This window comes from Heterocephalus glaber, unplaced genomic scaffold (genome assembly GCF_053883595.1).
Source record: "Heterocephalus glaber isolate CG9 unplaced genomic scaffold, H.glaber_assembly_v1.0 deba00000347, whole genome shotgun sequence".
In the NCBI taxonomy this organism is placed as follows: domain Eukaryota; kingdom Metazoa; phylum Chordata; class Mammalia; order Rodentia; family Bathyergidae; genus Heterocephalus; species Heterocephalus glaber.
In genome coordinates, this window is record NW_028258143.1 from 41,671,668 (window position 1) to 42,248,383 (window position 576,716).

General features: G+C 35.1%; 2 protein-coding genes, 1 long non-coding RNA gene and 8 pseudogenes across 23 annotated transcripts; 3 read left to right on the forward strand and 8 right to left on the reverse strand.

The window, feature by feature from the left end:
- Window positions 1-61,776: 61,776 nt before the first annotated feature.
- On the reverse strand, window positions 61,777-62,954 carry LOC101726302 (eukaryotic translation initiation factor 2 subunit 3, X-linked pseudogene; annotated as a pseudogene).
- Window positions 62,955-121,878: 58,924 nt separating this feature from the next.
- Window positions 121,879-123,644, reverse strand: LOC101725947 (coiled-coil domain-containing protein 181 pseudogene; annotated as a pseudogene).
- Window positions 123,645-153,893: 30,249 nt separating this feature from the next.
- On the forward strand, window positions 153,894-461,950 carry Slc4a10 (solute carrier family 4 member 10). Of its 20 annotated transcripts, none has more exons than XM_087199447.1 (28): window positions 153,944-154,162; window positions 158,603-158,659; window positions 295,558-295,639; window positions 331,355-331,501; window positions 349,018-349,156; window positions 367,406-367,566; window positions 380,264-380,452; window positions 389,173-389,264; window positions 390,249-390,338; window positions 395,157-395,314; window positions 398,835-398,922; window positions 401,519-401,665; window positions 407,322-407,422; window positions 410,515-410,689; window positions 411,266-411,399; window positions 411,762-412,007; window positions 422,567-422,672; window positions 427,192-427,353; window positions 428,811-428,924; window positions 430,066-430,227; window positions 437,388-437,639; window positions 439,060-439,128; window positions 443,282-443,455; window positions 444,163-444,285; window positions 451,173-451,240; window positions 453,992-454,108; window positions 455,024-455,040; window positions 459,876-460,063. In XM_087199447.1, the coding sequence occupies exons 1-27, from the start codon at window positions 154,115-154,117 to the stop codon at window positions 455,028-455,030; spliced, it is 3,408 nt and encodes a 1,135-aa protein (XP_087055573.1). In that variant the 5' UTR covers window positions 153,944-154,114; the 3' UTR covers window positions 455,031-455,040; window positions 459,876-460,063. The 20 variants fall into 20 exon arrangements, with proteins under 20 accessions (XP_087055589.1, XP_087055612.1, XP_087055587.1 ...); XM_087199444.1 differs by having other exon boundaries at window positions 153,945-154,162; window positions 455,002-455,040; window positions 459,876-461,946; XM_087199472.1 differs by lacking the exon at window positions 158,603-158,659 and adding an exon at window positions 182,998-183,038 and having other exon boundaries at window positions 154,012-154,162; window positions 455,002-455,040; window positions 459,876-461,946.
- Window positions 174,856-178,852, reverse strand: LOC147829928 (thiosulfate sulfurtransferase/rhodanese-like domain-containing protein 3 pseudogene; annotated as a pseudogene).
- LOC147829929 (uncharacterized) lies at window positions 179,486-180,197 on the reverse strand (annotated as a pseudogene).
- LOC101723749 (endoribonuclease LACTB2 pseudogene) lies at window positions 194,050-195,192 on the reverse strand (annotated as a pseudogene).
- Window positions 301,184-314,443, forward strand: LOC147829930 (glomulin pseudogene; annotated as a pseudogene).
- On the reverse strand, window positions 309,066-309,944 carry LOC147829931 (conserved oligomeric Golgi complex subunit 6 pseudogene; annotated as a pseudogene).
- LOC147829932 (conserved oligomeric Golgi complex subunit 6 pseudogene) lies at window positions 310,013-310,871 on the reverse strand (annotated as a pseudogene).
- Window positions 461,951-467,547: 5,597 nt separating the features above from the next.
- On the reverse strand, window positions 467,548-542,435 carry Dpp4 (dipeptidyl peptidase 4). 2 transcript variants are annotated; one of them, XM_004835859.4, is made up of 26 exons: window positions 542,128-542,435; window positions 541,593-541,677; window positions 520,348-520,443; window positions 519,860-519,951; window positions 518,496-518,576; window positions 512,067-512,119; window positions 511,884-511,956; window positions 510,911-511,031; window positions 507,885-508,045; window positions 506,299-506,411; window positions 498,994-499,129; window positions 496,550-496,594; window positions 494,359-494,466; window positions 494,042-494,109; window positions 493,122-493,175; window positions 492,647-492,768; window positions 491,040-491,087; window positions 490,696-490,794; window positions 488,410-488,479; window positions 486,580-486,774; window positions 483,928-483,982; window positions 483,224-483,323; window positions 480,583-480,647; window positions 470,537-470,609; window positions 470,198-470,271; window positions 467,548-468,676 (listed from the first exon to the last, which is right to left on the reverse strand). In XM_004835859.4, the coding sequence occupies exons 1-26, from the start codon at window positions 542,131-542,133 to the stop codon at window positions 468,575-468,577; spliced, it is 2,295 nt and encodes a 764-aa protein (XP_004835916.1). In that variant the 5' UTR covers window positions 542,134-542,435; the 3' UTR covers window positions 467,548-468,574. The 2 variants fall into 2 exon arrangements, with proteins under 2 accessions (XP_004835916.1, XP_012931573.1); XM_013076119.3 differs by having other exon boundaries at window positions 520,348-520,446; window positions 542,128-542,355.
- LOC110350967 (uncharacterized) lies at window positions 502,399-512,459 on the forward strand. The gene is made up of 4 exons (XR_002397931.2): window positions 502,399-502,543; window positions 504,054-504,209; window positions 509,953-510,069; window positions 512,275-512,459. It is a non-coding gene; the product is annotated as an uncharacterized LOC110350967 (long non-coding RNA).
- Window positions 542,436-576,716: the final 34,281 nt, after the last annotated feature.

Consider the following 576,716-nt stretch of genomic DNA (forward strand, 5'->3'; position numbering starts at 1 on the left):
AGGGAAACATTTCCTTTCACAATAGCACCTCCAAAAATGAAATATCTAGGAATCAATGTAATGAAGGAAGAAAAAGACCTCGACATTGAAAACTACAGCACTCTGAAAAAAGAAGAGGATATAAGAAAGTGGAAAGACATCCCTTGTTCCTGGGTAGGAAGAACAAATATAGTGAAAATGGCCATACTTTCAAAACTGCTATATAGATTCAATGCAATCCTGATGGAAACCCCAACAGTATATTTCACAGAACTAGAGAAAACAATTCAAAAATTTATTTGGAGCCAGAAGAGACCTAGAATAGCAAAAGCAATTCTAGGCAACAGAGACATGGCAGGGGGTATCACAACCCCCAACTTGAAACTATACTACAAAGCCAGTGTGATAAAAACAGCATGGTATTGTAAAGAGACAGAACTAAGTATCAGTGGAATAGATTAGAAGATGCAGAAAGAACTGCAGACATACTTAGCTACCTCATCTTTGGCAAAGGAGCCAACCATCCTCACTGGAGGAACGATAGCCTGTTTAACAAATGATGTTGGAAAAACTGGATTTTAACCTGCCAAAGATTAAAACTAGACCCCTATCTTTCACCACGCACAAAACTAAAATCAAAGTGGATTAAAAATCTAAATATTAAAATGGAAACACTAAACTTGCTGGAAGATAAGTTAGGTAGAACTCTTGAAGACATTGGCATAGGAAAACACTATGAACAAAACCTCAGTAGCATGGAAACTAGCACAAAGAATCAACAACTGGGATCTCATCTTATTAAAAAGCTTCTATACTTCAAGAGAAACCACCAGCAGAGCTAAGAGATAACTTACAATGTGGGAAAAATTTTTTGGCAGTTGTACCTCAGACAAAGGACTACCATCTAGAATATATAAAGAACTCAAAAAAATCAGACCCCTCAAATTCAAAGACTCAATTCAAAAATGGGCATCTGAAATGAACAAACATTTCTCAGACAAATAAGAAAAAGCAGCAAATAAACATATGAAAAAATGTTCAACATCACTGGTCATTTGAGAGATGCAGATGAAAACAACACTGAGATTCCATATCACCCCAGAAAGAATGGTTGCTATCAAGAAATCAACCAATAACAAATACTGGCAGGGGTGTGGGGAGAAGGAACCCTTCTCCATTGTTGGTGGGAGTGTAGACTGGTGCAAGCACTGTGGAAATCAGTATGGAGATACCTCAAAGAACTAAAACTAGAGGTCCCATTTGACCCAGCTCTTCCCCTGCTGGGTATTTTCCCAAAGGATTTAAGAGAATCATACCACAGTGTTGTATGTGCACCATGTTTATAGCGGCACTGTTTGTAATAGCTAAAGCTTGAAAACAACCCAAGTGCCCATCAACTGGAAACTGGATGAAGATGTGGTTTTTTATTTTTATTTTATTTTATTTTACTTTTTTTTGGTACCAGGGATCGAATTTGGGACCTTGTGCTTGCGAGGCAGGCGGTGGAACCACTGAGCTAAATACCCGGCCCTAGAAGATGTGGTTTTTTAATAAAATGGAGTACTACTCAGCATAAAGAATGAGAAACTAGAGACATTTATAGCTAAATGGATGCATATTGAGGCCATACTCTTAAGTGAAATAAATAGGACACACATTAATAAATATGGAATAGTTTCTCTGGTGTCTGAAAGAAAAAGTATAAATAAGGATTCAAATGAATTATTGATAATGTGAAATAAGAAGAAAAGGTCTAAAGGGGTAGGAGAAGTGAGAGGCATAGGGGAAATGAAAAAAGGGAAAGGAAAAAATACGAGAAAAAGAAAAAATGGAAACAATGTCTTTGTAAGTAGGGAGGTGTGGAGGAGTTGAAGGGAGTGCAGAAGAATGGGGAAAAAATAAAAACTAATATACATCATGTAAAGGTAGAAGTTCTCAATGACAAATGTAAATGTATTGTATACCTAAAATGTACCAATAAAAGAATTTAAGAAAAAAGTTTGTCGTTTTCATCATTTGAAAAAATTTTGGCTTCATTTCCTTATTTTTTTCCCTATCTTTTTATGTCTTTTCTTCCTTGGATTCCTATTACATGGATGTTAGACTGATTGACATTGTTTTTCAGGTTTTTACATTATTTTTTAGTCTTTTTTTCTGCACTATAGTTTTGGGTAGTTTATGTCAATATGTCCTCTTTGATCTTTTACTTTCCATTATCTATTCTGCTATAAGACCTTTCTTGTGAATTAATTTTGATAATTTGTTTATTTTTTCATTTTAAACAAGAAGTTTATTTAAACAACAAGATGCTTGACTTAAAGGGAAAACTATCTAGGATTCTTTTTCTTTTAAAGAGTAATTTACTCCTACATAAATACAGACTGCCCTGCATGTAACAGCTATGTATAAAAAAGTTATAAAATTGTCCTTAGTTTTACAATGATAAATGAAAAACATTAAAATTCTCCACACAAGGAAGGTATGCATGGATTTTTATGTTGTTGTCATTTCTGTTAAAACAGCAAGAGCAAAATAACTTACTGGAATATAAAGATAAGAGCTGATGAGCATGCCAGTAATGGAGACGGGATTATTTTCACAGAACCAGTATTGCCCCATCCCATCTCCATCTGATATCAATCAAAACATATTGTTGGGCATTTATTAAAAAAAAGCAATATGCTTGTGCACATACACCAGATACTTCATGTACATTAAAGGAATGGGGAAGGGGTAAATGAAAGAATAGAGAAAACTATACTGTAGTAGGATGTGGTGGAACCAAATTGCAGTTTTGTAATTGAAAATGTATTATTAGTCTGTAAGAACAGAGTTTTGGAGTAGAGTTGTTGCAGGTTCCCTTTTTAGTAGACACCTCCTGTCTGCTGCTGGAACACATCAATTGTATCTTCGTCCTCCATTTCCAGCTGTGCAGATGTGTCTGTTTCATTGATTGGCTGTCCATCAAATTGGAATCTGATGTGACTCATTGACAAACCCTGTCATTCACAATAGGCTTTCATTAGTTTACTAAGTGGTGTATGCCTCTTAATCTTAAACTGCACTACAGAACCTTCCTACCCTGCCACTTTCAAATTAATATGATCATTGTTCTTAGTCTTGACTCCTTCCTTGGGCTTTTCGTGGGCCATAGCGAGCACCTGAGTTTTCTTAGCTGCCCTTTCACAAAAGAGGTACCAGGTCTGCATCAAACGAGCGCACAAACAGCACCAGGAGCGGCCAATAATTTATTTTTAATCTCTAGATATTCCATTTGATTCTTTTTTTTTTTTTGAAATTTTATGGTCAGTTTATTAAGTTCAATGGTCAAAGGTATCAGAAGAATATTCTCCTGAGAGTTATTTTTTCTTAAAAAAAAAGAAAGGAAAATTAAAAGCCTCTCAGCACAGCCACAGATGCCGTGGCTGTGGAGCTCTCCGGAGACGGTGCATCAGTCCTCTAAGTCACTCCCTGGGCCAGCAGGGTTGTAGTCTGGGTCATCCTCAACATCCTCCAGCTCCAAGTCATCCAGTTCCTGGAACAAAGACTCATCTACTTCCACATTACTTCCAGCATCCTCCAAGAACTGGATATCAGATGTGTCAAGATTATGATCGGTTTCAAACAGCTGTTTGCCACTTAATTTATTTTTCCTGCTTGCTCTTCTTCTTTTATCCATTTCTTTTTAATTTCCAAGAGTTCTGCATCAAACTTGGCTTTCCAACATAAATTCTCAATTGTAACAGGAGTGCCGTGGAATACTTGCTTCTCTGCTTATTCTCCTTCTTTTTCTTTTAGTTTATTTTCTTCCTCTCTTCTCGTTTTTATCTGATCTACTATTTCATTTAATTGTTCTTCCACTGCTGTCACTAGAGTAAAGATCATGACCACACCAAGATTTTCCTCAGCCTGTAAGGCTAATAATTTTAAAATGTCTATGACATCATTATCTTCTAGGTTTTCCTGGGAAAATATTTCATAAAGAGGAGCTTCATCTGGGTATTTTTCACTGTATGTAAACTTGAGGGTAGTCTGGACAGTTTCATCATTTTCTCCAGGCTCAGATGTCACAGTGATGGTGAAGCTGGGTGGATTTTCTGATAATACTGTGAAGGAGTCGGGGTAGATAGACTCCAGAGCCTCCAGCTCCTTTCGCTGCTCCTCACTGTAGCCTGTCATCGTGGCTCTGGCTGCTGCCCATGGATCACGCTGACGCTCAGGCAGCGCTCCACAGCCGAGTCCCGAGGCTTCCGGCCAGGCCCCGGCCTGCTGAGCCACAGCCCCGCGCCGCTCTGGGCGGATCACTAGTTCTCCATTTGATTCTTTTAAAATGTCTTCCTTTTTTCATTATATTCTTGTTTCTATTCAGATACTTGGCAAGTTATAATGGCTGTTTTAACATTGATATCTGTTAATTCCATCATCTCTGTGATTTATCTTCCTGTTCCTTTTCTTTTTTTTGGTATGGGCCAAATTGTTAAATTTCTTGGTATGCGTAATATTTTTTATTGTTTATTTTGGTTTCATTTGATCTTCTTTGTTTTACAGTTTCTTAAATTATATGCTAATATCATTGTTTTAAGGCGTTTCAATTTCCTTTTAAGTACTGTTTATATGCATTCAACAAAGTTTAGTATGTTGATATGTTTTAATTTATTCGGCTCAAAATATTTTATTATTTCCTTTTTTCATACCTATTTAGAAGTGTCTCGGTGAATTTTTTTTTTTTTTTTTTTTGCTGTACTGGGGATTGAACTCAGAACCTTGAGCCTTGCAAAGCAGGCATAGCACCACTGAGATAAATCCCCAACCCATTAGAAGTGTGCTGGTAAATTTCCAAGTATTTAAGAGTTTTTCTTTCTACTATTGATTTTGAGACTAATTCTGTTATGGATAGAGATTATATTTTGTATGATTTCAATTCTTTTAAAGTTGGTAAAAGTTTATTTTATAATCCTATGTATGGCCTATCTTGGCAAATTTTCCACATGCATATGAAGGGAACATGTGTCTGTGTTTGCTGAGTAGAAAATTTTACAAATTTCAATTAGGTTAAGTTAATGTTGTCCTGCTTTTCTTTATACGTATTTTCTATTTTTAATATTGTTTTCTGGGACAAGTGTTGAAATCTTCAACTATAATTTTGGATTTGTTTATTTTTCCTTTGAATTCTGTATTTTTTTCTTTACATATTTTTCCCCTCTCTCTCTCTCTCCCTCTCTCTTTCTCTTTCTCAGGATTGAACCCACTACTCTGTATTTGCTAAGCATCTATATGCCACTGAGCTATATTCCCAGATGCATGAATCTCTATTGTTGAAACATACATTTTTAGAATTGTGATATCTTAAACATTTATATGTCCCTCTTTATCCTTGATTATTGTACATTTTACTATCCTTTTATTTTTAATATATCTACATATTTATATTTAACATGGATTTTTCAACAGTACATAGCTAGGTCTTGCTTTTTTCCTCTAGTATGGTAGGATGATCTATAGCTACACATTTTATGCAGTTACTGATATACACTATTTGGATTGAGGTTTACTATCATATTATGTATTTTTAGTTTACCTCTTCAGTTTTGTTCTTCAATTCTCCTTTCCCATCGTTTGAATATTTGAATAGTTTTCTATTTTAATTAATCTGTTGACTTTTTCATTGTATTTGTTTTGTTAATTTTTTTTTTTTTTTTTGGTACCGGGGATCGAACTTGGATCCTTGCGCTTGCGAGGCAGGCGGCGGAACCACTGAGCTAAATCCCTGGTCTCTCCCCTGTTTTGTTAATTTTTTTATTGATTGATCTTTGGTTCATTTTGTAAATACCTAACCAGAAGTGGAATTGCTAGATCATCTGATAATTCTGTTTTTAGTATTTTGAGGAATTACTATACTGTTTTCCATAGCAGCTGTACCATTTTACATTTCTACAATAGTACACAGTGATCCCAGGTTCTTCATGCTGTCATCAACACTTGTTATTTTCTGTTTTGTTCTTGTTTTTTGTTTTGTTTTGGTACCGGGATTGAATTCCGGACCTTGTGCTTTCGAGGCAGGTGGCAGAACCACTGAGCTAAATCCCTAGTCTCTGTTTTTGTTTTTTGCTAGTAACCTTCCTAATGGATATGAGATAAATATATCACTTTGGTTTTTATTTGCATTTCCCTAATGAGAACTTGGCTACTTTTGTTCACTTTTCTTAATTGACATAGTTTTGTTTTTATTTTGTGTTTTGTCTAGTTTTTAAAAATTGTCATGACTGAATGAGATTAGCATTTAGAGGGCCAATCTTGCTACAGCAGAACCAAAATCCTATTAATTTTTGATTGGATGTTAGAAATTGTGAATTTTATATTTTGAGAAATGGATTTTGTTGTATTTATTTTAAAAATGTTGAACTTTTGTTCTAGAAGGCACTGAAGTTCTTTGGGGATTAATTTGGTTTGGGGGTCTTGTTTTAAAATTTTTATAGGGTTGACCTTGAGTGGCCTTTATTCTAGGGCTAGTTTAGTCTCAGTACTAAGGCATAACCATTTAGCTTCTTTACTGAATTCTGTATGTTTTAAACAAGATCTCTTCATTGTGGTTGATGGGAACTCTAAGTTTCTAGCCTTGAATGAACTGGAAAATTTTCATTTTACAGTTATGTGAAAATCGTTCTGTTCTTGGCAGTTGTTCTTTGCTTGCCATGTGGAATTTCACTCTCTGGGCTCATAGCGTAATCAGCCCAAAGCCCAAAGGGGTCCTACAAAGGTTTCTGGAGCTCTTTCTTTGTGCTTCTTTCTCCTGTATAGTTTTATCCCATAATTTCTATTTATCTCAGTTACTTGAACTCTAATCTCTATTTCTTCAACTCAGCCCTCCTGGGCTCTGTAGGTTCTGCCTCCCTGTGCTACAGGGATGCCTCCAGGGATCACCTAACTTTTTTTTCCCTCTCTCAGGGATCTAGTCTTGCACTGCATATAGTCTCATGTTTGAAGTTTATTGTTTATTCCTTCTTCTAGTTGTTTATTGTAGAATGGTATCCTTTGTGAATAGAAACAAAAGTCCACCTCTTTGTATTTTTGCTCTGTATTTTGCACTATTTCTTTCACCAAGACTTCTGATTTGATTTTCAGTAATGATAATCCTTCTTCTTAATTCAACTACTGAATTTTGGAATCAGAAAATCATGCTTAGGTCCAAAAAGTATTTTTATGCTATAAATGAATTTCATGTATTCTTTTTAGCTTTGTGCTAAATTGTTATTTATCTTCATATTTTGGTAGAATTAGTAGCCTTTTTGGGGCTATTTTTGAAGTATTTGTGTTCTCTTAACTGAATTGTTTGGCTTAGAAAAGAATTTACTCACATTCACTGACAAAGATTACAGCTTCTGGTGCTTAACTTCAGTAGTAGTAGCAAACCCATGTATAGAAGGAAGGACACAATGTTTCATCCTGTGGGTTGTGATGTATCAGCTGAAAATATGTAAGACTTCTCTTGCCAAAATAAAATCTGAAAATTTTACTATGGTATATAATGTTCCTGTCTTTCCACTAACTTCTTTTGCCTCCTTTCCAAATGCATCCTATGTTCAAGACATTCTATTTGGGATTCCATATACAACCGATTTTCTTAAGCATTTGTACTTTTGCAACTACTACATTTTCTGTGATTTCATTCAGTGTTCTGTTAGTATAATGAATTACCTGAGGCTGGGTAACTTTATAAAGAAAAGAGATTTATTTAGATCATAGTTCTGGGGGTTCAAGACCACAGTGCTGGTATTGTCTTGGCTCTGGGAAAGGCTTTATGGTGGATGGCATTATATGGCAGCAGCATGTGTGGGAGTGAGAGATTATATCACCACATAGGAAGGCAGAGGGAAACTGAAACTTTATTAAGGCATGCTTCCAATGGACCTATGGACCTTTAACTGGAACCCACCTCTGAATGATTCTACACTGTCTTCCAAAGCCACCTCACTTGGGACCAAGCTTTCAACATATGAAGTCTTGAACAACAAATTCAAACCAAATCCAATCCATAGCAGTGATATACTTTTCCCCACTCTTCTTCTCCAAATATACTCTTCTTATTCATAGTTTGGTATTCAGCTGGGCTGGGCTATGAGATATGGTTCCCTCATAGTTTGGGGACAAATGATCATATTGATTGCACAGAATAATTCATTAAGAGCTTGCTACACCAGTCTTGATAAATGGATGTGAATCAAAAGAAGAAGTGTTAAAAAGTTCTTATCATAAGAATAATCTGCAAAGGACATTTATCAAGCTGCTGCTCTCATTCCATTGTTTTTTACTTTTGCTATCACTCCTGGGGCAATCTCTGATTGTCTCAGTATCTTTGCTCAACTTTTCCTTAATACAGAGTTCCAAGATAATAGCTCAACCAACTGATTAATCCTGGATCATATGTACATGGCTAGCTTCTAGGGTATAGGGAATGGAGATACTTGCCTTTACTTTAGTTTTCATAGGAGGAATCAAGATCTTGTTTTTCCCTTGTCTTGAGATTTCCCCAATAAAAGGAAAGGTATTTTGATTTTGATTATTTTTTTTGGTACTAGGGATTGAATTCAGGACCTTGCACTTGCAAAGCAGGTGGCGGAACCACTGAGCTAAATCCCAAGCCCGGTATTTGGATTTTGAGCAACCATAAACAGCAAATGTCCACTCTATCCTTCAAGCAGTTCTTCCTAAATATTAATTTATCTTCACAAAGATTTTGATCAGTGTTGGATAGTTTGAGTTCAAGATTATATTTGCTGACAATTACCTGGAAAGTGTAAGATGCCAAACAAATAAGGACCCATATGTTTTAAAAGACATTTGAATGGGAGTAGGATTGATATCCTTTTATGAAAGTTTTTATGAAAGTTAAGTGGCCTAATTATAGACACATGGCTGACTAGAAGGCCACCTCTGGTGCAAAGCAAGCTGTGGGAGTACCTGTAAGCATGGCCAAAAGTCTACTTTTTAAAAATGATTATGAATTTGATGTAATGTACAAATGAAGGGAACATTCATGCTCCATCTAACAAACCACAATAACATTACCCTGGAAAAGTTTAAGGCAGGTATAACAAACAACAAATCAAGTCCCCTCCCCTGATAATCCATAGAGCTGAATGGCAATTTTATGAAGTTGTGGAGAACCCCTCTCTCCCTTTAGTGATATATCCATTAGAAGATGATCTAGAGTATCATCTTTGCCCCAGTGTCTCATAGTGTAGTGAAATGAACTTTTCAAAGTTTGGAGGTCATTTCTTATAATAGCATTATTCATAGGCCTTTGTAGGGTGAGTTTAGAAACTTGGTATATTGAGAATTACCCTATTTTCCTTGAAAAAGATTTTCTTAGTTCTTTATGCCTCTCTATTTCTTCCTGTAGGTTTCATATTTTTCCAGAATGATCTGCATTGCCTCATACTTAAGATTCTGCAGAGAAGAAGGTGAAATAAGGGTAAGATATCCCAGTTAAAACCTTAGCCAGGCTTCTGACATATTCCAGCATGTCCTACAAATTGGACTGAAGAGCCTTCAGAAGTCATTTTGCTTTGCATTTTTTCCCCTAAGAATTGAGGATTTTGAATTTGTGTACAGCAGACATGGAGAGAATAGTATGTAGTGTATTCTGTCTTAAATATTGGTCCAATGGCCTGGTTTAGTGGACTCCATTATCTAATTTGGGGAAGAAAAAAGACTTCATGTGGGAGTTGAAGAATATTCTGTGAAAGAATCTCTGAATGTATGGGCATAAGGTAGCACTGCTTGGGCTCAGATGTGAACATGGCACAGAGTGGGACCATGGCACTTCTCTGACAACTTGGAAGTTGGTAGCTCTAGAATTATTGAATGATAGCACCTTTAGCAGCCATAGCAGTCATTTTATGGTGGATACAAGCAACATAACAAAAACTAGAAATCCTTAGAGTAGGATTAGGGCAGCAAATGTGTTGGATGGAGAATGAAAGAAAGAAAGTCAGACATTGTAAGGTAAGTGTATTTGACAAACTGACTCATATTCACATTTGAAGCACCCCCTGTTAATATGATAGCAAGTTTAATGCTGTTGCATTAGGTAATTATTTGGCGTTTTAGTCATTTTTTCTCCTTGCTGATAAAATACCTGACACCCAAAGTTAATGTGGGAAAGGCTTATTGTAGCTCACAGTTTGCAAAGGTTTTGGTTCATAGTTGGCTGACTCTAAGGCAGGTAACATGGTAAGGGGCATCACAGAGGAGAAACAGTTTATTTCAGGCAGGAGGCAGCAAATCAGTGAAGTAGCAAAGCAGCAGCAGCAGCAGCAGCAGCCTGCCTCTCTTTTACCCCGCCCAGGCTACCAGGTCTTTGAGTGGTGCCACCCACACCCTGGCATGGCCTTCCCATTATCTACAACCAGAACTATGCCAAACCAATCAGTAGACTGATTTAGCAATCACACACCCTTGATCCCAGCATCACATACCCTTGATCCCAGCATCACATACTTAAACCCAGCATCACACACCCTAGATCCAGCCATCTCTGAAAAGCCCCACCTATGTCTGCGTGGGGCTTTGCAGGGACATCTAGACACAGTTCATGACAGTTGGATATAATGTAATTATAAAGAGAAAAACAAACATGGTAGTACTATTGGAAGGCAAGCATTCAGATGATAGGATAGGTAAATTGCTGAAAATAATTCCTAAAAATGTACATAGAAATGAGGATATATGTGAAAAAACTTAGAGAAAATATATGTACTCTAGGGCCATAAACCAATTTTATGTTTTGGTGCCAGAGATTGAACTCACTACCTTGTGCTTGCAAGGCAGGCGTGGTGTCACTGAACTAAATCCCCAGCCCACCATAAACCAATTTTGAGGGACATTGTTATACTTGTTTCTGTAGCTTAAATCTGGCATAATACCTGACTCATAGTAAATGTTCAGTAGATATGATATATTTTCTTTTATGATTCCCTTTATTGGTACTGACTACTGAATTCTTTGGAAAGCTGTTTCTTGTTCAGTTTCCTGTTTTTTTCACCCTCTGGTAGAAATCTGGATTAAAATGTTACCATTTGATGTTACCATTTGGGATGGAAAGAAGAGCCAGGGACCAGATTGTCTTATAAAGTCCAGTCCAGTGGTCTTCCACTAACTGAGGTTACAGATCAATTCTGTGGAATTAGATCTATACCATCACCTTAATTATAAGTATAAATATAAGTATCTGTTGATAGAAGTGCTATGCAAATTAATTATGCTTATATGATTAATACCACTAAACAATTATATCCTAGTAATATATTGTCTTGAGCGTATGAAATTGATACTATTGATCTAGTGTCAATCAATAGGATATGTGTGTAAATGAATTGCTTTTCAAAGCATGATATTATTTGGTAATTTACATATATACTATGGACACCTCCTCCAATATTGATGAAATGGTGGGCTTCTTACCCATCACTGAGACATTGTCTTTACTTTAAATAATAATATGGGTTTTTGTTCAGTTTAATGGGTTATTACAAAACTTGAACTCACATCCTTGACTTAATTAGCATAATGCTTTCTAATTGAGTTAAAAAGGCTTAAATATTTGACCTTTGTAGTGTCATTTCAGAAGATAAAAATGTCATGGAAATATGAAAAAGTCTGTGAATATGGGAATATTGGAATGTTAAATATGTGTCCAATATGTGAATCAAAGCAAAACATAGCAATCATCTATTTGGAAGAGTCAAGGTACAGAGTTTATCAGTGTCATCCTACTGATGGCATGAGAAGAAAGGTCTTATGCAATTAGATGGCTGGAATTAAAGACCACATTGCCCGGATAAGAAAATTTGCTGAAAATGATTGTGTGTGAGATGGACTGGTCATTTCCTTTTTAACAATTATGAAGTTAGGATAGATAGTGTGGGAGGTGTAATGATTACAAAGAGGACTAGGTGTAAGAATAACATGGCAGAGTGGGAGAATAGCGTTTAGTACAGATGGCAATAGAATGTATTGTGGCTATGTTGTACAGCATTTTCAAACTGGATACAGAGATGATTTTAAAGATTTTAAGTGGAATGAATATTTTTCAAAAAAAGTTTATAAAGAACGGATACTACCTTTTTAATAAAGTTAGGAACAGTTGATCCATTTATGAAGTATACTTTGAGTATATTAACAAAAAGTATAGATGTCATGAAGATTTATGGAAGCCTCAGTAAAATGTTTGTACTTATTCTGATTTATGGTTTGGAACAGTAATGGCAACCCCCCTACAAAAAAAAGTAATGCAGATCCGTAAGTCAGCTGAGTAGAATACAGGAGAAAATACAACTTTCTTGACTAAATTGGCAGTAATACCATAACACAGATTTATACACTAGAACATTTTGCCCATAAATTTCATAATTTCACAGTACATCTGGATTGCCCACAGTGAACCTTCAAAAATTGCTCTATAATAAAGAAGTCTGAGAAATTTGCACTGATTTCTGCCTCTAAAATACGCTTCAACAATACAATTATTCCCAGAAAAAATCTGGTAACAAAATATTAGGAAGTATAACTTTCCACTGAAATAAAAGCCTGCTCCTCTATGGGCAACTTATTTGTGACCCAAGAGCAATGCATGGTGCTTTGTCAATAGTAGGCACTCAATAATGTTTGTTAAACACAAGAGAGTTGCATGCAGTAAGCATAATTGCATAAATAGGCTAGCAACATCCATATAAGTATTGTCATTTGAAATATTTTAGGAAGTTCAGTCTGCTCCATTTTCTCTAAGATCATTATAATATTTGCCTAAAATTTAATATTAGAAGTTCTTGCTGTTGAGTTAAAGGTTTGCTTTCTATAGGAATACTTATTAAAAGGAAAAAAAAATCTAGAAAAGTAACATTACCTACAACACACCATAGCACATAGATTTATATATAAAAACTTCCCTCCATAAAACTGAAGATAAGTGATGTGTCTGGGGTTAGAAGTTTAATTAGAGTCAGAAAGAAATAGCCTGAGAATTTTACTGGGAAGAGAAATGAATTTCCTAGGAAGTCTGGTATTATTTGTTCTCTTAGTAGTTGGTATGAAAAACTTAGACCTTAGGGGGAAGAGAAAGATAGAAAATAATCAAAGATGTACTTTATTACTTTTTAATAGAGAGGAATCCAAGAAGGTAAGTGCCTATTATACTATTATATAAGCTCCACCTGAGGGCATCACAGCTGATTCCTTGACTATAAAGTTTCATGTTTAATGCCATGTGATTGTGGCTCTCTGCAGTTCTCTAGGGATTGGTGCTGTAACCAAGACTTTCATCTGGCTGCTTGTTGGATGCCTTGACCTGAATAGATGTTTATACACTATTTCATGGTGATTAATTCATGAAAGGAGAGTCTCTTTCCAGAATTTTGAAGTAAGGGCAATCAGAAGCAGAGTCAATATAGGGAAAGGTAGACAGAAGGACACAAGGGATAATTAGTTCATCACACAAATCCTGAATATCAGCTGTGTGCCAGGCATTGTTTTAAGGTGCTCAAGATGCAGTAGTGAGGGACAGTTTGCCTGTATGGGCTGTCTTAGTTATTTTTCCGTTGCTAGGACAAAATACCCAATACCCACCAGTTAAGGGAGGAAAGGTTTATTTTAGCTCACAGTTTGTAGAGGTTTCAATCCATAGTCAGCTGACTTCAAGGCAGGGCAGGATAGCATAGGGACATGGCAGAGAGGAAGTGCTCCACAGCATGGCAGGCAGGAGGCAGGAAGCATCAGCAGCTAACAGTGAGTCTGATTTTCCGTTTTAGCCCATCCAAGCTACAAGCCTTTTTGGTGGTGTCACTCACACCCAGGGTGGGGGTTCTGTCTTCAGTAAATCCGTTTAGTCATACCCAGAACTGTGCTAATTCCAATCAGTGGACTAATTTAGTACACACAACCTTAATCCTAGTATCACCTGCCCTAGATCCAGCCAGTTCTGAAAAGCTCCACTTATGAGTGCATGAGGCTTTGGGAGGACCCCTAGATACAAGTTATAACATGAGCTGATATTCTAGTTGGGGATATGGCAGTAACTAAATAAAGTACAGTTATCTAATAGTATTTCAGGAATTAACACATCCAGGAGGAAAAATAAATAAAAAAGGGCATGGAGTTCCTTTTAGTTTTGGTGATCAGAAAAGATTTCTCTTAGGAGTTACAGAGAGGGAGATTTGAATGGTATGAGAGAAGGAGCCATGAGAATATCTGGGAAAGAGTATTTGTAGGTAAAGAAAATACCATGTGGAAAGCTTTGAGGTAGGGGTATACTTGTCATGTTTAAGGACAGGAAGAAGCAGAAGGTCAAGATTGTTGGAGTAGTAGGAAATAGCAAGATTTGTAGCTAAGGAGGTTGGGTAGTACCCAGGTCACATGTTAGTTACATAAATCTTTGCAAGCCTTGGTAGGGAACTTTGTTTTATTTTAAACATGATGGGAAATCATTGGAGGCTTTTGAACAGGATAGCAACATAATATGATTTGCATTTCAACAATATTACTGGGGCTGCTGGGTAGAGAACTGACTGAAGGAGAATAGAAGTAAGATGAGTTTAGTGGAATCGTAGTAGTTTAAGAGAGAGAAGATGGTGGTTTGCAGTAGGGTGTTAGCTATGAAGGGCATGAGAAATGATTGGATTCAGGGCATATTTTGAGCATAGAACACACAGAATTTGATAGTTACTTTGTTGTAGTATGTGAGGGAAAGAGAGGGCTAAAAATTTCACCCCAGAAATGTCAGAGTTAGTATTAGACAGGCAACACATAATTGCTGCAGAGGAGATCAATAAGAGAACAAGTTATCATGGTTGAAGTCTATTCTTAGAGCTGCTGTTTGGGCTGTAAAACCACAATTGTATCCCACACAACAGGAAACTGTTCCTATATTCTCCATGCAGTCTGGTTTTAAGTAGTTGAGTAAGTGTACTGGGTATTTTTTCTTCTCCTTGTATTTATACAGTAAATATACATTACTTTAGTGCATCTATATTCCCCGCAACTTTAAAGAATCCTAATTAATACATTCAACTCCTCAGATTTATATAAATATTCTTGTTGTTAATAATGCTTAATCCAAATTCTTGGCAGCATTATCAAACATTTAGGTTTTAATCTTTAAAAACTCTGGCAGCTCAGTTTAATCCTAATGATATGAATCTTAATAATGATTTTATAAAACAAATTAAAAAGTTTTTGGAATTTGAAAAAACCTGAATAGTAATATATTAAGTTCTTTGATAACAGAGTAACCTCTTTGAGAATACTAACTGTGTTTGTACCTTGCCTGGTACCTGATAAACAGTAGATGTGTACTTAGTCTTTTTTTTTTTTCATTTTTGGTATCGGGGATTGAACTCAGGACCTTGTGCTTCTGAGGCAGGCGCAGTATCACTGAGCTAAATCTCCAGCCCTGTACTAGCTCTTTTTTTTTTTTTTTGGCACCAGAAATCAAACTCGGGACTTTGTGCTTGCGAGGCAGGCAGTGGCACCACTGAGCTAAATCCCTATACTAGCTCTTAATGAACCAGTTAATTGATGCATGCTAATACTTTACTCCTACTGTTTAATTGATACATGAAGCCTATCACTTTTCCCATCCTCTGGGTACTCCAAGAAATTTAGGGTTTGGCATAAAACTTCTTGCACTCAATGTAGTTATTGATTTAAAGAAGTGATATGACTACAAACAATAGATTTCAACTTGTAGGAGATGAGCCAGAAATTTATTTGGGTTTAAAATGTAGATGTCACTTGAACAACTCTCCAGTTTTGTGTGTTACATAAAAATAAACATCTCTAGAATAAGAGGTTATTTTTTGTAACATCTGTGTACAAATTATTATTAGCACTGCTAATCCAAGAGCTTAATCATTGCATGATACCTGTATCACCACCAGATGCAAGCTTTCTGAATCTAACAGTAAATAAATGGTTTTGAGTAATTTTAGTATGATTTTTAAAAAGAAACAAAAATGTAAATTATTTTTTCCCAAAGCTAGCTCATTGGTCCCAAGCTAGCCCATTTATAAATGAATATTTTAAAAATGTGCCTTTGTGATTCTAAATTACAGTTTTCCTTTCATATAAAACAAAAATAGATATCCAGGAATAGTAGTTGTTATGAAAACAATTTCAGTGAATGTACCAACAAAATTAGAAAAAATATAGAAAGATTTTCAAACTCAGTCCTCAAGAAAAGAAACTAACTTTTCATAAAAATGGAAATGTACCACCAACCACACCTGTTAATGAAATATTTTGTAGACAGACTTGGGATAAAGTAGGCTTGAAATCTCATATTGAACTTGTAGAGATATTCAAGTTAAGAATACAAAAACAGTGATACGTAGTTGGTCTACAGTTTTTCTCACCTAATATTTATTTTCTACTTGTAGAATCAAAGAATGAGTTATAGGAGAGAAGCATTTCTATTTCCATATCAATCTCAAAAATTTAAGTGTGAAGCAAACTAAAATAATATAAATTTCCTTGAATCCTTATGATTCCATCTTATTTCACTTTAAATAATTTTCAAGCTGTTTATATAAGTTTGTACTTCCTTAAGAGTAATGAATCTTATTTATTATCTCTTACTATTATAATTCCCATTTAAAAAACTAGTTAAAAAACATTGTTGCTATGGGCTATGATTTGGATAAATGTTCCCCAGAAGCCCATTTGTTAACTCTAGATGGTGCCACTGGAAGATGGGGAACCTTTAAGAGGCAGGGCCTTATGGGAGGTTGTAGGTCATTGGGGATTAGCCTTGGAAGGAAATTATGGGACCCTGGTCTCTTGCTATTTCTCTTTTGATTCCTGGCCATGAAGTGATATATTGTCCTGCCACAGGTTCAAAGCAACCAGGTCAATTTTTCATGGACTAAAACCTCTAAAACTATGAGTCAAAATAAACTTCCTTTTTATAAGCTGATTATTTCAAGTATTTACTATGATGAAAGACTAATACCAGGAAAGAAAGGTTGTATACTATGTTATACTCTGATACTTTGCCTTCTTGGAGTCTTGGCAGTAAGTTTTGTACTTTGTACTAACTTTGGGAGCTTTTGTAAATAGATTACTAATTTTTTTATTTCTGGATATCTATTTATCATAAGGAGTTAGTATTACTGATTTATTACCACTTGCACACAGTCATTGAGCTTTTTCATATATATGAAATATATATATTGTTATGGCCAAATACATATAAAAGTCATCATTTATCTTAATCACTTTCTTGTTAAGGCATAATAACTGACACTCACAAGAAAGGAGGAAGGGTTTATTTTAACTCACAGTTTAGTCTGTCTGGTTGGCTCTCCAAAGCCAAATGACATGGCAGAGGGGGATAGTGGAGGCAAGCTGTTTATGTGGACCACTAGGAAGCAAAGAGCAAAGGGAGGAGTGGGAAAGAAGATCTACACTTCTAGGTTATGCCCCAATGACCTGCCTCTTTGAACCAGATCCTGTCTCCAACACACATTTAGCTCTGAATTCACTGCTGGATTAATCCACTGATAAGTATAGCACCCTATAATCTAATCACCTTCCAAAGCCCCTGTAAGTGCATGAGGCCTTTGGGGGACATTCTCAATATGAACCATAATGCCATTTTAAGACATTCAAGTCAGTAACATTTAGTATATGGCTAGTATTGTGCAGCCATCCGTACCCTGTAGATCCAGATTTTCATTACCGCCAAAGAAACCATGTATCCAGTAAGCAGTAACTCATTGTTTTTTCTCCACAATCTTTGGCAGCTATTAATCATTTTCAGTCTGTATGTATGGATATTCCTATTCCGGATATTTTGTATAAATGATGTCACATACTTTGTTGATTTTTATGTCTGACTTATTTTACTTAGCACAATGTCAAGGTTCATTCATGCTGCAGTATGTATTAGTACTCAATTTATTTCTATGGTTGAGTAATATTACACCCTATGGATATATTATATTTGTTTATTCATTCATCTGTTAATGGACATTTGGGCTGTTCCTAACTTTTGGCTCTTGGGAATAGATCTGCTATGAACATTTATGTATTAGATTTGTTTGAACCCCTGTTTTCACTTGATTTGGGTATATATTTAGGAGTAGAATTACAGGTTCATATGATAATTTTGTATTTAGCTTTTTGAGTAATTGCCGAATTGATTTCTATTCCAAGGGCACTATTTTACATTCCCATGAGACATATATATATATATATATATATATATATATATATATATATATGTATGTTCCAATTTCACCATGTCTTTGTCAACACTTATTTTTGTTTGTTTGTTTTTTGGTACCGGGGATCGAACTCAGGTCCTTGGTGCTCACGTAGCAGGTGGCGAAACCACTGAGCTAAATCCCAGGCTCAACACTTGTTTTTGTATATTTTTTTAAATTTATTTTTTAGCTATCCTAATGTATTTGAAGTGGTATCTCACTGTAGTTTTGAATGCATTTCAGTAACTACTAATGGTGTTGAGCATGATTCCATATGCTTGTTGCCACTGAGCTAAATCACCAGGCCTCTAAATCCATTCTTGATGCATTCTCTGTCCCTTTCAGAGAATCAGTTATGCAGCCTGATGAGGTGAAAAATCAGTTTCTTTTAAAGAAACAAAGTGGAGCTTATTTATAAAACATGCAAAAGAATTTTACTTAAGGTGTTACTGCAGAACTAGCTTAAAGGAAATATAGCTGAGGGACAGAATATACCTTTCCTTTACAGATATAGGTCCATTTCCCCACTTTCTGGAAGAAATACATTGTTTAGGGCATGGGCTGTAAAACGGCATACAATGCAAAGACAAAAACAAAGAAGTCTGTAAATTCTTTATATTTCCAGCAGTTGAGATAATATACTTGTGTGCTGAGGTTACCTCTACCGGTGAAACCAGAGCCAGAATGCAACAGTAATTGAATACAAGACCATTTCTCTTTTAGCACGTTCTTTGTTTTCCTCTTCTAGAAGTTGTAGACGTCGATTTAGTTTATCTATTGTCTTAATTAAGCTGCATCTACAACAATTCATGTCGTCTGCCGCTCCTTCAACTGTTGGATCTATATTTGAAATGCCATACCTGACGCTGTTTTCATGATTAGGATTAGAAATGGCAGCAGCAGACCCAGCACAACACAGGTACAGAATCATTTCCGACCAGCTGTCCATTTTGGTGAACAGCATTTCCCTCTTAGAACCCTCTCTTTTTAGCCTGCCACCTGCCTGAATTTCATCATTTTGAGGGGTTGGAGGAGGTCTAAGTCCAGAAAATTCCAGCAGCAGTGGGAGAAGGAAATGCTGCCACACTAACCAAATGTGCACCAAGTACTGCTTGCTGTTGGCACTATCTGCTTCTGTGCTTCATATTAAATCCTTAACTTGCTTCACTGTGCACAGGCTGGACTTGGAGCCACTTCCTCCCCCTGGGCCCTCAGGAGAGTCCCGGAGTGGGCTGCCGCCCGCCAGTTCCCAGGGCGCTTTCGGAGGCCATTGGCTGAGCGCCTGCCTTGGGCAGCGGGCCCTCCACATGAATTTAAGATTAGTTTTTCCATTTCTGAAAAAAAAAAAAAAATTGAAGTTTTGTTAGGGTTCATGTTAAATCTGTAGGGCCAGGGATGTAGCTCAGTGGCACCGTGCCTGCCTTGAAGTACAAGGTCCTGAGTTCAATCCCTGGTTAAAAAAAAAAAAAAAGGAAAAAAGCTTACCTATTTTATCTTACCCATTTTATCTTTTATAAAACAGGTTGTTTCTGTTTTAACATTTGGGTTTTTTTATTCATATATGTTTGCAATACATAATGATTACATTCATCATAGAGGGAGTTTGTACATATACATCACACATTTTTTTTTTTTTTTTTTTTGGTACAGGGGATCAAACTTGGGTCCTTGCGCTTGGGCAGCAGGCGGCGAAACCACTGAGCTAAATCCCCAGCCCAAAAGATTTTTTTTTTTTTTTTGGTACCGGGGATCGAACTCGGGACCTTGTGCTTGAGAGGCAGGCACTGGAACCACTGAGCTAAATCCCTGGCCCTATACATCACACATTTTAATTATTTTTTCATACCCTTCTCCTCCCATCATTCCCTGCTCACTCCAACTTTTGTCCCCCTTCCCATTTGCAAAAGCTCTGTTTCCATTTTTTTCAATTCTCTTTTTTGTATCCATTTTCCTTTTTGTTGAGGATTTTTCTGTTTGTGTTCAATAGAGAGACTGACCTGTAGTTTTCTATTTTGCTTGGGTCTTTTCCTGGTTTTGGAATCGGGGAGCGCTAGCCTCCAAGGATGACTGTGGGAATACTCCTTTTCTTTTAGTTTCATTTAAGAATTTGAGGAGTATTAGTGTTAGACATTCCCCGAAGTTCGGAAGTTCATGTAGAATTCAGAGGTGAATCCATTGGGTGCTGAGCGTCTTTGGTAGTTTTTTTTTTTTTTTTTAAATACTACTTCAATTTCATTAATTTTTATTGGATTATTCTGCATTTTTATATCTTCTTGGTTCAATTTTGGTAATTCATACATATCTAGAAATCTATCCATTTCTTCTGGATTCTCTAATTTATTGATGTACAGGTTTTCAATGTAGTTACCAATAATGTGGTGCTGTGATTTCAACTTTTTTATTTCTAACTGCAGTGATTTGGTTCTTTTCTTTCCTTTTTTTGGTAAGGTTGGGTCAGGATTTGTTTATTTTGTTTAATCTTTCAAAGAAACAGCTCCTTGACTCATTGATTTTTTTGTATTGCTTTTATGATCTCAATTTCCTTAATTTCTTCTCTCATCTTTATAATGTCATTCTTTATATTAGCTTTTGATTTAGATTGTTCTTGTTTTTCTAAGACCTTGAGTTGCATCATTAGATTATTCATTTGGGCTCACTCTGTTTTTCTGATGTGGTCTTTTACAGCTATAAGCTTCCCTGTTAGGACTGCTTTCAGTGTGTCTTATAAGTTCTGTTATGTTGTATTGGCATTATCATTTGACTTGGGGAACTGTCTGATATCTTCCTTAGTTTCTTCTGTGACCCATTGATTATTCAAGAGTGTATTGTTTAATTTTCATGTGTTTGCATAACTTCTGTGCCAGCTGATTTTTAGGTTCATTACTCTATGATCTAATAATATGCATGGGTTTATTTTGATTCTTTTGAATTTACTTAAGCATGATTTTTGAGCTAGGATGTGGTCTATTTTGGACAAAGTTCTAAAAATAGAAATTCCATTTGATCCAGCTATCTCCCTCTAAGTATCTTCCCAAAAGAGTTAAAATCACCATACTACAAGGATACATGTGTACCCATGTTTATAGTAGCACAATTTATAACAGATAGATCTTGGAAGCAGCATATATGTCCATCAATTGATGAATGGATAAAGCAAATATGGCATTTATACACAATGGTGTACTACACTGCCATAAGGAAAGATAAACTTGAGGCATTGTATGTAAATGGATGCAACCTGAGAACCTCAGGTTAAGTGAAATAAATCAGACACATAAGCTCAAATATTGCCTGGTTTCTCTTATATAAGGAACACACACACAAATAAAGAGCAAAAGAGAAGAGAGATAAATAGGAAATAGGGAGAAATTTAAATACTTCCCCAATTTTACATATTCTGTTGTTTTAAAAATATTTCAATATATGCTAATTTGTTTCATTTATACTAAAAGTTTACCAGGTCATTCAAAAGAAAGCTTGTGTTATTATCTGTTTCTTTTTTGTAAGACTCTTTTTGGTTTATGTCTTGTACTTAGTAAGTACTCTGAAGATTTGGTTATGAAAATATGTTTTTTTCATAAAATTAAAAGAAAAATCAAATTAAAAATATAAAGGCACTTAATTGAAAAAACTCAGAGTGTGTTATAAAGTATATAATGCTACATTTTATGAAAGAAGAATAAGATTGTGCACATTTTGAGGCATAATGCCAGAATAGGAGGTCTCAGATTTCACTATACCTCACAAAAATTTCAAGTAACAATTATCCATAGATAAGAACACCTTGATAAAAACCACTAAAATTGATAGTAAACCTGAGTCACTTCCTTTCTCTACACAATGGAAAAAACTAGAAAAGAGTAAAAGAATTATCTGACTTTGATCAACTCACTCCTTCTTTCCCCAGTTGGTACAGCATCACACAGTATTGCCAGGGACCACGGTTTCTATCAAGGGGAAAGGAGAACGAGGTAAACATCCACTAGCATTCAAGATGCTTCTCAGAAGGCTCATTCTAGTCTTGTCTCATTAAGAAGGAATGGAGAGATGGCATTCCTAGACCTTCTGTGTTCTGATGGAAAAGCAAGGAGGCAGAGCTCATATCTTCAAGGCCTACCTCCCAACCCAAGAGGAAGATCAGTGTTATAGTGAATTTTGCCAAATAACAGGGAGTAGGTCTGCCACAACTGGGAATTTAGGCAGCAGTTAACCAAACTTCAAAGCTACCTCAGGTCCCTGCCAAGGTGGGAAGGCAAACCTAAAGCATGCATTTCCAATGAGTATAAAACCTAGTTTTATCCATTTCCATTAGTGACTCCACTTAGTCTCAGGGCCCTTTCTACACTCCCAATAATTACTGAACTCAAATAGCAGTACCATCTGGCCAGGGAAAATGCCCTATGGCCCAGCCTGATCAAAGGTGATTATAGTAACCATTCAGCAATTCAGCCTTATTATAGAGCTCAGGGAATAGTCTTCCCATACAGAAGATCCCTGACAACTGCTTTACTTGAACTCAGCAAAGACAGCAGCTCAGCCATCTAGAGAACCTAAAACCAAGCTCTGCCTGCCTAAGGTCTTTACCAGCTGGCCTAGTCAGAATAGCTAAACTAAATAGTGAAATTCTACTTCTGCCAAAGCACACTTGTAAAATCCAGAAAAGATGGCTGTATCTTCAAATATGCATACAATAATTAAGAGGACACAAGGATTACAAAATCTTGGGAAACCATGACACCATCAGAAGAGACCAGTAGGCTCCAACAATGGACTCTAAAGACAGGGAGCTATATGAAATGACTGACAAGGAGTTAAGAAAAAAAAACAAACTATAAAATGAAGATCATTACACAATGATAGATGGATTCATTCTCTAGGAAGTCATAACAATTATAATTGTATATCCACTCAACATCAGTGTACCTAAATACTGTACATAAAACAAATATTAAAAGATCTAAAAGAAAATAGATTGCAATACAGTAGTAGTAATGGACTTTCAGTAATACTATATCTTCAATAATGGACACATTATCCCAAAAGAAAATAAATAAGGAAATACTGGATTTGAACAACACTTTACCAAATGGACCTGACAGACTTCCACAGAACATTCCAACCAACAACAGAATACACATTCTTCTCAACCACCCAGGGAACATATTCCAGGATAGATCATATGTTAGGCCACAAGACAAGTCTTAGTAAGTTTAAGAAAATTGAATTTGTATCAATTTTCTTTCCCAAAACGATGGTATTAAACTTTAAATCAGTAGTATAAGGAACATTGGAAATTTCACATGTAAGTGGAAATTAAAGAATATGCTCTTGAGGGCTGGGGATTTAGCTCAGTGGTTCTGATGCCTGCCTCGCAAGCTCAAGGTCCCAAGTTTGATCCCCGGTACCAAAAAAAAAAAAAAAAGAATATGCTCTTGAGCAACTAATGAAAAAGAAATTAAAAATATATTGAAAAACAAAGGAAACACAGGATACCAAAACTTATGGAAAACAGCAAAAGCTCTTCCATGAGGAAAAGTGATAACACAAATACAGTTGAAAGTGATGTAAGCCAGGCACAGAGGCAAATACTACACATTCTCACTTACACATGGAATGTAAAACAGTTGAACTCGAAGGAACAGGGAGTAGAACAGTGGTTACTAGAGACTGTGATAGTAGTGGGAGGAATAGGAAGATGATGACCAAGTTGTACGCAGCTTCAATTAGACAGGAATAATGAGGTACAAGGTCTGATAAAAAAATATGAACTTTTAAATTTTAAAATAGGTATTACATTAAAAGACACATTGCTACTAACCCCCCCTCAAGATAATTTTCCTTGATTCAAAATTCTCCCACAAAATAATCCCTCTATCATTCTTGCCTCTTTCTGGAGCAGTTCTGAAAGTTGTCTTTTGTGAGTGTCTTTAGTTGCACTGTTGTGGCTGTCTTGATGTCCTGAATTAATTCAAAATGTTTACCTTTCATGGTCATTGGAGAAGAGCCAGTACTCAGATGGTGGCAGATCTAGTGAATGAATTGGATGAAGACACCCATAATATTTTCACCAGCCTGCCATTCCGCTGGGTGGCATGTGGCAGCAGCATTCTGTGCTTTTTTGATCATGCCTTGTAAAGACACAGAAGACTTCCAGAATGGCTTCAGAAAGTAGCAGGAATGATGGGATAAATGTGTTTGAGGCAAGGGGGAGTATCTTGAAGGAGAATAATGGCAATGTGTCTTTTACTGTAGTAATTTCTTTATTTAAACATGCACTGTATATTTTCATCACATCTTGTATATTGCACAGTATGCTGAATATAGTAGATAACAATGTATTGTATATGTAAAATTGATGAGAATAAATATCAAATGTTCTCACCACAGAAAATGTTATTTGAGGTGATAGATATGTTAATTTGCTTGATTTAATTATTCCATATTGCATTTATAAATCATTACTATGTACTTCATAAATATAATTTATAAGTTAATTTGTTGATTTGTAAGTTAAAAAGTAAAAATTAAGACAGAATATATGCATTTGCATGCATTTGTGAAAAGAAAGACTTGATGAAGTAATAAACTAAAAATTTGGTATGCTCTGTAGAGAGAACAAGAGTAAAAGCTTTTCTGTCTACTTTTTGACTTTCAAACAATACAAGTAGATTACTTATTCAAAAAAGAAAGTCTAAAATTTAAACTAAATGAAAAAATATGTATGTCAAATTAATATTATAGCCCCTAAAAGACAGGATTTATTTCAAGTTATTTTAGACTGCAGTATGTGGACTGCTATCTCTTAAAAAACGGCAATCTAAAGTCAAAAAGAACTACAAAGAGAGCTGAGGATTTAGCTCTGTGGCACTGTGCCTCCTCGCAAGTGCAAGGTCCTGAGTTTGATCCTCAGTACCAAAAAAAAAAAAAAAAAGAAATTTTAAAATCCTTTTAGCAATTTCACTGTGTATTTGTATTGCTATTTTGAAAATAATTTCTTCATATTTTAAAATAAAATAAGTAAAGATGTTAATGTCATTAGCAATCAACATTTTAGTGTAAAGAAACAAAATTATAAAATTTGCAAAGTTGTAAAGCACCACACTAAATTACAAATTTCAAAATAATTATACTTTAAAAATACATTTGTTTCCTAGCACTGTCTATATTCCAGTTTACAACTCGAATGCTAATACTTTTTGCCTTAAAAAGAAGCCAGAGCTAAGTGTAGGGTAAAAGCTAGAATAGAAAGTTACTATTTTACCATTCCTAATGAAATTATTGTTTCAGACAATAAACATAAAGTGATGTTAAATATGATAGATGATTGGTTGAAAGTAAATTGGACTTTTGAATAGTAGTGAGGTAATATGCAAGATTCCCCTTTGAAAAAGGCGAAGGGATAATGTACAATGGAGAGGCTGCATTGCCATCACTCAGCTGTAGCAGTCACTGGTCAGAAACTAGATGCTTTGTATTTTCTGTAGCTGTGATGCAATATGAAGCACACGATTTCACTCATGATGTATATTTAGCCAAAAAAGTTTAATTTGAATCTAGGAAAATCTTTAGATATAGCTTACATTTTATTTATTTATTTGGAAATTCAAGGGCTATCTTATGAATTCAGAAAGCCACAAAGAAGCAGATAATTCTAGAAGGTGAGATTCTGTGGGGCAAGTGTACCAATGTTCTACTAGTTAGCATTATGAAGAGTGAAGTGGTTTAAAATCCAGATGCAATGTGTAGTCCTGTGTTGGATCATGCTTTGGACAAACCAGCTATTTTGGGAGGAATTTAGCATTAGGGTGGGTTTATGAACTAGATATTAGATGGTAGAAAGGAATTTTTATTGTATTTGTAAAATATTAACTTCGCCATATAGAAAGGCCTAATTGTAGTAAGATGTTTTGACAAAGAGACAGATTGACCAATGGAATGGATCAATCAGAATGAATCTTGATGTAGGACAAATATGATACTGTAGATCTTTGTGAAGGATAGTCTATTTCCATGAATAGTGCTGAACATACTGATTCAACATGTAATTTTTTTTTGAAAATTGAAAAATCTCTACTTCATATTACATATAAGAATCAATTGTAGTTGCATAAAAGTCTTAAATGTGAAAGACATAATTTAAAAACTTTTAAGGGGCTGAGAGGTTTGGCTCAGTTGTACAGTGTGTGCTTAGTATGCACAAGGCTCTGGGTTTAATCTCTAGCAACAAACAAAAACAAAAACACAAAAATACACACAAAATAAAACAATAAAATGACTTAAAATATAAGCTTACATCTATGATTTTGGTGTAGGGGAGAATTTCTTAAATATAAAACATTTTAACAACATATAAGTTAAAAGTATTAAATTTGATTGCCTTCAAATTAAGAGCACAAAAATATAAATAATAGCCTGGGAGAAGATATCCACAAGTCAAAAATTTGGCATAGTGTTAGTATCGAGAGTAAAGAAATTTTATAATTGAATAAGAGCGAATAAGCCATTAAAAAAAAAAAACAGTGAGGGCCAGGGATTTAGCTCAGTGGCACTGCACCTGCCTTGCAAGTGCAAGGTCCTGAGTTCAATACCTGATACCAAAAAACATAAAAACCTCACAGTGAACCCTTTGGAAGAGATATGAATGACAAGTGAACCCTTGAGATATATTCTAAATGTTGTTAGTGATATGTCATTGATTATAATAAAATATTATTTTACATCTACTAGCTTGGTAAAATTAAGTCTGGCAATCTAAAATTTTGATAATGTATATGGAGGAACAAAAACTTCTTTTTTTCCCAAAACTTTTATATACAGTGGTGTGTGTAAAAATCTTTTGAATTCAAAATTGCCCACATGTCATATAACTTAGTAATTCTTTATTAGGTATAAGTTTTGGATAATCTTCTACACAAGTACACCAATACACATCAATAAAAATATACTAACATTGTTAAAGCAAAATTACTAAAACAAGTCAATTATCATTTGATAGGAGAATGGATTAAAAACTGTCAAAGTCGCACAGGAAAAATGAAACTAAAACAGCTTTACATAGTAATATAGATGGATTTTATTTATTTATTTTTTAAAATTATTGCACTTGGACCAGTTTATTTGGGGAATAAATCGACTACTTAGGCAGACTATTTCCTCATTTGGAAGACAGCAACATTTAAAAATTTCCATTAGTAAATTTTATCTATGTTCATATCCTATTTTGCACCTATTGTTTTAATTCTCTGGTCCTTGAATTTTCCACATCCATCGCTTAATAGGCAAAGTAAATTTCCATTATTGTATTTACTAAATTATCAGCATTTGTTGTAAGTTCCTCTTTGACCCAGTAGATATTTAAGAACATTTCAAAAATTCTAAGTATGTGATTTCTAATGTTTAAACTTGTTATTTTCTAGTTTTTTTTCCAGTGCAGTCATTTGTGATTTTTTGATCTATATTAAAGTTTTCTCAGCATCCTCGTATAAAATCATTAGAAATACTTCAGGATAATTTGAGGAGTTACAATAAGGTAACAAAGTAATGTAGGTCAGGCATACACCTTTTAACTACCCTTTATCATTTAACTTTCCATTTACTGTACTTGATTTATCAGAGACCATAATTATTGAAGTCTGAGTCAGTTTTTGCTACATGTATTTTCTTTAATTGAAGGACTACTCAATGAATTTTAAGTACATAAAATAACTAATTTTGAATGTGTTTTAAATATATGTATCTATATCAGTCTACAACAATAAAACTACCACCCACATCAAGATATTGAACAAAAATCTCACATATGAGGGCTACATAATCCCTTAAATGTGAAATTTCTTGTAACATCCTTATTTCTCCCTAGTAAAGATGTTATTCTCCATTTCTATCTAAAGTGTTTCTATTACCTTTAAACTCCTTAATCTTTGTTTTATATACATGTGAGTATCTCAAATCAGAGATTGATTTACCTCAACTTGGATCTTATTAATCAGGAATTTAGCCAATTTATGAGTATAATTCACCTCATCTCTGTCAGTATCTTTTATGCATATTTTTCTTTTGCTGCTTTTTCTTGAGCTTTCACTTGTTTCCCATTCCAGAAACTTGGAATGTATATAATCTATTTTTGTCCACAACTCAGTGCAAATTGATTTTTATGAACTACCATCTGATGTAGTAATTATTGGCTTTTCCAATCAGTATTTTAAACCTATCTACCCCTCTCCAGCTAGGGCTTTTGAAATTTTCTCCTTACATTATTAATATTAACATTATGAACTTGTTATTTTTAAAGGAATTAAAACTTTACCATTTTACAATTTTGTCCAATGAACACGTAGAATGTCTTTTCTGTATTTGTCCTGCCCACAGTGACAAAGTACTTTTACTTTAATATGCATTTGGCTTAACAACATCTATCTTTATCATATTACATGGCAAAAGTGAAGCAGTATTTTTACTTACTTACATTGAATATTTGGTATACACTTTGACAATTTAAAACTATATAAACTGAAAAATTTAGATCTAGCTTACAAATCTATTTTGCATTTAGGTTTATTACCCTATACGTAACAATTTTAGGCTTTAAGTTCTTAACTAGTTTTAACCAACAAATCTTTCATACCTCTATCTCCCACTCTAATTTTTCTGTTGGCTGCAGTACATTTTTAAGAGAAGTTTTTTGGTCAATATACTTTCTTAATCCTTTAGTATCTGAGAATGTCTTCCAGTTGGCTTCATACAGAAATATTAACTTGGCTCAAAATTATTTTTCCCTTAAAACCCTGTAAATGTTGTTTCATTGTCTTCTGGCATTTAGAATTGTAGAGAAAGATCTGAGGTCAGTCTGACTTTTTTCCCTTTATAGGTAATCTGCTTTCTACTTGCAAAATTTTTTCTTTATCCTTGAAATGTAAAACAAGTCACAGGAAATGTCTAGGTGTTGCTTTCTTCTCATTAAATTTTAAAGGTATCTTGTGAGCCTTCTTCATTTGCAGGCATACTTTGTTCTTCAACTCTAGAAAGTTTTCTTCAATTAGTTTTATAATAATGATTTAAACTTCATTTGCTTTTGTCCTCTGTTTCAGGTATTCCTATTGCACATAGATTGAATCTCCTGGACAGGCCTTTACATCTCTCTCTCTTTCTCTTCATTTCTCACTTAATTTCTTTGGCCTTTTCCTCTGCATTCTGTGAGAATTTCTCATGTTCCATGTACTTCAGGAATTTTATTTTATAACTGACCCTTCTTAAGTGCTTTCTTTAAATTTAAGGCCATGATCTCTTCAATGGGCACACACCATCTACTTTACAATTAAGCCCACATGGGTAATGAATTCTCTCTCTTATAAGACAGCCAGTACCTTCTAGAAAATTGCAGTAGACCAGTACAGCAGTATCAAGAGGAGGAGAAATTTTCTCAATTACTTAACTCTATTCCTTCTTCTGAACTGCCATCTTTTTTTTTTTTTTTTTTACTAAATTCCTTTATTGGTACATTGTAGGTATACAACACAATTACATTTCTCATTGGGAATTGTACCTTTACATAATGTATCTTGGTTCTTATTTTTTCCCCATTCCTAGCCCTCCCTTCACGCCCTCCAACCTTCCCTATTTACAAAGACTTTATTTCCATTTTTTCCATTTCTCAGCATTTTTCCTTTCCTTCTTTCCTTTCCCCTGCCCCTCCCACTACTCCTATCCCTTTGGACCTTTTCTTCCTATTTTGCATTATCAATTATTCATTCTAATCATAGGTACATTTTAGGTATACAATATAATGACATTCATCATTGGAAATTTGGACCTTTACATAGTCTCTCTTGGTTCTTATTTTTCACCTTTGCCCAGACCTCCCTTCAACCCCTCCATTCCTCCCTATTTACAAAGCTTTTGTTCCTATTTTTCCATTTTCTCATATTAATCCCATTCCCTTCTATTCTTTCCCCTAGCCCTCCCACTTCCTTCCCCTTTGCCCCTTTTCTTCCTATTTCACATGACCTATTATACATTTAGTCCTTATTTACACTTTCAGTTTCTCACACCAGAGAAACTATTCAGCATTTATACTTGTGTGTCATATTTATTTCACTTAAGAGTATCGCCTCAATGTGCATCCACTTAGCTATAAATGTCTCTAATATCTCATTTTTTATGGCTGAGTAGTACTCCATTTTATTAAAAAACCACATTTTCTTTATCCAGTCTCCAGTTGATGGGCATTTGGGCTATTTCCAAGTTTTAGCTATCACAAACTGTGCTGCTATGAACATGGGTGCACATATATCACTGTGGTATGATTCTTTTAATTCTTTGGGGAAGATCCCCAGCAGTGGAATAGCAGGGTCAAATGGGACTTCCAGTCCTAGTTCTTTGAGGTATCTCCATACTGCTTTCCACAGTGCTTGCACCAGTCTACACTCCCACCAGCAGTGGAGCAGGGTTCTTCTTTCCCCACAGCCCCGCCAACATTTGTTATTGGTTGATTTCACGATAGCAGCCATTCTTTCTGGAGTGAAGTGGAATCTCAGCGTTGTTTTCATTTGCATCTCTCGAATGACCAGTGATGTTGAACATTTTTTCATGTATTTATTTGCTATTTCTACTTCTTTGTCTGAGAAATGTCTGTTCATTTCAGATGCCCATTTTTGGATTGGGTCTTTAAATTTGGGAGGTCTGATCTTTTTAAGTTCTTTATAGATTCGAGATAGTAGACCTTTGTCTGAGGAAGAGCAGGTGAAGATTTTTTCCCACATTGTGGGTTGTCTCTTCACACTGCTGGGAGTTCCTCTTGCTGTGCAGAAGCCTTTTAATAAGAAGAGATCCCACGTGTTCATTGTTTGTGCTAGTTCATGGGCAACTGAGGTTTTGTTCATAAAATCTTTTCCTACACCGATGTCTTCAAGGGTTCTACCTAACCTCTGTTCCAACTGGTTCAGAGTTTCTATTTTAATATTTAGATCTTTCTTCCATTTTGATTTTAGTTTAGTGCATGGTGAGAGATATAGGTCTAGTTTTAATCTTTGGTAAGTTGAAGCCCAATTTTTCCAGCACCATTTGTTAAAGAGGCTATCTTTCCTCCAGTGAGGGTGTTTGGCTCCTTTACCAAAGATGAGATGGCTGAGTGTGTCTGGTGTTGTTTCTACATCTTCTAATCTGTTCCACTGGTCCTCAGGTCTGTTTCTTTGCCAGTACCATGCTGTTTTTATCACAGTAGCTTTGTAGTAGAGTTGCAGGTTGGGGATTGTGATACCCCCTGCCATGTCTCTGTTACCTAGAATTGCTTTTGCTATTCTGGGTCTCTTCTTGTTCCAAATGAATTTTTGGATTGTTTTCTCAAGGTCCATGAAGTATGCTGCTGGGATCTCAATTGGAATTGCATTAAATCTATATAGCAGTTTTGGAAGTATGGCCATTTTCACTATATTAATCCTTCCTACCCAGGAGCAGGGGATGTCTGTCCATTTTTGGATATCATCTTCATTCATTCTTTTCAGAGAGCCATAGTTTTCAGAGAAGAGGTCTTTGATTTCTTTCATTAGGTTGATTCCTAGGTATTTCAGTGTTTTGGATGCTATTGTGAAAGGAATTATTTGCCCTATTTCTCTCTCAGTGAGTCTGTCATTTGTGTAGAGGAAAGCTATTGATTTTTGTGTGTTGACCTTGTAACCAGCTACTTGACTGAATTTGGTTATTAAGTCTAGAAGACTTTTGGTGGAGTTCTTGGGGTCTTCTCTATAGAGTATCATGTCATCTGCAAATAATGACAATTTGACTTCTTCATTTCCTATCTTTATTCCTTTTATTTCTTTCTCTTGTCTAATTGCCGTGGCTAATGTTTCCAGAAGTATATTGAACAAGAGTGGTGATAGTGGACATCCTTGTCTTCTTCCTGATTTTAGTGTGAAGGGTTTCAGTTTTTGACCATTTAGTATGATATTGGCTGTTGGTTTTTCATAGATGGCTTCTATCAGTTTGAGGTAGAGACCATTTATTCCAATTTTTTCTATGGTTTTTATCATAAATGCATGTTGGATTTTGTCAAATGCTTTTTCTGCATCTATGGAGATAATCATATGGTTTTTGTCCTTGGCTCTATTGATATAATGTATTACATTGATTGATTTGTGTATATTGAACCATCTCTGCATCCCTGGGATGAATCCCACTTGGTCAGGGTGTATGATCTTCTTGATGATCTTCTGCATTCTGTTTGCCATTATCTTATTAAGGATTTTTGCATCTCTGTTCATTAGTGAGATTGGCCTGTAGTTCTCCTTTTCAGTTGGGTCTTTCTCTGCTTTGGGGATCAAGGTGATGCTTGCTTCCAGGAATGAATTCTGGGGTATTGCTTCCCTTTCAATTTCATTGAAGAATTTAAACAGTAGTGGCAGCAGTTCCTCTCTAAATGTCTTGTAGAATTCATCATTGAAGCCATCAGGGCCCAGGCTTTTCTTAGTTGATAAGTTTTTAATTATGTTTTCAATTTCATTGCTTGATATTGGGTTGTTCAGAATTTTTAGGTTTTCTTTGTTCAACTTTGGTAATTCATATGTATCTAGGAATCTGTCCATTTCTTCTGTGTTGTCCATCTTATTGGCGTATAGGTTCTGGAAGTAGGTATTGATGATCCTCTGGATTTCTGCTGGGTCTGTTGTAATTTCACCCTTTTCATTCCTAATTGCATGGATTTGGGCCTTTTCTTTCCTTTCTCTGACAAGGTTGGCTAAGGGTTTGTCACTTTTGTTTATTCTTTCAAAGAACCAACTCTTGGCTTCATTGATTTTTTGTATCATTCTCTTAGTCTCCATTGCATTGATTTCTCCTCTGATCTTTATAATTTCCTCCCTTGTATGAGTTTTGGGTTTGTCTTGCTCTTCTTTTTCTAGAAGCTTGAGATTCAGCATCAGGTTGTTTAATTGGGCTCGTTCTGTTTTCTTAATATGTGTATTCACTGCTATGAATTTCCCTCATAAGACTGCTTTCATTGTGTCCCATAGATTCTGATATGTTGTATTGTCATTGTCATTTAATTGAAGGAACTGTCTGATTTCTTCTTTAATTTCCTCTGTGACCCATTGGTTATTCAGAAGTGTGTTGTTCAATTTCCACGTGTTTATGAAATTTTTTGAGTTTCTTTTGCTATGGATCTCCAATTTCATCGCACTATGGTCTGATAATATACAGGGGATAACTTCAATTCCTTTGCACTTATTTAAACATGTTCTATGTGTGAGTATGTGGTCTATTTTTGAGAATGACCCATGTGCAACTGAGAAGAATGTGTATTCTGATTTTGTGGGGTGGAAGACTCTGTAAACATCTGTTAAGTTCATTTATTCAAGAGTTCAATTGAGTTCTAGTATTCCGTTACTAATTTTTTGCCTAGTTGATCTATCTATTTGTGATAGTGGGGTGTTGAGGTCCCCCACTACAATTATATTAGTGCATATATGACTTTTTATGTCCACTAGTATTTGTTTTATATAGTTGGGTGCACTAGTGTTTGGTGGATAGATTTTTATGATTGTCATCTCTTTCTCTTGGATTCTTCCCTTTATAAGGATGTAGTGTCCTTCTTCATCTCTCTTAATCAGTGTTGGTTTGAAATCTACTTGATCTGCAAAGAGGATAGCTACTCCTGCTTTTTTTCGGGTTCCTGTTGCGTGGAGTATTGTTTTCCACCCTGTCACTTTCAGCCTATGAGTTTCCTTTTGAATGAAGTGTGTTTCTTGTATGCAGCATATTGTTGGATTTTGCTTCTTGACCCATTCTGCCAGTCTATTTCTTTTGATTGGTGAATTGAGACTATTAACATGGATGGTTATAACTGAAACATATTGACTTGTCATTGCCATGACTTTTTCTTTTTGTTGGGTTCTCCCCCTTTACATTTAATTTCTTGTCATGCCGGATGGGTTCATTCTGCTTTGCTTCCTGGGGTTGTGATCCTCAATGTCTGTTCCTAGGATATTGTGTAGAATTCTTTGGAGTGCTGGTTTGGTATTCCCGAAGTTCCTAAGGTGCTCTTTGTTATGAAAGTATCTTATTTCTCCATCCATTTTGAAAGATAGTTTTTCAGGGTACATCAATCTGGGTTGGAGGCTGTTTTCTTTTAGGGCTTGGAATATGTCACTCCAAGCTCTTCTTGCCTTGGTGGTTTGTGTTGAGAAGTCTGCTGTGATTCTGATGGGCTTTCCTTTGTATGTGATTTGTTTCTTTTCTCTAACTGCTTGTAGAACTTTGTTCTTCTGTTGAGTTCCTGGAATCTTAACAATTATATGCCTATGTGTAGATTTTTTTTGATCAAGGCTATTTGGAGTCCTATATGCCTCACTTATCTGTATGTCAAGCTCTTTTCCCCTGCTAGGGAAGTTTTCTGCCATTATTTCTGGGAAGAGATTTTTTATGTCATCTGCACTCTCTCCTGTTTCTTCATTGACTCCAATCAGTCTTATGTTATTCTTCTTTGTATCATCTAGCAGCTGCTGGATTGATTTCTCATGTTCCCTTATAATTTTGAAGTAATTTTTTTTTTTCCTGGTCACTAATTGCAATCTTGTCTTCTATATCTGAAATTCTGTCCTCACATTAGCTCATTCTGCTGTGTAGCCTTTCAATGGAGTTTTTCATGTCCTGGAAATCTATTTGCATCTGTTTTATGGATTCTATTTATTTCTTATGTTGGGATTCCATCATGTTCCTGAGCTCCTCTCTAGATTTATTAATCATGTCTTGCCCTAGGGGCACAATTTCTTCTGTTTTCTGAGAAATTATTTCTGATTTCATTTTTTCCAGATCCCCTTTTGTTGCCAGTTCAGTGGGTCCAGGTGGTTGAGTATCAGAGTGTTCCATCTCATTTCCTTTGGGGTTTCTGTAGGTGATCTGGAAGTCTGGTTTTGAGACTTATTTACATGTTTTCTCATTTTGACTGGGGGCGGGGCTCTTGGCACCTGCATGGATTACCTCCTCTGAGCTGGGAGAGGTGGGACAGGGGCCGGGAGCAGCGGTAGGGATGGTGGCCCAAAAACCCTTTCCTCTGGGCTGGTGGCCCAAAAGCCCTTTCCTCTGGGCTGGGAGCAGCCGGAGGGATGGTGGCTGGGAAGCCCCTTCCTCTGGCCCAGGAGCAGTGGGATGGTGGCTCAGAAGACCCTCCCTCTGGGCCGGGAGCAGTGGGAGGGATGGTGGCCCAGAATCCCCTTCCTCTGGGCCAGGAGCAGCAGGACAGAAGGTGGCCCAAAAGCCCTTTCCTCTGGGCTGGGAGCAGTGGGAGGGATGGTGGCTGGGAAGCCCCTTCCTCTCGACCAGGAGCAGTGGGACATTGGCTCAGAAGCCCCTACCTCTGGGCCGGGAGCAGCGGGACTCATTACCGTGGTGTGGTGGTCTGGTGTCCTCTGCATCTTTGTAGTGTGGAACCAGGTGGCTGTACAGAGTAGCGGGGGGTGATGGGGGGTCCAGTGGATTGTTGCCAGGGCGCGGGCTGATTTGGCATGTTCCATGGGACTGGGGACCTTGGTAGGGCGTGCCCTGAACTGCCATCTTATGACCTTTTAAATGGTTCTTTGCAATGGCGTCCAAAAATGGGTTTTTTCCAAGCACTGAAGTTGAGGAACAACCATATAGATGGATTTTAGAAACAATGTAGAGAGTGAAAAAAAGTCATAGAAGGCTATATATGGTGTGATACCATTCTAAAAATACTTTTAAAAAGGAAAAACTAAAGAATACCTGGTTTAGGGATTCATGTAAAGTGCAAAACTTTTTTTTAAATCAAAGGATTGCTAATATTCAAAATAGTGGTTACTTTGGTGGACACAGGGATAGAGTCAAAGAGAAACACAAAATAATTTTAATGCTATTGTCAATGTACTCATTTTAAAAATAGATGGTAGTTTAACACATTTGTGTATGTATCAGTTATTTCACAATAAATATTAGCATTTATAAGATTTTTGGTGAATGCTGGATTGCATTCTGCATGAATATATATTTGCTAATGAGAAGAAAAATAATATTAGTTTTAGGTTGTTTTTCTTTGATGTTTAAAGTAGCTCAATAGCTATATAACTGAGATGACAATATTTTATTAGATATTTCATTGGGACAAAGGTGTTAGTTCTTTTTCCATGTTGCTAGCCTAATGTATATTTTCAAGTTATTTTTCCTAGTAGCATCTAAAATGGCAAATTCTCTGAGAGGCTACACATAACTTTAATGTTAGTGGCCAATGAAGTGAGTCTTGGTATAGATTTTATTTCATTTCCTATAGTTAGAGTTTGTTAGAATGAAATTTAAATAGGAAGTATAGTGAGAACAACTATAACTTTTAGTCTTTTATTACTGTTTCATTAAGCAGTTTTACACTTGTATTTTAGAAACATGTAGTTTTGCAAATAGTGTGAATGCAATCTCATAATAATAATGTGATGAAGATTTTCTTTCTTTAATAACAGAATCACAATTTATAAAATCTTCAGAGCTGACTTAGGCATTAAAATACAAACTTTGTTGTGTTGATTTAGAGTAAAGCACAGCTGAAGGAAACAGCCACTAAATTCTTACATGGTTCTGCTCTTTCATGCATAATTGTTGTGAATAATGTGTTACCACAAAGTATGAGCTAAATTTATATCTAATGATCCTTTAAAAACTTAGCTTTGAAAGAAAAAACTTAGTTTAGAGCCAGGCATAGTGAAACACACTTTAGTCCTAGCACTCTGGGAGGCTGAGGAAGGAAGATCATAAGTTCAAGCCCACCGTGGGGAACTTAGTGACTTAGTGAGACTCTGTCTCAAAATAAAGACAGAAAAAAAAGAACGAGGCTGAGGACATAGCTCAGTGATAAGGCCCTGGATTTCCAGTACTGGAAGAAGAAGAAGTAATTTATGTAGTGGCGCTCAATTTCTAATTGTGTAAGGGTGTTGCCTCTAGGCAAAATTACTAAGTAGGCAAAATTTGTTTTTAGGGTTATATGATTCTCATTCCCTTATCTATATTTAATATTTATTTAGAATTTATATTAGTTTCTGAATTTCTGTTCAAGGTTTCTTTTGAGAAGTAGGCAAACACACACACACACACTCACACATTCTTGTATCTCCTCCTGGGTAGCATGTTTTGTAGCTTACTTTTTCCAATAACATATCTCGGAGATCATCCCATGTTAGTATGATAGAGATTTTTAAAAATCTTTTTTATTGCTGTATGGTATCTGTCCACTTTGTGGCTGTATTATAATTCAGTTAACTTATCACTATTAAATAATATTTGAGTTTTTTCAATTGTTTAGTATGACAATGAATACTGCGATCAATAATTTCATGCATATGTTGTTTTGTATTTATCAAAATGTATCTTCAGGAAAGGTTACTAAAAGTGGGATTGCTGGGTCAAAGGACCAATAAGTCTGAAGGTTTTTTTCACATTATCAATGGGAATCACACTGTTTTATAGTCCAACCAAATTATTGAGAGTGCTTGTTTCCCTACAGCCTTGACAATAAATGTGTGGTCAGACTTTTGGATTTTTGCCATCAGATGTAAAAAAAATAGACTCAGTGTATTTGCCTTTATGTCAGGAGATGGTGGAACATATTTTAATTTGTTTAAAGGTTATTGAGAACTTGTTTCTTTATGAGCAGTTAACTTATTTTTCTACTTTCTTGGTAGATTTTTGTCATTTTCTTCTTGAGTTCTAGTTGTCTGTATATGCATGTATCTATAACATAATATGCACACATTTTGCCATGTAAATTTATTTTGTTGATAAAATCAAATGTATCAATGTTTTGTTTTATTTTTTGTTATTTTTAATTTTATTAGTACATGCTTGCAATTCATGCAGTTTACAATCATTTTGGGGACTGGTTACATGTACATATTCCAGCTTCTTTCTTTTGTTTTAATCCTCTTTACATTCCTTCCTCCTCCCCTCTCCTCTTCTAGTTCCCCTACTTCCTTTTTCACACTTGTTGATATTATTTGTCTTAACTCATGTTATGGCATATAGTGTTTATATGATTTGGGGTTATTAGAGTCCTGTACATGGCACATTTTTATTACTCTCATTTCCCCTTTCCCTCTTCCTCATCTTTTGCCCTTGTTCCCTTGGACCACCTCCCTATTGTAAGAGATCCATCCCCTTGTTCCATTCCATCTGTCCCTTATCATTTTCTTTGTACTTTGCCTCACTCGATGAGAGATACCATATGGTATCTAAGCTTGTGTATCTGGTTTGTTTCACTCAACATTATATTTTCCAAGTGCAACCATTTTCCTACAAATGTCTCAAATGTATCATTCTTTATAGCTCAGTAGTATTTCATTATATTTAGATACTACATTTTCTTTTTGCAATTGTCTGTTGATGGGTATACAGGCTTCTTCCAGGATTTATCTATTACGAATTGTGCTGCTATAAACATTGTATGCATGTATTGCTATAGTATGATGCCTTAAGCTCTTTGGGGAAGATTCCTACCAGGGGGATAGCTGGGTCATATGGGATTTCTAATTTCAGTTCTTTGAGAAATCTCCATCCTGATTTTCATAGTGGTTGTACCAATTTACACTTCCACCAGCAATGCAGGAGGGTTCCTTTTTCACTACAGCCACACCAGCATTTTTTTAATTGTTTGGCTTCCTAATGATTGCCATTCTTTGCTGAGTATGATGGAATCTTAGCATTGTTTTAATTTGCATTTCTCTAATGGCCAGAGATGTTGACGTTTTTCATGTATTTGTTGTCATTTGTATTTCTTCCTTTGTGAAGTGTCTGTTTATTTCTCTTGCCCATTTCTTGACTGGGACTTTAATTTTAGGTGGTTTACTTTTTTTGAGTTCTTTGTATATTCTAGATATTAGTCTCTGTCTGAGGAGTAGCTGGCAGAAATTTTTTCCAATTCTGTAGGTTATCTCTTCACTGTACTGATTGAGTCTTTTTGCTTTTGAGTCTTTTTAGTCAGAAGCTTTTTAGTCTGCTAAAACCCCATTTATTGATTCTTGGTGTGATTTCTTGTGCAATTGAGGTTCTGTTTGGAAAATCCTTTCCTACACCTGTGCCTTCAACTATTTTACCAATTTTATCTGCCAGTAGGTTTAATATTTCTGTTTAATGTTTAGATCTTTGATAAGTTTTGATTTTAATTTAGTATATCATGAGAGATAAAAGTCCAGTTTCATTCTTCTACAAACAGAAAACCAATTTTCCCAACACCACTTGTTGAGTAGGCTCTCTTTCCTCCAACATGTGCTTTTGGCCCTTTTGTCAAAGATCAAATAGTTGAATATGTCTGGGAAGGTTTCTGTATTTTCAATTCTGTTCCATTGATCCATATGTCTGTTTTTGTTCTAGTACCATGCTGTTTTAATCACTATTGCTTTGTAGTATAGCTTGAAGTCAGGTATTGCTATGCCATCTGTTTTGCTTCTTTTGCCCAAAATTACTTTTGAAATTTTGCATTTCTTCTGGTTCCATATGAACTTTAGGCTTGTTTTCTCTAGATTTGTAAAGTATGCAGTTGTATTTTGATTGGGACTGCACTGAATCTGTATAGTAGTTTTGGGAGTATGACCATTTTGATTGTATTGGTTCTGTCTGTCCAGGAACAGGGAACATCTTTCCATTTCACATATCCTCTTCACTCTCCTTCAGAGTACTGTAATTTTCTTTGTATAGGTCTTTCACTTCCTTGGTTAGGTTAATTCCTAGATATTTCAGTTTTCTTAAAGCTACTGTGAGTGGTATTGTTTTTGTAATTTCTTTCTCATCCTGTTCATTGTTGACATACACAAATGCTAATGATTTTTGTGTGTTGATCTTGTATCCTGCTACTTTGCTGGAGTTGGTTATTCTGAGTTTTTTGGTGGAGTTCTTTGGATCTTCTATGTAAAGTATCATGTCATCTGTAAATAATGATAATTTGAGTTCTTCCTTTCCTATATGTATCCCTTTTATTTCTTTCTCTTGCCTAATTTCTCTGGGTAATGCTTCAAATACTATGTGGAATAGGAGTGGTGATAGTGAACATCCTTGTCTTGCTCCTGATTTTAGAGGTAATGCTTTTAGTTTTACCCAGTTTAGTATAATGCTGGCTATTGGTTTGTCATAGATAGCCTTTCTAATATTCAGGTATTGTCCTTCTATACTTTTTTTTTTTAACCATGAAGGAGTGTTGGATTTTGTTGAAAGCCTTTTCTGAGTCTATTGATAAGAACATGTGTTTTTTTTTTACCTTGTTCCTGTTTATGTGATCTATTATATATATGGACTTACATATGTTGAAGGGCTGGAGATTTAGCTCAGTGATTCTGTGGCCTGCCTTGCAAGGACAAGGATTCGAGTTCAATTCCCGGTACCAAAAAAAAAAAGCATATGTTGAACCATCCTTACGGCTCTGGGATGAAACCTACTTGATCACGATGTATCATCTTTTTGATAATGTGCTGCATTCTATTTGCTATCTTACTGAGGATTTTTGCATCTATATTCATTAAAGAGATTGGACTATAGATCTCTTTTTTATTTGGGTCTTTATCTAGTTTGGGGATAAATGAATTTGGGAAGACTCCATCCCTTTCAATTTCTTTGAAGAGCTTGAGGAATATTGGTGATATAGCATCCTTAAAGATTTTGTAGAATTCAGCAGTGAATTCATCAGGTCCTGGGCTTTTTTTAGTTGGTAGATTCTTTATTACTCTGTCAATCTCATTGCTTGTTATTGGTTTTCTAAGCATATTTATGTCTTCTTGGGCAAGTTTAGGTAGTTTGTGTCTAGGAATCTTCCATTTCTTCAAAATTTGATAAATTATTAGAATATAATATTTCAAAATAGTTATTATCTTCTGGATTTTGACAGTGTCTGTTATGATTTTACCACTTTCATTTTTAATTGTTTTGATGCGAGTCTTTTCTTTCTCTGAGTCTAGCTAAGGGCTTATCTATTTTATTTATTCTTTCAAAGAACCAGTTCTTTGATTTGTGGATTTTTTTGTCTGAATTTCTTTGATTTCTATGTTATCTTTATAATTTCCCTCTATTTCAGATTGGTCCTGGTTTGTTCTCATAAGGTTATTTATTTGGGCTTGGTCTGTTTTCCTAATGTGAGCACTGATTGCAATGAATTTTCCTCATAAGACTGCCTTCATAGTGTCCCAGAGGTTTTGTTGAGTTGTACAGTTACTGTCATTAACTTCTAGAATTTTAAAAATTTCTTCTTGATTTATTCTGAGACTCATTGGCTGTATAGGAATGTGCTGTTAATATTCCAGGAGCTTTTGCCTTTTCCAAAATTTCTTTCTGTTGTTCATTTCTATTTTCATTGCAGAGTGGTCCAGTAGTATGCATGGGGTGGTTTCAACTCTTTATATTCACTTAATCAGGCTTTGTGGATTAGTATGTAATTTATTTTGGAAAAAGTACCATGTACTGCTGAAAAGAATGTATACTCTCTTGTAGAGGGGTGGAATACTCTGCATCCATCATGCATGAAAATCTTATGTTCAAGGACATGCTTCAGCTCTGAAATTTCTATATTAGTTTTTTTTGTTTAGTTGATCTGTCTCTTTGTAAAAGTGGGGTGTTAAAATTCCCACTATGATTGTGTTAATGTTTATTTGGTCTTTTAATTTCAGCAGTTTTTGTTTTATGAAGATAGGTGCTCCAGTATTTGGGGCATATAAGTTTATGAATGTTATTTCTTGTTGGATTGTTACTTTATAAAAATTAATTTTATTGGTACATTTTAGGTATACAATATAATGACATTCATCATTGGAAATTTGCACCTTTACATAATCTCTCTTGGTTCTGATCTTTTCCCCATTCCCCTGCCCTCCCTTCAACCCCTCCAGTCCTCCCTATTTACAAAGACTTTGTTTCCTTTTTTTCATTTTCTCATACTAATTCCATTCCTTTCCCTTACCCCTCCCAGTTCCCCTTCTGCTTTGCCCCTTTTCTTCCTATTTCACATTATCTATTATACTTTTTAGTCCTTATTTACACTTTCAGTTTCTCACACTAGAGAAACTATTTGGTATTTACACATGTGTGTCCTATTATTTCACTTAAGAGTATCACTTCAATGTGTATCTATTTAGCTATAAATGTCTCTAATTTCTCATTTTTTATGGCTGAGTAGTACTCCATTTTAGAAAAAAACACACATTTTCTTGATCCAGTCTCCAGTTGATTGGACTGCTTCCAAGTTTCAGTTATTACAAATTGTGCTGCTATGAACATGGGTGCACATATATCACTGTGGTATGATTCTTTTAATTCTTTGGGGAAGATACCCAGCAGAGGAATAGCTGGGTCAAATGGGACTTCCAGTCCTAGTTCTTTGAGGCATCTCCATACTGATTTTCACAGTGGTTCCACCAGTCAGACTCCCACCAGCAATGGAGCAGTGTTCCTCTTTTCCCACAGCCTTGCCAGCATTTGTTATTGGTTGATTTCATGATGGCAGCCATTCTTTCTGGGGTAGGGTGGAATCTCAGCATTGTTTTTATTTGCATCTCTCGAATGACCAGTGATGCTGAACATTTTTTCATGTATTTATTTGCTATTTCTGCTTCTTTGTCTGAGAAATGTCTGTTCATTTCAGATGCCCATTTTTGGATTGGGTCTTTAAATTTGGGAGGTCTGATTTTTAAAGTTCTCTATAGATTCTAGATAGTGGACCTTTATTTGAGGAACAGCAGGTGAAAATTTTTTCCCACATTGTGGGCTGTCTCTTCACACTGTTGGTGGTTTCTCTTACTGTGCAGAATCTTTTTAATAAGAAGAGATCCCACTTGTTGATTGTTTGTGCTAGTTCATGGGTAACTGAGGTTTTGTTCATAAAATCTTTTTCTACACCAGTGTCTTCAAGAGTTCTACCTAATCTCTGTTCCAGCTAGTTCAGGGTTTCTGTTTTAATATTTTGATCTTTCATCCATTTTGATTTTAGTTTAGTGCATGGTGAGAGATATAGGTCTAGTTTTAATCTTTGGCAAGTTGAAATCCAATTTTTCCAGCACAATTTATTAAAGAGGCTATCTTTCCAACAGTGAGGGTGTTTGGCTCCTTTGTCAAAGATGAGGTGGCTGAGTCTGTCTGGAGTTATGTCTGCTTCTTCTAATCTGTTCCACTGGTCCTCAGGTCTGTTTCTTTGCCAGTGCCATGCTGTTTTTATCACAGGAGGTTTTTAGTATAGTTTCAAATTGGGGGTTGTGATACCTCCTGCCATGTCTCTGTTGCCTAGAATTGCTTTTGCTATTCTGGGTCTCTTCTTGTTACAAATGAATTTTTGGATTGTTTTCTCAAGGTCTGTGTAGTATGTTGCTGGGATTTCAATTGGGAATGCATTAAATCTGTACAGCAGTTTTAGAAATATGGCCATTTTAACTATGTTGATTCTTCCTTCCCAGGAGCAAGTGATGTCTTTCCACTTTCTGATATTCTCTTCAATCTCTCTTTTTAGAGTGCTATAGTTTTCAGAGAAGAGATCTTTGATTTCTTTCCTTAGGTTGATTCCTAGGTATTTCAGTGTTTTGGATGCTATTGTGAAAGGAATTGTTTACCCTATTTCTCTCTCAGTGAGTCTGTTGTTTGTGTAGAGGAAAGCTACTGATTTTTGTGTGTTGACCTTATATCTAGCTACTTTACTGAATTTGGTTATTAGGTCTAGAAGACTTTTGGTGGAGTTCTTGGGGTCTTCTATATAGAGTCTCATGTCATCTGCAAATAATGACAATTTGACTTCTTCATTTCCTATCTTTATTCCTTTTATTTCTTTCTGTTGTGTAATTGCTGTGGCTAATGTTTCCAAAAGTATGTTGAACAGGAGTGGTGATAGTGGACATCCTTGTCTTCTTCCTGATTTTAGTGTGAAGGATTTCAGTTTTTGACCATTGAGTATGATATTGGCTGTTGGTTTTTCATAGATGGGTTTTATCAGATTGAGATAGAGACTGTCTATTCCAATTTTTTGTAGGGTTTTTATCGTAAATGCATGTTGGATTTTGTCAAATGCTTTTTCTGCATCTATTGAGATGATCATATGGTTTTTGTCCTTGACTCTATTGATATAGTGTATTACATTGATTGATTTTGCATATGTTGAAGCATCCCTGCATCTCTGGGATGAATCCTACTTGGTCAGGGTGTATGATCTTCTTGATGATCTTCTGCATTTTATTTGCTAGTATCTTATTAAGTGTTTTGGCATCTATGATCATTAGTGAGATTGGCCTATAGTTCTCTTTTTTGGTTGGGACTTTCTCTGCTTTGGGGATCAAGGTGATATTTGCTTCCAGGAATGAATTTGGGAGTATTGCTTCCCTTTCAATTTCATTGAAGAGTTTAAACAGTAGTGGCAGTAATTCTTCTCTAAATGTCTTATAGAATTCAGCAGTGAAGCCATCAGAACATGGGGTTTTCTTAGTTGATAATTTTTAAATTACGTTTTCAATTTCATTCATTGATATTAGGTTGTTTAGAATTTTTAGGCCTTCTTCATTCAACTTTGTTCATTCATATGTATCTAAGAATCTGTCCATTTCTTCTGTGTTTTCCATCTTATTGGCATATAGGTTCTTGAAGTAGGTATTGATGATCCTCTGGATTTCTGCTGGGTCTGTTGTAATTTACCTTTTCATTCCTAATTGCATGGATTTGACCCTTTTCTTTCCTTTTCCTGATAAGGTTGGCTAAGGGTTTGTCAAATTTTTTATTCTTTTGATGAACCAACTCTTGGCTTCATTGATTTTTTTGTATCATTCTCTTAGTCTCCATTGCATTGATTTCTCCTCTGATCTTTATAATTTCCTCCCTTGTATGAGCTATGGGTTTGTCCTGCTCTTCTTTTTCTAGAAGCTTGAGATTCAGCATCAGGTTGTTTAATTGGGCTTGCTCTGTTTTCCTAATAGATTCACTGCTATGAATTTCCCTTGTAAGACTGCTTTCCTTGTGACCCATAGATTCTAATATGTCGTATTGTCATTGTTATTTAATTGAAGGAACTGTCTGATTTCTTCTTTAATTTCCTCTGTGACCCATTGGTTATTCAGAAGTGTGTTGTTCAATTTCCATGTTTTCGTGAAATTCTTGTGGTTTCTTTTGCTATTGAACCCCAATTTCATTGCACTATGGTCTGAAAATATACAGGGTTAACTTCAATTCCTTTGCACTTACTTAAACATGTTGTATGAGTGAACATGTGGTCTATTTTGGAGAACGACCCATGTGCAGCTGAAAAGAATGTTGTGGAGTGGAACACTCTGTAAATATCTGCTAAGTTCACTTGTTCAAGAGTTTGATTGAGTTCTCATATTTTGTTGCTTATTTTTTGTCTAGTTGATCTATCTATTTTTGTCCGTGGGGTATTGAGGTCCCCCACTACTATTGTATTAGTGCTTCTGTGATTTTTCCTGTCCATTAGTATTTGTTTTATATAGTTGGTCACACTAGTGCTTGGTGCATATATGTTTATGGTTGTCATCTCTTCCTCTTGGATATTTCCTTTTACAAGGGTGTAGTATCCTTTTTTGTCTCTCTTAATCAGTGTTGGTTTGAAATTCACTTGCTCTGCAAAGAGCATAGCTACTCTTGTTTTTTTTTTGGTTCCCGTCGCGTGGAGTATTTATTGTTCTCCACCTTTTAACTTTCAGCCTATGAGTTTGTTTTTCAATTAAGTGTGTTTCTTTTATGGAGCATACTGTTTGATCTTGCTTCTTGACCCATTCTGCCAGTTTATTTCTTTTGATTTATGAATTGAGACCATTAGCATTGATGGTTATAACTGATACGTATTTAGTTATCATTGTCATGACTTTTTGTTTTTGTTTGATTCTTCCTCCTTTCATTCAATTTCTTGTTTTGCCTGATGGATTCATTCTGCTGGGCTTCCTGGGATTGTGATCCTCATTGTCTTTTCTAGTATATTGTCTAAAGTTTTTTGAAGTGCTGGTTTGGTATTCATAAATTTCCTAAGGTGCTCTTTGTCATGAAAGTATCTTATTTCTCCATCCATTTTGAAAGGTAGTTTTGCGGGGTACATCAATCTGGGTTGGAGGCTGTTTTCCTTTAGGGCTTGAAATACATCACTCAATGGTCTTCTTGCCTTGAGAGTTTGCATTGAGAAGTCTGTTGTGATTCTGATGGGCTTTCCTTTGTATGTGATTTGTTTCTTTTCTCTAACTGCTTGTAGAATTTTGTTCTTCTGTTGGGTTTCTCCAATCTTAAGAATCATATGCCTGTGTGTAGATTTTTTGATCAAGGCTAGTTGGAGTCTTACATGCCTCACTTATCTGTATGTCAAATTCTTTTCCCCTGCTTGGGAATTTTTCTGCAATTACTTCTGTGAACAGTTTTTTCATGTCATCTACACTCTCTCCTGTTTCTTCATTGACTCTGATCAGTCTTAATATTATTCTTCTTTGCATCATCTAGCAGCTGCTGGATTGATTTCTTGTGGTCCCTTACAATTTTAAAGCAATTTTTCTTTTCCTGGTCACTAATTGCAATCTTATCTTCTATATCTGATATTCTGTCCTAATATTGGCTATTCAGCTTCGTAGACTTTCAGTGGAATTTATAATCTCCTGAAAATGTGTTTGCATGTTTTATGGATTCCTTTTTTTTTTTTTCCTATGTTGGGTTTCCATCATGTTCCTGAGTGCTTCTCTAGAGTCATTAATCATGTCTTGCACTATGGACACAATCTCTGCTGTTATCTGAGAAATTATTTCTGATTTCATTTTTTCCAGATCCTCTTTTGTTGCCAGTTCAGAGAGTCTAGGTAGTTGAGTATCAGAGTGTTCCATCTTGTTTCCCTTTGGGGTTGCTGTAGGTGATGTGGAAGTCTGGCTTTGAGACTTGTTTATGTGTCTTCTCATTTTGAGGGCGGTGTGGGGGGGAGGTGCTGCTGGCACCCACATGGCTCACCTCCTGTTTGCTGGCAGGGGTGGTTCAGTGGCCCAGAAGCCTCCTCTTGTGCACTGGGAGTGGCTCACCTCCTGTGTTCTGGCTCAGTCTGTGTCTTTTGATTGGAGAGTAGAAGCTCTTAATATTGACAGATATTACTGAGATGTGTTGGTTATTTACTACCGTTGCCTTCTTTATTTTTTGGTGCATCACTTATTTTTCTTTTCCTGATGTCTTTTTGTTGGTATTTATTCAGTGACATCACTTGTTTCCTCTGTGTTTTTAACTGTGTCCAATTCTTTGTTTCTTTTTTGTTTTTTTCTACTGGGGATTGAACTTGGGTCCTTGCCCTTGTGGGGCAGGCAGCAGAATCACTGAGCTTAATCCCTGGCCCCTCGTTGTTTCTGTTGAGAATATTCTGGAGTATTTTCTCTAGAGTTGGTGTAACACTAATATATCTTCTGAGCTGGTGTTTTTCATGCAAATGCCTTATTTCTCCATATATTTTGAAGGAAAGTTTTGTTGGGTAAGTAATCTGAGTTGGAAGTTGTTTGCTGTTAATGCTTGAAATACTTCACTCCAAGCTCTTCTGGCCTTCACAATTTGTGCTGAGAAGTCTGCTATGATTGTATTTGGTTTATCTTTATATATGATTTTTTGTTTTTCTTTGGCTGTCTTTAAAATTCTGGTTTTTTTGCTAGATATCTGTGAATTTAATGAGGATGTACCTTGGTGAATGTCACCTTTCATCATAATTGTTTGGTGTTCTGTAAGCAATGCTTACTTGTATTTTAAACTCTTTCTTTATATTTGAAAAATTTTCTTCTATAATTTCTATAAGAATGTCAGTGAATCCATCTGTACTATTTTCTAGTTTTTCTCTAACTCTAATTAGGCTTAGATTAGTCCTCTTGTTGTCCTCTTAGCTGCTAGATAGGCTTCTCTTGTTTTCTGATTTTCTTTTTGACTTCTTTGAGATCTTTATCATGATTCACTATTTTGTCTTCAATATCAGACACTCTGTCATCACATTGCCCATATCTGCAATGTATGAATTCTGTACTATCGTTTTCCTTTAGATATTTTCTGTCTGACATTTTTTTCAAGGATTCTGTATCCCTATTGAAGCAATTGTTTAAATTTTGAACTGTTTTGGTTAGCTCACCCAGTGTTTTACCTATTTCCCTGAAATTCACCTAGGGCATATTGTGTGTATTTGCCATGAACTCATCTATTGTCTTCATCCCTTATAAGAACTTTTCATAGATTTCTGATACCTCATATTTGTTTTCTACTCCCTTTGTGATGCCTTGCTCTGCCATGGAAGAGTTGGGGGACAGAGTTCAGAGATCTTCTATTTCGTTGTTTCCCCATTATTCTACTTGTATTTGAATATATATATATTTTATATAATATATTATATATTTCTATATTCAAATATATCATATATATATTTTATATAATATATTATATATTTCTGTTATATATTATATATATTTTATATAATATATAACATAGATATTATATATCTAGAAATATACATCTATATTTTATATATATTCAAATATATATATTCAAATATATATATATATATATCCTTTTTTTTCTCCCCCCCTTTCTTGGAGGGAGTTACTGCAGGTTGGGGACTAGAGAAGTGAGAAGTGTTTTTGGCTTAAATGGAGATTTTTAGTAGGATGTTGCCTCCCTGTCAATAATTTTTAGCTTTGTATGTCCAGTGCTATTATTTACTCCTGTTATTTAGTTTAAGTGATTTCCACTCTGTCCCTATGTTTTGCTGAAAGAATTCTATTTATACCAGCATCCACAGATTCAATTTTACAACACTTCTATTTGATAGTCCTTGCAGTTACTCTTCCCTCTTTGTCTATTCTTTGTACACCCTGTGACAGTTTTATTATTTGTGGTTGCTCTGCAGTGAGGTAGGTGAGGTGGGGTTGGAAAAATGGGAAGTGGTTGGATGAGTAGTGTTAGGCACTAAGGGGAAAGTTTGAAGGGGAGAATAGTGGTAAATGAGAAGAAAAGATTGATGTGGGATCTGATTTTTATTGGAGTTGAGTTGAAGATTTAGTATTGTTTTAAGAGAATATTTTGTGGGGGCAAGGGTGAGATATGGTAGAAAGGGGGTTCATTTTGTGATTGAGGAAAGTTATGTGGTTATCAGAAGTTTCTGATAGGGAGGACAATATGCTAGATAAGATATAGAAGAGCCAAAGGCTTAGGATGGGGAGGATTGAGGAAGTATACTAGTGAAGATAGGAGTGACTGTGAGGGAGCTAAGTATCAGGAATTTAAAAAGTTGGGAGGAAGACTTTATGTGTTTGGAAAAAGAATGAAGAAATATGTTAATAATATTGTCTCGAGAGTTTGAAGTGAAGAAACTAGATAACAGCTGAGACAAAAGAGAGAACCTAGACACCTATTAAATCAGAGCCAATGAAATAACAGACATACAAGAATAGCAACCTAATAAACACATGAAACTATAAAAGAACACAACATAACCTCATGTTAATAAATAACTCAGGAGGGCCACAGATTTAGGTCAGTGGTTCTGTTGCCTTCCTTGCAAGCGCAAGGTCCTGAGTTCGATCCCCTGTACTAAAAAGTCCAAAAAACCAAAAAAAAAAAAAAAACCCTCAGGAAACATAACAAGGAAACTTAAACCAATAAGATGTCTGATAGAAACACAGATTAGATATTCCAATGAGATATTGCATATGTGATTTCTTTTTTTAAAATTTATTTTATTTTATTTTTTGGTATCAGGGATCAAATTCAGGACCTTGTGCTTGTGAGGCAGGCGCAGTGCCACTGAGCTAAATCCCTGGCCCTTGCATATGTGATTTCTAAGTAGTTTCTTTGCCAGAGAGTCTGAGTGCTCATACCCCAATAACTCCTCTGATTCCTCTATCACAATACTGAAGTTAACTCAGACTCAGGACCTCTTTCTGCCAAGTTGCAGGTATTCTTGCAAAGTCTGATCTAATCCAAGTTCTTGGGTTCTCTCCTTGGGTGTGATGGTGGATTCAGCAAATGAGTCCACTGGGGCTAAACTGGCAACTGATTAAACATTATTCCTATGCAATCAATTCAACTATAGCAGTAACAGGTTAAATCGTTACAGTAGTGTCTATTAGGGATAGTTGAGAAATAACATACTGTAAAACCTTGTTTTGGATCTCCCTTTAGCAGTGGGAACACTGCACCAATGTGGACTTCCAATCCTGTGTAGCTCAGGCTGAAACTGGCTTCTGACTGCAGAAACTGAGTCTGTAGTCACCAGTCCCTGCCTTTCAGTGGGACTCCCCCCGGTCTGCTCTCCACCTGCTAGCAGACTATCCTTCTGTCATCCACTCTGGGAACTTGGCAGTGTGAAGCAGCGAAGGGGCTGTTCTATTACACAGGTTTAAAACCCAGCCCTTCCCTACAATTGTGTCCCCACCAATTCCTCCTCCACACAACTATGTCGTTGGGCTCTTGTACTGCAGTCACTCACTATCTGTTTACTCTGGAGGGCCACTTGTTTTTCCTGCCTCCTCCAACTGCATAAGATTCTCTTGGTACTGGTTTACTTCTCTGGTTCTCCATGAGCAAAAAAGTTATTAGCTTCACTTTGCCTCCCAGCTTGTACTAACCAGCTGTTGTTGGTGGCACTGTGGTCTCTTCTCTTCTGGGTATCACTTAATCCTATTTTCTTCTTTTTTTTCAGTTTCCTTGTGGTTGCTGTGTACCCTCCTCTCACTTCAGTTCTTCTCCAAGCTCTTGTTTTCCAGACTCTAGATACTTTTATCCCAGAGAAGCTGAGTTGCTGGCACTCACTGCTCCACCATTTTGTCTGGTTTGTGATGTTTTATTTTTTGGCTTCTGGATTTTAAGTCTCAGGAAGGCTTTCACTCACAATTTTAAAGAAATTAAGCCACTTTTTCTTCTAGTACTTACATGATTTCAATTTTTATATTTATGTTGCCAATTAGCTGAGAGTTCTTTTACTCAATTCAATTGGAAATTGTGATTTGGTAAAGTGCAGCTCTGTTCATGGCTCCAGGCTTTGAGTGCCAGTGGTTCTCAGCCCTTAGGGTTTCAGTTCTGGGTTCTGAGGACCAGTGGCTCTTAGGTCCTATTGTTCGAGGACTCAGCAGCTCCTACCCAGACTGTCAGCTCCTCAGTAGCTGAGGCTCATAGCCTCTTTGGCAGTTTTCTGGAGCTCCTCCAGCAGCTTCCCCTGCCTTTCTAGGATTCTCCACAGATTTCTACTGGTTTGTACCATACGCCTCTGGTCTCTGCTGGTTGCCACCACTGGGTGATGATGGTTGCTTGTGTTGGTAGACAACATTGAATGCCAGTCGACCCTGACTCTACTGGCCTCATTATTTTTCCATGTCATTTATACCTATGATTCATTCAAAGTTTGTTCCATACATGATGTAATTTACCAAGCCACTTTTATTTTCTTCCAAACAGCCAATTGTCCTAGCACTGTTTATTAAAAATTCTTTGAGTTCGATCCCTGGTACCATAAAACAAAACAAAACAAAAGAAAATTCTTTTCTCCAATCATTTGAGATGCAACTTTTTTGATATATGACATTTTGATATGTACATAAGTTGATTTCTAGACTTTCTGTTCCACTGGTATATTTATGTCATAATAGATACTTTATATTATTTTTAAGATCTGATAAGTCTAGCTGCTACTCTCACCCCATTCTAATTTGTCTTATTTGGCTGTGGTTTTATGGCTAGTCTTTCTTGCATAATCTTATGTATACACAGTAGAATCAACATATATAAATTCAAAGAACTTTTTTTTTTGTTAAATTCTTTTATTGGTACATTTTAGGTATACAACACAATTACATTTCTCATTGGGAATTGTACCTTTACATAATGCATCTTGGTTCTCATTTTTTCCCCATTCCTAGCCCTCTCTTCACCCCCTCCACCCTTCCCTACTTACAAAGACTTTATTTCCATTTTTTCCATTTCTCATCATTTTTCCTTTCCCTTCTTTCCTTTCTCCTGCCCCTCCCACTACCCCTACCCCTTTGGACCTCTTCTTCCTATTTTACATTATCGATTATTCATTCTAATCATAGGTACATTTTAGGTATACAATATAATGACATTCATCATTAGAAATTTGGACCTTCACATAATCTCTCTTGGTTCAAAGAGCTTTTTGATATTTTGTTGTTGTTGAGATTATAAATTGTGCTTTGGGAGACATGACATAGATCTTAGGGACATAGCATATATTTGTTGGTCACATCTATTTTTAATTAATCAAAGTTTTATAGCTTTTTACATGTAGGTTTGCATATTTGTGTTTACTTCAGGTGTCTTCTGTTATCTTCTACTTATAGTCTGTACATAAAAGATATTAATTTTTGGGTTAATTTTCTATCCTGTTACCTTCCTAGATTGTTTTCTTGTTGTCATTTGTCTATTAATTTTCTTGGGTTTTCCAGGTTGTTGAGGTCAGGGTGCTGAAGGGGTATTTTCAAGGGTGAGGTTCCCAAGAAAAAGATAGCATGCAGAGCTGACATCACCAACAGCAACAAGAGCAAGAGCCTTTATTCCTCAGCCCTTACATAGATCACTACATAGGCTTACATTATTATGTCTTTACATAACCACATAATGCATGCACAGTAGTCTATGCCAATCATGCTTAAATAAGTGTGTCCCATTGTGCATATGTGTTAAATGGTGAGGTCATGCCTTTATGAGTCTTTGGATACCCTGGGCTTTGAAGCAACTTGAGGTGGTTCATTACATTCCACCCCCTCAAATGTTGGGGGAATATTGCTTCTTGTGAGAGGCCCATAGAGTTGATCATTGTGTACAAAGACCACAACAGCAATAAAGAGAAAAACATAATACCATTAACACTATTGCCACTTATGGCCACCCAGGAACATAACTTGATTTCCCATCATCCACCCCCAACCATTATACATAACAAGTCCCAGTCCTTGTGGCATAGTCGTGCCCTTCTGGATCAGTGCTTCAACAGCCTGGTATCCTTGATCCCAGGTGGAGCTGGTCTGGTTTTGTTGTTGCCAGTCTGTTTAATTGAGCAGAGATGCCTGCCCAATATTCCTTGGGAGGCCCTTGGCTGGGAATTTGATGCACACCTAACAATGTGATTGTTGGTGTATATGGGCAAATGTGTGTGTTTAGGAGACGATCCTGTTAGCGTGACTCATCCTGGTCTGAAGGATAGGACAGAAAGAGATACCATTAAAGAGAGATCCCACTATTCTGGGAGGGTGCAGGCCACATGTTCATCTTGTGACAGGACTGTAGCTGGAATCATCTTACCCTCTGGCTTAGAATAGCAGACCTGGGTTTCTGTTGCTACTGGAGTAAGGGAGTTGGAACTAGGTCCACCCCCCCCAGGGGAATAGGTCAAGCAGCCACACTGTCACTTCCTTTTACTACCTAAGGACCTTGCTCTGCAGGTCGAATACACAGATTGGTCAACTGTGCTTTCAAGAGGCGATCCAGAGGGCCGGGGATTTAGCTCAGTGGCACCATGCCTGCCTCGCAAGCTCAAGGACATGAGTTTGATCCCCGATACCGGAAAAAAAAAAGAGGTGATCCAATGGGCTGTCACTCATATGTTGGGGTTGGTGCCCTGTCTGCCACTCCTGGCTGCCCAAGCTAGTAACCAGAGTGTCAGCCCCCAATATATGGCCCAACTGTGTGCAAACATGCAGAGGTCCTTTCTCATGCATTACAAGTAGCCATACTGCCTGCAACTCTGCCCATTAGCTTGACCTGTCTGTTCTGGTTTCAAACCAGAGAATTTTCATACTAGGCTGGGAAGCAACTGCCATCCATTGCAAGGTTGTGGGCGCATTGGTATACCAGGCCTTGGGCCAAAGGTCTCTCTTTCCCTTCCACATAGGGGCTAGGTGTCATGACCTGTAGTCTATCATCCTGTATGGCTTCCTGTGGTGTATACATCATGGGTCCCCAAACTGTTGCTAATCTGGCCACCAATGGGCTGGCCAAGTAGGAGGCCCTCTGTTGCAAGTACGTTCCCTATCATGTTAGGATGAGGGGCTGGGCTACTCCACTCCTAAGATGAGAAGTCCATGTATGGATTTAGCCCTCTATCAAGTATCTATCTGGTACTTCCACCATCTGCTGCCCCATGATCCCTTCACAGGCATGCAGAGCAGCATACACTGCTGCTAACTGTTTCTCAATCAGAGAATCTGACTCTTGGCTTCTTTCAACAACCGTGACCAAAAGCCAATAGGGTGCTTCTGCTTCCCTTGCTTTTGCCATAGACCTCAGCCAAACCCAATATCATCACTAACAGGGTAAAAGGTAGGGTAAGGTCAAGGACTTGGAGGGCTTGTATTTGTCTGACTGCCCTCTTCAAGTCCTGAAAAGCAGCTTCCACTGAGTCTATCCGGTACCATGTCCCACCCTTCTGGGTCCTCGGGAATTACTTTATCTTACCCGACCAGATAACACCCAAGAATCTGACAGACAAGCCAGGTCCCTAGACCTTGTCTTTGCTGATTGCCCCCACCCAGGCCAGCAAAGCTTCCTTCAGACTGTGCACCTCAGCTTCCAGAGCTGCAAGGCAATCAGAGGTTAACCTAATATAATCAATATAAAGGAATAACAACTCAGAGTGTGGCTTGGTCCAGGTGGGCATGTCCTGGGCCACCAGGCCATGACACAGAGTCAGGCTATGTAAATAGCCTTGTGGCAACACTTGAAAGGTCCATTGCCTGCCCTCCCTGGAGAATGCAAATTGGTCTGACTGTCAGGCCTGATAGCAATGGAGAAGAAGGCACTGAACAAATCTACAACATAATGGTATCGACCCAGCATCAGGATGTGGTGATCTATCAGGTCTGTAATATTAGGTACCTCCCCATGCAATGGGAGGAGGGGGTCACTTTATTCAGTTCCTGGTAATTCATGGTCATCTGCCACATTTCCTGTGGCTCTGTATGGGCCATACTGGGGAAGTGAAAGGGCTGTGTGCAGAGTGTATCCCCCCAGCTTCTTCCAGCTTCAAAATGGTCTGTCCTATTTCTTCATGGCTCCTAGGCAGCTGATACTGCTTTACACACACAGCCTGACAGTGAGTCAGCAGTGAGTGATGAGGATGTCTAACAATGGTTTTTATCATGCAGATTCACAAGCAGAATTCTCTATGTGTGGTGTCAAGCTGAGCACCAGTCAATATGCCCACCCCCGTATATATTCAGCAACTGGGGCAATATATACATTATGAGAGTACAGGGTCAAGCACCTGATATTCATTGTCATTTGGAGCTTCTGGTTGGTTTGCTGCTCAGTACACATTTGCGGCCAGAGTCAACAACACATCCAAAGGCTGTCCATCTTTCCTATCTGCAGCTAGGCCGGCAGCCATCATGGGTATTAGCCAGGATCAAGTCCTCCTTGCACTCTGTAAGAAGTTCTTTACCAGGGCTATAATACTGCATAACAAACCTCATCTGTTTTATGCCCATTTCCACAGTTACTAAGTCTAAGAAGATTGTCCATTATGTGACTTGCTCTGGCAAGTCCACTGGTTTCGCCCAAACCAGGCAGGCTGCTGCCATCAACCAGTTTATCAAAATCTGGTCGGGGCTGTGCTCTGCACCTCCTTTTACTTCAATTGTTTCATCAGCTCTCCTAACTCCATGGCCATGTAGGTTGTATACGTTATACGCTGTTGTGTGATGGGTAGAAGTAGGCAGTCCCCCTGGACCCCTTCCTTGAGATAGGGGCTCCTCCACCTCCTTTTGTCGAATAGCAGGCCTTACATGCAGTACCAGGGGACTCTCCCAGTGATGCGGACTTATGCTTCAGGAGGAGGCGATGCTCCCTGTGGCCTGCAACATGGCTTCTGCTGCTACCAGTTGTTCCAGGTTCTCCTCTGTTCTTTGCAGTTGATCCACCCACTGGAGGAGGTCTTTTGATTCTTGTCCTACACAGCGGAAAAGAGTGAAAAACAGCCAAGCTACCCACCTCATTGACTCACAGTGTGTGTGCGTGTGTGTGTGTGTGCACGTGTGTGTGTGTGTGTGTGTGTGAGAGAGAGAGATTTGCATGTCCAGTATTTTTAAGGCTTTCAATATATCCTCAGGTGTCAGGCAGACTTCCCAGCCCTCGAGGGCTTTCCATGGTGCCAAAAAGGTGGCTACAGGTAACCAAAGCAAGGCCGGGGAAAGCATGTCGGCAATCCCCTGGGGCTCTCCCTCACCTTAAGGTGCTGTTTCCACAGATGCTGAGGGGACTCACCACATCTTGCTGACTATGCCACTTGTCGGGTTGGAGGTGGAAGGGCTGAAGGGATATTTTTCAAGGGTGAGGTCCCCAAGAAAAAGAAAGCACACGGAGCTGTTATCAGCAACAGCAACAAGAGCAAGAGTCTATTCCTCAACCTTTATATAGGCCACCTCATAGCTTTATATTATTATGTCCTTACGAAACTGTGTAATGCATGCGTGGTAGTCTACTCCAAGTCATGCCTACATAAGTGTGTCCCATTGTGTGCATGTGCTAAATGGTGGGGGTCATGTTCTTATGAGTATTCCCGTGCCCTGGGCTTTGAAGCAACCTGAGGTGGTTCCCTATACAGGTATATTACCATATCATCTGAAAACAGTTGTTTTCTTTCTAATTTTTAAACATTTCATTGAGTTGCTATAACTTTTAATACAATATATAGTAGTAGAGCTTTGTTCCTCACTTTGATTAGAATTTATTTGCCTGTTTTATTTGTTTTTCAGCTTCTTCATGCCTCTTTCTATGTTCACCAGGCCTGAAGTGGCCTGAAGTATAGTTCTTAACTATATTCTTAGCATTCATCCCAATAAAATATGCTTTCTTTGGCACATTTATCAAGGGCCCTGTTTCCCATAATGATGTGTAATTTAGAAAATGATGAAAATTCCCTTCATATTTTAGTTCTTCATTGGACAGCTTAAACTCAATTCCTAATTGTTAGTTTTGGAAAGAAGTGGACAAAAGAATAGTCTTTTTAGGTGTGAAAACTTTTGCCATATTTTAAGTTTGCTATTAAAATATTAATTTCTACCATATATTAAGAAAATAGATAATTTCTACAAGCAATTAAAATATAATTACTAAAGTAGAATTACTATCTTGCATAGCTCTTGGTTAAGGTTTTATTACTCTCTTCTGTTTTGTTCCAAGCTGTGTGCCAGCTGTCTATGTGCCTTCTCTGAAGTGGCCATGTTACACCACTGATGTAAACTTCTTTAGGATACAGAGGTCTGAATAGGATACAAAACTGTAGGACAAATTTTACAACATTGGACAAAAGTGAGATGAGTCTTGCTATTAGGAAACTTACATAATTTAAGATCAAACTTAAATTTTCTTAAATGTTTAAACCCTAGCCTAATGTCAATAGGAAATGTCTTTACTCTCTATCAATTTTTCTTAAAAATGATTTTTTACCTTGAAATTTCATCACACTATACTAGGTTAAATATGATTGACTCAAAATAACACTTTTGACATATGAGAGGAATATGAAATCACAGTTCAAAATATTCCTATACCAAAGGGAAATAGTTCTCATCTCACACCAACTTCATTGCCTGCTTGCTTAGAAGATTATTTTAGGAATAGTTCCAAGGCTGCACCTAGGTTCAGAGGGAAAAGTGTTGTTATGCCTGCTCATAGGCAGAGATGGAGAAGTAATGATATAAATGTCTGTTTGAAATATCATTACTTCAGAACTCTAAATATATGGCATGAGAATTTGTCAATTATACTTTCTAGGTTTTAGAAAGTAGCTTTTTATGTCTAAAATATCTTTATTCTCAGTTATGAAATTTCAAGTGTATTTTAATCTGTGTCAATCTGAATTCCTGAGGGTCATCTGTTTTTCTTTTTTCTTTTGTGAAAAAATAAAATAAAATTTCATAAGAAAATAATAAAATAACAATAGTTAATACATGGCGTTTTGTTATATTCAAAGCAGTTATTCAGAGTACAAAATGGAAACCAAAAAGATTCTTACAAAAATGAAATAGATAATAACACAAAACTTTAATCAAAATGGATCAAAGATCTAAACGTTAAAACAAACACACTTAATCTGCTGGAAGATAAAATAGGTACAATTCTTGAAGACATAGGCATAGGCAAGGACTTTCTGAACAGACCCCCTCAGGCCATCTTTTTATATAATATATGCATGAAAATCACTAAACAATTATGGAATATCTTAAAGTGACTTTGCATGTCTACTTTGCTCCATTAGACAAAGTTTTACACTCACAGGACAATCTTATTTCTCCAACTTCCGGATTTTTTGTGGGAAGCCTCACTACTCATAAGTACTTAGGCTCGTTCTTATTATGTTCTAAAATTATGTTTAGGCTTATTTTTAGTGAGTAATCTGAAAACTATTTAGCAATCTCAATTGTTTAAAATATAGCTAATACAGAGTGAGGGAGATGAGAGATGGAAAATGTTATGAGTTATGTATAACACAAAGAAAGTTTTTAGTGGATGTTAATGTTCAGTAAAATATTTCTGAAGTACATTGCTTTTCACACATTTTTTGCTGTATGCTCTAGCTTTAGCCCTCAGACCTCCCATGCAGACACCACATATGTTCAATGGGGCTGTGCTGTTAAAGTTGGTGTCTAATGATGTGTGCTATTAGTCTGTGGTAATGGTTTCAAGGATGCTGCATTGGACTCAGGATGTTATCCAAACAGGACAGCAATGCTTACTAAAATGTATTTTTGTCTCTATTTCCCATTTTATTGAAGACCATTTCTGAAATTTTTCTTCCTATAAATCTCTATATTTCTTAATATCTATTCTTTTCAATCCTGAAAAACCAAAGCTGACCTCATTACTACATTCTCACTGTAAACACATACGATGAAGCTTCACAGCAACACTTGGCCTTCTGTGGCAATTTATAGCTGTGGTGTTCTAAACATTTCATAAATACAGCTTAGAGTCTTTAACCAGAATTGGGGCTGGAGGGGAGGGAAAATGGTAGGTTTTAAATTTACTTCAAGTACATTGTTTCTTTATATATTATGGGGAACATCACAGAAGTCATTTTGTGTAATTAGCTATGGTGACAACTTTTCCAAAAGGAAAAGCATTCTTTTGTATGAAACTGTTACCACTGGGGCTTAATGCATAGACATGGGTTTAGAACTTACTGCTTTTTCCATATAGATTATTTGGGGATATTTACAAATAATTTCTGTCTTGACCAGGACAATATCTTATGGTTACATAATAAGACAAAATAAAACAATACAAAACAAAAAAGGGCCATTTTAAAAATTAGCTATTTTGAATTTTAGCGGTGGAGATGTTCAAAGCAATACTCCTTTATTTAAGAAGAGTATATTGCACTCAGATCATATTTGTCACGCACCTGAACATTTTAAGGAGGCGATAAGAAAAAGTGATCCTAATGTTATTCTTTGTTATTTGAAGATAGGGAAATCTTTTGAGGATAGGTAAGGAATCTTGAAGGTAGATTATAGAAGAAAATAGAACTGGTGGATAGAGTAAGACAGAAATGGGAGTAGAGATAGTTGGTAGAGATAGTTCTAAGGTTTTGTGGTATTCTGGGATTGATTTGAACTTTTTGGGACCAGTTTTAAAATTGGAAGATGTTGTGCATGACCTCAGAGCTGGGACTTGGGCTCTACTTATGCTGTCCTCAGCATAACTGAAGGAGCGGTGGGCATATCCTAACTCCCAGAAAGAGGACTCAGGCCAGCATTCTATACAATGTATTCTATTCCTGTCCTCCAGGGATAGTTTTCCACATTTAGGAGACATTTTCTGAGTTTAGGCAACATCTTGCTTTCTTGGAGTTTGTTTCAACTCAGAGATTTCTTACAGCCTTTTTCTTTTTAACTGAGTATTGAGTTGGACTTTTAATGCTAACAGAGATCCAAATGATAAGTTTGCATATAAAGACAACTTTTTGTGGTTCAATTGGGAGATAGACTCTGAACCTGATTGGGATGTATCAAGAGGTAAACAAGCTCTGCTTTTCCTAGTCATCCCCTCAGCACTAACTTTATCATTCTCTCCTCTCTTCCTTCCCAGCCATATAAACTGACAACCAGAAGACTAGGGTGAGAAAATAGAAAGCAGTGGAACTGTGAGTCATTCATGTAGGGGGAGAGGACTATAGTTTTTCTTTTCTTTCCTTGAGAGGATACTTAGCAACCCTAAGACAAGTGAGGGATGGGTTTACTTCTAAATAGTTTTGTGTTCTCTTGGTTTTAGTATATGTGCTGCTGAAGCAAGCACTTATTTATTTATTTTTTTCTCAGTACCAGGGACCCAACTCAGGACCTTGAGCTTGTGAGCTTGTGAGGTAGACATGGAGCCACTGAGCTAAATCCCCAGCCCTGAGTTCTCCTGGTTTGATGTATTTTTATGCTATAGGCTTGGTGATCTGCCCAGTGCCCATTTGAATAAGAGAGCAGAGAATTGGGGAGAGTATATGGTAGGGTGAGGGGCAGTGTGGAGCAGTCTGAACTTTATATTAAGCTTAGAAAAAAATTACATGAGTTTCCCAAGAGTCAAGTGGGAAGGTATGTGGGGAATTCTTAGGCCTCCTGACAGAATCCTATCCAGACATCTTGTCAGAGAGAAGATATGAAGTGATCCCAGGGTGTACACTGAATGGTCATTGGAAGAGGGCAAGCTTGGAGATAGAATTTCTACCTCACAGAACTGTGTTTGCCTAGTGAAGGAGCCACCATTTGGATAGCAGCTACACAGTTCATTACTACCCAGCTTTGGCCAAGAAAGTACAACAATAGGGATCAGATAAGAAAGAGCCTCTTGTCCTTTTCCACTACTTCCTCCTTACTACAACAAGCCAGGAGATAGAAACCTGGGAACAGGGCTGAGGAGGAAGAATGAAAGATCAGATCCCTTTCTTAATTTAAGACTTTCAGGCTGAGGCATGAACAACACTGCAGGGGAAGAGAAGAAATAAACTCCTAAGTTTCAAACTGGGCTCTTTTATACCTGAAAAATGACCCAGAAAGGTCTGTGATCTTTTTGAGATGTCAGTAAGGGATAGATAGGTAAGAGAGACTGGAGCAAGTACAGCAGAAGATAGTTATGGGAGAAATATGAAACCCTTCATTGTCTGTAACTGTGCCCCACTATTTTGCATGCTGGAGCTGCCTACCTCTGTGTTTACTGAGAAAAGTCAGGACAGTGGTTGCCTGGGTTTTTTTTTTTTTTTTTAGACAGGGTCTCATTCTGTAGTTCTAGCTGGCCCTGAACTCACTCTGTAGCCCAGGCTGGCCTCAAACTCATGGCGATCCTCCTGCCTCAGCCTCCTGAGTGCTGGGATTACAGGCGTGTGACCACACCTGGCACTCTCTGTTTAATAAGAGTCACTGTTCCATCAAAACCAAGCCCTTTCTTGATTCATGCTGATATGTTGTTGTTACCAGAACCTCTCTTACTTTCACCTGTAGCACTTCATAACAGTGGTCAAGGGAGGGAAAGAAACCACAGACCCTGTCTATCTGTCAAGACCTGTTTTTATTAGCAGTAATACTTCTCTGTCACAAGTGTGCCCAGATGGAATGGACCCCCTAGACCAGTGATGGCGAACCCTTTTTTTTTTCCAACATGACACCAACCTTTACATTTATTGTAGACCTCATTAGTACTAGAGGTTAGATTTTCATCACCAAAAAATGAGAATAACCTTACAGCTACCTACTAAGGTAATGAGCTGTGAAATTAATTCCCTAGCATTGCTTTGAGAATATAGCCCTAGGTTGTTCAGAGAAATTCCAACTCCATCCAAATGTATTATTTAACTGGGATTCTTCAGTCATCATCTGTGGTTGGCTTGATTGTCACTCCTTTTTTTATCTGACCCCAACTAATTAAATGCCAATGCTTCTCAACTCTTTGGCCAAGGACAATTTTCTCTCCCACTTCTGTGCACACAGGATTGGTCAGGATAATTTTGCCCAAATCAGCCTTGACAGCACTAACTCTCCCTCCTGTTGACAGAGATCCTATGTTGACCATAAGCACTTCGTTCTTGGACAGCTTTTGGACCTTTGCTGCTTTCTTGTTACCTTCAGTGGATACACCTAGAAGCCATCTAAGTAGGAAATAGGAAATTTCTAATTCCGTGAATATCTCAGGTAAAGTTTCAACTGCACCAGGTACCTGCCCCACCATTCTGCCAGCTCAGCACAAGGTGGGGTCAATTTTTGTTCCAACTCCAATAAGACCCCTAGGAGCAGCATACTGAAGATCATTATGTTCCGCAAAAAGTGATACAATTTTGGAAAAGATTGGTTTACGCATGAGTTTTCCTTCGCTATCTTTGGAAACAATACCAGGTCTGACTGCTATTTCCTGGCCCACCTTCAATACTCCCTTTAGAATACTACCTGTAGGAAACTCATCAGGTGTACCACTTCCACATGACCTGTAGCATTCTGGTCAAGGACAACTTGGGTCATCAAGTTTATAAATCTTAGCATTAACATATCCAAGCTTGATTGTAATGTTTCTTTCTAGTTCATTTTTGAACCTGACAGTGTGAACTCCAGAAATGGCTTTTACAACCTTGGACTTCCCATGAGCTACATGACCAATGGTACCTATATTAATTGTTGCATGTCTGCTGCTAACTTCATGTGAAAGTGGAATCAACTTGGTAACATCCAAGGTGGCAAGATCCTGGCGAGAAAGGTGCGGCTGTCCCAAAGTCACTCCAGCATTACCCTCTGCCATCTTGCTGGGGGAGGAAGCATGGTGAACCTTTTTGAGACGAGTGCCCAAACCACAACCCCAAACCCTCTTATTTCTCAGAAAGTGTCAACACTGCAGTTAAACCTGAAATAAATATATTTCTTGAATACTGAGATTTTAGTTTAGAAAAAATAACTCATACATTAGCATCTTTTGTCTTAAAAGAAAAACAAATAACACATGTGCCATCGGTTTGCCACCACTTCCCTAGACTCTCTTCCTAAAAGTGCTGGGGAATTCTGGGTCTACAAAGAGGTAGAACTTTTATAGCCTGAGATGAGGAGGACTGTTTTCTTAAATACTTATTATTAGTGCCTTGGCCAAACATACAGTGGCCTCTGGACATGTTCTTTGGCTCTCCAAGTTGTAGTTAAGTGATATTCTGTTTACATTTAATATTTTTATTTTTTTACATAAGTCTTCATAATTATTAAACTACTACTTAATATTCTATTACGAATAAAAGTCATACTTTCCCCACTCTTGGACATGGAGTTATTATTTTTAAATTTAGAAACATTGCTGTAATTTTGTGGGTTTAAAAAATCATTTTAACTTTCATTTTTTGTGGATTATTTCTTCACATAACAATATACTGAATGGGAACATTTAAACATTTTAAAAAATCTTGAAGTATATCTATAATATATACCTTTAAAATGTTTTAAAGTTATTTGCTATCCCTAAACTTTCTTGCACACTCCTATCTGACTAATCATGTAAATGTACTATTTTAGAAAACCATTCATGTGTTCAAAACTTTTAATGGCTCCCATTGTCTCTTAGTTCCTATGAGTTAAAATTTATTGAACTTATTATTTTCATTCCACTCTGGTTTGAAAGTTTCCTTAGTCTATGTACATATTACTTCTTTCTGTGAAATCCATGTTCCAACCTAATTATTCTGATCCCTGCATCCAAAATACATTATTTTAGCATCTTTACTTGTATCATCCCATCTACTTAAAATGCTCTCTCTCCACTGTCGCGTATAAGGAAATTTCATCCTCTTATAAAATATAGCTGAAAACCTTGTTCTTTTAAACTATGCATATATATTTCTTGAATTATTTAGCAAGTGTCTGTAAGGAGTGAAGTATTATGCTGTTGTTTAAAATTTATGTTTATTTAGGAAATGTCATCTATAACTGGTAAGCATTGGGAAAATTCTTACGTTAAACTAAATGTAGGTTGGAGGGAAGTTTGCCTTACTTTTCCCCTCATATGTTCAAACCTGAATGGAACCTCTCTGGCACTGGCATTTTGAACAGTTTCAGCTCAGTTTGAAGCAATAAAAGTAGCATATCTGATCACAAGCAGTTGATCCCCAGACATGTTTATTGATGGCACTATCAAGGAAAACAGCACACTGACATACAATACAAAGAAACTTGGCAGATTTTATAGTGGCAATTCAGTTTTGGCATTTATATTGGTAAAAACAGATTACAAGGCTTAGTGTAGCTCAAACCTTGTTTAAGCTTGCAAAATGTCTGATTTGATCAGTTGGCATTCCATAGAGAGCAACACCTCTATCTCTAGGAATTCCTCTTATGCAGCTCACACTGGTTCTAGTTCCTGTGCTTTGATTTGAGTGCGTTTTATATAATGTAATCTTTTTTGTCCTTATTGACCCCATTCAAAAGATTCTACTGAGTCACCATACCCGTCAGTAGTTTAAAATTTTAAATGAACAGTGACACTTAGTGGCTAGGAATATTCATTACACTGCTCTTCAGCAAGAATATTAACATGTCCCGTGGTAATAAATTAAATTATACCAAAATTTAGTCTTCTTGGCAAAGTAATATATAGTATTTGAAGTGTTGTTGGTTTTGCAGCAGCTGTCATTCCATACCAATCCATTTAGTTAAAAAGCAAACAGGTGGCTCACACATATTGTTTTTACTACATAAATTAAAAAATTTTCTTCAATGGTGCTGAAATAAATGGGGCATTTTTGCTGTTGATTTCAATTTACCAGAAGAATATATAACAATACAGAGAAGATATTATTAATTAAGGGTACTGTTCAAGGTGCTTGGTTTCTCCTAAACAGGTATCTATTAATCTGAAATACGAAGAAGTGCCTTAAATTAGATGAGTAGCTCACACTCATGAATGTGAGAAAAAAACCCTGCATTATTAATGTGTCTTTAATTAAGTCCTTTGTTTTTTGTACTATGCTACACATAAAGTTAAATTATAGTGAGATTTTTAAATGTTTCTTCCAAGAGCAAGAGTTTATTCCTGCAAAACTAAAATTTCCCTCAATTTCATTACATTTATAGATTTATTTTTGAACTTTAAGGAAGGTTTTGGGATAATAATTAGTGTTTTATTTTTCTGCAAAATGAAAGCATGCTCTCTTGCCCAAGGTTAATGTGTTTTTAAGTCTCTTGATGTACTGTGATTGGAAGGCAGTTTAAAATAGTCTTCTGCCAGCTCACATACAACAGAGATGAGTGAAAAATATCTGATTAGTGGGTGTCACAAAATATGGCAAGACAGTTATGGAAATAAATGTAAACCATGTTGTTGGGCTTACATATTGGTTTCTTTAAGTATCAAAACAAATACAATGAAAAAAATTTTGACAGAATTTAATTAGAGAGTAAAAAGGGGGAGGTGATATAGTCTTGTACAAGTGTAGTGAAAAGTCTTTTTAAAGTAAGTCTAAAATATAAAAAGCTGAGTATAAAACAGATAAATTAGAGAGTAATTATAAGATTTACCATTTACTAAAGCCTTAATGTAAACCATGTATTCACCAAAACATCTTAAACAGTTGTTTTGGTGACATACTTTCCTAGTTGAGTAAATTGAGTAATCAATTAACTTAATCCTCCACTCACTGGTTGTTTTGAAATCTTTCTCCTTTCTCTCCCATCTCCTCATATTTATACCCTTGGTCTCTGCCCAGCAGGGAATGATACCCATCCTGTGTTCTCTGGATTTTATGGATGCACTCTTAACACTTAGTGTACTGTATTGTAAGTGCCTACCATTGTCTATCTTTCACAGATGGTAACTCCTTGAGGGTTGGGATTCTGTATTTTATTCATGGTCTAAGGTTAACACAATGCCTTATGTATATTGGTGATAGGTGATCACATATAGTGCTATGATGTTAGAATTGAACTGGAGCAAAGAGGCTCAATGAAATTTCTTCCCTTGTCCCCTCTACACTGTATTTGTGGGGGTCTTTTTGTGCTTGTTTAGGAGGGATGATGAACTTTGAGGCTATTGGTGTTTCTTTTTGCCATTGAGAGCTTCAAGAAATGGGTTTGAAGACTAGTTATCCTTATCTAGATAGTGGATAGTTAGAATTCAGTTTCAGATGGTATACAGCAGGTTCATTAAATAATTCTCCCCTTTAAGCAGAGTATGGTGGTGCACAACTGTAATCCCAGCTACTTTGTAGGCTGAGGCAGGAGGAATCCCTTGAGCTTTGCAGCTGGAAGCCAGTCTGGGCAACATATTTGGACTGTGTCAAAGAGAGGAAGAGGGAAGAGAGACAAGAACATGGAGAGGGAGGGGATAATTTTGTATTCAGCCATAAAGAACAATGAAATCCTTTCATTTGTGGCAAAATGGATGGAACTGGGGGACCTCATGTTAAACAAAATAAGCCAGACACAGAAAGACAAGTATCTCATTTTTCCTCATATGTAAAATCATTGTGTAGTTTTTCTTTAAATTTAAAAATTTTTATTAGTACATGTTTGCAGCACATACAGGTTACATTCCTTGTGGGAAGTTGGTACAGGTACATAACTCATCTTAATTCTTTTTTATCCCCTTTCCCCTTTCTTCCCCCTCCATCTCTGTATGTTAAAATTTTTTTTAGGTTTTTAAGTACATGTATGTAGTACATAATGTTTACATTCATATGGGAAGTTGGTTTATGTACGTACATCTTAGTTTTATAAGAAACGGCCAGATTGTGTTCCAGAGTGCCTCTACCATTTTATATTCCTACGAGCAATGTATACATGATCTAGTTTCTTTGTATTCTCACTAGCATTTGATTTTACTGTTGTTTTTTAAATTGTAGTCTTTATGATAGCTGTATAGTGGTATCTTGTGGTCTTAATTTGCCATTTTACTAATGAATAATGGTGTTAAATATCTTTTCATGTGTTTATTTGCTGCCCATATTTCCTTATTGGTAAAATTTCTCTTTATGTCTTTGGCTCATTTTCTAATTTTTTAAATAGCTGAGTTTAAAAAAAATATATATCCCTTTGTTGGATATGTGGTTTGAAATATTCTTCCAGGTTTTGGTGTATCTTTTCATCCTCTTAACAAGGTCTTAACAGAGCAAATATTTAAAATTTTGATAAAGTTCAATTTATCAATTTTTTGTTTTTACGGTGTGTGCTTTTTATATCAGATCTTTGCCTCACTTTTTTTTTAGATCCTAAGATTTTCTCTGATTTTTGTAAATGATTCATTATTCACATTATATATTTAATTTTGTGACTCATTATAAGTTAATTTTTGTATGAAGTGTGAGACTTAAGTTGAAGTTCATTTTATTTCCTATGGTTGTCTAATTGTTCCTTTTTTGTATATCCTTTTATTGGTACATTTTAGGTGTACAATATAATGACATCCATCATTGGAGATATGCACCTTTACATACTCTCTTGGTTCTTATTTTTTCCCCTTTCCCCTGCCCTCCCTTCAACTCCTCCATCCCTCCTATTTACAAAGACTTTGTTTCCTTTTTTTCATTTTCTCCTATTAATTCCATTCCCTTCTTTACTTTCCCCTACCCTTCCCACTTCTCCTTCCTCTTTGCCCCATTTCTTCCTATTTCACATTATCTATTATATCTTTTAGTCCTTATTTACACTTTCAGTTTCTCATGCTAGAGAAACTATTAGGTATTTACACAAGTGTGTCCTGTTTATTTCACTTAAGAATATAGCCTCAATGTGCATCTATTTAGCAATAAATGTCTCTAATTTATCATTTTTGATGGTTGAGTAGTACTCCATTTTATTTCAAAAATCTGCCACCACATTAGTTTTAGCTATTACAAACTATGCTGCTATGAACATGGGTGCACATATATCACTGTGGTATGATTCTTTTAATTCTTTGGGGAAGATACCCAGCAGGGGAATAGCTGGGTCAAATGGGACTTCCAGTCCTAGTTCTTTGAGGTATCTCCATACTGATTTCCACAGTGCTTGCACCAGTCTACACTCCCACCAGCAGAGAAGCAGTGTTCCTCTTTCCCCACAGCCCTGCCAGTGTTTGTTATTGGTTGATTTCATGATGGCAGCCATTCTTTCTGGAGTGAGGTGGAATCTCAGCGTTGTATTCATTTGCATCTCTCGAATGACCAGTGATGTTGAACATTTTTTCATATGTTTATTTGCCATTTGTACTTCTTTACATGAGAAATGTCTGTTCATTTCAGATGCCCATTTTTAGACTGGGTCTTTAAATTTGTAAGATCTGATCTTTTTAAATTCTTTATAGATTCAAGAGAGTAGACCTTTGTCTGAGGAAGAGCAGGTGAAGATTTTTTCCCACATTGTGGGTTTTCTCTTTACACTGCTGGTGATTGCTCTTGCTGTGCAGAAGCTTTGTAATAAGAAGAGATCCCACTTGTTTATTGTTTATGCTAATTCATGGGCAACTGAGGTTTTGTTCATAAAGTCTTCTCCTACACCAATGTCTTCGAGAGTTCTACCTAACCTCTGTTCCAGCTGGTTCAGTGTTTCTGTTTTAATATTTAGATCTTTAATCCATTTTGATTTTAGTTTAGTGCATGGTGAGAGATACAGGTCCAGTTTTAGTCTTCCGAAAGTTGAAGCCCAATTTTTCCAGCACCATTTGTTAAAGAGGCTATCTTTCCTCCAGTGAGGGTGTTTGGCTCCCTTGTCAGAGATGAGATGTCTAAGTATGTCTGGAGGTGTTTCTGCACCTTCTAATCTGTTCCATTGGTCCTCAGGTCTGTTTCTTAGCCAGTACCATGCTGTTTTTATCACAATAGCTTTGTAGTATAGTTTCAAGTTGGGGATTGTAATACCCCCTTCCATGTCTCTGTTACCTAGAATTACTTTTGCTGTTCTGGGTCTCTTCTTGTTCCAAATGAATTTTTGGATTGTTTTATAAAGGTCCATGTAGTATGCTGCTGGGTTTTCAATTGGGATTGCTTTGAATCTATATAGCAGTTTAGGAAGTAGAGCCATTTCCACTATGTTGATCCTTCCTACCCAGGAGCAAGGGATGTCTTTCCATTTTCTGATATCCTCTTCAATCTCTTTTTTTCAAAGTGCTATAATTTTCAGAAAAGAGGTCTTTGATTTCTTTTGTTAAGTTGATTCCTAGGTATTTCAGTTTTTTGAATACTATTGTGAAAGGAATTGTGTACCCTATTTCTCTCTCAGTGAGTCTGTTGTTCATGTAGAGGAAAGCTATTGATTTTTGTGTGTTGATCTTGTAACCAGCTACTTGACTGAATTTGGTTATTAAGTCTAGAAGACTTTTGGTGGAGTTCTTGGGGTCTTCTATATAGAGTATCATGTCATCTGCAAATAATGACAATTTGACTTCATTTCCTATCTTTATTCTTTTTATTTCTTTCTCTTGTCTAATTGCCGTGGCTAATGCTTCCAGAACTATATTGAACAAGAGTGGTGATAGTGGACATCCTTGTCTTCTTCCTGATTTTAGTGTGAAGGATTTTAGTTCTTGACCATTTAGTATGATATTGGCTATTGGTTTTTCATAGAAGGCTTTTATCAGATTGAGGTAGAGACTGTCTATTCCAATTTTTTGTAGGGTTTTTATCATAAATGCATGTTGGATTTTGTCAAATGCTTTTTCTGCATCTATTGAGATGATCATATGGTTTTTGTCCTTGGCTCTATTGATATAGTGTATTACATTGATTGATTTGCATATGTTGAACCATGCCTGCATCCCTGGGATGAATCCCACTTGGTCAGGGTGTATGATCTTCTTAATGATCTTTGGCATTCTATTTGCCCATACCTTATTAAAGAGTTTTGCATCTACATTCATTAGTGAGATTCGCCTATAGTTCTCTTTTTCGGTTGGGTCTTTTTCTGCTTTGGGGATCAAGGTGATATTTGCTTCCAGGAATGAATTTGGGAGTATTGCTTCCCTTTCAATGTCACTGAAGAGTTTAAACAGTAGTGGCAGTAATTCTTCTCTAAATGTCTTGTAGAATTTGGCAGTGAAGCCATCAGGACCCAGGCTTTTCTTGGTTGGTAAATTTTTAATTACGTTTTCAATTTCAGTGATTGATATTGGGTTGTTTAGAATTTTTAGGTCTTCTTCATTCAACTTTGTTCATTCATATGTATCTAGGAATCTGTCCATTTCTTTATTTTCAATCTTATTGGGATACAGGGTCTCAAAGTAGGTATTGACGATCCTCTGGATTTCTGCTGGGTCCATTGTAATTTCACCCTTTTCATTCCTAATTGCATGGATCTGGGCCTTTTCTTTCCTTTTCCTGATAATGTTGGCTAAGGGTTTGTCAATTTTGTTTATTCTTTGAAAGAACCAACTCTTGGCTTTGTTGATTTTTTAGTATCGTTCTCTTACTCTCCATTGCATAGATTTCTGCTCTGATCTGTATAATTTCCTCCCTTGTATGAGCTTTGGGTTTGTCCTGCTCTTCTTTTTCTAGAAGCTTGAGGTTCAGCATCAGGTTGTTTAATTGGGCTTGCTCTGTTTTCCTAATATGAGTATTCACTGCTATGAATTTCCCTTGTAAGACTGCTTTCCTTGTAGCCCATAGATTCTGATATGTTGTATTGTCATTGTGATTTAATTGAAGGAACTGTCTGATTTCTTCTGTAATTTCCTCTGTGACTCATTGGTTATGCAGAAGTGTATTGTTCAATTTCCATGTGTTTGTGAAATTCTTGTGGTTTGTTTTGCTATTGATGTCCAATTTCATTGCAGTGTGGTCTGATAATATATAGGGGATAACTTCAATTCCTTTGCACTTCTTTCGACATGTTATATGAGCAAGCATGTGGTCTATTTTGGAGAATGACCGGTGTATAGCTGAAAAGAATGTGTATTCTGATTTTGTGGGGTGAAGCACTCTGTAAACTTCTGTGAAGTTCATTTGTTCAAGAGTTTGATTGAGTTCTAGTATTTCATTGCTTGTTTTTTGTCTAGTTGATGTATCTATTTGTGACAATGGGGTATTGAGGTCCCCTACTACTATTGCATTAGTGCTCATATGATTTTTTCCTATCCATTAGTATTTGTTATATAGAGTTGGGTACACTAGTGTTTGGTGCATAAATATTTATGATTGTAATCTCTTCCTCTTCAATTTTCCCTTTACAAAGATGCAGTGTCTTTCTTTGTCTCTCTTAATCAGTGTTGGTTTGAAATTCACTTGATCTGCAAAGACGATATCTCCTCCTACTTTTTTTAAGGTTCCTGTGGCATGGAGTACTGTTTTCCACCTTTTAACCTTCAGTCTATGAATTTATTTTTGAATTGTGTTTCTTGTATGCAGCATATTGTTTGATCTTGCTTCTTAACCCCTTCTGCCAGTCTATTTCTTTTGATTGGTGAATTGATACCATTAACATTGATGGTTATAACTGATACATATTGACTTATCATTGTCATGACTTTTTCCTTTTGTTTCATTCTCCCCTTTTGCATTTAATTTCTTGTCATGCCAGATGGATTCATTCTGCTGGGCTTCCTGGGACTGTGATCATTGTTGTCTTTTCCTAGGATTATGTCTAAAATTTTTTGGAGTGCTGATTTGGTATTCACGAAGTTCCTAAGGTGCTCTTTGTCGTGAAAGTATCCTATTTCTCCATCAATTTTGAAAGATAGTTTTGCAGGTACATCAGTCTGGGTTGGAGGCTGTTTTCCTTTAGGGTTTGAAATACATCACTCAACGCTCTTGCCTTGAGTGTTTGCACTGTGAAGTCTACTGTGATTCTGATGTGCTTTCCTTTGTATGTGATTTGTTTCTTTTCTCTAACCGCTTGTAGAATTTTGTTCTTCTGTTGGGTTTCTAGAATCTTAAGAATTATATGCCTGTGTGTCAATTTTTTTTTGATCAAGGCTAGTTGGAGTCCTACAGGCCGCACTTATCTGTATGTCATGTTCTTTTCCCCTGCTTGGAAAGTTTCCTGACATCACTTCTGTGAACAGTTTTTTTTTATGTCAACTGCACCCTCTCCTGTTTCTTCATTGACTCTGATCAGTCTTGTGTTATTCTTCTTTGCATCGTCTAGCAGCTACTGGATTGATTTCCCATAGTCACTTACTATTTTAAAGAAATTTTTCTTTTCCTGGTCAGTAATTGCAATCTTATCTTCTATAGCAGAAATTCTGTCTTCACATTGGCTCATTCTGCTGCATAGACTTTCGATGGAGTTTTTAATCTCCTGGAAATCTGTTTGCATCTGTTTTATGGATTCCATTTTTTTCCTATGTTGGGATTCCATCATGTTCCTCAGCTCCTCTATTTTTTTCATCTGTGTCCTCTCTAGATTTATCAATCATGTCTTGCACTATGGGCACAATCTCTGCTGTAATATGAGAAATTATTTCTGATTTCATTTTTTTCCAGATCCTCTTTTGTTGCCAGTTCACGGAGTCCAGGTGGTTGAGTACCAGATTGTTCCATCTCATTTCCCTTTGAGGTTGCTCTAGGTGATCTGGAAGTGTGGTGGTTCTGAGGCTTGTTTACGTGTTTTCTCATTTCAGTGGGGTGGGGGTCCTGCTGGCACCTGTGTGGCTCACCTCCTCTGTGCTGGGAGAAGTGGTATGGCAGCCCAGTAGTCACCTCTTCTGTGCTGTGAGTGGTGTATGAAGCTAATATTACACTGAGGCTAAAATTGAAGATAGTATCAAAAATAAGAAATAAAAACTGTCATGTTCATGAACTGAACAATTCATGACTAAAGATGTTAATTCTTCCCAAATTTATGTACTGGTTTAATGCAATTCCTATCAGAATCACAATAATTTTTAAAATGTAGACAGCTTATTTTTAAATCTATATGGAAAAGCAAAGAACTAAAATAGCTAAAACAAGTTTAAAACAGAATGAAATGAGAAGAATCAGTGTACCTCATTTTCTATTCATAGGTACAATAATCAAAATTATGTGTGTTTGGTCCACACAGAAATAGATCAATGGAATAGAACAGAGAACTCAGAAATACAGCTATATAATTCAAAAATAGAGTTACATGCCCAAATGATTTGACAAAAATACCACAATAGCCAGGCTTGAGGGCATGTACCAATGATTGTGAGTTTGAGGCCAGCCTGGACAATATAATAAGACCCTATATCTTATTTTTAAAAAAGAGAAAGAAAGAAGAGAGGAAGAAAAGAGGAAGAGAAGGAGGGAGCAAGGGAAGAAGAGAGGGAGGGAAGAAGGGAGAGAGGGAGAGAAGAAGGGATTGCATGTGTAAATAAAGGGGTATAGCTCCAAAGTAGAGTACATGATTAAGACCCTGAGTTCTAGCTGCAGCACTGAAAAAAATGAAAGTATCAAAGAAATTCAGTGGAGAAAAGACAGTGTTTTCAACAAATAATGCCAGAACAATTAGACAGAGCATGCCACAGCTCCCAGCCCACAGGAGGCTTCTGGGTAGGCATGCTGTGGCTCCCAGCATGAAGGAGGCTTCCGGGTAGGCATGCCACAGCACCCAGCACAGAGGAGGCTTCCGGCTCAGTGTGCCAAGGCTCCTGGGCCAGAGGAGGCCTCCACATCAGCATACCACAGCTCCCAGCCCAGAGGAGGCTTCCGAGTAGGTGTGCCACAACTCCCAGCTCAGAGGAGGCTTCCGGGTAGGCATGCTCTGGCTCCAAGCACAGAGGAGGTAAGCCATGTGGCACTAGCAGCACACACCATTCCCCACCACCCCCACATTGAAATGAGAAGACATGTAAACAAGCTTCAGGACCAGACTTCCAGATCACCTACAGCAACCTCAAAGGAAAATGAAATGGAACCATCTGATACTCAAGCACCTGGATTCCCTGAACTGACAACAAAAGAAGATCTGGAAAAAAATGAAATCAGAAATAATTTCTCATATTACAGCAGAGATTGTGCCCATAGTGCAAGACATGATTGATAAATCTAGAGAGGACACAGATGAAAAAAATAGAGGAGCTGAGGAACATGATGGAATCCCAACATAGGAAAAAAATGGAATCCATAAAACAGATGCAAACAGATTTCCAGGAGATTAAAAACTCCATCGAAAGTCTATGCAGCAGAATGAGCCAATGTGAAGACAGAATTTCTGCTATAGAAGATAAGATTGCAATTACTGACCAGGAAAAGAAAAATTTCTTTAAAATAGTAAGTGACTATGGGAAATCAATCCAGTAGCTGCTAGACGATGCAAAGAAGAATAACACAAGACTGATCAGAGTCAATGAAGAAACAGGAGAGGGTGCAGTTGACATAAAAAAAAACTGTTCACAGAAGTGATGTCAGGAAACTTTCCAAGCAGGGGAAAAGAACATGACATACAGATAAGTGCGGCCTGTAGGACTCCAACTAGCCTTGATCAAAAAAAAATTGACACACAGGCATATAATTCTTAAGATTCTAGAAACCCAACAGAAGAACAAAATTCTACAAGCGGTTAGAGAAAAGAAACAAATCACATACAAAGGAAAGCACATCAGAATCACAGTAGACTTCACAGTGCAAACACTCAAGGCAAGAGCGTTGAGTGATGTATTTCAAACCCTAAAGGAAAACAGCCTCCAACCCAGACTGATGTACCTGCAAAACTATCTTTCAAAATTGATGGAGAAATAGGATACTTTCACGACAAAGAGCACCTTAGGAACTTCGTGAATACCAAATCAGCACTCCAAAAAATTTTAGACATAATCCTAGGAAAAGACAACAATGATCACAGTCCCAGGAAGCCCAGCAGAATGAATCCATCTGGCATGACAAGAAATTAAATGCAAAAGGGGAGAATGAAACAAAAGGAAAAAGTCATGACAATGATAAGTCAATATGTATCAGTTATAACCATCAATGTTAATGGTATCAATTCACCAATCAAAAGAAATAGACTGGCAGAAGGGGTTAAGAAGCAAGATCAAACAATATGCTGCATACAAGAAACACAATTCAAAAATAAATTCATAGACTGAAGGTTAAAAGGTGGAAAACAGTACTCCATGCCACAGGAACCTTAAAAAAAGTAGGAGGAGATATCGTCTTTGCAGATCAAGTGAATTTCAAACCAACACTGATTAAGAGAGACAAAGAAAGACACTGCATCTTTGTAAAGGGAAAATTGAAGAGGAAGAGATTACAATCATAAATATTTATGCACCAAACACTAGTGTACCCAACTCTATATAACAAATACTAATGGATAGGAAAAAATCATATGAGCACTAATGCAATAGTAGTAGGGGACCTCAATACCCCATTGTCACAAATAGATACATCAACTAGACAAAAAACAAGCAATGAAATACTAGAACTCAATCAAACTCTTGAACAAATGAACTTCACAGAAGTTTACAGAGTGCTTCACCCCACAAAATCAGAATACACATTCTTTTCAGCTATACACCGGTCATTCTCCAAAATAGACCACATGCTTGCTCATATAACATGTCGAAAGAAGTGCAAAGGAATTGAAGTTATCCCCTATATATTATCAGACCACACTGCAATGAAATTGGACATCAATAGCAAAACAAACCACAAGAATTTCACAAACACATGGAAATTGAACAATACACTTCTGCATAACCAATGAGTCACAGAGGAAATTACAGAAGAAATCAGACAGTTCCTTCAATTAAATCACAATGACAATACAACATATCAGAATCTATGGGCTACAAGGAAAGCAGTCTTACAAGGGAAATTCATAGCAGTGAATACTCATATTAGGAAAACAGAGCAAGCCCAATTAAACAACCTGATGCTGAACCTCAAGCTTCTAGAAAAAGAAGAGCAGGACAAACCCAAAGCTCATACAAGGGAGGAAATTATACAGATCAGAGCAGAAATCTATGCAATGGAGAGTAAGAGAACGATACTAAAAACTCAACAAAGCCAAGAGTTGGTTCTTTCAAAGAATAAACAAAATTGACAAACCCTTAGCCAACATTATCAGGAAAAGGAAAGAAAAGGCCCAGATCCATGCAATTAGGAATGAAAAGGGTGAAATTACAATGGACCCAGCAGAAATCCAGAGGATCGTCAATACCTACTTTGAGACCCTGTATCCCAATAAGATTGAAAATAAAGAAATGGACAGATTCCTAGATACATATGAATGAACAAAGTTGAATGAAGAAGACCTAAAAATTCTAAACAACCCAATATCAATCACTGAAATTGAAAACGTAATTAAAAATTTACCAACCAAGAAAAGCCTGGGTCCTGATGGCTTCACTGCCAAATTCTACAAGACATTTAGAGAAGAATTACTGCCACTACTGTTTAAACTCTTCAGTGACATTGAAAGGGAAGCAATACTCCCAAATTCATTCCTGGAAGCAAATATCACCTTGATCCCCAAAGCAGAAAAAGACCCAACCGAAAAAGAGAACTATAGGCGAATCTCACTAATGAATGTAGATGCAAAACTCTTTAATAAGGTATGGGCAAATAGAATGCCAAAGATCATTAAGAAGATCATACACCCTGACCAAGTGGGATTCATCCCAGGGATGCAGGCATGGTTCAACATATGCAAATCAATCAATGTAATACACTATATCAATAGAGCCAAGGACAAAAACCATATGATCATCTCAATAGATGCAGAAAAAGCATTTGACAAAATCCAACATGCATTTATGATAAAAACCCTACAAAAAATTGGAATAGACAGTCTCTACCTCAATCTGATAAAAGCCTTCTATGAAAAACCAATAGCCAATATCATACTAAATGGTCAAGAACTAAAATCCTTCACACTAAAATCAGGAAGAAGACAAGGATGCCCACTATCACCACTCTTGTTCAATATAGTTCTGGAAGCATTAGCCACGGCAATTAGACAAGAGAAAGAAATAAAAAGAATAAAGATAGGAAATGAAGTCAAATTGTCATTATTTGCAGATGACATGATACTCTATATAGAAGACCCCAAGAACTCCACCAAAAGTCTTCTAGACTTAATAACCAAATTCAGTCAAGTAGCTGGTTACAAGATCAACACACAAAAATCAATAGCTTTCCTCTACATGAACAACAGACTCACTGAGAGAGAAATAGGGTACACAATTCCTTTCACAATAGTATTCAAAAAACTGAAATACCTAGGAATCAACTTAACAAAAGAAATCAAAGACCTCTTTTCTGAAAATTATAGCACTTTGAAAAAAAGAGATTGAAGAGGATATCAGAAAATGGAAAGACATCCCTTGCTCCTGGGTAGGAAGGATCAACATAGTGGAAATGGCTCTACTTCCTAAACTGCTATATAGATTCAATGCAATCCCAATTGAAAACCCAGCAGCATACTACATGGACCTTTATAAAACAATCCAAAAATTCATTTGGAACAAGAAGAGACCCAGAACAGCAAAAGTAATTCTAGGTAACAGAGACATGGAAGGGGGTATTACAACCCCCAACTTGAAACTATACTACAAACCTCCTGTTATAAAAACAGCATGGTACTGGCAAAGAAACAGACCTGAGGACCAGTGGAACAGATTAGAAGATGCAGAGTCAACTCCAGACACACTCAGCCACCCCATCTTTGACAAGGGAGCCAAGCACCCTCAGTGGAGTAAAGATAACCTCTTTTTTTTTTTTTTTTTAAGATAGACTCTTTAATAAATGGTGCTGGAAAAATTGGGTTTCAACTTTCCAAAGATTAAAACTGGACCTGTATCTCTCACCATGCACTAAACTAAAATCAAAATGATTTAAAGATCTAAATATTAAAACAGAAACACTGAACCAGCTGGAACAGAGGTTAGGTAGAACTATCGACGACATTGGTGTAGGAAAAGATTTTATGAACAAAACTTCAGTTGCCCATGAACTAGAACAAACAATAAATAAGTGGAATTTCTTCTTACTAAAAACTTCTGCACAGCAAGAGAAACCACCAACTGTGTGAAGAGACAACTCACAATGTGGGAAAATATTTTCACCTGCTGTTCCTCAGACAAAGGTGTACTATCTCAAATCTATAAAGAACTTAAAAATATCAGACCTCCCAAATTTAAAGATCCAATCCAAAAATGGGCATCTAAAATGAACAGACATTTCTCAGACAAAGAAGTATAAATAGGCAATAAACATATGAAAAGATGCTCAGCATCACTGGTCATTTGAGACATGCAAATGAAAAAAATGCTGAGATTCCACCCCACCCCAGAGAGAATGACTGCCATCATGAAATCAACTAATAACAAATGCTGACAGGGCTGTGGGGAAAGAGGAACACTGCTCCACTGCTGGTGGGAGTGTAGACGGATGATACCACTGTGGAAATCAGTATGGAGATACCTCAAAGAACTAGGACTGGAAGTCCCATTTGACCCAGCTATTCCCCTGCTGGGTATCTTCCCCAAAGAATTAAAAGAATCATACCACAGTGATATATGTCCACCCATGTTCATAGCCATACAGTTTGTTATAGCGAAAACTTGGAAACAACCCAAATGCACATCAACTGGAGACCAGATAAAGAAAATGTGTGGTTTTTTAAAAAATAAAATGGAGTATTACTCAGTCATAAAGAATGAGAAATTAGAGATATATATATATACAGCTAAATGGATGCACATTGAAGCGATACTCTTAAGTGAAATAAATAGGACACACATGTGTAAATACCAAATAGTTTCTCTAGTGTGAGAAACTGAAAGTGCAAATAAGGGCTAAAAGATATAATAGATAATGTGAAATAGGAACAAAAAGGGCAAAGGGGGAAGGGGAAGTGGGAAGGGTATGGGAAAGGAAAGAAGGGAATGAAATTAATATAAGAAAATGAAAAAATGGAAACCAAGTCTTTGTAAACAGGGAGGGATGGAGGGGTTAAAAGGAGGTCAGGGGCAATGGGAAAAAAATCAGAACCAAGAGAAATTATGTAAAGGTGCAAATTTCCAATGATGAATATCACTATATTGTATAACTAAAATGTACCAGTAAAATTAATTTTAAAAAATATTACCTTCATAAAAAGAATTGGGAAGTTTCTGCCTTTTTTATTTTCTGGAAGATATTATGTATAACTGATATTAATTCTTTTAGTACTTGGTGAAATTGCTCCAGTGAAATTGCCAGGCCATTTGATCTGAAGATTTGTTTAGGTAAAACTCAATTTCTTTCATAGTTATACTATTCAATGTATTTTATTATAATCAAGTTGAGATACTTAGTGTTGTTTTGGGAATTCTTTCATTTTCATCTAAGTTGTTAAATTTGTTTGTAGAATTGCTCATGGTATTACTTTATTTCATTTCATGCAAGGTCTGTAGTAATAGCTCCTATTTTATTCCTGATATGGGAAATATGTGCCTGCTCTCTTTTTTCTGTATGAGTCTTGCTTGAGCTTTGTAATTCCATCAGTATTTTCATACAACAAGCTTTTTCCCTATTGATATTCTCTATTGTTTTCCATTCAGTTTCATTGATTTCTGCTAGTTATTATTCCTTTCTTCTTCTTTTTCTAGGCTGTTGAAGTGAGAGTTTAGATTATTGAGATTGTTTCTCTTTTTTAATCTATGTGTTCAGAGATATAAATTTCCCTTTCAGCACTATTTAACTGAGTCCAATACGTTTTGGTATGCTGTATTTTCATTTTTATTCATTTCTATGCATTACAATTTCACTTTGACACTTACCCTTTCACCTATGGATTATGTAGAGGTGTGTTGTTTAGTTTCCAAGGCTTTGGAGATTTTCCTGTCATTGTCTGTTTCTGATTTCTGGTTCGATCCCATTTTGGCCAGAGAACACACTTTATCTTGTTTCAATTCTTTCAAATTTGTTGAGGTTTGATTCATATTCTGTTATGTAGTCCTTCTTTGTATATATGTATTCTGTGGATATTTGAAAAGTATGAGCATTCTACTCTTATTGGGAGGTGTCTTCTATAAATGTTAATTAGGACCTGTTGGTTGATCATATTGTTGAGATCTTTCTTTTCATGCTGATTTTTCTGTTTGTTCTACGAAGTATTCAGAGGCAGTCTTGATATCTCTAAATATAATTGTGGATTTGTCTACTTTTCTTTTCAGCTGTGTTTGGTGTATAACCATTTAGGATTCCTCTTTTGGGTAGATTGACCCTCTTTATCATGTCTATATTTTATAATTTGTTCCTCATTCTCTGATAATTTTCCTGGTTTTTGAAGTCCATTACTTTGCCAGATGTTAAGACAGCATTCCTCCTTTGCTTTGATTAACATTTGCATGATATATTTTTCTGTCCTTTTACCTTGGGTCTGCCTATATTGTTTTTGTTCAGAGTGATTCTTTGTAGACAGAATAAAATTAGGTCATATTTTTAAATGCACTACAGTTCTCTTTTAAATTGGTATAGTTACTGTTTACATTTGATCTAATTATTGATAGGAAAATCTGCCCTTTATTTTTTGTTTTATGTTTCTTTTCCCTGTTTTTATTTCTCTATTTTCTCATCTTGCAGTGAGTTACATGAACAATTTAAAAATTACTTTTTGTTTTCAGTATCATTTTTTTCCCGGTAAACCTCTTTTATCACTTTTTAAAATGGTTGCTTATCACAACCTGCTAGTGTCCTTTTGTATGAAGTACAGTAGACCCTTCTGAACTCGATCGGTTCCCAAGGGCTGGTTGTAACTCAAGTTGGTTGCAAATCAATACAGTTGAGATCTGGATGTTTACCTGGGTACATGCTATAGATAACAAGAAGCAGATGAATCATCCATTAACCTAATTAATCTAAGTTGTTCGTATGTCAGGCCAGGTGTAATTTGAGGGTCCACTGTATATAAATATCACCTTATTTATGTCCCTTTCCTCTTCTTTGTTATAATTGTCATAAGCATTTTCTCTACATATAGAGCCACATCAGATAGTTTTATAATTTTTCTCCAAAATAATTTAGAAAACTCAAGAGATGACCCATTGTATTTACCCATATTTTTGTTACTGCATTTTTTTTCCATTTCTGATGTTCCAAGATTATTTCTACTAACTTTTTTTATGTAGAGAACTTCCTTTAGTTATTCTTTTAAAGTAGGTCTACTTTTGAAAAAATTGTTGTAGTTTCTTTCATCCAAGAATGTCTTGATTTACACTTAATTTCTGAAATAGAATTTCACTGGCTATAGGCTTCTGAATTGACAATGATTTTCTTTCAGTGCTTGAAAAAGAATATGCCACTTCTTTCTGGTTTCCATTATTTCTGATCAGAAACTTATTGTTATTTAAATTGTTTTCCCCTGAAGGTAAGGTGTCCTGGCTGCTTTCAAAACTTTTTTTTTCCTTTTGCTTTCATAATTTTAACAATAGTATGGCTTGGTTTATATTTCTTGGAGTTTATTTGTTTGCAGTTCATTCAGCTTCATAAATTTGTAGGTTTATGTCTTCATAAATTTGAAAATAGAATTAAAAGGGAAGTTTTCACTTATTATTTCTTTAAGTACAGTACTTTTTCATCCATTCCTCATTCTTTTTTCTTTCCATGACATCAATAACACAAATGTAATATTTTTTGTTATACTCCCACATGTCCTTAAAGTATGTTCATTTTTCTTTCTAATTTATTTTCTTCATGTTGATTAGATTTGGTAATTTTTATTATTCTTTCAGTTCACCATTTTTTTTTTGTCTTCTTCATTTGGCTGTTTAACCTATCTACTGAGGTTTATTTTAGTTATTTTATTTTTCAGTTCTCAAGTTTCCATTTTGTTTTTATTTATATTTTTGGTTTCTTTGCTTAGATGTTCTCTTTCTTTGCTAAGGTTTTCTGTTTTTTTAAAAATTTCTTTCAAGCATGTTTGTAATTGCTCATTGAAACATTTTTATAATTGTTACTTTAAATTATATCATAAGAAATTCTACCACCTTTTATCTATAGTTTTTTTTCATTCAGTTGTGGGCATTTCTGATTGTTAGTATGGTGAGTGATTTTTGACTGGAAACATGAATATTTTCATGTTATGAAATTCTAAATCTTACTGAGACCTTCCCTTTCGGTTGACTTTCTCTGACACCAGTCTGGCAGTGGCAGGAAGGGCATGTCATCTTATTAATGCCAGTTGGAAAAGAATATTAAGTTCTCCAGCTGGCCCTGGTTACACTTAAGTGAAAGGAACTCATTACTGCTGGGAGCGAGTGGAAATTCTGACTTACCACGTGGTTTCTACTGACATTGTGGGGGAAGTGGCCTCTTTACTGCTGGGTAATGGTGGAAGTCCTGATTGTCCACTGGGCTTCCTCTAACACTGAGTTGGTGAAGTGGGGATGATGACTCATTATTGCTGGGTGAGAGCACCTCAGTGGTCTCTGTTCACGATCATGTTATTGTGCAGCACAGATGAAAGTTCTAGCTTCCTGCTGGGCCTTCTTTGACACCACTCTGCTAAGGGTGTTTGAGCCTTATTACTGTTTCTTGAGGACAGAAGTCTGGGGTCCTACTTGGCCTTTGTTGACACAGATGGGAATATAGCTATAGTTTTTTTTTCTGGTGTTTGACTAGAGGAGAGCAGTTTTTTGTCTCAAAGATTTTTGTTTAAGTTGCCTTTTCCTGGGCTTTTAGTTAGAGAGAGCAAGCCTTTTCTGTGTCTGTTGGAGTTTCCATATTTCTACCTTCTTCACTCTCACTCTGGGATATATGAAGCAAAAAGAAAACTCAAGGAATTTAGGCCATGTTACTCCAAGTCTACATTCTTCTCTCCAATTTTCAGTCTTTTTGTTTGCTTCTTCTAATATCTAGGTCTTTTAGTTGTACTTAGTGGAAAGAATAGGGAAAAGACATCTACTTCCTTTTCCTGAAATAATGTTTTGATCTCTTAAAATAGATATTTGCTGTTAAGGTTAGGATTTCTGTGAACAATAATGGGGTAGAGGTGTGGAGGGGGAAAAGAAAGAAGAGGAAAGGGAAAGATTCTGCCACTACTTAAAAGAAAAAATTAGGAAAAAAATCTGAATTTGGATTGTTTGTTCATTCATTCAGCATTTTGCAAACATTTTTAATTCAACACTGTATACCTGGCAGTGTCATTAGTACTAGGAAAACAAAGATAAATAAGTTTATTTTTTCTGTCTCATCTAGTAGAAGTGAAACCCAAATAGGCAAATAATTACACTGTCTTATGAGACGGGGACTAAATCCTAAAGGATGAGTAAAATTCTGTAGGATAACTATGAGAAGATGATTTAAGCAAAAGAAATGGCTTGATTAAACAGAGTGAATAAAGTTTTTGTGAGTTCAAGACAATGTCAAGCCTTGGTGTAAAAAGCATAAGGAGTACATATGAGTGACTGATAGGAGATGAGGCAGAAAATACTGATTAGGGTCAGATTGTGGAGGGCTTTAATATGTTCTGTTCTGCTAAAGATTTTGCAGGTAATGGAAAGTAATCATTAACCCGCTTGAATGAACATTTAAAAACAATGGCTTTTGCTGTTTATATCTGTGACTATATATATGTGTTCTTTAATTTACCTGTGCCTGATGTAAGAATTGCTTCTTTGCTTTCATCTGTTTTTTGTATTCTACCTTTTCCGATATGATCATCTGTAGTTAGAAATAGGGGAAAGGAATGTTTGCGTAAACACTTAGACTTGCTAGATAGAAATGTGTAAGCGTAACAGAGGGACAAGTGCAGCTTGGGATGAAGCTATTGTTTCAAATCTGTTCTCATGGACAGTTCCATCTTCACTAGTTGTGTGTATGTATAAATACAGTAGCACCCAGTTAATTATCAGAGGTACCTCAAAATTGCTTTACCTTGTTACAGTCATTTAAGCTTATTTGATTAACCTTGGTTTTTCACTGAATCTAGTAGAACTGTACACTGATAGGGACATATTAATTTTAGGAAATGAAAAATCCATATTTCCCCCAAGAAATGGGAATGTATGATTCTAGCTCATTATGTTAGATAAAATATCTTTTATCCTGCCAAATGTTACATTAATTTTTCATTATTTTCTTCTTTATCATCTGCATTTGTGATTATCTCTTTTTTGTAGGTTTATTCTATTAGTATTTGCAAACTCTTCTCCTCTGGTCTAATAGCATATATTCAAACCTCATGATATCCCTAATGTATTAATCTATTTTTTAAAAGCCCATATACAATAACACTTTATTTTTATGCTGTCTAAATCTTTTATTTAAAGACATCTGGTATGTTTGGCTCAGCAGACAAAATATGACAGTGCTGAAAAATAGTATTAGCAATTCTTATGACTTTGTACGTATTTTAAGATGTTTATGGCAGAAATTATATACTGTGGTGGATAGAGTAGCAGACTAAGAAAAAGTTTATCACTGATATGTGTTGCTTACTTGTTTATGACCTTGAGAAAATTACAGTAGTAACCTTTTCTATGATTCTGCTTAATTTTAAACAGAAAAATTGCTTATATCTATATAATAAGAGCACTGAGATTTTAAATATAATTCTTTGGTTTTAAAATGTAACATAATATTTTGTTACTGGTAATATTTCTAAAGTAGCTTACTTGAATTTAGTACCTTGTAAATATTCAAAAGCCTATTTGTCATATGGCCAGTGGTAATTTTTTGGTTTTAACTTCTATATGAATTATAAATGAAAAGATCATATTGAATTCACTTTTACTTATTATAAAAATTCCTTAATTATTAAAATATTTTAGATATTAAATTGAATTAGTATTAAATTAAATTTTAAAAAATGTTTAAAATTTAGATTAAAAATTCACTGTTTACAGTTTTAATTTAGAGAAATTAATCAACTAAATTCTTTCACCATAATGATTCCATGATAAATAATGGTATTGTGTGAGATTTAAGACCCAGTTCATAGTTGGTATTTAAACTTGTATGTAGTCTGCTGGATAGAAAAAGTGATGCAAGTTCAAATGATCAGCACCTTGCTAACTTATTAGTGATTTACTTTGTTTAAACTTTGAAACTCTCTGTGTTATATTTCCTGGGCGTAGTGTGTAGGAACTTGTACAGAAAAGCCTAATTCTTTCTGATGTGAATGATTATGATATTTTTCTGGATTTTTAAAGCAATTAATTTCATTATAAATATTTCATAATCATGAGAAACAGGTTATTAAAAAAGTGGAACTTTATTAATTTACTATGGTTTATCTTTAATTATGTATATTTGTCTTCTTATTTAAGCTAATGATTAAGATCTAGACCCACCAGGGAACTTGACAGGCCATGGTCATAGGAGGTTTTGTGTGTGGTGATTTGGCCTTGTGATTTGTGTGCATTTGTTTTCAGAATGAAGTTATTTTAAAAATGTGCATGCTTTGTAGAGGTGCATGAGCAGAAGAATGCTGGATTTTGATTTTACTCACAATAAGCATGCCAGATATATTTTTCTTTCCTGAAAAAAGTTGTACTATCTTTACTCCTTCTTTAAATCTGTTGCCTTTCTAAGCATGATACCAAAGGCAAATATCTGAAGAAAAGTGATAGATTTACTACAAAAAATTTAAAGTTTCTGTTTGCCAAAATCTACTATACACAAGATTGAAAGGCATCTGACAACTGGGAACAATGGTGTTACACATATGGTGAACAAAGGATAAAACTCCTTCTCAAAAAGAGCTCTTAAAATATAAAAAAGCATGTGGTACATGCCAGGCCATCATTTCTTCTGGAGAGCTAAGAATGACTATTATCTTTATTTTTTCAGGTAAAGAAATTAAAGCGTGGAGATTTTGTAGTACTCCATTTTCCGGTTGTTGGTACAAAATACCCAACACCTACAACTTAAAGGAGAAGCTTAATTTTGCTCATGGTTTCAGACAGTTCAGTCCATGACCAGACAGCTTCAAGGTAGAAACATCTTGGTTGAAGGGCATTGCAGAGCAAAGCTTCTTAGTTCATAGTGGCCAAGAAATAGAGAAGGGAACAGTATCAGAGACAAAGGGGTGAGGGTCCAGACATAGATCCTATAGTCATGCTTTCAAGACCCACTCAAACACACCCAGAAATATGGTTTACTAATCCCCTAAGGGGCTCCCAGACCAACCAATCAAATTGATAATTAAGCTTAACTAGCATAGAGGTCTTAACAGTTAGTGATGAATGAAAGCTTTAAACCCAGAGTCAATGTGCTTAACCTCTAAAACTACACTGCCCTCTATTACCACAATAGAATGTTTACACCAAAATATTGTGATTTTTTTTCTAATTAGTGAAAATGTGAATACATTTTATTTTTAGTTTTTAAAACTTTCTCCAATAAAGGCATTTCAATTTGTTAAAAAATGTTCCTTTAAATTACCCCTTGTGGCATGTAAAAGTTTTTTAAAAGCACCGTTATAGATTTCTTTCTTTTTTTTTTTTTTTGGTACCAGGAATCAAACTCAGGGCCTCGATCTTGCCAGGCAGTCAGTATGCAGCTGAACTATATCCCCAGGTCACCATCAAAGATTTATAAAAGAAAAATTTGGATTCCCCCATCCTTCCTTAATTGTCTTCCTCAATTTCTACTGAAAGGTATGTAGTAGGTTATTATTTCATCTTAAAATGGACAGTTATCAATGTTATTTTCAGGTAAACTTAAATGATGCTCTTTTATTCATAATTTCTGTGTGACAATTTCTTTGTCTCAATTGCTGGACAAATAGTTACCTTTTTTCTTGTCTTTAATCTCCCCACATTAATATTAGCCTATTTGTTATTCTTATGTATTTTCCATATTTTTCTTTTACAAAATGCCTCTTTTGTTTTTATATTCATTCTTTAAAACATAATCTTCCAGTGTTCATCCTTCAAGTCTTTCATTTTCCCATACAATTAAATTTTTGGTATTCCACTGAAATAAAGTTTGTTGCAAGAAATGGAAGATACCTGCTTACTTATTTTATCTTATATTATTTGACAGAATTAATATTACATAATCTAGTTCTCAATAATTGGTAGTTTCTAGTTTCTTTTCATTATTTATTAACTTAAATTAATATTTTTACTTTCTGTAAACATGGGACTTAGTTAGAACCTTGTTCCTGAACAGTTAGACCTTTCTCCTTCCTGAGAAATGATCTCTCTCTGCTTTAAGTCAGTCACTTTATATTTGGAGATGCTGAATAGTACTAGATGATTCAAGCTGAGAAAGAAGAGACAAAAAAAAATTTCTAGCACTCATTCTCTATCTTCCCCTAAGTGAAGTTCCAACAAATATTTAGCTTAAGTATGTATAATTTCCCATCTTGCTTATACAAAGCAGGCAGGGATCAGATACCGATACCTTGAGTTAATGTCTTTAATCCTAAGGAAGTATTTTGACATTACATTGTGGTAATAGACTAAATTGTAACAGATTGGGTGGTTCAATTTGCTGTAGTTCTATAATTTGAACACTGAGTGGCACTAGAGCCTAGGTCACAGATGAAATATTGATTCAAAATTTAAGATTCAGGGGTCTATTGATGAATAAATGGTTTTGAAAAGTACTAAAAGGGTCACCCAAAAGTATTCTAAGATTAAAAAAAAGAAAAAAAGAAAAGAAAAGTTAGAAAATCACTTATTTTTGGGAACTGGAATTTAACCAGGCTCTGCTGCTTCTATTTGCAAATTATTTGAAAGCAAGAAGTTGATTGCTCTTGAAATGACCAAAGATGATTATTCTTAATGTAGCCCATTCTTGAATACTTCTTCTTCTTCTTTTTTCTCTGTAGGGAGAAAGTACCTATACTTAGAAAAAAGTTTGTAGATAGAATATATCCATACGTATGTTGATCTTTAAGCTCCTGTGACCCCATAGTTGACAATACCCACAGTAAACATTACTTCTGACCTCAGGCATCCTTAGAGACTTTTATATTTTTAAATGTGTGTTTGTACATTTATCTGAATTTAGGAGCTGTCAATTAAGTTTGAAAAACATGAGAATTTGGTTATTCTGGAGGAGAAAAAATCATTCTTATGTTTTGTTGGTTCTCTGAACTTTCTTAGAAAATAAATTCTCTCTCAAGATTTATTGAGATCTAATTGACAAATAGAAATTATATATATTTAAGATGTACAATGTGATGGTTTGATATGCAGTATGTGTACATTGTAAAATGATTACTACGATCAAGCTAATTAACACTTCCATCACCTCACATAGTTATAATATTTTATTTTCAGCTTTATTGAGGCACAAATAACAGCTGACAAATAACAATTTTATATATTAATTTTATACAACATGATGTTTTAATGTATTTATTGTGAAATGATCACCATAATTCAGCCAGTTAACATGTCTATCACCTCATATAGTTATCCTTTTTTATGGTAAAGATATTTAACATCTACTCTCACAGCAAATTTCAGGTATGCAATAATTATTAATTATAATAATCGTGTTATACGTTAGATCTCCTGAACTTAATCCTGCTTAGCTGAAGCTTTGTAACTTTATTTTTAAATTTTTTTCCTTAAATTCTTTTATTGGTACATTTTAGGTATACAATACATTTACATTTATCATTGGGAATTTGTACCTTGACATGATGTATCTTGGTAGCTTTGTACTTTTAGACGAGCATCTCCCCATTTCCTCCATGTCCCATCCCTGGCACCCATCATTCCAGTCTATGATTTTGACTTTTTTAGATTCCACATGCGAGTGAGATTATTTAGTATTTGTCTTTTGGTGCCTGGCTTATTTCTGTAAACATAATACCCTCCAGATTTATTCATGTTGTTGCAAATGATATAATTTCTTTCATTTATTAGGCTGAATAATATTTCATAATATGTCTATACCATATTTTCTTTATTAATCCATCAGTGGCTATTTAGATCGATTCCATATCATGACTATTGTGAATAGTGCCCCAGTGAACATTAGAGTACAGATATCTCTTTAAGGTACTAATTTAATTATCTTTGGGGAAATACCCAGAAGTGGAATGTCTAGATAATATAGCGTATCTTTTAATATCGAGAAATTTACATACTTTTTTTTTATAAAGGCTGTACCATTTTACTCCTACCAACAATGTACAAGAGTTTCTTTTTTTCTCAAAAAACTTTATAAACACATGGAAATTGAACAACACACTTCTGAATAACCAATGGGTCACAGAAGAAGTTAAAGAAGAAATCAGACAGTTCCTTCAATTAAATGACAATGACAATACAACATATTGGAATCTGTGGGACACAATGAAAGCAGTCTTATGAGGGAAATTCATAGCAGTGAATACACATATTAAGAAAACAGAACGAGCCCAATTAAACAACCTGATGCTGAACCTCAAGCTTCTAGAAAAAGAAGAGCAGGACAAACCCAAAACTCATACAAGGGAGGAAATTATAAAGATCAGAGGAGAAATCAATGCAATGGAGACTAAGAGAATGATACAAAAAAATCAATGAAGCCAAGAGTTGGTTCTTTGAAAGAATCAGCTAAATTGACAAACCCTTAGCCAACCTTGTCAGAGAAAGGAAAGAAAAGGCCCAAATCCATGCAATTAGGAATGAAAGGGGTGAAATTACAACAGACCCAGAAGAAATCCAGAGGATCAATACCTACTTCCAGAACCTATACGCCAATAAGATGGACAACACAGAAGAAATGGACAGATTCCTAGATACATATGAATTACCAAAGTTGAACAAAGAAGACCTAAAAATTCTGAACAACCCAATATCAAGCAATGAAATTGAAAATGTAATTAAAAAATTATCAACTAAGAAAAGCCTGGACCCTGATGGCTTCACTGCTGAATTCTACAGGACATATAGAGAGGAACTGCTGCCACTACTGTTTAAACTCTTCAATGAAATTGAAAGGGAAGCAATATTCCCAAATTCATTCCTGGAAGCAAGCATCACCTTGATCCCCAAAGCAGAGAAAGACCCAACCGAAAAGGAGAACTATAGGCCAATCTCACTAATGAACATAGATGCAAAAATCCTTAATAAGATAATGGCAAATAGAATGCAGAAGATCATCAAGAAGATCATACAACCTGATCAAGTGGGATTCATCCCAGGGATGCAGGGATGGTTCAATATATGCAAATCAATCAATGTAATACACTATATCAATAGAGCCAAGGACAAAAACTATACAATTATCTACATAGATGCAGAAAAAGCATTTGACAAAATCCAACATGCATTTATGATAAAAACCCTAAAAAAATTGGAATAGATGGTCTCTACCTCAAACTGATAGAAGCCATCTATGAAAAACCAACAGCCAATATCATACTAAATGGTCAAAAACTGAAACGCTTCACACTAAAATCAGGAAGAAGACAAGGATGTCCACTATCACCACTCTTGTTCAATATACTTCTGGAAACATTAGCCATGGCAATTAGACAAGAGAAAGAAATAAAAGGAATAAAGATAGGAAATGAAGAAGTCAAATTGTCATTATTTGCAGATGACATGATACTCTATAGAGAAGACCCCAAGAACTCCACCAAAAGTCTTCTAGACTTAATAAGCAAATTCAGTCAAGTAGCTGGTTACAAGGTCAACAGACAAAAATCAATAGCTTTCCTCTACACAAATGACAGACTCACTGAGAGAGAAATAGGGCAAATAATTCCTTTCACAATAGCATCCAAAACACTGAAATACCTAGGAATCAACCTAACAAAAGAAATCAAAGACCTCTTCTCTGAAAACTATGGCACTCTGAAAAGAGAGATTGAAGATGATATCAGAAAATGGACAGACATCCCCTGCTCTTGGGTAGGAAGGATTAATATAGTGAAAATGGCCATACTTCCAAAAGTGCTATATAGATTTAATGCAATTCCAATTGAGATCCCACCAGCATACTTCACGCACCTTGAGAAAACAATCCAAAAATTCATTTGGAACAAGAAGAGACCCAGAATAGCAAAAGCAATTCTAGATAACAGAAACATGGCAGGGGGTATCACAATCCCCAACCTGCAACTCTACTACAAAGCTACTGTGATAAAAACAGCATGGTACTGGCAAAGAAACAGACCTGAGGACCAGTGGAACAGATTAGAAGATGTAGAAACAACTCCAGACACACTCAGCCATCTCATTTTCAATAAAGGAGCCAAACACCCTCACTGGAGAAAAGATAGCCTCTTTAATAAATAGTGCTGGAAAAATTGGGCTTCAACTTGCCAAAGATTAAAACTAGACCTATATCTCTCACCATGCACTAAACTAAAATCAAAATGGATGAAAGATCTAAATATTAAAATAGAAACTCTGAACCAGTTGGAACAGAGGTTAGGTAGAACCCTTGAAGACATCGGTATGGGAAAAGATTTTATGAACAAAACCTCAGTTGCCTGTGAACTAGCATAAACAATGAACAAGTGGGATCTCTTCTTATTAAAAAGCTTCTGTATAGCAAGAGAAACCACCAGCAGTGTGAAGAGACAACCCACAATGTGGGAAAAAATCTTCACCTGCTCTTCCTCAGACAAAGGTCTACCATCTCCAATCTATAAAGAACTTTAAAAGATCAGCCCTCCCAATTTTAAAGACCCAATCTGAAAATGGGCATCTGAAATGAACAGACATTTCTCAGACAAGGAAGTAGAAATAGCAAATAAATACATGAAAAAATGTTCAACATCACTGGTCATTCAAGAGATGCAAATGCAAACAACGCTGAGATTGCACTTCACTCCAGAAAGAATGGCTGCTATCATGAAATCAACCAATAACAAATGCTGGCAGGGCTGTGAGGAAAGAGGAACCCTGGTGCACTGCTGGTAGGAGTGTAGACTGGTGCAAGCACTGTGGAAATCAGTATGGAGATACCTCAAAGAACTAGGACTGGAAGTCCCATTTGACCCTGCTGTTCCACTGCTGAGGATCTTCCCCAAGGAATTAAAAGAATCATACCACAGTGATATATGTGCACCCATGTTCATAGCAGCACCGTTTGTAATAGCTAAAACTTGGAAACAGCCCAAATGCCCAACAACTGGAGACTGGATAAAGAAAATGTGTTTTTTTATTAAAATGGAGTACTACTCAGCCATAAAAAATGAGGAATTAGAGACATTTATAGCTAAGTGGATGCACATTGAGGCAATACTCTTAAGTGAAATAAATAGGACACACATTTATAAATACCAAATAGTTTCTCTGGTGTGAGAAACTGAAAGTGTAAATAAGGACTAAATGTATAATAGGTAATGTGAAATAGGAAGAAAAGGGGTAAAGGGGAAGGAAGTGGGAGGGGTAGGGGAAAGGATAGAAGGGAATGGGATTAATATAAGAAAATGGAAAAATAGGAACAAAATCTTTGTAAATAGAGAGGACTGGAGGGGTTGAAGGGAGGGCTGGGCAAGGGTGAAAAATAAGAACCAAGAGAGACTATGTAAAGGTCCAAATTTCCAATGATGAATGTCGTTATATTGTATACCTAAAATGTGCCAATGATTAGAATGAATAATTGATAATGCAAAATAGGAAGAAAAGGTCCAAAGGGGTAGGGTTAGTGGGAGGGGCAGGGGAAAGGAAAGAAGGGAAAGGAAAAATGCTGAGAAATGGCAAAAATGGAAATAAAGTCTTTGTAAATAGGGAAGAGTGGAGGGGTTGAAGGGAGGGCTAGGAATGGGGAAAAAATAAGAACCAAGATGCATTGTGTAAAGGTACAAGTTCCCAATGAGAAATGTAATTGTGTTGTATACCTACAATGTACCAATAAAAAGAATTTAATAAAAATAAATTTAAAAAAAAGAGTTTCTTTTTTTCTTCATCTTCACCACCATCTCTATTTCATTGTTTTGATAAAAGCTATGCCAACAGATTTGAAGTGGTTTCTCATTGTGCTTTTCATTTGTATTTCCCTAATGATTAGTGATTCTGAGTTTTTTCCCTCATGTATCTGTTGCCCATTTCTATGTCTTCTTTTGAGAATTATCTCTTTAGGGTCCCTTCCCTCTCTTAAAATCAAATTATTTGATTTCTTGTTATTGAGTTCCTTATATATTTTAGATCAAGCCCTCATCAAATGTGTGGTTTGCAAATATTTTCTTCCATATTATAGGTTGTCTTTTCACTTAGTTCATTGTTTACTTTACCATGCAGAAGTTTCTTTACTTTGATGTAATTCCATTTGTATCTTTTGCTTTTGTTACTTGTGGTTATGGGCAAAAACATTGCTGAGACCAGAGTAAAAAACCTTTTACCTTATGTTTTCTTCTAGTAGTTTTAAATCTAGTGTTTAAATCTTTAACCCATTTTAAACTGATTTTTGCATATGATAAGAGACAAGGAATGTGAATAGCCAGTTTTCCTAACATCTTTATTGAAAAGACTGTCCTTTCCTCAATATATATTCTTGGTTTCTTTGTCAAAAATCAACTAACTATAAATATATGAGTGTATTTCTGGGCTTTTTATCTTGCTACATTGTTCAATGTGTCTGTTTTTATGCTAGAATTATACTCTTTTAATTATAATCACTTTATAATATGTTTAGAAATCATGGAGTTAGATGCCTCCAGTTTAGTCTTTTAACTCAAGATTTCTTTGTATATTTGGGGTCATTTGTGCTTTCATATGAATTTAAGGATTTTTTTTCTATTTCTGTTGAAATGATATAATCTTGATTGAAATTGCATTGAATCTGTAGATTGCTTAGGTAGTATGAACATTTTCAAAATAATCTTTCTTTTAATCCATGAAACAAGTATCATTCCATTCATTTGTTCTTTCTTCATTTTTTTTTCATTAGTGCTTTATAGTAGTCACTGCACAGATTTTTCACCTACTTGGTTGAATTTATTCCTAAGTGTTTTATTCTTTCTGGTACTGTCAAAAGTGGGATTGCTTTCTTAATTTCTTTTTGAGAAGTTTGTTATTAGCATGTAGAGACAATACTCATTTTTGTATGTTGATTTTGTATCTTGCAACTTCACTGAATTTGTTTATCAGTTCTAACTTTTTTGTTTTTTTGGTGATGTCTTTAGGGTTTTCTGTATATAAGATCAGGTTGTTAGCAAACAGAAAATCTCACTTCTTCCTTATTCATATGCTTTTTATTTATTTCTCTTAATGAATTGGTCTGAATAGAATTGCTAGTACTGTTACTGAAACATCATACAGTGGTTATGTTCTACAGTAATGAAGAATGACACTGAGGATGGACGATGTAGGGTGCAAGCAAATTTATTTGAAAGATATAAACACAAGAAAGTAAAAGATCTAAAGGTAAACAAGTGAAAGATATAAAGGAAGTAAAGCTTTTGCTAGCCAGGAGGAAGTTCTGAGTAAGATATCCATGAGCGCTCTTTGTCTAGGGGCTTTTAAGGGATATAGAAGGGAGCTCAGGCCATTGTGTAAGCAATATTTTTTCTACCTTATAGAAAACTACATATTTTTTGGGGGGATCCAATCTATGTAGTGTTCATGCAGTGTCCACCCATCCACCCTCAAGCCAATGACCTGCCTTATTATGCTCTGGGCAGGTCCCAGACAGCTGAAGAATACCTAACAGATGTTTTTGTAAGATCTCTGCTGAGTGACTCAGCAGACTCCATTTGGGGCTTCATGAGTCCATTCAGGGGCTATTGTCCTTAATGTCTAATAGAATCTTAACTCCTGTCTCACTAATTCTTGTTGCAGTACTATTTTGTAAAAAGTGGAGAGTGTGGATCTTTTTCTTGTGTCTGATCTTACAGGAAAAGCTTTAAGTTTTCACTGTTGAGAATGATGTTAGTTATAGGTTTGGTACACATGCCTTTTATTGGATTGACATACATTCTGTCTGTACTTAATCTGCTGAGAATTTTTAGCTTGAAAGGTGTTGAATTTTGTCAAATTTTTTTCTACAACTATTGAAATGATCATCTGATTTTTATACTTTATTTTGTTAATGTGCTAGTTCACATATGTTGGTTTGCATTTGTTGTTGAATTCCCTTTGCCAGTATTTGGTTGAGGCTTTTTGCTTCTATGTCCATCAGGAAGATTGACCTGTAGGTTTTTCTCATAGTACTACTTTTATCTGGCTTTGGTATCAGAGTAATGGTTCCCTCATAAAAAGAGTTTGGAAATTTTCTTTTTCCTTCAATTTTTGGAAAAGTTGGAGAAGAACTGGCATTACTTCTTTAAATGTTTGGTAGAATGCAGCAATAAAGCTGTTTGGTTCTTCACTGGGATTTTCTTTGGAACTTTTTGTTATTGATCTCTGTACTTGTTACTTGTCTACTCAGATTTTCTTTTCCTTCACGATTCACTTTTGGCAGTTTATATGTGTCTAGGGATTTACCCATTATACAATTATTGGCATAGAATTGTTTATAGTAGTTTTTTAGTGATATTTTGTATTTGTTGATTCAGTTGTAATATGTGTTTTAAAAATTTTTGATCTTACTTGAGTCATCCTTCTTTTTCTCCTATTTTGTCTAGGTATGGTTTTGTTGATTTTGTTTGACTTTTCAAATTTTTTTTTATTGAATTTTCTATTGTTTTTATAGTTATTATTTTTTTTATATCTGCCCTGATCTTTTTATTTCTTTCCTTTTGCTAACTTTGGGCTTTTTTCTTTTTCTAGTTCTTTGAGGTAGAGTGTTACTTGAAAAATTTTTTATTTTCTGATATATTTATTTTTCCCGGTAAACTTTTCTCTTAGGATTGCTTTTGCTGTATCTCATAGGTTTTGGCATATTTCCATTTTTGTCTAATATTTTTAATTTCTTTTTTTTTTTTTTTTTCTTCCATGACCCATTGGTTGTTAGGAACATGTTTAATTTCCACATATTTGTATACTTTCCAAGCTTTCTCCTGTAATTTATTTCTACTCTCATGCTATAGTATTGTATTCTAAAAAAATATTGATGTGACTTAAATTCTCTCAAATTTATTAAGATTTGTTTTGTGGCCTAATATATGATCTCTCCCGAAGAACATTATATGTGCACTTGAGAGGAAGATGTATTCTGCTACTGCTGGACAAAATGTTCCTTATGTATTTGTTATGTCTATTCAGTCAAAAATTAATTTCAGTATTTCCTTATTGACTTTGTCTAAATGATCTGCCCATTGATAAAAGTACAGTATTGAAGTCCTCTACTATTATAGTACTGCAATTTCTCTCTCCCTTCAAATCATTTATTAGTTGCTTTATATATTAGGTACTCTGATGTTGGGTGCATATATATTTATAATAGTTATATCTTCTTATTGAATAAAGACCTTTATATTATTTAATCTTTTTTTCTTTAATCTTTTATAGTTTTGACTTACTGTCTGTTTTGTATAGTCATACCTGCTTTCTGCTTTCTTTAATTTTTCATTTGTGTGGAATATCTTTTCTCTATCCCTTACTTTCCATTTATGTGTGTCTTTATTTGTAAATTGAGTCTCTTAGACAACCTATAGTTTAATCTTTTTTAAATCCATTTAGTCACTCTATATTTTATTGAAGAATTTAATCCCTGTACATCTAAAATAATAATAATAATAATTATTATTATTATAGTAATATGTATTTTTTTTCCCAGAGGTTGAACTTAGCACCTTGTGCTTGCGAGGTAGGCGCGGTGCCATTGAGCTAAATCCCTGGCCTTAAAATAATTATTGATTGATAAGGACTCACTACTTCCATTTTGAAATTTGTATTTTGGATTTCTTTTTTTAGCCCTTCACATCTTCCTTTATTGCCATCTTTCTTTGTGGCTCGATATTTGCTGAGGGCAGTATGCTTTGAATACTTAAAAGAATATTTATCCAATCCTTACAGGCTTTTTCTTTTAGTTAACAAGAGGCTTACATATCTTAAACTTAAAAGTTTACTTTAAGCTAGTAATAACTTCAATTTCAAAAACTCTACATTTTTCACTTTCCCCCACCTTTTCTGATTTTGATGTCAAAATTTACATTTATAGTTATTTGTATTCCTTAACAATTTACTGTAGCTACCATTGTTTTTAATAGTTTTGTCTTTTACTTCCCTAGTAAGGATAAAATTGCTTTCCATACCACTCTTTTAGTATTAGATAATTTTGATTATGGAAAGGTATTACTTATGCCAATGAGCTTTTCATCTTTGATATATTTTTATTATTTACTATTAGTCATTCATTTCAATTTATAAGAACTTAGAGATTCATATAAGGCTAGCCTGTGGTGATGTTTCTTGGCTTGTGTTTGTCAGGAAAGTTTTTATTTCTTGCTTAGTTTTGAAGGACAGCTTTGTCAGATAAGATACTCTTGTTTGGCAGTTCTTCTTGATAAGATGAATTGGCACAATGAGTTCCCATATATCCTTTCCCTCCCTGGTACTGGGGATCAAACTGAGGACCTTGCACTTGTGAGGTAGGGGTGGCACCACTGAGCTAAATCCCTGGCCCTCAATGATCATTATATATATTGAAGCCTGGAAGCTAGAGATGAAGGGGAAAGGTCATCTACCTTTCAGATATTTGCTTAGAAAATCCAGGGAGCTCAGATTATAACCTGCTGGTATTTAATAGATACCAGTACCATGATGTGATAATCACGGATTCTTTTTTTTTGTTTTTCAGGCAAATATTAAACTATTCAGTTTTTCTCCACATTAATGTATTTTATGTTTACATATTTAAGTGGCTTGGTCTTTTTTAGGACTTTTGTTTTTTGCCTACACAATAAAAAGATATTTGTTCCTCAAAATTTTCTCTCCTCCATACATATATGGCTTTAAAAATATGTAAATCTTGCATTTTATCTGGAATATATATTGATGTAAGAAGTGAACTAATAATTCAGTTCTGTTTTATTATTAAAGAGATTGATATCCAGTTGACTCACCATCATTTAGTTAACGTACCTCTTTCTGATTCAAAATGACCACCTCTTTTTCATATAGTAAGGCTTTGTATGTCACAGTGATAGTGAACCTTTTAGAGATTTCAATGATAACAAACAGCCTTCTGTGGCACACATACCATAAGTTCAACACCACTGTGATTCTCAAGCTTTAGTGTGCATCAGAATTACCTGGAGGGCTTTTTTTTTTCAGTTATACATTTTTAAAATTACAATATTAAGATCTAGGAGACATTACCACAGATTTTACAGAATTTAAAAGGATATAGAAAGCATATTTCAAAAATCTGTTTTGAAATAAATTTGACAACTTCTAAGAAGTACCATGAAAGAAAAATTAATGAAACTAACTCTGGAGGAAATATAAAATTTGAATAGCACCTATTAAAGAAAGTATATTCCTAGCTTGAAAACCTACCTATATGACAACAGCAGGCTCATAAACATTTTAACTGATAAATTATATCAAATAATTAAAGCAGAGAAAAGAAGGAACACTTCTCCCCTCATTTTAGGAACTCAACATTGTGCTAATCCTAAAACTGGATAAAGATAATTGAAGAAAAAAGTATGAACATAAATAGAAATTTGTTTAATAAAACCAACTATTAGAAATCAGATCTGGCAGTATGTAGAAAGTGGTTTTGTTACAGGGATGGCACTGTTGGTTCAGCATTGGAAGATCCACCCCCAAAAGTCATCATTTAAATAGAGGAAAGGAAAAAGCCATATGATCCTGTCACTAGTTGGAGAAAAAGTATTGGACTAAATTCTACAGTTGTTCATGGTAAAATCTATCAGGAGACTAGAAGTAGAACAGAACCTTCTCAACAGATTAAAGACATATACTCCATACTTCCAGCGAGAATGCCTTATATAAATGGAGAAGATACAATGCTTTCTCCTTAAGGTGGGGAACAAGGGAAGATATGCTTACTCTTTATCTGTCCATTAAACTTTGAAACCTAGGCCCCACCAAAATAGTCTGGCAATAAAATGACACAATTAGGATAGGATTGGCATGGCAGAAGCAAAATCTTTATATGTAGATGAAATGATCATCTACAGAGAAAATACTAAGAAATCTCTAGGAGCCCCTAGAACTTGTACTTGAATTTAGCAGGATTAGAAAACACAAGGTATATATAAAAATACAGGTCTGTGTATACTTGCTATAAATGAAGAATTGGATATTGAAATTTAAAAGTTATGTAGGAGTACAAAGGACCTAGAAAAGTTAAAAACAAAAACAAAAACAGTGTTGGAAGACATTTTGTACCTAATTTTAAGACTTCTTCTACACCTACAGTAATCAAGGCAGTGTTGGTGTAAGGAAAGACATATAGATCATTGGAATAAAACAGAGAATCTAGAAATAGAACCACACATATATGGTCCACTGAGTTTTGAAAGATTATTTAACATTAGCATTTTATAGAATATAAACTCAATTCAAGAGCTGAGGAAGAGATAGTGTCTTCAGCAAACGGCACTAGAACACCTGGTATCCATATATAAAAAATTAACCTCAACCCTTTTTTTCCATACATGAAAATTACTTGAAGGGATCTATGAACCTAAATAAGGAAGCCTAAAAGTATAAAACTTTAAGAAGAAATTATAAGGGAAAATATTTATGAATTTAGGGTGGGCAAGAACTACCTAGGATACAAAAAACATGATGTATAAAAGAAAAAAATTGATAAATGAGATTCCATCAAAATTTAGAACTTTAAGTGACATCATTGAAATGAAAAGTAGTCCTTAAACAGACCATATTTACAATGCATATAACCTATGACCAGAATATATAAAGAATTCTTAGAGCTCATTAATAGACAACCCACTTAAAAAGTAGACATAAGAAGATGATAAATAGCCAGTATAGCACAAGGAATGGTGTGCAACTCTAGAATCAGAAAAATACTAATCAGTACAATAAGAAGATTGAATTATACACTCATTAGGGAGATGAAGTTAAAAGTTTTAAAAGCCTTGTCATGACTTTTTCTTTTTGTTGGATTCTCCCCCTTTGCATTTAATTTGTCACACCCAATGGATTCATTCTGCTGGGCTTCCTGGGGTTGTGATCCTCATTGTCTTTTCCTAGGGTATTGTCTAAAATTTTTTGGAGTGCTGGTTTGGTATTCATGAAGTTCCTGAGGTGCTCTTTGTCATGAAAGTATCTGATTTCTCCATCCAATTTGAAAGATAGTTTTGCAGGGTCCATCAATCTGGGTTGGAGGCTGTTTTCCTTTAGGGCTTGAAATACATCACTCCAAGCTCTTCTTGCCTTGAGGGTTTGCATTGAGAAGTCTGCTGTGATTCTGATGGACTTTCCTTTGTATGTGATTTGTTTCTTTTCTCTCACTGCTTGTAGAATTTTGTTCTTCTGTTGGATTTCTGGAATCCTAACTATTATATGCCTATGTGTAGTTTTTTTTGATCAAGGCTATTTGGAGTCCTATATGCCTCACTTATCTGTCAAGTTCTTTCCCCCTCCTTGGGAAGTTTTCTGCCATCACTTCTGTGAACAGTTTTTTTTATGTCATCTGTACTCTCTCCTCTTTCTTCATTGACTCCAATCAGTCTTATGTTATTCTTCTTTGCATTGCCTAGCAGCTGCTGGATTGATTTCTCATATTCCCTTACAATTTTAAAGCAATTTTTCTTTTCCTGGTCACTAATTGCAACCTTATCTTCTATATGTGAAATTCTATCCTCACATTGGTTCATTCTGCTGTGCAGACTTTCGATGGAGTTTTTAATCTCTTGGACATCTGTTTGTATCTGTTTTATGGATTCCATTTGTTTCCTATGCTGGGATTCCATCATGTTCCTCAGATCCTCTATTTTTTTTTATCTGTGTCCTCTCTAGATTTATTAATCATGTCTTGCACCTTGAGCAAAATCTTTGCTGTTACCTGAGTAATTATTTCTGATTTCATTTTTCCCAGATCCTCTTTTGTTGCCAGTTCAGAGAGTCCAGGTGGTTGAGTATCAGATTGTTCCATCTCGTTTCCCTTTGGGGTTGCTTTAGGTGATCCAGAAGTCTGTTTCTGAGGCTTGTTTATGTGTCTTCTCATTTCCATGGGGGGGGGGCTTCTGGCACCTGCACGGCTCACCTTCTCTACCCTAGGAGCTTGGGATGGCAGTGGGGGAGATTCCTTCTGGGTGCTGGGACCAGCTGAGCTTCTCTGCCCTAGGAGCCTGGGGTGGAGGTGGGGAGCTTTCTTCTGGGTTCTGGGACTGGCTCAACTTCTCTGCCCTAGGAGCCTGGGATGGAGGTGGGGAGCTTCCTTCCAGGTGCTGGGACTAGCTGAGCTTCTCTGCCTGGAGGGCTTATTAAAAGAGTTTCTGGATCTCACCTTTCTTAACAAGTTCTTGGGTGATGCTAATGATGTTGGTCTAGGAGGCAATCACACTTAGAGAACATCCATTAATTTTTATCTATTAGCTGTGAATGAGAGCTCAGGCTTGGGGTTTAAATGATGGTTAATGCTTTGGACATGTACTTCTTTCTCAGTTTCAGTTTTACCATTTTAAGATAAGGATAATGATTGCAACTACCTCATGTAGTTCTGAAAAATACATCAAGAGCATGGATAAAGCAATTAAATTATTGCTTGGCAAATAATCATAGCCTCATAGATATTTATCATTGTTATTATTACTACCTATTAATATATACTTTTGTTAATATACAAAACGTTTATTTCCAGTTTTTGCTCTTATGAATTTTGCTAAGAGAATATTTTTCTTCATTTCTCCAGGCACATTTACACAGAAGTTTCTCTAGTATATATTCTTAATGATTGAATGTGAAGTTTTAAGATATTAACAATTTAATTTTACTGTTTTCTGAAGTGATTGTGTCACTTCCATAATCAGCAATAAAGGATGCAAATTCTTCTTGCTCTATATTCTTCTCAGTACTTGGTAATTTTCATTAATTTTGTCTTATGAATCTTATGGGCATGAAATTATACTCTTATAGTTTTAATTTTCATTTACTTGATTAACAAGGTTGAGCAGCTTTTTTTTTTTAAATTCTTTTATTGGTACACTTTAGGTATACAATACATTTACATTTATCATTGGGTGCTTGTACCTGTACATGATGTATCTTAGTTCTTATTTTTTTCCCCATTACCTGTGCACCCTTTGTCCTTCCCAATTTACATAGATTTCATTTCCAGTTTTTTTCTTTTCTTATAATTTTTCCTTTCCCTTCTTCCCTTTCCACTTTCCCTCCCACCACCACTACACCTTTGGACCTTTTCCTATTTCAAATTATTAATTATTCATTTTAATCATTTTAATCCTTATTTACACTTCCAGTTTCTCACACTAGAGAAACTGTTTGGTATTTACACGTGTCCTATTAATTTCACTTAAGAGTATGGCCTCAATATGCATCCATGTAGCTATAAATGTCTCTAGTTTCTCATTCCTTATGGCTGAGTAGTACTCCATTTTATAAAAAAAACCACATCTTCTTTATCCAGGTTCCAGTTGATGGGCACTTGGGCTATTTCCAAGCTTTAGCTATTACATTCTGTGCCGTTATAAACATGGGTGCACATATATCACTGTGGTATGATTCTTTTAATCCTTTCAGGAAGATACTCAGCAGGAGAATAGCTGGGTCAAATGGGACTTCTAGCCCGAGTTCTTTGAGATATCTGTATATTGATTTCCACAGTGGTTGCACCAGTCTGTACTCTACCAACAATGGAGAAGCATTCCTTTTTCTCCACACCCCCACCAGCATTTGTTATTGGTTGATTTCTTGATAGCAGCCATTCTTTCTGGGCTGAGGTGGAATTACAGTTTTATTTTCATCTGCATCTCTTGAATGACCAGTGATGTTGAACATTTTTTCATATATTTTTTGCTGCTTTTACTTCTTTGTCTGAGAAATGTCTGTTCATTTTGGATGCCCATTTTCAAATTGGGTCTTTGAATTTGGGGGGTCTGATTTTTATCAATTCTTTATATATTCTAGATAGTAGTCCTTTGTCTGAGGTACAGCTGCTAAATTTTTGTTCCCAGATTGTAGATTGTCTCTTAGCTCTGTTGGTGGTTTCTCTTGCAGTGTAGAAGCTTTTTAATAAGATGATATCCCAGTTGTTGATTTTTTGTGCTAGCTCCCGTGCTACTGAGGATTTGTACATAAAGACTTTTCCTATGCCAATGTCTTCAAGAGTTCTATCTAACTTATCTTACAGCAAGTTTAGTGTTTCTGCCTTAATATTTAGATCTTTAATCCACTTTGATCTTAGTTTAGTGCATGGTGATAGGTATGGGTCTAGTTTTAATCTTTGGCAGGTTGAAATTCAGTTTTTCCAACACCATTTCTTAAATAGGCTATCTTTCCTCCAATGAGGGTGGTTGGCTCCTTTGTAAAAGATGAGGTGGCTGAGTATGTCTGCAGTTATTTCTGTATCTTCTAATCTATTCCACTAATCCTTGGGTCTGTTTCTTTGCCACTACCATGCTGTTTTTATCACAGTAGCTTTGTAGTATAGTTTCAAGTTGGGTATTGTGATACCCCCAGCCATGTCTCTGTTGCCTAGAATTGCTTTTGCTATTCTAGGCTTCTTCTGATTCCAAATAAATTTTTGGATTGTTTTCTCTAGTTCTGTGAAGTATATTGTTGGAATTTCAATCGGCATTGTTTTAAATCTATATAATAGTTTTGGAACTATGGCCATTTTCACTATATTGGTTCTTCCTACCCAGGAACAAGGGATATCTTTCCATTTTCTTATATCCTCTTCGATTTCCTTCTTCAGAGTGCTGTAGTTTTCAGTGTAGAGGTCTTTTGCTTCCTTTGTTAGGTTGATTCCTAGATATTTCATTTTTTTAGATGGTATTGTAAGAGAAATTATTTCCCAAATTTCTCTCAATGAGTCTGCTATTTGCATATAAGAAGGCTATTGTTTTTTGAGTGTTGACCTTGTATCCAGCTACTCTGCTGAATCTGTCAGTTAGGTGTGAAGACTTTTGACTGAGTTTTTTGGGTCTTCTATGTAAAGTATCATATCATCAGCAAATAATGACAGTTTCACTTCTTCCTTTCCTATCTTTATTCCTTTTATTTCTTTCTCTTTTCTAATTGCTGTGGCTAATGTTTGCAGAACTATATTGAACAGGAGTGGTGATAGTGGGCATCCTTGTCTTGTTCCTGATTTTAGCGTGAAAGTTTTCAGTTTTTAACCATTTAGTATGATGTTGGCTGTTGGTTTCTCATAAATAGCCTTAATCAGGTTGAGATAAAGACCTTCTATTCCAATTTTCTGTAGCATTTTTATCATGAATGGGTGTTGGATTTTGTCAAATGCCTTTTCTGCATCTATTGAGATGATCATTTGGTTTTTGTCCTTGACTCTGTTAATATAGTGTATTACATTTATTGATTTACAAATGTTGAACCGTCCTTGCATCCCTGGGATAAATCCAACTTGGTCAGGGTGTATGATCTTCTTGATGATCCTCTGTATTCTGTTTGCCAGTATCTTTTTGATGATTTTTGCATCTGTGTTCATTAGGAAGATTGGTCTGTAGTTCCCCTTTTGGGTTGGGTCTTTCCCTGGTTTTGGAATCAAAGTAACACTTGCTTCCAGGAAAGAATTTGGAAGCTTTGCTTCCCTTTCAATTTCCTTGATGAGTTTAAAGAGTAATGGCAATAGTTCTTCTTTAAAGGTCTTGTAGAATTCAGCAGTGAAGCCAACAGGACCTTCCTTTTCTTTGTTGGTAATTTTTTTATTACATTTTCAATTTCACTTACTGTTATTGGGGTATTTAGAATTTCTATATCTTCTTCATTTAACTTTGGCAATTCGTATGTATCTAGGAATCTGTCCATTTCTTCTGTGTTTTCCATTTTATTAGAGTACAGGTTGTCAAAGTAGGTATTGATGATCCTCTGGATTTCTGCTGGGTCTGTTGAGACTTCACCTTTTTCATTCTTAATTGCATGTATTTCAGCCTTTTCTTACCTTTTTTTTGGTAAGATTGGCTAAAAGTTTATCAATTTTATTTATTCTTTCAAAAAACCAACTATTCATTAATTTTTGTATCATTCTCTTAGTCTCTATTGCATTGATTTCTGCTTGGATCTTTATAATTTCCTTTCTTTTTTGGGTGCCAGGGATCAAATTTGGGTCCTTTCACTTGCAAGGCAAGCTGCAGAAGCACTGAGCTAAATCCGAGGCCCCTCTTATTTCCTTTCGTGTATGGCCTTTGGATTTGTTATGCTCTTCGTTTTTTAGGAGCTTGAGGTTCTGCATTAGGTTTTTTAACTGAGTTCTCTCTGTTTTCCTAATATGGGCATTCACTGCTATGAATTTCCCACATAGAACTACTTTCATTGTATCCCATAGATTCCTGTATGCTGTACTGGCATTATCGTTTACTTGTGGAAACTGACTAGTTTCTTCTTTAATTTCCTCTGTTACCCATTGGTTGTTCAGGAGCGTGTTATTCAATTTCCATGTGTTTGTGGGAGTTTTGAGGTTTTTTATGTTATTACCCTCCAATTTTATTGAAATATGGTCTGATAATATACAGGGGATAAATTCAATTCAGTTTACTTAGACATGCCCTATGAGCTAGCATTTGATCTATTTTGTAGAGTGACCCATTTGCAGCTGAAAAGAATGTGTATTCTGATTGTGTGGGGTGGAACACTCTGTAAACATTCATTAAGTCCATTTGTTCAATAGCTTGGTTCAGTTCTAGAATTTCATTGTTAATTTTTTATCTAGATGATCTGTCTATTTGTGATAGAGGGGTGTTGAGGTCCCCCACTACAATTGTATTAGTGCTTATTTGGTTTTGCATGTCCATTTTTATTTGTTTTGCATAGTTGGGGGCATTCATATTTGGTGCATATATATTTAGAATTGTCATCTCTTCCTCTTGGATTGTTCCCTTCTCAAGGATGTAGTGACCATCTTTGTCTCTCTTAATTAGTTTTGGTTTAAAATCTGCTTTGTCTGCAAATAAGATTGCCATGCCTGCTTTTTCTGGGTTCCTGTTATGTTGAGAACTGTTTTCCATCCTTTTACTTTCAGTCTATGAATTTCCTTTTGAGTTAGGTGTGTTTTTTGTATACAGCATATTGCTGGATTTTGCTTCTTAATCCATTCTGTCAGTCTATTTCTTTTGATTGGTGAATTGAGGCCATTAACATTGATAGTTAAAATTGATAGATACTGACTCACCCTTGTCATGATGTTTTGCTGTTGTTGGCTCTTTTATTTCTTATTTTTCCCCCCATTTCCTTTAGTTTCTTACCTTGCCTGGTGGCTTCCCTCTGTTGGACCTTGTGGAGTTGTGACCTTCATTGTATTTTTCTAGGATATTACTTAAAATTGTTTGGAGTCCTGGTTTGGTGTTCATGAAATTTCTCAGGTGTTCTTTGTCATGGAAGTATCTAATTTCCCCATCAATTTTGAAAGATGATTTTTCAGGATACAACAGTCTAGGTTGGAAGTTATTTTCTTTTAGGGCTTGAAATGCTTCACTCCTGGTTCTCCTTGATTTGAGGGTTTGTGTTGAGAAATCTGCCATGATTCTGATGGGCTTTCCTTTGTAGGTGATTTGATTCTTTTTGCTAACTGCCTGTAGAATTTTGTTCTTCTGTTGGGTTTCTGGGATCTTGACTATTATATGTTTAGGTGTAGATTTTTTTTTGATCATGGCTAGTTGGTGTTCTATATGCCTCACTTATCTGTATGTCCAATTTTCCACCTCTGTGTGGGAAGTTTTCTAGTATTCCTTCTGTGAATAGTTTTTTTTTTAATGTCAATTGTACTTTCTGCTGTTTTTTACTGGACTCCTGTCAGTCTTATGTTATTCTTCTTTGCATCATCTAGCAGCTGCTGGATTGATTTCTCACAATCCCTTACTATCTTTAAGAAATCTCTATTTTCATGGTCCTTAACTGCAATCTTGTCTTCTATATCTGATATTCTATCTTCAGATTCTCTTAATGTGGTCTTCATCCTTTCAATGGATATTTTAATCTCCTGAATATCTGTTTGAATCTGTTTCATGGATTCCATTTCTTTCTTATGTTGGGAGATCATGGTTTCCATTTCTTTCTTTTCTTATGCTGGGCATTCATGGCTTCCTGCATGTTTCTGATTTCTCATTTCTCCCAGAATTTGCCTTTTCTGGGGTGGAAGCCTGAGTTTGTGCCTTGCTTAAATGTCTTCTCATTTTTGCTTTTGGTACTCTCCTTGGTTTAATTCCTGGGTTTATATTTCAAAATTGCTTAACGCTTGTATCTTTGTTAGTAATGTGTTACAAATATTTTCATTAGGATTAATTGCAAATGTGTGGACAGATGTGAACAAAGAAATATTAGTAAGGGAGTTTTAAAAAAACTTTATTGGGAGTTGAGGTGTTCTAAGGTCTTTCATTTTGAGAATGCCTTCTCTCAAAGCCCTGTTGTGGTGTAGATCCACTTTCCAAGTTTCTGTTTTGGTTCTTTCTCTAATACTTATTATATCCAGGCTAGGAGCCATGCTTCTTCTTTTTTCCCACCCTCACCAGTTAGACAGATCTCCACTTTGTTTAAAAAGTGATCATAGCTTAATCATAATGAAAATGTCCTAAAGAGCTGCTTTGTATTTACAGGAAGGTTCATGGGTGGGGAGTGAGAAGGGTTTATCTTAATAGAGATCTGGAAGTCCTTTAATGAAGTCTAATGGTTTCCAAACTTTGTGCACTTTGGAATTACCTTGGATCTTTGAAAAATACTCATGCCTGATTCACATCTCTCTATATTCAGCTTTGGATGGTAAACTTTGTAGAACACAAGAATTACGTGAAAACAAGGCAACATGATGGCTCCAAAAATTCATAACTCTCCTGTGCTATATATAGTAGTTAACTGTGGTGTCAACTTGAATAAGAAATGCCCAACTGATTGGTGTAGTGTAGTTCTGGGTCTGTCTGGGTGATTGACTTACTGAAGGAAGACCCACTCTGGGTGTAGGTAGCACCAACAAATAAATAGGCTTGTATCTTGGATGGAATAAAAAAGGGAAAGAAGGAAGTCTAGCTTTTTTTTCTTTGTAGGAACTCTAGTCTTTGCCATTGCCTTTGGATATCCATCTCTAGACTTCCAGCGTACTCTTCAACCTTCCAATGCAGATCCTTTGGCTTCCTGATATGGACTTACACCAGACTCTGCAGTGAGCTCCAGACCTTCAAATTTTGACTGGATCCTTTGGATCTGCAGCGGGTTGACTACCTTTTTGCATTGTACACACCTGACTGTAAGCAGCCATTATAAGCCTATCTTGTAAATCCTTTATATTTATTTTTATATTAAATCTGTTCCTCTAGTAAACTCTAACTGATACATCATCCAAAACTGATCCCATAGATACTCAAGTGGATGAAATTGCAGATAAATAATTGTAAAAAACTGATAATTAAAATGATCATTGATATCAAGAAGATACAAGTAAGCAGCTAAATGAATAAATTATTATTGAAGTGGTCAATAAGCTCAAAGAAGATACAGAAAACAGCTGAATGACTGGAATACAATACAGGATATTAAATACAGTACTAGTTTAGAAAAGAGATGGATGTTCTAAAAAAGAATCAAACAAATTTTGGAAATGAAATCCTCAATTAGTCAAATAAAAAATTCAATTGAAATTTTTGGGAGTAAGCAAGATGAACCAGACTGAAGAATATCAGGTTTTGAAGATAAGGTGGGTATACTAGAAGATTCATATGGCAATAAAGAAAAAATAAAAAATAATGAAAAGATTATCTAAGAACTCTTAGACAATTCTAAAAGAACAAACTTAAGACTCATTGATCTTTATGCGAGTGAGGAAATACAGAATAATAGCACAGAAACCTTATTTACTAAAAATATAGCAGACCACCTCCTGGGGCTCCGGATGCTGGGCCACACCACACAGGTACCTGGATGCACACCGCAGAGGTGCAGGGGGTCATAAAGTCCATTGTTTTGAGCTCCAGAAGATAGAGCAAAAGTGAACAACAGAGAGAGGGTCTCTTTCAGTTTCCTTGATGAAAATTGAAGACCACTGGGAAAGTGAAGAAAATCTGTGGAATAAAGGCACACCAGACCACTGTAGTTGGTAAGTTGGAGGAATCACCACTTCCCATCAGAACCTGGACTATCTTCAGGGGAAGGGTAGCTGGAACTGGCAGTAGAATCTTGCAGAGTTCAATCCAGCAGGAGGTCAAGGAGTTAAACTTGGGCCTTGCAGTCAGAAATCAGCCTGAATCTCAGTGGACTGTGGCTGGCTTGGTTAGATTAATTGACTTACATCTGCACACTGCTGCCCATGTTGTGTATTGTGATAGCAGAGACATACTCTGAAGGAGGCCCTTTATTTTTTATTTTTTTCAAAGTTATTTTTAATTTTAATTTTTAATTTTTTTCAAATTTATTTTCTCTCTCTCTCTCTCTCTCTCTCTCTCTCTCTCTCTCTCTCTCTCTCTCTCTCTCCCACCTTGTTCTTCATCTCTCTCCCTTTTTGTTCCTGTTCCTGTCCTAATTTGGATTTCTTTTTACTTTCTTTTACTTTTCTTCTTTTTCCATCTCTCAATTGTCAATAGTTTTGTAGGAATGTGAATACAGTCTCTAGCATCCCCTGTTGCTGTTAGTTTGTTCTGTTCTTGTCTTTGTTATTTTGTTCTGTCTTTTCCTCTTGCTTTCAACAGTTTCCCAAAGTTTGTGTGATCTTCCTGTGTCCTCTGGCTTCACTTCTAACCTTTCCCTATTCATATAGCTATCTATCCCTCCCTCCCTAACTCCTTCTAAGTCCTCATCTCAAAGGGTAAAGTTGCTGTAGTGAAGAGTTTATTCACTACAAACATATTCGGGGCTGGTCCTCAATTTTGCTTTAATTCACACAGTTAAAAGTGATAGATTAATAGCTAACACAAATTTTCATTTTCTATGCTGTGCTTGATGCTATTGTTGTTTCTGATTGTATCACTTGGGCTAAGGTGTTGTGATTGATCTAATCAGGTATCCTTTCTGGTATACTGAAAATGAGATTATCTAAGAGTCATTAGAGACTCAAAACCTAAAGATCAGCTATATCTGGAAGACACTTCTGAGAAGCAATCATTCCATAAAGGTTCTAATGTAAGAATTCTAACAAAGATACTTACAATAAGCAAAATTGAAGTATCAACCCAGAAACCCAAAAACAGCACCAACCACAAAGATAAAAATGAGAAGACACCTAAGCATGGTACAAACTGAGACTTCCAGCTCACCAAAGGCAAATTCTGGAGGAAACGAGGTGGAAAAATCTGATAATCACCCACCCGGACACCTTGAACTGATAGCACAGGAAGTAACAAACAGATGAACAAGGCTCTAGAAAAATTCAAAACAGAAATAATTTCCCACATAACTACAGAGATGGTGAGCAGAATGAAAGACATGATTAGAGACTCTAGAACAGAAATAGACTAAAAAAAAGATGAGCTCAGGACCATGATGGAAGCCATGACTGCCCAGCATAAGAAAGAAATGGAAACTGTGAATGCCCAACATAGGAAATAAATGGAATCCATGAAACAGATTCAAACAGATATCCAGGAGATTAAAAACTCTACTGAAAGTATTCGCAGCAGAATGAGCCAATGTAAAGATAGAATATCAGATATAGAAGACAGGATTGTGGTCAGTGACCATGAAAAGAGAAATCTTTTAAAAATAGTAAGGAACCATAAGAAATCAATTCAACAGCTCCTAGATTATGCAAAGAAGAATAACAGAAGATTGATAGGAGTCCTTGAAAAAACAGGAGAAAGTGCAAATGACATAAAAAAAAAACTGTTCACAGAATTAATGACAGAAAACTTCCCAAACAGAGTGAAAGAATTTGACATACAGATAAGTGAGGTATATGGGACTCCAACTAGCCATGATAAAAAAATCTATACCTAGACATATAATAGCCAAGATCCCAGAAACCTAACAGAAGAACAAAATCCTACAAGCAATTAGAGAAAAGAAACAAATCACATACAAAGTAAAGCCCATCACAATCACAGCAGACTTTTCAATACAAACCCTCTCCTCAAGTCAAGGAGAGCATGGAGTGGGGTATTTCAACCCCTAAAAGAAAACAACCTCCAACCTAGATTGATGTATCCTGCAAAACTATCTTTCAAAATTGATGGAGAAATAAGATACTTTCATGACAAAGAGCACCTTAGGAACTTCATAAATACCAAACAAGCACTCCAAACAGTTCTAAACAATATCCTAGAAAAAGACAATGAAGGTCACAATTCCATGAGGCTCAACAGAGCCAAGCCATCAGGCAAGGCAAGAAATTAAAGGGGAGGGGGTAAAAAAATAAAAGAGCTAACAACAGGAAAATTACATGACACTGATAAGTCAACACATATCAGTTATAACTGTCAATGTTAATGGTCTCAATTCACAAATCAAAAGAAATAGACTGGCAGAATGGATTAAGAAGCAAAATCCAACAATATGCTGTATACAAGAAACACACTTAACTCAAAAAGAAATTCATAGGCTGAAAGTAAAAGGTTGGAAAACAGTTCTCTGTGTGATAGTAACCCAGAAAAAAGCAGGAGCAGCTATCTTATTTGCAGACAAAGTAGATTTCAAACCAAAACTAATTAAGAGAGACAAAGAAGGTCACTACATCCTTATAAAGGGAACAGTCCAAGAAGAAGAGATGACAATCATGTATATATATAATGCTAATGTCCCCAACTATACAAAACAAATATTAATGGACATGAAAAACCAAACATGCACTAATACAATTGTAGTGGGGACTTCAATACCCCACTGTCACAAATAGACAGATCATCTAGATAAAAAAGAACAATGAAATACTAGAACTGAACCAAGTTTTTGAACAAATAGACTTAATAAATATCTACAGAGTGTTCCACCCCACAAAATCAGAATACACATTCTTTTTGGCTGCACATGGGTGATTCTCCAAAATAGACCACCTGCTAGCTCATAAACATGTTTAAGTAAATGTAAAGGAATTGAAGTTATCCCCTGTATATTATCAGAGCACAGTACAATCAATAGCATAAGATCAGTACCATACGGAACCACAAGAACTCCACAAACACATGGAAATTGAATAACACTCTGCTGAACAACCAATGGGCCACAGAGGAAATTAAAGAAGAAATTATACAGTTTCTAAAATTAAATGATAATGCCAATACAACATACAGGAATCTATAGGACACAATGAAAGCAGTTCTACAAGGGAAATTCATAGCAGTGAATGCCTATACTAGGAAAAAGAGTGAGCTCAAATAAACAACCGAATGCTGAATGTCAAGCTCCTAGAAAAAGAATTACAAGACAAAATCAAAGCTCATACAAGGGAGGAAATCATACAGAGCAGAAATCAACGCAATGGAGACTAAGAGAATGATACAAATAAATCAATGAATCAAAGAGTTGGCTTTTCAAAAGAATAAATAAAATTGATAAAACCTTAGCCAACCTTATCAATAAAAAGGAAAGAAAAAGGCTCAAATCCATGCAATTAGGAATGAAAAAGGTGAAGTCACAACAGATCCAGCAGAAATCCAGAGGATCAATCATTAATACCTACTTTGTGAACCTGTACTCTAATAAAATGGAAAACACAGAAGAAATGAACAGATTCCTAGATACATATGAATTTCCAAAGATGAACAAAGAAGATTTAAAAATTCTAAACATCCAAATTACAATCAGTGAAATTGAAAATGTAATTAAAAATTTACCAACAAAGAAAAGCCCAGGTCCTGATAGCTTCACTCCTGAATTCTGTAAGACATTTAGAGAAGAACTACTCTTTAAACTCTTCAATGAAATTGAAAAGGAAGCAATGCTTCCAAATTCATTCTTGGAAGCAAGTGTTACTTTGATTCCAAAACCAGGGAAAGACCCAACCAAAAAAGACAACCACAGGCCAATCTCCCTAATGAACATAGATACAAAAATCTTCAATAAGGGATGGGGATTTAGCTCAGTGGTTCAGCAGACTGCCTTGCAAGCTCAAGGTCCTGAGTTCGATCCCTAGTACCAAAAAAATACCAATCCTCAATAAGGTACTGGCAAACAGAATACAGAGGGTCATCAAGAAGATCATACACCCTGACCAAGTTGAATCTATCCCAGGGGTGTGAGGATGGTTCAACATATGTAAATCAATAAATGTAATACACTGTATTAACAGAGTCAAGGACAAAAACCATATGATCATTTCAATAGATGCAAAAAAGCATTCAACAAAATCCAACACCCATTCATGATAATAACCCTACAGAGAATTGAAGTAGAAGATCTTTATCTCAACCTGATTAAGGCTATCTATGAAAAACCAACAGCCAACATCAAGCTAAATCATCATAAACCGAAAACTTTCACACTAAAATCAGGAACAAGACAAGGATGTCCACTATCACCACTCCTGTTCAATAAAGTTCTGGAGACATTAGCCACAGCAATTAGACAAGAGAAAGAAATAAAAGGAATAAAGATGGGAAAGGAAAAAGTTAAATTGTCATTATTTCCTGACGATATGATACTCTACATAGAAGACCCAAAAAACTGCCAAAGGACTGGTAGACTTAATTGACAGATTCAGTAGAGTAGCTAGATACAAGGTCAACACTCAAAAATCAATAGCCTTCTTATATACAAATAACAGACTCACTGAGAGAGAAATTATGGAATAGCATCCAAAAAATGAAATATCTAGGAAACATTTTAATGAAGAAAGGAAAAGACCTCTACATTGAAAACTACACTGCTCTGAAAAAAGAGATAGAAGATGATATAAGAAAATGGAAAGACGTCCCTTGTTCCTGGGTAGGAAGAACAAATACAGTGAAAATGGCCATTCTTCCAAAACTGCTATATAGATTCAATGCAATCCTGATTGAAATCCCAACAGTATATTTCACAGAACTAGAGAAAACAATCCAAAAATTCATTTGGAACCAGAAGAGACCTAGAATAGCAAAAGCAATTCTAGGCAACAGAGACATGGCTGGGGGTATCACAATACCCAACTTGAAACTATACTACAAAGCTACTGTGATAAAAACAGCATGGTACTGGCAAAGAAACAGCCTCAAGGATCAGTGGAATAGATTAGAAGATGCAGAAAGAACTGCAGACATACTCAGCTACCTCATCTTTGACAAAGGAGCCAACCATATTCACTGGAGGAAAGATAGCCTGTTTAACAAATCATTTTGGAAAAACTGGATTTTAACCTGCCAAAGATTAAAACTAGACCTCCATCTTTCACCATGCAGTAAACTAAAATCAAAGTGGATTGAAGATCTAAATATTAAAACAGAAACTCTAAACTTCCTGGAAGATAAGTTAGGTAGAAAACACTGGCATAGGAAAAGACTTTATGAAAAAATCCTCAGTAGCACGGGAACTAGCACAAAGAATCAACAACTGGGATCTCATCTTATTAAAAAGCTTCTGCACTGCAAGAGAAACCACCAATAGAGCTAAGAGATAACCTACAATGTAGGAAAAAATTTTTACCAGCAGTTCCTCAGACAAAGGACTACTCTCTAGAATATATAAAGAACTTAAAAAAATCAGACCCCCCAAATATAAAGACCCAATCCAAAAATGGGCATCTGAAATGAACAGACATTTCTCAGACAAGGAAGTAAAAGCAGCAAACAAACATATGAAAAAATGTTCAACATCACTGGTCATTTGAGAAATGCAGATGAAACCAACACTGAGATTCCACCTCAACCCAGAAAGAATGTCTGCTATCAAAAAATCAACCAATAACAAATGCTGGTGGTGTTGTGGGGAGAAAGAAACCCTTTTCCATTGTTGGTGGGAGTGCAGAATGGCGCAACCACCATGGAAATCAATATGGAGATACCTCAAAGAACTAGGATTAGAGGTCCCATTTGACCTAGCTATTCCTCTGCTGGGTATCTTCCCAAAAGAATTAAAAGAATTATACCACAATGATATATGTGCACTCATGTTTATAGTGGCAAAGTTTGTAATAGTTAAAGCTTGGAAGCAGCCCAATTGCCCATCAACTGGAGACTGGCTAAAGAAGATGTGTGGTTTTTTTTTTTTTTAATAAAATGGAGTGGTACTCAGCCATAAAGAACGAGCAACTAGAGACGTTTATAGCTAAATGGATGCACATTGAGGCTATATTCTTAAGTGAAATAAATAGGACATACATGTGTAAATACCTAATAGCTTCTCTGGTGTGAAAACTAAAAGTGTAAGTAAGGATCAAAATGTATAATTGATAATGTGAAATAGGAAGAAAAGGTCTAAAGGAGTAGGGAAAGTGGGAGGGCTAGGGGAAAAGAAAAAATATGAGAAAAGGAAAAAATGTAAACAAAGTCTTTATAAATAGGGATGGATGGTTGGTTTGAAGGGAGGGAAGGGGAATGGGGAAAAAATAAGAACCAAGATACATTATGTAAAGGTACATGTTCCCAATGATGAATGTAACTCTACTGAATACCTACAGTGTACCAGTAAACAATGAAAAAAAAATACAACCTTTGGATTTGGGGAAGGGTTTCATTTGCCTTTGTAATTGCCTATTTTGAGACTAACAGAGAAACTGAGAAGCTGGGGCAAAAATGCTCAGCAATAAAGTCTATATGTGATGATTTTCTTATCTGAATTTCAGCAAAAGTAGTAAGAATGACAATAAAAAATAATGTTAAAAAAAGAAAATATAGAAGAAAATTTCCCATATCTGGAGAATGCAATAAATACCCAGATGTTGGAGGCATTTAGAACACAAATAGACATAACCAGAAAAATATCCTCTCCATGACATATTAGTGTGAAACTGAAAAAAAAATTTAGAGAAAGTAAAGAATGTTGAAAGTGGTTGGAGTGAAACGGCAAATCACTTGTAATGGCAAAGCCATCAAAATAACAGCAGATTTCTCAACAGAAACTCTAAAGGCCAAGAGGGCTTAGAATGGTATATTTGAAGCCCTGAAAGAAAATAATTGCCAACCCATTACTGTATTCCACAATTATCCTTTAAGTCAAAGGAGAAATAAGGACCTTCAAGATAAATATAAACTAAAGAAAGGTATGATCAAGAAGTCAATATTGCAAAAAAGCACTTAAGGGAATCCTAAACACAGAAGTAGATGATCACAACCATGACACAAAGAGAAAGAATAAATCTCAGTGGGAGATTAGCTAAATGAATGAAAATCAGGAATGAATCAAACCTAGACCAACAAAATGGCAGGAGTTAGCACATATTTTGCAGTGATAACAGTTAAATGGTCTTAGTTTTCCAGTTGAAAGATGTAGACAGAACGGATGAAAAAATCAAGGTGTGAGTATGTTGTCTGCAAGAAATAAACTTCACCTGTACCGGAACACACACAGTTAAAGTGAAAAGATGAAAAATGATACTCTTAAGTATCTGGACCCTGAAAGCAAACAGGAGTAGCTATACTTGTATCCAACATAATAAAATTTAAACTAGATTATTCAGAAGAAACAAAGAAGCCCACTATATATTGGTAAAGCAAACAAATAACTGAGAAGGAATAACAATTGCAAATACGGAGTCTGCCAAAAAAATATATATATCAGAAAAAAAAACTTGTATTAATATTTAATACTAAATTCATTGGGACATCATGAGATTAATGCAAGTTACCTTTGGCCTTTACAATTACAAGAGGTGCTTGAAGTGGTGGCTTTTAGCTTCCAGACATTTATTAGTACAGTGAGCTGCTGAAGTGTGCATACATTTTTTTTGGTGTACCCAGTTTCATAAAACAAACACTATTTGACATAAAAGGCCAGGGAGACTTCAATACATTCATGGTGAATGACTTCAATAAACCACACTCACAAATAAGTTATCCAGACCCCAAAAGTCAACAAAGAAATATCAGAGTTAAACTTCACTGTGAATCAAATGGACTTAAAGGACATCTTAAAGTGTTCCATAACACAACAACAGAATACACTTTCTTTTCCCAGCCTATGAAGCTTCCTCCAAAATAAACCATATTTTAGCTCATAAAGCCAGTATTACTAAGTACACATAATTGAGATAATCTTATGTATCCTATCAGATCACAAAGGAAGGAAACTAGACAGCAACAACAAAAGAAATCACAAAAACTATAGGGACATATGTAGATTAAATAATACACTTTTGAATAACTAGTAAGCCATTGATATCAATAAAGAAGTTAAACAATTCTTAGAATCAAATGATAATGGGAAGGGAAAGGTGACATATTATGTGTCTCCATATCTATGGGACACAATGAAAGCAGTGCTAAGAAGGAAATTTAAAGCTCTAAGTGCCTACCAGAAGAACAGTGCAAACTTAAATAACCTAACTATGAATATTAAGGTCCTAGAAAAACAAGAACAAAATAAACCCAAGTTCAGTAGAAAAAAATAATAAGGACAAAATTGGAAGTTAATGAAATAGAGGCTAAAGAAACAATAGAGACTAAAAAGGTCAATGAATCAAAGAGTTGGTTCTTTGAAAAGATACACAAGATTGGTAAACTCTTAGTCAAGCTTATCAAATGAGAGAGAAGACCCAAAGTAATAAAATTAGAAACAAGAATGGTGAAATTGCAACAGACAATACTGAAATTCAGAGGATTGCTAGAAACTATTTTGTGAGCTCTATTCCGATAAATTGGAGAATCTAGAAGAAATGGATACATTTGTAGACACATATGACCTACCAAAACTGAACAAAGAAAATGTAAAATATCTAAACAGATCAGTAATAACCAATGAGATGGATAGTAATAAAAAGTCTCCAACTGAGAAAAGCTTGGGACTTGATGGATTACTGCTGAATTTTACCAGACCATTAGAAAAGAACTGACCCTAATGCTCCTCAAACTATTCCCTGAAATAGAAAGGGAAGGAATGCTTCTAAGTTTATTCTAAGAAGCAAGAATTACTGTGATACCAAAATCAGGTAAGGACACAACAATAACAACAAAAAGAAACTACAGACCAATATCTTTGATGAGCATGATTTTCAAAAATCTTCAAAAAGATTCTTACAAAACATTAAAATGTTCATACACCATGATCAAGTTGTTTTCAACCCAGAGATATGAGGGTGGTTCAACATATATAAATCAATACATGTAATACACCACATAAATAGAACCAAGAGTAAAAGCCACAATATTGTCTTAATAGATGTAGAAAAAGTTTTCAACAAATTCAGCATCTCTTTATGATAAAAACACTGAAGAAAATAGGTACAGAGGATCTTTTCTCAAATTGACAACAACCATATATGACAAAGCCACAGTCAACATCATAGTAAATGGAGAAAAACTGAAAGAAACCATACTAAGTGAGGAAAAACTGAAGGAATAAGGCAAAGGCAAGAGTGTCCACTCTCAGCACTCTTGTTCAATAGAGTATTGGAACTTTAGTCCAGACATTTAGGCAAAAGAAAAATAAAAGAGATACAGATAGGGAAGGAGAAGGTCAAATGGTCCCTATTTTCAGATAATATGATCCTTTACATAGAAGAACCTAAAAACTTCATCAGAAGTCTCTTAGATCCATTAAATCAATACAACAAAGTGGCACAATACAAAATCAACATGTAGAAGTCAATAGTTTTTCATTATATCAATAATGAACCTGCTGAGAAATAAATTAGGAAAACAATTCTATTCTGTGAAACAACATCTTCAAATCAACAAACACACGAACCTAGAAATCAGCCTAGCCAAGGAGGTGAAAGACTTCTGAAATGAAAATTATGGAACACTGAAGAAAGTGAAGAAGACTCTACAAAATGGAAAGACTTCCCTTGTCCATTGATTGAAAGAACTAACATTGTAAAAATGACCATATTACCAAAGACATTCTACAGATTTAGCATGATCCCTATTAAAATACCAACAACATTCTTCATAGAACAAAAAAAAATAGTACTGAAATTCTTTGGAAGCATGAAAGATTCAAAAGAAGTTCTGAGTGAAAAGAGCAATGCTAATGGGATCACGATACCTCTTACCAAAATATACTATACAGGCACAGCAACAAAAACAGCATGGCACAAAAAGAGACATGTAAACCAGTGGAATAGAACAGAAGACACATAAACAAACCTAAGCACCTACAACTATCTGACTTTTGACGAAGAAACCCAAAACATGCTGGAGAAAAGTTAGCGTCTTTAACAAAGGACCTGGGAAAACTGGATGTCTCTAGATGAAAACTAGATCTCCCGTGTGTTAAATCAAACTAAAATTGATCAAAGAACTATATATAAGACTAGAAACATTGAAACTGCTAAAAAATAATATAAGGAAAACACTTGAAGCTATAAGCATAGGAAAAACTTCCTGAATAACAGAAAATATCATGAATCAACAAATGGATCTACATCAAATTAAAAGGTGCACACTAAAGGAAACAACATCATGAAGAGACAACCTATAGAATGGGAGAAAATTTTTGCTAGCTACTCTTTGGAAAGAAGATTAATATCTAGAATATATGAAGAACTCAAAAAACATCAAACAGCTCAATCAACAAATGGGATGTGAATTGAACTGACTACTAGCAAAATAAGTACAAATGGTCAATAAATATATGAAAAAAATGTTTAGCATCTTTATTAAAATGGAAAATTAACTATTAAAATGGAAATAAAAACTATGTTTAGATTCCATCTCTCTCATTTTAGAAAGGAAATCATCCTTTTAGAAAGACTATCATCAAGAATACAAAAAGCAATGAATGCTGGTGAGGCTGTGAAGGGTTGGGGAAGGGACCCTTCTGCACTGTTGGTAGGAATGTAAACTAGTATAACCACCATGGAAATCACTATAGACATTAAAATAGATACACCTTTTGATCCAGCTATGCTACTTTTTGGTATAGTCCTGAGAGAATTAAAGATAGCATGCTGTAGTAATCCACGTACACTTATATTTATAGTAGTGCAATTCATGATAGTTAAGCTAAGGAAACAGCCTCTATGTCCATCAACAAATGAATGGATAAAAATAATTTGGTATCTTTATGCAATGGAATATTATTCCAAAATAAGGAAAAATAAAATCACATCATTGAAGGAAAATGGATGGAATTAGAGACCATCATGCTAAGCAAAATAAACCAGATTCAAAATTATCATTTTTTCCTTATGTAATAAATCTAAAAATAAATTCAAAAAACAAAAGGGGGAGAGATGACAGGAAAGAAGAAGGCTGGTAGAATGCTAGAGATGAAGAAAGGGATTAGGGAAAGAGGGAGGAAAGGGAGAGGGAAATAATGAAAATAAAAATAATCAAAACACCTTGTATATAATTGTACTGATACAGCAAAACAAATCTCATTATTATTTATCATTAATATGCACCAATAAAAATGGAAAAAATATGAATTTGAAGTATAATGTTAGAGGAAGTTGTATATTGTCCACTTCTGTAGTGTTTGTCAGTGGGTTGAACATAATTTTAAAAGAAAGAAATGTTCATTTCTAAAAAATATGAGAACAGAAAATATGATATAGAAAATAAAAGCAACTTGTGATTCCAATACCCAAACATACTCATTGCTACTATTTGAGAATATTTCTTCCAGTTATTTCTCACTCTGTGTGTACATATATAAATTAGTCTCTTCATGTAACATTTCATAAACTATCATGGTCACAAAACAGGAGCATCAATCTTCCTATTAAACTCTGTTCTTTATTTTAGAAATGTTTTGCCACAGCCTTGGTTGACATTTTAGTATCTAATATTGGAAAGTATGCACAATTGGTTTTGGTAAATTATTATTTGTATTTTTAAATCCTGGCTTGACTAGAAGCCACTTGGCAATTCTTTTTTTTTTTTTTTTTTTTGGTACCAGGGATCGAACTCGGGTCCTTGCACTTGCACAGCAGGCTGCAAAACCACTTGGCTAAATCCCCGGCCCTGGCAATTCTTTTGTTTATTCAACTTTCCTGATGCCTTTGTGAGAAGATATGTTTTATATTGGTTGTATATCATGAATGCATTATACTGAAATATCTATTTATTCTAATACATGGTGAATTAAAAATGATCAAGTGTTGAAGTAAGAATTTCTTACTAATCTTTCAATGATTTTTGTCTTACTTTTAGTAGAATTTTAAATGGCAATGTGTCTTTAACCATGTGTTCTAATGTCAATTTTGTGTGTTTCTATTTGTGTATATGTGAGTTTGTGAATTTACCCATTGAAAAACTCTATTTAGAAGGAGTAGATTCAACTCTCTAAAGTCCCTTTTCCTCTATGACATTTGTGAACTTGTCCTTCTTAACTTATCTTGTTTCTTAATTTACAAATGCCTGTTTTTTTCTTAAAATTATCCCTTTGACCTTTGTTTAAATCAGAGAATATACATATGAATGTCAGATAATTCTAGCTTTTTTATTTTATGAAATATAAAATTTCATAACAAAATAACAAGGGAAAAATAATAGTTAATACACTGTGTATTGTTATCATCAAAGTAGTTAGAATACAAGACATTGACAAAAAGACTCTCTCTTACAAAGAATAAACCAATGTTAGCACAAAACTTTTTTCAGTGAACTAAGAAACAATGAAGTATAATGAAGTAACAGTAACAATGAAGTATAAAGGAAACAAATTAGCATATATATTAAAATATTTTTGAAATAATGGAATAGATAATTTGGGGAACCATCTGAACTACTTTCTTTTTTTTTTTTTTAAAATTGAATTTATTTTGTTAGTGTTAAAAATAACAGTATCACCAAAAGATAAATACCATAATTTAAAGTATTCATAATTTAGCGTATTACCAAGACACAAGAACCCTAAAAAATGATATCCAAAATTTTGATAATAGCAGCTACGAGATGTTTAATAGATTCCTTCAGTTATAATGATCAGTAAAACGAAAAGATTTGGCTTCTGACATATTATACAGGTAGTTCTGTGTTTCAAATGCCTTGCTTCTATTTGTAGTTGTCTAGCTCTTTCTTCAACAGCCTGTTGCTCTGTTATTTTCTCTGTTCGTTTCCTTCTTAGCCATTGTTTAAAAGCCTTTTCCCCGGCCTTCTGTTCCTTTGAGGAAGAATAAGCATTCCTCTTGCTTTCTTAGTTCTTCTGACTTTCTTTCTTTCATCTGCTCCTCATGCTTTTTCTTAAGCCATAATCGGAAAGTTTTTTGTGGATCTCTGTCTTCTTGTCTGCTGTTTATGTCCTCAATTTGCTTAGCTCGCTGGATTCTCTGCATTTCTAGAGCCTTCTCTCTCTTTTTCTGCAACCATGCTTTGAAGACCATGTTGTTCTCTTTTTTCTTTTGTTTCTCTTCTTCTGTTTTCCATTGTTCTTCTTCTCTCTTAAGCTTTTCTCTCCTCTTTTCTAGCTGTTTCCAGAGTTCCTTCTGTTGAAGGGCAAGATAGTACGTTGAGGTCACTGGAAATATATTGGCAGACTGTGTCCAATGATGAGATTTCCCATTTCCTTTATTTCGATCTGAGGTGGCAGCAGAGTGTGATGAGTCTTGGGGTTGGGTGGTGGCTGAGGGACATAAGCCAGTGGCTCTCCTTTTGATGACTGAGTAATCTGAATCTTTGCCGTTGGCTCTTCTTTCTTGGCACCATTGATAGATGAGTTGGGAGATCTGAGTAACAATTGTTGGGGTTCATTTTCAGTACTATTAGCATTAATAAGGTGGGGGGGCAAAAACCCTTGGCTCTCAATATCTTGTAAATTCAGAAGTTCAAACTTTCCATCTTTTTCTACCAGTATCTTCATATCCTTGTTTTCTTCAAAGCTTCCTTCAGTAAGTGACAGGAGTACATTTTCTTGCCCTAACTCATTGGAAATACATAACTGTGATAGTTTTCCAGACACATTACTTTCATTTTCAAAATAAGTTTTGTAAGTATCACTGTCTTCTAGTGGAGGAACTTCCAGATCAACTAATTTGTCCTTGAACTTAAGTTTTCATTCCTTTTTATCATCCATGGGTTCTTTGGTCTGTAGAAGTTTGTTAGCTTGTATAATTTTTTCCTTAATATTTCTGCTTACTTCCTCATCCTCTTCCTCCTCCAGGTCTTTCTGACTTTCTAGTTTGGATTCCTGAAAAGAGTTTTCACTATCTGAATCTGATATGCGATCCAAAGACTGAATATTTGGGAAAGAAATAAAGTCATTTCTTTGGTGAAACCTCATCCTTCAAAGATTTATCAAGATCAGAAAGCTGTTTCATGTGTTCTATTTGTTTCATTTTCTTTTAATTCCTGATTGTTATTCTCTTCCTTCTTGTAAGCAATCTCTATTATGCTGGGATCTATTTCTTTTTCATTAATTAACCACTTGAGGTCCTTTTCAAAGTCATCTTCATATTCTCCACTTTCTTTTGAATCAGTATCTTTATTTTCATTCATTTTCAGTTTGTTAAAGAATAATTCCTTTCACGTTCAAGAACTTTGAGAGGGGAAAGAATATGATAAAATTTCGGACCATCTATGCTGCCCTCGGAAGGATTTCCCAGATACATAGTGAAGCCTAGCAGACAAAGGACAAAATGGGGCTTGGTGGATCCTGGATCTGATCCTCACACTAGACACGCGTCCCTCGACCCTCTCCCCACACAACATTTCCGCAACATCCTTCCCTTCTCTCCCTCTAGGCCCCCTCCTGTCTGTGTGAGATGCGACAGCTGGGGTCACAGAGATGGCTGGGGGAACTCTTCTCCCCTTGTCTTTCTAAGCTCTGACCCGGAGGCAAAGGAAACCCCGGCACTACCATGACAACAGTATATCTCTTGAACTACTTTCTATTATCTGTTTTCCATTTTGCTTCACATTTGCCTGTACATACTTTGAGTTTCTCATAGGTGTAGGCAAAGCCTATTTGAATAGAGCCCCACTGGCACAAGAAATAATACTGAGAATCAACAAATGACATCATATCAAATCAAAAAGCTTCTATATAGCAAAGGAAACAACCAACAGAATGAAGAGACAAAGTATAGAATGGGAAAAACATTTTGCCATCTATTCCTTGGACAGAGGACTAACATTTAGAAAATATAAAGAACTGAGGATGTGCTACAACTCCCAGCACAGAGGAGACTTCCAGATCGACGTGCTGCAGCTCCCAGTGCAGGGCAGGAGGCTTCTGGACCAACTGACCACTGCTCCCAGCACAGAGGAGGTGAGCTGTGTGGGGGCCACCAGCACCCCTCCCCCCCATCAAAATGCAAAGACACATAAGCAAGCCTCAGAACCAGACTTCCAGATCACCTACATCAACCCCAAAGGGAAACAAGATTAAACCATCCAATACTCAACCACCTGGACTCCCTGAACTAGCAACAAAAGAGGATCTGGAAAAAATGATATCAGAAATAATTTCTCAGATAACAGCAGAGATTGTTCCCATAGTGCAAGACATGATTAATAAATCCAGAGAAGACACAGATAAAAAAAATAGACCAGCTGAGGAACACAATGGAATCCCAACATAGGAAACAAATGGAATCCATAAAACAGATGCAAACAGATTTCCAGGAGATTAAAAACCCCACTGAAAGTTTATGCAGCAGAATGCGCCAATATGAGGACAGAATTTCAGATATAGAAGATAAGATTGCAATTAGTGACCAGGAAAAGAAAAATTTCTTTAAAATTGTAAGGGACCACGAGAACTCAATCCATCAGCTGATAGATGATTCAAAGAATAACATAAGACTGATTGGAGTCAATGAAGAAGGAGGAGAGAGTGCAGATGACATAAAAAAACTGTTCACAGAAGTGATGGCAGAAAACTTCCCAAGCAGGGGAAAAGAGCTTGACATACAGATAAGTGAGGCATATAGGACCCCAAATAGCCATGATGAAAAAAAATTTACACATAGGCACATAATAGGATTCCAGAAACCCAACAGAAGAACAAAATTCTACACGCAGTGAGAGAAAAACAAATCACATACAAAGGAAAGCCAATCAGAATCACAGCAGACTTCTCAACACAAACCCTCAAGGCAAGAAGAGCTTGAAGTATTGAAAGCCCTAAAGGAAAAGAGCCTCAACCCAGATTGATGTAGCCTGCAAAACTGTCTTTCAAAATTGATGGAGAAATAAGATACTTTCATGACAAAGAGCACCTTAGGAACTTCATGAATACAAAACCAGCCCTCCAAAAAATTTTAGACAAAACAGTAGGAAAAGACAATGAGGATCACAACCCCAGGAAGCCCAGCAGAATGAATTCACTGGGCACAACAAGAAATTAAAAGCAAAGGGGGAGAATCAAACAAAAAGAAAAAGTCATGACAATGAGAAGTCAATAAGTATCAGTTATAACCATCAACGTTAATGGTCTCAACTCACCAGTGAAAAGAAATAGACTGGCAGAATGGGTCAAGAAGCAAGACCCAACAATGTGCTCCGTACAAGAAGCACACTTAATTCAAAAAGAAACTCATAGACTGAAAGTTAAAGGGTGGAAAACAATAGTCCATGCAACAGGAACCTGAAAAAAAGCAGGAGTAGCTGTCTTCTTTTCAGATCAAGTGGATTTCAAACCAACACTGATTAAAAGAGAAAAGAAAGACACTACATCCTTGTAAAGGGAACAATCCAAGAGGAAGAGGCAACAATCATAAATATCTATGCACCAAAGATTAGTGTGCTGAACTATATAAAACAAATACTAATGGACATGAAAAATCATATAAGCACTACTACAATAGGAGTGGGGGGCCTCAATACCCCACTGTCACAAATAGATAGATCAACTAGACATAAAACAAGCAATGAAATACTAGAACTCAATCAAACTCTTAAACAAATGAATTTAATAGATGTTTACAGAGTGTTCCACCCCACAAAATCAGAATACACATTCTTTTCAGCTGCACATGGGTTGTTCTCCAAAATAGACCACATATTTGCTCATACAACATGTTTAAGTAAGTGCAAAGGAATTGAAGTTATCCCCTGTATATTATCAGACCATAGTGTGATGAAATTGGAGATCAATAGCAAAAGAAGCCACAAGAATTTCATAAACACATGGAAATTGAACAACACACTTCTGAATAACCAATGTGTCACAGAGGAAAATAAAGAAGAAATCAAACAGTTCCTTCAATTAAATGACAATGACAATACAACATATCAGAATCTATGGGCCACAAGGAAAGCAGTCTTACAAGGGAAATTCATAGCAGTGAATACTCATATTAGGAAAACAGAGCAAGCCCAATTAAACAACCTGATGCTGAACCTCAAGTTTCTAGAAGAAGAAGAGCAGGACAAACCCAAAGCTCATACAAGGGAGGAAATTATAAAGATCAGAGGATAAATCAATGCAATGGAGAGTAAGAGAATGATACTAAAAAATCAACTAAGCTAAGAGTTGGTTCTTTCAAAGAATAAACAAAATTGACGAACCCTTAGCCAACCTTATCAGAAAAAGGAAAGAAAAGGCCCAAATCATGCAATTAGGAATGAAAAGGGTGAAATTACAATGGACCCAGCAGAAATCCAGAGGTTCATCAATACCTACTTCGAGAACCTATACGCCAATAAGATGGACAACACAGAAGAAATGGACAGATTCCTAGATAAGTATGAATTACCAAAGTTGAATGAAGAAGACCTAAAAATTCTAAACAACCCAACATCAATCAATGAAATTAAAAATGTAATTAAAAACTTACCAACTAAGAAAACCCCACGTCCTGATGGCTTCACTGCTGAATTCTGCAAGACATTTAGAGAGGGACTACTGCCACTACTGTTTAAACTCTTCAATGAAAATGAAAGGGAAGCAGTACTCCCAAATTCATTCCCAGAAGCAAACATCACCTTGATCCCCAAAGCAGAGAAAGATCCAATCAAAAAAGAGAACTGTAGGCCAATCTCACTAATGAACATAGATGCAAAAATCCTTAATAAGTTACTGGCAAATACAATGCAGAAGATCATGAAGAAGATCATACACCCTGACCAAGTGAGATTCATCCCAGGGATGCAGGGATGGTTCAATATACGCAAATCAATCAATGTAATACACTATATCAATAGAGCCAAGGACAAAAACCATATGATCATCTCAATAGATGCAGAAAAAGCATTTCACAAAATCCAACATGAATTTATGATAAAAATCCTACAAAAAATTGGAATAGATGATCTCTACCTCAATCTGATACAAGCCATCTATGAAAAACCGATAGCCAATATCATACTAAATGGTCAAAACTGAAATCCTTCATACTAAAATCAGGAAGAAGACAGGGATGTCCATTATCACCACTCCTGTTTAACATAATTTTGGAAACATTAGCCATGGCAAGTAGGCAAGAGAAAGAAATAAAAGGAATAAAAATAGGAAATAAAAAAAGAAGAACTGAAAGAAATTAGACTTCACAAAATAAAAGACCCAATTCAAAAAAAAAAAAAATAGACAGAAGAGCTACCAATGTCCAATAAGTACATGAGAAAATTCTAGCTGTTTAATGTTGAGAATTTTTTGTTTTCATATTTAACGGTAGAGGTAAATTTTTTTTGTACCAGGGATTGAACTTGTGACCTTGGGCTTGTGAGGCAGGCGATGGGACCACTGAAACCAGCTAAATCCCTGGCTAGAGGTAATAATATATAGATTTTATAATTTTATTGCTTGGTATTTGAAGACATCTGTCTTCATTTTGAGGAAGACTATACTTTTTTGTAACAATAATAATATTAATGTTTATTAGGCACTTTGTGTCCGACTCTGTGCCAAGAGTTTTAAAAGTTTATTACTCTTATATCTTAGCCATTGGGTTGCTGTAACCAACTTCCAGAGACTGGGCCTTTAAAATATAACAGAACTTTATTTTTCAAAGTTCTGGAATCTGGGAAGTCCAAGATCAAAGTGCCAGCAATTTGGTGTCTGGTTAAGACTCACCTCCTAAACACTGTCTTTGTGCTATTAACTGAGATGGTAGAAATGAAGGGATCTCTCTGGGGTCTCTTTTATAAGGGCACTAAGCACACTAAATATTAGGAGGCCTCATGAGTTAATTACTTCCTAAAGTTTCTTCTTCTTAATACTGTCATCTTGGGGGTTGAGATTATTTTAGCATACAAATTTTAGGGGGGCACAAACATTCAGACCATAGCACTGTATTACAGATAAGAATCTGAGACAAAGTGGTAAATAAACTGCCCAAGACCACATAGCTCAAACTGATGGAGCCAATTCAACCCCAGAAAATCTGATTCTAGATATCTAAATGACAAGTTATAGTACTACTATTTTATTTATTTATTTTTACAGTTTTATAACTTTGACAATAAGCAGTTACTTTTCATCCACATTGATCGTAGATTTTTGAAAATGGTAATGGGTACATAGGGTACCAAAATACATAGCTTGACTAATCTTCGTCCTCATTACAATTCTTATAGAACCACATGTAGATATTGTATGTTAAATTCCTTATTCTTTTGGATCAGACAGCTTTGTTGAGCCTGTTATCAATGCACACATTTGGAGTCCCCATTGCCCACATGGCAAATTTCCAATCTCCTTGGTGTTAGGGAGTACACTTTTTGAAGTTCACTCTATGGGGATATAGTGAATGTTGATGGGACATTCTTGAGTCACTGCCTCATTGATGGAAAAATGGCCTTTCTTTTTTTTGGTACCAGGGATCTAACTCAGGACCTTGTGCTTTTGAGGCAGGCAGTGGCACCAATGAGCTAAATCCCCGGCCCTCTTAATGGCCTTTCTTGTCACCCTTCTTTGTGTGGATCATTTTCTAGCTGAGGTTGAAATGAGTTTTACTATTTTAAATGGTGGGAAACACTTGTTTGAATGACAGGCACAATAGTAATGTCAAGGTTAAATTTATTATGTTCTAATCCCTTTGACAACTAGTCAAAGTGGAAAGGTAGAGAGATCTACTACTGTGTTTCCAGAGTAAATTAATACTACTGAAAAATATTTTGTTTAGGAATTAGGGGATTATGGAATTCCAAGATTCTAATCTTCCACAAAAGCAACAAATCAGTTCACAGAAGCTATCAGGATACATTTTTAGACCAGAATTTCATAAAAAATCTTCAATAACCTGTAGAATATTTAATGAAGGAAAGGGTTGCTGAATTTTGTTTATAGAGTGCTGTGGTGTTGTAACTTACCCACTTACTGTTTCCCTCTGGCCAGTTCAGTAGCAGCTTTAGATTGGTCGTCTCACAAATAAACCTGCAATAATATATTTTCTTTTTTAAAAAAATTAATTTTATTGGTACATTTTATTGGTACACTTTAGGTATACAATTCGTTTACATTTATCATTGGGTGTTTGTATCTGTATATGATATATCTTGGTTCTTATTTTTTCCCCCATTACCTGTGCACCCTTCACCCCCGCCACCCTTCCCTATTTGCATAGATTTCATTTCCATTTTTTTCTTTTCTCATAGTTTTTCCTTTCCCTCTTTTCCTTTCCCCTTCCCCTCCCTTCACTCCTTCATCTTTGGACCTTTTTTCCTATTTCAAATTATCAATTATTCATTTTAATCATTTTAATTCTTGTTTACACTATCAGTTTCTCACACTAGTGAAACTATTCGGTATTTACACATGTGTGTCCTATTTATTTCACTTAAGAGTATGGCCTCGATATGCATACATTTAGCTAAAAATGATTCTAGTTTTTTGTTGTTTATGGCTGAGTAGTACTCCATTTTATAAAAAAACCCACATTTTCTTTATGCAGTTTCCAGTTGATGGGCAGTTGGGCTGCTTCCAAGCTTTAGCTATTACAAACTGTGCCTCTATGAACATGGGTGCACATATATCACTGTGGCATGATTCTTTTAATTCTTCTGGGAAGATACCCAGCAGGGGAATAGCTGGGTCAAATGGGACCTCTAGTGCTAGTTCTTTGAGGTATCTCCATACTGACTTCCACAGTGGTTGCACCAGTCTGCACTCCCACCAGCAATGGAGAAGGGTTCCTTTCTCCCCACAACCCCACCAACATTTGTTATTTGTTGATTTCTTGATAGCAGCCATTCTTTCTGAGGTGAGGTATAATCTCAGTGTTGTTTTCATCTGCATCTCTCAAATGACGAGTAATGTTGAACATTTTTTCATATGTTTGTTTGCTGCTTTTACTTCTTTGTCTGAGAAATGTCTGTTCATTTCAGATGCCCATTTTTGAATTGGGTCTTTGAATTTGGGGGGGTCTGATTTTTTTCAGTTCTTTTTATATTCTAGATAGTAGTCCTTTGTCTGAGGTACAGCTGCTAAAATTTTTTTCCCATATTGTAGGTTGTCTGTTAGCTCTGTTGGTGGTTTCTTTTGCAGTGCAGAAGCTTTTCAATAAGATGATATCTCAGTTGTTGATTCTTTCTGTTAGTTCCTGTGATGCTGAGGTTTTGTTCATGAAGTCTTTTCCTATGCCACTGTCTTCAGGAGTTCTACCTAACTTATCTTCCAGCAAGTTTAGTGTTTCCATCTTAATATTTATATTTTAATCCACTTCGATCTTAGTTTAGTGCATGGTGATAAGTATGGGTCTAGTTTCAATCTTTGGCAGGTTGAAATCCAGTTTTTCCAACACCATTTATTAAATAGGGTATCTTTCCTCCAATGATGATGGTTGGCACCTTTGTTAATGATGAGGTGGCTGAGCACGTCTGGAGTTGTTTCTGCATTTTCTAATCTATTCCACTGATCCTCAGGTCTGTTCCTTTGCCAGTACCATGCTGATTTTATCACAGTAGCTTTGTAGTATAGTTTCAAGTTGGGTATTGTGATACCCTCAGCCATGTCTCTGTTGCTTAGAATTGCTTTAGCTATTCTAGGTCTCTTCTGGTTCAAATGAATTTTTGGATTGTTTTCTCTAGTTCTGTGAAGTATATTGTTGGAATTTCAATTGGCATTGCATTGAATCTATATAGTAGTTTTGGAAGTATGGCCATTTTCACTATATTCTTCCTACCCAGGAGCAAGGGATGTCTTTCCATTTTCTTGTATCCTCTTCGATCTCTTTTTTCAGAGTGCTGTAGGTTTCAGTGTAGAGGTCTTTTGCTTCCTTTGTTATATTAATTCCTAGATATTTCATTTTTTGGGATGTTATTGTAAAAGGAATTGTTTCCCTAATTTCTCTCTCAGTGAGTCTGTTATTTGTGTACAAGAAGGCTATTATTTTTTGAGTGTTGACCTTGTATCCAGCTACTCTACTGAATCTATCAATTAAGTCTAGAAGTCTTTTGGTGGAGTTTTTTGGGTCTTCTATGTAAAGTATCATATCATCAGCAAATAATGACAGTTTCACTTCTTCCTTTCCTATCTTTATTCCTTTTATTTCTTTCTCTTTTCTAATTGCTGTGGCTAATGTTTGCAGAACTATATTGAACAGGAGTGGTGATAGTGGGCATCCTTGTCTTGTTCCTGATTTTAGCATGAAAGTTTTCAGTTTTTGACCATTTAGTATGATGTTGGCTGTTGGTTTTTCATAGATAGCCTTAATCAAGTTAAGATAAAGAACTTCTATTCCAATTTTCTGTAGCATTTTTATCATGAATGGGTGTTGGATTTTGTTGCATGCTTTTTCTGCATCTATTGAGATGATCATATGGTTTTTGTCCTTGACTCTGTTAATATGGTATATTACATTTATTGATTTACAAATGTTGAACCATCCTTGCATCCCTGGGATAAATCCGACTTGGTCAGTGTGTATGATCTTCTTGATGACCCTCTGTATTCTGTTTACCAGTATCTTCTTGAGGATTTTTGCATCTGTGTTCATTTGGGAGATTGGCCTGTAGTTCTCTTTTTGGGTTGGGCTCCCTGGTTTTGGAATCAAAGTAACACTTGCTTCCAGAAATGAATTGGGAAGTATTGCTCCCCTTTCAATTTCCTTGATGAGTTTAAAGAGTAATGGTGTTAGTTCTTCTTTAAATGTCTTGTAAAATTCAACAATGAAGCCATCCAGACCTAAGCTTTTCTTTGTTGGTAAATATTTTATTACATTTTCAATTTCACTCCTTGTAATTGTGGTGTTTAGAATTTCTATACCTTCTTCATTTAACTTTGGCAATTCATATGTATCTAGGAATCTGTCCATTTCTTCTGTGTTTTCCATTTTATTGGAGTAGAGGTTCTCAAAGTAGGTATTGATGATCCTCTGGATTTCTGTTGGATCTGTTGTGACTTCCCCTCTTTCATTCTTAATTGCATGTATTTGTGGCTTTTCTTTCCTTTTTTTGATGTTTGTCTAAAAGTTTGTTGATTTTATTTATTCTTTCAAAAAATCAACTCTTTGATTCATTGATTTTTTGTATTGTTCTCTTAGTCTCCATTGCATTTATTTCTGCCCTAATCTTTATAATTTTCTCTCTTGTACGAGCTTTGGATTCATTATGCTCTTCTTTTTCTAGGAGCTTGAGGTTCTGCATTAGATTGTTTATCTGAGTTTTCTCTGTTTTCCTAATATGGGCATCCATTGCTATGAATTTCCCACATAGAACTGCTTTCATTGTGTCCCATAGATTCCTGTATGTTGTGCTGGCATTTTCATTTACTTGTAGAAACTGTTTAATTTCTTCTTTAATTACTTCTGTGACCCATTGGTTGTTCAAGAGGGTGTTATTCAGTTTCCATGTGTTTGTTGGGGTTTTTTATGTTATTGATCTCCAATTTTATTGCACTATGGTCTGATAATATACAGGGGGTAACTTCTGTTCTTTTACATTTACTTAGTCATGTCCTATGAGCTAGCATGTGGTCTATTCTGGAGAATGACCCATGTGCAGCTGAAAAGAATGTGTATTCCGATTTTGTGGGGTGGAACACTCTGTAAACATCTATTAAGTCTGTTTGTTCAATAACTTGGTTCAGTTCTAGAATTTCATTGTTAACTTTTTGACTAGATGATCTGTCTATTTGTGGTAGTGGGCTATTGAGTTCCCCACTACAATTGTGGTAGTGTTTATTTGGTTTTTCATGTCTATTAATATTTGTTTTGTATAGTTGGGGGCATTTGTATTTGGTGCATATATATTTAGGATTGTCATCTCTTCCTCTTGGATTGTTTCCTTCACAAGGACGTAGTGACCATCTTTGTCTCTCTTAATTAGTTTTGGTTTGAAATCTACTTTGTTTGCAAATACGATTGCTACCCCTGCTTTCTTCTGGGTTCCTGTGGTGTGGAGAACTGTTTTCCATCCTTTTACTTTCAGTCTTTGAGTTTCTTTTTGAGTTAGGTGTGTTTCTTGTATACAGCATATTGTTGCATTTTCCTTTTTAATCCATTCTCCCAGTCTATTTCTTTTGATTGGTGAATTGAGGCCATTAACATTGATGGTTTTAATTGATAGATATTGATTTATCCTTGTTATGATGTTTTACTTTTTTTGGCTCTTTTATTTCTTATTTTTTCCCCCTTTCCCTTTAGTGTCTTACCTTGCCTGGTGGCTTCCCTCTGTTGGTCTTCATGGAGTTGTGACCTTCATTGCTTTTTTCTAGGATATTGATTAGAATTGCTTGTAGTGCTGGTTTGGTGTTCCTGAAATTTCTCAGATGTTCTTTGTCATGGAAGTATCTAATTTCTCCACCAATTTTTTTTCCCCATCGATTTTGAAAGATAATTTTGCAGTATACAACCATCTAGGTTGGAAGTTATTTTCTTTTAGGGCTTGAAATACTTCTCTCCTGGGTCTCCTTGATTTGAGGGTTTGTATTGAGAAGTCTGCTGTGATTCTGATGGGCTTTCCTTTGCATGTGATTTGTTTCTTTTCTCTAACTGCTTGTAGGATTTTGTTCCTCCATTAGGTTTCTGGGATCTTGACTATTATATGTCTAGATGTAGATTTTTTTTGATCATGGCTAGTTGGATTTCTATATGCCTCACTTATCTGTATGTCCAATTCTCTACCTCTGTCTGGGAAGTTTTCCACTATTACTTCTGTGAACAGTTTTTTTTATGTCATTTGTGCTTTCTCCTGTTTTTTCATGGACTCCTATCAGTCTTATGTTATTCTTCTTTGCATCATCTAGCAGTTGTTGGATTGATTTTTCATGGTCCCTTACTATTTTTAAGAAATCTCTATTTTCATGGTCTCTAACCATGATCCTGTCTTCTATATCTGATATTCTATCTTCAGATTCCCTTAATCTGCTGTGGATACTTTCAATGGAGTTTTTAATCTCCTGAATATCTGCTTGAATCTGTTTCATGGATTCCATTTCTTTCTTATGTTAGGTGATCATGGTTTCTGTTTCTTTCTTATGGTGGGTATTCATGGCTTCCAGCATGTTTCTGAGCTCATCTATTTTTTTATCTGTTTCTATTCTAGATCTTCTAATCATGTCTTTCACTCTGCTCACCATCTCTGCGGATATGTGGGAGATTATTTCTGCTTTGAATTTTTCTAGAGCCTCATTCATCTGTTTTGTTACTTCCTGTGCTATCAGTTCAGGGTATCCAGGTGGTTAGTTATGGGACTTTTCCATCTCATTTCCCCCAGGATTTACCCTTGGTGGGGTGGAAGTCTTAGTTTGTGCCTTGCTTAAGTCTTCTCATTTTTGTTTTTGGTACTGTCCTTGGTTTAACTCCTGGGTTGATAGTTTGAAATTGCTTATTGTAGGTATCTTTGTTGCTTATAATTAGAACTCTTATGGAATGATTGCTTCTCAGAGGTGTCTTCCAGATATAGCTGGTCTTTAAGTTTTGAGTCTTTAATGACTCTAAGGCTATCTCATTTTCCTTATACTAGGAAGGTTCATTGACTAGATCAATACACGTTAGCCCAAGTGATACAATCAGCAACACCATCGTATCAAGTACATCTTTGAAAATGACATTTTGTGGTAGTTATTAATCTATCACCTTTAGCTGTGTGAATTAAATCAAGATCAAGGACCAACCCAATGTATAGTGATTAAACTCTTCAATATAACAACTTTACCCTTTGGGATGGGGAGTTAGAAGGGGTTGGGGAGGGAGGGATAGATGGGAAGAAGGATAGGGGAAGGTTAGCAGTGTGGTCAGAGGACACAGGTGAGAAGGAAAAAGAGAATACTAGGAAAATAAAGAAGAACTCTGAATGAGGACCAAAACAGGGACAAAAAAGGAAGATGAACAATGTGGGAGAGCAAGAGAGTGAGTGTAAGAGAGAGAGAAAGGAAAGAAAAAAGAAAGAAGAAAAAAGAGAGAAAAACAAATATTTGCAAAGAGTAGGGGAAAAAAATTAAAGATAGGAGCAAAAGAAAAGAAAAGAGAAAAACCACAAAATAATAAAACTAATTTTGGGAATAAAAAATAACCATGAAAATGAAGGGGCTCTTTCAGGGTATGTCTCTACTGTCACAATAGACAACTTGGGTTGCTGTGTGCAGATATAAGTCAATGCGTCTCAGCAAGCTAGTTGCAGCCCCATGAGATTCAGGCAGATTTCTGGCTACAAGTCCGAAGTTGAGCTCCCTGTCCTCCTGTAGGATTGAACTCTGCAGAGTTGTATTGCAGGTTCCAGCTGCCCTTCCCCTGAAGATAGTCCCGGACCTGATGGGAGGTGATGATAACTCCAACTTACCCAGTACAGTGGTCTGGTGGTCCAGTGTCCTTTGCATCTTTGTAGTGTGGAACAAGGTGGCTGCACAGAGGAGCGGGGAGTGGGGTGGGGGGTGGGGTGGCGTGTCCAGTGGATTGCTGCCGGGGCACTGGCTGATTCCGTGCGTTCCACCTGACTCGAGACGTTGCTACGGTGATGACCGCAGACCTGCCTGTCTGCAGCGGGCTGCTTCGGCGTGTTCGGTGCGACTCGGGAAGTTGCTATGGTGTCCACAGAACTACAATGATATATTTTCATTCCTCTCACTTTCTATGCTCTTTTGTCATATATTTTATTACTACCTATCTTATAAACTCCATGTTTTTTATAAAATGCTACACAGTGTGCATTTCATTCTGTGAGGTATTGAATTTTTATTTAATTCCTCTTCTGTTTTCAGAACACAAGTTCCCTGGAAACAGTTTGATCTTTCTAAACTTTCCTTTTAGGCTTGGTTAGGTAGTAATAGAGAAGCCTTTAAACTAGGACTAATTTTGCCCTGCTCCTGAGGCAATACGTCTGAGTATTCTATCCAATTCTCTGTGAATTACACTTTCCCATTTTGACTGATAGAAACATTTAGTATTCTTGACTCTGATGGGAACATATAGTATTCCTGACTCTGCTTGAATCGCAAGGATTATTCCTCTGCTCCTTTTGGGTGGTTTTCCCCTTTTGCCTTAGGTAATTTGTTTACAAAACAGTGCTAATCATTATCCAGTTGAAGACTGGGGGACCTTGTGCATCTCTCTCTCTGTATCTCTCTTCTCTTTAGTGTTTGATTTGTTAACCTTTGCTACTTTGGCCTGTCTGGACTCCCAACTTTGTCTCTTCACCTCAAGGAGGTCATAAAAGCTTTGGCTGGATTTCCCCTTCCTGTGCTACAGCCTAGGCAGTGCCTAAGGTGTGCCAATTGTTTATTTCATTTCTCTCCTTGAGGGGTCACTGTCTTGCTTTGCCTGATGTCACATTTTCAAAAACCATTGTTTAATGTATTTTGTCCAGGTTTATGTAGTTTCATGTGGTAAATTGATCTCTGTTACTCCATAATGGTTGGGGTGTAAGTGGAGTTTATATTTTAGTATGAAGAAATAGTAAATAAATAAATAACAAGCTGATGAATGGACATTGAGATTCGAATGTTCAGGGAAGACCTTTCTGACGATGGTCTTTTAGCTTGATACCTAATGATAAAAAGGAGGAACCAATCAAAGATCTGGAGGAATAGAATTCTGGCATAGTGCAAAAATCTGGCTAGTGTAAATGCCCTAAATCTAGAACTAAGGATTTGACTCAACTCTATCTCTTTTAATCTCATAATTATCACCTTATTGTTATCCCATTATTCAGACAATCTGAGCTCTTTTCAATTCCTAATTTATACCTCTGCTTTTCCTTCTTCATTCATGCCAACTCCTAAATTAAAATGATTTATTCTTTTATTTCTGCATCTGGAAATTGTATCCCCTCGTAAGTAAGACTAGTTATCATATACTTCATAGATTTTTCTTGGATATTCTCAGATAGAACTGATATTTTTTATCCTCTGAATTTCTATGGCATTTTTCTTTTTTGTACTCAAGATTCTAAATCCTCAATCCATAAAAATTTTAGTTCTTCTTGTTTTTTAATAGCTGTGATAATTTTTTCCTTCTGTATCCTCATTGCCTAGAACAGAGACTGGCATAGAGTATAAAATTAATAACTATTTTTTGATGAATGGTTAGATTATATTCATATATATATGTATGTATATATATCTGAAACAAGACATTTTGATATAGCCAATTTTAACTGGCCATTTTGATGTATGTAGATTATAAGAATTTTTAAAGTAATGTGTGCAGCAAAACTGACTTTTATCCATCCAAATGCTTAAATGTCTGTTGCACAACACTTCTTTGTTGTTACAAAATTTTTCACCAAAATGAAAGGTGTCTTTGAAAAAAATGTTATATTTGTTCTATTATGGTTTAAAAGGATAGGTAACGTACCTTAGTTTGTTTTTTTTTTTTTTTTTAATCTCAGAGAGTGTCTCTTTTTTCTTAAAATGTGGTTTTGGAAGCAGAAGCAATGGCACTGCCTGGTGTGATATGAGCAGTGCAGAACCTCAGGCCCCACTCCAGAGCTGGTTAACCAGAATACCTGTTTTAGCAAGATTTCTAAGTGACTCATTGGACAGAGCACTGGGTTACTATTTTATGTTTGTACAGAGTTCTCACAATAAGTAAGTGTTAAATGAATAACAAGTTTCCAGGTCATATATGCTATATAATGTAAATCCTTTATTAAAATTATACTGAGTATAAATCTAAGCAATTATATATGATTAGTTCATTTGTTAAGAAAAATAGTTCTGTAAAACTCAGTTGTCAAGATTTTGAGTATATTTTCTAAATATTCCAGTAACTGTCAAGATGCCCATGGTACAGTAATTTTAACATAGTGGTTTATAAAGGTGGTCTTGATTTGGAATCAGAGTGTCTGAATTTAAACCTCAGAATTGCTATTTACTGTCTTCTTAATCAGAAGGCAAAAAAAGTTAACTTCTCTGAGAGTCAGTTTTCCTATCAATATACCGTCATATGCAGCCAGTATTTTTCTAGGTCTTTGCAGTCTATGAAAATAAAATGAAGTGAAATTTATTTTAATGTTTCTATCAGACAAGACCCTTTTGATCATAAAAGGCAGACATCTAGTTTAAATTATCTTAATAAAAAAGAATTATTCTCTTTAGTAATGAAACCATAGGAAGTGCTAGATTGTATCTAGATCACAGGGATAATTATTACTTGGTCCTCATTACATCTGTTTTTTTTTTTTTTTTTTGGTACCAGGGATCAAAATCAGGACCTTGTGCTTGTGAGGCAGGTGGTGGAACCACTGAGCTAAATCCCCGGACAAAACAATAGATTCCTGTGTGATCACTAAAACATTGGCTATAAGCTTCCATCCCACAGATAGGGTAGCCAAATTCTTCTTCTATCAATTTTCTTCACCCAATTAATGTGTGAGAATACTGAATAATTTTTTCTTTTTTTAACAATTTTTTTTATTAGTACGTATTTTCCATAAATAATGATTAAGTGTATCATAGAGAATTTGCACCTGTACATAATATATCTTAATTCTTATTTTTTCCTGGAGAATTTTTCTTAAATGTCACATTTATCTATCTTGTTGGTTCTTTATGCTGTCTACCAGTTTTGCATACTCTGAATATTGTTATTTTAGAGATACACTGGTGAATAAAGATAGTCTTGTAATTTGCTAAGTGATTTTCCTCATATCAGTTTGCTCCCATGGGATATCATGTGGCAGGGCAAACTCAATACCCACAAAAAATCTGTAGGTATCCTGGCTTGGGGTCCTAAATCATAAAGTCTCAGTTCGGAGAAGCTCTTTTTCATGTCCAATCTAAAGCCTACCCCAAGCTGACTGACAGAAATCTTTTAAGGGAATTCTTATTCCCACTCACATGTATGGTCTAGTGTTTATGAACATTATATTTTAGAAAGTTTCTATGTGGTTGACATTCTTTTGTTCTGGAAGAACACAGTCTAAATTTAATCTAGTGTACATTGTTTAAACAGCATATACCTGGATTTTCAACATCAACATCAACATCAACATCATACTGTATTTTGGGATTTTCATAGATTTTTCCAAGATGAATCCCTCAAAATAGTTTTCATCTTTTTCTTTTTGGTACTGGAGATCGAACTCATGACCTTGTGCTTGCGAGGCAGGTGAGGTGCCACTGAGCTAATTCCCCAGCCCAAAATAGCTTTCATCTTAAGAACGGAAGTTTCTAAGAACCCTTTATCAGTAGTTTTGCTAAAGCCAACAAGGACAAATTAAATTTTTCTTCACCAGGCACATCAATAAAGTTAGTAATAATATCTTATTTTCATTAAAATATATAATATATGTAATCTTTAAAACATTTTGTATTTAATACTAATGAGAGTAAGGTGTAGTGGTTGTTTATTGTAGAAGTGATTTATTAGGTAAGACTCATAGTAGAACCATGTATCTGTGTCATTGCATAAAGTGCTATTCATTGGTTTAATTCTTGCATGCTTTCATTCATTCACTTATTCATTCAAAATATTTATTAAATTCCTATTAAGCATTTATTATCATGGGAAAACAGGAAACAAGGCAAACATAATCCATGCTATTATGGAACATAGACTAGAGGAATCTTTTGAATGAAGTCTCAAATCAATATCTTTTTCACTCTCAATGGAAAAAAAAAGGACAAAATAAAACAAAAAACTCAAACCATTGATGTCCTTATGAAGAGAGCTGCATTGTTGTTATCACTGATGTCCTGATCTGACACTGGGAATTATGTTTAGTTTACCATAATGATTCATTCATTCATTCATTCAGCTGAATGGTATTCTTTGCTTTCTGTCTCCAGGAATTCCTGTCTACCAGACCACAGGAATTACAATTTCATGGTGAGAAAACTGATACTATGATACAGTTTAAAAATATTTTTGCACTTCTTATGTAATCGGGCATTTTAATAAAGGAAGTAACTTTTATTTATTGCTAATCATATCACTAAACCCTTATTCCCAGTGAATGTTCCATCCTCCTTTTGATAACAAAGGTTTTACATGTTCTTGCAATTACTTTGAGGCATTATTGTTAAACTGTTATAATTTAACTTGAATGACTCCAATTACTTCCATAATTTCCTACTCACAAGAAAAGGAGGTAAAAGGAAACACAAATACTAGAATATAGTAAACAATTTGTAAATACAAGATAAGGTATCTTATTTTGTGTAGTTTAAAAGCCAAACAATAACTGTGGATTTTTTTTTTTTGAGTCTGTTGTTTGCTTCAGATCCTGCTCCAATTCTTTGCTTCTCTTTTCCAACCTTCTGGAGTGTAGTTGTCCATATTTCAATCTCTTTTCTTCTTCCCCCCTTCCCCAACTCCATTGAATTGCTCTTGTGAAGCCTCCAATACTTTCCTTGCTATATATAAGCACAGTTCTCAGACTCCACTGACTTTGGTAGTGGAAATGCTATTTTGGCACTTGTTCAGGTCAAAACCTTGGTATTGTCCTTGACTCCTATCTTTCTCACACATTCCACATTATATTCTTCAACAAATACTGTTGGCTGTACTTACGGAAACATACCCAGAATCCCACCATTTCTCACCTGGCCAGAACCTTCACCGCCTCTAGTTTATATGATTTCTCTGCTTCTTCCCTTCCTCACCTCTGTCTCTTCTCATTTCTTGTCTTTGTTAGGAAAACTGATTCACCCAAACAGCTTCATTGTTCATTTCCCTCAGGTCTTTACTCAGGTATCAGCTCAGTGAAGTCTTCTCTGATTACTCTAACATTGGGAATCCAGGCCTTCTTTATTCTCCTTTTCTGCTTTGTATTTTATCTCATTATCTCACATATTGCATGTTTTACTCATCTACACATTTATTATTTGACTGCCTCATTTTCCATCCTCCAAACTAGTATTTTTGAATGTTGCATTTCCCTGTTATACACCCAATTACTGGGACAGTGACTATTAAGTATTTGACACATAAAATATGTCCAATGATAATTTGTTGAAAAGGAATAAATATTGTTATAATTAAGATGTTCAGTATAACATTATTGGTTATAACATTAAGTGGTTCAATAATAGTTTAATTAGCTTTATTTTCTATAGACCTGGTTTACTGAAGAATATCATGCTTTTATACTGTTATATTTTAAAAATAGAAATTATACATGAAAAATAAAGTATTAATCTTTCAGAAATTTTTGCTTTGTGTGATTTAAACTTACATGGATTTGAATGATACACTGCAGCTTTAGATTATTCTTTTTGCTAATGTGGGAATTGTTTTGGTATGCCACAGTGTAGACCAAGCTCCGAATCTACAAATCTGAAGAAACTAGAGTTGAGTGGAGCAGTGACATCTTGGTATGATAACTAATCTCTGATTAACCCAGTTGTTCCTCACTTTTCTGAAGCAGTTCTACAAGTCCTTTCATGAGCATTCTTTATGAGGTGTGATTAAAAAAATACAGTGAATTTTGCTGCCAAGTGCAGCAGAAAGATAAACTTGGAAAGATAAACTTGTAAAAACATTATGGTGTGTACTCATCCCTCTGGGTGTGGCATCATGTGAGTTCTGGCTCTTCTCTAAAGTAAAAAATGCAATAAAACGTCAGCATTTTGAATTGATTCAGGACATCAAGGCAGCTATGACAGCACAATTAAAGATGACTTTCAGAACTACTGCTGATAGTGGCAAGGATGATGGGATAAGTATGTTTAAAATGAGAGACAATATTTTGAGGGAAATTAATGGCAGTGTGTCTTTTACTGTAAAAAATTAAAAAAAATTAAATATTCTTTATAGTTTTGACCATACCTTCCTACAAATAAAAACAGTAAGAATAGATTGTAAGAATACTCATGAAGTGCTTGTGAATGGCTTTATTTGAAAAAAATTTTTTAGAATTATATATTTACCCTCAACAGTTGTTTAATAAAAAATTTAGGATAATGATTGGATCAATGAAACATCTGGCATACTTTTAAATGTCAATATGTCCTTAGAGAACTATTCATTGAGTTTGTGTAAGTCTATATAACCTATTAAAGAAAACATTATCCATACTCAGACACCCGTATTTCCAACTCTCTTCTGACCATTTGCATTTGGACATCCCCAGCCACCTCAAACTCAGTGGAATAATGATAGTAGTACTATCTGTTGAGGAAACTACCACTTAGTAGGTAGTATTCTAAGTGTTTCATTTACATTAGCTGATTTAATCCTCAGAACAATGCTGGGTTGGTTCTTTTATTACTTTAGTTTTACAGACGAGGAAACTGAGACTTCAGGAGTTTAAGAACCTTACCCAAATTTACAGAGATTAAGTGACACTTCTGAGTGCAAAGCTTATGCCCCCTGTACATAGTACTGGGAAATGAACCCAGGGTCTCATGGATGCTGGGTAAGTACTCTACCACTGGGCTACACCCCAGCAAATCTTATGTTCTTCACCAATGTTATTACTTTCAAAATAGAGTTCTTTAGATGTTCTTTCAAACTGCTTTTTTTATTCTTTTTTCATGTATTATTGCACCTTTATCCACTAAGTCAGAATCTTAGATGTTACTTTTCTTCACTTCCTGCATCTGAATAATCATTAAGACATGTTTGTTTTTCCTCTTATATCTCTTGGAACTGTTTCCTTTTATCCATCATTACTTCAGAGTTAAGGACTTTATCTTTTTTTTGGTACTGGGGATTGAACTCAGGACTTTGTGCTTGTGAGGTAGGCACAGCACCACTGAGCTAATTCCCTGGCCCTAGGATATTATCTTTTATCAATTTACTGGTTTCTCTGCTTTAGTCTTGCCTGACAATTTCCATGTTTCTCTTCAAATGGTTTTTCGAAATGGTTGCATTGTCATATCACTTTTTAGCTTAAAAATTGTTAAAGAACACCTATTACTTACAGGCTTAAGTCAATCTCCTGACTATGGCAAACAAGGCCTTTCGTAATTGGGCTTGTGCCTTCACTATCTTCTTTCACTTTCTTTTCACCTCTTTCACTTTCTTGCCACATTCTTCTAAGTATTCCATATTTCAGCCATAGAGAATTTCTTGCTGTTAAACATATGCTCTTCCTCCTGCCTGTAATACTTTTCCTATATTCTGCCATATAACCCATTCCTTATCTTTATCATAGTAATTATCATATCAAACATTATAGGAATATCCTTTCCCACTTCCAACTAAACTCTAAGCTCTCTGAAGGTTCAATATATGTCATTTACCTTTATATTCTCTTATTTATCTAGCACATATGTACATACTGATCCAAGAATTATGAATCAGTGAATGAGTGGATGGAAAGACACATGAATGAATACTTCATCAGTAGGTTTATATTTGGCTTTGTCAGTGAAGGGACACAAAAGCAGAATAGAGTGCTGTCTGATTGAATTCGTTAATACAGAGAAGGATTTCCTGGAATTTAGTTTTTTTTGATTTTTTTTGAGCTTTATGAATGTAAAATATATTTAGAAACCCCAGACATATTTTTAGTGATAACATATAGAATGTTTTGAATACTGGGCTTGAAACAGTTGACTGACTTGGTCTTAAATTTTATCTAGAGTCCTTAATTTTAACTATTTTAGTATTCTGAAGGTGGAGAATATACCACTTAGTCAAACTCCTTTATTTAAACAAAGTCTGACCTCCAGTGAGTATTTTATCCATGGTCCCAAAGACTTCCAAACCTATGCTTTCCCTGCTGTGAGAAGAAGTGTATTGTGGGAGCTACAGAGCACATTGAAGCTAGCCTGCCTGGACTTGAACACTGGTCCTGATATTTACTAGCTCTGTGTTTTGAGAAAATGCAGTATTCCTATCTTTAAAATGAGGGAAAATACATTATAGGGCTACTGTGAAGGTTTTATAGTAAGCCTTTTGGAAAGTAGCTGGCTCATATTGGAATTAGATAGATATTACTTATCATTTTTGCCTAAAATGAAGTACTATAGTGTTTTCTCCTATTCTGTGTTTCCATTGTGCCAACATTATATAGGATCTGTCAGATTGTATTACTATTTTTGTCATGTCTGTATTTCTCAGTACTGTGCTTTTTATGGATAGAGATCTTGCCTCAAGCAATGTAAGAGGCAGATATTTTAAAAATATCTATTATTTAAATATCTATTATCTATTATATCTCATAAACATTGACAGATACTTTAAAAAATTAACCATCTTTTCTATTTTCAGCAAAATAATAGTTGTTAAATATTTTTCTATCTGGGGCCAGGGATTTAGCTCAGTGGTGCCACCGCCTGCCTTGCAAGCACAAGATCCTGGGTTCGATCCCTGGTGCCAAAAAAATTTTTCTATCTTTGTCACTAAATCAAAATTTATTGGAAATTCATGAATTATAGTGTCTATGGAAGAGATGTAGGGAAAGCATGCTGTGTGTTTGGCCAAAGTAAGATGAGCCACCTTCTTAGGTCATTACCCCTGCAGGATTTCTTACCATGACACAGTAGTTATCACCTCAATTATTTTCTCTCAAGAAAAAAGAGCACATGTTTCTTTCTTACTGTTTTCTGAAGGAACTTGAAGAAGCCTATATATAAAGCAGCATTGATGATAGAAATACTTTTGGCTTGGCCAGGTTCATTTTTAAAGTTTCTGATCATAATACCAACACTGTTTGGCTCTAGAGATCTTGTTCTTTGCAGTAATTATACTTGGGGTAAACATTTCCTCTGACAACCTGAACAAAATATAAATGTTTTGGAGATAGCCTGGATTGGAATTCTGACTTTGCTGCTTATAGCTGTGTAAAGTCCAGGAAGTTATTTCACTTCATTGTTCTGGAGTTTTCTCATACATAAATACATACTTCTTGGGCTGGGGATTTAGCTCAGTAGTTTCACCACTTGCTGTGCAGGTGCAAGGACCTGAGTTCGATCCCCGGTACCAAAAAAAAAAAAACTTCTTAAGGTTGTTATGAAGAGTAAGGTAAATAATTATATAATACACTTAGTATAGTATCTGACATATTATAAACATTAAATAAACAGTAGATTTTTTGTTTTTAAATAGTGGATGGTGTATTTGTTCTATAAATAATCTATAAATATCTATAAATCTATAAAATCTAATAAATCTATAAATATCTATAAATAATTATAGATATTTAAGCCAAGTGTTTTCCTTTTTAAAAATGTAAGTAGCTTGGTCTGAGTTACAGAAAGTGTGTAAATTAAATTTGAAATAGGTGATGCACAGGGCACTTATATTAGAATCTCTTTTTAAAATATAAACCCCCTGTCTTCACTCCAGTGTATGAAGTAAGAATCTTTAGATATTGTTATGGCTTGTATCTAGTTGTTTCCCAAAGCTTCATGCACTCATAGGTGGGGATTTATGAGCTGGCTGGATTTAGAGTGTGTGATATTGAGATTAAGGGTGTGTGGTTCTAAATCAGTCCAATGATTGGTTTAGCATAGTTCTGGGTGTGGATAATGGGAAGGCCCACTCTCAGTGTAGGTGACACCACCCAAAAGGCTGGTAGCCTGGATGGGATTAAAGGAAAAGGGAGAGTTGCTGCTTGCTACTTCCTGCCTGCTCTGCCATGGACTGTTTCTCCTTTGCAGTGCCCCTCTGCCATACTGCTCTGCCTTGGAACCAGCCAACTATGCACTGAAAGAACTACAAACTGTGAGCTGAAATGAACCTTTCCTCTTTTAATTTGGGGTGTCAGGTTATTTTGTCTCAGCAATGAGAAAAATAACTAAGAAATATACAAATTTAAGAATAAAAGTTTTCAAAAGCATATACTATTTTTCTGATGTAAATTGAGCATGAATAAACTTTTAAGAAATATTTATCTACAAAGTTTATGTTTTCCTGGTAATTGTTAACTGAGTCAACAATTTCATTCCTACATGAAGTCATTTCTACTGAATCAACTTAACTCTCAAACACTGATGATGTAGCGAGTGGAAAGTTCCTGCTTAATTTGTAGTGTATAAACTTATAATGTTTATCTAGGTGGAATTTTCAAGGTCATATGAATTACATTAATTCTATTAACTCTATTTTCAATTTTATTTAATAAAACATGCTTCTAATTCTAGTTTAATGTTTAATTTAAAATAACATTTGCAGCTGGTCATGGTGGTGCATGCTGTAATCACAGCACTGTGGGAGGCTGAGGCAGGAAGATCACAAATTTGAGCCCATCCTGGTAAATTTAGCAATTTAGCAAGACAATATATCAAAATAAAAATACGAAAAGGTCTGGTGGGAAAAGGCCCGAGTTCAATCCTCAGTACTGTGAAAACAAAAACAAAAGCAGAACATCTGCAACAAATTGAATTCAGATATTTAGGATTTTGGGGGCTGTGTTAATTTTTAATGACTGTGTACTTTGAATTCCAAAATAGAAGAAAACACACAAACAAACAAACAAACAAACTAGAAACAAACTCCAATTATCCTTGCTCCTAAATTCTGCATTGAGTAACAGCTAGCATTTATATCCATGCATTTTGAACACAGTAATACTTTCTGTGCTTCTTTGTATTTGCTATTCTTCTTACTAGTAATGTCCTTAGTTGATATACATATATAAGGAAAAGATTTTTCTGTGCTTTAGAGTTGATTTCAAATATGTTTACCTCTAGAGGGTCTTCCTGGATATTCCCTGCTTTCACCCTCATCTGGATCAGGTATCCCTTTTGTTTCTTTTATATGCCTGCCATGCTATCCTTGAACATCTCTGATTATTTCCTTTCCATATTGTGAGATGGGGGTAGAAACTTTGCTGTTCTAGTGCCATATACAATAATGGACCCACAGAAATCATTCAGAAAATATTTATTAAATGAATAAATCAATTTTTATCTTTCTTGGTTTATGAGATGGCATTAAATTCAAACACTTAAATAAAAATCAGTTAATTTTCTCATCAGAAATAGCAAATTTCACCTGTTAGATTTTTTTTTGGTACTGGGGATTGAACTTGGGTCCTTCTGCTTGCAAGGCAGGCATCGGAACCACTGAGCTAAATACCTGTTAGATTTCATCCTATTTTATTCATATTGAAGCAAGATAACATTTTTCAATCTTTTTTGTGGTACTGGGGCTTGAGCCCAGGGCTTTTGCATACACACACACACACACACACACACACACACACACACACACACATATATAATTTTATTTTAAGACAAGGTCTTGCTTAATCACAGTCTAGCCCAGGCTGGGCTCAAGTTGTGATCCTCCTGCTTCACCCTCCCAGAGTGCTAGAATTACAAGTATGTGCCACCAGATTCAGATATATATATATGTGTATATATATATATATATGTGTATATATATATATATATATATATACATATGATGTTGTAGTAGCAAATCCAGCTAAGTTTCAGAAGCATAAATCCAGATGGACACTGGTTCAAAATAATAATAAGAAAAGACAAGCCAGGCTGTCCATAGCAGATTATTTCCTACAATAGAGAAGAGGAAGAGTTGGAAAAGTGAGAGATTTGGTGCCAATGAGCACCACTGAGAAAAGGCTATGTGTTTTTTCTCCATTGGTTAGCCTTGTTTTTCTTTCTTTCTTTTTTTTTAAAGGGGGATAGGAGCAGAGAGAGAGAGAGAGAGACAGGGAGAGATCTCTGATAAATCTGTGGAATTTAAAATAGAGAAAGGGAGAGAGGAAGAAAGAGGGGGAGTAAGGAAGAAAGAGGGGGAGTAAGGAAGAGAGTGATCTAGGATAAATATGTGGGATTTGAAAGAGAAAGAGGGGGGAGGGAAAAAGAAGAGGAAGAAGGAAGAGGAGGAGGAGCTGGAGGAGGAGGAGGATCTGGAGGGGAGACAGAGAGAGAGAGACTTCTCCCTCAGGTAAATCTGTAGACCTGAAAGTAATGACAATTTGAAGCTTTGAAAGTTTTATTCCTGGTGCACCCTGGGAGAAGTAGAATAGTTACATTTTAATAGCAATAAAATGTTGAATTTAAGAAGTTATTTAGATATTATGTCTTTTAAATCAGGACCTCTATTTCATATTTATAACATTGCTTTTAATATAATGGAAATAAATAAAAGGGAATTCCCATTCCCACCCTTCGAATTTTCAAAAGGAGTCTATCATAACACATGTCAAAATGTTAAGTGACTTTCTCACTGCTAGGATTATGAGTGACTGTCATTTTTGTCCTTGTACCACTCTGAATTTTGAAAAATTCTTTTTTATTGTGGAATGGCTTTTTCATTTTGATTTGCCTGGCAAAACATTGCTTATATTTTAGTTTAGGTTTCACTTCCCTCCACTAACTTGGTAGTTGGGAGTATATATTCTTAGTTGATGGTCCCCTTTCCTCTGAGAGCACTTGTGAGTGAGCTGCAGTTGTTTACCTGGAGATAACTCAGGGATTACAGAATGTTGTGTTCTGAGTTGTGTTATTTAGTACTTTGAAATTTACCACATGAAAATAAATTATTAAATACTGATCGTCACATACATTTCTGTTAGAAATGTAGGATGAGACAAGTTCTGTTTAAAAATAACTCCAAGAGTTTTTATATTTTATTTTCACATTGAAAACCAGTCAGATTTGTTAAGCCTCCAAGAGCATTTTTATGTAAAAATAAATGAACACAGGTAGCAAGCTGCACTTTTTTTTTCTTACTGGGAAATGGGTTAATATTATGAACAACTCATTCTCTGATTACTGTAGTACATTGAAATAATCATTTGTTTCTTCTACAGGGAAAGGTTTCCTAGTTTATCTTTCTATCAATATAGCACAAAATAAATACTTAATAAATCTTTATTGAATTGACTAATAAAAAAGATCAACATAAAATTATCTTATGGTTTGTTCAAATTACAGTTTAAAAAGATTTTCTTACCATTAAAAAAGAAACATCTGTTTATGAATAAGTAATATAAAAATACACATTGTAGAATTCTGAAAATTATAGTACAATCAGAACAAGGATTTAGGTTCCTTGGTTATATAAGACCGTGAGAATATATCTGAACATCATATATAAAAATATGTGAACATTATTTGTTTTAGTTACTTTTCTCCTTACTGAGACAAAATACTCAACATCCAAAGTTAAAGGGGGAAAGATTTATTTAGTTCACAGTTTGTAGAGGCTTCATAATTGGCTGTCTCCAAGGCAGGGTGGCACATGGCAGAGGGGCAACAATTCATGGTGGATCAAAGGTAGCAAAACAACAAGGGGCCTTGACAGTGTTTTTTCTGCCCCTTTTATCTTATCTAGACTTCTGGGATTAGGGCGATGCCAAACCAATCACTCATGTATAGTGGTTTATAATCACACACCCTTAATCCCTGCATCACACACTCCAGATTCAGCCACTTCTGAAAAAGAAAGCACCAGCTCATCTACATGAGGCTCTGGGGGGACATCTGAATACAAGCCATAACATTATTTTCACTAATAATTAAATTGCTTATGATGAAGCTAGGAAATTGTTATGAGTTTTGATTTTTTCTTTTTTTGTATATATTTGTCATCTTTCTTTGACAGAGTGCAAATTCCATAGTAAATAGTTTTTTCTTGTTTATCATAATTTGAGAATGTATAATAAGATTCACACATGAGACACTGTGAATAATGATCATTTTGGTATAAGTTTTCATAATGATATAGAAAGTATAAAATAAGGATTATCTTGCTATAAGATTAACTCTGTAATAAGTGTGATATTGATTATTTTCTAGTTAGCAATAGAAATGATACATCCAGGACCATTTAGCAAAGGCAGTGATAATTAGGCTTAAAGACTGATAATTGAAGAACTAATAAGTTGAGGCATGCATATACTTTGTGTTTACATAACAAGGAAAAGAAAATTAATTATTTCCTCAAAAAGAAATTCCTTACGGAGTTTAAACCTCTAAAGTAAGATGAGAAAAATGCTATTAAAAGCTAGCTATTTTTGTCTTCTGCTCTGCTTCTGGTTTTTAAGCATTTTGTCAAATATATTTTATATCTTTTCTTCAAAACTATGATATTTTTGAGTGTATGGTCTATATCTTATCTATTTCTGTGCAGTGCTAGTACATAGTAAGAACTCAAGTTTTTATTGAATTAAATTTGATTAAGATGCTGCTCTCTAGTCCTCAGTTTAGAGAGTGAGTCTTGTATGAATTTCTTTGTAAGGTAAATTGAGGTAAAAAGTAAAAATCAGGTCTTTGTCTCAGTTTTCAGGATTGAGAAAACCAGGTGCAAACCAAGAAAAGTGGAAGTTGGAGGGTCTTTTAAATCTGAATATTAGCTCAATTTTGGAATGGGTTCCATAATTGCTTATTTCATATGTTTCATTTTGATAGTTCACAGCTAGGATTAGTATCAGCTTGGGGGTCAAGAACATCTATAAAATGAGTATGATTTGCCAGCTTTAAATTGTAGCATACAATGAAATCCCTTATTTTTTGTCGGGTTTTAGAACCGACATTCTTACCCTTTTCTGTAGTGGTCAAATGTAATTATTTCTTAAGCTGTCAAGAAGAGCATTTAAAAAAAAAAGAAGAGCATTTTGGTATCTTTTTGTTTGGTGTAAGTCACCTAAATACTTTTGGATTAACATACTTGCCAAATCTATATAATAGGCTTCAAATTGCTCAGGACATTTGTGTCCTGGAGAATAAAGGTACAAATGGATAAAACATAAATAAGTGTTTTATATAAATGTAAGTAAGTGCATAAACAGTGTGGTGACACGTTTTTATATATGAGAAGTAGTAATTCTTTGAAACATTAATCTAGTAATATTTTCACTAATAAAGTATTAATGTACAGAATATATTTTTAAACTCATTGCTAACCTAATATTGATGTATTTTATATTAAAAAGTTCAAAGCAAAAGATTTTGAGATCTAAGCCAAAAATACAATACTGAAAAAGCGAACACTAAAAAGTATTTTTTCTTTCAGTATCAGTGTTGGCAATAACCTTTAGAATGCAGTGTTTTCTTCAAATGCAATCGATATTAAATGGTCTCTTCTCTAAGATAAACATTGTATTAATGTGCATATCTTACCTCCTAGGGCTTAAAATAGCAAAAGGAAGTAGGAACTGAAAGTACCTCAAATCCATGCTGGTTTGTACACTTGGGGTACAAATTGAGGTCAGCAATAGTCTCAGGATTCAGGATAGATCAAGGAAGAAAGCACACCACAGTGGCTGTTTTCCTTTTCTATTGGTCATGATATGAGTAGCTGGAAAGGAAGTTGGTTCTTCTGTTTAGTGTTTTCTGTAATTTTCTGTATGATTGGCTTGTGGCCGACCCCTATTTTATTTCATTCTTCAGGGTGGAAAATTCTGCTTTAACATTGCTGAGTATGACATAAAATAGCAAAAGAAACAATCTGTCACACACAGTAGGACTAACTGAATGAAAATCAGATAGTCAAATAGGGTGTGTAGAACATTTTGTCCTCTGGACAAATTCAATCTTCCAACCCTTAATGCAATGCTTGAAATCATGACTGTCAAATTGTACTAACCGAATTTCACCAGATTTCTAAATGAGAATAGACTAAACAGAATTTCATTTTTAATCATCTAGGATGCAAAGAGACTTCAGTGTGGGAGAAAAAGCTCTGGACTAGAAGAAATAAAACAATTACCTGGGAGTAATTTTCAAAAAGTATACCCCAGCTAATTCCTCTTTTATCCTCCACCAAGTATGCATCACAATCACCAATTCAGATAATGTGTACTTAAATGACATTGCTCATGCAATTTGGATTTCTTCTCTTCTGTTTCTCTTCATCTTCTGCGTTTGAAAATCAGTGGAAAAGCTGAGCTTGAGAACTTTATGATTTTCTTAGTAAAAATTTCACTATCTAGTGATAATTTTCTCCCCAGCTATTACCAGTTCTATACTTCTCTATTAGGTTTTGGCTAGTATGTGTATGTATTCTCTCAAGGTTGTGTATTAATTCTAAGACATTTTATAAAATAGAGGGAGTAGATTAAATGGTCATTTTCCCTTTCTCTACTTTTTTTTTTTTTTTGGTTAGGTTAGTATTCAACATCTTGGATCAGAAGCCCATAGAAATATGGACTTTCTTGGTTATTAAAAGTAGTCTGTTGTTGAAACTCTGGGTAAGCCCTATTACTGGTAGAAACAGTTCTGGCATATAGTAAGCACTCAAGCAATGATTGTTCCAGCAAAATACCTTTGTGGTTTCATAATATATATTGTATGAAAATATGGCTAATGGGCCAGGGATTTAGCTCAGTGGTTTCGCTGCCTGCTGCACAAGTGCAAGGACCCGAGTTCGATCCCAGGTACCAAAAATAAATAAATAAATAAATAAATAAAGAAAATATGGCTAATGGTAATTTAAATAGTTTTATTCAAATTTTGACCCTTGGATGACTTAGCTTCTTAGCTTCTTAATTAGATAGAAATAATCTTCCTAAAGAGAAGTTATCATTTTTAATGTAATAAATTATATGCAAATGCTAGTTATGATCATTTGAATGGTAAGGGAGCTTTTGTTCAGCAGTCTGTGGTAGAAAGCCAAGTTGAGCCCCAAACCAGTGAATTCCTAGGTAGATATCTTGTTATTTAATCCTTGGTATTGCCTCAATGTGCTGTCCACAAAGTAGCAAATATATTAATCTTTATATACATAAAGATTATATTTTATATTATATTTAATTTATATTATGTATTATATTTATATGTTTTTATATTGTATAAAAACAGTTATTTTCTTATAAAATAATACAAATGTATTGTAAGAACTATATTGAGAATTAAACAGAGAAGTAATTCTACCTGCAACAGGCATTAAGGAAAATTTTAATGTATTGCTAAAAATTATTCACTCCCTCTGATTAAAGATTATAAAATCTAATGAATTTTAAAATTTGGAATAAACTAACTTCATAACTTTTGGTCACCTTCTTTTAACCCTGGAAAGTCGTATCCCTTTCATGTGCAATCTCCGTACCCTTAGTCTGAGTTCCAGTGATGTATGAGTTTCATTACGTACAATATTCTAGATCTATAAATAATTTTAGGAAATATGTACAATTATGCAGTGACCATCATGAACCACTCCTTTCTGCAAAAAATCTTTTTGACTCCTTTTCTTCCACAGGTTATTTAGATAACCCTCTATCACCCTTATGTAAGACTTTTAAGGCAAAAGTATTACCCTTATCCAATGGCTTGGATTACCCTTGTCACATTCATTGTGTTTTCAATGTACTTAAAATCTTGATCATTGCTACTATCAAAATATTTTCTGTAATTTTTGTTGGTAAATCATAAAAATATATTTTATATTTAATAATATATGACTTGCCTAAGTCTCACAATTTAAATACAGTATTGAAAAATATCTATTCACTTATAACTGAGTCAACAATAACTTAAATGTTTCATTTTTTTGTTCAGTCTCATTGAGACAAACTCAATTTTGAGGCTGTCTTATCTACTTATAAAGAACTCAGGTACTCAAAGTAAGTACCTAGGAAACCTAATTAATATCATCGTGTTTGAACTATGCCTCCTTGGGGTTCTGGAAATGAAGTCAATTGCCTTCAAGTGTCAAAATCAGGCTGAGGTGGTTGGAGACCAGCTTGAACTCACTTGTATAAGAAGTTAGCACCTTATGTAAAATTCTTAATGCCCATTAGACTTGGAGCATTGCAGGCTGTATTTTACATGAATAACCAGGTGTGGGCAGTGATACAGGGCTTGGGGGATCTCTTACCAGCCCAGGGATCCAAGGCAGTCAGTGCAAAACCTGGCCAGCAGCCCGAGTGAGTAGGAGCCATGTGACTCTGGTGAGTTGGAGTGTGCAATTGCCTCCTGCTTCAGAGCTACCTGATCCGAATACTAAGCAGAGCGAGTGCCGGGCTGAGTATAAGACACTGAAGACACTGCAGAGCTAGGTGCTTTTTCCAGAGGCATTACAAAGCATGGAGATTAAAGATCAGGGAGCTCAAATGGAGCCGCTGCTTCCTACGGTAAGAGACAACCTGCTGTCAAATAGATTAAGTGCTTTGCTGCAAAACCTGTCAGGCAAGTGATCTGCTAGCTAGGTGCAGATAGTGTACTTTTGGGGTGGTGGATAGCGCCAAAGACAGATGGACAGGGGTCTACTCCCATCTCGGGAGACTGAAATGCATAAAGCAAAGGACATGATTTTTTTCTCTTTTCTCAATATGGATGCACTATGGTGATAAAATGTCTCATGTTTGCTGCTGTTTGAAGAAATGGCTAGGTTTTAGCAACAGGGACAGTTGTGTATCTCTCTCCCTGTCTATTCCTGCCTGTCTTTCTGTTTCTCAAGCTGTGCAGTGATGATGGCTCAAGCCCATGCAAAGAGGCCCTTTTTTATCCTACTTAATCCCTAATAAATTTCCTCCTCATGCCTCCTCCTCAGACAGTGAGGTGAGAGAATCTGCTGCTATTGCAGCTCTAGAGATTTAGTCTCCGCAGAAACCAGGGAAAATGATCGTGTGTGTGTGTGTGTGTGTGTGTGTGTGTGTGTGTGTGTGTGTGTATGTTATCTGTCAGTTTCTAAAGGAAATGTGTCATGGTTCATATTCAAAGAAGATATACATTTTTGGGGGGCAGACACAGGATTCAGATTTGAATATCTGAAAGGTTCTTGAGCTGTCATTTGCAAATAGCTCATCTATTTATCTCTGGGTCCTTAAGCTGCCTGCCTAGGTTTAATTTTTGGACAAGTGATTGATTTACCTCTTATCCTCTCTACAATCTCTCTGTCTGCTTCAGACACTTTGGAGATCTTCAGGGAACATCTTTTTTTAGTCTGGAGCAGCTGATGTTGCTGTGTTCAAGGGAAAAAAAGAGAAAGAAAAGCCCCAGTATTTTCTTGACGCAGCAGAGATACCAAATAATACCTTCCAGTCATCTATCAGTGCTATCATAACCCAGAACAGCAGAAATCCCCTCCCTGCTCCAAACCAGACGCAGGGGCTGGCAGAGAGGCTGTTTCTCAGCTATGTTCCTCAGGTTTGTGACCCACCTTGCATACTAGGGACTAGCGGTAAATTTCCAAGTCCATTCCTAAGGTTTGAATACACCTGGAAATTAAATGATACCATAGAAGGAGTGAACAAATTCTGGGCCACTATATTTTCAGGCCCTTATTTCTCCTGCTGGGCTCAAATGCTGCAAAAAGATTCCAGTTTGCATCCCGGAATCAGCTGTGATTACTGAGCATGCCCAGTTCTCCTCTCGGGATTCCCGGTTTGCACAGGGAGGGAGCAGGGAGATGAGAAGAAAGCAGAAGTCAGCACCAAGAATGGAGCCGAGATAAAGGGCAAGGACAATATTGAGGTGCAAGATGTCAATTAGTTTGCTTGCTTGAGCGCAAAGCCATTCTTGTGTGGAATCAAAGTGGAGATATTAAACGAAAACAAGAGTAAAAGATTTGCTCATCTCCCCAAACTTGAATAGAAACATAAATTAGGATTTTGTGGCTACTTACAATAAATAATATTGAAGATAAGAGGGAAATAGGTGAGAAGGATGAACTAGACACAGGAATTGCAGAGTGGGGATTTAGGAAAGATCGGATATAGGGGAAAACCCCTTTTTTGCAGCAGAGGAGGGGGGTTGGAACTTGTCCTAGAGAAGCAGGCTGAAGCCTGTTTGAAGTGGCTTATGGATTGTCACTTGTAGAGAACAGTTAAAGGGTTTAGGATCAAATGAGGATTAACTGGAGGAATTTAGAAATGGACGACATTATAGGGCTAGATGGGCAACCAATTCGTTGCTTAAGTGGGGAAAATACAGGTTTGGCTAGAAAAAAACCTACAATAAGCTTGATGGAAGTGTTTGAAGGTCATAGTTATAAATTTGCATTTCATGAGAATAATAACCAATACAGAATAGTCACACAGTTTAGTGGTAAGACAGGACCATGTTAACAGTTAATTTAAGAAAAATAAACCTGAGAAGCTAGATAGGATGCGGAATTTTTGTTTCAATTTTACATTGTGTACTGTTTCCAAAATTCTCCAGTTGCTTTCCTGACTTTTTTTAGTTCTCAAAACAAGTATTTTATAGGCTGGGGATTTAGCTCAGTGGTTCTGCTGCCTGCTTCACAAACACAAGGTCCCGAGTTTGATCCCTGGCACTCCCCCCCCCATATAAAAAACCCAAGCATTTTATATAAAACATAATTTATCATATTTATTTTAAAGATGTGAAATTGAGGCACATGGAATCTGAATAACATGTCTCAGGTCACATAGTGATGAAGCTAGGACTAGAATATAGGTCTTCTAAAAATAGTTCAGAAGTTTAAAAAATTAAAAAAAAATTTTATATTACACTTTCCACAGGCTTAGCACAATCAATCCCCAGATTGCAATTTTTATGCTTGGAAAAAAATTGCTTTGGGCTTTATTTTAGAGAATTATTCAGATAACTTTGCAAATATATCCTGTGTGACAGGATATATAGCATAATATTTAAGAATAGTCTAGTAAGTCCTAGCACTGCTATTAATTTTGTTCTATGATCTTGGGAAAGTTATGCCTTAATTTCATCAATGGAAAAGTGGGAAGGGAATGGTATATATCCTTTGGATTTTGTGATGGGCAATGAAATAACCCATGAAGCTCCTGGGAGTTAGGTAAGTGTTTAATAAAAGTTAGTTTTATTTTTATTGTTGATGGAAATATAGGCATTGAGATGGATTCTAGGTTTCAGGTTTTTATGAAAGTTGGCATTCAGTAGTCTAATAAGGAAGAACAGTGGAAAATGGAGTATTGAAAAAAGATTGGACAGTGAAGGTGGGAGCTGGGATTTTTAAGTTATAACTATGGAAACTTTGCAGTATGGTTGGAGAGCCAATTGGAAAGACATTAAAAACCAAGATTAGAGCTCAGACAGAATCAGTCAGAGGTAAGTAAAGAAGTGAAAGAGAAAGAAAAATCATAAGGATGGACAAGCTTGTCAAATGAGTGAATGTATTGATTCTGGTGTAAATGAAATGGAAGAAAAGATTCCCATTAATCTTCCCAAGTTCATCTCCATTTAGTGTAGTAAAGGACAACTGAATCTTATGATGGAGGAGTCCCTACAATGTTTGGCTTTTTTTCCCCATTCTTTCTTAGGAAGCTTCAAAGATAATTTTCTTTTGCTAGTCATCATTGCATTTTGTAGTCCCTAATCACGCCATGGGGTAGACTAGTCATTCTTCTAGGCACAGAGTACAGTCTCCTTTCATAGTTCTGAAACTGTAGAACAAGTGTGTCCATAAGATTCATTTCTTTATTAAGTGCCTACTCTTGGTCGAACATATTCTTGGAGACATAGTTATGAATAAGACAGACAAAAACCCAGTCTCAAAGGAACTCATGATCTCTCTAGTCTAGAAATAAGACTCAATATAACCTTTTACAAGACTACTTTCTTCTTTCTCTTCAATCATTGTTATAAGCTTTTTGAGAAAGGTGTATACAGAATATATACAACTGTAATGGTAATGATACTACTTTAGTAAGAATAGAATTAATCTTTTGAAAGTATGAAGATAAGTATTTAGGATATTGCATTATGATTTCACATTTTCTTTTGACATTCAGTGTTGTAGTTTTTTCTAAGAGTAATCTGAGAATTTTTAAATTCCCAGACAATGGATGAAACTTCTAGGAAAATATCTTTATAACAAAAATTTATGTGCTATGCTATGTTGTTTTTTGTGATACATACAGTGGATCCACTTTGGATCCCTTCTAAGAGTCTAATATCCTGAAAGAAACTTATTTTAAGTTGAGCTTATTCATATAACATCCCTGAGGTATGTAACTAAAGTAAAGTTACTTTTCAGAGGTAATTTGATAGCATAAAATAGATAGTGGAATTTAGCATTTATTTTTTATACTAACTTCAGATTTCCAAATGGCCCATTTTATTGAATTGCTTTATTTATGGGAAAATTATAAAAAATCTTATGTATTAAAGCAGGGAAAGGCAAATGGGACTAAAATGTAAAAATTATAAAAAATAGCACATGTAGTAGTTAAGTAATACTGTTTTATCTGTTTTACTTGAATTGGATTTTAAATTATAATTTGAATTTAAAGAAAACATACAAAGTTACTACACATGATAGTTTGTAGGAAGCCATATAGAGTATAAGAAATCAGTTCTTTTTTCCCCTTTCATGATTTGAATTGTTTCTGTGAATGGTTCTGTACAATATATATATATATATATATGGCTAAGGTTTGGAGTGAGTGGTAAAATCTGAAGTCTACAGGTATGAAGTTTATGAAAAAAAAATACCAAAGTCTGATTAGGCAGTAAGCTAGTTTATGATGGAAAGTTAGAAAAAATCTGGGCCAAGATCTGAAACTCAAATATAATCAGATCACGGTCAGAATAAAATCACACTTGTGTAATATAATTTCTTTCTAACCTAGGATGATGGTTGGTTTAGAAGTCCAAACTGGGCACACATAGACTGCAGTGCACTGCAAGTAAGTGGAGAAAAATGGAGGAGCCACTCTCAACCCTTCTGTGTAGATACTTCAACTCTTCCTTTCTCATGTCTCATAAGATACAAGACACTTGATCATTTGGCTTTCTGGGGAGATACCACTGTCAGCCTATAGTGTAAATATTAGTTAAGACTTATGTTTCATTTTTAGATAAAATAAGCATAAGTCGAACTTTTAATACATTTTTAAACCATAAATGATTGTGCCAGATACTATACTCCTTAGGGTATGCTTTTTTTTTATTTTGAAAAGAAAAATAATTGATTTATAGTGTCTCTCTTGTGGAATCATATTCATATATATCTTACTCTTGATCTTAGCTAAAAGGCTGAGGGCCAATTGGATATATATTTTAATAAACTTTATTTTTTTTAGAACAGTTTAGGTTCATAGGTATATTAGGTAGAAGAAACAGAGATTTCCCATATATTCTCTGCCCCGACACAGGCATAATCTCTCTGATTAACAATATCCCCCACTAAAGTGTTGAAATTCTTACAATTGATAAACCTATATTGATATACTATTTATCACCCAAAGTCCATAGTTTGCACTAGAACTTGGGTTTGAGCATTCTACAGGTTTGGACAAATTTGTGCAACACCTATACACCATTATACTATATATGTAGTTTTACTGCCCTAAAAATTCTCTGAGCTTTGCTTATTCATCCTTCCCTCTCCACTAACTCCTGAAATCCACTAATATTTCTACTGTATCCAGTGTTGCCTTTTTTCCAGAATGTCATCTAGTAGGAATCATATACCAGAGTAAAAGCCTTTTCAGATTGACTTCTTTCACTTAGTAAAAAGTATTTAAGTTTCCTCATGTCTTTTCATGGTTTGATAGCTCCTTTCTTTTTAACATCATAATATTCTATTGGATGTATAATAGTTTATCCATTTATCTACAGAAGGACATCTTGGTTGCTTTAAAGTTTTAGCAATTGTGAATAAAGCTGCTGTAATCATTCATGTGCAGGTTTTTATATGGACATACGTTTTCAGCTTTTTCAAATAAATACCAAGGAACTTGATTGCTGGTTTATATCATAAGAGTATTTAGTGTTTAAAAAAAATCTCCAAACTGGTTCCAAACCTACTGAAGCATTTTGCATTTCCAGTAGCAATTAATGATAGCTCCTATTACTCTATAGTTTCATCAGCTTTTGGTATTTTCAGTGTTTTGGATTTTGGCCATTCTGATAGGTGGGTAATTCAATTTTAATTTGCATTTCCCTGAAGTCATATGTGTAGAACATCTTTTGTACCTATTTTCCATTTCTATATCTTCATTAAGATGTTAAAATTTTGGACCATTTTAAAATCCGGTTGTATTATTTAAAATGTAAAAAACAATTTTGTGTTTAGTTTTATTACCCTACCTGTAACAATTTTAGGCTGCATGTTTATAACTAGTTTTAATAATTACCATCAAATCTTTCATACAGTTGTTTCCCTACTCTTTAGTTATATTTAATTTTTCTGTTGGCTGCAGTAAATCATTTTAGCAAATTTTTCAGAAAACGTTCTTGGTTGATATACTTACTTTTTTTTTTTTTTTTTTTTTGTACCGGGGATTGAACTCAGGTCCTTGTGCTTGTGCAGCAGGCGGCAAAACCACTGAGCTAAATCCCCGGCAATATACTTTCTAAAGCCTCCCCCTGTTTTGGGGTACAGGGGATCAAACTCGGGACCTTGCGCTTGCAAGACAGGCAGCAGAACCACTGAGCTAAATCCCCGGCCCTCTAAAGCCCTTTTTAAGATCTGAAAATGTCTCCCAGTTGCCTTTATACAGAAATAACAACTTGACAGGATATGTAATTCTTGGTTCAAAATTATTTCCCCTTAAAACTCTGTAGATAATGTTTCATTGTCTTTTGGCATTAAATTTTTTCATTTTATTGGTACAATTTATATTTACGTAATGATCACCTTCATCATGGGGAATTTGTACCTGTACATGATGTATCTTGATTCCTTTTTTTCCCCATTCCCTTCCCCTCCCTTCAAACCTCTTCCCCTTTCTTATTTACAAAAGCCCTGTAATTTTTCCTTTTCTCATTTTTTCCTTTCTTCCTTTCTCCCTCCCCCTTCTCTAGTTCTGCCTTCCTTTTGAACAATTTTTCCTTATTTCACATTGCCTATTATACATTTTGGTCCCTATTTATATTATCAGTTTTTTACACCGAGAGACAAGGTGATATTTACACACATGTGTCTGATTTATTTCACTTAAGAGTATAGCTTCATGAAAGTATCTTATTTCTCCATCAATTTTGAAAGATAGTTTTGCAGGGTACATCAATCTGGGTCAGAGGCTGTTTTCCTTTAGGGCTTGAAATACATCACTCCAAGTTCTTCTTGGCTTGAGGGTTTGCATTGAGAAGTCTGCTGTGATTCTGATGGACTTTCCTTTGTATGTGATTTGTTTCTTTTCTCTCACTGCTTGGGCTCTCTCATTGCATGGCACGCTTGCTCAGTTGCCCGTCATTGGCTTGCCAGCCCACTCACCAGGTGGGGCGAGAACACTTCGCCATGGCAAGGACCTAATCGATGGTCCGACATTCGTCCTGGTCAGCCATTGCCAATCTATTATAGTAGACCTGTATGGGCGCTGTTTTTATTGCCTCTATCTGGGCTCTAAGAAAGGCCATGATTTTGTTATAAAGTACGGGCCCTAAAGAAATGAGCAAGAGTAGACCCAATAAGGGTCCCAGCAAAGGGAGGAGATAAGGGAGGAAACCATTGAGGCCAGTCCAGAGGGGATTTTGAGTGAATTTTTGTCGTCATCTGTTTAAATCTTCCTGAAGTTCGCGAATTTTTCCCCTGACGATCCCAGATTTGTTGGCATAAAAACAGCAATGTTCATTTAAGGCTAGACTGTGAATAAGAGAGTTAAGCTACCCTGATTAAGCTTTTGAAGATAACCAATGTGGACATGCTACAATAACATATTCCAAACTTAACCAATATGAACGTTTTGTAACAACATATTTAGTGCTTAAATATCAAGGACAACCAATACAATCAATTTATAACATATTTAGATAATATTCATTGTGATATGTCTCCCATAAGATTATATAATATAAAATTTACTAGGGGGTCCCTTTAATGAATTAAGACCAGAATAATCATTTTCTGGGTGGCCACTTCTATATTCATCAAAGGGAGTTCCCATCTATAATCGTTTTGACAAACAATTAAGAATATATATCTTTTTATTTTATAACTGTTAATTGTAATTTGATTGTTGCGTGTGGGTAACAATGCACGTCACTTTCATAAAATAAATTTCAGTGGTACTTTGATCAATTAACAACCTGGGAAGAAAAGCATGTCTTTAGTTTAATAATATTATCTATAAGTCAATTTAACAATAGGCGAATATCCTTTGAAGAGGAAGGAACATATTGAGCTCAACTGTACAAACACAAACAACAGACAATAGACAAACATATAAGACAGTGTATAAAATTAGGGTGCACCCAAATATAACTAGCCAAATTGAATTATACTATACTCTTGATGATTATTAGATTGTAATTGTAGGCGCCATTGTTAACTGGTTAAGATTGGACAACGTCAGGTCATCGGCATCATCAGCACACCTATCAACTTGTTTTACTAGGCGTTCTGGGAGCCACCTGGCTGACTTCATTTCCTTGGAGTAAATACACACCGATCCTCGGCCCCAGATAAGTACAGGATCCGGCCCGTGCCATGAGTGGTCCAGGGGGTCTTTCCACATCACCGAGGCAAATTGTCGTTGCGTCTCTGGTTGCCAGAAACGATTGGCTGCAGATAAACCTTTGGCATCCAAATTTAAGAAGTTAAGAATAAATAGTGCATGTGATATCAGATTTCTAGGAGACCCCTTAGTAGGATACCATTCCCCCTTTTTTATTTTGTCTAAAGTAATTTTAAGTGTGAGATTAGCCCTTTCTATAATGCCTTGTCCCTGTGGATTATATGGGATTCCCGTTATATGTGTTATTGTAAATTGTTTGTAAAATTTGGAGAAGCCAGAGCTGATATAGCCAGGACCATTATCTGTTTTAATTTGTTGTGGGCAGCCAAGCACTGAGAAGGCAGTGAGGAGATGAGCAATGACGTGTTTAGTAGCTTCCCCAGACTGCAGGGTGGCAAATATGAATCCACTATATGTATTAATGTTGACATGTATATATTTAAGATTTCCAAATTTAGGGTAATGTGTGATGTCCATTTGCCATAGGGCATTTGGAATCAAGCCATGAGGATTAACTCCCAGATGAGGTGTAGGAAGGTGCAGAGTGCACGTAGGGCAGGCCTTAACAATTTGTCTAGCTTGTTCTCTAGTAAGCTTATACATAAGGCGAAGCGTGTGAGCATTAAGATGATGGAATTGGTGTGCCTTCTGTGCTTGGTCAATCGGACTGGGGGCATCAGTATTTATTGAATAGGCAAAAGCCTGAGGTCTTGTGGCTAGGTCTGCTAAGCGGTTGCCCTCTGCAAGTGGGCCGGGTAGGTTAGAGTGGGCGCGAAGGTGCCCAATGAAAAAGGATTTGGATCGTTTTCTGATTAGATCTTGTAATTGGAGGAAAAGACCACCAGTCTGAGAGGCAAGTTTGATCAGTCCACATGTTTCTAATAAGGGAACAGATTGGGCAATGTAAGCACTGTCAGTAAAGAGATTAAAAGCTCGGGCAGGAAATGCGGTAAAGACCCCTATGACTGCCTGGAGCTCGGTTAACTGGGCCGAAGAGTGGGCGGTTCGGAACTGGACAATGTTATCATCCCACACATAGACAGCCATTCCAGTGGAAGAACCGTCTGTAAAAACGGGTAGAGCCTCTGGCAGAGGAAAGCAAGAAGTGATCTTCGGGAAAATGAAGTCATGTCTGTTGGCAAAGTCAATAAGTTTGCTGGGAGGATAGTGGTTGTCCAATAACCCTGAATAAGAAGCAAGAGCAATTGGCCAGGAATCGGTGGTTTGTATAAGCCAATCGACCTGGTCCTTAGGGTAGGGTTGGATAATGACATCAGGTTCTTTTCCAAAGTACATCTTTCCATGGTCTCTGCCCAAGATAACTAGGTCTGCAACTGCAACATAATAGGGGTAAAAGACCCGCTTAGGGGAAACTGGGAGATGAACCCACAAAAGGGGAGCGGTTTGCCAAAAGACAGCAGTGGGAGAGAGGGAGGTTTTGCAGATGATATACTGTAAAGGAGAGTTATAATCCATAAAAGTAATTGTTTGATTTTGAATGGCTTGTTCCACTGTACTGATGGCTTTGCGCCCCTCGGCAGTGAGCTGTCGAGGTGAAGTAGGGTGGTTATCACCTTGTAGGGTATCATAGAGAGGCTTCAGGTCATGTTTAGTGAGCTTTAAATAGGGCATAAGCCAATTAATGTCTCCTAGCAATTTTTGGAAGTCATTTAAAGTCTTAAGACCGTCCAGCCGCAAGGTAAGCTTTTGGGAGGAAATGTGACGTCCCTTCATCTGAAATCCGAGGTAGTTATAAGGGTCTTTTAGTTGAACCTTATCAGGGGCAATCTGGAGGCCATGAGATTCAAGTGCCCGTCGAAGGTCAGCATAACAAGCTAAAACCTCACTTCCTAATTGCCCCGCTACAAGGATATCATCCATGTAATGGATAATATACATTTGAGGCCAATTGTCTCGGGTGGATTGGAGTGCCGCGGCTACAAATGACTGGCACAGGGTGGGACTATTGGCCATGCCTTGGGGCAGAACCAGCCACTGAAAGCGCTGCATTGGGGTACAGAAATTGGTCGCTGGAAGGCTAAATGCGAAGCGTTTTTGATCAGCAGGATGTAAGGGAATGGTGAAAAAGCAATCCTTTAAATCAATAATAATCTTGTAATACCCAAGGGGAATGGCTACCGGCGAAGGGAGACCAGGTTGTAAAGCTCCCATGAGTACCATGGTTTTATTAACTGCTCTAAGATCTTGTAAGAGTCTCCATTTTTCCGACCGTTTTTTAATGACAAAAATGGGAGTATTCCAAGGGGAGTGGCTAGGAATAATATGGCCAGCATGAAGCTGTTCCTGCACCAACTGTTGAGCTGCTGACAATTTCTCCTTAGAGAGGGGCCACTGATCGACCCACACTGGATCATCTGAGAGCCAGGTAATCTTTTCAGCATGGGCCGCAGGAGTGTCAATGGCCCCTATGGAAAATGGCCTAGCCCTGCCCGAGGGGGCCGAGGGACAGGCTCAATGGGGTGAGTAAGGTTTGTAGGGTGTTTCCCCAGTCCCGTTCCTGGAATGTACCCATTTTTAAACATCTGCATAGTGACAATTTCATTGGGGCTGGAAATAATTATCCCCATTTGTGATAGTAAGTCTCTTCCCCATAGATTAATAGGTAACCCTGAAATGATATAAGGTTGAATGGTGCCCTGATTACCATCTTGGTCTCTCCAGGTCAGATCTTTGGCACTTTGTTTAGGATTTTCACTCTGACCTATACCCCCGAGATGGGTGAGGGTGTCTTTTAATGGCCATGCCTGAGGCCAATCCTCTCCCTTTATGATAGTTACATCGGCACCAGTGTCAACCAGCCCAGAAAATTGTCTCCCATCTAACCACAAGGTCATGAGAGGCTTTTGTGCTGAAAGTATCTCTGACCAGTAAACATCAGATGAGCCGAATCCCTGGCTGCCTCGGGCATTGTTTAGAGCCTTATTAGAGGTAGAGAGAAGGGGAAGGAGTAGCAATTGAGCAAATCTTTGGCCTGATTGAATGGTATTAATAACTTTGGGAGAAGAAACCATAACTTTAATTTCCCCAGAGTAGTCATTATCTATCACTCCTGGGTAAACCAACAGCCCATTTATGGTACTACTGCTTCGGCCTATTACGAGGCCAAAAGTCTCTCTAGGTAAGGGTCCAAAGACTCCTGTGGCGAGGGCCTGGACTCCCATTTCTGGGGTCAATACTGTGTGGGTGGTGGCACTGAGGTCCAATCCGGCACTTCCTTTTGTGGCTCTGATGAGGTCTGAAATGGATTGCTGTTTATTGGAGCAAAATTGAGCGCCCCGTAAATTTGTTTGGAGTTGGGGGCCTGGGGCTGGCCCCCTTTCCCGTTTCCCGAATTCGAATCCTTAAGAGGGGGAAGGGGTCGGCCCTGGGCATCAGTTTTGGATCGGCACTCACTCGCCCAATGCCTCCCCCGATTACATCGGGGGCAGGGCCCGGGGGGCGGAGCATTGGGGCCCTGCATTTTAGTGGTCGGGCATTCTCTAGCAAAATGGCCGGTGGCCCCACACCGGAAACACTTATTGCCGACGTGGCGTTGCAAAAATTGTTTGACTGTGAAGCCTTGCATGGCGGCCGCCATGGCAAGGCCCTGTTGGTAGGCGGCCCCAATCTCAGAACAAAGGCGAATGTAGCCGGAAAGGTCAGTTTTCTTTTTATAGGGGCAGATAGCGGCCTGACAGGCGGCATTGGCGTTCTCAAAAGCAAGCTGTTTAACAAAATCTGTCCCTGTCTCCGCACTCCCAAAAATCCGGCCTGCCGCCGTGAGAAGGCGGTGGACAAAGTCCGCAAATGGCTCGTCTGGGCCCTGCCGAATGTTAGTGAGGGAGGCACTCACGTCTCCTTTGGAGGGGAGCTTTTTCCAGGCCCTAGTGGCGGCGGTCTGAATCTGGGCATATAACCCCGCATCAAATTGTATTTGTTGGTCGTTGGCGGCATAGGCCCCCTCCCCAAGGAGCATGTCAAGCACCCATCCATTCCCCGCCTGAGCATTGCGCCTAGCAGTTTCTCGGCAATTTTTAACATATTTAGATTTCCATAATAAATAATCACCTCCTGTAAGGGTGGCGCGGGCCAGAGTCTGCCAATCAATTGGGGTGAGCCAATTTTCTGCCACCGATTCTAAAATAGCCATGGTGTAAGGTGCACTGGCCCCATATTGAGCTGCAGCCGTTTTAAATTTTTTAATGACCTTAAAATCAAAACCACTGTGGTGTCTTCACGCCTGTCTCTGTGCGTCAGTAGTTTTAGTTACGGGAAAGGCTTCCGCATTTTTAAGTTTCAGGGATACTCCCGACCCGGATGGCACCCTAGGGGCCGCCCCTCTAACGGGGGGTCGTGGCTTAAGTTTGTCTTCTCTACGGACATTTTTATGGGCTTTGCCTGTTCTTAAGCCTTCAAGCTGGGTAATAAGTTCTTGGTGTTCCTTTTCTAACCTTATCTGTTCTTCTAGAAATTCTGTTTTGTCCCGGAGTTCCTTTTGGGGATCAACAACAGGACGTGCCAGAGTGGGAGTGTCGGGGCCTGAAGAGATATAAGGAGGGGGATATCCGGAGTCGCCCCACAATGCTCCCCCCGCGGGCTCCTCTTGGGGCGGATCTGGGGGCGGAGGCGGGCCACGATAGGCTTGAAGGGAGGGATATAGGGGCGGAACCTTCCGCGAGGGTGGGGCTGTCCTAGAGGCGGTGGCGGAAAGCAAGGAAGCAGGGGTTCGGCGAGGCCCTGCCCTACAGGGCTTGGCAGGGTTCGTGGCCGTTTGGGGTTGGTCCGAAGGGACGTCATGTCCGTCGGGGGCGGGATCGTCGTCACTGTCAAAGGACATCAAGTCCTCTTCTTTGTCTGACAAAGAAGTCGTGGTCTCAACGGGCCTGGGTCCCGGCGCCATATTGGCCCGGGAGACTGCGTCAGAATCACTGGCGGGTGTCAGCCCCTTACCATCTCGGAGAGCTACCTCCCCAGCCTGTATAGCCTGCGCCACCAGTGGATCCCTCGCTTTATGAGAAATAATATCATTAATCAAATTCCAATATGAGAACGCCGCAATAGGGACCTTCCCGGGTCCGCAAGTGGCATAATAATCCTGGAGAGCTTCCCCCACCTTTTTCCATCTCTGTTCGTCAATGGTTCCTTCAGCAGGGAACCAGGGACAGAGATCTTTAATATAATCAAAAAATCTTAACAACTGTTTGACTGTAACCTTTACCCCTCGTGCCTATAATGTCTTCTTGAGACCTTGCACAAACAATTCGTGCTGACTAATGCCCTGTCCCATAATCGCTGCTCAACTTACCGAGGTGCAAAAAGACGGCAGGTCCACGTCAATTGCAAGCCTCTCCCGTGTCGAGTGTGCTCTTTGTTCCTCAATCTTAATCTTAGGGCCCCTGAGCAGCGTCCTTCACTGGATCCCCCGTTCTCTGGCCCCACGTTGGGCGCCACTTGTCCCGGCCCGCGGGTAAGTCAACAGAGACCCTAGAGGGGGAGCGAGGATGAGAGGGGACAGGGGACACGAGAGATGGAGACAAGACAGGTTTCTGATCAAGTCTCGTTTATTGCAGAAGCTGTTACAACATATATACCGTAGGGCTAGAGGGGAGGAGCAAGAGGAGGGTACTGGGGCTACTTCCTTGTTGCCGGGTAGATTTGCAGCAGGCCCGGATATGTCCGTAAAAGGCACTCAAGAGTTCTAGCGGGGGGGCAAGGCCCCCCACAGGGATCGAACTCAGGACGTTGCTCTTGCAAGGCAGGTGTGGTGCCACTGAGCTAAATCTCCGGCTCTATATCAGAAAAATCTTTTATAAATATTGTCTCCCAGTCTGTGGCTTATCCTCTCATTCTCTTTAACAGTGTCTTTTTCAGCAGAACATTTAGATTATGGTGAAGCCTAGCATCTGAATTTTTCCTTCCATCGATCATGCTTTTGCTCTTTTATCTAAAGAGTCATCATAAAACCCAAGGGTCATTTAGAGTTTCTCCTATGTTATCTTCTGGGACTTTAATAGCTCTGTGTTTTACATTTAGACCTGTGATTTGGTCTGATTTATTTTTGTTGAGGGTGCAAGCTCTATGTCTAGATTCATTTTTTTTATGTACATGTCCAGCTTATTCAGTATTTTACTGAGAAGAATCATTTCTCTATTGTATTACCATCACTCCTTTGTCAAAGGTCAGTTTGTTAAAGATATGTCTATGTTGATCTGTTTGTCAGTTCTTTCACCAATAATACTACATTATCTGACTATTATAGCTTTATAGCAAGTGTTGATATTAGGTTGGATCTATTTTCCAACTTGGTTCTTTTCCTTCAATAATGTGTAAGTTATAGAGGATCTTTGGCTTTCTTTGTACACTTAGAACCAGTTTGTGAATATCCCCAAAACAATCTGCTTTTTTTGCCTTGCAATCACATTGAATCTATTTATCATGTTGGGAAGCAGGGACATCTCGACAATTTTGAGTCTTCCTAGCTATGGAACATCTCTCCATTTATTTAGTGCTATGATTTATTTTATCAGAGTTTTATAGTGCTTGTGCCATACAAAGAAAACTTGTATAGCAAGTTTGGTAAGATTTATATCTAAGTGTTTAATTTTGGGGGATGCCAATGGAAATGGTATTGCAGATTTCAAATTCTATTTGTTCATTATTTGTACAGTGGACTTTTGACTTAATGAATTCAATTTGTTCCTGAGGATGGTTGTAATTCATGTTAGTCAACTACCTTCAGTGTCTCTTTCCTGTATAATTTTAGGCCACACTTTATTCCAGGCAGATCTAGGTGTGCTTAGAGAGACATTGGCCCAAGATTTCTCAATTAACCCTACACAGGAAAGGATGTTGTAACATTCCTCCCTGAACTCTTTAAGGGTTAAATCTGTATTTGAGACCATCTGGAAGGACAAGTGGCCAGCATTTGGGTTGAAACTCAAGACTTTGGTCATAAATTAAGACTAAAATTCTGGTCATAACTCAAGTTGTTCATATGTCAGGCTGGTCCTAACTCGAGGGTCCACTGTACATAGGAAGGCAGTTCACTTATGTATATTAACTCTGTATCTTGCAACATTTCTAGAATCACTTATTAGTTCAAGGATTCTTTTTTGTTGTTGTTGTTAATTGTTTGGGAGTTTTTACATCAGTACTTGTGTCATCTGTAAGAAAAGACAGTTTTATTTCTTCCTTCCTAATCTTGGGATTTCTTTTCTTTTTCTCCCTTCCCTTCCAGTCCCCTCCCTTCCCTTCCTTTTTTGTATTGCTTTTTCAAGGACATTATGTTCAGTGCTAAAGAGCAGTGGTGAGAGGACATTATTGCCTTTTGATTGATCTTGGTGGTAAAATTTTGAGTTTCTTAACAGTTAAACATAGTGTTAACTGTAGCTTTTTTTTCAGGTACTATTGATCAAATTGAGGAAATTCCCCTTAATTCCTGGTTTACTGAAAGTTTTTAAAAATCCTGACAAGGTGTTAGATTTTGTCAGATTTTTTTCAGAGTCTATTGATATGATTGTATGCTTTTTTTCCTTCAGCCTGTTGATGTGATGGATATCATTAATTGACTTTTGAATGGTGAATCAGTACTGCATACATAGCTGGGCTAAATCCTACTTAGTTGTGATGTATAATTCCTCTTATGTGTTATGTGATTTGACTTGGTACAATTTTGTCAAAAATTTTTGGGCCAGGTATGTAGCTCAGTAGCGCTCTGCCTGCCTAGCAAGCACAAGGTCCTGAGTTTGATTCTGAGTACTGGGAAAAAAGTTTTCTTTTGTATTTATGTTCACAAAAAATATTGGACTGTAATTTTTCTTTTTTTGTAATGTCTTTGAATTTAAAATTAGGATAATACTGACCTTGCAGGCTGAATTAGGGAATATTCACTCAGATTTATCTTCTTGAAAGAGATTGTAGAGAATTGGGATAATTTCTTCCTGAAAAGATTTAATAGAATTGACTAGTGTCGCATCTGGGCCTGGTCTTTTTTCTTTGGAAGGGTATTTATTATTAATACCATTCCTTTGATAGACAAATTCATGTGTATTTTGACTAGAGGACTGTAGAAATCAAATATAGAATAGAATTTAGTCTAGTTCCTTAACTTATATGTACTGAAACTGAACATCAGATACATAAGAAGATATATTTAAGGGCATGTCTTTCATGTTAGTTAATGGCAGAATGAAGCAGTGTCTAAATCTCTTGATTCCTACCTTGCCATTCTTTTCACTATTGTGCAGTTCTTGCCCTAGCATAAAATCAACAGCTGAATGCCAAATTAAAAAATAATAATTAGGCAATCTTTGTGAAGCAATACTTGATATTGTCTGAGGTTTATTATAGGTACAAACATTTCTAATATTCATGATCATCCTGAAAATTTAGTAATATTCCAGCTTTGCAGGTGAGAAATCGAGGCTCAGAGAAATGAGTGAATTACCCAAGTTCATATATATAGTAAGTACTGAGCTAGGATTTGAAAAGATTTTATCTAATTAAAAAGTGATTTTTGTCCTTGAAAGCCAGTTACAAATAAATAGGAATCACGTTGTAAAATAATATTTCACATTTATCCCTTCAAGTTTGAAAGGACTATGACACATATTATATCATTATATTTATATGAAATATTCAGAATAATCAAATTCTTAGAGACACAGAGTGCACTAGTGGTTGCCAGGAACTAGGGCATAGGGGAGAGTTAGAAGTGACTGCTAACAACTATAGGGTTTCTTTTTGAAGTGATAGAAATGTTGGAATTAGATGGTGATGATGGTTGCACCACAATGAATGTACTAAAAATTACTGAATTTATAATAATGGATTATATGCTATGTGAATTTTATCTCAAAAACTTACAAAAAACAGTAAGATATTATTTACTTATTTATCTCTATTGCTAATGGGGAGAAGGCTGAGGACTTGAAAAAATGATTGTATAAATCAGCTTTTGTCATATTTTTACTTCATTTTATTAGTACATGTTTGCAATACATGAAGTTTACATTCATCTTGGGGAGTTGGTGCATGTACATAATGTATCTTGGTTCTTTTCAAATCTTCCTCCTTTTCCCACCCATCTTTGTCTCTCCATCTCTAAATCCCCTTTCCTCATTTTCATTCTTATTATTATTCTTAACTTATGTTTATGACATAGAATGTCTACATTTTTTGTGGGTATATCAGTCACTTTTATATAAATCATGAAAAAAGCAAATAGTGTATCCATAAAAATGAAAAATAACCACATTCACACATTCTTTAGGTATTCTTTATCACTAAATCTATTCTCTTTGAGAAGATACTGCTAAGATTGTTCAGGGTTTTAGCAAACTACACCTAGAGGTAGACCTAGAAGTCTTTTAGGATTTATCTTCAAAGCTGAGTTTGAAAGAGTAAGTCAGCACATTATATGTTCAAAAGAGGAAAATACCTATTTTACTTGGGTCAACTTATTTTTTTCTCCAAATCATCTTTCTCAATTTTCCCTTGATACACTTTAAACTCCAATATAAGAAACATTGAAGCAACTCAGTTTCTGAGGAGTTACTTTTTATGCTGGGGATGTGGCTCAGTGGTAGAGTGCTTGCCTAACCAGCAGGATATCCTGGCTTCAATCCCTACCACTGCTAAAAAATAAAGAAGTTACTTTAACAACCATCAAACCTCACTATTTAATCACCAGTAGTTTTTAAAGGTCATTATTGGCCTAACCTCATAAAGTATTATATTGATGTATATATATTAGGTCAATCTCCAAATTATTAACCATTTTATATGATTTTATAGTAAGTTTCTTAAAAGATCTTATGATGTTTAAAGACAATTTTAATAAAATATTATGGTATATCTTCTTCACATACTTTAATGGGCAAAACAAAAGGAAAGCAGACACAAATCAACAGAAAGCAAATAGTGGTTGCCTAGAACTGGAGATGGAGTTTTTTTCAGTACCGGGGATCGAACTTGGGTTCTAGCACTTACGCAGCAGGCGGCAAGCTAAATCTCCGGCCCTGGAGATGGTTATTAACTGCAAAAGAGCATGAGGGAAATTTTTGGGTTAATGGAAATGTTCTTAACTGTACATTGAAGCTAAGATAATGTTGTTAATGATATATCAGTTGATTTGGAAATGTTTTACATACAGTATTTTGAAATGTGAAGCAAGGGCAAATTGTTTTTTAAGTGATTCGATCCACCAAAAATTTATTTAAAATTTTATTTATCAGTTCAGTAAGTAGATATCCTTGTTCTATATGCTACCACAAAAGGATATGAAAATGAAAACATACAGGAGAGTCACTTGATTGGTGTTATTAAATACACAAAAGTAGTCCCCTCCCACCATTAAAAGAGTTTAATACTCCACAGCATACTATCTTAAATACTGCAAATAATCAGCAATTATTTAATTCTAGGGTCATTAGTAACTTTTCCAAAAGTATCAGTGAAAGGTTTTAAAAAGTATGTTCATAATAATTGATTTCTTATTTTATACTGAAGTTATGATATTCACTTATTTTTTTCCTTTTTTCAGATGTTCAAGATGGGCTGTGTATTAGTTTTCTTGGTCTGCCATAACAAAGTAAAACAAACTTGTGGCTTAAAACAATATAAATTTATTGTCCCATGGTTCTGGAGGTTAGAAGTCTGAAATCAAATTTCAGCATGCTTCTTCCAAAGCCTCTAAGGAAAATTCTTCCTTGCCTCTTCCAGCATCTGGTAACCCCAGGCATTTTTAAAAACTTGAACTGCATAACTCCAGTCTCTGCCCTTGCCTTTCTATGGCAGTCTTGCATCAGTTTCCTTTTCCTTTTTTAGGACATTGTTTATATTTGATTAGGGTCTACCCTAGTGATCTCATCTTAATTTGATTAATCCAGAAAGACCTTTTCAAATTAGGTCACATTCACAGATACTAGAGTTACAACACCTCTTTTAGGAGGACACAATTCAACCCAATAAAGCATGTAATGTTTTAGGCAGAATTTTATATTATTTTAATCACTCTTCAATGGATTTAGAGCCTTGTTAAGATTAAAAGTTATAACCTTACCATTTAGCTGTCATAATTTCTAATATTATTGAAACTAGGAAAGAAGAAACCAATTTCAGCTAATGTAGAATACTCTTTAATGATAGTGAGATGTGTCAGTACAAGCACATAAATCAAGTCCTATGAATCCATATGGTCATGTCAATTATCATCCAGTAGCTGGTGAACCTCTTCTTTTATTAATTTAATTTTATTTTGAATAGTTTGATATATAATATATTATACATAAATATAAAAATTCTCTCATTAGGTGTACAATCCAGTGATTTTCAGTAAATTTATGGAGTTGTATAACCATTTCTATAATCTTGTTTTAAAACATTTGATAGTGCCATCCATATTTTTTTAGCCCATATGCAATTAACACTCCCTCCTAGTTCTAGGCAATGGCTGTTTTATTTCTGTTGATTTGCTCTTTGTCACTAAAACTCTTTCTTTTCTGGACATTTCATATAAGTGAAATTGTGCACTAAATGGTCCTTAGCACCTGGTTTTCCTTAAGTGAAATCTTTTTGGAGTTCATTTGTTGCATGTATCAGAAATTTGTTCCTCTTTTATTTTTCTATTTTTTAGATTTTCTGATAAAGCACTGGTTTATTTTGCTACTGTTGTACTAGCACAAAAGTGTAGGACTTAACATTCCAAAGAAATATACCCATGCTAGTGAGATTCACTTACCTGTAGACATTTTTCTATTTTCATTATTTTTAGATTGAAGTATCCTTATTAAAAAACACACAATTTTTGAGTTTACTTCAGAGACTTTTGAAAACATAGATTCCTATGTACCAATAACTGAGCTGAGATACAGAATATTTCTATCATTCTAGAAAGTTCTCTCCTTCCCTCTACTAGTTAATCTACCCTCCACAGAAGTAACCATTGTTCTGATTGCTAGCCCCATGTTAATCATACTAATTTTAATTTTTTAAATTGTAAATTGTGTCAATGCTATTCTGGTCACAACACTGCCTTGAGTCTTTGGATGATATTAATGTATTTTCATCATTCAAATCTGGATCCCAGATTCTTGATTTTTTGACTTAAGGGTTGTCTACTTGTTAATCTACTGTCAAGTTCATAGCCTCTTTGATGAATAGAACCTGTATTAACCCAAATGGCCACACAAGACTAGATACTACAAGTAACCTAGTCTTTTGGAATACTATTGAACTGTGCAAACTACTTAAAAATTAACTCCTAGAATCTAAACATGCATTTCTAGAGCAAGTCACATCCATTATTTCAATCCTCAGTAGCCTTTGAAAATGATCAGCTGGGGGGAGGGGAGGGCATTATTTTCAATTTATAGATGAGAAAAAGATTGAACAAGTAGGTGGCTTATATAGAATCCCCTTACCATTAACCTTTGTTGTCAGGTCTGGATTTCTCTTATATTCATTTCATTGTCCTAGGCTGCATGTGCACAAAGAAAGAACATGCATTCTAAAATTTAATTTCCTTGTTTCTTCTCTGAAAATTCATAAGTTACCCATTCCTTCCATCCTCCAACATAATGTTTAGCACTATTAAAGCCCAGAGATCTTGCTGTGTCCAGAGCTGCCTTGCTTCTTACTCCTGCTAAACAGGAAAACACTAGACTGATTTGGATGGCTTTATTTCATGGTACTTCTCTTTGAAGTCTCTTGAGCCCATCTGTAGAGCTTCACTTACTTCATGCAATGGTATATTGATAGATCTAGGAATCTTTCCATATGCAAGAATTTCCCATTTCTCTCTAACATCAATTAGCATAATATTTTTGGACCTCAACAGGTTTTTAAGTTCTTTGTAAGTGACATCCTTAGAAATAGTACAAAAAATATGGCAGGTTTCCTTTATTGACTTCAAATCGCAGAACACAGTTTCCAGAGCTGTTCCTCTTTTATTGCTAGAAAGTATTACATCATATAAATATTTGACATTTTATGTATTGGTAGTTTATAATCATTTAGTTCCTGACATAGGAATAATGCTGCTATAAATTTTCATGTATATGTTTTCATATGGACATATGTGTTTATTTCTCTTTGGTAAAGTTTTGATACAGTTTGTCTAATGAGTGTGAAGTGGTTTACTTTTGTAGTTTTGATTTGCATTTTCTTAAGAATGTTGGTCATCTTTTCATTTGGTTACTGGCCATTGATATACTTTTTTTGATGAAATATCTATTCAAATTTTTGTTATTTTTCAAATTGATTATCTGCTTATTGGTCTGCAAAGTTGTTTGTATATTTTATATACAATTCCTTGTCAGAAATATGTTTGCAAACATTTTCTCACTATCTGAACTCTACTTTGACTTTCTTAATGGTGACTTTTGAAATTTAAAAGTTTTAAATTTGAGGAAGTCTAAAATATCATTTTTTCCTCTTATTGATTGTGTGTTTGCTGTAGAATCTAAAAACTTACCTAGACCAAGGTCACCAAGACTTTTTTCTATGTTTCCTTCTGGTTCTACAGTTTGAGCTCTTATACTAAAATGGATGATTCATTTTGAGTGTAATTTTTGTATATTGCATTACATATGAGTCTAAGTTCTTTCTTGGGGGACTACAGAAGAGCTTTAGAGAAACCTAGTTGTCCCAACACCATTTGTTGAAAAATTGACTTTTTCTGGCAATTTTGTTGAAAGTCAATTGATTTTCAGTATAGTGATCTTTTTTTCAATGGGTTCTCAAGTCTGTTCAGTTGATCTATGCTTATTCTTACCCTAATACCACACTGTCTGTATACTGACACTTTGCAGTAAAATTTGAAATCAGGTGTACAACTCTTTCAGCTTTGCGGTTTTTCGGAAATGATTTGGCTATTCTAGGGCCTTTGCATTTTTGCATAAATGTTAAAATCACCTTGTTGATTTCCATAAAAAGCCTACAGGGATTTATTTGAATTTAGATAACTCTTTGGAAAGAATTGCTATTTGATGATGTTCAGTCTTTTAAAACATAAAGATGAACTGTCTCACCATGTATTTATATCTTTAATATCTGATGACAGTGTTTCATGTTTTTTTTTCTTTCAATGAGAATTTCTATGCAATATATGAAAGATGACACAAAATTTCAAGTGCCTTTTAAAATTTTTTCCTGCATTTTTTATTAGTGTGTATTGGTTATACATTTAATAGGTTGAATTTTGGCAGATTTGTATATTCACATTGGTCACCCACCAATCACTTCCCTGGTCCTATATTCCCTCCTAGTTTCACATGTTTTTGTGATACTGGGAATTAGAACCCAGAATCTTCATATTGGGCTACATTCACCCATCCTCCTTCCTGCCCACCCGCAGCCTATTTATTTATTTATTTATTTATTCAGAGACAAGGTCTCTATACGTTGCCCAGATTGGGCTGGAATTTGTGATCCTCCAACCTCAGCCCCCCAGAGTGCTGGGATTACAGGTGTGCACTATCACTTCTGGATTTCGAAGTGCCACTTGTGTAGTGATTCTGACATTGATCTTAGAACCTAAGTTAAGATTGAATTCTGAATAATTCTCTACTTCTGATGTGATTTCAGAAGAGAAAATAGAGATTAAAAATCTCTAAAAATAGAGATTGACGTACAGAGTTAGTTTGGTGGTGATAATGTATTATTGCTTAAGAATCTTTGTATAGCTTTGAATCAATGACAAAGTTTTTGCACTGGGATCAATAAGATTCTCATTCATCATGAAAATTATGCTCTAAGGATCTAATAACTAAGCTTCCAAAGCAGAATTTTCCCATTGCATATTGAGTATGTTAGGTTGTTGGAGTACTTACAACATCTTTTGTAACTCTGTTTGTTCTTGCTAATTCTGACAAATCAAAAATTTTGAAGAAAGCTATTTTTAATGGCTCTTTTTGATTAATGAAGCTTTGATATCAAAGTTTATGACTGACCTGCTTAGATTTCAGAAAGCTAAAATTTGGTAGGTATATACCTACTAGCACAAGGGATCAGAACATGGCTTTGCTTAGGAAGCATATTTTATTATTCTTAGATTCATATTGCTTTGTTCATAAAGTGATGAATTTCTGTTGATATTTAAAATTCTGTGAGCATAAGCCAATCGAAAGCCTTCTGTTTTGCACAGAAATAAAAATATGATTAAAAAATGAAAAAAACCCACAACAAACCAATCTCATCAGCATGTAGATAGCCCCCAAACATAGCTTAATGTAAAATAAACTTTAAGTGCAATTTGTGCATTTGTGCCACATTAACATATAAATATCTGTCAGAACATATCATAAAATTGGCAATATTTCTAGTACATACAAAAAGTTAGTATTTATTTTTCCTAAATAAAGGAATTATTGAAAACCTTTGACATGAGTATCATTTGTATCATAATGAGCAGGAATGTTAGTTAAAAACACAAGTTCCAGGCTTTATTTAAGTCTATAGGCTGAGAATATCAAAGGGTAGTACCAGGAATCTAGCATTTTAGAGTGATTCTCATGTATATAAAACTTTGAGAATTTGTTTTTGGTATAAAACAAAGAGAACAATTTTTAAAACAAATTGTAACAGGTTAGAAAATTAAGTATTTACTACTCATTTTATTTATTTAGCATTATGAATTACTTTACAATATTGTATACATACATATATTTATAAATCTCAACTAGTTCCTCTAGACAGAGATGCACGTCCATGTAACTTGTTTCCTCAAGATTCTTGAAAACAGAGTTCAATTTTAGATGATTTTGTGCCTTTCTTACAAAATCAAGTGTGTGGAACTACTTATACATATCATGGGTGATATATTAGGTAGCATCGCTAGTAGATATTAAGTGTTAAGATCTTGGACCTTGGCATTGGGTAGTCCTAACTGTCCTAATTAGTAGATGCTAATTTTGGCAAATTACGTACGTGTTCAAAGTCTCACTTTTCTTGTGTATAAAACAGGAATGTTAGTAATAATAGTATCTACCTTACAGATTTGTGGAAATCAATCATATATATAATACTATTTACACTAATGTTTCAATATTATTATTATTGGATTAATAATTTTGCTTTAGAAGAAAATCATTATAGTAAAGGCTTTATGCTTTATAGGCATAATTCACACAATCATTAATTCAATTATAGTTGCTCAATAACTTGAAATATCCAAGTAATGTATACGTATACTAAATAATATAATCTAGGAAGTATAATAAAATATGTTTTCTTAATTATAATAGTTTGTTTTTTAAAGGTAGCTTAGACATTATAGAAAGTAAATATGAAAGAAAATACTCATTTTGTTACTTTTTAAACTTTTAACTTGGAAATAATTCAGCACCTACAGAATAATTGCAGGAATAGTGTACAGAGTTTCCAAATACATTTTCAGCCTTCTTACCTGAATGTGGGCATCTTACAGAACTATAGTTAATCAATCTTAGGAAGCTGTTTTTGATGCAATTATATTAACTAAAGTATCATATATATTAAGATACCATAGATTTTCCACTCTCAGCAGTTTCCACTAATGTTTCTTATTTTTTATTCTAATACATTTCAGAATACCATGTTGTGTTTAGATATCATGTCTCTTTAATCTTCTCCAATTTGTGTTATTTATTCAATTTTCCCTTAACATTCATGACCTTGCTACTCTTTTTTTATTGCTCTTTTATGTTTACTTTGTTTATGTAACTGATAATACAACACTCCTTTAATTAATGTTCATATAATTTCAAAGCTTCATAACATAAAACTTACATGTGAATAATAATAGTTATTTGCTACAGAATTTCTGTTGATTTATTTTAAAAGTTTTATATCAGATTTGGACCATGGCTCAATATATTTTTGTTTATAAAATAACTTTCATTATTTGTAACCCCTTCTAGGAAGATAATGTTACTAGTTTAAAGTATACATTTGGTTTCTATGCATTAGAAGTTTATTTATAAACTTTCTCTCCAAAATGAATAATCTGATATTGAATAGAAAGATCTGATAAAAATTTTCCACATTTATAAATTCAGTTTACCCCACCACAGCTTATATGCTGCTAAGTGAAGGCCTATGGTTTAAAATTTTCTCACATGTATAGTCACATAATTTCTCATGGGCATGGATTTTCATATGTTGATTAAGGTGTGCACTCTGGCTAAAGGCTTTCCCACATTCATTTCATTTGTAGGGTTTCTCTCCTGTATGTGTTTTTTCATGTTGATTAAGATTCATTCTCTGGCTGAAGGCTTTCCCACAAAAACAACATTCATAAGGTTTCTCTCCAGTATGAAGTCTCTGATGTTCAATAAGAGCTGTGATGCTGCTAAAGGCTTTCCCACATTGATTATATTTATAGGGCTTCTCTCCAGTATGGATTCTCAGATGCTGAGTGAAGGAAGAATGTTGATGGAAGGCTTTCCCACATTCAGTGCATATAAAAGGTTTTTCCCCTGTGTGAATTCTCTGATGTTGAGTAAGATGTATTCTCTGGCTGAATCTTTTTCCACATTCATCACACTTATAGATAGGGTTTCTCTCCTGTGAGCACTATCTGAGGTTGGGTATGAGACAAATTGTGGCTGAAGCCCTTTCTACATTCACTGGGATTTTCTCCAGTATGAATATGACTAGTAAGAATACACTGATTGAAGATTTTTCCACATTCATTATATTCGTAAGGATTTTCTCTTATATAATTTCCCTGGTAATAAATCAAGTCTGAATTATTATGAAGTGGTTTTAAAAAATAGTACTTCATAATGCAACATTGAACACTTTGAATGAAAAATTCTTTAGTTCACCTTACTAGAGGTATCATTGAAATGATGGATAAGACAATTATTAACTTATCTCTTGTATACCTGTCTCCTTTATACAGTGCCTTCACTCTATCCCATCATTACATATCTTCACTGTTAGGTAAATGGTGGCAACCAAGTAAAAGAACACAGCCACCCTTAATTTGGGGGTTCCCAGGTAGACCTCCTGGAGTATCTCCAAAGGAGAGTCTATTTAGAATTTATCGATCTGGGTTTTTACTGAGGATTATAGGAGGTTAGTGGGATGGTCTTAGGTGGAGTGAGGCAAGAGAAAGCTTGAGATTCTAGGAGTGAGAATAGTTGAATAGAAACAGCTGTGTGGCAACATGGTTACTGTAACAATGGCTAATGTTTTGTTGTGCCTAATAAAGCAGGGGGGTGGTGTGAGGTGGCAACAGGGCTGAGATTGTTCCCAGAGCTCAGGCAGTTGGGAGCAGCCACTCTGGGAACTTGGGGGGCAAGTGCAGATTAGACCTATCACTCACTAGATAACATTTTGACTATGAAAAATTTAAGGCTTCATTATTGTTTATGTATTTTTTCTAGTTAATATTTTACTTTTCTTTGTACGTGCTTGCAGTGTATTTACTACATTTCTCATGGGGAGTTGGCACGTGTACATAACACATTTTAATTCTTGTTTACATCTACCCTCTCTCTCTTGTTCCCTTCCCTTTTGCAAAAGATCTATCTCCCTGTTTCCTATTATCCATCCTTTATTTTATTTATTTATTCAGGCTTCTTTAATCAATGAATGAAATAATTTCCATACTCCTAAAAAAACACAGACATTTAAAAAAATTTTCAGATTAAAATTGAACGAATCCCACTTAACAAGTTTTTTCAATGTCTTACCTTTTTCCTCAGCCTTACTATGTATCAGTCTATGATACACCCTCATTTTTTGTTGTATGGAGATGATTTTTATATGCAATATTTTTAGCTAGATCATTCCTTATGAAGAGACTAGCATTCATATTTGAACTATCCAGTAGCTTTTGTGTCATCAAAATCATGTTGAAGAAGTGCCCAAAGATCCTAATAGGTGACAAATTTGACAGAAGTGAACCTGGTAGACCTCTCTATATGTTGTTACTTAAAAACATTATGATTTTAATCCTGCTCATAATGCTTTAATCTAATAATTGTGCCTTTTGTATTTATGTGGCTTTAAAAAAACTAGTTTTTAAGCACTGAGATTAGGCTTAACCCATTTTTAAATGGAGTAATTTAGTAACAGTTATACAGCATTAATTATTTCACATTTGTTATGGTATTATGAATTGATAGTTCTATCTCAGTCCTGACTATAAATACCATTTAAAATGTTTATCATAAAATCTAAATAATATCAGTCTTCTTGGCCTGACATTAGAAGTAGTTTTGACCGTAGTGTTAGTCAATAAAGGGAACTCGGATCTCCAGTTTATATAATGTAATATAATATTTTGCTAAATCTTTATAAGAACAAATAATTGTTGAATTTATCCACTTTATTCATGAAAAAAATCCATGAAGTTATCTCAATATTTCAGGAAATTGTAAGTGTATGGTATTTATTTAAAATATATTGCTCTACCCTTAATCATAGCTTTACCTTTCACAAAGTTAATTTTGTAGGTTATAATTTCACCTATCCCGTTCTATTTCCCTGTTCTATTTGTTTCCACTCACTTAAACTTCATCAACTCTCTTAGCAATAGAATTCAGTATTCCTCATCTTTCTCATCTGTGTTAGCAGATTTGCCTTGTCTTTGAAGATGGATGGTTGGCTTGTCTGTGAGAGGACAGAAAAGGCTTATTATGTGTCTTTGGCTCCTAAGGTAGTGATGTATGTCATTGTAAAGATATATAGTTAGCTAAGGAGCCTTTTTGATTTCAAACAAACCAAATATTTTAGATTAAATTGTACCACTTAACTTTCATGGTTACATTGGCATCAGAATCAGCTTTTCTTGGAAAACTCCTTTCCTGATTTTTTTCTTTGGTTCAGAATATATCTTGAAATGGAATGGAAAGCTTAAAAAGTTAACTGAATCTCAGATTGTTCCATTAAACAATGATTTTGTTATTACATTTCAATAATTTATATACAAGTATTTACATTAAAAAGTACTTGGAAAACAAGCTCTAAAAATACTTGGCAAAATGCAATTGAAATTTAGGACAAGCATTAATATATAAATGGTTATGTATGGTTAGTGAATTTGAATTTTGAATTAATTCATTTACATTGACTACCTTTACAGAGCAAGAAGGGAGGGGGTAAAGAAATAACTCCCCTGCCCTGAAGAAATGCAGTAGTCAGGTAGCATGTGCTAGACCCTCAGTTAGATTCCCAGATCTGAAGAAAAATTCAGTAGCATTTCAACCAACCTAGGGAGCTACAGTGAAAGTCTTGTTATGGGTTTAAAAAACACTTGAACTGCTTTAATAGTATTATCTGTATTCAGATGATTCATGATTAAAGGCAGAATAAGATCTGTACAAATAAATAAGACTCATCCTTAACTTAGATTCTCTTTTTGAGTCAATTGTTTCAGCCTGTGGTTTCTTCTACCTTTTGCTAAGATTATTACAGAGAAGGCAAGATTCTTTGGTTCAATGTTTTTGTTTTCTTCAGTTTGGATTGGAATATTGCATTCTTGATTTATGAAATCATCTCCTGGAACTCATATTTCAATTCTACTCATTTTTGTAGATCTGTATTTTATACAAAACTCCCTTTAATATTTGTAGGTATTCTAAAGCTGGTGGAAATGAAACAGCATGCGGAAAAGGTAATATAAAATTAATACCTTCTATTAACGCACCTGATTGTTCTATGAATTAAATCATGTTTATTAGAAAGTTTGATAGATGCTTAAATTTCTACTGAATTTCCTTTTGAAGTATGTGCTGGTGAGGTATGAAATGATTAGAAACCAGCCAGCTTGAAGAAGGCAAAAGTCCAAAAGCTTTTATTTATTATGGCTCCTATTGATAATAGTTAACATTTAAAAACATTGGGAAGGTAATATTTGAAAAAATCAATCATTTATTGAATATAAATTCAGAATGAACATATATTTTCTTTAAATAATTTGAAAATTAATTTGAATTATTTATTCTACTAAGTATTTAGTGCCTGTGACTATTTTTTGTTCATTTTGACTGGCAGTTACTTAAAAATGTAAAAATGCACTTTTCATAAATATATATTAAGTGTAATATATACTTATATATAAATATGAAAAGCTGCAACCAAATGTAAGTTGATATTAAAAAGTATATTTTCACATAGGAAAGATATGTAATTTCATATATAGCAAAATAACCAGTTGTTTCATATATAGTGAAATAGTTTATCAGATTGAAGTCAAGCTACTGGCTGTTAACTGTATCTGATTCTTGTATTTATAACTGATATGTTCTGTGTAAGGTAGTATATTTGAATATTTTCCATTTCAGATATTTTCCTGTTTTTATTGTCTGCATTTTTTCTATAGTGAAGTCATTTGAAAACATGCTTGTTCATTGCAAATTAAGGAGAATTGATTCAGGTAGAACATCTACTGTCTAAGTCAATAGATTGAAGGCTTTAGGGTAGTATGATTCATGTTTATGATGACTGTACAAATGTTCTTGACTATTGTCTTACCTTTTAAAATGTCTTAGTTTACATATGCTATGTAAGACAGTCTCTTCTTTGCTTCTGGACTCTTAACCTTTTTATTAACAGCACTTATTAGATGTTTATTTGTGTATGTAGAAAGTGAGGTGTATACTTCCAGAGTGTTTAGATACATACTACTATCAAAGACTGAAGACAAGGTGATGTTTTACAAAGACTAACAACTACTAAATTAATGCATTAAAGTTGTTTTACATCTGTGGTTAAGTCTATTTATTTTAAGAAAATTTGTTTTTTGTATTAACTCCATTAATGGATTTTAAAGAATATAAGTATTCGATTTTTTATAACGTTTATTTTTTTCAAGGTTTCAGAATCAGCCAACATTTTGATGTACTCACACCTGTAATTAAAGTATGCCTTATTTGAGCTAGGAAATTAATATCCTTTATAGTGTATATGGCCTTACGATTTTTTATGGGGTATATCTTGCAGATAAACTGTCTCAAACTTCCAGAAGTTCTAATAGAAATTTCCATCCAGGTTCACCATTCTTCAAAGAAAAAAATGTACAAATGAAACAAAGTGAAATGTAATTGTTTTTCAAATTTTAATTTTTATTAGTACATGTTTGCAGTACATAATGATTACATTCATCATGGGGAGTTGGCGCAGGTATAAAACACGTAATAGTTCTTTTTACATCCCCTTCTCCTCGCCTCCCTCCCCTTACCTCTATCTCTTAGCCCCTTCCCTTATGCAAAAGATCTGTCTTCCTCTGTCCTATCATCTCTTTTATTTTGCTCTTTTATTTATTTATACTTTGAGTTTCTCATTTAAGAGAAACTGTGTGATATTTAAACTTGTGTGATTATTTCATATGGCAGATGGTCTCAAGGTGGTTCCATTCCTTACAAATGATTCAAGTTTATCCTTTTTGATAGAGTAGTTCACAATTGTTCATAAATACTCTATTTTCTTTTTCCATTCTCCTGTCAATGGGCATATAGGCTGCTTTCAAGTTTACCTATTATGAGTTGTGCTACTATAAGCACAAGTATGCATATATCACTAATATGATGTCTTTAAGATGCCTAGAAGTGGAATAGTTGTGTCGAATGGAAATTTTGTTTTTAGTTTTTTGAGTAATCTCCATATTAATTTCTATAGTAGTTCTACTAGGTCTCATTCCCACCAACAATATAGAAGGATTCCTTTTCTCAATTTATTATTTGATTTCTCTGATGGAATCTCAGTATGTTGTTTTGAAATTTATTTTACAAATTTGGAACACTTTCAACTATAATTTGGCATTACAATAAGGTGACAGTAAATTAAGAAGGAATAGATCTTAATCTACCTTATACTTCATAGAGTGATGAGACATTAGTGTGTTAGAAACCCTTTGATTTCAGAAGCAATACTTAATAATCAGAAGCAGTAGAGAATTGGAAGGTACTGTCTTTATCTCTAAAGGTAGAATGATTATACAATATTCACCTATAAATTTTCTTTAAAAAAGAAATAGAAGTGTCACACCAGGTGTGACTATTTCGTTTTATTTATTGGCATCCATGTATGAGAAGGACTTGGGGTATTTTTGATAATTTTTTTTCTTAGTTTTATATGCTACAGTGAAACTATGGGCTTTCATGGAAGCTTTATTAAGAATTTCAGGGGCCGGGGATTTAGTTCAGTGGTTTCGCTGCCTGCTGCGCAAGCTCAAGGACCCAAGTTCGATCCCCTGTACCAAAAAAAAAAAAAAAAAGAATTTCAGATATATCAGTAATATTTTTCATGCTACATAGCTTCTTATGATAATATTTATCCATGGCTAATATAGTCAGGGATATATATACACATATATCATATTATGTGCATATCACATATGCATATGTGTATATATTATAGGAAGGCAGCGTATAATTCTTATTATCCTCATCCTGATTTTCACTTCAGATTTTCGCAAACGAATTAGTGATTGTTTCATGTTGATCTGACTTTCTAATTTCATATTTCTTTCTCAAAAACCATTATAATTGTTTTATGTTACATGAGTAAAAATACAAGAGTTCACCTTTATTTTGGATAAAGCTTTCAGGAGAAAACACAATCATATTGTTTGGATTCAGTCATATTTTCAAGAAACTAAAAGTTTTAAAAAATGAAATATTCTCAAAGAATTTAGTGGTAGCTGGACAGTCAAGGAAAGTAATTTTATGTAAATCTGAGAGCCAATCAAAATAATGAGTAATAAACATTTGTTGAATATTAGGGTGTGTTTGAAAACTTCATCTTAATTCTTATTTGCCTTTGTTGACTTCTAGGCAATACTCTTAAGTGAAATAAATAGGACACACATGTGTAAATACCGAATAGTTTCTCTGGTGTGAGAAACTGAACGTGTAAATAAGGATTAAAAGGTATAATAGATAATGTGAAATAGAAAAAAAGGTGCAAACGGGAAGGGGAAGTGGGAGGGGTAGAGGAAAGGAAAGAAGGGAATGGAATTAATATGAGAAAAGGAAAAATGGAAACAAAGTTTTTGTAAATATAGAGGGTGGAGGGGTTGAAGGGAGGGTAGGGGAATGGGGAAAAATAAGAATCAAGATATATTATGTAAAGTTACAAATCTCCAATGATGAATGTCATTATATTATATACCTAAAGTGTACCAATAAAATTAATTTAAAAAACTCTCCTTAATACTAATAAGCATTTACTCATGGATAGGAGAAAGGAAACAACTCAGGGAAAGGTGATAGTATAATTCAATACAGATAACTCATATTAATGTATACGATTATTTCAGTTTCAATTAAATTATACTTGGAAATAAGTTTGTCAAAATCTTAAAATTCTACTGAGTTTAATAGTGAAATATGTGCAGAATTAATTATTGTATTCAAAGATTTATTGCTTGTATTGCAAATGGCCTTTTTTGGTGTAAAGTCCATGTTTTGTGATCTATTTATAAAGAGGCTAATTAGATACACTAAGCTTCCATAGGAGTTAGGTCCAGAATTAGATTAGAGATGTATACAAGTAAATTAAAGTTACAGTTCATAATGAAAATTTAGAGTGCCTTCTATTTAGACTCTTTGGCTTAATACCCTTAAAACTAGCTAGACTTTTTTGTGATGTTCTTCAATTTGAACAACTGAAATTTTCTTGCTAAGGCCTTTGAACAAATTGATTTTTAGGATGCTAAAAGTAAGTCAATACAAAATTTTCTCTTTAACTTGTTTTTACCAGTTTGAATTATGCATCACAAATGAATGGAAAATATTTAGATGCTGTGAAGCAGAAAACACCAGGCTAAGTTAATAATTTTAACACTATTATTTTGGATAGTGTGGAAAATTTTATATATATAGATTAGAGCTCAATTTAATCCTTGTGTAACCCATGAACTGATTTGAAAGTTCTATATGTGAATGAGAGATTGAAGGACATGTTTTAAAATATCTAAATAAGTATATTTTGTAATCAGCACTCCTGATAATGATTTAAAATTTTGCAAATGATTTCTTCTTTGTACATTAAATTAATTTCTTCAAAATTAGACACAGTGGTGTCATAGATATTTTAATCTTTGATATATGTACTGTATTGACAAATGCTCATGGAAAGCTTAGTTACTGTGATATAAAAACATTTCACATTTATTGAAATCCTCCCTCGTTTTGTACAGATTGTTTCTGGAATTTTTGTTATCTTAGGTAGCAAGAGTTTTATTACAGCATAGTTTATAACATTTTCCTCATTTATTCACAGTTCTAAAATAGAAACTATTTTTGTAGAAGTGATATAACTTTTATGCTAAGAGATTTTAGCAAAAATGCTTTAACATCAACCTTTTCTTTCCCTGGAATGATTATACAAGATCTTCTTAATTACAAATTGTTAACAAAATTTGTTGTGGTTGCTCTCTCATTGGGAGAAATCAAATTACCCTAATTTAACTTTGAAACTAGGTAGTTCCTCAGATATTCTTGTATAGGTAACAACATTTACATGCCTATCATGTTTAATAATTTTGTAATTCTCAAATAATTGAATACATTAATTTTAGGTGTTTCAACTTGTCAGAGTGACTAAAAGTAACCTATTTATTTTGATGCCTGAATTAGATGAAGAGATAAAGCACAAAGAATTTGAAATATTAATTGATAATCAAGATGAAATGTCTAAGTCAATGCATAAGTCTCACTTTTATTTACATAGCAGTAGTGAGAAAAGTCATTTTTTAATGTTATGTTTGAGGATTATTTTAGAACATTTAATGCAAAATAATTTGTATTTTTAAAGTAGAGTAGATGCTCACCAAAATTTCAAATTAATTTCAAAGCCAAAATAGAATGCACAAATTAATGTCTTTAAGAAAAGAACACCTAGAAGAAGATGGAAATATCCATAGTTATAGAATGCTTAGTTATCTTTTGTGTTCTTATTAGATATGAAAGAGGTTGACTGAGCTAAAAATAAAAAGTATTAGCATGACATTATTCAAATTTACCCATATAGTAATTCTCTTTCAAATTGTTTTCCCTGTAGATTCATTTTCTTAAAATTTGACTATTGGTAATTTGTTTTTTCTGGATTGTATATATTATATATAATCTCTTTGTCATTCAGATATCATAGTCTAAAGAAGTTAAATGAGAGAAAAGAGACTAGTTTTATGAACTGCTTTGTTAGTACCCGTACTTTCTGCAAAGCAATGATGTTAATTCTGTTAAATAGTGTAATGGCTGTTTTTAAAAGCTCTTCCAAAGTTATTTTACTATTTGTATAATATCTATGTATTTTACAAAATATTACCTTATTTATAAACTCATTTCTGCCTCTGCCTCTCTATATGTCTGTGAAGTAAGTAGGGCAGGCAGCAATATGTTTCAGAAAAAAATTATGAAGAAATTCCAACTAGTGGGTTAAGTGATCTGAACATGATGCAGTAAGTCAATGGAAAAACCAAGACTAGCACACAGATGTCCTGCATCTTAATTTTGTCAACTGTTTTTGTCACTCTGAAATGGTAAAGTTCTCCCATTTCCTCAACTGAGGGTGAAACAGATATTTTATGTGGTCACTTATTCCCTTATTTATCTTTCAAGTATTTCTTGAAAACATGCAGTATTTACTATTGAGTAGTAAGGATTCAGCAGAGCTGATTTCAATTTCTCATATAAGCTTCCTATTTCCATGTGAAGAGGTTTGAAGGGATTAGTGTGATGTTGATTGGAGTATTGTTGTTGCTCAGACTGTAATAATTGATAAATATGACCAAAATATTCTTTAAAAATAAGGAAACCCTAATATTTAAAAAGAAATATACAGGTAATTTACATGTAGAAAGTTTAAACGTTAAGATTTCAGTTGATGATCCTTCACAGAATTAATCATGGTTATCAGTTTGATGAGTATGGTTCCAGATCTGGCATGTACTCACAGAGAGTACATAATGTAGGTGCTTCCAAATATAGCAGTGTATTGCTGCTTTTTTTATTTAAAGTGTTTTTAAGATCCTCACATATTGATGATTGATCTACTTCATTGTTTATGTGTTGCATAGCTCATAGTCATATTCCACAATCTATAACCTTTTCTTTATTGATAGGTATTTAGATAAGTTGTTTTCAGTTTTCCCTTTTGTAAATATCGCCTCAGTGAAAAATTAATGTATTTTCTCTGTAGTGGATAACTGAGATGTTACATTAAAATTTAGTTACATTAAAATTTTTACTAGCTGTTTAAAAAGTTGATTTTAAGATTGCTGACCTAATTTTTATGTAATCTCTGTTTTTTATTACTTCATGAATTTCCCCAAATGTGATATCATAAAAACTTTTTTTGTCAATCTAATGAAAAATGTGATTATTTTAAAACTCTTTCTTAGAAAATGTTTTCAAGCGTATTGATCATCTCTTCATCTGTGAATTACCTATTCATAGTTTTGTCGTATTATAGTTTCTCGTGAACTTCTTATAGAGTCTAATGTTTTTTCTATTAATTATATTATGGATTTATTTTGCCTGTTTATTTGTGGTGTCTTATAGAAGTTTTTATTGTGACTTAGTCCAATTTATCAATCTTTGTTAATATTTGTATATTATTCAAGTTCAGAAAAATATTTTCCTACATGTGTAGTATTTTAAAACATTAAATTTATTGGTCTGTAATGTGACTAGGCCCATTTTTGTAACGCTTTAAAACAGGTATTTTAATTTGTTATTTCTAGTCTAATGACTTAAAAAATTGGTCTTTTATTTTTGGAACAAGTTTAGATCTTAAGAGATGGAAAGATACAAGGAGTCTCCATCTAACATGTACCCATTTGCTCTAATATTAACATCATTCATAGTGCATTTGTTAAAACTAAGAAATTAACACTGATGTATTACTTTCAACTAAATCATAGAGCCTATGGCCAGGTATTTAGCTCAGTGGCAGCATGCCTGCCTCGCAAGCTCAAGGTCCTGAGTTTGATCCCTGGTACCAAAAAAAGAAATAAATAAAAATAAAGCATAGATCCTATTCAGATTTCATGAGTTTATCCACCAGTGGTGTTTTTTCTGTTTCAGGGTCTTATCTAGAATGTAACATTGAATTTAGTAGTCATGTGTCTCCATAGTCCTTTCTGATTTTTGACAGACCTTTCTTTTCCTTTGTTTTTCCTAACCTTGATTTTTTGATTGTTTTTAAGAGTTCTGGTCGTGTATTTTGTAGAATGTCTTTTGATTTGAATTTGTCTCATGTTCTGTACGTGATCGGACTGGGATTATCAGGTTTGGGAAGAACACCATGGAGGTAAAATGACTTAATTTTTACATCGTATCAGGTGTTAATCTCGATCACTTTTTTATGTTAATGCTTCCCAGTTTTTTCCACTGTAAAGTTAATATTTTATCCTTTCCATGCTCTTTTTTTAAATATTAAAAAATTAAATTCTATTAAATTCAATCCACACTTAAGAAGAGGGTCATCTCTTGGAAGGAAGTATGTATATACATTACTTTCCATTATAAGTGATATGATTGTAACATTTATGGTAGATAGTAGATAAATTTGTTAAAGATGTTTCTGTTAGTTGAAAATTGACATAGAGATCAAATAAGATCTTTCTATGAAATTAAAGAGACAATTTAAAAAACTAAAATAGGAAATGGTAATAGACATAGGGGCCAGAATGTAATCTTTAAGGCCGATATAGTGAATTACAGTGTTTTAATTGTTAATAACATTGCTTTTTTTCTGTTAGTGGTAAACCCATGCCCAATTTATTTATTTTTTCTTTTTCCTGAAGGCCACTTGTGATTTTTAGATGTTAAGTGACTTTTTAATTTAGAAGAGAGTCTCTCTTGGCATATGTGTGCAGATTTCTTTACTATCTTAAAGAGATTTATTGTTCTTAGTATATTGTCTTTTTTTGGTTTCATTTTCAAAGTCTTTTTGGATTTCTTGAATCTATGACATGATGCTTTTCATTAGTTTTGGGAAATCCTTAGCAATTATCTTTTCAAATAATTCTTTAACTTTTATTTCCTGATCTGGAACTTCAATTCAGTGTAGTTAAACTTTATCATACTATCCATATCGCCCAATCTCTTGTGTTTTCTATAGACCCATTCTCCATCTTTTTTTCCAGACAATTTCGTTGTCTGATTCCTTATCCACTGAGGACTTAATTTATGATAGATTTTTAGTTCTGTATTTCTAGTGAATTCTTTCGATAATTTACTGTGTTACTTTTTATAATTTTTAGTTTTAGTTCCTTGCTGAAAATTTTAAGCTTGTCTCTTACTTCCACAACTGTAGCAAGCACAGTTTGTATCTCTTTAAAATATTTCATCCCTGATAATTCTTCTGCATGGCTATTTGGTAGGTCCATTTCTTCTGCCTGTCATTTATAGTAGCTCTTATACTGTATATATTACAACTTCAAATAGCCTTGATCTGGTTAGGTTTGAGTTGAATAATGTCTTTATAAAATTATTCATAGAAACAATTTAAGGTTTACGATTTATGTGTGTGTGTGTGTGTGTGTGGTGCTGAGGATCGAACCCAGGACCTAACACATATCAGAGTTTAATCTCATTTCAATATTTGAGATTTTCTGTGTTATTTAAATAATGGAGTACATGATAGAACTCAATGTGAATACTGTTTACTTTCAGTTCATTCCACTATCAAGGCACAGCATTTTGATACCTCAATCACAACTCTATGGCTCCAGATTTTCTTCTATCACTGTACTCCAAAAGGCTGTGTTGGAAGTGTTTAGCCTATAAAACAGACCATGTTAGCCTAAGACAGCAAGTGGCACCAAATGCTGAACTAATCTGTTTGGTTTCCCCAGTAATTCTTCACTGTCTCATAAGCTCTTCTACGTGTTTAGAAAGATGTTATTTATAGATCATTCATGCAAAGGATTTTAGGGGGTGATCTAAATATTTAATTCATCATTTCCAAAAGTGCAAGTCTCTCTATAATACCAGTTTATATTGAAATTAAAATATATCTCTAGTTGATAATACAGAAGTTTTATTCTATATTAAAAATTAAAAACAAGTCCTGATGTCTATTTTTCTTAGTTCAAATTGGGATCTATTCTTTCTGAGAATATTTCAGAGTGAATGACTACATGAAAATTAAATATAACATGCATTCATATTTTCTGTAAATAATTAACTTTAAAGCAAAACAGTGAGTACATGGTTATACTATTCAATTAGAAGCATAATTTATAATACATACTTAAAACTTGAAGTATATTTGAAATTTCCTTTCCTCTGAAACTTTTAAAAGATGAAATAATGTTGTATCAGAAAATAGCATTACAGTTGTTAGATTATGCCTAAGAAGATTAACAATGTAATTTCTTTTCTAAGGTGTTCTATTTGACTTTTCATCTTCCATTTGACAGTAATCATCCATGTGCATTGTAACTAAAATGTCAAAGTCATAGTAAACTCCTATGAATAGGTGTTTTTAATTATATTTAAATGTGGTTTTATGTTTTACAATAGTTTATCATTTTTACAGATATAAGATCAATAGTTAAAAGAGAAAGAAATACATTTAAGTTGGTACTTAGGAGATCCTATTTATTACTTTTTAGAGGGAGAAAATCTTTTAAGTATAACTTCAGGGCCTAGGATGTAGCTCAGTTGGTAAAGCACTTGCCTAGCATGTGTGAGGCCCTGGGCTCAGTCCCTAGGAACGAACACACACACAAACACACACACACACACACACACACACACAGATTAAATATAACTTCATCATTTATTGCCAAACTGGTTACTACATTTTTAAATTTTGAAGGATTTTATATGATTATAACACTTCCCTTCAGTAGAAGGAGTGATTTTACAAATAATTGTATCAAAGAGGTGAGTGTGAGTTATTTTAAGAAGAAAAGGGTATTAGTATCTCTTAAGTTTCCTTTGTCATGTATTTCTGTACATTGTATACTTTCAATGGGGACCAGTGAGTAGGGGGCCAAATAGGATATACAAAGAAAAGCTTATTAGTAAGTGATGTTAACTTGATAAAAGCTTAGTAGATATTTAGGCATCAGGGAAATATTTACCATTTTAAATAATCTAAACCCATTTACCCTTTAATAACAACACATTTGCTTCACTTTTTTTGGTTCAGAAAAAATATTGAGTTAAAATATTTTAATTTTTATATTATAGATAATGTGCCTCCTAAGTATCTATGGAGGGCTTTTAGAACCAGGCACTATTGTAGAGAAGTCTGATTTTTTTCTAGGGGAAAAAGAAGAAGGTAATGGGTTATGAGATTTGAAAGAGGAGTTAGAAGAAAATTCATAGCAAATAAGAGGGAGAAATATTTAAAGATAGCTATGGATACAGCAAGAATTAGCAAAAGCATATTAAGGCACAAGAAGAGTGGAGAAAAGGGAACAGATTTGTGTGTCATTTTTTGCAGAAAACCAGAGAGACATAGAGAATAACAAAAGCTAAGGAATGTAATTTAAGTTAAGGAAGATCCTTCAGTGACATTTTACCTGTGATTTGCATCTACTTTTTTATTTTATTTTTTATTTTATTTTTTACTTGGAATAAATTACACACATTTTATTATTTTTAAAGTAATCATTTTACTTAATCCATATAAAATTGATAAACTAGATTCTGATTTTTTTGTAAAATATTATAAGACCAAGTTTAGATAACCTGTACTATAGGTGTAAAAAGTAACTTACTTATTTTAAAATATGGCATGGTTTTAAAGTATATCTAGGGTTAGTTTTGAAGTCTTACATTCTGTAGCATCTATAAATAGTCCAAAGAGAAGAAAGCATACCATCTTCTAAAGGCAAATGTAATCAAAGCTTTCACTAAGCTGAAACTAAAGTACAGCTCTCCATTTCTTGTCAGGGTCCATGTTGCTAAATATTTTTCCTTCTTTTTCTAGTTTTTTTCAAATGAAGGAAAAGATTACATTCAGCCACTTTATGTAAATTCTCAGGAACATTCTTGTAAAGAATTTTTACAAACTCCTTTTTTGTAAATGATTTTTCAAAATTGTCATGAATGAATGTAAGAATTTGTTGTTCTCAGTAATTTCTGTGAGAAATATATTGTTGAATTGCAGCTTCTGCATTTTGGATTACTGGGCCATGTCCTGGATATATAACATCAGCTTTGACTTTCAATAACAGGTTTAGGGAGTTCATATAATCATAGAGGTCTTCAAATATAGTTGTTCCTTCCCCTAGGATGCAATCCCCAGAAAAAATGGCGTTTTTTTCTTCTAAGTGTAGAGCCATATGATCACCACTGTGGCCAGGTGTGTATATAATATTTAGAGTGGCTCCCTCGGTCTTAATCACATCTCAGTCTTTTAGATAAATATATTGTTGTGTTCCATTTCCTATAATTTCTTCTTTGTGGGGATTCCGTGGGAGTTTTTTAATGCAATAGGCAGTGTCATTATTGATGCTTTTACAAATATCTCCTATGCCTCCAGAATGATCGGGATGCCAATGAGTCACTAGGATTTCCTAGATTGCTGTGTTAAATTCAACCAGAGCTTGCTTTAAATAGGTGATATGTTCTGAAATTGATGTTTCTCCACTGTCAATGAGGTTTCTTCTGGAGCCGGTCTCCACCAAGTAGGTGTTGGTGCCTCGCAGGGTCATAGGACCAGGATTACAGCCTAAAACGCGCACCACCCAACAGGACAGCCTTTCAATGTACGGGTGCACAACAGCCATCTCCACCTCAGCTTTTCACACGCCAGTTCCGAACTGCATCTACTTTTTGAGGGGCTTACTAAAAAAGAAAGAAGGGGCCAGGGATTTAGTTCAGTGGGACCGTGCCTGCCTTGCAAGTAACCGGATGCTTGATTGGAGACAAAGGAACTTCATCACTGTTAGAGAACAGCTGCAGTCATTTACATGTGTGTTCACTTTACTCTTTTTTTTTCCCTATTAAGTTTATTGGTACATTTTAGGTATAAACATTTACATACATAATTGGGATCTTGTACCATTACATGAGTATCTTGGTTCTTATTTTTTTTTCCCTTCCTCTGCCCTCCCTTCACCCCCTCCACCCTTCCCTATTTGCAAAGATTTTCTTTGCATTTTTTTCCTTTTCTCATATTTTTTCTTTTCCCTTCTTTCCTTTCCCCTACCCCTCCCACTTCCCCTGCTCCTTTAGACCTTTTCTTTCTGTTACACAATATCAATTATACATTTTTAAAATTACAATATCAAGATCTAGGAGACATTACCACAGATTTTACAGAATTTAAAAGGATATAGAAAGCATATTTCAAAAATCTGTTTTGAAATAAATTTGACAACTTCTAAGAAGTACCTTGGAAGAAAAATTAATGAAACTAACTCTGGAGGAAATATAAAATTTGAATAGCACCTATTAAAGAAAGTATATTCCTAGCTTGAAAACCTACCTATATGACAATAACAGGCTTGTGTACATTTTAACTGATAAATTATATCAAACATTTAAAGCAGAAAAAAGAAGGAGCACTTCTCCCCTCATTTTATGAACTCAACATTGTGCTGATCCTAAAACTGGATAAAGATAATAGAAGAAAAAAGTATGAACATAGATAGAAATTTGTTTAACAAAACAAACTATTAGAAGTCAGATCTGGCAGTATGTACAAAGTGGTTTTATTATAGGGATGGCAGTGTTTGTTCAGCATTGGAAGATCCACCCCCAAAAGTCATCATTTTAACAGAGGAAAGGGAAAGTCCATATGATCCTGTCACTAGTTGGAGAAAAAGTATTGGACTAAATTCCACAGCTGTTCATGGTAAAAGCTATCAGGAGACTAGAAGTAGAACAGAACCTTCTCAACAGATTAAAGATATGTACTCCATACTTCCAGCGAGAATGCCTTATATAAATGGAGAAGATAGAATGCTTTCTTCTTAAGGTGGGGAACAAGGGCAGGTATGCTTACTCTTTATCTGTCCATTAAACTTTGAAACCTAGGCCCAAACCAAAATAGTCTGGCAATAAAATGACACAATTAGTATAGGATTGGCCAGGTAGAAGCAAAATCTTTATATGTAGATGAAATGATCATCTACAGAGAAAATACTAAGAAATCTCTAGGAGCCCCTAGAACTTGTACTTGAATTTAGCAGGATTAGAAAACACAAGGTATATATAAAAATTCAGGTCTATGTATACTTACTATAAATGAAGAATTGGATGTTGAAATTTAAAAGTTATGTACGAGTACAAAAGACCTAGAAAAGTAAAAAAAAAAACAAAAACAGTGTTGGAAGATGTTTAATACCTAATTTTAAGACTTCTTCTAAAGCTACAGTAATCAAGGCAGTGTTGGTGTAAGGAAAGACGTATAGATCATTGGAATAAAACAGAGAATCTAGAAATAGAACCACACATATATGGTCCACTGAGTTTTGAAAGATTATTTAACATTAGCATTTTATAGAATATAAACTCAATTCAAGAGCTGAGGAAGAGATAGTGTTTTCAGCAAATGGCACTAGAACACCTGGCATCCATATATAAAAAATTAACCTCAACCCTTTTTTTCCATACATGAAAATTACTTGAAGGGATCTATGAACCTAAATATGGAAGCCTAAAAGTATAAAACTTTAAGAAGAAATTATAAGTGAAAATGTTTATGAATTTAGGGTGGGCAAGAACTACCTAGGATACAAAAAACATGATGTATAAAAGAAAAAAATTGATAAATGAGATTCTATCAAAATTTAGAACTTTAAATGACATCGTTAAAATGAAAAGTATGGTCCTTAAACAGACCATATTTACAATGCATATAACCTATGTCCAGAATATATAAAGAACTCTTACAGCTCATTAATAGACAACCCAATTAAAAAGTAGACATAAGAAGATGGTAAATAGCAAGTACAGCACAAGGACTGGTGTGCAACTCTAGAATCAGAAAAATACTAATCAGTACAATAACAAGATTGAATTATACACTCATTAGGGAGATGAAGTTAAAAGTTTTAAAAGCCTTGTCATGACTTTTTCTTTTTGTTGGATTCTCCTCCTTTGCATTTAATTTGTCACACCCAATGGATTCATTCTGCTGGGCTTCCTGGAGTTGTGATCCTCATTGTCTTTTTCTAGGATATTGTCAAAATTTTTTGGAGTGCCGGTTTGGTATTCATGAAGTTGCTGAGGTGCTCTTTATCATGAAAGTATCTTATTTCTCCATCAATTTTGAAAGATAGTTTTGCAGGGTCCATCAATCTGGGTTGGAGGCTGTTTTCCTTTAGGGCTTGAAATACATCACTCCAAGCTCTTCTTGCCTTGAGGGTTTGTATTGAGAAGTCTGCTGTGATTCTGATGGGCTTTCCTTTGAATGTGATTTGTTTCTTTTCTCTCACTGCTTGTAGAATTTTGTTCTTCTGTTGGATTTCTGGAATCCTAACTATTATATGCCTATGTGTAGATTTTTTTTGATCAAGGCTATTTGGAGTCCTATATGCCTCACTTATCTGTATGTCAAGTTCTTTTCCCCTGCTTGGGAAGTTTTCTGCCATCACTTCTGTGAACAGTTTTTTTATGTCATTTGCACTCTCTCCTCTTTCTTCATTGACTCCAGTCAGACTTATGTTATTCTTCTTTGCATCGTCTAGCAGCTGCTGGATTGATTTTTCATGTTCCCTTACAATTTTAAAGTAATTTTTCTTTTCCTGGTCACTAATTGCAATCTTTTCTTCTATATCTGAAATTCTATCCTTACATTGGTTCATTCTGCTGTGCAGACTTTCGATGGAGTTTTTAAACTCCTGGAAATCTGTTTGCATCTGTTTTATGGATTCCATTTGTTTCCTATGTTGGGATTCCATCATGTTCCTCAGATCCTCTATTTTTTTTATCTGTGTTCTCTCTAGATTTATTAATCATGTCTTGCACCTTGAGCAAAATCTTTGCTGTTATCTGAGTAATTATTTCTGATTTTATTTTTCCCAGATCCTCTTTTGTTGCCAGTTCAGAGAGTCCAGGTGGTTGAGTATCAGATTGTTTCATCTCATTTCCCTTTTGGGTTGCTGTAGGTGATCTGGAAGTCTGTTTTGAGGCTTGTTTACATGTCTTCTCATTTCCACAGTGAGTGGTGTGTGCTTCTGGCACCCACGTGGCTCACCTTCTCTGCCCTAGGAGCATGGAATGGCTGCAGGGGAGCCTCCTTCAGGGTGTTGGGACTGGCTCACCTTCTCTGCCCTAGGAGTGTGGAATGGTCTCTCTTTACTCTTATAAAAATTTTCTATTCTTTTGAGTTTCTATCTGATGTAATGTAGAGAATAGAATTGTGGAAAAGGTAGCAGATGAGGACTCAGAATGCTAGGGGGTCTACTCCTAATTCATTAACTGAGTGACCAGTCAACCTTTGAATTGTCAATTCTATAATTGTGAGATCAAAATAATATTTCGACTATCTTATAAAGTTGTTTTAGAGTAAGCTGAAATAGTTTGAAAATGCTTGGAAAAATATATAAAATATAAGATTTATTTTGTTAAATGTTTATAAGAACGCATATGTTAGAGAATCTTAATAGACTTACTTGTAAATAGGGCACTGACATTCTTTTTCTCTTTTGATCTACTTAATCTCCAGTTCAGAGTATTATTATTCATAAAATAAATGTCAAATGACTCCACCTTACAGGATTGTGAGAATTAAGTATTACACTATATGTGAACAATCTAGTGGAATGCCTGGCATACAGTAGGTGTTTGATAAATGCTAGCCCTGTCCTCATACATAGTGACACTAGAAATCTGCCCCATGACCATCAGTTATTTGTGTGGTTCACTCTTTTTACCCATTACTTTTATCATCTCATTTGCATTTTGATGTACTTTTTTTTAATGTTTCTTACAGCTTATATATCATGTGCTATAGTTATCTGTGTGTTTCTGGCCAACAGTAAAAACTGAGCTGCTGAGGGATAGAGACTCAGCGTTTTCACATTATAGTCACCATCATGTATAAATCATAGGCAGCTTGTCAATAAATGTTCATTGTATTAGAAAAATCATCAACTATGTTCTGAATGAAGTTTCTGTGTTGGTAATGTTTTCAGTATCACTCTAAAGAGTGCTTAATATCTATATTATATAATGAATGTTTATTTAGAAATTTAAGAATTTATTTTTCTTTATGTAATTTTAAATTTTGTTTTCACATAGACATTTGTAAGCATAGATGCAGTTGAGTAGATGCTGGGTATCTTTGCAATACTGATGCTTTAGGTCACTCATTTTTAAACCTTCTTTTAAAGGGCTTACTTGATTAGGCAAGGTCTTCCCAGAGTATTTTATTTTGATCATTATTAATTAGGAACCTTATTTGTACCTTCAAAATCTTTTCACTTTTGGCATATAACATAACATAATCATAGGAGCTGCTTCCCATCACTTTTTGCATATTCTTTTGGCTAAATGCAAATTATTGGTCCTATCCACACTCAGGAGAGAGGGTTACCCAAAGATGTGAATACCAAGAGGTAGGAATCATGAGGGTCATCCTAGAATTCTGCTTACTCCATTGCTGATGTAATTTTTTTTATCCAGTTATAAGTACAAGAAATTCTGACTTGAGATCATGTTGAAATTTGGCAGTAGAATTGTTTAAACTGAATCTTCTCCCTTTTAAATTCAGCATAGTCCTCAACCTGAAAGAAAAATAAATAAAATTTAGATGAATAGAAATAAAATAAAATAAATGATAGTGTTTAGATTACTGTTCAATAGGTTCACACCTTTTTGTTTCCCTTGATAGAGAACAGAAGATAAGAGTTCTTATAAAGTTGTTGGTTCTGTATCTCTTGAAACTTAAATTCCCATATAACATACTTTGATCATTTCCACTAACCTATTAATGTAAAACTGATATGCTTTTATAAAAAACTTAATTCTTGTGATCACTTTAATAAATAATAATTTCCATTGACCTAAATCAGAAAAATACAAAGGGAACTACATTTGCATATAGAACAGTTAGCTTTACTTACACTTTATTTATGATTATGACCGCCAACAGAAAACATTGGGACACTTATGAAATGTTTTCTCTGTATGTGTTTAAGAAAATAGTCCCTATTTCTTTTAAAATAAGTATTTAAAAATGGAATTGCAAAAAATCCCCATATGATCACACAAAAACTTCCACAGGAATGTTCATAGTCATTATTCATAACAGGCAAAAGTGGAAAAAACAAATGTCCATTAACAGGTGAATAGTTAAACAAAATGTAGGATTTCTGTACAATGGGATATTATTGGGCAATACAGATGAACCTAGTAGTGACTCATGCTCAATATCAATGAACTTCAAAAATATTAGGCTAATTGAAAGAAGCTAGTTACAAAAGACTGTTGTGTGATTCTATTTATATGAAATGTTCAGATTAGACAAATCTATGGGGATAGAAGGTAGATTAGTGATTGTTTATTGTGGAGAAGGGCAGAGGGTTGGTGGGTGAAGAAAGTGCTAATGGGCATGAAATTGCTTTTAGGGATGATGAAAATGCTCTATAGTCATTGATGGCTGCACAATCCCGAAACCATACTAGTGGTATGTAAACTATATCTCAATATCATTGCTAAAGAATATGGATTTAAATGGTATTCTAGCATTTTGATACAACTAAATCATTCCTTATCTCTTTTGACTTTGTTGTGAACCTTTTCATTGTTGACATTTTCCATTTATTAATGCATGAATATCTAAACTTAAAATATTTCATTTATATTGATGAATTTTGATTAATAACTAGTGGAAGTATAATGAGACCATTATTGTTGTCTAGGGCTTCTATGATATTTGGCCAAAAGCAGCATACAGTTTTCCTGGCTGAAACCTACAGGACAAAAGTACATTGTTCATTAAATACTGTGGTCTTTTAAAAAAAATTGAATTAAATTTAGATATAAGTGCTAATATTATGAATAAAATTTTAGGAACACCCCAGGGCACATGTAACCAATTTAAAATTATAGCCTTATCAACTTTAAATTTGTTTAATATAATTTTTTTTCCTACTGCTGCTCATTAGCGCTTTTCAATTTAATTTGTTTCTTTTTTAGTGCAATATTAATGTCATAAAAAGACAAGAGTTTTAATGACAATGTTGATGAAACAGAATGAACAGAAATTTTTCTTTTGATTATATTCAGGGTAGGAAACTTCAGGACAGTCTGAGACTTGATTTCTGCTTAAAAGCACTTTTTGGAGGGCTGAGAATTTAGCTCAGTGGTTCTACCCCCTGCCTCACGAGCACAAGGTCCTGAGTTCAATCCCTGGTACCAAAAAAATAAAAATAAAAAAAAACAACAAAAAACCCCCCACTTTATGGCTTTTTACTGTATGAAATTTTCTTAGAGTATGTTTCTTTGAAAATGTCTTGCTTTGCCTTTTGGCATTGTTTGCTTATGTATCTCTGGGGAATTCATGAATAATTTTAGGCTCTCTATTTGCTGGTCTCATTCCCATTTTGCAGATTGAATTACACAAACTGCATAGTTAACATGATTTGTCCACAAATGGGGTAAGCAGTAAAAGTGTTGAAACAACATTTGAGCAACAAATTATGGTTATTCATTATAAATGAATATTTTAATGGATTAATATACCTTACTTGAGGCAATGGAATTTTAGTTAAACTTGTAATATTCATAAATAATCATAGGACCTCATACTGATAGTTTTTAAAAGTAAAAATAGTCTTATGGAGATAGGCTACTCATTAATGATTATTTTTAAAATAAATAATACCCTGACTCTGTGGACTGTAATTTTTTTGCAAGCTGTAACCTACTATGAGGAGGTTAAATGAATTTATAGTTTCTTCAAATTCTAAATAATTGCTAATGATACTATAAGGAATCATCCAAGCTCTTTTCTTATCTATGGGTAGATTGTCTTAAATTGTTTTAGATATTATTTTTCTACTATAAAAGGTATTGTTTAAGCATTTATTAAAAATAAAAACTATATCCAAAACAACCAAACCTCTTTATTCATTTCTCTGAGAGACAAATACAATTTCCTTAAACTTGTGTTTTAATAATTAATTAATTTCTATTTAAAGAGTTTTCTCTCTAGGCCTTGAGTTATCAGTATTTTGTAGGGCTTTTTTGACCCAGAAATTGAACCAGCAAATATATCCTTACTAACATATCTCTAAACTGATAGAACATTGCTATTTCTGTATGTGCTAAATAAAGATTCTTGGAAGTGTCTGTTGTGTTTTGAAGTAATTAATAAAAGAATAAATAGTTGTTGATGTTTGTCAGTTTGCCAGCCTGTTCTACTTTAATTTCCAACTGAGAAGAAAGATAGATGTGAACTTGACAGTTATGGGCAAGTGTGTTGTCCCACCTGCTCAGCAGTGTGTCCGTGGGTAAGCTCCATTAGGTAATGTGGTAAATTGCTGTTGTAAATTAGATGAGAGATTATGGCATGCTACCGCACACAGCACTTTAGTTGGGTCAGTAGTGCCCAAGGGGAAGCAGGACACATTCTTTGAATATATAATCACATTGTCTATGTTGTACAGAATTTCAAAGTTGGAGCAGTAATAAAAGTTTGTTTTTCCTGCGCATTATTTTTTTTCATTTGTTTACAGAAATGTTCATGAAACAATATAAACTTGTCAAATTATTGTGATACTATTTTTTAAATAGCATCTCATTTGATAAGAGACCTTAATATTTAATCTAGAATTATGGAGTCTATGTATTTCATAATTGCATTTTGTTAATATATATTTATAACATTTGTTTTATATGTACCAAAAATTTTTCTGAGACAAACGAATATGATTTTAAGGATTATTTCTCAGTTATATTTGCTTTATTACAGTAGTGAAATTTTAGCTTTCATTTAGGAAATATTTTTAATAGTGGATATGGTCTACTAGACAAAAAAACTGGAAATAATCAGCTCTGGGATTCTAATTTGGAATCTTCTTTTTTGATCATACATGTAATATTATTTTCTTAATAAAATGAGTGACAGTTTTTGATAGCTCTGTGATCATGTCACAGAGATTAATATGAAGCAAAGAATAGAAGAGTTAAGTTTTTTGCACCAGACCATCATTGAACTAACATCTGAAAAGTCATTTGGGCTAACAAGTAATCAAAATAGCATTTTTGTTTAAACATTGGTAAGTTGTAGAATGCTGATACAAGGTTAAAATTAATATTTGATATCTAGTGAATAAGCTAAAGAGAAGCACTTTTAGAATTTGTAACCAGAGATAATGATCCATACAGAAGCTATTATGGATTCAAGTACAGTGGTTTTTTTGTAAATAAGCTCCTCTAACATGTTTAGAGGTGATGGTATCCACTGCTAGACAAATTACATCATTTAGATTATAGTTCATACTTAAAAATAGATTTTTCCTATAATATTACTCTTAAAAAGTGCCTGATAGACTATTAAGAAGATGTGTTAGTCAGCTTTCTGTTGTTGGATAATAACAATTTAAAGGAGGAATAACTTATTTTGGCTCAAGGTTTTAGTAGTTTCTCTCCATGGTCACTTGGCCTCATTGCTTTTTGTCTTGTGATGAGGAAAGGTATTATGGTGGAAGAGCATGGCAGAGGAAAGCTGTCCACCTCTTGACATCCAGGAAGGGGAAGGGAAAAGAAGGTGGAGGGAGAAAGGAGGAGAAGGGAATGGAGAAGAAGAGTGGAGAGAACAGGGACAAGATATACCCTCCCAGGGCAGGGCCCAGTGACCTACTACCTTCAACCAGGCCTGGCCCCCATAACATTTCCATCACCTCTCAGTAACGCTATCAAATTATGAGCCCATTAATGGATTAATCCAAAAGCTCTACCTCTGAACATTGCTGCATCGGGAACCAAGCCTTCATTCAACACATGCACTTTTGGGGGGCATACTACATAGAAAACAAAACATAATGACAGTGTCTGTATATGAGAATGGGATGTATTGACTTTTTATTATCTTTAGTGGGGACTTTTCCCTTTCCGTGACTGCTTTGATGGACACAGTTGACTTGAATTTCATATTCTTTATTTATATGTTCACATAGTTTTCTTAGTGAACATATATGTTTTGTATGAGATTTTGAAGCTTTGAGAAGCAGGCTAAGAAGCAAAGGCAATACCAAAAACTTGTATTTAGTATTTTGATTTTTATTTTACTTTAATGATTATGCTATAAACTTTGAAGTATATTACTAGAAAAATATGGTATGACATTTAATATGTAAATTATTTTAGAACTTGAAGAATATACTTCTGTAAGAATTGCAAGAGTACAACTGAAGTCATCCTATGAAAGATGAGTTCATTCCAAAATTAGCATCAGCTTTTGGTAAATGCAACTGTATTAAGTCTTAAGAATGAATACATTTTCTCTTTGGAACTGATGATAACTATATACTTTAGCTTTTAAAACCTTTATTTTTTATTGGTATATATTTATAATACATAATAATTACATTTGTTTTAGGGAATTGGTACGTATACATTTTGCATCTTGATCACTTTTACTCCTATACCTGCCTTCCATCTCCCCTCTTCTCCAGAGATCCTTCCACCTCCAAAAAGTCTAACTCCCTGTTTCATGCCATCTCTTCTTTATTTCACTCTTCAGGTTATTTTGGATTTCTCATATAAAAAGAGGTTAATTTATTTATTATATTTATTTGAATTTTCAGAACCTGTATCTCAGAGGTATTATAATGATTGCAAAGGTGGAAGATTAATAGTTTAGCTTGGCCTCTGGCAGGAATACAGTTATATAATGAATGGAGCCAGCTGTGGTGTCCTGGATCACTAACTAAATGTGATACATTGTAACCTTATTGGAATCATTTTATGTTAAAGTTCTGTGTGGAATGGCAATTATTTTTACAGGAAGAAGAGCAAATAGGAAAAGTAAAGTCTGTATAGATGAAGTCTTATCAAAAAAGCATATTTGAATATTTGTTTCACCATTCATGTTGGGCTCTTGGGATCTCAATTAGGACTGAATATGTATGGTAGTAGTGGATGCTTTGGACCATTGAATTGTCAAAAAGGGCCAAATATTAAGATCTGTGACAGCCAGAAAGAAGCATTTATTTTTATTTTCAGGAATAAACTCCATTTGTGCAAGCAAACTTTCACATGTAATTCTGAGCCAGAGAAATCAGCTTGTGTGATATCAGTGGTAATATTTGAAGCAGCTAGATGAAACTAGAAAAATCCCATCCTTTCAGTACAATTTCTGTATTAGTGTGTTATGAACATCTGTATGTTTCCTCTTTCTACATTTAAATTCCAGTCTTTCTGGGAAAAACTTCTAATATAGCCTTTGAAAAACTATAATTTAACTAGAAATTTCTTTATTGAAATGAAACTATTTGTAATCTTTTTCTTAACTACAAGTGAACACACATGTTCTCAGGCTTTTAAAATTTTGATGCTATAAAACCCAAACAATATGACAAGGAAGTAATAAGTATACTTGTGATACAGAGCAATCTGAATTGAGATAAAAGCTTATTAATCAAATGGTAATTGCCAGCTATGAAATATTTTTAATAATATCAAAAACCTATAGTTTTCTTGTGACAGAATATTGTATCAAAGAAAATTTTGGAAGATTTTTAAATGATATCCTCTTTTTTAAGAGTTCCTTTGGTATGTATTTACTTTTGTCACCTGGGGCAATTTTTCCAACACGTAAAACATGTGATTTTTTTCTGCATTTGGAATAATCAGCTTTTCCCTGTGCTCATTAAGGAAGAAAAAACTGCAGCCAAGGTATTAGCACAAAGCAAGGTATTAACAGTGCCCAATCTCTACCAAATACCAAGTTCCTTTGTCTGTTACCTAATTAACATACTTTAATGAGTTCACCAAGTTTAATGAATACTTCATGTACAACTCAGCACTTTTTTACCTCCTTGATTAATCTGACACCTGATGTAACAGAGCTGGCTAGATATTATGAATAATTCATGAGCTAGTATTTCTCAGATAACAAGTAAAGAGTATAAAACAGTTAATATGGAAGGAATTAAAAATTTTCTACATATTTACTTGAACATATTATTATGCTTTCTAGCAAGCTATTGAAATGCATGTTCCAGTTAGTAATAGCTTGAAAGAAACAATGTAATTTATGTAAATATATTTCTGTTCATGCTAATGATTTTTAAATGCAATGAAGCATTTAGTAGTAAAACTCATTACTTATAAGTTATTTTCTATAGACTTGCTTACTCTGACACTATTGTGTTGGTCTGCAAAAGTCTTTTTTCGTTTTAAGACATGAAGAATAAACATTTCTTAGATGGAAAAGATTGACCTTTTGAGCTGTTGAAGTTGGAAAAAGTATTAATAGTAGTATTGGCAATTATTATTATATTGGTAAATGCAGACATATAATTTGTATGTTCATATCAATATAAAACATGTCATTTGCCCCTATATTTGGGAATATAGTACATCTAAAATTTTTAAGTACCTGTCTTAAGATAACATCTGGAAGCTAGGATCTATTTTTTCACTTTTTATTCATTCCTACTAAAAAGGTCTGCAGTACGTTATCTAATTTTATGATGCTATTTTATCAAATATTAAAAATATTAGCAGATATTATTATTGTGTTTCAGATTCTGTTTTAGGAGCTGGTGAATAGAGATGAAAGCCAACATCTCTACTCACAAAGGGCTTAGACTCTAATAAGGAAGGCAAGTTAATTAATAATCATAGTGAAATACAACCAGACCTATGAAGGAGATTATCAGGTTCAGATACTTAAACTCTTGTGTTTAGCAACAAGAAGTAAGCTTTAATTTTATGTTGCACTGTTTGGACTAGGAAGACATCGTGACATTCTTATCATTTTTGCCATATATCTAGGGGGGTCTATACCATAAAATAATGCTGTGTATTTTTTAACATATCAAAATGTACTTATTACAATAGATCATATTAACTCCTTTGAGAAAATATATTTATACCTTGAATATTTATGTGCATATATATTCAAGTAATACTGCCTTTTTCAAACTGCTTTTACTCCTTTGGATTTATCTCCAGGCATATGGCATACTGTTTTGGCATTCGTAGCAGATTTCCATGCTTTTAGGGTGGATTTGTTTTTCAAAAATACCAGAAATTATCCAGAAAAAAGTAAGTCAAATAAGGTAGTTAATAGAGTAATATCATCTTTGTTGTTTAAAATAGTGATAGAATAACAGATACAACACTCCAAAAAGAATGTGACTATGAGAAATGAATCTAATTTTGTTTTATACTTGTAAACTGATTCCAAAGTTTCATTAAAAAAATTATCAAAACATATTGCATTTGTAGCAGCAACGTGGATATGTTCTTTCAGTAATAAGAACTTGATAGTTGTAGCATATATGTGTTAATTGACTAATAAATCCTGACTATAAAACTTTAAAATACTACATCGATTATAGGGAATGTCAGATTTTCATGAGTTTTGTTCTAGTCTAACTAAATTCAGTACAGCTAAGGGGAGAGGAGGGAAGTAAAATTGAACATGCCAGTAAGGAATTAGTGAAGGAAGCAAAAAAATTTGGCTGGTAAAATTCTGCTCACTATTTGAAATTATCTGGAGGGCTTTCACGTAGGACAGTTAGGTTTACTATGTGTGTTACAAGCAGAAAAAACTATAGCCAGACTGAGTATAATAAGGAGAAACAGTTTATCCCAAAATAGATGCAGGCAGGTTAATAAACAGTGAATTTCTCATCACTCTTAAGTATTCAGTAGTTAACATGTGATCACTTCATTGCTTTGAACAGGGAATTCAAATATTAGATGACAGTGTTTTTATCAACCCCATGATTCTATGACACCTGAGGATTTTTATTTTCAAAATAAATTTTACTTCTGTAAGTTGCATAACTTTTTTTACATATGTTTAAATTCTCTTATGTTGGAATATATTCAGGTTATTGTATAGTCATTTCAAATACATTTTTGATTTTGTGTTTTTATTCCCAGAGAATATGGATATGTACAAGTTTTCTTTGTAGAGAAGTCTTTTATAGAAGATTTCTAAGGGAATTAATTTATCCCCACCCTGGTTTGGTACATTTAGTTTGTGTAGAGAGGACTAAAGCTGTATTTTTACCTTTAAATTTGTTTAATTCTAAATGTTCTACTAGATGTCTTAATTCATCATTAAATGTGCACAGTGTCATTCTATCAGGTTGTAGCTTTTTGTGCTAAGAATTGTGTGTAGTTATTTTCTCTCTTTTAAAAGAATTAGTTTATATCTGCTTCTTGTTGAAGCTTGTCTTCTGTCAGTATATTTAATACAGATTAGTGTTTTCTTGGATTGCCTCTTTTTGAGTCTAAGCAGATTAATTTTATGATTAAAAGTGTCATGATTACTTTTGGTGCAATTAATTTGGCACACAGTACCCTCACATACAATGCTAACATATTTGGATTTAGGAATAATTTTATGGTGATGGAAAACATTTTCAAATATTGGTAATCGTATCATGTGATATATAAGTATAGGGCACCATTGACATTTCAACATATGATTAACCCTCACTATTCATTTAGAGTAGGCAGAGGAAAGTATATTACTATACTCATGTTTATTTTTAAAATGAGGCTTATTGTTGCTGTCATTTGTGACTTGATTCATAACTTAGATTACTAATCTAGGCCTCCAGTTGGGTGAATCAGTGCAAATGATGATACTCATGAAGCCATGATTTGATGTATTTTGCAAAAACTGAGGAAAACACAACCTCCTTTTCAGGATTGTAAGTACAAGGTCTGAAGTCAAATGATCTGTTAAAATCCTTGTTCCATTGTGTACTGTCTGTGTTTGTCTTGGTATCTCTCTGATTTTTAGTTTTTGTTTCTATAAATTTTTAATAATTATGCCTCCTTGGTTGTACGGATTAAATGAGTTAATTTATATTAAGTGCTTATAAAAGTTTTTAGTACACAGTAAGAAAACAATGTGATCATTATTACCTTAGTTTCTAGGGTTTTTCACACTGGTTTTCTGAGAAAAAGCCTTTTAAATTGTTACTATTAAAGCTGCTTTGCCTTACCTCCTCTTTTTTCCCCCTCTCTTCATTCTTTTCCTTTTTTCTTTCCTTCCTTCCTTCTGCACGATGTACTGACCACTTATCATGCTCTAGGCATGGATTAGAAAGGAAAGGAAATGCTCACTTCTTTTGTTCATTAAGAAAATCTACTAGTTGAGAAGACAACTTTCTTGGAGTGTTTTAGCTATCCTAGAATGAATATGGCAAATGTATTAAAATTGTTGCTCTTTAAGCTCTTACGATCTCTTAAGTATTGAGTTCGTTCTGCACTTGGCTAGGTTTTATCTTATGTTTGCATAACTTACCCTCCTAGTAACCTTATTTTAGGTCATAAGATTAACTGTCTGTGAATGTTTTATAGTTTGGTTCAACCCAATTTCTCTTTCTTAGTTTTGTAAAAATTTACCTGTTTCATTTCATGTGAGCATGTCTGCTTCCATACCTTGGTTCACATAGGTCCTTATTCTTGGGGGTAGCATTTGTTATAGTTAAGAAATCAGATTCTCCAGGATCCAGATCAAACTTTGCTATCTGTAAAGCCTTCTCAGACCACGGTAAAGGTTTCTTCCTGCTCCAAGAGCCTTTTGCATTAATCTGAATCACATAGAAAGTCTTTGCTATTTGCATTCATGAAGCATTTTAATATTGCTTTGTGCCCTTCTTCCCAGAATTTGGTACTGGCCAGGTACAATGATAATATATCTTTGGTAAATTTCAGTGCTGTGATCTGAATGTGTTTCCCCAAATTCATATGTTGAAACCTAACTGCCAATATGAAAGTATTAAGAGGTGAGGTCTTTGAGAATAATGAAGTCATGAAAGAGTAACCTTCATAAATGGGAGAAGGGCCCCTATAAAAGGGCTTGAAGGAGTGGGGTTCAGTGTTAGTTACTTTTCTCTCCTTGCTGAGACAAAATAGCTGACACCCAGAGTTAAAGGGGAAAGGGTTTATTTAGGTCACAATTTGTAGAGGGTTCAGTCCATAATTTGCTGACGCCAAGGCAGGGTGGCAAAACGGCAACAGCTCATGGAGGTGGAAGACAGCAAAAGCAATAAGAAACCTTAAGAGCATCTTTCTGCACCTTTTATCTTATTCAAACTACTTAGTGCAGATAGTGTTCATGACCTTAATCCTAGTGTCCTAGGGCCTACCTAGCCCCAAATGAATCAGTCACATACTCTAGATTCGGCAGCCTCCAAAATAGCTTATGACCACATGAGGCTTTGGGGGGACATCTAGACACAAACCATTACGGGTCATTTCCTTTGGATCCTTCCATCCATTTATCATTTCCAGAGGAGGTAGCAACAAGTTGCCATCTTAGAGCTAGATGGGCCAGGCTTTTCCAGTTATTGAACCAGCCATGCCTTGATTTTGGGCTATCCAGAATCCAGGACTCTGAGAAATGAATTTTTTTTGTTTATAAATTTGCCAGCCAGTTTAAAAAATTTTATTGGTTTATTTTAGGTATACAATATGATGACTTTTATCACTGGGAGTTTGTACCTTTACATGATGTATCTTGATTCTTATTTTTTTCCCCATTCCTCTGCCCTCCTTTCAACCCTTCCACCCCTCCCTATTTACAAAGACTTTGTTTCCAGTTTTTCCTTTTCTCATGTTTATTCCTTTCCATTTTTGTTATAATAGCACTAATATACTGAGGCAATCAGTTGACTTGATTTGTTAACACAAAGAACATTTCTATTACATATTTTAAATATCATGTAAATTCAAAAATTGTCTGAAAATAATTCAACTATGTTAGATCTTTTCATAGAATTCCAGAGTGCAGGGAATTTTTTAGCATTAGTTATAGTCATAGTGCTAGGTACTAGGGCGACATATAAATAGCTAAAAATATTATCTCTGATCTCAAGATATTTACAATTGAGAGATGAAAAAACCCCATAAATCAAGACAAAATAAAATGATTATTTAAGGAGTGAGCAGATAATGTGTTTTGGGGAAAAGACCATTTAATTTTGATTGGGTATATCAGGGAATGCTTCATTAAGAAAATGGCATTTGAGCTCAGCTTCAACTCCTGAAAAGAATTTTGGAAAAGAGAATGAGGCTGTGGGCAAGCTATCACAATGGGAATGTTGGATGTACTGAGAAGTGTGGCTTAGTGAAATAGTTTGGGGTCAGTTCATTAAACACCTGATAGCATTTGAACACTAAAATGACTTTATCCAAACTGTTTCAGTATGATAACCATGGTAGCCTTCTTAGAGAAATAATGTTTAGATGACTTAGCAAGGAAACTTCAATTTTATAATAACCAGTCTTTCTGCTTTATGTATTTTTAGTATCTTGAGAAATATCTAAAGAGTGCTCATATATATATATATATTTAGAGAACATTTCTTTTTTTTTTTTTTGGTACCAGGGATCAAACTTGGGTCCTTGTGCTTGTGCAGCAGGTAGTGAAACCACTGAGCTAAATCCCCGGCCCAAGAGAACACTTCTAATAAGGAATGATGACAAATTATTTCCCTCCCTGTTTTTCAGATTAGATAGCATAGCTTTTCTGATTCACTGACTTCTTTGTCTTACTGATTTCTGCACCAGCTTTTGGGAGTGGTAGAAACAGAAAAATTTAAACAGCAGGATTTAGCTTTTGCCATATAGACTTTCTCCAGTCAAAATTTTATATAAATAAGTAGTTCACAATTCAGCAAAATATATCACAGTTCTTAACCTCATGATCCAATTTATTGATAATTTTAAGTCAGTATTAAATCCCAAAATTGGTTACCTAATTTTATACTTCCTCAAATGTAAATAATGCTATGAATAGATTTTTGTTTATACTTGAATTGTAGTTATTGTGACTATTTAAAAAATATGTGTTCAAAGGTACAAGATTAAAGAAACACATATTGAGGTGTAGTTCTGGAAATGAGGCCAGTTATTTTAGATCATCAAATAAAGGTTAAAACATTCTGGGACTTTCTGAGACTCAAAACAATGCTTAAGTCATGTTAGTATGTGAATGTAGTATTATTAGACTGGGAAACTGCTGTGATAGGGAGCTGATGAGGGTATTGTACACTAATACACTGAACTCTCCAGCTAACATTTGAGGAAGCAGTGGAATAACTAAGAATGGAATTAGCTACAACATTCTTAGATGGGGCACCAAAGAGTCTGGGGTTGTGCCTGAACTCTTACTAACTTACTGTGTGATCTTAACATTGTAGTTTCTATGTTTATAAAATAAATAAAATATGTGTTGCCTTAATTCCAGTTGGTGATATATTGTTGTAAGGGTCATTTTCATCTGGTAAAAGTGTACTTGAGTATTTGGTAGAAAATAGCTTAGTGAATTTGTAATAATGACTCCTAATGTTAGTAGTATTTTAAGAAAGAGAAATTAGTATTAATTTTGAAAAAAGGGCTGAAAGAGAGAAGAGAAGCAGAATAAATCTTTCTCACAATTTTATAAAAGGTGCAACCTGATAAAATGATCTGTGCAATGATGAATACAGTTGACTTGGACAAACTCAAAAAACAATGTACCTTTGTTTCTCTATTTCCTTAAAATGGCACATAAAAGTAAAAAGATTGCTTTAATATTCAAGAATCTTGGATATTAAACATTTAGACTGTAATACATTTTTTTCTTTTTTTGTAATACATTTTAAAACATGAGAATTAAAAGTTTACTGTTTAACCAGGGAAAGATCCAACTCAAAAAGAGAACTATAGGCCAATCACCTAATGAGCATGGATGGAAAAATCCTCAACAAGATACTGGCAAACAGAATACAGAGGGTCATCAAGAAGATCATACACCCTGACCAAGTCGGACTTATCCCAGGGATGCAAGGATGGTTCAACATTGGTAAATCAATAAATGTAATACACTATATTAACAGAGCCAAGGACAAAAACCATATGATAATCTCAATAGATGCAGAAAAAGCATTCAACAAACTCCAACACCTATTCATGATATTGAAAATTGGAATAGAAAGTCTTTATCTCAACCTGATTAAGGCATTAAGGCTATCTATGAAAAACCAACAGCCAACATCATACTAAATGGTCAAAAACTGAAAACTTTCATGCTAAAATCAGGAACAAGACAAGGATGCCCACTATCACCACTCCTTTTCAATATAGTTCTGGAAACATTAGCCACAGCAATTAGAAAAGAGAAAGAAATAAAAGGAATAAAGATAGGAAAGGAAGAAGTTAAACTGTCATTATTTGCTGACAATATGATACCTTACTTAGAAGACCCCAAAAACTCTGACAATAAACTTCTAGACTTAATTGACAAATTCAGTAGAGTAGCTGTATACAAGGTCAACACTGAAAAAACAATAGCCTTCTTATACACAAATAACAGACTCATTGAGAGAGAAATCAGTGAAAATTCCTTTTACAAAAGCATCCAAAAAAATGAAATATCTAGGAATCAATCTAATAAAGGAAGCAAAAGACCTCTGCAATGAAAACTACAGCACACTGAAAAAAGAGATAGAAGAGGATATAAGAAAATGGAAGGACATCCCTTGTTCCTGGGTAGGAAGAACCAGTGTAGTGAAAATGGCCATACTTCCAAAACTACTATGTAGATTTAATGCAATGCTGATTGAAATTCCAACAATATACTTCACAGAACTAGAGAAAACAATCCAAAAATTCATTTGAACCAGAAGAGACCTAGAATAGCAAAAGCAATTCTAAGCAACAGAGACATGGTAGGGGTATCACAATCCCCACTTGAAACTATACTATAAAGCTGCTGTGATAAAAACAGCATGGTACTGGCAAAGAAACAGACCTGAGGATCAGTGGAATAAATTAGAAGATCCAGAAACAACTCCAGACATACTCAGCCACCTCATCTTTCACAAAGAAGCCAACCACCCTCATTGGAGGAAAGATAGCCTATTTAATAAATGGTGTTGGAAAGACTGGATTTCAACCTGCCAAAGATTAAAACTAGACCCATACCTATCACCATTCACTAAACTAAGATTGAAGTGGATTAAAGATATAAATATTAAGACAGAAACACTAAACTTGCTGGAAGATAAGTTAGGTAGAACTCTTGAAGACACTGTCATAGGAAAAGACTTTATGAACAAAACCTCAGTAGCATGGGAACTAGCATAAAGAATCAACAACTGGGATCTCATTTTATTAAAAAGCTTCTGCACTGCAAGAGAAACCACCAACAGAGCTAAGAGACAACCTACAATCTGGGAAAAATTTTTTAGCAGCTGTACCTCAGAGAAAGGACTACTATCTAGAATATATAAAGAACTGAAAAAAACCAGACCCCCCAAATTCAAATACCCAATTCAAAAATGGGGATTTGAAATGAACAGACATTTCTCAAAGAAGTAAAAGCAGCAAATAAATATATGAAAAAATGTTCAACATCCCTTGAGAGATGCAGATGAAAACAACACTGAGATTCCACCTCAACCCAGAAAGAATGGTTGCTATCAAGAAATCAACCAATAACAAATGGTGGCAGGGTTGTGGGGAGAAAGGAACCCTTCTCCATTGCTGGTGGGAGTGCAGACTGGTGCAACCACTGTGGAAATCAGTATGGAGACACCTCAAAGAACTAGGGCCGGAGGTCCCTTTTGATCCAGCTATTCCTCTGCTGGTTATTTTTCCAAAAGAATTAAAAGAATCATACCATAGCGATATATGTGCACCCATGTTTATAGCAGCACAGTTTGTAATAGCTAAGGCTTGGAAATAGCTCAAGTGCCCATCAACTAGAAACTGGATAAAGAAGATGTGTTTTTTTAAATAAAATGGGCATAAAGAATGAGAAACTAGAGACATTTATAGCTAAGTGAATGGATATCGAGGCCATACTTTTAAGTGAAATAAATAGGGCACACATGTGTAAATACTGAATAGTTTCTCTAGTGTGAGAAACTGAAAGTGTAGATAAGGATTAAAACAAACAATTGATAGTTTTAAATAGGAAGCAAACGTCTAAATGGGTAAGGGAAATAGGAGGGGAAGGGGAAAGGAAAGAAGGAAAAGGAAAAATTATGAGAAAAGAAAAAAATGGAAATGAAATTTATATTAATAGGGAATGGGCATATCCATAAAGTGTTGTTACTGCAATTTTAAGTGATTCATGGAGTCCTTCAAATCTAACCACAGACACTGATCCTTGTGTTCTGTTCTAGAAGTTTAGAATAAAGTTTTTTTTTCTTATCCTGCTTAATAAAAACCCAGGATTTTAATTTGAATAAAAATTTAAAAATTATTTTATTTCATTGAGGACTTCATGTACTTGTGATGGAAGAATAAAAAATAGGCATAGAAGAGCAAAGCCAAGATACATGATGCTTATTTTAAAGTAAAGTTTAAGGAAAAAACATATGCTTGAAATATTTTTCAGTAAAAATGCAGAAAAATAGCCTTTATATTTAGACAGTTAACTTTAGATTTAAATAAAATGTAGAAATCATTTAAAACATATAAAAGGAGTCCATGTCACTATAAAATGTAGAATTCTTGGTGACTTAAAAAAAGGAGCTTACAAAAAAAAAGAAACTTACAAGAGGTCTAGTTAGGTCATCTTATTTAAAAAAGAACCCCAAAATGGTTAAGTGCTTTGTAGAAAGACAACATAGATAACAAGTATAGCATATATGGTTTATTTACTTTGTATCTTATATTTATATCATTCTATAACTGTTTTCCAAACTAAAAGAAAAAAAAACAATGAAGCAACAATGAAGTTATATTTTCATTTCTTGGAAAAAATATTATTTGAAAAAAGGCATGAAGGCAACTCATGGATTAAAAGAATCCCTGGGTGTTATTCCTGACCCACTGAAACTCAGAGCCTCTCCAGTAGGCAAACAGTGTGTACATGCTTCAGGACCATCCTCCCTCCACTAGAATCACCATGATCAAGGTCATCTATATCATAAAACACGAACACAGAGTTGTAGGAAACTAACGAGGCTTCAAGAAGGCCTCAAAGGCACAATTAAGTGAGTGGTCAACTAGGAGTTGCCCTTTCAACACATAATCCAGGCTCTGGCCTTACAGTTTTCTGTCACACAAAATTAATTATAGCTACAGTGAGCTGGCCTGATTACAACTTCACAATTCTAATCTTGAAGTGGATTTTATTTTCTTAAGATAATTGAAATGGGATAGGTCGCTGTGTTAAGAAGTTTTTATTAAAAGCCCCTTAAGCTCCTATAACTTGGAAAGAAAGAAATACTAGATGCTTGCCCATTTTGAGAAATGTCATGCCTAAAGGTATTTGGTTTTGTTTTTTAAAAAGTGTTTCAATGAATTTAAAACAATTAGTTCCTTTAGTTCCTTCTGTCTTTCTGACTTGATTATAATTCTTTAATAGCAAGAATCATTTTTGTCTAATAGTTTTTATATTCCCAGGATACACACAATACTGAATATCAAGTAGGTATTCAACGAAAGTATTTGTATATTTGTAGAAGGGAAGAAAGAAGATGATTTTTCTTTCTAAACCAGGGTAAATATAAGTAGATTTTGTATATATTCCTTTGCTTAACTCCAGTGTCACCTCTTTCCCATCATATTACAAAAGTTAAAATGCTTTGTGATATGATTTCTTGGGATCAATCACATGTCACCACATTCATTAGAACAGAGTTTTCACAAAAGAAAGAAACTTTTATGCAGAAGGTTATGTATTGTAAACTACAAGCATAGTGTTTAGCAGCAACAGTGGAAATAATTAAAATAGCTAATATCTATTAAATATCTGCTATACTATATCAATCACTTAGTACCTACCAGGTGCCATATTAAATACATTATTTTGTTTGGCGGGGGGCTACCAGGGATGGAACTCAGGACCTTGCACTTACAAGGCAGGTGCAGTGCCACTGAGCTATTTCCCCAGCCCTAAATACACCATTAATAATCTTCACAATACTGTGAAGTGGGAATTCGTATCCCATTTTACAGATAAAAAGACTGAGTTTCAAAGAGGTTTAGATATTTTTCTAAAAATGCCACATTTAGGAGTAATAGATTTGGGTTTCAAATTCAGACCTGTTTAAAGCCACATTCCACAACATTTCAATACACTATGTTGCCAGCTTAGGAGACATTTAATGAATATCCAACATATGATACAAGTATGTTTTAAATCATTTCAGCTGATAATAAATGTTACCATTCTATTGAAACATCTATTTTAAAAAGATTTAAGACTTGCTTTCATTTGTCACCTCTAATATTGATGAATTTTTAAATTTTTAATTTTTTAGTACATGTTTGTAGTATATAACGATTTATGTGCATTGTGGGAGTTGGTACATGTACATAACACATCTTAATTCTTTTCATTTCCTCTTCTCTCTTCATTTCTCTTGGTCCTCTTCCTATTTGAAAAAGATCTACCTGTTTCCTATTATGTATCTTTTATTTTGCTCTTTATTTATACTTCAGGTTTCTCATATAAGAGAAACCATGTGATGTTTAAGATTGTATATTTGATTTATTTCACTTGGCATTATGGTCTCAGGGTGCACCCATTTCCCTCCAAATGACTCAAATTTATCCTTCTTTATGATAGACTAGTACTCTACTGTCTATCAGTACCATATTTTATTTATCCATTCATCTGTTGATGGACATATTGGCACCTTCCAAGATTTAGCTATTATGAGTTGTCCTGCTATAAACATGAATGTGTGTATATCACTGTAATATGATGTCTTTAATTCTTTCAGGAAGATACTTAGAAGAGGAATAGTTGTGTCAATGGAAATTCTCGTTTTAGTTCTTTTTTTTTTCCTGGTACCAGGGATCAAACTCAGGACCTTGTACTTGCCCAGGCAGGCACAGCACCACTGAGCTACATCCCTGCCCCAAGTTTTAGTTTTTTGAGGAATCTCCATACTGATTTCCTTAGTGGTTACACTGGTTTACATTCCCACCAGTAATGTAGAAGAGTTCCTTTTCCCCTGCAGCCTCATAAGGCATTTAACTTTTAAGAACTATATTGACATATATTGTTAGTAACTACTAGAAAATGTAATGAGCTGTCCCTCTATTTTGGAGACTTTAATTTTTATATATGTTGAACATATTGTTGAAAGTAAATAAGGACCAAAATGTATAATGGATATTGTGAAATATGAAGAAATTGTTCAAAAGGAAAGAGTACTAAGAAGCGGAGGAGGAGGAAAGGAAGGAAGGGTGAAGAAAAAAATCAGAAAAGAAGGAAAAAATGGAAATGAAGCTTTTGTAAATAAAGAGGGGAAGAAGGGTTTCAGGGAGGGGAAGGGAATGGGGGAAAAAGGAATCAAGATATTTCATGTACAGGTACAAACTCCTTATGATGAATATGATCATTATGTATATCTAAATTGTACTAATGAAATAAAAAAAGAAATTGACCTTAATTCAAAATTTCTAAAGTTCATTTGTAACTCAAATTACTTCACAGAAAAATACTCAGATAATTTTTGGGAAATGCAAGGCTGTTATGACCTGTATTAATGTTTGTAGTCCTCTGTAAGTGGTGCCCCAAGATTGTGTTGTGTGGTGGTTTTGGGTAAATGTATATGTATATAATAAGCTCTGTGATATGTGCTATGATTTTTTATTTTATGTATGATAAAACTGATTTATAAAGAACTAGGTGACTACATAAAAATTATCATAGCAGAATCAGAAATACACATGGACAGTTTCATTATTAGACATGGGATTTTTTGTTGCTCGAATCTTTGGTTCTTACCATGGCTATACAATATTACTTGTAGAAGAGGCTATGGATGCAGGGAAGGCCAGAGGTGTTTTCTGAAATCACATGATCCTCCCTTTCCTCATCTTCCATACTTTCGAGATTTCTGTTTCCAAAGTCTTAGATGGGAATCCTTTTTGTCCATTATTTTCACCTATCACATTTTCTTGCTTCTTTTTCACTGTGCATTTAAAAATGTTAATTTTATATTTGTACACATAACCTAACTTTCTTTAGGCCCATCTTATTTTCTTTAAAGACTCAAATCTGTCCTAATCTGGATGATGACTTAGATAATGAATTTGGAGAATTGTGAAAAGGTGAAGTACAAAATAGTGTTATACACACATACAGTGCATACACATACTCATAGGTGTATAAGTGAATGCTCACTTGTGCATACACCTGTGAATTTATCACTCATCAAAGTATACTTTCCCCAGTCAATTCTCTCTCTTACCAATAGTAACTGTTATTCTAATGTCTATCATCATAGATTAGTTTTACTTATTCTAGAGCTTTACATACATTGAAATTATACAATTTATAATCATAATATCTAACTTCTTTATCATCCTCTCTGTGGGATTCATCTATGTTCTTGCATGTAGCACTAATTTATTTTCTTTTCTATGCAGGATTCCAATGTATGAAAATGCCAGAACCGGGCCAGGGATTTAGCTCAATGACACAGTGCCTGCCTGGCAAGAGAGAGGTCCTGAGTTAGATCCACGGTACCCTCCAAAAAAAGAAAATGTCAGAATTTACTTAGCCATTTTAATATTAATGGACACCAGATTATTTCCAGTTTTTGGACGTTATGATTAAAACTTATATGAAAATTCTTGTATATTTCTTTCTCTTTTTCATAGACATATGACCTCTTTTTTGGATATATGACTAAGAATAGAACTGTTGGGTCATAGGATATGAATAGATTTAATTTAGTACCTGTTCCTTAACAGGTTTCCAAAGTGTTTTCATTCTTATCAGTATTATATGAAAGTTCTATTTGTTCCACCTACTTACTTGCTAACCCTTGGTATTGTTATTCTGAAGTTTTACTCATTTTGTTGAGTATTTAGTGACATAGGGATTTTATCCACAAGGTGGAAATTAGACTTGTCCTTGTTTTTCAGTTTAAGAGACATTTATTTCAAGCTTATTGTGTTCAGTGTGCTCAGATATACTTAGTGCAGGCTCATGGCCTAAAACAATACATTATATTTGCTAGGTGAAGCATACAACATTTAATTTTAGTAAATATTTATTAACATTTGCTAAGTACTGAATAATGTACTTAGTGATGGAAGGAGACAAGAAGTAAAAAGCAAAAATTTAGTTCTTGCCTTAATGATTAGATGATCTGTTTGGGAGGTAAAAACAATGTGTAGAAAATGAGTAATCCAAAATGATATGATGTCAGAGAGGTGCTGAATCATGTCAGTAGCATAAGAAGGAATTGATATCAGTGTTCCTCAGGTAATCTTTAGTGTGCTCCCTTCTTACTCAATTTCCCATACTGAATCAGTCACTATGCTATCATTTCTGCTTTCTGAATAGTGAGGGTTTTTTTGTTTTTTTTTGTAATGGGAATTGAACTCAGGGCCTTGCACTTGCCAGGCAGATGTTTTGCCGCTGAGCTACATCCCCAGCTTGTTTCTGCTTCCTGAATCTCTGGAATCTCTTTGCCTTTACTACTGCAGCTGCAGGTCAGCATGTGTGTGTGCAAGCGTGCATGCATGTATGCATGAGTCTAGGGTATGAAAATGACCTTCTGAGCAGTCTCTTTGTCTTCATTTTGAATCTTTATTATTCATTCTTGTATCAGAATGTTCTTCATAAAAGCTGGGTCTCAGCACTTGAAGTCACTTGCCTACTTAAAATCTTCAGTTGTTTCTCATTGTATTTGGGGACAAAATCTTTAGCATATCACCTAAGATTTAAACATATTCCAGTGCTAGCTTATAGTTTTGGTTTCATATCTTACCCCCTTTCACAAGTAAACATATAACTTACCATACACTTGAATTACTTCCATTTTTCTGAACCTACTGTGGTATTTCACGCCTTTGCAAATGGTGTTTCCTTTTCTATTTGTTTGCTTTAAAGAGTTAGATGAAAGTTCTTCATGGAAGACCACCTGTATTTTTAAAATTTTTTTTGTCATGTTTTGTTGAGATAAAATCTCATTACGTTGCCCAGGCTGACCTCAAACTTGAGATCTTCCTGTCTGAGCCTCTTGAATAACTGGGATTACAGATGTGCAGCACCAATCATATTAATTGTACAAATTAATGAGTTTTACTGTGACATTTCCATGCAAACATACATCATTCTTTGTGTCCACTTGCCTTTCTATCTTTTTTTTTTGTCCTTCCCTTATGTCTGGTTAAAATGGATTTTCTCTGCTCTCACAGAACTCAATGCCTTCTGCTCATAGAGTGTTATAATTGTTGGTTATTCATTTTTCTCTAATGGCTGGTGTTTTTCTAAGGGTGGTCATTCATTCATATTTAGTAGACAGACAGTAAATATGTAAATGAGCCAGAATTGTAGCTATCTGTTGGTATATGTATTTGATTTGCACAGATGAACAAAATGGGATAAAATATTTCTAAGAGGTAGAGCATTTATCAAGAGCATGGAGATGGGAATTATATTGTGTATATAAGTAATAAGAGAGATAACTGAGCTGAAGGGAAGTTGTATGGGAAGGCTTGCTTTGTTGGAAGTATCTGACTGAAGTGAATTATTTATGGAGTAAAGGCTGTAAAGTTGGGGTGAACTCAGATTATCAAGGTCCTTGAGAGCCATATATAGAAAGGAAGGAGTCATAAAAGGTTTTTGAACCAGGGAGTAATATGATAAAAGCAAGTTTTAAGAAATGTTGATTTATTTATTTATCTGTGATTTATTTAGAAATAACTAACATATTTTGGTGAGCAATGTGATATTTTGATACTATGTACATATATTGTGAAATGGATAAGGAATGTTATTTTTATAACAGTGTATGGAATGGATTTTTGAGGAAAGATTAGAACTAGTGAAATGAAATACAACTGAGGTGAGATGATGAGAATTTATACAGTGCTCATGCAGTGCAGATACAGAGGAAGAGATAGATAAAAGTGACATTTAAGGTTAAATTAATATGACTCAGCAATACACTGGGCATAGTTTCATCTTTTCAACTCTCCTCAGTTCAATAAGAAGCCAGGAGTATTAGCTTACCCAGTGTTTCTTAAAGAATATCAAATTACAGCTTTCTTTCTTCTTCATCTTATTTGAAATTAATGCCACTTATTTTAAATCCTCATTATCATTTACTCTTCACCTCAATTCATTTATAACTGTCACAGAAAACATAACAGATGCACAGTCTTCCTTTTCCTGCAGTTTGCTGCCAACATTCATGCTCATGAGTCATATAATTCCTCAGTCACCATTTGCATCAGCCTTGCACCGTCAAAGACTTAATCATCATACGACATTAATGTACTTAGAATCAGATCTTCACAGAATCCTGAAGCCAGAAGGGAATACATGGTTTTTATTCTTATTAGAGATGTGATTCCGAGGCCAAAAACATTAAGGAATATATCTAGTATGACATAACTAGTTGGTTTAAGGTCTTCTCAATTTTAATTAAGTATTCTTTCCATTAGTTATATGATAGTATATCTTGTAATGTTGAGTTTCTGTGTTCAAGAACAGTATTATTTTCTTAGATCAAAAGTAGTAACTTTTTTCCTTGCTTTCCTATGTTCTTTAAACAACCCCCATATTTTAGAAACTACTGTATTCAGGACCTGCTTTAGTCTGTTAAAAATCTCCTGGGAACATATGACTCGTTACTCAATCTACAGGGCATTTATAGCTCCTTTTATATGTTCCTTACCATTGTAAGAAGTTTTCTCATCTTTTAATCTTTTGATATAATCACTGTATCTCTTTCTCTTGTGTTTTTGTTCCTAGAATTACAGACTTCATTCAGGTAGAAAAATTGTGGAATAATACTGATATGGACCTCTAAAATTTCTTGTTGTTGATTCTTAGAATTGTATTTATTCCTTTTTTTTTTTTTTTTTTTTGTGGTACCAGGGATCGAACTCGGGTCCTTGCACTTGTGCAGCAGGTGGCGAAACCACTGAGCTAAATCCTTGGCCCCCTATTTCTACTTTGAATTGATGTTTCTTAATTTTTGCCATATTTTAGTGAAGAATAGTATTATTGCACAAAAATTTGATTTTTTTTTTTTTTGCTTTTAAGAAAATGCTTAAAAATAAGTCACAGGCCTCGCTCAGATTCTAGAGAGAGCACTGCTGGGGTTTTGAATACAGGGTGCATAATTGATTAGGGGCCACCATGCAGCAGACTACTACAAAAGGCACATGGCAAATAGAATTGAAATTAGCACAGCTTGAGGAAGAATTTTAAATTTTCCTGTTTAGGAAAACATCTGTTTTCCACACCAGAACATTGACACAAGGACTGTATTTGGTTTAGTGCTATATTCCTAGCTCTTAGCACAGGACCAAGTACATGGAATTCAGTAAACTTTTGTGTAATAGGTGAATTTATATAAAGACAAGTGTAGAGGGTTGAGTGCTGAGCCTTCCTTTAAAAATGATTCACAGAGAGGGTAGGTAGGGAATAGAGAACCAGCCAAAGGGAGAGTCTCAAAGAACAGGGTGGTGGAAGATAGTGTTTATTATAGCAGAAAAGTAAAGGAGAATAGGCAGAAAAGCCTACAGGGTTTTATTAGCATTCCATGAAGTTGGAACTGTCATTCTTTATTCTGTCTTATTTTGTTATTTTTTGAAATGTTTTTAGAGATTTCTCCAGTTTTTAAGTCTGTAACCAAATTTTATGCTTTTAGGCACTTTGAAGTATAATGGTCCTAGTGAATATGTATTATGATAGGCTAAAAGTAAAAATGCTTAATTTATAACTTTTAAATATTTTTATAAAATGTTATTCTGTAAATCTTCAATAATATCCAGGAGAAATAAAAACAAAATAAAATTGGTAATATCAAAAAATTCAGTACATTCTATCATTATAATCAGAACTGGAAATTATACCCAATTTTATTCTTGTGGGAAAATACACATTATTAAGTTTATCATTTTAAATATTTTTAAGTATATAGTTCAATAACATGAAGTATATTCACATTGTTGTGTGATAGTTGCCACCATTCTTTTCCAAAACTTTTAAATTATTTCATATTGAATTCTGAACCTATTAAGCAACAACTCCCCAGTCGCTCCTTTCCCCTAACTCTTGGAAATTCCCATTTTATTTTTTTTCTCCATTAATTCAGTTACTCTAGTTACCTCTTACAAAGTTAAATCATCCAATATATATCTTTTTGTTGGTCATGAATCAGAATTCTTTTAAAGAATAATATTCCATTGTATAGATATATCACATTTTGTTTATTCATTCATTTATCAATAGACATTTTGGTTCCAGCTTTTGGTTTAATATGATCATTTTTCCCTCTATGATCACTGTGGTTTTGCATTGCTTCCCCCTTCTTATAGTCCATTGAAATTATCCATATTATGTTTTCTATTTCTCCTTATTCAGAAAAACTTCTGGAAAAGTGCCCTGGAGATAGCACTGAAAGACGTATTCCCAGCTATAAGAAGAAAGCAGGGCTTTGCTTTTCTCATGTTTGGAGCAGAGCTAGAACAAAAACTTGAAAGAAGATTTATCTATTTGGAGAAAGGGATTTTAAGCAAAAAAAAAAAAAAAAAAAGGAAAAAAATTCACCACTTAAATAACTGTGTGACTTGGAGCAATATTCTTGATCTGTTTTTATTTCAGTTTCATTAACTGTAAAATATAGAAATAATATCCATTCTACAAGTTTACTATAGAGATTAAAAGTGCGTGGCTCACAAGGGGTTAATAAAAACATCTCTGTATGTTCTTATTCTTACATCAATGAAAAAATAGTTGATGAATTTTCACAAATTTAGTTTAAATGCTTGGAATCACATAACGTAAAATACAAGTTATGACAGAATCATTCAGGGTGCAGAGGATGGTCTAGTCAAAACAATAGTCATCCTTCAGAGATGCTGATTCAAAAAGAGGTCAGATTTGAGGGTCACATAATGTGGATATTAAAATGTGGGAAGAGAAAAAAAGCCACAGGTTTACCTATGGACTGTGTAGAGAGGCATAAGCCCAGGCAGGCTAATTATAGGCATTGATTTACTGTTGAGCTAATTATTATCTGGGAAACTCATTTTTTCTGGTGTGAGGATGAATACTAGCTAGATTTATTTATTCTGTTATGATTAATGATTCTTCTAAGCAATACTGGGTAATTTAGTTAATAATGAATAGTAGCTACCTTTTATTGACTATGTTCCAGACTCTGGGCTAAGTGTGTCACATTTGTCATCTTATATAATCCCCATTATTATTTGGGGTTATGTGCCATTATTAATCTCATTTTAGAGATGAAGAAATCAAGATTTATTAAGACTAAATAATTTTAGTCTTGGCAGCTGATGAGTGGTAAAGTATTTGGTATTTGATCTTAAGCACTTAGACTTAATTGTGCTTTAACAACTACACAAAGATGAATTTTCTCTTTTCTTTTCATGTCCTCATAGCTATCATAGAGGATTATTTGATTTAATTCCAAATACATCTACACAGAATTTATCAAGAACGTACTTGTTACTAAGATACAAAGTTGTAATTGGAAAGGTTAAAATGAGAAGAGAATCACATAGTTAAGGTTAATTTTTCTCTTAAAAGAGGAAACCAGATTTAAAGAACTTCCAAATTTTTTGCACAAAAGAGATAATATACATCAAATGACTCAAGGTCAAAGATGTTGACCTTGAGATGTTGACCAAAGATGTTGAGAATGTTACAAAATCATTTAATATTGTATTTTTAAAAGAATATCAGTATTATTAAGAAGTTATCCTCTGGAATTGTGCTAGAGGAAAGACATACTCTTTTATTTCATTCATTAAATATCAGACATCTATTGGAGAGTGAAAAGTTTAAAGTATTAAAAAAGGCATAGTTCCTGCCTTCAAGGAGGTAACAGAATGGTGATGAGAAATGACAAAATTCAAGTGCCTGGAGCCAAAGACATTAGTCCCCAACAGGGAGATGAGGAAAGGAAAACTAGAGAAGAGAGAATTAACCTGAAGCTGAGTTGGCTGTGGTTCAAGAGGACAGTGATTGAAAACCAATAAATAAAATTAAAAATCAAATGAGAGGCAGGCAGCAGAACCACTGAGCTAAATTTCCCATCAACTGGATACTGGATAAAGAAGATGTGGTTTTTTTTTGTTTTTTTTTTTATAAAATGGAGTACTACTCAGCCATAAAGAATGAGAAACTGGAGACATTTGTAACTAAGTGGATGCACATTGAGGCTATACTCTTAAGTGAAATAAATAGGACACACACATGTAAATACTGAATAGTTTCTCTGGTGTGAAAAATTAAAATTGTAAATAAGAATCAAAATGTATAATTGATATTGTGAAATAGGAAGAAAATGTCTAAAGGATTGGGGAAGTGGGAGGGGTAGGGGAAAGGAAAGAAGGGAAAAGAAAAAATATGAGAAAAATAAAAACATGGAAACAATGTCTTTGTAAATAGGGAAGGGTGGAGGAGGTGAAGGGAGGGCAGGGGAATGGGGAAAAAAAAATAAGAACCAAGATACATAATGTAAAGGTACAAGATCCCAATGATGAATGTAACTGTACAGTGTACCTAAAATGTACCAATAAACTAAATGGAAAAAATGTACTGATATTAAAAATCAAATCAGAAATTTGGAAAAATATTTGTATGATATGTGATACTTAAACAAGTGATATTTTGAAGTATTCAAATTGATTTTATAAAATTAAATTCCTTCGACTGAGATTCAGAGAGGAAATTTTCAAAGCATATTGTTAATGTCTTTATGGGCATAGAAAATAAGCAACCCTCAAAAATTACAAATGGCTTCAATAGTAATAGAAATTACAAATTAGTACAAAATTGAGATATATTTTTAAAATATCAATCTGTTAAGGAATAAAATATTGATTATAACCAGTATTGAGGAGACAAAGATAAGGGCAGTACTACCATTTACTTTCAGATATGATTTAAATATTTCCATCCTTTGTAGAGGCCAGTTTGACAATATGTGTTGGCAACATTAACTTTTTCTGTCTGATAAATTTTATTTCCAATAATTTGTTCTAAGGAAACAATCAGAAATCTTGGCAAAATTATATGTAAATGTACATTGCAGTTCTGTTTCCAGTAGCAAACTATTGACATGCCATTAGCTTTAGGTTGTAGAAGATGTTTAAAGAAGATAACAGAATTGTTCATGGTGATGTGCTAAGTAGGAAGTAAGATTACAAAAATAAATTATGATTCTATGTATGTATTTAAATATTGTTGGGACATACATATGTGGCTTTCTCAATATGTTAAAACTTCAAGTGAGTTTTTCTTGTGCTCTGTTCTCTATATTTTCTGTAATAAACAAGGTTTTTAGGAATTAGGAAAAATAAACACAATATTAACATTGTCTTGAATTTATAAAATGGAATGATTATATGAGCCAATTCAGGGAGTTTCTTTCATTTTAATTATTCTAATTAAATTAATTATAATAATTTAACACTTTAATGTAGCCCTTTCCGGCTTCAGGTTTTTTCCTCTAATCTACACATTTTCCAGTGAAAATGTGGGTAGGCCCTTGTTAAGCAATTTCTACTGATTAAAATATATGGAAAGCAGTATTTATCTTTTTGTCAATGCAATTCTTTTTGTTGTTCCTACATACACAATTACAGTGTAATTATTTTTTATTTCAGTGATTAGAATAAAAGGAAATGTGGTTAAGTACTTAGAAAACTTTTTAAAATTTTATTTTTAAAGTAAACACTAAATAGTATTACCTAGGAAAGACTGTTCTTTATTTTGTGTAAAAATAGGATAGAAAATTTTAGAAAAGTTAAGTCTTAATCTTTACTGAGGCAGAATTATTTGACTTAAGGACCTCTTGCTATCTCTTATAATGATGTAATTTTATAGCCTTAAAGAAAGAATATTTTCATTATTTTTTGGGTATAATTGTGAAAAATATTTACACGTGCATTCACTGAACTGCATTTGAAATCTGTAAGTGCATCTCTTCTGTAAAGTATGAGATTGGTATTCCCTAAAGTTTCATAGTTATGACCTGAACTATTACATTAGTTTTACTTGTTTGTTCTCTAGATTTATTAGGTAAAACAGTTTTATAATCCAAACTGTATCTCAAAGAATGAATGTTTTAGAACTATTCCTTTAAAACTAAGGAAAATAATTTTGTATTGGATGAGAAACAACTAAAGTATCTGTTTTGGTACTTTTTTGATTCTTCAGTCTCCTACTTATAAGTAAAGAAAAACATATTTACAATTCTGTTAATGTAATTTAGTGGTGGGCTTTTATTAATGGGAAAATCATAAAAACAGAAGTGGTTGTTCTATCATAGATTATTGATTTTTTACTAATTAAGATCTAGAAATCATAGTATTTTAAAAGATGATGTTTTTAGATGTTGTAATAAATTTCCTATACATTTTCTGCTAGTTAAATCAACATATTTATAGGGGAGACAAATTTCCAGTAAGTACAGCAGACCTTTGGCAAAGTTGTGAAATAAAGCAAATACATCTGTGGACCTTTCATTTTTGCTTTTGGTGCATTTTCATTTGAAATCTTTTTTTTGGCATGCTCTTTCCTGAGCACTCCAGGCTCTCAAGTTCTTTAAAACTTTCTTGTTCTCCAAGAAAATAGTGAATCATAGCATATACTAATCTTCAAAATGAATATAGAAGTTCCACCTAAGTAACAATTTATTAATCCAGTAAAATAATTTAAGACCTTTATGGAATGCAGGTGATTGCTGAAAATTTCAGGTACTATTGAAATTTCTCCTGGGTCTTCTCGACTCAGTGTGTGAACTTGTTCAATCTATTTATTCTGTCCTAAAGTCCATTCATAAATCAAGTGTGATCACAAAATGAATTGAATGTTTAAATTAAAAAATCATTACAATAAAAAACACATTGACATTAACCACCCTCAAAATACTTCGTTTTGCTTCAGACACATTTATCCTATCATTCTTGCCACTTTCTGAAATAGTTCTGAAAATTCTCTTTCATGAGTGTCTTTAGTTGCACTGTCATGAGTGCCTTGATGTCTTGATTCGATTCAAAATATTTGCCATTCATAGTCACTTTGACTTTAGGGAAGATCCCGAGGTCTCACAGTGTGAGACCTGGTGAATAGTGAACAAGGACACACTATTAACATTTTATGAGCCTGCCTTTTTGTTGGATGGTGCTTGACAGCACCATTCAGTACAGTATTTTTGATAATACTTTGTAAGTGATGTATATTCAAAGTGAAGGGGAATATTTAGAAGAGGATTAATAACAATGTGCCTTTTACTGTAATAATTTTTTATTTAAATGTACACTATTTTTTATCAACCCTTGTAGAACCTTTTTTACTCAGTGTCCTTTATACTATAGCAGGTGCTATCTACATACTAAAAGCTCTTATATTTTAGATTTTAATTTAATTTTTTATTAATTATATTGGTACATTTAAGGTATACAATATAATGACATTCATCATTGGAAACTTGCACCTTTACATAATCCATCTTGATTCTTACTTTTTCTCCATTCCCCTGCCCTCCCTTCCACCCCTCCACTTCTTCCTATTTAAAAAGACTTTGTTTCCATTTTTTCTTTTTCTCATATTAATTCCATTCCTTTCTTTCCTTTCTCCAATCCCTACCACTTCCCCTTCCCCTTTGGACATTTTCTTACTATTTCACAGTACCTATTATGCCTTTTGATCCTTATTTGCACTTTCTTTTTCTCACACAGAGAAAATGTTTGGTATTTACACGTCTGTCCTATTTATTTCACTTAAGAGTATTGCCTCAATGTGCACCCATTTAGCTATAAATGTCTCTAATTTATCATTCTTTATGGCTGAGTAGTACTCCATTTTATTAAAAAAAAACCCTCCACATTTTTTATCCAGTCTCCAGTTGAGGGGTATTTAGGCTGTTTCCAAGTTTTAGCTATTACAATCTGTGTTAGTATGAACATGGGTCCACATATCACTGTGGTATGATTCTTTTAATTCTTTGGGGAAGATCCCAGAAGGGGAATAGCTGGGTCAAATGGGACTTCCAGTCCCAGTTCTTTGAGGTATCTCCATACTGATTTCCACAGTGGTTGTTCCAGTTGACACTCTCACCAGCAGTGGAGTAGGGTTCCTCTTTCCACACAGCTCCACCAGTGTTTGTTATTGGTTGATTTCATGATGGCAGCCATTCTTTCTGGGGTAAGGGGAATCTCAGCCTTGTTCTCATTTGCATCTCTCGAATGACCAGTGATGTTGAACATTTTTTCATATGTTTATTTGCTATTTCTACTTTGTCTGAGAAATGCCTTTTCATTCCAGATGACCATTTTTGGATTGGGTCTCTAAATTTGAGAGGTCTGATTTTTCAAAGTTCTTTATATATTCTAACTAGTAGACCTTTGTCTGAGGGACTGCTGGTGAAAATTTTTTCCCACATTGTTGGTTGTCTCTTCACACTGTTGGTGGTTTCTCTTGCTGTGTAGAAGCTTTTTAATAAGAAGAGATCCCACTTGTTGATTGTTTGTGCCAGCTCACGGGCAACTGAGGTTTTGTTCATGAAATCTTTTCCTACACCAATGTCTTCAAGAGTTCTTCCTAACCTCTCTTCCAGCCAGTTTAGTGTTTCTGTTTCAATATTTAGATCTTTAATCCATTTTGATTTTAGTTTAGTGCATGGTGAGAGATACAGTTCTAGTTTTAATCTTTGGCAAGTTGAAACCCAATTTTTCCAGCACCATTTATTAAAGAGGCTATCTTTCCTCCAATGAGGATGTTTGGCTCCTTTGTTGAAGATGAGGTGGCTGAGTGTGTCTGGAGTTGTTTCTGCATCTTCTAGTCTGTTTCAGTGGTCCTCAGGTCTGTTTCTTTGCCAGTACCATGCTGTTTTCTTTTTAAATCACAGTAGCTTTGTTGTATAGTTTCAGGTTGGAGATTGGGATACCCCTTAGCTTGTCTTTACTGCCTAGTATTGCTTTTGTTATTCTAGGTCTCTTCTTGTTCCAAATGAATTTTTGGATTGTTTTCTCAATGTCTGTGAAGTATGTTGTTGGGATTGCATTGAATCTATATAGCAGTTTTGGAAGTATGGCCATTTTCACTATGTTGATTCTTCCTACCCAGGAGCAGGGGATGTCTGTCCATTTTCTGATATCCTCTTCAATCTCTTTTTTCAGAGTGCTATAGTTTTCAGAGTAGAAGCCTTTGATTTCTTTCTTTAGGTTGATTCCTAGGTATTTCAATTTTTTGAATGCTATTGTGAAAGGAATTGATTGCTCCATTTCTCTCTCAGTGAGTCTGTTTTTGTGTACAGAAAAGCTATTGATTTTTGTGTGTTGACCTTGTATCCAGCTACTGTACTGAATTTGGGTATTAAGTCTAGAAGACTTTTGGTGGAGTTCTTGGGATCTTGTATATAGAGTATCATGTCATCTGCAAATAATGATGATCTGACTGCTTTGCTTCCTACCTTTATTCCTTTTCCTTCTCTTGTCTAATTGCTGTGGCTAATGTTTCCAAAACTATATTGAACAGGAGTGGTGAGAGTGGACATGTCTTTTCCTGATTTTAGTGTGAAGGATTTCAGCTTTTGACCATTTAGTATGATATTGGCTGTTGGTTTTTCATAGATGGCTGTTATCAGATTGAGGTAGAGTTCATCTATTCCAATTTTTTGTAGGGTTTTTATCATGAAGGCATGTTGGATTTTGTCAAATGCTTTTTCTGCATCTATTGAAATAATCATATGGTTTTTGTCCTTTGTTCTATTAATATAGTGTATTACATTTATTGATTTACATATGTTTAACCATCCCAGTACCTATCCTTGGAATGAATCTCACTTGGTCAGGGTATATAATATTTTTGATGATCTTCTGCATTCTATTTGCCAGAATATTATTAAGAGTTTTTGCATCTATGTTCATTAGTGAGATTGGCCTGTAGTTCTATTTTTTGATTAGGTCTTTCTCTGCTTTGGGGATCAAGATGATGTTTGCTTCCATGAATGAATTTGGGAGTATTGCTTCCCTTTCAATTTCATTGAAGAATTTAAACAGTAGTGGCAGTAGTTCCTCTCTAAATGTCTTGTAGAATTCAGCAGTGAAGCCATTATGACCCAGGCTTTTCTTAGTTGATAAGTTTTTAATTACATTTTCAATTTCATTATTGATATTGAGTCATTTAGAATTTTTAGGAATCTTTGTTCAACTTTGGTAATTCACACGTATCTAGGAACCTGTCCATTTCTTCTGTGTTTTCCATCTTATTGGCATATAGGTTCTAAAAGTAGGCACTGATGATCCTCTGGATTTCTGCTGGGTCCATTGTAATTTCATACTTTTCATTCCTAATTACATGGATTTGGGCCTTTTCTTTCCTTTTTTGGTTAAGGTTGGCTAAGGTTGTCAGTTTTGTTTATTCTTTTGAAGAACCAACTCTTGGCTTCATTGATATTTTGTATTGTTCTCTTAGTTTCCATTGCATTGATTTCTGTCCTGATCTTTATAATTTCCTCCCTTCTATGGGCTTTGGGTTTGTCCTGCTGTTGTTTTTCTAGAAACTTGAGTTTCAACATCTGGTTGTGTAATTGAGCTTGCTCTGTTTTCCTAATGTGAGTATTCACTGCTATGAATTTCCCTCGTAAGACTGCTTTCATTGTGTCTTATAGATTTCAATATGTTGTACTGGCATTGTCCTTTAGTTGTAGGAACTGTCTAATTTTTTGTTTAATTTCCTCTGTGACCCATTGCTTATTCAGAAGTGTTTTGTGCAGTTTCCATGTGTTTATGAAATTCTTGCTGTTTCTTTTGCTATTGATCTTTAATTTCATTGCACCATGGTCTGATTTCAATTCCTTTGCACTTACTTAAACATGTTCTACGTGTGAGTATTTGGCCTGTTTTGGAGAACGACCCCTGTGCAGCTGAAAAGTATGTGTATTCTGATTTGGTGGGGTGGAACACTCTGTAAACATGTGTTAAGTTCATTTGTTCAAGAGTTTTGATTGAGTATTTCATTGTTTATTTTTTGTCTAGTTGATCTATCTATTTTTGACAGTGGGGTATTGAGGTCCCCCACTACTGCTGTATTAGTGTGTATATGATTTTTCATGTCCATTAGTATTTGTTTTATATAGTTAGGGACACTAGTGTTTGGTGCATATATATTAAGGATTATCATCTCTTCCTGTTGGATTGTTCCCTTTACAAGGATGTAGTGTCCTTCTTTGTCTCTTTTAATCGGCATTGGTTTGAAATCCTCTTGATCTGCAAAGAGGATACCTACTCCTGTTTTGTTTGCGGGGGGAGGTTTTTGTTGCATGGAGTATTGTTTTCCACCCTTTAACTTTCAGTCTATGAGTTTCATCTTGAATTATGTGTGTTTCTTTTATGCAGCATATTGTTGGATCTTACATCTTGACCTATTCTACCATTCTGTTTCTTTTGATTGGTGAATTGAGACCATTAACATTGATGGTTATAATTGATATGTATTGACTTATCATTGTCATGACTTTTTCTTTTTGTTGGATTCTGCCCCTTTGTGTTTAATTTCTTGTCATGCCCAGTGGATTCATTCTGCTGGGCTTCCTGGTGTTGTGATCCTCAGTTCTTTTCCTAGGATATTGTTTAAATTTTTTGGAGTGCTGGTTTGGTACTCATGAAGTTCCTAAGGTGCTCTTTGTCATGAATGTATCTTATTTCTCCATCAATTTTGAAAGATAGTTTTGCAGGGTACATCAATCTGGGTTGGAGGCTGTTTTTCTTAAGGGCTTTCAATACTTCACTCCAAGCTCTTTTTGCTTTGAGGGTTTGCATTGAGAAGTCTGCTGTGATTCTGACGGGCTTTCCTTTGTAATGTGATTTGTTTCTTTTCTCTAACTGCTTGTATTGAACTGTGTTCTTCTGTTTAGTTTCTGGAATCTTAAGAATTATATGCCTATGTGTACATTGTTTTTGATCAAGGCTATTTGGAGTCCTATATGCCTCACTTATCTGTATATCAAGTTCTTTTCTCCTGCTTGGGAAGTTTTCTGCCATTACTTCTGTGAACAGATTTTTATGTCATCTGCACTCTCTTCTGTTTCTTCCTTGACTCTGATCACTCTGATGTTATTCTTCTTTGCATCATCTAGCAGCTGATGGATTGATTTCTAATGGTCCCTGACAATTGTAAAGAAATTTTTCTTTTCCTGGTCACTAATTGCAATCCTATCTTCTATATCTGAAATTCTGCCATCACATTGGCTCACTCTGCTGTGTAAACTTTCAATGGAGTTTTTAATCTCCTGGATATCTGTTAGCATCTGTTTTATGGATTCCATTTGTTTCCTATGTTGGGATTCCATCATGTTCCTCAGCTCCTCTATTTTTTTATATGTGCCCACTCTAGATTTATTAGTCATGTCTTGGAATATGGGCACAATCTCTGCTGTTATCTGAGAAATTATTTCTGATTTCACTTTTTCCAGATCCTCTTTTGTTGCCAGTTCAGGGAGTCCAGGTGGTTGAGTATCAGATTGTTCTATCTCCTTGCCCTTTGGGGTTCCCTTATGTGAGCAGGAAGTCTGGTTTTGGGACTTCTTTACATGACTTCTCATTTCAACAGTTGCAGCCTGTTGAGTGTTTGTTGACCTGACTTTTTGCTCACCCAGGGTCTTGAATACTCAGCAAGCCACGGAGCAGCCTTTACTCTGCTGCTTACCAGTACATCAATTCCTGTGTTCAGAGTGGTGGCCTTCTAGATTGCTGAGCTGACCTGTTGTTTGGGTGGGCTTCTGGCTTGGGTCTGAGCACACTTGGGATGGTATCTAGGCATGCCTCTCACTGAGGCACCTATGTAGCTATTGTCTGGGAGGGCCTTTGATTGCAGGGCTTGCACCCCAGTTTCTGTTGTCTGCACAGGCTTTGGCTAGGGTCTCCTCATAGCTATCAGTTGTATTGGGGTGAGCCTGTGGGTATTGCTTGTGTGCCTGTACAGCTCTTCTCCAAGTGGGTCCCTGGCTGTGGCCAGTGCAGCTCCTCTCTGGGCAGGCTCTCTTCAGACTTTAATTTTATTAAACTAGATTTGAGAGGTGAGGACCAAATTATGTCTATTGTATATAGGTATTAATTGGATTTTAATATGAATACAGATATTATATACACATATATACGTACCTGTATTAAATTTTTCCTTAGTTACTATAATCAAATGTGATGCAGTAAGATATGAATATAAACTTTGATTTACATTGAGAAAAGAGAACTACATCCATACCTACATAAAGAGCAAGATGCCAGTAAAGTAGCATAGGATTAATGTCAGCAAGTGAGATTAGTAACACAGAACTTAGAGGAAGAAGTAGTTACCTAGCTCAAGATTAGTTAGGAAGTATTTAAGAGATAAGATTTAAATTCATCTTAAAAAAGAAAAGAAGAGATAAAAAAAGAAAAGGAAAAGCACTCCAATGGAGAGACATGTAAACATGTGGTTTTACATACTAGAATGTTACACAGTCCTCTGCCTTTTCATAAATTATCATTTTGAGAGATTTAAAAAAATTTATTTAGTTACAGTGTGTAATCTGAAATTATGTGATTATTCAAAATATACAGTAATAATTAAATATTACAGTACACTTTCCTATGGCCTGAAATTTTGAATGTTGAACATATTTGACTCACTTCATTATGAAAAGAATATTCTTTATCTGCACTGTTATGGAATTTTATATTCCACCCTAAGAATTTGCATGTAGATGGTAGGAGTCTCTTACAAGAATCAAACTTTAAAGTGACTCTGTGACTCCAGAGCCTAAAAGTGATTATTAAAACCATTTAAAAAATTAACGTTATTGATTAAAAACTGTTCAATATGAAAGAAGAATAGTCTGCTGCAAGGATAGCATGGAAAATTATTGGGGCAAATAATTATAGCATGCATCAAGACCAGTGAGGGAACTGAGTACTCTACCTGACACCTCTAATGACCTGCTTAAGTAGAGATGAAATACCTTTTATAATCAGTTATTGACTAACTAACTAACTAACCAACTAACTCATGTAAGCTTGATGCTATACTCATGAAACAACTTTCTTTCTTTTCTTTTGGTACCGGGATTGAATGAAACAACTTTCTAATTACCATATGAACTTCATGGTGATATAATAGAGCAAAGTCAGTAGCATCAGCAGCTGTATAATATAAATTACCATATCTTAGTGAGCAAACAAAATTATACTTCTTTTAATGTTTTACAACAACATAGAAAGTTATTTGTTTTCACGTTTAAATTGAAACAATAAGCAGTGCTTCATGGATGATTGTCATAAGCCCTTTTATTCCAGGGGACAGACTCAAGAGCAGTTCTTTCAGAACTGAAGAAGAAGGTAGGTTAGCATGGTATTATTTTTCTTGACATCCATTGTGATTTTAATACTATAGATGCCTCTAAATTACACAACTTCCTAGAGTTCTAAAATTTTTAAGAGAACAAGGTAGTGTTGAGAACACGTGATTTTTAAGACATATCATTTATTATATCTGACTTGATTTAATGGCTGTTTAGTGTAAATAAAGTTATGGAGTCAGAGGAAGAAAGTATTTGAATATAGAAATTGATCATGGAAGATTTCCACAAAAGATCAGGCTGTTTAACACTTATGAAACTTCTCCTGTTCCTGTTTATGTTGGTGTTTATGCCCAAGTTCTTCTCTAACCCCAACTTACTTAAGTTGTTTAACATCAGAGACTGTAGTGGTAAGACAGGAACACCATAAAATTGTTGAATGAAATTCAGAAATTAAAGCATTTAACAATTGAGTATAGCCTCTCTATTTCTGTGCATATTTCATTAAAGAAAGAAATGTACATTAGAAATAGCAGAAAAAACTTTTGGTAAGGATCAAGACTTTAGTGCAGAAACATGGAGGCTAATGGTAAGAATAGAGATTCTTCTTTGATTTATGTTCTTTAAGGAAATGTATTTAGTATATTTGATATTTCAACTAATTACTTTGGAGCAGAGTGTAAACCTTAACCCACCTTCAAATTTAAAGGTAACCACTAGTGAACACAAGCTGAAGAAATTGTCTTTGGAAGGGCTATTCACACATCGTCTTCTGTCATTATTATTTTGGCTTAAAGTTACTGCTGGATGGACGCAATACTGAGATGGATTATTTAAAAAATCTTAGTAGGTTAACAGTGTATAATTTTTGTATCTTTATGCCATGTAGTCAAAGTCATTATGATCTTAGGCTACATTTCAGTAATCCATTTAATTCTCCATGTATCTATACATAATAAAGATTGAATGTGAAATTGTAGCTTAGCAAAAATATTTGTCTATGTGAATATGATATATTAAGTACTTTTTGTCCTCAAAATAATAACAGTGAGATATCTGGGGTTCAATGAAATGGAGACTAAATAAATATTATCACTTTAAAATACAAAGAAATTGAAAATCCTAAGGTTAATTGAATAGAGAAAAGATTATTTTCTTTCCTTCCTGTATTTCTGGGTTTCTCAAATTTTCTGTCTTATATCATGGACTGAAATTGATTTTTAGCACAATGTAATAGAAGTTTATTTTGATGCTTATTTGCAAATTGAGTCTTGATAGTGATGTTTCATTTATACTACTTAATTTCTTCTTATATACATAATACTGGCTTTTTTTTGGAAGGAAAGAGAGAAGAGTGATGTTTATAACTTTTTGATTTTCATTTTCTTGATATCTTCTATCCAGTTTCATTTCATCCTCAAAGAGGTATGATTTTGGATTCAAATCATCAATGGCCAATGCTACACCAAAAACAGCAGTAATGTCAACTGTTATTTTTGGTTCCTCAAAGACTTTTACTTCCATATTTATCACCACTTTTGTTTAACATTTAAAAATTTTCCAAGATTTACCGTTACAAAAAATACTATTGCTATAAACATTATTCTTTTATCTTTGTTCTTTTATTTTTCAGACTACTTTTATAAGAATACATCCTAAAGAGTTACAGTTGTTTAAAAAATTTAATTAATTTTATTGGTACATTTTAGGTATACAATATAATGACATTCATCATTGGAAATTTGTACCTTTACATAATATATCTTGGATCTTATTTTTTCCTATTTCTCTGCCCTCCAGTCAACCCCTCCACCCCTCCTTATTTAGAAAGGCTTTGTTTCCATTTTTTCTTTTTCTCATATTAATTCCATTCCTTTCTTTCCTTTCTCCAATCCCTACCACTTCCCCTTCCCCTTTGGACATTTTCTTACTATTTCACAGTACCTATTATGCCTTTTGATCCTTATTTGCACTTTCTTTTTCTCACACAGAGAAACTATTTGGTATTTACACATCTGTCCTATTTATTTCACTTAAGAGTATTGCCTCAATGTGCACCCATTTAGCTATAAATGTCTCTAATTTATCATTCTTTATGGCTGAGTAGTACTCCATTTTATTAAAAAAACCCTCCACATTTTTTATCCAGTCTCCAGTTGAGGGGTATTTAGGCTGTTTCCAAGTTTTAGCTATTACAATCTGTGTTAGTATGAACATGGGTCCACATATCACTGTGGTATGATTCTTTTAATTCTTTGGGGAAGATCCCAGAAGGGGAATAGCTGGGTCAAATGGGACTTCCAGTCCCAGTTCTTTGAGGTATCTCCATACTGATTTCCACAGTGGTTGTTCCAGTTGACACTCTCACCAGCAGTGGAGTAGGGTTCCTCTTTCCACACAGCTCCACCAGTGTTTGTTATTGGTTGATTTCATGATGGCAACCATTCTTTCTCAGGTGAGGTGGAATCTCAGCCTTGTTCTCATTTGCATCTCTCAAATGACCAGTGATGTTGAACATTTTTTCATATGTTTATTTGCTATTTCTACTTTGAGAAATGCCTTTTCATTTCAGATGCCCATTTTTGGATTGGGTCTTTAAATTTTGAAGGTCTGATTTTTTTTAAGTTCTTTATATATTCTAGAAAGTAGACCTTTGTCTGAGGGACTGCTGGTGAAAATTTTTTCCCACATTGTTGGTTGTCTCTTCACACTGTTGGTGGTTTCTCTTGCTGTGTAGAAGTTTTTTTAATAAGAGATCCCAGTTGTTGATTCTTTGTGCTAGTTCATGTGCAACTGAGGTTTTGTTCATGAAATCTTTTCCTACTCCATTGCCTTCAAGAGTTCTACCTAACCTCTCTTCCAGCTGGTTTAGTGTTTCTGTTTTAATATTTAGATCTTTAATCCATTTCATTTTTAGTTTAGTTCATTGTGAGAGATATAGGCCCAGTTCTAATCTTTGGTAAGTTGAAACCCAATTTTTCCAGCACCATTTATTAAAGAGGCTATCTTTCCTCCAGTGAGGTTGTTTGGCTCCTTTATTGAAGATGAGGTGGCTGAGTGTGTCTGGAGTTGTTTCTGCATCTTCTAGTCTGTTCCACTGGTCCCCAGGTCTGTTTCTTTGTCAGTACCATGCTGTTTTTATCACAGTAGCTTTGTAGTAGTTTCAGCTTGGGGAATATGATACCCCCTATCTTGTCTTTTTTGCCTAGAATTTCTTTTGCTATTTTAACCTCTTCTTCTTCCAAATGAATTTTTGGATTGTTTTCTCAAGGTCTGTGAAGTATACGTTTGGAATTTAAATTGGGATGGCATTAAATCTATACAATAGTTTTGGAAATATGGCCATTTTCACTATATTGGTTCTTCCTACCCAGGAGCAAGGGATGTCTTTACATTTTCTGATATCCTCTTCAATCTCTTTTTTCAGAGTGCTATAGTTTTCAGGGTAGAGGTCTTTGATTTCTTTCTTTAGGTTGATTTGTAAGTATTTCACTTTTTTGTGATGCTATTGTGAAGGGAGTTATTTCTGCAGTTCCTCTTTCAGTGAGTCTGTTGTTCATGTACAGGAAAGCTATTGACTTTTGTGTGTTGACCTTGTATCCAACTACTCTACTGAATTTGGTTATTAAGTCTAGTAGACTTTTGGTGGAGTTCTTGGGGTCTTCTATATACAGTATCATGTAATCTGCAAATAATGACAATTTAACTTCTTCCTTTCCTATCTTTATTCCTTTTATTTCTTTCTTTTGTCTAATTGTTGTGGCTAATATTTCCAATACTATATTGAACAGTAGTGGTGATAGTGGACATCCTTGTCTTGTTCCTGATTTTAGCATGAAGGATTTCAGTTTTTGACCATTTAGCATGACATTGGCTGTTGGCTTTTCATAGATGGCTTTTATCAGGTTGAGACAGAGACTGTGTATTCCAATTTTCAATAGCGCTTTTATCATGAATGTGTGTTGGGTTTTGTCAAATGATTTTTCAGCATCTATTGAGATGAACATATGGTTTTTGTCCTTGGCTCTATTAATATAGTGCATTAGGTTTATTGATTTGCATATGTTGAACCATCCCTGCATCCCTGGGATGAATCTCACTTGGTCAGGGTATATGAGCTTGTTGATGATCTTCTTCATTCTGTTTGCAAATATCTTATTGAGGATTTTGGCATCTGTGTTCATTAGTGAGATTGGCCTATAGTTCTCTTTTCTGGTTGGGTCTTTCTCTGCTTTGGGGATCAAGGTGATGTTTGCTTCCAGGAATGAATTTGCGAGTATTGCTTCCTTTTCAATTTCATTGAAGAATTTAAACAGTAGTGGCAGTAGTTCCTCTCTAAATGTCTTGTAGAATTCAGCAGTAAAGCCATCAGGACCTGAGATTTTCTTAATTGGTAAGTTTTTAATTACGTTTTCAATTTTGTTGGTTGATATTGGATTGTTTAGAATGTTTAGGTCTTCTTCATTCAACATTGGTAATCCATATGTATTATGGGATCTGTCTACTTAAAATTATTATAGCACTATTTATAATTATATTTAGGAAGTACTCTTTCATTAAATTCAAGAGCTTCTTAATAGGCTCATTCCTACATTCTACAATCATAAACATTAAAGAGAACAAGAATACAGTAGGACGAGTATTTGGTGATAGAAATTATTTGCCTGACACATATTTCCTTTGTTTACATCATCTTTTAGTCTTCCCTTCCATTTGCCATGAGTCCCAGGTTTCAAATAACATTCCAGCATAGAAAGGTGTATTTTAGTGGTCTGAAAAGACATTTCACTCTTTTACTGATTCAATATATATTTTCATTTACACATTAAGTTCAGGGAACTGTACAAAGGGATATTAGGGGGCTTATGAAAATGAGTCACATATAGATTTTGCCTTAAGGATATGAATAATTGAAAATGAGTGATAAGATTAAAATGAAAGAAAGTGCACGTGTTTAAAGGAAGTCAGGGTGTTAAAGTGTGGATGACAGAGCTGTGAGAGAGGGAGTTAAGACTAAAAGCATGTAATTATGGGATGATGTGTTTTGTTAACGTTTGATGAATAAACAGGATTTAGACCTATGGAGATGGGGGAGAAAGACATGTAGCAATTACAACAGCAGCAGCAGTAGCAGCAGCATTTGTGAAGTACTTCTAGTTTCTAAGCATGTTATATTATTTTTATTAATTTTATATATACATTTCTGCCATACATAATAATCACATTCATCGTAGGAAATTTGTACCTGCACATATATCTTAATTCTTTTTCTCCCCATTCCCTTTTCTCTTCTTTCCCTTCCCATTTACAAAAGCTTCATTTTCATTTTCCCCCTTGTATTCTTTTTTTAAAATTAATTTTATTGGTACATTTTAGGTATACAATATAATTACATTCATCATTGGAAATTTGCAACTTTACATAATCTCTCTTGGTTCTTGCTTTTTCCCCCATTCCCCTGCTCTCCCTTCAATCCCTCCATCCCTCCCTATTTACAAAGACTTTGTTTCCATTTTTCCATTTTCTCATATTAATCCCATTCCCTTCTATCCTTTCCCCTACCCCTCCCACTTCCTTCCCCTTTGCCCCTTTTCTTTCTATTTCGCATTACCTATTATACCTTTTAGTCCTTATTTACACTTTCAGTTTCTCACACCAGAGAAACTATTCGGTATTTACACATGTGTGTCCTATTTATTTCACTTAAGAGTATTGCCTCAATGTGCATCCCCTTAGCTATAAATGTCTCTAATTTCTCATTTTTTATGGCTGAGTAGTACTCCATTTTATTAAAAAAAGCCACATTTTCTTTATCCAGTCTCCAGTTGATGGGCATTTGGGCTGTTTCCAAGTTTTAGCTGTCACAAAATGTGCTGCTATGAACATGGGCACACATATATCACTGTGGTATGATTCTTTTAATTCTTTGGGGAAGATCCCCAGCAGTGGAATAGCAGGGTCAAATGGGACTTCCAGTCCTAGTTCTTTGAGGTATCTCCATACTGATTTCCACAGTGGTTGCACCAGTCTACACTCCCACCAGCAGTGGAGCAGGGTTCCTCTTTCCCCACAGCCACACCAGCATTTGTTATTTGTTGATTTCATGATAGCAGCCATTCATTCTGGAGTGAGGTGGAATCTTAGTGTTGTTTTCATTTGCATCTCTTGAATGACCAGTGATGTTGAATATTTTTTCATGTATTTATTTGCTATTTCTTCTTCTTTGTCTGAGAAATGTCTGTTCATTTCAGATGTCTATTTTCAGATTGGGTCTTTAAATTTGGGAGATCTGATCTTTTTAAATTCTTTATAGATTTGAGATAGTAGATCTTTGTCTGAGGAAGAGCAGGTGAAGATAGTTTCCCACATTGTGGGTTGTCTCTTCACACTGCTGGTGGTTTCTCTTGCTGTGCAGAAGCTTTTTAATAAGAAGAGATCTCATTTGTTGATTGTTTGTGCTAGTTCATGGGCAACTGAGGTTTTGTTCATAAAATCTTCTCCTACACCGATATCTTCAAGTGTTCTACCTAACCTCTGTTCCAACTAGTTCAGAGTTTCTATTTTAATATTTAGATCTTTAATCCATTTTGATTTTAGTTTAGTGCATGGTGAGAGATATACATCTAGTTTTAATCTTTGGCAAGTTGAAGCCCAATTTTTCCAGCACCATTTATTAAAGAGGCTATCTTTCCTCCAGTGAGGGTGATTGGCTCCTTTATTGAAGATGAGATGGCTGAGTGTGTCTGGCGTTGTTTCTGCATCTTCTAATCTGTTCCACTGGTCCTCAGGTCTGTTTCTTTGCCAGTACCATGCTGTTTTTATCACAGTAGCTTCGTAGTAGAGTTGCAGGTGGGGGATTGTGATACCCCCTGCCATGTCTCTGTTACCTAGAATTGCTTTTGCTATTCTGGGTCTCTTCTTGTTCTGAATGAATTTTTGGATTGTTTTCTCAAGGTCCATGAAGTATGCTGGTGGGATCTCAATTGGAATTGCATTAAATCTATATAGAAGTTTTGGAAGTATGGCCATTTTCACTATATTAATCCTTCCTACCCAGGAGCAGGGGATGTCTGTCCATTTTCTGATATCATCTTCAATCTCTCTTTTCAGAGTGCCATAGTTTTCAGAGAAGAGGTCTTTGATTTCTTTTGTTAGGTTGATTCCTAGGTATTTCAGTTTTTTGGATGCTATTGTGGAAGGAATTATTTGCCCTATTTCTCTCTCAGTGAGTCTGTCATTTGTGTAGAGGAAAGCTATTGATTTTTGTGTGTTGACCTTGTAACCAGCTACTTGACTGAATTTGGTTATTAAGTCTAGAAGACTTTTGGAGTTCTTGGGGTCTTGTATATAGAGTATCATGTTATCTGCAAATAATGACAATTTGACTTCTTCATTTCCTATCTTTATTCCTTTTATTTCTTTCTCTTATCTAATTGCCATGGCTAATGTTTCCAGAACTATATTGAACCAGAGTGGTGATAGTGGATATCCTAATCTTGTTCCTGATTTAGTGTGAAGGATTCCCCCTTGTATTCTTTTTTTAAAATCCCTATATCCTTCCTTCCCTTTCTCCACCCCCTCCCTTATTCTCCTTCTCATTTGAAAGTGTTCTTCCTACTTCCTAATATCTATCCTCCATTTTGCTCTTTATTTACCCTTTGGGTTTCTTACACAAGAGAAACTGTGATATTTATGTATGTGTGTCTGATTTATTTCATTTAAAATTGGTGCATCTATTTACCTAAAAATGTCTCAAGTTTGTCCTTCTTAATAGCAGAGTAATAATATTTATGTGTTGATGGGAATATGGGATGTTTCCAAGATTTAGCTATTATAAATTGTGATGCTAGAAACATAGGTGTGTATATACTGTGGTATAATGTTTTTAACTCTTGCGGGAAGATACTTAGAAGAGAAATAGCTGGATCAAATGGAAAGTCTAGTTTTATGTGAAATCTCCATACTGATTTCCATAGTGGTTGTATATCAGTTGACACTCCCACTAACAAAGGAGAAGGGTTTCTTTTCTACCACAGCCTCACCAGCATTTATTGTTGGTTGATTTCTTGATGACAGCCATTCTTTCTGTAGTGCAGTGGAACCTCAGTACTGTTTTAATTTGCATTTCTCGAATGACCAGTGCTTTTGAACATTTTTTCATATATTTATTTGCTGTTTGTAGTTCCTTCATTTGAGAAGTGTCTATTCATTTTAGATGTCCATTTTTGTATTGCGTCTTTAAATTAGGGTGGTCTGATTTTTTTAGTTCTTTATATATTCTAGATACTAGTCCTTTGTCTGAGGAGTAGCGGGTAAAATTTTTTTCCCATTCTGTCTATTGTCTCTTTAATCTGTTGGTGATTTCTTCTGCTGTGCAAAAGCTTTTTTAATTTGGTAGGATCCCAGTTGATTCCTTGTAGTATTTACTGTGCTATTGGGGTTTTGTTCATAAAGTCTTTTTCTATACCTTTGTCTTCAAGAATTTCACATATTGTTTTATTTTTATTTTCTTTTTATAAATTCTTAAGTCCTTTTATTGGTACATTTTATTTATTTTCTTTTTTGTAGTTTTTGAGACAGAGTTTCACTGTGTAGTTCAGGCTGATCTTGAAGTCACTATGTAGCCAGAGCTGGCCTTGAACTCATGGGGATATTCCTGCCTCATCCTCCCAAGTGCTGGGATTACAGGTGGGTACCATCACACCCAGCAAGTTTCAACTATTCAATCTTTCAGCAGATTAGGTGTTTCTGTTTTTCTTTCTTTCTTTCTCCCCCCCACACCCCCCTTCCCATACAGGAAATCGATCTCAGGACCTTGCCCCTGCAAGGCAGGTGTGACTCCACTGAGCTAAATCCCAGGCCCCCATTTCTGTTTTTATATTTAGATTGTTGATTCATTTTGATTTTGGTGAGAGATATGTGTCTAGGTTCAATCTTTGGCATGTGGAAAGCTAGTTTTCCAGCACTATTTATTAAAGAGGATATCTTTCTCCCAGTGAAGTTGTTTGGCTCCTTTGTCAAAGATAGGATAACTGAGAGTGCTTGGACTTGTTTCTGCATCTTCTATTCTGTTCCGTTGATCCTTGGCCCTGATTTTTTTTTTTCCCGTACGGAGATTGTGATGCCCCCTGCCTTGCCTTTGTTGCTCAGAATTTCTTTTGTTATTCTTGGTCTTCTCTGATTATATTTGAATTTTAGTTCTGTGAGGTATGCTATTGATATTTTGATTGGAATTGCATGAAATCTGTATAGCAGTTTTGGAAATATGGCCATTTTCATTGTACTGGTTCTGCCTATCCAAGAATGGGGGTTATCTTTCTATTTTCTGATATCCTCTTTGGTCTCCTTTTTCAGAGTATGATAGCTTTCAATGTAAAGATCTTTCACTTCTTTCATAAAATTGATTCCTAAGTATTTAATTTTTCTTGATGCTATTGTGAAGGTATTGTTTCCCTATTTTCTCTCTCAGTGAGTTTGTTATTTATGCACAGAAATGCCATTGATTTTTGAGTGTTGACTTTGTATGTTGCTGTGCTACCCAATTTGGTTATTAAATCTAGGAGTCTTTTATGTAGAGTATCATGTCATCTGCAAATAATAATAATTTAACTTCTTTCTTTCCTATCCATATTTCTTTTATTTCTTTCTCTTTTCTAATTACTCTGTCTAATTTTCCATGACTGTATTGAACAGAAGTGATGATAGTGGGCATCCTGGCCTTGTTTCTGAGATCAGAATGAAAGCAGTCAATTTTTTTTACCATTTAGTATAATGTTGGCTGTTGGTTTGTCATAGATGGCTTTTATCAGATTGAGATAAAGACCAATTTATTCCAGTTTTCTGTAGGGCTTTTATCATGAGTGAGTGTTAGACTTTGTCAAGTGCTTTTTCTGTGTCTGTTGAGATGATAATGTGATTTTTTTGTTCTTCGTTTTGTTAATGTGGTGTATTACATTTATTGATTTGTGTATGTTGAACCATACCTGCATCCCTGCAATGAATCCTACTTGGTCACAGTGTGTAACTTTTTTGATGATTTGCTGCATTCTGTTTGCCAGTATCTTATTGAAGATCTTTTGCATTTATGTTCATTAAAGAGACTAGCCTGTAGTTCTCTTTTTTTTGTTTGGATCCATTTCTGATTTTGGTATCAGGATATTTGCTTCCAGGAATGACTTTGGAAGAATTGCTTCCCTTTCAATTTCATGAAAGAGTTTGAGGAGTAATAGCATTAGATTTTCTCTAAAGTACTTATAGAATTCAGCAGTGAATCCATCAGGACCTGTGCATTTTTTTGTTGGCAGTTTTTTTTTTTAATTACTTCTTCAATTTCATTGACTGATATTGATTTAGAATTTTTATATTTTCTTGATTCAACTTTGCTAATTCACATTTATCTAGAAATCCATTTCCTCTAAAATTTTCATCTTATTAGAGTACAGCATTTCAAAGTAGGTGCTGGTGATCTTTTGGATTTCTATAGGCTCCATTGTGATTTCACCCTTTTCATTTCTGAAATGCATTGCATGGATTTGGGTCTTTTGTTTCCTTTTTTTTTCATAAAGTTGGCTAAGGGTTTGTCTATTTTATTTAATCTTTCAAAGAACCAGCTCTACGATTCATTGATTCTTTGTATTGTTTTCTTAGTCTGAATTGAATTAATTTCTGCTCTAATCTTTAGTTTCCTCCCTTGTATGTGCTTGGGTTTTAATTTATTTTTGTTTTTCTAGAAGCTTGAGGTTCAACATTATGTTATTTATTTGAGCTCACTCTGTTTTTCTGATGTGGGAATTCACCGCTATAAACTTCCCTTGTAGGACTGCTTTTATTGTGTCACACAATTTCTGGTATGTCGTATTGGCATTATGGTTCAATTGCAGAATCTATCTAATTTCTTTTTAAATGTCATCTGTGAACCATTGATTGTTCAAAAGGGTATTATTTAGTGTCCATGTTTTATATAGTTTTTGTGGTTTCTTTTGCCATTTATTTCCAGTTTTATTGTACTATGATCTGATAATAGGTATGAGATAATTTCAATTCCTTAGGTCTAAATGCTCTTCATATGTTGAAAACCCAATAACTAGTATGATAGTGAATCACAAATATGATAGTGAATCTGCAATATGATGGTACTGCCCTCCATAATGGGAGAGTATGCTTATAAAAGAGGTCCCAGTGAGTTGTCTTTTACTGCCATGTGAAGTAATAGTAAGAAGAAAACCCTTACTAGACACTGAATCTGATGGGATCATAATCTTGGGCTTTTAAGACTCCAGAGCTGTGAGAAATAAATTCAGTTGTTTACAAGCCACCAACTCTTCTGGAATTTTATTATATCAGTCTGAATTGACTAAGAGACATCTTTTTTGGCTTTCTCTTCATTTGTGCTAAAGGATCATTCTGCAAGGTTTTCGCTACTCATGATTCCTTTTACAAAACATTTGTTAGACTTCTTAGGCAATGTTTAAAGGCATTCTGCATTACTATGCTGAGCATACCTTAGTAACATTACAATTGTAACATTTTATGAATAAATTCTTTTTAAACAGAGAAATAGTTATCTAAAATTGCTTATAGTTTTAATTGGCTAATTATCTTAATTTACTATTAAGTGTGACTAGTAATGAATTATGAATAAGTAATTTATGGTTAAAAGATTTTACCAACTAGATAATACAGACATCGATAGTGTCTATGCACTTGGGTTTGGTGTTTTTTTTGCAAATATCAAATGAATTGGGAAGAAAACACTTAGAAAAAACAGATACTATATACTAACTAGTATCATTAAGGGAATTATTAAAAGCAAAGTTTTTATCCATGCTTTGTCAAAATATATAAGGAAGTTCAATTTTATTATTTCATCCTTATTTAATAACTTTGCTCATGATATGCACATAAGAGGGAATTTGGAGAAGAAATGTAGACCAAAAAAGAAAAAAAATACAAAAAAAGAAGGAATGTTGACCAAATATTCCCCCTCAAGACTTTCTAGCTAGTTTCTAAAAATGAAACATAGGCACATGAAATTGATAAATAAAAAAACCCTAAAGCATGTGATGAATAGTATCATAAAATGAGTTCTAAATTGATAGAGGAAATTAGAAATAAATCTTGACATTTCTTTTTTCCTCATTTCTGACATAAGTCCCCAAATTCTATCCCTGTTCATTAAGATATATATTTGGAATCTATTCATTTCTCTTCATGCCTTCAGGAACATCTTTGGTACAGGCTTTCATCATTTCCTGGCCAAAATTGTGTCTTAACTTATCTATCTTCCCATGATAAGTCCATGGCTTCTCATCTCTCTCATCTGTTCATACACTTTACAGTCTAACCATGTAAATTATTTACTATTGCTTGAGTGTGACTTGCTCAGGATCTTCTCAGTTTTTACCAGGAGATTCTTTTGATCTCTAGTCTAGACTAGGAGGCCTGCGATAGCTCTCTTATTCTTCTGTCATAATAAAACATACTCATTTTTCTCCTTTATGTGAAAGGAAGTTTGGTTGTTTATTAAGGAGTCTCTAGAGCCTATACAGTATCTAACAGATTGAAGATGCTTAATTTCTACAGGAAAGAATGAATACAGAGAGATGATGTACCCTAGCTTAGGAAGATAGGTCTTGAAAGATGAATACCTATTTTGATTATAATATGAAGGTAAAAATTGTATAGCTGAACTATGTCTCCTTGTCATTTTTCATCCAGATGTGTCAAGTATACATGCAGCCAAAATACTAAGTCCTATGTTTCTATGTCTACACTTGTGCAATGAGAGGCAGTAATTTCTCTAAAAAGATAGTGTGGGTCACGTTACTAAAGAAGCATAATTTCATAAGACTTATTATGACTGACCTGCATGATAACACATATTATGCTCATCAAATGTGAATGGGAGAAGGGACATACTGATTTATTGGTCTACTTTTAGTTCAAATATTTCTTGTACAGCACTTTAGCTATCATGAAAGTTCAATTAGTTTATTTCACAGGCATATAAAGTATTCAGAGAATCACTAATTCAGGCTCTACCTAAATGTGAGAGATGTTTTAAGGTAAGATTAGGGCACTTCGTGTAATTTTGAATGAATTAATTGCCTATAATTTAATTTTTTGACTTTATTGCTAAAACACATGGTAAATAAAAAGCCTTTCCAATTATAATTTTAGAGAATATTAGTTCTTTAATTCAGACTATGTCACTAATCTTAAAAAAATTTTCCAGATTCTTGTGTTGTCTAAAATGAAATCATGAATAGAACCTTGATGGATAGGATACATTGATAATTCACTATAAAAATGCTAATAATTTTTGCATAGGTTTCATTCATTGATATAACAATTCAGCCTTGGGATTTAATAATAGTATATTATATTTTTCATTGCAAACTTCAGAAGAAGCTTTAAATAAAAATATAAAAGATATTTTTATTTGGAGCATGTTGGCCTGGTGAATATGAAATAAATATAAGGCTTCTAAAAATTAAAAAGTAAATACATATTTACAAATTTACTGTTATACGCAATTATCAAAGATTGCCAGAATAAGTATTATTCATTTTTAGGCACTTCTAATTTTTTTTTTTTTTTTTTTTTTTTGGTGCCGGGGATCGAATTCGGGTCCTTGTGCTTGCGCAGCAGGCAGCGAAACCACTGAGCTAAATCCCCGGCCGGCACTTCTAATTTTGGTGCATTGAATGGGCAATGATACACATGGTTTGGAGGGAAGAGACCTCTAAAAAGGAGTACAGTTTTGCTTGTTAAGTCATTTACTGAAGCTTAGTCATGCATGGCAAAAGCTTTCTAATAGTTGAGAATTAGTATTTTAATATAGTATGAACATCAGACATATTGGATACTTGATTAAATAGAGCACTGCTTAATTTTAAAGTTTGGATTAAAAAATAAAAGTCTTCTTGGCAAGTGAAATCTGGATAGTAGAAGAAGAAGGTAACCTGAAGGACGTGGCTGATTCTGTTTGCATGAGGCAGAATTGCTTTAAGCAGTAAGCTTACTGTTTTCAGACAGCACTCGCAGCATCAGCAAACACAACTGTGTCAGCCTCTGTTAGCACGGGTGTTTGTAACTGCACAGGGAGACGATAAACAGTACATGAGACCTGATATTTTGATGGCTTAAACAGATACTAATGGACAGATCTGTTGTTTGATAATTTCTTCACTAGCTCTGAAGATGCTGAGAGATAGAGATGGCTGTGCTTAAGACAGGAAATGCAATCTTTAGGGTTTTCTGGAAATAGAAAGGTCATGCTGTCTGGATCCTGTGAGCCTTTTCGATCTCTAAGTCATCAGGTATGACCTTGTGAATTTTGATGATACTATTAGGAGGTAGGGTTATTGCTTTTTCTTGTTTTCAAAAATTTATAATATTTTAGTCAATGTAATTGTTTATTATCAGATTTTCCTTTCCATATTTCCTTTGGATATTTCTTTGAATATAAATTTTGGATATTTGAAAAAGTAATACTTGTAATAATGGACAGTATCTAAGCTATGAATTTTAGAAATATGTGTGTGTGGGGCTTTGTGTTTAGTTGTTTTGGGAAATGAGGAGTAAAGGACGAAATTCTTTGTATGATTAAAATCAAGTTTTGGGGCTCTTTAGATTTTTTCAGATTAAGCCTCATTTGTCAAACTGCATCTTTTGTTTCAAATGATAAAATAACAAATTGATCAAACTGATAAGAATTATATTATGGCTGCTTACAGATAGTGATATATTACAAAATTTTTGTTATCTGGAATTTCTTGAGCATAAAGATTGGTGCTATTATCATTACAGTGCTCCACACAGCAAAAAAGTTTGTCAAGTAAAATCATGTTTATCAACACCTGAGATACAAACTAATTTCTTGAAATTTGTATTGTAATATTTGGAGTGTTTTAAAAGACATTGACTTTAATAATTTCTCAGATCTATTGACGTAGTGATGCTTTTGGTGCTTTAAAGATATGTCTATGCTAAGCTGTTACTTATAGCTGAAGGCAGACCATAAATCTGGGTTTTACAAAGAAAGCTTGTAACATTTAAGCTTGTCGAAGATTTTTTTTTTGTCCAGAGAGATTCACATTTACTTACTTTCATTTTCCAACTGAAAAGGATTGATTTAATTAAACATATTAATTATAAAGAGTAGAGAATCTTCACAGCAAAGGAGTTGTACATCTATTTTATCTTGAAACTGTGCTATTTTAAACTATTTTTACCAATCAAGTTATAATGCATTTAGCTTTAGTTTATTATATCCTATCCTCAGATTTATGTTCTTGAGCAAGAAACTACCTGTGATTGACATTCAGATTTTGAAAAAAACTATATTTTATCTATATTTTTATATCACATCTTTCTCCCTCATTGTTATCAGATATGTCCCAATAAATGATCAAGGGATGATAAAAAATGTTTCAGAATTTCTCAGTAGAAAGATGGTGTTGCTTTCATGATTCTGTATCATGATTATTACTCATCAGAGTGAAATAATATGTATTAAAAATGAACATATTTAACAAAGTCTGAAACAGTGAATTGATTCAGATAAAGGCTAAATTTCTCCTTTTTAATTAAAAATACATTGAAAAAATTCTACCTACTGATATTGGCTATAATTTATATTTTAGCTAGGCTACTTAACCAGCTTATATTCTTATTAGCAGGGAAGACTGCCACATTCTTAAGCTTGATTAATTTTGAAATGATTTGAATATACCTTTTACTTACCACAAAACCTGTATAATCTGTTAGAATTTATTTCCAGTATTTGCATGTATTAGTCACTATGAGTACATTCTGTTTCTTGGCATTGCTTTGGGATTCCTCTAGGCATTGGTTTCAAAGCATTCTGCTGTTTTTCACTCTATTTATGACCTTTCAGAAAAAACAAACCATAAAGATTTTTGGTTATTTTCTTTAGTGGCATTTAAATGAGGATATATCAATAATTTTCAAGGTGAAAAATTACTGTTTTAAAATTGCATTTCTTTTATAAATCAGAGAAATTTTTTTCTACTGCTATGGCAAATTAGATTACATTATAAAGACTGGTTAGACTGTAGCAGACATTTAAATGTAATGCTAACCTTTCTTCCCATGCAAGATGAACTTAACCTTTTAAATGGAGAAACTGATTGTAAACCTGCCTAGTAAGAGTTGGTCATTTTTTTCCCTAAAAGGTTGTCTCTGCCTGTACACATCTGTTTCATAATACATCATAAGTTTCTAAAGATAAGTGTTTATAAATGACTGGGTTATTTTTGAATTCAGTGAACATTAGGAGAAAGCTGATCATTTGCATGATGATATATTTGATAATGTAAGAAATACTAGAAAAGAAAAAGTCATTTCCTAATTTCAAGGAGATTATTAGAAAATATGTGAAATTAATTCTGCTCACATTTTGAATTGACTTTTCAAAGGTGGTATGTGACAATGAATTTTAACTTAATCTGTAATTGTTGAAACCCAGGATGATTTACATACAACTATTTCCAACCTAAATTTCTTGGTATTAGAGAAATAAAAAGTTGGGTTAAATTGTATAATCACAAATTCTATAAATTTTTTGATAGGTAACTGCATTAAACTCTTTTAGAATGCATAATTTGTTATAATAGGATGTCATAAAATGTAAATCAATAAAATAACATTATGTTTTCTATAAGCCATTGTTATTGGTTTATTTTGAGAATGAAGGTGAACCTCTCCCATCAGCAGGAGACTAAAGCAGGGACCCCAAGAATCAGTTTAAGATAGGGCTGTGACAAATCCACTCTAATTTTAGGGTAGGTATGTGTATTTGAGTAAGTGTGGATATTACAGAAGAGGGTTTTGATTTATAGAGATTAAATTTTGGAAATAAAGATTAGCAATGTATTTGATGCTAACCAGGTCATTTGGGGAGATATACGAATAAAGTGGATCTGAAAGTATGTATCGTATTGAAAATTTTGTGATTGATTGTGTGATGGAAAGTGCCAGGACAATATGTCAATTTAGGCTCACAGAAAAGGGATTGAGAGAAACTAGAATGGAAGTAGGTCTTAGCTGCTGGCTAGTGGATAGCTGAGCATTACTCTGTTCTCTTTCATACTTCTGTGTAGCAAGAAGGTGGGTAGAACAGATGCAAAACTCATGCTTCCCCAGAATCCCAAATTAGGCATGCCACTCAAAGTGTCTCCAAAATGCCTGTTTTCTTGTATTAGAGCAATAAACAGTTGATTTGAAAATTCTTCAGTTTGTAACAGCTGGCTGCAGTAAGAGGCTGTATGATGTGGGAGTTAAGTGTTCAGACTGCCACATTCTCTGGGTTCAAACTTTATACTATGTACTAGCAGTATGACCTTGGGTCTGTTTCCTCATTTGTAACATGTAGATGGCAATAGTACCTACCTTGAAGAGTTGTGAAGATTAAATGAGTTAATGTAAATAGAACATTTTTAATAGTATGTAGCATATAACGAGGACATTACTGTCAATATTATTGACAAAGCTTATACATTTTGAGAGCTAGGATGGGCTGTTGGCAGGCCTTTGTAACAATAATGATGCATACTCTTTTCCCCTGCCCTTTAGTTACTTATCTAATACAAAATTTGGCCCAAAACATTTGCTACACTAAAATAGAGATGGTAATAAAAATGCAAAGAACAACATGCTACATCTGATTAAATTCTAAAATTTACTAACAATAAGAATTGTGAATTGATAAATCAGATCTACTTACTGGGTAGATTTAAACTTTATAATATTCCTCCCTTATCTACATTCTGAAACTATTAAATGGAAAATTCCAGGAATAAACAATTCATAAGCATTAAATAATATAGAAACTGGTACAATCCACAATTTCAGGCATCCACTGGGGAGCTTGGAACATATCCACCACAGTAAGGGTGATTGATATATAAGGATTCTATGTGTGTAGATCCTTTGCTTTCCTATATTATGCCAACTTCTGTACTTCATTAATGACAGAAAGATTATTATGTCTTTGGGAAAATTTAGCAGCAATTTTGGTTGGTTATGGTTTGAGATTAAAATTAAGGGGTAAAAACCAAGGTATAGGGCCAAGGATGTGCTCAGTGGTGCTGCACCTGCCTGGCAAGCACAAGGTCCTGAGTCTGATCCCTGGTACTGAAAAAAAAAAGAAAAAACCCACCAAGATATAAGAAAATAATATCTTAGATTTAATGGTCTGAGTTATTTTCTTTTTCTTTTTTTTCGGGTCTTTGTGCTTGCACAGCAGGAGGTGAAACCACTGAGCTAAATCCCTGGCCCTGAGTTATTTTCATGATCATTAAAAATCCCTGGAATGGAAACTTTCACTGACAATAAAATATAATTTGTTTTAATTAATTTTACTTATTAGTGAAAATTTTTATTTTGGTTGAAAGCCTAAAATGAAAAATGTCATAAATGCAATGGCATATATGTGTGTGTATATATATATATATATATATGTATATATATACACGAACTTCCTATTTTATAGAGTATATTTTGAATTTTTAGTGACTATATAATATGAAATATTCCCAATTTACATATCACAAATATATACTAATAAATATTTTTCAAAAATAGTGTACGTAGAATTTTAAAAAAGGTCAATTAACTCCTCCTTACATGAATTAATTTGATATTTGAGTGAAATTTACATATGTAAATGTTATATATCTCTGAATTTCAGCTTTCTTCTCTAGCAATTTTTTCAACATGCAGTGATTTCCCAAAAATTGGCATAAGGTCAAATGAAGGTTAATGCAATTTGTTAAAAGAAATAAACATACAAAATCTCCCAATGTTATAGTAAGCACAACACTGGGCAAAGATATAAAGACTTAGGAGGTCCGAGGTGGTAAGTTATAAATAGTAAATATCAGTAACTATAACAGAATTTGAATGGTAGAGTGCCATAACAATTCAAAACAGGAATGGAATAGCTACAACTTTTTCTGTTTGAGGTTAGTGGGCTGAGTGAGAAGTGAGTTCAAAGGAGTTAAAGAAGAATGGAAAAGATGGATATTGAAGAGTGACCCAGAAAGAAGAGTTAGCATACTAAAGGAAGGGAGATGGGAAGCAAATGGTATACTTGTATAGAACACAATAGTCCATTTTGGCTATGGCCTAGTAGAGTAATTCAGACTATCACAGGAAAGGTTTGTGGGGACCAGATAGGGTAGAGTCTTAAACGTTAGATTGTGATTTCCAAATTGAAAACATTTTTTGGTGATTTACTTATTGCTGGGGAAAATAAAATAAAAAACAAAAGAGCAGTCCCCATTTTTTGAAGTCATTCTAAGAGCTGTAACCCTCTTGAGACTTTGAAAATGAAAATTAAATTCCTGAGTAGATTTAATAGTTAGTAGACAAGGTAGGGGGTAGAAGCAAAATGAAGGATTTTAATAAAATTCTCTATCAAAATTGCATGTCAGAGCATTACTCAGTCTATCCAACAGCACTCAAAAGTCCTAGATTTCAGATCCTAAGAGACCTCCTGCTTGTCCCTGATGTAAACTCAGTTTTATGGGTAGGTAATCTGATTTAGCTTTGGCTTTTTGTTTTTGAAATTTCCTAGACCGAGGACAATCTAGTGGGATCATTTTAATACAATGAATTCTCCTGTTACTATGGTGAATATTTGGATAAAGAAGACTTTATCTTAGAGAAAATTTGAAATAGAGAGAACCGAGCTGGAGACCAAGCCTGAGACCGAGCGGGTGAGGACCCCCAGAGACACCCACCAGCCTCCAGCTTGGCTGCGTGGGCGCCTACAACAACATCCACCCCCCCCCCCCCCGCCTCCCCTCCGTCCGTCTCTTGGCTGTACAGCGACTTAGATCCACACTACAGAGGCACAGGGTGACATAAAGGCCATTGTCCTGAGCTGCAGAAGTGAACAGAGAGAGGGCCTCTCAGGCTCCCTGATGAAAACTGAAGCCCACTGGAAAAGTGAAGAGAATCTCTGCAATAAAGGCACACCAGAGCACCGTACTTGGTAATTTGGATGGATCATCACCTCCCATCGGAACCTGGACTATCTTCAGGGGAAAGGCAGCTGGAACCTGCAGGAGAACCTTGCACAGTTCAACCCTGCAGAAGGACAGGGAGCTAAACATGGTACTTGCAGCCAGAAATCTGCCTGAATCTCATGAGTCTGTGACTGGCTTACTGAGACTCATTGAAATATAACTGCACACTGCTGCCCACGTTGTCTATTGTGACAGCAGAGACTACCCTGAAGGAGGCCCTTCATTTTTATCTTTTATTTGTTATTTTCAAAATTACCACTATTTTTTTGCTCTTATTTTTAATTTTTTTCTTCTTTGCTACTCTTTAAAATTTTTTACATTTCTCTTTTTTCTTTCTTTACTCTTTTCTTTCTCTCTCTCTGTCTGCCTCACTCCCTTGCTGTCCCAAATTGTTCTTCATCTCTCTTTGTGTTCCTGTTCTGCCCCTAATTCATATTTCTTATTTATCTTTCTTTTCTTCTCTTTCCTTCTCTTGCCTGTGCCCTCTGGCCTCACTGCTAACCTTCTCCTATCTTTTTACCTACCTATCCCTCCCTCCCCAACTCCTTTTAACGTCCCATTCTGAAGGGTAAAGTTGCTACATTGAAGAGTTTATTCACTATAAACATATTTTGAATTGGTCCTTGATTTTGATTTAATTCACACAGTTAAAGGTGATATATTAATAACTACCACAAATTGGCATTTTCTAAGAGATACTTGATGCTATTGTGTTGCTAATTGTATCACTTGGGCTAAGGCGTTGTGATTGATCTAATCAGTTGTCCCTCCTGGTATAATGAAAATGAGACCGCCTCAGAGTGATTAGAGACTGAAAACCTAAAGACCAGCTATATCTGGAAGACACCTCTGAGAAGCAATCATTCTATAAGTGTTCTAAATACATCAACAAAGATACTTACAATAAGCAACTTCAAAGTATCAACCCAGGAATTAAACCAAGGACAGTACCAAAAACAAAAATGAGAAGAAATTTAAGTAAGGCAAAAACTCAGACTTCCACCCCACAAAAAGCAAATTCTGGGGGAAACGAGGTGGAAAAGTCCAATCATCAACCACCTGGATACCATGAACTGATAGCACAGGAAGTAACAAAACAGATGAATGAGGCTCTAAAAAGTTCAAAACAGAAATAATCTCCCAGATAACTACAGAGATGGTGAGCAGAGTGAAAGACATGATAAGAGGGTCTAGAACAGAAACTGATAAAAAAAAAATAGATGAGCTGAGAAACATGCTGGAAGCCATGAATGCCCAGCCTAAGAAAGAAAAGGAAACCATGATTTCCCAACATAAGAAAGAAATGGAATCCATGAAACAGATTCAAAGAGATATTCAGGAGATTAAAAACTCCATTGAAAGTATCCACAGCAGATTAAGGGAATCTGAAGATAGAGTATCAGATATAGAAGACAGGATTGCAGTCAAGGACCAAGAAAACAGAGATCTCTTCAAAATTGTAAGGGACCATGAGAAATCAATCCAACAGCTGCTAGATGATGGATAGAAGAATAACATAAGACTGATAGGAATCAGTACTCTTTGAAGTCAGTTTCTCTGACTTTTTCTGATAGGAGTCAGTTTCTCTCTGATAGGAGAAAGAACAATTGACATTAAAAAACTGTTCGCAGAAGTAATAGTAGAAAACTTCCCAGACAGAGGTGGAGAATTGGACATACAGATAAGTGAGGCATATAAAACTCCACCTAGCCACGATAAAAAAACCCCTACACTTAGACATATAATAGTCAAGATCCCAGAGACTCAACAGAAGAACAAAGTCCTACAGGCAGTTAGAGAAAAGAAACAAATCACCTACAAAGGAAAGCCCATCAGAATCATGGCAGACTTCTCAACACAAACCCTTAAATCAAGGACAGCCTGGAGTGAAGTATTTCAAGCCCTAAAAGAAAATAACTTCCAACCTAGACTGTTGTATCCTGCAAAATTATCTTTCAAAATCGATGGGGAAATTAGATACTTCCAAGACAAAGAACACCTGAGAAATGTCATGAACACCACCAAACCAGCACTCCAAACAATTCTAAGCAATATTCTAGAAAAAGACAATGAAGGTCACAACTCCATGAGGCCCCACAGAGGGAAGCCACAAGGCAATGTAAGACACTAAAGGGAAAGGGGGAAAAATAAGAAATAAAAGAGCCAACAACAGCAAAACATCATGACAAGGATGAATGAATATCTATCAATTATAACTCTCAATGTAAATGGTCTCAATTCACCAATCAAAATAAATAGACTGACAGAATGGATTAAGAAGCAAAATCCAGCAAAATGGTGTATACAAGAAACACACCTAACTCAAAAAGAAACTCATAGACTGAAAGTAAAAGGATGGAAAACAGTTCTCCATGCCACAGGAATCCAGAAAAAAACAGGGGTAGGAATCTTATTTGCAGACAAAGTAGATTTCAAACCAAAACTAATTAAGAGAAACAAAGATGATCACTACATCCTTGCGAAGGGAGCAATCCAAGAGGAAGAGATGACAGTTGTTAATATATATGCACCAAATACAAATTCCCCCAACTATACAAAACAAATATAAATACACAGGAAAAACCAAATAAACACTAACATAATTGTAGTGGGGGACCTCAATACCCCACTATCACAAATAGATAGATCATCTAGACAAAAAGGAAATTCCAGAACTGAACCAAGCTATTGAACAAATGGACTTAATAGATGTTTACAGAGTGCTCCACTCCACAAATTTGGAATACACATTCTTTTCGGCTGCACATGGGTCATTCTCCAGAATAGACCACATGCTAGCTCATAGGACATGTCTAAGTAAATGTAAAAGAATTGAAGTTACCTCCTGTATATTACCAGACCATAGTGCAATAAAATTGGAGGTATAACATAAGAAATAAGAAATAATAATAACATAAGGAACCGCAAATTCCCACAAACACACGGAAATTGAATAACACCCTCCTGAACAACCAATGGGTCACAGAGGAAATTAAAGAAGAAATTAGACAGTTTCTACAGGTAAATGATAATGCCAGTACAACATACAGGAATCTATGGGACAAAAATGAAAGCAGTTCTACACAGAAATTCATAGCAGTGAATGTCCATATTAGGAAAACAGAACACATATAAATAACCTAATGCAAAACCTCAAGCTCCTAGAAAAAGAGCATAACAAACCCAAAGCTTGTACAAAAAAGGAAATTATAAAGATCCGAGCAGAAATCAATGCAATGGAAACTAAGAGAATGATACAAAAAATTAATGAACCAAAGAGTTAGTTTTTTGAAAGAATAAATAAAATTGATAAACTTTTAGCCAGACTTGTCAAAAAATGGAAAGAAAAGGCTCAAATCCAAGCAATCAAGAATGATAAAGGTGAAGTCACAACAGACCTAGCAGAAATCAAGAGGATCATCAATAACTACTTTGAGAACCTATACTCTAATAAAATAGAAACCACATAAGAAATGGACAGATTCCTGGAAACATATGAATTGCCCAAGTAAAATGAAGAAGATATAGTAATTCTAAATGCCCCAATTACAATGAGTGAAATTGAAAATGTAATAAAAAAATTTACCAGCAAAGAAAACCTCAGGTCCTGATGGCTTTACTGTTGAATTCCATAAGACATTTAAAGAAGAAATATCATCATTACTGTTTAAACTCATCAAGGAAATTGAAACTGAAGTGAGCCTTCCGAATTCATTCCTGGAAGCACGTGTTGCTCTGATTCCAAAACCAGGGAAAGACCCAACCCAGAAAGAGAACTATAGACCAATCTCCCTAATGAACATAGATGCAAAAATCCTCAACAAGATATTGGTAAACAGAATACAGAGGGTCATCAAGAAGAGGGCCATCATACACCCTGACCAAGTCAGATTTATCACAGGGTTGCCAGGATGGTTAGTCATTCACAAATCAATAAATGTAATTCACTATATTAACCGAGTCAAGGACAAAAACCATATGATCATCTCAATAGTTGCAGAAAAGGCATTTGACAAAATTCAACACCCTTTCATGATACAAACACTACAGAAAATTGGAATAGAAGGTCTTTATCTCAACCTGATTAAGGCTATCTATGAAAAACCAACAGCTAACATCATACTAAATGGTCAAAAACTGAAATCCTTCATGCTGAAATCAGGAACAAGACAAGGATGCCCACTCTCACCACTCTTGTACAATATAGTTCTGGAAACATTAGCTACAGCAATTAGACGAAAGAAATAAAAGGAATAAAGATAGGAATGGAAGAAGTTAAATTGTCATTATTTGCAGATGACATGATACTCTATATTGAAGACCCCAAGAATTCCACCAAAAGTCTACTAGACTTAATAACCAAATTCAGTAGAGTAGTTGGATACAAGTTCAACACACAAAAGTCAATAGCTTTCCTGTACATGAACAACAGACTCACTGAAAGAGGAACTGCAGAAATAACTCCCTTCACAATAGCATCACAAAAAAGTGAAATACTTACAAATCAACCTAAAGAAAGAAATCAAAGACCTCTACCCTGAAAACTATAGCACTCTGAAAAAAGAGATTGAAGAGGATATCAGAAAATGTAAAGACATCCCTTGCTCCTGGGTAGGAAGAACCAATATAGTGAAAATGGCCATACTTCCAAAACTGCTGTATAGATTTAATGCCATTCCAATTTAAATTCCAAACGTATACTTCACAGACCTTGAGAAAAGAATCCAAAAATTCATTTGGAAGAAGAAGAGGTTAAAATAACAAAAGAAATTCTAGGCAACAAAGACAAGATAGGGGGTATCATAATCCCCAACCTGAAACTACTACAAAGCTACTGTGATAAAAACAGCATGGTACTGACAAAGAAACAGACCTGGGGACCAGTGGAACAGACTAGAAGATGCAGAAACAACTCCAGACACACTCAGCCACCTCATCTTCAATAAAGGATCCAAACAACCTCACTGGAGGAAAGATAGCCTCTTTAATAAATGGTGCTGGAAAAATTGGGTTTCAACTTGCCAAAGATTAGAACTGGGCCTATATCTCTCACAATGAACTAAACAAAAATGAAATGGATTAAAGATCTAAATATTAAAACAGAAACACTAAACCAGCTGGAAGAGAGGTTAGGTAGAACTCTTGAAGGCAATGGAGTAGGAAAAGATTTCATGAACAAAACCTCAGTTGCACATGAACTAGCACAAAGAATCAACAACTGGGATCTCTTCTTATTAAAAAAACTTCTGCACAGCAAGAGAAGCCACCAGCAGAGCTAAGAGACAACCTACAATGTGTGAAAAAAAATTTTAGCAGCTGTCCCTCAGACAAAGGACTACTATCTAGAATATATAAAGAATTGAAAAAAATCAGACTCCCCCCAAATTCAAAGACCCAATTCAAAAATGGGCATCTGAAATTAACAGATATTTCTCAGACAAAGAAGCAAAAGCAGCAAATAAATATATGAAAAAATGTTCAACATCACTGATCATTCGAGAAATGCAGATGAAAACAACACACATTTCACCTCAGCCCACAAAGAATGCCTATATCAATAAATTAACCAATAACAAATGCTGGCGGGGGTGTGGGGAGAAAGGAATCCTTCTCCATTGTTGGTGGGAGTGCAGGCTGGTGCAACCACTGTGGAAATCAGTATGGAGATACCTCAAAAAACTAGGGCTAGAGGTCCCATTTGTCTCAGCTATTCCCCTGCTGGGTATCTTCCCCAAAGAATTAAAAGAGTCATACCACAGCGATATATGTGCACCCATGTTTATAGCATCACAGTTTGTAATAGCTAAAGCTTGGAAACAGCCCAAGTGCCCATCAACTGGAAACTGGGTAAACAAAATGTGGGTTTTTTTTTTTTTTATAAAATGGAGTACTACTGAGCCATAAAGAATGAGAAACTAGACATTTATTGCTAAATGGATGCATATTGAGGCCATACTCAAAAGTGAAATAAATAGGACACACTTGTAAATACCAAATAGTTTCTCTAGTGTGAGAACCTGAATGTATAAATAAGGATTAAAATGAATTGATAAACTGAAATAGAAAAAGTTCCAAAGGTCCAAAGGGTTGTGGGAGGGGAAGGGGAAAGGAATGAAGGGAAAGAAAAAATTATGAGAAAAGAAAAAAAATAGAAATGAAATCTATGTAAATAGGCAAGGGTGGAGGCGGTGAATGGGGAAAAAAATAAGAACCAAGATACATCATGTACAGGTACAAGCACCCAATGATAAATGTAAACGTATTGTATACCTAAAGTGTACCAATAAAAGAATTTTTAAAAAGAAAATTTGAAATAGAAATTGTTATTTGTAATCTTGGAAGCCCCTGGATAATTTAGCTTTGCCCATTTTTCATTTTGAGATGATAAAGTAAATCAAAATTGCTAATGCTTTTGATAGTACCTTTAAACTTTTGAAACAAACCAGAGAACTTTCAGTGTTGTTTGAGGATGATAAAGAAGCTGAGTAGACCCAAGAGCAGATTTCTTTTCTACATGACAGCTGAGATGGGACATTTGGTATCAGACCCCCTAAATTATCATTTTATTATTGTGAAAAATTAGAATCTAGTATTCATTTTTAATACAACAGTCAAGTATGCACAATTAAAACTTCTAAAATTGGCAAGTAGTGGATAGAAATGAAAATAGACATAGATGCTCCTCTAAGTCGAATTTTATAACTATAACCTATATAATTGACAATACTATTTCTTCCTGTAGTATTCTACATTATTTGAAAAACTTATTTTCCAGAATTTTTTATGAGTTGTTCTTATTAATCCTTGTGACTTCACATTGCTTGGGAAAGAACCATATGTACACTATGGGTCTAGTACATTTTCAGAATTTGGTTTAGAATTATAGACCCATTTCTGGAGGTTTTTAAAAGTTTCAAAAGTTTACTGTGAACTGGAGATTGTTTTCTTTCTCAAAAATCAGAAAAAGACACATAGAAAAGACCCTATTTTTATCTCAGGCCTTTAAAAAATAATATAGGAATATTAATAAAAAGTCAGTTAAAAATATAACTGAATTTCTTCATCAAGCTCCTTTTTCTAAAGAATGATAGAGACTACTTCCAATAAAGTGTATTAGAAAATGTGCTACATATAAATGTATACCATTATTTCTACTTATGCCTTTTTTTCAAATTTAATTCAAGCTCCTAAGAGTATATGGAATTATCTGTATAGTATAGAGGGAGGCAGTATACCATAGTAGTTAAGAGCTAGATTTCTAAAGCTGGACTTCTTTGTTTGAATCCTCTCTTCCACTTTACTGATAGTTTTTATCTTTGAAAAGTTATCTCTTTTTTTCTCAGCGTTTTTATCTATAAAATGAGGATACTAATATGATAATCTGTACAGTTCTAATGAGAATAGAAAGAATTAATGAACACTTGAAACTTCTTGAAACATTGCCTAAGGGCTTGATACTGTACTTTTAAAATAAATATTAGTTATTATAATTATCTCCATTGAACTAAGTAAAGTTGAGGAAAAAGCTACAAGTATGTGTCTGTGCATACATATACATACTTACATATTTAAAGAATACTATATATATGCATATTTAGTATGTGTGTAAATATTCATATAAATTCTACTTTAAGTATATACAGTATACCAAAAAAGAAAGTAACTTGCCTAAGATCAAAATTGTCCCAAAACAATAGGATGATATGGGATTGAAACCAGGAAGTCTAGCTCTAGAGCTGTTGATCTTAATCACCGTGTTATATTTCTTCAGATTATGTGTACTGGAATTAAATAGTCATGTATCAATTAACATATTCTAAATGCCACTTTGAAACAAGAGACATGAAGGTAAATTGAAACTCCATGGAAGACTTCATGGGAAGTATGTGTCCCAATGTTTATTGGTTTAATTACAGTACTTTTTTCTGATTTTTTCCCAGCAGAACTAATATATGTAAAGTCATTAGGACATTACCTGCTATAGGTGCTCAATAAAGTGTGGTGGTTATTGATTATCATAATCTTTTAGCTCAAGTTCCACACATGGGTGAAACCTACTCTTTGAAAAACATAAATTAAATCTATTACCTAGCTGAGTGTCCTGGGAAAATTTCTTAGTGTGACCATTAATTCTGTTATGTCAACTTCATTGGATTAAGAAATACCTAGCAAATTAGTCAAGCATGCTCCTGTCTGTGTGGGTCAAGGTAGCATGGCCTTGGGTACTATATATGGTCCCTACCTTGTACCTCTGTGGTACTTTTTCCTTTATCTGCTTCCCAGCTGCAGTGAGCCAAACAGCTTAGCTCCACCATGCCTTTCTGTCAGGAGATTTCTGCCTTGGAGCCTGCTGACAATGTACTAGAATCTTATGAAACCATAAACTAAATTAAATTTTTTCTCCTTTAAATTGTGAGCACTGGTTATTATGTCTAGCAATGGGAAAGCTGACTAAAGCAGAAAATTGGTACTAGAGAAGTGGAGCTGTGATTTACCTGACTATGCCATTTAGAAGTGGTTTATAGACTATCCCTTTGGAAATGGTTTATAGAAAGAGTTTGGAAAGATTTGGAGAAGCTGAGTAGAAAATCCCTAGAATTCTGTAAATACAGCTTAATGGAGGACAGGATGTTAATAAGAATGGAAACAGTAAAAACCAAGCTGTAGAGGCTTTAGTTAGGAACAAGGACTTCATTGGCTTTTTATGTGTGTCATACTCTGGCAGAAAACTTGTATACATTTGGCCATGTCTTGAGACTTTGTGGGAGTCTGAGATTAATCTGGTGAAGGAAATTTCAAGACAGCTCAACATTCAGATTGTGTTGTGGATACTACCGGTTATTTTTAGCCATATTTATAGTGAGAATCATTGGCAAAAAGAAAAGCAAAAAAGTTTGAAAACTTAAGTTTTGGTCTACAAGGAACCATGTGTAAAGTAGGAGCCAAAGGAGTTGTGACTGCTAAAAAGATTAGTGTTATTAAAATGAAACAAAATACTTTGTACAGAGACAAGAAGAAAGACTCCTTGAAGGCATTTCAGGAATCAGCAGAACCCCACTCAAGGCAGGCTCATTGATGCAAAAGTGTCAACTTTTCATTTGAGAAGAGAGTCCCTGTGATCCGTACTCATAAAGGGTCTCCTAGAGCATTTGTTCCTTGGGATTCATTTCACTATGCTTAGCCATGCAGGTACTCAGAGGTTGCTGTAGGTGACTCAGGTACAGATGAGGTCAGAAAGCACTGTATAAAAATAGCAGGATTCTGTGAAAATGACGTGATCCCAATTTATTTCCTTCATTTTGTTCCTAGGTCCTGCCAGCCAGACTTTCAACTACCAGGCAAAATATTAGAGGATCTTTCTCTATGCCATCTAATTAGCTCAAGGGGAACCCCCTCACATATTTACATTAGAGTTCCCCAAAGAAATTGCCAAGCCAAATCTCCTTATAGTATGCTCAAAGTTGATACTTTTACACTCTCCAGATTTCCAATTATCTGTTTAGATTTGTACTCTTCAGTATGAACAGACAACCACAGATCTTGAGACTTCCGAAGAAAATCTTTAACACAAATGGCAGACACTAAAACAAATAGAAAAAAGAAACCCAATTGAGAACAGAAAGTAGGAAGAGGGTAGAAGCCTTCTAAATTCTTTTATTAATACCCTTAGAGAAATAAGGCAAGACACTGAATTTACTTTAAAAAGAGTTCTTAGAAATTAAAATATTATAGCTTAAATGAAAAATTAAGCAGAAAGTATAGAAGACAAAGGTGAGGTGATTTACAAAACAAACAAACAAAACCCCCAAAACCTGAGAGGGAAGTGGAAAATAGTACAGAAAGAATGTTAGAAAACACAAGGTCCAATATCTGACATTGTACTTCCAGAAAGAGAAAGCAGGGAAAGGTGAAGAAATAATTCAAAATAGTTAAAAATATTGGGAGAGCAGACAAGATATGTGTATTAAAATTTAAAGAGCTCACCAAGTGCCGACCAAAATAAATAGAATTAATCTCAAACTGAGATACATAATCACGAAATTTCAGATGGCTGAGATTGAAGAAATTGCAAAAACCTTCAAAAAGAGAATTGACAAATTTCTATCAAGCCCAATAAATAAATATAGAAGACATAAAATGCCAATATCAGTAATGAAAGAGAGAGTAATACTATAGCTTCTGTAGACACTATAAAATGAATAAGAGAATACTAAGAAACTATTTACATGAATTTGTCAACCTAAATCAATGGACCAGTTACTTGCAGATCACTTAGTACTTGAACCTACTTGAAATGAAATAATCTACAACTATTAAATAAACTGAAATGAGTTAAAATCATTTCAAAATAGAAATATAAAGGTCCAAATGGTTTTAATGGAGAATACTATATGACAAGAAATTAATGAAGAAGGAACACCAATTCTACACAGTCTCTTTCAGAAAATGGAAGAGAAAGGAACAATTTTCAACTCATTTTATGAAGCCAGAATTAACTATGATACCAAAAATTGCTCAAAGGTAGTATAAGAAATGTACAGACCAATATCCTTTATGAAGAGGGGTGTAGATATTAGCCACAGAATATTAACTAATTGAGTTAATCTTTGGGGAGAGTTATACATCATGACCAAATGGGAATGCAATCCTGATTCATTATTTGTAAACCAATTAAAGTAATTTACAACATTAACAGACTAAATTAAAAATGCACACAATCATAATCATTTTGATGTATATTTGAAAAAAATCCCACATACTTTCCAGAAAATAAAAAAACCTCTAAGAAACCTAGGAATAGAATGAAAGTTTATCAACCTGAAAGGATGTCTCCAAAAACCTATAGCTAACATAATACTTAATGACAAAAAACAATGCATTTCCCATGAGATGAAAAAAAATGCAAATATGTGAACTGTCATCACTTTTATCCAACATTGTACAGGATTAGAAGAGTTCATGAGTGCAATCGGCAAGAAAAGGAAAGAAAACCTATACAGGTCAGAAAAAAAGAAATAAAACTGCCCATATTTATAATTATTTATTTAGAAAATTCCAAGGAACCTATAAAACAAGCAAACAAAACTCCCCAGACTAGTTTAGCAAGGATTCTAGGTAGAAGGTGAAAACACACATCAACATATATGAAAAGTTTGCCTAATGCCTAAAGAGATACATAACATGAAGGAATTTCATGGGGTGATTGCATTATTTTGTATTTTGATGATGATGGTGGCTACAGGAATGGATACATGTGATAAAACTTTATATACTAAAATTTTTTTTGTACCAGGGATTGAACTCGGGTCCTTGAGCTTGCGCAGCAGGCGGTGAAACCACTGAACTAAATCCCTGGCCCTATACTAAAATTTTTTTAAAAAGTAATTACAGGAGAAGATTATACTCTATAAGATAAAGTATAATAGTAATAAATGTCAAAAATCATCACCATAAATTTTAAAATAATTTTCAAAAATACAGTGTGTAGGGTTTCTGCAAAAAATTAAAAGTAGAATTTTCTTACGATCTAGCAATCTCACTTCTAGGTAAAACTCTCCTCCCCTCAATTTGGAAATAAAGTCTTGAAGAAACATTTGCACACTTATGCTCATAACAATAGTATGTACATTAAGCAAGAGGCGGAAGTAGATTAATGTTCCTAAATGGATGAATGGGACAAAGAAAATGTGTTATATGTAATGCAATAGAATATTATTCAGTCTTTAAAAAGAAGGAAATTCTGACACTTGATGTGATATAGTTGAACTTTGAAGAAATTATGCTAGATGAAGTAAACTAGCTACAAAACATGAAGTACTACAGGATTCCATTAATAATAAGGTATCCAAAGAGGTTCAACTTTTAGAAAATGGAATGGTGACTGGAGGGGCTTGAAGATGGAAAAGGGGAGCTGTTTTTCAATGGAATAGGATTTCAATTTTTCAATAATAAAACGTTCTGGAGATCCATTGCACAGCAATATATATGTAGTTAACCTAATACTGCTGTATTCCTTAAAATAGCAAATTTTATGCTGTGTGTGTTTTACTACAATAAAACTATAATATGGTGGAAAACTGATTTAAGACTTGTTCTTATAGAGATGCATAGGAACTTGTTGTCTTTTGTCTTTTTGACTAATTTTTAATAACTCACAAAAAGTGTCAATATAAACTTGAGTGGAATTAGGGATACAGGAAATTTTTCACCAGAGGAAGTAATATTTCTTAATTCCTTAAAGTTGAATCAAAACTGAAAAATTATGCTCAGATTTAGTTCCTACATTTTAAAAAGGATAACTAGAAAAGATGTAGATAGAAAAAGATCAATAAAACATTTCATATTAAGAACTAGTAGTAGAAAGGAGTTGTTGTCTTATCACCTTTCACTAGGTCTTTCCCATGTTATGAGAAGTGGAAATGATTGGTGAGACCATGTATTTACTGGTCTTCATTTATTTATGGCACTGAATTATGGCTTCTCAAATGCATTTAGGTTTGCTGAAATAAAGCAGGCTAGCCTAAGGCGGACCGGGTTACAGAATACTGTGAAGATCCAAAAAACCTGACATGTGGATTGTGGTGTCCCATTTAAAAGGAAAGAGTGAAGAGAGCATTTCATCCTCAAGACTAAGCTGTATTCTCTAGAACAATATATTTTTAAATTAATAATGGCTGATAATTTGATTACTATCTTATACTTTTATCTCTATCTCAGAGAATAGAGGAATATACTTCTTGTTCATTAAAAATTTAAACATTCACGTGCCAAAGAGAAAATATAGGAGTAATGGTTACTATTATCTTCAAATGTTTAAAATATCATAAAGTACAATAATTAGAATCAGTTATACAGCTTCAAAGTGGGAGAAATACATGGCTTGAAATCATAGGGAGACAGATTTGGATATCATTCATGAATTTATTTGCTTACTTCGTCTGTCTGTCTGTCTGTCTTCATCGTGATGAATTCTGAGACTGGAAAGGTGACCTTACAATATCTCTAAAGATTATTACTTTCCAACTGTGGAATGGGTTTCTTTGTGCAATAGTTAGCTCTCTATCCCTGCATATGTCCAAGCACAGGTCAGATATGTTGTGAATAGTGAGACATTGGTCTAGACAGCCTCTAAGAATGTGCCTGGAAGGCATAAAATTGGAATTTCCCATTGGAAAATATGAGAAGCAGAACCACACCTCAAGGCACACTTTTGTTTTTCATAGTTAATCTGCTACACTTTTATCCTTATTTTGAACTATAGTCATACAGGCAAAGAAGTATAAAGGTCGCCACTTGAGAAATAACTGATATTTCTGTTTTACAGATTGACACATAGTTCTTACAGATAAATAACAATAATAGGATTCTAAATTCAATAACAATCAATGAATCACTAACATGTATATTGCCAGTAATTTAATAAATATTTTTTGAATTGAAATTGTGTTTTGATTAGTTTGCTTGTTGGGTCAAGTTAACACTGACTTCGATGAAATCAAAAGTGTTAATTTTCTTTAAATTTTTTTTAGGTCTTGGTACATGGTTAAGTATTCCACAAATAAGTGCTAATACATGAGTTTTTTTATAAATTAAATGAGAATCAATTTTTTAAAATAATAGGGTATTTGAATTTGACTGTGTGGGTTCAGTGTACCTCTGATCTTTTGAATGTCCTCTATTATCATGCTCCTTAAAATGTTATATTTAAGAAAAAATCTTTTATAATGCTGACAGCCATACTTAGAGAAAAATTTATCACTTAAAATTCATAAACTTGTTGGATTTAAACACAGGTTATTTAGTATCATTAAGGAGACAAATTTTAAAAGTCATTTAAAAGTAGTTACTTCTAGGGAGGAAGAATTTTGAGGTAAGATTTCTCTATAGTCACCTTGTAGATCTATTTGACCTTTAAGCTTATGTTCTTATATAACATTGACAAAAATAAAGATAGAGAAATAAGGTCAGGCATGGATGTTTATAGCTTTGATTGAAATGAAATACTCTTTAACTTATCTTCCAGCAAGTGAACATTAATGAATAGTTGTCAAGAGATCTATCATGACAAAGAGAATGAATCAGGCCTATACTTTGTTTCTTCTGTGTAGGTTTTTATGAATTAGAATATTCATGGTTTAAAATTTGTGCCTCATATTTTAATTGTTGATTCTTTCTAAACCAGTTTCTTTCTCAAAAGTCCTTGATAATAGTTCTGTATCAGAATTAGATATATGCAAAATCAGTATTGCAGGCAGTATTCATAGTCATTGATATTCTCTGGTTTTCATTCACTCATTCATTCATTCATTTTATATGTTCAGAGTTTACAACATGATGTTTTATATGCATACACATATAATCAAGCAAAGTAACATATCCACCACCTCATACAGTTAGCATTTTGTGTATGATAAAAATATATAAAATCTACTCTTTTAGCAAATTTTCAGCATGTAATACACTATTATTAATAAAGTCATCATGGGCCGGGGCTTTAGCTCAGTGGTTTCACTGCCTGCTGCTCAAGCACAAGGACCCGAGTTCGATCCCTGGTACCACCAAAAAAAAAAAAAAAAAAAGTCATCATCTTGAACTTTAGAGCTCTAGATTTATTTATCCTACGTATCTATAAGTTTGAGCCCTTTCACCTACTTCACTCAATTTCTTTTCCCCAACCTCAGCCCACCATTCTACTCTGTATTTATGAATTTGACTTTTTTTTAAAGATTTCACAAATAAGTGAGATTATGCAGTATTTGTCTTCCTGTGTCTGGCTTTCATTTAGCATAATGTCCTCCAGATTTATCCATATTGTCACAGACTCTGTGTCTCTGTCTCTGTCGCTCTCCCTCTCCCTCTCTCTCTTTCCAGCTCTCTTCCTCTCTCTCTCCCTCTTTGCTCTTGCTGTCTCTCTCTCTCTCTGTTTCCCTGTCTCTGTCTCTTTCTCTCTCTCTATATATGTAAATATATATATATATGCCCCACAATTCTTTATCCATTTATTTGTTCATTGGCATTTAGTTTATTTTTCATATCTTGGCTAATGTGAATAATGCTAGAGGTACTGATGTAATTTCGTTTGGCTTTATACACAGCAAAGTGATTGCTGGCTCACACGGTAGTTGTTTTTAATTTTTTAAAAGATAATCTATATGTTTTTCCTGTTGGTGATATTAATTTACTTTCTGACCAGTACACGGGATCTGTTTTTTTCCATACCCTCATCAACACTTGTGATCACTTGTCAGTTTGATAATAGCCATCTCAACAGGTACAAGTTGATATCCCATGGTTATGATTTGTGCTTCCCCAGTGACTAGTGATGTTGAATACCTTTTTGGATATGTGTTTGCCATTTGCACTTACTCTTTGGAAAAATGTCAGTTCAGACCTTATTCCATTTAAAAAAGTTATTATTATTTTGCTATTGAGATGTGTGCATTCTTTATATATTTTGGATTTAAGTCCTTATCAGATATATGGCTTGCAGATGTTTTCTGCTATACTGTAGAATGTTATTTTTTCATTTTTTTTGCAGGTGAAGTGTCATAATAGCTTGACTGTATATATATTTCTAGATAAACAAATTTTTTCCCAGGTATCTTTAAGATGCTACTTGTCTTCTGTCTTTTATTTTTGTTAGTTTATAATTTTTTATTGGTAATCTTTTTTCTTTGCTTCATTAAAATGTGTCATTCTGCATTTTCACAAATATGTACATGTGAATTTTCTTTTAATTATCCTGTTTGTGACTTATTGTAATTCCTGAATCTGAGAATTCATGCCTTTTGTCCATTCTGAAATTTTCACGTGTCATTTAAACAATACTTTCTCCTTCATTCTTTGTACTCTTATCTTCCAAAATTTCAATTAGGTAAACGTTAGATTTCTCTCACATTATCCCCCATATTCTCAACTATTTATTTTTTTATATTTTTGTCATTCTGTGTAATTTCTTGGATCTTTTTATTGGTTTCCTAATTTTTTTATATCATCTGTCCAATTGATTGTTTTACTTACACATAGATTTTTAATTTTAACAATTACACACATGCACACAATTTTTTGATGTTCAACAAATTTTAGCATGAGGATTTCCAATCCTGATCCAGGTTTTGGGAGAATATTTTGTCCCCATGGATTGGAACTGTAAGGAGAACCAAATCAGTACTCTGTCAATTTAGTAATGCATCAGTCTTGCTCTGAGTCCCACTTACATTTTTCATCCTTATTCAAATAACTAGGGTCTTAGTTTGGTATTTGTGACGAAACTACCACTTTGCCCCTTGTCAGCTTGACAAAGGACCATTTATCTTTAAAAAGAATCTGTTCACTGTCTCTTTTAAAGGAGTCTTTCTTGGAGAAAAATAACCTTTATGGTTGTGGGTAGCTATATGCATTTGTTTCACGATACCATACTGATATTTTATTTGCATGAAGTCTTTAATGTCGTTGAGAAAAGGAGCCATGTCTTACTGATTTTTTGCAACTTCCGAAATAGAGCAGTAATATAAATAGCAATAATAATAAATAACACTGTTTGATAATTTACCTTATGGTAAGCAAATTCTTGAATTTTATATGTATTAAGTTACTTAAGACAGAGAAATTACATAACGTGCATTAATAAGTTACTTAAAATGCCTAAAGCCACACTTTAGTGAGGAATTCATTGATACAAGACCTGAATTCAGGTGTTATCTGGCCCTACATACAAAATCATAGCACCTATCTAACACTGCCTTTCTGATAACCTCCAGAATGGGATAAGTAACCACAGAGGTATAAGTTATACCAGCAAGAACGTAGACTTGTGCACCAAACTCACAGGGGATGTAATAGATACTTAATGGAAGGACACAGGAGAACAAATGAATGTATTGCAGTAAGGCTTGCAATACAGATGGAGTACTGTGGAAAGACGTTTACAAGCAAGCAACATGAAGACAGTAAAGATGGCATGAATCAGTGCAAAGGAAATGAAGCAGCAGTTAATATCATGTTCTGGGAACAAAATTGGGTTCATAGGCAGAACTGAGTCTCCAGAAGGACTTTTAAGAACAAGTCGTGAATAAAGTCCAGAATTTAAAAAAACAAACCTGGTAAGCAAATAATGCAAACATCTCTACCCTTTAAGTACTTTTGACTAATTAAAAATATTTTTCACTTTGTAAGCACTAAACTATTGGATGTTAGATACACAAGAAGGGAGTATTTTTTTAGATCAAAGTGGCAGTCATAACTATAAAACTGTACATTGTGATGAAATTAATCTTGAGGCAGAAATATCTCCAGCATCTGAAAAGTTTTACTTTTGAGTTTCATCCTGACTATGGACTATTTCATTTCAACAGACTAGATCCTCCCTGACCTGACTGTCTTATCCTCCAACTGATCGTTCAAGTTTTTAAGGGTAGAGTTTCTAAGTAAAAGAAATGAGAAAAATGTTGAGTTTTTAAATGAATTAGCCTTCTTAACACTACTCTTTCAACAGAAGATTTTATTCTCCATTTCCTAGTCTCACTTCTATTTTTTCCTTATATGTGTAAAGATACTATACATATACATACTTATACTATACATATACTATATATATACTATATATACTCTCTCTATTATATAGTATATGTGCTATATACACTATATATTATATACTATATGGTCTATATACTACACTATATATATATACTATACACACAATATATATAGTATAGTATACATACACATACTACATATATGTATAGTATACATATAGTGTATGTATATGTTTAGCATATGTATAGGTATATACATATACTATATGTATAATATATAGATTGGTATGTACATATACTATACATATACTATAATATTCACAGTATACTATTCATATGTATACTATACATATATTATGCATATACTATACATATACGTATAGTATACATATACTATACTATATATATACTATACATATACATACTATCCATAAGTAAATTGAATCTAATATTTGTATGCTAATTCCTCAGATACTTATATAAGTAAAATATGATGACATACAATGATTTATTGGGCTACTTTAAAAGAACTGTTTCATGTGGTTTAATTTCTGCTGGATATCTTCCCAAAAGAATTAAAAGAATCATACCACAGTGATACATGCTCACACATGTTTATAGTGGCACAGTTTGTAATAGCTAAAACTTGGAAACAGCCTAATTGCCCATCAACTAGAGACTGGGTAAAGAAGATGTGGTTTTTTATTTTTATAAAATGGAGTACTACTCAGCCATAAAGAACAAGAAACTAGAGACATTTATAGCTAAGTGGATGCACATTGAGGCCATACTGTTAAGTGAAATAAATAGGACACACATATGTAAATACCAAATAGTTCTCTGGTGTGAAAAACTAAAAGTGTAAATAAGAATCAAAATGTATAATTGATATTGTGTAATAGGAAGAAAAGATCTAAAGGAGTAGAGGAAGTGGGAGGGATCAGGGAAAGGGAAGAAGGGAAAAGAGAAAATGTGACAAAAGGAAAAAAATGGAAACAATGTCTTCGTAAATAGGGAAGGGTGGAGGGGGTGAAAGGAGGGCAGGGGAATGGGGTAAAATAAGAACAAAGATGCATCATGTAAAGCTACAAGATCCCAATGATGAATGTAACTGTATTGTATACCCGAAATGTACCAATAAACTTAATGGAAAAAATCTCAAATGAGATAGATTTAACTTGTATTATCATGAGGTGATATAGTGTGCATCATACAATAGATATCAGATTTTTAAAAATCTAATTTGTCTGATAGCACCATAATATGTTCAGGGAAATTTAAAAGTTAGGCTTGATTTGTCCTTTGGTTCTAGTTCAGGTAGTATTTATTGAAATCATATGACATGTCAATCACTGAGCTGATGTTTTCACAAATATTGTTTCATTTACAATAGCTTAATACAATTAGAGATGAAGCTGCTGAGACATATTTGTATTATATTTTTAGATAGTAGTGGGAAAAATAGAATAACTTGATTAAATAACGATTAAATATGTTGAATGTTAAAATTGAATTTAAATATAAAATTAAAATTGAATCTAAATTCTCTTAATTTCATAATTTAAAAGTAATAAGATAGTTAAGGGAGCCAACAGGATAAAATCTTGGATGTGTTTTTTTAAATTCATTAAGTTTATTGGTACATTTTAGGCATACAGTATGACATTCATGATTGAGAATTTGTACCTTTACATGGTATATTTTGGTTCTTATTTTTTCCCCTTCCCCTGCCCTCCCTTCAACCCCTTCACCCCTCCCTATTTACAAAGACTTTGTTTCCATTTTTTTCCTTTCCCTTCTTTCCTTTCCTCTACCTCTTCCACTACTCATTTCCTTTCCCCTTTGCACCTTTTCTTCCTATTTCACATAATCTATTTTACATTTTGATCCTCATTTATACTTTCAGTTTCTCACACCAGAGAAACTATTTGATATTTACACATGTGTTCTATTTATTTTACTTAAGAGTATGGCCTTAATGTTCATTGGATGTGTTTTTTAATGAGACAGTAGCAAAGCATTATTAAAGCTGAGTATGAAAATATGAGATGTCGCAGTCTGCAAAAAATACATGTCATCATAGTGAAATGACCAATATAAACCTTAATTTTCTATGTAATATTTTAAGATTAACAAGAATTTATAAGTTTGAACCCATTGGAAAGAATAAACACTTAAAAACTAGCTTTTTGTTCATACTTATAAAATATATATGTCCATATATTTCTGTTACTCTTGAAATTAATATTAGAAAATTTCTTATCCATTTTAACCAAGATACTATTCTGTAGGTTGAGAGAGACCTTGAGTTATGATGACTCTTCTTTGAAAATGCTGCATACTTATATTTTATTAGTTACTCTTCCTCACTTCCTTTCACACATCCAAATGTTTATTCTATACCATCTTTTTCATTTCTGGCTGTAATTAAGTGCTTTTGAGTAAATCATTCTGTAAAAGTTCTTTGATGACCTAGATTCTCTTCTTATTTTTCATTCTGCACTTTATTTGTCAATATTTCTAAAATAGATATTTCTAAGTCAAAATCATTTATATAATTTGCCGTTTTGATAACATCAATTTCTACAAATTTTCAAGTCATAGAATTCTAGACACTAAGATAAACATGACATATATGTGTAGGTCAGAGTCACAGTAGGAAACAGATGGTCACTCAAAAGGGATGATTTTAGTGGGGAAACTATTTTTAAAAGTGTGGGATAGCTGTGGGTAGGAAAAAGGGAAATCAACTAGGGTTAGTAAAATCTCAAGGACCTACCACGTAGCACTGATTGGCTTAAAGGAGCAAGCTGTGAGAGCAGTTAATGAAAAGTAGCAAAATGTATAGCTGTACAAGACTTAGGGGACAAGAGCTTTGGTCATTGATAGATGCATATGGCCATTGCCAAACTATAGTCCAGAAGGCCCACATCTCTGTCTTCCCACCCTCCAGTCTTCTGGCATTATCTTTCATTGACTGATCTCAATTGGAAGCTCAAAACCAAGTAACCTTGTTATACAGTTCATAGACATAGCATGATGAGAAGACTGGAAAGTAGATTTATAAGAATTAAAAGATTATACAGCACATTATACTATCCTAATAACCAAGTAAAAGACAGAAAAAGTGATTGTTTTAAAAAATTGCCATGATAAATACTGCAGAGTTCTAAGGCACTTACAGAGGGGACTTTTGGCCACTTGGCAGAATGGCAAACTCATCTTATTTTGGCACAGTAATACATACCACTTCCGGAAATCTACCTCAAAAATGAAACAGGCAGAAATAGAAAGTGGTATATGTTTTGAGACACACATTGCCATTAATTGTAATAGTAAGAGAAGGGAACAAATCCAAATGTACATCTATAGGGAACTGTTTTGAATGAATTATGGCACATCCATACAATGGGGTATTATTTAACTTTAACAATGAATAAAAAGGATCTCTCTATACTTAGGTAAAATAATTTCCAGGATATATTAAATAAGAAAGGTAAAAATTTACTTTCTTTTTAAAAATATGATTGTATACAGTGTTATAAACATGGTTACATTACAAAGTGGCGATAATCTAGGGAGAAACCAAAAACTAATAAAAATGGGTGGAAGAAAGTAAAACGGTGGAAGGACAAGGATAGAAATAGTTGTAGAGAAGAAAGAATTAGGAGTTGCAAATAGACTGGTTTGTTTCCTGCTAATTCAGTCTAGCATGGGAAGAGAATTACTGAAAGGATGAATGTGAAAAAATTTAATTTTTTTTGCCCATGGTATTAATGTTAGATTTCATGTTGTAACAGTGGAAAAATTATATTTCATTGAGGAGTATTGATAAGAATTATGGTCAATCAAAACAATGCATTTTTGACATTCAAAATATTTTTGAAAGAAATTGTTCATATTTTTATCTGAAAATTTGAACAATTTAATATGCTGGCCAATATTAGCTGTTCTTTCATAAGAGTGTCCTAACTCAAGATACTTCAAATGTGAAAACTCTGTCAAAAACTTTTTTTTCCTAGTACATTATAGTATTCATTTGGATGTTGTTATTATTACAAAACAACAACAAAAACTCTTCCCTTTAAAATTCTTTGGAATCCATCTAATTCCAGTTTATATTTATTTACATTTGAATCCAAAATACAAACATTATACTATTTAGAAGTATCAAATTGCAGAAAATCATATAATGCTTTTTTATCCTCATGCCAATTACATATGGTTTGCTTTTAAAGTAGCTAAATACAAATTCTAGTTATAAGTAGGGTTTAACTGGAGCAGATAGATAATAAATACTCATTGCTTTAGGAGATATGGGGAATATGTTCTTTAGTGGAACAAACAAAAGAAATCCATTACTCGCCTTGTGGACAGAAGAAAAAACTCAAAATAATTAAGCAAAAAAATATATGATTCTTTTGACTGTAAATCACATTCCTAAACCTAACACACATTAAAGTTTGAAAAATATTAACTTGAAAAGTAACAAATTAGAGTTTTCTCATTTGGCTAGAAGCCTATACAGATGGATTTAAGATGTGACTTCTGTGTAGATTCCAGTTATTCTGTTACAGGGCCACAGTCTTATACCAATGTTTCTGAAATTGCATGTCACAGTCTATTATTAAGGCCTGAAATTTAATGGAGAATAACTAATATATTTAAATGAAATAGAATACTCAAAATAGAATGTTAGAGTGCATTCCTTTTAGAAAGGGTAAATATTAGATTGTGAAACTTGTTTTATTACATATATATATGAATATGGACTGTTTTGGAATACAAAATATATTTATCGCCATGAATCATGTCTAAAACATTTAAAAACATTGTCCGATATTACTTACTGGAATTAATTGTATTATAAATGTTATCAAATGATATAGCAAAGTTAAAAATTGTGTTGAAGGGCAGTGTCATATATTGTGTTCTCTTCCCTACACAGTACTAAAATTCATTCTTAAATGGGTAAATACATGTAAGAATCAGCAGATATTAATGAGTTTTCTGTTCAAAAAATCTAAAGGGAACAACTCAGCATAATATAAAATACAAATTTATCTTATTTTCTTATTTGGGTGTAGCCACAAAGTACCCAATCCTGAAGTACTCAGTTCCTCTGCCTTCCTTGCATCCTACTCATGTTTAATTTTTTCTTGATAACAAGAGGGAAAAGAAATGCTCCATTAAAAAGTCTTGAATAATATTGACTTTTGATCCAAAACCGAAGTATAGGACTTACAGTATATATATTAGCATTAATATGTATCTTAGAAAATTTCAGCCTAAAAGATAATACATTTGATGTCTCTGTGAAACATCCAATGAACATTTAAAGGAAATAATGTATAAGATGCCCCAAAATGAGACAGCCACATTGAATTTCATCAAAATTCTAGCTTCTGATGTGTTTTATTTATTTTTGATTTTTAGTCATTCAGGAGCTGGAGTTTCAGGACTTCAATGGTAGAGCACTTACCTTGCATCCATGAGGCCCTGTGTTTGATCTCCAGCACCACACACACATACACACACACACACAAACACACACACATACACACTAAACTAACTCATTTCTATATTTAGCTTGTGTAGAAATTAAATAATTAACTATTTAAAAATTTTAGTTTGTAGAAAAACTTCTGCAAAATTTCACTTCACCTCAGTATTTTTTCCTTGGCTATTCAGTGAAATTATCTTTTTGAGGATAGAAGATATGATTTATATAAATAATGCAAAATAGCATTTTGTGTAAGCTGTATGTTCTTTATTTCAGGTCCTTGAAATAAAAATTAAATACTTTATTATATAGAGGAAAACATCTTATATATAAAGCCTCCCACTTTGCAATTATTTCTAACAGATTGCTATTATAAGATACAGTGGAATAGTGGTACTCCTTCTGACCTTTGAACATGAATGCATGACTTAGTCTCTAGCATTCTTCCTAAAAACTTCCCAAAGGGCTGAGAAAAATTTCAGTGTGACATATGTTTGAATATATCTTGCACAGGTGATAAATTAAATTCTAAATATATCAATAACAGACTCTTAGCTGAAACTTGCATTTGTCTTGTTCAGGAAAATTTTATAAATCTCATCTTTAGTTTTTCTATTGCTCTTATTGCTTAAACCAATAGAATTTTAAAACTTTACCAAAGAGCAGAACAATAGTCTCTGTATCTTATCTTTATTTTTGTAATTTTACATTGTGCATTTATTTCACTCTAATTTCTAACACTTTGCTCTGATGTGTCTCAGTGCATCTCAGAAAGACACAGGACCTTACGTAGAAAACATGTCCTTTCACTGTATATTTTCCTGTGTGTAAAGCATATGTAAACTCATCTTCTGAAGTTTAAGTACATCTGAAAGTACATTTGTAAGTTGGGGATGCCAAATCTTTATCACAATTATGTTCTAGAATTAAAAGCATTTAAATTTAGGTTTTGTTCACAGGCATGAGAGTATTTTTAAACTTTATTTGGTATAAAATAGAATATGTGTTAGAAAAATGTTCCATTTTACACACCTGACTAACATCTCTTTGGTGTTTTAACACTGATATTCATTTTACTCTTAAAAATAAGTAGGAAAACAATTAACCATATACCTCCTACTTTTATTACTAGTCCAGTACCTAATTTCCTAAAGACATTTCTGGGACATTAGCAAACTAATCAGAAAAGCTAATTGGAAACATGTTATTAATGTGTGAGTGGTGCAATGTACTATGGTCTGTTCTTACCAGTTTTAACTATTTTAATACTTTATCAAAAGAAAGTAGAAAATAATGTAAGATATTTTTCTCTTAGAATCCATTTCCCTGGCCATCTCATCTTGGAATACATGGAAGTAACTATATATTCTGATTATCCATGAAAAAGGTCCTGATAATATCAACTAAAATATTCTCAAAGGGGATTTCAAATGTTTTTTGTTTTACAATTTTCAAAGTTTTTAAAGGATACATGAAAACATAAAACTTGTACATTTTAATAGAGTATCATGTAATGTATGATACATTTTTACATGGGATTTCAAATGTTTACTTTTCTCAGTAGCTCAATTCCTCCATGTACTCCATCAATATTAGAAAATGATGTCACTTTTTAGTTTCTCTCAAAAAATAAGGCTTTCTAAATTTTCCCACCTGTCATTCTCTTTGTTTCTTCATAGTAAGTCTGATTCTTTAATAACTTTCTTGAGCTTCTCTCTAAATATGGAAAAGTGAGTCCCTATCTCTAATACCAGTAGCTTAGTCCTTAGATCAGTGCTATTTTCTTCTTTGATACCTGGCACAGGGAATTTTTCTTCACTTCTTTAGCATCTTAGTGCTCTTTTGTATTGACACCTTCCTTTTAGTCTTGAGATGTACAAAGGTTTAATTGACTTGAAAAGAAAACCACCACTCTAATTTTGAAAGCATCTCTATAACCTGTATCTTTTCAGTTATTAATTGTGAAACTGAGGAAATAATTACAAGATGTGTTAAGACACCCATGGACACACAGTATGATGGTTTAAGCTAATACTCCATTGATTACTTGAAGTCTATCAGTGAGGCCCTACTCTGGGTAGTAGACTAAAGTGGCATCTCGAGTTTACTGGGATTAGTGTCAGTTCAGAGTCCAGAAACACCACAAAAATCTGATTATTTCCTTCTTTCCAAAGAAGAAGAGCAAAATAAAAGGTAGATAATAGGAAGTAGGGAGATAGATCTTTCAAGTATCTGTGTCGAGTATAGGAATTGATTGAGAGGTCATGAGCCTATTTTGGTTATTCAAGTTAGACTTCTGTTCACTTGACCTAGAACTTTTGTTGTTTATATAGGTCATATAAGAATTTAATAGGTCATACATCTACTTCATTTGTAGGAACATCTTGATCATACTGCTAGTGCCACAGGGCTCTGTGAGTCAGACTATTCTTATTACTATTTTGACTCTGCTGCCCATTTGGTAAACACACCCATCATATCTTTGGTGATTAAGTGCTGTCACTTGGCCTTTGCCTCCCACCCCCATCAAATTATCCCATTGCTGTTAAGGATCACAATTTGATGACAGCAGTTCTTTCATTGTAATTCCTTTTAAAGATGTATTCAACTAGTTCAGGTTTCCAGTACATAATGATTACATTCCTTGTGAGGAGTTGGTACATGTACCTAACATATCTTAATTCTTTCTTCATCCCTTTCCCCGATTTGCCTCCCCCTTCCTTCATCTGATCCCCTGCCATTTAGAAAAGTATATTTCTTACTTCCAATTATCCATCTTTTATTCTGCTCTTTATTAGTACTTTGGGTTTTCATATAAGAGAAACCATATGATATTTAAATTTGTATGTCTGATTTATTTCATTTAACATTATCTTCTCAAGGTACCTCCATTTTCCTACAAATGACTCTATTTTATCCTTCTTTATAGTACAGTAGTACCCCATTGTGTGTAAATACCACATTTTCTCTATCCATTCATCTGTTGATGGAAAAATAGTCTGCTTCCAAGATTTAGCTATTAGGAATTGTGCTACTATAAACATGGGTTTGTATATATTGCTATAATATTATGTCTTTAACTCTTGGGGAGACAACTAGAAGGGGAATAGCTGGGTCAGATGGAATTTCTAGTTTTAGTTTTTTGAGGAATCTCTATGCTGATTTCTGTAGTAGTTCTGCTAGTTTACATTCCCACCAATAATATAGAAGGGTTTCTTTTCCCTCCAGCCTCACCAGCATTTGCTATTATTTGGTTTCTTGATGATAGCCATTCTTTCTAGGGTAAGATAGAATCTGGGGTAAGATGTTTTAATTAGCATTTTTCTAGTGGGTAGTAATGTTGAATATTACTTCATGTATTTATTGGCCATTTGTACTTCTTATTTTTTATTTTTATTTTTTTTGGTACCAGGGATCGAGCTCAGGACCTTGAGCTTGCAAGGCAGGCAGCAGAACCACTAAGCTAAATCCCCGGCCCCTCCATTTGTACTTCTTTTAGAAGTGTCTATTCATTTCACTTGCCCATTTTTGATTGGGTCTTTTATTTGGGCCATCCATTTGAATTCTTTATATATTCTAGATATTAGTCCTCTGTTCAAGGAATAGCTAGTAAAGTTGTTTTCCCCATTCTATAGGTTGTCTTTTCATTCTCTTGTTTGTTCCTTTTGTTGTGCAGAAGTGTTTTAATTTGCTACAATACCATTTGTTGATTATTGGTATTATTTCCTGTGCAACCAAGGTTCTGTTAAGTCCTTGCCTATGCCTGTACTTCAAGAGTATTACCGATTTTATATTCCAGCAGATTAAGTGTTCCATTTTAACATTTAGGTATTTGATCCATTTTGATTTTAGTGTAGTATGTGATGAGAGATATGGGTCTGAATTCAATCTTCTGCATGTCAATAGCCAGTTCTCCCAGCACCATTTATTAAACAGGCTATCTTTCCACAAGTGTATGTTTTGGCCCTTTTGTCAAGGATCAAATAGTTGAATGTGCTTAAAGTTGTTTCTGCACCCTCTATTCTGTTCTGTTGACCACGTCTGTTTTTATGCCAGTACCATGTTGTTTTTTCATCACAGTAGCTTTGTAATATAACGTCATATCCGTGATTGTGATGCTTCCCACTTTGCTCTTGTTACCAAGAATTGCTTTTACTATTCTGGGTCTCTTCTATGTTTGTATAAATTTTAGGATTGTTTTCTCCAATTCTGTGAAGAATGCTGTTGGCATTTTGATTGGGATTGTGTTAAATCTGTATGCAAGTTTTGGAAATATGGCCATTTTTGACAAATATTGGTTTTGTTGATCCAGGAAAAGGCAACATATTTTCAGTTTCTGAAGTCCTCCCCTCAATCTCCTTTTTTAAAGTGTTTTAGTTTTTATTGTAGAGGCTTTTCATTTCCTTGGTTGTGTTACTAAGTATTTAATTTTTCTTTATGCTATTACAAATGGTATTTTTTCTTTTTTTTCAATGAGTTCATTATTGGTGTACAGTAATGCTATTGATTTTTGTGTGTTGATTTTGTATTCTGCTACCTTGCTGAATTTGGTTATTAATTCTAGGAGCCTATTTCAGGGTTTTTCTAGATTCTCAATTCAGTTTTGGTAATTCATGTATATCTAGGAGTCTATCATAGGTACCATATGTATGTAGAAATTCTCTAGTTTCTTGTATATAGGTTTAAGAAATAGTTGCTGTAATCTTTTATATTATTGGCAGCATCTATTATGATTTCATTTTTATTTCTAATTGTATTGACTTGGGTGTTTGTTTTTTGATAAGATTTGCTAAGGCTTTGTATATTTTGTTTATTCTTTTGTAGAATCAGATCTTTGATGAATTGATTCTTTGTATTTTTTTTAGCCTCAATTTTCATTGATTTTTTTGCTCTGATCCTTATACTTTCTGTACTTATACTAGCTTTGGGTTTGAATTGTTCTTGTTTTTCTAGGACCTTGTTGTGCATTGGTAGGTTCCTTATTTGGACTTGCTGTGTGGTTTTGTGATGTGGGCATTTATAGCTATAAACTTCCCTCTTAGTACTGTTTTCATTTCATTGTGTCCCATATGTTCTGGAATATTGTACTGGGTTTGTTGTTTAGTTCTAGGAACTGTCCTATTTCTTCTGTGATACATTGGTTTTGGAGTGCTGGTTTGGTGATCATGGCTATCTTTAGGTGCTCTTTATCATGGAAATCTCTTGTTTCTCCATCAATTTTGAAATATAGTTTTGTAGGATATATTGGACTGGGTGAAGCTGTCTTCTTTTTTTTCCCTTAAATTCTTTTATTGGTACATTTTAGATAAACAGTACATTTACATTTATCATTGGGTGCTTGTACCTGTACATGATGTATCTTTGTTCTTATTTTTTTCCTCATTACCTGTGAGCCCTTCACCCTCTCCACCCTTCCCTATTTATATAGACTTTGTTTCCATTTCTTTTCTTTTCTCATAATTTTTCCTTTCCCTCCTTTCCTTTCCCCTTCCCCTCCCACCACCCCTACCCCTTTGGACTTTTTCTTCCTATTTCAAATTATCAATTATTCATTTTAATAATTTTAATTCTTATGTACACTTTAAGTTTCTCACACTAGAGAAACTATTTGGTATTTACACATGTGTGCCCTATTTATTTCACTTATGAGTATGGCCTCAATATGCATTCATTTAGCCATAAATGTCTCTAGTTTCTCATTCTTTATGGCTGAGTAGTACTCCATTTTATTAAAAAAACCCACATCTTTATCCAGTTTCCAGTTGATATGGGCACTTGGGCTGTTTCCAAGCTTTAGCTATTACAAACTGTGCCACTATAAACATGAGTGCACATATATCACGGTGGTATGATTCTTTTAATTCTTTGGGGAAGATACCCAGCAGGGGAATAGCTGGGTCAAATGGGACCTCTAGCCCTAGTTCTTTGAGGTATCTCTATACTGATTTCCACAGAGGTTGCACCAGTCTGCACTCCCACCAACAATGGAGAAGGGTTTCTTTCTCCCCACATGCCCGCCAACATTTGTTATTTGTTGATTTCTTGATAGCAGCCATTCCTTCTGGGCTGAGGTGGAATCTCAGTGTTGTTTTCAACTGCATTTCTCAAATGACCAGTGATGTTGAACATTTTTTCATATATTTATTTGCTGCTTTTACTTCTTTGTCTGAGAAATGTCTGTTCATTTCAGATGCCCATTTTTGAATTGGGTCTTTGACTTTGGGGGTCTGATTTTTTTCAGTTCTTTATTTATTCTAGATAGTAGTCCTTTGTCTAAGGTATGGCTGCTAAAATTTTTTCCCCACATTGTAGGTTGTCTTTTAGCTCTGTTGGTGGTTTCTCTTGCAGTGCAGAAGCTTTTTAATAAGATGAGATCCCAATTGTTGATTCTTTGTGCTAGTTCCCATACTACTGAGGTTTTGTTCATACAGTCTTTTCCTATACCAATGTCTTCAAGAGTTCTACCTAACTTATCTTCCAGCAAGTTTAGTGTTTCTATCTTAAAATTTATATCTTTAATTCACTTCTATCTTAATTTAGTGCAGGTGATAGGTATGGGTCTAGTTTTAATCTTTGGCAGGTTGAAATCCAGTTTTTCCAACACCATTTATTGAAGAGGCTATCTTTCCTCCAATGAGGGTGGTTGGCTCAAATGAGGGTAGTTTGTCAAAGATGAGGTGGCTGAGTATGTCTGAAGTTGTTTCTGCATCTTCTAATCTATTCCATTGATTCTTGGGTCTGTTTCTTTGCCAGTACCATGCTGTTTTTATCACAGTAGCTTTGTAGTATAGTTTCAAGTTGGGGATTGTGATACCCCCAGTCATGTCTCTGTTGCCTAGAATTGCTTTTGCCATTCTACATCTCTTCTGGTTCCAAATGAATTTTTGTATTGTTTTCTCTAGTTCTGTGAAGTATATTGTTGGAATTTCTATTGGCATTGCATTAAATTTATATAGTAGTTTTGGAAGTATGGCCATTTTCACTATACTGGTTCTTCCTACCCAGGAGCAAGGGATGTCTTTCCATTTTCTGATATCCTCTTCAATCTCTTTTCAGAGTGCTACAGTTTTCAGAGTAGAGGTCTTTGATTTCTTTCTTTAGGTTGATTCCTAAGTATTTCATTTTTTTGTGATGCTATTGTGAAGGGAGTTGTTTCTCCAGTTCCTCTTTCAGTGAGTCTGTTGTTCATGTACAGGAAAGCTATTGACTTTTATGTGTTGACCTTGTATCCAACTACTCTACTGAATTTGGTTATTAAGCCTAGTAGACTTTTGGTGGAGTTCTTGGGATCTTCAATATAGAGTATCATGTCATCTGCAAATAATGACAGTTTAACTTCTTCCTTTCCTGCCTTTATTCCTTTTATTTCTTTCTTTTGTCCAATTGCTGTAGCTAGTGTTTCCAGAACTATATTGTACAGAAGTGGTGAGAGTGGGCATCCTTGTCTTGTTCCTGATTTTATGAAAATTTTCAGCCTTTGATCATTTAGTATGATGTTAGCTGTTGGTTTTTCATAGATAGCCTTAATCAGGTTGAGATAAAGACCTTCTATTCCAGTTTTCTGTAGTGTTTGTATCATGAATGGGTGTTGGATTTTGTCAAATGCCTTTTCTGCATCTGTTGAGATGATCATATATTTTTTGTCCTTGACTCTGTTGATACAGTGTATTACATTTATTGATTTATAAATGTTGAACCATTCTTGCATCCCTGGGAGAAGTCCACCTTGGTCAGGGTGTATGATCTTCTTGATGACCCTCTGTATTCTGTTTGCCAGTGTCTTGTTGAGGATTTTTGCATCTGTGTTCATTAGGGAGATTGGTCTGTAGTCCTCTTTTTGGGTTGGGTCTTTCCCTGGTTTTGGAATCAAAGTAACACTTGCTTCCAGGAATGAATTCAGAAGCCTTGCTTCCCTTTCAATTTCCTTGATGAGTTTAAAGAGTAATGGTGATAGTTCTTCTTTAAGTGTCTTGTAGAATTCAGCAGTGAAGCCATCAGGACCTGGGGTATTCTTTGTTGGTAAATTTCTTATTACATTTTCAATTTCACTCATTGTAATTGGGGTGTTTAGAATTTCTATATCTTCATCATTTAACTTTGGTAATTCATTTGTATCTAGGAATCTGTCCATTTCTTCTGTGTTTTCCATTTTATTAGAATACAGGTTCTCAAAGTAGGTATTGATGAGTCTCTGGATTTTTGCTGGGTCTGCTGTGACTTCACCTGTTTTTCTTCTTAAATGCATGAATTTGAGCCTTTTCTTTCCTTTTTTTGGGATAAGTTTGTCTAAAGGTTTGTTGATTTTATTTATTCTTTCAAAAAACAAACTCTTTAATTCATTAATTTTCTGTATCATTCTCTTAGTCTCTATTGCATTGATTTCTGCTCTGATCTTTATAATTTCCTTTCTTGTATGAGCTTTGGGTTTTTTATGTTCTTCTTTTTCTAGGATCTTGAGGTTCTGCATTAGGTTATTTATCTGAGTTCTCTCTGTTTTCACTGCTATGAATTTCCACATAGAGCTGCTTTCATTGTGTCCCATAGATTCCTGTATTTTGTACTGGCATTATCATTTACCTGTAGAAACTGTCTAATTTCTTCTTTAATTTCCTCTGTGACCCATTGGTTGCTCAGGAGGGTGTTATTCAATTTCCATGTGTCTGTGGGAGTTTTGCAATTACTTATGTTATTGACCTCCAATTTTATTGCACTATGATCTGATAATATACAGGGGGTAACTTCAAATTTTTTACATTTACTTAGACATGTCCTATGAGCTAGCATGTGATCAATTTTGGAGAATGACTGTGTGCAGCTGAAATGAATGAGTATTCTGTTTCTGTGGAGTGGAACACTGTAAACATCTATTAAGTCCATTTGTTCAATAGCTTGGTTTAGTTCTAAAATTTCATTGTTAATGTTTTGTCTAGATTACCTGTCTATTTGTGATAGTGGGGTATTGAAGTCCCCCATCTCTGTAGCTATCTGGGAGATTATTTCTGTTTTGAATTTTCCTAGAGCCTCATTCATCTGTTTTGTTACTTCCTGTGCTATTAGTTCAAGGCATCCAAGTGGTTGATTATTGGACTTTTCCATCTTGTTTCCCCCAGAATTTGCCTTTGGTGGGGTGGAAGTCTGAGTTTGTGCCTTACTTAAATGTCTTCTCATTTTTATTTTTGGTACTGTCCTGGTTTAGTTCCTGGGTTGATACTTTGAAGTTGTTTATTGTAAGTATCTTTGTTGATGTATTTAGCACACTTATGGAATGATTGCTTCTCAGAGGTGTCTTCCAGATATAGCTGGTCTTTAGGTTTTGAGTCTCTAATGGCTCTGAGGCTATCTCATTTTCCTTATACCAGGAAGGACAACTGATTAGATCAATCACAACACCTTAGCCCAAGTGATACAATTAGCAACACAATAGCATCATTTACCTCTTAGAAAATGATAATTTGTGGTAGTTATCTGTCTATCACCTTTAACTGTGTGAATTAGATCAAAATCAAGGACCAACCCAACATATGTTTATAGTGAACAAACTCTTCAATATAGTAACTTTACCCTTAAGAATGGGGCATTAGAAGGAGTTGGGGAGGGAGGGATAGGTAGGTAGAAGGATAGGGAAAGGTTAGCAGGGAGGCCTCAGGACACAGGTGAGAGAAGGAAAGAGAAGAAAAGAAAAATAATGAAGAAATATGCATTAGGGCCAGAACAGGAACAAAAAGGGAGATGAAGAACAATTTGGGACAGCAAGAGAGTGAGGCAGACAGAGAGAGAAAGAAAAGAGAAAAGAAAGAGAAAAAAGAAAAATAAAAATTTTAAAAGAGTAGAAAAAGAAGAAAAAAATTAAAAATAAGAGCAAAAAAATAGTGGTTATTTTGAAAATAACAAATAAAAGATAAAAATGAAGGGCCTCCTTCAGGGTATGTCTCTGCTGTCACAGTAGACAACGTGGGCAGCAGTGTGCAGTTATATTTCAATGAGTCTCAGTAAGCCAGTCACAGACTCATGAGATTCAGGCAGACTTCTGGCTGCAAGTCCCATATTTAGCTCCCTGTCCTCCTGTAAGGTTGAACTGTGCAAGGTTCTCCTGCAGGTTCCAGCTGCCTTTCCCCTGAAGATAGTCCAGGTTCAGATGGGAGGTGATGATCCCTCCAAATTACCAAGCACAGTGCTCTGGTGTGCCTTTATTGCAGAGATTCTCTTCACTTTTCCAGTGGGCTTCAGTTTTCATCAGGGAGCCTGAGAGAGGCCCCCTCTCTGTTGTTCACTTCTGCAGCTCAGGACAATGGCCTTTGTGTCACCCTGTGCCTCTGTAGTGGGGAACCAGGTAGTTGCACGCCAAGAGGCCAGAAGCGGGGGTTGGGGGGAGGGTGATTCTGGTGAGGTAGGTGTGTGTGTGTGTGTGTGTGTGTGTGTGTGTGTGTGTCTGTTGCAGATGCCTGTGCAGCTCTGCAGGTGGCTGGTGGGCATGCCCTGGGGTCCTCACTGGCTCCTGGTCTCAAGTAGGCGTGGCCTGCGGGACAGAGCTGGGCTCAGTCAGCCAGGAGTGCTCTGCCCACAGGGCTCCGCAGCGGCTGGTATGCATACCCAGGGGGTCCTCTGAAGCTGTTTTCTTTTAGGGCTCGAAGGACTTCACTATAACCTTTTCTGTCTTTAAAGACTGTGTTGAGAAATCTGCTGTAATTCTAATAGGTTTACTTTAATACATGATTTATCACTTTTCTCTACCAACTTTTAAGATTCTGTTTTTGTTTTGTCCTTCTGTGATTCTGCCTATATGTGTCCTGGAGTAGTTTTTTTCTGACTGTCACTCTTTGGAATTCTATAGCTTCATTTGTCTGTATGACAAATTTGTTTCCCATATTTGAAGATGTTCTGTTATTATTTCTGTAAATATGCTTTTTATGCCATTTGTGTCATCTTCTGATTTTTCGCCAATTTCAATTAATGTTAGATTAGTCCTCTTTTTGTCATCTAACAACTTTTGGGTTCATTTTTTAATGTTTTCTTGTTGTTTCTAAGATATTTCTCATTAATTGGTTACTGACACCAGCCTTGTCTTCTAGTTGTTACTCACTGGGCTTACGTTGACCACTTTTGATGCCCAGTCTTTTGATAGAATTTTAAATCTGAATTCCTATTTTGTACTTTTTTTGTTTACTCTAATCCTTTACTGTGCTGGTCATTCATGTTTTGTATTATTTTGTTTAGTTCAGCTAGGTTTTTATTAATGTCTTCTGTAGACTTGCTGATCATTTCATTTATTAGGCCCATTATCTCTTTAGTTATATCTTCTTTGAGCTTGCCAAGTGCCTTATTGATCTGTTTTGTTATCGCCTTGGTAAACATTTTGAATAATTTGGCTGTGTGGCTTTTGATTTACTCCCCTTCAATGATCCACGGATCAGCTTTTGGGGAGTTGAGAGTTTTTGGAGGCATTTTGTAGCTTTGTCTGCTCATGTTTGTATGTTTTTGTTTGTTTGTTTTTGGTACTGAGGCTTGTGGGTTGGTTACAGTGGAAAGCTTTGGCACTAGCATGGAGAGATGGAGAATCTATAAGTATTATCTTCTCTAGATAATGTCGGCTTTTCAGTGATGTCCTTTGAATGGGACTAACTATTGGCTTTTGCCTCTGTTTCAGGAACTAGACACTTCCATTTATTTGGGAGAGAGGTCTGCAGTGTATTTGGCCCAGTCTAGTTCTTTGTCCATTCAACCCAGATTGAGAATGGGCTGCAGTATTGTTAATGACACAAAAGCAACCCAGATGCTGGCATCCAGGAAAAAAACAATTAATAGGGCTGGGGATTTAGCTCAGTGGTTCTGCCATCTGCTTCACCAGCACAAGGTCCTGAGTTCAATCCCTGGTACCAAAAAATAAATAAATAAAATTAATAACAAAAACTGTATCACCTTGGCTATGCTGATAGAATCAGCAATAATAGTGTCAAAAACAAACTATATATTGACATACTCTACAAATTAATAATGCAACACCCTTGACTATAGAAAAGAGATAAATAATTGTAGTATAAACACTAAGTCAAAAACCAAATATTGACTTACAATATATATCTACTAAGTTGAAAAACTTTACTTCCACTAACAATAGAACAGTATTCAATAATAGAATAGAGTTAGCTAAATATCTAAAGAGTCAGAACCTTCATAGTTATACTAGCAAAAGTAGAAGGGTGGGAAACTAGAGAATGAAAAAAATAAAATTTGAAAAATCAATTAATAGAAGATGAAAAGAAGGAGAGAAAAGTGACATTGGGGATCCTTTTGAGGAGTAAAAGGAAATTAATAGTATTCAAAAAAAGTCACAGAAAAGAGCAGAGAAGAAAAAAACCACAGCAAGATATAGAAAATTTTAAAAGGTAAGAAAAAAAGTAGAAAATAGGAGAAAAACCCCCCACCCAAACCTGATGATCAAAGAGAGAAATAATAAGAAATTTAAAAAAGATTGAGTAAAAAATTCTTCTGTGTTTTTGAATGAGTGGTGTCTTTCCAGGATCTGTTGTCTTAGAATCCATCAAACCAGAATTTTCTCCATCTAGCTTCAGGGCCTATTGGTTTGTGAGGTGCCCTCCTTGCACCAGAGGGCCCTCTGTCCATTCACTCCAGACTGTGGTAACAATCCAAGCCAAGGTGTATCCTTGCTCTCATTGGTATATAAGAAAAGCAATCAGCTCTCTGTTCTCTTCTGGGTGTAGGCCATGGGGAAAGGGTTCAAGCAGACCTTTGGACTTAATGTCGACACTTTCTAATGTCTGGGCCTGGTTTCTCACTACAGAGGGCTGGGACTGTGTTCTTCCTGCCCTGAGATTGAAATTCTCAGGAGGTCTATGTCTAACCTGCACCTAACCTATGCCTAACCTGCACCCAACCTGCAGTCTCCCATGGTTGTCTCTCACCCAGTCATTTTGGAAGGGTAACACTAAAATCCAGGAAGCTGAGGCATTCCAGTCTATCCTGGATGTCCATGTCTGTACTTTTTCCCTGGGTCTTCTGGCCCTCCAGGCCTACCATTTTTTCCCTTAGCCCTACCCTCATTCAGGATCAGATAAGTTGGTTAGTCCATATCTCTGCTGCCTGTACCAAAGGGAAGCAAATTTTTGAGCCAGCTTGGAATTGGTGGATGGCTGTGGCTAGGCAGTGGCTTGTTGTGTAGTCTTCTCTTCTGTCCCTGAGTGTTGGCCTTGCCCACAATCAGGTCAATCAATTGATTAGCACCTCTGCCGTCCTGTTCAAAGAGAAACAAAATGCAGAGCTGGCTAAGAATTAACAAGTGGCCACTGCCACGGCATGCAATCCACAGGTGCAAAGTTGGTTGGGGGCCAGTGGGATGGCTCCATCTGGTTCCTAGGGGGTACACATCCATCCAGTCTGATCCACAGGGTTCTCATTAAAATTCCTGACCTACAAAGAGAGACAGTGTTCCTCAAGGATGCTGTAGTTCCTGGGTGAGGCGGCCTTAAATGATAAGTCTAGTCTAATATCTCGGTCTCCCTAAGCCTTTGGTAACTGTGGTGATTGGCTTTGGGATCTACCAAGAGGGTTGATGGAGCACACTTCTCCATGTGTCTGGATAGGTAATGGTTATGTGGCCTTGGGGTCCATATGGATAGGCCTTGGGGCCTATGTTTGATCCATTTTTCCTTCCTTTTTGGCACTATTGCCCACCACTCTGCTTCCCAGCCAACATTAAATGAATAACTGCTTCACCACTCCATGTTATTGATGTTTCTGCCTTAGAGCCAGCCCACTGTGGACTGAATCCTCTGAACTATGAGCCAAATTAAAACTTTCCTCCTTTCAGTTGTGGCTGTTGGGTATTTTCTCACCAATGAAAAAGCTGACTAATTAGTTACTTTCCTCAATAGTATATCTGAGCATTTCAGCTTTACTTAGTTTAGCCTGTCTTTTGGTCTGTGTTTCAGCCAGCCAACCAAATAGTGAAAGTCCTTTCTAATCACTTGAGCTATAACATTAAATCTCCAATCTCTGTTTAGTGGTGGATAACAACAAATTCCACCTGAGACAACTCTATATTCCTTCCGCCATTAATCCACACTCTTACTATCAATTTCCACATGTATCTGTGGTTTTCTGTCTTAAAATCAAAAAAATCTTTTGGGGAATAGCTGTACATTTCATACGTCATTCTTCATACCTCACCCTTTATGTCCTACTGTGACTTAAATCTCCTTGTAGTTGTACAAGCAAAAAGTGGGTGGTAAGTGTTGTTCTTGAGGAGAATCAGCAATATCTTGAAAGGCAAAACCTATATCTTTTTACCCTGATTATTCACTATAGATTACATCAGTAGTTTTCTCGATTGGGTTTTGACTTACATTTTCCTTGTATATTCCTTTTCTCAAGGTTAGTGATGATCCCATAGTCTAGGTACAAAAACACTGCAAAGTAATTGTGTATCATTTTAAAAAATACATGTTTGACATTAGCTTTTCTCTTCAGTCACCACATTTATGTATTTTTTGATAAGAATTTTCCCATTTGTAATGTTGGCCTTTTTTCTTTTAATCTCTCATCTGTTCATGGTCCTAAATGGATATTGATTTCTTTCTTTTCTGGATTCTCATGATTCTTATTTTCAGTACTATGTATTATGGCATTTAATCAAAGAAAGAGAAAAAAAGAATGTCATGTCCCCAGTATCTAATCCACTACAGTATTTGATGGATAGGATAAAAGATTGGGTCTCTTCTTCTTCAGCAACCTCTTTAGCTTTCAAAGAAGAAAAACAATTTGACCTCTTTTAAATAATAACATACTAGAATTAGGTTTAGATATAGCTTCATTCAACTTTAGTTTATCTTTTCAACTTTCCTGTTGTTCTCAGTGTTCATTTTTAAGTCAATTTTTACATGGATGTTGAAAACCAGGTAAAAGTCAGAAATAGTTTATATTTCGTCTCATTCAGTATTTTATATGTTGTCTATTCCTACCTGGACAAATTGATTATACTAAATGTTTTATTAATTATTTTATTGAGTACTAAATTAGTGAGTGTATTGTTTTGAACATATGTTACAATGTTCAGAAGACAGAATTTGCCTAGCAATTCTAAATTTTTAAAAAATTCTTATCAAAAGTGAAGGAAGGTTTAATGCACATGATCATAATTTACTGTCTAGTATGAATAAAATGCACTATACTAAAACAAAATAATTAGAGTTGTCATTTATCTAATAATTGCTTTCAAAGAATTAGATCAGTTTTTAATGGCAGTGGAATTATTTCATCCTGCCATAGCCTTAGTGATGTTAATACTAATGATTTTCATATTTTCCTTGTATAGTTCGAAATGTGATCTTGTTAACAAGAATTCTTTATCAGGGATAAAGGTGCCCAATACTAAATTGACAGGATAGCTGTTAGTTTTCTGTTTTTCATCTCACTAACAAATGACTCCAATAGAAATGATTGATTACTGTCAATGTCATGGAAAACTAAGTGATATTCCTTCTTTGAATATGTGATCAAATTTATTTTAGTATCCTTTATAAACCAACACTTAATAAACAAATAGAATACTCACATACAAATAGATTTAAGTGATTTAATTTAAACATGTACATATTAGATCATATTAAAGTCATTTTGAAATTAAAAGAGTACATGCATTTGTATTTAATCTTTTTCTTTCTATTCTGCAGAGAAATGATGAAGAAGCAGTTGTGGATAGGGGTGGAACTCGTTCTATTCTCAAAACACATTTTGAGAAAGAAGATTTAGAAGGTAAGATGTTTTTCTTGGTACAGCTGTTGGTGTTCTTTCCAAAAGTATTTCAAAGAGAAATGTGAAGTTATATCATAGAGATTTGCACAAGCTAATATCAAAGTAATGGTGGTGAATTTTGAGGGGTAAATATAATTTTTCTGGTACAGGCTGGAATGCCAACAGGTACACTGGCATCGGTGAGACACTTTATTTCATGCAACAGGCATTTACTGATCCCCCAGTATAAGAAGTATAAGAGGTGAATATAGTACAAGAGGAGATTCTATCAGAATAGGCTCTCATTGGAATTGAGGTAAGAACAATTGCTATTCTAGTTTTCCTCTGTATAAGAGAGTTGGAGATGCTATTTATGTGTGTTCTCTTCAATAGGAGTCAAAGCAGATAATTCAGTGGGGGAGATAGTATGATCTACAGGTTAACTGCACAGGCTCTGACACCAGATTGCACTGGGTTCAAATACCAGTACTGGTCCCTAGTTGCTGATCTGTTAACTTCACTGCAGTTAAATTTTCTTGACTGTTAAAATATATATAACGATGGATAGTTCCTAAAGTTTTTATATAAAGTAAATGGAAATATTGGGAATAGTATCTGGAATAAGAGTTACACAACTATTGATACCATAGTTTAATGTATATGAGTCATTAGCTGATGTTTATTTTTAATAAAAAATAATTACTAGTAAGATTTAAGATATACAACCTTTTCATCATTTGATTGAAAAGTGAAGCCAAGGTTGTCTTACATACAGGTAAGCAGAGAGAGTTCCTAATAATCCACTGAACTGAGAAGTAAAGTGTTTTTCATTTAAGCATTGTAATGTAGCCATTAAATTAGAATTAGAGTCATTGTACCTGGTCTTTAATTATAATAATTATATAATCAGAAAGTTAATATAATATTAACAACAACTTTAAATAGCTATATTTACTCTGTGCCTGACATTTGCTTGGTGCACAAAAAATACTCAGATCCAAGAAAGTTATTGGGTGGACCTAGAGATTTGCTATGCCATCTACAGTCATTACATAAAAAGGGAGAAAAAACTTGAAAAGTCAAGGCTAGTAATGGATAAAATAAAAATGACTTCTCTTTTGGTTTGAAATGCCATTATTTTTTTCAATAGCATATTTATTTGCCTTTCTATAATGTTATGCCAAGACAAGACATTCTTCTATTTCCTAAACACGTAAAAAAACCAAAAACCTAACAAAATAAGAAGTTAGCTTTGAAATATACTCAATATCAGCTAAAAGCCATTTGCATTTAAGTACTGTGATGGATAATCTGTGCATAGGTTATCCATAGTAGATAATTAACATTTAATAATTTATAAATAATTACAGTGCAGTAACGAATGATCCTTTGCGTTGGAAAAGATATAAAATAAGATTTACTAAGGTAGTTTTAATTAGCACAACTATATGTATTACATACATTTCCCTTTGCTTGGTACAGTTAGGGAATGCCGGTGACAGTGCAGTATAATGTTTTAAACGCTGCTCCACTGTCAAAGTTTCTGAGGGGGTGGAGCACTCTGCCAAGGCTAAGATCATGGGGAGAGGGATCTGAATCCCTTATTTACATATCCAACCCTCACAGCAGGCCTTCCGGAAGGTTCCCTGGTTTCAGCCCTAGCCCCCCACTGACACAGACTTGCAGATGCTATAAAAGCAGCACACCCCAGCCACTTCTGGAGTTTAGTATAGGAGGGCTCCCTCCTGTGTACTGACCCCCTGTACGGCAACACAGGCCATGCTAAAATATATTGGTGGACCTGTAAAATAAAAAAAAGAGAGATTTTTAATTGGGAGAACACAAATGGATAAACCAGATTTTGTTTTGTACACTAATGTCTATAGTGGGTATTTTAACCTCAGATGCTAATAACCGTGGCTAAGTCACTGACACTTAAAATTAGCCATTAAAAAGGTGACATTATATTTTAGAATTTTGAAAAAATGGAAAAAATTTATTTATATTGACTTTCTAATATATTTTAGTTCCCTATAAATATAGTATATGAGGATGTTATGAAAGGTCCTACTGTGATGCACATAGAGGTGTACTAACTTACTAGTAGTTTGGATCAATTACCTAGAATTAAAAAATAATGTATGAGTGAGGTAAAGTATATCATGATTTAGTGATAATCAACTATCAGTATAGTGTCAAATGAGTAAATAGGAAAACTCGCGTGTGAAAATAGTAGCACTGCTGAGGGTCATAGTGACAAAGTTTGCTCCTTTTGTGTAATTAAAGGAAAATAACAAAACTCAACTTTTAAAGGACATTTTTAGTAATGTAGGTAAAGTAAAGTGAATATTTTAAATGAAATAGAGTAGGGGATTACTATTGTAGACAAACACTTTTATAAATATAAACTTTTCTTTTTATTAAGATGCTAAATTTGAAATTTTTTGTTTCTTAGGATTTATGTGTGTATTCTTAGCTAATAGAATTACTGGTATAATTTAACATCTTGAGTACAGCTTGTAGAAATGCCAGGTGATTAAAAATACCTACAAAATCTCAGGTGCAATGTATTTAGCAGAAAATTATCACCTGCTCAATAATAACAGCTTGGTGCAATAGATCAGTTAATTTATTCACACACATTATATATCCCGATAAATAGTATGCCAAATGTATAATTTTTCTCCTTTGAAATATTTTTTTGTTTCACATATCTCTTGTACTACTTTTATCTCCTCTCTTCCTATTATGTAGAATCAAAAGTATACAATTTTATTAAATTTTGTTCATCAGGCATCAGTAAATTCTTTGAATCTGTTTCAGTGTCACATTCCTTATTTTCCTTTTCACTCCCACTGCTGTTGCTCCATTTCTCTCTATGTGTCTATCTCATAATCCAGTCTCCTTAACATTCCCAAAGTGTTCTTTTTAAGCCTACTTCTGATTCCTGTGGTAAAACATAGTGGAAGATATGAATCCCTATAGTTAGACAACTTCAGGGTTTTAAATAAAGCAAAAATCATTGAGGTTAACCAACTTTTATTTCTGGTCTGTCCTGTCAGTGTGGAATTAGTGCTATCTAAAGTATAATACTACAAAAGGAGAAATGCTTTAATACTCTTACAATTCTTTCTTCTACTTACCCTCTAGTACATATTTATAGTGTAGCCAGATATTAAGCTCAGGATGACCAGTTAAATTTGAATTTTACATAAACAATGGATAATATTTTAAAATGAAGAATAGAAATAGATATTTCCTATGCACCATTTTTATTTATTGCTTTTTATTTGCTAAATCTGCAGACCCCAGTAGTGGATGTTAGGATGATGCACCAATATCCCCCTCTAAGAAAGGAGGCAGCTATTTCTTCAGTTGACAGTAGTGTTGTTTGCTGATGGCTCCCACCTAAATTCCTTTCCAGGCATTACTTTTAGCTGAAAGGAGCTGTGTGTAGCATACTGAAGCAGCTTCCCCTGTGGCATACTGATATTGATGCACGATCAATAAAGTAATACAAAACCTTGGAACCCTTGCCTCATGTTGGGACAACTCTGGAGGTCTTTCTTAGCTCCAGAGTTCCCTGTGGATTATATTGAGGCCTTTAGTGCAGCTGTACCATAATTTAATCTCTCCCTTTTCTATATCATAGTTCCTATCTTCTGCCCGCATAAGGCTACATTAATGACACATTCATAAAAAATAGTATATCCTGTTAACTAATTATATGATAAAAAAAAGAAAAAATTCAACAGTAATTGTGATATGAAATATTTTCAGCCATTTTGACTGAACTAATAAATTTCAAATCAAGGCAATACTGTCAAACAACTGTATGGTTTTGGTATAATTTAATTTTTGGATTGGTGAAATACATAATGTATAGTGTATCATCTTGACCATTTTTGAGTGTAAAGTTCAGTAGTGGATAATATTTCTATGAACATAGGTATGTAAATATCTCTGTGAAATCTTGCTTTCAGTTCTTTTGAATGTAAACCCCAAAATGGAATTATTAGATCATGTGGTAATTCTATTTTTATTATTTGAGAAACTGCCACACTGGTTTCATTAGCAGTCACATTATTTTACATTCTCTCTAGTGATGTATAAAAGTTCCAATTTCTTCACATCCTTGCCAACATTTGTTATTTTCTGGTATTTTTACAGTAGTTTTCTCATTGGATATAAGGTGATAGATCATAGTGATTTTGATTTGAATTTCCATGAAGTTAGTAATGTCTCTTTTTACGTGCTTGTTGTCTATTTGCATGTCAGTGTTGGAGAAATATCTGCTCAAGTTCTTTGTATATTTTTATAGGCAAAAGACTTGAATAGACATTTGACACTATTAAAAAATTGAAAACAAAAAAATTGAAAACAAACATTAATATGATTGTTTTATTGTTGTTAAATATTATTTCTTTATATATTCTAGATACTAACCTCTTATCAGATATATGATTTACAGATATTTTCTTTCATTCTGTAGGTTGCCATTTCACTCTGCTCATTTTGTCCTTTGATACACAGAAGTTTTTAATGTAGTTTATGTATTTCATTCCTCTTTTCTGTGCTCTTGGTATTAAACCTAGGATGTATAAGAAAATCAATGTTGTAATGCTCTTCTTTATGTTTCCTTCTAAGAGTTACTTAGTTTAGGAATTTATATTTAGGTTTTTTATCCATTTTGACTTCATTTTTGTATATAGTAAAAGATGCTTGCATTCTTACCTGTCATAACCCTTTATTTCCTGTCATTACACCTGTTACATCTGCATTTCTAACCATAGGTTAGTTTTTCCTCAAATTATTGATATATAGAGACCCACTTAGAGTAAAGTAATCTTATTTCTCATATTTTTATCAAGTGTTTATAACATAATCTCTGCTATTTTCTAAATAATGAGCACATAGAAGAGCCAGTAAAATCTTGAATATTATTACTGACTTTCTGTTAAAAACTTTTATATTATTCCATAACAAATCCCTGCTTTTTCACTCCTCTATTTGCTACTGTTTTCCATCCACACAGATATGGGATGCTCATTGTGGCCGTCCTTTAGTGATACATGAGCCCTCCTAAGAGAATTGCCTTCTTCCACCAACCTTCCTTTTCTGAGTTTATTCCTTTTCTTCTATTATTATGTTGTATGTATTTATATATCTTTATTACAGTATCTTTCTTATTTGATTATAAGCTCTTTGAGTGACAAATTTTCATCTTACACATTTTTGCATTCTTCCCTCATATCCAAACTACATAAGTGCTAAAATATATTGCATTGAATTTTATTTATATAAAATTTTTATTTATATAAATTTATTTATTTACATAATTGAATTTAAATAAAATTCAATTATTCATGTTAATCATGTAACAATTTAAATTTACAGAATGTTTAGGAATATAACATTTCAAACATTTTCTTTCAAACATTTAACATGTAAATACAGGGTTCTAATTATATTACACGATACTAAAATAAATCTAGTTATATTTACTTTCATTTATTATTATTACCTTTTACATGGGATCTTGCTATGTTGGCCAGGTTGGTCTTGGACTTATGTCAGAAAGGATCTTCTTGCCTCAGCTCCCAAGTACTCCCAAGAACTGCAGGCATGTGCCACCTTGCCTGGCTAATATAGTTACATTTTAATATGATATTAAAGTATTTTAAAAATTACAATGGAAAAGGAAAAATAATTATTATATTTTGGCCTGCTAATTAAATAAAAAATATTTTTCTTTAAACTTATTGCTCTTTAGGGCTGGGGATTTAGTTCAGTGGTTCTACCGCCTGCCTCACAAATGCAAGGACCAGAGTTCGATCCCCAGTACCAAAAAAAAAAACAAAAAAACTTATTGCTCTTTAACAGATATTAAAATACCTTTTTTTTGGAAACAGGGTTTTGTTATGTAAATCAGCCTGACTTAACCTCAAACCCACAGAAATCCTCCTGCCTCAGCCTCCCGAGTGCTGGGATTACAGGTGTGTGTTACCACACACACTATTAAAATACTTTTCAATCAAGAATTTAAGCAGGAAAATTATATATCTATCTTGATATTCATTTGCTCATTCCATTTTGGAGATTTTTTTACTAGTTTATTTCCTTTTGAGGGCTACCTATTAAGAGAATCAAAATCCAAGGATAACATAAGTAAACCTAGCACAAAACTGCCATGCAAAGTAGTTCCATCAATGGTAGTACTCTCCTACTTTCCTCTTTTCACCCATTGCATTCTTGAACTCTTACTAAAGACAACTAAAATGGTATTCCATTATAACTTCAAAACTGTTTTGACACTAAAAATCTAAAAAAATGAATGGAGCACAATAGTCCTCCATGCCCCATAAATCACAGTGATTTTGAGTGCCATGTGTGTCATTGTACCATGACATTGCATATATTTTTTTGTTAGTACATGTTTGCAGTACGTAATATTGATATTCCTTGTGTGGAGTTGGCACATGTATATAACACATCTTAATTCCTTCTATTCAACCTCTTTCCTTCCTCTCCCCCACCTTTTCCTCCACCTCTTGATCCCCTTCCCATTGGAGAAAGATCTATCCTTCCTACTTCCTGTCATCTACCTTTTATTTTGCTCTTTATTCATAATTTGGGTTTCTTTTATTACCAGTACACACCCATTATGTCAGAACAAGAAAAAAAGAGAAAAGTAGACTTTGAATTTCCTTCTCTTATGACATAGTAGAGTGCAGATTTGTTTTTCAATTAGACAGCAAAACATTGCTATATAATGAAATTTAGCTAAACTATATGAACAGAATATATCAACATAACCAGAATAATCATTTATCACAGTATTTTTTATTCAGAAGAAGGTGACCGTAGAAAAATTAGAAAGTTTAAAATGAAATATCTTTTAGTAGAATTTCTTACAAAATTAAAAATGACTGAGGCTGCAACTAAAGTATGTTTCCATATGGCTGAGTTGTTAACAAAATATGAAAACTGTTTTTCCATTGGTGAGTAATGAAATCATGTTCAATCACAGGAGCAGAGAAATGCACCAGGAGGAAACAGACTTATTAAATATTACTAGCCTTTTGGTGAGAACAGTTGTTGAAAGACTTGGGGACATTGGAAGCATTATAATAGTCAATTAAAAAGCAAAGTAGGAGACTAATGTCAGCAAGATGTCACAGTAGGAAGTCATGAACCTCCCCTCCTTTACAAACATATCAAATTAGGAACAATTCACAGAACAATTTTCTTTGCAAAGAAATCGAGCAACAAATTAAAAAGCTCCTGTAAACCGAACTCATGGAAGCTGATAAAGAAATTCAGGACAGACAGACACTGAACGAGGGAAGTGGCAATTGGTAGCCTATCCCCCTTGGATTTGAAAACTCGGGTCTCACCCAGGATTAGCCTGCAGGTCCAGGCATCTCATGCAGGACCCGGATGTGGTGGGCTGAGACTGACCAGGAGGTGGAAAGTGATCGAGGTCAGATTCTGGCTGTTTCTAGTTCCTACTCCTGTCAGACCCTCCACTCCCACCGCCACAGTAGGTGGGATGAGCTGGCCTGATTAAGAACTCAGCCCTCCCCAGGATGACAGTGATGGGATTCCGTGGTCGGAAGAAAGGATGGTACATAAAGTCCATTATTTGTCTCTGAAGGAATTCAAGAATGCCCAGAAGAGATAGCATGGAGACAGCATTGCTGAGAGCCTGAAAACCATGAATGAAATAACTCCAGACATACTCAGCTACCTCATCTTTGACAAAGGAATCAACCATCCTCACTGGTGGAAAGATAGCCTCTTTAATAAATGCTGTTGGGAAAACTGGATTTCAACTTGCCAGAGATTAAAACTAGACCCTTATCTTTCACCATGCACTAAACTAAAATCAAAGTGGATTAAAGATCTAAATATTAAAACAGAAACACTAAACTTGCTGGAAGATAAGTTAGGTGCAACTCTCGAAGTCATTGTCATAGGAAAGGACTTTATGAACAAATCCTCAGTAGCATGGGAACTAGCACAAAGAATCAACAACTGGGGTCTCATCTTATTAAAAAGCTTCTGCACTGCAAGAGAAACCACCAACAGAGCTAAAAAACAATGTGCAATGTGGGAAACAATTTTTACCAGCTGTTCCTCAGACAAAGGTCTACTATCTAGAATATATAAAAACTAAAAAAAAATCAGACCCCCCCAAATATAAAGACCCAATTCAAAAATAGGCATCTGAAATGAACAGATATTTCTCAGACAAAGAAGTAAAAGCAGCAAATAAATATATGAAAAAATGTTCAATATCACTGGTCATTCAAGAAATGGAGATGAAAACAACACTGAGATTCCACCTTACCCCAGAAAGAATGGCTGCTATCAAGAAATGAACCAATAACAAATGCTGATGGTGTTGTGGGGAGAAAGTATCCCTTCTTCATTGTTGGTGGGGGTGCAGACTGGTGCAACCACTGTGGAAATCAATATAGAGATATCTCAAACAACTAGAATTGGAAGTCCTATTTGACCCAACTATTCCTCTACTGGTTATCTTCCCCAAAGAATTAAAAGAATCATACCACAGTGATATATGTGCACCCATGTTTATATCGGCACAGTTTGTAATAGCTAAAACTTGGAAATAGCCCAAGTGCCCATCATCTGGAGACTGGATAAAGAAGATGTGTGTGTGTGTGTGTGTGTGTTTTAATAAAATGGAGTACTACTCATCCATAAAGAATAAGAAACTAAGGGGAAAGGAAAGAAAGAAAAGGAAAAATTATGAGAAAAGAAAAAAATGGAAATGAAATCTATGTAAATAGGGAAGGGTGGAGGGGGTGAAGGGCACACAGGTAATGGGGAAAAAATAAGAACCAAGATTCATCATGTACAGGTACAAGCACCCAATGATAAATGTAAACTTATTGTATACCTAAAATGTACCAAGAATTTTAAAAAATAATAAAAAAAGACAAACTAGAGACTTTTATAGCTAAATGGATGCACATTGAGGCCAAATTCTTAAGTGAAATAAATAGGACACACACGTCTAAATACCAAATAGTTTCTCTGGTGCGAAAAACTAAAAGTGTAAATAAGAATCAAAGTGTGTAATTGATATTGTGAAATAGGAAGAAAATGTTTAAAGGAATAGGGGAAGTGGGAGGGGAAGGGGAAAGGAAAGTAGGGAAAAGAAAAAAATATGAGAAAAGGGAAAATATGGAAGCAAAAATCTTTGTAAATAGGGAAGGGTGGAGGGGGTGAAGGGAGGGCAGGGGAATGGGGAAAAAATAAGAACCAAGATACTCATGTAATGGTACAAGATCCCAGTGATGAGTGTAACTGTATTGTATGCCTAAAAGGTACCAATAAACTAAATGGAAAAGAAAAAAGAAAGAAATTCAGGACATCTGCTTGCTAGATATGTACCTTTGGCATGGCACCATACAATTCTTAGTTTTTAAGAAGTTTTTTTAAGAACACAATATACCATGTTATGCAATAAATCTCTTGAATATATTCCTCATGCCAACCATGCCAAAATGGTAATCATCATTCTACTTTCTGGTTTTATGTGTTTCTTCCTGCATTCTACCACTTTCTTGGCTACCTTAGTATTCCTAGTACCTAAAGTGTATTAGAACTGTTGAAAACACAATGATAAAAAGATTCTCTTTTCCCCGCCTCTCATTTCTACCCCTTAATGAGAGTCAGGTAGAGAAATAATAAAAGAGGCCAAAATGATTGAAATTACAATTAGAATAATGTACAATTTTAATTTTCTACTGATGAAATAAGTTTTTGTCTGGCCTCTGGGACAGGAAATATTATGAATGTTCTTTTTATTACTTTCAAATTACCTCAGGTGCATTTGTACTAAAAAGTACTACATCCTTAGTACCAAAAGGATTTCTAATTTTTAGCTAAATTTTTTAACATTATCCCCCTCTTTTCCTTTCTATAGCTCAGTTTGCAATAATGATAAATTACCATGATTTAATCAGATGGTAATATAACAAGAACACATTTCAAGACATTACAATGTTTAAGCCAAAACTATAGTATCAGCCCCAATGAAACTAATAATATTGGTCATGAGAACAAAGATTATATTTATAGAAGTGAGACATTGCTTAGATATGAATGACTTATTTCTCTTCATTGTATCTCACTAATTTTCTCTTACAGTCTATTAATTTGCATTTAACTCACCATTCAAATAGTGCTCTTTATTGTCAACCATAGTAGCACTCTGTCTTCAGATGTTTTGAATTCTCTGTTGCTTTTAAAATTTTGACTATGCATTTGTTTTCCGATATCTCTTCTCTTTTCTCATTTCTCTTTCCTTGGTTTCCTCTCCTCTCAAACCATGTCTTCTTTGGTAATTTTTGTTTGTTTGTTTTCTCTAGTTTTGCTTGCCATTCCAAAAGTTTATATATTTTCCTGAAATTGAAATAGTTTAATTATTTTGAAAATTATTAAAATAATATAAACCCAATTCAAAAAATGAAAGAAATAATAAAGAAGTATAAAAAATGAGAACTAAATGAAACAATCTTAAAATTCTGGCACCCAGAAATGATTGCTATTAACATTTTGAGCAAATTAGTAATTTTGTTACTAATACTAATTAATGTGTTAGAAACACATACATAATTATAGCTAGTTATATATATAGTTATATATAAATGGCATTATAACACATGTTTAATCATTTAAACTACTCTCTTCAATTAAAAAGAGCAGCAGTATCTTTCTGTGTTAATAATATAGACATCATCCATTTTAGTTTCTATATAGCATTTCAGTGCATGCTTGTACATTGCTTTCTTAACCAATCACTTATTAGTGGAGATTTTGAGTATTTCTCATTTTTTTATTTAAAGAAAGCTGCTATGAACATTATAGCAGTTCTGTGTGCTTGATGATCTTCTGATGTAAATTTATTGGAGAATTACACAATCAAAATAATACAGTTAAAATTTTGATATCTTTATACCTTCTTCCTAAATGATTATACCCACTTACACTCCTATTAAGCTAATGTGAGAGGTTCTATTTATTTCTTTAAGCCTTTGAAAATTTTCATCTATCTTTTAAATGTTGGGTTCTCTCCACATTTGTCTTTGAGTTTTAAAAATTCTTATTCTTCATGCTGTCCCTATATGCCTCACTTCCTGGAATGTTATTTTCACCCTAACATGCTGCAAGAGGCCATATGTGCATAACCAGAATGTTCCAGGTGTACCCTGTGGCCCTTAAGACATTCAATACATCTAAAGTAGACACACTGAAGAACTGGATATGATTGCAGTAGAGTTCAAATACAACCAATACAAATATTAACTGAGAAAAATGCTAAGGAAATACTTAGAACATGAGTTCTAACTTAACATATTTGAAATATTGTTATATGGAAGATGGTATACTTTCATGTGTTATACAGAAATAGGATACCGTGTAAGAAAGTAGGATTCCATGTAAGAAAAAAAAAAAGCTACTTAGTTGTTAAAATTGCCCAATAATGGAAGAGGCTTCTTAGCAATGTTTAGTTTTAGAAATCTTGAGTTAATCTCTTTAGTCCCAGTTTCTTTCACATGTTAAAATGAGAGGTTTCAACCAGGTGATTTCTTGATTTCTAAGGCATTTCTTAGCTCTACATTCTATGTACGATCTCTCTCTGTCTCTCTCTGTCTCTGTCTCTGTCTCTCTCTCTCTCTCTGCATGTGTTTGTATGATTTTGTTTTTATTGGTGTTTAGGACATTGGATGGGAAATGTCATCATGGGATATACCTCCCTGCCAGGAATATCCATTCTAATCTTCCTGGGATACTTTTTTGGATAAATTCTATGACCTTTAAGTGAACTTCTACATTACACTTTAGTATATAAATAATAATTCCTTGCTAACTTTGATGTTTAAATACTTTGAAACTTTTTAATTAACACATGTACTGACAACAAAATTTTCTTTTAAATTTGAAAATGATTTCTTAACCATGTAGATAGAGGAATGGATTAAAAATGTTCTACGAATTGCTTAAGCTTTGTAAAATCCACAGAAACAGGTTTTATACCTTTCTTGAGGAAGAAAGAAATTTCAATTAGAGTGATTGTGGAAAATACTGTCGAATTTGAATTTTTTTTATAGAAGGGTATATCTGGTTGCACCATCTTGAGATAAAATTAGGTCATATTTGGTTAACATTAAAAATATAATAACTCAGAGGTACTAACCACCTGGATAATCTGGAAGGGTGGTATTTTCCCTGGGATTCTCCTCCCAAAATTCCCTAGGGTTACCAAATCTAAAGGGTTGAATCAGTTTTTAATGTCTGTAACTGTTCCATAAGGATGAGTAAGAATGAATGTCTATTTATTGAGTCATCCATTCATTCCTTCATGTCTCTATCTGATGCCTGTTATTAAGTGACTGTGTGTCATGTGGTATAATGCCTCATCTGCTAAGGCTGTTTGTTGATCCTTCTATGATTTATTTGTATAGTGTTGTCCTAGTTAGGCAAATAACTTCGTTCCCTAAACACAAATACCAAAATCTGTCTTGAGCCTCAGATGTTATACTTCTTAGTGACTCAAGTGTTTCATCCTCCTTTATTATTATATGTGTGTGTGCGTGCACATGTGTTAAGAACCAAAATAAGATTTACCCTCTTAGAATATTTAACTATACATACTTAAATATTATAGGATTATTCTGCCTAATAAATTTCCAGAACTTATTAATTTGCAAGTTGTTTTTAACTTTAATTTTTCATCTATAATTTGGGGAAAAGAGTCAGCAGTTTACAAAAATTTTATGAAGATTAAATGAGAAGATATTAACAAAATACTTCACATAGTAGACGGTGCATCATAGGTTCTCCATGTTTTTTCTTAGCTTTGAACCCTTATTGCTATCTTAAGTCTAAATGACTTGGGACTTATTTATATACTGCTATAAATTTTTAATATTATTTAAGTAAATGGAATATTTGTTAGGTCCTGTCTTCAATACTAATTTTTAAGTTTAGACAAGTTTGTTCACTTAGAACTAGTTTATTAAAAAAAACCCCTTAAACTTCTCGTACTGCTTTTTTGCCATACATTTACATTGCAGAATAGGAGGGAGACTGTCAGAATTGGAGACATGACTGACAAACAATAGAGAATCTCTATACAGAGAACATATATAGAATAATGTCAGCTCAGGTCAATATATTACTTTTGTATTGAGAACAGAATTAATTATTGGTACCTACAATCTTAAACAAATAAAATTATAACTGTCTATTAAAAACAGGACAATCTTCAGTGTTTTAGGAATGCAATATTTTGCTAATAATCAAATAAGATAAAAAGTGAGAAATGTTTGGATTTTCTTCTGTTGTCAGTGTTGAATGCTCTTTGGATATTTGTCTGTATTGACTGGATTCATTGTTGTCGCCATAGACTCTACACTAATTCTGTATACCATGGTATGATCCACTCTTTCACTGTGGCACTTAGAAGGTTCAGCTGTGGCATTAACAGATTGCCTAGGGCTGACAGATAATGATCAAACTGTTACAGAATATAGGTTGATCAGTGCCACAGATGTAGGTTTGGCAGTTCAGCTAAAGACCCCTATTTATGTTGCTGAAGAGGGTTATAGATATAACTTGAGTTTATTTAAAACATAAGAGCTTGCTTCCTTATATGTGTGTCCAAGTGTGCTTCAGTCTGGAACTATAGCTTTCCAGATGCCTGCAAATGAAGTCAAATAGAGCTAATGTTGTCTTCACCGTAACTAGGGAAAGCGACCACATCAGCTATGCCTAAATTGCTCATTGATACAAGTATAAATCTGGAAGAGAAGAATCCATGACATGATAAAACCTGCATGAAATCAACTTGACAAGCATCTAATAGTACAACTGGAGAAACATGAGATCCAAAATTTCATGCAGCAACTTTAATGTCTAAGTGTAGAACTTGGTGCAAGATTAGGTGATGAAAGTTCATCCTTGTCCATTAATTTATTTGAATGAAGACTCAAGATATTGAGGAATACTTCCTTGCTTAAAAAATGCATTTCTTCAACAAATTCAATTGAAATTTCTTTAATAGCAAATATTTTCAACAATGCTACTAATTTTTATGGAGGTGAAATTTGAGATTAGACATTTTATATAATAAAACTTCACTAGAGGGTGCACATATCCTCAGTGATATGCCTAACAACTTCTTGGATATTTTCTTCAACACCTGTGCATTTCCATGCTTTAAGAAAGCATCAAGGTGTTCCTTTCAGAAGTAGTAGCCAACATATCTCCCAAAAATGTATTACTGCATCTTGTAAGTGTATTTTGATAGGTATTCGATTACCTCCTAGAACTCTTTTTATAATAGTGTCAGTAAATTTATACAGCTGTACTTCTGGCTGTTCCAAATTCATCTAAGGTATACTTATATAAGACAAATCAGGCAGGGTTTCCATTGCCTAAGTTAATAATGGAGATATATCACATGATTCTTTTCAATATTCTGCATTCACTTGAGCCCATTGTTACAGTCTTTCACAATCCATTTCTTGAAGCAAGGCTATCTGTTCCATAATTTTTAAATCTGCTATTTGTTGGTTTGTATGCAAGAGAACTTTGACATCATTATGAATTTGTTTTACTCTTTCCAATGCCTTGACAATATCCTCAATAATAGATCCTGAACTTGTATAAGATGGCATCTTCAACTTTAGTTCTTATTTCTACATTTGAGTTTCAACTTAAAGCTTAGTGGTTTTTACTTTTAAATCCTGAGGCTGTTTCTTTTCTACCTGTAGGTGGCTTGTTTATTTTGACAACAGCTATGCATTGCTTGAACGACTTCATTTAAGCTTTCAATTTCTTCTTTTGCTTCCTTAAAAATGTTTATTGAATGGACCAGGGATTTAGTTCTCACCTGCCTTGCAAGTGCAAGGTCCCGAGTTCGATCCCTGGTACCCAAACAAAAAAAAAATGTTTATCAATAGATAAACTTCTGCACTCAATATCTCCATATAAATTTCTCCTTCAAGTCTGCAAATTATTTTCAACAAAAGTTTGAAAGTGCCCCAAATCTTCCAGTATCTCTCTGTCACTGTCCAACAATGATCCTAGAGGATCTTTTGCAGCTTGTATGATAGTTGGCTGTTTGTGCAGAGGTCCTGCCTGCCCCACAGTTGAGGCTGTTGGCAACCCTGGATACTGGCACTGCAGCCACTTCCCTGTTGCCCTCAGCCATGATAACACCATGAAGCCCACCCCAAGGGGAAGTACTGTCACCTTAGACCAAGACAGGGAGCACACTAAGTGCAAGTTTTACCTTTTCTTTGCCTAGAACTCTTACTCAGGGCCTTATATATAGTTTGTTATCCCTATCAATGTTGGTTAAATTATAGGATCAATAAATACTTTTAAATTCTTCATTCTTGTTAATTTGACTTCTTTTGAGATGTTTGACACGTTAACATTTTTCAGTTATTTTCTAATCAGAATCATTTTTCTGTTTATTTCAACAATGTATTTTTTATCCATCCTTCACAGTTGCTTAGTTTTTTCTTACAAACAATACTTATCACTCAGCTATTCTTGAATAACAATCCATCTCAAAACTTGGTGGCTTCAAACATCAACCATTTTGTGTAGGTCATAATTCCACAGGTTGTTAATTTGGGTTGAACTCAGCAAGATAGTGCTTCTCATCTGAGTCAGCTGGTTACTACAGCTACAGTCAGCCGATGATTTGGCGGCTGAAACTGTCTGGTTTATGAAGTCCTTAGCTGGAAGGACTATTAACTGTTACTCCTCTCTATATTATCTCCCATCATCCAGGATGCTAGTTTGGACATGTTTATGTGGTGGCATGACTTCCCAGAACCAACAGAGAGTAAGAACCAATGGATAAGCACTCTTCGAGCCTCTGTTTGTGTCAAACTTACCAATGTTCTGTTGGTCAAAGAAAGTCATATGGCCAAATCCAGAGTCGAGAGTTAGAGGAACAGATTCCATTTCTTTTTTTAAAAAAAAGTTTTTATTAATATATGTTTGCAACACATAATGAATATCCTTAACATGGAATATTGGTACAGATTCTACTTCTTGATGGAATAAGCTTCTAAAACATGACCATTAAAAAAAATTATCACTTTATTTCTTGTTTGTAATCATCTCTACACAAATGCCAATAACTTTTTATTTTTCCTTTCATATATTTTAATTGTTTAACTTTCAATTTCACAGTTGAATTCCATCAACTTTTCCATGAAAATCTATTTTTCTCCTTAACAACTCCTCAGTTTTTCCAAGCAAGCCACTTCTGTCCTTAATTACCATAATTCCCAGAATAAGCTTTTTCTAAATATGCACATCTTTTGAGTTAATACAATACAAAACTAAATCTGGAAAAATTCTACAGCTTTACATTTGTTTTTGCTTATTTTCTAAACCTATTTCCCTAAAGCAATGTGGCAACAATGTTCAGAAATTATAATTTAATTAAAATAGGGATGAAGGTATGGGTAAATATCACCTTCTCTTTTGGATCCATTGTTAAGTATCCCAGAACATATCTCCCTCTTCCTCTTCCTTGTAAAATAAAACAATACATAAGTATTTTAAAATAATAGGGAAATTTCAAGCTGCTATGCCTATAAAATATATAATTGCAAATTTTTATGATTACTAAAATATTATTAAAATATATCTTGAGAGGCCCGTGAGGTCTGGCCGGCAAGTAAGACTTCCAGAAGTCCGGGGCCTTCTCGGCTCGAGGTTGGCGGTGAGCCATGAAGAGAGCTGCGCTGCGGGTCGAGTAGGCCTCCTGCAGGGAAACGGCCGGATTGCCTAAGAGCAGGACTTGGAAGAAATGGCTTACCCTGGAAACAGCTCTCCAGCGCGCTAGGTATTTCAGAATCAAAACTTGGAAAAATAATTAGGAATGGCTGTGGAAGAACTCCAGTCCATAATAAAGAAATGTCAAATCTTAGAAGAGCATGACTTTAAAGAAGAAGATTTTGGCCTATTTCAGTTAACAGGCCAAAAATGTATAGAAGAAGGGCACATAGATCAGTTATTAGAAATTATTCAAAATGAAAAGAATAAGGTCATCATCAAAACCATGGGCTGGAACCTTGTTGGTCCTGTTGTTCTGTGCCTTTTAAGAAATGATAAAGAAAATGATGAAAGAAAAAAATATTTTCTAGTTCTTGATTTACTGGTAAAGTTATGTAATCCAAAGAAATTATTGTTGGGTTTGCTCGAATTGATTGAAGAGCCCTCTGGAAAACAGATATCCCAAATTATTCTTCTTTTACTTCAGCCATTACAAACAGTGATTTAGAAACTTCCTAACAAGGCATATTCGGTTGGATTAGCATTATCTACCCTTTGGAGTCAACTGTCTCTTCTTCCTGTTCCTTATTCAAAAGAACAAATACAAACAGATGACTATGGCCTTTGTCAGTGTTGCAAGGCCTTAAAAGAGTTCAGTAAACCTTTTGTGGGAGAAGTCATTGATGATAAAGAAAACAAGGAAAATGAAAACAAAAAATTAAAGGATGAATTACTGAAATTTTGTTTTAAAAGCTTGAAATAGCCTTTGCTGACAGCACAATTCCTTGAACAATCTGAAGAAGCAGGAAATGATCCCTTAAGGTGTTTTGCATCTGAAATAATAGGGTTTTTATCAGCAATTGGATACCCTTTTCCAAAAAAATATTTTTAATCATGGAAGGAAAAAGAGGATATGGAATTGCCTTGAATTTGAGGAAGAAGAAGACAAACAATTAGCAGACTCTATGGCCTCTCTGGCATATCTAGTATTTGTTCAGGGCATCAAAATTGATCAGCTGCCAGTGGTTTTAAGCCCTTCATACATTTTGCAGCTTAATATGGGGCATACTGAAGTCTTTTTGCAAAGAACAGAAGAGTCTGTTTTGTCCAAAGGATTGGAACTACTGAAGAATGGTTTATTGAGAATAGAAGATAACAGTCTACTTTACCAGTATTTAGAAATCAAGAGTTTCCTTACTGTACCGCAGAGCTTAAAGTAATGACACTTTGCCCTGTTGAGACATTGAGAAAAAAAAGGTTTAGCTGTGCTTCAGTTGTATATTAACAAGTTGGATTCACAAAGCAAATATACATTATTTAGGTGCTTGTTGAATACAAGTAATCCCTCAGGTGTGGAGGCCTTTATTATTCAAAATATCAAAAATCAAATTGATATGTCATTTAAGAAAACACCTAACAAATGGTTTACAGGACCACAGCTGATTTCTCTTTTAGATTTGATACTGTTTCTCCCAGAGGGTGTTGAAACAGATTTACTACAAAACTCGGATAGGATTATGGCTGCATTAAATTTATTGAGGTATTTGGTTATGAAAGATAATGAAAATGACAATCAAACTGGATTGTAGACAGATCTTGGAAAGATTGAGAATAATTTCTTAAAGCCACTTCATACAGGACTTAATATGTCAAAGGCACACTATAAAACAGAAAGTAAAAATAGCCAGGAAAATAACCAAGTAGTTCAAAAGTCTAAGGACCTTTGTTCTGTAACAGTAGGTAGAGAAGAGATCCCCAATAAACCTCCTGAAATGCAGTTTAAGGTCCTACATTCAGCTCTTTTCACATTTGATTCGATTGAAAGTGTTCTAGCTCGAGTAGAAGAACTCAGAGAAATAAAAACAAAGTCTACCTCTAAGAATGTGTTGGAATAAAGTAAAAGTTCTGCTTCCTAAATAAAAATTAATAAAATAAAAAATATATATATCTTGATTTTTCTTCCTGGTATAACATACATGTCTCATTAACTCCCAAATTTTTCCTCTGTTTTTCTTCTCATTTTCTCCTTTTTCTAAACTTCCTATTCTTCTTATTGATCTAAATGCTATTTATCATTAAAGATAAACTGAAGTTGCAAGTAGACTTTCCCTAATTATCACATTTATTTTGATTTACATTATTAAGAACTTCTACAGAATTTAATAGTTGGTACCACATAAAATCATTTCTTTTATTATACATTGGTAATGTTTAATGCTTTTTACTTGTACTCTAATATATATTATAGGTAGTGTTTTCATTGTCAGACTTGATGCCTGAGTAAGTGGATGGTTATCTTTTATAAGTGCAAGATTTTGTCCTATAAACATACCTTACTATCTAGTTTTTTTGACTTAGTGAAACTCTAGACTTTCTGAGCACTGTAACTAGCCAACATTAAGCTACTTTGCAGTTTTCCAAAACTGAAAACTTTCTCATGTCTTTTTTTTTTTTTTTTTTTTTTTTTTTTAGAAAATACATACTATTAGGGTTTATTAACACATTCAAGAAATGTTCAGGGCTTGTACGTTTCAAGATTTAAAATAACAGTTATTTCAAGGTACAAAATTAAGTTAGTTGCTGTGTTTTGATTAACAGAGTGCAATAAACTTGTAAGAAATAGTATTTCTGAAAATGTAGCACACTGCATTTTAACCAAGTATATTACTACAGTTGCTCTTTTGAAGAGCAACTTTAGGACTTTCAAGATATCTACTTCCTACCTAGAATTGTCAGTAATGAGGCCTTTTATTTTCTAATGATTACATATCTGACCCCAGGGCCAGGTGAAAGTGATCAGCAGGGTTTAACACTTTCTCTGCTTTTGGGAAAGCAACACAAGGACCACCAGCAGTATGTGAATCTAATAATGCCTCTTTGCTGTAGTAGACACTCACTCACCTTCTTCTCTCTTTTTCTTTCTCCCTATCCCTTTCCCTCAGCAGAGAATTTATGTTGGACTTACAATTTTTTGATATATCATGATGAATTGTGCCTTGCTGTGTTTTCTCTTAGAGTCTCCAGGTATTAATGATCACATGCTTATTCAGCTTAATGTTCTTGATCTTTCTCTGTGATTGACACGTTTAATGGTTGTTGTAGCAACCCAGTAATTATGTACCTGCTGTGTTATATTCATTTCATGGAAAAAACCCAGTTTTCTTCAAGAGTAGTTTGACCTCCTCCAAGCTAGCTAAAATAAAGAATAGTAGTTCATAAGTATTATTATTCATCACAGTCACCAAATGCCTATCTTTCCCCACTGCATTTTGTAAACATTCTTCACACATCAAGAACTGTTTCAGTACTGGTACTTATATAATTAAAATATTTGTAATAATTATCTGCTTAACATGATACTATTTATACAATTAAAATGTTAAAAATTTAGGATTTGTTGGAAGATTTGTGCTCAGAAAGCAATATTACCTTTAATAACCCCTTTATTTTTCTTTACATAGAAATCTTATTTTTTTTCAATTAACACATATGTATTTAACATAAGAGAAAATGGGCACTGAGATTTTTCAGGTACCACTTTTGTGATCCATGGCTGTATTCTAACTGCATTTATTTTTCTCAGAATTCATTATTAATTCATGTAAGCTTCCAGAAAACAGAATTTAACTTCCAACAGAGACAATGTAGGGTGAAGTTTTGATTAAAGGTTCAAAGGCTTACTTGAAGAAAGTACTTTAAATAAGATTTTACATGATAAAAGAAAAGAATAGTCTCATTTTAAATTTTGAGCCTAAATTGTAGGCTCAATTTTTGAACTGTATATAAATTCTGAATAAATTCTAGTGTTCTATACAGAAACATAAATATATTTTCTTTTAAGAAATATATTTTTAATAGCACTGTTTTATGCTTACTAATTTCCAAAAAATATGTTCATATCTAAATGATAGTGCTGTATATTAAATTTGGAATTTTTAAACATGACATAAAATCAATTGTTAAAGATTTTGTTCAATTTAAGATATGTCCATTTGAAAGTACTCCCTCTTTTAACTAAAATTTTAGCCTTTATTTATAATATAAAAATTGTTCTCTATAGAATCTTGAAAATTAATTCAGGTTAAGATTAATAATGGTCAAGTCATTGCAGAATAATAACATCATTAATTTCTTGAATTCTTTGTTTTCTTAAATAATATCTAATAGGATGAAAAATTTAAGTTTGGACATAATGTAGTAGGAAAAATTGATAGTAATATTATCTAGAAATGTGGTATATAAGCTGATTGCCACAGTATCTGAGGTAATTCACTAACTCCTTAGACCAGTTATTATAGAAAACTTGGTAATACTGAGAGACGTAGAAAAACTGTGAAATGGAACAGAAAAAATTTATTTCTCCCTAATTACAATTAAACTATTGAAGTTTAACGCTGTGAAGGAGTGAATGAACTAACATGTATCAGTATCTGCTTTGTAACAGGTATTGTGTTCAACATTTTATATTTATTATATTATCTCATAATCTTTGCAGATAGTCTCCTAAATCCACTAGTAAGTTTTAAATACCTACACTTATTTTGTCTTAAAAGTTAACATTAGGGTTTTGGGATCAGAGATGAGCTATTATTATTGCTTACAGTATTAACCACACTGGCTGTCTATGCACCATTCTTTTTCAAGAAGGAAGCCACAATTATGTGCATAGGAAGGAGGCCCTGAAACCTGGAGTTTGTATAGTAACTGCTGTAGAGCAGCCTTCTCCTGAGAGAGGGAGAGCTTGTCTTGGGGTTGGGTCAAAGGAAGAGAAGGAAGAGGTCCCCAGTTTAAAATCATTGAAATATAAATCAATACTCTGGGATTCTGCTGTGCATTGAAATGTAAACATCTGGTTCTTTCTGGGGCTCTCCATCTAATCAGCTCAACTTTTAAAACAAATTCCAGCTTTTCTTGCTTTTAGAATTCTCTAACCATGCAGAAACAAGAAAATGTTTTCTTTACAATTCCATAGCCATGAATTGTGGCAGTTTTAATACTGTTGCTATGAAATTTGTGGCCATTAACTTTATTTCCATCCCTTTCTTAATGTGTTTAGTTAATAAATTATTATGCCAGTTATCAAAATGATTTGCTTTAAAATCATCTTCTGTATTAAGTTTTATGTATTCAATAAATATTTATTGAACATCAAAAAGTATTTAAAAACTGGTGCAGGTACTGGCGATGTATCAATGAACAAATCAAAGATCGCTGCCTCTTAAATTTACAAACTTTGCAGGTGAAATTAGAAATAAAACACTAACAAAGGAAGTGAATTACATGGTATTTAAAGTGCATGGTATTTATACAAATAAAAAGTATAGGAGGATGAGGGACATTAAGGGTTTAGAGAGGCAAGTGTAAAGTGAAATAGATGTACAGGACAGGCTTCACTGAGAAGTAAAATATGAGCAAAGACTTGAGGGAAGTGAGGAATTACCTAAGCGAGAAGAATATTTTAGGTGGGGAAAAAAAGTCAGTGGATATTTCCCAAGGTGTAATGAGAATAAGGAGGCTGATGTTGACGTTGGAGTGAAGTAAAGTGAGGGGAGATTTGCAGGACCGGACTGGAAAGACCTTAAAAGATAGGGCCTTGCAGATCACAGAAGAATATGCACATGTTTAGAAAAACTTTGACAATGTTTCTGAGTGAGGAATAACATGATCTAATTTGCATTTTAAGAGGATGACACTGGCTGATGCTGTGTCTAGAGTAGATGTAAAATGTAAGGGAAAATTATGAAGAACTTTTAGAAGACTAATGCAGTAATTCAGGCTGAGTGTGACTGTGCCCCTTGACGCAGTGGTGTAGAGAAATAAGAAGCAGCCTTTCCACTCTGAATGTGTACTAAAATTTATCTTAACAGATTTCTGCTCTTTGGTTAAGAGAAAGGGAGGAGTCTAACATGATTCAAGGTTTTTGGTCTGAATAACTAGGAAAATGTTTTGTCATTGGCTGAGATTATTGTGGGCAGCAGTTAATTGGAGGGTCAAAAATGGGGTGGGCTAGGAGTGTAGTCTTGAACACTTTGAATTTGAGATGTCAGATACACAGTTGAGTAGTTAGTTGTATACATGACCTTGGAGTTTGAGAGATAGCTTAGAGCTGGAGATGGAACATATAAACATGTACATTTAAGCTGGTCATTTAAGTTTTGTGGGCCCTGAGCCTTGTATAATTTTGAAGTTTCCCTCTAAAGAAAATGAATTCAAAATTGTAATACATATCAGGTACAGAGGTGAAGATTTATTTAAAATGAGAAAAATTCCTTCCTGGTCACCATGCTCCCAGCCCAGAGGAAAGGGCTTTTGGGCCACCTTCTGTCCCACTGCTCCTGGCCCAGAGGAAGGGGCTTCCGGGCCATCATCCCTCCTGTTGCTCCCAGCCCACAGGAAAGGGCTTTGGGGCCACCGTCCCTACCGCTGCTCCTGGCCCCTGTCCCACCTCTCCCAGCTCAGAGGAGGTAATCTGTGCAGGTGCTAACAGCCCCCCGCCCCAGTCAAAATGAGAAAACATGTAACTAAGTCTCAAAACCAGACTTCCAGATCACCTAGAGCAACCCCAAAGGGAAATGAGATGGAATACTCTGATACTCAACCACCTGGACCCACTGAACTGGCAACAAAAGGGAATCTAGAAAAAATGAAATCAGAAATAATTTCTCAGATAACAGGAGAAATTGTGCCCCTAGTGCAAGACATGATTAATAAATCTAGAGAGAAGCTCAGGAACATGATGGAATCCCAACATAGGAAATAAATGGAATCCATAAAACAGATGCAAATAGATTTCCAGGACATGAAAAGCTCCATTGAAAGTCTACACAACAGAATGAGCCAATGTGAGGACAGAATTTCAGATATAGAAGATGAGATTGCAATTAGTGACAAGGAAAAGAAAAATTGCTTCAAAATTATAAGGGAACATGAGAAATCAATCCAGCAGCTGCTAGATGATGCAAAGAAGAATAACATAAGACTGATTGGAGTCAATGAAGAAACAGGAGAGAGTGCAGATGACATAAAAAATCTCTTCACAGAAATAATGGCAGAAAACTTCCCAAGCAGGGGAAAAGAACTGAACATACAGATAAGTGAGGCATATAGGACTCCAAATAGCCTTGATCAAAAAAAATCTACACATAGGCATATAAGTGTTAAGATTCCAGAAACTCAACAGAAGAACAAAGTTCTACAAGCAGTTAGAGAAAAGAAACAAATCACATACAAAGGAAAGCTCATCAGAATCACAGAAGACTTCTCAACACAAACCATCAAGCCAAGAAGAGCTTGGAGTGACATATTCCAAGCCCTAAAAGAAAACAGCCTCCAACCCAGATTGATGTACCCTGCAAAACTATCTTTCAAAATGGATGAAGAAATAAGATGCTTTCATGACAAAGAGCACCTTAGGAACTTTGTGAATACCAAACCAGCACTCCAAAGAATTTTACACAATATCCTAGGAACAGACATTGAGTATAATAACCCCAGGAAGCAAAGCAGAATGAACCCATCTGGCATGACAAGAAATTAAATATAAAGGGGGAGAACCCAACAGAAAGAAAAAGTCATGGCAATGACAAGTCAATACGTTTCAGTTATAACCATCAACGTTAATGGGCTCAATTCACCAATCAAAAGAAATAGACTGGCAGAATGGGTCACGAAGCAAAGTCCAACAATATGCTGCATACAAGAAACACACTTCATTCAAAAGGAAACTCATAGACTGAAAGTTAAAGGGTGGAAAACAATACTCCCTGCAACAGGAACCCGAAAAAAAGCAGGAGTAGCTATCCTCTTTGCAGATCAAGTAGATTTCAAACCAACACTGATTAAGAGAGATGAAGAAGGACACTACATTCTTGTAATGGGAAGAATCCAAGAGGAAGAGATGACAATCATAAATATCTATGCATCGAACACTAGTGCACCCAACTATATAAAACAAATTCTAATGGACATGAAAAGTCATATATGCACTAATACAATTGTAGTGGAGGACCTCAACACCCCACTGTCACAAAAAGATAGATCAACTAGACTAAAAATAAGTAATGAAATACTAGAACTCAATCAAACTCTTGAACAAATGAACTTAACAGATGTTTACAGAGTCTTCCACCCCACAAAATCAGAATACACAGTCTTCTCAGCTGCACATGGGTCATTCTCATAAATAGACCACATACTCACACATAGAACATGTTTAAGTAAGTGCAAAGGAATTGAAGTTATCCCCTGTATATTATCAGACCAGAGTGCTATGAAATTGGAGATCCATAGCAAAAGAAACTCAAAAAATTTCATAAACACGTGGAAATTGAACAACACACTTCTGAATAACCAATAGGTCACAGAGGAAATTAAAGAAGAAATCAGACAGTTCCTTCAATTAAATGACAATGACAATACAACATATTGGAATCTATGGGACACAATGAAAGCAGTATTATGAGGGAAATTCATAGCAGTGAATACACATATTAGGAAAACAAAATGAGCCCAATTAAACAACCTGATGCTGAACCTCAAGCTTCTAGAAAAAGAAGAGCAAGACAACCCCAAAGCTCATACAAGGGAGGAAATTATAAAGATCAGAAGAGAAATCAATGCAATGGAGACTAAGAGAACGATACAAAAAATCAATGAAGCCAGGAGTTGGTTCTTCGAAAGAATCAACAAAATTGACAAACCCTTAGCCAACCTTATCAGAAAAAGGAAAGAAAAGGCCCAAATCCATGCAATTAGGAATGAAAAGGGTGAAATTACAACAGACCCAGCAGAAATCCAGAAGATCATCAATACCTACTTCCAGAACCTATACGCCAATAAGATGGACAACATAGAAGAAATGGACAGATTCCTAGATACCTATGAATTACCAAAGTTGAATGAAGAAGACCTAAAAATTCTGAACAACCCAATATCAACCAATGAAATTGAAAATGTAATTAAAACTTATCAACTAAGAAAAGCCTGGGCCCTGATGGCTTCACTGCTGAATTCTACAAGACATTTAGAGAGGAACTGTTGCCACTACTGTTTAAACTCTTCAATGAAATTGAAAGGGAAGCAATACTCCCAAATTCATTCCTGGAAGCAAGCATCACCTTGATCCCCAAAGCAGAGAAAGACCCAACTGAAAAAGAGAACTGTAGGCCTATCTCACTAATGAACATAGATGCAAAAATCCTTAATAAGATAATGGCAAACAGAATGCAGAAGATCATCAAGAAGATCATACACCCTGATCAAGTGGGATTCATCCCAGGGATGCAGGGATGGTTCAATATATGCAAATCAATCAATGTATTACACTATATCAATAGAGCCAAGGACAAAAACCATATGATTAGCTCCATAGATGCAGAAAAAGCATTTGACAAAATCCAATATGCATTTATGATAAAAACCCTACAAAAATTGGAATAGATGGTCTCTACCTCAAACTGATAGAAGCCATCTATGAAAAACCAACAGCCAATATCATACTAAATGGTCAAAAACTGAAACCCTTCACACTAAAACCAGGAAGAAGACAAGGATGTCCACTATCACCACTCTTGTTCATATAGTTCTGGAAGCATTAGCCATGGCAATTAGACAAGAGAAAGAAATAAAAGGAATAAAGATAGGAAATGAAGAAGTCAAATTGTTATTATTTGCAGATGACATGATACTCTATATAGAAGACCCCAAGAACTCCACCCAAAGTCTTCTAGACTTAATAAGCAAATTCAGTCAAGTAGCTAGTTACAAGGTCAACACACAAAACTCAATAGCCTTCCTCTACACCAATGACAGACTCACTGAGAGAGAAATAGGGCAAATAATTCCTTTCATAATAGGATCCAAAAAACTGAAATACCTAGGAATCAACCTAACAAAAGAAATCAAAGACCTCTTCTCTGAAAACTATGGCACTCTGAAAAGAGAGATTGAAGATGATATCAGAAAATGGACAGACATCCCCTGCTCCTGGGTAGGAAGGATTAATATAGTGAAAATGGCCATACTTCCAAAACTTCTGTATAGATTTAATGCAATTCCAATTGAGATCCCACCAGCATACTTCATGGACCTTGAGAAAACAATCCAAAACTTCATTTGGAACAAGAAGAGACCCAGAATAGCAAAAGCAATTCTAGGTAACAGAGACATGGCAGGGGGTATCACAATCCCCAACCTGCAACTCTACTCCAAAGCTACTGTGATAAAAACAGCATGGTACTGGCAAAGAAACAGACCTGAGGACCAGTGGAACAGATTAGAAGATGCAGAAACAACGCCAGACACACTCAGCCATCTCATCTTCAATAAAGGAGCCAATCACCCTCACTGGAGGAAAGATAGCCTCTTTAATAAATGGTGCTGGAAAAATTGGGCTTCAACTTGCCAAAGATTAAAACTAGACCTATATCTCTCACCATGCACTAAACTAAAATCAAAATGGATGAAAGATCTAAATATTAAAATAGAAACTCTGAACCAGTTGGAACAGAGGTTAGGTAGAACCCTTGAAGACATTGGTGTAGGAAAAGATTTTATGAACAAAACCTCAGTTGCCTGTGAACTAGCAAAAACAATCAACAAGTGGGATCTCTTCTTATTAAAAGGCTTCTACATAGCAAGAGAAACCACCAGCAGTGTGAAGAGACAACCTACAATGTGGGAAAAAATCTTCACCTGCTCTTCCTCAGACAAAGGTCTACTATCTCGAATCTATAAAGAACTTAAAAAGATCAGACCTCCCAAATTTAAAGACTCAATCCAAAACTGGGCATCTGAAATGAACAGACATTTCTCAGACAAGGAAGTAGAAATAGCAAATAAACATATTAAAATGTATTCAACATAACTGGTCATTCGAGAGATGCAAATGAAAACAACACTGAGATTCCACCTCACTCCAGAAAGAATGGCTACTATCATGAAATCAACCAATAACATATGCTGGGGGCCTGTGGGGAAAGAGGAGCCCTGCTCCACTGCTGGTGGGAGTGTAGACTGGTGCAACCACTGTGGAAATCAGTATGGAGATACCTCAAAGAGCTTGGACTGGAAGTCCCATTTGACCCCACTATTCCACTGCTGGGGATCTTCCCCAAAGAATTAAAAGAATCATACCACAGTGATATATGTGCGCCCATGTTCATAGCAGCACAGTTTGTAATAGCTAAAACTTGGAAACAGCCCAAATGCCCATCAACTGGAGGCTGGATAAAGAAAATGTGGTTTTTAAAAATAAAATGGAGTACTACTCAGCCATAAAAAATGAGAAATTAGAGACATTTATAGCTAAGTGGATGCACATTGAGACAATACTCTTATGTGAAATAAATAGGACACACATGTGTAAATACTGAATAGTTTCTCTGGTGTGAGAAACTGAAAGTGTAAATAAGGACTAAATGTATAATAGGTAATGTGAAATAGGAAGCAAAGGGGCAAAGGGGAAGGAAGTGGAAGGGCTAGGGGAAAGGAGAGAAGGGAATGGGATTAATATGAGAAAATGGAAAAATAGGAGCAAAAGCTTTGTAAATAGGGAGGACTGGAGTGGTTGAAGGGAGGGCTGGGCAAGGGTGAAAAATAAGAACCAAGAGAGACTATGTAAAGGGGCAAATTTCCAATGATGAATGTCATTATATTGTATACCTAAAATGTACCAATGATTAGAATGAATAATCGATAATGTAAAATAGGAAGAAAAGGTCCAAAGGGGTAGGGGTAGTGGGAGGGGCAGGGGAAAGGAAAGAAGGGAAAGGAAAAATGCTGAGAAATGGAAAAAATGGAAATAAAGTCTTTGTAAATAGGGAAGGCTGGAGGGCATGAAGGGAGGGCTAGGAATGGGGAAAAAAATCAGAACCAAGATGCATTATGTAAAGGTACAATTCCCAATGAGAAATGTAATTGTGTTGTATACCTGCAATGTACCAATGAAAGAATTTAAAAAAATAAAATACAATAAAGTAAAATGAGAAAAAATTAAAACAAATACTAATTTGTAACTGAGAAATAGCACAAGATCATGGAATTTGGAAAACTACATATTTAATTAACTATATGTCTCATATCTGTGTAATACTTTTTCTGTACTTTTTTTCCTCTATGCTAATAATTATGTAATATTATCTGTTGAAAATATGGAAAAATAACTTTACCCTATTATGAGTCATTAAAATTTATTTTTTATTAATGATGGTCTGGAAAGATTTCCTTCATTTTTACAATTTAGTGAAAAATTTCAGAGTTGTCTTAAAATTCAATGTAACTTCTATCAAACTTCTTGTGTACATGATCTATATGATTTGGAAAAGTTTCTAGTGACTGACTTTTGATTTTGAACTTAAGCTGTGCTTCTTCTTTGCTACCTGTGTACTTCTCATGCTAGGCAGACTGTGATGCATCTTTGTTTTGTGATACCACTTCCAGCCTTGTACCTTTGTATTATAACATCAGATCAGTTTGGCACAGTGGATACTCTTTCTAAATACTATTTGTAGGAGAGCTAATAATAATTTATTACATGCAGAAGTGACTGTGAATCAAATCCTGTAAACTTAAACTGAATGTATCTCTAACTCTATTTCTTCTTAGCTACCCAAAATATTCATAGATACTAGACTGCTCCCGTTATGTAATGGGGAATAAAAGAAACCATGGTTTTAGGCAATAATGGTTGATATATCTTACTTAAATGTATTTTGCTAAAATATGTCTCTTGAGAACACAACACACACACACACACACACACACACACACACACACACACACACACCCCTTCTGCCCCAGGGACTTGCAAAAGGCCTGGAGAAGTGAAGATACTTACAATTTAAGCTTTTGAAAATATAATAAGGTAGTTGTAGAGAGTTAATAAGAACATTGTTTTTTCCTGGATTATGTGATGCTGTTTCATGTATAGATTTCTAAAATGTGTAGGTTGTATCATCTTTTCTCAGTCTAAATATTTACTTTCATACATGCTTTTTTATTCACAATTTTGTAATCATTTTCTTAAGGAGGATTTCCACTATTGATTAAGCTTCAGACTCAACATATTCTTGATCTTATGAGTTCTTAGTAGGACTGAAGGATATTTGAGGTCAGGGAATGAATTCTACCACAGGGAATGAATTCTAAAGAATTCCAAAGAAAGGAATGAATTCTAAAGAAAGGAGGTGATGTGATGTATAAAATTTAGATGACAGAGGTGTTGAAATTACTACCAATGAAAGAGCTAGGATGACAAGATCATTGTGAGATAAAAATTCAAGGAACTGTGCCTTGAAATCTCACAAATGAAGGGAGGAAAAAAACTGAAAAGAATGACACTAAGCAAGGAGCTCAAATCTTTGAGGAGAGGCAATTCTCTGGACCTTCGTAGATAACAGCAAACATGAAGTAAAGTGTAGTGAGTTATAGAATCTACTATGAAATTTAAATCTGACAGACTTCAGGGACAGTGGACAGAAATGATCTGATGAGAGTGGAACAAAGAAAAACCTTACCTATTCCAGTCCTCCAATCAGTGGCAGTAGGAAAAGAAAGACTCCTGTATCTTTTTGCATGAGAATTTGGAGAGAAAGAGCCATTACTGGAAGGTTGGAGGAGAAGCAGTGTCCTCCAGAGAAAGAGGTTTTTGTTTGAACAACAACAAAAGAAAAACCATAGGGAACAGTTGGAGAATGGATTTTTTGGTTCACAGGAAGAGTTTCAGTATTTGGGAAGAAACAGGAGAACAAAGATTACTTGTACTAGCTTGCACTTTTACACACACTAAATATCCTGTAAAAATAATTGATAAAATAAAGGTGTCACCTATAATCATTATTACCATATTTGCTGTGTCTCTTTTATTCCTATAAAACTTATCCACTTGTTTCTTTCTGCTCATATTTTTCCTTTCTATAAGTTTGCTTGTCTTTTTATAATTTTCTGTCCATCTGCATTCTGCCTACCTCTTAATCTTTTCTGACCTCTCTTTTGTCCTTTACAATTTCTCTCATCATTTTATTTTAAAATCACACTACATTGTGTCTTCCTGTACCCCTCACACTTTAGCTATAGTTGAGAATGGACAGTGTGCAATCACAGGGACAGTGCTAATTTTGACAGGTTCTATCTCTATCTTGACTGGAGAAAATGCCACCAAGAAAGAGTTATAGGAGGGCAGCCGATATTCCAGATTCAGGTGGACAGTCTTCTCTCTGAGTGATGTTTACTTTGCTTCCAGTGCTCTCAACACTTTCTTCCTCAACACTTGAGAGGTGTAAACTGGTTACTTTTCAACACGGTTTGTGCTGTTTTTCTTATTAAACTGAAAAGGGAGCTGAGTAGACCCGTCAGTTGTGGGACTTGAAATATGAAAACTTTTTGAATCTCTTGTTTTATGAATGATAAAAAAGCACTTTCTGAATGATATAGGCACTACAATTTCATTTTATTGATGAGGTAATTGGTTGAGAAAGACAAAAGTAATTTTTTTCAAAGTTGCATAAATATACCTGGCAGAGACAAGATTTGCATGCAAGTATTTGACTCAAACATTGAGATCATGTTTTTAAATTACTACTCTGTATTTTCCCACATAACATAACATTGTGGTAAATAAAATAACAAGTAGGACCAGATATACATAGATATTAATTTACTTTTCCTTTACTTGTCTAAAATTGAGTCTTTCTTATTGATAAAAGGCCTTTTTTGCATTTTAATGATGTATAAGCAGTTGAACCAATTACTAGTTTTCACTTGTCTTCCTGGATCCAGACAGAATAGAAACTTAAATATAGAAACTATTTTTTCAGCTTGCAGTTTTTGAGATAATTGTTCTGTAATTATTTTCAGAATTATTTCAATATATTATATATTGTATATATATTCAGATTTTCTTCTAGCACTAGAAGAATGCCATATATTTCCAATCTTGATAGAATTTGCAAGTATTTTGACCCTGACTCACAAAGATACTTTGTTTTTGTTTTTCATAAAGAAAAAATTACATAATTTAAGTAGGAACATAGCTACTAAAGGAGTCAAATTCATTACTGTGGAATTCATTTATTCTTTTAAAAGAAACACTGTCAGCCTAAATGATATGCATTGGCTATTTATGAAATCTTGCAACATTAATAATGTGTCTTCTGAAGCAATAGTAATATAAAAATTTGGTTTAGGCATTCCTTTCTGTATTAGCTGTCTGGGTGCTGCAGTAACAAGATACCACAAGCCAGGTGGTTTAAACAACAGAAATTAAGTTTTAATTTTTTCTTTTGGTGCTATTATATCCAAGATCAAAGTGCTGTCAAAGTAGGTTGGGTTTGAGGCCTTTTCACCACATCCTTACAGTAGTTATCTCACCACATCCTCACAGTAAATCAATGTGTTCAGAGAGAAAGTAATCATTGGAGCTCTTTAATGTCTCTTATTTTAATAATACTAATTGCATGCAAGCCACCTTATGACTTTGTTTAACCTTAATTTCCTCTACAAAGGCCCTGCTTCCTACTATAGTTACAATCAGCATTAAGCCTTCAACATATAAACTTGGGGTAGGCAAAACATTCAATCCATAGTGAGAGAGTAATATATTTTTTGATGTATTATATTATTGGTTTCATAAAAGAATCATACAATTCTCTCATATTCAATTTACTTGCTTACATAAGTCTTCCCTTATTTGTCTATACCATTGATTCCTTATAAATAAATTTCTTTTTTAAAAAATAGGCTTTATTTTTGAGAATAATTTTGGATTTACAGAGAAACTGCACAGAAAATATGAAGAATTTCCATATATGCCCTATCCTTATCGCACTGCACAATTCCTCATATTGCTAATATTTTATTAGTGCAGTAGATTTGTCACTATTGAACCAATATTAATAGATTATTATTAATTTAAAGTCCATAATATACATTGGCGCTCACTTTGTGTTGTATAGTCCTATGGGCTTGACAAAATGTATAATGACATGTATCCACCTTTATAGTATTATACATGACAATTTAACTTCCATAAAAGTGCCCTGTGCTCTGTTTTTTTCATCCTAACCTCCCCCTGTACTTTTGGCATCTACTGGCATTTACTGTGGCATTTACTTACTGCCTGTAGAGTTTTACTTTTTCCAGGATGTTGTATAGTTGGACTCATAAGGCATGTAGCATTTTAAGACTGTCTTTCACTTTTAACAATATTCACTTAAGGTTTCTCTATGTTTTCTTGTGGCTGATAGCTCATTTATTTTACTGTTGAATAATACTCCTTTATATGGATGTATCATAGCTTATTGACTTACATATTGAACAGTCTCATGATTATTTCCCATTTTTGACAATTGTGAATAAAATTGCTATAGGTATTTGTGTGCAGGTTTTTATGTGGACATAGATTTTTCAATTCATTTAGATAAATACTGAATAAATGCATTAGGTATTTAGATTAGAGTTTATACATAATGAGTATTTATTTATGTAAGAATCTAGCTTCAGACCTTATATTTTTCATAAAAATAGTTCAAAGTAGATCATAGACTAAATGTAAAACACAAAATTATATAATTTCTGAAAGATAAAAGAAAATCTAAGTGACCTTGGATTTTGCTAGAGGCAGAATGCTATGGATTAAATGTTTATGTCTCCTTCAGAGTTCATATGTTGAAGTTCTAATCCTCAATATGATGGTATGTGGAAGTGAGAATTAATTTGAGAGAGAATTAATTCATGATGGTAGAATCCTTGTGAATGGGATTAGTGCCCTTAAAACAGATATGATCTCTTTTTCTGTCTTGTGAAAATACAGCAATAAGGCATCCATCTGCAAACCAAGAAAAGAGCCCTCAGTCTTGGACTTCTGATCCTCCATAACTGGAAGATATAAATTTACATTTTCTAAGTCATCCTATAGTACTTTGTTATAGTAACCTGAACTAAGATGTCTTATATCCAAAATATGCAAAGAACTCTTAAAATTCATTGATAAGAAAACAACCAAATTACTAAATGGGAAAAGATCAGGATACCTCATCAAAGAAGATGTGCAAATAGGGAAGTGTGGAGAGGGTGAAGGGAGCACCGGGAATGGGGAAAAAATAAGAACTAAAATACATCATGTACAGGTACAAGCACCCAATGATAAATGTAAACATATTGTATACCTAAATGTACCAATAAAAGAATTTAAGCAAAATAAACAAAACAAAAAAAAGAAGAAGATCTGCAAGTGGTAAATGAGCATATGATGGTAAATACATAAGCATGTGTAGCAACTTGTTTGCCTGGCTACATACTAGAGCCTACTGGTATCCCAAAGGTCACATCCTCTGAATTTTTACAATTCTTCCTGCACACCCAGCTGCAATGCTACCTTGTTGCTTTCAGTGAAGCTTTTTTCTCAGTTCCCTTGGGATCTCTAGCTACTTGAAGTTTTTTGTCGCCTGGTTTATCAGGCCCCTTCATCCTGGGTTCTGTAGTTAGCTATCCAGCTGAAGTCTTGCATGTGATACCCTGCCTTTCTACCAAGTTATATTTGCTAATCCCTAGTCCCATAGAACAGCATCAAGTGAAAAAAAAAAAAAAGAGGAACTTGAGAACATCTGACTGTTTAGGGATACAGAAACACAAACAGAATTGTAGTGTGTGAATTAGTGTTAGAAGCCTGGCTGGAGAAATAGGAAGAGATCAAATATTGTTTGGAGCACTAAAATATTTAGATATTTTATTTAAATATCTAAAATATTAAGGCATTTTATTTAAATATTTAAAATATTTAGATAATTAAAAATTTTATTCTATTGCTAACAGAGAGTAATCAAATTTAAAGCAAGGCAATAACACCGATTTACTTTATAAAATAAAGATATGGGTTTTCAGGATATATACAAGAGGTGCGACAAGATTGAAGTTAATCAAAAACAAAACAAATGCCAGTAAGGAGGATGTTTTAATAGTCTTGTTAAGAGATGATGAGCATCCAAACTAAGATAGCACCCATAGAGCATAATATTTCAAGAGATATTTGGGAGTCAGGATCTGGTGATAATTTACATGGGGTTTGAGAGGCTTAGATGGATGGTGCATTCACTGGGATACGATAGGTAGTTGATACTTGGAGCACAAAGGAAAGGCTGAGTTCCAGAAACATGCTGAATGTGACATCCTGTAGGGAGACTGTCTAGGTGAATATGTCTACTAGATAGGGGGACATGTAGGTTGGCAGTTTTAGAGCGAATTCCAGCATCAAGATGTAGATTTTAGAGCCTGTGCATAGTAGTTGAAATCATGAGGCCAAGGACTGAGTCCTTCAGATCCCAATCTTGAATGGATAAATAGAATAAGAATGAGCACAAGAAAACTAATGTGAATTAAACAAAGGATGAGGATGAACAGAGAAGTAAGTGAGAAGAGAGTTGTCAGTGAGATCATACACTATAGGTGGAATGGAATTTGACATGAGTCATCAATTAAATCTGTTTTATTAGAAATAGCAATTATTTTATACAATTGACCCTTACCCTAACCCTAAGGGAAGAGAATTGGTGAGATAACACAGTTGAATATAGGAAGAAGGCAAAGCGTTTTTTTTCTAATGAAAAGAGTATAATTAAAGTATGAGGAATAGACAGAAATGATTAGGACAGTTAATAAATTAATTATTATAAAATATAAAATGAAATATTTGTATTAAAATGTTTGTGATAGATTTGTGGTATTCTTACTTAGGTATAATGGTAAAATATAGTGCAAAGTCCTAAGATTTACATGTCATAAACACTCAAAAACAATTTGCTTGACTGACTTGAATTGTTGAATTCATTAACATGTAAATCATCACTTTTTGCACTCTGAAATAATATGAAGTTTAATGTGTACATTTACTTCCTGATGAAGGTCATCGAACACTATTTATTGGTGTTCATGTGCCCCTGGGAGGAAGAAAAAGCCATCGACGTCACAGGCATCGTGGTCATAAACACAGAAAGAGAGACAGAGAGAGAGATTCAGGATTAGAGGATGGAAGGGAGTCACCTTCTTTTGGTAAGTATCATTCTTCTTGTTTTAATAAATTTATGATTGTAATAACATACTTCTGTATTCCATAATTATTAGTAATACCTGCTATTCATAAAATTGGTTATACTTTTATAAGATTTTGGGCAGATGGGGAGAAGAGGAAGAGAGAAAGCTTGATCTTTGTTTTTAATTTATGTATCTGCTTTGTGAAATTGAAAATTGATTTAGTTTTATGATATAGGTAATACCATTAAATAGTAAAGCTTAGTTGTACATGCTTCTGATAATTTGAATAAACAATGGTCTTTCCTTAAGTAGTTTAAAATATCCAAGGCAAAATGCCTTTATTAAGTTTCCATTTACATTATTGCTGATGCTGTCCACATTTCACCTTGGACTTGAATGTTCTATTTTGAGCATTCTTTGAAAGTGTATGTAGAATACCAAAATATATATTTTTATAGTTTTTAATAATTTCTGAGCATCATGAGAACCCATATACATGATATAACCAAGAATTTAACTTTCTACTCCTTGATCTTCCCATGTCTTATGACTATCTCTGTCACTGAACTTAGCTTACCTAATCATCATAATTTTTCTACCTGAGGTCACTAATCCACTTACCTATGTCTCTGAGGGTAGCTTCTCTCCTTCTTGCTTTCTTGTGACTACTTGACTTCTCTACTTTTTCTTATGTTATTATTTTTTTGCTGTCACTTATTCTGATTTCCTAACCAGTAATTTCATTAATACCTTGCCAGTATTCTAAGTACCGTAGGTCTTCTGTTCAGTTTTATTCATACTTTATATCCCCCCAAAAAACTATACTTAAGTTGGGGTTCCTCCATGCCCCTGTTTTGTCCTTGCCTTGTCAAGTAGATACAATGTGCTGAAAGTAGTCATTCAACTGGCAGATTGTAACCATTATAAATTCATGATCCAAATGAATCTTAAACACTCCTTTCAATTTTACTGCATTTTCTTGGTTTTTATGTAATTATTTTTCAGCCTTATTCACCATTCTCTGAAATTTCACTTTTCCACCATCACCTAGTAGAATCTACCTAAAAGAGAAAATACGCAATCCAAAAGAACTCATTTAACTTTCCTTCTATTAACATATAAGTCTATAGGCCTGTATCTCAACAATCCTCTATTTTTTCTTAATAAATCAAGAACTATTTTCTATTATTGTCCATCATTTCTGGAAATGTTCACAATTTATAAATGAATGGACCTCATCCTTTCAACTGGATTGTTCTCAGCACTTTTTAAACATGATAGAATCTGTCCAATTTTAAATAGTTCCTCGGCTTTCCTCAAACCCACGCAATCCCTTTTGTCATTTAGATATGAAGTAATTTAAATACATATGCAAGTTAATGAAGGGGTAACGATTTCACTTTTAAAATTCTGTAGATTTTTTTAGTATATGTGCTGCCAAAGGGAGCACTAAAATTTAGTAGATTTTTAAAGTTCAATATTCATTTTTTATTAAGAGTGGAAGAGAAATCTAATTTCTATATTTTTTCTTTTAGATTTACGTCTTTTAAACCTGAATGCTTAGATATTTTTTCTGTGTCCTCTTAATTAAGACAACTTGCTGAGATAAATCTAATGGTAGGTTATTAAAAGCATTCTCAATCTGTACACTCTGATATTTTTCCACCTAGGGAACATTTTCCTATTAGATCTGATTCTGTCGCATTTGGTTTGATGTCTTCACTGAGAATATTATAACCTGTATTTTGGATTTCCAAAGTCTGCTCTTTGAACTTTTCCTCCATTAAAGTTAGTCTTTCATATTACCTTTTGATTATCTGCAGTTATCAGCTGTACAATTAATTACTTCTAAGATAGTTTTAATTTTGCTGTTGTATTTTTAGTTTTCTTGAATTTCTTATCTTATTTTCCTTACATTTCCTCCTGGTTTTTCTTAATTAGTTTGTTTTTCTACTTGATGGAATCCATGTTTTATAGTCTACTGAGGATCCACAGCTATTTCTGGACATGTCCTTTTTTTTTTTTTTTTACTAAGATAGATAACTTTCAGACCTATGAACTCACTTTAGTCTGTGAAGATTATTTTTACTCTCCATTGATTTGTATTATTTTTACAGACTCCTGATATTTTTGTTTTTGCTTATTTTTGAACTAGGCAGGGTATAACTGCTATATTTATCCAGGTATGTGTTAAGATTGCCTAAGAAGCTGCTACCAGTAAGTTCTTTGTGTCCATTATTGTGTATATTTATTGATATTGAACTTCTCCAAATACATGTACTTGTGTACTTCTGCCAGGGTAGAATGGTTGTTGAGGTAGCACATAGAAGAAAGCATGGTGGGTATCCTATCTCTTCATGATGGAAGGAACGGTTGTCTATGAGTCCTTGGGCAGAGAGTAGAAGATGTACCGTCTCTCACATCATCAGGTATTTTCTGTGTAACGAGGTAGAATTTGAGATTATAGTAGATAGTTGTGCAGAATTTTTTGTTAGTCTAGTTCCATTTCAATATAGTTAGTAAAGACTACCTGTTAAGACTCTAAGAATGGATTACCTTTGGATTAAGCTTTAATGGTGACTCTTTATCATCTTCTAGTATTTGAGAAAATATATTAACATATCAGAATTGTTTTGTAAACAAGTTATGTTTATCATTATTTGCTTATTTCCTCTGCCTCTACCTTCTTTTTCTTTTTTTCCTGAGGCTGGATGCATTATGTCAGTGTTATGGTTTAGATCAAGAATTTCCCCCAAAGCGTTCATGCCCTCATAGATTGGTCTTTCGGAAGGCGATTAAATCCTAGGGGCAATGTAGCTGACTTGCTGGTTGGAGGTGAGGCCTAGACTGACAAGGTAGGTCACTGGGGTCATGATGTACTTGGAAGGGTCTGTCTTCATGCCTGGCTCCTCCCTTCTTGTTTTGCTTCCTGGTCACAATGAGGTGAGCAAATTTCCTCTCCTATGCTCCATGGCCATGCTATTCTGCTTTGGAGTCAGCAGACCATAGACTAACCGCGAGCCAAAATAAACTTTTCCTCATTTAAGTTGTGGGTGTCTGGTATTGTGTTCCAGATAGGAAAAAAGTGAGTGTTTTTCTAGAACAGTCATTCTAGATACTGACTGCACTTGAGAATTCTAAAATCATATTAATGCCCAACACCCATGATAATCCAGTCTCCGTGCCTGGGGCCCAAACATGAATATTAGAAAAAGAAGTATCCCAGGTGATTCTTTTGTGCAGCATGGTTGATGTCTGCTATTCTAGAAACTTTGTTATTCAGTGTATGGTCCATGAACCAGAAATACTGGCATCATCACATTTGAGCTTGTTAAAAATGTAGAATCTCAGGTTCCATCCCAGACCTCTTGAATCAGAATCTCTGTGTTAATAATGCTCTTAAGTAATGTATATGCATCTTAAAATTTGGCAAGCAGTGCTCTAGAACAATACTTGTCAAACTATGTTCCACATTAGATTAAGCCCAGGAACTTTAAAAAAAGAGATTGATACCAGGTCTTACCTTCAAAGACTTTTATTTAATTAATCTTGGGAGTTTCTCTAGGGAATTGTATTTAAAATAATAATCCCAGATGATTTTAATATCTCACTCTTCTTTTGGTGAAAGTTAGAAATAAGTCAAGTGGCCCAGATTCTCCTTTTAATGTGTCAGCCACTATTTTTTAATCCAACTGCCTCCTTTATTCTCTAACTACTAAGTATCATTGTTGATGTTAGACCTAAGATCTGTTTTATCAGGGACAACTTTCTGGCACCTTACTGGTCTCTAATCAGCATGAAAAACATTTCACTTTTTCAGTTTCTTTAGGGCTAATCATTTGCCTTAATCTATATCCCATAGTTATTTCATTTGCCTTGATAATCAAGTACTCAGTCATATGCTGATACTGAAACCAAATTCTAAACATCATCTGATAGTTAATCTTGTCAACTTCATTAGTTTGGAAGCCTCCCAGAAGATCAGTAAAGCACACTTTGGGGTGTCTGGGTGGGTCACGGAGGTGTGACCTTTGATACTGTATCTGGTCTCTGGTCTCTTTTCACCGGCACTGTTCCCATGTTCTGCTCCCCAGTGCCATGAACTAAGCAGCTTTGATCTACCATACCTTACTACCATAATCTTTCCACCTTGGAGATAGCCAAATATGGACTGAATCCCCTGAACAGTGAGCAAAAAACCCCCCTTTCTCCTTCAAGTTGCGTACGTTGGATATTTGGTCTTAGTGATGAAAACTGACCAATACACTATCCTTCTTGATTTTGGATTTGATATCCTGCATAGTGAGGCCATGTGAGATTTGTATACTGAAAGCAATATCTGACCATTTTATTTGAAATTGTATTTTCAAGAGGCAACATAAATGAACTTTTAAAAATTTATCATCTTGAAGCATGATCTTGAAGTCAGTGAAAATAGAGATAATGAGTAAAATTCAGAACAATTTAATGTTGATTTTTTTCTTCACCTTCCCAGCAAAGAGTGTAACAAAAAAAGATAGTAGGATTATGCCAAGTACAATTAGCTAATCTATAAATAGTAGAAATAAATCTAAAAGGCACTGACTGTGTTAAACTAGTATTTAAAATGTGGCTGAAGGTGCTGTAATGTGGCACAACCCTAGAATTAGGCATTGATTTTCCTGGGCTTAGATCCTAAATTATGCAAATAGTTTAGCAGAAATGAAGCAAATATGGAAAAGATGATTTTACGAAGCAAATTTTTGATAGGCAATGGCTTTTTGTTCCTTTTTTAACTTCCAATCTGGTGATATATAAGAATATCAAAATGTTTTACTTAAATTTATTTTATTGTGTAGTGTAAGACTAGTACTCACAAGTGTTAAAACATAGAAACATAAATGTACAATGCACTGAACTGTAATTCAGAAACATCTGTGTAGCCACCACCTGGGCTGGCACTCCAGAATCTCCTTCTGTGCTCAATCTCAGACACTACTCTCCCTGCTCCTCAGAAAGATTTCTGGTCTGTTTTATTACCCTGGGGGGTGGGGTTGTTTGTTTTTGAACTTTATACAGATGAAATACTCCAAGAGGCATTTATTGCTCAATATTCTATTTGTGGAATTTACCAATGGTGTTGGATAGAGCTTTAGTTTATTCATTTTCACTATTGCACAGTATGTTAATGTGCTATATACCGTACATGCATTTTGGCACATATAAAATTAGGAGCTATTATGAATAAGGTTACTGTGAGCATTTTTATATATATCCTTTGGTGTATTTATAAACTTCTTATACCTAGGAATTAAATTACTTATTACAGACTCCTAGATATGCATATTTTCAACATTAGTAGATAACACCAAATAGTTTTTCAAAATTGGAAAACATTAGAACATAGCATTAGAGCTATATTGTTTTACATCCTTAGTAACGTGATAATTTTATATTGGCTTATAGAAACATAATGGCACTTTTAATGTTAGCCATCTGGTAACATGTATAGTAATATCTCATTGTTTTTAGTTTATATTTCTTGATTACCAGTAAACATGAGCAGCATTGCACATGCTTTTTGGACATTTTGATATCCTTTTATACAAGTGCCCATCAAAGTTGTATAGTTTTTTAAATTGCCTTTTTTCTTATGAATTTATAGAATTTTTTAATATTATTATGGATATGAGTCATTTGTTGGTTTTACATTGTCCAAGTATCTTTTCACAATTGTGGCTAATGTTTTCATTCTCTTAAAGATCTCTTTTGATGTATCTGAAGATTAAAGAAAAGACTGCTAAAAGACTAGACCTTTGTTCTGTAGACAAATTTCCCTATGTTGTCATTTTTATTTCTACTGTGTGCTTTAGTAAATATAGCAGCAGACCCTTGTCTGCATCTACCAAACCTGTGGTGTGATTTCTGTGTCTATCACAAAAACATACATATCAATATAGGAGTAATACTTATATTAATTTAGAGAATTCTTCCTGATTTAGATAGTACTGCAATTTACTTTCTATATAATAATTTAGCGTCTAGACAGGAAAAATATGCATGGAATGATATTCATTCACTGTACTGAAATATAATCTGAGTCTGTATTTAAATATTTGAAATATTAGTAGAAGGATCATGAGTAGATTTTTGTGAACATAGCCTAATGTCCATGAAATCATTTCTATTTTAAAGAATAAAAAGCCAGACACAAGGTGCCTTATGGTATTTTGAACCCAAAATAATTAAATTGAATAGATTATCTTACTTTAATATATAATCATTTCCTATACCATTGCTGTTATCATTGTGTCTTAGAGAAGTCTTTGCTATCTGGTACTGTATAATATACTTTAAGACATCTTTATTCATTAGAGTGAGTGTGTTACTTCCTTAAGTGTATTTTATGACTAGTGTTTTAAAGATATGTAGTGAGTAATCCTCATGGTTTATAAGGGGAAATGCTAATAAGTTACTGAGAGCCCCCCTTATCAGTCCCTCAGGTACATTTTTTGGGGAATGATGAGGAATAAAAAGGAAAGAGACAGAGACAATTTTCAAGATATAAAGAGGGGACTGGGAGGAGTCTAGCATATAGATTCAAATAAAACTCCACGGTTGGCCTGCTTTTATTAGCCAGTGAGAAGCACAGGGGTATGGGTAGCATGTGTTTCATGGAACAGCAACTATAGAGAATGGTGGATAAGGATTAAGTTAATGAGGAACTAGATTTTCTCTGCACCCAAATGCCTGTATATGGACAACTGTCCTCAGCAGATGCTGTCTGGCCTCAGGAGTGCCAGTTCTCAATATCATGCCCATAGCCAGGGAGAATGCAGCCTTTTGCATACTTCTCTGTTCCCCAGGCAAGATAACACTGACCTTGAGACTGTGAGATCTAAGTTACATGTTCTGGTTCCCAACAATAAGTCTTAAATGGAAGGGTCACTTATGCAGTAATTAAGTTTTGGGGTCTGGATGCATTGTACTATAGATATCCAAATTAACACAAAGTAAACTTAAATAAATCATTGGAGATAGTGATGAAAATGTCTCAGGCACACAAGGAATATAATACCAATGTTGAGGTATAGCTGCCATGAGGTGTGGCCTCTGACAGGTGATGAGAATGTTAGAACAGGCTGTGTCGCACACCACACAAGATAGCTCTGCCTGTCTGTACTGGATAAATCCAATAAAATGATGGGATTGATTTCTTGGAATAACTATAAAATTACAATTTATACTAATTTTAATGGTCAAAGTTTTTTTTTTTTTTTCCTAAAATGGCCAGGCACAAATAACAGGCTGACTAGAAATAATTTATTTGATGAGATCATGTTAAAAAAACATCAGATCATCACCCACAAAGTGTACTTTTAGGATAAAATAGTACCAGGTTTTTATTTCAGATAAACTGGATCTGACACATATATGATATACTATGAATTTTCTTAAGTACAGGTGATATTTTTGGGAATTCATCAATTTCATTTAAAAAAATTACTTTTCATCCACTAAATGGGCATTTTCCTTTGAATAAATAGTAAACCATGAAACTTGGCTTTTGACTCAATTATTGTTCATTTTGCTGTAAAATTTAATTTGATAAATTGCCTAAAATATTTGGTAATAAATTGTTTCATATAATTAACTTCTATAAAAGGAATACCTTACTAATGCTCAAAGCAAATATGCTATATAAATGTATTTATTTTCAACTTTTAACGAAATTGAAGATAAATGATTATATGATCATATATAAAGTGTTATATATTAAAAAGAACAATTAACACTTAAAAATTGAGATGTCAGGCTGGTTATAGTGGCACATGCTTGTAATCCCAACACTCCTAAGGCAGGAGAATCATGAGTTTGAGGCCAACCTGGGCCACATAGTGATTTCAATTCAAAACCAAGCCAAACCAAATAAAAAATGAGATGTGGGAAGGGGGAGGGGGAAAGGAAAGAAAGCACAAGAGAATAGTAGGGGAAAAAATGGAAACAAAGCTTTTTTAAATGAAGAGAAGAGGAGTCGAAGGGAGGGGAAGGGAATGGGAAAAAAAGAAGCAGCATGATATATCATGTATAGGTACAAATTCCCTATGATGAATGTTATCATTATGTGTATCTAAAATGTTCCAATAAAATAAAAAACCCTGGAGATGTCTAATTTTAAAAACTTCTTCATTATTTGCATTTTATTTAAGGCCAATTAATATCAGTACCCTTTTGACTAGGTTATTGTGACACATTGAAGAGATAAAAATATGTATTTATATAAGCACCTTATGCATAGAAGAAATTAGTACATTTAAAAATGTGTTTTGTGTTTTTCTTTCTTTGTAACCTCACCATAGTAAATTACTACTACAATGAAATATAGAGTTTAAAGGTAAGTCACTTGTAAGATTCTTCTTATAACTTACACCGAATAAACATAACTTGTGAGACTTCATCATAAATTAACCTGTTTTGTACATTCCTTTTTCATTTATTCAGGGGGTCAAATTGCTATTCTGTTCCTGAATGAAGACTGGTGGAATCCTAAACTTTTCTAGTCTCTCTTAGGTAACTCAAGTCCTCTAATCAGAAATTAGAATCTCTAATTTTATACAATGGTGAAAACTTTGAACTTGGGTTGACCATAAGGCTTTTTGCTTCTTCTCTTTCCCAGGCCTGGCATAGAAGGGAACCCTATAGTTGAGGAAAAATATGAAGTTGATTTTTAGTTTTTTCTACCTTGAACATTTTCTCCTTAATCAAGACATTGTCATTTCTTTTTTCTTGGTACCGGAGATCGAACTCGGGTCCTTGCTCTTGCACAGCAGGTGGCGAAACCACTGAGCTAAATCCCTGGCCAGAGACATTGTCATTTCTCCACCTGTTGTTTCTGATCCTTCCAGATTTGGAACATCGGAAATGAGCAGAACTAATGAGGATGAAACAGGAAAGTCCTCATGCCACCACTACTATTACAAGTTGATGTCACACTCTGTAGGTTTAGTAAGAATTAGTTTACTCATTCTTCCCCAGAGCTTCTGTTACTGGCACTCTCTTCTGCCCTATTACATGTTCCTTATTACATTTAATTATAGTGATAGATTCTCTATGCTGAAGTTTTCTTATTGCTTTATGGCAGCCTCTTAGACCAGATCTAAGATGACCCCCACATTCCATACTCATTTTTTCATTGTCATTAGCAATCTGTCTCTCTCCCTCCCTCACTTCCCTTATATGTGGCACATTTGTGATTCAACGAAAACACCCACACACACTCATTGCCCTGTTAATTTCGTTTAGTGCAGTTTATTCAAAGCAGCAATCTCAGCCATCAGCAGATAGGTAGACTTCATGTTTTCCAGGCACAAATCATATTCCAATCCTTTTCAGAGAAATTAAAGCTCCTTTGGTGCCCTTGGAGTTCCATTCAATTGGCTTGAGGGGAGGCAGACACTTATACTTACTCTCTTCACTTTTGAGGGAATTATGGAGACAGGGACTTATACTACAGATCTCTCTGGAGAAATCTACTAAAAACATGTGTCCATTATTTTTGTTGCACTTTTATCTCAGTGTGGGTGAAGAGTTAAAATCATATATTTAGGTCTTCAGAAACACAGTTTATAAATTATGCCTCTAGTCTCATAGCACCATTTGGAGAGAAATATTCAGTATTTCAATTGAAAATTCATTTTATCAATTTATTACCTTATAACAAAATTACTAGTTAGCATTAATAAGTATTTCAATTATATAAATGAATTAAAATATAGTAATTCAAAACGAGCAGATTATATAGTGTGAACAAAAATTTAAATTTCATCTAAAAACGAAAAAAATACTGAATTTCAGGGAAACCAGAGACATGAAATTGAAATAGAATCACAAAATTTGTCATCATTTCATGTTTTCATAAGAAAAATAACCTGAACACTGATTTATTTGACATACATAATGATAAAGAGGGAAGAAATTGTCTGTAATCTAGAAATGCATAATGGTTGTTGTAGTTTGTATCTAGATATACTCCCAAAGCTTCATGTAGGTGGGGCTCTTTGGAGGTGGCTGGATCTAGGGTGTGAGATGCTGGGATCAAGAGTATGATGCTGGCATTGATAAATAGTGCGATGCTAGGACTAAAGCTGCCCCACTCTGAGTGTGAGTGCTACCTGCCCTAAGGGTGGGTAGCCTGGATAGTATAAAAGGGACACAAAGGGGATCCTCACTTCTACCTTGCTGCCTTGCTCTCTTCAGCCTGCCATAAACTGTTTCTCTTCTATGATGCTCCCTGCCATGCCGCCCTACCTAGGAGTCAGCCAACTATGAACTGAAACCTCTACAAACTGTGAGCCAAATAAACCTTTTGTTCTTTAACTTTGAGTGTCGGACATTTTGTCTCAGCAAAGGGAAAAGTAACTAAGACAGTGGTAAACATTTTTTGAATCATTTCTTTAAGCTAAATGCCACAGTGTGTGAGCATTGTGTACTTCACAACAATGACATCACATATTAAAGTAGCGATTCCTAGGTTTACATGTTTTATTATATTTATTATGTTGACATAAGAAACATATTTATCAACATATTTGTTGTCTTCTGTCCAGACAAGTTCTAAAAATAGAGAGCTCTTGGAGAGGGTCTACACAAAGGAGAAGTATTTTTACTGATTATTAGAAACAATCTATTTAAGACTCTGGTTAATTAGTATGTGAGTAATTAAAGTGATATTAATAACATTACTAATTGAGTTTGCTTAAGAACTTTAAAATTTCTAATTATGATTCTATTATGAATTTTCTCTAGTAGTATAATTATTTAAATTGTTTAAATTATTTAAATTACCATTTGTTGAAAATGCAGCCTGTATTTCAAGTGGAAATATGATTTTATGATTATAAGAGTAATACATGTTGCTTGCAATTCCAGTGTTATTTAAAATTAGGCTAACCAAATCCTGTTAGTCTTACTCTGTTCTCTAGAGCATCTGACATTATTGACTTTTTCTTTTTAAAGTCCTTTTCTGCTTTGTTCTCTGTAATACTACTCTTCTAATCAGATGTAAGATCAGGGCAGAGATTTTTTATTTACATCTGTCATATTCACTGCTTATAACAGTACCTGACAGAGGGAAAGTGTTCATTAAATATTTGTTTAATGTCGATCCTTTTACATATCTTCCTATTTCTTATCTGCTTCTTTTGTTAACTCCGGTTTCTTTGCCCATATTTTAAACCTGTTCATTTCTCCAATGTTTAGTCTCCTCTCTCTATTCTTCAATTTTCAGTCACAATCTATATACTTATAATCTAATTACTTCTTTAGTTAAATGTCATAACTTCAGTAGTTATATGTCCATTTCTGATCCTGCTCTCTTCCAGAATCCAATCTCAAATCTTCAACTGCCTCTTGACTTTCACATGTTTATCCGATGGTCATCTCCAACTCAGCATACCCGAAAGTTGGTTTTTGAATATTCATCCTACAGTACTAGCCCCTTATTTTGACAACTCTCTTTTAATTAATGGCATTATTATTTTTCCATTCTCCTTTCTTTAGGTTTTAAATCTCCTCATTTCTTGCAGTTAAGCCTCTATCATCATTATAACCAGTATCAGTACCACTAGCATCAATATCAATCACTGTTTACATAATGCTTTATAGTTTCCATAGTGTTTCTGCATCCATAATTTCCCCTCTTGAAATTTGATTCTACTTATTTCTAGGAGACTAATCCTGGCAGCTGGAAACATAAAGAACCTAGCAACAGTGGTTTCTCTATTCACTAATGGAGGGGTCTCACACTTAGCTTAACTCTTAACTCTGATATCCTAGCTCTCCAGTCCTACTGTTTCCTCTTTCTAGTAACTACATTTCTATCATACAACCAAATTTATCCTTAGTGAAATATTCATTTCTATTCCAATTTTATTATTATGGAACCAATTTGCTTGAGAAGGATTGGGACTTAGGCTGATTACTTGGTACAACCCAGTTTGATGGACCTAGTTACTGGATTTTAGTTAGTTTTCAAGAACAGTATTCAAAATTCACCTGATCTTTCTATTCTGTGAAGTTATTTGCTGACTGCAGATCTATATCTTGAACTTCAGTTTCTGAGATGTTTTCTTGCATTATCCTGTTCTTAAATCCATTGCGTAAACTGAAATATTGATGGTTTTAGTTATCTTGCATCTTTTTCTTTGTTTTTAGTAAAAAATATGTTCCTAATGCTAATGTGACTTGACTTCCTACCTCTTCCTGTGAAAACTCTCCCTTAACCATTGTAACCTTCATTTATTTTTTTCTCTTCTTTATTCTTGTAGCATTAAATACCAGATAAATTACTACTTAATTATAATCTTTGATTATTTACTAGTATGTATTTGTCTTATATTCCAAGAAGATTTTAAACAATTCAAGAGAAGTAATTTTGTGGTATCATTTAAAAGAAATGTAATATGTACTTAATACCTACAACTAGTAAATTGACTGGCTGATCAAAACACAACCAGACTGAATACTGAAATATAAAAGATACTGGTTTATTTACTCAATACATCTAATAAGAAGTCAGTCTCCCTTTTCTTTTTCTTACTGCAATTTCTTTGCTTTCCATCATTTAGTAAATTCCCTAGTCACAGGATCCTCTAGATTAATAAGATAGTAAAATTGTCATGGAGCCTCATAAAATCTCAACATCTAATTCATATAAATTATTTCACTTTGTTTTTTATATTATTTGTACTGGCTCTATTCCACTTGAGAAATATGAAGGGAATGTTATTCACATTGTAAAAATACATTGAGGAAATTTTGCTTGTTTTCTATATTTTTATATTTAAAGTATGCATTTAAAAATAAATTCGCTAAATGCTCTGAAAATATATGCTCCCAAGGAATGCATATTACAAGAACAAAACAAAACAAAATAACAACAAATCCAGAGCAGTTAAATTGAGATAGGCTAAGAGTATTTTTCTTCTTATTTTAGTAAGAACATCTACCCATATCTCACTTGCTTAATTCTTTTTGTTTTTTTTATTAGTATAGTTAATACGATTTCTCATACAATGACAGTGTTGAGTATTAATACAAACATTTTAATCATTATTTAACTATATATTTGTATAAATGCCTCTTATATTCAGTCTAATAGACAAAAGTTGGGTTTTATATTGACTGTATTTACTCTGAACTTTTGGATACTTCTTATGTAGATAATATTTGTGACTGTTTTTGAAATCACATATTCTGGAAAAAGACTTTGGAAACATTGAGCAAGTTTTTTTTTTTTTTTTTCCTCACAAAACACCAAGTGTTTTGAATGTGTAGCTCAGTTGTAAAGCATTTGCCACATATCACAAGGTCTTGGGTTTGGGCCCCAGCACTGCAAAAACTGACCTGCCAACAAAAACTGACATGTTGTCCAGATACATTTTTGTCATAGAAGCAATGCAAAAAAAGTGCATGTAATAAGACCAAATAAGTATAATTTGGCTGTAAATTAAGTAATATATGTACAATGGTTTCATTCTTTAAAAAAGTAAATATTTATTAAGTTATGGATATATACTGAGAATATAGCAATGAATAATGCATACATGGTTCCTGTCTTTATAATTCATACATTTTAGCATGGGAGATAGACATAAACTCAATTACTAAACAATAAATTATTTAATTATAATTGAAGTTAGTGTAACAACTAATTACAAGTGAGATAAATGTAAGATTCTAAGTTAGGATAAGAGGAGATTGACATAATATCATATGAATGTGCCTATATGTGGATATGTATGTGTTTTGCAAGGGTAATTAGGTAGAAGTCAATGCATATAACATTTAAGCAGAGGGCAGGAAGAGATATAGAAGAGCTAGAGGAAACTACATGCAATGACCATGAAGTGAGAAGGAATGTGATAGTTTTAAGAATCTTGAAGAAGGCTAATTAACCCAGAATGCAGTAGCATGGGAAAGAGTGACAGAAGATGAGGATAATGAGGCAGGCAGGGGTTAGGGTCCCACTACAAATATTTACTTATATAGAAACATAAATAAATTATATTGTTATGATAATTATTAAATAATTAAAGTTACATGTTTATTTTCTACCTTTACTCTCTGAAATCCTAAATGTTAAAATAAAGTAAATTTATTATCTTTTAAGTTAATTAATAATTTATTATTTGGTTCATTTTCATAAGTAAAATGCTTAATATTATAGATTTCAATAATCATAATATACTTGTTACTGAGTTACTCATTCTCCTGTGTTTTAAAAATGTTAAAAATATCCCAGATATTAACTGTAGTAATATTGTTTGTAAGAATTTTACCATTAATGAATCTTCCTGTTAATATACATTTATTCATTTAATTAAATTTTTTTTTTTTTGGTACCAGAGATCAAACTCAAGACCTTGCACTTGTGAGATAGGAGGCGGAACCACTGAGATAAATCCCCAGCCCGCATTTAATTAGATTTTTTTACACAATGCAATGGTTTTATAATTTTCATCACAAATGGATTACATAATTTTGTTAGGCTTATTGCTTGATACCTATTTTATTTCTCAAGCAAATGGAATGTTTTGCTACTGAAATTTCTAATTGCTTTTGCTGTTGTGTAGATATATATGAGTTTTATATTTTGATCATATACCCAGAAACTTAGAAAGCACTGGTAGGTAAACTACTCATATAATCTTTAACAAAATAAATGAAAGAGAAAATAGTAATAACCAAAATCTCAAGAATTTTTCTTTTTTGTTTACATCATAAGTGTGAATTGAAGAATGGACAAATAAAATTGTGGCTTCTTAGATGTAGGAAGATGATTAATGTTTACAAATGAGTTTAAATTTCAACAAAAAGCTTTAAATTCAAATAACGATAATTTTTCTGAGAGTGATCAGAACGACTATAAAAATGGTTTTTGGGCGAGAGCTCTCCATGGATTGCTCACATACCATGAGGAATATTATATGCCGATTGTACATTTTGTGAGGAGAGGGAACTGACTACATTTTTGCCTATCTTTTCAATGATCTTCATATAGTGAACAGACTGGGAAGATAGAGATAGTGTTCCTCTCTGGAGCAAAAGGCAGTCTTGTCTCTTGTCCAGTGAAATAACGATAATGTCTCCCTGTGGTGCAAAAATCAGAGAGGCTTTATTATGAATAACATGGGTTTCCTAATATTGGCCTCTCCTGTAACTCTTCTGATTATATGTGCAACATCTCCTTGCTTTTTGGGCATCTTTCTGTGGTAGAAGTAATTTGGGGATCCAACACACATGATGATACTCTGAGTAATAAACCACCTTTGGTCTCACCCCCCAAAAAAACTCTCATGTCTTTTGCCAGCATCTATGAAACTGGCAAGGTAAATATGGACACTTTTCTCTGATGTAAATCTTGACAATTTACCTCATTGAAATAACAATAAATCATCAACAATATTTCATGTGCTTATTTGCAACTCATATTTTTCTCTGTTGAAGTATCTGGGGAAATATTGTACCATTTTTAATTAAGCTGCTTTTCCTTACTGTTGAATTTTAAGAATTTTAAAAATATATTCTAGATATAGGATTTTGTTGAACATACAATTTGCAAATATTTTCCTTCGCTTCTATAACTTGTTCTTACATTTCTTTAAAAGTGATTTTCATTGAATTTGTTACATTTTGATAAATTTTTATTTATTTTTTCTGTTATGAATTATGTATTTTGTGTCAAATTTAAAAACTTTTTGCCTGAAGATTGAAAGGTTTTCTTTTAGAATTTTCTAGTTTTATATTTCACTTAAAAAAAAAGTGATTAATTTTGAGTTAATTTTGGTATAAGAGTGAGATTTAGTCCAAGGTTCTCTTGTTTTACATGTTCATGTCCAATTGTTCCACACCATTTGTTGAAAACACACATAAAAAAGATAAAGTATATTCTATATTAAATTGCCTTTGCACATCTCTTCAAAAAATCAATTGCCCATATTTATTTGGACTATTTTTTTTTGATACTCTTGCCTGTTCCATTGATCTAGGTATCTCTTAGACAGTTCAGTCTGTTATAACAAAGTCACATAGATTTAGGAGTAAATAAATCTCAGAAATTTATTTCTCAATCTGGAGGTGGGACATCTGAGATCAGGTACCAGCAATGTTGGGTTCTTGTAAGGATCTTCTTCAGGGTTGAAATCTCATTTTCTCCTTGTATCTTTGCACAATGGAAGAGTGTTAGAGAGTTCTCTGAGGTCTGTTTTTATAAAAGTACTCATTCCATTTTAAAGACTTCACCCTCATGGGATAATATTTTCCCAAAGATCCAACTTTTGTATGTTATCATATTAAAAATTAGAATTTCAAACTATGAATTTTGGGGCACACAGACCTTCACTCTTTTGCATTGTCTATCCCTTTGCCAAAACCACATTTTCTTGATTAACATGGCTTTAGAATACAGAGGGCTAACAGTTTACTGTGGTTTGACATACAGTTTTCACCTTTACAATGGTGCAAAAGCAATGCACATTTAATAGAAACCCTATTTTGAATTTTGATCTTTTCCTAGTTTAGCAATCTGCAGTATGGTACTCTCTTCTGAAAGAGGTAAGATACTCTGTTTTGCCCATGCTGGGCAGTGGGTGTGAACCATAGCTCCCTCTTAGCTACATGAACACAGTGGTAAACAATCCATACTCTATTATGTTGTTAAACTATGATGTTCAGTAAGATAGATGGTGTAAGTGCATTTTTGGGCTTTTTTCAATTACAATGGGTTTATGAAGACATAACCTCATCATAATTCAGGAAGCATCTGTGATTCTTAAAATCAGATGATATGGTTTCCCCCAATTTTATTCTTTTAAAAACGTCCTGGCTATTCTATTCCTTTAACTTTCTATGTAAATTTTAGAATTAATTTTTCCTCACCTATAAAAATTCTTCTGGGAGTTTCATTGAAATTGAATTACAATAGATCCATTTGGGAAAGATAGTCTCTGAACTATGTTTTTCTAATCCATGGAAACAGTACGTCTATAAAGATGAAGACACTGTACATATCTTCATTTATTTAGATCTTTGATTTCAAATCATTTATTTCATTGTTTTAGTACACTTTTCAGAGTACAGATCTTCTATATTTTGTTAAATTTATATCTAGAGTTTTCCTGAAGCTGTCATAAATTCTTTTTTATTGTTTCTAATTTTTCAATTCTAATGTATATAAATATGATTGATTTTGTGTTATCTGGTATCCTATAATCTTGCTAAACTAATTTCTAGGATTTTTTTGTAGATTTCATGGGATTTTCTATGTAGAAAATGTCATCTGTGAATATGAACAATTTTATTTCCTCCCCCTTATGACTCCAAATTATATTACACTTAATGTTATGTTAAATTTACTTTTAATTCTCAAGTCTGCATTGTGTAAGTGTGGCAGTATGGATAAAGGAGATGTAAGTTTGGGGTACTGAAGGTAGTGACTAGGACATTTCAGGCTTGGAGTCATGGTGACACGTGTTCATGTCTCTGATTTTTCGTAGACACACCATCACAGCGGGTACAGTTTATTCTTGGAACTGAGGATGATGACGAGGAACACATTCCTCATGACCTTTTCACAGAACTGGATGAGATTTGCTTGCGTGAAGGTGAGGATGCTGAATGGCGAGAAACAGCCAGGTGAGGATTTTGGTTTAAGGGTGAATATTTATTAAATAATTTTTATGTTACTAGAAAAAAAAGATTCCCAGTACAACAGTTTTGCAAACAATTATATTTGCTGTTGATTTTTGAAGTTGCTCATCTGGCCTGGGCATAGCCTATAATGGGAAATAGGTCAGAATGAAATCTGAAGGCAGTAATTATAGTAAACAGTGACGCAGAGCCAGCAACAGCTGCAGTCTTAAAGATAAATAGCAACATAATTGGTGTGTCATCAACGAAACAATAGAAATCTAAAAGTAATTTATTTGTCTTTTCAGCTGTTAGCTTACACTCAAACTGGTGATATTATCTGATAATTTCAGTGTAGGGCTCTTTAGAGAGAAAAAAATAAATATGATCAGAAGCTTTAGGTACAGTTTTGGATCTCATGTACTATTTGGTAAAAATAAAAATATTCTTTAATGTGTTTCAAGGATATGAGTACATTTAAACAGAGTGGTTTTTAAAATATTATTTAAAATTACTTGTAATTTAGAATTATTATTTCTAGGCTGTCATATATTTTATAAGTTACTGTAAAAGATGAATTGAATAGTGTGCTTATTTTTCATTCATTCTTGTTCATTTACTCACAGACATTTATAGAGTATCCATTATAGGCTATGTGTGATGGATATAGAATGACAACAAGAACAACAGTAACAACAACAACAAATCTTAGATTTGCTTTTAACAATCTCAGTCTCATTTAGACAAGCCACCAAATTTGTAAATGCAATATAATGAATGCTGTGATACAGGTGTACATAAGAAACTGTGGCACACCTTATGCCAATGTTGGTGAACCTTTTAGAGACTGAGGGCCCAAACTAAAACCCACTTATTTATCACAAAGTGCCAACACTGCAACTAAGCCTGAATACTGAGGTTTTAGTTTAGAAAAAACAACTATTATCTTATGCTTGGCTGCTGGAGCAACTTGGTTCACATGTCCACATCCCCGCTGCAGCATGCGTACCATAGGTTTGCCACCACTGCCTTATACTGTCATTTACCCACTACTTTCCAAATTTTTGTGTGAATACAAAGCACCTGGGGTTTTATTAAAAAATACATTTAGTAATGCTTAAGCATAGAGTCTCAAGTCCTGCATTTGTACCATGATCCCAATTGATGTTAGCTCAATTGTTTTTGGTTTAAGGACCAAACTTTTAATAGCTACTCTGTAAAGCACAAGGTGAAGGGGAGGAGATAATAGCTTCCCTGGGCAGGTGATTCCTGAGTTAACTCTTGAAGGCAGAAAAACAGAGGAGAGTGAGATAGTACTGGAATACATCTTGATACAGGGGTTACTGTTTTGTTATGCTGTCTTTTCAATGGACAGACAGCTCTAGTTGTTAGAAACATTTTCTGTGAACATACTCACTAGTGCTATTCAAAATGAGGCAGCTTTATTTTTTTGACAAATAATCCAGTATATTTGTGATGATTAATCTTTATTTTTTAATTAGTATATGTTTGTGATACATAATAATTGCATTCCTGAAAGCTGTAGAACTTCAGATCATTTTAAACTTGTGGCCATGTTTAATTCTTGCTTTATCTTTGTCTAACTATTGTTGATGTAGAATTCAATGTTCAACCATGATAATGAATATTATGAATAATACTAGTTCGGTTAATTCTTCTTCATTATATTTTGAGTAGTCTTTGAAGCCTCTTTATTTTAAAAATATTAAAAGTAGATAGAAGAAAACCAAAGTGGCTATCATCTAGTTCATGTGTTGACATTTAAAAAATAAAACTAATAACCACCAATATTTGAAATTCTAAAAATATAAGATAGCTGAAAACAAAAATGTATTCCTCTACCCTTATTCATAATACTTTTCTTCAAAGATCATTGTTTTATTTTCTGCATATTCTCAAAAAGTTTTAATATCAAGATCAACATGTTAAATATTTGACCCTTTTCAGTTTATAAAATAGGGATTATATAATATACAATGTTCATATACTACTTTTTACACTTAATATATCTTAATGATTTTATGTATCATTTATTAAAGATTTATACAATATTTTCAATAGCTACATAGCATACAATTATATGGATGTACTTCATATGTTTTGCTAATCTAATTGGATATTTAGGTTGATTTTTTCCATTAAATTGCTGTTATGATCATTTATTTGTTTTTGTTTTTTAGGGGTTTTCTTTTGGTACCAGGGATCGAACTCGGGTCCTTGCGCTTGTGCAGCAGGCAGCGAAACCACTGAGCAAAATCCCTGGCCCTGTTATGATCATTTTCTTTGTTGTTGTTAAATTCTTTTATTGGTACATTTTAGGTATGCAACACAATTACATTTCTCATTGGGAATTGTACCTTTACATAATGCATCTTGGTTCTGATTTTTTCCCCATTCCTAACCCTCCATTCACCCCCTCCACCCTTCCCTATTTACAAAGCCTTTATTTCCATTTTTTCCATTTCTCATCATTTGTCCTTTCCCTTCTTTCCTTTCTCCCACCCCTCCCACTACCCCTACTCCTTTGGACCTTTACTTCCTATTTTACATTATCAATTATTCATTCTAATCATTGGTACATTTTAGGTATACAATATAATGACATTCATCATTGGAAATTTGCACCTTTACATAATCTCTCTTGGTTCTTATTTTTCACCCTTGTCCAGCCCTCCCTTCAACCCCTCCATTCCTCACTATTTACAAAGATTTTGTTCCTATTTTTCCATTTTCTCATATTAATCCCATTCCCTTCTATCCTTTCCCCTAGCCCTCCCACTTCCTTCCTCTTTGCCCCTTTTCTTCCTAGTTCACATTACCTATTATACATTTTAGTCCTTATTTACACTTTCAGTTTCTCACACTAGAAAAACTATTCGGTATTTACACATGTGTGTCCTATTTATTTCACTTAAAAGGATTGCCTCAATGTGCATCCACTTAGCTATAAATGTCTCTAATTTCTCATTTTTTATGGCTGAGTAGTACTCCATTTTATTTTAAAAAACCACATTTTCTTTATCCAGTCTCCAGTTGATGGGCATTTGGGCTGTTTCCAAGTTTTAGCTATTACAAACTGTGCTGCTATGAACATGGGCACACATATATCACTGTGGTATGATTCTTTTAATTCTTTGGGGAAGATCCCCAGCAGTGGAATAGCAGGGTCAAATGGGACTTCCAGTCCTAGTTCTCTGAGGTATCTCCATACTGATTTCCACAGTGGTTGCACCAGTCTACACTCCCACCAGCAGTGGAGCAGGGTTCCTCTTTCCCCACAGCCCCCCAGCATATGTTATTGGTTGATTTCATGATAGTAGCCATTCTTTCTGGAGTGAGGTGGAATCTCAGTGTTGTTTTCATTTGCATCTCTCGAATGACCAGTTATGTTGAATACATTTTCATATGTTTATTTGCTATTTCTACTTCCTTGTCTGAGAAATGTCTGTTCATTTCAGATGCCCAGTTTTGGATTGAGTCTTTAAATTTTGGAGGTCTGATCGTTTTAAGTTCTTTATAGATTTGAGATAGTAGACCTTTGTCTGAGGAAGACCAGGTGAAGATTTTTTCCCACATTGTGGGTTGTCTCTTCACACTGCTGGTGTTTTCTCTTGCTGTGCAGAAACCTTTTAATAAGAAGAAATCCCATTTGTTGATTGTTTTTGCTAGTTCACAGGCAACTGAGGTTTTGTTCATAAAATCTTTTCCTACACCAATGTCTTCAAGAGTTCTACCTAACCTCTGTTCCAACTGGTTCAGAGTTTCTATTTTAATATTTAGATCTTTCATCCATTTTGATTTTAGTTTAGTGCATGGTGAGAGATATAGGTCTAGTTTTAATCTTTGGCAAGTTGAAGCCCAATTTTTCCAGCACCATTTATTAAAGAGGCTATCTTTCCACCAGTGAGAGTGTTTGGCTCCTTTATTGAAGATGAGATGGCTGAGTGTGTCTGGCGTTGTTTCTGCATCTTCTAATCTGTTCCACTGGTCCTCAGGTCTGTTTCTTTGCCAGTACCATGCTGTTTTTATCACAGTAGCTTTGGAGTAGAGTTGCAGGTTGGGGATTGTGATACCCCCTGCCATGTCTCTGTTACCTAGAATTGCTTTTGCTATTCTGGGTCTCTTCTTGTTCCAAATGAAGTTTTGGATTGTTTTCTCAAGGTCCATGAAGTATGCTGGTGGGATCTCAATTGGAATTGCATTAAATCTATATAGCAGTTTTGGAAGTATGGCCATTTTCACTATATTAATCCTTCCTACCCAGGAGCAGGGGATGTCTGTCCATTTTCTGATATCATCTTCAATCTCTCTTTTCAGAGTGCCATAGTTTTCAGAGAAGAGGTCTTTGATTTCTTTTGTTAGGTTGATTCCTAGGTATTTCAATTTTTTGGATGCTATTGTGAAAGGAATTATTTGCCCTATTTCTCTCTCAGTGAGTCTGTCATTTGTGTAGAGGAAAGCTATTGATTTTTGTCTGTTGACCTTGTAACCAGCTACTTGACTGAATTCGGTTATCAAGTCTAGAAGACTTTTGGTGGAGTTCTTGGGGTCTTCTATATAGAGTATCATGTCATCTGCAAATAATAACAATTTGACTTCTTCATTTCCTATCTTTATTCCTTTTATTTCTTTCTCTTGTCTAATTACCATGGCTAATGTTTCCAGAAGTATATTGAACAAGAGTGGTGATAGTGGACATCCTTGTCTTCTTCCTGATTTTAGTGTGAAGGATTTCAATTTTTGACCATTTAGTATGATATTGGCTGTTGGTTTTTCATATATGGCTTCTATCAGTTTGAGGTAGAGACCATCTATTCCAATTTTTTGTAGGGTTTTTATCATAAATGCATGTTGGATTTTGTCAAATGCTTTTTCTGCATCTATGGAGCTAATCATATGGTTTTTGTCCTTGGCTCTATTGATATAGTGTAATACATTGATTGATTTGCATATATTGAACCATCCCTGCATCCCTGGGATGAATCCCACTTGATCAGGGTGTATGATCTTCTTGATGATCTTCTGCATTCTGTTTGCCATTATCTTATTAAGGATTTTTGCATCTATGTTCATTAGTGAGATAGGCCTACAGTTCTCTTTTTCAGTTGGGTCTTTCTCTGCTTTGGGGATCAAGGTGATGCTTGCTTCCAGGAATGAATTTGGGAGTATTGCTTCCCTTTCAATTTCATTGAAGAGTTTAAACAGTAGTGGCAACAGTTCTTCTCTAAATGTCTTGTAGAATTCAGCAGTGAAGCCATCAGGGCCCAGGCTTTTCTTAGTTGATAAGTTTTAATTACATTTTCAATTTCATTGGTTGATATTGGGTTGTTCAGAATTTTTAGGTCTTCTTCGTTCAACTTTGGTAATTCATAGGTATCTAGAAATCTGTCCATTTCTTCTGTGTTGTCCATCTTATTGGCGTATAGGTTCTGGAAGTAGGTATTGATGATCATGTGGATTTCTGCTGGGTCTGTTGTAATTTCACCCTTTTCATTCCTAATTGCATGGATTTGGGCCTTTTCTTTCCTTTTTCTGATAAGGTTGGCTAAGGGTTTGTCAATTTTGTTGATTCTTTCGAAGAACCAACTCCTGGCTTCTTTGATTTTTTGTATTGTTCTCTTAGTCTCTACTGCATTGATTTCTCCTCTGATCTTTATATAATTTCCTCCCTTGTATGAGCTCTGTGGTTGTCCTGGACTTCCTTTTCTAGAAGCTTGAGGTTCAGCATCAGGTTGTTTAGTTGGGCTTGTTCTGCTTTCCTAATATGTGTATTCACTGCTATGAATTTCCCTCATAAGACTGCTTTCATTGTGTCCCATAGATTCCAATATGTTGTATTGTCATAGTCATTTAATTGAAGGAACTGTCCGATTTCTTCTTTAATTTCCTCTGTGACCCACTGGTTATTCAGAAGTGTGTTGTTCAATTTCCATGTGTTTATGAAATTTTTTGAGTTTCTGTTGCTATGGATCTCCAATTTCATTGCACTATGGTCTGATAATATGCAGGGGATAACTTCAATTCTTTTGCACTTACTTAAATATGTTCTATGTGTGAGTATGTGGTCTATTTTGGAGAATGACCCATGTGCAGCTGAGAAGAATGTGTATTCTGATTTTGTGGGGTGGAAGACTCTGTCAACATGTTAAGTTCATTTCTTCAAGAGTTCGATTGAGTTCTAGTATTTCATTACTTATTTTTTGTCTAGTTGATCTATCTTTTTGTGACAGTGGGGTGTTGAGGTCTCCCACTACAATTGTATTAGTGCATGTATGACTTTTCATGTCCATTAGTATTTGTTTTACATAGTTGGGTGCACTAGTGTTTGGTGCCTAGATATTTATAATTGTCATCTCTTTCTCTTGGATTGTTCCCTTTACAAGGATGTAGTGTCCTTCTTCATCTCTCTTAATCAGTGTTGGTTTGAAATCTACTTGATCTGCCAAGAGGATAGCTACTCCTGCTTTTTTTTTGGGTTCCTGTTGCAGGGAGTATTGTTTTCCACCCTTTAACTTTCAGTCTATGAGTTTCCTTTTGAATTAAGTGTTTCTTGTATGTAGCATATTGTTGGATTTTGCTTCTTGACCGATTCTGCCAGTCTATTTCTTTTGATTGGGGAATTGAGACCATTAACATTGATGGTTATAACTGAAACGTATTGACTTGTCATTGCCATGACTTTTTCTTTCTGTCGGGTTCTCCCTCTTTCCATTTAATTTCTTGTCATGCCAGATGGGTTCATTCTGCTTTGCTTCCTGGGGTTATGATCCTCAATGTCTGTTCCTAGTATATTGTGTAAAATTCTTTGGAGTGCTGGTTTGGTATTCATGAAGTTCCTGAGGTGCTCTGTTTCATGAAAGTGTCCTATTTCTCCATCAATTTTGAAAGATAGTTTTGCAGGGTACATCAATCTGGGTTGGAGGCTGTTTTCTTTTAGGGCTTGGAATATGTCACTCCAAGCTCTTCTTGGCTTGATGGTTTGTGTTGAGAAGTCTGCTGTGATTCTGATGGGCTTTCCTTTGTATGTGATTTGTTTCTTTTCTCTAACTGCTTGTAGAACTTTGTTCTTCTGTTGAGTTTCTGGAATCTTAACACATATGCCTGTGTGTAGTTTTTTTGATCAAAGCTATTTGGAGTCCTACATGCCTCACTTATCTGTATGTCAAGCTCTTTTCCCCTGCTAGGGAAGTTTTCTGCCATTATTTCTATGAAGAGATTTTTTATGTCATCTCCACTCTCTCCTGTTTCTTCATTGACTCCAATCAGTCTTATGTTATTCTTCTTTGCATCATCTAGCAGCTGCTGGATTGATTTCTCATGTTCCCTTATAATTTTGAAGTAATTTTTTTTCCTGGTCACTAATTGCAATCTTGTCTTCTATGTCTGTAATTCTGTCCTCACATTGGCTCATTCTGCTGTGTAGCCTTTCAATGGAGTTTTTCATCTCCTGGAAATCTATTTGCATCTGTTTTATGGATTCCATTTGTTTCCTATGTTGGGATTCCATCATGTTCCTGAGCTCCTCTCTAGATTTATTAATCCTGTCTTGCACTGAGGCACAATTTCTCCTGTTATCTGAGAAATTATTTCTGATTTCATTTTTTCTAGATCCCCTTTTGTTGCCAGTTCAGTGGGTCCAGGTGGTTGTGTATCAGAGTGTTCCATCTCATTTCCCTTTGGGGTTGCTGTAGGTGATCTGGAAGTCTGGTTTTGAGACTTATTTATGTGTTTTCTCATTTCGACTGGGGCGGGGGGCTGTTAGTGCCTGCACGGATTACCTCCTCTGAGCTGGGAGAGGTGGGACAGGGGCCGGGAGCAGTGGTAGGGATGGTGACCCAAAAGCCCTTTCCTGTGGGCTGGGAGCAGCGGGAGGGATGGTGGCCGGGAAGCCCCTTCCTCTGGACCAGGAGCAGTGCGACAATGGCTCAGAAGCCCCTACTTCTGGGCCAGGAGTGGCAGGACTCAGTACCATGATCTGGTGGTCTGGTGTCCTCTGTGTCTGTGGAGTGTGGAACCAGGTGACTGTACAGAGGAGTGTGTGTGTGGTGTCCCGTGGATTGTTGCTTGGGTGTGCGCTGATTCGGCATGTTCCGTGCAACTCGCGACCTCGGCAGGACATGAGCAGACCTGCCTGTCTGCAGTGGGCTGATTCCCCTGTTATGATCATTTATACACATATTTTTGCATTGTTCTGTAGATATGTCAAATACATTTCTAACAGTGGAATTTTATGTATCAAAGAAAGCAAACATTTTTGTTATAGATACTGCTGATTACTTTTAACTGTTTTTATAATTTGTATATCCATCAACAGTACATGAGAGTGCTTATTTCCCCCCAATTTTTGCCACACCAAATCATCAAATGGTTTAATTTTTTTGTTCCATATATATAACACAGATTTCATTGTTTTAATTTATTTTCTTTAAATATTAGTGAGGTTTGAAATCTTTTTGTATTTTTTATTTTCCTTGTAGACTAACTTCATTCTTTTCACTTGTTTTATATTATATCCTTTATTTTTTCCTTTATTAGCCTTTTTCAATATTATGTCTTTATTTATTGAGGACCAAAACCAGGGCCTTGCTCTGAGCTGCATTTCCCCAGCATACTCTGCCTCATTTAAAAATTTAAAATTTCTTTTTTTTCTTTTTTAGTTTGTTTACAGCACAAAATGATTGCATTTATTGTGGATAGTTGGTACATGTACACAACACAGTCTTTTTAATTCCTTGCCACTCTCCCTTTTCATCTCTTTATCCCCCTCCCATTTGCAGAAGATTTATTTCCCTGTTTCCTTTAATCTAGTTTTTATTTTACCCTTTATACTTTGGATTGCCCATATGAAAGAAATCATAATATATTTAAGTTTGTGTGTCTGATTTATTCCACTTAACATTATTGTCTTAGTTGCTGTATCATCACTGAGACACAATACTTGACACTTGCAAATTAAAGGAGGCATGGCTTATTTTAGCTCACAGTTTGTAGTGTTTTCAGTCCTTAGTCCTCTGGCTCTAAGGCAGGGGAGCATGGTAAATGGGGCCAGCAGAAGAGAAACTGTGCATAGTGTGGAAGGGATTAAGGGAGGCAGGAGAAAAACATACCCTTCTAGGTCATGCTCCCAATGACCCACCTCCTCCCAACATCACATTTAGCTATCAGTTCATCAGTGGACTAATCCATTGATGAGTATCATGTCTCCATGATCCAATCACCTTCCCAAAGCCCCACCTATGAACTCATGAAGCTTTGGGGGATATCTAGATATAAACTGTAGCAATTATATTTTTAAGGTGCATCCATTTTTCTACAAATGACTTAAATTTATCCTTCTTTATAGCAGAATAGTATTCCATTATATACAATAGTACATTTTAGAAAAATACTTTGGTCTGTTTTTGATGAACATATTTTGGCTACTTCCAAGATTTAGCTCTTATGAATTGTGCTGCTATAAACATTGGTACGCTTGTATCACTGTAATATGATGTCTCTAACTCTTTTGGGAAAATACCTAGTAGGGGAATAGCTGGGTTGAATAGAAATAGAAATTTGATTTCTAGTTTTTTGAGGAATCTCCATACTGATTTCCGTAATGGTTGCACTAGTTAACATTCCCTCCAGCCCTAAAGGAGGGTTCAATTTTCTTCACAGCCTCTCCAGAATTTATTATTTGATTTCTTGATGATTGCTATTTTGTTTCTGGAGTACAATATAATCTAACTGCTGTTTTAATTTATCTTGCTTTAATGGCCCATGATCACTTTTTCATGTATTTATTGCCATTTGCATTTCCCCTGGGAATTGTCTACTCATTTCATTTGTCCATTTGTTGGTCATGTATTTTATTGGGGGAATGTTTGATTTTTCTGAATTCTTTATGTATTTTGGATATTAGTCTTCTGCTGAGGAGTAGCTGGCAAAACATTTCCCATTCTGTAGGTTGTCTCTTAACTTTGTTAGTTGTTTCCTTTGCTGGGAAAAAGCTTTTTGATCTGATATAGTCACATTTGTTGACTCTTGCTGTTATTTTTTGTGCAATTGGAGTTCTGTTCAGAAAGTGCTTGCTTATGCCTATGATTTCAAGTTTTACCTGTTTTATTTTCCAGCAGCTTCCTTTTTTCTGTTTTAATAATTAGATCTTTGATCAATTTTGATTTTAGATTAGTACACAATGAGAGATAGGGCTCTAGTTTAAATTTTCTGCATGTGCATAGCCAGTTTTTCCAGCACCATTTGCTAAGGAAGCTATCTTACCTCCAGCATGTTTTTGGTCCCTTTGTTAAGGATACAATGGCTGAATTGACTGGAGTTGTTTCTGCATCCTCTATTCTCTTCCATTGATCCACATGTCTGTTTTTGTGCCAATACCATGTTGTATTTATTATTGTAGCTTTGAGTATAACCTGAAGTCAAGGTTTGTGATGTTTTCTGCTTTGCCCTTGATGCCCAGGATTACTTTTGCTATTCTTGGCCTCTTTTTGTTCCAGATGAATGTTAGGATTGCTTTTGCTACTTCTATGAGGAATGCTATTGGTATTTTGATGAGAATTGCATTAAGTCTGTATGTTGGTTTTGGAAGTATGGCCATTTTGACAGTATTGGTACTCCTATCCAAGAATAGCGGATATCTTTCCATTACCTGATGTCTTCTTAAGTTTTCTTTTTTAGAGTTGTATGGTTTTCATTGTAGAGGTCTTTCACTTCCTTCTTTGGTTAGGTTAATTCCTGAGTAATTTTTGTTGATGCTATTGATAATAGTATTATTTTTAAAATTTCTTTCTCAATAAGTTCATTGTTGGTGTACAGGAATGCTCTTGATTTTTGAGTATTGATTTTGTATCTTGCTACATTGCTGAATTTTGTTATTTATTCTAGGAGTCCTTTGGTGGAATTTTTTGGGGTCATCTGTGTAGAGGATCATGTCATCTGCAAATAATGATAATTTTTTTTCTTTTTTAAAATTTTAAAGATGGGTTTTGCTATGTTGCTGTCCTGTTTCAGCCTCCCAGAGTGTTGGTATTACTTTAAATTGGTGGTACATAATTATTTATTGCCTCTTTAATATAATTTTTACACAGTTGAACCAATTTACTCAAAATAATTTTTATTGTGTTATTTTAAATATAAAATTAAATTTAAAAGTTTTTATATAACCTGGTCAATTTCAAGTTTAAAAACTTTTTACCTTAATTTTCCCCAACTGCATAAAATTAGCCATAAGGGAATTTTGCAAATATATAATATGTATCTATCTTGATTTGGTGATCTTTTCCACAAATCAGTGATATAACTCTTTATGACCAAAATGTTATTAATAAGGAAGTTATTTCCATAAATATCTCCATGTTGAAGGCCAGGAATATCTGTCCCTGACAGTTACAGGGCATAGGAGTTTCTGGATAGAGGAAGGAGATTTGGTGGTTTTAATGACCAGACAATGCTGGGTAGGGTTTCTTTAACCTGTTGCTAAGGAGTACTTTTGGAAGCATTTCTTTTAGGTTCTTTACTCTCATTCTTCATAATAGAACAGAGAGATAAGATTGGAATATATATTTTGGCATGTATAATTTCCTTATTCTTAGAATGGTTGGTGACTTTTCACCCTTCAGATCAAATAGTCAGGTATTTCTTTAATCAGAAACTTCCTGCATGAGAATTTTCCCACTGTCATAAAGGTGGCGATGGCAGAAGCTCTACTAGAATCCAGTTCTTTCACTCTATCACAGATGAACAGGTGGGATGTTATCATGTTCTAATGGATTACCTTGTGAAATGAGCTCATATAAACCACCATTGTAGTTTCCAGATACAATGTATTCCATTTAAATGTACTGTTTTTGAAGAGTAAAAGGGATGATCTAGTTAATTATTGGCTTTCTCTAATGATATTAGATAGGAACTGTATTTGTAGCCATGCTTTTGGAACCTTATGCCTGGTACAGCTGTTTGAGGTTCAGGGAGACATCTGATGAGCACTCAAATTAGTAACAGACATTGAAGAGAAGGATAGATGAATTTTGGCTGAGATGCAACACTTTAGTGAAAAACAGAATATATTTATTGAGGACCTAGAAATTTAGTGGATTTTAAAGTGGCAGAAATAATTTTGTTCATGTTGACTTTGTTCATCCAAAAGGGCTCTTTTGGGTTAATTCAAGGATCTGTTTGATTTTTCAAACACAATTTAACTCTAATACATAATTAGCATAATAATTTGAAGAGCAGTTTTCTTTTGGTTAGTATTCAGGTGGGATTAATAATTGTGTGCCCGAGTAACAGAAATAAAAATGATATTTTATCAGCACACAGCACCTGTCATATATGACATCTTGAATAATTCATGCCTACTGTTTTTGCCAAATAAAACTTAAGCAAAGTTTTAGACATCAAAGCTAAAAATTTGAATCATAATTATTTAATAAATGTTTGTGAAAACCAGCTGTTCACTTTTTAAAACTATAAGAAGCATTTGAAGAGGCTAATGAAATCAACACAATTAAAATGTTCTGCTTATAAATAACATGTAATGTTACTAATATAAAAATGAGCAAAGCTACCACAGCTGTGCAGTGGTGGAGACATGTTTGACTCATGGTGGTTGCCCTTTAAAAATGTTTGCTACAAATTAGCTCATAAGAAGCAAAGCAGAGGGCAGCAGTAAAGCCTCTGATACATACATGGTCATGTGGAAAGAGATTATTGTATCAAAACAATGCCTGTTGCTGGTCTTTGATAGTCAAAATTAGTAAATGCTGAAGTCATTTGGATTTTTCAGTGAAATGTGAAGGGTGAAGATTGAATAAATTAAGAACAACTAATGTCTGTAAACATTAGGTTTGGATATATTTCACTTCCCCTCAAAATGGCCATAGGTTTTCTCTTATTACATAGGTTATTCTTTGTCCTCATCTTAACCGTATGCATCCCTCCACCTGCCATGACTCCATCTCTCCTAAGAGGATTTTTTTTTTGAAACTTATAGTACTCTTACAAAGGCATAATTTTGTATTATACAGCAGCTACTTTATGTTTGGTTCGAATTAGAGAATAAAATTCCTAGAAAACTCAATTAGTGTTAATAGAATATAAAGAAAGTGTTAAGTTCTCTAGGGAACATCTATTTTTAACTGGCAAAAGAATTTTCTTTTGTGGATTATTAATATGAATAGAAGATCATCATGTACTTTATCCTCAAAGAATTCATGAAACACCTATTTAAAATAATATTGTTTAGTAGAAAGAGACATCAGTCAGTTAACCATGGATGAAAACAGATCCAGATATAGTAGAGGAAATGAAAATAATCTGCTCAGTTTTTCATTCCCCCCCCATAGAAAATGTCATGTAATTGGCCTACAATTTTTATTTTATTTTTCATCATCCATCACATCTCTTACATACTCTAAGAGTCTTGTTTGCTTTGATTTGCAATTCAAACAAATGTCAGCAGAGTTTACTTGAGAACTGGAACACACTGTAGCCCTTTAGATCATTAACTGTGATCAGACATTTTGCAACTCACAGTATATTCAATGACTAAAAAATCTTGAACAAGACCTAGTGTGTTCTCAGACCTGCTAATTTCTATCTTTGAAGGATGAAATGGAGTGACAAAAACAGAAAAAAGAGATATACTTATGTGATATATATATATAATTTTATAATATGGTCTCTAAAAACATTCATTTAAATATCTCTTAATGCTTTTGGCATCATTCTGGAGTTGGCATAAAGCACTGAATCTTGAAATATTTGGTATCTTTAGTAACTTGATATTTGTAACTTGTGGGTTCCTTTTTATGGAAAGTACCTTCTGTCTCCTCCTATAATATTCGTGAAACCTATGGTTACATCAAACCATCCATGCATGTAACTTATATTTGGTCATTTTAACTACTAAACTGCTTAAAACTTCCAGAGACTTCATTTTTTTCTAATAGAACTAGACCTGCCTAATTTAAAGTAAATTATTATAAAGAAAACTATACAGCTCTTAAATTTATTTTTAAAGTATCATTTCAGACCAACATAAGTGTGACTAATTTTTGGCAAAGAGAAAAAACTATAAAATGGAGGAAAAATTGTCTTCTCCACAAATAGTACTGGTTCAATTAGATATCTCTAGGCAAAAAAAAATTTAAACTTACCTAAACTTCACAACATAAACAAAAACGAATTCAAACTAGATCATAAATTATAATGTAAAAAACAAACCTACAAAACTTTTAGAAGGAAACATAGGAGAAAATCTTGAGCATCTAAGACTAGATGATAAGTTTTTACACATGACTACGAAAGCACAATCCATAAAAGAAAATATTCATAAACAGGACTTCACCAAATTAAAATTTTGTGCTGTAGAGAGCCTATTCAGAAGTTAAAAAGGCAACCTACAAACAGGGAGAAAATATTTCCAAACCATGTATTCAACAAACGTGATACATAGGGAATACGTAAAGAACTCTTTAGGTTCAACAGTACAAAAATAAATCAATTAGAAAAATGAGCAAGAGACACAAATAAATTTTTCACCAAAGAGGACTTATGTATGACAAATAGCACACAAAAATATATTCAACAGCATTAATCTTTAAGGAAAGGCAAATTACAATTGCTATGATTTATCCTTACATACCTAGTAAAATAGTTAAAATTTAAAAGCTGTAATAAGTGCTGGTGAGGATATGGAAATACTAGGTCCTTCATACATTGTTAGTGTAAATATAAAGTAGTAGAAACACTCTGGGAAACATTTTGTCAGTTTGTTATAAAACTAAACACACATTTACTCTGTGACCCAGCAATTGTACTCTTGGGCATTTGTCCCAGAGAAATGAAAACTTAAGTTCATGCAAATACCTCTGGGTGAGTATTCATAACAGATTTATTTTTAACAGCAAAACCTGTAAATATCTTAAATGACCTTAAATTCTGAAACATTATCCAGAAATCTTACATGAAAAACATTTTTCCCAAAGAAAAAATTTATTTTCCCTTAAATATCCTTTTATAATCCTAAGTCTTCTTTACTACTCAAAAACTGAAAACTAGATTCAATTCTAATTTGGTTCTTTAATCAAATATCACTATCCTAAGAGCTGCCATATAATATTTATTTTGCTCCTTTTGTCTGAAAAATTGTTTCAGTAGTATATAAGATGCCAGAAGATTTAGTAAAAGTTGCATCTACATCCCTGGTGCCATGTGGAAAGTTTCATTATGACCTATTCCACAGAATATGATGTTTGAGCCTAACTCACAAAGGAAAAACACCTATTTTTGTCTAGAACAGTAGACAATAAAGAAACATATAAAAAATGTGCAGAGAAAAGAAGAGGAATATTGTCCAACTTGAAATTGGTTTCAGAAATGGGTGAAAATTAAATGTTAAATCAGTTGTTTTTGCTCTAGCCATTTGTATAGATCTTTGAGCTGAAAAGGATCATAATAAATTTAACACAAGCAATTGTGTTATGGCAGGAAATGGGGACATACTCTGGGGAAAAACAAATTAAAAACAACTTGGAGTTGAATATTAGTTTGAAGGTCACCGGCTAAATGATGATCATGAGTAAGCTATTTAGTGGGCTGAGTTTGTCTTATTTTTATACAAATGAGAAAACTGTAGCCCAGAGAAGTTGAAAGACTTTCCCTTGGTTTTGTGGTGGTTTCGCTGGAGAGCATGGACAAAACCTAGATATCTTTTTATTTTCAACTAGTCCAAGACATTATTGGAAATAATACTCCATCTTACATTGTCCATCAAGAAGTTAGTCCTTTATGATATTGACATTCATGATGTATCCGTGGCCTTTACTTATATACCTGGAAAGAAATACCAATTTATTATATCTATTAAGATCATATTTACTGTGACCAGTAATACTAATTAGGATTTTTATGTTCATATGGGTAGCTAAAATAGTTATCTGTATCAGTTGGTATGAATTATGCTAGAAACACACTTTACAACCTTTTTTTTTTGGTACCAGAGATTGAACTCAGGACCATGTGCTTGAGAGGTAGGCACAGCGCCACTGAGCTAAATCTCCAGCTCAACATACTTTACAAGCTTAATGGCTTAAAATAACAGAAGTGTATTTATGAATTATTAAACATGTCCATCATAGATCAGTGGAGCTTCTGCTTATCTGTTCATTGTAGTTACTTAGAGATGTTGGTTGATAGCATGGCTTTCATCCAAAACAATATTGGTTGTCATGTTATGAAAAAAGAGCTCAGGGAGTCTTGATGTTTAGATATTCCAGTCTGGAAGGGACATGCACGTAATTTCTGCTCTGACCTTATTGACCAGAACAAGTCTTGTCACATGGACTCACCCATTTCACAGGGAGCCTAATGGTAATGCCCTACATTTTCGAGAAAGGGGGAGAATCAGTTATGGTTCAGGAACAATACTAATAATCACTACTTGACATACAAGGTATTATGTCTCTGTTAACAGTTGATAAATTTGAAGAATAAATAGTATGAAAAACTTCCAATTGTGTATATAAGATTGTTCTATTATATTGACAGCCTTGAAGAGACACTATCAGTGAGTTGGGGCTGACATATAAGTTGTTTCAACTTCTATGTGTTTTCTTTTTTTTTAAATGTATGATATTGTCAATTTTTATTTTCAAAAATGTACTGATGTATAGGGATATCAATAAACCACCTAGAATGGTGTCCACTTAACTGTTTTAATCTGTCTCTAAGAGTAAGATAATGAGCACAGTTTTCTTTAACAGTGTTTATTGACTTATGGTATTATAAAATGTTTTTAAGAAGCAGAAATTAAGGCTTTCCAGAAGTATATGGGGGGATATATATTTTTTTAATTGGCAGGCATTCAAAATGTTTTTTAATAAAATTTTATTGGTACATTTTAGGTATACAATATAATGACATTCATCATTGGAAATTTGTACCTTTACATAATCTATCTTGGTTCTTATTTTTTCCCCATTTCCCTCCCCTCCGTTCAACCCCTCCACCCCTCTCTGTTTACAAAGACTTTGTTTCCACTTTTTTATTTTCTCATATTAATCCCATTCCTTTTTTTCTTTCCCCTATCCCTTCCACTTCCCCTTCCCCCCTTTTCTTCCTATTTCACATTATCTATTGTACATTTTGATCCTTATTTACACTTTCAGTTTCTCTATAGGTATAGCTATTTTAGCATACAAAGTTTTTGTGTAGCTGTTCTTCCCTATCAGTTTCCTGTTCATTTCCAGGCCATTGTTTTTATTTTTTTCCTCCCCAGACTTTAGGGACACATCTATAGCTTTCTTGGTATTTTTTGTTACTCTGCACATTAATCATTCGGACAAACTCTTTGGCTAGTTAATTTTGCATATCTGTTTGATTCTCTGTCTAGTTACTACCACATATTTATCTTCTAGTTACTCCCAATTGTTTATCATTTGATTACATTAAATAATAGAAATATGGTATCATATAGAGAATTTCTAAAATATTGCTTGGAGAGAGGAAGTAGGTTCCAAAATGGCTAAGGACAGGATGAATGAGGGAAATGGTGGGGAATGGGAAAAGAAAAAAGCAATATAGGCTGGGGTTAATTAGAAATGGTGGAATTAAATTGGTCATCTATTAGGATTAGCATACAGGTCAGTAAAGAACTGAATGACTCCTGCTAGAGTAGTATAAAAATCATTGACTTTACCTTTATCTCTTCTGTTCAACTTATTTATAAACAATAGCAAGTATTTATTAGTATTCATTTCACTCCAAGAAAGCAGTGGTCTCCTAGTGGACATAACAATACTATGATTCTTCTATTCTCCATCCCTGGCAGGAACACTGAGTAAAAGGAGTCTCATATATTCAGTGTCTATGAAGTAATGCCATCACTAGCTTTCATTCAAACAAGTCTAATTAGGATGTTTCCTACAGAAGTAGGCCCCAAATTATACTACACTCCTCAAAAATCTAATGGGAAAATTACCAAGAGTTAAAATACTCAGGTTTAAAACCTCCCCCTAAACAAAAAGGAATACACTTTCGTTTTCATTTTCAATTACTATTGTCTTTTCATAAAAAAGAATTCTCTCTGTTTTTTAGTTCTACAACAGAATCATGGTGACGGCTGGTTAAACATTTTTATTATCAGCGGTTCTCTACAGCTAGACCTTCTATTTTTGTAAGAGTCATTCATCTGTAATATAGCATGCAATGTGTTGATAAGAATATTTGTTTGTGTAGGTGGTTGAAGTTTGAAGAAGATGTGGAAGATGGAGGGGAAAGGTGGAGCAAGCCATATGTGGCTACCCTTTCATTGCACAGCTTATTTGAGTTGAGAAGTTGCATTCTGAATGGAACTGTGCTGCTGGACATGCACGCTAACACTTTAGAAGAAATTTCAGGTATATCTTTTTGCTCCTTAGTCTATTTCATTCTCATGGATTCAGTTGATATTTATTACTCTCTTTTCCTTATAATTTCATATATGTTAGAACTTTAAAAATAACTTTTTATGTTAAGTAAATAGGACTATGGGATTTTAAAAGTTATTCTCTCTCATCCCTTCATTAGAGAGACAAGAAGCTGAATCTCAGAGAAATACGATCTAGCTTGCCAATGACAAGTGTAGAGTGAGAACTTAGATTTTCTGACCATCATTCAATATTCAGTTTTTTTCATTATTGTGTTTAAATTGTTACCATTGGAAAATCGAAGATAAGAAAGATTTTCAACTAGTGAGTGATTTTCATGTATTTTAATACAAGAAATAGCTAAATGAAAAATTTCAGTAAATAGGAAAAATATTGGTTTGGATTTGACACAGAAAGATGACCACTTATTTTAAATTGAATTAAAACTCTTGCATTCCAAGAAAAGCCAGGTGACCCAGCTGATATGTGTTTCATAATTTAATTTGATTTCTAGGTCCAGAGTGAGTAATTTATATTGGAATCTTGAAATTTAATTATGGCTATGTAACAAAAGCAATTATATTTATGAAATAAATCACTGCTAGAGAAATAGAGTCAAAGGATTCCTATATCTTTTGATGTGGAAGACCAACATATTGTGGTAAAAACAAAATCATAGAAATATGCAGAAATTGATTTTGAAAGTATAAATAAAATGATTCATGGAAAATTTGAATAACAATAAATTCTGAGATAGGTTTTTAAATAATCCTACTTTGGGAAAAAAAAGGACTTGTATATGGGATTTATTTGTGAAGCCAAACGACTTGAAGGAGACTTTAATATATTAATTATATTGTAGAGATGGAAAAATCCTCAGAAATATGTGAGTGTTTCTAAAATCACAAACAAGAGAAAAATATGTTTATATTTAGTTATGATTAAAAATAATGTGTCAAGTTTAGTCTTCTAAACAGTCCCACGAAGTACAAGTCTATATCAGTTATCTTCCCATGGTGAAGACAAAAATACCCGACATCCACAATTTAAAGGAGAGAGGTTTATTTTGGCTGAAGGTTTCAGAAGGTTCAGTCTATGGTTAGTTGACTGCAAAGCAGAAAAGCCATGGTGGAAAGATGTAGTAGAGGAAAGAGTGCCCATAAGGCAGAGAAAAGAGCCAAAAGGGAGGAGCTGGGGACAAGAATTCACCCTTCCAGTGTGTGTTGCCAGTGACAAACTTCCTTCAACTGGGCCCCACCTTTTCATAGTACTTTCAGCTATGAACTCATCTCCATCAGTGGGTTAATCCACTGATGAATATATTGCCCCCATGATCCAATCACCTTTCAAAAGTCCCACCTATGAACACATGAGCCTTTTGGGGACATTTTAGATCTAAAAATAACAATGTCATTTCCAGATTGTCCCAGATTCTTAGGGCCTCTGTCTTCAAGCCATTTGTCCCTTCTCTTATTCTGATATAAAAATACTTAATCATCAGCTCAGTGGTGCTGCGCCAGCATGGCATGTGCAAGGTTCTGAATTCAATTCTTGGTACCAAAACACTTGATCATTCCAAAACAATATCTAGGTTATTTTCTTCTAGGTCTGTAAAACATTAGTACTTCAGAACCTGTGCATTCACAAAGTACCAGATTTAGCATCCTTAAACTATTATATCAAGCTGTCTAAGAAAGAGATGTCTTGATGTAGATGCTGACAAAATTTTAGTAGTTTGATCAATTTAAAATTATTTAATGTGGTCTTTTATACTCATAGGCATACATACATTGACATATATGTGAGAGGAAAAACAAATACAGAAATACATCTTTAATCAAAACATTAAGGAACCTCCTTAAAAGGAAATCACAAAACACTCCAAACCAGAAAAGACAAACCTCAATATCCCTAAGTTACATATACTACCAATAGAGAAGTAACCCTTTGAAATATATGTATTGTGTAAAAGACTACATAGTTAGGTACAGTTTGATATTCAGAAAGAACACAAGCAATGATGACAATTTGCATTAAATCATGACTTAAAGAAAATGCTTAATTTAGGAAGTAAGAAACATCCTAAGATTGAAGGAGTAGTAGCTATCCAGCTAAGTTTCTTATTTTTTACATTATAAAGTCTTGTTAAAAGAGGCAGGATATATAATGTACATTATAAGGTCTTGCTGATATTTAATAGACATTTTTGTATTTTAATTAGAAATTAAATGATGGCGCTTCATGGTATTTTGAAGTTTAAGAAACTCTTTATTTTGTACCATTATCTTTTGATAGTCTTGATAAAATTATTTTGATATTATTATTGATATCCTTATTTTGTAAATAGGCAAACATTCAGAAGGTTAAAGATTTTGCCCTGAGGAGTTATTTCTGCTGCTTAACTCAGCGATTGCATTATCTTTGAAAATTCATTCCTCTAAAATAATTTTGTACTGATTATATACAACAAAGCTGTCAAATTCCTTAACCTGGAGAAATTAGTCTCAGAGCATACCCATTGTTCCTTTACCAAGCTTTAAGTTTGTTAATTTATAATCCTTTCCTTAGGAGGTTATTCCTATAAGGAAATCTCCCAGTAATTGACTAAAGCTCTGACGTTAGTCCAGTTTTATTGTTTAAAATGGTGTTTCTTTGCCATAGCACTAGCCTCCTTATTCAAGCTCAATGTAGATTGTGAAGGTTAGCTGTGTTAAATCTAGCTTTTTCAAGCAAATTACATTCTTTAAGCCTATTCTTAAAATGAAAGTAGTTCAACTGAAGCTTGATAGCCCAGATAGCTTGTTAGTATTCTTTCTGCTTTTCTAATTAGTCTGTGACTTTCTAACTCTGAAGTAACCCAACTTGAATGTCCCATTTCCAGTGCAGAGCTCCTTGTAAAATGCCTTTTAGGATATGTTAGTATTTTAGAGCTAACATCACACAGAAAGATACAATTAAAAATATTTGTGTTGATCATTTTTACCTTAAATTCCTTTTTAATAGAGATTTATTCTCGCTGAGCAATTACCATTTGACTCTCTTTAAAATAAAAGATATTTTTCTGCTCCCCAAATCTCATTAAATATTTTCTCCGTATAGTTTATAATTTCTTTCTTATTTATACTTACTGATATTTTTATGGTGTGACAACTGAGCAGCATTATAAAATGTGTAAAAAGCATGCTTTACCTTTTAAGACTTCAAGTTTTGCAAAATATTCTCATACCCACTATCATATTTTATTAACACAGCAATCATAAGGTAGGAAAGAGGCTATTTCTTAGATTTAAAAAGTAGATGAACAAAAGGTAATGTATTAAAGGTGACATGTGCAGGACAGGAAAAATGTTATTTGATTGATCTATAATCATAAATTTTGTTTTGTTCTGTTTTGCAATGATTTGGACCATAATGATTAACAATAAAAAGTGAAACTTTTTCTTCACCTCCTATTTCTCATTATTTTTCTATATATTAGAAAATTATGAACTAGGAACATATGTTAGTCACTAGTTTTAACTTTCCAAAAGCTAGATCTAATAATTTATGTTTAAGGATGCTAAACCTAGTTTTTTGTGAATGCACAGGCTCTGAAGTACTAATGCTTTATAGATCTAGAGGAAAATAACCTAGATATTGTTTTGCAATGATCAAGTATTTTTATATCAGTGTTCTGATATGTTTTTTGACAGACTCACATAATTCCTTAAAGAGAATTTGGTAGACTTAGTAGCAGAAAATCCCATTTATATCTGGCAGGTCTGTCAAGAATTTCTGTTATAATTAAAGTAGGATTTTCTTTTGGATCAAGTTAATTTAAAATATATCTATTTCCCAATGTTTCAGAGAACTCAATAAATCTAAACTTCATCCTTCAAAATATTACTTAACCTTTTCAAATCCCAAAATCTCCGGATATATTTTCCTATCGTGATTTATTCTGATATGGAATTAATTATATTGGAAATGCTTCCTAATTATATTCATATATATTATAGACAATTTTATGCTCTATGTTAATCTATTTGAAATTCAGCATTATAAAGATTAAAAATGGAAATATTCTCTTGGCAGAGCAAATACTTTACCCTGATTCTGTCAGTGAGAGGAAGAAGTTAAAATCAAACTAAAGTTAGTACCATGGACAAATTATCAGTCATAGCTCTCAACTTATTAAAATGACTTTTGTTGTTTAGTATATTTCATTGAAGGATAACTCTCCAGTTTGTTCCACTACGTGTAATCTGCAGACTTGCAGATATGAAAATTACCATATTTTTAAAAAATGTGTTTGTATTATGACAATCCTTGGTCTAGAAGCTAAGTATTCTCTAGTAGTTTTTGTTTTTAGTACTCACATTGCTGAGTATTCATGTTTCTGGCAAACAAAAACTAGAATTTAGAAACTTAATATCCCCTACTTACCCCTTATTATATTTTAAAGTTAAGATGATAGGTTTTCAAAGTGTTTACATGAGACTGTTGAAAAAGACAGATTTATACAGTATTTTCAAATTCTCACAGTTTCTCAGGTATTTTGGTCATCAAGATGGATTGATTATGATAAAATAATTACCTGATCAATATGAAAAATAATGTTTGTTTTTCTGAGGCCCTTTCATACAAATGCTGCTAGTTTTTCTAGAGCCTGCTTAACATTAGAACAGTATGACCTATTTATCCTTTTTATTCTTACTTCTTATCGAGATCCTGGCATTGTACTTTGGCAGCCTAGCTCTATAATTTAGACATCACAGCCTGCTGAGATTGCAGAACTTGTCTGTGGCCCTAAAACCATTATGGTCCATTATCCTTTCTTACTTTTCAAGTTAGTACTGATACTTATTATAGTGGTGAACTGAACAATGTAAGTGATTACTGAATCAGATTCTCTTTAGTACTTAAATCTCACTCCAGTATAAGCTATATTCTTAAACAAGAAGATTAACTTTTCCATTTAATTAATATACTATTTGATGCAGTCATAAGTTAGGGGAATTGTCTGTGTGTTTTTGTGTGATTAGTGAACAGATGAGCTTTTAAAAAAATTACTTGCTATCGTGTAACTGTTTGAAGTTAAGACTTCCATCTCTGAGAAACAGTGAAGCTAGAAATCTATACGTTTTCATAGTGTTCAAGACTGGAAAGATCGTGGCTGGTAGAAATTAAAATTTATAAACATGTATATGGCTTATTATACGATTAATTTTGACCCTGATTAGAATGCCAAACTGGGAGTCATATTATGGCTAATGGTTGAAACTGCCTTATAATGATGAGACATTGGAGCTTTAATAAACAACTTTAAACTTCTCTTGTGAAGTATGTAATGCATATTTTACACAGATTTTTCTGTCTTTCATCTTAGCAGGTTTAGGGTAACATATGTTGACAATTTATCAGTTCCTTTATTTCAAATTCATTCAATTGTATTTTAACTACTGACTCCCAAAAGAATTGAAATAGAGACTTAAATGTTATATTATACTACTATACATTTTCAGAATTGAAAGAGATCTTTGAGATAATTATTGTGGCCAACTTCTAAATATTCCATATATGCATTATGGCTGACTCACAAATACTCAGTTTTAGTTTCCATTGTCAACAGAAAAGTGATAGAGCAAGCTATACCCTACATGCCTAATATGGCCTGCTGCCTCATGTTGTAAGGCTTTTGGTGATTAAATTTTACATGATTGAAAAATAGTAAAAAAGGAAAATTAAATATTTGTATTGTGCACATTACAAAAAATTCAACTTTCTGTGTCTATACAAAAGTTTTACTGGAGCACAACCGTGCTTATTTGTGTATATATTGTCTGGCTACTTTTGTTCTACAAAGGCAGAATTAAATAGTTGTGACAGAGATGATATGGCCCACAAAGACTAAAATATTTATTATCTTGATCATTAGAGAAAAAGCTTGTTTACCTGTGATTTAGAGAATTAACTACAGAGTGAAGGACAGCTCTTGATTAGTCCACTAATTATTCAAATCTCTTCCCCATTATCAGTGATTGTTTCAAAAATCAGGGCTAAGTCAGTTGGACTTAGAATTTTTCCTGGCTAAGAAAAAAAGAATGTTTTGTACAAAAAGATAAACTTCTAGATTAAAGGAAACAGAAATTAGAAGTAATCAAAATTTTTGGTGGATATGAACAAGGACATTTGTTTCCTTTTTGCTGATGTCCTTTAGGAAAATCAGTTTGAGGTTAAAGCTTGGTTATAGAAGAGGCAGGGCTGGGGATTTAGCTCAGTGCTGCAATTTGCCTTGAAAGCACAAGGTCCTGAGTTTGATCTCTGGTACCAAAAAAAAAAAAAAAAAAAAAAAAGGCAGCAGAATCACAGACAAATGAAAATAGAGCCAGCCTAACTCTAGTCTTTCTGTTGTGTAAACCAATAACATGAATCACTTTAATTAGTTTAATTTGCATTGTTAATTGATAAGCCCAGCTTTATTTCATATTCTATTAAAAATTACAAGTGTACTAACATCACCACAACTTTCATACAGGGATCCATACTTTAGTCAATAGAAAATGCAAAGAAAATTATGAACTTGGAAATGTTTCCCAAAGGCAAATTCCAGTCCATGTATCAGGTGCCTTGTGCTATGACTCCTAGCAAAGAAATATGAGGTAGACATTATTATTTCTACCTTAAAAGAAAGGACACTGAGGTTATTCAACTTTGTATGGTCACATAGCTACAATATGGTAGAGTGAGTGACCCACATCTTTCTCTAATCTGTTTCCCTTTTATACTGAGAAAAAACACAGTTTGTAAGGGAAAATTCTGCTAATTCAAAAAACTTCAGTGTACTCAAAATGGCAGGGGAAAACAGTTCATTGTGATCTGATTTACAAAAAGAGTGTCTCAAAAATCACTTAGTTGATGTTTGATAATCTAAAAGCAAACTAGTTACCCTGAAGTTTATTGAGGTGATTTTTTAAAATTTTATTTTATTGGTACATTTTAGGTATACAATATAATGACATTCATCATTGGAAATTTGCACCTTTACATAACCTCTCTTGGTTCCTATTCTTCCACATCCCCCTGCCCTCCCTTCAACCCCTCGATCCCACCCTATTTACAAAGACTTTGTTTCCATTTTTCATTTTCTCGTATTAATTCCATTCCCTTCTTTCCTTTCCCCTACCCCTCCCAATCCCCCTTCCACTCTGCCCCTTTGCTTCCTATTTCACATTAGAGATATAGTTCTAGTTTTAATCTTTTGAAACCCAATTTTTCTAGCACCATTTATTAAAGAGGCTGTCTTTCCTACAGTGAGGGTGTTTGGCTCCTTTATCGAAGATGAAATGGCTGAGTGTGTCTAGCATTGTTTCTGCATCTTCTAATCTGTTCCACTGGTCCTCAGGTCTGTTTCTTTGCCAGTACCATGCTGTTTTTATCACAGGAACTTTGTAGTATAGTTTCAAGTTGGGGATTGTGATACCCCCTGCCGTGTCTCTGTTGCCTAGAATTGCTTTTGCTATTCTGGGCCTCTTGTTCCAAATGAATTTTTTGATTGTTTTCTCAAGGTCCGTGAAATGTGCTGCTGGGATTTCAATTGGAATTGCATTGAATCTATATAGCAGTTTTGGAAGTATGGCCATTTTCACTATGTTGATTCTTCCTACCCAGGAGCAGGGGATGTCTGTCCATTTTCTGATGTCCTCTTCAATCTCTTTTTTCAGAGTGCTATAGTTTTCAGAGTAGAAGCCTTTGATGTCTTTCTTTAGGTTGATTCCTAGGTATTTCAATTTTGTGAATGCTATTGTGAAAGGAATTGATTGCTCCATTTCTCTCTCAATGAGTCTATTGTTCGTATAGAGGAAAGCTGTTCATTTTTGGGTGTTGACCTTGTATTCAGCTACCGTACTGAATTTGGTTATTAATTCTAGAAGACTTTTGGTGGAGTTCTTGGGGTCTTTGATATAGAGTATCATGTCATCTGCAAACAGTGACAATTTGACTTCTTCATTTCCTATCTTTATTCCTTTTATTTCTTTCTCTTGTCTAATTGCCGTGGCTAATGTTTCCAGAAGTATATTGAACAAGAGTGGTGATAGTGGACATCCTTGTCTTGTTCCTGATTTTAGTGTGAAGGATTTCGGTTTTTGACCATTTAGTATGATATTGGCTGTTGGTTTTTCATAGATGGTTTTAATCAGATTGAGGTAGAGACCATCTATTCCAATTATTTGTAGGGCTTTTACTATAAATGCATGTTGGATTTTGTCAAATGCTTTTTCTGGAGATATGCATTTATGGAGATAATCATATGGTTTTTGTCCTTGGCTCTATTGATATAGTGCATTACATTGATTGATTTGCCTATGTTAAACCATCCCTGCATCCCTGGGATGAATCTCACTTGCTCATGATGTATGATCTTCTTGATGATCTTCTGCATTCTGTTTGCCATTATCTTAGTAAGGTTTTTTGCATCTATGTTTATTAATGAGATTGGCCTATAGTTCTCTTTTTTGGTTGGATCTTTCTCTGCTTTGGGGATCAAGGTGATGCTTGCTTCCAGGAATGAATTTGGGAATATTGCTTCCTTTTCAGTTTCATTGAAGAATTTAAACAGTAGTGGCAGTACTTCCTCTCTAAATGTCTTGTAGAATTCAGCAGTGAAGCCATCAGGACCTGGGCTTTTCTTAGTTGGTCAGTATTTAATTACGTTTTCAATTTCATTGGTTGATATTGGGTTGATTAGAATTTTTAGGTCTTCTTCGTTCAACTTTGGTAATTCATATGTATCTAGGAATCTGTCCATTTCTTCTGTGTTTTCCATCTTATTGATATATAGCTTCTGGAAGTAGATATTGATGATCCTCTGGATTTCTGTTGGGTCTGTTGTAATTTCACCCTTTTCATTCCTAATTGTATGGATTTGGGCCATTTCTTTCCTTTTTCTGATGAGGTTGGCTAAAGGTTTGTCAATTTTGTTGATTCTTTCAAAGAACCAACTCTTGGCATCCTTGATATTTTGTATCATTCTCTTAGTCTCCATTGAATTGATTTCTGCTTTGATCTTTATAATTTCTTCCCTTGTGTGAGCTTTGGGTTTGTCCTGCTCTTCTTTTTCTAGAACCTTGAAGTTCAGTATCAGGTTGTTTAATTGGGCTCTCTCTGTTTTCCTAATATGCGTATTCACTGCTATGAATTTCCCTCATAAGACTGCTTTCATTGTGTCCCATAGATTGAGATATGTTGTATTGTCATTGTCATTTAATTGAAGGAACTGTCTGATTTCTTCTTTAATTTCCTCTGTGACCCATTGGTTATTGAGAAGTGTGTTGTTCAATTTCCATGTGTTTATGAAATTTATGTGGTCTTTTGCTATTGATCTCCAATTTCATCACACTATGGTCTGATAATATACAGGAGTTAATTTCAATTCCTTTTCACTTACTTAAACATGTTCTATGAGTGACTATGTGGTCTATTTTGGAGAATGACCCGTGTGCAGCTGAAAAGAATGTGTATTCTGATTTTGTGGGATGGAACACTCTGAAAACATCTGTTAAGTTCATTTCTTCAAGAGTTCGATTGAGTTCTAGTATTTCATTACTTATTTTTTGTCTAGTTGATCTATCTATTTGTGACAGTGGGGTATTGAGGTCCCCCAGTACTATTGTATTAGTGCTTTTATGACTTTTCATGTCTGTTAGTATTTGTTTTATATAGTTGGATGTACTAGTGTTTGTTGCATAGATATTTATGATTGTCATCTCTTCCTGTTGGATTGTTCCCTTTACAAGGTTGTAGTGTCCTTCTGTGTCTCTCTTAATCAGTTTTGGTTTGAAGTCCACTTGATCTGCCAAGAGGATAGCTACTCCTGCTTTTTTTTTGGTTTCCATTCCATGGAGTATTGTTTTCCACTCTTTAACTTTCAATCTATGAGTTTCTTTTCGAATTAAGTGTGTTTCTTGTATGCAGCATATTGTTGGATTTTACTTCTTGACCCATTGTGCTAGTCTATTTCGATTGGTGATTTGAGACCAGTAACATTGATGGTTATAACTGATACATATTGACTTATCATTGTCATGACTTTTTCTTTTTGTTGGATTTTCTCCCTTTAAATTTAATTTCTTGTCTTGTCTGATGGATTCATTCTGCTTTGCTTCCTGGAGTTGTGAACCTCATTGTCTGTTCCTAGGATATCATCTAAAATTTTTTGGAGTGCTGGTTTGGTATTCATGAAATTCCTAAGGTGCTCTTTGTCATGAAAGTATCTTACTTCTCCATCAATTTTGAAAGATAGTTTTGCAGGATGCATCAGTCTGGGTTGGTGTTTGTTTTCCTTTAGGGCTTTCAATACTTCCTTCCAAGCTCTTCTTGCCTTGATGGTTTGTGTTGAGAAGTCTGCTGTGATTCTGATGGCTTTCCTTTGTATGTGATTTGTTTCTTTTCTCTGACTGCTTGTAGAACTTTGTTCTTCTTTTGGGTTTCTGGAATCTTAACAAGTTTATGCCTATGTGTAGATTTTTTTTGATCAAGGCTATTTGCAGTCCTATAGGCTTCACTTATCTGTATGTCAGGTTCTTTGCCCCTGCTTGGGAAGCTTTCTGCCATCATTTCTGTGAACAGTTTTTTTTTATGTCATCTGCACTCTCTCCTGTTTCTTCCTTGACTCGGATCCCTCTCCTTTGCATCGTGTAGCAGCTGCTGGATTGATTTCTCATGGTCCCTTGTTGGTGGTCTCTCTAGAAGGAGACCTGAGACCCCGGAAAGCACCGACTTTTAAAGAAAGAAAAGGAGACAGCCTGGGGGATGAACAGCAGTTTAATTCCTCTGGCACTATTCGACAATCACAAAGGAAAGAAGCAAGGCTTTTATACATGTAGGAAAGCAGCTTAGTTATTCTGGCTATTGTCTTTCTGATTTTAACCTCTGGTGACAAATGACTTTAAGTGACTTATAAAAGCTACAGGCGAATTCAGAAGTCCCCTGTTTCCATTCACCAATCCCGTACATCAAAGAGCACACTGCAGCCCTCTTCTTATCAGATAGTATCAAGAGAGCAGGATGACTTTAGCCAAAATCAAGCCCACTGGCCCACCACAAACATCACAGATGTGCATAGTGAGTCGCATCTCTCTTAACACCTGTAGAATCATTGGGTTACGGTCCTCTGATCCCTGGAAATGGTAAATAAGAAAACTAGGAAAACCTGTTTTGCTCCCATGAAACTTTCACAAGGTCTCTTAAAGTTTTCTGGCATTCTTTTAACAAACAGACTTGTGGAATTTCCCAGAAACGACTTAATTTTCTTAGTTAACAAACTTCTTGTGATCAATTCTTACAACTAGATAGCTGAATTCTACAATTTCCCACAGTCCCTTACTATTTTGAAGCAATTTTTCTTTTCCTGGTCACTAATTGCAATCTTATATTCTATATCTGAAATTCTGTCCTCAGATTGGCTCATTCTGCTGTGTAGACTTTCAATGGAATTTTTAATCTCCTGGAAATCTGTTTGTACCTGTTTTATGGATTCCATTTTTTTCCTATCTTGGGATTCCATCATGTTCCTCAGCTGCTCTATTTTTTTGATCTGTGTCCTCTCCAGATTTATTAATCATGTCTTGCACTATGGGCACAATCTCTGCTGTTACCTGAGAAATTATTTCTGATTTCACTTTTTCCAGATCCTCTTTTATTGCCAGTTCAGGGAGTCCACATGGTTGAGTATCAGAGTGTTCCATCTCGTTTCCCTTTGGTGTTGCTGTAGGTGATCTGAAAGTCTGGTTTTGAAACTTGTTTATGTGTCTTCTCATTTCGATGGGGGCAGGGGGTACTGTTGGCACCCACACTGCTCACCTCCTCTGCACTGGGAGGGGTGGAACGGTGGCCCAGAAGCCCCTTCCTCTGGGCTGGGAGTGATGGAATGGCTGGAAGCCCTTATATAGGTGATATTTGTATTGCTAAGAAACTTAAAGTGCCTTTACCTATCTACTTATTTTATTTGTATTTTGGGGGCTATGTATGGTAAATAAATAAATAAAGGCTTAGTTATAGCCTTCTGAAATCTTGACTTCTCTTTCATGTTTTACAATTATAGATTTTTTAAAAAGTAAACATATTTTCAAAGAAAACTTTTACAAAGGGATGACTTTATTTCACTATGAAAGAGAATTGTTTTTTCTCCAAATGCACATGACTAGGTAGTTGCCTAGGCCTCTTTCCATTGGATTTTTACTTATGGACCTCTGCTCACTTAAAGAAAAAACAAAGAAATTATTTTCTACTAGAAAATGGGAGAAAATCATATTGAAATAATATAAAACCACTTCCTAGGTTTCCAAATATTAATTATTCTTATACTACTCCTATAAATTCTTTTCCATGCATGTGGAGAACATTTCTTTTCTAATACAACTATGTCCATTTGAAAAACTAATCCATAAGAATTATATAGTTAAAATTCATTGAGTGGTTCATAGTGAAAGTTTATATGTATTTTTATATATGTATTTCTTGTGCAAATTTCCTATAAAGGAAAATAAACTTCTGTTTGTCAACATCACACTTAGAGATTTTTAAAGGAATCATTCCTATTTAAGATGAATAATATTGTTCAGGTTCTGCATTTTTGTACTCAGCAGTTCTCTGTTCATACATGTATGACAGTAGATTATGTTTATATTCTTTTGCCTTCCCTCTTCAGATATGGTACTTGACCAACAAGTGAGCTCAGGTCAGCTGAATGAAGATGTACGTCACAGGGTCCATGAGGCACTGATGAAACAGCATCACCATCAGAATCAGAAGAAACTCACCAACCGGATTCCCATTGTTAGATCATTTGCTGATATTGGCAAGAAACAATCAGAACCAAATTCGATGGATAAAAGTGGTAAGTGTTTCTTTATTGTGTTCTTTATACTAATATAGGTCTCTGAAATATCAAAGTACTTGTAAATCTATAACATATTTTATTTGAAAATGATTTATGAAATTTATATTGTATAATTTGTTTCTTTTTCTATGTATATGCTATACATGTGGTCTTATCATCAAGCATTGAATTGTAGACGTTTTAAAAAAGATTTTAACTTTCTTGAAAGATTCATGAAAGAATACAAAGAAAACATATTTAACAAGAACTTTGAGATTCAAATGCAGTAAACATAAATTAAGCATCTGTAACAATATCCTAGTGTCTGCATATCTTGAGAAAGCAATATAATTCTTTGAATTATGCTATAGGTGGCCCTTTAGTTAAAACAACATGATCACCATTTAGTGTTTGTGGCAAATGACACACGCTTTCTTTTGCTCATAATCAGTAAATTCCATTAGAGATAATGATTGGAAAGACCCACTGCTACCTTGCATGTGGCTCTTCATAACAGGATGCCAGATTCCAGTGCATGAGCTCATTACTGTTTGCAGTGCAGCATCTTCAGTGTCCAGGGAACCTCTTCACTTGCCATTTCCACATGCCAACATAGATGAGCACTATTACTTCCCAGCAATTATGGCAGACTGTTTTGTTTTTCCTATAGCCTTTGTTTTCTTTTGCATCCGTTTCATAATTTATACAGGGAAGTTGTTTAGTAATCTCCTGATATCCATATTTTCTTAGTGTCATGACAGAAAATGAAATTACTATGAAAATAATATGAATTTGTTAATCTTCCATCAGCTCTGTGGAACTTTTGCATTTCTAAAAGATGAAAATTAATGTCTTTTCAAATATTTTACTAAAAAGACTAATTTCCCCAAAATGGACTAAAACACATGTATTGAAAGCATGGACTATCTTGTGCAATTTTGTTTGTTTTTCAAAAGTTTCAGAGATGCCTAAATGTATGAAAATGAGTTTTCTCTAAACTTTGCTTTGCATAGCAATTTTAACCAGTTTTCATACAATTGGATCAAATATATATAAACAAGTATGAAAGAGATACTTTAAGGTGTAGGTGCAATTTTCTTTCAGAATAAGGACCAATCTTAAATAGCAAAATTATATTTTAAATACTTATTTTTAAGGTCTTTCAAAGACTGAATGTAAATTATTATTGTTAGATAAAGAATCTATGATTATGCATACATAAAATTCACTAAAGTGTTATGAGTATTTTGTGATGTACATCAACTTGTATTTATGGATTACACTGAATATTCTGAGAATGTATAACTTGTTTTGAATCAAATCATATATTTGAAATATATTCATATTCTAAATATGATTTAAAACATGTGATTCACATTAATGAGAAAATGAGACATATAATTTGAGAGATAAAAATTTTAGTGGTTTTTGTTTTTGCAATGCGAGTATTTATTTGGGTTAATAATGTTAAGAAAATTGACTCAGATATTTACTAATTTTAAATATGGGCTTGTTCTACACAATTTTGAAAACCTTAACAAAATATACCTATGAACTAACTTTATAAAAATTCAAGCACAGTTTGGAAACATAAATTTTTTCATTACATTTATTGGAAAATAAAAAATATATTTCTATCAGGAAGACATGATCTTTCTTCAAAAAGCCAATAATTTTGGATTTTGAATTGCCTATAATCTATATCTAAATTTTGTTGTGAATAATATTTACTATAGAAAACTTTCATTGCATTTCTCTTTTCTTGAGGGAGGAGTGTATGGAATTTACTGGATCAATTCTTTGTTGTAATATCATGCAGATCTAGATTTACTGTTACTACTTTAAACTTCTGTTAAACCTGGAAGAGATGATAGAATTACAGCAGTGAATCACACGTCTACATATAGATACATACAGATACAAGGTTTTCTGAGAGCTTGCTTTTTGTCTTATTCAGGAAATAGCTTAGTTTTTCCAAAAAGTAGGATCTGAGTGATTCTGTTACCATCTGTACAATCAGCCTTTATCTGAACACATACAAATCTTTTTAGGGCATACGTTAGGGTAATAAAAACTTGGAAACACTTATAATAAGATTCATATATCCAATTAAGTATTGTTGTAGAGTATGCTGTCAGAATTGGTTTTCTAAGCCTAGGCTTATAACACCTCCTTATGACTCTGTTTTGCTTCCTCACACACTTTACATAATTATGTGTGTTGAGAATTCTGAAAATATGTATAGACTTCACCAATTTAGAAATAAATCTCCTACCCAGCAGTGTAAAAAAGTGTGAAGGACCTTTACTACTAAGGTTCTCAATCTACTTATGAACTCTAAAAACTGCCAAACTCTAGATAAACAAACAAATTGAAATTCATAGCCATAAATACAGATTTGACATTTTGCTTCAAAACATGCAATAGAGATTTAAAATTTTTGGTGCAGTAATACAGAGAGATTCAAAGCCATTTTTAAACATCCAAAAGAGTAAAAATGATATTCTTATTTAAAAAACTCCCAGTAAAATATTTCATGCAAAAAAAAGATTGACTTTTTTTTTTTTAAGATTGTAGAATAGGAATTAAAGTGAGAATTTTCTAGACACTCAACAACAAAACATTTGCTTTTAGAAACATAGAGATAGATAAAGGTTTTCTCCTCTTTTTAAAATGCGCTTTTGCTTTAGGGGCAAAGTAATTGAAATACCCTCAAAACTGAGCTGATGCTTGACTAAAGAAGTCTAAAAGAGTCATTTAGAACAAAGCTTTTAATTTCCTTAATCGAATTGTTTTCTGAGCAAGCTACCTTGATAGTATTCCTAAGGGTTAAACATTCAGACACTGGGCAAGTATTTTTAATATGAATCTTTCTCGATTTATAATTAGGTTAACAAGATAATGTATTTCCTTGTTTTTCTTCCCCAAGACCACATTATTTTCATACTTCTTTTAGTAATTTGTAATAATTTGTTAATCTCATTTCCAAATACACTGGTTTACCATTTTGTATGTTTTACTTGATATTCTTTGTATTCTATTCATGACTAAGATGCAGAATACTATGGATTCACCATGCATTTTTAATGTCGCCATGCTGTGTTTAACTTTCACTTTTCATTAAGCATCAAAACGTGAGAATTAAATGCCTGATTCTGATGTTTCAATAAAAAGTGTCAGTTATATTTGGCAAAACAATGGCAAAAATAATAGAAAAGTAATATCTACTTTGACATTTGAACCCTGAAAAGGGTAAGGGTGGCAAGTAATCAAAATAAATTTTTCAAGGATATTCAAATAGTTCCTTGAAACTAGAAAGATTTTCTAAAAATAAAAATAAGACTTGTGTGATCTAGAAAGTAAAATAAATATGTATTTACATTTAAGTTATACATTCACATACTGAGACATCTGTATTACCAATATATTATAAAATGTTATTACTCTGTGAAAACTTTTTATTTTTGAAAATAATGTGGGACTCTTAATTTCCTTAGGTATAGGGTATTGTCATTCCATTCTATCCTTTACTAATAATTTATAATTCTTCCTTTTCCTTCACATACCTATTCTTCCTCCTATTCAGAAGGCTTGCCATTTATACTTTTAATTTATAATCTCAAAAGAGTTACAGAGCAGAAAGTCTTTTATTCATTCTGCTAAGCCACAGATTACTGGAGAACATTTGGAAGAATGGGATATGTGTTGACTCTTTAGATCTTGGTAGAGTTCATCCCTTAAAACAATGTATACATATGTATTGTAAATGATGTTTATTTATGCTTTTGGAACCACAGTTAATTGCCTTACACTTCTTTTACAAATGCTGTGCTTTTTATTTCCAGATACATAATGTCTTTATGTGCTTAGATATTTATGCTTTCTTGCTTTTTAAATATTGTAATCTCATAAATAAGATACCCAGGGTTTAATATTTATCCTTAATAATGTTCTGCCTTCAAACAAAAAGATAAAGCTAGTATAATAATTCTAGTATTGCTTGAGAGAAAATAGATGAAAGAAGTAAACATTTGTTAAATGAAGGTGATTATTTTCTACTCTTCCAAAAAAAAATCAGGATGATATTGTTGACAGAATTGATGAATCTGTTCAAAGGCTGTATTGTTGCTGAGTTTTGGAAATCAAGACTACATCTTCACAATCAACATATTTCTAAGATGATGTGTTAAATTTGTTACTTCTTATATTACATTAATTTATTTTCAGGCATACTAATTTTTTCCAAGTTTAATTATGTGCATACTTTTCATGTTTTTGAAATATAGCTCACCTAATCAGCATTTTCTAAGTATTTAGCCTTTCTTTCTTCATGTTTTCTATTCCCATGAATAAATGTATTGTTACACATGTATGTAACTTTGTCATTCATCCTTATATTTCTTTATTTTGCTCTGTCTTGTGTCTGTCTCTAACAGGCTCATCTCATCTCTGTACCTCCCTCATCTCCTACCCTTTGGGTACTCTAAATGCGTTGAAGGTTTCGAGGTAGTGTAAACCAGCTTGGTCTGTAGGTTAATAGTAATGTACCTCCATGTCTTCATCCCAGTTTCCTTCTTGTACACATGATTTACAGTGGACTAAACAGGAGCAAATAATGATATACTTATGTGATATATTTTTTTACTGATTTGAATTTGGCCAAATAGAAATTTAAAAGCTGCTATTTTACAATACTTACATTTACTTAAAAAGAGAACTATATGTAAAGACTTAACATGAATTAATATAATAAAAATTAATATAGTATTTCTTGAGAACATATAGATATGTTTACATAAGGTATTTCAATGATACTGATATGACTTAGTCATGAAATAGTACTTCTGTTATAATCTCGTATTTCTCCCCCACAACTTTATCATGAAAGAAATGTCTATGCATTAGACTTAGTGAAAAATTCACGGTATGACAAGTGGAAGCCAGGCTTATATTCTCTAGTTAGTAGTCATTTGAATTATAGCATCTCAATTTTTTCCAGTGCTTGCCCCACATCTTTATAATTTGTCTGTAAAAAATACATGAACTGTAATAACTTTGTATATGATTCTTACATTGAAATCCAAAGGAAAAAATCAATTCAGAACTCAAAGAAAATTAAACAGATATTCACACAAATATTACATAATATGCATTTTAATTGATAAGATATAAAACAAATACTGGAATTTTGGATTAAAATGAAGAACTCTGAATTTGACAAATCAAAGAATATACATGTATGATAAATAGAGAAGGATGGTATTAGATTTCTCAAATGCTTATATTTAAATAGTCACATTTAGTAGTTAATATTAATGATTTCCACTTTTCATCAATTTTTAAATAATTTACCCTGAATGTAGTGAAGTTACCAAGTTAGTAAATGTCTTTTTTTTACAGTCATGTTATTTTTCAAAATTATGTAGATATTATAGTAAAAAAGGTAATTAAGCATTGCAATGATATTCACTTATAGGGAATATTAATATGGGTACTTATTACTGGACAAAGTAAAGGCAATATAAAAATAGGTTAAAACATTTGTAGCATTGTGACATAGAAAAGTTATTAAAATCAGAATTCATAAAGCACCTATACATATGTGACTTCTAATTTCTAACTTTATACTATTTTTTTGAGAAAGTAAAATTTCTAGTAATTTCTTTGTAATAACTTTATGAAATAACATCCTCTTCTGACTGAAGTAAAAATTCTACACCTGTAAACTGTCATTTGACATCAGCAAGAAAATTAGAGATGTCTTTTCAAAACCTAAATTTATTGATTATTTTATGAAATAGTGTTTGAGTTCATGATTGTCATTTCATATCAGCAAGAAAATTAGAGATGCCTTTTCAAAACTTAAATCTATTGAGTATTTGATATAATGGTATTTGAGTTCATGAAATTAATTTTGAAATCCAAGTCCAACATCTTTTCCTGAAAAGTAGTAATACTTGGAATAAACTAAAAAAAAAAGACTTATTTAAACAAAGATTGTAACTGGCAGCAGAATTACAAAGATTATTTTAATATGTGAAGTTTCTAGGTCTTTGGACTATAAATCACATGCAAATTTTAGTTTTGTATATACAGCAAATAAAATTTTAGGCTTTATGTAAAGTCTTCTGTTTTTTTCTAAATAACCCAAAATAAAATTATTAGTTTAATTTTTATGTAATAAACCTTTATATTTTACTGTAACCTGGCAAGTTGTCAAAGTTGCCTTGAACATACACACATTAACGTGTATCATTTCATTTAAACAAATTAATATATATTTAAAGAAATAATACCAAGCTTTAAAATGTCTTTAAACTTTGTAGGACTTTATTTGATAAATATACCTACCTAGTCGTACCAAATATAAAAGATAAAAAATTTGTGTTTTTTATTCCTATATAGACTCATACTTTTTATGCTTTTTTCCTGCATTAGCATACATTCTATGTACATATCTAGAATCTAGAGATAGCAAGGAATTTACTATTATCTAATATGTTTCCTGGCTAAATACTCTTAACTAAGTCATAGTCAGTATCACTTAAAATGTTCAGGAGAAGTAGTTCCTAAATTATTTCCTGATTATCAACTTTATAAATTAATATTTTATAATTTTAAAAATCATCTTAGAATAAGAATAGCATAGAACAGTAAATATCAAAATACATTATTACATATAATATTAATGCATACTTAAAATTATTTCCAAGAGGAAATATGTGTCAATGTTTTAACCATATTGAATGAACTGGTGGCAATTTATGAAATGTTCTACCTATATGAGTGAAAACAAAAATGTTCAATTCAAATCGCAAGTTTCAATACATTTTCCCTCGAGTTTAATCTCTTCCAAGTTGCTGATTTTGCACTGAGTTGTTGACTCTTCATTTGTAGATGTTTGCTTAAAGAATTAAGTAATTACTTTTCCATGCAGTAATATACCAAGTGAAATAAATTATTGTAAGAAAGCAGATACATGTTTATTTAATTTTCCCATGACTTGTATTTCACCACTCAATTTTACAGAACATTCAATAAATTTAGGCTTAAATATATCTAATGTTCTAACTCATAAAAATACAGAGAAATGATGTGAAACTGGTGATTGAAGACATCTGTTAGTAGCACAAATGCATTATGTAAAAGGTTTTTTAAAATTACAGTTATTATTTTGAGAATGGTAAATTGAATGGCTGCTAATGAACAGTTCACAGTCATAGCTGCACATTGCAGTTAGAAATGGGAGAATGAAAATGATTTATTTGGCTTGCCTGACATTTCTCTGAAGTTAAAACAATTTCCCTATGAGGTAAATTTGCTTTTAAAAGTCATTTTACTTTTATCTTCATCAAGTATATTATTTTATTCTTAAATGAGAGCCTAGCAGTATTTACTTCTAGAAGAATATTAAATCTATTACTTTCCTATAATACTTTCAAACCATGAATGATGTACCTACTAGCACATGACTCCTGTCTAAGAGGATTAATAGTCCAAAAAGTAAAATTTTAGTAATATTTGAAATTAAGTAATTAATGCTTTTAGTTGTACTTAGTGATTTCTAGGTAACAAAGAATAAGTGACCTTTCAGGAAAGAATTGAAAGAAAATAGGTTTTTGTAAATGCTGTAGGACTTTGAAGAAGTTCTCCAGTAACTGGGGAAGGTCATAATAAAGGAGAACTTGTATTAAAATTGAATGTTAAGCAGGTGGAGAGAGAAGAGCTAGGCAGAATATTTTTGATGTCTAAGACTGATGAGAGTAAGAACAGTATTTTTCAGTTACTGAATTAAGATCATAAATACAGTCAAAGCTTCAAAGTAGAGTTGTCATTCACTTCACAGCAAAAGTAGCAAATCAAGATAGTGAGAGGTTAGGGAAGAAGACAGACACATGTGGGAGTAAGTAAATCTGGTTAATTTTCTCTTTTCATTGCTAACTTCATACAGGTTTTAGATAGAATATTTCATAGTTAGTGAATGATGGAATCTAACCATATCTAGCTATCGTCACTTTCCCAGTTCTATTACCACTTAATAACATTTTCCTTATAATCAAGAATAAAACTATAAAATAATGTTTGGGTTAGTGTTAATGGAAAAGTAAAACAGTTCTAATTTATCTTTTCTCATACAGTAGACCAGTATCAATATGCTTATCTAATTGAGTAGCCACAGACATAAAAATCATATTTATAACGTGTGATGTTTCTAATTCAACTCCTAATATAGAATTCTCTAAAACTTGTTGCTGAAGAATATATTTGATTGTCTTTTTAGAGGCAATAGAATCTAAAACTATTACATGAGATAGTTTCAGATAAATATTCATATTTTATGTTTTACATTATAAATTCTTCAATCTGAGCTTAAATGTTAATAGATGTTTATCTTTTTATATATACCATTTGTTTTGGTTGGTACTTAGAAATCATTGATGGTATAAAATCATGGTTAAATTTAGATATTTTAAAACATTTTTTTCTTCAGGGAGAGTAATCTTTCAAATTTTAAGGCAAAAATTACTTTAAATTTTCTTGACTGTTTTCTCCTATTTCTATCTGTAACTAATAGTAAGAACTTTTGTATTGATATAGATCTTTTTATATTGACCCTTCATGCTTACCTCATAAAACATTAAGAAACATATCAGTGTAGTTTAATTGAAGTTCTTATTTCATCCATTATGTCTAGAACTGTGGAAGTAACTGTATTCTGTAATAACGATTTTTTTTAGCAGGTCAGGTTATTTCTCCTCAGTCTGCTCCAGCCTGTATTGAAAATAAAAATGATGTTAGCAGAGAAAACAGTACTGTTGACTTTAGCAAGGTAAGCTTTCTTTCTTTCTCCCATCTAAGTAAGCTGCTAAATTGCTGCTAGAAGTTGCTATCTATTTTAAGAGGTGTTGACACAATTTTTTGCATGTACTATTTTTTGTTTCTTGCTCAAAGCTTGAAGTTGTTATAGATAATGTTAGCATTAAATCCACATGCAACGTTTTGCTTATTCACAAAACTGAATATGTAAGTTTTTTGAACAATTTTCAGGATTCAGCCACTTGGTACAATATATTTCTTCCATTAAAATGAATACCTGGACTTCCCAGGGCATTTAATAGAAGTTTAATCTATTGCTTAAAAACTTTGCTAGCTTTTTTCAAAATCACTTTTCCTCTGTGTAAATCCAAATAATATAATATAAAGTTTGATTTTTATTGTAATTCAGAGAAATGCTTTACTGTAAGGAAATCCTAGAAGGACACAATAAAATGAAGTACAATTTTGAATTAAAGTAGAGAAAGGACTGACTATGTTGAGAGATATACCTAATTGGGGAGAATTTAGATACAATCATTTACTGAAGTGTATTTAAGAAAATAATAAATCAATGAATACATGGGATTTTAAAGCAAATTCCTGAAATTACTTCTGTTCTATTGTAAATTCTCAAAACTAAGAGTTGAATAGAAAGAAAAGTTTTAATAGTGGCTCAATATAAGGAGGGGGAGCAATTCTCATTATCTGAGTGGCTGAAACAGTAGATACTTAGAGCTAATATTTTGATAAAGCCTTAGTGTTGGAGATGATTGTCGTAGTGGGAGGAGGTGGGAATGGGAAGCAGCAGTAGAGGAAGTAGCCTGAATCAAGGTTCTCAAAAGACTTTTTAGTAATTAGCTCCTTGGACCTGTTTCAGAATCCTGTAACAATGCCTAAATGATCTAGGTCTAGTTATGTGCATGCTCTCCCTCTGGTGCCTGATGGAGTCTCCTGGGAGCATGGTGTACCAGCTTAAGCCTGTTAATTATGCGTGCAGGGACTGGGAGGCCAACAAAAGGGGCATACTAGTCCATGTGGGATGAAACAAAGGCATGAAAAAGGACCTCCACACCAGCAAGAGAGAGAGGTGAGGGCATCCTCGGGCTATATTTCTACAGTGGTTCAAAGTTCATTTCACTGTATGGAAGCATGTGATTCCAATATTAAACCAGTTAAGTGTATTCCATCTGCCGCTCTAAAAATTTATCTTTTTAAAGCATTGCATCTTCATTCATCTGCAAGTTGGAATAAAGTTGTTACAAACTGCCATACATTTAATTTCTGATATCCTTAATTTGAAATAATATCTAAAAGCAATGGCCTAAAAGTTGATTATTTATTTATGCAAGCATTAACAGTATAACAAGGGCATGTTTAACATTCTCAGAAACAGTGATTATAAACCTCACAGCTCATCCTTTAAAATAAATTACCTTTTAGCTTTTTAAAATAATGTAACCCTTATTCTGAATTGTGTGTCTCTATATCATTTCATTTTTTTGTTTGTGTGACCTATCTTTGCAGCCTTCAAAAGTGTTTCATCACATATGAAAGAAAATGAAGATTGTCAGTTGAAGACAGTAGTTTCATCTCCAGGTCCCCCAAATAATCAGAGTGAAAAATAGATTTTCTTCCCTTTAATCTTTTTCCACATCTCATCTTTGCATTTCCATTCATTTGCCCACTTAATAGGGAAGTTAAATTTCTGTTGCCTTCCCCCTAGTTGCAGCCACCTCTGTTCCTGTCTCTTGTCTGTAGAATGGTATGTTGGAAAGAACATGAATTCTGACTGTAACATTTATGAACCATCTAATCTGGGAGAAGTCCTCTAGGCTTCGGCCTTTTAATTTGTAAAATAATAATAATAATAGTAATAATAATAATAATACGTATTTGTGATTCTCTTGTGAAGATTTAATGACACGTTATAGAGAGAACCTGGTGGGGAGCTGGGCGTGTACTAGATGCTCAAAAAGGTGGCTGCTGTTATTATCATTAATATTGGTGGATATATAATACTGTCAAAATAAATACTAGACCAGATTTAATGTTTTGGACCCTATTGGATCTTTAGTACCTCAAGTAGTGTTTGTGATGAATATGTCTAATGAATCCTATAAGATTCAAAATAATTTAAGCCTTTAATTTTAGAGTTTAAAAACAAACAAACAAAAAGAAACCAAATAACAGTCCTGGCTTTGTAACCCAGGAGGGCAGAGAAGTAGAGATCAGCAAAAACAGTTATGATTTATTACTATAGAAAGAATTTTTTTGCCAGATTTTGCAAGTTCATGAGTTAAGGTTTTTTTAGCCTAATTATTTCAGGTTGGTAATGAATTTATGAAGCTCAGCTAATCTCCAGATTGCTTTATCCACTTAAATATTTTAAGTCTTAACACATAACTCCAAACCCTAGTAGTATTCTGACACTTAAAAAAGTTTTTTGATTTACTTATTCACTTCATGTGATTACCAATGTATGCTTCCTACCTTCAGTCTCTATATTTTAACCATTCCCATGGATAGGCCCATCAACTTTACTCATTTAAACATTCATTTAGAATATAATCTGATTTGCCACATTTTAGCTCTTTTTTGTAATGCATTTCAAAGTGGGTATGTGAAGACATTATATATGCCTCTTGTTTTTAAACTGACAGAAAATGACTATTTTATGTCAATGGTATTCTTTTTTATTTCAAATGACTCAAAGAAGGTTTCACATAATTTCTTTCACAAAAAGAACTTTCTTCTACATCTATCTTTAGTGTGTGAAACATATGACAGAGAATTGTATTATTAAATCCTAGAACTGTAGGAAACTTTAGATATATCCTCATTTATCCAGCAAAAACCTGAATCCTGGAGAGATTAAGAGAACTGGTTAAAATCTCTGGTTAGTGTTAAAGCACCATTATTTCCCCAAAGAATCTCTATTACTTTTATTGTGCTTCTACAATAGGTTTAAGACTGAAACAGCCGGGCATGGTAGCATATGCCTGTAATCCCAGCACTTAGGAGGCTGAGGCAGGAGGATCTCTGCAAGTTTGAGGCCAGCCTGGGCTACATAGTAAACTCAAGCCCAAGCCCAGCCTGAACTACACAGCAAGATCCTATCTCAAAAAAAAAAAAAAAAGAAAAGAAAAGAAAAGAAAAGAAAAGAAAAAGAAGATTTAAACATTTTCCCTAAATTTCTGTCTGTTTTTCCTTCAACCTTAACCATAAGTGTATGGCTTGCCCATACACTTCCAATTCCACAATGACCTTCTGTATAATTTTGTTCCCTAGAGATGGCCTATTTCTCACCCACAGCTTATAGATCAACTGCCCAGAAGAAAGGCTCTTCCTGTCATAGCATTACAGTGAGGTCTGGAAAGTCCAGTAGCAAGAGTCTAAATCCAGATTCAGAAGAGTATATAGTTTGAATTCTTCAAAGTCCTGTTCAGGGGAGCTAAAATTTCCAAGATTTCTTTCTGTCCATTTCAAGTATTTGAGTCCACTTGATGTGGTTCAGCCTAAATCTCCAGAGCTGTTTTTAGGTAGTTGTAATTGTGGTCCTTAAATATGATCTTTTGTCATATTAAAAGGTAGGGATGTTATATAGGTCTACTCCAGTAATAATATAATATATAACAATGTAATTATATAATCTTACCCCCAGATAGATGTCTACTCCATGAATAATAAAATGCATAGCATAGGATGTAATGGCTATTATATATAACTATAATTTCTTATATTTTCAATCAAAAGATCAATTTATTCATCTGAAATTAAGTTCTGTATATTTGAATGCCTTTTCTAAATAACAGATATCAGTGATATATCAGATATTACCTGATTTTAAGTGTGTAAGGGCCATATTTTTATTTTCAAATAAAAATAAACTATTTTACTGTACTAGGTACTTCTTAATTTAATTTAATTTCATCTTAAAGGAATTATTTCTATAATTGTCATCTATTTGAGGGACAGGCTTTATAATAGGCAGCATTTGGCTGTGGCATTTTTTCAGCAATTAATGAATTTAAGAAAGTTTTCTAGATGAAATTTAAACTTGGTATTATGAATAAAACTCACATTTATTACCAATTATAGTTCCTTTAAAAGTTATTTTCTTATTTTAAATTTTGTTCTAGTATATTAATATTGCACTATTGTTCTTTCTACTGGTGCAAAATTTAATTGTTTATTCATATAAGTTCTGAAAGACTTATGAAAATTAGTTTTTTTATAGGACTAATTGTATATGGGAAATATTTTATTCTCATTTTAGAATTTTAGCATTATAGTGAAAATGTAAAGAATTACTAATTTAAAGCATTTTCAATGTGTAAATTTCTATTAGTTAGAAAAATAAATATAAAAAATTCTGTAAGTTCCATAAAATTAACCTTACTTATAAAGTAAATTTGTTATCTATAAATTAAATGATAGATTTTATAACATATCCATAAAATATTCCAATATACATCCTTTATGAATTTATAAATTTGTATGTGGAAGTATATTTGTGCTGTAAAATCTTTGGAGTTTATATTTTCAAGTATTTCTTTTTATAGGCAATTTTGCTTTGATAAATTTTCTTTTTCTTAATAAAATACTGGTTATATTTGATTTTTAAATTAAGTAGTGCAGATTATTTTTAATTTAATCCTTGTAATAACCTATATATTTCACATTCTAGATTTTATGTTTTTGTCACTTGTATCCTCAGAAAGGCTAATTCTTTATAAACTATCCAAATAGTTATACTAAGGTCAATTTCAGAAAACAACAGATTTAATCTAGTCACTATAGTTTGACTAAATTTTCTAAAGTACTCTTAAAAGTTTTAATTTTTTCACTTTCAAATTCTTGGAAAAAAACATACTCAAATTATTAAACCTGTGAAAGAATAGTATGGTCTAAAAATATCTTAGCCTCGCCCATGTTTGCCAGAGCTCTTTTCTCTTTCTCTGGACTAATCCTTTGATCTTTGGCCCCCATTTCATTAACAGGAGAGCATAAAACCAATTATAAGAGCAGATAAAGTCCTTTTCCCCTAAAAATGGAGTTCCATAAAAAGCAACTCAAGTGAATTAGAAACAAGAAATAGGCTGTGTAAATTTTACTTTAAAGTCACTGCTTAGTTTTCACTGTAGCCCCATGCATAAAAATTGATACTTATTCATAGGAAGGATATTTTACATTCATTTTTCAAATGCCACTTTACTGTTAGCATTTTTTTCTTAATGATCACTTTTGTTTTATGTTCATTCATTTCAATCAATGACATCCCATGTTAGAAATTCAACCATGAATCTTCAGCAACTTAAAATGTTAATACTTTTATTCTTTTTTTCTCTATTCTCCTATATCTAAATTCTCTGATGAGAAACTGAAATTGAAGAATTAGAAGACAATGTTTACAATATGAAGAGCACAGAAAAATTAGAATAACATGAAGTCTAAAGTTATAACTTATACTGTAAAAAGAAGCATGGTTATATTTATCTTGAATAGCCATAAGTTAAGTACTAATTAATGGAAGTGTATTGCTTAAAATTAAGGTAACAGCATAAAATATTAAATTTGTTGACAACTACAAATTAAATTATGGTTACAGTGTATTTATTTAATTGAGAACCTATACTTCCCTTTTGAACACTTCAAGATTGCTGATTTTGTAGAAGCTTCTTTTAACAATGATGAGTAGAAAAATTAGAATATTCAGATTATTGGTGATAAGTTAAAATAGTCCACAAAAAGTTATTATTAAAAAAAGTAAGTGAGAAATTTAAGTATGTGTATTATTTAAACCAAATGTATTGATGGGTTATTATATATGGAACACTGTGGTAAACTATGATTTACCAAATTTTTCTAATTTTGATTTACTTTATTTACTTTGCAATGCTTGCAGGTTGATCTGCATTTTATGAAAAAGATTCCTCCAGGCGCTGAAGCTTCAAACATCTTAGTTGGAGAACTGGAGTTCCTAGATAGAACTGTAGTTGCATTTGTCAGGTTATCTCCAGCTGTTTTACTTCAGGGGTTGGCTGAAGTTCCAATCCCAACCAGGTAAGAAATATGAAAATGTCTTCTACGCTTTTCTTAAATAATTTTTTTGTGGGAGAAAATAAGGATTAAATATAATTTCATGTTAAACTTTTAATGATGAACCAACAAGTCATCCAATAAACTATTGTTTCTTGTTTGTGGAGGAGGAAACAGTGTGCTTTAAAAAATCATTCTGTCCTTTCTTCCTCCCCTTTCAACTTATTTGTTGTATGTTAGACATATTCCTCATCTCTATGGATCCTAGTCTATATAATCATACCAATTTTATTTTACACTTTTGGTACAAAAAGTGACTAAGTGTTAGACTTTTATCAAATATTACATTAAACTGTATATTTAAGAAAGAGAGAATCCTCAAGAGTGATCCTAAAAAAGATTAGTTTCCAAGATTTAGCTTATGTTTGAGTATGCCTTCAAAATGCATGTGAGTGGCATCATTGGGATGGGCCTGGTCTATTAAATATACTGTATATTTCAATCCTTAGCACAGTCTGCCTCTTTTACACAGAGTCTGAAAAATCACTGATAGTAGCATAATGGAAGTATGTTTGAATCTAAATCAAAAGTAAATGTTTAACTTTATTACATGAACTTGTTTTTCATTTAACTATACATAAAAACTAATACCTTAGGGATAATATAAACTAAATTATATTGTTTATCATTGTTTCCTAGTTTAAAGATGTAAGGTTATCCACAGATAAAATTGAGAAAAAATAAAGAATAAAAAGAATATTGACTTTAACATGTTAGGTTCCTAGAAATTTATCCAGAGACCTCCTTTTGTTTCTTACTTTTGCAGTCAAATGTGATTCCTAGGTACAGATGGCCTTTCACACTAATTTCATTCCCATAGCAAAAGATGTCTGTGTAGGTTCCCATTTTCCACTCAACTGGCACCCTTTGCTTGATGCTATAACTGCCTAAGATGCTGTTGTTATGGTTTCTCTTGCAAAAATTAAATTTAAAATGATGAAATGTTCAAGTGCTACGGCAAATGGGTTTATAGAATTTGTTTTCTCTATGGATTTCTTAACTTAAAATAAACTTAGAACAAAGCAGATTGTATCACTCCATGCTTTGATTATGAATAAGATATTCCAGAAATTTGGAATAGTGCACCCAGGAGAGGCCTCATTTTGTAGGGGCCTCTGTGCCTGGAGTGGGATTCACTGTTGCAGTTCCCGTCTGACTCAGGTTTGAGGGAGAAACCTAGTTACCATTCAGATCGGATCATAGAAGTTTCTGTTAATCCTATTTGAGGGCTACTGAGATTTCTGCTACATACCAATTTTATTAAAAAGGGGAAAAGTTGAACTGAGCACATTAAGTTTGATTCTATGAAGGTTTATGAACTGTATGAAGGTAATGAAGCTTCATTTTTCTATGCACAATCTGTAACCTATTTAGAGTTCTTAGAAATTTAGGGTTTGAATTTAACATGTCAAATTTGCTAATTGTAGGGATATTACTTGAACAGTTTAGAATTATTTTCAGTTGTCCCAGAAGTTATTCTGTTCCACCATTTGGGAAGGTGTGTGAGCAACTATTAGTATATGATAACTGTATGACAGTGATGGCTCCTGTATTTCAAATGAAAGAAGAGAAAAATTCCCAGGAGTAGAGAAAAGTAAAAATGGGGTTATATTCCTTCACTTTGAAAACTGTTAGGTTTCAGTGACCTCATTTCATACTGACAAAGCAAAATGTGTGTAGACACCAATTGAGGAAAAGTTAGAGGCGCTGTGGAGCCATTATATGAGGAGAAATTCAAAGGACTAAATACTATTTAGTTAGGAAAGGTGAAAAATGGAAGAAGATTAGCTATACAAATAGAATAAAGAAAGCCACTGGGGCTCCTAATTATCCTTTCTTAGAAGGACAAAAAGGGATACCATGAGTATAATAGCAACATATAGTACAAATGTCAGAAAATAATTTTTAGGACTTTATAAATAGCCCTTGGAATGAAAACCTAAAATATAGCAAGATGCACATAGGTTAGGAAATTTCTTAGCAGTATTATAGTTGATAAAATATCTGCCACCACATTCAAGTACTCCTTAATACATAGTAGACATTTCTGTATTATACTAATTGACCAGGTGTGTTAGTTACTTTTCTCTCATTGCTTCGACAAAATACCCAACACCCAACGTTAAAGGAGGGAAGGTTTATTTAGCTCACAGTTTGTAGAGGTTTCAGTCCATAATTGGCTGCAAGGCAGGATGGCAGAGGGGCAACAGTTCATGGTGGTGGAAGACAGCAAAAGCAACAAGAGAGCTTAACAGCATCTTTCTGCCTCCTTTATCCCATCCAGACTACCTGGATTAGGGCATTGCCAAACCAATCACTCATGTGTACTGGTTTAGTAATCACATGCCCTTAATCCCAGCATCACACATTCCAGATTTGGCCACCTCAGAAAAAGTTCCACACTTTTGACCACATGAGGCTTTGAGGAAACATCTAGACCCAAACCATATTCCTGGGATTCAGTTACAACTCAAAAATTAATAAATCTTATCCCTTAAGATTCTATAATACCCGTTGCATGTAAAAACATGTGGTCTTAACATTTACAGTTAAATGAAGGATAGAATTAAAGTTAACTATTTCAATATACCTTATAGAGCTATTATTCCTCATTCTTAATAACATAAACCATTTAGCAAATTCGCACCCTAAGACTGTACTGCAAAATATAAAGCATTCTCTAATTTTCACAGTTTCCAATAAGCATTGACCTTTTCTTAGACAGGGCAATTACCAGTCCTCTAAAGTTAGAGTTTGCATTGATTTCTTTAAAAGGACAGGTTGTTTTTTTGTTTTCCTTTTTTTTGGTACCAGGGATCGAACTCAGGTCCTTGTGCTTGTGCAGCAGGCAGCCAAAACCACTGAGCTAAGTCCCCGGCCCAAAAGGACAGGTTGTAATGATGAATCTGCCAGACCTTCAGCCTAATTTAGATGGAATACCAGTGTGCAGCTACCATTTTTATTTCTCTAGCACTGAAATTAATAGGTGATTAACTTTTTTCTGCCTAATTGATCTTTGATTCTTCATATAAAATTTACATATTCCTACACATTTCTGATCATATGTTCTCTTTGTTTATATTACTGTTACCTTTTTCCTTTTAAACTATTCTCTATTTATATATAATTGATTTTCTTCCTTCTGATTCAGAAAATTTTAGTCAGATTTTGCATTCCTACCATCCTCTTCTAAGAATAATAGAATCCTTAAAATTCCCCAAAATAACAGTCTAGGCTGTACAGATAACTACATTGGAAAACATAGAAATAAAAACAACTACATATTCACACTGCTCAAAGATCTTATGTGGAATAGTCAATCATTTAAAATTGTTTCAAGATAATGTGTTTTGAAAAGCTATGGAAATATTTCACATAAAATTCCTCATTTTCATTAATTCCTTTGAGATGAATGATTCTGTACTATTGAATTAGTTTTGTATTTCTACCTTGAAACATTTCTCTTTTTTCTTCTTAATTACAGATTTTTGTTCATTCTTCTGGGGCCCCTGGGAAAGGGTCAACAGTACCATGAGATTGGCAGATCAATTGCAACTCTAATGACAGACGAGGTATTTATTTATTTGAAACATTTTCCCTCTAAATACACCTAACTTTTGGAGGTGCTATTTTCACAACAGTTTGCTGTGAATCCAGTTTCTCTGTATTGAATCCAATTCTCACTATCCAATTACCATGAGAAAAATTAGGTCAAAACGAATAATAAATTAACACAAATTCATACAATATTCTAAGGAAAATTTTGTGATAACATTTAGGATATATTAATATTCTCCTCATAGTACCATTCTTAATATCATTGCAAATTTTATTTGGAGCTAAGTAATTTTAAGATCTAAATAAAAAGAGATAGCAGGTTTTTAAAATAGTATATGTGACACCAAAAAGCCATGAAACATTGGTCAACTCTACAGTTGCCTGATGTATATGTAGATGTTCCTAACTTGGGAATCTTCAGACTATTAGATGGGTTGTAGATAGATTTTAAGGACCTTGCAATTTCTCTGATGTAGCACACTATTTTTTTTGGTAAAAAAGTTTGTATGTAGATTTTGTTGGACTAGAAAAAGCTTTCATCAGTTCCTCAAAGAGGTGAATGTCTAAAGAAAAAGTAAGATCTTAAAAATAAGAACATAAAAAGAGTGTAATATAACTTTTCTTTGACTTGTATTCCTCAGTCTAATATGGGAATTTGTTCTTATTGTTAAAGAGAAGAGCAGATGTGAAAGATCACAGAAAAACATTAACTCAAAATCAATAGTAAATGTACAAATGAGATTATGCATTGTTTAGAATATCCCTAAATAATTTACTAATGTATTTATTGTAATACATGGCTAAAAATCTTTAAAAATTCTATAACAAGAGCAATTAGGCCAGGTGGGGTGGTATAGCCCTGTAACCCTGGTTGTTCAATAGGCTGATGCAGGAAAGTTCCAAGATGGAGGCCAGCTGGGCTACTTAGAGAGACTCTGTCTCAAAAAAGGGAAGAGGGTTAGGGAATAGCTCAGTGGTAGAGTTCTTTCCTAGCATACATGTATGAGGCCCTGGTTTGTTTGATAAATCAGTGGCTTATGACAGGGAAATTTTTATTTTTAATATTTAAAAATATCTTATTCAAAACACAACTAAACCATTACTATATTTTGATATTTTCATATTATTCCAAGGAAGGACTATATTTATTGTATCGATGGTATTTTGTGTTCTTAGATGGAAAGTCAAGAAAAATTCTTCAAAAAAGTTGATCACTTTGTCAGCAGTTTAGATTAATGTCAAACCAGAAACTGAAAGAAATCATCTAAAAGTGGAATAGAATATTTGAAAGCAAAATTTTCCCGGAAATTTTGCGATATTTTATCACTTTAAAACAGCACAACATAAAGAATAATAAAGAAATCCCTACCTCAAATATTTTTCTGTTCCATTTTGTCTTATGTGAAATACAAAGTATCAGAAATGCTTATATTATGTTTAGTGTAAATCAGTTTTCCATTTTATTCTTATTTTTTTCTTTCTTCATTTATTAATTGAGTATATCATTTCTGTTTACAACAGAAGAGGTCAGATTATGCTTTAGGAATAGCCAACTAGAATCTCAGTGGCTTAAAACAACAAATGTTTATTTCCATCATGCTGAATGTCCAACATAAGCTAGCTAGGATTTCTGCTCATTAGTCACTTAGACACTCAGGCTCACAAAAACTCCCTTTTGTACTTATGTTTTTCAATCCCTAAACCAGACAAAAAGTAATATGGTAGTTCACATACTGGTGCTTTCATAACTTCTAGTCTAAAAGACATAAATACACCAAAATTGACCACACCCAGTCCAATGTCAAAGAAGGCAAAAAAAAAAAAAAAAAAAAGCAATCCTATTATGTGTCTCAAAGAAGGCCTGGAATATTTGTTAATAGTCTTAATGATGTTCTATGTGTGTACATATCACATACACTTGGATCAAAAATATACTTTCTTCACTTTATATGTCCAGAAAATACTAGTTAATAATATAATTTTAAAAATGAAAAAAAGTTAATCTTTATAATCTGATTGTGGATGCCAGGGTACAAACATGAAATTTCTAATATATCCTAAAAATTTTGATCTTCATTTTTTTTTTTTTGATCTCCACTTTTTATCAAGGATTTCCTCCAGAAAGTTTTATTTTACTCACAGGTAAATAATCTTTGTGTAGCTGGGTGTGGTGGTGTATGTCTCAGGGAACTTTAGAGGCTAAGGCAGGGGGATCACTGTGAGTTTGAGTCCAGCCTGGGCAGCATAGTTAGTTCAAGCCCAGCCTAAACTACATAGTGAGATCCTCACTCAAAAACAAACAAGCAAACCCAAACCTTTGTGTAATTTAAATCATTAATGTTAGTTTTATAAGCTTCCTTTCATTCTCTTTTCCCTTTCTTTTACTTCTCACTTACAGAAACTTCAATTCTCATTCTGGCATCCAAAGAGAAATAGATATCTGTGTGGATTCATAAAATAAATTATAATATTTTATATTTCAAACTTCTTTAGAGTGAGGGCTGCCTATTTCTTCAAAATGTTAGAATCAAATGTAAGATACCTGGGAACTGAATGCATCATTGTTTAATACTTTTTAAAACTGTGAATGATATTTCTTTTCTCCTATAGGTATTTCATGATGTTGCTTACAAAGCTAAAGATCGTAATGACTTGGTATCAGGAATCGATGAATTTCTGGATCAAGTTACTGTCCTTCCTCCTGGAGAATGGGATCCAAGCATTCGAATAGAACCTCCCAAAAATGTTCCTTCTCAGGTACGGATATTTGAAAACATTTTTTTAAATCCCATTATTTTTAGTCTTTTAAATACCCATTAGAAAGATTCAAGTGATTTAAATTTCTACCTATGAGATACAAGAAGCATGAATTTACAAAGTCTTCCTTGATACTAGCTGACACACTTCCCTGATAAATGTGGTACTTTGATGATAAGCCACTGAACCAGTCTTTTATGTGCCTGGAAAGATTTTAGGCTCAGTTTAAAAGATATTACATTTTAATAACAATGTAAAATATGACCTGAGATAAACTGTACTATTATCTTTCCGTGTTCTGACACTTTACTTTGAAGTTGGCAAGCATTAGAAAAATTTAAAAGCATGGCTTAGTCACATTATGTGGAAAACTTGTTACTGCTAGCCACAGTGAAAATGGGGATGAGATTGTTATTATAATTCTTATGTTTATATTTACTTTTGGGCAAATGTATGGTTTAAAAATTATAAAACTTCCACCTAAGAAAACTGATCATGTATTTTCCCGAGCATGCATTCCAGAAAGATAAAAATAAAGAATTTTGTTTCTTTTGGGAATCATTTTCTTATTGCAAGCATTACTGTTGAGAGTGGTAGCCAAATGTTTTCAGAGGCTACTCCTCATATTGCCAGAATATTCCTACTGTATTTTCCGTCTGCACTCCCAGTTGTCTTCTAGTCAGCCTTGTCTTTGACCTTGTCTCTGGGGAGTTCCCAGGCTGGTCTGATGCTACTGCTCCTATTGAAGAGACCTATGGCCAAATTGACCCAATCCTGGACTTAGACATTTTTCTGGTCAGTCAAAGGTGGGCAAGTGAACAGATGTGCCACTTAACCATAGGTACTTAAAAATGGCACCTCAATTCCACTGTCAACTTAAGAAAATATATTTATATATATTTATATTAATATCTCATACCCATGTTTTTCTTATTAAATAATTCTATAATTATTAAAAATGACTTCACTTCATAATAATCACCATTTTTCAAGTTTATAACTACAACTACACAGTTTTAATTGCTCTATGAAATAGAAAGCAGTTGCTTAAGGAGTAATTGTAGGGATCACCTCATTTCTGCCCTTATATACATCTTTGCACTAAAGGAAAAGACAATACAATGCTCCCTGAAGTAATAAGAAGAAGCTCTTTATGTTATTTGGAAAAATTCAATAAAAGCATTGACTAGCGGGTGTGGTGGGGCGTTCTTGTAATCCAGGACTCAGAAAGCTGAAGCAGGAGGGTCACTGCGAGTTCGAGGCCAGCTTGGGATATTTAGTGAGTTCAAGTCCAGCCTGAATTACATGGCAAGACCCTGTCTCAAAAACAAAGCAAAACAAACATTGAGGCTCAGACTTTAAAAGTCATGGTAGGCCCTGGGATTTAGCTCAGTGGTTCTGCCGCCTGCCTCGCAAGCACAAGGTCCGGAGTTTGATCCCCGGTACAAAAAAAAAAAAAAAAAAAAAAAAAAAATTCACGGTAACAGCAATTAGTTCTTGAAACATTACAAGTGAAATAAATTTTTTAAAAAAAATATTTCCTTTGCGGAGTGGTATTTTGAGGCAAGTTGAATAAGTCCATATTTTTATTATTTTTAGGAGATAATAAGAATTAGTAAATTCTGGGAATTGAGAGGCAGTAGCACAAAAAATACTGAGTTAGGAATCAAGGTATCTGGGATCTGCCTTATCTATTTACTGGGGAGGTAATCAGGTATTGAACTCAGGACCTTGTGCTTACCAGGCCAGCGTGAAGCTACTGAGCTATATCCCCAGCCCTGCCATTATCTATTTGTATGGCCTTGAACAAATGCTTCATTCTCTCTGTACTGATGTTCTGCATCAGTGCTGCCCAATAGATCTTTCTAGAAATGTTCTATGTCCATGTTTCATACTAATAAAGCCATTATTAAGCACTAGAAATATAGCTACTGCAACTGAAGTACCAAATTTTTATTTTAATTAACTTAAATGTATATAGACATGAGGTTATGGCTACCATATTAGATAGCACAATTCTATATGATGATTTGAGTTAGAATGATGATGTGTGCTTCCATATAATATTATTACTTATGTACTTGCTTGTCTAATCCACAACTCTGTGAGAATTCAACTATTTTTAGTTGATTTTTTTTTTGATACCAGGGATTGAACTCAGAACCTTGCACTTGCGAGGCAGGCGGCAAAACCACTGAGCTAAATCCCCAGCCTTGACAATTCAACTATTTACTCTGTACATACACTGATATAGTTGAAGCTGAAGGAAAGTATATAACTACATTGACTGGTCTCAGTCAGTGATCTCATGATCACATACCTCAAGTGGTTCCTTAATGCCAAAAGTTTATCATACTGTCCTTCCCAAGTCCAGTTATTCTCTTTAGATGACCATTTCACACTTGTCCTCTCCTCACTTCAGCACAACCCTTGTGACCCCCACTCTCATATGTTGATTTACTTTTTACTTTCTTGGAAATTTGAGTAATTATAAAAGAACTTTCATCACACCCATCTGTGTGCCAGCATCTGTACAGACATATTCTGCCTTCCCATTTACTGCTACTGATGAACTATCTAAAATAAGCCTTCTACATCTGTAGTGGGTCTCATCTCTACATAAGGCCATTACTCTACCAATTCTCCTTTTTCTCCTCTATATCATTCATCCTTTCATTCTATTTTCTATGATTATTAACATATATCACACTATTAATGACAAAAAACTATTGATATCATTACCTCTGTCAGTAAGCCAACCATTTCTTCTGTTTCCCTTTGCAACCAAATATTAAAGAAAAGTTCTCTGTACTACCCACCTCCAATTCCTCTTTCCAATTCTCTCTTAACACTTCAATAAGGCTTTTGCTCCTATCACTTCACTGAAATTCTTACATCATGGCCGTGAATGATCACCACAGTATTAAATCCCATAGCGAATTTTCTCTCTGTTTTTTATTTAACCAACCAATCAGCAAGATTTGATAGAATTCATGCTGCCTTTTCTTTGTCATACTTTCTTTGATTGACTGACAAAATGCCAAAATTTTTTTCCTACAGTCTCATTGGTCACTTCTTACTTTCCTTTGCTGATTCCTCCTCTCTGGTTTCTTCATGTTGAAGTGACTCAAGACTCCAAGCCTAATGATCTTCCCCTCTCTGTCCATACAAAGTTTCTTGATAATATCATCCAATCTCAGCGTTTAAAAATCTTTTCCTAAATTTATTATTATTATTATTATTAATTATTATTATTTTTTTTGGTACCGGGGATTGAACTCAGATCCTTGTACTTGTGAAGCAGACAGTGGAACCACTGAGCTAAATTCCCAGCCCTTCTAAATTTATTTTCAATGTTGAATTTGAGAATTATCTATCCAACTGCTTAGCCTATGTCTGCCCTTGAATGTTCAATAGATAGCTGAAATTTAACATGTTGAAAGTTTGAACTGAATTATATTTTGTCATATTTCTTTTCCTGTATACATCTCCTCACTTGTAATTTTTTTTTTTTTTTTGATACTTGGGATTGGACTCAGGACCTTGCGCTTGCAAAGCAGGCAGTGGAACCACTAAGCTAAATCCCCGACCCTGCGTTTGTGATTTTGAAAGGCAGTACTGTATAGGGATTCCTGAAGAGTCTCTGGTGTTTTCTTAAACCTCTTGGGTTTATTTGGTTAACTTTTAATTGCATTCTTTCAATTGATCAGGCCAAAAACATGAATTCTTTTTTCTTATATCTTCTTTTTATTCTTGCAGGAAATTTGTTAGCTTTACTTTCAGTATTTATATAGAATTATACCATATCTTTCAATTGCCACTGAAATGCCATTCTGGTTCCACCTGCCATTATCTTTTTCTTACATTACTGAAATTAGTCTCCTAAGTGGCGTCCTATCATTTCTACCTTCAGCCCTAGAATCTATTTCAAAATAGCAACAAGAGTGACCCCATTTTCAATTATGCCTCTCCTCTCCTCAAAATCTGCAAACATGTTTCATTTTACTGAGAATGAAACTCAGGTACTTATACTGGCCTACTAAATCTACCCAATCCAGCATCCCTTTGTCCCTTCACATCTGAGAAGTCACTACCTACACCTTCCTTTTACCTCACAGCTCTCCAACCAACAAGGTATCCTTGGTGCTGTTCTTCAAACCCTGAAGGCTCCTTCCTTCTTAACACTGTCCATGAGCTGCTCTTTCTTTCTGGATATCCCCAAATTATTTCCACAACTGATCCCCTCATCTCCCTCAACATTTTCTCAAATGATCTTTTCCCCTCTATAATTGTTTGACCACTCTATAATTGCCATGCCAACCTTTTCACCACCCACCCCACACCTTAGACCCATCTTACTCTGCTCTGTTTCCATAGCTCTTATGCATTCTAACACAGTATTGAATTAGTTTATGTATTTAATTGTTGATCATCTACCTTTCCCATTACACTATAAGCTCCACTGACCTAATTTGTCTACTGGTATATTCCAAGGATTTGGCACTTTTCTGAAATGTCAACATATTTGTATTTAAGAACATAAAATATTTCCTATATTTTTTTCAGAAAATTATTGATATTTTTTATAAACATGACTTTTTTCAAATGTTCCTTTACTTCTTGAGGAAACCTCTGTACTAATTCTATTTTGGAATGGCACATAATACAAATTGTAATTGTACCACTCAAAATGTTTAATTTATTCTCTTAAACACATTGGTATGATCTAAGATCACCAGAGGTAGGATTTTAGGTATGACTTTGTGATTTTTTTTTCTTCAAAAATCTCTGTCACTGAAAAAAGTGGGCCGAATAAATCTAAGAGAAAAACAAAACTTACATAAACTTCAGATAATCTGTCATTGGTTCAGTTAGAAGTTTCTTTTTGAAATAGAATTTGGTCTGTGAGTCAGAAAGACTTTTATTATAAATTATTCCTTGGGTGAGAAGATATCGGTTGGATTAGAGAGGAAAATATACCCCAAAAATAGTAAATAAAATTTACTGAACAGTTAAACTATGCCAACATGTAATTATCACCACACCTAACCTTCTCGTCCAAAATACACCCCATCCTTGGTCTCTCTCTGACGCCTCTTTTACTTCATCTCTCCTATTCTTACATGACATTATAAATTTTTTCTCTCTCTCTCCCCACAGAACACCCACCCTCCCTTCCTTCTTCCCTTCCCTTCCATCCCTACCTTCCTTTCCCCTCTTTCCCCTTCTTTCAGTCCCTTCCTTCCTTACTTGCCATCAAATCCAGCCTTGGGCATACTAGGCAAGCACTGTACTACTAAGGTGTACCCACTGGCCCTAAAATCTTCTTTCTTGGCTGTCTTTGCAACTCTAGCATATCTAACTCTGAATGTCACTAGGCACTCAATAAATGTTAGTTGAAAGAATGAATAAATACCTGTAACCTCATGTAGTTCTCTCACCCACATTATAAGACAGTTACTGTTGTTATTCTCAATAAATAGAAGAAGGAACTAAAGCTTTAGGAAGTTAGATAACTTCCCAGACATCAAGCAGCCAATAAGTCATATGACCTGGGTTCTTCATCACTCTGCCCATTGTTTCAAGAAAAAAAAATATTGTTATTTAAAATTAATACATAGAATTAAAACAAAAACAACAACAAAACTTCCTGCAGGAGAAGAGGAAGATTCCTGCTGTACCAAATGGAACAGCAGCTCATGGGGAAGCTGAGCCCCACGGAGGACATAGTGGACCTGAACTCCAGCGAACTGGAAGGTTAGTGGAAATCATTTCCATGGGACTTCAGAGACCAAATGACATGTCATTCTTGTCTGTCAGGAATTGCTATTTTGAGATATAATTCATTTTATACTAATAATACCTACTCTTTGGGAGTGAATATGCCAATTAATTTGATCTCTCTGAAGTTACTAATGACTGTCATTATGGTTATACCAGAACAGAGGATGCACCGTTCTATTTTCTTACCTAGTTTTTCATTTTGCTGTGCATGAAATGCATTCACAGATTCTTAGAATGAATAAGAAAACTGTCAATTGGCTCTTCCAAAAGAGCTGCTTGAAAGCTTCAAGTTCAAGATGGAAATAAAAGTAAATACTGAGAACTCAGTCTTGTAGGCCCTATCTCATTAAATGCAAGTAGGATGTATATAATGCTATTTTTTTATTTTTACTGCTGTGATTTGAAAGAGCTATATGATTTATTTTTCTAATCACACATCTTTGAAGAGATGAAAGCTTCAATTTATTTCATGAAATGACTCTTCATAATTTTTTTTTGACAGCTTGTCTCTCTCGAAACAATGTGTGAGCAAAAAATCAGAATCTCTTGGGTGGGTCTCTCTTCAGGGAACTTGTGTGTCTAGCTTCCTTTATAATTAAAGGCACTTGCAAAGACTTTGCAGGATTTGTGCCCCTCTCCCCTCAAGGCCATTTTATGTACTGCTTCCTATGTATCCTCTAAGGTGACTTTCTAGTTCTTGACAGTTCTATGCATTTTAATTTGCCTGTGTTCTTTCCCTTTATCTGTATTTTGTCTCTGAGGAAATGTCCTTTAACACTTTCTCAAGACTGATACCTAATTTGAGATGGCTTGATTTTTTTCTTTTTCCTTCAGCTGAAGCTTTGTTACTCATTCTGTTTGCTTTCATATTTTCAAATGAAGTGCTTTTAAAAAATTTTTTGGTATTTTTTTCTTTCTCTCTCAAGTGTAACATGCCACATAGCTTAGATTTTTTTCAAGTTCACTTTTCCTTACTGCTTCCTAAATCCTCCCAGGTCATCAATATCCGGTATCTTCGCTTCTCCAGAGTTCTTCCACAGATTCTGTTGCTGACATGACTTGAAGTATCCATTATTCATCTGCTGTCCTGAAGTTGCTGGTGTACATCTGGGCTGCTCTTGCACTGTTCTCTGTAATGAACTCCCACTTCCGGATTTAGATTTTTACCACTAAAAGCACATTTATTGCACAGTTATATAACAGCTATTCAGACTAATTTATGCTCTAATAAGTAACTAACTAGAAAACAGTGGTCTAATATAAAATATTATCAAACTATAAATGTTAATTACTAATTAGTAGTTCGTAACCTCCTCAAATTATTTTGGGGATTATATGATATAAAAATCATAAATGAATACATATTCTGGTAACGTGAATCTGTTTTGAACTGTGACTTTTGACAAGGTAACAAATTATTCAGAAATTTAAAAATTTATTCAGAATTTAAAATATGGATATGTTTTGCCAAACACTGGTAGAGGAACCTAAGGTGAACTTTCTGTGTATATAAATTCCACAGGTTCTCTGCAAGCTTCTGAGAGTTTCAGATACCTTTTTTTTTAATTGAAGTTTCAGTCTTCTCATCCCTCTTCTAAAGGAAGCAATCCCTAGGAAAACAGTGCTTTTGTACTCACATAATTAAAAGATACTAACATGTAAATATTATGTCTATATCAGATCAGGGAAATTAAAAATAATTAAGATCTTCAACTATTTTGAATATATACACTTTTCAAGGTCAATCATAATTTACTTCTTTTTCTTGTTTGTTTTTTGAGACAGGGTCTCGCTTTGTAGTTTAGGCTGGCAATGAACTCACTATGTAGCCCAGGCTGGCCTTGAACTTGCAGCGATCCTCCTGCCTCTGCCTCCCAAGTGCTGGGATTATAGGCATGCGCCACCATGCCTGGCTAATCATAATTTACTTCTTAGGAGAACAATCATTTTTAAAATGGCTCATAGGGTGCCAAATGAATACTCCTATTTATAAAATGAATAACAGAAATTTAACATTTTTGTATGGTTCAAGAATCTTCAGCACTCTGGTAGAACTTTGGAACTTAAGGCTTTTTATCATTAACCTTCATGTAGGAACTCAAGTACTCTCTTAATTCACTTTAATATCACATCTGTATTCCATGGAACACAAACTTCATAGTTAAGTGTTAAGTCCAAATATTATTATTAAATGCTCAAAGAATGAGATTACTTGTTCATTAGTGTTGTCATTTCTAATAGATTAAAAATAGTCCTCAAAATGTAAGCATCATTTCACAATAACTGCTCCCAATCCACTTTTAAGTGCTTTAGTGTAGTTTTGGAATATTTTGGAATAAATTAATTATTCCAAGAATGGCCATTATTTTTTTGTGAATGATGACTGTTAGAATATGTTTAGGCAGCAGTGGATTAAAATTACATTGACTGCCCTTCTAAATTCCTAAAAATAAAAACAACTCTGAAACCTATCTGTCTTTTAAGTACTGCTATTATCTGTAAGATTATTTACAAATCTACTTGGAGCAATATATTGTGAGTTCTTCCCCTACGCCCTTTTGGCAGAGATAATAGGTAACTGGAGTCACAGTTAAACATTGCTTTTTTCTCTCTAGGATGACCTTCACTATTGCCATGTGCTAAAGCTAGTTAACCCTCCTTCCCTCACTTTCTATGCTAAATTGAATGTACTTAATTAGAAAATATGCCAATGATTGAGAAGGTAGGCCTGAGTTTAGATGGATAGGTTGACACAGAAATGGCACAGAGATTAGAATAATCCTTGAATCTTATTATTTGAATTTTTATTGATGAACTGTTCTGAATCTTGTTCAAGAGAACCTGGGATTTTTAGTTGTTGATACATATTTGATTAGGAATTGAAGTAACATAGTGGTGCAATGGCATCTCTGTAGATCACAATAATGCAACATAGCAGGTTAAAATGGGTCTCACTTCTGCTGAAGGAAAACGTATACTGTGACCTGGCAACAAAGCAAATGAGCATATTGATTTATGTGTTTTTATATTTGGGTTTCACTATTGTGTTTCCCCCCATGTCTTAGGATTTTTGGGGGACTTATTTTAGATATCAAAAGGAAAGCTCCATTCTTCTGGAGTGACTTCAGAGATGCTTTCAGCCTGCAGTGCTTAGCATCTTTTCTATTTCTCTACTGCGCGTGTATGTCTCCTGTCATCACGTTTGGAGGACTGCTGGGAGAAGCAACTGAAGGTCGAATAGTATGTATTATGCTTTTCTCTGAACCTTGCAACTTAATCTGTTTTTAAGACTTGGTTAGATAAATGAGCATTTACTTTTGGATCCTTTATGAGGAGAAATTTGATTTATAATCTGGCAGATATACTCATGATTTCTTGGATGACTTAGAACTGATGACCTGGGAGTGGAATATCCCAGAACAGCTAACTCTTAGTCTTATAGAGAATGTTCTAATTTGATCCTTTGACCTTTGTCCTCATCCCCCAATTCTAGACCAGTTTAAGGCTTTAATTCTTACCTAACAAAAAGTGCATTTCCAATATACCTGAGCCAAGTTTCTGTCCAGACACTAATTCTGAGAATACACTCTTTGTAAGCAACAGAGAAATGATCCATGGAGGTGGAAAGGACATCTCCTTGCTACCATATATTTCCTGCCCACTTGAGCCCCTTTTCTATTCTATGTCTTGCCCAGAGTTGCTTGGCATTTCATAGTGAAGAAGAAAGCACATATGTGTATATTTTAAATGTTTTTTTCTTAGTTACAATGGCTACTTGAACAGCTCAGGTAATGGAATCATTTTATCTCTACACAGAGTGCAATCGAATCCCTCTTTGGAGCATCCATGACTGGGATAGCCTATTCTCTGTTTGGTGGACAGCCTCTTACCATATTAGGCAGTACAGGACCAGTTTTGGTGTTTGAAAAGATACTGTTTAAATTTTGCAAGTAAGTGTTAAACTTTTGGCCCATATCCCCTTTCTTTTTCCTTATTCTAATCCCAACATTACTTTTGGATGTCTATCAAAAAAGGTAGAAGTGGTTGATTTGTCATTGTTTGTTTCTCCATGGACATGGAGGAAAAGTAAAACATTTGTGTATATTGTTATGTAATATTTATTAAAAATAAGATTCAGCTTTATGGACTGAGAAACTTCTTTTGGTTTTGTCCTCTTAAACATTTCACTTAGACAAAAGCTTGAGTTTAGATTCTCATGAGATGTGAATCAGGCTCATTTCTACTTATTTAAATTGGGGACAAGCTGTTAAATGACCTTCTTCCCACTGTTCTTTTCTTTTCCTCCCCCTAGAGAATATGGGCTGTCATACCTATCTTTAAGAGCTAGTATTGGACTTTGGACCGCAACCCTCTGTATCATACTTGTGGCCACTGATGCAAGTTCCCTTGTCTGCTATATCACCCGCTTTACTGAAGAAGCGTTTGCTTCTCTTATTTGCATCATTTTCATTTATGAGGCCTTGGAGAAGCTGTTTGAACTCAGTGAAGCATATCCAATCAACATGCATAATGATTTGGAAATGCTGACACAGTACTCGTAAGTACCATTTCCCTGTTGGCTTTGGGGCTTTTGTTTCTACAAATATTCTCATTGTTATAAAAAATATCCAGAACTTACTTAGCAGAGAATATGCCTTAAATTGATACATGACCTACATCTTGGACTTTTGGAATTGAATAGGATGTTAGGACATCTAATCATCCAGTCATCTGATTCTTGAATTCTCATTATACCATCTCTGCCAAGAATATCTTTTTAAAGTTCTATTTATCAAATATTTCTTAAAATTATATTGTGAGCAAAGTCAATTTTAATGTATATTGATTTTGCTTTTGCAAAATGTATTATTTTTGTTTTCTTTTAGTATCTTTTTAATTTCTTATAATCCAAAAAATTTAGAAATGCAGTAATCAAAATACAAGATTTCAGATTTAAAGGATCGAGACTACTTTGTATTACTTTGACATTTAAAAGTAGTTAAAAGCATAAATGAAAATCACTGAATTGAAGTTTAACTTTGCTTTCAGAACTTGCAACGTATGATAGAACTTGTGATAGAACTTGCAACTCAGGTTTTACTATTTGAAGGTGATGTTACAGTTTAGGATTAAAGATAAAATTAGATCTACTTTTATTTCCAGGTTTGGTATACCAGAAGCTCGGAATACCTCTAAGGCTGAATCTGGCCGTTAAATGACTCCTGTTTAACTTTAAGACTGTTTGGTTGCATTTATGTATAATTTTTAAACAGCAAATATTTGAAGCAGTATGTTCTTTACATTTATAACAATTACATCAACCACTAATGCTTTTCCTATAAACTACTTAGATATGGCCTCAAACACTTTGAATCTTTATTATTAGAAATTACAGTTATTGAAATTATACTGAAATAGTTCAAAATTAAGATTTTGTTAAGAATGATGTAAAGATAAGATTTTGAAAATAATATAGTTCCTAGTACTTTAACTTATTCTTAGTCTTTAGCAATAGCTTTAAACAGTGTACACTTATTTCTGGACAAGAAAAATCTAAGTGGAAATATAAACTAACTTTCCTTCCCCAAATAAATATAGTATTGCAAATTGGGTTAAGAGAGGAATAAAGGTAGATGTCAGGGATTCTCTCAAAGGAGCAGATGAAAGAGCAGTTTAATTAGAACCACAGGTAACATTAATACATGCCTTTTCATTTAACTTTACTTGTAAAGAAAATGATATAAGTGAATTTGGATATCTTTGTTAAGAAGCACAATTTTCTTTAGTTTTATTTTCAAATCTACTTCATACCAAGCACTATGCTGGGGAAATGATGATGTATAATATTCTGTCCTCAATGAGCTTTCAGTTTAGAAATGAATGTAGACAAAGTTAACACAAGATGAGTACTGTGTTAAGAAGTTGGTGTAGAATGGTACCACATCAGAAGATAACTCAACTAGATTAGGGTTCAGAGAAGACCTTCTGGAGTTAATGATATAGGATAAAAATCAATATGGGTTACAAAGGTGCCAAGAAATGAGGCAGGAACTTGGTTCAGATAGAGGGTATGTACAGACTTGGATGTAAGACATTTGTTACATTTGAACTATTTGTTTGAAGTCAAACAAGTAGTTGTAAAACAAGAAAAGAAATTCAGGTTTCATTACTTGGATGTAATGGTTAGTGCATCAATGAATACAAATAAGGTTTCCAAAAAACACAACAATGTAGGATAAATAAAATGGATAAAAACAGAACAACTGTGTTAGAAGTAGTGGGAAGGCACCAATTGCCCACCCTTCTAACTGCTTTCCCTGAATCTCGGTGGCAACTTCTTCAGGCCGAGGAATCTGTTTAAAATCCTCTGGTCTAGAAAGGAAAAATCAGAGAAGCAAGGATTGAGTCTTGGATAATGTGCCCAGCTTGAGGGTAGAATAAAGGAAATGAATCAGGCCCATAGATTAAAAAAATAAGAAAGAGGTATCAGATAAGGAAAAAAAAACATGGGTAATGTTAAGATGTAAAAAGCAAGAAAGAAGAATGTACAAAGGAATCTTTACAGAGGTAAATCAAGAGATCAAGAAAAATAGGAGAAAGGGTTTGAAAAGAGATCACTGTTGATTTTAAGAAACAGTATTTGTTAATTCCTCTGCATGTTTTTTGAAGCTACAATGAATGGGATTGTTTTACCGTTTTCTTTCTCAGTAGACTCATTATTGGTGAACAAGCATGCTGTTGATTTTTTTGTGTGATGATTTTGTGTCCTGCCACTTTGCTAAATTTATTTGTTAGCTCTATGAGTCTTCTGGTGTAGTTTTTTTGGGTCTTCTATGTAAAGGATCATGACATCTGAAAATAAAAAATGGTTTGACTTCCTCCTTTCCTATTCATATTCCTTTTATTTCTTCTCTTGCCTGATTGATATGGCCAGAATTTCAAGTGCTGTATTGAACAGGATGGGTAAGAGTGGACTCCTTTGTGTTATTCCTGATGTTCAAGGGTAAACTTTCAGTTTCTCCTCATCTAGTGTGCTATTGGCTGTGGGTTTGTCATGAATGACTTTTATCAATTTGAGGTAAGGTCTTCCTATACCTATTTTTATTTTAGTTTTTATCATGTGAGTGTTGAATTTTTGTCAGAGGCTTTTTCTGCATCTACTGAGATGATTATGTGATTTTTATCCTCATATCTACTTTTATGGTATATTATATTTATTGATTTATCTACAATATATGGTACCATCTTTGCATCACTGGGATAAAGCCAACTTGTTCATGATGTATGGTCTTTTAATGATTTGTTGCATCTGTTTACAAGTATTTTGTTGAGAATTTTTGGCTATGTTCTTTCCTACCTTTTCAATGTCATGGGAGAGTTTGAGAAATATTGATATTAATTCTTCTTTGAAGTTTCTATAAAAGTCAACCGTGAATCCTTTGGGTCCTCGACTTTTCTTAGTAAAGTTTTTACTACCTCAATTTCATTGCCCATTATTGATCTATTAGGTTTTCTATACCTTCTTAGTTCAATTTTTGTAATATATATGTGTCTAGGAATTTATCCATTTCTTATAATCCTCTGGATTGCAGCAGTATATGTTGTGATATCATTTTTTCATTTCTAATTGCATTGATATGAGTCTTTTCATTCCTTCATTTGGTTATGGGTTTATTAATCTTAATTATCCTTTCAAAGAGCCAATTCTTTAATTCATTCCCCCTAACCCCAAAATATAAATAAAGAACAAAATAAAGAAGAGAGTGAAGGAAACAGGGAGATAGACTTTTGGAGATGGAGAAGGGGATCTGTGAAAGAAGAGAGAAGGGAGGGGAAGGGAAGAGGATTAAAATGATCAAAATTCACTATGTACTAATTCCCCCAAACTATTGCAATTATGCATTGCAAACATATACTAATAAAACAGAAGAATCAGCATTGGATTGAGAGAGGAGGCAGGACAAGAAGCCCATTTGCAAAACAATTAAAGGAGTAGATGGTAAAGAAATGGAGAAAGCATGCACAGGCCATTTTGGTGTCAAAGTAAAAAATATGTCTGCTGGAGAGGGCAATGAGATCCTGAGAAAGGCAATTTATGACACAAAAGAGTTGCTTCTGTTTGAAAATGAGACAGAGAAAAGAAAGCAGTAGAGATGATAAGAAAGACAGGAAATTAAACATGGAAGTGTAGCCTTTAAGGAGTAAAGAAATAATGAGATCTAGGCAAATAACAGAGGCAAGTCATACAAAGGCTGAGCAGATAATCTGAGAATAAAAAATTGCTTTATGTGCCCCTGGTCACTGCCTATCATGGTAGTAATAACAGGAGTGGCCTTCTGACTTTCTACCTCTGCTTTTCAAAAAGGAATCTTCACGAGTTCAAATTAAAACTTAGATCAGTGTGGGCATCTGAATCTTACATATTTGAAGGCTGAACATGAGTACATACTTATCACTGTGTCCCATTGCCCATGTCCCTCCTCAACTAAAATTAGTGAGGTAAAAGAAGGAGAAAGCCTGGTTCAACATGATGGGTAGTGAGGTTTTAGTGTCCTTTTGCTTTGAAATGGATATAACAAAAACAGAAAAACAGTATCGCTGAAGAATGTGCTGAGCAGATACCCTGACTACCTTGCTTCCTGACTACCTTCCTTGTTTCTTATACTATGATCGATTGACCTCCAGTTAAGAATGGTGATACACATGTACTCCAATTTGAAAATATCTACCTATAAAATGGACCTAAATTCTACCATTAGAAATGCTATTTATGAGTTATACAGGTTTCCATATTGTGTACATGGCATCTGATCAGGTATTACTATTACTAACTTTCTGGAGAAGCAAAACCAATTTTTATTATGTATATAATACACATATTTATTAGTGTACTTTTAGGTGTTTGCATTAAAGAAAATAAGTCAATACTAATAAGTTATTGTAATATATATTCTTACACTTTTGCACAACTCTGTTTTATGAAGTTTACGTGACAAGTTGTGGCTTTCTTATTCTTGTTGCTGTGATTTTTTTACACAAATCAGTTTTAAGTGTCATTATACTGGTGGCCACCTAAGGTTTTCAGCTTAGATGTTACTGGCCTCATCTTTCATAAACTTTATTAGAAAGATTCCTAAAAAATATCATAGATTGGACACACTATGTCTAAGATTTCAATTTTTGTGAACTGAATATATCTATAATTGCATATATACCATAATATACCATATAGTTTTTCAAGTGGAAGATTTTGCAAAAAAAGTCATCATGTTTAGGATCTATGTTTCAAGTACTCTTTGTTCTTGGGCCTTCTATATTCATATTGATTCATAGTTTACCACCCAAATAGCAAAATATCTTTGATTTTTTAACAACTTTTCTGGCTTATCTGGCATCTTAATCTCATAATATAGTAATATGTAGACCTTACATTTGAAATTACACACCTTACTTTCATTGTGCCAAGATAATCTCTTTAGTTTTAAGAGTACATATATTTAGGCAATCAAACTAAATATGTCAGGATAGCAATAAATAATGAGTTTGAGGGAATAATTTTTTCCTTGTCACTCTGATTTTGAGAAACCACAAAAATAGAATGAAATGTTCTGCTTCTGTAAGATGAAATGTTCCTTCAATGTATAATAATTATCTAAAGTTCTCCAAAATGACTAAAGAAAGACTGAGGATGTATTGATGTTTTGCAAATGGTTGGGTCAAGCTAAGCCTGGGATCTATTACTCTAGTTTCTAATGCATATATAAACTATAGTTAAATACAACAATTTTTGTATGAGATGAGAATTTTTTGCTTTTGTTTTCGATCTTTTTTTGTTTCTTCTAACAATTTCTCTAGTCTTTTAATCTAGGATAGTGATCTCTTTTGAACAAATATTATTTCCTGATTGTCATTATATTCATGTTAGAAATTAAATATTACATAAGTGAGTGTATAATAATAGTTAACATAAATACTATTATATAAACATATAAGGTGCCAAAAGAGTGAGAAATATTTCCAAAGTTATATAGAAGCTAAAGAGAAGATGTACCTATTTGAATGGAAATGAAATTCAAATGAGAAAAAGTTTAAGATTTTTAATGGCAATAAATTCTAATATATTTTAAATATTTAATATAAAATTTTTAGTGATGGTGGTGCTTTACAAAGTTATGTGGTATATTTCTGAAAAGCTACTTTTCTCGTGATATGTAGCTATATATTTGGATGGCATACTAACGAGTACTACAAATTCTTAGCAAATCTCTTCCAAGAACAAAATTCTAAATACAGAAATAGACAAATTCATAAGAGACCTGTGACTGTATAAAGTAGTGATTTTAGTAGGAATAAACTAAATGTTTAATAATAGAAGAATGAGTAAGTAAACTGTTGCAGTCCTTAATATGTTGATCCTGAAGGGTAATATAACAACATAAAAATTTATTACATTATAGTGTTATATGAAAAAGATTAAAAATATTATGTGTTCATAAAACGTGATGAAAATATGCACAAGAACTACTGAAAGAAATATAGCAAAAAATTCTAGTCACTGTGGTGAAAAGACTAAGATTTTTAAAATTTTATATTCTCTAGTATGGTTTTATTTTTAGAGTTCAAAATACTTTTTGAAATAAAAAAGAATAATCATAAAAACATTTCTGACTTTTGTAGATCAATGATTCTTTGATTGTATGCATTATATTAATACCTAATTTGCTCCACAGCACTCTGGTGCCTAATTTAGTCAGTAAAGAGGCTTTTAAAAAAATGAATCACAAACCGTTGCTGTTCAGTGCACACAGGAAGGTACTATTAATAACTACAAAGACAAAAGGAGAGCATCTGCAACCCATGGACTAAAATTAGTAGTAATGTTGAAGGGAGTTCTACCAAATTTGTTTTCCAGAAGACAGCCACAGGTTCTTATGCAAGGAAGACTGATCACCTCCATTATCCTTGAAACAAAAGCAAAGATTTCTGGATGAGTGCATTTAATTAAAATGTTTATCGAATCATTCTGTTACAATTTATATAAATAAGATACCTTAAGCACTTGCTTGCAGTAAAGAGGTTATATTTTGTAAAAAGTGTACGTATTTTAAGCCATGTGACCCACCAGCACAAGTCAAACTTACTGGCATTTTATACTGATGTTTCTTTAAAATGTAGAGAAAAATGTAAAGAAGTATAAATACTATCCTATCTGTTCCCTCATGATTCTTGGACTTTCCAATCCAGGAGCTTGTGAAATTAACAGAAGGAATGGCAACAATAACCATAATAGTAATAACTAACTCCCAATGAGGAGGTGCTTATCTAGGTGCTATTATCTATATTAACCCATTTACCCTCATAATAATCCTGTAAAGTTGATTACTCTCATTTTCTCCACTTTACAAATAAAGAAATTGAAATTTAGAATGTTTATATACCTCATTCGTGATAACTTAGCTAAATGCTTGGATTTGAATGAACTTAAAAAATTTGACTAGACAGTCTCGTGTGTTAAGTTACAGTATGCATTTAAAGAATTTTTGTATTAATACTTCCATCTTTACAAGTGCAGAAGATTTTTGTTTTTTTGTTTTGTTTTTTTTTTTGGTATTGGGGATCAAACTTGAGGCCTTCCACTTGTGAGGCAGATGGTGGAACCACTGAGCTAAATCCCTGGCCAATACTTCCATCTTATTGCCAGAGACACCAGCAATTTTTTTAGGGGGGATTAACAGAAGAGCTTGTCTCAAATTCATACTCCATTTCCTCATATTTCCATTTTTCCCTTTTCTTTCCTTTACTTTTTATAGTTTGGATTGGAATAATTTGGGCTAAGTTTATCAGCAAAAAGATAGGAAATCGTATTCTTCTAATTTTACACTTATTTATTTTAGAATATTTGCTTTTCATTTTTAAGAAAAGAAGAGCTAAATGCCCAGAAGCCTTCTTCCAGCCAAAGCCACCAAGGATTGATACAGCGATCTTTTTCAAACTATCTATACAAGGATGTAGCTTCTTAGAACAGTCTGGTGAGATTTCAGTATCAGATATGCAGACTCAGGAAGGAACAATGATTTTCCTGCTTACAGATGATGTCTGTGATATACAAAGTGAATGATTTAGGTTAAAAACATATTTTCCCAATTTGATGAGGCTGTGAGAAATAGCACTCTGGGCAGGTGTTGTGATACAAAGGCAGGGCTGCAGAGTGTTTCGGGGGGATATTTTAAAGGAGTCCTGGAAAAGGAGACTGGGAGGGACACACAGTGAAATACTGATTACCTCATTTGTTCTGGAGTATTCTCCCTTTTCTGGCTAACCTTATAGATATGCCACAAGTTACATGTAGAGGCAGTATATTACAGCTGAAAGAGCAGGAGTTACAGAGTCTAACAGACCTGAATTTACATCTAATTCTGTTAGTGTATAAGTTATAAAAAGTTTCTCCCATCTAAAAAATGTAGAAATTAAATTATTAAGGTAAAAAATATACAATGCTTCCTTCAAAGCATGTGGTATCTCTATGCGTACCATATCTGTATGTATAGATATTTCATAACTATAGAAAGTATATATGTGTATACATATACATACACATTTGTACATGAATATGATCATATTTCCACTACAGAGATATCTTTATCTCTTGTTAGGTTACTTTTGCAAGAAATCTGCCATATTTTTGGTCTTTTACATTTTAGTCATCCCTTGGAATCTTTGTTTGATTGGTTCCAGGACCTCTTGCAGAACCAAAATCTGAACATGCTGAGGATTCTTATATAAAATGGCATGCAACCTATGCACATAGGTCCCAACCTATGCAAAATAGGTCTCATATTCTTTAACTCATTTCTATATCACTTATAATTCTTGATAAAGTATACATGTTAGGGAAATAGTTGTCATATTCTTAAGGGAATAAGGACAAGGAATGTTTTCAAAGTGCAGTTGGTTGACTCTGCGGATACAGAACCTGCGGTTATGAAGGGCCCACTGTACCAATGGTGGCGAACCTATGGCCACTGCCACATGCTGTGGCTGGCTGTTTGTATCACTGAAAGCTCTAAAGAGTTCCCCATCACTGCTATATGTATTTACTCTGAAGCAAAATGAAAAGAATACTAGCATATTAGAGAAAGCACTAGTGTTCCTTTTGTACTGTTATCAAGGTGAAAGTTGGCGGATTTATTATATTTTACAAAACTGAAAAATGAATCAGAAAATAGTAGTGATAATGACCATAATGATAGCAGCCACAATTCCAAAAGTGCCTAAGTGTACACTAGATAATTAATATACATATCATGTTACTTATTTTCCACAATAGCTTCACTACATAAGCATTTTCATCCCCTTTCAGATATGAGGAACCAAGATTTAGAATAGTTAGGTAATTTTCCTATGGTCATATAGTCAGTAAATGTAGAGCTGTCTGATTAAAAAGTCTGTGTTCTATGTGTACAACCAATATGGGTCTTAGGAACAGCCTACACTAATCAATGTCTATTTCTGCATCTCTGGCATCTTTGTTGCCATTTTTCTGGGGTTCCTCCCCTACTTACTGTGGAGGTCAAAGCAGCTCCTTCTAGTAGATGCGTATCTCATTCCTTTAAAATCCTTGTTACTGATCTTCTCACTAGAGCTCTCTGTCTTTATAGAGGCCAGTTCCAAGTAAGTCCAGCTGGGAAATCCTCTAACCTTTCTTAGTGAGAGCCAGAACAACACTGTCAGTACCACTCTGCTCAAGTAAAGTTTCTTGCAATAATAGACACTCACTATGTTCCTGATGCAGAAGGCAGAAGGCTTAGGCAGAGAGGTTTACCAGGGAATTGTAAGGCATTTTTCCAATGGAAATAATCTTAGCAATGGTGTTTAGTTTCTACGTTTCTATTAATACAACTGAAATAGCAAGCTGATGAACTTCCTAGTTTGTAGTTTATGTGGATTATCTTGGGCCCCAACCACCATTTACAAAATGTTTCTGTAAGAAAATATTTTCTGAAGGGCAACAGAGCAGGCTTATGAATGAATTTTTGGAAAACAAAATTGAGGATAATATCTAAGGCCATCAAATTTGTTGGTTATATTTGCTTGTATCCCCTTCTCAATGATTTGCAAAATTGTAAATAACATTTGATCTGAAATTGTGTTTTCTATTACATAAAAATACCACAGTTCCCAAGTCTTTCATCTTCTAGCTGCTTCCACCCCAATCCACCATTTATTGCGGCAATTATATATAATAGGTATTCGAAACAATTGTGTATTGAATATTTGATTTTAAATAGAATTATTATCATCACAAAGAATTATATCCCATGATATCTAGGATTCTCATTTCAACTTAACTCTAATTTTGAATTATATAACAAAGTTACAAATGTTCATTAGAACATTAATTAAATATACTTTTTAATTTAATTGATATAGTTTTACAATATTAATTAAATCAAGTAAACATTATGACAATGATGTAGATGTTATATTGGTTAGCTTTCCTGTCATTGAGACAAAATACCTGATGTATACAACTTTAAAGAGAAGAGATTTATTTGCCTCATAGTTTCAGTGGGTTCAGTCCATGGTTGACTAGCCCAAAGGCAGAAGTGGCATGGTGGAAGGGCATGGTGGAGAAAATCAACTCAACCTTATGGCAGACAGGAAGAAAAGAGGGAAGAGAGGACCTGGATATACCCTTCCAAGTCGTGTGGCTCACCTCCTTCAAACATGCCCTAATAGCACATTCAGCTAGGAAATCATCAATGGATTAATCCACAAAGAGTATAGTGCTCCCATGATCCAATCACCTTTGGAAAGCCCCACTTCTGAACACATGAAATACATAGGACATTTTAGACATCAACTATAACGGGCACTTATCATTTTTCCACTTGACATTATTTATTGTCAAGTGGCTATCATAAGAACCTCTTATTCCAGAAAACACTGTAGAGTGGTTCAGTATCCCAGCAATATATCTACCTTAATTTGTAATAATCTATCCTAGGTGGTTTGAATACTTGTCTGTCAATGGAGGAATGCTGTCATTATATAAGTATTTTAGGTACAGTGCAAAAAATGATTTATTTCATAAAATACATTATTTTTCCCTTTCAGATGTAACTGTGTGGAGCCACATAATCCCAGCAATGACACACTGAAGGAATGGAGGGAGTCCAATATTTCTGCCTCTGACATAATTTGGGAGAACCTAACTGTGTCGGTAAGACAATGAAAAATAAGTCACATAATGATTCATTTACTCTAAAAGGTTGGCTGACATTTTAAAGTATTGCCATGAAGGTAAATTTTTTGAATGTATAATATTATGAAAGATAGCTTAATTTTAATTTTAAATTCCTTTTCAGGCATCCACATTAGTAAGCTGGGACTTTCGTTCATTATCAAATGGAAAAAATTTCTAGTAGTTTACATATCCAAATTTTTCTGAAAGCACAGATAAACAGAAAGATATGGCTGAGATAAACTGAAGTTACATTACAAATGAGTGGTGTTGACCTACTCGAAACATTATGGCAGGACTGTCTGCCCTACTTTACCCTGAGATCTGCTCCAGCTGTTTACAATATGCTGAGGACAAGAGGTTGTTCTTAATATTTTAGTGTATATACTAAATACTTTGAACAAATAAAAGTCACCTTTACTTAACAAAACTCTGACACTTTTCTCATTAGAGCTTTCCCAGTTCCATTCTCTTTATATCTTTCATTCAAGAAAAGGGATAGCAATGAATTTTTCTTCACAGCAATTAAATTCTCTACCTTTGTTTTATTCTCTTTGCCTTTTCTTTTCTGTGCAATTTCTTTCTTCTCATAGCTGCATTTCCCCATTCTTTCTGACCTATTATACTATTTGTGCATGTCTTTTCATATCTAATATGCATATATGCATCCTTCCACTCAGTGAAATCTTGTTCTTCAAAAAATTGAAAGTGTTCTTCTTGTAATAAATATTAAGATATCTGAGTAGCCCTTATTTATTTTCTATTTTACCCCATTGCACACATTATAGTCTAAAGCTTCTGCCACTTTCTCTACCTGTATAAGCTCAAATTTCATTATAGTCATGAAGACAAAGCCATATGGATTCTAGTTCATTTGATCAGACACACACTATTTCAGTAAGTGGGCCAGTTAGTGGACCATAAAAATCTTCTTCTTGTTGTTGCACAGATACTATAAAACTCTAAGCATGATTCATGTAAAAGCATGCAACCTTTTGTCTGTATCTCAATTTTCTGTTCAATGTGTTTTTTCAGAATCAAAATTGAGTTTCTTATTCTCTGTTCAAAATTCTATCTTGACCTATTTTTATTACCTTCTAACCCTTGTCATTTTCTCTAGAATAAAAAGACTTCTCTTACTCTTGTTTTCTTCTGTTATTGTTAATATTCATATCTTTCCATTTTTCCCTAAAAAATAACATTGTCAGGCTGTTTTAACTCACTTTAAGTCATTTAAGTTGACCAATAAAAGAGCTGATGAGCTAAATTAGAAAGAATGATACGGTTACTCAGAAGTTAGACATGAGATCCAGTCCTGGGTCCTCTATCTCTATTCCCCTTTTGTAAATTCTATCCCTTATCTCAATGTCCCATTCAGTAGGAGATTCTAAATAATACCTTCTCTGAATTATTTAACATGGTAATTTACTCTATATATTATATATTCTTTGAAAAATTCAATGCTAAATAATAAAATTCACTCTATATGTTAGTAAATCCTGAATAATAACCTTATAAAAGACAAACTTACAGCACAATTGATCTGCCTAACCTTGAATTAATTTTTGATAACAGAAGTTTTGAGATCAAGTGGAGTATGGTGAAAAAATTTTGCAATCAAAGCAAATGTAGCACTTGGTGTTTTAGTTTCTTTTATTTTTAAAAGTTCTCTACTAGGTGTTAACATTCTGGCAGAAATTTTCATATTATTTTTCATTACTTAAAAATGTTTTTTGCAATGAATAATTGCTAATCTTGACCAAAAATAGCTTTTATCCACAAAGAGAACGTTATATAATGAAAAACATCTTGTAATTTTTTAAGTCATTATAGGTTATTAAATTTTGGTTTATGCTTATTTTTCTCTACTATCACTATCATCAAAAGTATTTTATTAATAAAGTGCTGTGCTATTAATTAGTGATATAACATTTTATTTATATATATTACTTACAAGTCCCGTATTATTTTATTTAGTTGTTATGTGTTTCATGAACCATAAGTTATACCTTGCTAATTCATTGAGAGCAAATAATCAAAAACTTTTCTTTGATTTTTTCAAACTGTTATATAGATAGTAAGTGTTAAATATTTGACAAATGATGGTTTGAAAAATAGTTCTATCTTACATATTCACTACTTAATCCAAACATTTATGGCAAGCTGTAATATATAATATATTAGCAACATCTCAAAATTAGCCATTTTAAGGAATGCCTAGGCAAGGTTTAAAATATTCACAAGCAATTAATTAGTAATTGGTCAAGAATCATTTCAGTTCCTGAATTACATACTTTAGCTTGTACATATATAAGGTGCAAAATACTCATGCCAACTTTAATTTCTTATTTTATTGAACTCATTTTTTGCCAACTTATAGAATTGTTGAAACTTAGAATATGTTTGAAGAGTAATTAGTAAAAATCAGTTTGTCAACAAGCATTTTCTGAGTACCCATTGTAAGTGAAACCATATGTTAGATTCAAAAGAAAAGAGCAAGGATTTGGATTTAGTTTTCACTTATAAATTTCAGAGCTTGCTCTTTATGTGTGTGTGTTTTAAGTACAATTAATATAAAATGAAAATAAATGTTTAATTTAGTAGAATGTAATTTTTCTTTTCAAAATTACCATCCTTCCCCCTGAAAGCAAGAGCAAAAATAATATTTTCAGATTTTCTTTGAAATAAAATAAAAGATGCCATTGGCATCTATGTTTTTAAAAATTGAGATTAGATACATCCAAGCCTGAGGAATATTTAGAAGACTTTTAAATTTATAGAAAAGACTGCAGATGCTCACAAAATAGTAGATAACATGTTTATAATGGAGCCTTTAGCTCGTCTTTGTACTTAGACACTGTGCTTACCCATGACATTGCTTAGTAATTGCTCTTTATCATTTTTGGACAGCACGGAGAAGAAATCAAAAAGTACAAGGGTTTATTTTTGCTTCTTTATTTTACACAATTTTCAGAGAAGGAAAATTACAGCTATAATTAAGGCCTGGGGCATTTTTCTGTGGTCTTTTAGTTAGCCAAGTTATTCTGTACTATCTTAACATGGATAATTGAAATTTAGGTAGTATGAGAAGTATTTGCAGTTAGATCAGAATGCAGGAAGACTCTTTTTGACAATTTTAAGGTATCCTGACAATATTTGTTAAGAGTCTTAAGCTTAGGGTAGCTGCTTCTGAACATTTTACTGGTGTTTGCTTGTTTTCAGATGACAATGTAGATGCTTGTGGTTTATTATAGAATCTGTAGAAGGTATTTTTTCTGCTGTGTGAAGATTCCAAGGCTTAGCATTTGATTCATAGGGCAAACTGTTTTAGTGACAGATCCATGCTTTTCAGTCCATGTTTTTCTGTAGGATCTTTCTGTACCATCACATAACTCAATTTCTGTTTCTGGAACAAAATACCTCAAGGTCTAATAAGGTCACTGAGTCATTTTTGTTTTCACTGTATTTTTTAAATAGAAAAATAATGTAGCAACATAATTTTTAAAATAAAATAAGACATACCAAAATGACTTTAACAGGATTTCTTTCTTCCAAAATATTTAATGTTCAAAATACTATATTTTCATGAAGAAATTTTTTTGACTTTGCTGCCACCTCATGGCTAAGGCAGTAATTAGAAATGATACTTCAGGAGCTTACAGAAATATAGTGTCAGAAAATAAAAAGAGGATGGAGAAGTCATAGTAAATATGAACTTCGCCTTGCTCATGCTGTGATTTTTTTCCTCATTTACTGTTTAATCAAATCTCAGGAGCCCCATCTCTGACTCACAACTTAGTTTCAGTATATATATATATATATATATATATATATATATATATATATGTATATATGTGTATATATATATATAAAAATAATTTTTTTGTTGCCTTTCTTATCTTTTTTGGTAGTTTTGGACTGATAGTTCTTCAAAATAATTGTTCCTTATTAATATGCAACAACTCTTACCATAGAAATTGTGTCATATCACAGCTCTGCTGCCACCCAGCAGTGATGTGGGCACAACAAATTGCTTGACCTTTCATATCTATTTGCTAAGATATAAAATATCAACAATGACATCTATCTATGTTATAGGGTTGGCATAAAAAGTTAATTAAATGAAGTATTTAAATTCTTTGACATTGTGTCTGAGGTTAGTAACCATTCACTCTCAAATATATTTTAGGAGTTTAGTGGATATCACGTTTATTACACATTGATTGGCAGATCAGTCTTACGGATTTAAATTGTACTTATCAAGTTAAAAATTTTTAAATCTGTTCATGTTCAAATTTTACATGATGTTTTTTATATTGCCCATTGCCTATCCATATAGAATTTAGAAATTATATACAGTATCTTTTAAATCCTGGTGGGAGCCATGGGTGAAAAAACTCAGTGTCTCAACAGCAATTGATCAGAAGAAGTTAGTTTTCTCAAAGAAAGTGTCCAGCTTTTTCTTAATAGCTCCAATTTGTCTTACTTCCGGCGGCAGGAATGCAAATCACTACATGGAGAGTATGTTGGACGAGCCTGTGGCCATGAACACCCCTATGTCCCAGATGTTCTGTTTTGGTCGGTGATCCTGTTCTTTTCTACAGTTACAATGTCAGCCACTCTAAAGCAGTTCAAGACTAGCCGATATTTTCCAACCAAGGTACTTAGACTGTAATTTTCCTGATCTGAATATGAACTACCATACAGCATGATATGGAATCCTATGTGCTTTAGGACAAAAGAAAGAGCAACTGGTGGAATGAAAGACCCATGACAGCCTTTATAAATTGAATGCCCTGCCAGGGTAGAAATGGGAGTCAAGGTGGGGTGAAGAGAAAGTATTTTGTGACACAGGGTGCCAGGGAGAGCACAAATCCTGCAGGCTTTTCTCCTAACGGCATTCCCCAGTTGCCACTCTCAGTTGACACTCTCCCACTTACACTTTTGGAAATTCAGAGCACACGCCCCATTCCTGATTGTCATTTTCTTGCCCCGTGAACAGTGGAATTTTTCCAATCTGACAGATACCTCAGAGGAACCACTATTACATGCTCTAATGGGAAAGCCCCTGTGAAACTCATTGGAACACTATTCTTTTTTTTGGATTTTAAAGCGTCAATCCCTCCCCCTAACCCACCATCTTTGCATCTGCATATTTGGAAAGGAAAGTAAACAGAGAAACAGTTTAGTTCAATATTTAACACTGCAAAGTAACACCTATAATGTCTGATTCCGCCAAAAGAAGAAAAAAAGGAACAAGGAAATAAGCCTTTTAGGGTTGAGCTATAGAATCTGATAGAAATTCTCCTGCAAGAAAATGTTTCAAGAACTATTCTTTCCAGAGAGGACTTCTTTTTTTGTCACTTCCTCCTGAATGAAGGTAGAAGAGTCATTTCTATTCTTAAAAACTTAATCTGATTAATAGAAAAGTATTATTTATAAGTTGAATAAATGGTCTTAAATGTTTTGTGTGTGCTTGTATGTATGTCATAAAGGGTCCTAACAGAAAACAGATTTTGTTGGTAATTGTATAGAGGTATTTGCTCAAAAATGCCTTTATAATATGAAATGGCTTGAAAAAATGCCTTACATAGAATATAAGTTGAATAATTTTTTAATTTGCCCACTCTGTTGTACATACTAGCAACTGCCATATTTATATCTTAAATAAAATAAATAAAATATTATGTTTTTCAATAAAATATATAATTTATTAGATTTATCATATTAATATGTTCCTGCATGAGAAAGAGACATAAAATTGTGCCAAATCTCGCCAGGCAACCTTATTCTTTATTCTAAATTTTCACTCACCTAAGTTTATAATAAACTTAGATTGTGAATAAGTATCAAAATAGTCTGAATGCCATTATTGGTGTTTCATAATCTTTCATTCTGGAAAGGTTGAATGTGTACCCATCTTAATAACAGAGATACATAAATACTGTATATATTCAGGTACTGGCAGAGCTAATGGTAATATTATAGTATGCATAAAATACAATGTTATGATATTATGTCATAGAGTGTTTATGAAGTGTGACTCTAGATTATGTTCTTGAATACTCTTTGATATTTATAGCTCCTTCAAGTGACAAGTGTTTTCATTATTTTTAGGTTCGATCCATAGTGAGTGACTTTGCTGTCTTTCTTACAATTCTGTGTATGGTTTTAATTGACTATGCCATTGGGATCCCATCTCCAAAACTACAAGTACCAAGTGTTTTCAAGGTGAATTTGTCATAGTACTTACATTACTTAACCTTTCTGTCTCACTTTCTCTTTAACTTTCATTTGGATGACACCTATATTTTTATGAAAGTATAAATAATATAATTAGCATATCAATAAATAAAATGCCTACAGCACAACTAAAATTTTGGTCTAATATTTTAAAAAGTAAAAATCATAGAAATATAAACTCGAAGGTTGCTTGAAAAATATTTTCTATCTTCTATCATAGCTGGAATATCTACAGTACAGCATTTCTAAAAGATAAGAAAGTGTTTTGAAACTAAGAAAAATGGATTATCTTAAGGCAGAATTACATAGTGTATAGGGTTTGAAAAACAGTTAAAAATAGGTCTGAAATAGAATTCTCACTAAGAATTGTCACTAAGGAGACATGTAACCTTGAGCCAATTTCTTACCTTTTCTTAGCCTCAGTTTTCTCATGTGTCAAACAGGGCTAAGGACTTCCTCATAGGACAATCTGTTGTCAGAATGAATTCCTTTGGGCCTTCATTTTAGGCATCAGCCATGTTTAGAACTCTTTCTAAGTCTATGACTAAGATTTCCCCCCCATTTTCACACAATGGTCTGTGCACATATCTAAAATAAACTCTTACATTTTATTGAAATATTGTGCTTATACGTGTTTGTGATTCTACTGAAAGAAGGGTCTGACTTATTTTTGTATCTCAATTCTAGTACAGTAGTCATTCAACATGGTATTTGCAAATATAAATAAATTTACCAATAGTAAATGGCAAATATTAACATTATGTTATTTAACATAATATAAGTAATGATTGAGAAAAAGGTTTTGGACCTAGCTTGTCAGAGTTGAAACTCCATCCCTACTACTTACTAAATTTAGGACTTTGGGCAATTTACTAGATTGATCTATGCCTCATTTTCCTTATTTGTATCATCTTTAGACTGTTGTGCAGAAAATAGTGAGTTAAAATAGTTAAATCACTGACAGGTGCTTGCTACCTTATAAATGCTTCATGGATATCATTATTATTAATTATATCCCATTCACTTTGTCAGTTTATATGGGGGCTTTCCTGGCAGTGTCTATAAAACAATTCAATTAGATATTCAGTAATCCAGCTACTAATATGTACATTCTCTTATTTTTTTCCAGCCCACCAGAGATGATCGTGGCTGGTTTGTTACACCTTTAGGTCCAAATCCATGGTGGACAATAATAGCTGCTATTATTCCAGCTTTGCTTTGTACTATTCTAATTTTTATGGATCAGCAGATTACGGCTGTCATCATCAACAGGAAAGAACATAAACTCAAGGTATAAATATAAATATGAATAACTCTGAATTAACAACTTCCAAATGATGTTCAGTAGACTGGCTATATTCTCCATTCATTTGTACAATGAAATATTAAAATAGTATTTTCAGGCTTATAATTTTTATCATTTTACAAGATACTGTGACATTGATAAGAAAATTTGTTTGTAGCACTTGGCTGAGTTCTAAAGTATGAGACATTATCTTCAAAGCTTAAAATAAAGAACATCATCAAAGTTCTAATTTAGCATGTTTAACATATTCTGGTAAAATAATTAATTCTGGTGAAATACAACTTTACCAAGTTGTCTTACATCTAGGATTCCACTGTTCCTTTATTTGACCATATATGTCTATTGCATTGCATTTGTTATTAGACCAAATTACATCTTCAGCTGTACTGGGAACTTCAGAGGAGTACCGGGAATCAAACTCAGGACCTTGCGTTTGTGCTTGCCAGACAGGCATGGTGCCACTAAGCTACATCCCCAGCTCCTAGTTATTTCTTATTTTCTTAGTTCTTAGCCTGTTTGTAATGCCTATAACAACAAAACCCAGCCATGTTTTAGATCCTTGAGTTTTATTGGATATTTTGATAACTTTTTTATAGAGAGAATAACTAAATGTGGATATATTTATATATTATAAATATATAAATATATATATTTATAATATATAAATATTTATATTTATATATTTATGTATTACTCTGACCCTAGTCATTTTCCAACTGTGAATAATCAAAGTTTTTAACTGGCATGTAATTTGTCTGCAATATGAAATATGAATACTGTCATTTACAAAAACATGTAAAATAAATTCAGCAAAGTCATTGAATGATTAAAAATAGTCATATCCTTTAAAAACAGAACATACATAATTTTATTTGGTTCTGGTATCATGGGGCAATAGCCAGGTATCTTCACATACCCTTTAAATTCTAGGAAAAAAAAATCATTGTCAGTGCAACAGAAATCATGCTTTATAAGATTTTATACATATATTTGAATGATTAAAAATCTCTGATTAAACTACTGATGGATATAATAATGACATAGGTCTTATAAAGCATAATTATATGTAATAAATATTACTAAGAAGGAATTTGTGTGTATGTTAGTGAGTATGTTTGTCTGTTTTAAAGAGCCTTATTCTCTGGAGAAATTAACTGAAGATGCTTCAAAACCATTTAAAAAAGGAATTCATTAAATTCACTTTGTTTTTGTTAAATTAAAATGTTTAATTATTAAAGATATTATTTTTAAAATATCTCATAAAGTCTTAAGAATTAGACCAGAGGTGTGTTAGTCTAGTTCAAAAACCATACTAATATCCAATCTTCTAAGTGAAAAGAGAGAGAGAGAGACCCTGATTTATAAGGTTTGCTCATTAGCACGGTGTGAGTATTCTCATCATGGCCCATTTCTAACTATCAATGTGACATCAACTGGCAAAAAAATTTTAATTTTCAACTTTAAAAATTTCATTATTAACACATATTAATTGTAATAGATACAAAATAATCATTTGATAAAATTCAACATTCCTTCATGATAAAACCCCTGAACAAATTAGTATAGAAAGATCATACATCAGGATAATATATAACGAAAATATGAAAAACTGACAGCCAAAATACTGAATAGGGAAAAACTGAAAGCATTTCTTCTAAGATAAGGAACAAAACAAGGGTGTCCCCGCACACTTCTTTATTCAATATAGTGTTGGGAAATTTTAGCCAGAGCAATTAGTCAAGAGAAAGAAATAAAAGACATTCAACTAGAAATGGAGAAAGTCAAATATTCCTTTTGGCAGGAGCATTTTGTAAAATTAAATAATTTGCTCTCATAAGTTTGTATGAGTTGAATGAAAATTACCACAGAATTAGGCCACTCAAAATTGGAAATTTAGAGATATTTATAGAATTATTTCATAAAATAAAAGAATTTAGATTTCTGAATTTAATAGCCTTATTATTTAGTATCAAGCTTTAAAAATAATCACTTTTAAAATATCAGGATTCTACCAAAGTAAATATCACAACTCTATTATTAATGTTACACAACTAATTAAGTAGGCATAAAACAAGTTTAAGTACATTACTTTAAATATTGTTACCTTGCTACTCTCTAAGAAATAAACAATATTTTATGCTAGGTACTTGATTTTTTTAACTAAAAATATCTGTATTTTTCTGATTCTAAAGCAAAATATAATTATGATTTAAATATCAGGTAATACAAAAAATTAAAGGACAGAAGTGAAAAACATTAAAATTTCATTACTTACAGATGACATTCTTTTCATCTTTATGTATACCTAAGTATATTTTATTCATTTATTTATTTTTTGGATGCTGGAAATTGAAAGTATGGCCTTGCACATTCTAAGACCATGCTCTCCCACTGAGCTACACCCCCAGGATTCATGCTACATATGCTGCTGTTTTTTAATGTAAGAACATTATGATGGAGATCATCCCATATTAACAATAGAAATCTGAATTATCATTTTAATGACTATATATTTCATTGTATAACACTTTTTATGGGCTTAGTATACTTATGCTGCATGACTCTGCTTGTATAACATATTTTAAAATGAACTAGAGGACCAGTACTTTAGAAAGAAAGTAAGCCATATAGTCATTATTGACTTTTCAATAGATTATTTTAGTTTTTGTAATAAGGCAGAAATCCCTTTAATTTTGCTGAAAAGCCTTGTGTATAGACTATCAATTAAACTGATGTAGGGAGTATTTTCTCTAGGTATTAATGGAATCATATTAAAACAAACAAAGTAAATGAAGATTTCCTGGGGATAAAATTTTCTTGACCATTCTATATCTTTGCTCTTTCCAAGTCTCTCAATCTTACAATCTCTTGTTCTTCATAAGCCTGCATTAGGACCTTGAAATTCACATCCATTCCAAAGCTCTAAATCAGCATACTATTTTCTTTTTTATATATAGTGCACAATAACTGAAATATAGTAAAGCCTTCTTCACTTGATCTTAGCCAAAAGGCCGAGAAGCGATAGTAAAGCCTTCTTAAATGGTCCTTTCAAGTTCTTGCATTTATAGGATGAAATGCAAAACTGAATCATTTAATATTTGTACCACTGAACAAGAGTACATTATTAAACCCCTTTTATATTGTACAAATTCTTAATTATATAGTCAAAAGATTTATGTTTTCACAACCTGACATCCCAGCCTTAGTGAAAAATAGAGCAAATTTGGCTTCATCATAAACTCTGCTATATTACCAAAGATAGACGATTTACTCTGCTCTTGATAACTCTTGAGAAGACTCAATTTTCTTCCTTAAAGGGATATTTACAAAGCAAGTTGCCGCCAGTGAAGATATAATTTATGTTTGCTGAACACTTATTTTTGGCCTATGGGCCTTGTCTCATATAAATTTCACTATAATGTGACCTGTTGCTGTTGATTTTCCTGTTAACATAAAAAAAGTCAGCTTCTCAGAACACTATTTACTCAGAATAACAGCTTGTTCCATTGGCCATTCTTCCCACCTGTTGCTTCCCTGAAATGTTTGCTAAGTCTCTTGGCTTTGACTTGAACCACATTTTCATGAAAAGATGTTTCTTGAGTATATCTGCAGACCACAAGATAACTACAGTTTTAGCTTTTACTAATTTTGTTTTTTCACTTAAAACCCATTTTTACCTCAGTTGGAACATTCCCTGTGTTTATTTTGTCATGTTTTCTAGTTTCTGTACAAGGCACCTTGTAGACTGTACATCCTGTACCTAAGTTTATATTGCATATCTAAGTCACCTCAGGTATACATTTCATGCCTTATCTTTCACAAGCATATTTTAGATTTTCTCACTTTTTCTTCATCCCCCCATTATCAGAATAAGTAGTTTCTTTTAGATGATGTTTCTTAGGCCAATAAAAGTGTTCTTATATACACAGTAAAACTGTTTTGAGTGCATAGGCTAAAACCCAACCCAACTGCCTGGCTAAATAACTTACTATAAACTGAGAATGAAGGAGCACAAAATTAACAGAACTCCAAAGTCATTATAATCCTTTGGTTCATTCAAGTGCAAAATATGCTGCAAATGTAAAAATCTGAGAATGAAAAGTACCATGTATGTTATCTATAGATATACATATAAATTCTCACTGTCTCTAGCAGTTTGTTTCTTCCTTAGAGAAGTGGGACAGACATAGGTTAACTGAGTCCCTTTTAAAAACATTCAAAATAACACTTTTTTTTTTTAAATACTCTATAAGTGAAAAGAAAGGTACATTATCTTGCAGAAAAGAAAGTTTCTGTTAAGATGCAACTGTGGGCTTTTCTACATGTTTCTGTAGACAGTTCAGGCTTCTTTTGACATCATTTTTAATAAACAGCAATACAGTCCTGGATCACTCGAGTAAATGAATGCATTTGCAACATTCATTTGGCACCACATTCTCTTGATGATTATGGCATTTGATATGTTCTTTTTTGCCCTCTTTGTCAGCCTGGTTCTTCATGTCAATCTATAGTCTTTTATGTGGTTAACTTGACAGATGCAGGAAATTGCTGCCAAGCTTTGAAATGAATTTTTTCAGCAGTGGCATCTGGGTATCAGATGGTCCTTTTGGCTGGCCTCTTGTCTTGCTGCATGTTGGTTTTAGTGGGGTCTGGTGTAGCATCACCTGTTGCTATGCTCCCTTTTCCTCCCATATGTCCATTTCCTGTGATTCATGGATGAATGTGAGAATAAAAACTCCAGTTCTGTCTTTATTTGAGAAAAAAAATCTACAGAAATATGTTAGAAGGTGCAGAGTTCTCTCTTTGACAAAGGGATACTTCCCTTTGACTGGCATGCCTATCAGCTAATAACTTGGTAACAAGGACCAAGTTTTTAAAGGCATTTTAAATAAAAAACAAGAAGAGGGATGCTGATTAATTAGTGAAGGTGCCAGAACTGCCTTATTTCCTTAGGTTTGCATTAAATCAAGATGGTTCCATTACTGTACAGCATAATCAGAGAGAAGTTATTTTATTATATTTCTACACAACAAAGCCATCTTTCTAATTTTTAAAAGGAAATTATTCCCTCTGAAAGAATTATTTTATCCACTTCTAGAAATCCTATTGTATTATGTTTAGAAAACATCCAGCAAAAGCTACAGGAAATCACTATCATGAGGAAAACTTTCTTCATATTATATTATAAATTGCAGTGAACATAGATCCTGAGAAAGTTCAGCTTATGCTAAAAACACAAACTCTACTCATAAGCTGTGTCTTCTGTCCTTTTCTTGTGTCCATCTCATGACCACCAGCACCTCTTACTACTTCTGTTCCCTCTCAGCGGTACCACAACTTGACAACAGCATCAAGGGAGATTCACTTTCTACTCCCGTAGAGGCAGGGGTTAAGCTAGTTATGTCCTTCACTCTTATATCTTTCTCATTAATGTCCCTAGGACAAAACACTCCTGTAATTACTTATGGCATTGTCCTTTAAAAGGATCAAAACTTGAGCTCTATGCTATGGAACCACATCTTCCAAGATGTTGTAAAAGGGCCAAGGGATCTTATTATGGCCTTGGAGAAGCTTCTTCCTATGCCTTTTTGGTTTTGCAGACACCAGGATGATTCTCTTCCCATTTTCTGGCTCCAAGCAATGAAAATGTTTCCTGAGGTATTTGCAAAGAAAAGTTTTCAGAGTCATATTCATTGGGGAAATTGATTCTTGACATTGTAGTGAACTGTAGCATTACCATAAGTAAACTGACCCGAGGAAAGGTACAACTGAAATGACAACACAGGAGAAAAATGTCATTAGGTGCATAGCTCTCATTTTTCTCGTATCGTTACTTGTACTTTTATAATTTAGCAGAAATAAGTGGAAGATAAAGGAAGTACAAATAGGCAATGAATATCAGGATAATTCATACTTTAACTTTTGTATTAATTACAAAGTGCCTGCAATTTGATAAAACTGCTTCAAAAAGATGAAATTATTCCTACTGAAGACTTGGTCATTTCTGCCATACCAAATTAACTTCAACATTTATATTAGAATTATGATTATTAAATTTAACTCTAACATATGTTTCAATAATATATTTCTTTATAAAAGTCAAGTGTAACTTGTTTTGATGGTTTATTGTGTTAATGATTGCCTATAAACTGTGGGAGATAATGAGAAATTACATGATAAATTATTTGCCATTCAGAAACATATCATTTTACTGAGGACCCTTGAAAGAAGATGAACACCAAAGAAAAATGCATTGTTCAAGTGCTAGAATGTAGTAATACCTAATATTTACTGAATGCTATATAGCAGATGTTGCTTTAAATTATTGGCAAAATTAAACAATTTATTTCCCACAACATACCAATGAGATGCCTTCTAGTCTTATCCTCATCCTTGTTCAGATAAGAAAAATGAGGCGAAAGAGGGTATTTGATCCCAGCAGTCTGTGTCCAGAACCTATGTTCTTAACCACTTTATTATATTGCTTCTCATGAAGTGGTGTTTTTTAAATTAAAAATAAGAATTGAAACATAAAATAGGTCGAGGTTTTTGCTACTTTTGAAGCTTTACATCTTTAATCCCTACAGGGGATGGTGGGAAAGGGAAGTAGTGCTTTGTCCCATCTTGGAGTTCTCTCTCAGAGACCTCACCTAATCACCCTATGGAGAGAGCAGACCCACGTGCCTCAGTTGTGTCAGTTTTTCCTCACATTTCATGCCTGCTCTGAGAAGGCACTCATACTTGCAGCACTTGGAGGTTGGTGGTAGTGGAGTAGAATCACAGAGGAGGTTAGTGATACTGGAATAGAATTATAGAGGAGATAGAAAATTCAAAAATTACCATTTAAGGAGAAGTTGAATTATTCTAGTGCTGAAAGGGAAACAAATGAGAACAAGATCACATTATACTGAGATATAAATGAATATGAATAAGGGAGCGTAGGCTCTATATTAGTCTTCCCAATAGAAAGTAACCCATTGAGAAAAAAAAGGGCAATTGGAAACTGAGTGTTTAAGAGCTTATCTCCAGGAGCTCTGCTACGAAGGGCCTCTTGGATATTGCCAGGAAGTGGTTTCTGTTCACAGTGAGGCCATCCTTAGCCCTACTGTTGACACAGTTCCTTTTCTTTCTTTCACTTTTAACAGAAAGGTTGCGGGTACCATCTGGATCTGTTGATGGTGGCTGTCATGCTCGGTGTGTGCTCCATCATGGGCCTGCCATGGTTTGTGGCTGCCACGGTCCTCTCCATCACTCATGTCAACAGCCTGAAACTGGAATCAGAATGCTCAGCTCCAGGAGAACAACCCAAATTTCTTGGCATTCGGGAACAAAGGGTTACTGGGCTTATGATTTTTATTCTTATGGGTTCATCAGTCTTTATGACTAGTATTCTGAAGGTAATGAGATCTGCACTTACAGATTTGAGAGAAGGCAAACTATATATATATATTTAAAATTTTTAGTTGAGTCTAAGACATAAATTTGAAAATATAGGATGGCATGTGATAAAAATGATGAATTTCTTTAGCATGTTTATATAATTACTCTTAACCTAAGGGAGCAGGGAAATATGCTCTGTAGTTAGAACCCTTAAATAGATAGATGTTTACACTGACAAAGTAAAATTTGATGTGTAATTTGTTATAAGAATTTTGAAGTCGTCATCAAGCTATAGAAATAATTCACTCTTTCCAGACTTTCTTGTCACCAGAAATCATTGTAGACCTACACAAACTAAAGTTTCTATTTTCTTGTCAGTGGACAGATATATTAGCAATTAATATTACTTGGTAGAGGTCCAGACATATTTTATATTTAAATGCTCTGTTTTACATGTTGTGTATATATTTTTATATATTAAATGTTCTGTAAAACTACTTCATTGACATCATCATTTCGTATACTTATTTTTTCATATTTAAAGTAATTGAATCCATTTTGAAGAATATTAAAGAGTAATTATTTTGTCATATAATTTTGACAGATATTACTAAGGCATGTTAATTACATTATAAATTATAACTAATTTTAATTGCTTATAACTTGAAATTTTCATTAAATAATAATTTATACAACCTTATTTGTATTTAATCACTGAAAAAGTGCACCTTCAGGAATCCATTTTTATGCCATATAAGTAATTATTAACACAGGATGATGGTGAGATGTTTAAAAAGAGAATTTCAACAATCCACATGGTTTCAAATATCTGACATAATGCAGGACAGGACCAAATTTTAATGCAAGCTTCATTCTTCACCTTTAAACCAAATGTTTTTCCATTTTCCATAAAAAGTAAATCATCTTTAAAGCGGTATAGTAATAGTTAATATGTATTGTGGCAGCCGGGCATGGTAGCACATACCTGTAATCCCAGCACTTGGGAGGCTGAAGCAGGATCACCATGAGTCTGAGGCCAGCCTTGGCTACATAGTGAGTTCAAGGCCAGCCTGAACTACATTATGAGACCCTGTCTCAAAAGAATTATTGTAGCATAGTAATCATTTGTATTACTGTTTATTATGTATTATGTGGTTTCAAAAAATAGGTTTTGACCTATCAAATACTTATAACAACCTTATCATTATCATATCTTTTTAGATATTGAGACACTAAGGCACAGAAAGCTTAAGTAACTTACCTAAGGTTACACAGCTAACAAATACTAGGGGTAGAATTTGAACTCATGTATTCTGCTATACAGTACTATACTGCTTCTAAAATACCCCCCACCAGGTTTGTTCTTTGGTAAATGCAAAATAGTATGACTGCATATTGGAAAATAATCTGTGCCTTTTCTTTAATTATTTTTGACAGTTTATTCCCATGCCAGTGCTGTATGGAGTGTTTCTTTACATGGGTGCTTCATCTCTAAAGGGAATTCAGGTAAATTATTTAAATATAGTATTAGTTTTTTTATTGTTTTCTAAAAAAGTTACTATGGGATTCAGCACCTTAAACAACAAACTTCTTTTTTTTTTTTTTTACAACAAACTTTTTAAAATCTTTGCTTCTGGTGGTCATGAATTGGAAAGAGATTAGCTGGGTAGTTATGGCTTAAGATGTGCCTCATGTAGCTGCTGTGAGGGCCACAGTTATCTAAGGCTGGAAGACCTACTTCAAGGTAGCTTATCACATAGTTGTGAGAGAGAAGCATAGTCTCTCTATGGGTGTTGGTATGAAGCTTCAGGGTGTTTTTGTTTGTTTGTTTTTTGCCTCAAGGGCCTCTCCGTAGATAATTATTCGTGCTTACAACATAGAAACTATGGAGTGGGGGAGGAGGGTTACTTTCCAAAATTGTAGGTGGTCAGAGTCCGGATTTTCTGTTTGTTAGAAGTGAGTCACTGAATTCAACTTGTGCAAAAGGGGAGGGAAATCAGACTTCATCTCTTAAAGAAAGGAGTGTCAAATAATTTGCAGATGTATTTTCAAACCACATATATCCTAAGTCATAGCAGAGGCTATTGGCAAATTCTTCTTGATTATTTCTTTTACAATGCTACCCGGAGATGAATAGTGAGTGTTCCTTCAAAATTCATGTTCTTATGGAATCTACGAATATGATCTTAGTTGAAAATAAGGTCTTTGAATTAGAATTAGAATATCTAATTGTGCCTTCATGACTTTATTTAAGTAGGCATAAATCTAGTAACTTGGGCCCTTTGAAGCAGAGAAGAAACACATTGAGACAAAGGGAAGAGGGCCAGATGAGGATGAAGGAAAAGATTGGAGTCTTGCTGCAGCAAGCCAAGGATGCCAGAAGCCACCAGGGCCTGGAAAAGGGAAAGAAGTTTTCTAGGGCATTGAGAAGGGTTAAGATACAAGTTGTGGTGATTTATTATTGCAGCCCCAGGAAACTGGTACAGATTTTTATTTAAATTTGTCTTTGACTAATCTTATTTCATAACTTAGTATTATTTAGCCAAGCACTTTAATTTTCTGGAAAGAGACAGTTTAAGGATTTTTATTGCATAATTTTTTGTCAACTAAAAGGAGAATCTAAATAGCAGCTTTTTAAATGATATAGCTAGTCTTATTCCTGTTCAAAACATGAAGAATAGTCACTTGACTAAAAAACAGGCAGCACAGTGTCTCTGTTCCTGAGTGAACCACCTACTGGACTCTGAATTTGAGAGAAGCAGCATTTAGGTCTTCAGACAGCACTGGATATCAGAACTGAGGCAAAACTTTAATACAAAGTCATTGCAAGATCCCTGAACCCTCGATGAATAGATACTAGTATGTCTTTGTTTATCTCAACATTGAGTAAAATTAATTTAGGAAATGGGATGGTTGAGAAGTGTTTAAATTTTACTCAAATAAGATTTCATTTACTTATTTAAAAATTCATGTATGAAAAGTGTATTTTGATAGAATTGGGTTGGTAAGGCATACAGGGAGGATTACAGAAGAAGTTTTATTTATTTGTTTTTCCGGGGTTTTTTTGCTTTATTTTTTGCCTTTGGCAAAAGTTCCATGCCTACTAATTTCATCTGTAAGTGAAGAGTATTTATTATTAGGCCCCAGGCTCACATAAATACAGCAGCAGAAGTTTAAGAAACAAAGAAAAGTCATTTTGATAAGTTTCAACAGATTTTCCCCCCAATTTAACTCACATGATTTTATACCCATGTGGTTTAGAATTAAATAAGCATGCCAAAATTTGGAATTATTTGGGATATGACTTTTACAAATGAAAATTGAAGAAAATATTACCAATGGCCCACAAGTTAAATATAATGAATTTTAAATAACACAAATGGAATAGCAAGCCCAGCCACACATTAAACAAACAGTGTCTCACACTGACAAACAGTGAAAATCTAAGTAAGCCTCAAGCTCAGAATTTGAAATTCTTATTGGGAATTGTAGATAATTGGGTGTGGCAATAGCATATTAATATTGGGGCATAATAAAAGCTAAATGCAAAACTCAGGATAAATTTGTCATGATTATTATTACTGAATTAATGATAATTACATATGTAAATAGGTAAATAAAGATCTATGGCTCAAGGACCATGTTACTATCATACTCTATAAGTCTGAGGAATCTATAGATTACCTGACTGTTTGGCAACATTCAGGAACTTACTATGTAGGTTTCTCACTGTGAAACATGGCAGAGAAAACAGATCACAATGTTCTTGTGAATGCTGTTTCTGTATTCAGATATATAACCACATCTATATTCATTCCAACACTTTAGGAATCCAAAGTAGAGCAAATGTGCCATTTAAACAATAACAATCGAAGCACCCACACACTGAAGTATGCTTATGCAATAACATAGCTTCATAAATGGAGAAATGGTAGCTGGGGAAAATTTGTTCTGTAGAAATGGAAATATTCAGTTGTAAGCCAAAAGATTTTATTTTATTTGTTTCCTATTCTTCCCTCCACCATGCACAAAGCTTTGTGACTTCTAATTTAAAGATACATGGTATTTAGGAAATATAAATAAAAAGACCTAATGACGTGTATGAGGCCAATGTGGTGAGACAGAGATGAACTAGGAATGAGTTCATCACTTAGTACTGTATACAGGTTTCAATAAATGTCTTTAGAAGATATGAATGCATATGAGTAAGTGAATGTACAGTGGCTGAACTAGTGTACCTACGATTCTGGTTGGAGCAACTGAGGGAAGAAAGGTCATGCCATGCCATAAGACAGAGAATACAGAAAAAAGGTAGATTTAAGTTGCTTTGGGTATTCTTAGTGTATGTACAAATAGATCTGGGTAAAACATTTTTACTCTAGATCGTTGTCCCAGTGCATATTAATTTAAAAATATTTGACAAAAATTATTCATAGTTTTCCTATAAGTTAAGAAATATTACTAAGTTAATATCACATTTTTTTGTAAAGTAACACAGTGTGTAGAAATGGTATGAAATAGACCAGTAACTTGAGTGATTGTAACCAGTGATTGAATCTAAATCATCACCTCTCACTGGAGACATTGAGAACTGCAAAAATCGGCCAGAGAAAAATTAAACAAAATGACCCACATAAGATAAAACTAATATGCACTACAATTTGTTACTAAATAAATTGTGATTGAAGATTTAAGCTTCTCTTGAAAATTTAATGTATAAAACTTAAATTGAGAAAATTTGGATCGCTTGATTAAAAAGGGTTCAAAGTCAAAGTTAAAACAGTATCATAGGTTACAAAGTAATTCTACTATCTTTATGGGAAAATTGAAACAGAAATAACATTAATAAAGTATGATTGATAACATATAAATGGTTTGAAAATGCAACATAGGAAATTAATCAAGAAGTTAAACTGGGGCCGGGGATTTAGCTCAGTGGTGCCGCCGCCTGCCTCGCAAGTGCAAGGTCCTGAGTTCCATCCCCAGTACCAAAAAAAAAAAAAAGGTTAAACTGAATTAACCATGACTCTTTGGAAAACACTTTATTAACAAAAATTCATATAGGTTATATAAATATTTATGGTTAAGATGTTTTTGTTTGTAAAGACAACATCAAAATCTTTGTTGGGGATCAAAGTTGCGCAGTCAAAACATCACAATTCAAATAAAGAGTTCAAAACATACTGCACAGCAGCTGGGTACTCCAAGAGACAGTTGAGGGAGAGAACCAAGTGTAGTAGTAACTAGCAAGTATGTGAAAGTGGAAGCCACGGGGAAGGTGGACCATTCCAAGAGAGAAGAGGACAGAGCATGAGATTCCAGGAAGCACAGTATTTGTGGGGTAAAAGAAAAAGATTATAATGTCATGATGAAAAAGAGGGTGATATTTTGTCTCTTAGGGCCCTGCTCTCCAGCATTTAGCATTGGCTTACTATCTTTAAACTCTAAACTACAACCTGTCTCCATATTTAAGAAAATTTGGGAAACTATTAAATTGAAATGTAGTATTTTATTAGAGTATGTCAATCCTATTGTCCTGGTGCCAATAATCAGATAGACCAACATGAATCTAAAATTTTGGACCTTATTACATATCTACTTGTTTTATTCTTATTGTTGTGTTATTCTTTGGTGTAATTTAGTCTGTTTAATCTGTAAGTTATTTGATAGAATAAAGCTCTTCTGGATGCCTGCAAAACATCAACCAGATTTCATATATCTAAGGCATGTACCACTCCGAAAAGTCCATCTCTTCACAGTAATTCAGATGAGTTGCCTTGGCCTTTTGTGGATAATAAAAGTTTCAAGAGCTGCTATTGTCTTTCCTATGATGGTATGAAACTTCTGCCAACTCTTTTTCTATTTCTCTGATTTTCAAGTCTCTTTAGAAATATATGAACTACAATTGGAACAGTTGAATCATTTTGAACAATTATTGGAAACCCTACTATAAACTTTGTCTTTAAAACTATTTAGTAAGACAGGGTTTGAGAACATCCTGGATTTAGCTGATTCATATTAGTTTTGTCTGCCATTTTGAATGTTTGTAGTAGTTTGAGTTAATTGAAGCTGGATGAAAACGTGTGAACTTTCAAAATTTAGCATTAAAGATACACTAACAAAACTACCTGAAAAGTTAGAGGGATTTTAAAAATAAAATTTAAATGTTTCAGACAAGTTTCAAATATTTGGAAAACTACAGTGAGTTTAAGTAACCATAAGTAATTTTTAAAATGATCAGCATAGATGATGTTCATTTAATATATACAAATTATTTGGTTCATGTATTTAAGGAAACAAAATCAAATATATTTTATATTTTTAAAGTAGCTTCTTTAACTCCAACATTGAGTAAAATCTTACCCATTATTTTGGGGATGTGGTTGGAAAGGAAAAGAAAGATCAGGCAATGCTTCATACAGAAATATTTTAAATATTACTTTAATGTCAGTCTTAATCAAAATTCATTTCTTCCAAATAATAAATACATCTTTCATATCTAGTTTTTCCCACTTGAAACCGTTTTATTGTTTTCTTTAGGTGTTAGCACTGGTATTTGTAAGAAAGTTGATGGACTTCCTATTTACCAAACGGGAACTCAGCTGGTTGGATGATTTAATGCCTGAAAGTAAGAAAAAGAAACTAGAAGATGCTGAAAAAGAAGTAAGTCAGAGCAAAACCAGTATCTTATAATGAACGAGAAGGGGGAAATAAAGTGATAGCTCCTTGCAAAACTAAATGATTGTTTTTACATTAGACAGTGATTACCAACAACCATGGGTGAACCAAGTGATTTGAAAGTTTACTTTTTAAAGTCATAATGACTTGAACGGGGTGGGGGGCAAACAGACAGAAAGACAATATGTTGCATGGGAGAATCACTCCCCTCTGCATGAAATTGCAAATACTTTGTACTTAATTAGCCCATGAATTATAAGACGTATTTTTCTGACTCATCACCCATGGATGGCAGAAACTTGCTAATACTTAACTATTCCCTATATTTAGGCAATGATTGCTTTTTGGTTGAATATATGAGGGGAAAAGAAGAAGATATATGTTATTACTGATAGAACTTTTCTAGGGAAAAATTTTAGTCAAAAGATTCTAATGAAAAATTAAATGTTTTTGAAATAGACAAAATATTTAAGAGGAAAAAATGATCTGATTTGCTTTCAAAATGATTTAGGATTGAATAAATATTGCTTGAGAAACTTCGGTATTTTAATTATCTTCATTGACTACTGATTTATCCATTTCATAGGTTAAAACAATTTATTTTGGGTTTATGGCATATATAAAGTTCATATGTTAATGTGGATCTATTTTGAAGGTTATTTAATCATAACATTTTTTAAAGTACATTGAAACTACAGAACATAAATGAAAAAAAATGACCCATACAACATTTGGCAGAAAGATTAAACCCATAAGTTGTAAAACATAAAAGAAATTCTATGTAAATAGAAATGACATTGAAAAATAACATTTGGTGGGAATTGTACTTTATTCTTTCCATTTTTCTTGCTTCTCTAGGTGATCAGTAATGCATTCCATTTTCCTATCTACAGAATTTTTTTTCAAACCATAGATATTTCCTCTTTCCTTTGGGAAATTAATTTGTAAATTTTATAGAAATCTTAGGTTTTCCCGTGTCATTCAGTCAGATTATGCTACAAAACTAATAATGTTTCTGCTCAGAATTTTCTAGTAAGGGTACATAATGTATGATTGATAGTTCCTTTCCTTGTCCATGATGTCCCACTACAAACAAAGGATATCCATACGTGGGTCATGATGATGTGTCTTATGTATTTTGAGTATTCTAATTTTTCTACCACTCATGTTTTATAGAAGGACATAAAAATAATGATTTACTGGGGCAGTTTTGCAGCAGAATCTTCCAGATACAAGTCTAAGAAAAGCCTCTCAGTCCATTCATTGGATAGCAGCTTTAAAGATCCTTAAAATCTCAGATTAATATGGTGAACCTCAGTACACAGAAAGTAAGAAAACCAGTAATGCAATCAAGAAATAAGCTATGATTGAGCATTAAAATATAGTTGCAACCCCTTTCAATGACAGATGGATTATTCACCAAACTATAGAGAGATAAGGAAGTTTAAAAATGTTTATATGTTATCTTGGAAATAGTTAGAAGAGTAGAATCAGTGAAGAGAGTAGGAAGACTTAAGGAGATGACACTGAAACTTAATCCCTGGTTGATTTCCTACTTGGCTGTCCAGAGCTCAGTATTTTATTTTCTTGAGCTTATGGACTCCATCATCTCTTACTGTGGCATCTTGTACCAAGCCCCAGTCTTCCAGAAGATCATGCATTAAGGTGGCAAATGGACAAGTTCTTTAGAAATGTTGCATTTCTGCAATTGCTCAAATTAATTAAGTAACTTTGATCATGATCTGGCAAGATGATAAATAACAGAAATATCTCAGCTCCCTGAGTCTTGAATTTAAAGTGAACTCACCTCTTGTCCTTTTGATGATAGTTTCAAGCTTGTACCTTTGTCCTCAGGGTTTTCCTATCAGTATCCCATTTTTGGTCTTATGGCACTGAGGAAACATTCATTTGACCTTAAAATTCAATAATGAGTTAAGCAGAATAAATAGCTACACAGGCCAGTCCAAGGTCGCAGAGCTTCTGTTCCAAATTTTCATGTACTTCATGCATATGCATATGCATATGCTTCAGTTTTTAGAAAGAAAGGATTATAATCAGGGTAGAAATGAATATTGGAACCCTGACATTTTGCACATTGCTCTGTGTAAAGAGAAGGCTGAAGAATCAAATTCTGGATGTCCAAATGTGCTCAGAGTACCAACATGTCTTCCTTCCTACTTAAATATTCTCTAGGACATTGTACACATCTGACAAAAAGCTACTGTTAAAATAAAATTTAAAAAAAACTTCAGCAGAATGTTTGCTCTTGGGAGGGTGGTAAGGTTACATAAATCTTGGAAATTCAATTTTGCGGAAGTGATCCTATCTATACTTTTTGATTTACTGAAGGTTCATTCTAACATATTAAGGTAAGAAAAAATTTAAAAAGGGTGGTGGAGCCTTGTGATCTGTACAAAGCAGGATCATGAAAAATTCTAAGAAAACACAAAAACAACCTGAAAACATACACAATTAAACAAAATTGCAGAGAATGTATTACTATTAAGAAAAGTCAGAATTGGTTGTGGATTTAGGAAGTGAGACTTAATTATCACACAGACAGATGTCATTTATAAGTGAATCTTTGGGTAGGGTAAACATATTCTCTTTCCTAGAGCAGTGTTTTTCCAAAATGTAGTTCCAGAACTTTGACTGCATAGGCCAACACCTGAAACTTGTTAGATAAAAATTCTTGGGCCTTACTCCAGACCTAGTGGATCAAAACTTGGGGGACAGGGCCAGTGATCTATGTTAGTAAGACCTCTAGGTGATTCTGAGTTAAGCACTTTCCTGCTTTACTAGAACCACAAAATTTGAATTTCTAGAAATAACCATATTCTAAATATAATGTTACTGTATTAGAATGTTTATAATAATTTATATAATTGCTTTGAGACTCTGAATCAAATAGCCTAATGAAAATATATATTGTCTTCATGTATTGATATGTATTCAGTATTAATCTTCTTCCCCATTTCTTCTTTCAAGCTTTCATTATTGAAATTTTATGTATTGTTTTTCTCTATATTGGAAATAATAAGAAATATTTATAAATATGATATTTATGGTTTTAAATATGTTATATATAATTTTTGTAGCATTTATTCCATTAGTAGTTAGGGAAGTAAATAGCTACATTCTGAAGGCCTTGTTTTCTGCTTACAGAAATAAAGAGGTTGAACTTGAATTTTGAAGTCCCTTTCATTTTTTAAGATATGTGTATTCCAAAATTGATGAATATTTTCTCTCTCTGATACTCTAAGCATGTTTGTGAATATTGGCTCTCTTCTGTTGCTGTTTGTACTTCAGGATATTTCAGGGTTCCTATATAGACACAGGCTTTGCTGAAAAATGAATGTATAACAGATGTTGCCTACTTTACCTAAAGGTAGTTAGAGGACAGAGCGTTTGTTAAGTATCATGATATATGAATTATAATTTTTATGGCATTACAAAATACAATTCATATTTATGATGCAATTTGACAGATAGCACCCTACTTATCATAAACACAAAAAGTGACTACAATTTTATTTTCCACTTCAACAGGCCTTTAGCTCTAACCAGGTTAGTTTCTCACTGTCATGCAGACGTATCTTATTTATTTATGCTTCCCTACAATGTTTGTTTCTACCAAGAGTTTCTTCCTTTCTATACCTTCTGTTCCTGTACTTCTCAAGGTGATTCTTTACCTCCTTTATGAGAAGATGTGTCATTCTTCTCATTGTTGTGTCCCAGTGTCTACCTATCATGTAGATTGTGTTTAATACAGAATCATTGCACAGATTAATTAATAGCTTCTGGATTATTTTTGTGGTTCATTATGTACCTAGTGCATTATACATGTTCAGTAAATATTTAAGTGATGTTGAGTAGATTCATTTTCTAAACTTTAATTTTCCCTGACATTTATTGGATGTAGCATTAATTGCTTTTTATTTTGTAGCTGAAAATGTGTTGACTATCTTAGTTAAAAGATGGCTTTTATACCACACCATAAATATTTCTCTACTCAAATTGACAAAACCATCAAATGCTCCGAGGTAAATAAATTTTGATCATCATTCTTCTAGCATCTTGCAGCTGGTTCTACCCTGTTGTGGAATTCAGTGTATCATTGATGGACCCTGTGTAAAAGAAGTGCTGAATGGAACTCATTTTAAGATCTTTCTATGATGGATATCTGGTTAGCTTCATGCTCCTCTTCCTCTTCTCATATGACTGAGATAACCTAGGTTGTGATTATCGTGATAATTAGTGCCTGATTTGACTGCTCCTCCCAGAAAGTCTCCCTTTTTGGCTCCCTCACAGTACTGCTTGGAATGCAGCCGGCCCTCCATCCCCGCTCTAGGGCCCACCCAGCTCCCTTCTGGCTCTGAAGGCAACGGCTGCTCTGCCACCCCTCTCTTCAGATAAGCATGGCTTGGAAATGCTATCTTTAGAGGTGATGAGTTTTTGTTTGGATAGAATTATGACTAGTATAAAGCCCACACATGCTAACAAGCCACAGAGTGCAAAATAATTATTGAAAGCAATTTGAGAGAAAAGTGGAAAATCATCTGAAGAAAAAACAAAATTTTCCCCAAAGCTTTGGTCTAATTTTTTGCTGTTAGATTGAGTAGTGAGGTTTCATTTTCTACTGCCAGGTAACCTAAGCATTAAGAGCACTGTTCTTCTCTTCAGCTTTTTTTTTCATTTTTCTCCTTATTAAACCTTCCTGACTTGACATTTTATTCTAAACTGGCCAGAAAATATTCTATGTAACAGACCTAAGTCTTCCATGGACAACCAAGGGCAGATTTACATTTTGCTTACATCTTGATTTTACTTTATAGCTTTTGGGACTACTAAATGTCTTTTCTTTATGTTACTCCATATACATTAAGGTAACCTCGTCCATACAAAAAGTAATCTTTTCTATCTAAAAGGCTATATATGCTCTGCTCATGGCCTCCAGGCTGTTCCTACAAGTTTGTGTGATGTACAGATTATATTCCATAAATTCTGCCACTCCCGATTGTGAGGCATGCCTAATTTTAGACTACAGGTTTGTACTTGAATAGGCAATTTTAAACTAATAGTAGTGTATATTCACCTTGAATTATGTCTAATAGTACTGCCAAATGTCACAAGGAATAGACATAAAATGCAGGAAATAAAATACATCTGATGGGCCTTAAGAGAAATTTTTTTCTTTAAACACCAGAAAAAGAATAGAATGTTTCTGAAATACTAAGGGGTATGCCATTAGCTCCATGGAGTATAAAGTAACACAAGGTTCTGTGGGGACTGTATGAGCAAAGTAGTAGCAAAGCTCATGCAGTTTCCTGGACTCTCCCTGAGCACAGACTTAGGATAGAGATACTGTATGCATTATAGCCAAAGTTCCTATAGGGAGGGGCCTGCTTTGGCCAGCATGTTGGGAGAATGCTGCAAGAGTGAAATGAGACCTGCCTCCACATTGCATTACATATTCATGGGTTAGCTGAGGAGGCACTAGAAAACACTCTATCTCTTTAAATATATTGCAAGAAATATGGCATAGAACATTTAGACTATGGAGTATGCAGGTGGATGGCCAAGGTTTGAATATAGGGTACCCCAGGAACAGCCTTGCCTGCCAAAAGAAATGGCATCAGCCACAGGTCATATCTCTTTAGCAGCTGGCTTAGAACTAAATGGAATGAATTCAGGCTGGCTGGTTTAGGTTAAGCTGGTTAAATTTTCTTAGGCCAATTTATCTCTGCTGAAAAAGAGAAGGAGATGAACCTTCAGGGCCACTGCCATTTTTTCTCATTAGTTCCCATTTGAGCAGAATCACCTAGTTCTTTATGTCTACAAATTTTAAAATCTTATTTCTGGAATTAAAGCCAAAATTCCAATATTTTTAAGTGGTCTAAATAATTCTTTAGGCATGAGCAGTGCCAGTTGATGCATTGGAAAATAAATGCATTAAAAAAGCTATAATCTATAACTTTCTTTTGTGGTACCTGGAAAAAGTTTAATAATAATATCATTTGAAAACTAAGCCAGGACATTTTATTATGGTAGCCACGGGTTATCTTCATCTCAAAGATTAGTTTAAAATATGACATATGAATATCTAAAGCATTTTCATCATTTGGTGAAAGAGTAGGATACTGTCATTGTAGGAAGTCTGAAGCATAAAATCAAAGCCTAAGATGCATCTAAGTGGAGTTAAACAATTCTGCTTCTTCCTCCATCAAGACACATTTGTGTTTGATCCGTGCAGGAATATATCTTCTACTGTTTTTTTCCAAGTCTCTAGAATGCTGTGGTTCTCAAAGCGTGGTCCCTGGACCAGTATAATCAACATCACCTGGAAACTTGTTAGAAATGTAGGCTCTCTCTAGACCTGCAGAATGAAAACCTCTAAAGGTGGGCCCAAGAAATCTGTATTTTTAACAAACTCTCTAGGTGATTCTTTGTACAAAGTTTGAGAACCACTGCTGTGAATGCATCCTTCATCTCCTCCTAATAAACCATTCTGGGAATGTAATTTTCAGCTTTATAACAACAAAATTGACTACATTACTCATACTTTTGTTCTTGTGAAATTTAGATTAATTAAAAAAAATTCTCCTTGGAAATTAACTATGTTTTACATTGAGTGACATGAAGGAGATTGTTGTTAGCATTTAAATTACTTTGTGTTATGAGACTGTCATTAATTACTTATGTTCTTGGTAGCTGAGGCTTTATTGAAAGGACCTGTGCTAGCATTAATAAATGCAAACAAAGTGGAAGGTCCTGAGGTTAATGAGATAATGAAACATTAATCTATGTTTCTTCTTTTATGTAAAATGGAGATTCATCAGGTTCATTTTATATACTTTACATTGTCTTTCCAGGAGGAACAAAGTATGCTAGCTATGGAAGATGAGGGCACAGTACAACTCCCAATGGAAGGACACTACAGGTAAGATGCACATTTAAAAACACATTGGCGTAACAGAATATGTTTGATATACACTGTATTCTGTTTAAGAATTTCATACTGTGTGAATCCTTGTAGAGATTTGTTGAAGTTATGTTAGAGTAGGGAAAAAATCCTGAGACTAGGGATTAGCTTACCGGGGTTCCAGTACTAAATTCTGCCAATAGAAACTATGTGGCTGTGCCCAAGTAGCATAAAAGGAAAGGTACTTCAAAGATATAATCTATTTCTTGAGTTAAAGAATTCAGTCATATCAGCCATTTTAGGAAATATTTACATTTAAATATCTGTATTTATATTTTATATTTATATTTAAAATATGCTAATCTTTTTTATATTTCATACACAAAGACTAGCAAAGGAAAGCAAATTCCTGCAAGTTATAATAAAAACCTTTGCAAATATTTGACCTACAATATGTATTCATTTTCTCTCTCTCTTCTCTTTCTCCCTCCTCCTTCATTCCCTCTCAATGTAGTTTAGTTTAATTTTCTTGATAAATTCTGTCTTAAATACTATTTAGTACCCAATTTTACTGTCTCAAAGTTCTTAGGGATAATTTAAGGCTATGCCAGTAAAAAAGGAGAGAAGAATTTCCTCTGAGGCGGGACTCTGTCACAGTATTAAAACAAAATACAAGAGAACATTTTGGATCTTCAGAAACTTTCTGTAAAATCATGGTCCCTAAAATTTTTAAATATAATTACCTACCACTTAAGGGTGAACACAAACATAGAAAGCATTTTAGCTTTCCTCTACAGCACTTTAAATCCTGTTGATTTGGTTGCATCAGTGTATTTCCAAGTGTATTCTGCCGAGACATGGTCTCAAGTGTTACTGCTCCCAGAAGGGTCTTCTTAAAAAATGTTCTGTTGCATTCCAGTGTCAAAGTTCACAACACACACAGGCATATGAAATAATCTAAGTAGTACTACATTTTTAAAAAGTTTACTTTTGTTTAACCCAGCCTTTTAAAGACACTTTTGCTCATATGACTTGTGAAAAACTTGTGTTCACATTATGCCATGATGCTTTTTTTTGGAAATTAGTTGATCTCATGCTTTGAGTTACTAGGAAACTAGGCAAATTAGAGGAATCAACGTACACATTTCAAAATTGGGCAAGGGAAAGAGACCTAAGGTTTTGTTCATATTAAGTGATGAATTTGTTACTGTCTTGTAAACAACTACTGATGTGCTCATGTGAGGTCAACTTTGGATCCCTGTTGACTCGGAGCACAATTGCTTCAAAACAGAATTGTCTTGCCCACATGTAGTAAAAAAGGTACCATTTTCTCAGGTACTGAAACTTAATTTTACTTGGTCTGTGGTTAATCACTTCTGGATTTGGTTGTGCTTCTACCCCTAGGGGTTGTTTTGGAGTATCCTGAGTGCTACCTATAATTGTGACCATTTTAAAAGGTTAAAAAAAAAAGCACCAGGATATTGTGGGTTCCTACAACTACATAGAGAGAACTCTGTCAAATATACAGGCTGCGATCATTTTTTTCTATAAATAGTTACTGATTAAGCTTCAAATGTTCAGCTCTGTCTGGCTTTTGGATGAACAGCAGTGAACAAATGATCAAGAACCCTTGTCCTTATGACACTTGTATTCAAGTAGAATAGAGGTAATATAATATTTCAGATGGTTAAAAAGTGCAATAAAAACAAAAGGCAAATAAAATGGTTAAGAGTGGTATGGAGGATGGAATAGCAGTTTTAACAGAGTAATCAACAAGGACCTATCTCAGAAGCTTACATCTGAACAAGCAGGGGAAGGGTTCCACCAAGTGAAGGAACATTATGGGCAGAGGAAAGAGCCCTGAAGCAGCAGTAAGCCTGTAGTGTTCTAGAACAGTCAGGAGACATTATATTGTAACTGGAGAGGAGTGAGCAGGAGTGAGATGGTAGGAGGAGGTCAAGCCAGAGGATGAGGGAGTACAGAGTTTTAAGGCCATTATTAAAACTTAGTTTACTCTGAGTCCTGTGATGCCACTGCAGGTCATGAGCAGAGGAGACAAGGGATCTGCAGTGCTACCAATATTAGGACCAAGAGCCTCAGCAATGCACATGCAGGATCTAATCTCTGAAATGAATTAAGAAAATCACAGCCCAAATCCATATTTGTACAACTAGAATATTTTCTTTAGATTTTTCACATTGTCAAATCATTGAGCTATTCAATACTTCTCAATTTTAATCATCAAGAATACTGTACAGTAAATAAAATTTGATACATACCTACAATAAAAATTTCTCAGCCTCAAAGGGAAACAACTTGTGATACATGCTACTACATAGCTGAACCTTGGAGACATTATGCTAAATTAAATAAGCCAGTCCCCAAAAAGACAAATACTATATAATTCAGTTCATATAAAACATTTAAAGTAGTCAAAATCATAGAGACAGAAAGTATATTGGTGGTTTCCAGGGACTGGAAATGAGGAGTTACTGTTTAGTGGATACAGAAATTCATTTTTACAAGATGAAAAGAGTCCTAGAGAGGAATGGTGGTGATGGTTGTACATTATGAATGTATTTAATAACACGTAACTATACATTTAAAAATTAAGATGGTAAGTTTAATGTTATGTGTATTTGACCACAATAAAAAAATCTAGGAAAAATATTTCCTGTAGACATTTTCCTATGTGTAGTTTCTATCATTAAATAACTATAGTTTCTTATTTAATGTCTATTATCTTATTTTGGACAAACTCCTACATAGAGATGACCCATCTGTGATCAATATTTCTGATGAAATGTCAAAGACTGCCTTGTGGAGGAACCTTCTGAATACTGCTGATAACTCTAAAGATAAGGAGTCAAGCTTTCTTTCTAAAAGGTTTGAATTTTAAAATAATGAAGTTATACTATTTTCAATGATTTTATGATACACATCCACTAGCAAAAGAATGATATTAGTTTCCATCAAATTTAGATTTAAGATATTTCAAAAATTATTTTCAAAAGAGGGTAAAAATTATAAATTTTACAGATTTTAATATGTTTTTCAATTTCTCCTTTCCAAATTAAAAGCTTTTTCCAAAACTATAACAGTGGGGGGGAAATGGAGCTGTAAGTGAGTCCTAAAGCATGACACTTTTGGTATAACAGTGGGGGGGAATGGAGCTATAAGTGGGTCCTAATGCATGACATTTTTGGACATTCATTTTAGCCTATTAATTTGCTATGTGATTTTATTGTATTCTTTCATCACTCACTTCCAGGGACCCTCTTAGTTGTCTGATCACATTTTCCATTCAGTATTTCCTTTTTAAAAAGTATTATAGAATGATGGTGATTTAATACATACATGTATTTCTAGTCACCTATTACAACTTCCTGAAAATCTTCCTTAATGTCCTTACCCCAAAACCTTCAGCTATCAAAGTTCTATTCATTCTTACCTGTCTATATGTAAACATGTATGCTAATATTGTAGTTTTGGATGCTGATTTTCAGTGCATGCTTAGGGGAGAGCGTGTCTTTAAATATGGAGAGTTATCATGGGATTTTGAATTGAATTTTTCAAAATTTATAAGTAAGAATTTAAAATATACCATTCGGTCTTCTTAAATGTTAATCTGACAGAAAAGAAATTTTTGTGCTATGCTGGTATCTCTTATTAGAGAGTGAGTGAAGCATTTAGGACAACATAATTATTGAGTTTCTTTATTATCATAACTTTAAATTAACTTTTTCTACTTAATTTTTATATTACATTTTTGTCATAAGCTCCCCTTCCTAATCACTCTAGAAGCTGATTCCCCAAAGGTAAGACCCTCTCTGTCAAAACTATTCCTTGGTTGCATTTCCTTATGTTAAATGGTGTCTTATGGAAAACTGATCAGCCTATGTCCTGTGTGAGTTTTGGGGAGGCAAAAGACGTGGAGAGTCTTGATTTCCAGGGTCAGAGTTTAACGGTGTTAGTAAGTGGGTCTGAAACTTCAGTCAATTTACTTTCCCTCTCTAATTATGGAAATATATCCTATATAAGTTAATAAATTTCACAATACTGTACTTAGTAATGTCATCAAATTTCTAGATTGAGAAAAGGAAATTCATCCCTTGAATTAAGAAATTGCAAATCTAGGAGCTTCCATTTATGTTACCATGGTGCATTGAAACCTGGCCTCATGAGACATAAATGGAAACATGGGCCATAGAAAAGAGGCTACATGGGACCTGGAGAGTACATCTCTTGTTGCTAGTTTTTATCACCCCCAAATGACATGCAGCTTTAGGGTCATCTCTATACCAAAAAAAATCAATAAGACCATCAGTTAATACTCTTCACCCCACAGGCTGGGGAGCTGGTTCTCTTCCTTTGCCTTGCCTTTCCACCCTCCTTCTCCCTCCTTCCTTCCTTCCCTCTTACTCCTCCTCTTGCTCCTCCCCTCCCTTCTCCTCCCCCTCCCTCTCTCCTTCTCCTATCTCTTGTTCTCAACTACTCTAAAACTTACTCCAAAGTAGATAAAGACTTCTGGCTGATGTCTTTAAATACAGCTTCAAAACTATCATGTATTTCTTTGCTTGGGTCAAGTAGTAGTACTGTTTTATTCTAAAACATACTTTATGTTCCTTTCCCCAAAGTCCTTGCTACAGTCTAAGAGAGTTATCCTCACAATAATTTTGTTTTTTGCTAGAACTTTTACAAGAAAATCAGAGTTATGAGAAGGGTTTCTCAGGTAAATTGAAATGTGTGCTTATGGACCCTTTCACATAAAAAATGGCCTTTTTTCTGATTTATTTTAAAATATGAAATACAAGTTGATGAGGTCAAGGTAAAGTGCCCACTATTGCAAATAGGTGGAAAATTTGAGACAAACAAACTTGTAAATTGCTTTTCTTCCTGAATTATATGGATCCATAGACCAAATGCTTCCTCTGTTTTTTCCTGTGGTAAGGTTAAAGTCAAGTGATGGTCTTCACCAGAAATATTTATTTAGTTGATTAAAAAAATATAAGTTTGGATTACTTTAGAAGTAGATTGACTCTAGCGGACAATGTAATGTATTGTAGGTCAATTTTAAATAGACTCGTCCTTTATTACTTACTTTTTGAATATATATTCCCGATGACTTGAGGTCCAGAATATTATAGAAATAAGTTTACCCAGATTTACTTTTCATGTGATATATAATCTGTCACATTTTCATGTGCAAAATATTCCTTGGTTGTTGGTTAATATCTTACGTCTTTGTAACAGTGGAAACACCAACAGAAAAGATGTGGTTTCTAGAAATCCTAAAACCATCAATACTTTTAAGAGCAATACTCTCCAAAGGCTAATGCCTTCTCTTGGCATCTGTTGAAGGCATTAAAATATGACAACCAAGAATTACAAAACTTTGGTAGCTGTTGGAATATCCACTGGCAAAAAACAAAACTAAATAAGAAAGCAGACAAAACCCCCTAAAAACCAGGTTACCAGGTCCCTGTCTCTCAAGACTTAAACTGGTTTTGATCTTTCAAGACCTATGAGGCCTTTGATCCATGCTCCTCAGTTATTTTCCATCCTTCCTTTACTATAATAGGTCTCACATAAACCTAACTTTTTAAAAGTTCAGTTTAGAGTAACAGTATATTTTCTCAATGATTTCATTCACTTTTGTTGTCAAAAATTTTACCCAGTTTGACTCCAAGTAAAATCCAAGAACTGATAGCAAATTCTACCTCATCTACAGGATATCTGTTTTTGGTCCCAGTTAACAATGCCATACATATACGTTACAAGCTCCTTTGAAGCTTATTGAATAGATTGGTAGAGACAGGTGTCGCTATAAACCACATTACATCAGAATAGGTGAACAACTGCTATGTTTTATAAAATTGATACCCAAGGTCAACTCTTTGGGAAAGGTATCTATCAGTGCTAGAAAAACCAGCATTTAGTTTTGCCTTGGTGGTGGGCTGTGGAACCACCCTTCTTGCTCTTCCCTCTCCATCCTAACCCTGCACACACACTTCCCACCTTCTTCTGTCTGGATTCTCTTTCTTTGCTCTGATTTCTTAGGCCCAGGCTCTGTCATGCCTGCTCAATAAACATTGTTTGTAACAATTATTCTAGTGCCAATGAAAATAAATAGCTTCACAGATTTCTTAGCAGCAAGATAGTAGTGAGTCACTTTTTGCTCTCTCTTGAACTATTACTGCCTTATATTTTAAATTGTAACTCCTTATGGGCAAGGATAGTGCTATCTATCTATCTACCTTGTATTCCTAGGTCTTTGCAGCATATCTGGCACATAATAGATATGTAATATGTTTATTATAATAACATAAAATGGATATGTAAAATATATTTATTACAATGAAAGACTAAAATTGATTGGCATCTCAAAAAATGAATGTAACAAGAAATCCACATAGAGCTACACAGTAAGAACATTCAGAGTGAGAATATTTTTCATAGAATTCTTGACCTAGTTATAAAACTTCTGCTTATGAAATTCACTAAAATCTAATTTAATATCCAAATCAATAATTTTAATGAGGGTGGAATCCTAGTCATTTAATCAGTTATTGTTTTATAACAAAGAAAATACCCATTATAGCCCAAGGAGATCAGGAGAAAGCATATCAAGCTGATATTCTGAATTTCTTTTTCTTCACTGTTCAGTGACTAGTAGTGCTATTGGAAATTCATTTCTTTATCAAAAGATTATGAAGCACTCCTATGTCCCAAAGTACTGTGCACATAGGAAATGTGCATCTTTAGAGATCAGTATGTCTCTGTCCCTCACAATCTCATATGAATGGGATTTGTTATTATATCTTTCCAATGGAATAGTCTATTGAACTTGGGAAAACCAGTGTCCAAATTATAGAGGACTTAGAGGCCATCTAATACAAAATTTAATTTACATATGAAGAAACCAAGTATCAGAGACATTAAATAACTAGTCCAAGGTCATACCTCTCATTCTTAACTTCCGGGAACTAAACTCAGACTTTCCAACCCCGAGCCCTGGGCTCCTCACACTGCCCCATTCTATAATCTTGCATTGGCTTTGTTTGGAAAAAGAGACTAGGAGCCAGGTAAAGCCCAAAGAAAAGTTAATTTGGAAAGCAGAATAGCAGACACTTGTCATATAAAGGAACTTAAAAGTAGAAGAAAGTGAGTCATACAGATAGAGGAGTTAAAAATACAGAGTTAAGGCTCTCAACACATCATGTGCACACTGTCATCTCTTCTCATGGAAAGAGAAAAGAAAAGGGAAAAAAGTTGCTTTGCTCTGACCTGTAAGGAGTATGTGCTGAGAAGTGTGGCAGGCATAAACCCGGGTGCCATAGACACTCGCTCACACCAGCTCTCAGTGCTGGCAGTATGCCATAGATGGCAGAAGCTCCGGCACTTCTTACCTGATGGTGCCGGGTGGTGGTGACAACTGAGAAGGGCTGTTTCTAGCTTGAATTGGAGGAAAAACAATTTTTAAAACACACTCTTAGAATGTGTCTAAGTTATTGACCACTAAGAAAGCTGTACAGGAGGCCCCTTAGAAACACAGAGTTGATTATTACTTGGAGAAGAGTTACAAAGCCAATGATGTCTCTACCTTCAACTATTGAATAAATTTATATTAAGGTCTGAAGTTAATAGTAAAAATGTGCATACTCTTCCTGCTTAGGGCCTCAGAGGCTGGTTGTGGGTTGTCCTTCGTGTTGTCCTTGGTCAGCAGTGGGGAGGAGGGGCAAGGGGAGGCCTCCCATGTAGAGGGACCTTGCCATCCACTGGAAGTACTGGTGTGTGTGTGTGTGGGTGTGTGTGTGTGTATGTAAAAATTCTGCTCTTCGGGGAGCTCACACTCTTTGAGTGAGCTTCATATATGTGAGCATATCATTTGTATTTTCCATAAAATCTCCAGTGTAAGAGTAGAAAAGATGTACAGTGGAAAAATATTGAAAAAGTAGACAAAAATGATAGAATCACAATACCAGCTTGGCTATTGGTAAAATTAATTGGGAGATGAAATGAAACAGGTGCCATTTGAGAATGAGTTCTACAGTGAGTGAGGTGAAGCATCATTCCTGGGATATACATGCTAAGGGCTTGTCTGAAAGGACTGGTCAGGTATCTGGAGAGCAGTATGCAAGGAGACCCATTCCCCAGATCAGAGATGTGTCTGTGTCACCTGAGCAAGACAGAGTCCTCAGCAAAGATCAAGAGCCAGTACATACACAAAGGATGAGCCACTTGGAGCAGACTCCAGAGATACCTTCTGTGGCAGTTCGTTTGTGTCATTTACAAGTGTTAGTGCTGTCTTAAGATGGAGCATGACTGGCATTTTCAACAATCATCTGTGATGGATTTGCCCAAATGAGGACTACAGCATTAATCTTGCATGCTTTTAGAACTATTTTTAAAATGCCTGATTTTTGTTCTTTAGTGCTTGTTTTTTGAATTTCCCCCTCTCTGCAGTTCTTGGTTTCTATCTCATTGAATGCAGAGGATTTTAATTGTTGCTGTCTGTCTATGCTTTGTAGCATGAGAGAGCAATGCCTAAGGGCTCTTGTGTTGCTTTGGAGTTGATGGGTTTTGTTTCTTAGTGAGCAAGATCTCAATGTAGCCAAACTGAATTGCAAATTGTTCCTTTTTCCTCCCATAGCACTGAAAGCCGAAAGGAGAAGAAAGCTGACTCAGGGAAAGGTGTTGACAGGGAGACTTGTCTATGACTTGATCTTCAATTTATTTTTTACCTATATATGAGAAGAGTGTCATAATTATTAATAAAACTGCTTTGATCATGTATTGTAAATTCTTTTATCCCAAATCCATCTTTATAATGTAAGTAGTGCAATACTTGTTTCATTTCTGTGTTTAACTTTCTGAACAGTGAGACACCCTTGTGAGCAGATACAATAGCTGATGTAAGAATCCATGTGTTCCTTGATGTATGTTAGACATTTGTAAACACAGGATTCTCATTGTCAGCTTTATGAGAGCAATAGCTTTCTTAAGGAGATAAGTGATATTTACCTAGTTTATATTTTCCTACTTTAGTATCATGAAGATGCCTGCTAATTTCATTCAGAAGAATTTTGAAAGGTAGTCTTACTCCTTTTTATTTTTATAGCTTAGCATTTGTGACTTATTTCACAACACCCAAATCAAAAAGTTAGTTTGAAAGCTTTTTTTAATAATTGTATTTATGCATTTCCTTGATTTAATGATACATTTAATACTTAAGAATTTATATGTAACTGAAACTTAAAGTCATTTGAAAAAAATTTGGAAACTTGTTCACAACTTCTTAAAAAGAATCATACACTAATGCAGAGTCAAGTAGTATTTGCTTAGAATTCAAATTGTGACTACATGAGCCAGTAGAAAAACTTTATAACCATTTTATGGGATTTTCAATTAAAACCATTATCAGAAATAGGCTGTTAAATTTCTCTCCCACTGAGATATTTTTCAAATGAAACTGGAATACCACATGCTAAATCATTATATATGAAATTCCACTCCTATATAGTCACTGTGCTGCTAATGGTGATGTACTGCTTAATGCTAGTCCTGAATCATGTTATAATGTTAGACCAACAGGTCTCCAATTATAACTTTTTTTTCTGCAAAACTCTTTTCCACATTTTAATTAAATGCATGTCGTGGAATAACAATCTTTTAAATGAAAATTTCAGATTCTGTTTGAGAAAGTTCTGTAGATATTTCAGTCCATATGAAATAATCCATCTTTATTAAGTTTATGCAAGAGGAAGGAAAGTTAAGGATTTTTGAGCATTACCAAAAATATATTTAATTGCATTTTAGATGGATGTGAAGTTAATAAAAACTAAATCTAATGATAATTCATAGTGAAACATTCTTAGTTCTTAAGAACAATGAGTCATCATCAACCTTATAATACTCCAGTATCCAGTTTTACAATAATTCAGAGCCATGTGGCCTTTATAAACTATTACATACTCTGTGTATAAATGCATATGAAAAGTGGGGAAAAAATCCTTTTTGTGATTAAGCTAATGAGAGGCAGGGGGAAGACAACAAAGCCTCCATTAGAGTCAACATTTTGGTACCTGTAGAAAAAAATATTTCCTCACAACCATTGATGGAGCTATTTTTATGGGAAATGAGTTAAAGATTTATGGGAAGAAGAATTTGCAGTTAATAAAGTCTGCATTTATAAGTACTGAAGAAAAATACAGAAACTTTCTGTTCCAAATATTTTGCCTTTGTGTATTTTATAATGCTGGTACTATACTGTAAACATTTCCATTGTTTTATGATTTAGCTAGTCAGTTCTAAAAGTGATCCCCTAGTTTTTAATATATTAATAGCTGTTCTGTTAAAAATGATCATAGTGAATTAAAACTTTCATGTTACCACTGATTTAAATACTCAATCATAGCCAATGAAATTCTGTATTTCTGAGTATTTTTATAGTCATTTTGTTCTTGTGTGAATTTTAATGCTATTCCTATGTTAATCTTAATATTTTGAAATCATATAAAATATAAAAATGTAGTGTTATGTATGTATATGTATATTTACTCCTAATTTCAGATTCCTGGTCAAAATTACTGAATATCTTGAATGTAATTTATTGCAAAGTTTAAGTAATGTGTAAAAGTGACTAGGATATTGTTTTTCACAATTAAGAAATGTTATGTGGAAATAAATATTTATCCTAATATCCTTGCATATTTTAAATTATGATGCAATGTGTCTTGTCTGTTTTTCCTTCATATTAATAAGTAAATCAGTGTAGTAAATCTTGATTTTTCAAATATAATATTTAAGTATGCCCACAGTTGAGAAACCTTGGTGATCTAAAGATTCTAAGAGTATTTAAACAATTCAAACTTTGTGAACAGAAAATAATGAGAATAGTACATGTATTTCCTCATTTTTCCAGAGAACAGTGTCTTGAGTAAAATGACATGGCTCTTATGACTAATAAAAAGTTGCAAGGTCATTAGCATTCCCCACTTTAGAGCTCCTTAAATCCTGTTTTTAACCCATAGGGAAAAGTATTTTCTAAAATGTGTCTTCTTCCTATTTGTTGTAAGGGTCAAATGGGACCATTATTCTTTTGAAGCCATCTGGCAGTGTGTTGTAGAGATAACTGCATTCAGAACTTTTAACATGCTGGTTATTTTTCTCTTGACTAGTGAATTTACTTTGTAGTTGCTACTACTTAACCACATACAATAGTGGGAAGTTTTTCCTAAATATAACCTGAATGTCTCCTTGGTGTAATTTAGACCTGTAATCTGATAATGATGCTCCAATGACAATTCCTAGATCTTTTAGGATTTTTCCTTGGCTCTTAAAAGGGTGGCCAATCTGTTTCCTAGTTGCACTGATCTACCCGTTTCTGTTTAATCTTAGCTTGTTTAGTCCTAAGCACTTGATTATTTTACTATCTTTATAAGCTTGCTCTTTTTTTCAATATGTCCATCTCATATATTTATGAAATGCAATGAAATGAGATTACAACCATTTGAAAGTTTTATGAAAGTAATTTGAGTAATGTGATTAATATACAGTATCTAAACATATACTTTGAGAAGATAGTTGTCAGTGATTAATGATCATCTTTTAGATATCTTATTTAGTTGTTCCTCACAGAAAGCTTCAGTTGACTGATTACACTGTCCTCTCCAATTTGGTTTCTGCTGGTGAATTGAGCACTATCATTTGTACTGGAACTTTCAAAATAGGACTATGGTCTTCACTTCTACTGGCAGGTTGAATATGTAACATAATGTGATTTTTTACTGAGTTGGTGGTCTGACTGAAACAGTAAATAACTCAAGGATGATACTGTGAGGACAGAGTGTGAGGAAAATATTATAGAAGAATCATATGAATTAGAATAGAAATGAGTAAAGAAATATACTTCAGTAACTGCAAAGATTCTAAAAACCATGTCATTCTTGGTTTTTAGAAATAAGATAAGTAAAATATGTAAAATATTTGACATCACCAGAGCCTGGCAAAGCTGATGTATGGTATATTTGGAACTTGGAGAATAACCTAGAATAGTGGATTGTTGGGGGGCGGGGGTAAGACTTGTAAGGAAAGGTGAATCACAAGTTGGAGATGTTATAAATGATGTCAAATTCTATAAGACATTTGAACTTTATCCATTAAGACCTTTTAGTAATGGATATACATGAATTTTTAAAAAGATTAAGTCTGGCAGTACAGTAGAGAAGATAGTGGAGAAAGGGTAGAATCACTTCTTTAGGGATTCTGATTCCAAGATGACTCTCAGATAATCAAACAAAAATTCCTGTGAACAGTATCTAAATTTCTATTAGTCCTGAAACCAAATAGGTTCCATCAGTACTTAACAAGTGAGTCAAGATGCCATAGCCTTGTTATAACTTCTTTTATGTAGAGTTTATTTACTTATGGACACTATACATAGATATAGTTATATGTGAAAATTTTTTCTTAAATCATGGTTTAAACACAATAAATCTGAGATCATTAAAGAAATCCAAGATCTCAGTGTAGTACAAATTTCAGCCAATGGCTGCCTCATCAGATATAGAAGCCACTACGACATCCCACCCAGAACATTCATTTCTTGTATCTAGTTCTTTCCCTTTGGTCTGTGTGGAGTCATAGGTTTCTGTAATGTGACATGTTTCTTCCATTTGTTCATAAGCTCTTCCAAGGTAGCAATTTTTTTTTTTTTTTTTTGTACCGGGGATCGAACTCCAGTCCTTGAGCTTGCGCAGCAGGTGGCGAAGAAACCACTGAGCTAAATCCCCGGCCCCTAAGTAGCAATATTTTACCCGCCCTCCAGAGCCCAGTTCTGTACTCTCCTGTTTACTCAGCCAGAAAAAGCTGTCGACAGAATCATAAGTAAAATATATCGGAAAATGCTAGTGGTTGGTTTGTTAAGAATGATTAAAGGTCCAAAGAGGGTTCTTATTGTTATGTCAGTAACAATGCTTGTTGAGCAACTTCACATGTCCAGAATCTGAGAGCATGAAAGCCTAAAGCAAGAACCTGTGCAGTCTATGGAAACATCAAGATGGGAGAAGCAGCTAAATAACTATGATCCAGAGGAAAGAAATGTGAAAGGAGGGTACCAGGCATTGTATATATGTATATCATCTCAGCAGTGCAACAGTTCTGTGAGGTACGTACATTTATACTTTTTCAAAGGCACTGGAAATAAAAAAGGCTAAATAACACCCTTGAAATATTTCCCACTAGTTAGTGATAGCACTGATAATGTAACCCTAGCTCATCCATCTGACCTTGGCTGCAAGGCACTGTGTCTCTAGAAGGAGGTGAGACAGGACTGCTTTCCTCCTTACTAGGGTGTCCATTCTGGCCCATGAAACCAGAATCAGGTTAAGATGAGTGATACTTTTTCTCAGTATGTTAAATTTTCTTTATCACCCATTTCTTCATGATTAACTTTAGAAATGAAACCTACCCAGTACCAATGAAATCTTTGTTTTTTCTCATGACTCAGACTTGACTTTGGATAGAAGGAATTTAAAGTACTACAGTTGATCATAGTAATCCTCAGATTCCACATCTAAGGATTTAACCAATTGCAGATAAAAACATTTGGGAAAAAATGCATCTGGATGCAACATATACAAATATTTTTCTTGAATTATTTTCTTAATATATAACAAATAACATTTACATTTAATTAGGTATTATTAGCAATCTGAAGATGATTTAAAATAAATAGGAGGATATACCTAGGTTATATGTAAATGCTATGCCATTTTATTCAAATATTCCTGGATTTTAGTACCTATATCTGTCAGAGGATCAGGAACAAATCCCCTATGAATACCTAGAGATGGCTGTAATTAAGGGCTTTGGTTGTTGAATCATCATACTTCTCACAGTATTGACACTTGCTTTTTAAGTAATTGGACAAACTTGTAGAATTGGCTCAGATGGAAAGGTTATGTAGATTAAGAACTTTGAGTTTGTTGAAGTTGAAAGATTGTAAGTGCCAGAAAAGTTATCCTTCTCGACAGCAGTAAGTTATCTCTCTTATTATTAATTCAAATTCTTGTGATTAAATGTTAATATTATCACAGAAAAGTGACATGCAGAAAGATCATAAACTTCTACTGAGCATAGCATAGGTCTTATTAATACCATGCCCTGAGCTTTTCTTACTGAGTAGTGAGTGATGTTACGCATTATACCACAATTTGTCTCTCATACTCAATCATCTGTATCCCAGAGATGTCCTGAATATGTATTCTAGGTCACTCAAGATGTATGCAAAAAGATTTCTGGACCTGCAAAAATAACTGACTGTCACAAAGTTGGCACAACAAAATTTTCTTACCTTATGAAAAAAGCTATGCTTGTGTTGGGGTATATTTTTCATTTAGAATTTATTGAATCTTAAATATTGTACAAATCTAGTCATATAAATCAGTGTTCTCACATCAACTTGGAGCAAAAGCAGCAAATGTCAAGAGGTGGAACTGATAGCCTGTGAATAAGAAAGGAAACAAAATATCCAGAATGACATACAGCCTGATGCGATCACTGATCTTTACACTAGTGGCTCTGAGTCATCAAGAATGTGTTGGCTTATGTTCTGTGCCTTCTATTTAGGAAAGCATGAAGATACCTAAGTATTTTTAGCAAGGTGTCCAAGAAAAATGTTTAAAAATAATTTAAAAAGTGATTTCTGAAAATCTTGATAGAAGGCTGGAGATGTAGCTCAGTAGTAAAGTGTGTGACTAGCAAGACCCTAGGTTCAATCCCCAGCATGGCAAAAGATAAAAAATAGAAAAAATTAAAATAATAATAGGGACTTAAAAATCTTGTATCAATTGTTTTGAGATGTGAATCATTTCTCCCTTTGATTAGCACATGTGCCCCCGGTGGCACACCCTAACAGGTTGTTTTTGAAGGGAGTCTTTGCCATCCCTGGGCCCATAGAGGCTGGAACTGTCATCAGAGGCAAATCTACACCTCTTAGTGGTATGGGTGTTTCCTGTATATTTCAAAATGACCCTCAGGTTAAGTTTTTCTCCAATTTATCTATCAATTTCCTTGGCTCATTTTCCAGTAAGCTAATTTAAAACTATTACTAGAGAGTAAAAGTTGCCCTGTGAGGTCAAATACAAAAATACTTTGTATGTATTCATATCATTCCCATTTATAATCCCAATTTCCTGAAAAATATGTGCCATTCCAGAAAGAACTTTTAGTATGCTTAAAAATGAAATAATGAGTTTATAATGACATTGTACAAATATTATACACAATTAGACTTTGATGTTATTAATAAATATCTAACTTATTGTGCAATATCCAGTTTCAATGAAGATGAAAGGATAATTTCCATTTAATTTGCTTTTATGACTATTAATGCTGTCTGGGATATAAATGTATATTATTGCTGTTCCATGAAAAGAACTCTGAAAAGATTGGTTCAGCTACTCACAGTGACTGAGCTATATTAAGAAACACAATTATAATTAGAAGCCCACAGGTTTGAACGTCAGTTTATGGTTACAGTGGATGAGTATGACTTGAGAGTTAGTGAAGTTGAAATGACTCAATGGTGTGCTCTGAAAATATAATTAAAGCTGGGTTTCACAATGCTCTGTCCATTCCTGTGTTCCTGTGGATGACTCAGTAATCTCATGTTGAATTAACAGAATTTTTCCATTTCTTCCATTTTTAGATTTTTATGCTCTAGCTCACCCTATCTATATATCCTTGTGTAGCAAATGGTCTAAAGCCAAGTTTAAATTCATAAAGTAAATTTTATTTTAAATGAGGCTATTTTGTAAATAATTGAAACAAAAATCATGTTTTCTCAGTATTAAACATTGCTAGGTCAAATTCAGCATCTGAAATCAATGCTTTCATTATTATAGCTATGTCAACCAAAAATAATTGGTCAAACACTTAAGTGATTAACTTGACTTTTATTTTAACTTCTACTGAGCCATCAGAATTACCAAGATGGTATTATTGGTATTATTTGTTCTTATAGTACAAACCTCATCAAAATTCCCTAGAATATAATTATAAACTATGTATTACATAAATGACCAAAATTATTTTAAGTTCATTTCTCAAAAGCTATGTGTATTTATAACATAAATTTTATATGTATTAGACGAAATCCTTATGAACTGCTCAACAAATTTTTATGAATCTAATATTTTTTAAAAATGTTAAACTCCATGTTTACAAGGTAGTTGGGATTTCTAACAAAATAAACAAGAGCCTTTCTGGACAAATGTATCCATATCTCAGTGTGGTTTAGCTCTGATTCAAGACACAACTCATTGAAAAATGAAGGCACATTTATTAAATGATCTGGAGAAATCTCATGGTATGTAAATGGGAATAATAATATACAACAATATAGTTTGTTTTTCATTTAAAAAATGAATCCAAAGAAGTTAAAATATTTTTTAATTAAGATGCTCAAAGAAGTGCAATAAAAATTGACTCAAGAACTCCTTCAAGTTAGAATTTGTGATACAAATATTTTCACCTTTTAACAGGGCAAGCTGATGTGTTCACATCTCAGTTCCAAGCTTCCTCTTTTCACTAGGAAACATCACTACTTTTAAAAGCACATTTACAATGCTTTTCCATCACCCTTGCTGTGTTTTTGTAGCACCTATAGCCATAACTGGCACCTGGGGGTCTTATATTGCTGGCAGTTCCCTTCGAATTTCTTTGGAGTCTATTCAACTGCTGTGGTTTTACTTAGAAGTCAGTGCTTTGCATATATGATTTCCTGAGACTGTTTGAATAGTCTTTCTCAGAAAACTGTGCCAGTCTGGCTGTGAACAGCTCTTCTCTGAAGGGAGCTGACAGTAGCCTGGTTGGGTTGGTATGCTTGGACTGGGGTTCCTAACCATGCCCTGCCATCTCCTCTCCTTATTTCTTCTTCTCTTGTCCCTGCCCTAGTGACATCATTGCCCATATCTTGTCATCTCTTTAAAGAAGAGAACAAGATTTGGACTAGTCTAGTTAGAAAAATTAAAATGCTGCCTAGGGAACCTATGCAAAGCTCTCTTAAAAATAATTTATATTTGGTGTTTCAGAAGCCGCCATGGAAATGATTTTAAATGATAAATAAAAGCAGAGTGGATAATCCAAATTTCTGTAAAGTAATAATTTGTTGTGAAGACAAAAGTCCCTACTTATGATTATAAGTATGAAATCTGGGGACAAAGGTGACCTTAAGTTTCTTGATTTGAGAATATTTTTAAGATCATCATCCTTGCAGAGCAGCTTTAAGAAAATGAGAACAAAAAAATTTTTTTTAGTAAGCTAGATATGGTGTACTGTTTTGAGGTGCTAAGGTACAGAGAAGCACTGCTTTATGAAATGGCTCATGTGGGTATATATATGCTGGTGGGCTGTGCTGCTTGCAATTCCATGGTCTTCATCAGTATACCACTAGAGAGAGGAAGAAAAAGGTTAGAATTAGGGAATCAGCTATCTTTTAATAAATTCACGTGATCTCTCATGAGCATACACTGAATAAAACAGGGAATTTTAATTCCTGAAATAGTTTAGGAACTGAAACGTGCCCAAAGAGGGTGTCTAATTTTTCCCCAGAGCTTTTTCAAAGCATATTGTTCTGTCCTGTAGAAGTCTCTAATCATCTTTTACAGGTGCTTAGAAAATCCACTGTACATTTGGCTTTACTGAATAGTTCTTTAAGCATATGTACATTCTAATTGAAACACACAAATCAACTTTCAAATTTGACTCAAAGGACACTTAGGACCACACCAATTATAAAGTGTTAAATTTCTCTCCACTTTAATAAGATAAACTATATAAAAATAAATGAATTTTTAGAAGCATTTTTTCTGAGAATGTATCACTGAACTGGAAAAACTGTTTAAATATTACAGCTATATATTTAGCATAAGTAAAGTCAAAAGTCAAATGTATTATTTGTAAACACTTATATTTTACACTGGGATGTAAAAAATCTGTATGTTTGACATCTATGTAGGCATTTATGACCTGAGGCAAAAATTTACCAATGCATAACTTATTAAATAATTGAGAAGTCATTGCTAGGCAAACATACATTAATGGAGAAAAATTAACTTTTAAAAATCGCTTAATATATTATATATTTTTGCTTTTAATAGGGGAAGAACAAACTTAACCTCTTATAAGAATCTGGCCCAAAATATATGAGTTTTTCTCTGTATTAAATAACTGTCTCCTTCCAATATCATTGGCACTATTTGAACTGAACACAGAGAAAATCATGTGTGTAAGGGTAGGGAAAAGCAGGCTTTTCTGCTAAAACAGACAAGGAAGCTTCATTTTTACACTAAAATATTCAGTACACACACATATACATGTATATACATAACATACATATGTTTTTCTTTTTAATCTGAAAATTTCTGAAAAAGAAAATGAATTTGAGTAAATATCCAGAAATATTCTCTGTACAGGAAACCATTGCTCTAGCCATTCCTGACTTTGTTGCCTGTGGTTTTTTAACGAACGATAATATAACAATTGTAAAAACTGAACCATGCCGATTATTAATATCCCCCTGTTGTCAGAATGGTTAGTAATGCATACTAGATGGAAATGGATTTTCATGTTTGAGCTGAGCTATTATCATGCTGGTTTCACTTTAGAATTACTCTGCCACACATTTACTGTATAAATGACTACTTCTGAATCAAAATAGAGAGCTTGAACAACCACATGAATAGGAGAGCAACGTTTTGATATTCCAAGGACATGCAATATTGTGCTTCTCAACTCCAAACTTGCTAATATTATTGAACATCAATTTATGTAAGACTCAAGGGATATCACTTCTCCAGCAAGTTCTTTCAGTCCCTGCCTTTTGGGACTTCTATAGGAACAGATAGCCCTTAAAGAAGAAACTAGACCCCACTAGCCACTTTGTTCCCATTGCACAAAGTTTTGCTATACCATTGCCTGGAAATCGACTCCAGCATCCACCAGCGCTTTGGTGATCTGAGCTGATTGCTGAAAGTGAACATTATCTGCAGGGAGAGAAAGGAAACATCAAGTAGCTCATAGCCTCTTCATTTTTCTGATACCAAAGGGTGGGAAAGGCATAAGAAGAAAGGGACTGTTGGAAGTTCTAGGACTCAGCCTCCCATTTAGCCCAAGACAAGTGAGTTGTGGAAAGCAACACTGTTTTATTGAAGTAAATGTAACAGTCTTGCCCCTCATGCTTTTGTTTTGTCAGTAGTGAAATTGCAAACCTGTCTGTGATACTAAAAAGTCTAATTAACTGAAACTCACCATCTGCTGTTCCATGAATAAGGAGGTACTCAACTTGTTTAAAATTTTCAGCTCTGCTCATGACTGTTGAATTCTGGAATTGGGAAAAAGAATGTCATTATTCAGAAAAGGATCTGCCATAAACTGATTTTTCACTTCAGTTTACAAAATAAAATGTTTTCAGCTGGGGCCCCCTTTGATACAAAATATAGCAAACCGATATTCAAGCAAATGCTGTCTCAATGCATGGCAGAATGCACAGCATGCCCTGTGCCTGGGAGACAAGACTGGAAAGGGAGGATGCCACATCTTCCCTGTACACACAGGAAGAGGGCAGCTGACACCCAGGCTGCATGCAAAACCCCCTTGAGTCCCATATCCCAGATTGGCTGTGTCCTATGCATTAGTGCAGGGCCGAGTCTCATATTAGCAATATATGTTCCATGGGCTTTTGCTGTAGTTCAGCCAAAAAGTGTATTACCATGGCAACCATGTGTCACATGGTGCCATACATGCTACATTTCAAAGAGCCTGTACATAGCATTTGCAACTAAACATACTCTGCAATATGTCATGTGAACTTTGGTCCACATTGCTAGGTTCTCAATGAAAAGTAAATATTACCTCTATGGGAACAGATGTTTAAAACCTAGGCAAATGTAACACATGAGAGGTGAAAGAGGTGGAAAAGATTAAGGGTGGCCTTAGAAAATCAGTGGGTTCTTATTGGCTATGTTATTCTGTATATTGGAGAGAATGCTGCTATTAGATAAAGTCATTACCAAACCAGGGAATAGGACAAAAATTAAAAGGTCAGATTTTTGAAGCTACTTCCATGACCTGAGTCAGAAAATCTGGAATGGGGTTAGGGATCTTGAGTTTGAAAAAGCCTTTGTATACATAGAACTAGGCATCTGGTTTTAATTTGAGGCTATTTACAAAGTTGGGATGAAAGTAAAAATGTCAGATAGAGAGGAGACTGAGAGGTCCTATAATGGGATGGGCAGAGGAAGAGGCAATAGCCTGATTTTAAAAGCAGCAAGCTGGTCCTGCAGCACCTAGGTAAAATTTAATAATAGCCAAGGTTTGTATATTATAGATATGTTTTGATGGAAATCCTGCTCAGAGTATTTGCAATCTGTTTTCAGGTTCAGTGTCAGTGAGCTATGCAACTGGAGACATGTCCCACTTTGAGCCTTGATTGCTACGAAATGGTAATATGAATGACTCCTCTCACACCCTCACATAAATAGGAAGCAAGAGACAGGGTAGAAGTATTTTTTAAGGTTAAATTGTTGACAATGTTGTAAGACGTCTGTGGCAGTTTTTCTGGAAAAAAGAGATTCTGCCCACAACTTTTAGGGCAGTTATCCAAATATTTCAGTTGACTGAGGCTCCCAAAATCACCTCATCCTGATAAGCTAAAAACAAATGCCCTCTCACTTCTGTGCACTCTCACTTTCCTGACCTAATTCCATCTTCATTCAAACTGAGAATTAATTCATGAACTTTCAGAATAAACTTATGACTCATTAAAAGTCATACTTTAATTTTGAGCAACTTTTCATCTGATAGGCTACCAATAAGCCTATTGTATATGAATCCATCCATCCATTCATCCATCTATCTATCTGTTCATTTTCTTAACCTAATCAATATTTATTTATATCTCACTGAACAATAAGATCATAAGAAAAAGGATTTGTCTATATTGTTCATTCCTCTAATCTTATCACAGTGCTAATATTTATCAATGAAATGACTAAATGAAATTATTAAGCACTTGCACTGTTCATGATATTTGGTCCTAGTTTTGTAGTGGCAAGTGGAAATTGCTAAGGGAGGCAAAATAAAATATTCTCATTCAGAAATTTAAAGAGGTATGTTTGGCCCACTTTCAATCTAAAATATCATGACATTAGTAACACTGAGCATTACTCTGTGCCTCTGTGTTAAGCATCATGAGGAGTTATAAAAGCACTGTTACATCTAGGCTTCACAACATTTGCGTGAAACAGGTCTATACCCACCCTGTGTTATAGATGGAAATGGTGAGACTCAGAGGGTAAGTAACTTGTACCAGGATCCATCTGTGGGTCAGAACCCCTCTTACTTCTTACATATATGTTGCACTTCATCTCTTCTAAAATTCCAAGCTGCTGGGGATTTGTCTTCCAGAAAAGGAACAGTGTGAAATAAAATGTTAATGCACTGTTCTGGAACTTGAAGTATACAATAATAGCTGGTACTCTAGCTCCTGGGCACATATCATGCCTTCTCACACTAAGTAACTGGGACAAGGATTGGTCTGGAGAGCCCTGTGAGATTTGGGAGGCATGTTTTCTGACTGTGCAGGTGAAGTATAGCCTAATGTGGCAGTAGAATTCTGAGGAATTTTCTGCCCTTCAGAGAGGAAAGGGTTAAAATAAGTGTTCCCAAAAGACACTGTCATGCACTATTCAAAGCCAGAGACAGCAATGACTGAAGCTTGAAGAGTGAAAGTGAACATTAATATTCCGAGTTGCAGGATCAAGAGCCCCTTTAGAGTCCTCTGTGGTAATCTTTTTTGCTAGTCATGTTCCTCCTACCTTGTTTCTCCCTGAGTTAAATCCAGCTCTGTGCTCACAGAAAACAGTCAACTTTAACACCCAGACCTGACCCAGATACACAACTTCACCTCACCTCACCTCCAGCAACCTCACGGGCTTGCCTTGCTTGCCAGCATGAACAGCAAAAGCTGCTCCTACAACCTCCCAGTGCCATGAAACTGAGAAATGTCATTGAAACATAGAGTAATAGTTAGAAGACATATAAATACGCAGGACAGTTAGCAAGGAATGTGATAACTACTGGAGTTTGGACCAAAACAGTTTCTGGCTGCCTTTTTTTTTTCTTAAATGGAGTGAATACAGGCTGAAAGAAGACAATTTTTATAAACAAGTAAAACCCTGAGCCTAAGATAAATGTTGTGATGTACACACTGTAGCTGTGATGAACTAGACATGGTGAGAAATGCAACATACTGAGAAAAAGACGAAAACTGTGATAAAAGTGTCATGATGCAAATTGTTTTACATTAACAATATTACACTACAAAGAAAGAAAGACAAATACTTTAATGCAGCAAGAGAAAAATAAAACAAAAGCTTCCCCTGCAACTGCAAGATAAGTGTGCCATTTCAAATACACACTCCCCCTGTCACCAGGAGAAACCTCCACAGAAGACCTTTTGGTGAGAGGGAGGCAGGCAACTTGGAGACCCACACCCACTTTAAGGCAAGAACATGTTTTTTTTCCCCCCAGAAAAATGCAGCTATGTCACTTTGCCTCTGGAACCACTGACTGATCATTCCCTACTAAACTATGTCTCCTAGCCTCTCAATTATGTCTTTACAGTCCACTTAATGGCACATGTTAAGTTTTGAAGATAAAGCACAATCCAGTGAAAGAAATGCATGTATTCATTTAAGGTATGATTAATGATTGGGAAAAAATTAATTGTGCTGTTTTAATCCATACAAATAGGATAACCCCTTTGCCTATCCATGCAAACAGAAATAAAAAAGGAAACGGATGACTAAGTTAGAAGCTGAATAGTCTGTCACCAACTACTAAAAAGGAAGCTCAGAGTGATAAATGGGCAAGGATGCAATGGTGGTGCAGTTGGCACTCTCCTGAGGCTAGAAACTTCCGGAGAACCCCGCTGCCAGCAACAGCCTGGCAAAGAGAAGTGGGAAGGATTGGTCCAGTGGCAGTGCCGATTCCACAGCATCTCTGTGAGGAGCTTTTCCTTCAATCCTCAAGAAGAACCATCTGTAGCTGCTAGTTGGATCATGCTGGTTCCTCAGTTACCTTCCAACAAGTAAATCTTTGTATTTTTGAAATAAAAGAGCTGGTAAGAGTAGAGAAGTACTGTGGAAAACAGAAATTATACAAATTTTAAGCTAACCCTTGTGCCATCCAGGAGCCATAAGAACAGTTTGCTTCCTGAAGATAATGATGATGGCAGCTGCCATGTTCTGAATGGTTACTGCATGGTGGGCATGGGCATCTGGTATAATCATTTTCATAACCCTTTGAGGGAGGTCTGATTATTCCCATCATCCAGATGAGAAAACTGAGGATCAGAGAGGTTTAAGTGACCTCCTGAAGCTCATATTCAGGTAAGTGGAGGAAATTGTTTGAGTGTAGGTCTTTCTAACTCCAAAGCCCATGTCTGTAACCATCATGTTCTGGTAACCCTTGACATCACAACCAAACAACTCATCACTATTCTCAGGCTCTCGTAGAAAGAGAAAGTGGGCACTGGGTGTAATAGACATAAAAGTCAGCAATTCAGTAAGATACTATCTTGGGTTTACTGGTTTATACATATATTCTCCTATTTGCAATCAATGGCACATAAATAATATTAAGTGATGTCACTTTGGGAGGCAACATTTATGCCATGACAGAGGCCACAGAAAATGCTTAAGAAAAAAATGAATCCCACCCACTGCATCAGATGTGGTCCTTGTTTATGTCTATCGACAACTGCACCCATGTGGTGCCAGGGAAAGAGCTCCCATCAACTCCAGACAGGGGGCTCTACCTCAGGCCTCACAGGCAACACTGGCTTCTTTAAAGATCACACAGCAGTCAACATTTTATCAGCACTCCACAAACAAGTTAAGGTTTGGCTTAAATCTGAAGGTCTCTCTCCCTTTGGCATATTCTGGGATAATAGAACAAATGTCAAATCAGTACAAGATGGCATATTTACAAAATTGCACCCTGTTTTGCATAACCTAACGATGCAGCAGTTCTTAAGGATTGAACATTTCAAATCTGCTAGCAGAAGACTGCCAAATCTATGACTGTTTCATACACTTGCCAAAAGCCTATCAAATTCTGAGCAAAATGCAAAATAAATCTCCTCTACAAGTTAAATCAGCCCTTCTGTGTGTTCCAGGCTGCCCTCTTCTCTTGGCAGCAAGACTCAGAACTGGGGCCCCACTTCTCTTGCTCTTGATCTCACACTTGCCTCTGTATTCACAAATGCCTTTGCTCCCCAGTCTTATGTCCTGCCTTATTGGTCACCATTTGACCTGTTCTTCCCACCACCCCTCTTCTGTGTTATCCCTTGGTTCACTGGACCTGCCTTACAAATTCCCAGGAACACATTCTGCCTGCTACTCATCTGTCTCCTCTGCTGCTCTGCCTCCCCACTCTGCATAACCTATGGAGAGCATCTCGCTTCTCCTGCCAGACTTCCCTCTTCTTTCTCTACTGGATTCCCACAGTGCCCTCTCCCTTTCCTAACCCTCAACATCTACATTTTACTGAACATTTTTGTGCCTCAGTTTCTGTGTCAGGAAAATGGAGATAAGTAGAATATTATCTTAGAGGATTTGGTGGGAGAATTGAAACTGACAATTCATGTAAAGAGCTTAGAATAATGTCCACGTAATAATAGACACATGTAATAAATGAATGCAAAACAATAAATGAAATGAGTGAAACTCTAACTTTTTGGCCTTTCCTCCTCCTACCTGCTCCAACATAGAGAATGTGTGGGGCTCCACCGTTACAATTTGTAAACTGTTTGTCTTTTTCGTGCATAGTAGCCTCTTTGTCATATGTATGTTTTATTAACTAACTTTCCCATCCTCATCTTGGATTTTTCCACATGTAAGGAATAAATTTATGAACAATTAAAACACCAGGCACCTTGAGCAGGTAAATGAGTCTACTAGATGCTAATATTTTTCAAAGGTTTGAGCAGAGACTATGATTGACCTTTTGAGAGACCATTCATCAATGCTCATCAGGAACCCACTCATTTAGGAATAGCTATACTTGTTGTTTGCTTATTACCAGTTGTTGCGAAGGTCACCACACTGGATATCTGATTCTTTTGCTCAAATCTGTCACCATTTCTGCTTGCTATAGAACAGAATGACTGCAAAACATATGTGTCCATAGACCTTCACAGCTCATTAGCTCAGATTTGTTCACTGCCTCCCACTTTGCCCATTTAGAGCATCTGGGACAAGCTCTTTGAGTTTTAAGGAGATGAATGCCTTCTTGCCTCTTTGACTTCCTTGCATCCCTTAAAAGTGCTCCTGCTTTGCTATTTGGAGTAGGTGAGTGATGATCTTCTAAAAGAGTCTTATGAGTCATTGCTGGTTCACTGCATTGGTTTAAGCCTTAATCCCATGATCTCCTAATGTATATGGCAACTTTGGAAGAACAGAGAAGGGTTCCCCCTCTGCTGGGATGCAGCCCCATGGATGCACACCTCAGCAAGTGCAGTGCAGAGCAGCTTTCAGCAGGGCACAAAACTCTACACGTGGCATTGCTGCCTGTTGCATTCATCTATACAAATGGCTTCTCTAATTCCCTCTCCTCAGTAAAGTAGGACCCGTATTTCACACAGTATGCTTCTCTGTGTGATGTGGCTTTCTCCCAATCCTTCCAAATCTAGGTGATTAATAATCTAATAAAGAATCCTTTTCTCATTTGAGTTTTATTTAAAAATTGCATTCTTTTCCAAAGGCTACAATTCTGGCTACTATATCAATGGATTTTTTTTAAAGCTGAGAACATGGATAAAAATCAAGTCTTTATTTACTGCTTACTTTGGTATTTCTAATCTTCAGTATATTGAAAAGAGTTGCAGTCCAGATTTAACTGGAAATTCTTTTGAAAATATTTCCTTCTTCTGACCCACAGAAATGCACTGGTTGGTAAAAGCCTCTAAGGTATTATTTTCTTTGTCTTTTCAAGGAAGGAAAGAAGAAGAGAGGGAAGGAGGGAGGGAGGGACAAAGACAGAGAAAGGACAGATAGAGGCAGAGACAGAGAAAAAAGCAACCTGGGAAAGAAAAGTAAAAGATGGGGTCCAGAGGGGCAGCTGGGGCCTTGGAGGAAAATAGAATCTTTGAATGTATTCTTGCCAGAGACAAAAGCACAGGCTCATTTAAAAAACAAAGGAGGGCAGCTTTATTCTAAAGCCTGCTGTGCACCAAAAATAGGCATTTAGATTCAGTTCTCCACAATCCCAGGAAGCAACTAACCACGGTGGAGACAATTCTGTTAATACATTAGCCTCACTTTCTTCTGCCCACCTTAACTACCACCCTCCCAGATAATTCCTCTGAGTAACACATTGGGAACCTTTAGCTTCCTGGTACTGGCAGTTTTAATGTGTCCATTGCCAGCAATGAATTCTGTGCCAAGAAAACCCGACTCCTGGCGTGGAAGGATTAAACAGTCCTCGGGTGCCATCTGTGCAGTGAAGTGAAAGAGTGACTTTGTGCACCCAATGTGCGTGTGTTGCCATTGGCAGTAGGAAGTGACTTCTATTTACATGACTACCTCATGTGGCGAACACCTAAGGGGAGAGATGAAAATGGCCACCACAGTGGGGGCAGAGTTGGGGAAGAGGGGGGTTGGTGTGGGAAAGAGGAGCCCATAGAAAAGGCTGGAGAAAGATGCAGATTGAAATGGCAGATTAGAACTAATTATCCTATACAGTTCTATAGAGAGGGCTGGTTAAGAAGAGATAAGCGGCGTGTTGATGTTCTTTGAGGAAGTAAGGCAAGTGCCACACACTTTCTTATACCTCAGGGTTTGAACTTGACCTTGTGCTTCAGGATTCAATGGCTCTTGAGAATATGGTTTTAAAATTTTTCTTTATTTTTATTTTTTCAGGACTGGGGATTAAGCCCAGGACCTCACACTTGCTAAGAAACTGTTCTACCACTGAGCTACATCCCTTTTATTTATTTTTTATTTTGAGACAGAGCCTCACTAAATGGACTAGGCTGGCCTCAAATTTGTGGTTCTCCAGGGTACTTGGATTAACAGCAGGTACCATTGTACTGTATCAACATTTTTTTTTCTTTGGTACCTGGGATCGAACTTGGGTCCTTGCGCTTGCGTAGTGGGCAGTGAAACCACTGAGCTAAATCCCCGGCCCACCGTATCAACTTTTTAAAATGAAACTTTGGACTTATCATCCATCATGCTCCAGACCAGGAAGTAGGATCCTGTGCAATATACTTCTGATGTTTTAGGAACTTTTAGTATTTCAGAATAGCAGAGAAAACTCTCCGGCAATCAAATTTAAGTATTCTGGTTGTAATACTATTATGATTTAAACTTTAAAATGAGACAAATGTGGTGCAGAAATACAACTTGTGTTACAATATTTCTGTTCGAAAGTTTGTATGTTGAATCAGGAAATGTTCTGAGGTTGTGCTCCTAAAGAATATAATGTTGAAGAAAGCTTTGAATACCTAAAAGCACTGCCCAGAGAAAAATCCAATACAAAATACCTAATCCAAGCAAGGGTTAAAAGGATAATAATAGGAATTCAAAAAGAGATGCTAGTTTCCTAAGAGGTGGAAATAAAGGGCAAATGACAGACCATGGAAAAGGAGAGAAGACAATGTCATAAAATAGCCACAGAAACACTCAGAGGACAGTAGGCCTGTTGTGTAAACTGGGCCATCATAAGAAAAGAGCTGACCCTTTGGTTAAAGAGCATGGACTGGATTTAGTTGAGTGCATAAGGAAGGACTTATTATTGTGTTATGGTGGGGAGGCCTAGCCTCCTATTTCTGTGTAAGGGATTGGAGTGCTGGAAGACAAGCTAAGGGGAGACAACCTGGGTACTGCTTTATAAAGTCCTAAGTCATGTGACAGCAGCAACATGGTTTGACAGAAGGGAAAGGATGTCTAAAGCAGTCTGTAGGATATGGAGGAGAAAGAACAGGAAGAATTAGGTAAAAAGTATTACATGAGAATATTGACAGAAATGGGGTCAACCTGATCATGGGACTGCTTTGTAGAGAAAAGATGATTTGTGAATCTCACTTTGCAGATTGTTGCTTTTCTATCTTGACTGAAAAACAGATGTAAACACACATGAGGCACTATCATGAACACATTACCTCCCCCCTGACTTGCTTATTAAGTTGAATGTAAAAGGTAAAAACCAAATATTCTATACTTGTTTGCAAAACCAGAAGCTTTCAGTTTTATTTTGTTTTGATCCAATGGTCTCAGAATCCACAGTAATGATGACATCATACAAAAATATACAAATACTGCTCAGAGCAATAGACTAATACAAAGTCTGTATTGCGAGTCATGACAGATATGAGGAAAAATTTTATTCTTGTTATTTTTCTTTTTAAAATTTACTGTCCTGGAAAGGCTTTTCAAGATCCTTTGGAGAAAAAAAGTGTCTTTACTTTTTAATTTATAAATTTTAGTTTAGTATTTTTTTCAATGAACATGACAAATACAATCAGGAAGGTTTTGGAAGGATCAAAGTTCTGTGAGAATCCCTAGTACTTATGCTTATGCTTAGTACTTATGCACATCCCTATACTTAAGCACTGCCAGTTGCATCAAGGTGGTACCAAAGAGAAAGCTCAGATTTTGCCGTGGCATCCACACTAACAACACAAGCTAATAGCAGCTGCAGCCCAATCATATTTCAATTGCAACAGCTCATCTGCAGAGAAACATGTCCATGGTTTTCCTATCAAGCAAACAGTCTTTGGATCTTATTCAGAAATTTATGATCAGGACATTTCAGGGTACTTCCCAACTGCATCTAACCCTCACCTGCTTTTTTCAAATTGTATCAGAAAAATTTGTACATAGTTGGCCATGAATAAGAAAATTATAGCCTTATATATGTCTTAATTATGATAATATCATAAGAAATTTTAATATACAACTAAAGGTTCAGAGAATTTTCTGGGCTCTAAAAGAATATGTTGAATTTGACATGTTTTCTAAACTGAAATTTTTATAATTAAAGTAATTATCTGGTGTTGCTTTGTATTTCCAAATGAATGCATATTGTGACCTATATAGCATACGATAAAGACTGTAATTATGCAGAATATAGTAAGGGAAGCTATTGGAGTATCTCTAAACCACCTGTGTTATTTCTTTTTAACAAGGATTTCATAGGAAATAAAAACTTTCTATTTTCTAGAATAGATACACTTAAAAACCTCACAACATAAATAGGCTATAAAATAGGCATCATTTCTCATCTCTTACCCTGTAATGGTCAAGGTTGTCTTCTGGAGTTGGGAGACCCATGTAACGTTCTGTATACACTGAGTCTATGACAGAAAAAAAGAAAAATGTGTAATTCCTGCAATAACAATTTTTCTTCCATTTATTCAGTTACTTTAGATGTTTTCCTATGTCTTAACCCGTGTACTGGTCTCTTGTGTTACCTTCAGAAGTGTGTCCTCCAGATTCGACTTGTTAATGTAGCCAGAGATGTTGATTCCCAGACCACCACTCAGACACATACTTCTTCCTTCCCAGCCCTAATTCAGTTGCATCTGGCCCTTCTGTTGTGGTCAGACAGAACAAGAGCAAACTAGATGACCTAAAACTCAATCAGTAATTCACCTGCAGAAAAGTCAAATGTGAAATATGACCTGCTCAAAGAAAGTCACTCAATGCCCCAATTCCCTCAAAGTTTTTGGTCCTGAAACAAATACATGCCCTAATTTATTTTCTTTCTGGAAGCTACTAACAATAATTATTAGTTGATTATTTAAATCATTTTCAATCTTATTTTTCAGGAGGTTGGGACTCACTATGATGAAAAGAAGAATTCAGTTATTAGTCCCATACCAGTTCAGATAAATCATCATAATGGATGATTTTCCCTCATTTTGGGGAAAGGTCTCATTTTTCGTGTTATAACACTTGAGCACTGTGAACAGATCACATTAATATTTGTCTGCTGAAATGTCATAAGCCCCTTTATCTTTAAGTAGGATGGAAAATAAGATGCATAATTAGATATTTTGGATAATTAGGCATATTTTTGGTCAATTTTAAAAACTAGATTACTCATTAGACGTTTGCCCTAAAATATCAATGAGAAAATTTATTGAGACAAAATTTTAGTATAAGTTCAGAAATTTGACATGACTATTTTGAAAGCTCCCTCCTTACGTGACCAGATTTCAGTAAATAAATGTAAAAGTGATCTATTGTCACTGTGTTATATAAGTTAATATATATCACTTGTATATCACTGTAATTGTACAAGTATTTCAATACCAAGTCTCTTAACTCTTTAAATGGAAATATCACCTAAATTCAACATTGTAACCCTTATTGAATGACTAACATTAGGGATGAAAAACTTTAGTATTAGTTGTTCCATATGTATTCTTCATGCCATTTCTAAAGAAATATTTCTCTTGTAAATGAGTAATAGTTATATATTATTTTGTTTAAAATGAATAAGACTATATGTAATTTTACACATCTAGAGGACACATAAAATATAATAAATATTTTAAAGGATGTTTAAATATAAGATCTTCATAAAATGCTTATATATTTTTAAAATTTAACATTTAGATATTAATAACTTAGGTTGTACATGATAGGAGGAAAATGGCCTCTAAGGGTGAAATAAAATTTTCTCCAAATAGCTACAGACTCCATTTTCATTTTCTTAGACAATAATATCTCTTTGTTATTTGTACTAGCCAGGTTGACATGTGTAAGGAGATCTAAACATTTTAAAAATAAGTTTAAAATATTATGCACAATTGAATAAAGTAGCTATTGTAAACTTTTAAAAATGTGCTTTGAAACCATTTGCCTATTCATTTTATCTAATCTTTGAATACTGTTTAAATTTGCACATACCTAAAAAGTACTGAATTCCTATGTATTGGCTGTTCTATATACATTTAATGGAGTTCCCTTCTTATCGTTACCTTTTTAAACTCACAAAGATTGTTTCTATTACTTTACTCACCACAAGAGGTCTTCAAAAACAAGCCATCCAACAGAACAACATCAAATAGAAAAGTGTTACATGAAACCAATTCCACTGTGTGCAGATCAAGTGGTAACTCTGCCCTCCATTTTTTTTAACAGAAAGATAGCCGTTATATTTTGTACATTCTACTGACTGAGACAGACTTTAAAAGAGGGGTTTTTGGAGGTCTGGTGCTTATATTTATCAGAATATAAGCTACTTAATAAGCACATCTATTCTCAATGATTTTATCCTTACACTTCATACAGGAATTGAGATGCAGTCATCGAAAGTCCTGCAAAATGCTGCATCTCTCCTCTCCTTTGACTCTTCCTTCCTACCTAGCCTTTCAGTGCTTGCTCCTTTCCTCTCGGGCTTTGTGCTCTTATATGTTATGATGTCTTACAGAACAACAGTTTCTCCATGATGCACATGATAGTCTATGGTATCATTCACCTATTAAGAGACAATGAGAAAAAACAAAACCCTCTGGAAATTCACCAGTCCTCATTCTTCTCTTTCTACTCAAAGCCCAATGTATATTTAACTTTTACTCAAAGGGAAAGAGATGCACATTTCCTTTCTTCTGCTAATGTTTAAAGTCCCCAAATCAAATTAAATAAAGGAAGGGCTTATCTGAGAGGTGTGCCACTGGGGCTGTTCCAAAACTTGGAAAATAATTTATAGCTAAGAAATTAATGTATAGATAACATATACCCAGCCAATCTTGCATGATAGCAGAATAAATGAGATCATCTTATAATAGGTATCCATACGGAACCGCTAAGATGAATCAGCCTATTTGCTATAGAAACACTGAAACTCAAAAGGAATGGTTTTGTTACTGAAGTTTTAAGGTTAACACTTATTATTTCTTTGCACCTGAGAGCAATTACATACCGTAGTAATCCCACCGTGACACTGGAGCCACAGCTATTCCGCACTTGAACACGTCACTTCCGGATCCTAGGACCATTGAGGTTACGTACCCTCCATATGACTAAGGAATGGAAACAGTTATTTTTATGGAGGTAAAGGATTAAGGACATATGGTAAGAGAGCTGCAGTTTCCACATTTCTCACATCTTTATATACTGTGCCTCTTTAGAGAGAGAAAGCATGCTATAGGAGGCTTAAATTGGCCTTAATTGGGCCCTATCTAAAGACTACACTTTCAGAGCTCTGGTTTCTTTTCTTGGTAAGATACAAGGAAAAAAATATGAAACATTTACTGACCCTGGAGACAGGGCGAACCAATGAAAGAAAAATCAATAAATAAAAACAATAAACACAAAATCTTTACTGACTGACTCCTGAGAAGAAGCCTCACTTCTTCACGCCTTCTCTTTCCTTTCTCCTTCCTCCCTTTTCCTCCCTCCCTCTTTCTCCCCCTTCCCTGTTCTTTCTGCCCTTCTCACCTGCCTCCCTCATCATAATAAACAAAGGTTCAAGTCTGCCTCAGCAGGCCTCTAGAGGGAGAATTCCCAGTGACCGAAGACCTGATAGACGCGCTTTTCATCTCCAAATATTTATATCCAAAAGGTAAATTAGCGTGCTCTGGGTTATATTCACCATAAAAATTCATCAATCATACAAGTACTCACCCAACCCCAAATTGCAATTCGTTTACTGTCCACAAATCCCATTTTTGAAAATTGTCTAAAACACATGAAAGAAGTTCACAAATCAGCTTTGCTCTGTGTATAGAAACTAAGATAACTGCATGAATATGAAATCCTGCCATTTGTTATTTCTTTCATTCTATCCAAAACTAAGATGGATCACTGCCAGAAATCAAAAACATCTGAGATAAATGTCTACCAGGCTAACTTAAGGTCCAGATGAACAAGGCTTACTTTTACTGGAGTCCATAAAAATTGTAAAATGTGTGTGTGTGTGTGTGTGTGTGTGTGTGTGTGTGTTTCACAGAAAACAAATAACAAATCCTGGCAGTTTTTTTCGCAGCTTTATATAAAAATTTGCAGCCCAGATGCACTTTTCTTTACATAATTGAATTTAAATCTCCCCAGATGTTTTTCCATTTGAGAGTGGCTGCCCTGCAATGGAGAAAGAGAAGGGCATGGAGAACATCTGGGTAGGGCTTATGAATGTCACTGGGCCCCCTACCTGAGAACTTAAATACCTCTGTCTAAATAAATCCCTTCTTATGCTGGGTGTTGATTAGTTAGCTCAGCACCATTAAGTAGAAAGGGATTTTTCCTTGATGGATTAAGAAGTCTTTTGCCACTAACCTGTGTTCAGAATTGCAATCCAAATAAAGAAATGAGAGATATGTTTTACCCACCTATTTCTTTTTATTCTCTTTAAACTTTTTATTTATATACCTGTTTCTTAATCTTAGCCTTACATCAAAAGGAATTTTGCTTAAAAGAAATCTAACGAATAGAGCATTCGCTTGGAGTATTGTGGGAGGTTTGGGAGCTTTTGTGTTAACATTTATGTGACTTTGAGAGTTTTTGTATTTTAAATTGATGATGCATGTCCTCGAGAAAATTAAAAATAGTTTTCAATTCATCTCCATGTTAAATTTTTTAAAGTTGAAAACTTCAACGTATAGATATATGCACTGACTCATGAGTGCATAACTTGATAATCCTGTATGTAGCGAATACACCCTTGAAGCCATGGCCTCTGGATACTGTCATAAACCCTCAGATAATTTCCCTCTTTGCAAAGGGACAAAATGAAATATTTCTCTTTTGTTAGATTTCACAAAAGTAACACCTGAATTTATACTTGATTTTTGAGTGTACATGAATTGGCTCACACAGGACGTATATGTTTGCATCTCTTTCATTAAACAGTATGAGATTTGTCCGTGTTGTGTTCAGTTCTTTTTAGAATCTGAAATAGTGTTCTATTGTAAACATACAACAACTAAGTATTTCATTAACTCAAGTTTCATTTTGTAGATACTCTATTTTGTAAGTGTAGGACTTTGTAGGTCAAACTTGAGAGGCCCTGAACACTGTGCCATCTCTCATACATAGAAGACAAGTCTAGATAGATAAAAACTTATTTTTAAAATATGAAAGCCTCAGGGGCTGGGGATTTAGCTCAGTGGTTTCACTGTCTGCTGCGCAAGCTCAAGGACCTGGGTTCGATCCCTGGTACCAAAAAAAAAAAAAAAAAAAGCCTCAGTCTTGAACAAATTTATCCTGCCTTAGTTTGGTTTTTTTCTTTCCTTAAAAGAATTTTTCTCCATTCATTTAATCATTCATGAATCTTCATGAATCCTTTTTTTTTTTTCTTTTTGGTATTGGGAATCGAACTGAGGACCTCAAGCTTGCCAGGCAGGTGCTATGCCACTGAGCTACATCCCCGGCCCAACATTCATCAATCTTTCAGCATTTTCTAGTCCATAATTTCACAGCATTGTCTCAAACCACCTCATTCATTAGACTTTCCTAGACATCCATGCCGTTAGTTGTAGAAACTTGAAGTTTACATTTCCCATTCACCAGTTGATGTAACTGAATAGAAGAGTTGGGATGAGACTGGATTCCAATCCTGATTCACTTTGGCAAGTTATCTAAGAGTTTCCATTTCTTAGCCTGAAATATGGGTAACAACCACTTCCCAGAGCTGCTGTGCAGCTTCAGTGACAATGCCTGCAGGTAAAACACTTCCATGTTATGCATACATCATGAGGAACTCATCACTTGTGATTCAGATCACATCAACATAAATACACCCATAAGTGAAGAGCACAAGAGTGAGATGTGATTCCTACTTAAGCCTTTATAATTGTGAGCCATGATCCTTCACAATTTCCCTGAAATAGAAGAGTCACCATTATCCAGACTGTAGGCTATTCCTAAGACTTCATAATTGTGACCCTCTACAATGTAAATCTATAGTGAGTTCCTCTACTTATCATTGATTACAAAGATGGGCTTCACTGTTTATTCAGATATTTACTCAGGGTACATTTATCCTTGAGTTTGTTCATGTGTTTGATGAATTTCAAGTCTCTGTTAGAATGCAGTAGCTCATGTGCCAATTCCCTTTCTAGAGTCACATACAAAGGCATAACTAGGTAATGCCTTTTTAAAACTTCATATAAATCTATAATGATAAATATTTTGTTAAAACATAATATCTTCACCTAAAACCTATCACAAGGATGAAAGATTTCAAATTCTTCCTGGCACATGTTAAATTCTTTATATTTTATAATTGTAAAATATAAATCAAGGGGGGAATGAAGTTAGAATTCATCTCCTAGTAATCACCTGGCTGCTTCAATTTGATCTTCAACTTCAAATGTTCCCAGTCTTCTGTTGATTGCATGCATGATCTTATCTCCTTGGTAACCACTTCCTCTGCCATCAAAGCTAGCTACTATGATGTTTTCTGTACTTGCAAGGTAAGTGGCCCAGTTGAGTCTGAAGAAAGCATCTGCTTTTTGACTACAGGGGCCTGCATATCTGTAAAAAAAAAAAAAAAAAGCCCAAATTGTTAGCTTTCATTGTTTTTCTGAATCAAATAAAGAGCACTTGCATTTCTCTTCCTTGTGAGCAAGATGTATACATCTCCCTCCATCATAAGCCTGAAATTATGCCAGCCAGTAGGAGTCCCAGAATAGGTCTAAAACTTGTCAATGTGATGATAATCACTCTGCGTTTCCTTCAAAGATGCCCATCAGTTTTATCTTAGAAGACAGTTATCAAACACAGACTTCATAGGTCAACATATTTAAAGTATTATAGTCTTCAATATCAAAGAAATTTAGCTCTCTAGTAGTGGAGTTAGGGACACTGTGCTATTTAAAAAATAAAGATGATGACAAAACTGCAGGTTTAAGCTTATCTTTCCATCTCGACTTAGAAATACTCCCAGACTGCAAGTTCATTTTCTAAGTGGAAACTTCCTTAAGGACTCTGCGGTGTCATCTCCCTTACAATTCCCTGACTTCATAAGTCATTCAAGAACAAACCAACATATGAATGAATGCTCTCACTTAAAAGTACAAAGGAGAAAGAAATACAGCCTTGTTTTGGAAAACAGGTGCGTTGTTCAACATTTATAAACAATTTTTCTCCCTTATATTGTTTTTTAATTAATTTTATTGGTACATTTTAGGTATACAATATAATGGCATTCATCATTGGAAATTTGCACCTTTACATAGTCTCTCTTGGTTCTTATTTTTTGCCCATTCCTCTACCTTCCCTTCAACCCCTCCATCCCTCTCTATTTACAAAGACTTTGTTTCCATTTTTCATTTTCTCATATTAATTCCATTCCCTTGTTGTTTGGTTTTGTTTCTTAATAAAGGAAATTATGTGTGATCTATGAGATTAGGGCAATTTTAGAAGAATTAAAATGTATTCCTAATCATCAATAAGAATATTTTACAATGATGCCACATTCACAATTCACATGAGTTCCCATTTAACCTTCAAAAACTTGTGATTTCAGGACTTTCTGTAGGATTTGAAGAAGTCTGGATTATAATGACAGTCTCCTACAACACTTCTTTTCACCCAAAAGGGGAATGAAAAATACCAGGCAGGAGTATTCCAGAAATAAATTTAGGGGAAGAAGAAAAGAGAAATTAGAAATTAGAAGAGAAATTTAGGGTCTTGATGGATCAAAGCCAATTAATGGGAGCAAATTTGGAGTGGGGGAACTGAGATAACTGTTAATACCCATCTCTTGCTTGTTGAAATGTCCAGGAGGTAGGATGAAAATCAGGACTTGAGGGACGGGGATTTAGCTCAGTGGTTCTGCTGCCTGCCTCACAAGCACAAGGTACTGAGTTCTATCTCCAGTACCCACCCCCACAAAAAAATCAGGACTTGAGAATTCCTATGGAATTCCCTGGCACTTTGAGCAAGCCAAAAAAAAAAATATATATATATATATATCATGGCAGAAGAAAGTGTCTCTCTTGTCTATTACGATGGCAGAAAATAGACTGAGGTTTGTGAGTGCAAAATGGAAGGAGAATGTAGTAATCAAGAAGAGAGAAAAGATGAATTTGGTGCTATTTTTCAGTAGTCTGTACTGGGGGAGGAGGCAGTTAATTATTAAATCACTCCCCCTTCTTGAGTACTTACACTTCTAATAGGAGAGGATATTTCTTGGATTTATCAAAATGAGGAGGCAAGATCATCTGATACCAAAATTCTAAACAAATAGAAAGATTAATTAGAAAGTTCACAACAGTTATTCAATATTTCATTCCTTATCTCTGTCCTTGATGTCAGGTCTAGAGTCTAACAATTTGTTAAATTAGAATACAAAAAAAAAATGAACTGCTTGGATTCAGCATGTTTAAAGATAAAACGCTCTGTCAGGTTAACATACTAGTTAATATTAATAAAGTTGTTTCTAATGTATCTATTAAATACATTGGTGCCTTGTAAAATAAGAGTACATCTTAGAATTTCTAATGTCTTATTTTTATAATCTGTTCTTTGGCATCTGATCTACTTATCTAGTTTGTTTATGGCTTATGTTCTAAGTTTTCCTCCAAAATGTTTTCCTCTTCTTGAATTTCCTTGAAACTGTTTAGAATTTGTAGTTGGCCCCAACTCTATTTTAAAATTCTGATTTAATAACATTTTTATAATTCCTATTGCCATCCCAGACCGCAAAGCTGAGCTCCCATTTTCAGTTCTGTGTTTCACAGAATGAAATCGGGGTTCCATGGAGCAAAGTGTTACATACATTCTGTGTGATTTTTCCATGGATCTGTTTAATTCCCTGAGCTTGATTTAACATTAGTTTAATAAAATTTGTCCCTAAATAATGAATCCATTTCCTTTACTCTCAAATGAAAGATGGGTTAGACTAATATATCTGAAATTTTTTTAAATTCCCATATTTTAATAAGATTATTTCTAGCTTTGGTATATTTTAACTACAGGCAAAAAAAAAAATCTTTATCTCTAGAGTTGTTTTTTACGTTTATTTTCCTTTTGGTTGTTTGGTTGATGTTACAATTATTTTGGTTAAGGGGGACAGAAAGATTTAGGAATAAGATCTTTACACAGATTTATCTTCAGTTCATATTCTGCTGATTGTTTTAATGCCTTCTGATTAAATGTGCTTGTAACAATGAAAATTTCAAGCTTTTATTATAATTTCAATAAAGTATCATACTATCAATTGACTATGATATTTTAAATAAATATGCTAAAGTCATCATTTGATCCCTCCGTTGTCTGAGCCAGCAGGGTATCAACTACAAGGTGCTTTAGTTTTGCTGTTTTACAGATGCGCGCTCTATTCTCTGTGGAGAGGGCTCCTAGTCACAGTCTCACCATCCTGCTCCCTTCCCACAGACTCCCCCATGTCCAAGTCCTCCTTTCCTATAATTTGAAAGGTTATAACCACCTCCTGGTCCTACAATTCTTATCAAATTTTCCTGCTGATCATGGGTCTTCTCTGACCTTAAGACTTTCAGGCCTCCCTACTGTTTAACCCCTGAACTATAGTGCCACACCTCAGTATTCAATGTCTTCTATACCAGGCTGTAAATGTTGGCTCTGAAAAACTCTAAGCTCTTCACTCAAGTGTAGCTCAGGGCCAGGGACACTGGCATCACTTCGAAGCTTATTATAAATGCCAGATCCTGGGCCCACCTGATCTGCTGGCTCAGAATGTGGCTGTTAACAGGTGGCTCAAATGCACATGCAGTTTGAATGCACTGCTCCAAGTCATTCTTCAGAAGTGCCTACACTTTCCACAGCCTATGCTGCCATTCAAAGTGAGATGAGTTGAATATTTTCTACTACTATCTTAAATTAAAGAGAAAACAATTATACTAAACCATTTCAGATGGATTCTTCTTCTTGTCTCTATAGCCCCTTACTGGGGCAACTCTTTTTTCTCCTTAAAGAAACCTATTGTTCGTAGTGGTCCTTGAATATAATCCATGATGAGATTATCAAGCCTGGTCCTGGGCTAACTATGACAGAGGAGGATTAGGAAACATTAAAGATTTCTGTCCAGGGTTGAAGTTTCAACCTTTATCAACAACTCTAACTTTTAAATATAATCATTTCAGATAATTTTCAACTTTTTGGCTTAAAGGTAGGAGATCATTAAATTAAACATACAGTTAATACTTACTAGTAGAATAGAGTTATTGAGGAGAGGAAACTAAACCAACAGTAGCACATTTTCTCCAGAAACCTTTCCTCTTAACAAAATACATTGCATATAAAATGTTATTGTATTTTAAGACGAAAGAATGGAAAAATAGTAATCCTTGTGATAGGATATTTCATGGAAAAATAACTTTCTAAATTAGATTTATATATTATAAAATGTATATTTTCTGATCAGATTATCATACTAGTTAAAATTTATTGGTGCTTCTATGAAATTTAACTTACTCGTTTCATTCAAAATAATGAAGTCCAACTTCTTGGAAGGCATTTGGATATCCTGCAGCATTTTCTCCAAAGCTGAATTGTCTTCCAAGACTCTTAGTTCTAAACAAATACAGGGAATAGCAGTAATTCATTACAATACAAAGAAATTAGATCATGCAGTGGAATAATGAGCAAATATGAAATGCACTGAGGGGACTACACACACTTCAGGTTATAAACCTTGTGTTCAAGTCACTGTTATAACACTCCAAAGCCAAAGAAAATCACACAACACTAAGTATATGTTGCTCCAATTCACACACACTTTCCTAAAAGCGAATGAAAGGTGAATTATGAGAAAATACCTTTAACATTCCTGTTGTCATGCAGAGTAAAGAGGGGCAGACCAGGGCCTGTTAACACAATCAGTGAAAAATATGTTTTAGATAAGTTTGGCATACATGAGTTTTCAAAAATGTCATTGATTACCATTTAACTTCAATAAAAAACATAATAAATATCAGTTTTTAAGAAATGTCAGTTTTCTTTAAAATAATTGTAATTGAGAGTAAGAAGTATGACTGGAAAAGCACAGGACTCAGTAAAATGATGGGAAGTGAAACTCTGCCCTGCTGAGCATCTTGGGGACATTACCATCCCTGCACAGATTTCCTGGTCACAGAGCTGAAATAAGAAGTACCCCCTTCCCCACCCTGATCTTCTCTTTGCTTGCTCACTGACCTTACCACCTCAGGGGAGAGCTCAGAAGCCAGCTGCACCTGGAGGAGAGGCAGGTCCCTTCATGAGGCCCCCACCCGGAGGAGTCCTGGAGCCCGGCAGCACATCTGCAGTGCCTGACTTGGATAAGCAATTCTTTTCTGGCATGCAAAAGTGTTTTTCTCACAAGCCCATATCTTCACTATTTATCCCAACTGTGGTAGCTGCGGAATGGAAGGTAATGTATAGGAAAGCTATTTTGTGAGCTATTTAATTTTGATTCATTTGGAAGATAGTATAATTTTCAAACTTGATTGAAACCAAAGTGAATGAAATATCCAGACCTGGGTTAGAATCCTGGCTGACTTGCTGTGTGACTTATAACAACATATTCACACTTTAATTTCCTTACATACAAAGTGAGGATAATCATGTCTACTTTATGGAGTTTTCTTAAGGATTTCATAAGATTTTGAATATAAAACTTTTAGTGTAGTGCCTAGTATAAAGGACATGGCCAAGAAAGGGTAACAAAAACAGCCATAGCAAAAAACTATAAATAAATGAATAATGATAAAGAAAATACATTCCTGAGACAAGAGTCAGATAATTGGTTCAGAGTCTTCTTTTGTGCCAAGGACAGTTATTTTCAGAATACTCAGGTACCTTTTCCTTTTGAGAAGTAACCTAGCAGGGTGTTCAGAAGGGAGGACTGGAGCACAGCCCTGTGTTTAAACCCTACTGTGCCTGGTGTGCGACCTGCAGTAGTCGCTGTGCTTCTCCTTGCCCAGGTTTCTTCATCTATAATAAATAATCGCAGTAACAGAAGATAAAGCAGTGGGCATATTGGGCAACTGGCATTTCTCACATTTTCTCATTTCAAGGGGTGAGTGCATAGCATAATCATTTAAAAACCCACAAAACATGGATTTATAAGAAAGAAATCTTCAAAGGGGACGAAAAGGTGATTTAAACTCACCACTTAAATGTGAATGGAAAGAAAGGGCCTGAGGCGATTGCATGACTCCTCAGGTTCAAAAGAGAACAAAGAATGATTCCCAAACTGGACACTGAAATGTCTGCAGGCACAGTAGAATGGGCCCAGAACAGAGTGAGAAGGTTCTAGAGAGGGGCACATCTGCTGGTAAAAGGAAGGCAGGCCAAGTTCCCCAGCCGAGAGAACCAAAGAGCTGCTTCCCCCCAACAAGTAAGTCAGAGCTACCACCTCCCTCCATCCCTGTCAGCACAAACTTACCCCAACATTTCAGCTGATAATATTTTGCCTCTTTACTAAATGACACAGAATAGTACTGGCACCTTTGTGGATTCAGCTCACAGCTAAGACACTCCACTTTTGCGTTGTCATTAAGTTGGATTCTGTAAAACCAATGGAGGAAATTAAGTACTTGGTTGAAGGATAAATGAAAGAAACTGAATAATGCCATATTCTAGTTTCAAAAGTATCAGAATGCCAAAGCAATTCTTAAAATCTTCTTTTAAAATGTGAACTAAATACACAAATTAGTAACTTCAAATCTCCCAGCATTTGAAAATGTCACAAAACATCTAACAAAGTCATTATTTTTGTGACATGCATATTGATTTATAAAAGAATAAAAGTGCTTGGTAACAATTTCAAATTCATATTAAAATAAGATTTTAAAAGTTCAAGTTTAGAAATTGTTCATCATCTAAAAGGACAGAAGTCAACAACTTGACAAAACTCTTACTTATAAAGATTTCTTCCTCCTGGCATCCCTTTATGTTCATTACTAATGTAGTATCTGGGAAGAAAATAAAGAAGTATGCATTGATTACCAAAATGTTAGTCTGGCGGAACTGAAGCAGTAGACATCAGCACGTGTCTATGCTCATGTGCATTAGTGTTCCCTCATTTTCAGCCATTGCTTCCAGGCCCCTCCATCACCCCACAAGCCATTTCTCTCTGTTGTCTGACCCAGGATGCTCTTTTTATTAACAGACTAAAATATATGAAACTGGGATTTATTCCTTAAAGTGACAAGTAAAAACTGAAAAGAAACCTTTTGTAAGAAAAATATGACTGATCAAATAGCCTGAAATTGAGATTGCATTTATCAATTGTTTTTCATATTATCTGATTTCTACTATAAGCTTCAAGATGGCAAAAATCTCATCTTCCAAAACAACTTCAGGCAGTGGCAAAACTCTTCCATGATGTGGCCAATAAAGAACTATGAAAGTGCCTAAGATTCTAATGAAAGGATAGTGGACAGTGTCAGGAAAGTTTTCCATTTTCCAAAGAAAAAGACCGAGACCTGGGTGAATACAATTGCCTTTTCAAGCCTTCCAAACAATCAGAGCCTCTGGAAGCTGACAGAATGCCCCCAGTGCTGGTGCAGCATTCCAGGATGTTCCAGTAAAAGACGCTGCAGCTCTGGGAATGGAAAGCAGGTAAGAGCAAGAGGTAGAGCTGCTTGGTGGCATGGTATCAAATCTGCTGAGCATATGTGAAAATCATTAAGGCTTCCGTATGTTAAAAAGAAAAAAAGTATTGAACACATTCCAAATAGACTACTCTTTATTTGTCAGAGATTTTTTTCCCTACTTCTGTGCAAAGAGGGCATGATTATGAGTGGGTTTATATCCTACTGATTATTAGAATACTCACAGATAATCGCTGGTAAGAGCTTCTATCCCAATGACTTCCCAGGCTCCTTTTGTAATAAATGTGCAATCCTGATGGGGTTTTTAAATAAAAGCTTTATTAGACTTTCTTTTTAACTAAAATTAAGTAGAAGGTTAAATCATTTATATCAGGAACTAAAATAGCTTTGATATTTCTTGTTGGATGTCTACATCACACCCCAGCCTTCTCCGTACACCATTAAAGAATTTGAATTAGTCTATTTGTACACACTGATAGACTTTACTAACTTTCCACTTCAAGTTAGTTTCAAAACCAGAAAACAAATTAAGAATACTCACTCTATTATCTATTTGGAAATGACAAATGTGTTTGTAGCCCTCTTCATTGCTGATGATCTTGTAGAAACTATTACCATCAGAGGTAAAATGAGGTTCTGCAGGCCTAAACTAAAAAATAAGAACAAAGAAACATGGAAGCACTAATCTCATCTGTCTCGTCTCAGTACCAACTATAATTTTAGAACATTCTCCCCAATACGTATGCTCAAAAAAGCCATGTTTTATTTGCCAAATAAAACTGGAGGGTCTTGAGATTTTTCCTTCAATAAAATGTGGACAAAAAACCCAAAACAGAACAAAAACTCAAGGGCAGTTTTTGGTGAGGAGTACATGACAGTGGTGAGGAGTACATGACAGTAGACACAAAATCAGTTGCATGGGCCACTTGATAACCAGAAAAGGTTACCATTATTTGGAGGCATTCTCTCTCCATAGGGCATAACTGACTTCTGACTCTAAGTGTATAAAACATAGAATTTATCTTTGTTTCAAGAAATATATTTCCTTGATGTCACAAATGTGCTTTCTTAAAACACACATATTATTATTTGTCTGTTTTAGGTTGGAGGTGGTTTGTAGTTTGGGGAGTTTTTTTCCTGTTTTACACATACTTGTTTTTGAAAGTAAAGCTTAGCTGTTAACCATTTCTGGACTACATACCATAAGAAATGTCTGATGTATATTTTACATGGGAACATTCTTGAAGTCGTTTGTATTATAAGCTTGTTTCATTTTGTTAAAGATAATCACCAATTTACCAAAAAAGATTGTATAGAAATATAGAACAAAAGTTTCAATGTTTTACAGTTCAATAAAAGATAATGCAGAGAATATAATGCGGTTTAAGTAGAAGAGCATCTATCCCAGCCTGAAAGGAATATGTCGTTTTACGATTTCTATTTCCTAGCTACATTTGAAAGCAGGTAGGAGATGGTCTTTTAAAATTGTTGGTTTACTTCACTCTTGATGTTTCCTCTCTCATCAGCTCCCATTTTGGGAAGGAAGAAAAATACTTCCCTCATCTATTTAGTAATTCAAAATGAATTCATTTATGGAGCAAGCTGAGGCATGCAGTATACTTGGTGTTCTCATTACAGAGCTCTGAAGCACATTCCCCTCTCTAGACCTGTGTTCACAGCCTTATCTTTTTAATACATTTCCCTGTTTCCCCTGGATGGAGTTGTGCCTAGTAGAAATGTGTGAAAAGTGGCATCTGTCTGGTTAAATACAGAGAGGAAAAAACATATTTTTTTCGAAGAGTCGTGAGGAAGTGTAGCATGTCTCTTGCCATGGAGGAAACCACTTTTCATGTTGGCAAACCTCTCCCCTCTGCCCAATGAATGCCTGAAGAAAAGGACTTGAGAATGCTGCTGGAGCTCTGAGCCCACCTGCTGGATTAAGGCCTTACCTCTATGAACCAAGACGTGAAATCTACATATTTTGTGTCACTGTGTTTCCCTTTTTACTAGGATTAACAGAAATCGTCTTAAAATTAGGTGCAATTCATTCCTCATCTTGCGTGCTAGATGTCATGCTTGCTGGAGTTCCTTCACCTAGGTACTCCCATCCATGGTATTGCAGCAGTGTGACTGCTAATTCTGTGTACCATGAACAAGTAATGCAGTGGGACTGAGGAGTGCAAGGGGCCTCTCAGGGTCACCTTGCTTTCCTAGTGAAAGCTCTGCAGCTGGGTGCCTAACAAAGTATGAACTCACATAAGCATGATTTTCTCCAAAGAGAGGTGTGTAGTGGGCATTCTATGGTTGGTACGGAATTTCTGCTGGATCTCCTTAGGCATTTGTCCAGCCTGGGTTGGAAACTGTATTTTCTGTTTTTAAAGCACATAACTTCAAATGTGAGGTCAACAAACACATTTGGCATTGTGGCTGCCTTTTAGCAATGGTTGCTTTTTAACTTCCTGGGAGCTACAATTTGCCTAGAGTATGTGTTTTGTTTTGTTTGCTTTGCTCCTGATTTTTAACTTACCTTCTTACTTTTTCCAACTGAATACATTACATACTCTTCATAAAAAGATATCTCTACAGAGAGCATTTCCAATATTTGAGAAATGGGTCAATAAGGATCTCTGTCAATGAGAAATAACCCAGAGCCCTAGTGTAGAATCTCTACACACCATAGCTCTGACTAGCTGACTCATAGTATGTGAAGCCCCATAACCCATAACACTTACTCTTCCAACCCAGCCAGTCGTGCTCATCTCAGTGTGCTCATGTGCCTAGGAAGAGAAAATCCCAATGACAACATTTCCAAGAGAAAGATGATGAAATACACTCTTTAGCCACAATGTGGGAATATGAACAAACTTATACTTATTGAAGTTATTGAAAATTATCTCACTCACACACTTCTATCTATGCTAGTATTTTTTGTGTGCTTACATTAGATCATTTACTGAAGAGTTTCCTTCTCTTTCTTCCACCCCAGCAGCCCATTTTTAAACTTCTGTTCTTCCTGTCCACCCAAGCCAGACTTTCCCGATCGGGAGTCTTTCCAGATTCTTGCTCTTCTCACAGTCATCTCCCTTGTCCCCTTTTTTGATTTCAGTTCCATCTCTGCCATCACTGTCTTCATCCATGTCCTTGGCAGGTTTCCCTGGTCCACTGACACAATCTCCCCAATGGAGAGATTGCTCATCTTTTCTCTTTCTGGTCCACTATCTATCTGCCCTGCACAGCCCTGAGCTGACCTCATTTGGCAACCTATCTAGTCTCACAAAGACATTCTCCCATCTAAAACCTTGAATCAGCTCCCCATTTCTTACAAGGTAAGATCAAACTCAGGCTGGCACCTGAGCTTATATCGCTAGCCTTTATTTTTAGCTCTGTTCCTTTCCTCTGGCCCTCAGAACAAGTACCACAATTTCTGCATGCTCTAAGGTTCTCATACTGGTTGCTTCAGCATAGTACTCCACTTGCATGGGCCTTTTGCCCTTATCTGCCCATATAGGACATGTTATCCTAGACTCCTCTATATCTCTACCATGTCTCCTCTTTGCATTGCTCTGCCTTCCCTCTCCCTCCAGTGTAGCTGGGCATCTTCTTTTGTCTTACATCTTCTTTTTACCTTGCTTATGCTTTTTTTAATGGCACAATATCATGGTATTTAAGTGACCTAATCAGTGCCAGGCAAGAAGCATATGTTTTGCAGTTTAAATTCTGGCAGTGTCTTGTGACCTGATGAAGCTCCTTAAACTTACAGTCACCACAGTCCCTGTTATATTGCAAGCACTCAATAAATGGTAAATCTCATGATTTATGTTCATAATGGGATTCTTTACCAGAACAGAAGCATTTTGGGGACAAGCAGGCTAATTCATTTTTTAAAATATCCATAGATTAGTACAGAACTTGGAACATTACAGGGACTCAATGTTTCTTGCATAAATAAGTAAGTGAATCAAGATATGCAGTGCTCAAGCTGCCTAAGATTTGAGTCTGCCCTGTACTCAATCAGGATGGGAGCAGGGAGGGAGGTGTGTAGACACAGGGCCGTGGCCAGAACAGGAGGCTTTAGAGGGTCCTTGGCATATTTTAGTCCCTGCCCTTCCTGAGACTGCTGGCTCTCAGAGGGGCTTAACTGTGATCTATCAGCCCAGCTAGCCCCCAATGGTCTTCTAGCTGGAAACCTCCCAGTGCTTCAAGGTTGGCTTAATACTGAGTTTGCCTGAGTGTTGCCACCCTCTTGTCTGGTAGTTATTTATTTAAGTTCTGAAGCTGTTTTCTGCTAAAAGATAATAATACTATGAGAATGAATCTGTGGCCTCTTGATACTATTTTGTTTTACATACACTTAGCCAGTCATTCTCTATACGCTATATCTCCTGGGTTAAAACACCTTTATTGAGCTTGCAGCCTCTGGCCCTGTTTACATTTTTGAATACTGACATCAGCACAGTCCATCAGATTCTGTTATGGCTTGTGTCTAGATGTCCTCCCAAAGCCACATGGGTCATAAGTGGGGCTTTTCAGAGGTGGCTAAATCTAGGGTGTGTGATGCTAGGATTAAGGGTGTGTGATTACTAAATTACTCCACTGATCTGTTTGGCATAGTTCTGGGTATGGACAATGGGAAGGCCCACCCTGGGTGTGGTTGGCACCACCCAAAGGATGGATAGCCTAGAAGGGATAAAAGGGAGAGGCAAGCTGCTGCTGCTTCTTTGCTACTTCACTGCTTTGTGGCCTTATGCATGCCATGAACTGTTTCTCTTCTGTGATGTCCCTCTCCCATGCCAATTTGCTCTGGAGCCAGTCAACTATGAACTGAAACCTCTACAAACTGTGAGTTGCAATAAACCTTTCCTCCTTTAACTTTGGGTGTCCGGTAGTTTGTCTCAGCAATAAGAGAAGTAACTGAGACAGATTCCATCTTCTGATTTTTCAGTCACCTTTTTCTCCTTCCCAAGTGACTACACTACAAATAAAACAGTATGAGTAGTGCATGAAGATGAACTTATCTTATATTTATGTCAGACTAATCCATTGCCTCAGTGCTGGATGGTAAGAGAGAAGAGAGTCAAACTTCATTTACTAATTGCCAACCTTCACTCTCCCTGAGTTCACAGAGCCCTCCAATTACATGTGATTTTCGAAGCAGAGGCCCTAGATCTATCCTTACCAGTGAACAATTCCATCCTAGGTTGGACTTGTCATAGTCACAGATATCCATGACAGAATAGTTCTGAATCCTCCTAAGCCACTGCAAAGCAATCCGTTCTTGTGTAGCCCATGTCACCCCACACAAGTAGTGATCCCTGGAAGAAAGTTTGGGAGAGGAAAAGAGAGAAACACAGAAAGTGAGAGAGAATGAATTTGTTCAAAGCCTTGGTACAAATAAATATTTTACTTCATAAAAAAATTGATCCTAATGAGTAGTCAAGTTTTAAATGGTTAAGAATATGATTTAATACCATAATATTTTAACTTTCCTCAGGCTTAAAGTGCAATTTAATTTTGAATGGAAATTAAATAGATGCAACAAGAAAAATAGTAGCAACATTTGACAGTGGCTTCACATATGTGACTGGAACCAGATGCTGAGGATTTAACAGGTCCTAAACTTGACTTGTGGTGGTACCTGGAAGTCAAGGATGATACTTTCGTGTCTCCTCTCTGTTGTCTTGAAGAAACAATACAATGAGGTCAGGGACACTGGCTGAGATTTGAGTATTTGCTGGTAATTGGATGTGTGTCTCCAGGAAATTCTGATTAGGATGAAACTACAGCTGACCCTTTTCTCAACTTCACTTTTAAACAAGGGAAAAAAAATTGACTCACAACTCCACAAATTTTGAAAATCAAAGAATTGTACCCTTAAAAAAACATTTCTAAAGAGAAAAAATATGAACTCTGTGAAGAAATCAAGGAACCCTATGGTATTTTAACATAAATTTATGTAACAAGAGATAATTTTCACAGTGCATCCTCCCCAACACATACCTTCAAACATTTTTGGAACCATTTCGGATTTTTAGTGAAATGCATGGAATTTATAGTACTCTTCTCCTAGTCTTCTTAACATTATTTTTTCTGCATAATTTTTATTTTACTTTTTTGCTTCTCTCTAGTGTAAGTTTGGATGACTATTCACCAATCACTTCTCTCTGGTGTCTGATCAAAGCCTTTTGCCCTTTTTTCAGAAGGTTCAGAACCAATTTTCTCATTCTCCTTTTCAGATTGTCCCATGGTTATATCTCCCATCACCTTGAACACTCTAAGATGCGCCACTTGCTCTCCTCCCCAGGGAGTGCTGTCCCCTCCTCTGGTGATCTTGCTTGACTGTCAGCTCTTTGAGGCAGCCAGCACCCACATCTTCCTTGTTCACAGGGAATCCCCAGAGCTGTACACAGTGCCTGGCTCCAAACAGACACTCATGACATTCCTGGGGAATGCAGCTCTCAAGAAACGAAAAAATCCTCTCGTGACTTTTATGGAGGAAATAGCTCTGGCCTTCTTCAGAACTCACACATCCCTTCCATTTCCACTCCCCTCACAGGCACTAAATCATGCAACAAATGTGTATTGAGCATTCAGGATAAAGCACTTTAGGCCACTCACAGCTTCACTATTCTTTTTTTTTTATGGCTGGATACTTAAAGTGTTAATGTAGCTATGACCCTTGGCCTCCATGCTGTTCCTGCTGCAGGTCCTACAAAACCAACCCCTTTACACAGCCTTGGAGCACTACACTCTACACAGAGGGATTCCCTTCCATGCCAACCCTCTTCTTACTTGTTACCAAGAACCTTTGTGTTCCCTCTCCTGGGTGCCTGTGCTCTCAAGAACACGCCATGTCTCCCAGCCATCCCTTCCTTAATTAAACTTGTCCTTGAGTCTGAAATGCCTGCCATGCCCTAACTTCTTTGGGTCACAGCTGAACTGCACCCTTTCCCATGAAGTTTTTTCTTGGAAATTCCCTGCTGCTGCACCGCTATCACCAGCTTTCAGGCACTTATCACAAACTGCCAGGCTGCAGCTCTGAGAATGCTTTGCATGTCATGTTGGGTAAGAAAGGTGTCTCCTCTAATTCTTTAGCATTTGGTCAAAGCAAGGAGCCAAAGGAGAAGAGGAAAGGCAAGTAAGTCTTACCCAGGACACATAATAAATCAGAGAGTGAAAGAATGAAAAGATGGAAAAGGAAGCTTTTCAAAAGGGATTTTCTAGACCAGGGGTTGGGAAACTTTTTTCAGTTAAGGATTGGACAGTAAATATTTTAATCTTTGTGATCTACATGGTTTCAGTCACAGTCACTCTGCCTTTGCAGCACGGAAGCAGCAGACAATACTTAAACAAATGACAGTGGCTATGTTCCAAAAAACCTGGAATTTAAATATGTAATTTTCACATCATGAAACATATTCTTTTGATTTTTTTCCTAACTATTAAAAAAAGTAAAGCCACTCTTATGTGTGGATGATGCAAATATGGGCAGCAGAACAGATTTGGTCCATGGGCCCTGGTGGAGCAACCTTGGTTCTACATGAGACATTCTTAAAATTTTTTGAACAATTTATAAAAAGTATGTGCCTCTGTCTAGGGTGGGGAAAACCCCTCTACTCAGATGCACAAAATGTCTGGAACCTTCTAAAGGGTTCCATAGGCATGGGTTAGGAAACCAGGATCCAGAAATACCCTTTCTCTTTTTTAAAGAGTTCTGATGGTGGAAGGGGGAGCCAAAATAATTCTTTTTCTTTTCTTTTCTTTTTTTTTTTTTTGGTATGGGGAACTTGGGACCTTTCACTTGCAAGGCAGGCTGTGGAACCACTGAGCTAAATCCCTGGCCCAAAATATTTCTTTTTCATGATTAATGCTGGTGCTAAGTAGCTTTATCTGTTAAAGCCATAAATTACTCAGGTTCAGAAGTCAGTACTGTAAAGCAACTTTTTCCTAATTGAAAACATTCAGTAATGGAATGCAGGAAGTTAGCCAGGAAGCTCATGTGTATCAGCCCCTTCTCTGCCTATTTCTAGATAAAGTTTAATGAACCTGGATCCTCTACTACCTTTGTCATTTCCATGGCCCAAAGTGTACTCTGTACCTTGGTGCTCAGCAAAGGCAGGTCACTAGTCGAGCAGACAGTTCTTTTTAAATTTTTAAAGTAAACATACTTCTCTTCCATTGCAGCCCTGAGATCATGCCAGGCTAAGATGTCAGGGTCATGAAAGAGATATAAACAAATGGTTCAACTGAACGTTTTACTGAAAGGTACTGCATTAGTCCAGAAACATCCAACAAGCAGGATTGCTTGATATCTGCTGATTTTATTCTTCAAAGAGAGAGGCAAATACTGAGTAGACTTTCTCTCTGTAATGGTTGAGGGATGGTAAGAAATGAGCCGCACCTGCAGTTAGGCCTTCCGCTGAGCCCACGGTATTGAATTAATTCTATGTTAGGTGGAATAACTCCACAAGCTTTGCTAACCTTGGGACCTGTAAAGTCCAAGGGGAATATAGCTGATATTAATACTAACACAACAGAGTAATTTCTGAACATAATAATGAGAGTGTGTGCCCATGTGTTGTCTGCCAGGAACTGTTCTAAGAACCCGACATAAAGCTCAAGACCACCTGTGAAGTAGGTACTCTTGTTGTTTTGTTTTGCAGATGAGGAAACTGAAGTGCAGAGAGGACAGTAACTGGGCCAGGATCACTCAACTGGAAAGTATCCTAGTAAGAGTTCAAATCCAGAAATTGGCTTCAGATCACCTGTTCACACTCACACCCACTGAAGAACCGCTGCTTATCCATCCCTTTGGGAAACATTACTAGTTAGCTTTATCTTCCTGCTTCTTTTTAGCACAACATTTCTCACTCAGTGAAATCTACTTATTCCTAGAGAGTTGTATGTAAACTAAATTTCATAAGGCAAATAATATTTGAATGCATTGAGAGAAACTTCATTTTGAATATCACACTATAGGAAATCTACTTATAAAATGACTGACGGTCCTAGGACAATGTCTTGCAAAGAGGAGGCATTTAATAGAAGTCTTTTGGGTGATATTCATCCTTTTATTTGTGTAAATGTTTCTTTTGGTACATTAAGGATGCTTAAAATAAGATATGCATTACTAACTGGAAAGACTATTGGAGGGAAAATGCTACTAAGAGCAACTGCAGACTGTGGATTGATTAATTTAGTGAATCACCAGAGGAAGCAGGCGTACTGCCAGTGCTGGCCTCGGGCTCCATGCCACCCTCGGCTTTGATAAGGATGCCAACTCTCCTAGGTTGCTGACAGATCCAAGAGAAGAGAAATGGGCGGGGCAAGATGGAGCAGATCAGAGGATGCAGCATGCATCAGTAGCAAGCCCTGATCTGCCTCCTTTCTTGCAGATGTGGCTAGTTTCCAAGGAATATCTGTCTGGTTTATTTATCTTTTGTGTGACAATCTCAGCCTTTGATGACCCTGCTTTATAGACCAAAGGTCATTCACTGTTTAGAGGAGCTAGAACAAGTCTTTATCTAATGTGTTCCGTAAAAGCAGAGAGAACAGGGGTGGGGTACATCATGAGCTGGATGTGATGGGGCCCCAGAGCAACTCAGCAGATGTTGGGTGGGGTCACATCAGTGGAGCACACCACCCTCTCCAGTCCTCTATTTCCAGGGCACAATGTTTGCAGCTGGATAGGACAGGGAGGAGCAGGAAAAGAAGATTGCCCTGCAAGGTCGCTGTGAAGACTATCCATGAACTCTTTGTGAATTCCTGTCCCATACACAGAAAGTCACTTGCAAAATCCACCTTATCCACCAACTTATCTATTAATTTATCCTACAAATATTGATTGAGCACTTGTTATGTCCCTGGAGATTCTCCTGTGAAAGTGATCCTTACCCTGTAAAACTTGTGTTATTTTGGTTGGCCATGTAACACTGCTGTAAATAAAACAGTAGGAGTTATATGCTTTTACAATATATACTGTTTCCTCTCAAATATTTTGGGCTTAAAGATTTCCATTATAAGTAGTTAATATTCATTAGCAGCTTGACTAATCTAATCAACTTTAGTGCCAAGTCAGTGAAGTAGCAGAGAGGCTGGCCTAGTTCAGGTTCAGGTCCGGTGTTGGGAGAGTTGCCCGAATCCCCTTCTCACTTGTCATCTGCAGGCAGCGCTTCTACTCACTTCCACTCACTTCTGCTAATTTCTAAGAAACCACAAACCAGTCTTGTTTTCCTATAGGATTTCACCTGCTGGAAGCAACAGACACATGGCCTCCTCGGAACACGAATAAGGGAAACATGAGCAGACGGAGCAAGAGAGGTGCTGCCCCTTGCAAGGCAGATCAGTCCAGAAATCAGTGAATTACGGGGTAACACAGCAGCAGCTTCCTGCATGGTATAACTTGCCTGAATTTCATTTCTGCTGCTGTATCTTTGCAAGCTGGAACATTGTCTTTAGAGAAAACCTACAGCCTAATTTTAGAAAAACTGCAACCTCACCAGTGTTAACAGAGACCAGAGCTATGTTTTAAATTCACTGTACAACACTTTGTTTTGGCATTTCCCAAAGTGAATCTTCATGTTCCACACAAAATATCCCATCAATGAAGCAGCCCCCAAGTTTAGCTTAAAGAATTAAAAAGCACAACAAATTAATGATTAATTCACAGAGGACAAAAAAAAAAATAAGCCTTTAGAATTGGTTGAGTTTCCTGAGCTCAACACTTCACAGCTGTGACTTGCAAAGGGATTTCTAAGTAGCGATAACTTAGTCTCTTCATCTGTAAAATGGCTATGGATGTGACACTATGGGGAGGAAATGAGACAACAAGGGCTGAACACAGAGCTCAGTCCCAGCCCCTAGGATGTTCTCAACACGTTTTCACTTGACTATTCAATTACTGTGTCTCAGCAGGCACAGGCTTCTGTCCTATTCCCACTTCCCACACTAACACGTGTGATTTTAGTGGTTCATTTTACTTTGCAGAGCTTCAGCTCTCAGCTGTGTATCACAGTGCAGCTCTGGCTGTGTTCTGGGATCTCTCCAGGTCTGTCTAATCTCTTGGGGCTCCCAGGAAGGAGGAGGACAAGGGCTAAGCTTGCCTGACCAGAGCAGCAATCTTCCATTTATTTTCTGTCATTGCACTTCTGCATTATATCTCACTTCAACAAAGCTTCTGGGTCCTTCAAAAGAGTTTATAAACTATTGGTGAGATCTAGACTTCTTTCCAGATAGAATATTTTTCTGAGCAGGCACTCATGGCTCATCCTCCCTGCAGATAGATATTGGTTGTAAACCAAGAGATCACACCAAGCACTGCCAGGTTTTTCCTGGGTAGCTGCTCATGTTCCCATGCTCTGTTCCACCTCAGTGCCCTCCTCCTCTCTGCCCTGCTGGAGTTGGATTTGCTCAATCTGTACATTCTTCAGGAAGCTGTCTTTGATCCCAGGCATCATGGAAGCCCATCTCCCCTGCTTGGAATGCCTCTAACCTGTTTTTACCTCTGTCATTTTACTCTTAGAGTCATTTATCTTATTATTTTATATCATCTCCCTGATCATAAGTGCTGGAAACACACAGGCCTGAAGGTGCTTAATAACAGTATTTCAAACCTCCAGGATTATGTAAGCAAGTCACATCTTGGGACACAAGATGACGATGGGGCTCTCAAATTGAATTCACAGCTTCTCTCAGTTTCTGTAGATCTCATGCTGGCCTACAAAGCCCCGTGTGATCCTTGTCTCTACCATACTCTCTTCTCCACTCAGAAGGCTCCAGTCAGTCTGGCTTCCTGTAGTTCCTTGAAAGCCCCCAGCACATTCGCTCTGCAGAGCCTTTATACTTCTTTTGCTGCTCAAATGGCACCTGCAAGCATCCGTGTGAATAGATCCCTTGCTTTCTTCAAGCATCACTGCTTACACTTCTTATCACAAGGGCCTTCCCCAACTCTCTCTACCAGCCCCATCGCCTTTGTCTTGCTTTGGTTTTTCTCACAACATTTATCACCACCTGGCATTTTCTTTCTATTTTTTTTCTTAAATTCTTTTATTGGTACATTTTAGGTACACAATACATTTACATTTATCAATGGGTGCTTGTACCTGTACATGATGTATCTTGGTTCTTCTTTTTTTCCCTATTTCCTGTGCGCCCTTCACCCCCGCCACCTGACATTTTCTATTGCTATTTATCTGGTTATTGGTTGTCTTCTCCAGTTTGAGAGTGACTCCTCAATACCTGTGATGCTGGCTGCTCTGACCCTGACCATTAACCTGCATGCCTCTCACTAGAATTGTGCTCAGCCTAAAGTTCTGAAGTAGGGGCTCAACCAAGAGTCACTGAATGAAAGAATGAATGAATGTCAGTCTGGGTGACACTATGGGGTGCTGTGATGTCTCTCATCACTTGTGTTTGAAACCTTCTGCCTGTAAAGTATGAAACCGTCCACACCCCAAGCATTCTGAGCATTCAGGTGAAGTCTTACCCTGTTATCACAGAAGCAGGAGCAGCAATTTGGATGGAAGTTGCACTGGTGAGTGAGCTGAGAGTGTCTGTATTTACAACAAAGAACTTTACAGTTGGATTCACGGCTCCTGCCTAGGAAAAAGCAATTCCAGAATTGGGATTGACAAAAAACTGTCACTACGTAACTTAAAACCATACCAAAATGTCCACATTATAGCCATAAAATTATTACAACCCAACTGTCTCAAAAATTCAATATAAATAAAATATAAGGGAGAGTCAGGAAATGCAACATTTTCATGTTCAGGCAGAAGCATATGTAAATTTGTGTGTATGTGTGTGTGTGTGTGTGTGTGTAAAACTTGAAGATCCAAAGTATTCCTTATTTAAATAAAAAATGTTTACATGTTCACAACTTATGTACTGTGTGCAAGTGAGGATAAACCTCTGAAAATCACTTCTATCATTTGCAAATATTGCCTGGCTCTGAGGGATAAAAAGTCTTTGGTGCCTGTCACTGTGAAGAACCCCTGGGTTCTCCCAAAGATGCAGTCCACCAGGAAAATTAGTACCTGAGCCAAGAGCCAGGGATGCTAATTGGGTGGTGCTCACTTCCACCCCATGCTCAGGGTCACTGCGTTGCAGCTTTACAGTTAGAATTATGACAGAAGCCTAAAGCCTTTTAAAGTATACACATAGATCTTCTATTGACAGATTAGGTAGAAATAATACGATATTTTTAGTGAGAACATTTTATGGATTTTTTTTTGCCAGTTTTGCTCATCAAAAAATAACATTCCACTAAAAACACATCTCCATATTTAGTCTCAGATCTTTTTCCCTTTAACTTCCTCTCCTTTCCGAAAATGGCAGCTTTTCATAAGGCAAATTAAGTGAGTTGGTAAAAATAAAAATTCCCCTTTTTTCAAATTGCTTACAGCAAAACTACTTCATTAGATTTTCCTATAGATAAGACTGGGGCCATTTGTACAGTACTAGTGAAGAATCCCTGGCTCCCTTCTGAATCCCCTCTTCCCTGGCTTACATTGCTTAACAGAGCTCTTCAATTATAATAAACACACATCCTGGATGGCAGAGAACAGTCTTGAAAACCAAGATGTGACACTATTATTACAAATGTAGGACGTGTAAAGTTTACATTAGTGCCAAATCTATAATAGAACCACTAAAACTAGTCATGTACTGTATCCTGTTAATTAGTAATACAATCTGATATACAACCAAGCGTTTCAACTTCATCTCGGGCACATTCCAACTTCTACAAATGAGATGAGCTTCTGATTCAATTACTTCATTCAAACATTTTCATTGCCCCCCCCCTACCTCTTTCAAAAGCATTTTCACCATCTTTATCTGCTTGTCATTTCTCAAAGTTTTTGGAGAAATTACAAAACCTTAAATCACACTCTTTCCTGGGATAATAAAAATACTTTAAAATTGCCAGATGCTGTTGACTTCAGCAAGAGTAATCACAGCAAGCTGTTGAAGAGAGGCTGACAATATTTTCATTAGCAGGAAGGGATTAAATGCAACCATTCTCTTCCCATCAAATCACAGAACCACTATACAAGCAGGAGCACAGACCTTTGGATATGGAATCTGTACAGTCTTTGGGTACTGCAAGGACTCGTCTGAGTAGAATGAGTATTCAATAAGTGGGACTTCTGTATCATTAAATTGGGCATATGCTAAGAAAGTGCTGTTTGGAGACCACCATAGAGCAGAGTAGGCACTGAAGATTTCCTCTGAAAAAAAGACATAAATTGTTCTGTTACAAGAAGTAGCTGATAAATTGGCTTTGGCATTCAAAATATTGTTCTCATTAGCTTTAGTAATTACAGTAGAGTTCAACTAATGAACCACTTTGCATTTGCTGGGTTTCCAAAATCAGAGTAATACAAATGAATAAAAATAAAATCTTCAAGGATATATCTGGATTGTAAAAATAAGTAACCCATTGGACCATTTTAGAATATTTTAGCATGCAATATTTAATATAAGCACTACATTTTTTTTTTATCTTATAATCCTCTAAATTTATGCCTCAAAACATACTAAAAGTAAATTTCACACAGGAGGCTGATTTTCCTTTCTAATTTTCAAACAGTCAACATGCCAGGATACTCTCCCCAACTGGGCTCAGTTTGTACTGAGCCCACAGGGTACTGGTGGGTGGTGTGTAGCTCCAGGCTATCAAACCAATATGGTGCCCGGAGTTCACTACTCTTGGCACAAACATGGTGTGGGAAGGATGGATTTAGAATAGCAAGAGCTCCATGAGACCCTTACTGAGAAACATCTCCTTTACACAGCCGAGAAAAACTGCCTGAGTTTAACACCCTCCTCTGGTGTATATGCTGATGGGTCAGAAAATAGGTTCAAAGAAGGAGGCAAAGGAAAGATCTTGCTTTGCAGTGCATCCTTGGGTTTATAATTAATACCTGACATTGGCAGTTCCTCCCTATGATCATTATGGGGACTATTCATGGGACATTCCATCTCTGGCTCTTACACTGCCTAAATTTCTTTCACCAACTTGGAAGGGAGATTCAAGTAGACTAGGTGAAAATTCTTGTTTAATTTACTAGTCTCATGTGATGATGTGGGGATAAACATAAAAGCAAAAGTACAGAAAATAAAATTTAGGGTTAGGAAATTATCTATCCCAATCAATCTCTTGATGATTATGTCCTCTTTATATGGTGTGTATGTATATGAATACATTTTTGGTGGTAACAATAGCAGCAGCAGTGGTAAAAATAATATCAAGAAAAAATATAGTGATTGTCTCAATGATTAGCTGATATTTCATAAATGTGAACTACGTACCAGGCACTGATAATAACTGACTCTTATTATGTCAGTTATTCCTCACAATAATTTGTTGTACAGATGAGCAAAGTGTAGAGGGCCTAAAGAGGATAAGAAATTTGCCTAGGGTCTCATAGCTTTCATTTGAATCCATACTGTACTGACCCTACTTGCCTCTATTTCAGTACTTCTACTAACATAAAATCTATTACATGTTAAGGCAGCCTACTCCCACTTTGACAGCTTCATACTTATATCATTAACTTACATATATATAATCATTAAAAATTTATAAAACACATCTAATTTATTCTTTATGAAGATCTCTAGGTGAATCTATTCACCAATAGATTGCCAATTTTACAGAGAAGTAAACGGAGATTTTAAGAAATCGAGTGAATTGCCTGAGATGCACTAGAACCCAGGACTTATAAGACTCCAAATCAAAGGCTTCCAGTAAGAACTTCTTCATATTCTATACTGAGTAGATATCTCATAGCTTTTACCCATTGATTCTAGACTATCACACAGTTTCAGTGAAATAAACTTGATACAAGTACAGCTAGGTTTTGGTCTGTACAATTACTCATACATGAGGTAGCCATTAATATTCTGTTTTCAGTTGGTGCTGATTTGAAAGGAGGACTATAGTTTTCCATATTTACCATGCAAAAATTTTCCACTACAGGCTGAAGCCTGCTTTTTTGAAAAAGCCCCATACTGGATCTGTGAAGCTATTTTCCTACATGTAATGGTTTGGTCACTAACATGAAGATGAGACATCACCAGCTATTATCTACCTTAGAGATGACGGCTGTGTGTTGTCCTGTTCTATTGTTAGAGACACCCAGCTGTGCCCGAGGGAGGGACATACTCAGGACAGAGGCTTTACCCACTTGATGTTGATGATCCCAAAGGAGACTCTATGCTCTGCTGTCCAACACAGTGAGTACTGCAGGTAAATTTTATTATAAGTTTTAATAAAACATTTATTTCTGGCCAATGGAAATTTATCTTTCTTGTAACCCTATTTAAGATTTTTTGTAATATTATCCATTAACTGAAATCGACTTGGCCTGGATAAGAAACTAAATCATGAAACAAAACATTTTTTTAATCTATGAAGAATAAATAATAGGGTGAAATCAGGATGAGTCTTTCTAATAAGTATGAAACAACTCATTTTTCCTTGAGTCTAATTATTTTTCTTCTTTCAAAACTGGAAATCAGAATTTGTCCAAGTTCAAGTGCACTCAAGTCCTCTATAAACCAGGCACTTTCTTCTTCTTTACTCTCCAACCTCCAGACAATATTTTAACATCATTTTTAATGTTATGGGAGTTTCTTTCCTTAGAAAATTCTGGGTGAGGGGCCAGGGATGTAGCTCAGTGGTTTCACAGCCTGCTGCACAAGCGCAAGGACCTGAGTTCGATCCCCGGTACCAAAAAAAAAAGAAACTTCTGGGTGAGGTAAATCTAGTTAGAGAAACTGCTGAGGTTAATTTACAGGCTTTTATGCCCTAGTAAAGCCAGCAAAGCTACCTGTACAGAAAGGCCCTTTGTGGTAGTAAACCAAAGACAAACAGAGCATTGTTGAGACAATGAGGACAGAAGCAGCACTTGCTACTCTTAGGAAAATCTTAGTGTGTGAAATACCTGGTGTTGTGAGTTCTTAGAGATTTGAAGACATTAAAAAAATACAACATTAAGTCGAATTGAATTTCTCAATTTTTAAAGAATGTTTAAATATTTTAAACAGCTTTTAGATTTTATGATTTGAAAAAGTTATAGAGTCTCTACCTTCATAAACCCAGTCAGTTATTCCATTAAATATTATATTTTCCTCCCCAGTCCGTGTGATTCTGTAACTTGGTAAATTTGGTTCAATTTTAACATAAATATCATTTTTCCAAATATATGCCTAAAAGATAAAAAACATCAGTATTAATAATGTTATAATACATTTTATTCTGGAATCCTAAAACCGCTTATCTATTTAAGTGTAATGGTCACCATATTTAAAGAGTAAATTTGAACACAAGGAGTCATTTGCTCTCTCCACTCTTAAATTATAAGTACACAGGCTATAGTTCCCAAATAATCTTTATAACATTCTTAATATATTAAGAATAAGAGGGCCAGGGATTTAGCTCAGTGGTACCATGCCTGCCTTGCAAGCACAAGATCCTGAGTTCCATCCCTGGTATGGAAAAAAAAAAAAAAGAATAAGAAGCTTACAACTACCATTATTTGGATGTTAAAGTGTATGCAAAGACCTAGACAGCTGGCCACTTTTCCAGGATGATGTATGCTTGTGTATTTCTTTCTTAAGAGGGAGTGCAGAGGGAGTGCAGCTGCATTCTTGGAAAGAGAAGTTGGACAGTAGATAAACATTCCATCTTTGTATTTAAATTTTTCTGGGCCTCTGAAATTCTACTAGTACCATAGAATGTGAAGATACAATTATAGTGACTCAGAAGGTCTCTAAACTAGCAGAAAGCAGATGCGCCTCAAAAAATATCTAAGTACAACAGACAATTAGAACTTAAAAGTATAACAAGAATTTCTAAGTGAATAACCAATTCTCTGCTAGAAGTCTGGAAACTTTCAGGAATTATATTTGTTATGTTAGGCTAGTGAAATACTGTCTGGGGCAATAACACTGGGCTTTCTAATGAATTAATTAGCTTCCTAAGATGCCTGCTTTGTTTCATCGTCTGCATAAGCAAGATTTAAGCCAATATTTTTGTCACTACAGGAGTGATTTACTAACCAATTTATGACCTTCAGATGACCATGTGATCCACTGTGTATTGTTTGGAATTCCCTCTTCTTTTATCAGCTGCCTGGAAAAAGATAAAAGAAAACATTACTGAAAGAATAACTCATAGTGAGGTATCCTTTGAAAAAAATTATAGTAGAAAAGTCTAATAGATTTTTCAAGGAAAGCACTGACCTTTTATTTAAGTCATAAATATCATATGAAGCTGTGTAGGAATGCCTCCATTGCTATAAAAGAAAACAGATATTTCAGGTTTCTGTGATACCTGATGGTTTGGTCACTTGCTATAGGACCCCAGGATGGCAGATATGGTAATATATTACTGGCTAACTCTCAGATTTCATCATATATTCCCTCTGTACTCAAAATACGCTCTATTTAGATTCCTAGAACTTGGGGATTTGAAAGTATGCTGGAGATCACCTCATACAAACACCTCTGGACGTCATCTATAGCCTTGCTCTGGGATCACCTCCTTCAAGGAGACTTCCTAGGACCACAGAGGACCGACATGCCATTTTTTTGTGTGCAATGCTATTCCTAGCATTTGGCATAGCATTTTAAGATTGCCTGTCTAGGAAAATAGAAATTTTCACTTTTCACCTATCTTACTTGTAAAATATTTAAAAGATGTATGATTCTATTGTTGGTAGTGATGGAAGAAATGTTTACTTCGAACACTGATGATGAAAATGTCAAATGTTAGATTATTTGAAAGCTACCTAGTAATACATATTAAAATCACCAATTTTTTAAAGAACCATCTCAAGAGGCTGAAAATGAGTGTCAAGTTACTAAACATAAAGTTTGTAGAAGAAAATAAATAGTAAAGTTAAAAACAATGACCAATATAAAACACGTAATAGAGAAAAATCAACAAAGACAAAAATTAGTTCTATAATGAGACAGTATAATTGCTAATATAGTAATAGATGAGGGCAAAGAAATACAAATGCCCAATATCAGAAATGAACAGTGGAACATCACAATAGACTTCACCAGTCTATTGCACCAGACACTAAAGAATACAAGGGATCATGTGAACATTTTTTCCAGTAAATTATAAAATTTGAAAAATGGAAGAATTCCTTGAAAAATAATTTATGAGACAAGAACATCTGAATAGTCTTATATTCCATAACCTTATTGAATCCATAAATAAAAATCTTTAATAAAGAAGAAGCCAAGTCCAAGTAGCTTAATCAGCAAACAAACCCCTTGTTATTTTTCCAAATAAGTTGAAACCTTATGTCCACACATAAACCTACACACAAATGTTTATAGCACCATAAATTATAATTGACAAAACTTGCAAGCAACCAAGAAGTCCTTAAATCGTGCATGACTAGATAAACAGACTGTAGTAGAGCCATACAATAAATTATTATTCAGTGATATAAGAAATAAGTTATCAAGCCACAAAAAGACATGGAAGAACCTCAAAAGCACATTTTTCTAAGTGAAGTAAGCCAATCTGAAAGGCTACATATTGTATTAACCGCTGACTTTCTGGAAGAGGAAAACTATGGAGACCAGTGAAGAGAGCAGTGGTTGCTTGGTGGAAGGGAGGAATGAGTAGGTGGAGCACAAGGGAGTTTCAGCAGTGAAATTACTCCATATGATACTGCAACGGTGGGTGCATGTGATATATTTGGCAAAATCAACAGTCTACCCTAATATAAACTATGGACTTCAGTTAATACCAATGCGTCCATCAATATTCAAGGGCTCATCAGCTGTAATAAATGTATCACACATAATGCAGGATGTTAAAAGGAAAAACTGGGTAGGGGGGATGAAAGAGTATACAGAAAAACATTACTTATGCTCATTAAACCTAAAGCTGATCTAAAAATATAAAACCTATTAATTAAACAAAATGAATTAGAGCTATGGCTTAAAAGTCCTCTTTCATGTCTTTAGTTGTGCTCTGCCTGCCGAAATGTACTGAGCCATTTAAAATATTTACCTTTCATGGTCATTTTGACTTTGGGGAAGGTTACAAGTCCCACGGTATCAGATCTGGTGAATAAGGTGGATGAGGCCACATCACAATATATTTATGAGTCTGTCTTTGAGTTGAATGGCATTTGGCAACAGCATTCACTGTGTTTTTTTAATCATACTTTGTAAAGACACTCCCTAAGGAGAGCTTCCCAGAACTGCTTCAGTAATGGGCAAGAATGATAGGATAGGTGTGTGCAAAGTAAGAAAGTGTATTTTGAGGGAGATTAATGGCAATATGTCTTTTACAGCAATATATTGTTTTTAAATTAAACATTCACTGTATATTTTGATCTGTCTGTCTGTAGACTTTAGGGATCCAAACAGAAAAGGAAGAGGGAAAGCTAAAGATTAAAAAGTGTGTATATGATCATATTTTTGTATTTATGTCTGTATGTGAATGCACATAAAAATTAAAGATATTTTAAAAGAAATTCCTTGTCTATATGCCTGTATTCCTTATGATACTCTTACAAGAAAGAAATTGTGGCTTTCTCACCATTACATACTTGGAATCTAGTGCAAGCCACACAAAAATTATTCAATATATAAAATGAAACTACAATAAAATTCAAATTTGAGTGATGAGATAGATGAAATGGGCAGCTCAAGGACACCCAGCTATATGACCCCAGAGCTGAGACAGTCAGGTTCCTAATCCTCACTACTTATCACTTATAACCCTCCTCTACTCTTATGTCAACAAATATTTATTAAATTCCCACTTCTTGTAAGTCATACATTCCTTTCCTCAATCTTGGATTATTTTGACACACCCATGCTTGTTTCTGGGCAACCTCCAGCATAATATTTGGTAAAGTGAAAAGGTGTGATATAAGCTAAAAATATTAAGAAGGTCTGAGATCATTTCAGGATAACAAAACCGAAATGAGTTGTAAAAGGAAACCCAAGATGTTTGGAATGATCACTTTCTCTTTTGCAACATCCAGGTATGTAGTTTATAAACACTGGCAGTTTCCATTTATCATGCATTACTCTGCTTGAAGTGCTCCTAGTTGAATGGGAGATGCGAGCAAGTAAACGATAATAAAGGAATCACAATAAGATTTAGTGGTAGGTAAGGAGAGGCAGGCAACATAAATTAGGCCTTGGGGAGAGAGAGAAGCTTATGCAAAGGTGATTCTTGGGCTGAATTTCAGAGTGGAGGACCGCCACACAAAGAACGGGTAAAAGCATATGATAGCAGAGAGAAGTTGAAATGTAAAGTTAAGAAAGATTATGTTTAAGAGCACAAGCTTTGGAAATCTAACTTGGATTCAAGTCTCCACTGTGTAATATCAGGCAAGTTTCTTTCTAAACATTAATATTCTTTTCAGGAAAATGGATATAAAGACATAAACAATCTGAGTTGCCTGAGAATATATGCAAAGTACTTACCAAGGTTCTGAAACACCAACGTGTGATAGAGGATACAACTGTTATTATCTCCAAACCATTAAAGAATGAACAAACATACCCACATTTACAGCAGCACAGTTCATAATAGCTAAATCTTGGAAGCAGCCTATATGTTCATCAACAGATGAATGGAAAAAGAAAATGTAATTATACACAACATGGTACTACTCTGGCATTAAGAAGAATAAACTTGAGTCATTTGTAGGTAAATGGATGCACCTTGAGACTATAGTATTAAGTGAAATAAATGAGACACACGGTATAAATATTACATGGTTTCCCTTATATGACAAATTCAAAATATACATAAAGAACAAAATAAAAAATGGTACAAAATAGGGAGATCAAGTTTTTTGCAGATGGGAAATGAAGCAAGAGATGGTGACAGAGGGGAAGGAGGAGAAGAAAAGGGGAGGAGAAGGAGATGAAAAAAGCATTAAAATGTGTTGTGTACATGTACCAAGTCCCATGAGGAATGTGATCATTATGTACTGCAAACATGCACTAAGAAAAATAAAACTTGAAAAAAATAACTAAAAGAAAAAAAAATTTTTTTAAAAGAATGAGCAGAGATGCTAGGAGAGCATCCATAACAAACTGTATGATACCTGCTCATTTATTCATTCATTCATGTATTAGTAGTTACAATTTAGTGGTAATAATTGATTATTCTGGATGCACTAACTCAGAGAGAAGTTACATGAGGTAGGATCTCAAAGCCAATGGACAGTGAGCTCCAAGCCAGCCTTTTCTTTCTTCTGATACTCTTCTTTTTGAACGTTGGTTAATCAAGGCATTTATGCTGCCCATAAAATTCTACTGGACACTTTCGAAAGTGAAAAAAGAAAAGATAGATCTTCACTTCCAATAATGTTATCATTTAGTGCTTTGTAATGAAACATGTATTCATTTAATAAGCATTTGTTGGGTGTCTGCCATGTGGTCCAGTCTTAGGTTCTGCAGCAGTGACTAAAACACAGGGAAACTGGTACTAAAGGCAGGCAATAAATAAGCAAAGAAATAAATAACAAAACGCCATAAAATGTTATGAAGAAACTAAAGTAAGGTCCTGTGATAGAGAATGATTTGTGGAGTGTGGGCGGGCCACTGTGGGAAGAGCAAGGCTTCCAAAACAGCCTGGACCTGACCTTCTAGAGAAGGAAAGACAGATTATCACAGGGGAGGTCTTAGGAAGAAGCAACAATTCCTCAGCCCTTGGATGAGAATGAGAGTAGTGCTTGAGAAAAGACAGGTTCTCTTAAGTGAGTCAGATCACTGACTCAAGTGAGAGCTCCTGAATCCACTCTGCTGTAGGCACCACATGTAGTTACACTGATGAAGTTACTTTGGAGTAGGATCACAGACATCTGTGCTTTCTAATTCCTTCCCAAGACAGCCTAGGGTGCAAGTAGGGAAGAGAAGTGCTGGCCAATCATGAAGAGCGTGGGACAGAGTGTAGGAGGTGGGGAGGTGGGGTCAGATGGGCAGGCTGAGGTCCAGGGAGACAGGCTCCATAGTTGCCATGTCTAGTGCTGGTGTTTTCTTCTGAAAGTGATGGGGAACCACTGGAAGTTTTGAGCAGAGTTGTGGCTTAATCTAATTTAGGCTTAAAAAGGAGCACTTTGGATCCTTCCTGAAGCATGGATGGTGGGGGAAGAGCACAGAGTGAACAAGGAAAAGCAGTTAAAAGCACAGGTAAACACCAATGACACACCAAATACAGATCACTAATGATGGTTGTCTAAAGCATGTATGAACTATAACTGGTAGTGTGCATCACACAGACTTGTCATACTAGACTAAGTAGCAAATGGAGCTGATATTACCTTTCTACCTTATTTGCTTATGTTAGTCTTTAACAAGAACAGCCATTATTCAATGGTTTTCAATCCCGGTTGCCCATTAAAATATTCTATAGCACTAAAAAAAAAATTCTGGTGCCAGCTTTACCCCAGGAACTTCAATTTATTGATCTAGAGATTGAACCTGGATACTGGGGATTTTTATAAAAGTTCCTTAAGTGAATTTATTTTCTGGAATAAGAAGCACTCAATTACACAAATGAACCTATTGAGAACAGTTATGTTCAAGTTGGCACAGGATTCTGATCTGCTTCTAATTGATGGGTTTAGCAAGAATAAAAAGTCTTCATATTCAGGAAATGGAGCCCAACACAGGGATCCAGGATAAATATTATGATTGAAAGTCGCCATCCTGAGATGGTAAATGGAGCAGGGAATGCTTTGTTTGGCCTGACTAGAGCAGCACTGGTATGTGAGATAAGGCCACTTAGTATTATTTATCCCAGAAAAAGAAAACTCAGGGTTAGGAACCCCCAGCTTTGTGTTTTATTTTCAATACAGAGTATCTCACCAGGCTTTCAGACTTTTCTGCATCTCTTAAAGTATCCTATACTAGATAAATGTAGTCAACTCCATGATAGCCAGAAAACTGCAGTTCAGTGGCATCCGTCAAAACAGGGAAGGGCCAGGGATATAGCTCAGTGGCACCACGCCTGCCTTGCAAGTGCAAGGTCCTGAGTTCAATCGCTGGTACAAAAAAAAAAAAAAAAAAAAACCAGGGAAGATACTCAACTCATTGGGGCCCTTTCCCGATGATGTGAGGATCCCCTGTTGGGCGAGTGGTAGTCAGGAGGCCGAGTGCTCTTTGCAGGACCTTTGTGACTGGAGCTGAGGGTCCCCTAAAAATGACTTGTATATGCAGTAAAGGTTGGGAGGTTGTCTAGGTCATCTTACAGAGTCATCCAGAGGACAGGAGGGTTAACTTTTAATGCAAATACTTACTGAAGGTCTTACCCTACATAAAGCTGAGACAAAGGAAATAAGAAGTTATATCCCCAGTTGTAAAAGCCAGACATGTACATTTATGTTAACTGTATAAGATAAATTCCTATTATAAATTTTATTAGCTTATATTAGCAACTTATGCTATATTGTTATTATAAATTATGAGGTTTTTAACATTAAAATAATTTTCTTTTAAAACACTGGTTAGATTCGTCTTTTATAAGAATGATTTTCGATGCTGAATTAATGAGTTTTTAGTGCCAATTATGTTACTTAGGTATCAATATTATATATATACATACACTTGAAATTCATTACAAAATAGCATATTCATAGGATTTTTTAAATGTCACTAAGGAAGCATTTCTTTTACCTTCACATAGTTGGATTCTAAGAGAATGAAGAGTCCATCAGGAGACACTGAATAATCACTGACAGAATTTCCCAAGGCTTCCTGTGGATCAAAAGAAGAAAGAAAAAGTAACCAATGTAATGTCACTGAGTACTTACCAAGCAGAGGGCACTCTTTTAGACACATCGCTTGGGGAGCACATACTCTAGGTGTCACCCACACAAATGACCAAGATATGAGTGGGCAGTGATCCAGGTTAGAAAGCCAGTTAATCCTAACCAAGGAGAGATGCCTGGCGAGGGTGGGGGTCAGGAGCTAAGAGAGAACTGCTTCAACAGGAGAAGCAGCATGAGCAAAATCCCAGCCAAGGGAGGGAAGATCACCCATGTCTGGAGGGCTTTTAAGGTTTCTGTGTAAACTGAACATTGTATGGGGTGAGCTAACACAGCGTAAGGGAGGACACCACATGAGAAAGAAACAGCTGGGACAGGACAAGGAGCCATGACCTACTTTTTGTATGGGGAAGTAGTAGTCTTGTATCTATTTCTTTCATAAAAACATTCTGGTGACATGATGGCTGAAAAGAGAAGGATGGGCAAGGGTCATTGTATCAGCCTGGATTTGAGCAGCACAGTGGTCTGGTCTCCAGAATAGAATTAGAGACACACGATAGAGCACTCACTACTGCAAAATTAATTGAGGCTGTAAAACCAGGGTTATCCGATGGAAATGGAAAGCTACAACCTACTTGACATGCAGAGGGGAAATCACAGGGTTTGTTGAGTAGCCAATTAGAGAGGATGACATCAGATTTGAAGATGATTCTGAGGTTTCTAGCTTAAGTGGCTGGGAGAAGAATTAATTGACTTACTTACCAAAATTGGGAACATAGCAAGAGGAACAAGATGCTTTCAGCTTGCTAGCACAGTGAAGGGGAAATAACTAGCTTAGTTTGAGAGAATGAATTTGCAATGCTGACAGACCACCTATGGTCAGGGTCAGAGGTACTGGAAATTGAAGTTTTTCTCTTGAAAGAAGGTTGATGTTAATGTGTGTTTGAGAATCAAGGTCAGAAAGGAGAGCACTGTTGCTGTGGGAATTCATGACATTCACATAGGAGAGCAAACAAAGTAAGGAAAGAGGCCAGCAAGGGAAGACAGGGCCCCATGGAGCGCTTACATTTAAAAATATGGGTAGAGGGGGAGGAATCATCAAAGGAGATTGAAAAGTAGCCAAGTCAGGGAGCATTTCAAGAAGGAGAGAAACATCCACTGCGCCATATGCTGCAGAGAGAGTCCACAGGGTGAGAAATGATAGGACTCATAATTTTAAAGGTATGAGAAAATCCCCATAATTTCATGCATGAATTATGTGATTAAACATACAAAGGTAGTATTATCCAAGAAAACGGAGCTGTTTCCATTTTCAGCATTGAACAGCAAGATCTTATTTTCTTGTCTGTAGAGATATTCATGATCTGAAGGAGAGAAAATGGCCACATGAGTATTTCAAGTTGATATTAAATATTTGCATAAGCTAAAAGTCATGCAACAAAATTTAAGATTTCAGTTCACACAAGGAGTAAATAAATATTTGTAGCTTGGAAAAATATGAATGATGAATATTACACTAGCATTTATTCAATCTTCCATCATTAGTGTAAAGGTTTCAGTTCTCATTTAACTTTTCACAGTACATATCAAAGAAATACCTGAGTTTCTTTCTGTTTTCTTTTTCTTTGCATCCCTAAGTAGAAGAAAAATACTTTCCACAGTTTTCCTCAGGGCCATAAGAGCAGCCCACAACTTAACCTAACTAGAATGAATGTAAGCATAAGAATCTGCATCCTCTGAAAAAAAATAAAAAACTTTACCTGAAATCCACCGCAAGGAGTAGGACTTCAGTCGAAAAGTGTTTTTCAAGTAATCAGTTAGAGAGTAAGTTCTGCGGCCATCAGCTGCAGCATCATCTGCTGGTTGAAAAAAAGGAGCTGAATGTTCAGAAAGATGGAATGACCCAAGTTTTGGATAAAATAAATGGATCTGTACAGCATACCCTGCTCATAAAATGTACCAATACACAAAAAAATGCAAGACAAATTTTGAAAGACTTAGGACTATCTAGTGAATGGAGTAAAAACACATTTGACTATAAAGCATGTGAGAGTAGATGAGTTTACTGTGCTAGGTTAGCAAGGGTCACTGCAAACATCTAGAGCAGTAATAACCAATCGAAATGTCACATGAGTACATTTTCTAGTAGCAGTATTTGAAAAAAATTTAAGGTAAAATCCTTATAATAGCATATTTTATTTAGCCCAATGTATTCAAAATACTATCATTTCAACATGTAATCAATATTTTAATGTTATTAATGATATCTTTCACAATCTTTTCTCATGTTAACTCTTTGAAATCTGATGTGTAGTTTTCACTTACACCACACTTCAATTTGACTCATCGCACTTTAAGTCACTAGCTCCCTGCGGCAGATGATTACTATAGTGGCTGAGACAGGGCTGGATCACCATTTGCTGAGGTGCTGAGGTCCATTTCCAAGCCTTCTTGCCCCTCAGAGACCTTTAAGATATGTGATCACCACATTCGCGGATTCTGTTTCTATCACATTTTTCCTTGAACTTGGTAGACTCTGTGTGGGTCTATGTTCAAAGACCCAAATTCAAAGCCTTAAATCATTTTTGAAACCTTCATTTCTTTTCCCACCATTTCATCTAATTGGTCCTGTTGATTCTTCCTGAGAAATCTATTTTCCAAACATCTCTGCCCTCAGGCTCTCTGCACTACCACTGAAATAATTTTTCTAAGTTGCCACCTTCATCCTGGTGACCTTCTCACCAGAAGCTCCTGAAACTTCTTAGACACCCACCAGCAGGCTCAAATGCTTTAGTCTGGCATCTGGCATACACTCTCACCCGGGTCCATGTCCACTCCCTGTGGAAAAGGTCTGGTTCTCTCACATGATCTGCCACCAAACCCAAGAGATCCTCTCCCGCTTTCCCTCCTCTATTCTTTGTCCCGAGTTGCTTGTCTACAGTGTCTTCAGTTGCTTCCCTGGCTGTCACAAGCAGCCACTCTGTGACTCCCACTCCTTCATGAAGACTTCCTTTCTGCCTTCTCCAACTTTAACTCTCACTCTCTTGGCTATTGTCATTTAATGACTTGTGTCCACAACTATTTTTCCATGCCCACTTTTTGTTCTCCTCAGCAAGGCTTTATATATCTTATGTATATAATATATAAATATAATATATAGCATATTTAATATGTATAATATAAATATATATTATATATTTATATTTTTTAAGATATATTTATATTTTTAATCTTGTTCTTTGGATGTTTTATTTTGCTTTTTTCCATTAACTCTTGACATTTAGCATAGTTCAATGCCTCAGTGGACAGACTCACAAAAAAGTTTTTGTTGAGACGTGATATTTCACCCCAGAAGCATAATCAAATCAATGTGATTCTTCTTCCTCAATCCTACTCTGTCCACTGATAACAGAGAACTTAACATCTTTTCCCAAATCCCAAACTTTTCCTACATAAACCACAGCAACCACTCACACAATTAGCCACCTCTTGGCATTGCTCTAAGTGCTATTCTCCAGCAGCGTGTTCTCTTGATAATTTTTCATAGTGTGTAGGAAGGTAATATAGGTAAAGTCTTATAGGAAGTGTTCTTCCAAAAGATATTCTTAAGATTTTATTCCTTAAGACTTTATCTGATAACAGTTTTGTATCTGCCTTTAAAAATATCCTGCTCTGACAGATAAAATTACTACATTTCCTTTTTTTTATTCTATTGATTTTGTTTTGTTGAACAGGTTAAACAAGTTTTTAAAAGTTTGTTTCTTCAATTCAATTCCACATGTCACCTCTAAAAGTCAGTAAGATATTCATGTTTCTTAGCAGAAATATAGCAAGTGGGTAAAAGCAGCTTTTGGACATGCCAACTTTCACACAAGAAATAAAGCCCTGTGGTACAAAAAATATAATTTGAAACTCACACTGGATATAATAACTACAAACCTGGATTTGTTCCCTAAATGCCAGCCTTTCTTCTATACATCAAGTAGTTCTAAAACAAGTACTATTTGGTAAATATTCCTGGAGAGATATACCTAACTATCAAGAACAATTAGTCAAAAACTGACATAAAACAAAACCCCAACTTAGTATAAATTGAGGAATAAATGGTTATAGACATTCACAGTTCTAATTTTATGTGCTGATTTAGGTGTGTACCCGGCCCGATACAAAAGGGACAGACCAATGTGTGTGTGTGTGTATATATATATATATATACATATACATACACGAGCATATAGCAAGGCAAACATATCAACATAGAACATCTACAGCTGGTACTTAATTTTGTGAAAAGGTGATTAACTGAATACCTATAAAAGAGACACACACAGTTCTATCTCACTTAAATGGTATCTTATGTAAATGTATTTGGCTAGGTTTTTTCAGGGCAACACACCTACATCTGAAATGGTAAGATAATTGATGCAAAATTCCCTTGGCATCACTTGTGTCCAGTGGGGTTCTCACTCGACTCAAGATGCCTTCCTAACTGAGCTCTTACCTTACTTGCCGTCCTCTGACATTTCTGGGCTCGTCTTCTCATCAGCCCAAAGCTTTTCTACACCCATCATCTCTGCCACACTCAGGCTCCCTTCTGCTCATGATGGCCCCCTGTGGATCCATCTGCTGATGCTCCAGATCTGAAGGCTGACAGCACACTCCTGGTGTGACCCAAGACATCCCTATTGAGGCCACACTACCTTGGCTTGTGCTGGGTTCATTCAGTTGCAACTCAGTTTCCATCTATTAGTTACCTAATCCCAGTGCAGCATGGCTAAATTGAAGCAAGTAGAGCAACAAATGTTCCCTGTCTTTTGCCTTGCCATTTGATAAGCGGGGCACATTGGAAGACAGTTTGGAAACATCTAGATAAGCGGGTTCTGTGAGATATGAGTGCCAAGTCCAGGTTTTGACCTTTAGCAAGTTCATAGTTTGCTGCCAAGTTACAACCTATTCTGTCAAGCTCTTATAGGACGTGCTCGTGTTTCTTCTTCCTTGTCTACTTGTTCCCTGACAGGGCACTGCTGCAGCAACAGATGAAGGTCTTTGGCTGCTTGTGTGGTTTTCCTGTTGCGGCCTGGGACATGTCGTTCATTTGACTTATCAGTGCAGAGCATCGCGCTAGCCAAGTAAAGCAGCTAATCATATGTTACCCATCAGCTCATGCAGAAACTCTGAGATTCAAACCTTCTTTCATTTAAAAAATTTTTAAAAGGTTAGCAACATTATGCTTTACTTCTCTGGCTAGAACAACTATCAGGTTGAACCATATGAAAATGCTACTTTTTATCAGTCAGAAATAGTAGAATGGGAGCATTTAAAATGGCTCAACTTAATGAATTTTCATCAAACTGCCATAGTACCTTAATGAATCCTTGCTTTAGGATCAAATCACTTCTGAATAAAAATCATTCCAAAAAGGTAAGACTCAAGTAGAAAGTAATGTAGTTTATAAAATAGTCTTACTTTGACCAACTATTTCTGTGTGCTTCTAGTATATGTTGGATACTTTCATGGCTATTCATAATAAACTTTCTTTTTTCTGTTTTCAAATCTGATTTATAATATTTTCACTTCACAAAGATAAACTGTTTTGGTAGATAATTGGCTAATGAAATACATATAAAAAGAAATGTGCTCTTTACAGCTCATAAATGCATAAAATTGTTAAAAACAGGCAAAAGAGATATCTGATGATAGAGTTCCTGTGTTCCATATGGTAATCAGTTAGCATTGCACATTGATATTTGTATCTTTGATGGGTATAAAGAAATAAAATGGATGTTATTTCAGAATTTGCTGTACTAGCCTTGATATAGGGGGAGAAGAAGAAAAATCAATAAGGCAGAAGAAGGAATTGATTGAAAAACTTCCCAGATTCTGTAGCTGGGTTATCTAATATCCAACATGTGCAGGCTACAACCTTTCTCCATTGATTCAAAAAGTACTACAAGAGCTTGAGTAGCTGGTGGCTTTGAAATCAGAGAGCCTACTTATTGTTTGGGGCCTTGGGAAAATTACTGAACCTTTGCTATGGGTTCAATAATGATATCACCTCCAAAATTCATGTTGAAACTTAATCCCCATTATGGTGGCTTTAAGAGGTACAGCCTTTTGGGGAAGCTATTGAGTCGTGAGTGCTCCATCTTCAGGAATGAGTGTGTACCTTTTAAAAGGCCTGGGGACACTACCTTAGATCATTTTGCCCCTCTACTTTCTACTATGTGAGGACGCTGCTGCAAAGAGACAGCATAATAGACCAGGCCCTCACCAGACACTGAATCTTCCAGCACCTTCATCTTGGACTCCCCAAACTCCAGAGCTATAAGAAATAAATTTCTATTCTTTATAAATTATGTAGCTTTAGGTATTTTGTAATAGCACTACAAAAGGACTGAGACAGAAATGGGTACCAGAAAAGTAGTGAGTTACTATACATAAATATCTGAAAATGTGAAGCCAACTTTGGAACTGGGTAGTAGGTAGTGGCTGAAGCAGTTTTGAAGTGCAAGCTTAAAAAAGCCTGTACTATCATGCATGGAACATTAGAGGTGATTCGGACTCCAGCGAAGGCAAGAAGAAAAAGACAGAGGAAGAAAAGGAGGAGGAAGAGGAGGAAGAAGAAGAGGAGGAGGAGAGGAAGAGGAGGAGGAAGGGGAAGGGGAAGAGAAAGAGAAGGAAGAAAGACTGTAGGTCAGACTTTTAGAAGTTATTCTAAGGTGTCTTGATTAGAAATGTAGTAGAAATAAGGAATGGGAAGAGTGAAGGCCACTCTGATAAAGTTTTTTTCCAGAAATGAGGAACTTTTTTGGAAACTGGAAGACAGGTAAATCTTTTATGAAGTGGCAAATAACTTAGGGCTTTGTGAAAAGCGGAATTGAAGAGTGACAAACTATAATGTTTGGTAGAAGAAATCTCTAAGCAAAGTGTTCAGGGTATTCTACCACTTCCCCTGACTGCCTATAGTAAAATGTGAGCAAAGGGGAAAGGATTTACAGACAACTTATAATAAACAGGAAACAGAACTTAGATATTTGGAAAATTTTCAGCTTGGATGTGTTGTAAAAATGAAAAAGGCATATCTGGAGAGAATACCAAGGGTGTGACCAGGATAAGGAGATTAATATTATAGAAGGAGGCCAAATGTTATTTCTCTTAGTCTGTTTAATGCTACTCTAACAGAATATCAGAGAGAGGTAATTTATAAGCAATAGAAGTTTATTTGCCTCATAGTTCTGAAGGCTGGGAAGTCCAAGAGCAATGGGCTATGTCTTGTAAGGGCCTCAGGCTGTGTCATAACATGACACAAGGCATCACATGGCAAGAAAGTACACATAAGAGGGTGGGGGGGGCAAACTCACTTTAATAACAATCTCACTTCTGTGAGAACAACACTAATTCATTCTTTATAGTGGAGCTTTCATCACCTAAACATCTCCCATTAGGCCAATCTCCGACACTGCTACACTGACAATTACATTTCTAGCACATAAACATTGGGGGACATATTCAAACTACAGAACTATTCATTAAGACAGTGGAGCTGGGGATTTTGACACATGTCTGCAATTCCCTCTACTCAGGAGGCTGAGGGAAGAGAACTCAAGTTCCAAGATAGCCTAGGCTACTTCACAAGACAGAGTCTTGAAGTAAAAAAATAAAAATAAAAGGGATGGTAATATAGCTAAGTGGTAGAGAGGGGCCCTGGGTTCAATCCTTTGTACTAGAGGAAAAAAGGCAATGGAGGAATGACTTTGAATGCATTTTGGAAATTACTGGTATTAACCCTCCTGTCGCTCCCAGACTTGGGGTACCCACGATACCTTATTCTGGCACAGTGCTTCTCAGATGCCCCATGTATGGCTCAAGCAGGACTAGATGTGGCTCAAGCAGAAGCCTGTACCTTCTCTGCTGGAAGGTACAATCCATTAGCCTTGGTAGTGTCCATGTAGTACCACCTCGGCAGGTATACAGAGTGCATGAAGTGAGGAGGCATAACAACCTCCATGTAAATTTCAAAGAGTTCCTCAGAGACCCTTGGGACCCACAGAGAAATTTCACAGGGGTAGAGCCACTACAGAAAGCCCCCAGTAATGCGATGTTTATTGGAGCCATGGGGACACATCTGCTGATGAGACTCCAGAACTGTAGAGATGCTAATGTGCAGTGACACCCTGGGAGAGCAGGAAACTCCAACCCATGAGAGCTACAGCATGAGCTGTTTCTAGCAAAAGCAAGGGGGACAGCTTCTTGGGAACCTACATCCTACCCCAATGTATCTGAAAGATCCATCATGGAGTCAAAAATTATGCCTAAGCCTCAAGATTTAATGTTTCTAGCCCTATTGGGTTTTTGATTTATCTGGGACCTGTTATTCCTTTATTCTTACCATTTCTCCCCTTTGAAATGGGATACCTATTCTATTCATATCCCACCATTGTGTTTTAGAAGCACATAACTTGTTTGATTTCATGGGTTTACAGCTGGACAGAAATCTTTATGCCTCAGGATAAATCTTATCTTGAGTCTCACCCATATATGATGTAGATGAAACTCTGAACCCTGGACTTTTGATTCTGGAACCAGTTAAGACTTTGGGAGCTGTTTAGATGGAATGAATGTGTCTTGCCTGTGAGAAGGACATGCCTTGTGCTCTTCTGTTGTGAGGACACAGCATTAAAGCTCTAATTAGACACTGAATCCTGGCACCTTGATTTTGGGCTTCTTGGTCTCCAGAACAGTAAGAAAATGAACTTCTCTTGTTTATAAATTATGCAGTCTGGGGTATCCCATTATAGCAGCATAAATGTACTGATAAATTTTTTAAGTTTCAAAGTTAAAAATACAAATAATAGCATTATCAAACCCATAAGGACTTGCAATTAGCAAATGGCATGCTGTGTGTACCATGCCTAGCTCAAGACTTAGAATTTAGGAAGGTCTGCAGACGTGTCATTGTATATATTATTGTTTTGTCCCAAGCATGTGCTAGGCAACCAGGATACAAAGATGAAGAAAGAAAATCTCTTCTTTGGAGCACCTAGAACTGGTGCTGAGATTGAGTATATTCACTATATTCATAATTACAAGTGATTCTAACCAGACAGTAGGAGACCATTGCATTGACAAAATATGTAAAGTGCAATATAATCATTTTGTAAGTGCTAATAAAGAGCCCCTCCTCCCTCTCATATGTCTAATACTGTCTACACATACGTAGAAGAAGTCAGCTGTTTACATGAAGGGAAACACTTAATGGAATTAGATTTGTGAAGAGCAGTGTTTCTCTGATTGCTATACAGAAACAGCACTAAAATATAATATCAATCAGCAGGTTTACAGTCTCCAAAACAACAACAAAACAACAAAATCCCAGATCATAAGGCAGCATCTGATAAATGTCTTGCCATTTAGCTACAGCCTGTAGAATACTGGAACTGTGTACTCTAAACATCTACCTTAGCATCAGAGTGTCAGGTGATCAAACTTCTATTAGGACTGTGATCATCATATTTTCAAATGTCCACCCTAAAAAGCTAATCAAATGGTACAAAGCACATTCTCCAAAAGAACCAGTGGTCTGAACAAAACAATTTAAGGGGGTAGTTAGGGTTGGCGCAAGCTTCACCTCATTCTCCTACTCTCAGATGATCCTCTTCGCCTGAACTGGCCTCCCAGCTTTTCCTCAGACACAGCAGGACCATTCCTGCTCCAGGGGTTTTGCATTTCATGCACACTTTTCCTGGCATGTTTCTCCCCCAACAAATGCCTAAGCCTTGATTATTTCTTCCTTCCAGTCTTGGTCTTTTTTAACTGTTGCTTCCCTCCCATGGGGTAATACTGCACCTCCCTCTCCCACAGCAAACTCTAGTGCCTTTCTAGCTTTATTTTTTCTTCTTAGCCGTGACACTATGTCATATATTTTACTTATTCTCTTGTTTACTATTTTTCTTGATTGGATGTAAGCTACATGAGAGCACTTGTTTTATTTTGTTTCATTTCATTCCATTTACTATTATATCTCTAGTAGGAGCTCAATGAATGATTGTTGAATAAAAAGATCAAAGTCAAACAATAAAAAAATAAGAACCAACAGTTCCTGTACCAAAATATGAGTTCCGACTGGCTCTGCTGTAGGAAGAACAGTGGGCTCAGCCAGAAGTCTCTTGGGTACAGAAGTTTGGGGTTCTAGCCTGTGACTGGATTCAATTAAGGTCAGCTCACTTCTCTAGACTAGTTATTTATTTATTGTCTTTCAGCTCCAAACATACTCTTATTTGCTCAGTAATACTGCAAAAGAGATTCATAACTATATTTCCAAGATATCTGCATCTGCAGGGTTCCTGTTAAGTTCTGTCAATAGGAAAAACAGAAAAAGATGAGCCACCAGTAGAAGGGAAAGCTCTACCTTCATTTTTCTTGCTGATCCTGCCTAGCCTCTGGCACCTCCCAGAACACCTACATGACCTGCTGCAGCTGGCCTCTCAGCAGAACCAGAAGCAGTTAGGTACATCCACAGGCTAACAGCTTTGAACCTAGGTCGTCTGAGTTCCTCTTTTTTGTTGCCAAGTGCTACACAACTCCTTCCTGCAATTACTGTCTCTGGGTTACATCAGAATTCCTCTTTTGCTTTTTATCTGTGCAGCCAACTTTTATATTCAATTCCTGTGCTGAAACACTTAATGTGACTTTTTTATTTGTCATGACATTTTTGCTGGTAGAAGAATTTACTCATCTTACCTATGAATAAGAAGGTCTATATAAATTGTAAGAATACAATATCTGGACCTAGGGTGAGCACACTTTTTCTGAAATTGCTGGATAGTAAATGTTTTAACCATTGGTCTCTGGTCTCAGTTACATCTCCTCAAGTCTGCTCTTGTAGCTAGAAAGCCATCACAGCTAATCTGTAAATGAATGAAAGATTCTGTAACAGTTTATAAAAACAGGTGGCCAGCCCTGGCTGTGGTTAGACAACCCATCTAGACATTCCCCAGCATTGTAAGCAACATAAAACAAATAAACAAAAAACTATTCTCAAGATTAGTTTTAAAAACCAGATACTGAGATCGATACCTGATGCCCTTGAAACAAAAGAATATCAGCATGCAGAGCAGAAAAGTGAAAGTGGGCAGAACATTAGGGTCTCCGCATTCAGGTCACCACGAAGCCATCTATAGATGCCAGTGAAGAACAGGGAGGCGAGAGGGACTTCTGAGCTGAGCCCAGTGACTCTTCCCTGACAGCAGGCAGGAGGCTCCAAACACAGGAAGCCAGCACTAAAGATGGCAGGACTGCTTAATTCCTTTCTGAAGTGAAAATTAAGGTTTTCCCTGATTACAGTCACTCCCTCTCCTCTTGACAGGACTCTCCTGGGGATAAATAAGACCTAACACTAAAGGCCCAGACTAATAACTCAGGGCATTTATGTCCCTCTAACTTGATTGATGGGGCCGGGATAATCTGAAATGATGAGAAACAGTTGAAAGGTGGAAACTTCTTAAGTATATGGATAAATGATCCATAAGCCCAAGAAACACGCAAATATGTCGGTCCAGAGCTAGTTTTTCATGGCAAATAATTAAAAACTGTAGAGAAACATTAGTGGGCAGGGTTATAGGGCAAGCTAGGAGTCATGAGCTGGTGTTGGAGAGAAGACTGGGAGAGAGCTTCCACATCCAGAGAAGCCGGGAGATCTGCTGTGACTCGCCAGAGAGCTCTCCAGAAGATTCATCAGCATAATCAGTAAGGCTACTCCTTGTGACAACTGTTTCCCATCCAAGATAAAAAGAAAAAACAATCCCTGAAAATAAAACTGCCTCAAGAACCATCCGTTTTCCAGTATTTTCTAGGCAATCCTGTCTGGAATGTGGGGCAAGTGTCATTCTGTGACCTGCCTCTGGGGCTGTTAAAGAATTAAAAAGTTTATATTTAAAGAGTAATATTTATGCATTCTTACAAAGTTTATTTGTTTGTTTAGTGGTGCTGTAGATTAAACTCAGAAAGTGCAGAGTTACATTGCCAATCCTTATTAGCTTTTGAAACAGGGTCTCACTTGGTTCCCTAGGCTGACCTCCAAGTTGTGAACTTCCTGCCTCAGCCCCTGAGTAGCTGGGATTATAGGCCTATATCATCTCCCCTGACCCTCAGGGAGTTCTTTCAGTATTTCGAATTGTTTTATGTGCTGCATACTTTTATAAATTTCTTTAGCTTTCTTATTCTTGTCCCATTTTATAAATGGAGACTGAGGCACAGCCAGGCATAGCTGAAGTCTCATGATTAGCATGCACCAAAACCACATTTGTACCAGGCAATATAGCTTCAGAGCCTATGGTTATAATCACTCTTCAAAATGTTTCTAAACATTTGGAACAGCAATTGGGCATAAATGCTCTGCTTGCAATTTTTGTGAATTGGTAGAAATGAGTTAGGCTTCATGGAAGTGTGAATTCAGTGTTTGCAACTAATTTAAACAGGCATTGAGTTGAAAATTTGTTCTAGGATTCCAAAGTCAAGAGGGTGCCTCCTCTCTTAAAACCCCTATAATTTTCCTTCTGGTCTGTATTAAAGATTGTAACTCTGTGGCTATCTGGAAATGAATCTATTCTATCCTTATTTTAGTTTTCATTATAGATCGATTCACTTGCAAAATCTTTTCCCTACATTTTTCAAAAACTAGATATATTTTAATACAAATTTATTTTCTTCCTTTTTCATGCCTGCTGGATTTTAAATATAGAAAGCTGAATAATGCAGGCCCTGCAGTTTACATTTTGAAAAGTGCGTAAAATTATCTAACACAAATGATTCCTTTCCAGCTCATCATTTCTGTGCTATCTGTGTCTCCTGCTGTCATGTAACCCTTCCTTAGGATTCAGAAAAGGTTAGCTTTTCTTCCAACCTGTGCCTCAGATTCTTGACTTCTTGACTCCAAAGGACTTTGTTGTCATCTTGTCTTTTCCCTTGTAAGCATCTTCAGTTCCTTTTTACTGCTTACTTCTGTCCTGCCCATTGCATGGAGAGAGAGTACCTATCAAGAAATTGTTGCTTGGCCTCTCTGCTTCCTTGAGTCATCACCTTATATTTCTTCTGACGATATTAAAAAACCTCTCAAATAAACCATGTTCATCTGTGGCCTTCATTTTCTTACTACCATCCTCATGCCTCTTGATCTATCCCTACTGCTTACTTAGGCCATGCTTGTTTCTTCTTCCTTTTATGCTTATTTTTATTGCCAGACAATTTGCCAATGGATCAAGCCGTTCATATCATTATTTCAATACTTCATCTGAAGTATTTTCTTAACTAGACTATAAATAATACAAAAGAATAGATGTGTCATATATTTACCAAACAGCAGTTAGCACAGTACCCTACAAATAGTAGGTATACATGATCAAGTACTGAATGATTTGGCCCCATATTTATGAATCATAAACATTTTAATCAAAATTATTGCAACATTTTTAAAAAAGTTCATCAAAACATTTTTCTTGCATGAACTCCTAGGGTAATTTCTTTAAGCTACCAAATATTTCTTTAGCACCCATTGTATTATTCAATGTTCTACACCCTGGCACGAGATGTAACAGCGAACAATACAGGAAACGTTCTTGCCCCCTTAAAGGTTGCATTCCAATAGAGGAGACATATGAGCTAATAATAAAAAGTAAAGGCATATGTAAGGTGGAAATCAGTGCCATGAAGAAAATAAAATGGGGAAGGAAAAGGGAATGTTAGTATGGGGATGTTTCTGACTGCAATGGGATAGTTGGAAGGGCCCCATGGGTACTACAGCACTGTCTGAGCTGAGATATCAAGGAGTGGCTCCTTCCATCTTCCAAGGAAGCAACACCATATCAGATTTTCCCATGCCTACGATCTCTGACTGCCTGTCCACATAGTCTGCTTCTAGAGGGTTCATGGAATTCAGTCAGGCCCATGCAGATGATTTCCTCCTCTCAAAGTTGTCTGTGCCATGTAACAAAACCACAAGAATAAAATACATCCAATTCATAATCCCAGAACATGAAAGAGTGGGGAGGAAATCTTAGAGGCCATCTTAGAACTCAGCCTATCACAATCACCTTGCCTGTGTTATTGAGAATGCATCTCAAGGGGATAAGAAAATAAATAGGGAAATGTTTTCACTAACTCAGGTGAAAGATAAGCGTGTCTTGGACCAGGGTAGTAGCAATAGAGTTGGTAGGGCATGGTCAGACTCTGAAAGAGTGTGATGATAGAGGTAGTGATGGAAAGTAACATCCAATTGATACTGCCTATAAAGGAAAGAGAGAAGTTGAATTTCATGGATTATTGACCTCAGCAACTAAAAATGAAATCTATTTTCTCAAACAAGATGTACTAAGGAGGGAAGAGGTTTGGGGGCACAAAGAGTTTTGGGAGTTGTTGTTATGACAAGACAATATTATATCCAAATGGAGAAGTCCAGAAGGCTGCTGGATATATATGCACCTAGAGTTTAGCCAAGAGGCCTGGTTTGGAGATAAAATTTGAGAGTTGCTAGGTTACAGATGGTATTTTAGAGCATGGGAGTGGGTGAGATCAGCTAGTGTAAAGTGAAAAAAGGCCTTGGGATAGATCCTTGGTTTGGCAAGGTTAGAAGTCAAAAACATAAGGAGGGGGAAAAAAACATAAGGAGGGACTCCGTAAAATGTTGGGAAGGAGATGCAGTGAGACAGGAGGGTAATGAAGAGAGAGTGGTGCTCCAGAGGGGAGGTGGAGAAGGAGGAGGAGCAACTGAGGCATAGGAGACAGTGAGAAGTGAGCTGTTTGGTAACACAGAGGAGGTTAGGGAACCCAACAAGAATGAGACAGTTTTAGTAGTGTGATGGGAATAGCCTTTATTCTTACGGGTTTATGAGAGAAAAAGGACAGGGGTTGCAGACAGTGACAACAGAAGACTGAGGAGTTTCGTAGCACAGACAAAGAGAAAAAGAGTGGTAGACATCTGGGCAATGTGGTACACATCTGGAATCCTAGCTATGTGGGAGGCTGAGGCAGGAGGATTGTTGAGTTCAAGGTCGGTCTAGGTAATTCAGTGGCTTAGTGGGGAAAAAAAAGAGAAAGAAGAGGAAGAGGAAGAAAATGTTTTCTTCCATTCTTTTCCTTTAAGGATGTGAGAAATTAGAACATGTTTATGATCAATAGAAATGGACAAAACAGTGCCACTCCAGGTAAGGGAGCAGCCAGAGACTTGAATGGGGATGGGCTGGTTGAGAACTTAAAAAGTCCTCTTCAAGTGGTTTCCATTTTCTTATTAAGACTTGTGATCCTCTTGCCTCAGCCTCTCGGGGTGCTGGGATTACAGCATGTGCTGCCCCATCTGGCTTCAGATGACATCTTGATGGCAACCTCATGAGAGCTCTTGAGGTAACAGCTAACTAAGTCTCACCCAAATTCCTGATCCACAGAAATTATGAGATAACAAATGCTGTTTTAAGCCTTGGAATAATGTTATATATCCTCCAAAGGAAAGCTATGCAAAGGGAGATGATAATAGTACCTCTCTCAAAGAAGTGTCTTAATGAATAAATGAGAAATACATGGAAAGACCCCAGCCCAATACCTGGGTGTGTGGCTCAGTGATGCATTGAGCTGCAGCAGCCATTCTCAATCACCAGGACAATTTGAAAGCAAAAATTAATAATCTGAGAATGGCAGCCCTGAAAAAGTGCAAAGATCTCAGGTCCTTGAGGATGTTGTTGGATCGCTACATTAACAAACTCATAAAGGGCCTTCTGTGCTTCCAGTTTCATAACATGATATAATAACACCATCATAAAATTCTATAGCTTAAACCACTTCTGGTCAGGTATTTTGTTACTTGCAGCTGAAAACTTCCTATCTGCTACAACCCACAGGCAGAATTGGGGGCTGTAAATTCCTGAGAATGAAACACATCAGTGAACCTCATGCCTGGGAGCTCATCTAGCACTTTGAGGATGGATGCACTGCATTCAGGACCATTAATTATTAACTTTGCATGCTTGGTTGGTTTCCATACAGCCTTCCCTGCACAGCATTTATTATTTGCTTGTGATTGCTTCCATAGCACTTTGATCATTTACTGGAAGGGCATTTAGCTCTTGATTATAGTGAATGTTTATGTTTCCTTTAATATTATGAATTATTTGAAGACAGGAACCATATCTATTATCTTTCTATCACTATGGACAAAGAGCCCAGAATACAGAAAATGCTCATTAAAGACTTTCTGAATTGGCGAGATACCTTCTGTTGACAAGTCTATGCTGGGTAAATGATAGAGATGACCCCCCACCCCTTTGCAAGTGGCTCAAAATTATACGTAGAATAAAAATACGCTTTTCTTGTTTCTCAGCTTTCTCTATCATACTTTATTTTTGTCATAGGGATTATTATCATCTAAAACTTTTTCTACCTTTGCCTATCATCTGCCTGCTCCATGGACGGTAAAGGCCCAGGGAAGCAGGGTCTTGTGTCACACCCGAAGCAGCACCTTACATGTAGTAAGTGTTCAAAAATGCTGAATTGACAAATACTGCCTTTGCTTCTGTAGGACCTTCGCCCAAAAGAGGTTTGAATTCTCATCCTGAAAGTTTCCCTGCCTGGGATAAAAGAATATAACAGAAAAATAAGAGTCACTCATGAAACTCATAGTCCTGCTCAGGCACGGTGGGCTTTATAACTGGGAGAAAAAGGTAAACATGCTCTGAGCCCCAGAAACATAGGATTGGGGCTAGTGGACCAACAGTTCAGTTTTAGGGGACTCAGGGTTAAGTCAGGGGAGGGGTGGGGTGAATAACTGTTCCCACTCGATACTCAGGCCCTCCTCTTTCTTCCTTAGTTAGACATTATGAGCCACCATGGCTCCCAGTGTCAGAAACAAAAACCCTACTGGCTCTGCCTCTGCTTTGAACTATTTCTTCTCCTTGGGCCTTAGATGATGAATGATGAGACTTGAGAACATGTGTCCCTGTTTACAGAGTGAATCAAACAGTGAAGAAGTGTGTACAGTTAAAGTAAATGGTCTATATTTTTGTTTCAAAAGCTCCCTATGCAGTTTGCTTTTGAAAGACAATCTAAAACTGAAAATACAAGACTTGGAAAACAATAAAACAGCTAGCTCAGAAGTTCCAATTTTGTGGTTTCAGCTTATTCTCAAATTGACAGTCATACCCTCTTTAGGAAGCCATAATGGAACTGTGAAGACTAAAGGTAAAAATATTTATAAGATATTGATTTACAACAATAAAAGGATTAGCATCCAACCATAAAGCAATGATTAAACATTAACTCCAAAAAATTATCACCAAAGCATTCCTTCAAATCAGCTATTTATGAGAGGCAGCAGGTTCAGAAAAGGTAAGAAATCAAAAGATTTGTATTCCCAAGATCCAGTATTTACTTGAAAGCACCTAAACTTTCTATGTCTCAGTTTCTTCACATGTATAAAGTTAAGATATTAACACATCTTTATAAAGTGTATTGTTCTGTGAGATTTTAATGAAATAATATAACTTGTATCAGAAACAAAGAAAGTGCAATTTACTGAAAGTAAGTAAATTGGGAGATCCTATTAACTATTACTACTTCTTAATAAGACCAAAGGCATAGAATTTCAGGCTAGGGTACGATCAGTGGTTAGAGCATGTGCTTAGCATTTGTGAAACTCTGGATTCAATCCTCAGCACCACTGCCACTAAAGCAAAAAGTAAAAAAGCATGAGATGTCAATCCTGGGCTGGAAAGCATTGCTGCCTGTATAAACCATAAACCTTCATATAGGAATGGAAGCATCAGCAGTATGCTGTTTTTCTCAAAATACTTAGAATACAGGTATTAGTAGCCATTTAATTGTATATTGTAAATGAGAAATTATAACAATTATGCTTATATGACCAAGTTAATTTTACACTTGATCCCAAGCTAACAAAATGACGTGGAGCTTAACAGTATTGAGTAGCAACTCCAGTGTCACATTTCCTAAGTGTGAACTGTGATGTCAAGCAAATTCATCATTGGTGATCAGGTGATCATTCTCCAGGATGGTTCAATGATGATCATCTCTGAGACTATGGCCTATGTAGAGTTCCTCATGTCAGATCAGAGTTGTTCTGTATGATCAATGCCATGAAGGAGAAGTGACACTACGATGCCATGGCTGCTACTTATGAGGCTACAAACAAGGCATTGAGCTTTCCTGCTTAGTTCCTTTCTTGGATCATTCATTCTAAAGAGGGGAAGTCAACTGCTTTGCTAGCCTAAGATGATCACATATGGGGAACTGAGGCCTTTCTCTACGTAACTGTTCTGGTAAGTGAGTTTAGTTCCTTCAGCTCTGGCCAGGCTTTCATAGGATTTTCTTTTGGTACTAGGGATCAAATCCAGGGCATTTGCACTGAACTGTATCTCTAGCCCTTTTTGCGACAAGGTCGTACTAAATCACAAAGTTGCCCAGGTTGGGTCTGAACTTGTGACCCTCTTGCCTCAGCCTCTCAGGGTGCTGGGATTACAGCATGTGCTGCCCTATCTGGCTTCAGATGACATCTTGATGGCAACCTCATGAGAGCTCTTGAGGTAACAGCTAACTAAGTCTCACCCAAATTCCTGATCCACAGAAATTATGAGATAACAAATGGTGTTTTAAGCCTTGGAATAATCTGTTATATATCCTCCAAAGGAAAGCTATGCAAAGGGAGATGATAATAGTACCTCTCTCAAAGAAGTGTCTTAATGAATAAATGAGAAATACATCGAAACCTCAGCCCAATACCTGGGACATACCGAATATCTATTGGCTGTTATTAACTACTCACATGACTTCTCCTCCACAAGTAAGCTGCTCCTACATGGTATTTATACTATCATCCCCCAGGGCCTCAGTACTTTCTTAAGTCATAAAACTAGAAGTACACTGAGCCAGCCCCTGCAGTCCGTTTATGTTGTCTTTCACTGACCATTAACTGGGCAAACAAGCTTCCCTTTCTCCTTGTCTGATCCCTTTTGAGAAGAGAAGCAAAGATTTCTAAGACAGAGAAAGTTAAGGCACATGCTATGACTAGGGAACCAAAAGCCAAAATCTGGCCTGAAAAAGACCAATCTCTCAGCACAGGGACACTCACAAAAGTTGACAATGGTTAACTGAGCTGGCTGGAAACTAATCGAGCTTTTACAGAGCACACTGTTTAGAAATTGTCCTCTGACATATACAAAGCTTTCATTCAGCCTTATTTCTGTGCTTTTCAACTGGGAATTGATCCTGGACTTTCTCAGGCAAGCTTCATAGATGCTATCTTTTCTCTCTCTGATTATTCCTGTCTCCTCACATTTGGGTTTTTCTTTTATTACTGTTGGGTGATGAACAGTCGAATCTCCTGTACACTGAAAGAAGAGCTAAATGAAGGTTTTGAGGAAGTTTACTGCTAAACCAGAGAAAAGAACAAAGAAGGAAGAGAGATGCTCCTGTCCCACAATAAAACTCAGTAATAAAACTATTTGATAACTGAGTATTTCAGATCGAATATTTGGCAATCAAACACTTCAAGCATAAAATGTAATGGGGAAGTAAAGGAATCACAAACACTGAATTAGGTTTTATTACCACCGGGTCATGAGGATTTCTATTGTTCCATACACACATTTTTCTATATTTTACTAATGATTCTCTAGAAACTGAATGCTTATGCAATATCCTTCTATAATTGGATCAGTGAAAAATTTAAAATCAAAACACATCCATTATTATATATCTGGTTGGGGTGAAACTTTAATTTTCCTTGGAGAAATGTAAGGAGATGGTGCCCTCACCTGTGGCCATTAGACGTTTGTATTCTAAAACCAGAGGCCAATAGCAGTCGGCCGCTCCTCCCCCGCGCCTCCTCCCTGCCTGCTCCGGTGCGTCTAGTTCTGCTAAAGTCAGCAGTTCATATGGAAACACTTGACTTTCTCTTAAACTGACTTCTCAGGGGAAGAACTTGTGTTTGCTCCTTTCCTCCTCCTTCCTTTTAGCTATGTTCTTTGGGTTTCACACAATCTGAGTCTTTGTTTCATTTTTTTTTTTCTGTCACATTTCCCTCCCTGCCCACCTTCTTTTGTCTTTTCCTTCCTCTTCTCCTTCCCTTTATATTCCCTTTCTACTCTCACCCTTCGCCACCCTTCCTTACCTCTTCACATGCACTCGTTTCATGTCCAACCTTGATGGGGACTATGCAGGAGGTCTGTCGAAAAACTACTCTGGGTTCCATGTAAGAATCCCTTGTCACATCACAGCCCAGGAAAGCCATCACTGATTTAGAGAAAGTGCTGCCCTCCTGAGCTTTCACCTCTGTCTCTTATGGTGAGGAAGGGCTTGAAACAAAATAGTTTCTTTTTTTTTTATCTAAACATCCATACATGAAAATCAAGAAATATATGAAAGAAAGCCAGGCGTTGAGATACATGCCTGCTATTCAGCACTCTGGTAGGCTGAGGCAGGGAGATATTTAAACTGAGGTGGGGCAATTAATTTAGCAACTTAGCAAGACCCTGACTCAGAATAAAAAAGGCTGGGAATATAGCTCAGTGTGATGTTCCTTGGTTCAATCCCCAGTAGAGACAGAGACAGAGACAGAGACAGAGACCAAAAAAACCATATCTCCACCTGTTGCCAAGAGCATCCTGAGCTACTTCCTTTTGTTTAACCAGCTGCTAAAGTCTACATCATTCGCATTTCTGAGCAGCTCCACAGCTTCTGAAGAATTAGGATCTACAGTGTAAGTGCCCTGGGCCATTCTCTTGCTTGCCTTTCCAGTCTTGCTCCATTTCAGCCCAGCCCTCACTCTTACGCCCAGCAGTCCAGGCATGCTTATAATTCTCCAGTAGCTCTGCATCTTTCACAAGTTAAAATCCAGCTCCTTCTCCAGCTATGCATCCTCCTCTCTGGTCCTGGATCCTTTTAGAATCCCAGAATAGAGGATATTATCTTCTTGTCCATGTTGTGACTATTTTCTGCCTATTCAAGCTTGCCTACAAAAGAAACTTTGTAAGAAGTCTTCCCTGGATCTTCGAGCAAAGCTGCTTCTGATCCCCAGGGCAGTTTGCTCAAGCTTTTTCAATCTGAATCCCAAGGGTAGTCAGATGGAGGGAAGTGAGTTTCTCAAGTTCTCAAGATTTTATTTGGAGAAAAGATTAGGTGTTGTTTAGGGAAAAGGGCAAGACAGCCCCTCCCCATTCTGTATATCTGACCCAGCAGCAGAAAAAACCCTATAGTTAGCTCAAGCAAGCCCTGTGGAAAGTAAGTGGATTTTGCAGGTCCCTAAATCAGTTTACTTAAGGGAAGTTCTGATGATTCCAATCTTACCCATCCCTCCATTGATGCCTGGAATGTCAGTGATGTTCTGGAGACAAACAGGCTATCCAGATGACTTTGATACATTTCTGTATATGTGTATATATAACTATAGATGTGTGTATATGTATATATGTGTATACTGTATATGCATATATATGTATATTTACACATATATGAAACAAATCATATTTGTTTGCATATTACCACTACATGACAAACTTTTGGAAGCTAGAGATTTTTATATTTATAAAATTTGATCTTTGTAATTGTTTCCAGAGGCATAGTACCTGTAATAGAATTTCATAGAATAAGTCCTATAAATAATTTCATAGAATAAGTCCTATAAATATTTATTGATTGTATGGATGACCCATTCTTTTCCCAAAGGCCTTTGGATGTATTTATTTAAATGTACAAAAGTATCACTTTATGAAAATAATTACAATTGAATAGTTCAATAGAAAGAGTCAAACATAAATGGAGGGAATCTATCATTTAGTATTCTAAAATAGCAGTAAACACTGGTTTCTTTAAATGTCATCAGCAATAAGTCAAGCTATTCAATTATTTAACCTTTGGGGCCTTTGCTCCAATCTTGAAATTGTGGGGCAAACACATTACTGATAGTGCCACAAACTAATTCTAAATTGTTGCCTTGAACTCTGGATAAGACCCCTAACCATGCAACCACTGACTGAGTTTCCTGATTGATGAAACCACCCAGAGAGATTGCTTCAGTTGGCTGACTCATTTAGAAAGCGTTAAGTGCTGAAATAAAGTGTTTAAAAGGAAATGAGGGCCAGAAGAAACCCAAACCAGTTATTCTCACTTGCTGGTAGCCAAGTGTGTATTCCATTACCTGTGTGTTTTATATGAAAGTTATGGCTCAATTTGGGACATTTAGTTAAGCTAAAAAGACACACAGGTGACTTTAAATAAACTAACACATCACTGATTCCAGACCCCTCTTAATGTTGTCATTCAACCAGCTTTATGGTTTAGCTCTGCAATAATCCTAAATTGGTCAAATTGGTACTTCCCTGCATACAAATCCTCCAGTTGATGAATTCTCAACATGCAGAAGGGAACAAAACAGAATAAACAAATAAACAAAAAACCCCACACCAAAACTTGTGTATTATCTTTGCTCTAAACTGTATTTTGAGGCACACTTTCCATATTTTCCCTCCACGTAAAACATTCTTATGCTGTTTGTAGATCTTGAAACACTGCTTTCTTTGAAGACCACGACAATTAACCTTTTTAAAAAATTAAAGTATTTTAAAAATTAAAATTTTTTTTTTTGGTACCGGTGATCGAACTCCGGTCCTTGTGCTTACAAGACAGGCGGCGTAATCACTGAGCTAAATCCCCGGCCCTAAAAATTAAATTTAATAAAAAAAAATCCTGACTTTTTCCTAACTTCGGGAATTACATATTTCTTACACATAAAAAACGACAGCTCCAAGGCTCAAAGCCTAAACCCTGGGGCCCATGGACTGAAGCGAGTCTGATCTCCACACCAGAAGCAGCAAGAGCGCCCGAAAGCCTCCTCAGCTACACCTGCAACCTGACCAGAGCCCCAAGCAAAATGCTTCGTCCCCCCTAGCGCGCTGAGTGGGAGTCTGACCCCATGCCAACTGTCTTATCTTTTGCAACTGTTTAAACTTGCCTTTGTTCAGCAGAACCACGGGCACGGTGATGATGGTGACAAGCGCGGCAGCTCCCAGCAGTCCCAGCAGAACCTTCCAGGGCGTCTGTAAGCCGGGCAGACCAAGTCCAGTTAGAGGAAGCCCTGGGCTCAGCCCGAGTCACGGGTCGGGGCCTGGCTGCTCCAGAGGCAGGGGTGTTGCAGGTGGGCGAGCGTGGGGGTGGGGTGGGGGGGTGGGCTGGAAGGGTTTGGAGCTCGCCCAGCCAGGCGTCCTCGAATTTGGGGCCTCTGAGCACATTGGTGTTGGTTTCGCTACTCCTGCCTGTCTGTGGCCAAAGGAGGTGCAAGCGTGCGTTTTAAGGGTGGCTCTCCGGGTCCTCCAGGGCTCGAGCCTGGGTCGCAGCAAGAAGCTGCCCAGGTCAGCCGCGGGACTCTCGGTCACCTGTTAGAGTCCTGCTCCCCTTCCAGGAACTTCTGGGGAGTTTGAGGGGAGTTTGGGCAGGAGGCGCCCACAGCTCGACTGGGACGGGGGCGTGGAGGCGCGCTGCTCACTCACCTTCATTGTTGGCGGCTGCTCGGAACTGAGCTTCGGGACGCGAGCGCAGGCAGAGGTCCCCGCGAGCCGCTAAGCGCACGTCCTGCTCCGCTGCCTCGGCCGCGGAGTCACCGGCCAAGTTTCGGCCCCAGTTAAACATTAGTGAGCCGCCCGCCTGCCCAGTAGAAAGGCGCCGAGGGCAGGCGCGCCGGGCACTGCCATCCCGGCCGGGGGCGCCCGCGAGGCGCTTCTTCCTGCGGGCGCTGCGGGGCGCGCAGGGTGCGGGCGCGGGTCTAGGGAGTGGGGAGAGTCAACAATCCGGCGTCAGTGAGCTGCTGCGGGGCAGACCCGAGGGTGGGGACCAGGAGGACTGATGAGGACGTTGACTTTGAGCTCCCGCAGCTTCATGTGCACAGGAGAGGAAACTGAGGCCTAGATGGGGCTTCGCACACTCTCACAGCTCACTGCTGGGTAGCTGAAACTAGTCTCTTACCAGCAACAGGTACGTTGGGAGGTATGTCCGTATTTAAGGCTACCTGGAAGGCACTTTTGAATGGCACTGTACTTACCTTCCCCAGGCAATTTCTCATAAGCTTGCCTTCTCATCAAGATGTCAAAAATAATACCAGTAATAATAATAATAATACCACTGCCACTTACATGGGACTTATTTTTTTCCCAAGCACTGCTCTAAGCACTTTGTTTATTGTACAGAGAGCAGCCTATGTACAGAAAGGTTAAATAACTTGGCCAAGTTACTCAGCTAGGAAGTTGTGGACCCTCAATTAAGAGTCGTGTTCCTAGCCATTACTCCATGTGGTCTTAAATCTTTAAGTCTACTAAAGAGGTTTTGGAGAAGGGATAAAAGTCACCTGAGACTTCTCCCTCCTCTAGCTCTACCTTACTCCTGGAGGGGGGTTCCTTCCTTCCTTCCTTCCTCCAGTCTCAAATCCTCCCTTCATTCCACTTATCTGTAAATATTTGAGTGGTTACAATGTGACAGACTCTTCTAAGTGCTGGAGATAAAATGTCTTTGTCACTCAGTATAAAAGTCACAGGCTTTCCCCTTTGGGGCGTTTATGATTTCTTCCTCTATCTTTTCCCTTTAAGTTTGCTTCACCTTGTTCACTAAAGAAATGCAAAGTGAATATGTCAGTAGTTAAAGGTAAAAGTAGTTAAAAAGCAAAGTCTTATATGATTATGAAGAAATTCAAGATTCCATCCTTTATTTCCAATCCAGACTTGCATTTGAACTCTGGTGGGCATCTTTTCTTCCTTTCTTCCTCATTGCTTATCATTCCTAAGTAAACCTCCCAACTTGAGAGGTTCAAACTAAATTCTATCTTCTCCATCAGCCTCACCCATTTATCATTCTCCAAAACTAAAAATTTCAGGCATCTCAGTTTTTCTTCACTATCCTGCTACATTTGCTTGCTTCACCACTGGTAGGGTTTGGATATGTCCCCCAAAGGTCCTATGTTGGAAGCTTAATCTCCTGTGCAAGTGTTAGGAGGTAGAGGCTGATAGGAAATTAGGTCATGGGGGCTCTGCCCTCAAGAATGAATTACGTCATTATCATGAGAGTGGATAATATAGTGGCAGAGTGGGCTTATTATTAAAGTGAGTTTGGCCCCCTCTTGCTTGCTTGCTCTCTTGCCCATCTGCGTTCTACCATGGCATGACGTGACTAGCACACCTGTGCCACACAGAGGTCTCTAAGCTTGGACTTCCCAGTCTCCAGAGTTGTAAAGAATAGATTTATTTATAAATCACCCAGTCTGGGATGTAGTGTCATAACCAAACAAAATGGACTGAGATGGCCACAGATTCCTTTCAATTCTGTCTTATGTTCATCTCACAAATCCACTCATGCTTCCCTCTTACAAGAGCTGAGAAATGTGACAAAAAAAATTCCTGGAGCCTGTGAGCTGGATCTATGAAGAGAGGCTATGCCAAAGGGACTACAGGGAACGGTGCCATACTGTAGGCTCACTATTGGTCTTTTCTCTCAGCAGTTGGGGCACTCAGCAAGGGGTGCTAGCCTCATAGGCCTTGGTGATGGGAATCCACTTAACTGAGCCTGTGTTTAACTTCCATGTCTGCACCACAGAATTGAACTTTTAGTAAGCCCCAGGGAAGCTAGGGGAGGTTGGTCAACACCCATGGGATAAATCAAATTGGTTTCTGGGAACATTTGATGAGACACAAACATTTCCACACTCTATGCCCATTCCCAGAGGTAGTCACATGCCTTCTTTTTTGTGTGTCACTAGTCCTTCAATGCTGCTTTTTTAAAGTCCTGAGGAACCAGCTGACCAGCACATTAGCCACCACTGATGAGTCAGTGTAGATATTGTATCACATGATCTTTTCTTTCCACGCAAATGGAAAAGCAGATGTACTACTCCCAAGTTCTGTCCATCAGTAAGATTTTCTTTCTACTGAGTTTTAAATCATCCCTGGAGGGACTTTGATGTGGCAGCCATCCACTTATGGCTAGTGCCAACCCGCTTTGCAAAAGACTGATTTTTCTTGCTCTGATGCTATCTGATCACAGGGAATTCTTCATAAGGCTATATGTATGTGTTAAGAGAGAGACACTGACACAGTGGGAGAAGGCGTCATAGAGTCTAAGTTCCTGTCTTACTGTCCTAGTCAGCTAGTCCTCTATACTTAATAGTCGCATGCTCCTATTTATGCCAAATTTTATCATTTGGTGGGTTATGTAAGATTCCGTTCATTATTGATACCTAGGCTGTGTAGTTACTTGGTGCTATGAGTTGAATTGTGACCTTTCAAAAAGACATATTGGAATCATGAACTCGCAGAACTTCAGAATGTGACCTTTTTTGGAGATAGGGGTCTTTATAGAGGTAATCAAGTTATACCTGAATCCAATGTGACTGGTATTAGTACAAAAAGGTCATGTTTAGACTCACCCAAAGACATGTGTGGAAGGAAAATGATGTAAAAGATATAGGGAAAAGATGGTTGTCTATAAGCCAAGGAGAGGGATGAAACAATTCTTTTTCTCACAACCCTCAGAATGAAGTAAACATGCTGGCTCCTTGATTTCAGACTTTTAGCCTTCAGAACTCTGAGACACTAAAGTTCTCTTATTTAAGCCACTAGTTAGTTGTATTTTATTACAACAGTTCCAGCAAATGAATTTACTTGGTGTTCCATGATCATACCTTCAGAATCTACCAGAGCCTAGTAGTACAAGAGGTGCTAGAATTCAAATAGAGAATAGTCATTGGCTATTGAGGCCAGGCTCAAGAGGGCTCCCAAATTTGGTGTAATGGTATAATTTCTTACAATAATAGATAACTAATAAATTGTCAAAGAAAAGCATGGCTTTGCTGTATAACCGCAGGCATCTCTTCTGTGACTTTCCTGTTGAGGCTTGCCAGAAGTACCGTGTTGAATCTCTGGCTGCCACTACCACTTCTAATAACTCTATGTTCCCTAGGTCATAAGATTCAAGTAGCAGGGTACCTTGCTTTATAGCCTGGACTTGCAGACCCCTCTCACTTCAAGCTCTATTCAAAACAGACATTTACTGAGTAAATGGTTGGAGGTATACACCCAATTCTAACATGAAGTTTCTCTGAAATCCACAGTTCTGACAAATGTTGCTATTCTTCATAGTGGGGGAAAGTGGTATAGTGATTTACCTTTCACATTAGAAGGAATACCCTGATATGTTGCAGATCACTGAACCCTTTGAAACTGGGAAAATTTCATCAGTTTTCTACTCTACCATATGGCCACCTTTGTCTTACTAATCATATAAGGGTTCTGCTACTTACTATCCATTAGGTCCATTTAGCATAATGGCACCAATGAAATGGACCATTGTGATGTTCTGTGGTATATCAAGATCATCAAGTTCCTGAGGGACTATGACAGAGAGGGGAGGGTTGACATAGCCCTGAAATAAGATGGGTAGAAGATATTCTTGTCTTTTCCAGGTTGTCTTTATCACTTTCTTGTCATTGGGACAAAATACCTGACAACTACAACTTAAATGAGGAAAGGTTTATGTCAACTTCCAGTTTTCAGAGGATTAAATCAATAGTGAGCTGCCTCTAAGGCAGAAACGATTTGGTGGAAGGACCTAGGGGGAGGAAAGCTGGATCCATCATGGCAGCCAGAAAGCAGAGAGAGACGAAATGAGCCAGGGAGAAAAGATATACCCTTCTATGTCCCGCCCCAGTGACTCACCTCCAACCAGGCTCCACCTCCTAACACCAAATCAGCTACAGTGCCCTCATGATCCAGTTAGTCTCTACACACAGGAGAATTTGGGGAGTTTTAAATCTGGACTATAATACAGGTGAAGACCAATTATTTTACATACACCTTATTAATTAGACTCAAGGAGGGAAAGTGGGTAGGTCAGTAGCTCCTGATGCTATGACCATAGTATTTGATCCAGTACACTGACCACAACTAAAATGTGGCCATGAGATTGACCCATAGCCATATTTCGTGATCCACCGTATTTTGTGCAAACTGAACAGCAAGCCAGTTGAGAGAAAACCAGCACCTCTGCATCTTTCAGGTTTTTGAATAGTGCACTAATCTCTGCACTTAATCTGGAATGAAGAATTGCTGTTAGTGTTCCATATTGGTGTGGAAGGACAGTACCAGGGGCTTCCACTAAGTCTTTCTACCCTTATTATCTCTTCATAGTTCAGAGAATAAATGAGTCAAGGAGTCAAAGCCTTTAGAGCTGGAAACCTGCTATCCCATGATTTGAGTACAGTATGACTTGTTTCAAATTTATGACTTCCATAACTGTAAGATATTGAATTTTTTAATTTTAAGCCACTTGGTTTGTGGTAATTTATTACAGAGCAGTAGAGAACTAATGTATCATTGGACCCCAGTGGTGTTTTAACTAGATAGAAATTAGCATTTGCCCAGGGCCAATATTTAATAACTTTAGGGAGATCTGAGGACATCTCTTATCAGGGGGTTTTTCAAACTTAGTTGCATATCATGTATCCCTCTGGGGAAGGGTTAGAAGAAACTTTAAGGAATGTATTGTGCTGGCATTTTACATCCTTTTTCAGAACATCTGGCTCTATTTCAACAAGGTATTCTGGGTCAATGAATTGGTTTGAATCTGGGAATTTAGTGACAGGCTGCTTGGTTATAAACTTTGGAGGGACCAACCACTGCCAAAGCTCATGTTGAAATTTAATTGCCATTGTGATGATATTAAGAGGTGGGATCTTCAGGAGGTGACTAAGTCATGAGAGTACTACCCTTGTGAATGCATTAAGGTCATTATCATGGGAGTAGGTTGGTTATTGTGGGAGTGGGAGCTCAAACTCCTTTCCTGCTCTTTCCATGCTCCCTGGCCATGTGATGCCTTCCAGTCTGTTATGATAGGACAAGAAAGCCCTCACCAGATATAGTACCTTGGTCTTGAACTTGTCAGCCTCCAGAACTGTAAGCCACATAGATTTCTATTATTTATAATTTACTGAAACTGTGGTATTCTGTTATGACAGCATAAAATGGACTGAGACCAAGGGCATAGATGCATATTGTGAAAATTTAAGTCTAATTTTGCCCCCCACACCTAGAATTGTTCTGATTGATTAAATCAAGAGGAATGGTACCCGTCTACTCCATTCTTAAGTATCTCACTGTTATGGCTTGGATATCTCCCTAAGATCCTCATGTTTTAGGCCTGGTATCCATCCTGGCACAATTGAGAATAGAGCCATTAAGAGATGGGACCTTGTGACAGGTCTTCAGGTCATTGGAAGCATGACCTAAAAGGAGATTGTTGGGCCCTGGTCCCTTCTTTTTTTCTCTCGTTTGCTGCCTAGCAATAAGGCAAGCAGCTTTCCTCTGCCATGTGCTTGCTACTAAGATGTGCTGCCTCATGACAGGACCCAAATAATAGGGCCAATGGGTCATGGATTGAAACCTGTAGAACTGTGACCAAAGTAAACTCTGTCTCTTATAAGTTGATTATATTTTGTTATAATGATGGATAGATGACTAACACACTCATGATAAATGAGCCACCAACATTGTAGGTCAAACTCTCTAAAAGCCACCTTGTCTCAGCAACTATTTATGGTAATAGTCTTTTGGGAGAATTGAGTCTTGGAATTTGGGTTACCTACAGTGAACTTTGGCCTGGAAGAATCAGCCATTACCAGATTGCCATACAACAAAGCAAATAAGAAAGCAGAAGGAATAAATACTGCAGTCTCTTTCTCCTCTGTCTTTTCAGTATCTTTCTAGTGCCTCCCTTTGCCTGAGCCCAACTGAAGACAGAGCAAAAAAGCCTGGGTAACAGAGAATGTCATACTTAGCTCATCCTACACAGGGAAGAGAAGGGTGGAGATTGGATGGGCACCCAAATCACCAAATAACCAGCCTAACTCCATTATAGTACTTAACTAATTGCCTTGTTAAGATTGAAAATGTTTCATTTATTCCTTTATCCTTCTCTACTATATTTTTTCTCTCTGGTGCCAAGTGAAGTGCCTGGAAAACATGAGTAGTCATTAACTGCCAGTTGAGTAAGTGAAAAGATAAAATTATAAATGAAGAAAAGTTCTCTGTGTTCTTGGGGCTAGAAGTGGAAGCCTAGAAGAATTAGGGTCTTAGCTGTGGTGAGAATGGACTTGAGAAGAGGACAACACCTGGTGGTGTGCCTTTCACTGCTCCTCCTCGGCCCTGGAAGATAAATAGGTAGAGGCATTATAAAGGGACACATTTGTTCTCCTTCTCACTGGACACCTGAGCACCACCTAAGAGGAATGACTTCCTGCTGCCCTAGGCCCAGAATCCCCATCTCACCTCCTTTGGACGTCAGATCAAAACTCACCTCTTCTAAGTTGCTTTCAGTATCGACACCATCTGTTCTAGTTCAGTGTTCTCCAACCCTCACCAACCACACTAGGGAAGAGTATCCTGTGCTCTGACCTGAACCTATCTATGACAAATCTTGTTGTTATTTATTTCTTGTTTTGCAGTTTTTATGTTTTTGTTCTAGTTCTTTTTATATTAGTTTTAAATTTTCATTAGTTTCTTATTAGTATTTTATTCTTTTTTACTATTCTTTATTAGTATTAGTTTCTTTTTTATTACTATATGCTTGTGATACATGATTTTATTCATATTGAGGAATTAGTACATATGCATATTGTATTTTAATCATTTTAATTTCTTTCTGTTTTTGTTTTGTATTGTCTTGTTTTTTTGAGACAGGGTCTTGCTATGTAGTTCAGGCTGGCCTTGAACTCACTATGTAATATACCCCAGGCTGTCCTCAAACTCATAGTGATTCTCCTGCCTCAGCCTCCTGAGCCCTGGGACTACAGACATACACCACCATGCCCAGCATATTTTTATTTATGCTTCCCCTCATATCTCCTCTCATCTCCAGATCCCCTTCTCATATCCACAAAAATCTATCTCCCTGATTCCTCTCATCTATTTTTAATTTTGTTCTTCAAATTATTTATATTTTAAGTTTCTCATATAAGAAAAACCATGCAATATTGATCCTGTATCTGATTTATTTCACTTACCAAGGTAAGTGAAGGTATATCCATTTTCCTGCAAATAGCTAAGATTTATCCTTCTTTATAGTTGATTATATATATATATATATATATATATATCACATTTCCTGTATTTATTCATCTGTTAGTGAGCCTATAGGTCACTTCCAAGATTTAGCTCTCGTGAGTTGTGTTGCTATAAACATAAATATGGGTATGCACTTATCACTGTAATATGATGTCTTTAACTCTTTCAGGAAGATACCCAGAAGAGGAATAGCTGGGTCAAATGGAATTTCTATTTTTATTCTTTTGAGAAATCCATACTGATTTCCTTAGTGGTTGTACAAGTTTACATTCTCACCAAAAATGTAGAAGGATTCTTTTCCCCCAAGCCTTACCAATATTTGATCTTTTTTTTAATTCTTGGTGATAATCATACTTTCTGAAGTAAGATGGAATCTCAGTGTTGTTCTGATTTCCATTTCTCTAATGGCTAAAGATCCTGGACACTTTTTCTGTGCTTATTGGCCTTTTGTATTTCTTATTTTGGGAAATATCTATTCATTTCAGTTGCCCATTTTTGATTGTGTCTTTTATTTTGAGTTCTTGATATACTGTATTCTAGATGTTAGTCTTCTGTCCGAGGAGTAGCTGGAAATTTTTTTTTCCTATTCTATAGCTTGTCTCTTTGTTCTGTTGGTTGTTCAGTGTGCAGATGTTTTTAACTTGATATAATCTCATTTGTTGATTCTTGGTGTTATTTCTTATATAATTTGGGTTCCAGGATGCAAAATCAGTACACAAAATTCAATAGTGTTTCTGTACAACAACAATGAACTTGCCAAGAAAGAAATCAGGAAAATAATTCCATTCATGGTAGCTTCAGAAATTTTTAAATACCTCGGAATTACCCTAAACAAGAAAGGGAATTGCTCTTTGTGATGAAACTTAGAGTACTCTGAACAGAGAGATTGAAAAGGACATTAGAAAATGGAAAGATGCCCCTCTTCCAGGATAGGCAGAACCAGTATTGTCAAAGTGGCCTACTACCAAAAAAAAAGATATATTGATTTAATGCAATTCTAAAGAGAAATGCGAATAGCATTTGAAACCTAGACCTAGAAACTAGAAAACAGCTATTCTAAAATTTATATGGAACCAAGAGAGACCCAGAATAGCCAAAGCAATCCTGAGCAATAACAGCAAAGCAGGGGGCATTTCAAGTTATATTACTAAACTAAAGCAATAAACCAAAGTAATAAAAACCAAAATAAAACAAAACCTAGCATGGTACTAGCACAGAAACACATATGTGGACCAATAGAGCAGAATTCAGGATTCAGAAACAACCTTAGGCACATTCAGCCATCTGATTTTTCACAAAATGACCAAAAATGTACACTAGAGAAAAGATGTTTAACAAATGGCAGGGGGAAAACTGATTATCTACATGCAAAAGAATGAATCTAGACCCATATCTCTCTCCTTGTGTTGAGATCAAATAAAAATGGATCAAAGACCTAGATGTTGAAATAAAAACACTGAATCTGGTGGAAGATAAAATAGGTAAAGCTCTTGAAGATATTAGCACAGGCAAGGATCTTTCTACTAAGACATACATAGATAACAGACAACTAGGTAGGATTTTAACATGTAAAAATGAGTCTGGAATTAAATGCCTGGGCTGCCCAGCACTTGAAGGCCAACCTTTGAGAATGGGAAGGAAGAAATCAGGTTTATTCAAGGGCTGGCAATCTTGAGCCAATAGAGAGCTCCTATCTCAAACTCCTATCTCAAGCTCTTTGGAGAGCTAAGGGGCACACAGAGTGTTTATAGAGAAGGAAAGAAGCAGCAGGACAGGAAGACTGCATGCTAAGTGAGGTCTTTTTTATTGTGGATGTGCGTCTCCTTTTTCATCTTCTTCAGATTATTGCACTGGACCTTGACCTCCTGGGGCCAACACCTGCAGTTTTTTAAAAAAATTATTTTATATAATTTTTTAAAAAATTAAGTGACACACAAAAGCATACAAGTTGTACATAATGCAGTATGTAATTGTTACCCGTAGAGCTCATGGAGCAGAATTTCTCCTTTTCTCCGTCTCTCGTTGTATCCCCATTCTATAGTAACAACCATTCTACTCTTAACTTCTGAAATCAACTGTTTAAGATGCCAAAAGAGTGAGATCATGTGTTACTTGTTTTTCTCTGCCTGGCTTATTTCATTTGACCCAAAATGTTCTCCAGTTTCATCTATGTTGTCATGAATAATAGGATTTCATTCTTATTCTACTGTGTATATGTACAATTATTTTATCCATGTAGTTTTTTTAAAAATTACATGCATTGTGTTAGTTGACGTGTAAAACCAAACACTAAGGAGGAACATTACAAGGTCATTACAAGTTCTGGGTTCTGAAAATCTAGCAAAAGATTTGCAGTTAACATCTTAGCCATCTAGGTGAGGCTTCTCTGCAGGAAAAAAATTTGGGAGAGACAGAAAGGCAAAGGGAGAGAGAAAAGCAAGGACAACTCAAAAGATTCCCTGTTTCAAAATGAAGTTGTAGGCCCAAGGAATAATATGTACAAAAAGGCTTGAGTAAGAAAACTGGAAGCTCTTTAGGGAATATTTGTTTACTTTTTCCAGGACAGGATAATCTAGAAAGTATTGGGAAATGAAATTTGGCCAAGTGCTTTTTCTTCTGTCCTAACTTCAATATTCAGTGTGTACTAGAGAGCCAGAGATTTTTTTCTATGGGGAAGGAATCCAATCAGCCTTGAACTCTGGAAGTAAGAATCGGTGTCGGCTGAACGGAGGAACTGGAGATAGCGAGGGTCAGTAAACCCTGGGCTTTGCAAAACTAATTGGGCAAGTGCCTTTCTGCACAGCTGGTAAAGAATTTAGACCTTATTTATTTACACTCGCTAACATATGACACTAAAAATGTTTCCCAGCTATGATGGTGATGTATTCTTTGCTCCAGCTGTCAGTTGCGCAGAGTAAGGGGTTCTTTTACAATCAGTGTTCCATAAAGACCTTGTCCTACCTGTTAGACACCAGTTGAGTGGTGAGGAGACATTTGGGCTCTTCTTTTGATGATGTCCTCTGAATAGTCCGTGGGTTTTTCAACTTGAATAATTTGCTTATATTTGCCCCTGACTTAAGAAATAATTATGACTTTATGAGAAAATGTATATAGCCTGATTCTCACAAAGTGGTGGTAGCTGTGATGACATCCTGGTGTTTTCCAAGCTGTAAACATATGGTGGATGTTTACCAGACAGGGATTGGGATCCAGGCTGAAGTTGTAGCATTAGGCTGTGGCTGCCCTCTCTTTGGGGAGAAAAACAGCAAGGGCCAGTAAAACAGAGTTGAAGGCAGAGTTCAAACTAAACTAAAAAGAGACCTTTAATTTGTGAAGTGCTGTGAATATTACTCATTCTCTTTCGAGTAGTGAGTCACATAATCAGAAAATCATATGTGAAAGGGCCTCCTAATTTTATTGTGTGCTGTTTTTTAAATAACAATAAGAAGAAAAACATTATGATTATTGTTGGACTAGAGTGAAAAAGAAGTTATTCTTTTTTTTAAAAAGCTGTAGTAAAGTACACATGACATAGATCTTACCATCTTACTATTTTTTAAGTATACATTAGTCTTTTCTTAGCCAGAGTAATCTAAAGTGTATAATGTAACTTGAATGAACTAAATATTCAACTTTAATTTTTTTTCCTTTAGGACTCTCCTTTTCTTGGCAAGATAGTGAAGTGGTGGCCTATTCATGTCACATACTTTCTGGGCTAGCTTTTGGTTGCTGCTGCTTGATTTTATCCCCAAGAAAAAGATACAAGAGGGAAAATAATGACTGCATGAGAAGCTGGGTCTTCTCGTGATGCCAATGGTAGTGTTTGTCATGGCTATGTGCAAAGAATTTCTTTGAGTACTATTCCTCATGGTTAGAAAATAAAAAAATAACAATAACTATAGTCTTTCAGACAGAAACTCAAGGACTTAAGAAGTTATTTGAAAAACCAGAAACTATAAGAATCTTGCAATCATAGAGATGGTCAGATGCTATTTGACTCTTTGGCTAAAAATTATTGATTTAGGTAGAAATGTTTACATAGGACTTACAGTATGTTTCTCAACACTTTTTTATTCTCAATTTTAACTCCACTGCTCTTAACCTTTTTAAAAGGATATCATTTCCCTAACTACGCCCATGAAATTTTAATATCACAGATATAATGTATTGTATATAATCTGTGAGTGTGTCTGTGTGTAAAATTGTTTTGTCCTCAAGAACCAATTTTCATTTCCTTAGAAGTGACATTGCCTCCATTGAGAATGCATGCTCTACACGCACAAGCAATTCCAGAATCAACATGGCAACTACTCTGGATTGGCAGAATATTATTACTCTTTTAGGAGTGCAATAGAAATATTGAATTCTGGGAGTGATAATCTCTGCAATAATATGAAAGATTGAGTATGCACACAGACTATGGCCAGACCGTATCTGACAATTAGACTCTGATTCACAACTTCTACAGAATGCTCAGGAATTGTTCAGTTACTGCCAGTATCTCTATTGTTTACCATTGATTCTAACTCAAGATCTAATAGAAAGATTCATATGTGATCTTACAAGATGCTCTGCTTCTAGTTAGCCCACTTCCTGTTTCACCACAACTACAGTCTCCAGTCAGAGCATACCTGAGGACTTCCTTGTTTTCAATACAAAGCTTGCCCACTCTCCTGCCTGCTTTTAAGTTTCTGCCAAATCCAGAAGTGGCTGACTCCCTTGCTAAAGTAAACTCCAAAATAATGCTTTTTTAATTTGTGTGATATTCATTTATTTCAGCTATGCAGAATGAGTATGCAGCTACTGAAGATATTACCCACTGACAATAATTGTCTCATTTCTTTACTCTAATGTTTCAACAGCAAGAATGGCTCATTCATTGGTCTTTATTTCCTTTAACAGCATTAAAAACTATAATACATAAATATGTATCTCATTTCATTTTAGCTACACTTTCTTAATAATTTTGGTGATATATCATCACTATTTGATTACAGTAGTCATAATATTCAAAGATTCTTAGAAATTCAGGCCATCACACTAAAAAAGACTTATGCAAAAACTTTTAAAAGAAATCCTTCATAAAAGACCCTATTTCTGAGTTTTTTTAATACCTATTTGTTAACTTCACTTTGATGGGTCCTGGTAAAATCATCCATCTTTGAATGGGTACTTTTTGAAATTTTCATTAAAAAAATGTTCATCTCTATAAAAACTCTGTAAATTTAAAACTCTCAATCACTACAGTATAAGCACTATTATGTTGTATACAAACTAAAAACAACATCAAGAGAAGCTAAAGAATGACTCATACTTATTAAAAAGCTATTATTCTAGGCTTTGTACTGGAAGTATCAAGGGGAACAAGTCAGGTATGTCACCGGGATCGCAAAGTTTACAAACAAGTTTACAAGATTTGTTGGCAAAACCAAAGACCAACCTCAGAGATAATTAGGCTTTACTGGCCTCCCCCAAAGTGTTTGAGGGGGCAAGCTGAGAAGGGAGGTCGCAGTAATCCATTGGGCAGTGGATCTGATATCAGAGTACAGATGTCTTCCTGCTCCTTGTCAGAAGTATCCCCCCCCCCCGTCAGGTCTTATCTCTTTTTCAATGTCTCTTCCATGCCAGGTATCCTCTTGTGCAACATTTCCTTCAAACCAGTCCTCTCAAGCAAAGAGCCACCCTTCCTTACTCCTCTATCAAACTCTATCCTGATACATAAACTTGAGAGGCAGTTTTATAGGATTGATATATACACTTTATCAGGGCTTATCAGGACATTTTTCAGGACTTTTGAGGCTAGGAGGCCCTTCCTGATTCTTCGAAGTTGTGCCAAATATACCCTGCACATATTTCCTTCTCTACCCTGTGTATATTTTATTGAAATGATCTGTGGCCTTCCTGACTCTCTTACCTTATTGTGAGCATAGCAATGGCATATTAATAAAGGTATATATTTTAGAAACTGCACCAGTACTGGCCTGGGGTACATTCAGCCAGAGACAACTGCTTCTTCCAGTGACTCACCAGGCCACCTGGAAGGGAGCAAGGAGAGGACAGTCAAGACGTTACAGTCAGACAAGCCTGGCTCTGCCATCTAGCTATTCCACACCATGCCTCTTCTTATTACAACTTGCTTCCCAGAGCTGTGGAGATTTAATGCTATGATAACTGAGTCATTTCAGCTCTCCCCAAGCCTTCAAATGTATCACCTATGTGCTGGTGATTCATCTAGGTAATTCTTTAGTTGGGATCTGTCTTCTGGATTCTGAGCCTCCCGGAGGTCTCCACTGGCATGATTTAGAGCCCTATCAAAGGCAATCTAGCCAGAGTAAGTTAATTATTGCCACTATTAACACCCTCACCACCAGATTTGATCCTTTTCTATCATGCACCCCCTCAGTGAAAAGAACCGCCTGCCACATTGCTGAAGCCAGAAACCTCCAAGTCCTCCTTCACACATTGACCTCTTCGGTATCTTTCTCTGTCCATGTCACTCTGTGCTCTCCCCTCCATCTTTGCTCAGGTCTTCCTCATCTCCAGTCCAGCTCACTGCCCAGCTTCTTCTAACTGGCCTGTCACCTTGCCATTGCATTCTAAGGCAGCTTCTTTTCCTTTACTGCTTAAAACTAGGCTGCAGGATAAAATCCAAATCCCTTGATCTTGTCTCTACTTAAACTTCCTTCCCACAGTTACTCCCCAACCTCTTTCAGCCTATAGTAAGCAACTTGAATTGCTGAGAATTAAAATGCAATCTTTCTTTTGCTTCTGAACCTTTAAACATAATGTTCTCCCTGCCAAGAATCTGGTTCTCTTTATTTTTCATTCAGCTAGGTCTTGGTCTATATTCAGGACTCAGGCACAATGTCCTCTAAGGACCTTTGCGTGCCACAGTCTGAAGAAGGCACTTTGCCTCTGTATTCTCAGAGAAACTTATGCCTCATTTTTGGATTTTATTCTGTTTTGTTTTAACAAAACACTAGTTATTCTGTTCTGCAGTTGTGTAATATAATAATAGCTAAGATTTGTGAACCAAATGTTATGTGCTGAACAGATTTCTAAGCATCTAAGCTCTGATTTGCTGTATTCCATTTAGTCCTCATGACAACCCTAGGCAGTAGGTACTATTGTCACCCCTCTTTTCCAAATGAAGAAACTGAAGCACAGAAAGGTAAATATTCTACCCAGATTTTCAGTCAGCAACTGAACCCTGGCAATCTGACTCTAGAATCCATAAAATTATCTACTATGCATTTTCATATTCAGTAATCCCCAAGGATTTTGCCAGTATTGTTCACTGATGTACTTCTGGTCCTAGAATAGTGCCTGTTACATAATAGCTGCTTTGTGTTTACAGGTTCACTGAAAAAATAAATGGTGACTAATTCATGTCTTTCTTTCCTGAAGGGCAAAAACTAGGTTTTATTCACATTCTTCCTAGCAGCTAGCTTAGTACCTGGCACGTAATAAAATATTTAAGCTCATTTCTCTACCTAGTCTCACTACTGTTCTGTGAGATGTTTTCTATTTTGTCTTTGTGTTACTCTAGGATAGACCTTGTATTCTCCCTACTATGCCATACACTTTGCTGCTTGTCAAGTTTTCAGTGTGTAGGAAAAAAAATTTAGTCAGCTGTTGCTGCTTGACAGCTGGAAAAACAGAGCTGCTCTAGAGCTAAACAATCTGTACCTCAGAAAATTAGGGAGGAGACCTCTCTCCTCCTGGGGGTATGTGGGTGGAGAGCTGAATCATCAAGTTCTTTGAGTCCTTGGAAAAAGATAACTCAAAGGAGTGCTAAACAACTTGAAGAAATAGGAGAAGAATAAGCAGAAACATAAAATGATTAAAGTCTTGAAAAATATGACCAATAGGCTAAAAATAATTGCTGTGGAGTTTAGAGAGAAAACATGGGTCAACTTTCCAATACTCTGAAGGGCTGTGCGTGAATGGGCTTCCGTTTGAAGGATGGCAGACAGATGTTCATGGATCTCAGGAGAGGAATATGCAGCAGGCCAAGATTCCTTTGAGGAGCTGAGGATGGGGGAAAAGTACAACTTTACAAGACAACTTGAGCTTCAGCAAAACATTATACAAGAGAAACTTCAGTTCCCTTTGACCCAGGCAGTGGGAAGGAAGTACACAATAATGATGGTAGTTTCTGGGTGGTAGGTGCATTCTCTGTTTTGGTTTTTTAATGGAACACTTAAAGTTTCCAGTAGATTTTTAAAATATGTTGTAATCTTTGCCTAGAAAGTTTGAAAACTTCAAATAAGGGGGTGTGTGCCAGAATTTTTTGGTCATGCAAAATGATAAACAAAGAAAAATTCTCATGTTACAATCTCTGGTTTGTCTGGTCATTAACATTTGAGAGACATATTGGTATTCCAAGATGGACCATGGCCTTGAGGTCCCTATTGCTCTGTGACTTTGGTAATTTGATTATGCAGGCTGTACCTTAATGAGCAGCACTGTGCGAACAATATTATAAAAATCAGAGAAGCAGAAAATACATACACTTAACAAAACACTTAACTCTTAGTCATGTGGTAGGCTCAAAAATAGGAACAGAGTTTTCATTTTTAATATTTATTATTATTGCCATTTATACAGGGTCTCTCTGTGGAGCCCAAACTGACCTCAAACTCTCTGTGCAGCTCAGGCTAATCTCAAATTCATGATCCTCCTGCCTCAGTCTCGAGTGCTGGGATTACAGGGATGTGCCACTACTCCTGACTATAGTATTTTTCATTAATAATTAATTTTCTTAATTTCTAAATTTTTATCTTATCATAAGAAAGATAAATTAAGATAGATCCTAAAGTCAGAAGAGGTTTTCATCAGAATTAAGACAATGAGATGATTTCCCAGATGGTCTCACTTGCTAAAAGAGGGTTATGAGAAGTATTTATTCAGAAGTTTGATACACAGCAGGCACTTGGGCTATTGGGAAGTGAGGTGGTACTTAAGCGATTTGTAACAGTGAATGCCCTTAGGGAGGAGAAGGAGAATTGCATAAGATGCATTTGCTAAATCTTTCACACATGTTTGTTCATTTTTTCTACCCAGGAAGAATGTACTGCTTTTATGGGCAAGGCCCATCTCTTCTAATATGTACTTAAAAACTTGCTTTTTATTCCTCAAGGTTTTCAACTAAGAATGCATATATAGATAGAAATTCAAGCTTCTTGTCTTGCTAAATATTTACCATGTTTCATATCAATATTTATTCATGAAGGTAAAAATGACAAGAGATGTTACCAATGATTTTGTGGAACACTTGATGTGCTCTCTTTTGTGGGAAAATATGGCAAGCTTTTGGCTCTTGGGACCTCCAAGCTCAGCAGTCTAACCTGGTTCTCACGTCAGAAGCCTAAATATCCAATGTGCCTACAACCCTACTGTGAGGTCCTCCAGACCTCTCCAGGCCCTCCAGCTGCTTAAGAAAGGAGTGACCAAGGTATTATCACTTTTGAGGGAAGTGAAATAAAACCATCTGGATGAGTCACTTTCTCAGATTAAAGTCCATATATCTTCCTGTTTTCGCATGAAGTTTTTTTCCCTTTATGCAAATGTATTGTTGGTAGACACTTTTAAGTAGTTTGCTCCTCTTTATTATCTTGAAAGACATTTATTGGTAAATAGGTCATTTATATTTAGCTAGTGCATTCTGAACTTTTATTTAGTTTCAAATAAACTTTATTCGAAAGTTTATTGGTATAAGTTTTATTCAGATAAACTTTCAAATAATGTTTGTGTATTTAAACAAACATTTATATTATCCAAATTGTTTTATAGTTTGCACCATAAAATAATAAATTATTATTTTAGTGAAAAAACATAAACTTTACTGAAACATATGCAGATATGTACCTCTATCATGATATATGTATATGTATCATGATATATATATGTATGATGATATATGTACCTATATCATCCCAGCCATCCCAATGTGAAGTTAATTCTTACAGGTTGGTGAACAACATTTAACAAGGGTTTAATGGGATATATACAAGATGGCTATTACTTGCTTTAGGTAGCTCACAAATGTTGGGTGCTGATAATGGAAAGGGGTAAGAAAATATGCATGTAAAGATAATGTTTAGAACACATGAAATTGCTGATCTTTTGCTACTTTTGATCTACCAAAATGAAAAGTTAATATGCTACAAGCAATATGTCTGAAGTTTGCTCCTAAAACAACACATTCTATATTACTTCAAATATAAATTTGACATTGGAATAGTGGCATAGTATAGTTAAGAAGATAAGTTCAAAAATTGTTAAAATTTTATGCAGCCATTAATTACTATGATAAAACAGGGACTGATGAAGGAAGATACAACCGTATTATTATTATTATTATTTTATAAAATTCTTTTATTGGTACATTGTAGGTATACAACACAATTACATTTCTCATTGGGAATTGTACCTTTACATAATGCATCTTGGTTCTTATTTTTTCCCCATTCCTAGCCCTCCCTTCACCCCCTCCACCCTTCCCTATTTACAAAGCCTTTATTTCCATTTTTTCCATTTCTCATCATTTGTCCTTTCCCTTCTTTCCTTTCTCCCACCCCTCCCACTACCCCTACTCCTTTGGACCTTTACTTCCTATTTTACATTATCAATTATTCATTCTAATCATTGGTACATTTTAGGTATACAATATAATGACATTCATCATTGGAAATTTGCACCTTTACATAGTCTCTCTTGATTCTTATTTTTCACCCTTGCCCAGCCCTCACTTCAAGCCCTCCATTCCTCCCTATTTACAAAGATTTTTGTTCCTATTTTTCCATTTTCCCATATAAATCCCATTCCCTTCTATCCTTTCCCCTAGCCCTCCCACTTCCTTCCCCTTTGCCCCTTTTCTTCCTAGTTCACATTACCTATTATACATTTTAGTCCTTATTTACACTTTCAGTTTCTCACACCAGAGAAACTATTTGGTATTTATACATGTGTGTCCTATTTATTTCACTTAAGAATATCGCCTCAATGTGCACCCACTTAGCTATAAATGTCTCTAATTTCTCATTTTTTATGGGTGGGTAGTACTCCATTTTATTTAAAAAACCACATTTTCTTTATCCAGTCTCCAGTTGATGGGCATTTGGGCTGTTTCCAAGTTTTAGCTATCAGAAACTGTGCTGCTATGAATATGGGAGCACATATATCACTGTGGTATGATTCTTTTAATTCTTTGGGGAAGATCCCCAGCAGTGGAATAGCGGGATAAAATGGGACTTCCAGTCCTACTTCTTTGAGGTATCTCCGTACTGATTTCCACAGTGGTTGCACCAGTCTACACTCTCACCAGCAGTGGAGCAGGGTTCCTCTTTCCCCACAGCCCCGCCAGCATTTGTTATTGGTTGATTTCATGATAGCAGCCATTCTTTTCTTTTTTTAAAAATTCTTTTATTGGTACATTGTAGGTATACAACACAATTACATTTCTCATTGGGAATTGTACCTTTACATAATGCATCTTGGTTCTTATTTTTTCCCCATTCCTAGCCCTCCCTTCACCCCCTCCACCCTTCCCTATTTACAAAGACTTTATTTCCATTTTTTCCATTTCTTATCATTTTTCCTTTCCCTTCTTTCCTTTCCCCTGCCCCTCCCACCACCCCTACCCCTTTGGACCTTTTCTTCCTATTTTACATTATCGATTATTCATTCTAATCATTGGTACATTTTAGGTATACAATATAATGATATTCATCTTTGGAAATTTGCCCCTTTACATAGTCTCTCTTGGTTTTTATTTTTCACCCTGGCCCAGCCCTCCCTTCAAGCCCTCCATTCCTCCCTATTTACAAAGATTTTGTTCCTATTTTTCCATGTTCTCGTATTAATCCCATTCCCTTCTATCCTTTCCCCTAGCCCTCCCACTTCCTTCCCCTTTGCCCCTTTGCTTCCTATTTCACATTACCTATTATACATTTAGTCCTTATTTACACTTTCAGGTTCTCACACCAGAGAAACTAATCAGTATTTATACATTTGTGTCCTATTTATTTTACTTAAGAGTATCGCCTCAATGTGCATCCACTTAGCTATAAATGTCTCTAATTTCTCATTTTTATGGCTGAGTAGTACTCCATTTTATTAAAAAACCCCACATTTTCTTTATCCAGTCTCCAGTTGATGGGCATTTGGGCTGTTTCCAAGTTTTAGCTATTACAAACTGTATAGCAGCCATTCTTCCTGGAGTGAAGTGGAATCTCAGCATTGTTTTCATTTGCGTCTCTCGAATGACTAGTGATGTTGAACATTTTTTCATGTATTTATTTGCCATTTCTACTTCTTTGTCTGAGAAATGTCTGTTCATTTCAGATGCCCATTTTCGGATTGGATCTTTAAATTTGGGAGGGCTGATCTTTTTAAGTTCTTTATAGATTCGAGATAGTAGACCTTTGTCTGAGGAAGACCAGGTGAAGATTTTTTCCCACATTGTGGGTTGTCTCTTCACACTGCTGGTGGTTTCTCATGCTGTGCAGAAGCCTTTTAATAAGAAGAGATCCCACTTGTTGATTGTTTGTGCTAGTTCATGGGCAACTGAGGTTTTGTTCATAAAATCTTTTCCTACACCAATGTCTTCAAGGGTTCTACCTAACCTCTGTTCCAACTGGTTCAGAGTTTCTATTTTAATATTTAGATCTTTCATCCATTTTGATTTTAGTTTAGTGCATGGTGAAGATATAGGTCTAGTTTTAATCTTTGGCAAGTTGAAGACCAATTTTTCCAGTACCACTTATGAAAGAGGCTATCTTTCCTCCAGTGAGGGTGTTTGGCTCCTTTATCGAAGATGAGATGGCTGAGTGTGTCTGGTGTTGTTTCTACATCTTCTAATCTGTTCCACTGGTCCTCAGGTCTGTTTTTTGCCAGTACCATCCTGTTTTTATCACAATAGCTTTGTAGTAGAGTTACAGGTTGGGGATTGTGATACCCCCTGCCATGTCTCTGTTACCTAGAATTGCTTTTGCTATTCTGGGTCTCTTCTTGTTCCAAATGAAGTTTTGGATTGTTTTCTCAAGGTCCATGAAGTATATTGCTTTGACCTCGATTGGAATTGCATTAAATCTATATAGCAGTTTTGGAAGTATGGTCTTTTTCACTATATTAGTCCTTCCTACCCAGGAACAGGGGATGTCTGTCCATTTTCTGATATCATCTTCAATCTCTCTTTTTCAGAGTGCCATAGTTTTCAGAGAAGAGGTCTTTGATTTCTTTCGTTAGGTTGATACCTAGATATTTCAGTTTTTTGGATGCTATTGTAAAAGGAATTATTTGCCCTATTTCTCCCTCAGTGAGTCTGTCATTTGTGTAGAGGAAAGCTATTGATTTTTGTGTGTTGACCTTGTAACCAGCTACTTGACTGAATTTGCTTATTAAGTCTAGAAGACTTTGGGTGGAGTTCTTGGGGTCTTCTATATAGAGTATCAAGTCATCTGCAAATAATGACAATTTGACTTCTTCATTACCTATCTTTATTCCTTTTATTTCTTTCTCTTGTCTAATTGCTGTGGCTAATGTTTCCAAGATGATATTGTACAGGAGTGGTGATAGTGGACATCCTTGTCTTGTTCCTGATTTTAGTGTGAAGGATTTCAGTTTTTGACCATTTAGTATGATATTGGCTGTTGATTTTTCATAGATGGCTTCTATCAGTTTGAGGTAGAGACCATCTATTCCAATTTTTTGAAGGGCTTTTATCATAAATGCATGTTGGATTTTGTCAAATGCTTTTTCTGCGTCTATGGAGATAATCATATGGTTTTTGTCCTTGGCTCTATTGATATAGTGTAATACGTTGATTGATTTTCATATAGTGAACCATCCCTGCATCCCTGGGATGAATCCCACTTGATCAGGGTGTATGATCTTCTTGATGATCTTCTGCATTCTGTTTGCCAGTATCTTATTAAGGATTTTTGCATCTATGTTCATTAGTGAGATAGGCCTATAGTTCTCATTTTCTGTTGGGTCTTTCTCTGCTTTGGGGATCAAGGTGATGCTTGCTTCCAGGAATGAATTTGGGAGTATTGCTTCCCTTTCAATTTCATTGAAGAATTTAAACAGCAGTGGCAACAGTTCCTCTCTAAATGTCTTGTAGAATTCAGCAGTGAAGCCATCAGGGCCCAGGCTTTTGTTAGTTGATAAGTTTTTAATAACGTTTTCAATTTCATTGGTTGATATTGGGTTGTTCAGATTTTTTAGGTCTTCTTCGTTCAACTTTGGTAATTCATATGTATCTAGGAATCTGTCCATTTCTTCTGTGTTGTCCATCTTATTGGCATATAGGTTCTGGAAGTAGGTATTGATGATCCTCTAGATTTCTGCTGGGGCTGTTGTAATTTCACCCTTTTCATTCCTAATTGCATGGATTTGGACCTTTTCTTTCCTTTCTCTGACAAGGTTGGCTAAGGGTTTGTCAATTTTGTTGATTCTTTCGAAGAACCAACTCCTGGCTTCATTGATTTTTTGTATCGTTCTCTTAGTCTCCATTGCATTGATTTCTCCTCTGATCTTTATAATTTCCTCCCTTGTATGAGCTCTGAGGTTGTCCTCTTCTTCTTTTTCTAGAAGCTTGAGTTTCAGCAGCAGGTTGTTTAATTGGGCTTGTTCTGCTTTCCTAATATGCCTATTCACTGCTATGAATTTCCCTCATAAGACTGCTTTCATTGTGTCCCATAGGTTCTGATATGTTGTATTGTCATAGTCATTTAATTGAAGGAACCGTCTGATTTCTTCTTTAATTTCCTCTGTGACCTATTGGTTATTCAGAAGTGTGTTGTTCAATTTCCATGTGTTCGTGAAATTTTTGAGTTTCTGTTGCTATGGATCTCCAATTTCATTGCACTTTGGTCTAATAATGTACAGGGGATAACTTCAATTCGTTTGCACTTACTTAAACATGTTCTATGTGTGAGTATGTGGTCTATTTTGGAGAATGACCCATGTGCAGCTGAGAAGAATGTGTATTCTGATTTTGTGGGGTGGAAGACTCTGTCAACATGTTAAGTTCATTTCTTCAAGAGTTCGATTGAGTTCTAGTATTTCATTACTTATTTTTAGTCTAGTTGGTCTATCTATTTGTGACAGTGGGGTGTTGAGGTCCCCCACTACAATTGTATTAGTGCATATATGACTTTTCATGTCCATTAGTATTTGTTTTATATAGTTGGGTGCACTAGTGTTTGGTGCATAGATATTTATGATTGTCATCTTTTCCTCTTGGATTGTTCCCTTTACAAGGATGTAGTGTCCTTCTTTGTCTGTCTTAATCAGTGTTGGTTTGAAATCTACTTGATCTGCAAAGAGGATGGCTACTCCTGCTTTTTTTCAGGTTCCCATCACATGGAGTATTGTTTTCCATCCTTTAACTTTCAGTCTATGAGTTTCCTTTTGAATGAAGTGTGTTTCTTGTATGCAGCATATTGTTGGATTTTGCTTCTTGACCCATTCTGCCAGTCTATTTCTTTTGATTGGGGAATTGAGACCATTAACATGGATGGTTATAACTGAAACGTATTGACTTGTCATTGCCATGACTTTTTCTTTCTGTTGGGTTCTCCCTCTTTACATTTAATTTCTTGTCATGCCAGATGGGTTCACTCTGCTTTGCTTCCTGGGGTTGTGATCCTCAATGTCTGTTCCTAGGATATTGTGTAAAATTGTTTGGAGTGCTGGTTTGGTATTCACGAAGTTCCTAAGGTGCTCTTTGTCATGAAAGTATCTTATTTCTCCATCCATTTTGAAAGACAGTTTTGCAGGGTACATCAATCTGGGTTGGAAGCTGTTTTCTTTTAGGGCTTGGAATATGTCACTCCAAGCTCTTCTTGGCTTGATGGTTTGTGTTGAGAAGTCTGCTGTGATTCTGATGGGCTTTCCTTTGTATGTGATTTGTTTCTTTTCTCTGACTGCTTGTAGAACTTTGTTCTTCTGTTGAGTTTCTGGAATCTTAACAATTATATGCCTATGTGTAGATTTTTTTTTGATCAAGGCTATTTGGAGTCCTATATGGCTCACTTATCTGTATGTCAAGTTCTTTTCCCCTGCTTGGGAAGTTTTCTGCCATCACTTCTATGAACAGTTTTTTTATGTCATCTGCACTCTCTCCTGTTTCTTCATTGACTCCAGTCAGTCTTATATTATTCTTCTTTGCATCGTCTCGCAGCTGCTGGATTGATTTCTTATGTTCCCTTATAATTTTGAAGCAATTTTTCTTTTCCTGGTCATTAATTGCAATCTTATCTTCTATATCTGAAATTCTGCCCTCACATTGGCTCATTCTGCTGTGGAGACTTTCAATGGAGTTTTTTATTTCCTGGAAATCTATTTGCATCTGTTTTATGGATTCCATTTGTTTCCTATGTTGGGATTCCATCATGTTCCTGAGCTCCTCTCTAGATTTTTTAATCATGTCTTGCACTAGGGGGACAATTTCTCCTATTATCTGAGAAATTATTTCTGATTTCATTTTTTCCAGATCCCCTTTTGTTGCCAGTTCAGTGGGTCCAGGTGGTTGAGTATCAGAGTGTTCCATCTCAGTTCCCTTGGGGGTTGCTGTAGGTGATCTGGAAGTCAGGTTTTGAGACTTAATTGACATTTTTTCTCATTTTGACTGGGAGGGGTGCTGTTGGCACCTGCACGGATTACCTCCTCTGAGCTGGGAGAGGTGGGACAGGGGCCCGGAGCAGAGGTAGGGATGGTGGCCCAAAAGCTCTTTCCTGTTGGCTGGGAGCATAGGGAGGGATGGTGGCTGAGAAGCTCCTTCCTCTGGCCCAGGAGCAGTGGGATGGAGGCTCAGAAGCCCCTTCCTCTGGGCCAGGAGCAGAGGGATAGTGGCTCAGAAGCTGGGCAGGGAGCAGCAGGACTCAATACCTTGGTCTGGTTGTCCGGTGTCCTCTGCGTCTTTGTAGTGTGGAACCAGATGGCTGTACAGAGGATTGGGGGGGGGTCCAGGGGGCTGATTTGTTGTGTTCTGCATGACTCGGGACCTCGGTAGGGCATGTGCCGACCTGCCTGTCTGCAGCGGGCTGATTCAGCATGTTCCACATGACAACAACCATATTATTTTATACTCAGCAATTAAATATAGCCTTATAATTATAAAATATATTAGTTTATCATAAATCCTGATGCCAATAACATTTTATGAAGCAACTCTTTGTTGTGTTAAGTCAGAGGTGGATTGTGTTGAGGAGGTTTAGGAAAGCTTCCTTTAAGACTGCACCTCTCTTAGTTTGTGTTGCTGTAACCGTACCATAGATCTAGTGGCTTATAAGACACTTATATTATATTCCTTATAATTGTAAGGAATTGATTTTTCAGAGTCTCAGAGGCTACAAGTCTGAAATCAGGGTGGTAGGATGATCAGGTACTGAAGAAAGTCCTCTTCAGAACTGCAGACTACCAATTTATCTCTGTATGGCAGAAAGAGAACAAGTTAGCAATTTTGTCTTCTTTTGTGTGTGTGGTACTGGAGATTGAACCCAGAGCCTTATGCTTGGTGGGAAAACACTGCAGCACTGAACTATATCCCTGACCCTTTTAAGTTATTTCAAGACAGCATCTTGCTAAGTTACCTTTGAACTCACAATCCTGCCTCAACCTCCCAAGGAGCACACACCATCATCTTGCTTCTTCAGGGTCTACTACTCTTACTCGTGAGGGTTCCACCTTCATGACGTAATTACCTCCTGAAGGTCCCTTTCCAGATACCATCAAATTAGCAAGAAGATTTCAACATATGGATTTTAAGGGACACAAATATTTATTTCATTGAATTTTTTTTTTTATATATTGGGGATGGAACTTGGGACCTTGTGCTTGCAAGGCAGGCAGTGGAACCACTGAGCTAAATCCCCAGCCCTCATTGGAATATTTAAAAAAAAATTGCTTTAAATTTAAAATACACTGTGCATGAATAAAAGTTAACAAATCTGGAATGGTGAGAATTATTGTTGTGAAAGAATTTGTGTACAGCCATGGTCAATAATGAGAATTCTAAGCTGGGTGTGGTGGTATATTGATTGTACAATAACATATCTTAATCCCCCCCCTTCTCAATCCCCTTTTTATTTTTCCAGCATCAGATTCATTTATTTACTTATAAAGTTAATTATCATACATACAAATTAACAACCAGACCAATAGGCCAAAAACATATCAGTCAGTACAACCAAGCTTTGTATACCATAGAGAATCGATGCAAGTGTAGGGAATAAGGTAAGCAAGGAGCATGAAGTAGAACTCAGAGAAATGGTAGCCTGTGACTGTAAGTGGCACCAGGGACTGGGGATGGGGAAGGACAATGGTAGGAACTAGCTTTAGGAAGAAGAAGACAATGTAAGCTACCAGGAAGGTTTAAATTTCTCAGGAGACCAAGAAGAAACCATAGAAACTAATAATACAGGTGAAATCCCAACATGCAGAACTCCATAGGACACAATTCTAAATATAATTCTTTATTCTCTGGTTAAGATGCATTCAGCCTCTCTCTCTCTCTCTCTCTCTCTCTCTCTCTCTCTCTCTCTCTCTCTCTCATTAAGATGCATTCAGTCTCTCTCTCTCTCTCTGTTTTTCACAGACTAAGATTTGCTCTGTGATTATTGAGCCTGTTAGAGAACCAATGCTACTGCATTGCTACTTTGTTATTCATCCAGTACTGTACTTATTCAGGACCTTCTTCCAGGAACTCTCTCAACCTATTCCTCTGATTTTCTGCACTAGGGTAGCCCTGCTTATTTGCAAAACCTTTACTTAATGCTGCTTCCTCCAAGTTGCCTTCTCAGACCCCAGAAATCTCAGTTTTGCTTCACCTTTCTGTCTGTGTAGTACCAGCCACACTATATTATCTTTTCCCTTTTGCTTTTCTGCAATTCTTTGTAATGTGCCAGCACCTTGAGGGAAGGGCCTTTTTTCTGTGTTGCTCACTATTATATTCCCAGCAGCTAGCTAGCATGCTGATTGCCTCAAAATAGACACTAAATGCATGCTTGTTGAGTGAATGAATAAAAGTGTGAATACAGATAGACAGACAGTAGAGTTTTGGAAAAAGCTCCTATCTTTGAACAACTTATAGTTTGTATTACTTCTGTACATTAGGAGATTATGTGGAATGAAAAAATTGAATGCAACTTTTAATTAGATGTGAATCAATTTCCTTGTTTTATAATCTACCAACTCTGTCAATTTAGGTAATTTATTCTGTCTTTCTGAGTCTTGTCCTGATCAGTACAGGGAAAAAAACAGATCTGACATGTGGGGTTCTTTCAAGTATTAAAATAATGTAGCAGAGTAGGCACGCAGAGACGTTGGTGCCTTCCTCTCCACATACAGCTCTGCTTTCACTCAGCATAGATCTTCCCTTACCAGTCAGTGGGCTTGGGATGCACATTCTCATTGTGTGATCACAAGCATACATAATTCTTAAGCCTCACACCGAAAGGGGTCAGATAATGTATATTTATTGAAAACAATATTTACAAAGGTAATCCTTTAAAAAGATAAATAGGGAAGGGTGGAGGGCATGAAGGGAGGGCTAGGAATGGGGAAAAAATAAGAACCAAGATGCATTATGTAAAGGTACAATTCCCAATGAGAAATGTAATTGTGTTGTATACCTACAATGCACCAATAAAAGAATTTAATAATAATAAAAAAAGAATGTCTTTAGGTTTAAGAAAAAAAAAAAAGAGTACATTGAGACCAGTAATTTATAAACACTTAAAACTTATACATCACAGGCTGGGGATTTAGCACAGTGGTTCTGCCACCTGCCTTGCAAGCGAAAGGACCCGAGTTCGATTCCCGGTACCAAAAACTGAAAAACGTATGCATCAAATATAATATCCTGCATAGAATAAGTAAAATTTAAATTGGAATCAGACTAGGGGTGTGTCTCATGGTAGAGCACAAGCCCAGCATGTGCAAGGCCCTGAACTTTATCCTCACCATTGCCAATGTTTTAAAACATTCCTCTCAATAATGAAAGTCACTACTCATTTTACTTCACTGTGCAATGAGTTAAGAGAAATACAGAAAAAGATCTTAAGAGTTCTTTCATGGCTATTATTTTTCTAGTGAGAGCATGTACCCCAAAGGAGAATACCCCAGAGTGTACCGAGATAATCTAATTTCCACAAAACTTACAACCCAAAAACTAGTTTTTGCATGCTTTTCTTGCCAGCTGAATTGTGGTTAATCATGGCCAAGTGTTTTGAGGCTGTTGGTTTAACTCTTAAATGAAACTGGATCCTGACAAGAAAGTTCAAGAATTATTGTCGGCTTCTCTGCATAACTTAGAAGCATCTCCAAAGGCATATGTAGTATTGCCCTGGCAGACATATATACACAAGTAGAGTATAACACCTCCATCCTTCATGCTTGGCAAGTTAATGTGGATGTTCATTTTTATAGCCGCTAACTTATTAGCTGTGGATTACGTTGTCACTTTGTGTGTTACATTTCCAAGCATAAGAAGTGTGAGTGAGTTCTAAGACATGTGAAATGAAGGATCAGCTCAAAAAAAAACTGGTCTTGAAGGCATCAGAGAGTAGGGATAAAGACTTCATCATGCAGTTCATAGAGCCTGCCAATTCCTTGATTGACAGCTCTCTGTATGGCAAGTCTTGAGGGATTGAGTATTTAAATCTTAATTACAAAAAAGTGTTACAGAATACTAAAGACCATTCAAGGAAACTGGAAGGCTTATAATGTAGCTCTCCTCTATTAATCTCTTGTACAGAAGAAATGTGATTGACAAGATCCACACGAGTAGTGTAAAGGAATTTAGGAAATAAGCACAAAACTGAAGGGAAAATTTCAAAACCGTGTGCCATAAATCTATCCTATTTTGTAAATTGAATTGCCCCAAAATTGTGTACACAAAAATAAAACAGGCTAAAGCAAATTGTTATAAGATAAAATCTTAACTGGTCTAAATAACTAAAATCTCATTAACACAAACAAACAAAATTACAATACAAATAGCTGTTTTGCTTAGGAAAAAAGTCACTTATTAGAGAAAAAATTGGATTCCAAAAGATAGAAATAAAACGACTACAGAGAAAATTTTTTTCAAAGCAAAAATTGAGGGACATTCAACATTAGTTATGCTCTTGGCCACTTCCTTACTAATTCATTAATTCAATAGATACTTATTAAGATGCTACTTCAGTCCAAACCTTACCCCTAATGCAGAGAATATGGACACAATGAAAGCAAGGGCATACATATTCCAATGGGAAAAAGCTTATAGAATCAAATCTTAGCAATAAAATATGATTAAAGTATAAATTAAAAGCCTGAGTATTTTCTGTTCTCACTCAGCCCTATATCCACGCTCCAGCCTTCTCTGCTTTGCTCTTTTCTCATTAACCTGTAATGACTGTATCAATTTGTTTCTGTATGAGCCAGGGTTCTGCAGAAGGACAGAAGAAATCTATCTGCCTCAGTTCTGAGGTAGTTAAGTTCATGCACTTAATTCTTTCTATGATTCTGGTAAATTCCTTTTGCTCATAATAATATTTCTGAAACTAAAAAACAAAATTGCTCTCCATAATAAATAAGAACAAAACTCTATGAACTCTAAAATCCAAATTAATGTTAATATAATGCAAATGATGCTGTTTTGTTGAAATTGCACAAAAATGAGTACGTTCCTTATTCACGAAGTTCAACATGCCTATAATACCTAGTGTTTTATTAAAATTTACTTTTTCTACTTATTTTTCCTGCACAAACTTCTGTTTATCTTTCATCTATACAACATCCTGTGCTGTCATTTGACATTCATTTAATATATTGAGTTTTCTTCAAAAGTTAGCTCCTTGAGCAACCATTTTATTATATGTGTGAATGCTGTGAGTCAAGAATTCACACTGAGCTCAGTGGGAATGGCTTGTCTTTTCTCCATGGTACCTGAAGCTCAGCTGGGAGACTGATGCTCTTATTGGCTGGAGACAGGCACTTCTACAATGCTTTTCCAGGAGGCCTCAAAATCATCATAGTATTGGACCCTCAGCATAGTTAAAATCTTACATGGAAGCTTACATAGCAGCTCAGGGCTTCCAAGTGTTCTGGATCACAGAGTAAAATGTGTCTCACATTTTCCAAAATAAATTCAGAATTCACTTGGTGTCACTAGTGCTATGTTCCGTTGGTTAGAAGTGGGCACAGGTCTACGTAGATTCAGGGCAAGTGAGTATGGACCTCACCTCTTGATCTCTTGATGGGAAAAGTGTCAAAGAACTTTGAGCCACTTTAAAAATCACCATGAAAAGTATCTGTGTTAAAATAAACAGATGTGTGACACTAAAAAAGCATCTTTTGCTATATGCTGGTGTCTGAGTGATTCAGGCTATGCTTTTTGACAGAAGAATAAATGGAATTTTTTTTGAGGCTCTAAAATTGGTACTTAAATCCCAAAACTCAGGGCAAATGGGGTGGTAAATATGTCCCACTTTAGAGAGCTCACTGGTAAGGGATTAAATAAACCATTTAGGACTCAGGTGGCCAAATGACTTTGCTTTGTACTTCTGTATGGAAGACAGATAGCCATGTGCTGAGCCACAAGCTCCCCATGGAGAAGCATATAGCACTTGCTTCTCTGCCAACTACATCGCATGCTCAGCATGACCAAGGTGGCACTTTGCCATCTGGATATCTATCTTTCCACTTTACCAGTCTGTTGCACATTACCCACCCATCCTGACAAAGTATTGAACACCACTTGTGAGTTACTCCACATGCTCTCAAGCCACCTTTTCAGCTACTATTGTGGTGACTATTTCCCCACAGACTTACCAGCTTCCCACGTTCAACTTGACAGCACCTTTCCTTGAGACTCTGTCATGTGCCCTTTGCTTCCTGCCCCAAGATATCCCAAGTACCACGATTTTGAGATCCTATGAGGACCAGCCTTGACATTAATGCCTCCACAAGTCAGAGGTGTAGGAAATTGAATACTTATGGAGTCATCTTTGACCAAGAGGGTGGGAACTAAGATGCTTGTCCTTCTTAGCATCTGACACTATTCTGAGATGTGTTTCCAATGAGTTTCCAAAGGGCCTGTGGAATTAAGAGTTCTTGTCACACAAAATGGCAGCCAATTTGTAAATACATCATTTGATTGACTTTTTCTTCTTTTTGCTTCACGTACCTAGCGCTTAATCCCTGAATCTTGGAGTACTTTCCACATAAAGTACCTGCTTACAAGCTTTTACATTAGACTCTACTTTTGTAGCTAGAGCTCCCAACCCAAAGTCATCTGGGAAGGGAAAGGAGGGGATTGTCAGAGAAGCCAGCCTGCGTCTCCTTTGAGCTGTAATTTCTGTCTTCACTTATATTGAAGCTCTATCTATTTCTGGCTGATATGATCTTTAGTGGCACATAAACTAGACAAAATGACTGCTCTATAATGCATAAACGTGTTCTGTAAACTCGAGTTTTAATACCATTTAAGATATTTAGTGTGCATGAAGCTATCTTCCAAATGGACTCTAATGATTCCTGACTCCTCAAAGTCGTACTCCATGTAGTAGTGCCCCGCAACTTGAACAGAGTTCACTTAGGTAGCCAGTAGGATATTACAAAAATGATAGAGTGTTACATTCAAGACTGTGTCATGAAAGACCTTGTGGATCACATGCTCTGGGGAAACCAGCTTCCATGCTATAAAGACATTCAAGAAGTCCTATGGCGACATTCATAGCAATAAAATGAGACCTGCTGCCAAAAGCCAGCAACTTGTCCAGGTGTTAGTTTTCCTTTGCTTCTGTAATAAATTTCTGTACCACAAACTTGGTGACTTAAATAATAAAAATTTATTATCTTGATGCTCGGAAGTCCAAAATCAGTCTTAGTAGGTTACTAAAGATATTGACAGGACTAGTTCTTTCCTCCAGGCTCTGTAGATTTTGCTTTTTTCAGCTTCAAATTTGCTACCACTTGCATTGTTTGGCCCATGAGCTTTTCTTTTTATTACTCCAATCTCTTGCTTCTGTCTTCATGTCTTCCACTAATCACTTAAATCTTGCTTTCCTTCAATATAAATTATTGTGATTGCATTGGATTCTTGTGGACTATATATGAATGAGGATAATCTTTCATCTCAAGGCCATTGTTCTCAAAATGTGGATGTGAAGAATTATGAAGGACTGAAAATTTTATCCTGTAGGAACCTCACAGGTTAGCCTGTCAAAGAGTCATAAATGCTACTAGAAGGTATGAGACACCTAGGTCAGAAACAAAAAAAAAATCTATATTCATAGCCGTAGTAGTAACCAGATTATCATCAATTTTGCATTAAATTCACCAAACTTTAATTCCCACGTGGCAGCATGATTTGTATCATGTGACATCTGTGAGTGCAGTGGATGGTATTATAAGGAAAAAACCCAAGCTTAGGGAACCTGAGTCTTTTATATCATTAAAGTCATTTATAATGAACTTTGCTCCCAAGAGAGACATTATTTCTATATCTACTTGAAAGTAAAAGAAAAAAAAAAACTTTCCTCTGTTGTCTCTATTTTTCCAAGATTGTTCACTACACACACATCCTTGATAAGACAGTCTTGATCAAAGGCATGCTTACAAGGCAAGTAGAAACTTGAGAGAATTATGGAGAGTTACCTCTCAACAACTGGTCGGGAACTCTAAAGTTCCCAGAGAACTTTACATGGGGGCCCTATGAAGCCACAAGTTTATAATTATACTAAGACATTATTTGCTTTTTAGACTCTCATTTTCTGATGAATGTCAGTGTAGAGTTCTAGAGGCAACATGAAATGAATTGCTGTCATTTTTCTGACTGCCCAGAGAATGTGTGCTTCTGTGTTTTAAAAATATTTGGTTATTTCTTTTTTCCTTTTTCTTTTTCTCAAGACAGGTTCTCACTATGTAACCCTGGATGACCCTGACCTAACTACATAGCCCAAACTCATGATTCTTCTGTCTCAGCCTCCCCAGTGTGAGACTCCAGGCATGTGGCACCACACCCAGCTTCTATTAATTTTAATGCAGTAAATTTCAGCAGCTAGAGCCCAATAAACAAAAGCTGTTTGGTCTCCTGAAAAATTGTAAAAAGGAGGACACTTTTATACTGCTGATGGGAATGTAAATTATTATAATCACTATGGAAATCAGTATGGATGTTTCTTAAAAAGCTCAAAGTGGAACTACCATCTGACTCAGCTATACCACTCCTTGGTATATACTCAAGGGAATTAAAATCAGTATACTATACCTACATTCTCATGTTTATTGTAGCATAATTCACAATAGCCAACATATGGAACCAGCCTAAGTACCCATCAACAGATAAATGGATAAAGAAAATATGGTGTGTATATATACAATGGAGTGTTATTCAGTGATAAAGAAGGATATAATTTGTCATTTGCAGGAAAATAGATGGAAATAGAGATCATCATGTTAAGAGAAATAAATTAGACTCAGAAAGACAAGTATTGCCTGTTTTCTTTAAATGTGGAATCTAAAAAACATGACATGAAAGTAGAAGGAAGACTAATATTAGACAAGAGGAAAGGAATAAGGCAGAATAGAGAAGGAGGTACAAGATAGAGTAATAGGAGATAAAAAGTTATTAATTATATCATTATAGGTCATGATATTGGCATGAATTTAATGAGGTAAAACTATTTTCTATACTTTATTAATTGAAACAGCAGGTTATAAAGTAGCACTTATGACATTGCCAATTATGTTTTATTTTCAAAAATAGATTAATATACAGAGATATAAGAAATTGTCTAGAATAATGTTCACTTAACTGTCATAATCTGTCTCTGGGAGTGAGATGCTGAGCACATTTTTCTTTTTGGTTAAAAGTATTTCTTGATTTGTGCTATTATAAAATGTTTCTAAGTGGAATAAATTAGGAATTGCTAGAAGTATATGAGGTGATGCATATGTTATTTAGCTTGATTGTAGTAATAATTTCACACATATATGTATTTCAAAACATGATGTTGTATACCTTAAGTAGACATGATTTTGTTGATAATACACACACATATATGCCAATTAGAAAGCACTGCACAAATAAAAATGTTAAGCTTTAAAAAGTACTTCTAAAGAAGATGAACATATTCTGAGACCAAAATGTTTGAAAATTGATACCCCAAGTTAATCATCAGAGAGATTAAGTTCTTCAGAGGGCTGTTTGTGTGAAATGTTAGCCCTTCCCTTTCCTCAGTAGGGTGAGGACACCAAGAGAATTATCTCCAGAGACTGAGGGTGCCCTAAGAGGAAGAAGAGAAAATCAACATTTCTTTCCTGCATTCAGAGGCAGTTTATTGTTGAACTGTTACTTTCCTAATTTGAACAGAAAAAACCAGAAATTTAGAGGATAATAGGAGAGAGTGAAGAAGTAGCATTGCTCTTGTCTATACTGGCATTTTTGGTGTGGGAAAGGTACGTGACTATCCTCTGAGTCAAGTGAACACTTTATGCAGTTAGGCTTCAGCCATCTTGTTAGCATGCAACCCAAAATGGCTGGCCTCTGAATAATGAGAAAATGAAAGGTAGCACACTAGAACAAATACTCGTGTAGGTGTGATCCTTGTGTATCTCCTCACTGGAGAGAGGAGATGAAAACAGTAGCCTATGTTTGACAATTGGCAAGCCAAAAGGAAAAAAAAAGACAAGAGTTGTAACTTTTGTGATAATTTTTGTAATATAAATTCTCCCTGCATGGCTGATTTCAAGATACCAATGGATTAACAGCCACCTTTTGAACTTTCTGAAAATTTTACCATGGGTCAGTATGAGCCGGTTCTAGTATTCAATCAGATGAAGGAATTGGAGTAAATCAAGCTAGATCAGATCTCTTGTATCCAGAGCTATGTGGTGGTAGGTCTTCCCACAGGAACACTGCCAACTAAGCAGACTGTGTCCCCCAAAAGAACTAGCATCTGGATTCCTGCCACCCCTGGGGT

Bases quoted from the DNA above. Each gene is read 5' to 3' on its own strand.
- Slc4a10 (XM_087199438.1), top strand. From the start codon at position 154,115: ATGGAGATTAAAGATCAGGGAGCTCAAATGGAGCCGCTGCTTCCTACG. The intron at 427,354-428,810 runs GTACTTAGACTG...CATTATTTTTAG, and splicing joins GCCGATATTTTCCAACCAAG to GTTCGATCCATAGTGAGTGA. The intron at 430,228-437,387 runs GTATAAATATAA...CACTTTTAACAG, and splicing joins GGAAAGAACATAAACTCAAG to AAAGGTTGCGGGTACCATCT.
- Dpp4 (XM_013076119.3), bottom strand. The intron at 483,324-483,927 runs GTGAGTACTTGT...TCCATTCCTTAG, and splicing joins GAATTGCAATTTGGGGTTGG to TCATATGGAGGGTACGTAAC. The intron at 468,677-470,197 runs GTATAGCAAAAC...TCCTCTCTCTAG, and splicing joins GAGTCGATTTCCAGGCAATG to TGGTATACTGATGAAGACCA.